General features: G+C 46.8%; 3 protein-coding genes and 2 pseudogenes across 7 annotated transcripts in view; 1 reads left to right on the top strand and 4 right to left on the bottom strand.

The window, feature by feature from the left end:
- The window catches only part of LOC137350550 (transient receptor potential cation channel subfamily M member 1-like), a 76,178-nt gene extending 41,945 nt beyond the window's left edge, over window positions 1–34,233 (bottom strand). Inside the window, exons 1-6 of the mRNA XM_068015209.1 lie at window positions 34,100–34,233; window positions 31,204–31,417; window positions 24,439–24,563; window positions 23,156–23,327; window positions 13,751–13,925; window positions 12,821–12,944 (exon numbers count right to left, since the gene is read on the bottom strand). Coding sequence (XP_067871310.1) covers window positions 12,821–12,944; window positions 13,751–13,925; window positions 23,156–23,327; window positions 24,439–24,563; window positions 31,204–31,417; window positions 34,100–34,138 — 849 coding nt within the window. The 5' untranslated portion in view covers window positions 34,139–34,233. The remainder of the gene's footprint in view (window positions 1–12,820; window positions 12,945–13,750; window positions 13,926–23,155; window positions 23,328–24,438; window positions 24,564–31,203; window positions 31,418–34,099) is intronic.
- A 107,394-nt stretch (window positions 34,234–141,627) lies between these two features.
- klf13 (Kruppel like factor 13) lies at window positions 141,628–162,463 on the top strand. Its single transcript, XM_068015659.1, has 2 exons — window positions 141,628–142,337; window positions 158,896–162,463. The coding sequence occupies exons 1-2, from the start codon at window positions 141,959–141,961 to the stop codon at window positions 159,180–159,182; spliced, it is 666 nt and encodes a 221-aa protein (XP_067871760.1). The 5' UTR covers window positions 141,628–141,958; the 3' UTR covers window positions 159,183–162,463.
- Window positions 162,464–176,677: 14,214 nt separating this feature from the next.
- LOC137350762 (U2 spliceosomal RNA) lies at window positions 176,678–176,789 on the bottom strand (annotated as a pseudogene).
- An 8,270-nt stretch (window positions 176,790–185,059) lies between these two features.
- otud7a (OTU deubiquitinase 7A) lies at window positions 185,060–492,517 on the bottom strand. Of its 5 annotated transcripts, none has more exons than XM_068015653.1 (15): window positions 492,439–492,517; window positions 481,850–482,066; window positions 357,513–357,639; window positions 336,959–337,068; window positions 308,978–309,132; window positions 287,997–288,167; window positions 284,771–284,989; window positions 242,755–242,856; window positions 242,540–242,667; window positions 235,778–235,890; window positions 210,456–210,583; window positions 208,690–208,839; window positions 198,165–198,279; window positions 197,743–197,827; window positions 185,060–188,979 (listed from the first exon to the last, which is right to left on the bottom strand). In XM_068015653.1, exons 5-15 carry the CDS (start codon window positions 309,060–309,062, stop codon window positions 187,600–187,602), a joined length of 2,676 nt encoding a protein of 891 aa, XP_067871754.1. In that variant the 5' UTR covers window positions 309,063–309,132; window positions 336,959–337,068; window positions 357,513–357,639; window positions 481,850–482,066; window positions 492,439–492,517; the 3' UTR covers window positions 185,060–187,599. The 5 variants fall into 5 exon arrangements, with proteins under 5 accessions (XP_067871754.1, XP_067871755.1, XP_067871759.1 ...); XM_068015654.1 differs by having other exon boundaries at window positions 336,959–337,064; XM_068015658.1 differs by lacking the exon at window positions 284,771–284,989.
- On the bottom strand, window positions 409,034–409,168 carry LOC137350760 (U2 spliceosomal RNA; annotated as a pseudogene).
- Window positions 492,518–576,716: the final 84,199 nt, after the last annotated feature.

Here is a 576,716-nt window from a genome sequence, read left to right as displayed (position 1 = left end):
AGGGATAGGCCAATGAGTTAACATAAACCCCAAGCGATGGGCCAATGAGATAATACTAACCCCAAGGGATGGGCCAATGAGTTAACATAAACCCCAAGCGATGGGCCAATGATTTAATACTAACCCCAAGGGATGGGCCAATGAGTTAATACTAACCCCAAGGGATGGGCCAATGAGTTAATACTAACCAAAAGGGATGGGCCAATGAGTGAATACTAACCCCAAGGGATGGGCAAAAGAGTTAATACTAACCCCAGGGGATGGGCTAATGAGTGAATACTAACCCCAAGGGATAGCCCAGTGAGTTATCATAAAACCCAAGGGATATGCCAGTGAGTTAATACTAACCCCAAGGGATATGCCAGTGAGTTAACATAAACCCCAAGGGATAGGCCAGTGAGTTAATAATAACCCCAAGGGATAGGCCAGTGAGTTAATACTAACCCCAAGGGATAGTCCAATGAGTTAACACAAAGCCCAAGGGATAGGCCAGTGAGTTAATACTAACCCCAAGGGATAGGCCAGTGAGTTAACATAAACCCCAAGGGATAGGCCAGTGAGTTAATAATAACCCCAAGGGATAGGCCAGTGAGTTAATACTAACCCCAAGGGATAGTCCAATGAGTTAACACAAAGCCCAAGGGATAGGCCAGTGAGTTAATAATAACCCCAAGGGATAGGCCAGTGAATTAAAATAAAACCCAAGGGATCGGCCAGAGAGTTAACATCAACCCCAAGGGATCGGCCAATTAGTTAATACTAACCCCAAGGGATAGGCCAATCAGTTAACATCAACCCCAAGGGATAGGCCAGTGAGTTAACATAAAACCCAAGGGATAGGCCAATCAGTTAACATCAACCCCAAGGGATAGGCCAGTGAGGTAACATAAAACCCAAGGGATTGGCCAGTGAGTTAACATAAACCCCTCAGGGGAAACCAGTGAGTTAATAGTAACCCCAAGGGATGGGCCAATGAGTTAATACTAACCCTAAGAGATAGGCCAGTGGGTTAACATAAAACCCAAGGGGTAGGCCACTGAGTTAATACAAACCCCAAGTGATAGGTCCGTGAGTTAACATATACCCCAAGGGATAGGCCAATGAGTGAACATAAATCCCAAGGGATAGGACAGTGAGTTAATATTAATCCCAAGGGTTGGGCCAATGAGTTAACATAAATCCCAAGTGATAGGCCAAGGAGTTAATACTAACCCCAAGGGATGGGCCAGTGAGTTAATACTAACCCAAGGGATGAGCAAATGAGTTAATACTAACCCTAAGGGATAGGCCAGTGAGTTAACAAAAAACCCAAAGGGTAGGCCAGTGACTTAACATAAACTCCAAGAGATTGGCCAGTGAGTTAACATAAACCGCAAGGGATCGGCCAGAGAGTTAATAGTAACCCCAAAGGATAGGTCAATGAGTTAACATAAACCCCAAGGGAGAGGGCAGTGAATACTAACTCGAACGGATAGGACAGTGAGTTAATACTAATCCCAAGGGATAGGCCAATGAGTTAATACTAACCCCAAGCGATGGGCCAATTAGGAAATACTAACCCCAAGGGATAGGCCAGTGAGTTAACATAAACCACAAGGGATAGGCCAGTGAGTTAATATAAACCCCAAGGGATCGGCCAATGAGTTAACACAAACCCCAAGGGATCGGCCAGTGAGTTAACATAAACCCCAAGGGATAGGCCAGTGAGTTAACATAAACCCCAAGGGATAGGGCAGTGAGCGAATACTAACCCCAAGGGATAGGCCAGTGAGTTAATACTAACCCCAAGGGATAGGCTAGTGTGTTAATACTAACCCAAGGGATAGGCAAGTGAGTTAACATAAACGCCAAGGGATAGGCCAATGGGTTAATACTAACCCCAAGGGATAGGCCAATGGGTTAATACTAACCCCAGGGGATAGGCCAATGAGTTAAAATAAACCCCAAGGGATAGGCCAGTGAGTTAACATAAACCCCATGGGATAGGCCAATGAGTTAAAATAAACCCCAAGGGATAGGCCAATGCGTTAACATAAACCCCAAGGGAAATGCCAGTGAGTTAATACTAACCCCAAGGGATAGGCAAATTAGTTAATACTAACCCCAAGGGATAGGCCAATGAGTTAACATAAACCCCAAGGGATAGGCCAGTGAGTTAATACTAACCCCAAGGGGTGGGCCAGTGAGTTAACATAAGCCCCAAGGGATAGGCCAGTGAGTTAATACTAACCCCATGGGATAGGCCAGTGAGTTAACATAAAGCCCAAGGGATAGGCCAGTGAGTTAATACTAACCCCATGGGATAGGCCAGTGAGTTAACATAAAGCCCAAGGGATAGGCCAATTAGTTAATACTAACCCCAAGGGATAGGCCAGTGAGTTAACCTAAACCCCAAGGGATAGGCCAGTGAGTTAACCTAAACCCCAAGGGATAGGCCAGTGAATTAAAATAAAACCCAAGGGATCGGCCAGTGAGTGAACATCAACCCCAAGGGATAGGCCAATTAGTTAATACTAACCCCAAGGGATAGGCCAGTGAGTTAACATAAAACCCAAGGGATAGGCCAGTGAGTTAACCTAAACCCCAAGGGATAGGCCAGTGAGTTAACATAAACCCCAAGGGATAGGCCAGTGGGTTAACATAAAACCCAAGGGATAGGCCACTGAGATAATACAAACCCCAAGGGATAGGTCCGTGAGTTAACATATACCCCAAGGGATAGGCCAATGAGTTAATATTAATCCCAAGGGATGGGCCAATGAGTTAACATAAACCCAAAGGGATAGGCCAATGAGTTAACATAAACGCCAAGCGACAGGCCACTGAGTTAACATAAACCCCAAGCGATAGGCCAGTAAGTTAAGATAAACCCCAAGGGATAGGGCAGTGAGCGAATACTAATCCCAAGGGATAGGCCAGTGAGTTAATACTAACCCAAGGGATGGGCAAGTGAGTTAATACTAACCCAAGGGATGGGCAAGTGAGTTAACATAAACCCCAAGGGATAGGCCAATGAGTTAAGACAAACACCAAGGGATAGGCCAATGGGTTAATACTAACCCCAAGGGATAGGCCAGTGAGTTAATACTAACCCCAGGGGATAGGCCAATGAGTTAAGATAAACCCCAAGGGATAGGCCAGTGAGTTAATACTAACCCCAATGGAGAGGCCAGTGAGTTAGCAGAAACCCCAAGGGATAGGCCAATGAGTTAACATAAACCCCAAGGGAAATGCCAGTGAGTTAATACTAACCCCATGGGATAGGCCAGTGAGTTAACATAAACCCCAAGGGATAGGCCAATGAGTTAACATCAACCCCAAGGGATAGGCCAGTGAGTTAATACTAACCCCAAGGGATAGGCCAGTGAGTTAATACTAACCCCAAGGGATAGGCCAGTGAGTTAATAATAACCCCAACGGATCGGCCAGTGAGTTAACATAAAACCCAAGGGATAGGCCAGTGAGTTAACATAAACCCCAAGGCATAGGCCAATGAGTTAATACAACCCCAAGGGATAGGCCAGTGAGTTAACATAAACCCCAAGGGATAGGCCAATGAGTTAACATAAACCCCAAGGGATAGGCCAGTGAGTTAACATAAAGTGCAAGGGATAGGCCAATGAGTTAACATAAACCCCAAGGGATAGGCCAGTGAGTTAATAATAACCCCAAGCGATAGGCCAGTGAGTTAACATAAAGCTTAAGGGATAGTCCAATGAGTTAACATAAGCCCCAAGGGATAGGCCAGTGAGTTAGTAATAACCCCAAGGGATAGGCCAGTGAGTTAACATCAACCCCAAGGGATAGGCCAATTAGTTAATACTAACCCCAAGGGATAGGCCAGTGAGTTAACATAAAACCCAAGGGATAGGCCAGTGAGTTAACATAAACCCCAAGGGATGGGCCAATGAGTTAATACTAACCCTGAGGGATAGGCCAGTGGGTTAACATAAAACCCAAGGGATAGGCCACTGAGTTAATACAAACCCCAAGGGATAGGTCCGTGAGTTAACATATACCCCAAGGGATAGGCCAATGAGTTAATATTAATCCCAAGGGATGGGCCAATGAGTTAACATAAACCCCAAGGGATGGGCCAGTGAGTTAACATAAATCCCAAGGGATAGGCCAAGGAGTTAATACTAACCCCTAGGGATCGGCCAATGAGTTAATCCTAACCCAAGGGATGAGCAAATGAGTTAATACTAACCCTAAGGGATAGGCCAGTGAGTTAACATAAACCCAAAGGGATAGGCCAATGGGTTAACATAAACGCCAAGCGACAGGCCACTGAGTTAACATAAACCCCAAGCGATAGGCCAGTTTCTTTGGGCCTCCTTATCTCGAGAGACAATGGATACGCGCCTGGAGGTGGTCAGTGGTTTGTGAAGCAGCGCCTGGAGTGGCTATAAAGGCCAATTCTGGAGTGACAGGCTCTTCCACAGGTGCTGCAGAGAAATTTGTTTGTTGGGGCTGTTGCACAGTTGGCTCTCCCCTTGCGCCTCTGTCTTTTTTCCTGCCAACTACTAAGTCTCTTCGACTCGCCACAATTTAGCCCTGTCTTTATGGCTGCCCGCCAGCTCTGGCGAATGCTGGCAACTGACTCCCACGACTTGTGATCAATGTCACACGATTTCATGTCGCGTTTGCAGACGTCTTTATAACGGAGACATGGACGGCCGGTGGGTCTGATACCAGTGGCGAGCTCGCTGTACAATGTGTCTTTGGGGATCCTGCCATCTTCCATGCGGCTCACATGGCCAAGCCATCTCAAGCGCCGCTGACTCAGTAGTGTGTATAAGCTGGGGGTGTTGGCCGCTTCAAGGACTTCTGTGTTGGAGATATAGTCCTGCCACCTGATGCCAATTATTCTCCGAAGGCAGCGAAGATGGAATGAATTGAGACGTCGCTCTTGGCTGGCATACGTTGTCCAGGCCTCGCTGCCGTAGAGCAAGGTACTGAGGACACAGGCCTGATACACTCGGACTTTTGTGTTCCGTGTCAGTGCGCCATTTTCCCACACTCTCTTGGCCAGTCTGGACATAGCAGTGGAAGCCTTACCCATGCGCTTGTTGATTTCTGCATCTAGAGACAGGTTACTGGTGATAGTTGAGCCTAGGTAGGTGAACTCTTGAACCACTTCCAGAGCGTGGTCGCCAATATTGATGGATGGAGCATTTCTGACATCCTGCCCCATGATGTTCGTTTTCTTGAGGCTGATGGTTAGGCCAAATTCATTGCAGGCAGACGCAAACCTGTCGATGAGACTCTGCAGGCATTCTTCAGTGTGAGATGTTAAAGCAGCATCGTCAGCAAAGAGGAGTTCTCTGATGAGGACTTTCCGTACTTTGGACTTCGCTCTTAGACGGGCAAGGTTGAACAGTAAGTTAAGATAAACCCCAAGGGATAGGGCAGTGAGCGAATACTAACCCCAAGGGATAGGCCAGTGAGTTAATACTAATCCCCAAGGGATAGGCTAGTGTGTTAATACTAACCCAAGGGATAGGCAAGTGAGTTAACATAAACCCCAAGGGATAGGCCAATGAGTTAATACTAACCCCAAGGGATAGGCCAGTGAGTTAATACCAACCCCAGGGGATAGGCCAATGAGATTAGATAAACCCCAAGGGATAGGTCAGTGAGTTAATACTAACCCCAATCGAGAGGCCAGTGAGTTAGCAGAAACCCCAAGGGATAGGCCAATGAGTTAACATAAACCCCAAGGGATAGGCCAATGAGTTAACATAAACCCCAAGGGAAATGCCAGTGAGTTAATACTAACCACAAGGGATAGGCAAGTGAGTTAACATAAACCCCAAGGGATAGGCCAATGAGTTAATACTAACCCCAAGGGATAGGCAAGTGAGTTAACATAAACCCCAAGGGAAATGCCAGTGAGTTAATACTAACCCCAAGGGATAGGCAAGTGAGTTAACATAAACCCCAACGGATTGGCCAATGAGTTAAGACAAACACCAAGGGATAGGCCAGTGAGTTAATACTAACCCCAACGGATAGGCCAGTGAGTTAACATAAACCCCAAGGGATAGGCCAATGAGTTAACATAAACCCCAAGGGATAGGCCAATGAGTTAACATAAACCCCAAGGGAAATGCCAGTGAGTTAATACTAACCCCAAGGGGTAGGCCAATGAGTTAACATAAACCCCAAGGGATAGGCCAGTGAGTTAAAATAAACCCCAACGGATAGGCCAGTGAGTTAATACTAACCCCAACGGATAGGCCAGTGAGTTAACATAAACCCCAAGGGATAGGCCAATGAGTTAACATAAACCCCAAGGGATAGGCCAATGAGTTAACATAAACCCCAAGGGAAATGCCAGTGAGTTAATACTAACACCAAGGGAAATGCCAGTGAGTTAATACTAACCCCAAGAGATAGGCCAATGAGTTAACATCAACCCCAAGGGATAGGCCAATGAGTTAACATAAACCCCAAGGGAAGTGCCAGTGAGTTAATACTAACCCCAAGGGGTAGGCCAGTGAGTTAACATAAACACCAAGGGATAGGCCAATGAGTTAATACTAACCCCAAGAGATAGGCCAATGAGTTAACATCAACCCCAAGGGATAGGCCAATGAGTTAACATAAACCCCAAGGGAAATGCCAGTGAGTTAATACTAACCCCAAGGGGTAGGCCAGTGAGTTAACACAAATCCCAAGGGATAGGCCAATGAGTTAACATAATCCCCAAGGGAAATGCCAGTGAGTTAATACAAACCCCAAGGGATAGGCCAGTGAGTTAATACTAACCCCAAGGGGTAGGCCAGTGAGTTAACATCACCCCCAAGGGATAGGCCAATGAGTTAACATAATCCCCAAGGGAAATGCCAGTGAGTTAATACAAACCCCAAGGGATAGGCCAGTGAGTTAATAATAACCCCAAGGGATAGGCCAATCAGTTAACATAATCCCCCAAGGGAAATGCCAGTGAGTTAATACTAACCCCAAGGGGTAGGCCAGTGAGTTTACATAAACCCCAAGGGATAGGCCAATGAGTTAATACTAACCCCATGGGATAGGCCAGTGAGTTAACATAAACCCCAAGGGATAGGCCAATGAGTTAACATCAACCCCAAGGGATAGGCCAATGAGTTAACATAAACCCCAAGGGATAGGCCAGCGAGTTAACATAAACCCCAAAGGATAGGCCAATGAGTTAATACTAACCCCAAGGGATAGGCCAGTGAGTTAACATAAACCCCAAGGGATAGGGCAGTGAGTTAACATAAACCCCAAGGGATAGGCCAGTGAGTTAATATAAACCCCAAGTGATAGGCCAATGAGTTAACATAATCCCCAAGTGATAGGCCAGTGAGTTAACATAAACCCCAAGCGATAGGCCAGTAAGTTAAGATAAACCCCAAGGGATAGGGCAGTGAGTTAAAATAAGCCCCAAGGGATAGGCCAGTGAGTTAATATAAACCCCAAGGGATAGGCCAGTGTGTTAATATAAACCCCAAGTGATAGGCCAATGAGTTAACATAATCCCCAAGGGATTGGCCAATGAGTTAACATAAACCCCAAGTGATAGGCCAGTGAGTTAACATAAACCCCAAGCGATAGGCCAGTAAGTTAAGATAAACCCCAAGGGATAGGGCAGTGAGTTAAAATAAGCCCCAAGGGATAGGCCAGTGAGTTAATATAAACCCCAAGGGATAGGCCAGTGTGTTAAAATAAACCCCAAGGGATGGGCCAATGAGTTATTATTAACCCCAAGGGATAGGCCAATCAGTTAACATCAACCCCAAGGGATAGGCCAATCAGTTAACATCAACCCCAAGGGATAGGCCAGTGAGTTAACATAAGCCCCAAGGGATAGTCCAATGAGTTTACATAAACCCCAAGCGATTGGCCAGTGAGTTAACATAAACCCCAAGGGATTGGCCAGTGAGTTAACATAAACCCCAAGGGATATCCCAGTGAGTTGACATAAACCCCAAGTGATAGGCCAGTGGGTTAACATCAGCCCCAAGGGATAGGCCAATGAGTTTACATAAGCCCCAAGCGATTGGCCAGTGAGTTAACATAAACCCCAAGGGATTGGCCAGTGAGTTAACATAAACTCCAAGGGATCGACCAGTGAGTTAACATAAACCCCAAGGGATTCGCCAGTGAGTTAACATAAACCCCAAGGGATAGGCCAGTGAATACTAACTCCAAGGGATAGGACAGTGAGTTAATACTAACCCCAAGGGATAGGCCAGTGAGTTAACATAAAGTGCAAGGGATAGGCCAATGAGTTAACATAAGCCCCAAGGGATGGGCCAGTGAGTTAATAATAACCCCAAGCGATAGGCCAGTGAGTTAACATAAAGCTTAAGGGATAGTCCAATGAGTTAACATAAGCCCCAAGGGATAGGCCAGTGAGTTAAACATCAACCCCAAGGGATAGGCCAATTAGTTAATACTAACCCCAAGGGATAGGCCAGTGAGTTAACATAAAACCCAAGGGATAGGCCAGTGAGTTAACATAAACCCCAAGGGATGGGCCAATGAGTTAATACTAACCCTGAGGGATAGGCCAGTGGGTTAACATAAAACCCAAGGGATAGGCCACTGAGTTAATACAAACCCCAAGGGATAGGTCCATGAGTTAACATATACCCCAAGGGATAGGCCAATGAGTTAATATTAATCCCAAGGGATGGGCCAATGAGTTAACATAAACCCCAAGGGATGGGCCAGTGAGTTAACATAAATCCCAAGTGATAGGCCAAGGAGTTAATACTAACCCCTAGGGATCGGCCAATGAGTTAATACTAACCCAAGGGATATGCAAATGAGTTAATACTAACCCTAAGGGATAGGCCAGTGAGTTAACATAAACCCAAAGGGATAGGCCAATGAGTTAACATAAACGCCAAGGGATTGGCCAGTGAGTTAACATAAACCCCAAGCGATAGGCCAGTAAGTTAAGATAAACCCCAAGGGATAGGGCAGTGAGCGAATACTAACCCCAAGGGATAGGCCAGTGAGTTAATACTAACCCCAAGGGATAGGCTAGTGAGTTAATACTAACCCAAGGGATAGGCAAGTGAGTTAACATAAACCCCAAGGGATAGGCCAATGAGTTAAGACAAACACCAAGGGATAGGCCAATGGGTTAATACTAACCCCAAGGGATAGGCCAGTGAGTTAATACTAACCCCAGGGGATAGGCCAATGAGTTAAGATAAACCCCAAGGGATAGGCCAGTGCGTTAATATTAATCCCAAGGGATAGGCCAATGAGTTAATACTAACCGTCGGGAATGGGCCATTAATTCATCACCAATGGAGGGATCGGGTGGTGTGTTGTCACTTACACCGTAAGGATACAATGCTAATAGACATCTTTTCTATTTTGAATTTCCTCCCCCAAAGTCTCATACTGCGGAACAGGTTCCCTGGACACGAACGTCCCTCAAGTACCTCACCCATGTGTCAGCTTACCCAATTCTGAGGGTACTAAGGTTTTTTTTTATGTGTTAGTGGGATGTGGGCATTGCTGGCTAGGCCAGCATTTATTGACCATACTTAATTGCCATTGAGAAGGTAGTGATGAGCTTGATTGTAGGTTGAAGTTGATTATAGCATTGCTCGGCTGAGGTCAGAGATTAATCTGGGGCCAAGACTAGAGAGAGTTTTCAGCAGTTCAAGCACAGTTTATAACAGAATGGAGAACAGCACGAATATAAATGAAAGCATCAAAATCAGATCAGCTCAGCCATTACACATGCGCTCAATGTCCCAACCTTTACACACGCTCAGTGGCTCAGCCATTACACATGCGCTCAATGTCCCAACCTTTACACACGCTCAGTGGCCCAGCCTTTGCACATGCTCAGTGGCCCAGCCTTAACACACGCTCAGTGGCCCAGCCTTTACACACGCTCAGTGGCCCAGCCATTACACACATGCTCAATGTCCCAACCTTTACACACGCTCAGTGGCCCAGCCTTTGCACATGCTCAGTGGCCCAGCCTTTACACACGCTCAGTGGCCCAGCCTTTACACACGCTCAGTGGCCCAGCCATTACACGCGCTCAGTGTCCCAACCTTTACACACGCTCAGTGGCCCAACCTTTACACACGCTCAATGTCCCAACCTTTACACACGCTCAGTGGCCCAGCCTTTACACACGCTCAGTGGCCCAGCCTTTACACACGCTCAGTGGCCCAGCCTTTGCACATGCTCAATGTCCCAACCTTTACACACGCTCAGTGGCCCAGCCTTTACACACGCGCTCAATGTCCCAACCTTTACACACGCTCAGTGGCCCAGCCATTACACACATGCTCAATGTCCCAACCTTTACACACGCTCAGTGGCCCAGCCTTTGCACATGCTCAGTGGCCCAGCCTTTACACACGCTCAGTGGCCCAGCCTTTACACACGCTCAGTGGCCCAGCCATTACACACGCGCTCAATGTCCCAACCTTTACACACGCTCAGTGGCCCAACCTTTACACACGCTCAATGTCCCAACCTTTACACACGCTCAGTGGCCCAGCCTTTACACACGCTCAGTGGCCCAGCCTTTACACACGCTCAGCGGCCCAGCCTTTGCACATGCTCAATGTCCCAACCTTTACACACGCTCAGTGGCCCAGCCTTTACACACGCGCTCAATGTCCCAACCTTTACACACGCTCAGTGGCCAAGCCTTTACACACGCGCTCAATGTCCCAACCTTTACACACGCTCAGTGGCCCAGCCTTTACACACGCTCAGTGGCCAAGCCTTTACACACGCGCTCAATGTCCCAACCTTTACACACGCGCTCAATATCCCAACCTTTACACACGCGCTCAACGGCCCAGCCTTTACACATGTTCAACGGCCCAGCCTATACACATGCGCTCAATGTCCCAACCTTTACCCACGCGCTCAACATCCCAACTTTTACACACGCTCAGTGGCCCAACCTTAACGCACGCGCTCAATGTCCCAACCTTTACACACATGCTCAACAGCCCAGCCTTTCCACACGGGCTCAATGGCCCAGCCTTTGCACACATGTTCAACGGCCCAGCCTTTCCACACGCTCAATGGACCTGCCCTTACACATGCTCAATGGCCCAGCCTTTACACATGCTCAACGGCCCAGCCTTTACACATACTTAACGGCCCAGCCTTTACACACGCTCAATGGCCCAGCCTTTGCACATGCTCAACGGACCTGCCCTTACACACGTTCAATGGACCAGCCTTTGCACACGCTCAACGGACCTGCCCTTATACACGCTCAATGGACCAGCCTTTGCACACGTTCAATGGACCAGCCCTTACACACACTCAATGGACCAGCCTTTGCACACGCTCAACGGACCTGCCCTTATACACGCTCAATGGACCAGCCTTTGCACATGCTCAATGGAACAGCCTTTGCACACGCTCAACGGACCTGCCCTTATACACGCCCAATGGCCCAGCCTTTGCACACGCTCAACGGACCTGCCCTTATACACGCTCAATGGACCACCCTTTGCACATGCTCAATGGACCAGCCTTTACACACGTTCAATGGACCAGCCTTTGCACACGTTCAATGGACCAGCCTTTGCACACGCTCAATGGACCAGCCTTTACACATGCTCAATGGCCCAGCCTTTACACATGCTCAACGGCCCAGCCTTTACACATACTTAACGGCCCAGCCTTTACACACGGGCTCAATGGCCGAGCCTTTACACACACTCAATGGCCCAGCCTTTGCACATGCTCAACGGACCTGCCCTTACACACGTTCAATGGACCAGCCTTTGCACACGCTCAATGGACCAGCCTTTGCACATGCTCAATGGACCAGCCTTTGCACATGCTCAATGGACCAGCCTTTGCACACGTTCAATGGACCAGCCTTTGCACACGTTCAATGGACCAGCCTTTGCACACGCTCAATGGACCAGCCTTTGCACACGCTCAATGGACCAGCCTTTACACACGCTCAATGGAACAGCCTTTGCACATGCTCAATGGACCAGCCCTTGCACACGCTCAATGGACCAGCCTTTGCACACGCTCAACGGACCTGCCCTTATACACGCTCAATGGACCAGCCTTTGCACATGCTCAATGGAGCAGCCTTTACATACGTTCAATGGACCAGCCCTTACAGACGCTCAATGGACCAGCCTTTGCACATGCTCAATGGGCCAGCCCTTACACATGCTCAATGGACCAGCCTTTGCACACGCTCAATGGACCAGCCTTTACACACGCTCAATGGGCCAGCCCTTACACATGCTCAATGGACCAGCCTTTGCACACGCTCAATGGACCAGCCCTTGCACACGCTCAATGGACCAGCCTTTGCACATGCTCAATGGACCAGCCTTTGCACACGCTCAATGGACCAGCCCTTACACAGGTTCAATGTCTCAGTCTTTACACACGTTCAATGGACCAGCCCTTACACATGCTCAATGGACCAGCCTTTGCACACGCTCAATGGACCAGCCTTTACACACGCTCAATGGGCCAGCCCTTACACATGCTCAATGGACCAGCCTTTGCACACGCTCAATGGGCCAGCCCTTACACACGCTCAATGGGCCAGCCCTTACACATGCTCAATGGACAAGCCTTTGCACACGCTCAATGGACCAGCCTTTGCACACGCTCAATGGACCAGCCCTTACACAGGTTCAATGTCTCAGCCTTTGCACACATGCCCAACGGCCCAACTGTCAAACTCGTTTATGACCAATTTCAGAACAATGAAAACTAAATAGAAAATAAATTGAAAATCAACATGTGGAGAATAAATGTGGTGAAATGTCTTGATGACAATGGTTTCCATGTTGACACTTACTAACTCTTTCTTCTTCATACACTCCATGATGCTGACAAACAGTTGCTGAGACTGTTGTCGACTGTAGTTGAAGGTTTTCTGTACTGTGACCATGAGCTGATCTCGCACTGATTCACTGATTATCCTGCATAGAGCAAGTGGAAATACTGGACCTGTGAGTGAGTCCCTTGTGTAGAAACAAAAACATGCATCTATATAGCGCCTTTAACATTGTAAAAACATCCTAAGGCACTTCGCAGGAGTGTTATCAAACAAAATTTGACCCTGAGCCACATCAGGAGATAGTAGAACAGGTGACCAAAAGCTCAGTCAAAGAGGTAGGTTTTAAGGAGTAACTTAAAGGAGGAGAGAGGGGTAAAGTGATTCAAGGACGGAGTTCCAGAAACGAGGGCCAAGGAAGCAGAGGGCACAGCTGTCAATGGTGGATTAAAATTGGGGATGCTTGAGGCCAGAACTGGAGGGGCAGAGAGACCTCAGAAGGTTGTAGGGCCAGAGGAGAATACAGAGACAGGGATTGTTGAGGCCATGAGGACTTGAAAACAAGGATGAGGATTTTAAAATTGAGATTTTGCCAGATTGGGAGATAATGTAAGTCAGCGAGCACAGGGGTGATGGGTGGACAGGACTTAGAGTGAGTTAGGATAGGGATAGGAGAGCTTTGGATGAGTTCAAGTATTGCTGTAAGGTGGGGGAGAGGAGCTGTGCTGCAGGAGGGGGCCTCTGATTTGAGGATTCATATTTTTCCCCCAAATTCAGTTCAAAATGTAGGTTAGGTCAGCTGTGAACAAATAAGCAACTTTGAGTCCATCAGATGCTAAAATGCCCTACACCCCTATGTTGTTAGGGTGACATACAGTCTGTTAAGGTGGGTTGGATGGTACTGGGATGTCCTGGGGACACTGTGGGGCAGTGAGTGATTTAAAGCCATACCCTCCTTCTGCTGAGTACTTGTGCGCGAATGCTAGGATGTCAGAAGCTCTCCCGCTGCCGTCACAGACCACCACTGGCACAGGAGGGTCCTCGCGGAGACTTTCCAGAACAATCGATATCACATTGGGACCACCTTCCACGATCAAACAAACCACTGGCACTCCCTGGCCAAGCCCTAGACACAAAACGGTGAGACAGAAAGCCAGGAAATCTCAAACCAAAAATACAACATCATTTAGAAAATTCAAGCCAGTAAGTATAGAAACAACAATATACGGGTCTGGCAGTGAGAGAGGTCACATACTGACTGCCCAACCATTCACCCTGGCTCAAAACTTAGCCCAGCCCAATGCCATGAAAGCCTCTGCTGAATGTAGGAGTACTGGAGCTCGAGACTTATCATGTCCCTGACAGGACTGGGTCTATGGGGCAAACTGTTCTAATCCCAAAGTTCATCTCGGGCAACAGGCCACAAGGAACTTGGTACAGTTGCAGGAAAGCTCCTGAACTTGGACCTGAGGCATATTGATAGGGACAGCGTAGAGGGATTTTTACTCTGTATCTAACCCCCGTTTTTTTTTCTCTATAAGGTGGCCTTTATACCCCAAACCCCTTTTATATTTTTCACATCGAGGGGGCCTTTATACCCCAAACCCCTTTTATATTTTTCACATCGAGGGGGCCTTTATACCCCAGGCCCCTTTTATATTTTTCACATCGAGGGGGCCTTTATACCCCAGGCCCCTTTTATATTTTTCACATCGAGGGGGCCTTTATTCCTCAGGCCCCTTTTATATTTTTCACATCGAGGGGGCCTTTATTCCTCAGGCCCCCTTTTATATTTTTCACATCGAGGGGGCCTTTATTCCTCAGGCCCCTTTTATATTTTTCACATCGAGGGGGCCTTTATTCCTCAGGCCCCCTTTTATATTTTTCACATCGAGGGGGCCTTTATACCTCAGGCCCCCTTTATGTACATATTTACAGTTTTAAAATAACTTTATTAAAACCAGATAAATAAACAAAAAACTCAAATTAAAATGCCATTCTCGGCGTCAACGATGCACTCCAGTCCTTGCGGTGCCCACCGGTCGCGGAAGGCCTCAAGCGTACCGGTGGACACCGCATGCTCCTTCTCCAGGGACACCCGGGCGCGAACGTAACCGCGGAAGAGGGGCAGGCAATCAGGGAGGACGGGCCCCCCGACGGCCCGCAACCTGGACCTGTGAATTGCCACCTTGGCCAGGCCCAGGAGCAGACCGACGAGGAGATCCCCCTCCTGGCCCAAGCCCCTCCGCTCCGGGTGCCCAAAGATCAGGAGCGTGGGACTGAAGTGCAGCCAGAATTTGAGGAGCAGCCCCTTCAGATACTCAAACGGGCTGCAACCTCGCACACTCCGTATATATGTGGAACACGGACTCGTCCAGGCCGCAGAAAGTACAGGCGGCCTGGGAGTCCGTGAACCTACTTAAAAGCCTATTGCACGGGACTGCTCTGTGCAGCACCCTCCATCCCAGGTCCCCGATGTAAAGGGGGAAGACTCCCGCGTAGAGAGACCTCCATCGGGGTTTCCCCTCGCCGCCAGATGGCAACGCGGACCGCCAGGGCTTGTCCGGCCGGCTGACGAGGGCGAGGAAGTGGAGAGTGTGCAGGAGCAGCCCGGACAGGAAACCCCTCCGTGCCGATTGGATAGGCACGGAGGGAATTTCTGAGAGGCAGCTCGGGTTGTGTGGGACCGGCTCCCGAGGAGGGTTTCGGGGCCTGGGTCCAATGAGCAGTTCCGGCCGAGCGGAGGTCCGCACTCCCGAGCCCCCTCGCCACCCACAGTGAGGGGCATCCCGGGGGTTTCGGCTACTCCTCCGCCCACCGAACCGTCCCCGGAGTCGGCCGCCCGGACAGCCAAGGCGCTCTCCTCCGCCGGCGGGGGAGCGCCCCGACTGGAGGCGACCATGTTCCAGACTCGGAATAGATCCCGGTAAAAGACAGGCAACTCCCTCAGAGAGGCGCGGCTAACGGACTCCACCGGGAGTTGCGTGTCGTCTTGAAGGCAGTGACACTGGCGGAAAAAATACGTCGCCAGCGCACACCATCTGGGAGGACGCTCGACGTACAGGTATCTCTGCAGGGTCCGAAGGCGGAGAGTCGCAGCCTGGGTGCGGACGCACACCAGTGACTGACCGCCCTCCTCAATCGGGAGACTCAGGACCGCGGCAGAGACCCAGTGTTTCCTCTTGCCCCAGAAGAAATCGACGAGTTTCTTCTGGATCTTGGTGGCAAATACAGGAGGCGGGGCCAAAGTGACCAACCGGTACCACAGCATGGAGGCCACCAGTTGGTTTATGACCAGCGCTCGGCCCTTGTAGGAAAGCACTCGGAGCAGTCCTGTCCAGCGCCCCAGCCGAGCGGTGACTTTCGCCTCCAACTCTTGCCAGTTTGCCGGCCAGGCTTCCTCAGCGGGGCTAAGGTGGACTCCCAGATAGAGGAGGTGCGTGGTGCTCCACGCAAAAGGTGTCATCTCCTCCGGCAGGGAGTCCACCCGCCACTGACCCACCAGGAGTCCGGAACATTTCTCCCAATTGATCCTCGCGGAGGACGCGGCAGAAAAGGTCTGCTGGCAGTCGCGCATCCTCCGCAAGTCAACGGGATCTGTGACCGCGAGGAGCACGCCGTCGGCGTAAGCCGAGAGGACGACCCGCATGGCCGGCTCGCGCAGAGCCAATCCCGTCAACCTCCTGCCAAGCAGGCACAGGAAGGGCTCCACGCAGATGGTATACAATTGGCCGGACATGGGGCATCCCTGACGCACTCCTCTCCCAAAGCGAAGGGGCGCCGTCAAGGACCCGTTAACTTTGACTAGACACTCTGCGGCAGCGTATAAAAGTCGGACCCGGGCCATGAAATGTGGCCCGAGTCTGAAAGCGCGCAGAGTCCCGAAAAGGTATTCGTGATCCACCCTGTCAAACGCCTTCTCCTGATCGAGGGAGAGAAAGGCGACCGACTGACCAGTCCTCTGGGAAAGATGGATCAGGTCCCGGACCAGGTGGATGTTGTCCTGGATGGACCGGCCCGGGACCGTGTAGGACTGGTCGGGGTGGATCATGTGGGCCAGCACGGAGCCCAAGCGGGTAGACATAGCCCGGGCAAAGATCTTATAATCCGTGCTGAGGAGGGAGACCGGACTCCAGTTTTTAAGCAAGCGGAGATCGCCCCTCTTCGGCAGCAGGACGATGACCGCCCTGCGCCACGAGAGGGGCATCTCCCCGGTCGCCAGGCTTTCCCCCAGGACCTGCGCGTAATCGTCCCCCAGGACGTCCCAGAACGCCCTGAGGAACTCCACGGTCAACACATCCAGCCCTGGGGATTTGCCCCTTGAGAGCTGGTGGAGGGCGCCAGTCAGCTCCGCCAACGTGAGCGGAGCCTCCAATCCTTCGGCGCCCTCCGGGCTGACCTGCGGCAGGTCCTCCCACAAAACTCTGCGCGCATCCTCGCTGGACGGATCCGGAGAGAACAACGGACTGTAATAAGTACGGACCAGGAGGCCCATTCCCTCCGGATCCGTGATGGAGGATCCGTCGTCGGCCAGCAGCTCGATGAGCTGCTTACGGACCCCCCGCCATTTTTCCAGCGAGTAGAAGAAGGGTGAGGTGCGGTCCAAATCTTCCAGGATCTGGATCCGCGACCTCACGTAGGCGCCTCGGGACCCTATGAGCTGCAGGTCCCTCAGCGCGCCCTTCTTCTCTTTGTACGCCTTCCACAGGGCCGGGTCCACGACGGCATGACCGAGGCGGCAGTCCAAGTCGAGCACCTCCCTCTCAAGGCACCCGATCTCGGCTTCCCGCCTCTTGGTCGACCCCTTCGCGTACTCCTGACAGAAGACGCGGATGTGAGTCTTGCCTACATCCCACCATAGCCTCAAGGAGGGGAAGCCCCCCTGCTTCCTTCTCCAGTCGGCCCAGAATCGACAGAACGAGCCCCAAAATCGCTCGTCCTCCAGCAGCCGGTTGTTAAAGTGCCAGTACGCGGACCCCGCCCGCGTGCGGAGCGGAGTGAACTCCGCCCACACCAGGCGGTGGTCCGAGCACGGCACCAGCCGCATGGAGGCCACCGAGACGCAGGAGACGTACGCCTGCGAAAAGTAGAGGCGGTCGATTCGCGACCCTCCTCCTCTAGACCTCCACGTGAAGGCGCTGGAGTCGGGATGGAGATTCCGCCAGACGTCCACCAAGTTAAGGGAGCTGATCAGTCCCCTCAACTTCTCCAACGACGCTTGGCCGTGCTGGGGACCGGAGCGATCCCCCACCTCGAGGGTGCAGTTAAAATCCCCCCCGAGGATGATGCACTCGCCGCTATCGATGGAGCTCAAGAGAGCGGACACTTCTTCAAAGAAGCGCGCTTGCAACGCGCCGGGCCTGGGCGCGTACACGTTCACAAAGTGGAGCGGCACGCTACCCAGGCGAACGGCGAGGTGGAGCAAGCGGCCCGGCACTAGCTCCTTGACCCCCAAGATCTCCGGCTGAAAAGTCGGGGCCAACAAGATAGCCACCCCACTAGAAATAGGGGTGAGGTGACTCATGTAGACCCCACCCTGCCACTCCAGGAGCCAGGTGGCTTCGGCTCCCGGAACGGTGTGCGTTTCCTGCAGAAAGCTCACCGCGTATCTCCCTTCCCTGGGGACTGAGAGATTGTGAAATCTGCGGTGAGACCCCCTGCTGCCATTGATGTTGAGGCTGGCTATGGTTATCTTCATGTCAAAGGTACTTAAAACCCGTCACCAACAGCTCACTGTGAGGAGGGAGTGGAAGTGCACCTGACCTTTCACTCCCCCAGCAACCCATTGAGGAACACATTAAACCGGCGCCTCACAACCAGTTTCACGTCCGCGCGCTTGCCCGCTTTCTTTAGGGCGGCACGGACGGACTGTATGATCAGCGCCAGATTCGACCAACGGCCGAGGGCCAGCTGAACTTTATCGCGACAACCCCTGCAAGCCGCGAGGAAATCCTGGAGTTCCGCCGTGGGGATGACAGGAGATTCGGTGGGAGGCACGAGGGACTCCACCACCTCACTGGCGATGGAATCAAGATCATCCTCCGTGCCCCACACCGAATCCCCATCCTCCTCCGGGTCGTCACCGCCAGCGGCCAACACATCCACCACACACTGTGGGGCGGCCGTCCCAGCCGCGCCAGCTGGTCCCGCCTCCGTCACGATCCCACCCCCAGGATCGATGGCGGAGTCCTCCTCTCTGGATTCTATTGTAAAACTGGAGCCTGTGGGCGCCAGCAGCCCAGGACCCCCCTCCACCTCCGACCCCAGGCCAACGAGTGGTCCAGGGGAGACATAAGATCCCGACTCCAGAAATCCAGCCGGAGCCGAGACCGGAGGCGGAGAGAGGAGGCCATCTCCCGCTCCGCCAGCACCCACAGGTCCAGCAGATGGGGCAGCATTCTCAGTTTTCACCGGGTCAGGTGTCTCCTGGTTGGTGGTGGACTCCGGCTGGGAGGGCTCACCCTCTGGGGCGTCGTCCTCCCCTTCATTCAGGGCACCCGACCCAGTAGCAGTGGCAGAATGGGCGGCGTCCCCAGGCTCCCCCACCACAAGCAGGGCCCCACTTACTCCTTCAGGAGGGGCCTCATGTACCGGGGCCTTCCCATCCCCTCCATCCTGAGGAATAGGGAGCTCCTGCCCAGACTTTGCAGCCTTGGTGGTGGCGGTAGGGGGCACCTGAGGACCAGAAACAGGAGGCAGCTCCCCTCCAACAGATGGGCCCTGCACCTCAGGGCCCTGTGTTATTTCTGTGGAGGGGTGCCTTCTCCTCTTTTTCCCACTAGGGCGCGGAGTCTCAGAGACCTCCATGTCATCAGAGGCCTCCGCACCCTTTTTTTCCTTTTTAGTCACCCTGGGCCTGAGCCCAGCCCTGGGACAGGTGGATTCCATGGGAATGGGCTTTGGGCTGAGCTCAGGCTCGGGTTGAGTCAAAGTGTCCAGGGGACACGCCTCATGATGTTTCTTTTTTCCCCGCGTCTTCCTTCCGCTCGGACGGACGCTCCCCTCCCCGCCGGAGGCTGTGAAAACCACAGCCTCCGGAACCGACTGAGCAGTGTCTATTGGAAGTGTTGGGGGAGTGGGAGGAGGTGCTGTGGAACCACTCTGGGCCGCCGAGGTGGAGCTGGCGGCCGGGAGGTTGGGGCAGTTCTTACGAACATGCCCCACCCCCTTGCAGACGTGGCACCGCGCCCCGTCCGAGGTCCAAAAGACGCAGTAGGCCGTCCCCTGGAGCTCCACATTAAATTGGCCCTCCGTGTCCTCCTCCCGCACCAGCTGCATAAATAACTGGCGGCGGAAGGAGTAGACATGTTGGAGGCTGTGCTCCCGAAGACCAAGCCGGACTGGGGTGATCCCCGACCTCACCTCCCCCAGATGGTGCAGGTGGGGGAGGAGGAGCTCACTGGGAATGAAGGGTGGGACGTTGGACAACATTATCCGATGCGCAGTGGCCCCCAGAGGGTCCACTGGCAGGAAGGTCCCCCCCCACAGCGAGCCCCTTACTCAGGGCCAGGGACACCGCCCGCTCGGTCCTCAAAAAGAACACAGCCTTCCCATACATCTTTGAGGCCGCAACAATGGCCGAGGGGCCGACAACCTCGGCCATTGCCTTTACGCAGGCCTCAATAGACATGTTGGGGTGGGGATAGCTCTTCACCCCATGGCTGGATGTTATTAATTTAAAGGGTGACGGGGCCACGTGGGCAGCCACAGAAGCTGCAGCTGCATAGGTAGTAGAGGGCCCCGTCACCGGTGATGAAGGGCTTGCCATGGGTCTAAGAGCTAAACCCACCCCAGATTGTGGGCTTGTACACCAAATATCAGCGATTCACTGAAAATATTGAATATGTATTAAAGACAAGCAAACAAACAACAGGTTAGTGGAGAGGCTGAGGTAATAGAGGAGAGGCAAAGGCAGGCTGTAAGGGATGACTTGCTTTCTGGAGGTGGTGCTCACAGCACACTTAAAACAGTCTTTGAACTTGGTCTTCCGGTCTTCTGGTTGGGGGAGAGTCTTCACCTGGGTCAGCTGAAGCTGCCCAGGCACTATCTATCCCCTTCCGTCTGTTTAGCTGGGCAGCTTCAGCTGACCCAGGCTTGGCAATTGGGGTAGGTAGGGAGCTTTCCTGTGTGCTTTTGCAGCAGCACAGATTCCTGCTGAATTGGCAGCCCCACCCCTTGTTGTTCCAGCCACTTGTTCCTCCCCCAACAGTCCAAAGTAAATTACTGGTGTTCAGCACCCACCTCCAGACAAAGCCTTGTTTCCAAAAAATGTCTCTTTCTTCTCTTTAATGGAGATTGTTGTTGAAGTTTCACCTCTGCTTTGTTGTAACTGCTCTCCCTTACTCAGTGTCGCTCCTCTCTCCACCTCTGCAACCTCCAACTGCCACCAGCACTGTCAGCTGAGACTCGTTGCTGCAATCAGCAGTCAATACTCCACTTAGCCAGTATCTAACCCAGTTTTTTTTTTTTTTTGTTTGATGGGGACAGTGTAGAGGGAGATTTACTCTGTATCTAACCCCCGTTTTTTTTTTTCTTTTTCTTTTTTTGATGGAGACAGTGTAGAGGGAGCTTTACTCTGTATCTAACCCCCGTTTTTTTTTTTTTCTAACCCCCGTGCTGTACCTGTCCTGGGAGTGTTTGATGGGGACAGTGTAGAGGGAGCTTTACTCTGTATCTAACCCCGTTTTTTTTTTTTTTTTTTTTTTTTTTTTTGTTTGATGGGGACAGTGTAGAGGGAGATTTACTCTGTATCTAACCCCCGTTTTTTTTTTTTTCTAACCCCCGTGCTGTACCTGTCCTGGGAGTGTTTGATGGGACAGTGTAGAGGGAACTTTATTCTGTATCTAACTTGTTTGTGTACGTGGAATGGTGCATTGTTGAGATTGTACAGGTGGAATTGTATGCAGTGTAGAACAGAGACTGGTTCTGGACTGGGAATGCTGCTATCAACATAAGGGAAAGGTGAAATTTATTCCAGTTCCATAATTCATTGGAGCTTACTAGCTATTCACAATATATATTAATGACTTGGGTGAGCGAACTAAATGTAACATTTCCAAGTTTGCAGATAATACAAAGCTGGGGGGGAATGTGAGCTTTGAGGAGGACGCAAAGAGGCTCCAATGTGATTTGGACAAGTTGGGTGAGTGGGCAAATACATGGCAGATGCAGTATAACGTGGATAAATGTGAGGTTATCCACTTTGGTTGTAAAAACAGAAAGGCAGATCATTATCTGAATGGTGATAGATTGGGAAAGGGGGAGATGCAACGAGATCTGGGTATCCTTGTACAAAAGTGGCTGAAAGCAAGCATTCAGGTGCAGCAAGCAATTAGGAAGGTGAATGGTATGTTGGCCTTCATTGCAAGAGGATTTGAGTACAGGAGCAAAGATGTCTTACTGCAGTTATACAGGGCCTTGGTGAGACCACATCTGGAGTATTGTGTGCAGTTTGTTCTCCTTATCTGAGGAAGGATGTTCTTACCATGGAGAGAGTGCAAAGAAGATTTACTAGGCTGATTCCTGGGATGGCAGGATTAATGTATGAGGAGAGATTGGGTCGACTCGGCCTATATTCACTAGAGTTCAGAAAAATGAGAGGGGATCTCATAGAATCCTATAAAATTCTAACAGGACTAGACAGGCTAGATGCAGGGAGGATGTTCCCGATGGCTGGGGAGTCCAGAACCAGGGGTCACAGTCTCAGGATACGGGGCATTTAGAACCAAGATGAGGAGAAATCTCTTCACTCAGAGGGTGGTGAACCTGTAGAATTCTCTACCACAGAAGGCAGTGGAGGCCAAGTCATTAAATCAAGAAGGAGATAGATATATTTCTTAATGCCAAAGGGATCAAGGGATATGGGGAGAAAGTGGGAACTGGGTACTGAATTAGACGAGCAGCCATGATCTTTTTTGAAAGGCGCAGCAGGCCCGAAGGGCCGAATGGCCTACTCCTGTTCCTACTTTCTATGTTTCTATGTTACAAATAATTGCCACAAATTTCATAGTCATTCCCTTTCCCAAACATAAAATCAGTCGACCTGAAGTCCCTGAGTAAGAAACAACATGAGCTGACCGATGGATCGCCAAACTTCAGATAAGTCCTTGCCTGATCAGTCTGTTGGAAGTAACAAAGTCCCTGAATTAGAAAACAAGACCGAAAGGTGAGGGAGTAAACTGATGACAACTGAGTGATCCTTTGTCCTCCTTGCCTTTTCAATATTCCCAGGCATAGGATGAGAAAGGGAAACCCACTAGTCACAGACTTGGTAAACTGGCCTCTAATGCAAATGCTACAGAACAGTCCACTAGCCCTGCTCAAGTCTGTCACACTTTGTGCTGAAAATTTCCTTACGTGTGTTGATTTTCTGCAGGGAAATGTGTTTCTCCAGCTGTCGCCGGAGTCTAACCTCGGCTCCATACTTGCCCAGGCTGCCATTATCAGCCAGGATGAAGTGTGAATGTGTGTTGCTGAGCACAGTCAGTTTGCTCAGAGGGTTGGACATTGTTTGATAAGGTCTAGTGACCTGTAACAAAAAAAATAAAATATCAGCAACCTCCCCCTCCCTCACAGTCAGCGATCTGCCCAGTCCCTCCCCGATCATTAGTGACCTCCCCCTCCCCAACAGCGATCTGCCCATTCCCCCCCCACGATCATTAGTGACCTCCGCCTCCCCCCTCACCGTCAGTGATCTGCCCATTCGCCCCACCCCGATCATTATTGATCTCCTCCCCCCTCACCATCAGCGATCTGCCCATTCCCCCCCACGATCATTAGTGACCTCCCCCTCCCCCCTCACCATCAGCGATCTGCCCATTCCCTCCCCGATCATTAGTGACCTCCCCCTCCCCATCAGCGATCTGCCCATTCCCCCCCACAAAAATTAGTGACCTCCCCCTCCCCCCTCACCATCAGCGATCTGCCCATTCCCTCCCCGATCATTAGTGACCTCCCCCTCCCCATCAGTGATCTGCCCATTCCCCCCCACAAAAATTAGTGACCTCCCCCTCCCCCCTCACCATCAGCGATCTGCCCAGTCCCTCCCCGATCATTAGTGACCTCCCACTCCCCATCAGCGATCTGCCCATTCCCCCCCCACGATCATTAGCGACCTCCCCCTCCCCCCTCACCATCAGCGATCTGCCTATTCCCCCCCCGATCATTATTGACCTCCCCCTCCCCCTCCCACCGTCAGTGATCTGCTCATTCACCCCCCCGATCATTAGTGACCTCCCCCTCCCCCCAATCATCAGCAACCTGCCCTCACCCCACAGCTGCCTACGACCTGCCCATCTCCCCCCGACCGTCAGTGGCCCGCCCTCCTCTCCCCCCACTACTATTGACTTGCCCCTTGACTGCTGCTGACATTGGACCATTTACTGTCTGGGAGTTGGAGTTTCCCTAGAGTGAAGAGTTGTCCCTGAAGAATAATTCCACAACACTTGGAAAGAAATCAATTCAGAAAGAGGCAGAGACCCTCCTTCTCCACTTCGGAGAAGAGAAGAGTTTCCCCTGGCCTTCGCTTCAGTTCAATCCCACATTTTGGAAATTTGCAAAGTTTGAGAAGTTTCTGATCCTGGTCATATTCAGTGCCATGGGCACTGCTTCTGACACCAGTTCATGCTTTTCATACTTACATCTTTCCCAATTAAATCCATCCTGTTTTCTACAATGCCCCAAGGAGCGAATCCAATTGCACAGATCTTTCCACAGGATTTGGATGAATGATCTTTCAAGGCATCTCCTACATGACGTATTACTCCTTAAAATCAACAAGAAGCTGTTAGTCCTGAAGGGTATTACTGATGCACAGCAGGGTGTGGGGAGAGTGTTGGGGGAATGGGGAAAGTGGAGAGTGTGGAGGGTAAAATGTAAATTGTATATTAATTATGTTGAATTGCATGCAGGTGGTGGGCATTAACTGGGGATTCACTTGTGTCCTATAAATAAGAACAGATTGAAACTAGTTGCTGAGTTTGGTATTTGTTTGTAATGTGTAACTCTGTAAATAAATGCTTATAAACATGTGTAAAGATTGGCTCCAGTTCTATCCTTCACCATCTGGCTTTCTGGAGTATAACAGGGGAGTGCGTGATGGGGGTTGGGAAGATTAGGAAGAACCAGCTAGGATAAGGGAAGAAATAAATTCAAGAAGAAACTTAAACACATGTAAAAGAGCAGACTTCACACCTGTCCCCAGATGCTGCTTGACCACCAGTGACATGTAAAAGAATGTGTGTGTGGGAGGGACAGAAATACCAATGGACAACACGTGGTATGATAGATATTTTAAGAACATATAAAAATAGGAGGAATAAGCCCTTTGGCCCTTCGAGCCCGCTCTGCCATTCAATACGAATATTGCTGATCTACCTCAACTGCCCGCTCCACACATCCCTTGATTCAGAGACCAAAAATCTGTCGATATCAGTCTTGAATATATTCAACGATGGAGCATCCACAACCCTCTGGAGTAGACAATTCTAAAGATTCACAACCCTCTGAGTGAAGAAATTTCTCCTCATTTCAGTCTTAAATGATCGACCCCTTATTCTGAGGCTGTGCCCCTGTTTTCTAGATTCTCCAGTCAACCTCCCTATCCAGCCTTTTCAGAATCTTGCATGTTTCAATCAAATCACCTCTCACTTCCTTCAAATAAAAGGTGTTTCTATGGGTACCCGCATGGGTCCTAGTTATGCCTGTCTTTTTGTGGGGTATATCGGACATTTCTTGTTCCAGTCCTATTCAGGCGCCCCCTGCCAACTCTTATTGATGACTGTATCGGTGCCGTTTCCTGCTCTCACCCTGAAGTGGAAAACCTCATCAACTTTGCTTCCAATTTCCACCCTTCTCTCACCTTTACATGGTCCACCCCGACACTTCCCTTCCTCTGCTTCTCTGTCTCCATCCCTGGGGATAGTTTGTCCACAATTATTCATTAGAAGCCCACCAACTCCCACCGAGCTACCTCGAATACATTTCCTCACGCCCTACTTCCTGTAAGGACTACATTCCATTCTCCCAGTTTCTCCATCTCTGACACATCTCCTCTGACGATACAACCTTCCATGACAGTGCTTCTGATATGTCTCCCTTTCTCCTCAACCGAGGATTCCCCCCCACTGTGGTTGACAGGGCCCTCAACAGTGTCCGGCCCATTTCCCGCACCTCTACCCTCACCCCTTCCCCTCCCTCCCAGACCCGCGACAGGGTTCCCCTTGTCCTCACTTTCCACCCCACCAGCCTCCACATCCAGAGGATCATCCTCCACCATTTCCAGTGTGATGCCACTACCAAACACTCCATCCTCTTCCCTGTCAGCATTCCGAAGAGAATGTTCTCTCTGCAATACTCTGGTCCACTCCTCCACTACCCCGACACCTCGTCCCCTTCCCACGGCACCTTCCCATGCAATCGCAGGAGGTGTAATACCTGCCCATTTACCTCCTCTTTCCTCACCATCCAAGGCCCCAAACAATCCTTTCAGGTGAAGCAGCGATTTACTTGTACTTCTTTCAATGTAGTATACTGTATTCGCTGCTCACAGTGTGGTCTCCTCTACATTGGCGAGACCAAACGCAGATTGGGTGACCGCTTTGAGGAACATCTCCGCTCAGTCCGCAAGCAGGACCCTGAGCTTCCAGTCTCTTGCCATTTTAACACCCCCCTGCTCGCATGCCTACATTTCTGTCCTTGTCCTGCTGCAGTGTTCCAGTGAACATCAGTGCAAAGTCGAGGAACAGCACCTTATTTTCCAATTAGACAGTCGACAGCCTTCTGGACTGAACATTGAGTTCAATAATTTCAGAGCATGACTGGCCCTTTTCAAATTATTATTTTATTTGATCTTGTTTCATTATTCTTTTAACCATGTGCCTGCCTTAAACTGGGTTTTTCATGTTTGTGCTTTTGGCTAGGGCTGTTCACGATGGCTGGGGAGTCCAGAACCAGGGGTCATTGTCTCAGGATACGGGGTATGCCATTTAGAACCAAGATGAGGAGAAATTTCTTCACTCAGAGGGTGGTGAGCCTGTAGAATTCTCTACCGCAGAAGGCCAAATCATTAAATATATTCAAGAAGGAAATAGATATATTTCTTAATGCCAATGGGATCAAGGGATATGGGGAGAAAGCGGGAACAGGGTACTGAATTAGACGATCAGCCATGATCTTTTTTGAATGGTGGAGCAGGTCTGAAGGGCCGAATGGCTTACTCCTGCTCCTATTTTCTATGTTTTCTATTATTCTGTCATTAACACTCTCCCTGCACTAATACTTTATCTTTCACCACATCAGTAGCACAATCTCTTTGCCTTTGCCCCATGACCTCCTTGTCAGTTAATCTCTTCGGCCTTCTGCCGATCACACACCTTCCCTTTTGTTCTCTTTCCCCCCACCCCCGATTCACTTGCTTAAAAACTATTACACTTCTAACCTTTGCCATTTCCATGAAAGGTCACAGGCCTGAAATGTTAACTCTGCTTCTGTCCCCGCAGAGAGACTTGCTGGGGTCAGTTCCTGAAGGTGCTGACTCTCACTGGGGGACAGTTCCTGAAGGTGCTGACTCTCACTGGGGGTTAGTTCCTGAAGGTGCTGACTCTCACTGGGGGTTAGTTCCTGAAGGTGCTGACTCTCACTGGGGGACAGTTCCTGAAGGTGCTGACTCTCACTGGGGGACAGTACCTGAAGGTGTTGACTCTCACTGGGGGACAGTTCCTGAAGGTGCTGACTCTCACTGGGGGACAGTTCCTGAAGGTGCTGACTCTCACTGGGGGACAGTTCCTGAAGGTGTTGACTCTCACTGGGATACAATTGCTGAAGGTGCTGACTCTCACTGGGATACAGTTCCTGAAGGTGCTGACTCTCACTGGGATACAGTTCCTGAAGGTGCTGACTTTCAATGGGGGACAGTTCCTTAAGGTGCTGACTCTCACTGGGATACAGTTCCTGAAGGTGCTGACTCTTACTGGGGGACAGTTCCTGAAGGTGCTGACTCTCACTGGGGGACAGTTCCTGAAGGTGCTGACTCTCACTGGGGGACAGTACCTGAAGGTGCTGACTCTCACTGGGGGTTAGTTCCTGAAGGTGCTGACTCTCACTGGGGGACAGTACCTGAAGGTGTTGACTCTCACTGGGGGACAGTTCCTGAAGGTGCTGACTCTCACTGGGGGACAGTTCCTGAAGGTGCTGACTCTCACTGGGGGACAGTTCCTGAAGGTGTTGACTCTCACTGGGATACAATTGCTGAAGGTGCTGACTCTCACTGGGGTGCAGTTCCTGAAGGTGCTGACTCTCACTGGGATACAGTTCCTGAAGCTGCTGACTCTTACTGGGGGACAGTTCCTGAAGGTGCTGACTCTTACTGGGGGACAGTTCCTGAAGGTGCTGACTCTCAATGGGATACAGTTCCTGAAGGTGCTGACTTTCAATGGGGGACAGTTCCTGAAGGTGCTGACTCTCACTGGGATACAGTTCCTGAAGGCACTGACTCTTACTGGGGGACAGTTCCTAAAGGTGCTGACACTCACTGGGATACAGTTCCTGAAGGTGCTGACTCTCACTGGGATACAGTTCCTGAAGGTGCTGACTCTCACTGGGGGACAGTTCCTGAAGGTGCTGACTCTCACTGGGGGTTAGTTCCTGAAGGTGCTGACTCTCACTGGGATACAGTTCCTGAAGGTGCTGACTCTCACTGGGATACAGTTCCTAAAGGTGCTGACTCTCACTGGGATACAGTTCCTGAAGGTGCTGACTCTCACTGGGATACAGTTCCTGAATGTGCTGACTCTCACTGGGATACAGTTCCTGAAGGTGCTGACTCTCACTGGGGGACAGTTCCTGAAGGTGCTGACTCTCACTGGGGGTTAGTTCCTGAAGGTGCTGACTCTCACTGGGGGTTAGTTCCTGAAGGTGCTGACTCTCACTGGGGGACAGTTCCTGAAGGTGCTGACTCTCACTGGGGGACAGTACCTGAAGGTGTTGACTCTCACTGGGGGACAGTTCCTGAAGGTGCTGACTCTCACTGGGGGACAGTTCCTGAAGGTGCTGACTCTCACTGGGGGACAGTTCCTGAAGGTGTTGACTCTCACTGGGATACAATTGCTGAAGGTGCTGACTCTCACTGGGATACAGTTCCTGAAGGTGCTGACTCTTACTGGGGGACAGTTCCTGAAGGTGCTGACTCTTACTGGGGGACAGTTCCTGAAGGTGCTGACTCTCACTGGGATACAGTTCCTGAAGGTGCTGACTTTCAATGGGGGACAGTTCCTTAAGGTGCTGACTCTCACTGGGATACAGTTCCTGAAGGTGCTGAGTCTTACTGGGGCACAGTTCCTGAAGGTGCTGACTCTCACTGGGGGACAGTTCCTGAAGGTGCTGACTCTCACTGGGATACAGTTCCTGAATGTGCTGACTCTCACTGGGATACAGTTCCTGAAGGTGCTGACTCTCACTGGGGGACAGTTCCTGAAGGTGCTGACTCTCACTGGGGGTTAGTTCCTGAAGGTGCTGACTCTCACTGGGGGTTAGTTCCTGAAGGTGCTGACTCTCACTGGGGGACAGTTCCTGAAGGTGCTGACTCTCACTGGGGGACAGTACCTGAAGGTGTTGAGTCTCACTGGGGGACAGTTCCTGAAGGTGCTGACTCTCACTGGGGGACAGTTCCTGAAGGTGCTGACTCTCACTGGGGGACAGTTCCTGAAGGTGTTGACTCTCACTGGGATACAATTGCTGAAGGTGCTGACTCTCACTGGGGGACAGTTCCTGAAGGTGCTGACTCTTACTGGGGGACAGTTCCTGAAGGTGCTGACTCTCACTGGGATACAGTTCCTGAAGGTGCTGACTTTCAATGGGGGACAGTTCCTTAAGGTGCTGACTCTCACTGGGATACAGTTCCTGAAGGTGCTGACTCTTACTGGGGGACAGTTCCTGAAGGTGCTGACTCTCACTGGGGGACAGTTCCTGAAGGTGCTGACTCTCACTGGGGGACAGTACCTGAAGGTGCTGACTCTCACTGGGGGTTAGTTCCTGAAGATGCTGACTCTCACTGGGGGACAGTACCTGAAGGTGTTGACTCTCACTGGGGGACAGTTCCTGAAGGTGCTGACTCTCACTGGGGGACAGTTCCTGAAGGTGCTGACTCTCACTGGGGGACAGTTCCTGAAGGTGTTGACTCTCACTGGGATACAATTGCTGAAGGTGCTGACTCTCACTGGGGTGCAGTTCCTGAAGGTGCTGACTCTCACTGGGATACAGTTCCTGAAGGTGCTGACTCTTACTGGGGGACAGTTCCTGAAGGTGCTGACTCTTACTGGGGGACAGTTCCTGAAGGTGCTGACTCTCAATGGGATACAGTTCCTGAAGGTGCTGACTTTCAATGGGGGACAGTTCCTGAAGGTGCTGACTCTCACTGGGATACAGTTCCTGAAGGCACTGACTCTTACTGGGGGACAGTTCCTAAAGGTGCTGACTCTCACTGGGATACAGTTCCTGAAGGTGCTGACTCTCACTGGGATACAGTTCCTGAAGGTGCTGACTCTCACTGGGATACAGTTCCTGAAGGTGCTGACTCTCACTGGGGGACAGTTCCTGAAGGTGCTGACTCTCACTGGGGGCTGCCAGACCTGCTGAGTAATTATAGTACTTTCTGGCTTTTTTTAAGTTTGGGACTGATGTATGTCACTTTCAAACTAGAATTCAATTGTATTATGATCACTTTTTCCCCACAGGATCTTTTACTCTGAGATTACAACTTAAACCTGTCTCATTGCATAATACTAGATCCAAGATAGTTTTATCCCTAATTGGTCCCAGCACATATTATTCCTGGGAACTATTGTGAAAGCATCTGACAAACAAATTCCTCACTATCATTGCTAATTTGATTTGTCCAATTATATGAAAATTAAAGTCTCCCATGATTATTATATTGTCTTTGTTACAAGCTCTAATTATTTCTTACTTTATGCCCTGTCCAACAGTATATCTATTGTTAGGAGGCCTATAAACTACTTCCAGCAGTGTTTTCTGACCCTTGTTATTCTAATCTCCACCCACCACTGATTCTTGTCGCTGATCTTCTGAGTCAAGGTCCTTTCTCAGTACTGTCCTTCTGTCATCCTTTACTATGAGGGCTACTCCTCTTCTTTTTACAATTCATCCATCTTTTTGGAATGTTGTACACCCTGGAATATTTATTTCCCAACCTTGGTCACCTTGTAACCATGTCTCTGTAATGGTGATTACATTTAAACCATTTATTTCTATTTGTGCCCCACTAGTTCATTTATCTTATTACGAATGCTTTATTTCTTTATTATTATTTGTGTGGGCCTTATTCAAAAATGCACTATTATCGTTAAACTCTTTATGTCCTCCTCTCGAACTCTGCTTTGATTCCTCACCTGTGTTGACTCCAGCAGTGAATATCCAGGCTCCTGTTGTCATTGCAGCTTTGATCAGTCCTTTGCCAAACACCTGCTTCAGTTTAGGCTGAAGTTCGAAGTTCTGAAGTCCACCGTGAACAGAGATGAGGAGCTTTGGAAGCTCCAGTTCCCACTCTGTGGTCATGAGCTGGAGCAGAAAGTCTGGCTTGGTGTCATATGACACACGGATGTACTACAAGAACAGATGCGTAGACAGAGGCAGAAGGCCATTAGACAAATAAACCCTTTACCACATATCATTCCATCCAACTGCCACATCACTCATCCTCTTCTCTATCCTGAAATGGGTTTTCCTGTTCTGCTTGAGCTTGAACTCTTACCTGAAGGTGCTGACTCTCAGTGGGGGACAGTTCCTGAAGGTGCTGACTCTCACTGGGATACAGTTCCTGAATGTGCTGACTCTCACTGGGAAACAGTTCCTGAAGGTGCTGACTCTCACTGGGATACAGTTCCTGAAGGTGCTGACTCTCACTGGGAAACAGTTCCTGAAGGTGCTGACTCTCACTGGGATACAGTTCCTGAAGGTGCTGATTCTCACTGGGATACAGTTCCTGAAGGTGCTGATTCTCACTGGGATACAGTTCCTGAAGGTGCTGATTCTCACTGAGGGACAGTTCCTGAAGGTGCTGACTCTCACTGGGGGACAGTTCCTGAAGGTTCTGACTCTCACTGGGATACAGTTCCTGAAGGTGCTGACTCTCACTGCGATACAGTTCCTGAAGGTGCTGACTTTCACTGGGGGACAGTTCCTGAAGGTGCTGACTCTCACTGGGATACAGTTCCTGAAGGTGCTGACTCTCACTGCGATACAGTTCCTGAAGGTGCTGACTTTCACTGGGGTACAGTTCCTGAAGGTTCTGACTCTCACTGGGATACAGTTCCTGAAGGTTCTGACTCTCACTGCGATACAGTTCCTGAAGGTGCTGACTTTCACTGGGGGACAGTTCCTGGAGGTGCTGAATCTCACTGGTATACAGTTCCTGAAGGTGCTGATTCTCACTGGGATACAGTTCCTGAAGGTGCTGACTCTCACTGGGATACAGTTCCTGAAGGTGCTGACTCTCACTGGGGGACAGTTCCTGAAGGTGCTGATTCTCACTGGGATACAGTTCCTGAAGGTGCTGATTCTCACTGGGATACAGTTCCTGAAGGTGCTGACTCTCACTGGGATACAGTTCCTGAAGGTGCTGACTCTCACTGGGATACAGTTCCTGAAGGTGCTGACTCTCACTGGGATACAGTTCCTGAAGGTGCTGACTCTCACTGGGATACAGTTCCTGAAGGTGCTGACTCTCACTGGGATACAGTTCCTGAAGGTGCTGACTCTCACTGGGATACAGTTCCTGAAGGTGCTGACTTTCACTGGGATACAGTTCCTGAAGGTGCTGACTCTCACTGGGATACAGTTCCTGAAGGTGCTGACTCTCACTGGGATACAGTTCCTGAAGGTGCTGATTCTCACTGGGGTACAGTTCCTGAAGATGCTGACTCTCACTGGGATACAGTTCCTGAAGGTGCTGACTTTCACTGGGATACAGTTCCTGAAGGTGCTGACTCTCACTGGGATACAGTTCCTGAAGGTGCTGACTCTCACTGGGGGACAGTTCCTGAAGGTGCTGACTCTCACTGGGATACAGTTCCTGAAGGTGCTGATTCTCACTGGGGTACAGTTCCTGAAGATGCTGACTCTCACTGCGATACAGTTCCTGAAGGTGCTGACTTTCACTGGGGTACAGTTCCTGAAGGTTCTGACTCTCACTGGGATACAGTTCCTGAAGGTGCTGACTCTCACTGGGGGACAGTTCCTGAAGGTGCTGACTCTCACTGGGGGACAGTTCCTGAAGGTGCTGACTCTCACTGGGGGACAGTTCCTGAAGGTGCTGACTCTCACTGGGGGACAGTTCCTGAAGGTGCTGACTTTCACTGGGGTACAGTTCCTGAAGGTGCTGACTCTCACTGGGATACAGTTCCTGAAGCTTCTGACTCTCACTGGGATACAGTTCCTGAAGTTGCTGACTCTCACTGGGTGGCAGTGAATAATAATATTTGTTCTCTGTCTCCACCCAGTTCTCTCCCATTTGTGTCCCATCTACAGGGTAAAACTGTCCAAGCTATGGTTGTGACCAGAACAGCAGCAGCTGCCCAGATGGAGGTTGATCAACACTTCCTACAAATTACTTAAAAAGCTGATTTTGCACAGAGCAGGTTTTGTTTAACTGCACTCTAATTGAGTGAAACATTGAATCTAGGTCAGAATGGGATTAGTTGATGAAATCAGGTTTAAATCACATACTCGTTGCAGAATTTCAGTAATAAACGCTCAGGGCAGTGAGGAGGACGAGTGCCTACAGCAAAGGGAGATGTTGGCTCACAATTCAAGTGGATAAAATAAAACAAGGCATTTTTAAAGAGAGTGAAACTCGATACTGAACATACAATAGAATCCATCACTCCCAACCCCACCATAACTCCATCCCACTCAATCCCAAACCCACTCCATCACCTCACATTCACATCCCCCCCCCCTCCCCACCACCCATCACCCAACCCAAACCTAGTTTCGCTTGACTCAACAAAGGAGTCCACTTCCCTAACCATTCACACACCCATTCAGTTAATCGTGGACCTTGGACGGTTGGTGTCGGACTCATGCAGGTAATCATGGTGGTGAGTGTTTATTGACACTGTACCAGTTCTAACATTGCCTTGGACCCAACATTTGGTGTAGGAACAGTCAAATCTCACTTTTGCAAGGAGGTATGGTAGGAAAGGCTTTTGTGCTGATTCGGCCCAATGTGGTTGTATAAAAGTGTCACATGCAACTTGTGATGCCTGATTTGGTGTTGGTCCTTACCATGGCTCTGCTGGCGTGACCTCCACCTTGAAATTCCATGGCTCCAAAAGCATCAGTGGGACTGGCCTGTGTGTGCTTGTTGGGCGTCCATTTCTCGGGCTGAACCAGCTGCTTCTCCTCCTCTCCTGCATCACTGGACGGGGCAGTCGGAGTAACAGCAACATGCTGACTGACCAGCTGACCACAGCAGCAGCTGGGAAAAGAGGAGGCAGTGACCACAAGAGAAGGAGACACTAAATCACCAACCCTACTTACAGTAACACGAATTCAATGTGAAAACCCAACACACTGAATGTCCCCTCTGCAAAACTCGATTGTTACCTTTGTGTGTCTTTAGGGTTCGGGATAACACAAATACAGTCACGCTTCTGGAAGTTTTTCTCAATCCAAGCTTTGTGACCCTGGAGTTAGAAACAAACGTTTGTACAATTCAAATGCTAGGACATATTCTAGAGATAAAAAGAAAATTTGTGAATACTGCAATACAATTAGAAAGTGATGAAGCACAATATACTCTCATACCCACACACTCATCACTACTAACAGAAATATGTATCGGTGTTGACTTGAACACTCGGTAACAACATTTTGCATTTATATAGCACCATTAATGTAGTTAAACTTGTCAAATCACTTCACAGTAGCATTACCAGACAAAAACAGAGAGTGAGCTATATGAGGAGATATTAGGACAGGTGGCCAAAAGCTTGGTCAAAGGGGTAGGTTTTAAGGAGCATCTTAAAGGAGGAGAGAGAGAGGCAGAGAGGTTTAGCGAGGAAATTCTAGAGCTTAGGGTCTAGGCAGCTGAAGGCATGGCTACCAATGGTAGAGGGATTAAAATTGGAAATGAGCAAGCAGTCAGCACTGGAGGAGCAAGATCTTGGAGGGTTGTGGGGTTGGAGGAGAGGTAGGGAAGGGCAAGGCCATTGAGGAATTTGAACACAAGGATGAGAATTTTTAAACAGAGGCATTATTGGACCAGGAGCCAATGTAGGTCAGTAAGCACAGGGGTGATACGTAAACGGGACTTGGTGTGTGGTAAAGTTTTGGATGAGCTGAAGTTTACGGTGGGGGGTGGTGGAATATGGGAGAACATTGCTTCTCTGGTGCTGCAGCTATTCCATTCCCTACAATTTAAATCCTTTACCTCAGGGTCTGAGACACACACGGATAAACAGACTCCAACTTGGAACAAGTTCATTCATAAATCAAGAACTGATATGAAATTCAAAAGGTAAATCTTCATTTAAAATGAGGACAGATTGGTGCTCCACTGTTCTGTTGTTCCTCCCTGGGTTGAACATCTTATCGTGGGAGGTGGTGGGGGGGGGGGGGGGGGGGTGGGGGGGGGAGAGGGGGGGAGCGGGGGGGTGGGGGAAGATTGGTTCTGATGAAAATCTCTGACAGGACAGGGGAGGCCCAAGGTTTCTGTGGGATCAGGAAGAGCATTCCTACTTTCCTGGACCACAAAGAAACCTGCAAATAACTTTAACACTCACTCATCTGGGGCCCCTGCTGGCCTGAGCATTCCCTGGTGGTTCCGGCACCAGCGTTACAGCCACAATCCTTGCTTAAACTTGTGCCCAGATCCATGTGATGTCCTTGAACCCCAACATTCCAATAGTAATGAGGTCCCCTTGCCCATGGCTGACAGCTTTGAAATTCCCAGAAACCCTGGGCTCTTGTGTTTTATAATGAAAGCAACTGAACTTACTCATTGAGCTTTTGAACTTTAAACAGAGTCTGGTCCTGCCATGCTATTAGTTTCCAGCAATGTTCAATTTATTAGAACATGAAACAACAAAGAATTTCATGCAGAAAAATACAAGCAAAGTAATGGTCCAAGAACAGAAAGACAAAATCAGAAAGTAAGATTTAAATCTGCATCATAATTCTACCTCGATAAAGAACTGTTGCTAAATTCACAATTTTTTCAGATGAGGAAACTACCTCTGTGATAAACCGCGCCAAGTCCTTCCTTTATTCTGCTCTCTCACCTTTTGTTGCTGGAAATTTCTGCAGCTCACTAATAACACAGTGAAATACTTTGTGGTTTCAACCACCTTGTTCGTTCTATCGATCCAGTTTCATGATTAGCTTCCTGTTGGTTTCCTGAGTTTCTGCGTGCCTGCGAGGATGACCTTTGGATATTCTGAGTAATGTGCGGCCACTTAAGAAGCAGTTCACGTGACCAGGAATTGAGTGGGCTGCTTTATTTGGTTCAGTCTCATGATTTGAGCTGGAAGAGAAATCCTCCTGTGGCCTTATGACTCTTCACAATGACCTGAGGAGTTCACTTCACTTGTGAAATGGGAAACAATAAATCTGAAAAGAACCCATCACCACCTTCCTAAAATAGTTCCAGTTCCGAAGAAGGGTCACTGACCCGAAACGTTAACTCTGCTTCTCTTTCCACAGATGCTGCCAGACCTGCTGAGTGGTTCCAGCATTTCTTGTTTTTATACCACCTTCCTAAAAGCTCCTTTCACCCACTGACTCTCAGCCTCTGCAATGATTGATCAACCAAAGTGGGCAAACCTTAAAACCCAAACTCTCAGTTTCAATTGTCACGGCCCAGATAAAGATTCAGCTGCTTCTCCATAACGAGAACAACTGGAAGTTGTGCAAACGCTCAAAGACCCCACATTAAAGTTACAGTTCTCCATTCACTCACATTGAGGAAAGAATGACATGCTGATGAAGGGACGTCACACAACAATAATTAGAGTTAATCCGCCAAGTGCCCACTATTCAAATCCTCGGCTTACAAGGTTCAGTAGCATAAAAAAAGTAAATAATTTTGGAAAAAAAGTGAGATTTATTATTAATTTACACAAATAACCTGAAACAACTTGAAATCCACAAATAATGCCACTCAATACACCACGGAAGTTAAATGCCTCAATTGACACAAAATTTACTATATTGTACCTGGGATTCATAGTTTTATTATTAATCAACAGTCACCAACACCACAGGATTCTACATCAATATGTCAGTCAAATTTTAGACTCCGTATCCTCCTCTCCTGATGGTGCTGACTCTCACTGGGATACAGTTCCTGAAGGTGCAGACTTTCACTGGGCGACAGTTCCTGAAGGTGCTGAATCTCACTGGGCGACAGTTCCTGAAGGTGCAGACTTTCACTGGGATAAAGTTCCTGAAGGTGCTGACTCTCACTGGGTGAAAGTTCCTGAAGGTGCTGACTCTCACTGGGCGACAGTTCCTGAAGGTGCTGACTCTCACTGGGAAACAGTTCCTAAAGGAGCTGACTCTCACTGGGAAACAGTTCCTGAAGTCGCTGACTCTCACTGGGGGACAGTTCCTGAAGGCGCTGACTCTCACTGGGGGACAGTTCCTGAAGGTGCTGACTCTCACTGGGTGAAAGTTCCTGAAGGTGCTGACTCTCACTGGGCGACAGTTCCTGAAGGTGCAGACTTTCACTGGGATAAAGTTCCTGAAGGTGCTGACTCTCACTGGGTGAAAGTTCCTGAAGGTGCTGACTCTCACTGGGCGACAGTTCCTGAAGGTGCAGACTTTCACTGGGATAAAGTTCCTGAAGGTGCTGACTCTCACTGGGTGAAAGTTCCTGAAGGTGCTGACTCTCACTGGGCGACAGTTCCTGAAGGTGCAGACTTTCACTGGGATAAAGTTCCTGAAGGTGCTGACTCTCACTGGGAAACAGTTCCTGAAGGCGCTGACTCTCACTGGGAAACAGTTCCTGAAGGCGCTGACTCGCACTGGGAAACAGTTCCTGAAGGTGCTGACTCGCACTGGGAAACAGTTCCTGAAGGTGCTGACTCGCACTGGGAAACAGTTCCTGAAGGTGCTGACTCTCACTGGGAAACAGTTCCTGAAGGTGCTGACTCGCACTGGGGTACAGTTCCTGAAGGTGCTGACTCTCACTGGGATACAGTTCCTGAAGGTGCAGACTTTCACTGGGATAAAGTTCCTGAAGGTGCTGACTCTCACTGGGTGAAAGTTCCTGAAGGTGCTGACTCTCACTGGGCGACAGTTCCTGAAGGTGCAGACTTTCACTGGGATAAAGTTCCTGAAGGTGCTGACTCTCACTGGGTGAAAGTTCCTGAAGGTGCTGACTCTCACTGGGCGACAGTTCCTGAAGGTGCAGACTTTCACTGGGATAAAGTTCCTGAAGGTGCTGACTCTCACTGGGAAACAGTTCCTGAAGGCGCTGACTCTCACTGGGAAACAGTTCCTGAAGGCGCTGACTCTCACTGGGAAACAGTTCCTGAAGGTGCTGACTCGCACTGGGAAACAGTTCCTGAAGGCGCTGACTCTCACTGGGGGACAGTTGCCGAAGGTGCTGACTCTCACTGGGAAACAGTTCCTGAAGGCGCTGACTCTCACTGGGAAACAGTTCCTGAAGGCGCTGACTCTCACTGGGAAACAGTTCCTGAAGGTGCTGACTCTGACTGGGAAACAGTTCCTGAAGTCGCTGACTCTCACTGGGGGACAGTTCCTGAAGGCGCTGACTCTCACTGGGATACAGTTCCTGAAGGCGCTGACTCTCAATGGGGGACAGTTGCTGAAGGTGCTGAGTCTCACTGGGATACAGTTCATGAAGGCGCTGACTCTCAATGGGGGACAGTTGCTGAAGGTGCTGAGTCTCACTGGGGGACAGTTCCTGAATGTGCTGACTCTCACTGGGTTACAGTACCTGAAGGTGCTGACTCTGACTGGGATAGAGTTCCTGAAGGTGCTGACTCTCACTGCGCGACAGTTCCTGAAGGTGCTGACTCTCACTGGGATACAGTTCCTGAAGGTGCTGACTCACACTGGGGGACAGTTCCTGAATGTGCTGACTCTCACTGGGGGACAGTTCCTGAAGGTGCTGACTCTCACTGCGCGACAGTTCCTGAAGGTGCTGACTCTCACTGGGAAACAGTTCCTGAAGGTGCTGACTCTCACTGGGAAACAGTTCCTGAAGGTGCTGACTCTCATTGGGGGTCAGTTCCTGAAAGTGCTGACTCTCACTGCGCGACAGTTCCTGAAGGTGCTGACTCTCACTGGGAAACAGTTCCTGAAGGTGCTGACTCTCACTGGGAAACAGTTCCTGAAGGTGCTGACTCTCATTGGGGGTCAGTTCCTGAAAGTGCTGACTCTCACTGCGCGACAGTTCCTGAAGGTGCTGACTCTCACTGGGAAACAGTTCCTGAAGGTGCTGACTCTCACTGGGAAAGAGTTCCTGAAGGTGCTGACTCTCACTGCGCGACAGTTCCTGAAGGTGCTGAGTCTCACTGGGATACAGTTCCTGAAGGTTCTGACTCTCACTGGGAAACAGTTCCTGAAGGTGCTGACTCTCATTGGGGGTCAGTTCCTGAAGGTGCTGACTCTCACTGGGATACATTTGCTGAAGGTGCTGACTCTCACTGGGATACAGTTGCTTACGGTGCTGACTCGCACTGGGGGACCGTTCCTGAAGGTACTGACTCTCACTGGGGGACAGTTCCTGAATGTGCTGACTCTCACTGGGGGACATTTCCTGAAGGTGCTGAGTCTCACTGGGGGACAGTTCCTGAAGGTGCTGACTCTCACTGGGAAACAGTTCCTGAAGGTGCTGAATCTCACTGGGATACAATTGCTAAAGGTGCTGACTCTCACTGGGGGACAGTTCCTGAAGGTGCTGCCTCTCACTGGGATACAGTTGCCAAAGGTGCTGACTCTCTCTGGGGGACAGTTCCTGAAGGTACTGACTCTCACTGCGCGACAGTTCCTGGAGCTGCTGCCTCTCACTGGGGGACAGTTCCTGAAGGTGCTGACTCTCATTGGGGGACAGTTGCTGAAGGTGCAGAGTCTCACTGGGAAACAGTTCCTGAAGTCGCTGACTCTCACGGGGGGACAGTTCCTGAAGGTGATGAATCTCAATGGGGGACAGTTCCTGAAGGTGCTGACTCTCACTGGGCGACAGTTCCTGAAGGTGCTGACTCTCACTGGGTGAAAGTTCCTGAAGGTGCTGACTCTCACTGGGGGACAGTTCCTGAAGGTGATGAATCTCAATGGGGGACAGTTCCTGAAGGTGCTGACTCTCACTGGCGACAGTTCCTGAAGGTGCTGACTCTCACTGGGTGAAAGTTCCTGAAGGTGCTGACTCTCACTGGGAAACAGTTCCTGAAGTCGCTGACTCTCAATGGGGGACAGTTTTTGAAGGTGCTGACTCTCACTGGGGGACAGTTCCTGAAGGTGCTGAGTTTCACTGGGATACAGTTCCTGAAGGTGCTGACTCTCACTGCGCGACAGTTCCTGAAGGTGATGACTCTCATTGGGGGACAGTTGCTGAAGGTGCTGAGTCTCACTGGGATACAGTTCCTGAAGCTGCTGACTCTCACTGGGATACAGTTCCTGAAGGCGCTGACTCTCAATGGGGGACAGTTGCCGAAGGTGCTGAGTCTCACTGGGATACAGTTCCTGAAGGTGCTGACTCTCACTGGGGGACAGTTCCTGAAGGTGCTGACTCTCACTGGGGGACAGTTCCTGACTGTGCTGACTCTCACTGGGTTACAGTACCTGAAGGTGCTGACTCTGACTGGTATACAGTTCCTGAAGGTGCTGACTCTCACTGCGCGACAGTTCCTGAAGGTGCTGACTCTCACTGGGGGACAGTTCCTGAAGGTACTGACTCTCACTGGGGGACAGTTCCTGAAGGTGCAGACTCTCACGGGGGGACAGTTCCTGAATGTGCTGACTCTCACTGGGGGACATTTCCTGAAGGTGCTGACTCTCATTGGGGGAAAGTAGCTGAAGGTGCTGACTCTCATTGGGGGACAGTTGCTGAAGGTGCAGAGTCTCACTGGGGGACATTTCCTGAAGGTGCTGACTCTCACTGGGATACAGTTCCTGAAGGTGCTGACTCTCACTGGGGGACAGTTCCTGAAGGTGCTGACTCTCACTGGGGGACAGTTCCTGAATGTGCTGACTCTCACTGGGGGACATTTCCTGAAGGTGCTGACTCTCACTGGGATACAGTTCCTGAAGGTGCTGACTCTCACTGGGGGACAGTTACTGAAGGTGCTGACTCTCACTGGGATACAGTTCCTGAAGGCGCTGACTCTCACTGGGGGACAGTTCCTGAATGTGCTGACTCTCACTGGGTTACAGTACCTGAAGGTGCTGACTCTCACTGGGGGACAGTTCCTGAATGTGCTGACTCTCACTGGGTTACAGTACCTGAAGGTGCTGACTCTGACTGGTATACAGTTCCTGAAGGTGCTGACTCTCACTGCGCGACAGTTCCTGAAGGTGCTGACTCTCACTGGGGGACAGTTCCTGAAGGTACTGACTCTCACTGGGGGACAGTACCTGAAGGTGCTGACTCTCACTGGGGGACCGTTCCTGAATGTGCTGACTCTCACTGGGGGACATTTCCTGAAGGTGCTGACTCTCACTGGGGGACAGTTCCTGAAGGTACTGACTCTCACTGGGGGACAGTACCTGAAGGTGCTGACTCTCACTGGGGGACCGTTCCTGAATGTGCTGACTCTCACTGGGGGACAGTTCCTGAAGGTGATGAATCTCAATGGGGGACAGTTCCTGAAGGTGCTGACTCTCACTGGGCGACAGTTCCTGAATGTGCTGACTCTCACTGGGCGACAGTTCCTGAAGGTGCTGACTCTCACTGGGAAACAGTTCCTGAAGTCGCTGACTCTCACTGGGGGACAGGTCCTGAAGGTGCTGAGTTTCACTGGGATACAGTTCCTGAAGGTGCTGACTCTCACTGGGGGACAGTTCCTGAACGTGCTGACTCTCACTGGGGGACAGTTGCTGAAGGTGCTGAGTTTCACTGGGATACAGTTCCTGAAGCAGCTGACTCTCACTGGGGGACAGTTCCTGAATGTGCTGACTCTCACTGGGGGACCGTTCCTGAAGGTACTGACTCTCACTGGGCGACAGTTCCTGAAGTCGCTGACTCTCACTGGGGGACAGTATTTGAAGGTGCTGACTCTCACTGGGGGACAGTTCCTGAAGGTGCTGAGTTTCACTGGGATACAGTTCCTGAAGGTGCTGACTCTCACTGGGGGACAGTTCCTGAAGGTGCTGACTCTCACTGGGGGACAGTTCCTGAACGTGCTGACTCTCACTGGGGGACAGTTGCTGAAGGTGCTGAGTTTCACTGGGATACAGTTCCTGAAGCAGCTGACTCTCACTGGGGGACAGTTCCTGAATGTGCTGACTCTCACTGGGGGACCGTTCCTGAAGGTACTGACCCTCACTGGGAAACAGTTCCTGAAGTCGCTGACTCTCACTGGGGGACAGTATTTGAAGGTGCTGACTCTCACTGGGGGACAGTTCCTGAAGGTGCTGAGTTTCACTGGGATACAGTTCCTGAAGGTGCTGACTCTCACTGGGGGACAGTTCCTGAACGTGCTGACTCTCACTGGGGGACAGTTGCTGAAGGTGCTGAGTCTCACTGGGATACAGTTCCTGAAGGTGCTGACTCTCACTGGGGGACAGTTCCTGAAGGTGCTGACTCTCAATGCGCGACAGTTCCTGAAGGTGCTGACTCTCACTGGGGGACAGTTCCTGAAGGTACTGACTCTCACTGGGGGACAGTTCCTGAAGGTGCAGACTCTCACTGGGGGACAGTTCCTGAAGGTACTGACTGTCAATGCGCGACAGTTCCTGAAGGTGCTGACTCTCACTGGGGGACAGTTCCTGAATGTGCTGACTCTCACTGGGGGACATTTCCTGATGGTGCTGACTCTCACTGGGGGACAGTTCCTGAAGGTACTGACTCTCACTGGGGGAAAGTTCCTGAAGGTGCTGACTCTCATTGGGGGACATTTCCTGAAGGTGCAGACTCTCACTGGGATACAGTTGCTGAAGGTGCTGACTCTCACTGGGGGACCGTTCCTGAAGGTACTGACTCTCACTAGGCGACAGTTCCTGAAGGTGCTGACTCTCACAGGGCGACAGTTCCTGAAGGTGCTGACTCTCACTGGGTGAAAGTTCCTGAAGGTGCTGACTCTCACAGGGAAACAGTTCCTGAAGTCACTGACTCTCACTGGGGGACAGTTCCTGAAGGTGATGAATCTCAATGGGGGACAGTTCCATAAGGTGCTGACTCTCACTGGGCGACAGTTCCTGAAGGTGCTGACTCTCACTGGGTGAAAGTTCCTGAAGGTGCTGACTCTCACTGGGAAACAGTTCCTGAAGTCGCTGACTCTCACTGGGGGACAGTTCCTGAAGGTGCTGACTCTCACTGGGATACAGTTCCTGAAGGCGCTGACTCTCAATGGGGGACAGTTGCTGAATGTGCTGAGTCTCACTGGGATACAGTTCCTGAAGGTGCTGACTCTCACTGGGGGACAGTTGCTGAATGTGCTGAGTCTCACTGGGATACAGTTCCTGAATGTGCTGACTCTCACTGGGTTACAGTACCTGAAGGTGCTGACTCTGACTGGTATACAGTTCCTGAAGGTGCTGACTCTCACTGCGCGACAGTTCCTGAAGATGCTGACTCTCACTGGGGGACAGTTCCTGAAGGTGCAGAGTCTCACTGGGGGACAGTTCCTGAAGGTGCTGAGTCTCACTGGGGGACAGTTCCTGAAGGTGCTGACTCTCACTGGGGGACAGTTCCTGAATGTGCTGACTCTCATTGGGGCAAAGTAGCTGAAGGTGCTGACTCTCATTGGGGGACAGTTCCTGAAGGTGCTGACTCTCACTGGGGGACATTTCCTGAAGGTGCTGACTCTCACTGGGATACAGTTCCTGAAGGTGCTGACTCTCACTGGGATACAGTTCCTGAAGGTGCTGACTCTCACTGGGGGACAGTTCCTGAAGGTGCTGACTCTCACTGGGGGACAGTTCCTGAAGGTGCTGACTCTCACTGGGGGACAGTTCATGAAGGTGCTGAATCTCACTGGAGGACAGTTCCTGAAGGTGCTGACTCTCACTGGTATACAGTTCCTGAAGGTGCTGACTCTCACTGGGGGACAGTTGCTGAAGGTGCTGAGTCTCACTGGGATACAGTTCCTGAAGGTGCTGACTCTCACTGGGGGACAGTTCCTGAATGTGCTGACTCTCACTGGGTTACAGTACCTGAAGGTGCTGACTCTCACTGGGTTACAGTACCTGAAGGTGCTGACTCTGACTGGTATACAGTTCCTGAAGGTGCTGACTCTCACTGCGCGACAGTTCCTGAAGATGCTGACTGTCACTGGGGGACAATTCCTGAAGGTACTGACTCTCACTGGGGGACAGTTCCTGAAGGTGATGACTCTCACTGGGGGACAGTTCCTGAATGTGCTGTCTCTCACTGGGGGACATTTCCTGAAGGTGCTGACTCTCATTGGGGCAAAGTAGCTGAAGGTGCTGACTCTCATTGGGGGACAGTTGCTGAAGGTGCAGAGTCTCACTGGGGGACAGTTCCTGAAGGTGCTGAGTCTCACTGGGGGACAGTTCCTGAAGGTGCTGACTCTCACTGGGGGACAGTTCCTGAAGGTGCTGACTCTCACTGGGGGACATTTCCTGAAGGTGCTGACTCTCACTGGGATACAGTTGCTGGTGGTGCTGACTCTCACTGGGGGACCGTTCCTGAAGGTAATGACTCTCATTGGGGGACAGTTGCTGAAGGTGCAGAGTCTCACTGGGGGACAGTTCCTGAAGGTGCTGAGTCTCACTGGGATACAGTTCCTGAAGGTGCTGACTCTCACTGGGGGACAGTTCCTGAATGTGCTGACTCTCACTGGGGGACATTTCCTGAAGGTGCTGACTCTCATTGGGGGAAAGTAGCTGAAGGTGCTGACTCTCACTGGGGGACCGTTCCTGAAGGTACTGACTCTCATTGGGGGACAGTTCCTGAATGTGCTGACTCTCACTGGGGGACATTTCCTGAAGGTGCTGACTCTCACTGGGTGACAGTTCCTGAAGGTGCTGACTCTCACTGGGATACAGTTCCTGAAGGTGCTGACTCTCACTGGGGGACAGTTCCTGAATGTGCTGACTCTCACTGGGGGACATTTCCTGAAGGCGCTGACTCTCATTGGGGGAAAGTAGCTGAAGGTGCTGACTCTCACTGGGGGACCGTTCCTGAATGTGCTGACTCTCACTGGGGGACATTTCCTGAAGGTGCTGACTCTCACTGGGGGACAGTTCCTGAAGGTACTGACTCTCACTGGGGGAAAGTTCCTGAAGGTGCTGACTCTCACTGGGGGACCGTTCCTGAATGTGCTGACTCTCACAGGGAAACAGCTCCTGAAGTCACTGACTCTCACTGGGGGACAGTTCCTGAAGGTGCTGACTCTCACTGGGCGACAGTTCCTGAAGGTGCTGACTCTCACTGGGCGACAGTTCCTGAAGGTGCTGACTCTCACTGGGTGAAAGTTCCTGAAGGTGCTGACTCTCACTGGGAAACAGTTCCTGAAGTCGCTGACTCTCACTGGGGGACAGTTCCTGAAGGTGCTGAGTTTCACTGGGATACAGTTCCTGAAGGTGCTGACTCTCACTGGGGGACAGTTCCTGAAGGTGCTGACTCTCATTGGGGGACAGTTCCTGAATGTGCTGAGTCTCACTGGGATACAGTTCCTGAAGCTGCTGACTCTCACTGGGATACAGTTCCTGAAGGCGCTGACTCTCAATGGGGGACAGTTGCTGAAGGTGCTGAGTCTCACTGGGATACAGTTCCTGAAGGTGCTGACTCTCACTGGGGGACAGTTCCTGAATGTGCTGACTCTCACTGGGTTACAGTACCTGAAGGTGCTGACTCTGACTGGTATACAGTTCCTGAAGGTGCTGACTCTCACTGCGCGACAGTTCCTGAAGATGCTGACTCTCACTGGGGGACAGTTCCTGAAGGTGCAGAGTCTCACTGGGGGACAGTTCCTGAAGGTGCTGAGTCGCACTGGGGGACAGTTCCTGAAGGTGCAGACTCTCACTGGGGGACAGTTCCTGAATGTGCTGACTCTCACTGGGGGACATTTCCTGAAGGTGCTGACTCTCATTGGGGCAAAGTAGCTGAAGGTGCTGACTCTCATTGGGGGACAGTTCCTGAAGGTGCTGACTCTCACTGGGGGACATTTCCTGAAGGTGCTGACTCTCACTGGGATACAGTTCCTGAAGGTGCTGACTCTCACTGGGATACAGTTCCTGAAGGTGCTGACTCTCACTGGGGGACAGTTCCTGAAGGTGCTGACTCTCACTGGGGGACAGTTCCTGAAGGTGCTGACTCTCACTGGGGGACAGTTCCTGAAGGTGCTGACTCTCACTGGGGGACAGTTCATGAAGCTGCTGAATCTCACTGGAGGACAGTTCCTGAAGGTGCTGACTCTCACTGGTGTACAGTTCCTGAAGGTGCTGACTCGCACTGGGGGACAGTTGCTGAAGGTGCTGAGTCTCACTGGGATACAGTTCCTGAAGGTGCTGACTCTCACTGGGGGACAGTTCCTGAATGTGCTGACTCTCACTGGGTTACAGTACCTGAAGGTGCTGACTCTGACTGGTATACAGTTCCTGAAGGTGCTGACTCTCACTGCGCGACAGTTCCTGAAGATGCTGACTCTCACTGGGGGACAATTCCTGAAGGTACTGACTCTCACTGGGGGACAGTTCCTGAAGGTGCTGACTCTCACTGGGGGACAGATCCTGAATGTGCTGACTCTCACTGGTGGACATTTCCTGAAGGTGCTGACTCTCATTGGGGCAAAGTAGCTGAAGGTGCTGACTCTCATTGGGGGACAGTTGCTGAAGGTGCAGAGTCTCACTGGGGGACAGTTCCTGAAGGTGCTGAGTCTCACTGGGGGACAGTTCCTGAAGGTGCTGAGTCTCACTGGGGGACAGTTCCTGAAGGTGCTGACTCTCACTGGGGGACAGTTCCTGAAGGTGCTGACTCTCACTGGGGGACATTTCCTGAAGGTGCTGACTCTCATTGGGGCAAAGTAGCTGAAGGTGCTGACTCTCATTGGGGGACAGTTCCTGAAGGTGCTGACTCTCACTGGGGGACATTTCCTGAAGGTGCTGACTCTCACTGGGATACAGTTCCTGAAGGTGCTGACTCTCACTGGGGGACAGTTCCTGAAGGTGCTGACTGTCACTGGGGGACATTTCCTGAAGGTGCTGACTCTCACTGGGGGACAGTTCCTGAAGGTGCTGACTCTCACTGGGGGACAGTTCCTTAAGGTGCTGAATCTCACTGGTATACAGTTCCTGAAGGTGCTGACTCTCACTGGGGGACAGTTCCTGAAGGTGCTGACTCTCACTGGGGGACAGTTCCTGAAGGTGCTGACTCTCACTGGGGGACAGTTCCTGAAGGTGCTGACTCTCACTGGGATACAGTTCCTGAAGGAGCTGACTCTCACTGGGGGACAGTTCCTCAAGATACAGTTGCTGAAAGTGCTGACTCTCACTGGGAAACAGTTCCTGAAGGTGCTGACACTCAATGGGATACAGTTCCTGAAGGTGCTGACTCTCACTGGGATACAGTTCCTGAAGGTGCTGACTCTCACTGGGGGACAGTTCCTGAAGGTGCTGACTCTCACTGGGGGACAGTTCCTGAACGTGCTGACTCTCACTGGGATACAGTTGCTTACGGTGCTGACTCTCACTGGGATACAGTTCCTGAAGGTGCTGACTCTCACTGGGATACAGTTCCTGAAGGTGCTGATTCTCACTGGGGGACCATTCCTGAAGGTACTGACTCTCACTGGGGGACAGTTCCTGAATGTGCAGACTCTCACTGCGCGACAGTTCCTGAAGGTGCTGACTCTCACTGGGAAACAGTTCCTGAAGGTGCTGACTCTCACTGGGATACAGTTCCTGAAGGTGCTGACTCTCACTGGGATACAGTTCCTGAAGGTGCTGACTCTCACTGGGATACAGTTCCTGAAGGTGCTGACTCTCACTGGGAAACAGTTCCTGAAGGTGCTGACTCTCACTGGGATACAGTTCCTGAAGGTGCTGACTCTCACTGCGCGACAGTTCCTGAAGATGCTGACTGTCACTGGGGGACAATTCCTGAAGGTACTGACTCTCACTGGGGGACAGTTCCTGAAGGTGATGACTCTCACTGGGGGACAGTTCCTGAATGTGCTGTCTCTCACTGGGGGACATTTCCTGAAGGTGCTGACTCTCATTGGGGCAAAGTAGCTGAAGGTGCTGACTCTCATTGGGGGACAGTTGCTGAAGGTGCAGAGTCTCACTGGGGGACAGTTCCTGAAGGTGCTGAGTCTCACTGGGGGACAGTTCCTGAAGGTGCTGACTCTCACTGGGGGACAGTTCCTGAAGGTGCTGACTCTCACTGGGGGACATTTCCTGAAGGTGCTGACTCTCACTGGGATACAGTTGCTGGTGGTGCTGACTCTCACTGGGGGACCGTTCCTGAAGGTAATGACTCTCATTGGGGGACAGTTGCTGAAGGTGCAGAGTCTCACTGGGGGACAGTTCCTGAAGGTGCTGAGTCTCACTGGGATACAGTTCCTGAAGGTGCTGACTCTCACTGGGGGACAGTTCCTGAATGTGCTGACTCTCAATGGGGGACATTTCCTGAAGGTGCTGACTCTCATTGGGGGAAAGTAGCTGAAGGTGCTGACTCTCACTGGGGGACCGTTCCTGAAGGTACTGACTCTCATTGGGGGACAGTTCCTGAATGTGCTGACTCTCACTGGGGGACATTTCCTGAAGGTGCTGACTCTCACTGGGTGACAGTTCCTGAAGGTGCTGACTCTCACTGGGATACAGTTCCTGAAGGTGCTGACTCTCACTGGGGGACAGTTCCTGAATGTGCTGACTCTCACTGGGGGACATTTCCTGAAGGCGCTGACTCTCATTGGGGGAAAGTAGCTGAAGGTGCTGACTCTCACTGGGGGACCGTTCCTGAATGTGCTGACTCTCACTGGGGGACATTTCCTGAAGGTGCTGACTCTCACTGGGGGACAGTTCCTGAAGGTACTGACTCTCACTGGGGGAAAGTTCCTGAAGGTGCTGACTCTCACTGGGGGACCGTTCCTGAATGTGCTGACTCTCACAGGGAAACAGCTCCTGAAGTCACTGACTCTCACTGGGGGACAGTTCCTGAAGGTGCTGACTCTCACTGGGCGACAGTTCCTGAAGGTGCTGACTCTCACTGGGCGACAGTTCCTGAAGGTGCTGACTCTCACTGGGTGAAAGTTCCTGAAGGTGCTGACTCTCACTGGGAAACAGTTCCTGAAGTCGCTGACTCTCACTGGGGGACAGTTCCTGAAGGTGCTGAGTTTCACTGGGATACAGTTCCTGAAGGTGCTGACTCTCACTGGGGGACAGTTCCTGAAGGTGCTGACTCTCATTGGGGGACAGTTCCTGAATGTGCTGAGTCTCACTGGGATACAGTTCCTGAAGCTGCTGACTCTCACTGGGATACAGTTCCTGAAGGCGCTGACTCTCAATGGGGGACAGTTGCTGAAGGTGCTGAGTCTCACTGGGATACAGTTCCTGAAGGTGCTGACTCTCACTGGGGGACAGTTCCTGAATGTGCTGACTCTCACTGGGTTACAGTACCTGAAGGTGCTGACTCTGACTGGTATACAGTTCCTGAAGGTGCTGACTCTCACTGCGCGACAGTTCCTGAAGATGCTGACTCTCACTGGGGGACAGTTCCTGAAGGTGCAGAGTCTCACTGGGGGACAGTTCCTGAAGGTGCTGAGTCGCACTGGGGGACAGTTCCTGAAGGTGCTGACTCTCACTGGGGGACAGTTCCTGAATGTGCTGACTCTCACTGGGGGACATTTCCTGAAGGTGCTGACTCTCATTGGGGCAAAGTAGCTGAAGGTGCTGACTCTCATTGGGGGACAGTTCCTGAAGGTGCTGACTCTCACTGGGGGACATTTCCTGAAGGTGCTGACTCTCACTGGGATACAGTTCCTGAAGGTGCTGACTCTCACTGGGATACAGTTCCTGAAGGTGCTGACTCTCACTGGGGGACAGTTCCTGAAGGTGCTGACTCTCACTGGGGGACAGTTCCTGAAGGTGCTGACTCTCACTGGGGGACAGTTCATGAAGCTGCTGAATCTCACTGGAGGACAGTTCCTGAAGGTGCTGACTCTCACTGGTGTACAGTTCCTGAAGGTGCTGACTCGCACTGGTGTACAGTTCCTGAAGGTGCTGACTCGCACTGGGATACAGTTCCTGAAGGTGCTGACTCTCACTGGGGGACAGTTCCTGAATGTGCTGACTCTCACTGGGTTACAGTACCTGAAGGTGCTGACTCTGACTGGTATACAGTTCCTGAAGGTGCTGACTCTCACTGCGCGACAGTTCCTGAAGATGCTGACTCTCACTGGGGGACAATTCCTGAAGGTACTGACTCTCACTGGGGGACAGTTCCTGAAGGTGCTGACTCTCACTGGGGGACAGATCCTGAATGTGCTGACTCTCACTGGTGGACATTTCCTGAAGGTGCTGACTCTCATTGGGGCAAAGTAGCTGAAGGTGCTGACTCTCATTGGGGGACAGTTGCTGAAGGTGCAGAGTCTCACTGGGGGACAGTTCCTGAAGGTGCTGAGTCTCACTGGGGGACAGTTCCTGAAGGTGCTGAGTCTCACTGGGGGACAGTTCCTGAAGGTGCTGACTCTCACTGGGGGACAGTTCCTGAAGGTGCTGACTCTCACTGGGGGACATTTCCTGAAGGTGCTGACTCTCATTGGGGCAAAGTAGCTGAAGGTGCTGACTCTCATTGGGGGACAGTTCCTGAAGGTGCTGACTCTCACTGGGGGACATTTCCTGAAGGTGCTGACTCTCACTGGGATACAGTTCCTGAAGGTGCTGACTCTCACTGGGGGACAGTTCCTGAAGGTGCTGACTGTCACTGGGGGACATTTCCTGAAGGTGCTGACTCTCACTGGGGGACAGTTCCTGAAGGTGCTGACTCTCACTGGGGGACAGTTCCTTAAGGTGCTGAATCTCACTGGTATACAGTTCCTGAAGGTGCTGACTCTCACTGGGGGACAGTTCCTGAAGGTGCTGACTCTCACTGGGGGACAGTTCCTGAAGGTGCTGACTCTCACTGGGGGACAGTTCCTGAAGGTGCTGACTCTCACTGGGATACAGTTCCTGAAGGAGCTGACTCTCACTGGGGGACAGTTCCTCAAGATACAGTTGCTGAAAGTGCTGACTCTCACTGGGAAACAGTTCCTGAAGGTGCTGACACTCAATGGGATACAGTTCCTGAAGGTGCTGACTCTCACTGGGATACAGTTCCTGAAGGTGCTGACTCTCACTGGGGGACAGTTCCTGAAGGTGCTGACTCTCACTGGGGGACAGTTCCTGAACGTGCTGACTCTCACTGGGATACAGTTGCTTACGGTGCTGACTCTCACTGGGATACAGTTCCTGAAGGTGCTGACTCTCACTGGGATACAGTTCCTGAAGGTGCTGATTCTCACTGGGGGACCATTCCTGAAGGTACTGACTCTCACTGGGGGACAGTTCCTGAATGTGCAGACTCTCACTGCGCGACAGTTCCTGAAGGTGCTGACTCTCACTGGGAAACAGTTCCTGAAGGTGCTGACTCTCACTGGGATACAGTTCCTGAAGGTGCTGACTCTCACTGGGATACAGTTCCTGAAGGTGCTGACTCTCACTGGGATACAGTTCCTGAAGGTGCTGACTCTCACTGGGAAACAGTTCCTGAAGGTGCTGACTCTCACTGGGATACAGTTCCTGAAGGTGCTGACTCTCACTGGGGGACAGTTCCTGAAGGTGCTGACTCTCATTGGGGGACAGTTCCTGAAGGTGCCGACTCTCACTGGGATACATTTGCTAAAGGTGCTGACTCTCACTGGGATACAGTTGCTTATGGTGTTGACTCTCACTGGGGGACCTTTCCTGAATGTGCTGACTCTCACTGCGCGACAGTTCCTGAAGGTGCTGAGTCTCACTGGGATACAGTTCCTGAAGGTGCTGACTCTCACTGCGATACAGTTGCTAAAGGTGCTGACTCTCACTGGGGGACAGTTCGTGAAGGTACTGCTTCTCACCGGGATACAGTTGCTAAAGGTGCTGACTCTCACTGGGGGACCGTTCCTGAAGGTACTGACTCTCACTGGGGGACAGTTCCTGAATGTGCTGACTCTCACTGCGCGACAGTTCCTGAAGGTGCTGACTCTCACTGTGCGGCAGTTCCTGGAGCTGCTGCCTCTCATTGGGATACAGTTCCTGAAGGTGCTGCCTCTCACTGGGATACAATTGCTCGATATACGGTTGCTGAAGTGCTGACTCTCACTGGGTTACAGTTCCTGAAGGTGCTGACACTCACTGGGATACAGTTCCTGAAGGTGCTGAGTCTCACTGGGGGACAGTTGATGAAGGTGCTGACACTCACTGGGGGGACATTTCCTGAAGGTGCTGACTCTCACTGGGAAACAGTTCCTGAAGTCGCTGACTCTCACTGGGGGACAGTTCCTGAAGGTGCTGACTCTCACTGGGGGACAGTTCCTGAAGGTGCTGAGTTTCACTGGGATACAGTTCCTGAAGGTGCTGACTCTCACTGGGGGACAGTTCCTGAAGGTGCTGACTCTCATTGGGGGACAGTTCCTGAATGTGCTGAGTCTCACTGGGATACAGTTCCTGAAGCTGCTGACTCTCACTGGGATACAGTTCCTGAAGGCGCTGACTCTCAATGGGGGACAGTTGCTGAAGGTGCTGAGTCTCACTGGGATACAGTTCCTGAAGGTGCTGACTCTCACTGGGGGACAGTTCCTGAATGTGCTGACTCTCACTGGGTTACAGTACCTGAAGGTGCTGACTCTCACTGGGGGACAGTTCCTGAAGATGCTGACTCTCACTGGGGGACAGTTGCTGAAGGTGCAGAGTATCACTGGGGGACAGTTCCTGAAGGTGCTGAGTCTCACTGGGGGACAGTTCCTGAAGGTGCTGACTCTCACTGGGGGACAGTTCCTGAAGGTGCTGACTCTCACTGGTGGACATTTCCTGAAGGTGCTGACTCTCATTGGGGCAAAGTAGCTGAAGGTGCTGACTCTCATTGGGGGACAGTTGCTGAAGGTGCAGAGTCTCACTGGGGGACAGTTCCTGAAGGTGCTGAGTCTCACTGGGGGACAGTTCCTGAAGGTGCTGAGTCTCACTGGGGGACAGTTCCTGAAGGTGCTGACTCTCACTGGGGGACAGTTCCTGAAGGTGCTGACTCTCACTGGGGGACATTTCCTGAAGGTGCTGACTCTCATTGGGGCAAAGTAGCTGAAGGTGCTGACTCTCATTGGGGGACAGTTCCTGAAGGTGCTGACTCTCACTGGGGGACATTTCCTGAAGGTGCTGACTCTCACTGGGATACAGTTCCTGAAGGTGCTGACTCTCACTGGGGGACAGTTCCTGAAGGTGCTGACTCTCACTGGGGGACATTTCCTGAAGGTGCTGACTCTCACTGGGGGACAGTTCCTGAAGGTGCTGACTCTCACTGGGGGACAGTTCCTTAAGGTGCTGACTCTCACTGGTATACAGTTCCTGAAGGTGCTGACTCTCACTGGGGGACAGTTCCTGAAGGTGCTGACTCTCACTGGGGGACAGTTCCTGAATGTGCTGACTCTCACTGGGTTACAGTACCTGAAGGTGCTGACTCTCACTGGGGGACAGTTCCTGAAGATGCTGACTCTCACTGGGGGACAGTTCCTGAAGGTGCAGAGTCTCACTGGGGGACAGTTCCTGAAGGTGCTGAGTCTCACTGGGGGACAGTTCCTGAAGGTGCTGACTCTCACTGGGGGACAGTTCCTGAATGTGCTGACTCTCACTGGGGGACATTTCCTGAAGGTGCTGACTCTCATTGGGGCAAAGTAGCTGAAGGTGCTGACTCTCATTGGGGGACAGTTCCTGAAGGTGCTGACTCTCACTGGGGGACATTTCCTGAAGGTGCTGACTCTCACTGGGATACAGTTCCTGAAGGTGCTGACTCTCACTGGGGGACAGTTCCTGAAGGTGCTGACTCTCACTGGGGGACAGTTCCTGAAGGTGCTGACTCTCACTGGGGGACAGTTCATGAAGGTGCTGAATCTCACTGGAGGACAGTTCCTGAAGGTGCTGACTCTCACTGGTGTACAGTTCCTGAAAGTGCTGACTCGCACTGGGGGACAGTTGCTGAAGGTGCTGAGTCTCACTGGGATACAGTTCCTGAAGGTGCTGACTCTCACTGGGGGACAGTTCCTGAATGTGCTGACTCTCACTGGGTTACAGTACCTGAAGGTGCTGACTCTGACTGGTATACAGTTCCTGAAGGTGCTGACTCTCACTGCGCGACAGTTCCTGAAGATGCTGACTCTCACTGGGGGACAATTCCTGAAGGTACTGACTCTCACTGGGGGACAGTTCCTGAAGGTGCTGACTCTCACTGGTGGACATTTCCTGAAGGTGCTGACTCTCATTGGGGCAAAGTAGCTGAAGGTGCTGACTCTCATTGGGGGACAGTTGCTGAAGGTGCAGAGTCTCACTGGGGGACAGTTCCTGAAGGTGCTGAGTCTCACTGGGGGACAGTTCCTGAAGGTGCTGAGTCTCACTGGGGGACAGTTCCTGAAGGTGCTGACTCTCACTGGGGGACAGTTCCTGAAGGTGCTGACTCTCACTGGGGGACATTTCCTGAAGGTGCTGACTCTCATTGGGGCAAAGTAGCTGAAGGTGCTGACTCTCATTGGGGGACAGTTCCTGAAGGTGCTGACTCTCACTGGGGGACATTTCCTGAAGGTGCTGACTCTCACTGGGATACAGTTCCTGAAGGTGCTGACTCTCACTGGGGGACAGTTCCTGAAGGTGCTGACTCTCACTGGGGGACATTTCCTGAAGGTGCTGACTCTCACTGGGGGACAGTTCCTGAAGGTGCTGACTCTCACTGGGGGACAGTTCCTTAAGGTGCTGACTCTCACTGGTATACAGTTCCTGAAGGTGCTGACTCTCACTGGGGGACAGTTCCTGAAGGTGCTGACTCTCACTGGGGGACAGTTCCTGAAGGTGCTGACTCTCACTGGGGGACAGTTCCTGAAGGTGCTGACTCTCACTGGGATACAGTTCCTGAAGGTGCTGACTCTCACTGGGGGACAGTTCCTCAAGATACAGTTGCTGAAAGTGCTGACTCTCACTGGGAAACAGTTCCTGAAGGTGCTGACACTCAATGGGATACAGTTCCTGAAGGTGCTGACTCTCACTGGGATACAGTTCCTGAAGGTGCTGACTCTCACTGGGGGACAGTTCCTGAAGGTGCTGACTCTCACTGGGGGACAGTTCCTGAACGTGCTGACTCTCACTGGGATACAGTTGCTTACGGTGCTGACTCTCACTGGGATACAGTTCCTGAAGGTGCTGACTCTCACTGGGATACAGTTCCTGAAGGTGCTGATTCTCACTGGGGGACCATTCCTGAAGGTACTGACTCTCACTGGGGGACAGTTCCTGAATGTGCAGACTCTCACTGCGCGACAGTTCCTGAAGGTGCTGACTCTCACTGGGAAACAGTTCCTGAAGGTGCTGACTCTCACTGGGATACAGTTCCTGAAGGTGCTGACTCTCACTGGGATACAGTTCCTGAAGGTGCTGACTCTCACTGGGATACAGTTCCTGAAGGTGCTGACTCTCACTGGGAAACAGTTCCTGAAGGTGCTGACTCTCACTGGGATACAGTTCCTGAAGGTGCTGACTCTCACTGGGGGACAGTTCCTGAAGGTGCTGACTCTCATTGGGGGACAGTTCCTGAAGGTGCCGACTCTCACTGGGATACATTTGCTAAAGGTGCTGACTCTCACTGGGATACAGTTGCTTATGGTGTTGACTCTCACTGGGGGAACGTTCCTGAATGTGCTGACTCTCACTGCGCGACAGTTCCTGAAGGTGCTGAGTCTCACTGGGATACAGTTCCTGAAGGTGCTGACTCTCACTGCGATACAGTTGCTAAAGGTGCTGACTCTCACTGGGGGACAGTTCGTGAAGGTACTGCTTCTCACCGGGATACAGTTGCTAAAGGTGCTGACTCTCACTGGGGGACCGTTCCTGAAGGTACTGACTCTCACTGGGGGACAGTTCCTGAATGTGCTGACTCTCACTGCGCGACAGTTCCTGAAGGTACTGACTCTCACTGGGGGACAGTTCCTGAATGTGCTGACTCTCACTGCGCGACAGTTCCTGAATGTGCTGACTCTCACTGCGCGACAGTTCCTGAAGGTGCTGACTCTCACTGCGCGACAGTTCCTGAAGGTGCTGACTCTCACTGGGGGACAGTTCCTCAAGGTGCTGACTCTCACTGGGGGACAGTTCCTGAAGGTGCTGACTCTCATTGGGATACAGTTCCTGAAGGTGCTGCCTCTCACTGGGATACAATTGCTCGATATACGGTTGCTGAAGTGCTGACTCTCACTGGGTTACAGTTCCTGAAGGTGCTGACACTCACTGGGATACAGTTCCTGAAGGTGCTGACTCTCACTGGGGGACAGTTGCTGAAGGTGCTGACTCTCACTGGGGAACAGTTGCTGAAGGTGCTGACTCTCACTGGGGGACAGTTCCTGAAGGTGCTGACACTCATTGGGGGACAGTTCCTGAAGGTGCTGACTCTCACTGGGATACAGTTCCTGAAGGTACTGACTCTCACTGGGGGCAAGTTCCTCAATGTGCTGAATCTCACTGCGCGACAGTTCCTGAAGGTGCTGACTCACTGCGCGACAGTTCCTTGAGCTGCTGCCTCTCACTGGGCGACAGTTCCTGAAGGTGCTGACTCTCACTGGGTGAAAGTTCCTGAAGGTGCTGACTCTCACTGGAAAACAGTTCCTGAAGCCGCTGACTCTCACTGGGGGACAGTTCCTGAAGGTGCTGGGTTTCACTGGGATACAGTTCCTGAAGGTGCTGACTCTCACTGGGGGACAGTTCCTGAAGGTGCTGACTCTCATTGGGGGACAGTTCCTGAAGGTGCTGAGTCTCACTGGGATACAGTTCCTGAAGGTGCTGACTCTCACTGGGGGACAGTTCCTGAATGTGCTGACTCTCACTGGGTTACAGTACCTGAAGGTGCTGACTCTGACTGCGCGACAGTTCCTGAAGATGCTGACTCTCACTGGGGGACAATTCCTGAAGGTACTGACTCTCACTGGGGGACAGTTCCTGAAGGTGCTGACTCTCACTGGGGGACAGTTACTGAAGGTGCTGACTCTCACTGGGATACAGTTCCTGAAGGTGCTGACTCTGACTGCCCGACAGTTCCTGAAGATGCTGACTCTCACTGGGAAACAGTTCCTGAATGTGCTGACTCTCACTGGGGGACAGTTCCTCAAGATACAGTTGCTGAAAGTGCTGACTCTCACTGGGAAACAGTTCCTGAAGGTGCTGACACTCAATGGGATACAGTTCCTGAAGGTGCTGACTCTCACTGGGATACAGTTCTTGAAGGTGCTGACTCTCACTGGGGGACAGTTCCTGAAGGTGCTGACTCTCACTGGGGGACAGTTCCTGAAGGTGCTGACTCTCACTGGGGGACAGTTCCTGAAGGTGCTGACACTCATTGGGGGACAGTTCCTGAAGGTGCTGACTCTCACTGGGATACAGTTCCTGAAGGTACTGACTCTCACTGGGGGCAAGTTCCTCAATGTGCTGAATCTCACTGCGCGACAGTTCCTGAAGGTGCTGACTCACTGCGCGACAGTTCCTTGAGCTGCTGCCTCTCACTGGGGGACAGTTCCTGAAGGTGCTGACTCTCACTGGGGGACAGTTCCTGAAGGTGCTGACTCTCACTGGGGGACAGTTCCTGATTGTGCTGACTCTCACTGGGGGACATTTCCTGAAGGTGCTGACTCTCACTGGGGGACAGTTCCTCAAGATACAGTTGCTGAAAGTGCTGACTCTCACTGGGAAACAGTTCCTGAAGGTGCTGACACTCAATGGGATATAGTTCCTGAAGGTGCTGACTCTCACTGGGATACAGTTCCTGAAGGTGCTGACTCTCACTGGGGGACAGTTCCTGAAGGTGCTGACTCTCACTGGGGGACAGTTCCTGAAGGTGCTGACTCTCACTGGGATACAGTTGCTTACGGTGCTGACTCTCACTGGGGGACCGTTCCTGAAGGTACTGACTCTCACTGGGGGACAGTTCCTGAATGTGCAGACTCTCACTGCGCGACAGTTCCTGAAGGTGCTGACTCTCACTGGGATACAATTGCTGAAAGTGCTGTCTCTCACTGGGGCACAGTTCCTGAAGGTGCTGACTCTCACTGGGATACAGTTCCTGAAGGTGCTGTCTCTCACTGGGGCACAATTCCTGAAGGTGCTGACTCTCACTGGGATACAGTTGCTGAAAGTGCTGTCTCTCACTGGGGCACAGTTCCTGAAGGTGCTGACTCTCACTGGGATACAGTTCCTGAAGGTGCTGACTCTCACTGGGATACAGTTCCTGAAGGTGCTGTCTCTCACTGGGGCACAATTCCTGAAGCTACTGACTCTCACTGGGATACAGTTCCTGAAGCTGCTGACTCTCACTGGGATACAGTTGCTGAAAATGCTGTCTCTCACTGGGGCACAGTTCCTGAAGTTGCTGAGTCTCTCTGGGATATAGTTGCAGAAGGTGCTGAGTGTCACTGGGATACAGTTCATGAAGGTGCTGACTCTCACTGGGGAACAGTTCCTGAAGGTGCTGACTCTCACTGGGATACAGTTCCTGAAGGTGCTGAGTGTCACTGGGATACAGTTCCTGAAGGTGCTGACTCTCACTGGGATACAGTTTCTGAAGGTGCTGACTCTCACTGGGGGACAGTCCCTGAAGGTACTGACTCTCACTGGGGGACAGTTCCTCAAGTTGCTGACTGTCACTGGGGGACAGTTCCTGAAGGTGCTACCTCTCATTGGGGGACAGTTCCTCAATGTGCTGACTCTCACTGGGGGACATTTCCTGAAGGTGCTACCTCTCACTGGGGGACAGTTCCTCAATGTGCTGACTCTCATTGGGATACAGTTCCTGAAGGTGCTCACTGTCACTGGGATACAGTTCCTGAAGGTGCTGACTCTCACTGGGCGACAGTTCCTGAAGGTGCTGACCCTCATTGGGAAACAGTTCCTGAAGGTGCTGACTCTCACTGGGGGACAGTTCATGAAGTCGCTGACTCTCATTGGGATACAGTTCCTGAAGATGCTGACTCTCACTCGGATACAGTTCCTGAAGGTGCTGACTGTAATTGGGATAAAGTTCCTGAAGGTGCTGACTCTCACTGGGGGACCGTTGCTGAAGGTGCTAACTCTCACTGGGGGACAGTTCCTGAAGGTGCTGACTCTCACTGGGGGACAGTTGCTGAAGGTGCTGAAGGGCGGCACAGTGGCGCAGTGGTTAGCACTGCAGCCTCACAGCTCCAGGGACTCCGGTTCAATTCTGGGTACTGCCTGTGTGGAGTGTGCAAGTTCTCCCTGTGTCTGCGTGGGTTTTCTCCGGGTGCTCCGGTTTCCTCCCACAAGCCAAAAGACATGCAGGTTGATAGGTAAATTGGCCATTATAAATTGTCATTAGTAAAGGTGGTAGGGAAATATAGGGACAGGTGGGGATGTTTGGCAGGAATATGGGATTAGTGTAGGATTAGTATATATGGGTGGTTAATGGTCGGCACAGATTCGGTGGGCCGAAGGGCCTGTTTCAGTGCTGTATCTCTAATCTAATCTAATCTCACTGGGATACAGTTGCTGAAGGTGCTGACTCTCACTGGGGGACAGTTCCTGAAGGTGCTGACTCTCACTGGGATACAGTTCCTGAAGGTGCTGACTCTCACTGGGATACAGTTCCTGAAGGTGCTGACTCTCACTGGGATACAGTTCCTGAAGGTGCTGACTCTCACTGGGATACAGTTCCTGAAGGTGCTGTCTCTCACTGGGGCACAATTCCTGAAGCTGCTGACTCTCACTGGGGGACAGTCCCTGAAGGTACTGACTCTCACTGGGGGACAGTTCCTCAAGTTGCTGACTCTCACTGTGGGACAGTTCCTGAAGGTGCTAGCTCTCACTGGGGGACAGTTCCTCAATGTGCTGACTCTCACTGGGGGACATTTCCTGAAGGTGCTACCTCTCACTGGGGGACAGTTGCTGAAGGTGCTGACTCTCACTGGGATACAGTTCCTGAAGGTGCTGACTCTCACTGGGATACAATTGCTGAAAGTGCTGTCTCTCACTGGGGCACAGTTCCTGAAGGTGCTGACTCTCACTGGGATACAGTTCCTGAAGGTGCTGTCTCTCACTGGGATACAGTTCCTGAAGGTGCTGACTCTCACTGGGATACAGTTCCTGAAGGTGCTGTCTCTCACTGGGGCACAATTCCTGAAGGTGCTGACTCTCACTGGGATACAATTGCTGAAAGTGCTGTCTCTCACTGGGGCACAGTTCCTGAAGGTGCTGACTCTCACTGGGATACAGTTCCTGAAGGTGCTGTCTCTCACTGGGGCACAATTCCTGAAGGTGCTGACTCTCACTGGGATACAGATGCTGAAGGTGTTGACTCTCACTGGGGCACAGTTCCTGAAGGTGCTGACTCTCACTGGGATACAGTTCCTGAAGGTGCTGACTCTCACTGGGATACAGTTCCTGAAGGTGCTGTCTCTCACTGGGGCACAATTCCTGAAGCTACTGACTCTCACTGGGATACAGTTCCTGAAGCTGCTGACTCTCACTGGGATACAGTTGCTGAAAATGCTGTCTCTCACTGGGGCACAGTTCCTGAAGTTGCTGAGTCTCTCTGGGATATAGTTGCAGAAGGTGCTGAGTGTCACTGGGATACAGTTCATGAAGGTGCTGACTCTCACTGGGGAACAGTTCCTGAAGGTGCTGACTCTCACTGGGATACAGTTCCTGAAGGTGCTGAGTGTCACTGGGGTACAGTCCCTGAAGGTACTGACTCTCACTGGGGGACAGTTCCTCAAGTTGCTGACTGTCACTGGGGGACAGTTCCTGAAGGTGCTACCTCTCATTGGGGGACAGTTCCTCAATGTGCTGACTCTCACTGGGGGACATTTCCTGAAGGTGCTGACTGTCACTGGGATACAGTTCCTGAAGGTGCTGACTCTCACTGGGCGACAGTTCCTGAAGGTGCTGTCTCTCACTGGGGCACAATTCCTGAAGGTGCTGACTCTCACTGGGATACAGTTGCTGAAAGTGCTGTCTCTCACTGGGGCACAATTCCTGAAGGTGCTGACTCTCACTGGGATACAGATGCTGAAGGTGTTGACTCTCACTGGGGCACAGTTCCTGAAGGTGCTGACTCTCACTGGGATACAGTTCCTGAAGGTGCTGACTCTCACTGGGATACAGTTCCTGAAGGTGCTGTCTCTCACTGGGGCACAATTCCTGAAGCTACTGACTCTCACTGGGATACAGTTCCTGAAGCTGCTGACTCTCACTGGGATACAGTTGCTGAAAATGCTGTCTCTCACTGGGGCACAGTTCCTGAAGTTGCTGAGTCTCTCTGGGATATAGTTGCAGAAGGTGCTGAGTGTCACTGGGATACAGTTCATGAAGGTGCTGACTCTCACTGGGGAACAGTTCCTGAAGGTGCTGACTCTCACTGGGATACAGTTCCTGAAGGTGCTGAGTGTCACTGGGGTACAGTCCCTGAAGGTACTGACTCTCACTGGGGGACAGTTCCTGAAGGTGCTACCTCTCATTGGGGGACAGTTCCTCAATGTGCTGACTCTCACTGGGGGACATTTCCTGAAGGTGCTGACTGTCACTGGGATACAGTTCCTGAAGGTGCTGACTCTCACTGGGCGACAGTTCCTGAAGGTGCTGACCCTCATTGGGGGACAGTTCCTCAATGTGCTGCCTCTCACTGGGGGACAGTTCCTCAATGTGCTGACTCTCATTGGGATACAGTTCCTGAAGGTGCTGACTGTCATTGGGATACAGTTCCTGAAGGTGCAGACTCTCACTGGGCGACAGTTCCTGAAGGTGCTGACCCTCATTGGGAAACAGTTCCTGAAGGTGCTGACTCTCACTGGGGGACAGTTCATGAAGTCGCTGACTCTCATTGGGATACAGTTCCTGAAGATGCTGACTCTCACTCGGATACAGTTCCTGAAGGTGCTGACTGTAATTGGGATACAGTTCCTGAAGGTGCTGACTCTCACTGGGGGACAGTTCCTGAAGGTGCTGAGTCTAACTGGGAAACAGTTCCTGAAGGTGCTGACTCTCACTGGGGGACCGTTGCTGAAGGTACTGACTCTCACTGGGGGACAGTTCCTCAATGTGCTGACTCTCACTGTGCGACAGTTCCTGAAGGTGCTGAGTCTAACTGGGAAACAGTTCCTGAAGGTGCTGCCTCTCACTGGGATACAGTTGCTAAAGGTGTTGACTCTCACTGGGGGACCGTTCCTGAAGGTACTGACTCTCACTGGGGGACAGTTCCTGAATGTGCTGACTCTCACTGCGCGACAGTTCCTGAAGGTGCTGAGTCTCACTGGGATACAGTTCCTGAAGGTGCTGACTCTCACTGGGATACAGTTGCTAAAGGTGCTGACTCTCACTGGGGGACAGTTCCTGAAGGTGCTGCCTCTCACTGGGATACAGTTCCTGAAGGTACTGACTCTCACTGGGGGACAGTTCCTGAAGGTTCTGACTCTCACTGGGGGACAGTTCCTGAAGGTGCTGACTCTCACCGGGGGACAGTTCCTGAAGGTGCTGACTCTCACTGGGGGACAGTTCCTGAAGGTACTGACTCTCACTGGGGGACAGTTCCTGAAGGTTCTGACTCTCACTGGGATACAGTTCCTGAAGGTGCTGACTCTCACTGAGAAACAGTTCCTGAAGGTGCTGACTCTCACTGGGATACAGTTGCATACGGTGCTGACTCTCACTGGGGGACCGTTCCTGAAGGTACTGACTCTCACTGGGGGACAGTGCCTCAATGTGCTGACTCTCACTGTGCGACAGTTCCTGAAGATGCTGAGTCTATCTGGGAAACAGTTCCTGAAGGTGCTGACTCTCACTGGGATACAGTTGCTAAAGGTGCTGACTCTCACTAGGGGACAGTTCCTGAAGGTGCTGCCTCTCACTGGGATACAGTTGCTAAAGGTGCTGACTCTCACTGGGGGACCGTTCCTGAAGGTACTGACTCTCACTGGGGGACAGTTCCTGAAAGTGCTGACTCTCACTGCGCGACAGTTCCTGAAGGTGCTCTCACTGCGCGACAGTTCCTGGAGCTGCTGCCTCTCACTGGGGGACAGTTCCTGAAGGTGCTGACTCTCACTGGGGGACAGTTCCTGAAGTTGCTGACTCTCATTGGGATACAGTTCCTGAAGCTGCTGCCTCTCACTGGGATACAATTGCTCGAGATACAGTTCCTGAAGGTGCTGACTCTCACTGGGATACAGTTCCTGAAGGTGCTGACTCTCACTGCGCGACAGTTCCTGAAGGTGCTGACTCTCACTGCGCGACAGTTCCTGGAGCTGCTGCCTCTCACTGGGGGACAGTTCCTGAAGGTGCTGACTCTCACTGGGGGACAGTTGCTGAAGGTGCTGACTCTCACTGGGGGACAGTTGCTGAAGGTGCTGACTCTCACTGGGGGACAGTTCCTGAAGGTGCTGACTCTCACTGGGGGACAGTTGCTGAAGGTGCTGAAGGGCGGCACAGTGGCGCAGTGGTTAGCACTGCAGCCTCACAGCTCCAGGGACCCCGGTTCAATTCTGGGTACTGCCTGTGTGGAGTGTGCAAGTTCTCCCTGTGTCTGCGTGGGTTTTCTCCGGGTGCTCCGGTTTCCTCCCACAAGCCAAAAGACATGCAGGTTAATAGGTAAATTGGCCATTATAAATTGTCAGCAGTAAAGGTGGTAGGGAAATATAGGGACAGGTGGGGATGTTTGGCAGGAATATGGGATTAGTGTAGGATTAGTATATATGGGTGGTTGATGGTCGGCACAGACTCGGTGGGCCGAAGGGCCTGTTTCAGTGCTGTATCTCTAATCTAATCTAATCTCACTGGGATACAGTTCCTGAAGGTGCTGACTCTCACAGGGGTACAGTTCCTGAAGGTGCTGACTCTCACTGGGATACAGTTCCTGAAGGTGCTGACTCTCACTGGGATACAGTTCCTGAAGGTGCTGACTCTCACTGGGGGACAGTTCCTGAAGGTGCTGACTCTCACTGGGATACAGTTCCTGAAGGTGCTGTCTCTCACTGGGGCACAATTCCTGAAGCTGCTGACTCTCACTGGGGGCAGTCCCTGAAGGTACTGACTCTCACTGGGGGACAGTTCCTCAAGTTGCTGACTCTCACTGGGGGACAGTTCCTGAAGGTGCTCGCTCTCACTGGGGGACAGTTCCTCAATGTGCTGACTCTCACTGGGGGACAGTTCCTCAAGTTGCTGACTCTCACTGGGGGACAGTTCCTGAAGGTGCTGACTTTCACTGGGGGACAGTTGCTGAAGGTGCTGACTCTCATTGGGATACAGTTCCTGAAGGTGCTGACTCTCACTGGGATACAGTTCCTGAAGGTGCTGACTCTCACTGGGATACAGTTCCTGAAGGTGCTGACTCTCACTGGGGCACAATTCCTGAAGGTGCTGTCTCTCACTGGGGCACAATTCCTGAAGCTGCTGACTCTCACTGGGGGCAGTCCCTGAAGGTACTGACTCTCACTGGGGGACAGTTCCTCAAGTTGCTGACTCTCACTGGGGGACAGTTCCTGAAGGTGCTCGCTCTCACTGGGGGACAGTTCCTCAATGTGCTGACTCTCACTGGGGGACAGTTCCTCAAGTTGCTGACTCTCACTGGGGGACAGTTCCTGAAGGTGCTGACTTTCACTGGGGGACAGTTGCTGAAGGTGCTGACTCTCATTGGGATACAGTTCCTGAAGGTGCTGACTCTCACTGGGATACAGTTCCTGAAGGTGCTGACTCTCACTGGGATACAGTTCCTGAAGGTGCTGACTCTCACTGGGGCACAATTCCTGAAGGTGCTGACTCTCACTGGGGCACAATTCCTGAAGCTGCTGACTCTCACTGGGGGCAGTCCCTGAAGGTACTGACTCTCACTGGGGGACAGTTCCTCAAGTTGCTGACTCTCACTGGGGGACAGTCCCTGAAGGTACTGACTCTCACTGGGGGACAGTTCCTCAAGTTGCTGACTCTCACTGGGGGACAGTTCCTGAAGGTGCTGACTCTCACTGGGGGACAGTTGCTGAAGGTGCTGACTCTCACTGGGATACAGTTCCTGAAGGTGCTGACTCTCACTGGGATACAGTTCCTGAAGGTGCTGTCTCTCACTCGGGCACAGTTCCTGAAGGTGCTGTCTCTCACTGGGGCACAATTCCTGAAGGTGCTGTCTCTCACTGGGGCACAGTTGCTGAAAGTGCTGTCTCTCACTGGGGCACAGTTTCTGAAGGTGCTGACTCTCACTGGGATACAGTTCCTGAAGGTGCTGACTCTCACTGGGATACAGTTCCTGAAGGTGCTGTCTCTCACTGGGATACAGTTCCTGAAGGTGCTGACTCTCACTGGGATACAGTTCCTGAAGCTGCTGACTCTCACTGGGATACAGTTGCTGAAAGTGCTGTCTCTCACTGGGGCACAGTTCCTGAAGTTGCTGAGTCTCTCTGGGATATAGTTGCAGAAGGTGCTGAGTGCCACTGGGATACAGTTCATGAAGGTGCTGACTCTCACTGGGATACAGTTCCTGAAGGTGCTGACTCTCACTGGGATACAGTTCCTGAAGGTGCTGAGTGTCACTGGGGTACAGTCCCTGAAGGTACTGACTCTCACTTGGGGACAGTTCCTGAAGGTGCTGACTCTCACTGGGGGACAGTTCCTGAAGGTGCTGACTCTCATTTGGAGACAGTTCCTGAAGCTGCTGACTCTCACTGGGATACAGTTCCTGAAGGTGCTGACTCTCACTGGGATACAGTTTCTGAAGGTGCTGACTCTCACTGGGGGACAGTCCCTGAAGGTACTGACTCTCACTGGGGGACAGTTCCTCAAGTTGCTGACTCTCACTGGGGGACAGTTCCTGAAGGTGCTACCTCTCACTGGGGGACAGTTCCTCAATGTGCTGACTCTCACTGGGGGACATTTCCTGAAGGTGCTACCTCTCACTGGGGGACAGTTCCTGAAGGCGCTAACTCTCATTGGGATACAGTTCCTGAAGGTGCTGACTGTCACTGGGATACAGTTCCTGAAGGTGCTGACTCTCACTGGGCGACAGTTCCTGAAGGTGCTGACCCTCACTGGGATACAGTTCCTGAAGGTGCTGACTCTCACTGGGGGACAGTTCATGAAGTCGCTGACTCTCATTGGGATACAGTTCCTGAAGATGCTGACTCTCACTAGGATACAGTTCCTGAAGGTGCTGACTCTAATTAGGATACAGTTCCTGAAGGTGCTGACGCTCACTGGGGGACAGTTCCTGAAGGTGCAGACTCTCACTGGGATACAGTTCCTGAAGGTGCTGACTCTCAATGGAGGACAGTTGCTGAAGGTGCTGACTCTCACTGGGATACAGTTCCTGAAGGTACTGACTCTTACTGGTATACAATTGCTAAAGGTACTGACTCGCACTGGGGGACAGTTCATGAAGTCGCTGACTCTCAATGGAACACAGTTGCTGAAGTTGCTGACTCTCACTGGGGGACAGTTCCTGAAGGTGCTGACTCTTACTGGTATACAGTTGCTAAAGGTACTGACTCTCACTGGGGCACAGTTCCTGAATGTGCTGACTCTCACTGGGATACAGTTCCTGAAGGTGCTGACTCTCACTGGGATACAGTTCCTGAAGGTGCTGACTCTCACTGCGCGACAGTTCCTGAAGCTGTTGACTCTTACAGGGATATAGTTGCTGAAGGTGCTGACTCTCACTGGGGGACAGTTCCTGAAGTTGCTGACACTTACAGGGATATAGTTGCTGAAGGTGCTGACTCTCACTGGGCGACAGTTCCTGAAGGTGCTGACTCTCAATGGGGGACAGTTGCTGAAGGTGCTGACTCTCACTGCGCGACAGTTCCTGAAGCTGTTGACTCTTATAGGGATGTAGTTGCTGAAGGTGCTGAGTCTCACTGTGATACAGTTCCTGAAGCTGCTGACTCTTACAGGGATATAGTTGCTGAAGGTGCTGACTCTCACTGGGGGACAGTTCCTGAAGTTGCTGACTCTTACAGGTATATAGTAGCTGAAGGTGCAGACTCTCACTGGGGGACAGTTCCTGAAGTTGCTGACTCTTACAGGGATATAGTTGCTGAAGGTGCTGACTCTCATTGGGGGACAGTTGCTGAAGGTGCTGACTCTCACTGGGATACAGTTCCTGAAGGTGCTGACTCTCAATGGGATACAGTTGCTGAAAGTGCTGACTCTCACTGGGGGACAGTTCCTTAAGGTGCTGACTTTCACTGGGATACAGTTGCTAAAGGTACTGACTCTCACTGGTATACAGTTCCTGAAGGTGCTGACTCTCACTGGGATACAGTTCCTGAAGGTGCTGACTCTCACTGGGATACAGTTCCTGAAGGTGCTGACTCTCACTGGGGGACAGTTCCTCAAGTTGCTGACTCTCACTGGGGGACAGTCCCTGAAGGTACTGACTCTCACTGGGGGACAGTTCCTCAAGTTGCTGACTCTCACTGGGGGACAGTTCCTGAAGGTGCTGCCTCTCACTGGGGGACAGTTCCTCAATGTGCTGACTCTCACTGGGGGACATTTCCTGAAGGTGCTACCTCTCACTGGGGGACAGTTCCTGAAGGCGCTAACTCTCATTGGGATACAGTTCCTGAAGGTGCTGACTGTCACTGGGATACAGTTCCTGAAGGTGCTGACTCTCACTGGGCGACAGTTCCTGAAGGTGCTGACCCTCACTGGGAAACAGTTCCTGAAGGTGCTGACTCTCATTGGGATACAGTTCCTGAAGATGCTGACTCTCACTAGGATACAGTTCCTGAAGGTGCTAACTCTAATTGGGATACAGTTCCTGAAGGTGCTGACTCTCACTGGGGGACAGTTCCTGAAGGTGCAGACTCTCACTGGGATACAGTTCCTGAAGGTGCTGACTCTCAATGGAGGACAGTTGCTGAAGGTGCTGACTCTCACTGGGATACAGTTCCTGAAGGTACTGACTCTCACTGGAACACAGTTGCTGAAGTTGCTGACTAACACTGGGGGACAGTTCCTGAAGGTGCTGACTCTTACTGGTATACAGTTGCTAAAGGTACTGACTCTCACTGGGGGACAGTTCCTGAATGTGCTGACTCTCACTGGGTTACAGTACCTGAAGGTGCTGACTCTCACTGGGATACAGTTCCTGAAGGTGCTGACTCTCACTGGGATACAGTTGCTTACGGTGCTGACTCTCACTGGGGGACAGTTCCTGAAGGTGCTGACTGTCACTGGGATACAGTTGCTTACAGTGCTGACTCTCACTGGGGGACCGTTCCTGAAGGTACTGACTCTCACTGGGGGACAGTTCCTGAATGTGCTGACTCTCACTGCGCGACAGTTCCTGAAGGTGCTGAGTCTCACTGGCGGAGAGTTCCTGAAGGTGCTGACTCTCACTGGGATACAGTTGCTAAAGGTGCTGACTCTCACTGGGGGACAGTTCCTGAAGGTGCTGCCTCTCACTGGGATACAGTTCCTGAAGGTACTGACTCTCACTGGGGGACAGTTCCTGAAGGTTCTGACTCTCACTGGGGGACAGTTCCTGAAGGTGCTGACTCTCACTGGGTTACTGTTCCTGAAGGTTCTGACTCTCACTGGGGGACAGTTCCCGAAGGTGCTGACTCTCACTGGGTTACTGTTCCTGAACGTGCTGACTCTCACTGGGATATAGTTTCTGAAGGTGCTGACTCTCACTGGGGGACAGTCCCTGAAGGTACTGACTCTCACTGGGGGACAGTTCCTCAAGTTGCTGACTCTCACTGGGGGACAGTTCCTGAAGGTGCTACCTCTCACTGGGGGACAGTTCCTCAATGTGCTGACTCTCACTGGGGGACATTACCTGAAGGTGCTACCTCTCACTGGGGGACAGTTCCTGAAGGCGCTAACTCTCATTGGGATACAGTTCCTGAAGGTGCTGACTGTCACTGGGATACAGTTCCTGAAGGTGCTGACTCTCACTGGGCGACAGTTCCTGAAGGTGCTGACCCTCACTGGGAAACAGTTCCTGAAGGTGCTGACTCTCACTGGGGGACAGTTCATGAAGTCGCTGACTCTCATTGGGATACAGTTCCTGAAGATGCTGACTCTCACTAGGATACAGTTCCTGAAGGTGCTGACTCTAATTGGGATACAGTTCCTGAAGGTGCTGACTCTCACTGGGGGACAGTTCCTGAAGGTGCAGACTCTCACTGGGATACAGTTCCTGAAGGTACTGACTCTCACTGGAACACAGTTGCTGAAGTTGCTGACTCTCACTGGGGGACAGTTCCTGAAGGTGCTGACTCTTACTGGTATACAGTTGCTAAAGGTACTGACTCTCACTGGGGGACAGTTCCTGAATGTGCTGACTCTCACTGGGTTACAGTACCTGAAGGTGCTGACTCTCACTGGGATACAGTTCCTGAAGGTGCTGACTCTCACTGCGCGACAGTTCCTGAAGCTGTTGACTCTTACAGGGATGTAGTTGCTGAAGGTGCTGAGTCTCACTGTGATACAGTTCCTGAAGCTGCTGACTCTTACAGGGATGTAGTTGCTGAAGGTGCTGACTCTCACTGGGGGACAGTTCCTGAAGTTGCTGACTCTTACAGGGATATAGTAGCTGAAGGTGCAGACTCTCACTGGGGGACAGTTCCTGAAGTTGCTGACTCTTACAGGGATATAGTTGCTAAAGGTACTGACTCTCACTGGGGGACAGTTCCTGAATGTGCTGACTCTCACTGGGTTACAGTACCTGAAGGTGCTGACTCTCACTGGGATACAGTTCCTGAAGGTGCTGACTCTCACTGCGCGACAGTTCCTGAAGCTGTTGACTCTTACAGGGATGTAGTTGCTGAAGGTGCTGACTCTTACAGGGATGTAGTTGCTGAAGGTGCTGACTCTCACTGGGGGACAGTTCCTGAAGTTGCTGACTCTTACAGGGATATAGTAGCTGAAGGTGCAGACTCTCACTGGGGGACAGTTCCTGAAGTTGCTGACTCTTACAGGGATATAGTTGCTGAAGGTGCTGACTCTCATTGGGGGACAGTTGCTGAAGGTGCTGACTCTCACTGGGATACAGTTCCTGAAGGTGCTGACTCTCAATGGGATACAGTTGCTGAAAGTGCTGACTCTCACTGGGGGACAGTTCCTTAAGGTGCTGACTTTCACTGGGATACAGTTGCTAAAGGTACTGACTCTCACTGGTATACAGTTCCTGAAGGTGCTGACCCTCACTGGGATACAGTTCCTGAAGGTGCTGACTCTCACTGGGATACAGTTCCTGAAGGTGCTGACTCTCACTGGGGGACCGTTCCTGAAGGTGCTGACTCTCACTGGGGGACAGTTCCTGAAGGTGCTGACTCTCACTGGGATACAGTTGCTTACGGTGCTGACTCTCACTGGGGGACCGTTCCTGAAGGTACTGACTCTCACTGGGACACAGTTCCTGAATGTGCTGACTCTCACTGCGCGACAGTTCCTGTAGGTGCTGAGTCTCACTGGGGGACAGTTCCTGAAGGTGCTGACTCTCACTGGGGGACAGTTCCTGAAGGTGCTGACTCTCACTGGGATACAGTTGCTAAAGGTGCTGACTCTCACTGGGGGACAGTTCCTGAAGGTGCTGCCTCTCACTGGGATACAGTTCCTGAAGGTGCTGACTCTCACTGGGATACAGTTACTGAAGGTGCTGACTCTCACTGGGTTACTGTTCCTGAAGGTTCTGACTCTCACTGGGGGACAGTTCCTGAAGGTGCTGACTCTCACTGGGGGACAGTTCCTGAAGGTGCTGACTCTCACTGGGTTACTGTTCCTGAACGTGCTGACTCTCATTGGGATACAGTTCCTGAAGGTTCTGACTCTCACTGCGCGACAGTTCCTGGAGCTGCTGCCTCTCACTGGGATACAATTGCTCGAGATACAGTTGCTGAAGGTGCTGACTCTCACTGGGATGCAATTGCTCAAGATACAGTTCCTGAAGGTGCTGACTCTCACTGGCGGACAGTTCCTGAATGTGCTGACTCTCACTGGGTCACAGTTCCTGAAGGTGCTGACTCTCACTGGGATACAGTTCCTGAAGGTGCTGACTCTCACTGGGATGCAATTGCTCAAGATACAGTTCCTGAAGGTGCTGACTCTCACTGGGATAAAATTGCTGAAGGTGCCTACTCTCACTGGGGGACAGTTCCTGAAGGTGCTGACTCTTACTGGGGGACAGTTCCTGAAAGTGACGACTCTCACTGGGATACAGTTGCTAAAGGTACTGACTCTCACTGGGATACAGTTGCTAAAGGTACTGACTCTCACTGGAACACAGTTCCTGAAGGTACTGACTCTCACTGGGATACAGTTGCTGAAGTTGCTGCCTCTCACTGGGAGACAGTTCCTGAACGTGCTGACTCTCACTGGGGGACAGTTCCTGAAAGTGACGACTCTCACTGGGATACAGTTGCTAAAGGTACTGACTCTCACTGGGATACAGTTGCTAAAGGTACTGACTCTCACTGGAACACAGTTCCTGAAGGTACTGACTCTCACTGGGATACAGTCGCTGAAGATGCTGACTCTCACTGGGCTACAGTTGCTAAAGGTGCTGACTCTCACTGGGAGACAGTTCCTGAAGGAACTGACCCTCACTGGAACACAGTTCCTGAAAAAGCTGACTGTCACTGGGCGTCAGTTCCTTGCTGTGCTGACTCTCACTGGGATACAGTTGCTTAAGTTGCTGACTCTTACTGGGGGACAGTTCCTGAAGGTGCTGACTCTCACTGGGGGACAGTTGCTGAAGGTGCTGACTCTCACTGGGGGACAGTTGCTGACGATGCTGACTCTCACTGGGGGACAGTTCCTGAAGTTGCTGAGTCTCACTGGGATACAGTTGCTGAAGGTGCTGACTCTCACTGGGAGACAGTTCCTGAACGTGCTGACTCTCATTGGGGGACAGTTCCTGATGGTGACGACTGTCACTGGGATACAGTTGCTAAAGGTGCTGACTCTCACTGGGAGACAGTTCCTGAAGGAACTGACTCTCACTGGAACACAGTTCCTGAAAAAGCTGACTGTCACTGGGCGTCAGTTCCTTGTAGTGCTGACTCTCACTGGGATACAGTTGCTGAAGTTGCTGACTCTCACTGGGGGACAGTTCCTGAAGGTGCTGACTCTCACTGGGGGAGAGGTCCTGAAGGTGCTGACTCTCACTGGGGGACAGTTGCTGAAGGTGCTGACTCTCACTGGGGGACAGTTTCTGAAGGTGCTGACTCTCACTGGGGGACAGTTCCTGAAGGTGCTGACTCTCACTGGGGGACAGTTCCTGAAGGTGCTGACTCTCACTGGGGGACAGTTCCTGAATTTGATGAGTCTCACTGGGATACAGTTGCTGAAGATGCTGACTCTCACTGGGAGACAGTTCCTGAACGTGCTGACTCTCATTGGGGGACAGTTCCTGATGGTGACGACTCTCACTGGGATACAGTTGCTAAAGGTACTGACTCTCACTGGAACACAGTTCCTGAAGGTACTGACTCTCACTGGGATACAGTCGCTGAAGGTGCTGACTCTCACTGGGCTACAGTTGCGAAAGGTGCTGACTCTCACTGGGAGACAGTTCCTGAAGGTACTGACTCTCACTGGAACACCGTTCCAGAAAGTGCTGACTGTCACTGGGCGTCAGTTCCTTGTAGTGTTGACTCTCACTGGGGGACAGTTCCTGAAGGTACTGACTCTCACTGGGGGACAGTTCCTGAAGGTGCTGACTCTCACTGGGGGACAGTTCCTGAATTTGATGAGTCTCACTGGGATACAGTTGCTGAAGATGCTGACTCTCACTGGGAGACAGTTCCTGAACGTGCTGACTCTCATTGGGGGACAGTTCCTGATGGTGACGACTCTCACTGGGATACAGTTGCTAAAGGTACTGACTCTCACTGGAACACAGTTCCTGAAGGTACTGACTCTCACTGGGATACAGTCGCTGAAGGTGCTGACTCTCACTGGGCTACAGTTGCGAAAGGTGCTGACTCTCACTGGGAGACAGTTCCTGAAGGTACTGACTCTCAATGGAACACCGTTCCAGAAAGTGCTGACTGTCACTGGGCGTCAGTTCCTTGTAGTGTTGACTCTCACTGGGGGACAGTTCCTGAAGGTACTGACTCTCACTGAGGGACAGTTCCTGAAGATGCTGACTCTCACTGGGATATAGTTGCTGAAGGTGCTGACTCTCACTGGGATACAGTTGCTGAAGGTGCTGACTCTCACTGGGATAAAGCTCCTGAAAGTGCTGACTCTCAGTGGGGGACAGTTTTTGAAGGAGCTGAATCTCACTGGGGGACAGTTGCTGAAGATGCTGACTCTCACTGGGACACAGTTCCTGAAGGTACTGACTCTCACTGAGGGACAGTTCCTGAAGGTGCAACTCTCACTGGGGGACAGTTCCTGAAGCTGCTGAATCTCACTGGGATAGAGTTCCTGAAGGTGCTGACCCTCACAGGGGGACAGTTGCTGAAGAAGCTGACTCTCACTGGGGGACAGTTGCTGAAGGTGCCGACTCTCACTGGGGGAGAGTTCCTGAAGGTACTGACTCTAACTGAGGGACAGTTGCTGAAGGAGCTGACTCTCACTGGGGGACAGTTGCTGAAGGTGCCGACTCTCACTGGGGGAGAGTTCCTGAAGGTACTGACTCTCACTGAGGTACAGTTGCTGAAGGTACTGACTCTCACTGGGGGACAGTTCCTGAAGGTGCCGAATCTCACTGGGATACAGTTGCTGAAGGTGCTGACTCTCACTGGGGGACAGATCCTGAAGGTGCCGAATCTCACTGGGATACAGTTGCTGAAGTAGCGGACTCTCACTGGGGGACAGTTCCTGAAGGTGCCGAATCTCACTGGGATACAGTTGCTGAAGGTGCTGACTCTCACTGGGAGACTGTTCCTGAAGGTGCTGACTCTCACTGGGAGACAGTTCCTCAAGGTGTTGACTCTCACTGGGGGACAGTTCCTGACGATGCTGACTCTCACTTGGGGACAGTTTCTGAAATGCTGACTCTCACTGGGATAAAGTTCCTGACGGCGCTGACTCTCACTGGGGGACAGTTCCTTAAGGTGCTGACTATCACTGGAACACAGTTCCTGAAAGTGCTGACTCTCACTGGCGGACAGTTCCTGAAGGTGCTGACTCTCACTGGGGGAGAGTTCCTGAAGGTACTGAATCTCACTCGGATACAGTTCCTGAAGGTGCTGACTCTCATTGGGGGACAGTTCCTGAATGTGATGACTCTCACTGGAACTCAGTTCCTGAAAGTGCTGACTCTCACTGGGGGACAGTTCCTGAAGGTGCTGACTCTCACTGGAACCCAGTTCCTGAAAGTGCTGACACTCACTGGCGGACAGTTCCTGAAAGTGCCGAATCTCACTGGGATACAGTTGCTGAAGGTACTGACTCTCACTGGAACCCAGTTCCTGAAAGTGCTGACACTCACTGGCGGACAGATCCTGAAAGTGCCGAATCTCACTGGGATACAGTTACTGAAGGTGCTGACTCTCACTGGGGGACAGTTGCTGAAGTTGCGGAATCTCACTGGGGCACAGTTCCTGAAGGTGCCGACTCTCACTGGGATACAGTTGGTGAAGGTGCTGACTCTCACTGGGAGACAGTTCCTGAAGGTGCTGACTCTCACTGGGGGACAGTTCCTGAAGGTGCTGACTCTCACTGGGGGACAGTTCCTGAAGGTGCTGAATCTCACTGAGGGACAGTTCCTGAAGGTGCTGACTCTCACTGGGATAAAATTGCTGAAGGTGCCTACTCTCACTGGGGGACAGTTCCTGAAGGTGCTGACTCTCACTGGGGTTCAATTCCTGAAGGTGCTGACTCTCACTGGGATACAGTTCCTGAAGGTGCTGACTCTCTCTGGGATACAGTTCCTGAAGGTGCTGAATCTCACTGGGGGACAGTTCCTGAAGGTGCTGAATCTCCTTGGGGACAGTTCCTGAAGGTGCTGACTCTCACTGGGGTTCAATTCCTGAAGGTGCTGACTCTCACTGGGATACAGTTCCTGAAGGTGCTGACTCTCTCTGGGATACAGTTCCTGCAGGTGCTGATTCTCACTGGGGGACAGTTCCTGAAGGTGCTGACTCTCACTGGGATACAGTTGCTAAAGGAACTGACTCTCACTGGAACACAGTTTCTTAAGGTACTGACTCTCACTGGGATACAGTCGCTGAAGGTGTTGACTCTCACTGGGATACAGTCGCTGAAGGTGTTGACTCTCACTGGGGGACAGTTCCTTAAGGTGCTGACTCTCACTGGGATACAGTTGCTAAAGGTACTGACTCTCACTGGTATACAGTTCCTGAAGGTGCTGACTCTCACTGGGATACAGTTCCTGAAGGTGCTGACTCTCACTGGGATACAGTTGCTTACGGTGCTGACTCTCACTGGGCAACCGTTCCTGAAGGTGCTGACTCTCACTGGGATACAGTTGCTGAAAGTGCTGACTCTCACTGGGGGACAGTTCCTTAAGGTGCTGACTCTCACTGGGATACAGTTGCTAAAGGTACTGACTCTCACTGGTATACAGTTCCTGAAGGTGCTGACTCTCACTGGGATACAGTTCCTGAAGGTGCTGACTCTCACTGGGATACAGTTGCTTACGGTGCTGACTCTCACTGGGGGACCGTTCCTGAAGGTACTGACTCTCACTGGGGGACAGTTCCTGAAGGTGCTGACTCTCACTGGGATACAGTTGCTTACGGTGCTGACTCTCACTGGGGGACAGTTCCTGAAGGTGCTGACTCTCACTGGGATACAGTTGCTTACGGTGCTGACTCTCACTGGGGGACCGTTCCTGAAGGTACTGACTCTCACTGGGGGACAGTTCCTGAATGTGCTGACTCTCACTGCGCGACAGTTCCTGAAGGTGCTGAGTCTCACTGGGATACAGTTCCTGAAGGTGCTGACTCTCACTGGGATACAGTTGCTAAAGGTGCTGACTCTCACTGGGGGACAGTTCCTGAAGGTGCTGCCTCTCACTGGGATACAGTTCCTGAAGGTACTGACTCTCACTGGGGGACAGTTCCTGAAGGTTCTGACTCTCACTGGGGGACAATTCCTGAAGGTGCTGACTCTCACTGGGTTACTATTCCTGAAGGTTCTGACTCTCACTGGGGGACAATTCCTGAAGGTGCTGACTCTCACTGGGTTACTGTTCCTGAACGTGCTGACTCTCATTGGGATACAGTTCCTGAAGGTTCTGACTCTCACTGCGCGACAGTTCCTGGAGCTGCTGCCTCTCACTGGGATACAATTGCTCGAGATACAGTTGCTGAAGGTGCTGACTCTCACTGGGATGCAATTGCTCAAGATACAGTTCCTGAAGGTGCTGACTCTCACTGGCGGACAGTTCCTGAATGTGCTGACTCTCACTGGGTCACAGTTCCTGAAGGTGCTGACTCTCACTGGGATACAGTTCCTGAAGGTGCTGACTCTCACTGGGATGCAATTGCTCAAGATACAGTTCCTGAAGGTGCTGACTCTCACTGGGATAAAATTGCTGAAGGTGCCTACTCTCACTGGGGGACAGTTCCTGAAAGTGACGACTCTCAGTGGGATACAGTTGCTGAAGTTGCTGCCACTCACTGGGAGACAGTTCCTGAACGTGCTGACTCTCACTGGGGGACAGTTCCTGAAAGTGACGACTCTCACTGAGATACAGTTGCTAAAGGTACTGACTCTCACTGGGATACAGTTGCTAAAGGTACTGACTCTCACTGGAACACAGTTCCTGAAGGTACTGACTCTCACTGGGATACAGTCGCTGAAGATGCTGACTCTCACTGGGCTACAGTTGCTAAAGGTGCTGACTCTCACTGGGAGACAGTTCCTGAAGGAACTGACCCTCACTGGAACACAGTTCCTGAAAAAGGTGACTGTCACTGGGCGTCAGTTCCTTGTAGTGCTGACTCTCACTGGGATACAGTTGCTGAAGTAGCTGACTCTCACTGGGGGACAGTTCCTGAAGGTGCTGACTCTCACTGGGGGACAGTTCCTGAAGGTGCTGACTCTCACTGGGGGACAGTTGCTGAAGGTGCTGACTCTCACTGGGGGACAGTTGCTGACGATGCTGACTCTCACTGGGGGACAGTTGCTGACGATGCTGAGTCTCACTGGGATACAGTTGCTGAAGGTGCTGACTCTCACTGGGAGACAGTTCCTGAACGTGCTGACTCTCATTGGGGGACAGTTCCTGATGGTGACGACTCTCACTGGGAGACAGTTGCTAAAGGTGCTGACTCTCACTGGGAGACAGTTCCTGAAGGAACTGACTCTCACTGGAACACAGTTCCTGAAAAAGCTGACTGTCACTGGGCGTCAGTTCCTTGTAGTGCTGACTCTCACTGGGATGAAGTTGCTGACTCTCACTGGGGGAGAGTTCCTGAAGGTACTGACTCTCACTGAGGGACAGTTGCTGAAGGTACTGACTCTCACTGGGGGACAGTTCCTGAAGGTGCCGAATCTCACTGGGATACAGTTGCTGAAGGTGCTGACTCTCACTGGGGGACAGTTCCTGAAGGTGCCGAATCTCACTGGGATACAGTTGCTGAAGTAGCGGACTCTCACTGGGGGACAGTTCCTGAAGGTGCCGTATCTCACTGGGATACAGTTGCTGAAGGTGCTGACTCTCACTGGGAGACTGTTCCTGAAGGTGCTGACTCTCACTGGGGGACAGTTCCTGAAGGTGCTGACTCTCACTGTGATACAGTTCCTGAAGGTGCTGACTCTCACTGGAATACATTTCCTGAAGTTGCTGACTCTCACTGGGGGACAGTTGCTGAAGGTGCTGACTCTCACTGGGAGACAGTTCCTCAAGGTGCTGACTCTCACTGGGGGACAGTTCCTGACGATGCTGACTCTCACTTGGGGACAGTTTCTGAAATGCTGACTCTCACTGGGATAAAGTACCTGACGGCGCTGACTCTCACTAGGGGACAGTTCCTTAAGGTGCTGACTCTCACTGGAACACAGTTCCTGAAAGTGCTGACTCTCACTGGCGGACAGTTCCTGAAGGTGCTGACTCTCACTGGGATACAGGTCCTGAAGGTGCTGACTCTCACTGGGGGAGAGTTCCTGAAGGTACTGAATCTCACTCGGATACAGTTCCTGAAGGTGCTGACTCTCATTGGGGGACAGTTCCTGAATGTGATGACTCTCACTGGAACTCAGTTCCTGAAAGTGGTGACTCTCACTGGGGGACAGTTCCTGAAGGTGCTGACTGTCACCGGGATACAGTTCCTGAAGGTGATGACTCTCACTGGGAGACAGTTCCTGAAGGTACTGACTCTCACTGGAACCCAGTTCCTGAAAGTGCTGACACTCACTGGCGGACAGTTCCTGAAAGTGCCGAATCTCACTGGGATACAGTTGCTGAAGGTGCTGACTCTCACTGGGGGACAGTTGCTGAAGGTGCTGACTCTCACTGGGGGACAGTTCCTGAAGGTGCTGACTCTCACTGGGGGACAGTTCCTGAAGGTGCTGACACTCACTGGGATACAGTTGGTGAAGGTGCTGACTCTCACTGGGAGACAGTTCCTGAAGGTGCTGACTCTCACTGGGGGACAGGTCCTGAAGGTGCCGACTCTCACTGGGATACAGTTGGTGAAGGTGCTGACTCTCACTGGGAGACAGTTCCTGAAGGTGCTGACTCTCACTGGGGGACAGTTCCTGAAGGTGCTGACTCTCACTGGGGGACAGTTCCTGAAGGTGCTGAATCTCACTGAGGGACAGTTCCTGAAGGTGCTGACTCTCACTGGGATAAAATTGCTGAAGGTGCCTACTCTCACTGGGGGACAGTTCCTGAAGGTGCTGACTCTCACTGGGGTTCAATTCCTGAAGGTGCTGACTCTCACTGGGATACAGTTCCTGAAGGTGCTGACTCTCACTGGGATACAGTTCCTGAAGGTGCTGAATCTCACTGGGGGACAGTTCCTGAAGGTGCTGACTCTCATTGGGGACAGTTCCTGAAGGTGCTGACTCTCACTGGGATCCAGTTCCTGCAGGTGCTGATTCTCACTGGGGGAAAGTTCCTGAAGGTGCTGACTCTCATTGGGGACAGTTCCTGAAGGTGCTGACTCTCACTGGGATACAGTTGCTAAAGGTACTGACTCTCACTGGTATACAGTTCCTGAAGGTGCTGACTCTCACTGGGATACAGTTCCTGAAGGTGCTGACTCTCACTGGGATACAGTTGCTTACGGTGCTGACTCTCACTGGGCGACCGTTCCTGAAGGTGCTGACTCTCACTGGGATACAGTTGCTGAAAGTGCTGACTCTCACTGGGGGACAGTTCCTTAAGGTGCTGACTCTCACTGGGATACAGTTGCTAGAGGTACTGACTCTCACTGGTATACAGTTCCTGAAGGTGCTGACTCTCACTGGGATACAGTTCCTGAAGGTGCTGACTCTCACTGGGATACAGTTGCTTACGGTGCTGACTCTCACTGGGGGACCGTTCCTGAAGGTACTGACTCTCACTGGGGGACAGTTCCTGAAGGTGCTGACTCTCACTGGGATACAGTTGCTTACGGTGCTGACTCTCACTGGGGGACAGTTCCTGAAGGTGCTGACTCTCACTGGGATACAGTTGCTTACGGTGCTGACTCTCACTGGGGGACCGTTCCTGAAGGTACTGACTCTCACTGGGGGACAGTTCCTGAATGTGCTGACTCTCACTGCGCGACAGTTCCTGAAGGTGCTGAGTCTCACTGGGATACAGTTCCTGAAGGTGCTGACTCTCACTGGGGGACAGTTCCTGAAGGTGCTGACTCTCACTGGGATACAGTTGCTAAAGGTGCTGACTCTCACTGGGGGACAGTTCCTGAAGGTGCTGCCTCTCACAGGGATACAGTTCCTGAAGGTACTGACTCTCACTGGGGGACAGTTCCTGAAGGTTCTGACTCTCACTGGGGGACAATTCCTGAAGGTGCTGACTCTCACTGGGTTACTATTCCTGAAGGTTCTGACTCTCACTGGGGGACAATTCCTGAAGGTGCTGACTCTCACTGGGTTACTGTTCCTGAACGTACTGACTCTCATTGGGATACAGTTCCTGAAGGTTCTGACTCTCACTGCGCGACAGTTCCTGGAGCTGCTGTCTCTCACTGGGATACAATTGCTCGAGATACAGTTGCTGAAGGTGCTGACTCTCACTGGGATGCAATTGCTCAAGATACAGTTCCTGAAGGTGCTGACTCTCACTGGGGGACAGTTCCTGAAGGTGCTGACTCTCACTGGGGGACAGTTCCTGAAGGTGCTGACACTCACTGGGATACAGTTGGTGAAGGTGCTGACTCTCACTGGGAGACAGTTCCTGAAGGTGCTGACTCTCACTGGGGGACAGGTCCTGAAGGTGCCGACTCTCACTGGGATACAGTTGGTGAAGGTGCTGACTCTCACTGGGAGACAGTTCCTGAAGGTGCTGACTCTCACTGGGGGACAGTTCCTGAAGGTGCTGACTCTCACTGGGGGACAGTTCCTGAAGGTGCTGAATCTCACTGAGGGACAGTTCCTGAAGGTGCTGACTCTCACTGGGATAAAATTGCTGAAGGTGCCTACTCTCACTGGGGGACAGTTCCTGAAGGTGCTGACTCTCACTGGGGTTCAATTCCTGAAGGTGCTGACTCTCACTGGGATACAGTTCCTGAAGGTGCTGACTCTCACTGGGATACAGTTCCTGAAGGTGCTGAATCTCACTGGGGGACAGTTCCTGAAGGTGCTGACTCTCATTGGGGACAGTTCCTGAAGGTGCTGACTCTCACTGGGATCCAGTTCCTGCAGGTGCTGATTCTCACTGGGGGAAAGTTCCTGAAGGTGCTGACTCTCATTGGGGACAGTTCCTGAAGGTGCTGACTCTCACTGGGATACAGTTGCTAAAGGTACTGACTCTCACTGGTATACAGTTCCTGAAGGTGCTGACTCTCACTGGGATACAGTTCCTGAAGGTGCTGACTCTCACTGGGATACAGTTGCTTACGGTGCTGACTCTCACTGGGCGACCGTTCCTGAAGGTGCTGACTCTCACTGGGATACAGTTGCTGAAAGTGCTGACTCTCACTGGGGGACAGTTCCTTAAGGTGCTGACTCTCACTGGGATACAGTTGCTAGAGGTACTGACTCTCACTGGTATACAGTTCCTGAAGGTGCTGACTCTCACTGGGATACAGTTCCTGAAGGTGCTGACTCTCACTGGGATACAGTTGCTTACGGTGCTGACTCTCACTGGGGGACCGTTCCTGAAGGTACTGACTCTCACTGGGGGACAGTTCCTGAAGGTGCTGACTCTCACTGGGATACAGTTGCTTACGGTGCTGACTCTCACTGGGGGACAGTTCCTGAAGGTGCTGACTCTCACTGGGATACAGTTGCTTACGGTGCTGACTCTCACTGGGGGACCGTTCCTGAAGGTACTGACTCTCACTGGGGGACAGTTCCTGAATGTGCTGACTCTCACTGCGCGACAGTTCCTGAAGGTGCTGAGTCTCACTGGGATACAGTTCCTGAAGGTGCTGACTCTCACTGGGGGACAGTTCCTGAAGGTGCTGACTCTCACTGGGATACAGTTGCTAAAGGTGCTGACTCTCACTGGGGGACAGTTCCTGAAGGTGCTGCCTCTCACAGGGATACAGTTCCTGAAGGTATTGACTCTCACTGGGGGACAGTTCCTGAAGGTTCTGACTCTCACTGGGGGACAATTCCTGAAGGTGCTGACTCTCACTGGGTTACTATTCCTGAAGGTTCTGACTCTCACTGGGGGACAATTCCTGAAGGTGCTGACTCTCACTGGGTTACTGTTCCTGAACGTACTGACTCTCATTGGGATACAGTTCCTGAAGGTTCTGACTCTCACTGCGCGACAGTTCCTGGAGCTGCTGTCTCTCACTGGGATACAATTGCTCGAGATACAGTTGCTGAAGGTGCTGACTCTCACTGGGATGCAATTGCTCAAGATACAGTTCCTGAAGGTGCTGACTCTCACTGGGGGACAGTTCCTGAAGGTGCTGACTCTCACTGGGGGACAGTTCCTGAAGGTGCTGACACTCACTGGGATACAGTTGGTGAAGGTGCTGACTCTCACTGGGAGACAGTTCCTGAAGGTGCTGACTCTCACTGGGGGACAGGTCCTGAAGGTGCCGACTCTCACTGGGATACAGTTGGTGAAGGTGCTGACTCTCACTGGGAGACAGTTCCTGAAGGTGCTGACTCTCACTGGGGGACAGTTCCTGAAGGTGCTGACTCTCACTGGGGGACAGTTCCTGAAGGTGCTGAATCTCACTGAGGGACAGTTCCTGAAGGTGCTGACTCTCACTGGGATAAAATTGCTGAAGGTGCCTACTCTCACTGGGGGACAGTTCCTGAAGGTGCTGACTCTCACTGGGGTTCAATTCCTGAAGGTGCTGACTCTCACTGGGATACAGTTCCTGAAGGTGCTGACTCTCACTGGGATACAGTTCCTGAAGGTGCTGAATCTCACTGGGGGACAGTTCCTGAAGGTGCTGACTCTCATTGGGGACAGTTCCTGAAGGTGCTGACTCTCACTGGGATCCAGTTCCTGCAGGTGCTGATTCTCACTGGGGGAAAGTTCCTGAAGGTGCTGACTCTCATTGGGGACAGTTCCTGAAGGTGCTGACTCTCACTGGGATACAGTTGCTAAAGGTACTGACTCTCACTGGTATACAGTTCCTGAAGGTGCTGACTCTCACTGGGATACAGTTCCTGAAGGTGCTGACTCTCACTGGGATACAGTTGCTTACGGTGCTGACTCTCACTGGGCGACCGTTCCTGAAGGTGCTGACTCTCACTGGGATACAGTTGCTGAAAGTGCTGACTCTCACTGGGGGATAGTTCCTTAAGGTGCTGACTCTCACTGGGATACAGTTGCTAGAGGTACTGACTCTCACTGGTATACAGTTCCTGAAGGTGCTGACTCTCACTGGGATACAGTTCCTGAAGGTGCTGACTCTCACTGGGATACAGTTGCTTACGGTGCTGACTCTCACTGGGGGACCGTTCCTGAAGGTACTGACTCTCACTGGGGGACAGTTCCTGAAGGTGCTGACTCTCACTGGGATACAGTTGCTTACGGTGCTGACTCTCACTGGGGGACAGTTCCTGAAGGTGCTGACTCTCACTGGGATACAGTTGCTTACGGTGCTGACTCTCACTGGGGGACCGTTCCTGAAGGTACTGACTCTCACTGGGGGACAGTTCCTGAATGTGCTGACTCTCACTGCGCGACAGTTCCTGAAGGTGCTGAGTCTCACTGGGATACAGTTCCTGAAGGTGCTGACTCTCACTGGGGGACAGTTCCTGAAGGTGCTGACTCTCACTGGGATACAGTTGCTAAAGGTGCTGACTCTCACTGGGGGACAGTTCCTGAAGGTGCTGCCTCTCACAGGGATACAGTTCCTGAAGGTACTGACTCTCACTGGGGGACAGTTCCTGAAGGTTCTGACTCTCACTGGGGGACAATTCCTGAAGGTGCTGACTCTCACTGGGTTACTATTCCTGAAGGTTCTGACTCTCACTGGGGGACAATTCCTGAAGGTGCTGACTCTCACTGGGTTACTGTTCCTGAACGTACTGACTCTCATTGGGATACAGTTCCTGAAGGTTCTGACTCTCACTGCGCGACAGTTCCTGGAGCTGCTGTCTCTCACTGGGATACAATTGCTCGAGATACAGTTGCTGAAGGTGCTGACTCTCACTGGGATGCAATTGCTCAAGATACAGTTCCTGAAGGTGCTGACTCTCACTGGGAGACAGTTCCTGAAGGTGCTGACTCTCACTGGGGGACAGGTCCTGAAGGTGCCGACTCTCACTGGGATACAGTTGGTGAAGGTGCTGACTCTCACTGGGAGACAGTTCCTGAAGGTGCTGACTCTCACTGGGGGACAGTTCCTGAAGGTGCTGACTCTCACTGGGGGACAGTTCCTGAAGGTGCTGAATCTCACTGAGGGACAGTTCCTGAAGGTGCTGACTCTCACTGGGATAAAATTGCTGAAGGTGCCTACTCTCACTGGGGGACAGTTCCTGAAGGTGCTGACTCTCACTGGGGTTCAATTCCTGAAGGTGCTGACTCTCACTGGGATACAGTTCCTGAAGGTGCTGACTCTCACTGGGATACAGTTCCTGAAGGTGCTGAATCTCACTGGGGGACAGTTCCTGAAGGTGCTGACTCTCATTGGGGACAGTTCCTGAAGGTGCTGACTCTCACTGGGATCCAGTTCCTGCAGGTGCTGATTCTCACTGGGGGAAAGTTCCTGAAGGTGCTGACTCTCATTGGGGACAGTTCCTGAAGGTGCTGACTCTCACTGGGATACAGTTGCTAAAGGTACTGACTCTCACTGGTATACAGTTCCTGAAGGTGCTGACTCTCACTGGGATACAGTTCCTGAAGGTGCTGACTCTCACTGGGATACAGTTGCTTACGGTGCTGACTCTCACTGGGCGACCGTTCCTGAAGGTGCTGACTCTCACTGGGATACAGTTGCTGAAAGTGCTGACTCTCACTGGGGGACAGTTCCTTAAGGTGCTGACTCTCACTGGGATACAGTTGCTAGAGGTACTGACTCTCACTGGTATACAGTTCCTGAAGGTGCTGACTCTCACTGGGATACAGTTCCTGAAGGTGCTGACTCTCACTGGGATACAGTTGCTTACGGTGCTGACTCTCACTGGGGGACCGTTCCTGAAGGTACTGACTCTCACTGGGGGACAGTTCCTGAAGGTGCTGACTCTCACTGGGATACAGTTGCTTACGGTGCTGACTCTCACTGGGGGACAGTTCCTGAAGGTGCTGACTCTCACTGGGATACAGTTGCTTACGGTGCTGACTCTCACTGGGGGACCGTTCCTGAAGGTACTGACTCTCACTGGGGGACAGTTCCTGAATGTGCTGACTCTCACTGCGCGACAGTTCCTGAAGGTGCTGAGTCTCACTGGGATACAGTTCCTGAAGGTGCTGACTCTCACTGGGGGACAGTTCCTGAAGGTGCTGACTCTCACTGGGATACAGTTGCTAAAGGTGCTGACTCTCACTGGGGGACAGTTCCTGAAGGTGCTGCCTCTCACAGGGATACAGTTCCTGAAGGTACTGACTCTCACTGGGGGACAGTTCCTGAAGGTTCTGACTCTCACTGGGTTACTATTCCTGAAGGTTCTGACTCTCACTGGGGGACAATTCCTGAAGGTGCTGACTCTCACTGGGTTACTGTTCCTGAACGTACTGACTCTCATTGGGATACAGTTCCTGAAGGTTCTGACTCTCACTGCGCGACAGTTCCTGGAGCTGCTGTCTCTCACTGGGATACAATTGCTCGAGATACAGTTGCTGAAGGTGCTGACTCTCACTGGGATGCAATTGCTCAAGATACAGTTCCTGAAGGTGCTGACTCTCACTGGGGGACAGTTCCTGAAGGTGCTGACTCTCACTGGGGGACAGTTCCTGAAGGTGCTGACACTCACTGGGATACAGTTGGTGAAGGTGCTGACTCTCACTGGGAGACAGTTCCTGAAGGTGCTGACTCTCACTGGGGGACAGGTCCTGAAGGTGCCGACTCTCACTGGGATACAGTTGGTGAAGGTGCTGACTCTCACTGGGAGACAGTTCCTGAAGGTGCTGACTCTCACTGGGGGACAGTTCCTGAAGGTGCTGACTCTCACTGGGGGACAGTTCCTGAAGGTGCTGAATCTCACTGAGGGACAGTTCCTGAAGGTGCTGACTCTCACTGGGATAAAATTGCTGAAGGTGCCTACTCTCACTGGGGGACAGTTCCTGAAGGTGCTGACTCTCACTGGGGTTCAATTCCTGAAGGTGCTGACTCTCACTGGGATACAGTTCCTGAAGGTGCTGACTCTCACTGGGATACAGTTCCTGAAGGTGCTGAATCTCACTGGGGGACAGTTCCTGAAGGTGCTGACTCTCATTGGGGACAGTTCCTGAAGGTGCTGACTCTCACTGGGATCCAGTTCCTGCAGGTGCTGATTCTCACTGGGGGAAAGTTCCTGAAGGTGCTGACTCTCATTGGGGACAGTTCCTGAAGGTGCTGACTCTCACTGGGATACAGTTGCTAAAGGTACTGACTCTCACTGGTATACAGTTCCTGAAGGTGCTGACTCTCACTGGGATACAGTTCCTGAAGGTGCTGACTCTCACTGGGATACAGTTGCTTACGGTGCTGACTCTCACTGGGCGACCGTTCCTGAAGGTGCTGACTCTCACTGGGATACAGTTGCTGAAAGTGCTGACTCTCACTGGGGGACAGTTCCTTAAGGTGCTGACTCTCACTGGGATACAGTTGCTAGAGGTACTGACTCTCACTGGTATACAGTTCCTGAAGGTGCTGACTCTCACTGGGATACAGTTCCTGAAGGTGCTGACTCTCACTGGGATACAGTTGCTTACGGTGCTGACTCTCACTGGGGGACCGTTCCTGAAGGTACTGACTCTCACTGGGGGACAGTTCCTGAAGGTGCTGACTCTCACTGGGATACAGTTGCTTACGGTGCTGACTCTCACTGGGGGACAGTTCCTGAAGGTGCTGACTCTCACTGGGATACAGTTGCTTACGGTGCTGACTCTCACTGGGGGACCGTTCCTGAAGGTACTGACTCTCACTGGGGGACAGTTCCTGAATGTGCTGACTCTCACTGCGCGACAGTTCCTGAAGGTGCTGAGTCTCACTGGGATACAGTTCCTGAAGGTGCTGACTCTCACTGGGGGACAGTTCCTGAAGGTGCTGACTCTCACTGGGATACAGTTGCTAAAGGTGCTGACTCTCACTGGGGGACAGTTCCTGAAGGTGCTGCCTCTCACAGGGATACAGTTCCTGAAGGTACTGACTCTCACTGGGGGACAGTTCCTGAAGGTTCTGACTCTCACTGGGGGACAATTCCTGAAGGTGCTGACTCTCACTGGGTTACTATTCCTGAAGGTTCTGACTCTCACTGGGGGACAATTCCTGAAGGTGCTGACTCTCACTGGGTTACTGTTCCTGAACGTACTGACTCTCATTGGGATACAGTTCCTGAAGGTTCTGACTCTCACTGCGCGACAGTTCCTGGAGCTGCTGTCTCTCACTGGGATACAATTGCTCGAGATACAGTTGCTGAAGGTGCTGACTCTCACTGGGATGCAATTGCTCAAGATACAGTTCCTGAAGGTGCTGACTCTCACTGGGGGACAGTTCCTGAAGGTGCTGACTCTCACTGGGGGACAGTTCCTGAAGGTGCTGACACTCACTGGGATACAGTTGGTGAAGGTGCTGACTCTCACTGGGAGACAGTTCCTGAAGGTGCTGACTCTCACTGGGGGACAGGTCCTGAAGGTGCCGACTCTCACTGGGATACAGTTGGTGAAGGTGCTGACTCTCACTGGGAGACAGTTCCTGAAGGTGCTGACTCTCACTGGGGGACAGTTCCTGAAGGTGCTGACTCTCACTGGGGGACAGTTCCTGAAGGTGCTGAATCTCACTGAGGGACAGTTCCTGAAGGTGCTGACTCTCACTGGGATAAAATTGCTGAAGGTGCCTACTCTCACTGGGGGACAGTTCCTGAAGGTGCTGACTCTCACTGGGGTTCAATTCCTGAAGGTGCTGACTCTCACTGGGATACAGTTCCTGAAGGTGCTGACTCTCACTGGGATACAGTTCCTGAAGGTGCTGAATCTCACTGGGGGACAGTTCCTGAAGGTGCTGACTCTCATTGGGGACAGTTCCTGAAGGTGCTGACTCTCACTGGGATCCAGTTCCTGCAGGTGCTGATTCTCACTGGGGGAAAGTTCCTGAAGGTGCTGACTCTCATTGGGGACAGTTCCTGAAGGTGCTGACTCTCACTGGGATACAGTTGCTAAAGGTACTGACTCTCACTGGTATACAGTTCCTGAAGGTGCTGACTCTCACTGGGATACAGTTCCTGAAGGTGCTGACTCTCACTGGGATACAGTTCCTGAAGGTGCTGAATCTCACTGGGGGACAGTTCCTGAAGGTGCTGACTCTCATTGGGGACAGTTCCTGAAGGTGCTGACTCTCACTGGGATCCAGTTCCTGCAGGTGCTGATTCTCACTGGGGGAAAGTTCCTGAAGGTGCTGACTCTCATTGGGGACAGTTCCTGAAGGTGCTGACTCTCACTGGGATACAGTTGCTAAAGGTACTGACTCTCACTGGTATACAGTTCCTGAAGGTGCTGACTCTCACTGGGATACAGTTCCTGAAGGTGCTGACTCTCACTGGGATACAGTTGCTTACGGTGCTGACTCTCACTGGGCGACCGTTCCTGAAGGTGCTGACTCTCACTGGGATACAGTTGCTGAAAGTGCTGACTCTCACTGGGGGACAGTTCCTTAAGGTGCTGACTCTCACTGGGATACAGTTGCTAGAGGTACTGACTCTCACTGGTATACAGTTCCTGAAGGTGCTGACTCTCACTGGGATACAGTTCCTGAAGGTGCTGACTCTCACTGGGATACAGTTGCTTACGGTGCTGACTCTCACTGGGGGACCGTTCCTGAAGGTACTGACTCTCACTGGGGGACAGTTCCTGAAGGTGCTGACTCTCACTGGGATACAGTTGCTTACGGTGCTGACTCTCACTGGGGGACAGTTCCTGAAGGTGCTGACTCTCACTGGGATACAGTTGCTTACGGTGCTGACTCTCACTGGGGGACCGTTCCTGAAGGTACTGACTCTCACTGGGGGACAGTTCCTGAATGTGCTGACTCTCACTGCGCGACAGTTCCTGAAGGTGCTGAGTCTCACTGGGATACAGTTCCTGAAGGTGCTGACTCTCACTGGGGGACAGTTCCTGAAGGTGCTGACTCTCACTGGGATACAGTTGCTAAAGGTGCTGACTCTCACTGGGGGACAGTTCCTGAAGGTGCTGCCTCTCACAGGGATACAGTTCCTGAAGGTACTGACTCTCACTGGGGGACAGTTCCTGAAGGTTCTGACTCTCACTGGGGGACAATTCCTGAAGGTGCTGACTCTCACTGGGTTACTATTCCTGAAGGTTCTGACTCTCACTGGGGGACAATTCCTGAAGGTGCTGACTCTCACTGGGTTACTGTTCCTGAACGTACTGACTCTCATTGGGATACAGTTCCTGAAGGTTCTGACTCTCACTGCGCGACAGTTCCTGGAGCTGCTGTCTCTCACTGGGATACAATTGCTCGAGATACAGTTGCTGAAGGTGCTGACTCTCACTGGGATGCAATTGCTCAAGATACAGTTCCTGAAGGTGCTGACTCTCACTGGGGGACAGTTCCTGAAGGTGCTGACTCTCACTGGGGGACAGTTCCTGAAGGTGCTGACACTCACTGGGATACAGTTGGTGAAGGTGCTGACTCTCACTGGGAGACAGTTCCTGAAGGTGCTGACTCTCACTGGGGGACAGGTCCTGAAGGTGCCGACTCTCACTGGGATACAGTTGGTGAAGGTGCTGACTCTCACTGGGAGACAGTTCCTGAAGGTGCTGACTCTCACTGGGGGACAGTTCCTGAAGGTGCTGACTCTCACTGGGGGACAGTTCCTGAAGGTGCTGAATCTCACTGAGGGACAGTTCCTGAAGGTGCTGACTCTCACTGGGATAAAATTGCTGAAGGTGCCTACTCTCACTGGGGGACAGTTCCTGAAGGTGCTGACTCTCACTGGGGTTCAATTCCTGAAGGTGCTGACTCTCACTGGGATACAGTTCCTGAAGGTGCTGACTCTCACTGGGATACAGTTCCTGAAGGTGCTGAATCTCACTGGGGGACAGTTCCTGAAGGTGCTGACTCTCATTGGGGACAGTTCCTGAAGGTGCTGACTCTCACTGGGATCCAGTTCCTGCAGGTGCTGATTCTCACTGGGGGAAAGTTCCTGAAGGTGCTGACTCTCATTGGGGACAGTTCCTGAAGGTGCTGACTCTCACTGGGATACAGTTGCTAAAGGTACTGACTCTCACTGGTATACAGTTCCTGAAGGTGCTGACTCTCACTGGGATACAGTTCCTGAAGGTGCTGACTCTCACTGGGATACAGTTGCTTACGGTGCTGACTCTCACTGGGCGACCGTTCCTGAAGGTGCTGACTCTCACTGGGATACAGTTGCTGAAAGTGCTGACTCTCACTGGGGGATAGTTCCTTAAGGTGCTGACTCTCACTGGGATACAGTTGCTAGAGGTACTGACTCTCACTGGTATACAGTTCCTGAAGGTGCTGACTCTCACTGGGATACAGTTCCTGAAGGTGCTGACTCTCACTGGGATACAGTTGCTTACGGTGCTGACTCTCACTGGGGGACCGTTCCTGAAGGTACTGACTCTCACTGGGGGACAGTTCCTGAAGGTGCTGACTCTCACTGGGATACAGTTGCTTACGGTGCTGACTCTCACTGGGGGACAGTTCCTGAAGGTGCTGACTCTCACTGGGATACAGTTGCTTACGGTGCTGACTCTCACTGGGGGACCGTTCCTGAAGGTACTGACTCTCACTGGGGGACAGTTCCTGAATGTGCTGACTCTCACTGCGCGACAGTTCCTGAAGGTGCTGAGTCTCACTGGGATACAGTTCCTGAAGGTGCTGACTCTCACTGGGGGACAGTTCCTGAAGGTGCTGACTCTCACTGGGATACAGTTGCTAAAGGTGCTGACTCTCACTGGGGGACAGTTCCTGAAGGTGCTGCCTCTCACAGGGATACAGTTCCTGAAGGTACTGACTCTCACTGGGGGACAGTTCCTGAAGGTTCTGACTCTCACTGGGGGACAATTCCTGAAGGTGCTGACTCTCACTGGGTTACTATTCCTGAAGGTTCTGACTCTCACTGGGGGACAATTCCTGAAGGTGCTGACTCTCACTGGGTTACTGTTCCTGAACGTACTGACTCTCATTGGGATACAGTTCCTGAAGGTTCTGACTCTCACTGCGCGACAGTTCCTGGAGCTGCTGTCTCTCACTGGGATACAATTGCTCGAGATACAGTTGCTGAAGGTGCTGACTCTCACTGGGATGCAATTGCTCAAGATACAGTTCCTGAAGGTGCTGACTCTCACTGGGGGACAGTTCCTGAAGGTGCTGACTCTCACTGGGGGACAGTTCCTGAAGGTGCTGACACTCACTGGGATACAGTTGGTGAAGGTGCTGACTCTCACTGGGAGACAGTTCCTGAAGGTGCTGACTCTCACTGGGGGACAGGTCCTGAAGGTGCCGACTCTCACTGGGATACAGTTGGTGAAGGTGCTGACTCTCACTGGGAGACAGTTCCTGAAGGTGCTGACTCTCACTGGGGGACAGTTCCTGAAGGTGCTGACTCTCACTGGGGGACAGTTCCTGAAGGTGCTGAATCTCACTGAGGGACAGTTCCTGAAGGTGCTGACTCTCACTGGGATAAAATTGCTGAAGGTGCCTACTCTCACTGGGGGACAGTTCCTGAAGGTGCTGACTCTCACTGGGGTTCAATTCCTGAAGGTGCTGACTCTCACTGGGATACAGTTCCTGAAGGTGCTGACTCTCACTGGGATACAGTTCCTGAAGGTGCTGAATCTCACTGGGGGACAGTTCCTGAAGGTGCTGACTCTCATTGGGGACAGTTCCTGAAGGTGCTGACTCTCACTGGGATCCAGTTCCTGCAGGTGCTGATTCTCACTGGGGGAAAGTTCCTGAAGGTGCTGACTCTCATTGGGGACAGTTCCTGAAGGTGCTGACTCTCACTGGGATACAGTTGCTAAAGGTACTGACTCTCACTGGTATACAGTTCCTGAAGGTGCTGACTCTCACTGGGATACAGTTCCTGAAGGTGCTGACTCTCACTGGGATACAGTTGCTTACGGTGCTGACTCTCACTGGGCGACCGTTCCTGAAGGTGCTGACTCTCACTGGGATACAGTTGCTGAAAGTGCTGACTCTCACTGGGGGACAGTTCCTTAAGGTGCTGACTCTCACTGGGATACAGTTGCTAGAGGTACTGACTCTCACTGGTATACAGTTCCTGAAGGTGCTGACTCTCACTGGGATACAGTTCCTGAAGGTGCTGACTCTCACTGGGATACAGTTGCTTACGGTGCTGACTCTCACTGGGGGACCGTTCCTGAAGGTACTGACTCTCACTGGGGGACAGTTCCTGAAGGTGCTGACTCTCACTGGGATACAGTTGCTTACGGTGCTGACTCTCACTGGGGGACAGTTCCTGAAGGTGCTGACTCTCACTGGGATACAGTTGCTTACGGTGCTGACTCTCACTGGGGGACCGTTCCTGAAGGTACTGACTCTCACTGGGGGACAGTTCCTGAATGTGCTGACTCTCACTGCGCGACAGTTCCTGAAGGTGCTGAGTCTCACTGGGATACAGTTCCTGAAGGTGCTGACTCTCACTGGGGGACAGTTCCTGAAGGTGCTGACTCTCACTGGGATACAGTTGCTAAAGGTGCTGACTCTCACTGGGGGACAGTTCCTGAAGGTGCTGCCTCTCACAGGGATACAGTTCCTGAAGGTACTGACTCTCACTGGGGGACAGTTCCTGAAGGTTCTGACTCTCACTGGGGGACAATTCCTGAAGGTGCTGACTCTCACTGGGTTACTATTCCTGAAGGTTCTGACTCTCACTGGGGGACAATTCCTGAAGGTGCTGACTCTCACTGGGTTACTGTTCCTGAACGTACTGACTCTCATTGGGATACAGTTCCTGAAGGTTCTGACTCTCACTGCGCGACAGTTCCTGGAGCTGCTGTCTCTCACTGGGATACAATTGCTCGAGATACAGTTGCTGAAGGTGCTGACTCTCACTGGGATGCAATTGCTCAAGATACAGTTCCTGAAGGTGCTGACTCTCACTGGGGGACAGTTCCTGAAGGTGCTGACTCTCACTGGGGGACAGTTCCTGAAGGTGCTGACACTCACTGGGATACAGTTGGTGAAGGTGCTGACTCTCACTGGGAGACAGTTCCTGAAGGTGCTGACTCTCACTGGGGGACAGGTCCTGAAGGTGCCGACTCTCACTGGGATACAGTTGGTGAAGGTGCTGACTCTCACTGGGAGACAGTTCCTGAAGGTGCTGACTCTCACTGGGGGACAGTTCCTGAAGGTGCTGACTCTCACTGGGGGACAGTTCCTGAAGGTGCTGAATCTCACTGAGGGACAGTTCCTGAAGGTGCTGACTCTCACTGGGATAAAATTGCTGAAGGTGCCTACTCTCACTGGGGGACAGTTCCTGAAGGTGCTGACTCTCACTGGGGTTCAATTCCTGAAGGTGCTGACTCTCACTGGGATACAGTTGCTAAAGGTACTGACTCTCACTGGTATACAGTTCCTGAAGGTGCTGACTCTCACTGGGATACAGTTCCTGAAGGTGCTGACTCTCACTGGGATACAGTTGCTTACGGTGCTGACTCTCACTGGGCGACCGTTCCTGAAGGTGCTGACTCTCACTGGGATACAGTTGCTGAAAGTGCTGACTCTCACTGGGGGACAGTTCCTTAAGGTGCTGACTCTCACTGGGATACAGTTGCTAGAGGTACTGACTCTCACTGGTATACAGTTCCTGAAGGTGCTGACTCTCACTGGGATACAGTTCCTGAAGGTGCTGACTCTCACTGGGATACAGTTGCTTACGGTGCTGACTCTCACTGGGGGACCGTTCCTGAAGGTACTGACTCTCACTGGGGGACAGTTCCTGAAGGTGCTGACTCTCACTGGGATACAGTTGCTTACGGTGCTGACTCTCACTGGGGGACAGTTCCTGAAGGTGCTGACTCTCACTGGGATACAGTTGCTTACGGTGCTGACTCTCACTGGGGGACCGTTCCTGAAGGTACTGACTCTCACTGGGGGACAGTTCCTGAATGTGCTGACTCTCACTGCGCGACAGTTCCTGAAGGTGCTGAGTCTCACTGGGATACAGTTCCTGAAGGTGCTGACTCTCACTGGGGGACAGTTCCTGAAGGTGCTGACTCTCACTGGGATACAGTTGCTAAAGGTGCTGACTCTCACTGGGGGACAGTTCCTGAAGGTGCTGCCTCTCACAGGGATACAGTTCCTGAAGGTACTGACTCTCACTGGGGGACAGTTCCTGAAGGTTCTGACTCTCACTGGGGGACAATTCCTGAAGGTGCTGACTCTCACTGGGTTACTATTCCTGAAGGTTCTGACTCTCACTGGGGGACAATTCCTGAAGGTGCTGACTCTCACTGGGTTACTGTTCCTGAACGTACTGACTCTCATTGGGATACAGTTCCTGAAGGTTCTGACTCTCACTGCGCGACAGTTCCTGGAGCTGCTGTCTCTCACTGGGATACAATTGCTCGAGATACAGTTGCTGAAGGTGCTGACTCTCACTGGGATGCAATTGCTCAAGATACAGTTCCTGAAGGTGCTGACTCTCACTGGCGGACAGTTCCTGAATGTGCTGACTCTCACTGGGTCACAGTTCCTGAAGGTGCTGACTCTCACTGGGATGCAATTGCTCAAGATACAGTTCCTGAAGGTGCTGACTCTCACTGGGATAAAATTGCTGAAGGTGCCTACTCTCACTGGGGGACAGTTCCTGAAGGTGCTGACTCTCACTGGGGGACAGTTCCTGAAAGTGACGACTCTCACTGGGATACAGTTGCTGAAGTTGCTGCCACTCACTGGGAGACAGTTCCTGAACGTGCTGACTCTCACTGGGGGACAGTTCCTGAAAGTGACGACTCTCATTGGGATACAGTTGCTAAAGGTACTGACTCTCACTGGGATACAGTTGCTAAAGGTACTGACTCTCACTGGAACACAGTTCCTGAAGGTACTGACTCTCACTGGGATACAGTCGCTGAAGATGCTGACTCTCACTGGGCTACAGTTGCTAAAGGTGCTGACTCTCACTGGGAGACAGTTCCTGAAGGAACTGACCCTCACTGGAACACAGTTCCTGAAAAAGCTGACTGTCACTGGGCGTCAGTTCCTTGTAGTGCTGACTCTCACTGGGATACAGTTGCTGAAGTTGCTGACTCTCACTGGGGGACAGTTCCTGAAGGTGCTGACTCTCACTGGGGGACAGTTGCTGAAGGTGCTGAGTCTCACTGGGATACAGTTGCTGAAGGTGCTGACTCTCACTGGGAGACAGTTCCTGAACGTGCTGACTCTCATTGGGGGACAGTTCCTGATGGTGACGACTCTCACTGGGAGACAGTTGCTAAAGGTGCTGACTCTCACTGGGAGACAGTTCCTGAAGGAACTGACTCTCACTGGAACACAGTTCCTGAAAAAGCTGACTGTCACTGGGCGTCAGTTCCTTGTAGTGCTGACTCTCACTGGGATACAGTTGCTGAAGTTGCTGACTCTCACTGGGGGACAGTTCCTGAAGGTGCTGACTCTCACTGGGATCCAGTTCCTGAAAGTGACGACTCTCACTGGGGGACAGTTCCTGAAAGTGACGACTCTCACTGGGATACAGTTGCTGAAGTTGCTGCCACTCACTGGGAGACAGTTCCTGAACGTGCTGACTCTCACTGGGGGACAGTTCCTGAAAGTGACGACTCTCACTGGGATACAGTTGCTAAAGGTACTGACTCTCACTGGGATACAGTTGCTAAAGGTACTGACTCTCACTGGAACACAGTTCCTGAAGGTACTGACTCTCACTGGGATACAGTCGCTGAAGATGCTGACTCTCACTGGGCTACAGTTGCTAAAGGTGCTGACTCTCACTGGGAGACAGTTCCTGAAGGAACTGACCCTCACTGGAACACAGTTCCTGAAAAAGCTGACTGTCACTGGGCGTCAGTTCCTTGTAGTGCCGACTCTCACTGGGATACAGTTGCTGAAGTTGCTGACTCTCACTGGGGGACAGTTCCTGAAGTTGCTGAGTCTCACTGGGATACAGTTGCTGAAGGTGCTGACTCTCACTGGGAGACAGTTCCTGAACGTGCTGATTCTCATTTAGGGACAGTTCCTGATGGTGACGACTCTCACTGGGAGACAGTTGCTAAAGGTGCTGACTCTCACTGGGAGACAGTTCCTGAAGGAACTGACTCTCACTTGAACACAGTTCCTGAAAAAGCTGACTGTCACTGGGCGTCAGTTCCTTGTAGTGCTGACTCTCACTGGGATACAGTTGCTGAAGTTGCTGACTCTCACTGGGGGACAGTTGCTGAAGGTGCTGACTCTCACTGGGGGACAGTTGCTGAAGGTGCTGACTCTCACTGGGGGACAGTTCCTGAAGGTGCTGACTCTCACTGGGGGACAGTTCCTGAAGTTGCTGACTCTCACTGGGGGACAGTTCCTGAAGGTGCTGACTCTCACTGGGGGACAGTTCCTGAAGGTGCTGACTCTCACTGGGGGACAGTTCCTGAAGGTGCTGACTCTCACTGGGGGACAGTTCCTGAAGTTGCTGAGTCTCACTGGGATACAGTTGCTGAAGGTGCTGACTCTCATTGGGGGACAGTTCCTGATGGTGACGACTCTCACTGGGATACAGTTGCTAAAGGTACTGACTCTCACTGGAACACAGTTCCTGAAGGTACTGACTCTCACTGGGATACAGTCGCTGAAGGTGCTGACTCTCACCGGGCTACAGTTGCTAAAGGTGCTGACTCTCACTGGGGGACAGTTTCTGAAGTTGCTGACTCTCACTGGGGGACAGTTCCTGAAGGTGCTGACTCTCACTGGGAGACAGTTCCTGAAGGTACTGACTCTCACTGGAACACCGTTCCAGAAAGTGCTGACTGTCACTGGGCGTCAGTTCCTTGTAGTGCTGACTCTCACTGGGGGACAGTTCCTGAAGGTACTGACTCTCACTGAGGGACAGTTCCTGAAGATGCTGACTCTCACTGGGATATAGTTGCTGAAGGTGCTGACTCTCACTGGGATACAGTTGCTGAAGGTGCTGACTCTCACTGGGATAAAGCTCCTGAAAGTGCTGACTCTCAGTGGGGGACAGTTTTTGAAGGAGCTGACTCTCACTGGGGGACAGTTGCTGAAGATGCTGACTCTCACTGGGACACAGTTCCTGAAGGTACTGACTCTCACTGAGGGACAGTTCCTGAAGGTGCAACTCTCACTGGGGGACAGTTCCTGAAGGTGCTGACTCTCACTGGGATAAAATTTCTGAAGGTGCTGACTCTCACTGGGGGACAGTTCCTGAAGGTGCCGAATCTCACTGGGATACAGTTGCTGAAGGTGCTGACTCTCACTGGGGGACAGTTCCTGAAGGTGCTGACTCTCACTGGGGGACAGTTCCTGAAGGTGCCGAATCTCACTGGGATACAGTTGCTGAAGGTGCTGACTCTCACTGGGGGACAGTTCCTGAAGGTGCCGAATCTCACTGGGATACAGTTGCTGAAGTAGCGGACTCTCACTGGGGGACAGTTCCTGAAGGTGCCGAATCTCACTGGGATACAGTTGCTGAAGGTGCTGACTCTCACGGGGAGACAGTTCCTGAAGGTGCTGACTCTCACTGGGGGACAGTTCCTGAAGGTGCCGAATCTCACTGGGATACAGTTGCTGAAGGTGCTGACTCTCACTGGGGGACAGTTCCTGAAGGTGCCGAATCTCACTGGGATACAGTTGCTGAAGTAGCGGACTCTCACCGGGATACAGTTCCTGAAGGTGCTGACTCTCACTGGGGGACAGTTCCTCAAGGTGCCGAATCTCACTGGGATACAGTTGCTGAAGGTGCTGACTCTCACTGGGGGACAGTTCCTGAAGGTGCCGAATCTCACTGGGATACAGTTGCTGAAGTAGCGGACTCTCACCGGGATACAGTTCCAGAAGGTGCTGACTCTCACTGGAATACATTTCCTGAAGTTGCTGACACTCACTGGGGGACAGTTGCTGAAGGTGCTGACTCTCACTGGGAGACAGTTCCTGAAGGTGCTGACTCTCACTTGGGGACAGTTTCAGAAATGCTGACTCTCACTGGGATAAAGTTCCTGACGGCGCTGACTCTCACTAGGGGACACCTCCTTAAGGTGCTGACTCTCACTGGAACACAGTTCCTGAAAGTGCTGACTCTCACTGGCTGACAGTTCCTGAAGGTGCTGACTCTCACTGGGATACAGTTCCTGAAGGTGCTGACTCTCACTGGGGGAGAGTTCCTGAAGGTACTGAATCTCACTCGGATACAGTTCCTGAAGGTGCTGACTCTCATTGGGGGACAGTTCCTGAATGTGATGACTCTCACTGGGATACAGTTGCTGAAGGTACTGTCTCTCACTGGAACACCGTTCCTGAAAGTGCTGACTCTCACTGGAACACCGTTCCTGAAAGTGCTGACTCTCACTGGGGGACAGTTCCTGAAGGTGCTGACTCTCACTGGAACTCAGTTCCTGAAAGTGCTGACTCTCACTGGGGGACAGTTCCTGAAGGTGCTGACTCTCACTGGGATACAGTTCCTGAAGGTGCTGACTCTCACTGGGGGAGAGTTCCTGAAGGTACTGAATCTCACTCGGATACAGTTCCTGAAGGTGCTGACTCTCACTGGGATACAGTTGCTGAAGGTACTGACTCTCACTGGAACACCGTTCCTGAAAGTGCTGACTCTCACTGGAACACCGTTCCTGAAAGTGCTGACTCTCACTGGGGGACAGTTCCTGAAGGTGCTGACTCTCACTGGAACTCAGTTCCTGAAAGTGCTGACTCTCACTGGGGGACAGTTCCTGAAGGTGCTGACTGTCACCGGCATACAGTTCCTAAAGGTGATGACTCTCACTGGGAGACAGTTCCTGAAGGTACTGACTCTCACTGGAACCCAGTTCCTGAAAGTGCTGACACTCACTGGCGGACAGTTCCTGAAGGTGCCGAATCTCACTGGGATACAGTTGCTGAAGGTGCTGACTCTCACTGGGGGACAGTTCCTGAAGGTGCTGACTCTCAATGCGATACAGTTCCTGAAGGCGCTGACTCTCACTGGGATACATTTCCTGAAGGTACTGAGTCTCACTGGGATACAGTTGCTGAAGTTGCGGAATCTCACTGGGGGACAGTTCCTGAAGGTGCCGACTCTCACTGGGATACAGTTGGTGAAGGTGCTGACTCTCACTGGAAGACAGTTCCTGAAGGTGCTGACTCTCACTGGGGGACAGTTCCTGAAGGTGCTGAATCTCACTGAGGGACAGTTCCTGAAGGTGCTGACTCTCACTGGGATAAAATTGCTGAAGGTGCCTACTCTCACTGGGGGACAGTTCCTGAAGGTGCTGACTCTCACTGGGTTACAGTTCCTGAACGTGGTTATTCTCACTGGGATTCAGTTGCTGAAGGTGCCGACTCTCACTGGGAGACAGTTACTGAAGGGACTGACTCTCACTTGGGGACAGTTCCTGAAGGTACTGACTCTCACTGGGATATATTTGTTGAAGGTGCTGACTCTCACTGGGGGACAGTTGCTGACGATGCTGACTCTCACTGGGATACAGTTCCTGAATGTGCTGACTCTCACTGGGGGACAGTTGCTTACGATGCTGACTCTCACTGGGATACAATTCCTGAATGTGCTGAGTCTCACTGGGGGACAGTTGCTGACGGTGCTGACTCTCACTGGGATACAGTTCCTGAAGGCGCTGACTCTCACTGGGATACAGTTGCTGAAGGTGCTGACTCTCACTGGGATACAGTTCCTGAAGGCGCTGACTCTCACTGGGATACAGTTGCTGAAGGTGCTGACTCTCACTGGGATACAGTTCCTGAAGGCGCTGACTCTCACTGGGATACAGTTCCTGAATGTGCTGACTCTCACTGGGGGACAGTTCCTGAAGGTGCTGACTCTCACTGGGGGACAGTTCCTGAAGGTGCTGACTCTCACTGGGATAAAGTTCCTGAAGGTGCTGACCCTCACTGGGATACAGTTCCTGAAGGTGCTGACCCTCACTGGGATACAGTTCCTGAAGGTGCTGACTCTCATTGGGGGACAGTTCCTGCCGGTGCTGACTCTCACTGGGATACAGTTGCTCAAGGTGCTGACTCTCACTGGGAGACAGTTCCTGAAGGTACTGACTCTCACTGGGATACAGTCGCTGAAGGTGCTGACTCTCACTGGGATACAGTTGCTAAAGGTGCTGACTCTCACTGGGAGACAGTTCCTGAACGTGCTGACTCTCATTGGGGGACAGTTCCTGAAGGTACTGACTCTCACTGGGATACAGTCGCTGAAGGTGCTGACTCTCACTGGGATACAGTTGCTAAAGGTACTGACTCTCACTGGGATGCAGTTGCTAAAGGTACTGACTCTAACTGGGGGACACTTCCTTCAGGTAATGACTCTCACTGGGATACAGTTGCTGAAGGTGCTGCCTCTCACTGGGAGACATTTCCTGAACGTGCTGACTCTCACTGGGATACAGTTGCTAAAGGTACTGACTCTCACTGGGATACAGTTGCTAAAGGTGCTGACTCTCACTGGGATACAGTTCCTGAAGGTACTGACTCTCACTGGAACACAGTTCCTGAATGTGCTGACTGTCACTGGGCGTCAGTTCCTTGTAGTGCTGACTCTCACTGGGAGACAGTTCCTGAAGGTGCTGAATCTCACTGAGGGACAGTTCCTGAAGGTGCTGACTCTCACTGGGATACAGTTGCTGAAGGTGCCTACTCTCACTGGGGGACAGTTCCTGAAGGTGCTGACTCTCACTGGGGGACCGTTCCTGAAGGTGCTGACTCTCACTGGGATACAGTTGCTAAAGGAACTGACTCTCACTGGAACACAGTTTCTTAAGGTACTGACTCTCACTGGGATACAGTCGCTGAAGGTGTTGACTCTCACTGGGGGACACTTCCTTCAGGTACTGACTCTCACTGGGATACAGTTGCTGAAGTTGCTGCCACTCACTGGGAGACAGTTCCTGAACGTGCTGACTGTCACTGGGGGATAGTTCCTGAAAGTGACGACTCTCACTGGGATACAGTTGCTAAAGGTACTGACTCTCACTGGAACACAGTTCCTGAAGGTACTGACTCTCACTGGGATACAGTCGCTGAAGATGCTGACTCTCACTGGGCTACAGTTGCTAAAGGTGCTGACTCTCACTGGGAGACAGTTCCTGAAGGAACTGACTTTCACTGGAACACAGTTCCTGAATGTGCTGACTGTCACTGGGCGTCAGTTCCTTGTAGTGCTGACTCTCACTGGGGGACAGTTCCTAAAGGTACTGAGTCTCACTGGGGGACAGTTGCTGAAGGTGCTGACACTCACTGGGACACAGTTCCTGAAGGTGCTGACTCTCACTGGGGGACAGTTGCTGAAGGTGCTGACTCTCACTGGGGGAGAGTTCCTGAAGGTGCTGAATCTCACTGGGATACAGGTGCTGAAGGTGCTGACTTTCACTGGGTTACAGTTCCTGAACGTGGTTATTCTCACTGGGATACAGTTGCTGAAGGTGCCGACTCTCACTGGGAGACAGTTACTTAAGGGACTGACTCTCACTTGGGGACAGTTCCTGAAGGTGCTGACTCTCACTGGGATACATTTGTTGAAGGTGCTGACTCTCACTGGGGGACAGTTCCTGAATGTGCTGACTCTCACTGGGATACAGTCGCTGAAGGTGCTGACTCTCACTGGGCTACAGTTGCTGAAGGTGCTGACTCTCACTGGGATACAGTCGCTGAAGGTGCTGACTCTCACTGGGCTACAGTTGCTAAAGGTGCTGACTCTCATTGGGGGACAGTTCCTGAAGGTGACGAATCTCACTGGGATACAGTTGCTAAAGGTACTGACTCTCACTGGGATGCAGTTGCTAAAGGTACTGACTCTCACTGGGGGACACTTCCTTCAGGTAATGACTCTCACTGGGATACAGTTGCTGAAGGTGCTGCCTCTCACTGGGAGACATTTCCTGAACGTGCTGACTCTCACTGGGATACAGTTGCTAAAGGTACTGACTCTCACTGGGATACAGTTGCTAAAGGTGCTGACTCTCACTGGGATACAGTTGCTAAAGGTGCTGACTCTCACTGGGATACAGTTGCTAAAGGTGCTGACTCTCACTGGGATACAGTCGCTGAAGTTGCTGACTCTCACTGGGCTACAATTGCTAAAGCTGCTGCCTCTCACTGGGAGACATTTCCTGAACGTGCTGACTCTCACTGGGATACAGTTGCTAAAGGTACTGACTCTCACTGGGATACAGTTGCTATAGGTGCTGACTCTCACTGGGATACAGTCGCTGAAGTTGCTGACTCTCACTGGAATACAGTTGCTCAAGGTGCTGACTCTCACTGGGGGACAGTTCCTTAAGGTACTGAATCTCACTGGGGGCAGTTCCTTCAGGTGCTGACTCTCACTGGGGGACAGTTCCTGAAGGTGCTGACTCTCTCTGGGATACAGTTGCTGAAGGTCCTGACTCTCACTGGAACACAGTTCCTGCAAGTGCTGAATCTCACTGGGATACAGTTCCTGAAGGTGCTGACTCTCACTGGGAGACAGTTGCTGAAGGTGCTGACTCTCACTGGGGGACAGTTGTTGAAGATGCTGACTCTCACTGGGGGACAGTGCCTGAAGGTGCTGACTCTCACTGGGGGACAGTGCCTGAAGGTGCTGACTCTCACTGGGATACAGTTCCTGAAAGTGCTGACTCTCACTGGGATACAGTTGCTCAAGGTGCTGACTCTCACTGGGATACAGTTCCTGAAGGGGCTGACTCTCACTGGGATACAGTTCCAGAAGGTGCTGACTCTCACTGGGGGACAATTCCTGACGATGCTGACGCTCACTGGGGGACATTTCCTGAAGGTGTTGACTCTCACTGGGGGACTGTTGCTGAAGATAATGACTCTCACTGGGGGACAGTTCCTGAAGGTGTTGACTCTCACTGGGGGACTGTTGCTGAAGATAATGACTCTCACTGGGGGACAGTTCCTGAAGGTGCTGACTCTCACTGGAACACAGTTCCTGAAAGTGCTGACTCTCACTGGCGGACAGTTCCTGAAGGTGCTGACTCTCACTGGGGGACAGTTCCTGAAGGTACTGACTCTCACTGGGGTCAGTTGCTGAAGGTGCCGAATCCCACTGGGATACAGTTCTTGAAGGTGCTGATTCTCCCTTGGGGACAGTTCCTGAAGGTGCTGATTGTCCCTGGGGGACAGTTGCTGAAGGTGCTGACTCTCACTGGGAGACTGTTCCTGAAGGTACTGACTCTCACTGGCTGACAGTACCTGAAGGTCCTGACTCTCACTGGGATACAGTCGCTGAAGATGCTGACTCTCACTGGGCTATAGTTGCTAAAGGTGCTGAATCTCCCTTGGGGACAGTTCCTGAAGTTGCTGATTGTCCCTGGGGGACAGTTGCTTAAGGTGCTGACTCTCATTGGGGGACAGTTCCTGAAAGTGCTGCCTCTCACTGGGAGACAGTTCCTGAACGTGCTGACTGTCACTGGGGGACAGTTCCTGAAAGTGACGACTCTCACTGGGATACAGTTGCTAAAGGTACTGACTCTCACTGGGATACAGTTGCTAAAGGTACTGACTCTCACTGGAACACAGTTCCTGAAGGTACTGACTCTCACTGGGATACAGTCGCTGAAGATGCTGACTCTCACTGGGATACAGTTGCTAAAGGTGCTGACTCTCATTGGGAGACAGTTCCTGAAGGTACTGACTCTCACTGGAACACAGTTCCTGAATGTGCTGACTGTCACTGGGCGTCAGTTCCTTGTAGTGCTGACTCTCCCTGGGGGACAGTTCCTGAACGTGCTGACTCTCATTGGGGGACAGTTCCTGAAGGTGACGACTCTCACTGGGATACAGTTGCTAAAGATACTGACTCTCACTGGGATACAGTCGCTGAAGGTGTTGACTCTCACTGGGATACAGTTGCTGAAGGTGCTGACTCTCACTGGGATACAGTCGCTGAAGGTGCTGTCTCTCACTGGGCTTCAGTTGCTAAAGGTGCTGACTCTCACTGGGAGACAGTTCCTGAACGTGCTGACTCTCATTGGGGGACAGTTCCTGAAGGTGCCGAACCTCACTGGGACACAGTTGCTAAAGGTACTGACTCTCACTGGGATGCAGTTGCTAAAGGTACTGACTCTCACTGGGGGACACTTCCTTCAGGTAATACCTCTCACTGGGATACAGTTGCTGAAGGTGCTGCCTCTCACTGGGAGACATTTCCTGAACGTGCTGACTCTCACTGGGATACAGTTGCTAAAGGTACTGACTCTCACTGGGATACAGTTGCTAAAGGTGCTGACTCTCACTGGGATACAGTCGCTGAAGTTGCTGACTCTCACTGGGCTACAATTGCGAAAGGTGCTGACTCTCACTGGGAGACAGTTCCTGACCGTGCTGACTCTCACTGGGATACAGTTGCTCAAGGTGCTGACTCTCACTGGGGGACAGTTCCTTAAGGTACTGAATCTCACTGGGGGCAGTTCCTTCAGTTGCTGACTCTCACTGGGGGACAGTTCCTGAAGGTGCTGACTCTCACTGGGATACAGTTGCTGAAGGTCCTGACTCTCACTGGAACACAGTTCCTGCAAGTGCTGAATCTCACTGGGATACAGTTCCTGAAGGTGCTGACTCTCACTGGGAAACAGTTGCTGAAGGTGCTGACTCTCACCGGGGGACAGTTGCTGAAGATGCTGACTCTCACTGGGGGACAGTTCCTGAAGGTGCTGACTCTCACTGGGATACAGTTCCTGAAGGTGCTGAATCTCACTGGGATACAGTTCCTGAAAGTGCTGACTCTCACTGGGATACAGTTGCTCAAGGTGCTGACTCTCACTGGGATACAGTTCCTGAAGGGGCTGACTCTCACTGGGATACAATTCCAGAAAGTGCTGACTCTCACTGGGGGACAATTCCTGACGATGCTGACTCTCACTTGGGGACAGTTCCTGAAGGTGCTGACTCTCACTGGGGGACAGTTCCTGACGGTGCTGACGCTCACTGGGGGACATTTCCTGAAGGTGTTGACTCTCACTGGGGGACTGTTGCTGAAGATAATGACTCTCACTGGGGGACAGTTCCTGAAGGTGCTGACTCTCACTGGAACACAGTTCCTGAAGGTACTGACTCTCACTGGCGGACAGTTCCTGAAGGTGCTGACTCTCACTGGGGGACAGTTCCTGAAGGTGCTGATTGTCCCTGGGGGACAGTTGCTGAAGGTGCTGACTCTCACTGGGATACAGTTCCTGAAGGTGCTGAATCTCCCTTGGGGACAGTTCCTGAAGTTGCTGATTGTCCCTGGGGGACAGTTGCTTAAGGTGCTGACTCTCATTGGGAGACAGTTCCTGAAAGTGCTGCCTCTCACTGGGAGACAGTTCCTGAACGTGCTGACTGTCACTGGGGCACAGTTCCTGAAAGTGACGACTCTCACTGGGATACAGTTGCTAAAGGTACTGACTCTCACTGGGATACAGTTGCTAAAGGTACTGACTCTCACTGGAACACAGTTCCTGAAGGTACTGACTCTCACTGGGATACAGTCGCTGAAGATGCTGACTCTCACTGGTCTACAGTGGCTAAAGGTGCTGACTCTCACTGGGAGACAGTTCCTGAAGGAACTGACTCTCACTGGAACACAGTTCCTGAAAAAGCTGACTGTCACTGGGCGTCAGTTCCTTGTAGTGCTGACTCTCACTGGGGGACAGTTCCTAAAGGTACTGAGTCTCACTGGGGGACAGTTGCTGAAGGTGCTGACACTCATTGGGACACAGTTCCTGAAGGTGCTGACTCTCACTGGGGGACAGTTGCTGAAGGTGCTGACTCTCACTGGGGGAGAGTTCCTGAAGGTGCTGATTCTCACTGGGGGACAGTTCCTGAAGGTGCTGAATCTCACTGGGATCCAGTTGCTGAAGGTGCTGACTTTCACTGGGTTACAGTTCCTGAACGTGGTTATTCTCACTGGGATTCAGTTGCTGAAGGTGCCGACTCTCACTGGGAGACAGTTACTTAAGGGACTGACTCTCACTTGGGGACAGTTCCTGAAGGTACTGACTCTCACTGGGATACATTTGTTGAAGGTGCTGACTCTCACTGGGATACAGTTCCTGAATGTGCTGACTCTCACTGGGGGACAGTTGCTGACGATGCTGACTCTCACTGGGATACAGTTCCTGAATGTGCTGACTCTCACTGGGGGACAGTTGCTTACGATGCTGACTCTCACTGGGATACAATTCCGGAATGTGCTGAGTCTCACTGGGGGACAGTTGCTGAAGGTGCTGACTCTCACAAGGATACAGTTCCTGAATGTGCTGACTCTCACTGGGATACAGTTCCTAAAAGTGCTGACTCTCACTGGGGGACACTTTTTGAAGGTGCTGAGTCTCACTGGTGGACAGAACCTGATGGTGCTGACTCTCACTGGGGGACAGTTCCTGAAGGTGCTGATTCTCACTGGGGGACAGTTCCTGAAGGTGCTGACTCTCACTGGGATAAAGTTCCTGAAGGTGCTGACCCTCACTGGGATACAGTTCCTGAAGGTGCTGACTCTCATTGGGGGACAGTTGCTGAAGGTGCTGACTCTCACAAGGATACAGTTCCTGAAGGTGCAGACTCTCACTGGGATACAGTTGCTCAAGGTGCTGACTCTCACTGGGATACAATTGCTGAAGGTACTGACTCTCACTGGGAGACAGTTCCTGAAGGTACTGACTCTCACTAGGATACAGTCGCTGAAGGTGCTGACTCTCACTGGGAGACAGTTCCTGAACGTGCTGACTCTCATTGGGGTACAGTTCCTGAAGGTGACGAATCTCACTGGGATACAGTTGCTAAAGGTACTGACTCTCACTGGGATGCAGTTGCTAAAGGTATTGACTCTCACTGGGGGACACTTCCTTCAGGTAATGACTCTCACTGGAACACAGTTCCTGAATGTGCTGACTGTCACTGGGCGTCAGTTCCTTGTAGTGCTGACTCTCACTGGGATAAAGTTCCTGAAGGTGCTGACCCTCACAGGGATACAGTTCCTGAAGGTGCTGACTCTCATTGGGGGACAGTTCCTGCCGGTGCTGACTCTCACTGGGATACAGTTGCTGACGTTGCGGAATCTCACTGGGGGACAGTTCCTGAAGGTGCTGACTCTCACTGGGATACAATTGCTGAAGGTACTGACTCTCACTGGGATACAGTCGCTGAAGGTGCTGACTCTCACTGGGATCCAGTTCCTGAACGTGCTGACTCTCATTGGGGGACAGTTCCTGAAGGTGACGACTCTCACTGGGATACAGTTGCTAAAGGTACTGACTCTCACTGGGATACAGTCGCTGAAGGTGTTGACTCTCACTGGGTTACAGTTGCTGAAGGTGCTGACTCTCACTGGGATACAGTTGCTGAAGGTGCTGTCTCTCACTGGGCTACAGTTGCTAAAGGTGCTGACTCTCACTGGGAGACAGTTCCTGAACGTGCTGACTCTCATTGGGGGACTGTTCCTGAAGGTGACGAATCTCACTGGGATACAGTTGCTAAAGGTACTGACTCTCACTGGGATGCAGTTGCTAAAGGTACTGACTCTCACTGGGGGACACTTCCTTCAGGTAATAACTCTCACTGGGATACAGTTGCTGAAGGTGCTGCCTCTCACTGGGATACAGTTGCTAAAGGTACTGACTCCACTGGGATACAGTTGCTAAAGGTGCTGACTCTCACTGGGATACAGTCGCTGAAGTTGCTGACTCTCACTGGGATACAGTTGCTCAAGGTGCTGACTCTCACTGGGGGACAGTTCCTTAAGGTACTGAATCTCACTGGGGGCAGTTCCTTCAGGTGCTGACTCTCACTGGGGGACAGTTCCTGAAGGTGCTGACTCTCACTGGGATACAGTTGCTGAAGGTCCTGACTCTCACTGGAACACAGTTCCTGCAAGTGCTGAATCTCAATGGGATACAGTTCCTGAAGGTGCTGACTCTCACTGGGAGACAGTTGCTGAAGGTGCTGACTCTCACTGGGGGACAGTTGCTGAAGATGCTGACTCTCACTGGGGGACAGTTCCTGAAGGTGCTGACTCTCAAAGGGATACAGTTTCTGAAGGTGCTGAATCTCACTGGGATACAGTTGCTCGAGGTGCTGACTCTCACTGGGATACAGTTCCTGAAGGGGCTGACTCTCACTGGGATACAGTTCCAGAAGGTGCTGACTCTCACAGGGGGACAATTCCTGACGATGCTGACTCTCACTTGGGGACAGTTCCTGACGGTGCTGACGCTCACTGGGGGACATTTCCTGAAGGTGTTGACTCTCACTGGGGGACTGTTGCTGAAGATAATGACTCTCACTGGGGGACAGTTCCTGAAGGTGCTGACTCTCACTGGAACACAGTTCCTGAAAGTGCTGACTCTCACTGGCGGACAGTTCCTGAAGGTGCTGACTCTCACTGGGGGACAGTTCCTGAAGGTACTGACTCTCACTGGGGTCAGTTGCTGAAGGTGCTGACTCCCACTGGGATACAGTTCTTGAAGGTGCTGATTCTCCCTTGGGGACAGTTCCTGAAGGTGCTGATTGTCCCTGGGGGACAGTTGCTGAAGGTGCTGACTCTCACTGGGAGACTGTTCCTGAAGGTACTGACTCTCACTGGCTGACAGTACCTGAAAGTCCTGACTCTCACTGGGAGACAGTTACTGAAGGTACTGACTCTCACTGGGGGACAGTTCCTGAAGGTACTGACTCTCACTGGGGTCAGGTGCTGAAGGTGTTGATTGTCCCTGGGGGACAGTTGCTGAAGGTGCTGACCCTCACTGGGGGAGAGTTCCTGAAGGTACTGACTCTCACTGGGGGACAGTTACTGAAGGAGCTGACACTCACTGGGGGACAGTTCCTGAAGGTGCTGACTCTCACTGGGGGACAGTTGCTGAAGGTGCTGACTCTCACTGGGGGACAGTTCCTGAAGGTGCTGACTCTCTCTGGGGGACAGATTCTGAAGATGAAACTCTCACTGGTGGACAGTTGCTGAAGGTGCTGACTCTCACTGGGGGACAGTTGCTGAAGGAGCTGACTCTCACTGGGGGACAGTTCCTGAAGGAGTTGACTCCCACTAGGATACAGTTCCTGAAGGTGCTGATTGTCCCTGGGGGACAGTTGCTGAAGGTGCTGATTGTCCCTGGGGGACAGTTGCTGAAGGTGCTGACTCTCACTGGGGGACAGTTGCTGAAGGTGCCGACTCTCACTGGGGGACAGTTGCTGAAGGTGCCGACTCTCACTGGGGGACAGTTGCTGAAGGTGCTGACTCTCACTGGGGGACAGTTGCTGAAGGTGCCGACTCTCACTGGGGGACAGTTGCTGAAGGTGCCGACTCTCACTGGGGGACAGTTGCTGAAGGTGCCGACTCTCACTGGGGGACAGTTGCTGAAGGTGCCGACTCTCACTGGGGGACAGTTGCTGAAGGTGCTGACTCTCACTGGGGGACAGTTGCTGAAGGAGCTGACTCTCACTGGGGGACAGTTCCTGAAGGAGTTGACTCCCACTGGGATACAGTTCCTGAAGGTGCTGATTGTCCATGGGGGACAGTTCCTGAAGGTCCTGACTCTCACTGGGGTCAGTTGCTGAAGGTGTTGACTCCCACTGGGATACAGTTCCTGAAGGTGCTGACTCTCACTGGGGGACAGTTCCTGAAGGTGCTGACTCTCACTGGGGGACAGTTGCTGGTGCTGACTCTCACTGGGGGACAGTTGCTGAAGGTGCTGACTCTCACTGGGGGACAGTTCCTGAAGGTACTGACTCTCACTGGGGTCAGTTGCTGAAGGTGTTGACTCCCACTGGGATACAGTTCCTGAAGGTGCTGACTCTCACTGGGGTCAGTTGCTGAAGGTGTTGACTCCCAGTGGGATACAGTTCCTGAAGGTGCTGACTCTCACTGGGGGACAGTTCCTGAAGGTGCTGACTCTCACTGGGGGACAGTTGCTGGTGCTGACTCTCACTGGGGGACAGTTGCTGAAGGTGCTGACTCTCACTGGGGGACAGTTCCTGAAGGTACTGACTCTCACTGGGGTCAGTTGCTGAAGGTGCTGACTCTCACTGGGGGACAGTTCCTGAAGGTACTGACTCTCACTTGGGTCAGTTGCTGAAGGTGCTGACTCTCACTGGGGGACAGTTCCTGAAGGTGCTGACTCTCACTGGAATACAATTCCTGAAGGTGCTGACTCTCACTGGGATACAATTGCTGAAGGTGCTGACTCTCACTGGGGGACAGTTGCTGAAGATGCTCACTCTCACTGGGGGACAGTTCCTGAAGGTGCTGACTCTCACTGGAACACAGTTACTGAAGGTGCTGACTCTCACTGGGATACAGTTCCTGAAGGTGCTGAATCTCACTGGGATACAGTTCCTGTAGGTGCTGACTCTCACTGGGATACAGTTGCTGAAGGTGAAACTCTCACTGGGGGACAGTTCCTGACGGTGCTGACGCTCACTGGGGGACAATTGCTGAAGGAGCTGACTCTCACTGGGACACAGTTCCTGAAGGTCCTGACTCTCACTGTGGTCAGTTGCTGAAGGTCTTGACTCCCACTGGGATACAGTTCCTGAAGGTGCTGACTCTCACTGGGGGACAGTTCCTGAAGGTGCTGACTCTCACTGGAACACAGTTACTGAAGGTGCTGACTCTCACTGGAACACAGTTACTGAAGGTGCTGACTCTCACTGGGGGACAGTTGCTGAAGGTGCCGACTCTCACTGGGGGACAGTTCCTGAAGGTGCTGACTCTCACTGGGGGACAGTTCCTGAAGGTACTGACTCTCACTGGGGGACAGTTCCTGAAGGTGCTGACTCTCACTGGAACACAGTTACTGAAGGTGCTGACTCTCACTGGGGGACAGTTGCTGAAGATGCTGACTCTCACTGGGGGACAGTTGCTGAAGATGCTGACTCTCACTGGGATACAGTTCCTGAAGGTGCTGAATCTCACTGGGATACAGTTCCTGTTGGTGCTGACTCTCACTGGGATACTGTTGCTGAAGGTACTGACTCTCACTGGGGGACAGTTCCTGACGGTGCTGACGCTCACTGGGGGACATTTCCTGAAGGTGTTGACTCTCACTGGGGGACTGTTGCTGAAGATACTGACTCTCACTGGGGGACAGTTCCTGAAGGTGCTGACTCTCACTGGAACACAGTTCCTGAATGTGCTGACTCTCACTGGGGTCAGTTGCTGAAGGTGCTGACTCTCACTGGGATACAGTTCTTGAAGGTGCTGATTCTCCCTTGGGGACAGTTCCTGAAGGTGCTGATTGTCCCTGGGGGACAGTTGCTGAAGGTGCTGACCCTCACTGGGGGACAGTTCCTGAAGGTGCAACTCTCACTGGGGGACAGTTGCTGAAGGTGCTAACTCTCACTGGGGGACAGTTGCTGAAGGTGCTAACTCTCACTGGGGGACAGTTGCTGAAGGTGCTGACTCTCACTGGGGGACAGTTGCTAAAGGTGCTGACTCTCACTGGGGGACTGTTGCTGAAGATACTGACTCTCACTGGGATACAGTTCCTGGAGGTGCTGACTCTCACTGGGGGACAGTTGCTGAAGGAGCTGACTCTCACTGGGGGACAGTTGCTGAAGGTGCTGACTCTCACTGGGGGACAGTTGCTGAAGGTGCCGACTCTCACTGGGGGACAGTTCCTGAAGGTGCTGACTCTCACTGGGGGACAGTTCCTGAAGGTACTGTCTCTCACTTGGGTCAGTTGCTGAAGGTGCTGACTCTCACTGGGATACAATTGCTGAAGGTGCTGACTCTCACTGGAACACAGTTCCTGAAGGTGCTGACTCTCACTGGAACACAGTTGCTGAAGGTGCTGACTCTCACTGGGGGACAGTTGCTGAAGATGCTGACTCTCACTGGGATACAGTTCCTGAAGGTGCTGAATCTCACTGGGATACAGTTCCTGTCGGTGCTGACTCTCACTGGGATACAGTTGCTGAAGGTACTGACTCTCACTGGGGGACAGTTCCTGACGGTGCTGACGCTCACTGGGGGACATTTCCTGAAGGTGTTGACTCTCACTGGGGGACTGTTGCTGAAGATACTGACTCCCACTGGGGGACAGTTCCTGAAGGTGCTGACTCTCACTGGAACACAGTTCCTGAATGTGCTGACTCTCACTGGCGGACAGTTCCTGAAGGTACTGACTCTCACTGGGATACAGTTCCTAAAGGTGCTAACTCGCACTGGGATACAGTTCCTGAAGGTGCTTACTCTCACTGGGGGACTGTTGCTGAAGATACTGACTCTCACTGGGATACAGTTCCTGGAGGTGCTGACTCTCACTGGGATACAGTTCCTGAAGGTGCTGACTCTCCCTGGGATACAGTTCCTGAAGGTGCTGACTCTCACTGGGGGACAGTTGCTGAAGGTCCTGATTCTCACTGGGATACAGTTCCTAAAGGTGCTGACTCGCACTGGGATACAGTTCCTGAAGGTGCTGACTCTCACTGGGGGTCAGTTCCTGAAGGTGCTGACTCTCACTGGGATACAGTTGCTGAAGTTGCGGACTCTCACTGGGATACAGTTGCTGAAGGTGCTCACTCTCACTGGGATACAGTTCCTGAAGGTGCTGACTCTCACTCGGGGACAGTTGCTGAATGTGCCGACTCTTACTGGGATACAGTTCCTGAAGGTGCTGACTCTCACTGGGGGACAGTTCCTGAAGGTGCTGACTCTCACTGGGGGACAGTTCCTGAAGGTGCTGACTCTCACTGAGGGGACAGTTCCTGAAGGTGCTGACTCTCACTGGGATACAGTTCCTGAAGGTGCTGACTCTCACTGGGGGACAGTTCCTGAAGGTGCTGACTCTCACTGGGGGACAGTTCCTGAAGGTGCTGACTCTCACTGAGGGGACAGTTCCTGAAGGTGCTGACTCTCACTGGGGGACAGTTCCTGAAGGTGCTGACTCTCACTGAGGGGACAGTTCCTGAAGGTGCTGACTCTCACTGGGGGACTGTTCCTGAAGGTGCTGACTCTCACTGGGGGACTGTTCCTGAAGGTGCTGACTCTCACTGAGGGGACAGTTCCTGAAGGTGCTGACTCTCACCTGAGGGACAGTTCCTGAAGGTGCTGACTCTCACTGGGATACAGTTCCTGAAGGTGTTGACTCTCACTGGGGGACAGTTCCTGAAGGTGCTGACTCTCACTGGGGGACAGTTCCTGAAGGTGCTGACTCTCACTGGGATACAATTCCTGAAGGTGCTGGTTCTCACTGGGGAACTGTTCCTGACTGCACTGAGGACTAGATTTTAGGTATTTGACACAAGAATCACAAGGGAGATGAGGACTAATAAAATGTATGCAGTAAGTTGTTCTGATCGGGAATGCCTTGGGAAAGGGTGGTGGATGCAGATCAATAATAATTTACACAAGGGAATGGATAAATACTTAAAAAGCTAAAAATGTGCAGGACTGGTGTTGTAAATCAGGAGAGTGGGACTGATTGGATAACTCTTTCAAAAAGATGTCACAGGCACAATGGTGCTTCTTTCTGTCCTGTATCATGCTGTGATCCTGTGGATGAATCTTAGCTCAGGGAGGCTTTTTTTGAATAAACTCATGTCAAATGTCTTGCTGATGAACTAACTTCTGTAACACTTTGCTTTCTATAAATTTTCTAGTTCCAATTCTGGAACACAGCTCTCAAGGTATGCTCCCCGCTCACCAGTTCCTACATTATATACCCTACATCAGTCACTCTACATCAGTGACTTTTCCCGGTTGGCTGCCGGTCTGTTCTGACCTGCTGCCAATACTATCCAATGGTGACTGAAACTCTCATGTCCTGTCTCCCTGTGGGAATTCTCCCAGGCCTCTACTCAGCGTTTCATATAGCAGCATCAAGACCTGCAACTCGACAGGTGGATGAGCGCAGGTTTAATCTCAACCCTCAGTATCCCAGGGTAAAGCTCCAATGCAAAATACTGTGGTCACAAATGGTTTTAATATTCTATGGTAAATATAACGCTGCTCACTAAACATTCCCCACATCTGCAACACAGGATCAGATTCCCGTCATTCCACACATTGCAGGATGTATGATTTATCGTACTCAGAGTTAAATATTCCTTGATTGATAACAAACCATTTCCAGAATCCAACTCATTTAAAATTAGAAGTAATTAAATTGCTCAAACATTGACTAATGTTTTTGATACACGGCTTGGCGAACACATTAAAGAGGGAATGTGTTCCAAAAAATAAACTTGTGTTCAGATCAAGTCACACAAAGAATTGCCAACAGAGGACAGACAGCCATTAACCTAAGGCACCAACATCGAAAAACGGCCAATCATGGCACACTATTTCAGTTGTGAAGGAACACACTAAGTGGCCATTGTTAATTTTTCTCTCCTCTTTTTAGCGTCTTTCTCTTTATCTTCTTATTGTTCCTCATGTCAAGGGTTTCTCATCATTTCCTTAGTTTGCAGCAAGTTAAAATGCCAGGAATTATCTGCACTGTCCATGTACCCATGAGAACACAATGCTGTGGCAGGAGATTGAAATCATATTGCATGAGGGCTGAAGATGGTGATCCTAAAGTGTACACCACACAACATCCTTGATCCAACATTCTATCCCTCGACACCAATGACCCTTTGACTCACTCACCCAATAACCCCTCGGACCCCACCCCCCGACCCAATAATCCCTTGAACCCCTGCACACTGTCCAGGTTCCATCGCCGGCCTGTGCTGAGTTTGCTGATTTAAGCTAAGGTAGCTACAATTGGCCTCAGTGCTTGTGCTGGGGAGGGGGAGAACAATCAGCTGGAAGTTCACACCCTGATTCTCATCAGTCAACCTTGCTGAAAAGTGTGTGGAGTTTGGGGGTGGATAGGATCAAGCAGTCTGTGATACCTCCCACAGTCAAATAGCCTGTTGCCACTCACTGCCTAGGCGCGTATGCCACTTAGATGAGGCACAGGAGAATTTCAGGTGACTATGAACTCAGACCCCAGTGAGAGTCAGGAGATTGGAAAATAAATCTGCTCCTGTCGTTTTAGCTGATGTCACACTTTCACCTTTGGTACATAAATGTAAAAGTGCATGTGTGACGTAGTAATCAGACACCAACTGGGGGAACATTTAACTCTTTAAAACCTGTTCTGAAATTATTAAAGAATAAACCTGGGATTTTTCATCACCTTTCACTAACTCTTGTGGGGATTTTACATCATCTACACTTAACACATGAGTACACACCAGCCACACTGGACAATGAGGATGAATCGACAGCTTTGACTGTTATTCCCACCTTCCTCCTTACCTTTTGTGACCCAGATATCGTACGTTTAATGGAGGTGTGCTTCAAGGAGCCACTCATTTGTTTCAAGGAGCTTGTCAACATCCTTCTTCGTTAGCAGCCTGTTCTACCTGCTTACACCTGGTACATGTCTCCAAAGCACGTAGGGATCACATGTTCTCAATAATGTGCAGACACACATTATACAGGGAGAAAAATAAAAAGGAGATGGCAGCAGACTGACAGAAGCAGTTGTACTGGAGTAATGCAGAGAGTGGATCAGTGGAGATAGGACAATGCAACAGCCCCACTCTGCCCCCTCTATAATCAGGCTTAGAGCACAACCTCGGACAACAACTGCTGAAAGGATGGAGATTTACCAAATGGTGATTGGAGATAAATCTACTTTGTAGGGCGGAGATTTTATACACACGCAGGAGTCAGATGGAAATAATTTATATTATCAGGAAAAGAGTGAATGAATGAAGCAGATGGTCAGCATTTGTTGGAATGTGGAGTTAGCACAGTGACGGGGGTGATTGCTAAGAGCAGACCAGCCCGCCCAAGTCCACAATAAAGTTGGATTTACAAGGAAGAATTACAATTTACTGAACACTATGTAAAAAAAATTAAATGCAGCATGTGGTATTACAGGCAAAATGATAAAATATTTCCCACTGACATTTTACAGATCTGGGGCCTGGATGATGGTCATATTTCAATCACTCACTGCTACACCCCAGTGTTTCTCCAAAGGACTCACTCAATAAAGATCATCAGCAGCATCCCTCCCTCATATTCTCCTCTGTACCCACAGCAAAACTGATTGCCCCAGCACAGAAACAGGCCATTCAGCACATCAAATCCAACTAACTGTTTTCTATACACAGGCTGCTTACTCTAATCCCACTCCCCTGCTCACCACCCCCAGTCCCTTTAATATTGTCTAATCCCACACTGCTGCTCTCTCTCCACACCCTTAAATATCCCACCCAGTCTAATCCCACTCTCCCCCTCACTTCCTGCACCCTTTAGGGCGGCACAGTGGCGCAGTGGTTAGCACCGCAGCCTCACAGCTCCAGGGACCTGGGTTCGATTCCAGGTACTGCCTGTGTGGAGTTTGCAAGTTCTCCCTGTGTCTGCGTGGGTTTTCTCCGGGTGCTCCGGTTTCCTCCCACAAGCCAAAAGACTTGCAGGTTGATAGGTAAATTGGCCATTATAAATTGTCACTAGTGTCGGTAGGTGGTAGGGAAATATAGGGACGGGTGGGGATGTTTGGTGGGAATGTGGGATTAGTGTAGGATTAGTGTAAATGGGTGGTTGATGTTCGGCACGGACTCGGTGGGCTGAAGGGCCTGTTTCAGTGCTGTATCTCTAATCTAATCTAATCTAATATCCCACCCAGTCTAATCCCACTCTCCCCCTCACTTCCTGCACCCTTTAATATCCCACCCAGTCTAATTCCACTCTCACCTTCACTTCCTGCTCCCTTTAATATCCTACCCAGTCTAATCCCACTCTCCCCCTCACTTCCTGCACCCTTTAATATCCCACCCAGTCTAATCCCACTCTCCCCCTCACTTCCTGCACCCTTTAATATCCCACCCAGTCTAATTCCACTCTCACCTTCACTTCCTGCTCCCTTTAATATCCCACCCAGTCTAATCCCACTCTCCCCCTCACTTCCTGCACCCTTTAATATCCCACCCAGTCTAATTCCACTCTCACCTTCACTTCCTGCTCCCTTTAATATCCCACCCAGTCTAATCCCACTCTCCCCCTCACTTCCTGCACCCTTTAATATCCCACCCAGTCTAATCCCACTCTCCCCCTCACTTCCTGCACCCTTTAATATCCCACCCAGTCTAATCCCACTCTCACCTTCACTTCCTGCTCCCTTTAATATCCCACCCAGTCTAATCCCACTCTCCCCCTCACTTCCTGCACCCTTTAATATCCCACCCAGTCTAATCCCACTCTCCCCATTCACTTCCTGCACCCTTTAATATCCCACCCAGTCTAATCCCACTCTCACCTTCACTTCCTGCACCCTTTAATATCCCACCCAGTCTAATCCCACTCTCACCTTCACTTCCTGCACCCTTTAATATCCCACCCAGTCTAATCCCACTCTCACCTTCACTTCCTGCACCCTTTAATATCCCACCCAGTCTAATCCCACTCTCGCCTTCACTTCCTGCTCCCTTTAATATCCGACCCTGTCTAATCCCAATCTTCTTCCCCTGTACTCTTTAATATTCCTGTTTTAAAGCAACTAGCCATTGGCCTTTTCAAAGTTTATGGATTTTGCTGGAACAGAGATTTGTGGTTGAGAATGCCACTCTCACCCCTTGTGAAAAGGGATTTATTCCAATCTCTCCCGAAATTCCCTATTGCTTCTTCAATTTGGGCAATGCAGTGCCATCTGCTGGAATGTGCTCGATACTACACAAACCATTCTGTTTCAAAACCAGAGCCCAGAGCTGCCATTGGTAATATTAGAAATAAGAATGATCTTGCATTTGTATAGCACCTTTCATGACCTCAGGAGTCCTAAAGCATGGCACACCCAACAAAATACTGTTGAAGTGTTGGGGTGGAATTGGAGGTAACCTTGCAGCATGCTTTAGTAATGGTTGATAGACTGTAGAGATAAAGGGTTTGTTCTCTGATTGGCAGAATGTGTTGCTCCCCAGAGATCTGTTCTGGGACCTCAGCTTTTCACCCTGTATTCAATGACTTGGATGAAAAAAATTGGAGCGTTGGATATCTAAGTTTGCTGATGAAATTAAATTAGGAGGCAGAGTAAGTTGTGTAAGTGGGAACAGGAAGCTACAAAGGGACATAAATGGATTAAGTAAGTAGGCAAAACTATGCCAGATGGAGTTTAATGTACTGAAGTGCGAGGTCACCCACTTTGGATCTAAGAAAAATAAATTAGAATATTTTCTTAAAAAGGAGTGACGAGGAATTATGGAGGAGGAAAGATCTGGGCGCCCATGTACACAAATCACTAAACGCTAGCGCACAGCTATAGAATGTAATCAAAAGCCAAATGGAGAGTTGGCCTTTATCTCAAGGAAACTGGAATACGAAGGGGAGGAAGTTAAACTTCAGTGTTCTGGTTAGACCCCATCTGGAGTAACTGCATTCAGTTCTGGGCACTGCACCTCAGGAAGGGGTGCAGTGAAGAATCACCAGAATGAAACCAGGGGGAAAGGATTAAATTATGAGGGCAGGTTGCGCAGACTTGGTTTGTATCACCTGAGTTTAGTAAGTTGAGAGGTGATCGAATGAGTTATTTAAAATAATAAAATGGTTCAATCGGGTAGATACAGAGGACTATTTCCTTTGGTGGAGGAATCCAGAACAAGGAAACATAACTTTAAAATTAGAACTAGGCCATGCAGAAATGATTTCACAAAAGCCTTTCACACAAAGATGATAGAAATTGGAAATTCTCTCCCCCAACACACTGTGGAGGTCAAGAAGAGCTTTCAAAGACTTAGCTGGATGGGTTTTTGTTAGTTTAGGGTATCAGAAATATGGAAAAAGGACAGAACAATGGAGTGGCGATACACATCAGCCATGGTTTAATTGGCTCGAGGGGCTAAGGGACCTCCTCCTGATTCGATGTTCCTATTTAACACAACTGAATGATGTTCCATTGCTCATTATTTTAATTTAGGGTCTAATTTGAAATAAGTTATAACGCCCCTCAATAGCAGACAAAGCAATACATGCGATGATAAAGCTAGTCCACTAATATCATTCAGTGTTTATACTGGTTCACATTAACATGAAGAAATCCTCCAATCACCTTCAAGTGTTTGATTTTACATTTGGATTTATCGGTGATTTTTTTTGTGCAGCCGAATTAAACACTTTTCTTCAGTGACACTGAACAGTACAGAGCTGAGAATCCAGGGTTGCTGATTAGATCTCTTGATCAATTCCTCTGCCTTCGGGAGCTGTGAGAAAGTACTTTTGATCCCAAGAACTGGCAGCAGAATTGTTCAGGAAGGTGGACAAAGATCAAGTAGAAAGTGGGAGGCTTTTGAAGGAGGAGAGAGGGACCAAGATGGAGGGGTTTAGAGTTGGAGGGTTTCAGAGTCTGGGCACAAGGTGGCTCCAAGTTTTGTTGTGTTCAGGAGCATCCACCTGAACTGTGTATTATACAAAGAAAGATCTTTAATGAACACTGAAAGTTATTTTCATTTCAACAACTTGCAATTATATCATAGAATCATAGAGCACTGAAGGAGGCCTTTCAGCCCATCGTGCTCTTTGTAAGAGCTATCCAGTTAGTCCCACTCCCCCTGCTCTCTCCCCATAACTCTGCAAGTTTTTCTTATTCAAGTATTTCTCCAATTCCCTTTTGAAAGTTACGATTGAATCATCTTCCACTGCCTTTTCAGGCAGCGCGTTCCAGAGCACAACGACTTGCTGCATGAACTAAATTCTCCTCATCTCCCCCTCTGGTTCTTGGGCCAGTTATTTTAAATCTGTCTCCTCTGGTAACTGACTCTTCGGCCGCTGGAAACAGTTTCTCCTTTTTCACTATCAAAACCCCTCATGATTTTGAAACCCTCTAATAAATCTCCCCTTAACCTTCTCTGCTTCAAGGATAACAACCTCAGCTACTCTAGTCTCTCTATATAATTGAAGTCCCTCATCCCTGGCACCATTCTGGTCAATCTCTTCTGCACCCTCTCCAAAGCCTCGACGTCCTTCCTAAAGTGGGGTACAGTACTGCATGGGATGTGCACTTTGCACAAATGGCTTAGTCTTGTCTATTATAAAAGTATTATTAAATTGATTAGAGCAACCGTTTTAATTCCTCTAGAATGAGGTCATTGAGCTGATGAACATTTGGGAATGAAAGTCAAAGGTTCAATTTGATTATTTCCCATCTGTTGTATCAATGCCAGGGGTTGCTGGATCAGTCCTCCCTGAACCCTCCAGACCATCACTGTGCAGCTGCACTCTGTCAGACAGTACAAGACATATTCGGCAGCATGCCTGAGGAGTAAAGACACACCATTTCTTCTATAAAAAATGTTTTACTGTCAGATTTTTGAAAATTTATGTAAACTGGGGCAAGAAAGCACTTCTCTGTTACAGGAAGAAAAGAATTAAATAGACGATGGGGGACGGGGGCTGATGGTGATGGGCTGGGAAGATGGACAGGGGGCGTTGCAAGGATGCAATAACTGGCCTCAGTGCCCCATAGCTGCTGAAAGGGAAAACAAGCAGCCTTGGTTCTTGCTTCTGATCAGTATCCAATGACCCTGCCTGGAAAGTGTTGAGACATCAGATGAGGACAAGATGGTCAAATATTGTGATGATGTTCACTGTCCAGGTTCATACAGGAAGAATGATTTCTGGAGGAGGTCTGCAGCTGTAGAACCCCATCCCAGCGACAGTCTATCATCAGGGGAAGGGAGGAGAGAAGAAAATTGGAGACGGAAGAGGTCAATTCATCCCGGGCTCCCTCCCAAAGTAAGGTTAAGAAGCAGTTACTAATCTGTCTTGTTGGTTAAATGTAGACACAAAATAGATGTAATTGAGGAATTATGAAAGTTAGAATTTGATGATAGTTCTCCGGGTGCTCTGATACCTCTGGAAATTAGTTGGAGATTACAAAGTCCCTGCGGTTTTATTTGCAATCGCAATCCTTTCATTCCATAAATCTCTGAAGCGTCACCGATACTGGTCTAACTCCACCTGCCCCTCAGCAACCAGAGAATGTGGCAGTTTATGAAAGGAACAGAATTGGACAGGGTTTGTCGGTATTTTGAGCTCGAAGTTGTATGAACGAGAATTCCTGTGAGATGGTCAGCAGATATTCTGACCCAATCACTGGACAAAGCCTCAGCACCAGATTCCTGCTCCCCCTGCTCACTGCACATCCAGTATCAGGGCAGAGCCCGGACATTTGGACACGTGGAATCCTGCCTGACCTTGTAGATAAGAGGATTGGGATAAAGTTATCTAAGCCCCAAAATCTAACGGCACAGAGCAGCTGCTGTGTGTGTGCTACATTCCAGTAACTCAAACACAGCTGGAACTAAAGGGAACAATACTATTCCAGAGCTCCACAGAACCTGCACTGCCTTTACCTTGACCAAGATTTCTGTTGTTAGATAAGTAGTGGGGGCCTCCAACCCCCATCCCTCATTCCATCACCTGCCATGCCCCCAAATCCCATTCCCTCATGCAATCACCTACCATCCTCCCATTCTCCCAACCCCATCCCTCACTCCATCACCTCCCATCCCCACGTTCCCCAACCCCTCCTGCTCACAGGTTCCACAGACACTGAAATCCTCAATGTTGTTGAGAGTGTGTTGAGCAGTTAGTGATCTGGGCTGGACATCCCAGCAGATCCTGACCGCGCCCTCATCCGACATCCACATTGCATCTGGAGTCACTGGGTAACGAATAAATAAAGATTTGCATTTCTCCAGCATCTTCCACGATCTCAGCGCACCCCAAAGAACTTTACAGCCAATGAATTATTTTTGAAACATAGTCACTGTTGTTTAATGTAGTAAACATGGCAACCAAATTGTGCACAGCAAGATCCCATAAACAGCAATGGGAAGTGATAAGATCATCTGTTTTTGTGATATTGATTGGTCAGGACACTGGGGAGAACTCCCCCCAGGTTCTCTCTGAAATATGCCATGGAATCTTCTACATTCACCTGAGGGCAGAAAGGCTTCGGTTTAAAAACTTATCCAAAAGATGGCCTCTCCAACAGTGCAGCACTCTCCCACCACTGTCCCTCTGACATTGCAGCTGTCCCTCTTTGCTACCCCTCCGACAGTGCAGCGCTCCCTCAGTACTGACCCTCCGACAGTATGGCGCTCCCCCAGTACTGACCCTCCGACAGAGCGGCACTCCTTCAATACTGACTCTCCGACAGTGCAGCACTCCCTCAGTACTGACCCTCCGACAGAGCGGTGCTCCCTCAGTACTGACCCTCCGACAGCGCGGCACTCCTTCAATACTGACTCTCCGACAGTGCAGCACTCCCTCAGTACTGACCCTCCGACAGTGCGGTGCTACCTCAGTACTGACCCTCTGACAGTACAGCGCTCCCCCAGTACTGACCCTCCGACAGTATGGCGCTCCCCCAGTACTGACCCTCCAACAGTGCGGCGCTCGCTCAGTACTGACCCTCTGACAGTATGGCGCTCCCCCAGTACTGACCCTCCGACAGTGCGGCGCTCCCTCAGTACTGACCCTCTGACAGTATGGCGCTCCCCCAGTACTGACCCTCCGACAGTGCGGCGCTCCCTCAGTACTGACCCTCTGACAGTATGGCGCTCCCCCAGTACTGACCCTCCGACAGTGCGGCGCTCCCTCAGTACTGACCCTCCGACAGCGCGGCACTCCTTCAATACTGACTCGCCGACAGTGCAGCACTCCCTCAGTACTGACCCTCCGACAGTGCAGCACTCCCTCAGTACTGACCCTCCGACAGCGCAGCGCTGCCCCTGTACTGACCCTCCGACAGTGCGGTGCTACCTCAGTACTGACCCTCTGACAGTACAGCGCTCCCCCAGTACTGACCCTCCGACAGTATGGCGCTCCCCCAGTACTGACCCTCCGACAGCGCAGCGCTCCCCCTGTACTGACCCTCCGAGAGTGCAGCACTCCCTCAGTACTGACCCTCCGACAGTGCGGCACTCCCTCAGTACTGACCCTCCGACAGTGCAGCACTCCCTCAGTACTGACCCTCCGACAATGTGGCCCTCCCTCAGTACTGACCCTCCGACTGTGCAGCGCTCCCTCAGTACTGACCCTCCGAGAGTGCAGCACTCCCTCAGTACTGACCCTCCGACAGTGCGGCACTCCCTCAGTACTGACCCTCCGACAGCGCAGCGCTCCCCCTGTACTGACCCTCCGACAGTGCGGCGCTCCCTCAGTACTGACCCTCCGACAGTGCGGCGCTCCCTCAGTACTGACCCTCCGACAGTGCGGCGCTCCCTCAGTACTGACCCTCCAACAGCGCAGCACTCCCTCAGTACTGACCCTCCGAGAGTGCAGCACTCCGTCAGTACTGACCCTCCGACAATGCGGCCCTCCCTCAGTACTGACCCTCCGACAATGCGGCACTCCCTCAGTACTGACCTTCCGAGAGTGCAGCACTCCCTCAGTACTGACCCTCCAACTATGCGGCACTCCTTCAGTTCTGACCCTCCTAGAGTGCAGCACTCCCTCAGTACTGACCCTCCGACAATGCGGCCCTCCCTCAGTACTGACCCTCCAACAATGCGGCACTCCCTCAGTACTGACCCTCCGAGAGTGCAGCACTCCCTCAGTACTGACCCTCCGACAATGCGGCCCTCCCTCAGTACTGACCCTCCAACAATGCGGCACTCCCTCAGTACTGACCCTCCGAGAGTGCAGCACTCCCTCAGTACTGACCCTCCAACAATGCGGCACTCCCTCAGTACTGACCCTCCGAGAGTGCAGCACTCCCTCAGTACTGACCCTCCAACAATGCGGCGCTCCCTCAGTACTGACCCTCCGAGAGTGGGGCTCTCCCTCAGTACTGACCCTCCAACTGTGTGGCACTCCCTCAGTACTGACCCTCCGAGAGCGCAGCACTCCCTCAGTACTGACCCTCCGACAGTGTGGCCCTCCCTCAGTACTGACCCTCCAACAATGCGGCACTCCTTCAGTACGGTACTGGAGTGTTGGTCTAGATTTTGGGCCCAAGTCGCATAAGTCTGGGGAGCTTGAGCTCAGAACCTTCTGACTGAGATGTGAGAGTACCAGCCACTGAGCCACGATGAAACAAGCAGAAACTGGAACCCCAGCTGATTGTTGTTCCTGCTTTCTAGCCCCAGAGGCACTGAGGCCAACTGTACCACACCTACCACCACCAGAGCTGTGACCGCTTATTCAGCACAGAACAAGCTGGAGCCTGGAAGCCCTCTGGTCGATCTACTCACTCACTCACTCACTGAGCTCTTGGGTGGTGGCGGGGGTGGTGGTGGAGCGGTGGGGAGCTGAGCAAATGGGAATTCTGAAAGAACTATTTTATTTATAAGATAATCATTTTGTTCCAGCTGCCGACACAACCACTGCCACCCACCCGCAGTCAGCAAGTGATCACAGATGGTCTGTCACACAACATCCTGTGCACTTTTCAGCCTTCCCTGTAATTTAAGTTCTATTTAAGTTTCTCATTTGTCTGTGCAGAGATTACCAGTGTGGGACTTACCTTCTCAGATGTAGCAAAATAACACAGACTCTTGCACCTGCTCCTGGCCTTGATGTGTGGGGTGACCGAGCTCTAGCCTTTGGGACAGATCTATATTTTCAACACTCGTTCCCGTGTCACAACCTAGTTGCTGCACTCTTGCTGCTTGTAAATTGCAGGCCCAACCTCCAGTATCTTCAGATAACTCCAAATCCTTAAGGTAACAGCTGTGAGTAATGGATAGGCCGTCATGATCAGTGCTGAGGGAAAATTCTTCTTGATCTAATCTCTGTAGTCAGACTTCATAATGAGCAACAACTTCACAACTGCAAGGTCTGTACTGTGGGCTGAACAGAACCAGTGGGCACCAAACCACTCTTCCCTCCTCACTATAAACAAAAGAGTTAAAATATAATCCATTTCTTTCTCTCTGTTTTATTCAACTTCCTCCCCTCCCAACATTTCCCACCTCCTCTCCCAGAGACACTCACTCTTGCTGAGGATGGATTCCCCAGAACCTGTGTTCCCACACATACCTCATTCCAGTCATCATCCCTCACGTGTGAGCCCAAATTTTAAGTGTTGGCAGGAGATTCCACTGCGTACTCACTTGGTGTTGCAGTCAGTGAGCCAGTGTCAAATTTGAAAAGGGAAAAGACACATTAACATTTCGACTGCAGACTCTTCAGAACTGAAGCTGAAAGATGAATAGAGATTTTAGTAAGGCTTAAAATAGAGAGAGAAAGCTGCAAAGAGGGGAGGGAGAGAATTAACAGATGCATCAGAGAGGGGGAATTAATGGGTTAAATGACCTGCTATATTGACCATTGTTGAGTTTTACAAGGAGCCAGAAGCTTTCCTGTGCACAAAGATTAGTTGAATAAGGGCAATTAGGGAAGGGCAATAAATGCTGTCCTCGCCATGAATCAGCATCGGGATTGATGGGTGTCTCAGTATCACACCAAACAGTGTCCTACCCACCAAGACACTCGGGGCAACCCTCAGTTCTTCTGTCGGAACACAGGGCAGTTTTGTTTTGCGCCCAAAATCCGGGATTTACATGTGTCAAATTACAAAATAAAACAAAAGAAAATCAGAGGCAGGAGCTTGAGGTCTGACTGTTCGGTTCATTGCAGCTGGAGCAAGAGATGAAGAACATTCCCAAATGACCACGGGCCTCAGTATGTCCGGAACCTGAGTAAAGGGCACCACCTGTCATCAGATACCATGCACTACACACAATGCCAGGGGATGTCATCAGATACCGTGTACCACACACAATGCCAGGGGGTGTCATCAGATACCGTGTACCACACACAATGCCAGGGGGTGTCATCAGATACCGTGTACCACACACAATGCCAGAGTGTGTCATCAGATACCGTGTACCACACACAATGCCAGGGGGTGTGACATGAGACACCGTGTACCACACACAATGCCAGGGTGTGTCATCAGATACCGTGTACCACACACAATGCCAGAGTGTGTCATCAGATACCGTGTACCACACACAATGCCAGGGGGCATCAGATACAGTGTACCACACACAATGCCAGGGTGTGTCATCAGATACCGTGTACCTTACACAATGCCAGGGTGTGTCATCAGATACCGTGTACTACACACAATGCCAGGGGGCATCAGATACAGTGTACCACACACAATGCCAGGGTGTGTCATCAGATACCGTGTACCACACACAATGCCAGGGTGTGTCATCAGATACCGTGTACCACACACAATGCCAGGGGGCATCAGATACAGTGTACCGCACACAATGCCAGGGTATGTCATCAGATACTGTGTACCTCACACAATGCCAGGGGTGTGTCATCAGATATCGTGTACTGCACATAATGCCAGGGCATGTCATCAGATACCGTGTACCACACAATGTCAGGGGTGTGTCATCAGATACTGTGTACCTCACACAATGCCAGGGGTGTGTCATCAGATACCGTGTAAGCACACAATGCCAGAAAGGGAGGGGGGGGCGGCGTGTCAGATACTGTTTACTGTACACAACGCCGGGGGGGGGGGTGTCATCAGATACTGTGTACCTCATACAAGGTCAGCGGGAGTCAGATACCGTGTACCGCACACAATGCCAGGGAAGGGGGGTGGGCGTGTCACCAGTAACTGTGTACCGCACACAATGAAAGGGGGGTGTCATCAGATACCGTGTACCGCACACAATGCCAGGGAAGGGGGTGGGCGTGTCACCAGTAACTGTGTACCGCACACAATGAAAGGGGGGTGTCATCAGATACCGTGTATCACACACAATGTCAGGGTTGTGTCATCAGATACTGTGTACCGCACACAATGCCAGGGCACGTCATCAGATACCGTGTAAGCACACAATGCCAGGGGGCGTCAGATACCGTGTACCACACACAATGCCAGGGATGTGTCATCAGATACTGTGTACCGCACACAATGCCAGAAAGGGAGGGGGAGGTGGCGTGTCAGATACTGTGTACTGTACACAACGCCGGGGGGGGTTGTCATCAGATACCGTGTACGTCATACAAGCTCAGCGGGAGTCAGATACCGTGTACCGTACACAATGCCACGGCCTGTCATCAGATACCGTGTACCGCACACAATGCCAGGGAAGGGGGTGGGCTTGCCATCAGTAACTGTGTACCGCACACAATGAAAGGGGGGTGTCATCAGATACCGTGTACCACACACAATGTCAGGGTTGTGTCATCAGATACTGTGTACCACACACAATGTCAGGGTTGTGTCATCAGATACTGTGTACCGCACACAATGCCGTGACAGGTTCTGAGAGAACTAGTATTGCAGCAATACCTGCAACATTGTGATGGAAGGAGTTGGAGAGCTGTGGTGGACCTTGTTTGTGTTATAATTGCTAACGTGAAAATAACCTCAAACTGCCCACATACAGCAACAACCGAGAAACTGAAAACTCCATTTATTAAGAGTGTGGGTTGTGGTATAGTTGTTGTCATGGCAACTGATGCTGGTTACTGTTATCAATGTAGTCTGAGTTGGAGATGATGTGAAAAGGACAGAGGCTGACAGCATGCACACAAGCATAAACCAACAGCTCTTAGCATGAGAAACTCAGGTTGGTATCGAGAAACTGTGCACGGGACCGGGGGCAGGTGTCCCAAGGGATCAACATGCTCAAAAGGTAACGTTAATGAGGAGTTAGTGGTGACACCAAGCTTGGCTTTTAAAAACCAGTAGCAGAGAGGGAAGGTGAGGGGTTATGGGGTTCTACAGTTTTAAGATCCTGAGAAAAAGTTAGAGTGGGAACCGGTGTGATGGGAAATATAATAGTCTCTGGTCACTTGTTATGTGCAGGGCAGACTCTAACTTGAAAACACCGGATTGCTGAACTCCTACGAGTTTCATAGCAACTCCAAAGCAGCCTCTCAACAGAGGGCCCATGACGTAGGGTCAAATCCAGGGGCCTTTGGGTTGGAGTCTCTGCTTCAGCAATAATTGATGGTGTGAAACTGGTGATGGTCTAACATGAGACAGAATACAAGACATGGCTCAAAATAGTTACTGATGTGAGGTTTTGCACGAATAAGTAATTGAGGCAAAACCACAGAATCAGACTGTGGGGCCCAGGAAGGAAGACATATAATTACATACACACAACTGGCATGCTAATGTAAGCAAATATAGATCAGCTATGCTCAGTGATCAGAATAGCACTGGGAACAGGGCTCATATAAATTCAAATATGGGATCTAAAACAAGGAATTCTGTATTTTTTGAACAAATGCAGGCAGTTGGGTGATAAGGATTAAAGGCCTGGCTCGGGTATAAATTTGAAACCCGACCCTGGCCCGACCCGACCACAGGCAACGCAAACCTGACCTGGGCCAGAGCCGATCACAACCAACCTGAACCCGACCCGGCCACAACCAACCTGAACCCGACCCGACCACAGGCAACCCAAACCTGACCCGGGCCAGAGCCGATCACAACCAACCTGAACCCGACCCGATCACAACCAACCTGAACCCGACCCGACCCGACCACAACCAAGCTGAACGCGACCCGACCAAACCAACCTGAACCCGACCCGACCACAACCAACCTGAACCCGGTCCGACCACAGGCAACCCAAACCTGACCCGGGCCAGACCCGACCACAACCAACCTGAACCCGACCCGACCACAACCAACCTGAACCCGACCCGACCACAACCAACCTGAACCCGACCCGACCACAACCAACCTGAACCCGGCCCGACCACAGGCAACCCAAACCTGACCCGGGCCAGAGCCGACCACAACCAACCTGAACCCGACCCGACCACAACCAAGCTGAACCCGACCCGATCACAACCAACCTGAACCCGGCCCGACCACAACCAAGCTGAACCCGACCCGATCACAACCAACCTGAACCCGACCCGACCACAACCAACCTGAACCCGACCCGATCACAACCAACCTGAACCCGACCCGACCAAACCAACCTGAACCCGACCCGACCACAACCAACCTGAACCCGACCCGACCACAACCAACCTGAACCCGACCCGACCACAACTAAGCTGAACGCGACCCGACCAAACCAACCTGAACCCGACCCGACCACAACCAAGCTGAACGCGACCCGGGCCCGACCCGACACTAACATCATTCATCCGTTCCGGCAGCAGGCTATTCCTGCAGATGAAGTTGTGGGGAAATCATGGGTGAGCCTGATCCTGTGAGTTCCCAGAGTCCAGCCCGACCTGCCCTGAGCCCGAATGCTGGACTTGAAATATAGACCCAACCCGAACCGGACACATGCAGTCGGGTCTAGTCAGGGTCGGGTTGGGTAGCTAGGCTTTAAGGAGGATCCATCAGACATTAACTGAAGATTGTCACAAGGTGGTAATAATGAGCCAGATTCTCTGTTTTTTTTCTTCTTTTTTTTAAACTTTAAAATAACTTTAATGGTAGAGACTTTGTACAGATTAATCTTTCTTCGCAGCTGCCTTTCTCATTGCTGCCAGCACATTGCTGAGTTCTTCTCTCTTCCTCTTGGCACGGATGTGCATACCAACTCTCTTTTTGATGAATTTGAGTGCACGCTTGTCTTTAGAGACCTTCAACAATTCCATTGCACGCCTTTCATAGGGAGCAAAACCACAGACCTCACGGATCAGATCTCTGACAAACTTGGTGTGCTTTAGCTGATGAAGGAAATCACACACACTCCCTGACCCAAAGTGAAGCCCAACCCAGAGTCAACAACCGGCATTTACAGAATGCCTTAAATGTCGTAAACCACTTTACAGGAGTGTCATCAGACAAAATTGGACTCTAAGCCACATTAGGAGATATTTGGATAGGCGAGCAAAAGCTTGGTCAAAGAGGTAAAAAAAGACTTGCATTTATATATCACCTTTCACGATCACTGGATGTCTGAAAGTGCTTTACAGCTAATGAAGTACTCTTGAAGTGTAGTCACTGTTATAATGTAGGAAACACAGCAGCTAATTAACACACAGCAAGCTCCCACAAACAGCATCGTTTTGTGTGATGTTAAGGGATTAAATATTGGCCAGACACCAGGGAGAACTCCCTGCTCGTCTTCAAAATAGTGCCATGGGATTGTTTACATTCACCCAAGCAGGCCTTGGTTTAACATCTCATCTGAAAGACAGCACCTCTGACAATGCAGTATTCCCCCAGGATTGCAATGGAGGGTCAGTCTTAATGTTTGTGTTCAAGCCCTGGACTGGAACTTGAACCCAGAATCTTATGATGCAGAGAGGGGAAAGCTACCAACTGGGCCATAGCTGACAGCAGGTAGAGTTTGAAGAGAGGCTTTAAAGGAGAAATGAGAGGTTTAGGGAGGGAATTAAAAACAGAAAGTGCTGGAAATACTCGTCAGGTCTGGCACCATCTGTGGAGAGAGAAATAGAGTTAATGTTTCAGGTCTGTGACCTTTTGTAAACGTTAACTCCGTTTCTCTCTCCACAGATGGTGCCAGACCTGCGAAGTATTTCCAGCATTTGTGCTCCCTTTGTGTCAGGCTGCTTTCTATGTTTGTGTCCCTGGGTCGGGCTGTTCTCTGGCTCTGACTCAGGTTGTTTTCTGGATCTATGTCTCTGCGAGTTTCGCTGTTGATTGCGTGAATGTCTGCTTTTTCACAAAGCCCCAATGACGCAGAAGCGCTATAAATATCCCAGAACGAAATGTTCTCATATCAGCAAAAGGGTTCGAAAGGGCGAGTACAAACAATAGAGGCGCGCAGAAAAACAGTCTGAGCAGGAAAAAGAAATGCAGAGACGGTCTGTAATCACAGCTATTCCCTGCCCTGAAATAACCAGCATTGAAATAGCGAGAACCCCGGCGTCTTACTCCCCCTCCCAATGAGAGATCACTCCCAATCCCAAACTCAACATTTCCTCATTCACTGACTGCCCTGGCTGGATTCCTCCTCTCTGAAGACACGCACTCTTGGCCCGCAGCAGTTCCATGGCGTGTGGATGAGGTGCCTCGCCCAAATAGGCATTCTTCACACCGGCTATTCCAGTATGGAAGGCACCAGCACCACCTATCCTCACAGAGTTTCTGCTCCCTAACTCGTGGAGTAATTGTAGTCCCTTAATGCCTTCACATATAAAACATTAATTTGCATTTCAGAAACTATCCAGACCAACCACTCAAAATTCGACACCAATACAAAAGCAAAATACTGCAGATGCTAGAAATCTGAAATAAAAACATAAAATGCTGGAAATACTCAGCAGGTCGGGCAGTATCTGTGGAGAGAGAAACAGTTAATAAAAACAGCATGTGCTGGAAATACTCAGCAGGTCGGGCAGTATCTGTGGAGAGAGAAACAGTTAATAAAAACAGCATGTGCTGGAAATACTCAGCAGGTCGGGCAGTATCTGTGGAGAGAGAAACAGGCTCACTGACCTGCTGAGTATTTCCAACATTTTCTGTTTTTGTTTCACTCAAAATTCAGACTGCCCGGTGCTGGACAGAAGTCTGACTGATGGTGAAAACCATTTGCACCGTGTTTTATGAGGGAGGGAAGAGTTAAGGTTGTATTGGTTTGTAGTGACACTGACAGGATTCATTAGGCAGGGGCCCACCAGACTGGCATCCAGCTCAATTTCCAAACACTGCCTTCAGGCTTCTGAACTTAGAGCTTCTCGTGGACTGTGTAATGCATTCACTGGCGAATCATTTTCCAATCAAGCTCCTCAAGCAAAGTAGGCATGAGGTGCATTGCCATGGCAACAAGATCTTGCCCCATCACGTATTCAAACCACCAGCTGAAAGTAATCTAACATCTGTTACAACAACTTATATTTATATAGCGCCTTTAGCAGAATAAAACATCCCAAGGTGCTTCACAAGAGCATTATAAACCAAAATATGACACTGAGCCACAAAAGGAGTTATTAGGTCAGGTGACCGAAAGCTTAGTCAAAGAGGTAGGTTTTAAGGATTGTCTGAAAGGAGCAAAGCTGAGTGGAGAGGGAGAGACGTTTAGGGAGGGAATTCCAGCAGAGCTTGGGACCAAGGCAACTGAAGGCATGGCAACCAATGGTGGAGCGATTAAAATCAGGGATGCACAAGAGGGCAGAATTAGAGGAGTGCAGATATCTGAGGGTTGTGGGGCTGGAGGAGATTCCAGAGATTGGGAGGGTCCAGGCCATGGAGAGATTTGAAAACAAGGATGAGAATTTTAAAATCAAGACATTGCTTGACTAGGAGCCGATATAGGTCAGTGAGCACAAGGGTGATAGGGGAATGGGACTTGGTGCGAGTAAAGACACAGGCAGCAGAGTTTTGGATGACCTCAAGTTTATGGAGGGTAGAATGTGGATGACCAACCAGGAGTGCATTGGAATAGTCAAGTCTAGAGGTAACAAAGGCATGAGTGAGGGTTTCAGCTGCAGATGAGCTGAGACAGGGGTGGAGTCGGACGATGTTACGGAGGTAGAAATAGGTGGTCCTATTTTGGCGTAAATATGTAGTCAGAAGCTCATCGCACGGTCAAATATGATACCAAGGTTGTGAACAGTGTGGTTTAGTCTCAGACTGAGAGGGGAATGGAGTTGGTTGGTAGGGACCAGAGTTTGGAGTTCCACAGTCTTGCAATGAAATATCTGCAAAAGGACAGGCAGACCATTCAGCCCCTTGAGCCTGTTCTATCCTTGTTACATCATGATTGTTCAATATCTCTACTCCACTTACCCAAATTTGCTACATATCCCTCAACCATATCGCTCAACAACATTACGAACAAAAAATCTATTGATCCCCGTCTTACATAGAAACATAGAAAATAGGAACAGGAGTAGACCATTCGACCCTGCTCCACCATTCATTATGATCATGGCTGATCATCGAACTCAGTAACCTGTTCCGGCTTTTGCACCATACCCTTTGATCCCTTTAGACCCAAGAGCTATATCTAACTCCTTCTTGAAAACATACAATGTTTTGGCCTCAACTGCTTTCTGTGGTAGCGAATTCCACAGGCTCACCACTCTCTGGGTGAAGGAATTTCTCCTCATCTCAGTCCTGAAAGGTTTACCCAGTATCCTTAGACTATGACCCCTGGTTCTGGACTCCCCCATCATCGGGAACATCCTTCCTGCATCTACCCTATCAAGTCCTGTTAGAATTTTATAGGTTTCTATGAGATCCCCCATCACTCTTCTGAACTCCAGCGAATATAATCCTAACCGACTCAATCTCTCCTCATACGTCAGTCCCACCATCCCAGGAATCAGTCTGGTAAACCTTCGCTGCACTCCCTCTATAGCAAGAACATCGTTCCTCAGATAAGGAGACCAAAACTGCACACAATATTCCAGGTGTGGCCTCACCAAGGCCCTGCATAATTGCAGCAAGACATCCCTGCTCCTGTACTTGAATCCTTTCACTATGAAAACCAACATACCATTTGCCTTTTTAACCGCCTGTTGCACCTGCATGCTTACCTTCAGTGACTGGTGTACGAGAACACCCAGGTCTCGTTGCATATTCCCCTGTCTCAGTTTATAGCCGTTCAGATAATAATCTGCCTTCCTGTTTTTTTTACCAAAGTGGATAACCTCACATTTATCCATATTATACTTCATCTGCCATGCATTAGCCCACTCACTCAACTTGTCCAAATCACCCTGAAGCCTCTCTGCATCCTCCTCACAATTCACCCTCCCACCCAGTTTTGTGTCATCTGCAAATTTGGAGATATTACATTTAGTTCCCTCATCTAAATCATTAATATATATTGTGAATAGCTGGGGTCCTAGCACCGATCCCTGCGGTACCCACTAGTCACTACCTGCCATTCGGAAAAAGACCCATTTATCCCTACTCTTTGTTTCCTGTCCGCCAACCAATTTTCTATTCATCGCGATACACTACCCCCAATCCCATGCCAAGTACATATAAACCACATCCACTGGCTCCCCCTCATCAACTCTACTAGTTACATCCTCGAAGAATTCTAGTAGATTTGTCAAGCATGATTTCCCTTTTGTAAGTCCATGCTGACCCTGCCCGATTCTACCACTGTTCTCTAAGTGCTCTGCTATAAAATCTTTGATAATGGACTCCAGAATTTTCCCCACTAGCGACGTCAGACTGATTGGTTTATAATTCCCTGCTTTCTCTCTACCTCCCTTTTTAAATAGTGGGGTTACATTAGCTACCCTCCAATCTGTAGGAACTGCTCTAGAGTCTCTAGCATCTTGGAAGATGACCACCAATGCATCCACTATTTCTAGGGCCACTTCCTTAAGTACTCTGGGATGCATACCATCAGGCCCTGGGGATTTATCGGCCTTCAATCCCATCAATTTCCCCAACACCATTTGCCTAATAATAGAGATTTCCTTCAGTTCCTCCCTTTCACTAAACCCTGTGTTCCCCAATATTTCTGGTATGATATTTGTGTCCTCCTTTGTGAAGACAGAATCAAAGTATGCATTTAGTTGGTCAGCCATTTCTTTGTTCCCCATAATAAATTCCCCTATTTCTGACTGTAAGGGACCTACATTTGTCTTCACCAATCTTTTTCTCTTCACATACCTATAGAAACTTTTACAGTCAGTTTTTATGTTCCCTGCAAGCTTGCTCTCGTACTCTATTTTCCTTTTCTTAATCAATTATTTGGTCCTCCTTTGCTGAATTCTAAACTGCTCCCAATCCTCAGGCCTGTGGTTTTTTTCTGGCAAATTTTTTTATTTTTTACTTTTTTTATTTAGAGATACAGCACTGAAACAGGCCCTTCGGCCCACCAAGTCTGTGCCGACCAACCACTCATTGATACTAACCCTACAGTTTCAATCTCATAATGAAGAGCTGGAACCTGTCATAGCCGCTAAGCGCATTGCACTGTTGAACTACAGGAAAGCCCCCAGCGAGTTAACATCCGTAGCACTTAAAGCAGCCAGAAGCACTGCACAAAGAACAGCCAGGCGCTGCGCAAATGACTACTGGGAACACCTATGCAGTCTGGCTTCAGACACCGGAAACATCAGAGGAATGTATGATGGCATTAAGAGAGCTCTTGGGCCAACCATCAAGAAGATCGCCCCCCTCAAATCTAAATCGGGGGACATAATCACTGACCAACACAAACAAATGGGCCGCTGGGTTGAGCACTACCTAGAACTGTACTCCAGGGAGAATGTCGTCACTGAGACTGCCCTCAATGCAGCCCAGCCTCTACCAGTCATGGATGAGCTGGACATACAGCCAACAAAATCGGATCTCAGTGATGCCATTGATTCTCTAGCCAGCGGAAAAGCCCCTGGGAAGGACGGCATTACCCCTGAAATAATCAAGAGTGCCAAGCCTGCTATACTCTCAGCACTACATGAACTGCTATGCCTGTGCTGGGACGAGGGAGCAGTACCTCAGGACATACGCGATGCCAATATCATCACCCTCTATAAAAACAAAGGTGACCGCGGTGACTGCAACAACTACCGTGGAATCTCCCTGCTCAGCATAGTGGGGAAAGTCTTTGCTCGAGTCGCTCTAAACAGGCTCCAGAAGCTGGCCGAGCGTGTCTACCCTGAGGCACAGTGTGGCTTTCGTGCAGAGAGATCGACTGTTGACATGCTGTTCTCCCTTCGACAGATACAGGAGAAATTCCGCGAGCAACAGATGCCCCTCTACATTGCTTTCATTGATCTCACCGAAGCCTTTGACCTCGTCAGCAGACGTGGTCTCTTCAGACTACTAGAAAAGATCGGATGTCCACCAAAGCTACTAAGTATCATCACCTCATTCCATGACAATATGAAAGGCACAATTCAACATGGCGGCACCTCATCAGACCCCTTTCCTATCCTGAGTGGTGTGAAACAGGGCTGTGTTCTCGCACCCACACTTTTTGGGATTTTCTTCTCCCTGCTGCTTTCACATGCGTTCAAGTCTTCTGAAGAAGGAATTTTCCTCCACACAAGATCAGGGGGCAGGTTGTTTAATCTTGCCTGTCTAAGAGCGAAGTCCAAAGTACGGAAAGTCCTCTTCAGGGAACTCCTCTTTACTGACGATGCTGCTTTAACATCTCACACTGAAGAGTGCCTGCAGAGTCTCATCGACAGGTTTGCGGCTGCCTGCAATGAATTTGGCCTAACCATCAGCCTCAAGAAAATGAACATCATGGGACAGGACGTCAGAAATGCTCCATCCTTCAATATTGGCGACCACACTCTGGAAGTGGTTCAAGTGTTTACCTACCTAGGCTCAACTATCACCAGTAACCTGTCTCTAGATGCAGAAACCAACAAGCGCATGGGAAAGGCTTCCAGTGCTATGTCCAGACTGGCCAAGAGAGTGTGGGAAAATGGCGCACTGACACGGAACACAAAAGTCCAAGTGTATCAAGCCTGTGTCCTCAGTACCTTGCTCTATGGTAGCGAGGCCTGGACAACGTATGTCAGCCAAGAGCGACGTCTCAATTCATTCCATCTTCGCTGCCTCCGGAGAATACTTGGCATCAGGTGGCAGGACCGTATCTCCAACACAGAAGTCCTCGAGGCGGCCAACATCCCCAGCATATACACCCTACTGAGCCAGCGGCGCTTGAGATGGCTTGGCCATGTGAGCTGCACGGAAGATGGCAGGATCCCCAAAGACACATTGTACAGTGAGCTCGTCACTGGTATCAGACCCACCGGCCGTCCATGTCTCCACTTTAAAGACGTCTGCAAACGCGACATGAAGTCCTGTGACATTGATCACAAGTCGTGGGAGTCAGTTGCCAGTGTTCGCCAGGGCTGGCGGGCAGCCATAAAGGCGGAGCTAAAGTGTGGCGAGTCGAAGAGATTTAGCAGTTGGCAGGAAAAAAGACAAAAGCGCAAGGGGAGAGCCAACTGTGTAACAGCCCCGACAAACAAATTTTTCTGCAGCACCTGTGGAAGAGCCTGTCACTCTAGAATTGGCCTTTATAGCCACTCCAGGCGCTGCTCCACACACCACTGACCACCTCCAGGCGCTTACCCATTGTCTCTCGAGATAAGGAGGCCAAAGAAGAAGACAGTAATCCCATATTCCCTACCACCTACCTACACTGGGGGCAATTTACAATGGCCAATTTACCTATCAACCTGCAAGTCTTTGGCTGTGGGAGGAAACCGGAGCACCCGGCGAAAACCCACGCTGTCACAGGGAGAACTTGCAAACTCCGCACAGGCAGTACCCAGAATCGAACCAGGGTCCCTGGAGCTGTGAGGCTGCGGTGCTAACCACTGCGCCACGATTTCTCTGCCTATCACTTTTCTTATTCCCCTTACTGTCTTTTGTTCTTGTCTTTTGATCCCCCCTCCTCTGACTCCTTGCAAAGGTTCCCATCCCTCTGCCATTTTAGTTTAAACCCTCCCCAACCACTCTTGCAAATACTCCCCCTAGGGCATCAGTCCCGGTCCTGCCCAGGTTTCACCCGTCCAGTTTGTACTGGTCCCACCTCCCTCAGAACCTGTCCCAATGTCCCAGGAATCTAAAACCCTCCCCTTCACACCATCTCTTCAGCCACACATTCATCCAATATATCCTGCTATTTCTACTCTGACTAGCACTTGGTCTTGAAAATTTCAATTGACTGAAAACAATGGCTTCAGTCTTGCCAATATTTAATTGGAAGAAATTTCTGCTGATCCAGTACAGGATATCGGATAAGCAGTCTGATAATTTAGCAACAGTGGAGGAGTCAAGAGAGGTTGTTGTGAGGTAGAGCTGGGTGTTGTCAGCGTACATGTGAAAACTAACATTGTGCTTTCAGATGATGTCGCCGAGGGGCAGCATGTTGATGACAAATACGAGGGGGCCAAGGATAGATCCTTGGGGAACACCAGAGGTAACGGTGCGGAAGCAGGAAGAGAAGCCATTGCAAATGATACGCTGACTATCATTAGATAAAAATGGAACCAGGTGAGTGTAGTCCCACTCAGCTGGATGACAGTGGAGAGGCTTTGGAGGAGGATGGTGTGGTCAACTGTGTCAAAGACAGGTCAAGGAGGATGAGGAGGGATAGTTTACCTTTGTCATAGCCACACAGGATGTAATGTTTGACTTTTACAAGGTTATTACAAGATTAAATGTTAGCTGTGGCTCAGGGGCAGCACTCTTACCCGAGTCTGATGTTCCACTCCAGAGACTTGAGCACAAAATCTAGTCCGATACTCCAGTGCAGTACTGAGGGAGTGCTGCACTGTTAGAATGTTAGACTCTTCAAATCTGAAAGACAAAGTGTTCTCACTGGTTTCTTGGCCAGTATACAACCAACACCACAAGAACAGATTATTTGGTTATTAATCTCATTGCTGTTTCTGGGAGCTTGCTGTGCTCAAATTGGCTGCAATGTTTCCTACATTACGGCAATGACTACACTTTATAAGTACTTCATTGGCTGTAAAGCGCTTTGGGACATCCTGAGGTTGTGAAAAGTGCTATATAAGTGCAAACCTTTCTATAGTATTGAAGGCCTGTGAAAGACAGGCAGAGGGGATGATGATTACACACTGTATTAAACCTCTATATTTTCACCAGATTCTTAGGCAGTTTCTATGCAACACTGATGAAGCAGATTTGAATTTGAATTTCACCTGGTGATAAATACTTCAGGTACTGCACCAGCCATTTTAGTAAGTCTCTTCTCCGATCATTCCTCATCCCTAATCCTATTCACAGCTCCACAGTCTTGCAATTAAATATCTGCAAAAGGACAGGAAGACCATTCAGCCCTTTGAGCCTGACCCATCATTCTGTTAGATCATGATTGTTCAATATCTCTAATCCATTTACCCAATTTCACTCCATAGCCCTCAACCATATCCCTCAATAACCTTATATAACAAAAAATCTATTGGTCCCATTCTTGAAAATTTCAATTGACCCCGGCATCCATAGCCTTTTGAGGGGTGGGGAGTGGGAAGAGTTTTAGATTTCCACTCCCTTTGTTTGAAAAAGTTCTTCGTGACATCACCCCTGAATGGCCTGGATCTAATTTTCAGATTATGCCTTTGTTCTGGACTCCACCACTTGAGGAAATATTTCTTTGTATCTACTCTATTGAATCTTTTAATCATTTTAAACACCTTGGATTTGAACACCCCTCAAACTTCGAAACTCAAAGAAATACAAGCCATGTTTACGTAATAAAATAAAAGCAAAATGCTGCAGATGCTGGAAATACTCAGCAGGTCTGGCAGCATCTGTGGAGAGAGAAGCAGAGTTAATGTTTCAAGTCAGTCAGTTCTGATGAAAGATCACTTACCTGAAATGTTAAATCTGCTTCTCTCTCCACAAATGCTGCCAGACCTGCTGAGTATTTCCAGAATTTCTTGTTTTTATTCCATGTTTATGCAACTTGCCCTCCGCAATATAACTTGTCATCACATACTAGTATCTGTCATACAATAACACTTATTTTCCCTAAAGCTACATTTCATTCAATGTTTTATAAATACAGCTCCCCGGTATCACTCATTTTCCCTTTGCTTCTCAGTGACACACCAATTTCAGTAAGGGGAATGTGGTTTCCATTGCACTCCTGCCCTCCCCCATGCTGCTCTCAATCAGGGACCAGAGGTTTAATTTTTCAATGTTTCTGCTTCATAGTGTCCTTCCCACCTTGCTTTCTCCGCTTTTCCCCATGTTACGACCGAGGCAGGAGGAGTGCACTGTTAATTCAGTCCCTCTTCTCCACAGGTCACAACATATATTTACATTTTCACACTTATCCAAACAGTCAATCAGATACTCTATTTGTCCCCAGAATAAAGCATACCAACCAGGTTTCTTTAATAAACAACAAAATTATCCATTTATTAGAAACCAAGTCTTAACCAATAATGAAGTAAACATATACACGAATTGAAATATTAAAGCCCCTTATTTTTATCCTAGCCCTCACACACATGGTTAGCTGGGAATAAAAGGGATTTTTGTTTACAGCTGTTATAAAGAAATAGAAGGGATAAAAAAAAAAGCCTCGACTGAATATAAGATATGGAAGTCCTTTGTTTTGGGGAGATGTTCCAAAGACGAATAGGTGGCTCCCAATAGGAATCTTCGTACAATAGTTATTTGAAGGCAATGCTGATGAACAGTCTAGGTAGGCTTTCAAGAAATGCAGCTACAGAAGGCTTCACATAGGTCTTACCTCAGGTGTTCAGTAACAAAGGTTTCAATTCTCACACATTCGATGCAAAGTTCTTTTAAAGATGCAAGGTTTCTGTAAACATTCAGGATTTCTGCAAATACAGGAGGCAATAGTATAACTTGATAAAGGATTTGCTTTTCTAGAGTAGGATAAGCAGGGCCTTCTTCTCTTGGCAAATCAATAAGCAAACTCCAACTGCCTTTTTTTAGCCAAACCAACTGGCTTTAACAGTTCAAAATGAAACCAACTTTTTCCAGAGACAGGTTTTATGACAGCCATAAATCCTGACTTGCCAATAAGCAAGTAGCTTGTCAAATCCCCTGCTGGGTTCTTTGCAAACATGTGCCTTCCAGTAAAAAGTTGTTTACTGGTCAGCCTTCTGTTTAAGAAAAACACCCACAAAGTTCAGCAATCTCCAGATGATTCAATGTCAAAAATTCAACTATAATTTCTTAAAACATATCTTACACAGAAAAACAGAAGCGCTCACTTAACACCCACCAGAGGGAAATACAAGAAAGATTTGGAACACCAGGATTGTGCAGAGCCCAGGGGTTCACCCCCAGGGCTGTGCCAGGGAATCCTACATGGGTTCCAGCGATTCATCTATATATTCTGGCATTTTATCTAAAACTTGGATTCCTAGTTTCTCGTGCTCATCGAAGGAAGGGAAATTAACAACAGTAAATGGAACACTTTGGTCTTGGAAAAAAGCACTCCCACTTCAGGTAAAGGTACAACACAGCCAGTTAGAGTAAGTTCCCCCTAATCAGGGTACAGATCAGGATTATGGACCTGTGACTGGGGAATCGAGTGTGTGGCACCAGAATGAGCAATGTTATTGTAATAAATCATTTGAAATGCCTCAGCCCCTCATCTCATGTCCCCGTACATACAGCAGCATTGTCCCCACTGACAATCCTTTCTTGTTAAGCCTGCAGTACACAAACTCTTGGCTTGTTCTGCCTGCTGCTGTTCATCCCATGACTGACAAATGCTACTGGATAGTCGAGGGATCTCTGAGCTTGGGATAAAAGCAAGCATGTGTCTAAGTTGCCAAGTGCCAAACTCGAACCGAACATGACAAGTTGGCAGTGATTTAGAGTGCAGTCCTCACACTGCCCACACCTCCATACTTGGAATTGTGTACCGAAATGGGGGAGTGAGCTGATGCACATAAATAATTGAACATTTTGTTCAACTACCTGAGGCCTGCAATGTGGGTTACACAGTGGCTGAAATGTGGAGTGGCAGAATGTATATTCCAGGTCAAAAACAGACTCGCTGGATGGTTAAGGGATAAACCTGGCTCCTCGTATTTCTGCATTCTCTCAACAGCAGATAAACAAATTGAAAGCTAGTAATGTGAGTGAGTATTTAAACAGGGAACATCTTGTCACGAGAGAGCTGGCGTGTGACAGGGCTATTAAACTTGCCCTGCCCATGGTGATGCGGTTAAACGATATGGGACATGCCACCCCTTTAGAGGGCAACAGAACCAATGGAAGTGCAGCCTCAAGGAGTGACAGTCCATATCCCGCCCCTAACCTGATACTCAAACTGTAATAAGGCAGATCCCATTTTTTAGCTACAAGACAAAAGTGACAGATTAGTTTGTTTTTAATTAAATAATGTTTTATCTAAACCTTTGCCTCTAAATTGGCCGGGAGGGGGCTTGTTAAATAGGATAAGGCTGATTCCGGGGTTGTGCAGATCCTTTTATTTTCTGCATTGCAATATTTCCTGGAGTCTAGGCGTGTTCACTCAGCATTGAACAAAGGGTCTTGGTGCAGCTGGGACTGGGTTTGGGTTTGTTTCCTTGCTGCATTTTGCTCTCGCATGAGGAATGGCGAGCGCAGCTTTCGATCGTTTCGCTGCCGAGTGCCTGGTTTCCATGTCCCGGACTGCGGTCATTCACAGTACCGGTCAAACAGCCATTCCACCGGGGGAGCATCAGGCCAAGGGAAGCCCCAGCACCGGGCTGCTGCTGCCCGGACCCTCGGCTGATGTAAATCCGCAGGACGTGGCGAGGATCGGGGAGAAGAGGAGCCCGGCGCCCGGTAAGTGTGTGTGGGAAGCAGCCACACCTTCCCCGAGAGGCCGGAGAGGCAAAGGTCGGTGCGCCCAGGACCGGCGGCCCAAGAAGCACCAGTGTCACTACCCGGGCTGTGAGAAGATCTACGGCAAATCCTCGCACCTGAAGGCTCACCTCCGGACTCACACAGGTGAGACAGGGTGGCGCGTCTGGCACGCAATTTTAACCTGCCCAGAAACTGACGGGAATCAGACGCAACGCAGGTTTTCCTCTCCAATATGAAGTGGGGTGTAATTCTGGAATTGCACCCAATCCCCATGGGCTTCCCACCTGGTCAGTGGAGTTAAAATTACCCCCATGACCCCAAAATACTGGTTCAGCCCCTCCCACCAGCCCGTGCTAGAGGGATTGTAAACACACGGGATGACAGAGTGAATCTGCACAACATTGGCCCCAGTTCCCAATCCCAGAACACTGGCCTCAATCCCAGCCAGGAACATGAGCCCCAATTCCTAACCCCAGCCAAGAACACAGGGTGGCGCAGTGGTTAGCACCACAGCCAAAGACTTGCAGGTTGATAGGTAAATTGGCCATTGTAAATTGCCCCTTGTGTCGGTAGGTGGTAGGAGAATTGGGGGAAGATGGGGATATGGTAGGGGACGTAGGATTAGTATAAATGGGTGATTGATGGTCAGCACAGACTCAGTGGGCTGAAGGGCCTGTTTCAGTGCTGTATCTCTCTCCCTCTATAAGTCTATCTAACCCAATCCCAGCCAGGAACACGGGACTCCCAGACAGGAACAGTGGCTCCAATCCCAGCCCAGACAACTGTGTCCAATCCCAATCCCAGGCTGGAACACAGCTGACCCTCCATTATTGACAAAGTTTGTGATTTCTAAAAGAAATTCTGGGTGGAATTGCAAAAATGTGTTTCTGAAAAACCCAGAATCATAAGTAATAAAAACACAATTTGATTCAGTCACTAAACAGGCCTGATGGATCAATCATTCAGTTTATAAATCACAAATCCAGTAAACAATCTAAAAATACTGTTGAGTATTTGAGAAACCCTTCAGGCAAATATAGCAGGAACAGCAGCTGTAAATGTTTGTTGCAAGACACCCATTAAACCCTGGTCTCTCACCACAACCCAAAATCTCACCCCCCCCCACTCCTACCATCTCAGACTCTGCTAATTAAATAAACTGTACAGCTGCCAGTGATCAGGATCAGTGATTTCTGACATTGGGCATTCTTGTACCTGCAAGCCCAGTGGTCACTGGAGTAAATATAAAAATTCTCAACAATGGATATATATTTAAAGACACACCAAATAAAAACTTTAGTGATAAGCAAATAAATTTGAGAAATATAAATAAATTCAGAGAGCTGCTTTAAGTTCTGTGTTGACCTAGCAGTTTATAAATCAGACAGGGAGTGAGTGGGGAATGGACCAGACAGGGAGTTCTCTTATGAATGTTTTTTTGGAGCACTCGTTAAGTGCTCATGTTTAACCCCTAGGTTAACGGTTTAAACAACCAAGACATTAGGAATTTTATAGGAGTAACAACCAGAGCACTCAGCTGTCCGTGCACTCTGCCTGCTTCTGAAGAAAGTGTTAAACCTTTTGGAAAGATTTTTTCTGTCCAAAAGGAAAACAACCAGCAAAACAAAATGAAATTATAGATTACCACAAGCACACACTGAACTAATTTCCTGGTGTATTTAAATGGGCAGCATCTTTATGAGAAAAAAAAGGCAATGCTTTTTTTTTTAAAAAAAAGAGGGTTTGCTCTGGTTCTTCATAGTGATGTCAAACTGGTCAAGAATTTGTAAAATCTTTTAAGATGATTTCGCCATTAAATTTCTGGTTTGGTGCAGTGCTTAAACTCCCAGGCTTTGTGGAATTTTAATTCCCTCTTCCAAAGGCCTTCACTCATTTGGGGCACAGTTCAACAGGTACTGAATGCTGGATCATTCAAGCCATTTCATATAGAGAGGTCAAAGCAGCCTGCTTGATGGCATCCCATTCACCCCTTAAACATTAACTCTCTCCAGCACAGGCACACAGTGGCAGAAGTGTGTACCATCTACAAGATGCATTGCAAAACCGCCCAAACCCCTGATCTCCACCACTTAGAAAGCCAAAGACAGCAGGTGGATGGGAACATCACCTGCAAGTTACAAATCATTATTGGTGTGTCAAAATCCTGAAACTTCCTATCTAAGAGCACTGCAGCAGTTCAAAGTGGCAGCTCACCAACACCTTCTCAAGGGCATCTAGAGATGGACAATAAATGCCAGCCTTGGCAGCAATGCCCATACAGAATCACAGAATGATTACAGTGCAGAAGGCCATTCGGCCCATCGTGTCCATGCCGGCCCACTGTGAGAACAGCCCAGCTAGTCCCACACCCCTGCTTTTTCCTTTTAGCACTGGAAATCTTTTCTCTCCAAATAATTATCCAATTCCCTTTTGAAAGCCGCGATTGAATCTGCCTCCACCACATACTCACGTAGTGCATTCCAGATCCTAACCACACACTGCACAAAAAACGTTTGCCTCATGTCGCCTCTGGTTCTTTTGCCACTTACCTCAAATCGGTGTCCTTTGGCTCGCGATCCTTCCACCAATAGGAACAGTTTCTCCCTATCCATTCTGACCAGACCAATCATGATTTTGAACAACTCCATCAAATTTCCTCTCAACCTTCTCTGAGCAGAACAACCCCAACTTATCGAATCTATCCTTGGAACTGAAGTTCCTCATCCCGGGAACATTCTCGTCAATCTTTTCTGCACCCACTCTAATGCCCTCATATCCTTCCTGAAGTGCCTAGAACTGGACACAATACTCCAGTTGAGGTCGAACCAGTGTTTTATAAAGGTTCACCATAACTTCCTTGCTTTTGCATCGATACCACTATTTATAAAGTCCAGAATCCCACAAGCCTTCTTAACTGCTTTCTCAACCAGCCCTTCCCCCTTATACAATTTGTGCAGATATACCCCCAGGTCCCTTTGCTCCTGCACCTTTAGAACTGTATCTTTTATCGTATATTGCCTCTCCTCGTTCTTCCTATCAAAATGTCTCACTTCACACTTCTCCGCATTAAATTCCATCTGCCAAGTATCTACCCATTCCACTAGCCTGTCTATATACTCTTACCATCTATTGCTGGGGGAGGCAGTGGCATAGTGGTAATGTCACTGGACTGGTAACTTAGAAATCCATGCTACTGCTCTGGGGACATGGGTTCAAATCCCATCATGGCAGATAGTGAAATCTGAATTCAGGAATTAAAAAGCTAGTCTAATGATGACCATGAAACCATTGTCAATAATTGTAAAAACTGATCTGGTTCACTAATGTCCTTTAGGGAAGGAAATCTGCTGTCCTTACCTGGTCTGGCCTACATGTGACTCCAGATCCACAGCAATGTGGCCGACTCTTAAAATGCCCCATGAAATGACCTAGCAAGCTACTCAGTTTAAGGGCAACTAGGGATGGGCAATAAATGCTGGCCTAGTCAGCAACACCCACAAATGAGTAAAAAAAACTATCCTCCTCACACACAGTTCACAATATTTCCAAGTCTTGAGTCATCTGCAAATCCAAGTCTAGGTTATTAATATAGATCAAGGAAAGCAGTGGTCCTAATACTGACTCCAGGGAACCCCTTGCTCCACTCTACCTTGCTCCAGTCCAAAAAACAACCTTTCACCACTATTCTCTGTTTGCTGTCACTCAGCCAACTTTGTATTCGTGCTGCAACTGACCCTTTTATTCCATGGGTTCAACTGTGCTGACAAGCTTGGGGCGGCACAGTGGCGCAGTGATTAGCACCGCAGCCTCACAGCTCCAGCGACCCGGGTTCAATTCTGGGTACTGCCTGTGTGGAGTTTGCAAGTTCTCCCTGTGTCTGCGTGGGTTTCCTCCGGGTGCTCCGGTTTCCTCCCACATGCCAAAGACCTGCAGGTTGATAGGTAAATTGGCCATTATAAATTGCCCCTAGGTAGGTGGTAGGGAAATATAGGGACAGGTGGGGATGTGGTAGGAATATCGAATTAGTGTAGGATTAGTATAAATGGGTGGTTGATGGTCGGCACAGACTCAGTGGGCCGAAGGGCCTGTTTCAGTGCTGTATCTCTAAACAAAATATGGCACTTTATCAAACACCCTTTAGAAGTGCATGAACACCGCATCAACTGCATTACCCTCATCAATCTTCTGTGTTACCTCATCAAAAGACTCAAATCAAATTAGTTAAACATGATTTGCCCTTAAAAAATCCATGCTGGCTTTCCTTAATTAATCCACATTTGTCCAAGTGACTGTTAAATTTGACTTGGATCATAGTTACGAAAAGTTTTCCCAGCACCAAGATTAAACCAACTGGTTTATAGTTGCTGAACTTATCCTTACATCCTTTTTTGAACAAGGGTGTAACATTTGCATCCTGAGAATAAATAAAAAGAGACAGCTGGCATACAGGGCATCACACACCTCGATCCTGCTCTCGCCCAATGTTCTCCCACACACTTTCCAGCAAGTGATCAGGAACAAGAATCATGGTTGATTTCCTCCTCTTAATTCGGTGGCACAGAAGGTAATTCTCTCACACTCAGCTGCTGGGATTAGTATATTACTATGTTAAAGGCACTATAAAAATAGACAAAGGTGAACAATTCACACTTTTTTTTAAACAAGTAAATTGTCAAATAATCAGTGGCTGGTTCATTGAGGCAGCGCCAAATTGAATTGGTTCTACGCTCAGGTACGAGGAAGCTAGCAATAGCCCTGTGTGGCTTCATGTGATTTCTGTCATTCTGTCATGGCCTTTGTAATTAATAAATTTGCCTGACAATGCTGCCCATGAAATGTATTGGTGATAGCATTGGCTGATGACATTCTGTAAAAATACAGCGAAGGTCAGCAAAAATTGGGGCATATATTGACACTGGGATGAGAGTGAAGTTGGTGTTCTGAAAGAGATCAAATGGACTTGCAGGTTTTCTTCACCCAAACCCATACTGCTCTCCTGGCCGGTCTCTCTCCTCACTCCCTCCGCAAACCTGAGCTCATCTGAAACTCTGCTGCCCAATCCTAACTCACATCAAGTCCCATTCACCCAACACCCCTGTGCTTGTTAACCTACATTGGTGCCCGGTCTGGCAACACCTCAAATTTAGAATTCTCATCCATGTTTTCAAATCCCCCCATGGCCTCACCCCTCCCCATCTCTGTAATCTCCAGTGCTGCATTCCTCTGAGGTGTTTGCATTCATCCAATTCTTGCCTCTTGCACATCCCCAGTTTTAACTGCTCCATCATTGGCACCTCTCTACCTCTCCCTCCTCCTTTAAGATGCTCCTTAAAACTTGCCTTTAACCCAAACATGTCCTAATATTTCTGTGCTCAGTGTGAAATTCTGTTTGCTAACACTCCTTAGAAATTTTTACTATCTTAAAGGTGCTATATAAATGCAAGTTTGTGGTGGTGTTGTCACACAGTCTCCCTTCCTGAAACATCAAAACGTGTAAAAACACCACAGCCAGCAGATGTGAGTCAGAAAGATACAGGAATTACTGCCCATCATTCAGTCTGGAGCACAAACAGAATCATTTATTGGGGTATGAAACCCAACACTGTCAGTCAACTAAACTACCTCTGACTTTTCAAAATGTGAGGTGTCTGCTGTTGGTCATTGGACACTGGTCATTGTTTTGATACCTGTCCCTCATTGATGAACTACACTCGTCCCTAGCTCTTTGCTCTCTGGCTGAAGTAAACTATTTCTTGAGGTCAAAAGAGTTGATATTCACAATATTCCCATAAAACTCTGATGAATGTTATCAGGCCCAGTTTAGACCTCCTTTAAAATGCCATGCATTTACAGTGTTTTATCTCAAAGCTTTACTTACGTTGAGTTACTTTGGAGTGGTACAGTCACTTTTGTTTTCTACCATTTGCAACTTTTCAGATTGCAAAGTTTTTTTTTGGGGTGGGGAAAATGAGGTGGCAGCTCCCATAATGTTGTGGGTGACTTTTGCTGTCAGAGATAGTAATTAGGATTTAGTATCAGTGGCATTTTATCCCTGCAGGGCAGGGTGTGTCTTACTCACTAGAGTCAGTTCAACACATGGGATTAGGTGTCTGACTGGCCATGCCAAGGAAGCTTTGAGATTTCACAAACAAGTTGGTGCAATACATACCAGTAGGTAGGACCATAGAGTATGTCATTTTACCTACCACAACCACGCAACAATCTTTTATACTGTTCAACTGTTTTTACTGGCAGTGTTTGATGGGACAGTGTAGAGGGAAATTACTCTACTAACCTATGTACCTGCCCTGGGAGTGTTTGATGTAAGTGTAGAGGGAGCTTTATTTTGTGTCGAACCAATGTTGTAACTGCATTGGAAGTGCTTATCACCAGTACCTAGTGTGTGAAGTGGAAAGTCAGAGTCATAATGACACAGAAGGAGGCCATTCGGACCATCGAGTCCATGCTGGCAGTCAATCCAGTCTGTCTCATTCCCACGCTCTATCTCCGTAGCCCTGCAAGTTTATTTCTCTAAATTGGCCATCCAATTTCCTTTTGAAATCATTGATCTTGTCTGCTTCCATCACCTTTGTAGGCAGCAAGTTCCAGGTCATTACCACTCACTGCGTTTAAAAAAAACTGTTCTTCCTCACAACTTTTCTGCATCTCTTGTTTACATTTGTGACCCTAGTCCTTGACCCATCAGCTAATGGGAACAGCTTTTCTTTGTCTACCTGATTTAAACCCACCATAATCTTGTACACCTCGATCAAATCTCCCCTCAATCTCCTTTGCTTCAAGGAGAACAACTCTTGCTACTCCAACCTAACCTTGTAGCTAAAATCCCTCTTCCCTGGAGCCATTCTGGTAAATCTCTTCTGCACCCTCTCAAGGACCCTCACATTCTTTGTAAAGTGTGGTGACCAGAACTGGCTACAATACACTTATTTGTGGGCTAACCAGACATTTATAAAGGTTCAGCATAAATTCCCTGCTTTTGTACTCAATGCTTCCATTTTTGAAGCCTAAGACCCAATATGCCTTGCTAACCACTCTCTCAATATATCCTGCCACTTTCAAAGATCTGTGCACATGAACCCCAAGGTCCCTGCATACTCTTTAGAACTGTGCTATTAAGTCTATATTGCCTCTCCCTATCTCTTCTGCCACAATGCATCACCTCACACTTCTCTGTATTAAATTTCATATGCCACTTGTCTGCCCATTTTGCTAGCCTATCTACATCCTGTTGCAGTCAAATTTCATCATCCTCACTATGTGCCACTCCTCCAAGTTGGGGTCATCAGCAAATGTTACATTTTGCACTGTATTCCAATATCCAAGTCATTTATATACATCAAAAAAAGCAGTGGTCCTAGCATTGAACCTTGGGGAACACTATCATCCAAAGGGTTATCCAACATAGGGTCCACAGGCCAGAATATGGCCTGCCAAAGGTTTCCATCGGGCCCAACAAGGATGAGAAATTCCCACTGGAAATTGGCCATTGGCTTCTTCTGGCCTGCCAGAACTTTGTGACTGACAACGGCTGCAGCTCCTTTCCGGATGTGGAGGAGATGCCTCACTGCGCATGTCCTCCTTTACCAAGATGGCAGATGCTCTTAAGTACCTGATGTTTGGGCTCATTTTAACAACATGGCGTTGCCCGGGATGAGCTGCCTGTATGCCAGCGCTTCCCGCCCGAACTCCATTCCCATTTCGGCCTGGCCGGCCTTTAGTTCAGGCCCCAGGCTCAATCTGCATGCAGATCTGGCCTGGGCCTTGGGCCCCCAGGCTCTTCATCTCCACCACCATCACCAAGGGGAAGTTGCCTGAGGAGGCGGCAGGGCCCAAGCCTGGTCCCTGGGAGCGGGGCTGGGGGGAACACGGGTGACGGGGCATGCGGGGAGGGGAGACATGCACACACAGACAGAGACAGAGTGAGAAAGGACAGAGAGACAGAGACAGAGAGGGAGAGAGAGACGGAAGAGAGAGTGATCAAGATCACTCCTGACAGATGGGCATCTATCTGGAATACTCTGCATCGCCACATCAAGCGTGCGGGCAGACATAGTCTACTTCTGCAAACAAAAACAATGCCAGGTATCTCACTAAATCAGTGTTCAAAATAGTAACAAGAAAGTAAGTTAATAAGTTAGTCTTCTCATTTAAAGCTTGTTCACAAAAATGCAATATTTTTGTTGTTTTGATTAAAAGTATAATACATTTTTCATACCTTTATCTTTCCGAAATTTGCTCATTGGCCCCCTATGTAGGACAAAAACTATAATATGGACCCCACGCGAAAAGGTTGGACACCCCTGGTCTAGCATCTTCCAGTCTTAAAAATAACCATTTATCATGACTCACTGTTTTCTGTCCTTAAGCCAATTTTTTATCCAAGCTGACAATGACCGTCCTATTCCATGAGCCTCAATTTTATAAACCAGCCTTTTATGCGGTACTTCGTAAAACGCTTTCTTAAAATCCATATAGACAACATCCATTGCATTCCCTTCATCAACTGTCTGTTACTTCATTAAAATAATTAATTTTGATCAGTCAAGCATGATCTGCCTTTTACAAATCCATGCTGGCTCTCTGTAATTAACTCAAACCTCTCCAAGTACCTGTTGATTTTTTTCCTGATTATTGTTTCTAAACTTTACCCACCACTGACTGACCTCTAGTTACTAGGAATGTCCCTACACTCTGTCTTGATTAAGGGTGTCACATTTGCCACTCTCCAATCCTCTGGCATCTTCTCTGTATCTAGGAAAGATTGGAAGATTATGGCAAACCCTTCCACTATTTCCACCCTCACTTCCTTTAGCAATCTGTAATGCAAACCATCCTGACCAGGCAACTTATCCATTCTAAGCATAGCCAGTCTTTCCAGAACATCCTATCAATTTTCACCCCATCCATTACCTCCACCATCTCTGCTTCTCCTGATATTTTATCAGCATCCTCTTCCTTAGTAAACACCAATAGCCATTAGATATTCTAATGTAAGGGTGAGGGCTTGCCCTGGTACCCAAAAACACTTGTACAAACGTGTGATTGTAGGGGTTCTGCTAATACATTGTTCCAGTAGTCATTTTATACAGTTTTACAGGAGGTTGACTTGATAAACTGTTCCTTAATTACATCATCTCCCATCTATTGCCTTCCCTGATCTCATCCTGCCTTGGTTATGTTATTCACCTCGTCAACCTCTTGATTATCCAATCATAAGATTCTTAGGCTATTCATAGAATTCGGGTGTCTCTCTCCTGAGCTCGTTACCTTCTGATTAGATATTCATATAATTTGTGTGTTTAGCAAGCAAGCTTTCTCAAGTTACAGGGACCTAAGTTATGCCAAGTACACCATAGTTCCCTATGCTAGTCTCCCCTACAGACCCCCCTTTTGGCTGTTGCCCAGCACCTGGCCCAAGGTAGCCATTACCCTAGGATCCTCTGCCCCTCGAATAATCCGGGGATCCTACCGGTTTCGATGAGCTTCGGATCCTTCCCTAGCATCCTCTTATGAGCCCTCCTGTGTCCTAGTGACCAGGCTCAGTCTGGGATTGATACTTTGTATTATTCTACATAAATTACAGCAATTTTAGTCAAGCCTGCAGTACTCCCGGGGTACCACTTCAGCCCCCCCTTTCGGCCCTAAAGTACTAGGGAGATGGCCAACTAACGCTAAGTGCTCCTTGCTCCATCACTGTTGGCCAGATTGGTGGTAAGATTTGCACAGTTACATTTTCTAAATTATGTCTAACATCTCAATTTAGGAGCCAGGGTACAACATTCAACCATAAGTCCGTTAGCAATTAGTAACTGCACTACTACCAGTACATGGGAATCAATTCTGATCCAGGGGTGAACATCCATCCTAATACCCCAGTCCCAAGCCGCCTCCCACCACAATGTCTCCTCCAGTTCGGCTACCACAACTTCTCCCAGTTGCTTGACCTCCTGTTTGATTCGGTGATACTGCTTCATTGTTGTCCGGGCCACTTCCCTCACCTTCAGTAGATTTCCAGCAGTTTAGGGATTTACTACCCTTTGGGAAGCAGGTATCTCAACAAGCCCTCCATTAGATCATTGGTTATGTTCATCCACTCCCTATGGGGAGGCTGGATTTGAGCTTTGGCCGAATGTCCAATTGTCGTTAGGGTCCTGGGGTGGAAGCAGAAACTAGAGTTGATCACTGGGCAGTGGATGTTACCGTACTGGTATTAAGGTTCGCTGGTGGTCATGCAGTATTCCCCTTCTCCACGGTATGCCACCTGCGTTAGTCCATGGCAGGCGCTGGAAATTTCAAGGGTACAGTTTAGGGTGGTATTAAAACCATGCGTGGCTCTAGTCCCTATCCCTATGGGATGTGGACAGACAACATTATTTCCTACACCCAGCCAGCAAGATCCCGTAAGGAGGGAATCTCTCTGGGTCGTGTATTTAGGTACAAGGTAGTTCTTTGGCCAATTGCTATCTCCTGTGATCCCTGTATTCTCAACCCGGAGAAGGGTTTAGATGCCCTGGTTTTTTAGTGTTTTGCTAGCATCTTGGTTAAATTCAATTCTAACTTAAAATTCCATTTAAACATTGCTTTGCTCAAAATGATTTAGAAGTCAGAAAGCTCTTTATAGCTAACAGCCATAATTCATGAATAAATACTGACTGGCTCTACACAATTATTCTAGCAATTTGATTTTTAAAATTAAGAGTTACAATTAAATCAGTGAATCTGGCTGTGCAGTTCAGCCACGAAGCGAGCCAATGTGCTCATGTACACTTAATGGAGTCCAACAACATCTCTCATTCAGGATACAAATAATGAACAGATTACCCAAAATGGGACCCTGCAGTCAACATTCATGTTGATTAGACAATTTAATAACAAATAACTTGAATAAAACCTAATCCAACAAGTAACTGCATACAGAGAGAATAGGGGTTATAAAGTTAGAACTACAGTGGGTGATACTGACGCTAGATTTATGCATGACTGCTTTAAGTATAAAGGGAATCTTCATTGCCATGCTTTACAACTTCAGGCACTGCTGTTCCCCATTATCAACTGTCCTGAGCTACTCCTTAGGCATACTAGTTTGTTAACCGTGACATTTAATGTTCCACACGCCCGATCACAATTGGCATCGCTCGAGTTCTTATAGAACAGACTTTGTTGGGTCCCCCAGTCAACCGACTTGGTTCCTTCTGCGCTCGTGGTTGCCAGACATATCAGCAGTACTGCAGTTTTCATGGTCCTGTAAAGAGAGAACATAGTGGGCGCCAGTCGTTCCCATACTCCTTGATCTGTGTCCAGTATTTCCACCGGCCTTTCCCTTCCACATCCACATGTACAAGTGTTGCTGGTCATCGGGACCTCGTAAGGTCCTTGCCAGTGAGATGCTAAGCCTGGTTTTGCAAGTAGAACCCCAACAATCACTCGATCCCCTACTCCTGGCAACTTTTCCCTGTGCTTTAGAATAACTTCCAAGTTCTGATGTTCCCTCCTTAGCCACATTTGAATTGCGTCTTGTTTAACTTGCTGCAAAAGTTTGAAAGGTTAAAACTGGGTTTCTGCTGGACTTTTACAAGGCTCTGGACTTATCTTTATATTTGGAAAGCAAACTGGAGCTTCATTCCCAGTTGCCAATAGTTTGTGCCAGTATGTCTCAGTTTTAAAATTGCACTGAAAAATCGCAAATTCAAGCCAACAAACACCATGTGCCCAAATAAAATAAATAAATCCACACCCACACCCACAGACAGAAAAAGAGTAGCACGTGCGTTTAAAGGAAGGGAAACAGAAATAAACCTATTACATCAACGATCCCAATTCTCCCTTCTTCAAATGTCTTGCAACAACTATAATTAGAAACTAAAAGGAAAAAGATAAACTCTCACAAAGCAGACAAACTCCAAGAAGTTATGCAGCAGCCTTTCAGTCATTCTTTGTCGAGTATCCTGAACTAGCTGATGTGTCCCCTTTTCTGAGGCCCATTGCCCTAGCTACCCAAGTCTTCATTTCGTCCCAGGTGCCTCAAGCCATTCTCCCTTCCGCTGGTAGGGCTGAGTAAATCTTGCTCCTGCTCAGTTTCACTACACCTCTGCCTCAACAATCTCTCGTCTGCTTCCCTCTTTTCCCTTTACCTTGATATATCTGCACAATATGCCTTTAGGAACTCCACTTTCCCGATCCACCGAGTTGTCTCTTCTGTATGTCTGGGTTGTTCCTCCTCTCGTTTATCCATTTCTTTCTGTAATTGACTCTTTGTCTTGTCAACTATGGCACACCTATCTTCCTTCTCTTTCCTTAATTTACTCAATTCTAACTCCATCTATGCTTTTCCTCCTGCTGCTTACACTTAGCCTGATATACCAAACAGCCAGATTGATTTAATTTACCTGTCTTTACATGTGGACCCCTGTATCTACTGTTCTGCCTCATCAACAGGGTCAATCTGTACAACCCAGATCTATCCTATAAATTTCACGACCACAAACAAAACAAGTTAGAAAACAATGCTTTCTAATAATTTAAACACTCATCTTTATTGTAGCTCCTTCTAGCTTCTTTTAACTTAGACTAATTTAATACAACTTCACTGAAACGCTTCACACACATTCACATTTACCATTCAACAATTTCTGAACACACAAAGAGACCAAACACCAACATAGACTTACACACACACACGCAATTTTTACTTCTTTTGTCCTTCCAACAGCATTTTATACTACAGTGGTACTTCCAATGTAATTTCTACCTATCGTTCCCTGAAACTTGTTTCTACCTCTGGATTTGTTTTTGGAGTGGCTGTTAATTTGTTTCTGCTTTCTCCTTCTTAAATAGTGGGGCTACATTTGCTACTTCCCAGTCTGCAGGAAGCCTTCCAGAATCTAGAATTTAGAAAGATAACCACCAATACATCCACTAATTCTCTAGCCACCTCCTTCAACACCTGGGATATAGCTCCTCTGGTCCAGGGGATTTATCAAGTTGCAATCCAATTAATGTTTTGAGTACTACCTCTTTATTGATACTAATTACCTTCAGTTCCTAATTTTTACAAGTCCCTTGGTTCCCTAGTATTTGAGTGATTTTGTGAGTCTTTCTCCATGAAGACAGACACAAAGTAATTGTTTAGTCTCTCCACCATGTTACGACCGACCAGGTGAGAAAGGTGTCTAGGAGTCTTTTACTGTCTTCACCTGGTCTTATTGCAGCAGAGTTTAATTTTAAACACACTGTGTTTTGAACTGCCCCTTTGTGAATCCTTGTTCACAGCTTTCCAATTATAAGGCAAAGAAATGAGCACACCAGGTTTTCTTTAGGTTTAAAGAAGAAAAGTGAAATTTATTAACCCTTAAACTTAAACTCTAATACGGTTAATGCCGACAGATATATCACGTGCCCACACTAGCATGCACACGTGATACACACATGCAAATAGGGACAAAAAATAAATAAAATGGAGAGGTTTGAGGCAGTCTCTAAAAGGGGGTTTCTTGTTACTGTTTGTGTTTCCAGCTTGCTGTAGAGTCCTTGATTGTAGTCAGCTCTTACTTTTCGTTGGGGCCCAGTATTCTTCTTAAACCTTGTTTACTGTAGGCGACGTTTCTCTCTTGGGGTTCATGTGTCTTCAATGGTTTCCGAAGCTGGTGAGAGAGAGATGAGAGCAGACAGGAGAGAGGTCTTCTTAGTCCAGGAGAAAACAGCTTTCCGATTTCAAATTCCTTGTTGGAAGTTCAAATTCAAAAACCGCCAACAGTCAGTCATGTGACTAAACTAGCCTGACCACGTCTGTTTGTGTATTCAGCCATCTTAGTAGTTAACCTGGATTGCTTCAACGTCTGGTAATCAAAAGTCCATTGTGGATTAAATTGGAGCAAGGAGTAACTCCTTTCTCCTTTGAAGTACTTGTCTGTTGATATGCTAATATCTCTCTCCAGCCAAAGTCATCAATTGTTTTTAAAAGCAAGTTCTTTCTTCCCCAACAATAGTTTAAAATCAATGTTCATGTGGCAAAATTAATTTTCCTCATTCTTGGCAGGTGGGGTGGGGGGGCTTGCCTGACACCCATTTCCTCATTCTCCACCACAAACTCTCCTGTGTCCGCCTATAATGGATCCACATTGCTAATCCTTTCCTTTTCACATACCTAAAGAAGATTTTACAGTCTGCCTTTATGTTTTTAGCTAGCTTGGATTCATAATTTCTTTTCCCTTTCTTTATCAGTTTCTTGGTCCTCTTTTGATGGACTCTAAATTGCTCTCAATCCTCGGGGCTTACCACTTTTTATCGTGATCTTATAAACTACTTCCTTTGAACTAATGCAATCCTTAACTTTTGTTAGCCATGGTTGATTCCCCTTTCCTGTTGGGTTTTTGTGTCTTAGAGATTCAAGAGATTCTGTTTAGTTTTAGTTTTAGAGATACAGCACTGAAACAGGCCCTTCGGCCCACCGAGTCTGTGCCGACCATCAACCACCCATTTATACTAATCCTACACTAATCCCATATTCCTACCACATCCCCACATTTCCCTACCACCTACCTATACTAGTGGCAATTTATAATGGCCAATTTACCTACCAACCTGCAAGACTTTTGGCTTGTGGGAGGAAACCGGAGCACCCGGAGAAAACCCACGCAGACACAGGGAGAACTTGCAAACTCCACACAGGCAGTACCCAGAATTGAACCCGGGTCGCTGGAGCTGTGAGGCTGCGGTGCTAACCACTGCGCCGCCCCTTGCGTTGTCCAGGCCTTGCTGCCGTAGAGCAAGGTACTGAGGACACAGGCTTGATACACTCGGACTTTGGTGTTCCGTGTCAGTGCGCCATTTTCCCACACCCTCGTTGTTTTTGTATTTTAGACTCCAGGACCTGGTTTAACAGCCTGTCAAGATGAATAAACTAGTCTTGGTTACTTACTGTTAATCTCTCTGTCCCTTCCTGTCTCACTCTGCTCTTCTGTTTTACATGACTCTTCTGATGTGTTATCAGCTTCACCCTATAAAATTCTCCTGATTTAGAGATCACTGCTCTTTTGTTGGCTGTCTTCAGACACTTATTACAAGCAGGTGGAGAAGTTGCACAAACAGAGACCATCATGGATTAAATTGTCTTGTGACAACAGCAGTGTGAGAAGTGGTCTGACTTTCTATTGCTGATTTTTCTACTGTCTCACCTCAATAACCACAATAACAATCCTCTCCTTGAGTTTCATTGTTTATTGGATGAATTTGCGCTCCTGATACAGCATGAATCCACAGAGCCATCTGATGAGGCCCATCTGTCACCTTGTGATTTGGTGCAGCTAGCAACAAAAGTTGTCAACAAAAGTAGTTTGCATTGGCATTGCATACTATTTTGCTTGCTAGCTAGCTATTACAGTTGTGCTGCTCTCCATTGATGTTTGTATGCTTAGCTACTTTATAAGGAGAAATGTGTTAAATGTGTTTTAAATTGGATTGTATTTTGATGGCATTAGATTGGCTATCCACTTTATATACAGCTTAATTGCCCACATGTCTGTGGCTGAGTCAATAATTTTGTCAAATGTCCATAGTGCAACATGTCGGTGCCTATCCCTGCTCCATTCTCCACCACCACCACCATCCCTTGTGATGAGCAAATTTCAAACAAAAAAAAACTGTCCCCCAATTTACCCTGGTAGAATTAGACCTGATCCCATTATTGCTGGTGTATGAGGTTGTCAAATGGGCTTTTGACAATGTATTCAGTGCTGAAATGGTCAGACTCCCTTAATGGCTAATTGGATCTGCACAATGCCTGGTGTGGAACCTGACCACAGGGTCCCATGTTCTGTCCCTGGTCACTGCTGAATTTGGTAATGTCAACCTGCAAAGTGATGAAGGCTACCAATAGCCTCAGCACCCCTGGGTTCAGGAGGGGTAGGATCAACTATAACTTACATTTATATGTAGCAAAACAGCCCAAGGCGCTTCAGAGGATAGTGATCAGACAAAATGTGACACAGAGCTAACAAAGGATATATTAGGACTGGTGACCAAACGCTTGTTCAAAGAGGTAGGTTTTAATCAGCTAAGTGTCTGTTCCTGAAGGAAAGTGCTTGTTTGAGCATCAGGTGAGAGTACAATCTGGCTTCGACCTGAAAAGTTGATACTTGGGTGACTGGCACCTCTGGAACCTTTTACCCCAGTGAGAATCAGTATCGGGGAGGGTCAGCACCTGGACTGTGGGGGTGGTGGGATGATATTGAAACCTACAAGATTCTGAGGGGTCTTGACAGGGTAGATGTGGAAAGGATGCTTCCTGTTGTGGAAAAATCTAGAATTAGGGGTCACTGTTTAAAAATAAGGGGTTTCCCATTTAAGACCGAGATGAGGAGAATTTTTTTTTCTGAGGGTTGAGTCTCTTTGGAATTCTCTTCCTCAAAAAGCATTGGAAGCAAAGTCTTTGAATATTTTTAAGACAGAGGGTAGATAGATTCTTGATAGGCAAGGGGGTGAAAGGTTATTGGGGGTAGGTGAAAATGTGGAGTTGAGGTTACTATCAGATCAGCCATGATCTTATTGAATGGCGGAGCAGGCTCAAAGGGCCGGGTGGCCTACTCCTGCTCCTAATTCATATGTTCGTATAGTGCCTTCAGGGGAGGATAGAGGTACCCAAATTCCGCTTATTGTTTATTAGATTTGTTTATTTAAATTCCAGGTGAGAGGCCTTTTGCGTGCACTTGGCCAGATTGCAACAAGAAGTTTGCCCGCTCAGATGAACTGGCGCGACACTACCGCACCCACACGGGCGAGAAACGTTTCAGCTGCCCTATCTGTGAGAAACGCTTTATGCGCAGCGACCACCTGATGAAGCATGCTCGGCGCCACGCCAATTTCCATCCCAGCATGCTGAAGAGAACGCACAGCTCGCGACCTGGCTCAGTCAGTGATTACAGCAGATCGGACGTTTCCAGCCCAGCCCTGAGTCCTGCCAGCTCACCCTAAATACACCTGTGCTTGATGGCTGCACTTCTGACTCACCTAATCTCCCAACAGTGGTACCTTGCTGTGACTATAAAAAACAAAAGGGAAATGAAATTGGTTGATATTGAAGGGGCAGCGTTACTGCTACTGAATCTTTCAAAAAGAACAACAGCTTTAAAAAAAAAACACAAAACAATTACACATTCACCTCAGGACATGTTTTTATTAAAACTGCACAATACAGAAAGCAACATGTGGCTCGAATTTAACCTGGTTCAGTTTTTTCCCTCAGGGATGATTACAAGTTTCTCCTGTACCACCGCCTTACCTTAAATATTTGCACTCTGATTACATTGGATATGGCGGGGAGGGGGGGTGGTGGGTGGTGCGAAGGTGGAGGGAGCTCATAGTTGGACTCCTCTCCTGGAATCTGTTCTTTAAATTTTAATGTTTGTAGCTGAAGTCTTTATCATGGGCTGTTTTAATCTGTATGCTCTTCCCAGTTGCAGCACATTTCATTGGTGGCTGAACAGAGAAAAGGGATTGCAGAGACATTTAAACCCCTGGTGACCTGTCACTACCGCCCCCGCGCCCCCCCCCCCCCCCCCCCAAGTACATAGCATATCACTTCCAGTCGGTAATTGCACAACAACGCACGAGGTGGAGGGATCAGAACTTTCCTCCTCTTGGCTTATGAAGTTACAAGCTGCTAGTGAAAGTTGTTTTCCCTGCTAACCACCCCTCCCTCACGCGCCCCCCCCCTCCCCCCCAAAAAAGTAATTACTCTCCAAAATTGTACAAACACTTGGAGATTTAATGTTATGGACTAACAAAAATATAAAAGCCATTCCAAAAAGTTTTAAAATATTTTAGAAAATTGTTTAAGTGCCGTCAGATGTAGCACATTGTATACTCTCGGTTATTGGTTGCTTTGTGGAGTGAATTTAAGTATATACATTCCATAGGAATCCATGTGGACCTGCATATGTACTTGCTTTGCATGGAAGCTGTTGCCTCCAGTCCCTTGTGTTTGTCGTGTTGATAGGGTCAGTGTAGAACAACAGGTACTTGATTTTGATATCAGATAACTTTACTCCTGTACCTCTTGCACACTCCAGTAGTAAGTGTGTCTGAAATACATTGACACACAGATACTCTGAGGTAATCTGCTGTATTTATTTTTGGGTTTCTATTTAACTGTAAAATGCAACAGGCTGGTCCTTTAATTATTAAAAAAAAGGAAAATGTATGGTCAAGTTGAGTGATAAAACATTTATTGTATATGTATGATAGCAGTTGAATTAATGTCAACTGGCCTGTCAGTTAAACTGTTACATGCAAGAATTACTTTGTAATTTGTGTTAAACCACAAAAATTTACAGTTTGTTTTGAGATCTGTCCCTTTTCATTGAAGATTTTGTCTGCATAATTGTCAAAACTCTTAATTGTACATCCACGTTTTTTTGGTAACCTTTTCCTCCCCCCACTAAAGATGCTGACTCTTGCTGTGGTACTGGACTCACGGGCACTCGCGGCCCCTCTATACCCTCACTCAAGTTGCTAATCTTCACCTGTGTACCTACACTATGAACAATGGCTACGTTGCGTTGTCACAGTCTGTCTTGTTCTTTTCAAATGTCTGTAGCCATGCATTTTCCAGCAAGGATCATAGGACTGTGATCAGGAAGAGGAATAAATACCTTATCTGCTGCTCAGGTGGCTTCAGATAACTCAGTAGACTGAAGATGAAATGTGGGACCTTGTATTGCTTAGTATTACACTGGCCAGTCCATTAAAAAGTGCTGAAAAATATTAATCACTTTGGATATGAAAGTCCTGGTTATGCAGCTGTGGATTGTAACTGGAAGCAGGCCAAGTTGCTTTGTCACGAGGCTGGTAGTGAGGTGAACTCCCAAGGCCACTGAACAGACCTGCTTGTGTCACAGTTAGGTAAGTGTCAGTTTTCAGACCAGAGCATTGTAAACTGGTTTCCTGATAAAAATGGGCTCTGGAGAGACTGAAAGCTCTCCAATGTGGCCCACTGTGGGACAGCACGCTGAACTGGGAACTGGTTTGAAAGAGTGCCAAACACATCTAGTACTGCAGTCATTTAGGAGGGATTCCATGGCGAGGAATGACTACAACAGGATTAGAAGAGGAGAAAAGTTCTTTAAAGATTTTGTAAACTAGGTTAGGAGCTGGCTGGAGCAGTGGGATATATATTATACTTTCATCTCAGAGGTTTGGTTCAAGACTGGGGGTAAAATCTTCGATTTGGTGGAAGCGTTTTGCATGGAATGAATATGGGAATCTCTGTCTAGTTCTTTGTGACTGCAGACTGAGATTCCTAAACTAATTTCTGCTGCTATAGCACAAATAGACAATCTTACTCCAAAATGAGAGGAGAAAAAAAAATCACATTAGTGCAGAAATCTAGAGTTAGTTACCCTGGGCTGTACCTGTCCTGGGAGTGTTTGATGGGGAGAGTGTAGAGGGAGCTTTACTCTGTATCTAACCCTGGGCTATACCTGCACTGGGAGTGTTTGATGGGGAGTGTAGAGGGAGCTTTACTCTGTATCTAACCCTGGGCTATACCTGCACTGGGAGTGTTTGATGGGGAGAGTGTAGAGGGAGCTTTACTCTGCTTCGATTTGGGGTATCTGCCCTGGGAATTGCGATCATACCTAAATTGGGTAAATATTTCATTACCCACTATGAACATCTCTTGGCTTTGAAACAAACGGTCCATCACACTGCCACCCACCCCCCGCCCCCTCTCCCCGGAATAAAGAATGATCACAGATTTCTGGAGAGTCTAAATTCTCTGGTTTAATATATAAAAGTGAACAAGAGTATCTGTACCAACATTACAAGCTGAGCTGTGTATTTTAGCAAGTGTGATCCTTTGGTGCTTGTATTGTGTTTATATTTTGGGGATATCTAACCTGTGATTTGGTGAGATTCTCCCTCGCCAGTCTGACTCTGTTCAATTGTTCCTCATTGCCCCATGTGCACATGGTATGTAAATATTTCTATTTTCATTAAATAAACCATATCCAACTAGAGAGCGCCAGACGGTGACTCACCATTTGGACCCAATCATTACGCGGGGGATCTCACTTCATGATCTTGGTGCTCACTTCTCTGTTGTTCTGCTTTGTACGCTTTTTGTAATTTTACTGAGTAGATCCACTTGGTGATTATTGCCCTATGCAAAATTTAACAAGAGTAAAAATACAGCTTCTTAATACATTATATGCATGGTTAGTGAGGGCTTCATTTGAATAAATTTGTAAATAAGAGTTTTTGTCAGACACATTTGTTATTGAGAACTACATCTTTGAATGAGAGCAACAGCAAATAGCTCCAGTTTAGCACCAGCTGCTGCTGACATCATCACTTAGGGCCGACACTAACCATAGGGTCATACAGCACGGAAACAGGCCATTCAGCCCATCGTGTCCGTGCCGGTCATCAAGCACCTACCTACTCTAATCCCATTTTCCAGCACTTGGCCCGTAGACTTGTATGTTATGGCGTTTCAAGTGCTCATCTAAATACTTCTTAAATGTTGTGAGGGTTCCTGCCTCTACCACCCCTTCAGGCAGTATGTTCCAGATTCCAACCACCTTCTGGGTGAATTTTTTTTCCTCAAATCCCCTCTAAACCTCCTGCCCCTTACCTTAAATCTTTGCCCCCTGTTTATTGACACCTCTGCTAAGGGAAAAAGTTTCTTCTTATCTACCCTATATATGCCCCTCATAATTTTGTACACCTCAATCAGGTCCCCCCTCAGCCTTCTCTGCTCTAAGGAAAACAATCCTAGCCTATCCAGTCTCTCTTCATAGCTGAAATGCTCCAGCCCAGGCAACATCCTGGTGAATTTCCTCTACACCCTCTCCAGTGCAATCACATCCTTCCTATAGTGTGGCCACCAGAACTGTACACAGTACTCCAGCTGTGGCCTAACTAGCGTTTTTACAGCTCCATCATAACCCCCCTGTTCTCATATTCTATGCCTCGGCTAATAAAGGCAAGCATCCCACATGCCTTCCTAACCACCTTATCTACCTGTGTTGCTGCCTTCAGTGATCTCTGGACAAGTACACCAAGGTCCCTCTGACCTTCTGTACTTCCTAGGGTCCTACCACCCATTGTATATTCCCTTGCCTTGTTAGTCCTCCCAAAATGCATCACCTCACACTTCTCAGGATTAAATTCCATTTGCCACAGCTCCGCCCATCTTACCAGCCCATCTATATCATCCTGTAATCTACAGCATAGCTACCTGACCCGAACCCGACCTGGCCTAACGAGATGTGTTGGGTTGCTCTTCCGGGTCTGGCATTCGGGCTTGGGTCAGGTCAGACACAGTGACAGCTAGGATGTCAAGGCGAGAAACGTGCATCCGCACTCCGCACTAGTCTGCAGTGAGCGATTCCATCCAAAGTAGAGCACAAGCTCTTAAATATAATCAACTTCATTCCGGTGTTCGGGTTGGGTTGGGCTTGGGGAAAAATCAAAAGACTCGGACCAGGTCAGCTCGGATTGGCTGTGGTTCTGTTGGGCTCGGGTCGGGTTTCAATTGCAGACCTTTACTGCAATCTAAGGCTTTCCTCCTCACTATTTAGACCACCGCTTTTCATGTCATCTGTGAACTTACTGATCATACCTCTTATATTCACATCTAAATCATTAATGTACACTACAAACAGCAAGGGTCTCAGCACCGATCCCTGTGGTACACCACTGGTCACAGGCTTCCACTCGCAGAAACAACCCTCGACCATCACCCTCTGCCTCCTGCCACTAAGCCAATTTTGGATCCAATTTGTCAAATTGCCCTGGATCCCATGAGTTCATACCTTCTTGACCAATCTTCCATGCAGGACCTTTTCAAAAGCCTTACTAAAGTCCATGTAGACCACGTTAATTGCTTTACCCTCATCTACACATCTAGTCACCTCCTCGAAAAATTCAATCAAGTTTGTTAGACATGATCTCCCCCTGACAAAGCCATGCTGATTATCCATGATTAATTCCTGCCTCTCCAAATGGAGATTAATTCTGTCCCTCAGAATGTTTTCCAGTAGTTTCCCTACCACTGATGTTAGACTCACTGGCCTGTAATTACCTGGTTTATCCCTACTACATAAAGGCCGGCTACCCGACCTGAACCCAACGGGACCCGACGACATGTGTCGGGCTCGGGTCGGACACGTTCTATCACCACCTCTGGTAAATGGCTCCAATGTTAATGTACTTTTTGGACTTGAAAGGTGGTTTTAATACAGTTATTTTAAACTTGTGCAGCTAAGCAACAAAGTGAAAAACGGAAGGTAGGTTAACTGATGGTCGGGTTGGGCATGGGAAAAAAATGAAAGTCTTGGGCCCAGTCAGGCTCGGGGTCGGATGTGGTTCTGTCGGACTCGGATCAGGTTTTGTTTGCAGACCCGAGCTGGCCTTTACTACTACCCTTCTTGAATAAGGTACCACATTCACTGACCTCCAGTCCTGTGGCACCTCTCCTGATTGCTACTTTGGTCCCTAATGGGCCCTACTCTTTCCCTGGTTATCCTCTTGCCCTTAATATACATTCCATGAGCACTTAGCAACTTCCAGTACCTCACCCAAGTGACCATTCTTCATGTGAGCAAGACAGTAATGCCCAAAAGCTATGTAACTGTGGTGTTCGTCACACCTCTCTATTGCAAGGACATTGACTTAGATATTAAAATCAGCCAAGTATGGTGCTCAGACACTGGGCAGAGAGAGAACAACAAAGCAGCAGATGGAAAGATGAAAATAGAGGTAGAAAGTACAAGAGTGACAAACAGGTCACAGAGAAGGAACTGAGAACATAAAGAGGAACAAAGGCTCAATTACAATGCATCATCTTTCAAATAGAATGTTATAAAATGGGAAATGGACAGGCTGAATTCATGGATATTCAAGATGTCAGTGCCGACGATTTCTCATTTCCTCTTCTCTTTCTGTACAATTCGCTTTCTGTACTGTTTATATTCTTAATAATCCAACATCAAATGATAATGAGAAAACAGGATTTATTCTGGTTCAAAACTTTCACACTCAACAACTCAAACTCCAGCTTGCAGATTGACCTCTAGTCTGGATGTAATCATTTGCTTCATTACAAGAATGATACTAGAGATAAGGGTACAGCTCTGCATCCTCCTATTCAAACTGATAAGATCATTGAACTTATTCACATTTCTAGCATCTTCCACACATTATGTTTCATTGATTGATGCCTGACAGTATAACATGTTAATTTATCCCAGAACATGAGTGTTGACATAATGGTACCAGGTACTCTGACAAATCTTCTGGAATCACAAGGTCTTAAAAAGTTTGGAATGCAAAATGGTCACTCAGCCCATTTGACCCCTTCCTCCACAGTGCGTGCCCAATCTATGGAATCTACCCACCCATGTGATGACCCTCCACAGCCCATGTAAGTGGCGTTGATCATTATTATGTTGCTTTATTTAATTTAATCTCTTGTGTTCTTTAAAGCCCAATATACAGAGCAAGATGGTAGACAGGTTGAAAGCAAATATTTGACATTTCGCCACACTGGGGAAGGAGGAGAGTTATTGGCATTAAGAGTTAAAAATCAAACACAATTAAAACTTTAGCACAGATGTTCTATAAACAAACTATTAGTTATTTCCAAGTATAAAAAGCACAAGTGTTCATCAGCTATACAACTAGATTTTACCTCAAAGTAAAATCGAGTTCAAAATGTTTTACTTGTGAAATTATTTGGAAAAAAGGTGACAATTTATTGTTTGTTGTCAAATCATTTAGAAAAACAGAATTGCTGAGCAATCCTTTTACACAATTAACATGTCTTGGCACTTGTACAAATAACGGCATTCAAGAGAACTTTTTTAGCCAGCACTTAACAAGCCCAACAAGACAGGGCGCAATTCTAGATTTAGCCTTAGGAAACCAAGCTGGGCAAGTGGATGATGTATCACTGGGTGACCATTTTGGAGATAGTGACCATAGTACAGTTAGATTTAGCATTATTATGGAAAAGGACAAGCGCTGGGATTTTACCCTTGGCGGACGGGAGCCGTCCAACGACTGAAAAGTCGGTGGCGAACTCACTTCCGCCAGGTCTGGGGATCTGACCTGCATTTTGCGGGTCCCCGGACTTGAATTGTTCTGAGGAAGGACTTCCACCCGCTTGAGGCAGAAAGGCCCGCCTAATAGAGCTGCCAGCCAATCAGTGGGTCGGCAGATCTCTATCCCAGCAACGCAATCGGGAGCGGTGGCGACTGCAGCCCAGCTTCGTGAGGAAGATATCAGGGAATAAAAGCAAAATACTGTGGATGCTGGAAATCTGAAATAAAAACAAGAAATGCTGGAACCACTCAGCAGGTCTGGCAGCATCTGTGGAAAGAGAAGCAGAGTTAACGTTTCGGGTCAGTGACCCTTCTTCGGAACTGACAAATATTAGAAAAGTCACAGGTTATAAGCAAGTGAGGTGGGGGTGGGGCAAGAGATAACAAAGGAGGTCTAGATAGGACCAGGCCACATAGCTGACCAAAAGGTCACAGAGCAAAGGCAAACAATATGTTAATGGTGTGGTCTCTACTGATATAAGCTGGGAAATTATGCAACATTCTCTCCAGCTCAACAGTACTTTGGATTTCACCCAGTGATATACCCAGAGTCTCATTATTAACCTCATCCCAATGGGTGTATCTGGGCTGCTACCCGATTAAGTAAGGTGCCATGACAGAGTGGATGAATCAGGTAGTGGAATGGACACTATGGAGCTGCCAGGCTGTTCAGGCGTTTCTTTAAATGTTCAGGGGTACCTAGAGCCTTCATTTTAGGAGGGTGAACTCTAATTTGCAAATCAGAAGCTGTGACTGAGCAATGATAGGCGAGCTTTCAAGTAATCAATGTCTTAACACAGTAAAATCTTAGTACTGTAAGCCTTTCATTCTATACCAACTTCAACCTAATCTACTCCAAATTCACCATCTCCATCTGCATCCCTGCTCTATCTATCCAGGAATTGTACAGTTTCCTCATGTTTATTGGAGGGCCTGATGCTTGCTGTTCTACCACCCATGGCTGTGCTTGACCTTGGATTGTGCGCATGCTTCTCCTTTCAGAAATCGTGATAATTCTTTCAAATGTGAGCAATGTAGCAAACTCTTCAAACACTGAAATGTGATAAAGGACAGTGGGATAATAGGAGAGAGAGATATGTATGCCTTTAGATTAGATTAGAGTTACAGCACTGAAACAGGCCCTTCGGCCCACCGAGTCTGTGCCGACCATCAACCCCCCATTTATACTAATCCTACACTAATCCCATATTCCTACCAAACATCCCCACCTGTCCCTATACTTCCCTACCACCTACCTATACTAGTGACAATTTATAATGGTCAATTTACCTACCAACCTGCAAGTCTTTTGGCTTGTGGGAGGAAACCGGAGCACCCGGAGAAAACCCACGCAGACACAGGGAGAACTTGCAAACTCCACACAGGCAGTACCCGGAATCGAACCCGGGCCCCTGGAGCTGTGAGGCTGCAGTGCTAACCACTGCGCCGCCCTTTATGGTAAGATGATTAGCGAGGATATCCTGTGCTCAATAATTGTAGTATCTCATTAATCTCTTTTATTTTGTATGGTCTTGGATGGTGTGGACACATATTTCTAGCAATAATTGAATGGTAATTCATGCTTTTACTTGCCTCAGTGAATCTGCTGGGGTCATTGAATAGCCATTTGTGGAGTTGTTGATAAGACACTGACTGCCTGCTCCACCTCACTCCAAACTCCTGAACTCCCTTTTCCTGGATGCCAATGACCCTTACTCTTCTTCCCCTGATCTCTGCCAACAGCTTCAGAAAATCTTGGGGTTTTGACCGTTGTAGACCCTCCAATGTTGCTCCATCTCCTGCCACAATTGTAACCTGAGCTCTAGTTTTCTCCTAATTGGAATGTCATGCTGCTGGCCCTTTAAGCTGCAGCAGTCAGTCCAGTTTCTTGTGTCGTGTAGCTCTCAGTGGCAGAGATCTAATTCGTAAATCCATGAGTATGTGGTTAGGTGCCTGCAACATCATGTGGGTGGATGGAAATCCTACAAACTCTCTCTCTGTGGAATTCATTACCTCCCTCAGTCCCTTTCTCTTGCAATCTCCAGGATTTCAATTTTTATTTCAGTGATTTCTGCTGAATCATTTATCACTTTATCATTGCTTTTCATTGTATTTCATCTCTTCTGGTGTCGTACAGGCCTTGACCCTTCACCAGAAAAATAATCTCAAAGATTAAGCAGTAATTACAAACACAGGTTTGAGGAAGGGCCACACTTGATATATTAACCCATCTTTTGTGGTTTTACTGCGTATCTAAGGACATTGGAAGGCTTCCTTTTTATAAGAGCGCTAATACTGTTCTAGGCAGTATCTGCAATCAGACAAAAATTACTTGTAGTAATTCTGGACCAATTTAAATATCAGAATAGTTTCAACATACTCTGCAACAGCTTAAATATTGCAACTATAATTAGTGTGAACAAAAGGATCTGCATAGGAAGTTAAGGAGGAAGTGAGCAAAGGCCAGGCTGTATATACCCTGTTTGTTTTCTAGACAGGTATCAAAACCAGCACAGTTTAAAAAAATACTTGTGGCACATTGGTAAAGCAGCATTTATTACACATCCTTAGTGCCCTGACAGCATCAAACGTAAACCAGAGTGTGGAATGGAATCACATATAGGTCAGATTTGGTATGGATGGCAAGTCCACTACTCTAAGGAACAGCAGTGAACCAGTTCGAATTTACAACAATGTCAGTTTTGGTCATTTGTTCGCGTGCTAGCCCATAAATTAGAAGATTATTAAATTACATTTGACCGCTTGCCATAGTGAGATTTGAACTCTCAATCTCAATTGATGTGATTCTAGTACCATAATCACCATTTGACTGCAGCCAGTTTCTCCATTGCCATTCTTGTGTTGCGAAGCATTGTCTGTTGTGCTAAAGTACATTCAGTTGCTTCATGTGACTATGATTGACACTAAACAAAGGCTGGGTGAGATCTTCAGTCAAGAATTGTATGTCTAAGGCATCGGGCTTCATCAAAAACAAAGATGGTTAAAAGCAGCAAGCCATGTCCAATCCATGAGCTGCCAGGGATGGCCAACAACTTGATTTGCTATCACGCTCCACATCTGCAGAGAGTGTTTGTAGGGCAGCATTAAAATGGAATGCGAAGCAAGGGAGGAAGGGAAACAACAAGTTGGGGAGGTGACAAGAATGGTTTTGGGAGGTTTTTGAAAACAGCAAGGGGGGGTGAAAATGTGGAGGGATGCTTCAGGAGCAGTTCAATGAGCAAAGGATGAGGAGTAAACCAGTTAGAAAAGCAAAGGGTGCATGTAGCTGGGTATAACTGGAGATTATTGAGTAAGGGTGGGGTGAAGCCATGGCTGTTAATTGATGATGAGGACCTTAGAATTAATTGGCTTGGGTAGAGCAACCCTGTGGAGCTAGGCAAAGACAAGTTGATGCAGAAGAGGACCCGGCTGTCTCATTCCGAACATTTGTGGAGAGCGGTGAGGAGGCTGGCAGTGAGAGGCTGAACCTCGAGATGATTAATGCCTGGATTAGAGTTGACAGGATAGGGGTGCAGACAGGTGATATTTCAGTCATGGATCCTTAATCATATGGCTGATGGTCTTGGGGAAGCAACAGAAATAAATCCAGGTCTAAAGATTTTTACCTCTGCTCAAAGGTTAAGGAAGGTGAATTATCATTATTTTGAAAAGAGAAGACTTCAAGTTGACATTGGAACTGTTCAAAGTGGTATTTAGGTAGCGGCTGGTAAAGGAATATGGCAGTTGATGGTCAGGTTGAATTTCCAGAGGATTTCCCCAATTTCCCACCATTTAACCATTTTTCTGGAGTTTCTGCTAAAGTCCTAAGAAGGCCCCTTTAGTTTTACCTGTAATGGAAAAAAAGAAACCATCCATTGAGTTGCTTTCACCCAACCCGTCATAAGGTTTTCTCTTTGATTTGGCAAGGAAATGAAGCTGGTCTTTTAGCAGCCTAAGGCAGACTGGAACCACACTACCAGGAACTAAACTATTCAATACCAAAAGAAAACTCATTCTGTTACTTGTTCACAATATCTATTTAAAGGTAAATTTAAAGCTCTTGGAATATTTGGGGTTGTTCAGTTGTCAAGTAGCCAACAAGACTTATCTAAGCTAAAATGGCAGAGACACAAGGTCTTATCCATCACATTCTCCCTCTGCCAACTCAAGCTGACCATGGGCTCTCATCCTGTAGCTAGCATTTACTGATTAACCAATAAAAGCTGTGCCTTTGAGTTACATAGCAACACTTCCTCAAAGTCATGTGTCTATTGTAGGTCCGGTCAGTCTGGAGACTTCTGAACACTCAACAGGAAACTGAACACCCTATGCTGAATTCTTCAGTCCCATCACAATATTACATCTAGTCAATGGAACCATGAGGATGATTAAAGCCAAACCCTGTGGAATGTGAAAAGTCACTGGCCATGTGTATTCAGTTCCCAAACTTCACAACAAAGTAGCATGGAGCTCCTTTGTATGAATAATGTATATTTTTTGGGGAAAAAAAAACATGGAACAGGAGCAGTATGCTCAAACTGAGCTTGTATATCTAACAATCCAGCAGAAACATTAAATACTTTTAGGCATAATTCACATCACAATGCCTGTGACTTCTGTGTAGGTCTTTTGTTAATGGTCCTGGTGAACATTATCACAATTATCTTTTCAGGATCATGATGTCCATTACAATTAAGATAATTCAGAAAGTGACCTCATCTTCCACAAATGGCATTGTACACTGGGCACTTATTCAACTTCCTGTAACAACAAAAGAATTTTTAAGTTCAAGAGAAGGCCCAAACAAGTTTGTTCCTTCATGTAACAATCCCATTTATCCACCAATTCCCTCAATCCTTCCCTCTGTAGAAATGCATCCAGCTGCTGCGAATTAAATTGTCTACCATAATCAAACAAATTCCTAGTTTGTTAATTCTCTGCATATCATGTTAAAATTTCAATTCGATCACCTCAAATTCACTTCCAACCTTCTTAAACTCTTCTCCAAAGTAAATAGGCATAATTTCCTCCATTTTAAATTGCTGTTACCCAGAATCATTTTTATTTAGCTTCTATCCTCTCTAAGGCAATATTTTATGGCTAGATGTAAAGAACTGAACAGACTGCTTCAGATTTTTTTTTTTTAAATTTCCAAAATATACTTTATTCATAAAAATCTGTAAAAATTACATTGCCAAACAGTTTCCAAACAGCACGAAAAAATACAAACATTGCAAAAGAGATCAGTTTCTTTCAATAATGTCATGAGTTTCTTCCCAACCCTTCCGTTTCACAATTGTCATGTCAATTACAGTTTTACATTTACAGCAATTGAGAATATTAACGAAACAGTTCGAGGGGTTTCCCATGGTTCCAGCCGCTCAGTCCAGCTTGGTGGGGGAACCTTACACTGTGGTCTTTCCCCATTGAGCCTTTGCTGCGGCTGCCCCAAGCTTTAGTGCGTCCCTCAGCACGTAGTCCTGGACCTTGGAATGTGCCAGTCTGCAACATTCGGTGGTGGACAACTCTTTGCGCTGGAAGACCAGCAAGTTTCGGGCAGACCAAAGGGCGTCTTTCACCGAATTGATAGTCCTCCAGCAGCAGTTGATGTTTGTCTCGGTGTGCGTCCCTGGGAACAGCCCGTAGAGCACAGACTCCTGTGTTACAGAGCTGCTTGGGATGAACCTTGACAAAAACCACTGCATCTCTTTCCACACCTGCTTTGCAAAGGCACATTCCAGGAGGAGGTGGGCGACCGTCTCTTCCCCACCACAGCCAACGCGGGGGCACTGTGCGGAGGGGGCGAGACTTCGGGTGTGCATGAAGGATCTGACGGGGAGGGCCCTTCTCACCACCAGCCAAGCTACGTCTTGGTGCTTGTTTGAAAGTTCTGGTGATGAGGCATTCCGCCAAATGACTTTGACGGTCTGCTCGGGGAACCATCCGACAGGATCCACCGTTTCCTTTTCCCGTAGGGCCTTGAGGACATTCCGTGCAGACCACTGCCTGATGGACCGGTGGTCAAAGGTGTTTTTCCGCAGAAACTGCTCCACGAAGGATAGGTGGTACGGCGCCGCCCAACTGCACGGTGCGTTCCGCGGCAATGTGACCAGGCCCATCCTTCGCAACACCGGGGACAGATAGAACCTCAGCACGTAGTGACACTTGGAGTTTGCGTACTGGGGATCTACACATAGCTTGATGCAGCCGCACACGAAGGTGGTCATCAGGATGAGGGCCACGTTGGGTACATTTTTCCCGCCCATGTCCAGAGATTTGAACATCGTGTCCCTCCGGACCCGGTCCATTTTAGATCCCCAGACGAAGCGGAAAATGGCTCGGGTGACTGCCACGGCGCAGGAGTGGGGTATGGGCCAGACGTGCGCCACGTAGAGCAACAACGTGAGCGCCTCGCACCTGATGACCAGGTTCTTACCCACAATGGAGAGAGATCGCTGCCCCCACATGCCCAACTTTTGTCGTACCTTGGCAACTCGCTCCTCCCATGTTTTGGTGCACGCCCCGGCACTTCCGAACCATATCCCCAGCACCTTCAGGTAATCTGACCTGACGGTGAAGGGGACAAAGGATCGGTCAGCCCAGTTCCCAAAGAACATGGCCTCGCTCTTGCCGTGGTTAACTTTGGCTCCCGAGGCCAGTTCGAACTGGTCGCAGATGCTCATCAGTCTGCGCACGGACAGCGGATCCGAGCAGAAGACGGCGACGTCATCCATGTACAGGGAGGTTTTGACCTGAGTGCCTCCGCTGCCTGGGATTGTCACCCCTCTTATGCTCGCATCCTTCCTAATAGACTCAGCAAAGGGTTCAATACAGCAAACAAACAAGACCGGGGACAGAGGACAGCCCTGTCTGACTCCAGATTTGATCGGGAAACTTTCAGATTCCCACCCGTTGATTGACACTGCGCTACTGATGTTTGTGTAGAGCAGTTGGATCCAATTGCAGATTCCCTCCCCAAACCCCATTTTGGAAAGCACGTCCATCATGTAGGTGTGCGATATCCTGTCAAAAGCCTTCTCCTGGTCCAGACTGATGAGGCAGGTGTCCACCCTCCTGTCCCGTACGTAGGCGATCGTATCCCTGAGTAGCGCGAGACTATCAGAGATCTTCCTGCCGGGTACAGTACAGGTCTGATCGGGGTGAATCACCAACTCCAGAGCAGACTTGGATCGACTGGCTATGACTTTGGACAGAATCTTGTAATCAACATTAAGCAGTGAGATGGGCCGCCAATTTCTGATTTCTGCCCTCTCCCCCTTCTGCTTGTAAATGAGGGTGATGATGCCTCTTCTCATGGATTCTGACATGCTGCCGGCCAGGAGCATACTCTCGTATACTTCCAGCAGGTCCGGGCCGACCCAGTCCCACAGGGACGAGTACAACTCGACCGGTAAGCCGTCGCTCCCGGGAGTTTTACTCGTCTCGAAAGACTCGACGGCCTTTGTCAGCTCGTCCAGAATTAGCGGCTTGTCCAGTCTCTCCCTCCTGCTGTCATCTAGGACCTCTGTGATAGATGACAGGAAGGACTGGGAGGCTCTGCTGTCTGTGGGCTTCGCGTCATACAGCCCAGCATAAAAGGATTTGCTGATCCTTAGTATGTCGGACTGCGAAGACGTTACCGAGCCATCTTCTTCCTTCAGGCTGCTGATAACAGAGCTCTCTCTGTGTACCTTTTGGAAGAAGTAACGCGAGCACGTCTCATCCTGCTCGATGGAGCGGACTCTGGACCGGAAGATGATCTTGGAGGCCTCCTTGGCAAAGAGCGAGGCCTGCTGGCTCTTCACCTCTTGGAGGTCCTCCTTGACCTCGACCCCCATTGACTGCAACCGGAGTAGATTTTGCATAATTTTCTGGAGTCGGGACGGTTCCCTCTGTCTCTCTCTCGCCTTCTGAACACCTTTGTGGATGAAGAACCTCTTGATGTTCTCCTTTATCGCTTCCCACCAGTGAACTGGAGACTCAAAGAGGGGTTTCACGGTCCTCCAACCTTTGTAATCCCTTTTGAGCTCCTCAACGTTCTCTGGGGTCAGCAGTGTCGCATTGAGCTTCCACGTCCCTCTGCCAACCCGCTGGTCGCCCTGTAAGTGACAGTCGGCCAGTAAGAGGCAGTGGTCGGAGAAGAACACCGGCTTGACGTCGGTGGATCCGACCGTGACAGCACGGGACACAAACAGGAAGTCAATCCTGGAACGGGCAGACCAGTCCGATCTTGACCATGTGTATCTGCGCTGCGCTCCGTCTGCAGGTTTGCTGAAGACGTCGTGCAGTTTGGCATCCTTAACTGTTTCTACTAGGAATCTGGACGTAGCGTCCAGTTTGCTGTCGTCACTGCCGGATCGTCCAGCCGCATCGATGATGCAGTTGAAGTCACCGCCTAGGATGACCGGCCTGGACGTCGCCAGCAGCAGTGGGAGCTGCTGGAAGACGGTCAGCCGCTCGCTGCGTTGTACCGGGGCGTACACGTTGATCAACCGGAGCGGAGCGTTGTTGTACGTTACATCTGCTACGAGGAGGCGACCGCCCACCACCACCTTAACCTCGGACATGGTGAAGTTACCTCCACACAGCAGAATACCCAGGCCGGAGGAACGGCAGTCATTACCCCCCGACCAGATCGATGGCCCGTGGGACCACCATCGCGACCACTGCCTGTAGGTGCTGAGGTGTGGTATTCCACACTCCTGCAGAAACAGTAGGTCAGCTTTGACCTTGGCAAGGTAATCCAAGGTTGAAACACATCGCGTAGTAGATTTAATGCTACGCACATTAATGGAAGCAATTCTTACACCCATTTTTTACTAAAAATTAGTTGTTGCTTCCCATACCATTTGTCCTCGCTAGTCCCAGTCCTTCCCCTTCGGGATGTTCCTGCATACCCATCGTATGCGCAAGCAGTTTCACGTTGGTTGGGCTCAGAAACCCCTCCTGATTTTTCATGCAGGGTTTGTGCCGCTCGGGTGACATCGGGGGGGGGTCTTGTAGGCAGAGAGGATTGGGTTGTCCTCAGCTGCTTCCATCTGTTCCTCCTCGAAAACATCACAGCTCCCGGTCTCCCGGAGCTCAGGTGCGCCAGACGTGTCTTTGCTCCCGGTGTCCCGGAGCTGAGATGCGTTGGCCACGTCGTTACGTGTGGGGAATTGGGGTTGGGGCACGCCGGGCCCATCACAGCTTCCAGTGCCCGGGGGCTGGGATGCTTTATCATCCATCTCGGAGTTCTGCCACCTCTTTTGAAGGGGCTGTCGTTCCAGCATTTCCCCGTCCAGTGAAGAGGAGTTGTTGCAGTCTGATTCAGAAGAGAGCCTCCTCTTGCCACTGGTTTGGGTGGTGGCTTTGGGATGTTTTTTCTTTGTGGTTTTCCTCTGGACCACTTGCCACTGACCTGTTTGTCCATCTGCTGCCTCCTCCTCCATTGATTCTGTCTGTGTAGGAGGGGTTTCCGGGCGCTGGGTAGGTGCTGGGTCGTTGGTTTCAGCTGCCTCCCCTTCCTTTTCAGGTTGAAGTTCCTCACTGCGAAGAAGGTTGCTGGTCTCCTTTCGAATAGCGGACGCCTTCGTCGAACCTTCTCCCGGCCTTTCCTTGGACCTTGCCACCTGAGCATAGCTGAGGCAACGTTTGGGGCAGGTCTTGTAGAGATGGCCTGCCGCACCGCACAAGTTGCAACACTTAGTCTGCTTACAGTCCTTGGTCTGATGGCCTTCCTCCTTGCAGTTCTTGCAAACAACCGTGCTGCAGTTGGCTGCCATGTGACCAGATTTGCCACAGGTGCGGCAAACTCTGGGCTGCCCAGCGTAGACCAAAAAGCCTCGACTTCCCCCGATAGCGAAGCTGGAGGGAGGGTGGATGATGGCTCCACTGGGATCTACCTTCAAGGTCACCTTGACCTGCCGCTTGCTGGACCAGATCCCAAAGGGGTCCTTGACATCAGTGCTGCTGCCGGCCACCTCGACGTACCTGGCGAGAAAGGTGAGTACATCCACCACCGGAACATGGGGGTTGTAGAGGTGAATCGTCACCACCCGGTCCCGTTGTGACGGAAGCGTGAAGAGCGGCTCCGCTGTGAGGATCGACAGTGGAGCCCGGTCCCCTTTCTCCTTGAACGCCTTCAGGAACTTGATGCATCCCGCCACGTTCCGGAACGTCACGTCGAAGTATCCACTGCTGGGGAAATCCTGCAGGCAGAAGACGTCCGTCGCTTGAAATCCGCAGCAATCGAAGAGAATTTTCTTGATGAAGAAGGTGCGATCGACCGGTGCATCTCCTTCCTTGTCCTTCACGACCACCCGAACGGTGTTGCGCACTCCCTGGCTCGAAGCTCGAAAATTGGTTATAGCCATTTTACCCAAAGCTTCCCCAGGATCAAAAGGCAATGATCATGGTCTCTTCTCAATCAAAGAAGCACTGATAAGAACAGATACTACACTTGATCTTAGCCAAAAGGCCGATAGACACTGAACAGCTTACACAGCAACAGTACATCCCTCTTAATCCTCTTTATGGGAGCAGCTGTGCGTTCCACCTCTCTGGCGCAGTACCACTTTTACATCAACAGATAGCAACATTGAGCCATCTGAAAGAAATTGGCCGATGTTCAAATTATGATCAGTCACTAACCTTCAAGAGGGCTCTCAACTGGATTTACACTGCGTCTTTAAAACTTTTAAGATGGAGCAACTAAATTTCATTTGATTTCAATTAAGGTAAGATTTTTTTCATTCATTTTGTTTGAAATCAGCAGCACCTGGCAACACATTCTTGAAACAATAAATTGTAATTGTGTTGCGCCTTTAACAGAGTAAAATGTCCCAAAGCTCTAACAGGAATGTTATCCATCATAAATTAATAATGCTGAAAATAGAGACATGTTATTAAAGCTTTTCGTCTTGCACTAATCAGGACAATCGCAATAACCACCAATGTAAGGGAAAACAACAACTGCGGATTATTTAGCAAATGTTGTCCATTTGCGAAATCATATCAAATGTTGGACACTGTGTTTTGAGTTTTACAAGCACAGGTTGGTTGGGTACGGCCCGTACCTTGTCTGTTGCGAACAGCAGAAGGGACATGCTGTTTGATACAATCTGCCAGTCTTTGGGATGTACGGCCTATATACCTAGCATCACACTGGCATTGAAATTCATATATCACATTACTCATTTGTGTGATAGGCAGGATATCTTTTTGGATTGACGGCAGCATCCGGTTAGCAACGAACACCACACATGTTGCTACTGCATAGTAGCAGCTAGCTTTACCTGTTGCTCAAATTTTTGGGATACATCAAAGTTTATTAAGAATTACGCTGACAATGAATTTAAGATTGTCAGTAGGGCTCACAGTGTGGCGCATATGCGCGTACTGGAAGCTACATATATTAATACACAGGGCCCTGTTCTTTGCAGACAGAAAGAACATGTACAAACATTGCGCCTGTTTCAGCTGAACATAATAAGTGACAGCCATTTGCTGGTTCATTCCTCATGGCAATGCCTTGAACAATCAGAATCAAACTGACTGGTTTAAATTTTAAACAAAGCTTGGCAGTTAACTGTCAGTCATTGTAAACTGGTGCATTCACCATGGCAACATCTCTACCAAACAGTTCACTTGCCAACTAATCAGCACTCTCTTATACAGTATAAGTTGTTGTTTTCCCTTACATTGGTTATTCTTGCGGATTGTCCTGATGAGTGCAAGCCGAAAAGCTTCAACAACATATCTGTATTTTCAGCAATACTCAAGTTCTGTACTACGAAATAACTATAAATTAATAAATTGACACTGATCTACATAAAGATATATTAGCACCGGTGACCAAAACCTTGGTCAAAGAGGTAGGTTTTAGGGAGTGTCCTATAGTAAGAGAATCCAAGAGATTTATGTAGGGATTTCCAAAGCATAGGGCCCAGGCAGCTAGGGATGTGGGGTTGCACATGAAACCAGAAGTGAAGGAGGGCAGAGGGTTGTAGGGCTGCAGCAAGTTGGGGAGATAGGAAGGCCTTGGAGAGATTTGAACACAAGGATGAAAATTTTTTAAAATCGAGGTTTTGTTAGATCAGAAGCCAATGTAGGTTAGCAAGCACAGATGTGATGTGTAATATTCCCTTTAGAGTGCGGGTGCACAGCCGTGCAGCAACCTGAAAGTCCCTATGCATAAGCTGGCCCCTTTAAATTACAGCACATGCGTGGCTGCAGAAAAAATTTAAAGGGGAACACATTTTTAAAAAATGCACCTGCACACCCCAGAAAAGTTTAGAGGTAACATTGGTGATGGGTGAAATGGACTTGGTGCGAGTTAGGATGAACACAGCAGAGTTTTGAATGAGCTCAAGTTTATGGAGGGTGGAAAGCTGGACATCAGCCAGGAGAGCATTGGAATAGTTGAATCCTAAGTTAATAGAAAAAAAGCACAATCTCATTTTATTGAGAGAGATAAAGAGAGAGAGAGACAGCAAGAGAGAGATTACCTAGTTTGACATAATTGTTACCCCAGTCTCAGGTCAACATGGTTGAGGAGATGGAGATAAATGGGGCATTTGCAAGTTGTCAGGCTGTAACAGTGGAGTGCTGCAAGGATTAGAGCAGGGGCCTCAGTTATTTATAATTTATATTAATGACTCAGATGAAGCAATCAAGAGCAATGTATCCAAGTTTGCTGACAAAACAAAATTAGGTGGGAATGTAAACTGCGAGAAGGACACAATGAGGCTGCAAAGATTATAGACAGATTGAGTGGGCAACAAGCTGGCCGATGGAGTATAATGTGGGCAAGTGTGAGGTTCTTCACTTTGGTAGTGAGAATAGAAAAGCAGAATATTTTTTAAAAGGCGTGAAACTTGTAAATGTTGATGCTCAGAGACTTGGGTGTTCTCAAAAAGGAACAGAGAAAGTTAGCATGCAGGTATAGCTAGCAATTAGGAAGGCAAATAGCATGTTGGCCTTTATTGTAATGGGATTGGAGTAAGTCATGCTAAGGAAGTCATGTTACAATTGTATAAGGCTTTGGTGAGATCACACCTGGAGTACTGTGCGCAGTTTTAGTCTCCATATTCAAGGAAAGTGGTGTTACAGCAAAGGTTCACGAGTTTGGTTCCAGGGATGAGAGGGTCCTATGATGAGAGGCTGAGTAAATTGAGTTAATAACCTTTGGAGTTTAGAAGAATGAGAGGTGATCTCTTTGAAACATACAAGATTCTGAAGGAGCTTGACAGGGTAGACACTGAGAGGTTGTTTCCCCCATCTGGGGAATCTAGAACATGGGGACACAGCCTCAGGGTAAGGGGTTGATCATTTTGGACTGAGATGAGGAGAAATTTGTTCACTTAGAGGGTTGTGAATCTTTGGAATTATTTACCCCAGAGGGTTGTGGATGCTCCAAATTTGAGTATATTCAAGGCTGAGATTGATAGATTTTTGATCTCTCAGAGATTCAAGGCATATGGGGAGCAGGCAGGAAAATGGAATTGAGATAGATTAACCATGATTGTATTGAATGGCTGAGCAGGCTTGAGGGGCTGAAGGGTCTATTCCTGCTCCTATTTGTTATGTTCTTCTGACTCCTGACTGCCTTCTGAGGGAGCTTAGTGAGTCACTCAGTTGTATTAAACCTCTACAAATGACTGCAATGGTTCAACAAGAAGGCCCACCAACCCCTGAGAAGACAAGTTAAAACTTCTTATAGGAAACTCTACATCAGACCAGTGGGAGTCATTCAGAAAGGAAATAGTGAGGGTTCAGGTCCAACATGTTCCAGTAAAGGTGAAGGGTAGGACCAACAATCAAGGGAAACCTGGATGTCAAGGGATATAGAGGATTGGATAAAGAAAAAAAAGGAAGCTTATGGCAGAGTGTTGAAAACAGTGGAGGCACTAGAGGAGTATAGAAAGTGTGTGTGTGTGTGGGGGGGGGGGGTTACTTAATAAAGTAATTAGGAGAGTGAAGAGGAGACAAGAAAAATCACTGGCAGACAAGATAAAGGAAAATTCCAAGGCGTTTTATAAACATGTAAGGGAAAGAGGATAACCAGAGAAAAAGTGGGGCCCATTAGGGATCAAAGTGGCAATCTGTGTGTGGAGCCGGAGGACATAGGTGAGGCTTTAAATGATTACTTTTCATCTGTGTTCACTATGGAGAAGGACGATGTAGGTGTAGAGATCAGTGAGGGAGATTGTGATATACTTGATCAAATTAGCATTGAAAAGGAGGAAGTATTAGCTGTATTAGCGGACTTAAAGGTGGATAAATCCCCAGGCCCAGATGAGATGTATCCCAGGCTGCTATGTGAGGCAAGGGAGGAGATAGCAGGGGTTCTGACACAAATTTCCAAATCCTCTCTGGCCACAGGAGAGGTGCCAGAGGACTGGAGGACAGCGAATGTGGTACTATTATTCAAGAAGGGTAGTAGGGATAAACCAGGTAATTACAGGCCAGTGATTCTAACATCAGTGGTAGAGAAATTATTAGAAAAAATTCTGAGACAGGATTAATCTCCACTTGGCGAGGCAAGGATTAATCAGGAATAGTCAGCATGGCTTTGTCAGGCGGAGATCGTGTCTAACAAATTTGATTGAATTTTTCGAGGCAGTGACGTAATGTGTCGATGAGGGTAAAGCAGTTAATGTAATCTATATGGACTTCAGTAAAGCTTTTGATAAGGTCCCGCATGGGAGATTGGTTAAGAAGGTACGAGCCCATGGGATCCAGGGTAATTTGGCACATTGGATCCAAAATTGGTTTAGTGGCAGGAGGCAGAGGGTGACGGTCGAAGGTTGTTTTTGTGAATGGAGGACTGAGACCAGTGGGGTCCCACAGGGATTGGTGCTGGGACCCTTACTGTTTGTACTGTACATTAATGATTTAGATGTGAATATAGAAGGTATGATCAGCAAGATCAGAACCTGTTCTGCCATTCAATAGTATCATGGCTGATCTTCTGCCCAGTCCCCATATCTCGATTCCCTGGGAGATCAAAAATCTGTCTATCTCAGCCTTGAATATAATCAACGATGGAGCATCCACAACATCTGGGTAGAGAATTCTAAAGCTCACGACCTTGATTCACAGAGACTGGATAGGCTAGGGTCGTTTTCCTTAGAGCAGAGAAGGCTGAGGGGGGACCTGATTGAGGTATATAAAATTATGAGGGGCATAGATAGGGTAGAGAGGAAGAACCAGGAGGCATAGATTTAAGGTAAGGAGCAGGAGGTTTAGCGGGGATTTGAGGAATAACTTTTTCACCCAGAGGGTGGTTGGAATCTGGAACACACAGCCTGAAGGGGTGGTAGAGGCAGGAACCCTCACAACATTAAAGAAGTATTTAAATGAGCACTTGAAATGCCATAGCATACAAGGCTACGGGCCAAGTGCTGGAAAATGGGATTAGAATAGATAGATGCTTGATGGCTGGCACAGACCTGAAGGGCGGAAGGGCCTGTCTCTGTGCTGTATAACTCTATGACTCTCAGTGAAGAAATTTCTCCTCATTTCAGTCCTAAATGATTGATCCCTTATTCTGAGGCTGCGTCCCCATGTTCTAGATTACCCAGCTAAGGGAAACAACCTCTCAGTGTCTACCCTGTCAAGCCCCGTCAGAATCTTGATGCAGACGTGTATTCAGCAGCTGGCAGGACAGAATTTCTTGGGTTTGCTGTGCTTCTCTATCATGTTCTGAATAAAGCAGGGAACATGGTGGTGTCATTTCTAATAGGTGCCTTTTGTGAGCTGGAAGCAGGTTTGGCAAGCTGTGGTGTTAACATTAGCCTCAGGAATTGGAAATGGATTCCTGCATTCTGCAGTTTTAAAGTTCTTGGCAGGTAGCTTCCAGACCAACTCCTGACAGCCATGATTTGGATGAAAGAATAGAAAGAGTTACTTATCCAAGTTTGCAGATACCATTAAGTTAGGAGGAACAGTAAACTGTGTAAATGGGAACAGGAAGTTACTCAGGAACTCAACTGGACTAAGTGATTGAACTCCATCTACTACAGTTTTCCCAATGTGGGGAAGTATGAGGTCATCCTCTCTGAATCCAGGGAAGACAAATTGGACAAATCCCTTTCAGCATTCGAAGGGTCCCTTCCCTCGTGACACCTTGGCCCACTCCTCAATCACCCCCAACATCCCTTCCCCTTCCATGCAAACACAAAAGGTGCAGCACCTGCCCTTTTACCTTCTCTCTCCTCACTATCCAAGGCCCCAAACACTCTTTCAAGGTGAAACAGCGATTCACATGTACATCTTTCAGTTTAGTATAATGTATTCGCTACTTACAACGTAGTCAGCTCTAAATTGGAGAGACCAAATGCAGATTGGGTAACTGCTTTAGTAGAACACCTCCGTTCAGTCTACGAGCACGACCCCGAGCTTCTGGTCACCTGTCATTTTATTTCTACACTTTGCTCTCATGCTGACTTCTCTGTCCTCGACCTACTGCAGTGTGCCTATAAAGCTCAGCATAAGCTCGAGGAACGGCAGCTCGTCTTTTGATTCGGCACTTTACAGCCTTCCAGACTCAACATTGACTAACAATTTCAGACTGTAATCTCTGCTCCCATTTTGTTTCCTTTTCTTTGCATGCTTTGTTTTTTCTCTTGTTTTGCTTTTGGAATGTAGCACACCTACTGTAGGCACATCTTTTGTTTCTTTGTTCTTTTCTGGACCCATTACCACTCCCTTTGGCCCTGCACAACTGACTCTTCTGTCATTTAATCTCTCCTATCCTCCACTCTATCACAGACCTTCCCTTTTGTTCTTTTTCCTGCCCTCCCTCATTTCAGCTGCTTAAAACCTATTACATCTCTAATTTTTCCCAGTTCTGATGAAAGGTCAGGAACTCTGTTTCTCTCTCCACAGATGCTCACTAACCTGCTGAGTATTTCTAGTATTTTCTGTCTTTAGTTCAGATTTCCAACATCTGCAGTATTTTGCTTTTGTATTATTATTGAATTCACTGCCACTTCTGTTCCAGGAATGCGTACCTTGAAAAATTCAGCTCTTCTCATGAATGTGATTTCCATTTGTCTCTCTCATCTTGTCCACCTTCATTGCTATTTCCTTTCATATGTTTGATCAGGTATCTACCAAAACCCGCTTTCACAGCCACATTTCCTTCCTCAGCAACTGTCTTCAGCTCTGACTTATTCCACGTGAATTCCAATTACAATTTCACCCATCTGCAGCATCAATGTGGACTCTTCATGTGAACTCAGCATAAATTTCCCCAGAATCTATTGAGTTAAGCGGTTCTCCTGAGCTGTGCAGAGGAATGGGGATTGAATAACACACTTGACACAAAATGCAATGTCTTGGAAGTAAGTTTACAAATTCTGTTCAGAACTTCTAAAAGGAGACATTAATCAGCAAATGAACCTGCAGAAAAACTTAGCATTGTGACATCAGATTTCATTACACCAATCTAATTTTATCTCAGCCAACAGACGATTAAATCCTGAATCTTAAAGAGATCACTGAAGATGGTCACTCTCCTTACATGGGTTTGTGAGCAGGTCATTTACTAAATCATTCATTAAAAATGTCTGACAGCTTTTTTTTTTACAGGCAAACCAAGTAAAGAATTATTTTTCTTTGTAAGTTTCCAAATCCAGAAGACAATAGTTCTGGGTCTCTAGATTTTAACAGATGACGAAAAGCACAGTTGAGCCAATAAAGTCATTTTACGTGAGGAAAGATCACCACCAGCTCTTATCCACTTTAAAGAATGCAAATTATATTAGAAATAAATGTTGCCCAATTATTTTTCCAGCAAAGGTCCATCCTTGATGTATATAGTCCTACAATATTGGTGCTGTACAAACTGCCACATAAATGTTAGAGGGGAAGGGAATTCCACAGCATTACAACAATCGAAAACTTGAGTGCACAATGCAATTGCCCAGTATAAGTATGCCCTACCTGACCTGGGACTGCTTGATGCTGATTCTGGGTTTAGAAAGGTGGAAGTGTTCCAATCCCCAGCACTGACACTTGCCTTAAAATGGGATAAATGAATGAATAAATGAAGATAGTCTCTTTTTTTTAAACAATAAAAGTTTTGTTCAGAAATTTGGCAGTTACTCAAGATTGAAGTGAAGCATTTATTGCTGTTTTATTTTTTGGTTAGCCTTAATTAACTATCAGATTAGCTTCTTATCTGGTAGTGAGCATCAAGCATGCTTTGCAGAGTACGCTGCTTGCATTCACAACAATAAATGATCAGTGAGCAGAACCCCCAAACATTATGAGTTTGTTACAAATAGTTAGAAATAACAATATTCTGACTGTGAAACGAGCTGGTGCTTTTACTTCCCCTGAAGGCACTGGTTGCTGCTGGGGCACAGTTTCATCATATGCTTGAGTACATTGTGTGTTTGTCTAGACACTGAGAGTCAGCAGGCTGCTGAACCATGTCATAATACCACAGCAGAGCCTGATCCTGTTCTTACCTGACTTTCACCGGTACTTTACAACTGAGATCAGTGGATAATGAGGAGCAGGAAGCCTGAATGATTTCTCCCCTCAAGCCCTAGGGCATTAGAGCCAATAGTAGTGGCCCAGTTGCTGCCGATCTTACTGAGGTAGCATAGTGTGTTAGCAATTGCTAATAGAAGCGATAAGTTGGCCAGACAGTCCAATTAACAATCCTCAATTGAAACAATGACACTTTCTCAATTCTCGAAAGGTACGGAAAACAAACAGCTCAATGCAGAAAGTCAGAATAACGTGGGTTTTAATTTTTCAGTGCAAGTCGGGTGACAAACATTTAAAACAACGCAGAATACCATCAAACAAGGAAGAGAGTGTGTCTCCCATTGAATATCCTATCTGATAACAGCACCTATATCACACTAGCCTCAATCCATAATATATTTTAACACATGACTTATGCCAGAGATCAAGTCTTTGCATTAGATTTCAGCAGTTTCTTGGCAAACTTGAAAATGAGCTATTGGGCTTCTCAACCTTTTGGATAATCTTAGGAAGATCATATAAAGAAAAAAATCCAGGAACAATCACAGTTAAACAAAAGTTATTATATTGTTTAATGTTTCAAAGGATCTTCTCAAGTTTCCTGAGCTCACTGGTATTCTCCACAAGTCAAAATGATTTATCCTTTATTGAAAAGTCAGCCACTACCAAACTGGTTTCTTGTTCTGAAAACAGATAAAAGTAATTGTGAATTTTCTTTTCCTTTATGGTTTTGTACTTTAAGGTTCTGGTGTTGAAACTCAAACTTTTCTCAGCCCTGAAAGTTCAAAATAATCAGTAAATCTTAAAAAGTTAACCTAAACTTCTCTGCTTAAATTTCCATGAGCGATTCCATTGTCTCCCTCCCATCTCCCAGATGGGCAGGAAGTTCTACATGAAGTAAAATGTCAGGTGGTTAGTTTTTACTCTCACTTTCATTTTTCCCCAAAAGTGTTCCCTGACACTCCTGGGGAAACAAGCCAAATTACCTTACCCCACAATGGAACAGATATGTGCACCTTCATGCACACTGCTGGGAGCTGATTCCCCATATGCTTGCAGCTTGCGAGAGCCATTGAGTAAAATAAAAGGCAAAATTAACAAAGAATTCCCGTGATGGCATGCATACTCTCCACTGCATCTTTTGGTTAATTAAATGGGCAGTGAAGTAGACCCCAGGTATAGCACTGCCAAACGGAAAACTTTGGGACAAACGACCATGGGAGAGAGCCAAGAGGAAACCCATCTACACAAAAGTAAAATACTGCTGATGCTGGAAATCTGAAATAAAAACAGAAAATGCTGGAAATACTCGGGTCAGGGAGTATCTCTGAAGAAAGAACCAGAGTGAACGTTTCAGGTTGATGACCTTGAAAGGTCTTTGATCTGAAACGTTAACTTTGCTTCTCTCTCCACAGATGCTGCCTGACCTAAGGAACCCCATCTCTTCATTTTTGCTTTTGTCATTGTGTGCATAGTGCTAAGATTGTTACAGAAAGAATATATTCCTATGAGCTTTATTTTCATATTAAAACAGAAAACACAAAAACATTGAAAATAAAAGCCACATAGAAAAAGTCTGTCTTAAGTTATTAAAAGAACGCTGGTAGATGCTCCCAGGGCATGTTCACAGGAAGTCTGCATTTGGAGCGCTGTTGTGATGCTTAGCTACTAACCTAGTCTGTCCCTTTAAGGCCACTGTTCTAATTACTCCCTGTTGGTGGGTGTTATGAAAAGACAAATTCAGGCAGTTGCAACTGCTTGTGAATTTTTGACATCAATCACAGGGCAAATGTAACTGCTTGTAAAGTTCTGGGTCCAGGTCAGAAGAACCCAGTAAACTGGCTTTCTTCCACTTTTCTACAATTGCTTTGCATTATTTCTGACAAAGTATGATGCCTGCAGTGTGGTGGATGCACACACGAGATACATAGTTAGATTGACTAGTGTGCAGTCTGCTAGAGAAATTCTTGGCTGAAATAGCAAAGCAAATGACCAGCGTCACTGCAAAGCGGTGCAACAGATTGGTAACAGAACAAAAGATCGAGGCCATGTCGAAACACTGGAAACAAGTTTTAGGAAAAACCCATTTCTCAAATAAAGTTGCATGTTTACGAAGTATCAAAATGTATGAATGCGCGAACCAGTCCTTAAGTCCACTGGAGCTTATAAACACAGATTACAATGCACTATTGTATGCCTCTACCTAACAGCTTCTGCAATTAAATCATCTATTAAAGTGGTAACTGTGTTTTTTAATAAAAAGCGCAAAATATTGCTTTGCAGCACATTTGTGAAAATATAAAAATAATTTCTATATAACAATTTTTTTTTAAACTTCTGCTTGTAAATTTCTGTCATAATGCATCTTCTAGTTCACAAACACAAATAAATGGTTATTTTCTGCTCTATGTCACCACATCACTTTTATATTGGTAACTAATGTGCAAATCATCTCCTGGCATTTACTTTGCAGTAGTGTAATTAAAAAAAACACATGTAGGAATAGAATCAACTATTTGGTAACAGTCCATGGAGTAGCAACAAAAAAAAGGTCTCACATTGCCCCAGGATATCAGGCAGGAATTAGGGGCTGGAGCAACTCTGAATATAGGTTCTAATAGATCAGACTGTAGCACAACTCGAGGACTCTCGAAATGTAATGAACAGACTTTCCTTCATGGTTTAAAGACTTATAAATAGATGCTCTACTTATTAAATTGCTCCATCAAAACATTTGTAATAAGGGACTTGGTTAATATGGAAAAATTGGAACAGAATCTTCCATACAATCTTCACAGTCAAATAGACTTGTTTCCTTTTTCCCTGCTTTTGAGCTTCTCTTTGTAGCAGTAGGAACAGTAAAACTCTGTCTCTGGGCGGCCATAGAAGGGGCAGTTGTGCTGTTTGCATCGGTTTTGTTGCAGGGAATAAGGGGGAGCTGCCATGCTTCGTCCTTTGGTTTTCTCTCCATTCTGCCACACTGAGGAAACGTCCTCATCTGCATATTCCATGTAGTCACTAACATCCCCGGTGCCGAACCCATTGGTGTATGTGTGACTTTTGTGTTCAGTGGGCAGCAAACACTTTAAATGCTCCATGGTTTCCACAGTGGGGAATCCAGAGAGACCCGCAGGGCAGTAACTTTGATAAGACAGCGAGCGACTATGCTGTGGGTACGTTGCGCATGTTTTCAGAGAGCCGACAACGGGTGGCTGATAGTCAGCCTGGTAGCTTGATGACTGAGATTTAACCTCAGACACGTGGATGACGTGCCGCAACAAAGCTGGCGTGTGGGTGAAGTGGGCAGAGGTGAGTGTGCCAGTTTTAGGGGTTCCACTGGTGAGAAGTGAGTTGGTCTCGGTTGGCTGGTCACTCCTTTCCTGTGGTTTCAAGCCCAGCTGACCCATATGGCTTTGAGAAGAGCCTTGAAGAGTGTCCTCCTGAGAATTTGGTGCTGCCTTGCTCTTCTGAGATGGTTCTTGTTCCACCTTTTTACACGTGGAGTTACTGGATGTTTTTTTCTCTGCTTCTTTGCGTTTTTGCTCTTGCTCTGCATTGAAACGCTCCTGAGCGGTGGTCAAGTAATAATTAATCATCTCCTCGTGAAACTGGTGCCTATGGCTAGTCAACAGAAGACCAGCAAAAATGAATTTTCTCTCTCCTTGCATAGCAGCTCTCAGTATATTGAGGCTGAGTTTGACATCAGTGCTGTACTTCCACTGGTCAGCTTGCTTCTCTATTGGAGATTTAACAGAGATATTTGACTTGTCAGTTGGAGATGAACTCGCAGATTGTGATGTCTCCTCCTTACTTCCTTTATGAGATTTGTTGGATTCTTTTTTCTTGACTTTCTCCACATTCTCCCCATTCCGCCCATTGCTGGAGTTTCCCCTATTAATTTTTCCATGTACCAGTCCTCCGAGTCCTCCCATGTTCTTCTTTATTTTAATCCCCAGGGTTTTGCTAAGGCTTCCGAGTTTGTTTGCAACAGAGTCCGTCCTAGTCTTTTCCTTGTCCTTCTTTTGTTTATCTCCTTTATCTTTTTCTTTCTGGATTTTGTTCCCATTCAGGTTCGAATTGCTGCAGATGGAGTCTCTGTCTGACCCCATCGAGTCAGACAGTGAATGGACATCTTCCCCTACTGAAGCAGTTGGTGATTCCGGCTGGGCCAAAGGTGCCTGTAAGTACAAACAATTCATAAATAACCTCAAAATCAACATTATAAGACAAAACTACTTAGAAAAATAATTACAAGATCTTTATATTAACATCTGACTGCTATAATAGTTTTGTCCCACAGTTTCCACAATATTTGGTAATGTTACCAACAACCATCCATTATCTCACCCAAACTGCTATTCTGTGTATAATCTTCGACAGTAAGTACCAGTGGGCTATTTGACCATAGGCAGACTCACAACTCTGATCATCTGCCATCGACACATTGTTACCACCAAGGCGGGAGGAGTGCACTGTTAATTCAGTCCCACTTCTCCACAGGTCACAGCATATCAATAAATTTTCCCACTTACCAAAACAACCAATTGGATACTTTATTTGTCCCTGAATAAAGCAGATCAACCAGGTTTCTTTAATCAACAACAAAATTAACCATTTATTATAAAACCAAGTCTTAACCAATAACGAGGTAAATCTATATACAAATTGAGATATTAAAGCTCCTTATTTTCCAAAGCCCTCATTCACACACACATACATCCAAAAACCGGTTAACTGGGAAAAAAAGGGATTTTGGTTTACAGCCGTTTCAGAGGAATGAAAGGAATAAAAAAAAGTCTGTCATGATCTGGAAGGAAGTTCTTCGAGTAGGCGAGGTGTCCCAAAGTCAAATAGTTGGATGCCACTCGAAGTCTTTCCAGGTGAGGCTGATGAACAGTTTGTGATGGATAGGCGTTCAAAGAACTTCAAGAGTAGAAGGCTTCACATAATGTCTTCCATCAGGTGTGCAGCAACAAAGATGATCGTAGGTCTTACAGCAGCAGTGTAGCAGTAAAAGGTTTCTTCCAATATTCAGGATTTCTTAAACCCAGCAGGCAACAGTACAGCTTGATGCAGGGATTCTTCAGAGACAGGAGGTAATAGGAATCTGCCACATTTGAAATACAGGGTTTCTTCTCAAGAGATGCAGGATTCCATCACAGAGAGGTAATACTTTTTCTGGGTCGTCTTCTGATCTCCAGGCAGGTCAAAATCAAATTTCAAATGCCTGCTTTTGTCCATACTTACTGGCTTTTTAAAGGTCCAAATTGAAACCAAGACCTTCCTGATACAAGTCACACACCCAGTCATAAATTCTCTCTGGTCATAACGAAGGATAGCTCTGAGGTCAACCCCCTGCAGGTTTCCTTGAAATTACCAGCATTCTAGTTCTTGTTTATCTGTTCAGCTTTAGTTGAACTTCCTTTCGAAACAGCCATAAAGTTCAACTATTTGCAGGTGTTTCAACGCCCACTGAAATCCATTTTCAGTTTTTAAAACACAATCATAAGTTTTAATACAAAAAAATCCTCGTAACAAATGCACTGTCCAATAGAAGCCACTGATTAGTAATCAGCAGCAGAAGCTCCAGATAACCTTTCTTCCTTTAGCCCAAGGGTGTTCAGGCCAATTGTAGAATCCCATCTGCTGCTGTAACTGAATGAACCAACTCAGCACACACACAGGGGATTTAATCTGGGATCTTCCTGGTCTGTGTGGATCAGTTCTGCACTGTGAAAAGTCATTAGCAATTGAACCACTAGAAAAAATTGGACTGCATGTTACGACCAGGTGAGAAAGAGGTCTAGGGTTCCCTTTCAGCCTTCACCTGGTCCTTCTGTAACAGGGCTTAATTTTTAACACACCGTGTTTCAGTTCCCCCTTGGTGAATTCTTGTTCACCGCTTTCCAATTACAAGAGAAAAAAAGCACAAACAGGCTTTCTTAGATTTAAAGAAGAAAAGTTGAAATTTATTAAACTTAAACTCTAATTAGGTTAATGCCTACGGATACATGACGCGCCCACGCCAGCCTGCATGCACGATACACACATGCAGATAGGGACAGAAAGAGCAGAAGAAAAATAAAGTGGAAAAGTTTGAGGCAATCTCTGAAGAGGGTTTTTTGTTACTGTGCTTCGAGCTCACTGTAGAGTCCTTGATTGTAAGTAGATCTTGCTTTTCGTTGGGGTCCAGTATTCTTTTTAAACCTTGGTCACAGTAGGAGACTTTTCTCTCTTGGGGTTCATGTGTCTTCAGTGGGTTTTGGAGTTCTGTGAGAAAGATGGGAGCAAACAGGAAAGGCTGTGGGAAGCCAGTCAGGAGAGGTCTTTTCAATTCAGGAGCAAACAGCTTTCTGCAGACTCTCATTTCAAACTGCACAATTCAGAAAAAAACCCAGACTGCCAAGCATGTTAGTCATGTGATGAACTGATTTGACCACGTCTGTTTGTGTATTGTATTGGAGCAGGGAATACTTCCTTTGTTCCAAGCACTGTCCGTTAATATGCAAAAATGTCTTTCCAGCCAGGGGCCTGGCAACCCCTTGTCACAGGCCTTCTCTTTTTCTCCAGCAACAATTTGAAATTTAATGTCAATGTGGTGAAATTAATATGCCTCATTCTTGGCAGGTGGGGACCTGCATGACACCTCCACACGCAGGGGAATGAAATGCGATTTGAGAAAAGGCGCATTTCCTTAAAAGAGTCAGGAAAAATATAAGATACAGAAAACCATGCATTTCTCTCATTCATTCCCATTCATTCATAAATCCTAAAACTTACTACAGCCTGTCTTCTCTTGGTGCCAGTGCTGCTTTAATTCACCCTTCTTTGGGGAAGTTTTTCTTCACTGTGCCCATTTCCATGACTGCCTAGGGTCTTTGTTCCTGATGAGGTCTGCCTGGGGGCGGGGTGGGGGGAGGAGATGGATTTATTAGCCCTAAATTGGAATTTTTTCCAAGAGAGTCAGTAGTGGGCATGTCTATCCTGAACTTTCTTTCAGTGCTTTACTGAGTCATGCAAAGGCTTTTGACTTCAGGGGATGGGTGGTTCTCTTTTTCTCTGACTGTGGGGAGGATTCTTTGTCAATCTCCTCTTTGTTCACTGGACACTCCTGCCTGCAGGTATATGTGCAGACTCTACTGCACTCCCCTGTGGCATTTTGACTAGGTGAGGTATCACCTGCACGGTTTCTCTGCCCCCTAGAGGTCTTTCTTTGTCTCTGCAGGTTCCTGCAAATGCTGTTATCAAGTCTGGTGGAGTGCTTCTTGTGTCTGCAATTACGTAGGAGGATGTGGGATTTAACTTTTCACATTTTCGGGGTTGGCTGACTGGATAGTAGGGGTTTTCATCCGGAATTCCTCCCAGGCTTCCTTTAATCTGCCTTCTTGGTCACTTTTTCCCCTTCCCTGCCTAACCTTTTGCCAGCCTTGTGCCTGCCTGTCCCTTTTTGTTCTCGGTGGGGGTCCCTTACAGTTCACCAGCTGGAGGGTCGGCCTAACACTGGTACAGGACTTAGGGGTGCAGATTTCACTGTAGGTTGGGGTTTCCCCTCAACTTGACATGTGGCAACTCCTGCAGTACTCCACCACATCTTTGTGGAGTTTTGGCCAGTTAAACTGCCGTCTTACGTGGGTTTTGGTCTTTCATATACTGGCATGTACAGCCACTGTAATCTCGTGGGCCCTTCTTAATATTTCTCTCCGGTACCTCTGCGGCACCACTAACTGGAGAACTACTGTCCATCCCTTGCTTTCAGGTCTGTGAGGAGAACTCCACTTCCTCATCAGTACCTCATTCCTTAAATAGTAGCAATCATGGACTCCCTCTGCTTCACTTTCAGACTGGATCGCCTGTGCTAACTCTCACAATACTGGGTCGGCTCGCTGAGCCTCAGCTGGGGAAAATCCATTTAATTCATTCCCTGGTTCACCTAACTTTCCAAAGAAAGTCTCGGACAGGCAGACCTCAGTCATCTGCCTGCAGTGCCAAAGCAGTCTCCTCTGGGGGAGGTGGCTTGATCATGGCCTGATCTACTACACATTCAGGGAAACTGCAGAAGTCCACCTCCCGGCACAGCCCTGTCTCTCTGATCTCCTGCGGTCTTTCTTTCACTACTGTGGGGGGCTACCTTCACCCCCGCCAGATCATTACCTAGGAGCAGGTCAACCCCGTCCACAGGCAGACTACGGACAATCCCTACGGTCACTGGTCCCGAAACTAAGTCGCACCCGGTGTACAGGTACAGACAGACACTGCCCTCCAATACCATTCACCACCATTCTGGTGTTCACTGGACTCTCTGGGGGAAAGGTTAGGCCTTTTCCCAGTAAAAGGGATCTAGTGGCCCTTGTGTCCCTGAGAATCATTATGGGATTGCTTGCCCCTTTCGAGGGGTCTGGGGTTACTTTCCCTTCAGACACAAAACCCTGATAACCCTCAGGAACCCTATTAAATGTTCTTGTATTTGCAGCAGTAGACCTCTTGTGTCTCTCCCTTACCGCAGTTAAAGTCACAGCTTGTTCTGCTGTGTTTTCCATCAGGTTAACTTCTTCACTGAGCGGGTGTGCCCTGATTAACCGTACAGGTTTCCCCTTTGTTTCCAGCAGTCAATTTTTAAATGCCCTGCTTTATTACAATGGAAGCACAGAGGTCTCTGGATCTCACTCTTGCTGACAGCACCTTCCTCTTTGGCTAGAGGAGGGCCCCCTTTGTCTCCTGCTTTCCTTTCTCTCCCAGGACTGGTTGGGCTTCTATCACCTTCCCACCTTTTGTCCCTTTCAGATTTGTGGGGTTCTCCCCTGGGAAACCGCCTTATAAATTGAAGCAAAGTCATCAGCCAGAACGGGCTATCTGAACCTGCTGCTCCTCTACATGGGTCTTTATGGAGAGTGAGAAAGAGTTTTTACATTCCTCTAACAGAACTACTTCCCTGAGATTCTCATAGCTGAGCTATACTTTAAGAGCCCTCAGCCACTGGTCAAAAGCCAGCTGCTTACTTCTTTCAAACGCCAGATAAGTTTGATTAGCTTGCTTCTTGAGGGTTCTAAACGTTTGGCGATAGGCTTCGGGTACTAACTCATATGCCCTGCGGATAGCATTTTTTGTCAGCTCATAATTTGATTAACTCTCATCTGGCAACGGGGAATAAACCTCATGGGCTTTTACAGTTAGCCTGCTTTGTAGTAAAAGAGGCCAAGTCTCAGCTGTCCCTTTTAGCTGCCTTGCCAGTTTCCCAAACGACACAAAAAGTGCTTCTACATCTTCCTCATTGAATTTTGGAATTAATTGAACTAGTATTAACAAATCTGTACCCAGCCCTGAATTACGCTCCTCGATATTGGCCATGCTTTCACTGGGGTTACTCTGTTGCCCCCTAGTTAACTCAAGCTGCTTCAGCTCTTTCTTCACATTCTTTCTGGAATATTCTTTCTCTCTCTCTCCCCTCTCTCTCTCATTCCTTCACCTGTCTTTCTTTCTCTCTCGTCTCTCTCTTTTTCTTCATGTTCCTTCTGGAAGGCTCTCTCTTTCTCCCTCTCCTGTCTTTCTCTTTCCCTGTCTTCTAATTCAAGTTTCCTTTGTTCCAATTGTATCTTTGCTAACAGTAGAGAAAGAAAATGTTGTTGAGAATACTGAGATTCAGGCTACGAGGCTAGATGGGATTGAGGTTCACAAGGAGGAGGTGTTAGCAATTTTGGAAAGTGTGAAAATAGATAAGTCCCCTGGGCCAGATGGGATTTATCCTAGGATTCTCTGGGAAGCTAGGGAGGAGATTGCGGAGCCTTTGTCCTTGATCTTTATGTCGTCATTGTCGACAGGAATAGTGCCGGAAGACTGGAGGATTGCAAATGTTGTCCCCTTGTTCAAGAAGGGGAGTAGAGACAGCCCTGGTAATTATAGACCTGTGAGCCTTACTTCGGTTGTGGGTAAAATGTTGGAAAAGGTTATAAGAGACAGGATTTATAATCATCTTGAAAAGAATAAGTACATTAGAGATAGTCAGCACGGTTTTGTGACGGGTAGGTCGTGCCTCACAAACCTTATTGAGTTTTTCGAGAAGGTGACCAAACAGGTGGATGAGGGTAAAGCAGTGGATGTGGTGTATATGGATTTCAGTAAGGCGTTTGATAAGGTTCCCCACGGTAGGCTATTGCAGAAAATACGCAAGTATGGGGTTGAAGGTGATTTAGAGCTTTGGATCAGAAATTGGCTAGCTGAAAGAAGACAGAGGGTGGTGGTTGATGGCAAATGTTCATCCTGGAGTTTAGTTACTAGTGGTGTACCGCAAGGATCTGTTTTGGGGCCACTGCTGTTTGTCATTTTTATAAATGACCTGGAAGAGGGTGTAGAAGGGTGGGTTAGTAAATTTGCAGATGACACTAAGGTCGGTGGAGTTGTGGATAGTGCCGAAGGATGTTGTCGGGTACAGAGAGACATAGATAGGCTGCAGAGCTGGGCTGAGAGATGGCAAATGGAGTTTAATGCGGAAAAGTGTGAGGTGATTCACTTTGGAAGGAGTAACAGGAATGCAGAGTACTGGGCTAATGGGAGGATTCTTGGTACTGTAGATGAACAGAGAGATCTTGGTGTCCAGGTGCATAAATCCCTGAAGGTTGCTACCCAGGTTAATAGGGCTGTTAAGAAGGCATATGGTGTGTTAGCTTTTATTAGTCGGGGGATCGAGTTTCGGAGCCACGAGGTCATGCTGCAGCTGTACAAAACTCTGGTGAGACCGCACCTGGAGTATTGCGTGCAGTTCTGGTCACCGCATTATAGGAAGGATGTGGAAGCTATGGAAAGGGTGCAGAGGAGATTTACTAGGATGTTGCCTGGTATGGAGGGAAGGTCTTACGAGGAAAGGCTGAGGGACTTGAGGTTGTTTTCGTTGGAGAGAAGGAGGAGGAGAGGTGACTTAATAGAGACATATAAGATAATCAGAGGGTTAGATAGGGTGGATAGTGAGCGTCTTTTTCCTCGGATGGTGATAGCAAACACGAGGGGACATAGCTTTAAGTTTAGGGGTGATAGATATCGGACAGATGTGAGAGGTAGTTTCTTTACTCAGAGAGTAGTAAGGGCGTGGAACGCCCTGCCTGCAGCAGTAGTAGATTCGCCAACTTTAAGGGCATTTAAGTGGACATTGGATAGACACATGGATGAAAATGGAATAGTGTAGGTCAGATGGTTTCACAGGTCGGCGCAACATCGAGGGCCGAAGGGCCTGTACTGCGCTGTAATGTTCTAAATTCTAAAAACCCTGTCTGGGTCTATTTCTAACACTGTTTCTGCTTCATCAGATTCAAGGGAAAAATGGTTGGCCACTAGCCTTAGGAGTTCAGACTTCCTAGCCTTGCCACGTACAGTGATCCCACACTGCTCAGCCGTTTTCCTCAACTCCTCCATAGACAGTGCATTTAACTTATCCAAGTTACTTCAGCTTGGCTTGGAGAGCTACTAGCTTCAGTTGCAGACATGTTAGTATTCAAGCACACACAACCACAAGAAAACCTGTATTAATCTTGCTCTTTTTTGATTGGGAGCAATTTGGCTTCCCACTTCCAATTTCTCTAGTTTGTCTGTGGGTCAATTCCAGACAGTAGCATGCAAATTTCTGTTACTGCCAGGTGAGAAAGAGGTCTAGGGTTCCCTTTCAGCCTTCACCTGGTCCTTCTGTAACAGGGTTTAATTTTTAACACAGCATGTTTTAGCTCCCCCTTGGTGAATCCTTGTTCACCACTTTCCAATTATAAGACAAAGAAACCAGCACAAACGGACTTTCTTAGGTTTAAAGAAGTTGAAATTAATTAAACTTATACTCTAATTCAGTTAACGCCTGTGCATACACGCCACGCCCCACGCCAGCATGCATACGCGATACACACATGCAGATAGGGACAGAAAGAAGAGAAGAAAAATAAAGTGGAAAAGTTTGAGGCAATCTCTGAAGAGGGTTTTTTGTTACTGTGCTTCGAGCTCGCTGTAGAGTCCTTGTTTGTAGGTAGATCTTGCTTTTCGTTGAGGCCCAGTATTCTTCTTAAACCTTGTTCACAGTAGGAGACTTTTCTCTCTTGGGGTTCATGTGTCTTCAGTGGGTTTTGGAGTTCCGTGAGAAAAAGATGGGAGAAAACAGGCTGTGGTGAGCCAGTCAGGAGAGGTCTTTTCAATCCAGGAGCAAACAGTTTTCTGCAGATTTTCAGCACAAACTGTACAATTCAGAAAAAAACCCAGACTGCCAAGCATGTTAGTCATGTGACTAACTGGTTTGACCACGTCTGTTTGTGGATTGTATTGGAGCAGGGAATTGCTCCTTTGTTTCAAGCACTGTCTGTTAATATGCAAAAATGTCTTTCCAGCCAGGGGCCTGGCAACCCCTTGTCACAGGCCTTCTCCCCAGCAACAATTGTCCATGTGGCAAAATTAATGCGCCTCATTCTTGGCTTGCATTACACTACATAATTTATTTTACATTAGCAGAGACCTACTGCAACCAAGTTAATATGTTTTTAGAAAATATTAGTTTTGTGACTATAGGGTGGGAAGTAAAAGTTTATATCTACGTATGTTCACTCAGCAAATCACACTCCTAACAGCAGTAAAATCATTTAAGTACCATTAAAAACTAATAGCCTGGAAATCTCACTGCACAGGATGGTACAATGCTAAATAGCAAGCTCTTTTGTTTACTCTTTGGAGACATTAACTCACTGAAAATAAACAGGGTAACAGCACCATTATAATAGCAAAGACAGGAGTATGGAATGAATGCTTTAAAAGTTTTCACCACGTTATTGCTCAGGGTAATTTGTGGTGTAATTCGCAACTATTTTTCAAATGGATCGAAGGAAATTCTGTTGCACAGTATCACTGGAGAAATGTTCTACGAGGCGCATAAATCAGAGCAAGAACCTCCATCCCCTGCATCTTAAATGTGTGAAAAAATTTACCCTTGTTTCAGCAGGAATACAAATCCAGGATACATTCATATAGCTGTGCAGTAGGTGAAGCTTAGCTTCCAGGGAAAGGATCAAACTGAAAGAAAAGAATGCATGGTGATAAAACATCCACACGGAAAACAAATGGATTAAGCTTGAAAGTCAGTGGTAAGACTAACAATCCCCATTGTGAAATGACATTGAACAAAACTATTCAATGTTTTACCCTCTCAATTTGCAAAAGTCATCAAGTGAAGCTGAAAGCCAGTGTCCACAACTTGTAATTGATAAATTACTCCTAATCAAGTTACTACAGCACTCACTATTGGATTGCAGGGCTTAATTCTATTCATATATTTGGAATGATTTGTTATTCTCAAAGGGACAAACGATATGCTTTGAAACCAACATTACAACCAAACAAATCCACTCACTTGGCCAATTTGGTGTTGTCGTTGTCATCCTTACCCCATTCCCAATCTTTCTTGGGATCCATCGCAAAGTGCAAAGGTAGCAGTTTGTGTTCTGAGTCAGTCAAGGGAATTGCAGCTAAATGACAGAAAACATTAGCACAACATAGGGAATAAAACTGAATAGTAATTTCTCTTCAAGTTTAAGATAACGGTAGTTATCTGAATGGAGAAATATATTCTCCTTTGCAATTTTACTGAGGACAATTAAAATTACAATTGTGAAGTAGTAATTTTTTGTGAATGCGTTTTATCTGCGTCTCTCAATGGCCACCACTTGATAGTGCAAACACAGAACTTGCTTCCAGATCTATACCAAAGTTGCATGCAAGTAGCTTCACGAGAGTGTGACTTGTATTAAGCTGCACATCAATTTCTTCTAATGGGAAGGCAAGGAGCAGAAGCTAAGTTATTTCCTTCACAGGTGGGAATGGGGATTGCCATGAAGAAGATCAGGAACTTGCCATGCACAGAATCATCTGTGAGAGTCCAAACACAATCACTCACTAACACCAAAACAAACTGTGACAGAATGTTACGCTCAAATCAATGCACTGGCTTCAGCAAACAGATACAAACTAAGGCTGGGGTGGATTCTTTCCTTCCCCAGACTGCCATCCAAATAAAGTATCTGTACAAACAGGAGGAGGCTCACCATTCATTACAATTTTATTTTTATTCATTCATGGAATGTGGGTGTCGTTGGCTAAGCCAGCATTTATTGCCGATCCCTAATTGCCTTGAGAAGGTGGTGGTGAGCCACTGCCTTGAACTGCTGTAGTCCATGTGGTGGAAGTACACCCACAGTGCAGTTAGGAAAGGAATTCCAGGATTTTGACTCAGCGACAGTGAAGGAACCAGGATATTGTTCCAAGTCAAGATGGTGTGTGGCTTGGAGGGGAACTTGCAGGTGGTGGTGTTCCCATGCATCTGCTGCCCTTGCCCTCATAGGTGGTAGAGGTCGCGGGTTTGGAAGGTGCTGTCAAAAGAGCCTTGGCGAGTTGCTGCAGTGCATTTTGTAGATGGTACACACTGCTGCCACTGTGCGTCGATGGGGAAGGGAGTTAATGTTAAAGGTTGTGGATGGGGTGCCAATCAAGCGGGCTGTTTTGTCCTGGATGGTGTCAAGCTTCTTGAGTGTTGTTGGGGCTGCACTCATCCAGGCAAGTGGAGAGTACTCCATCACGCTCCTGACTTATGCCTTGTAGATGGTGGACAGGCACTGGAGAGTCAGTAGGTGAGTTATTCGCTACAGAATTCCCAGCCCCTGACCTGCTCTTGTAGCCACTATATTAATGTGGCTACTCCAGTTCAGTTTCTGGTCAATGGTAATCCCCAGGATGTTGATAGTGGGGGTTTCAGCGATGGTAATGCCATTGAATATTAAGTAGAGATGGTTAGATTCTCTCTTGTTTAAGATGGTCATTGCTTGGCACTTGTGTGGCACGAATGTTACTTGCCGCTTTTCAGCCTAAGCCTGGATGTTGTTCAGGTCTTGCTGCATATGGTCACGGGCTGCTTCAGTATCTGAGGAATTGTAAATGGTACTGAACATTGTGCAATCATCAGCGAACATCCCAATTCTGACCTTATGATGGAGGGATGGTCATTGATGAAGCAGCTGAAGATGGTTGGACCTAGGAGACTACCCTGAGGAACTCGTGCAGTGATGTTCTGGGACTGAGATGATTGACCTCCAACAACCATAACCATTTTCCTTTGTGCTAGGTATGACTCCAACCAGTGGAGAATTTTCCCCGATTCCCATTGACTCCAGTTTTGCTAGGGCTCCTTGACGCCATACTCAGTTAAATGCTGCCTTGATGTCAAGGGCACTCACTCTCATCTCACCTCTGGAATTCAGATCTTTTATCCACGTTTGGACAAAGGCTGTAATGAGGTCAGGAGCTGAGTGGTCCAGGCGAAACCCAAACTGAGCGTCAGTGAGCAGGTTATTGCTGAGTAAGTGCCGTTTGATAGCGCTGTCAACGACCCCTTCCATCGCTTTGCTGATGATCGAGAGTGGACTGATAGAGCGGTAATTGGCCGGGTTAGATTTGTCCTGCTTTTTGTGTACAGAACATACTGTACTCGCTGTTCTAATGCATTGTCTTTCAGCAGAGCATTAACATACAGTTTGCCTTTGCTCCATGACCTTCTGGTCAGTTATTCTCTGTGACCTTGTCCTATCAACACCTCTTTTGTTATCTCTTGCCCCACCCCCACTCTACTTGCTTAAAACCTTTTACATTTCTAACCTTTACCTGTTCTGATGTTGGGTCACTGACCTGAAACATTAACTCCGCTTCTCTCTCCACAGATGCTGCCAGACCTGCTGAGTATTTCCAGCATTTCTTGTTTTTATTTCAGACTTCCAGCATCTGCAGTATTTTGCTTTTACATATAAAAAGTCAACCTGGCTTTTTTCTCTCTATAGATGGCGACTAGTCAGTTGTGTATTTCCAGCATCTTATATCTGTGTTTTCAATTTTATTCTTTGTTTGATTATTTTATCTATGTTGAACATGGTTTTGAAAGAATTATTTCAAATGACTAATTGAAGTGTTATTGTCTGTGTTAAAATGCTTAGAGAAGATTCCTCCGCTCTGTATGTGGGTGTATCAGTCATTGTGCAAATTTACTCAATAACAAACTTCATTTATATCACAAATTCCAAGATGTCTCAGCACTTTGCAGCCAATTAAGTGCTTTTGAAGTGCAATTTATGCACAGCAAGATTCCATAAACACAATGTGATTATGACCAGATACTCTGTTTTTAAGTGATATTGGCTGAGGAATAAATGTCAGTCAGGTCACTGGAAAGAACACCCTTGCTCTTCTTTGAATAGTGCCATGGAATCTATTACCTCTACCTGTGAAGGCAGATGGGGCCTTGGCCTAACATCTCATCCAAACACCACCACCTTTGACAATGCAAAACTTCCTCAGTACTGCAGCAAAGTGTCAGTCTGGATTTTTAAAAAAATTCATTCATGGGATGTGGGCATCGCTGGCCAGGCCAGCATTTACTGCCCATCCCTAATTGCCCTTGAGAAGGTGGTGGTGAGCTGCCTTCTTGAACCGCTGCAGTCCATGTGAGGTAGGTACACCCACAGTGCTGTTAGGAAGGGAGTTCCAGGATTTTGACCCAGCGACAGTGAAGGAACGGCGATATAGTTCCAAGTCAGGATGGTGTGTGACTTGGAGGGGAACTTGCAGGTGATGGTGTTCCCATGTATTTGCTGCCCTCGTCCTTCTAGTTGGTAGAGGTCGCGGGTTTAGAAACTGCTGTCTTGGAGCCTTGGTGCATTGCTGCAGTGCATCTTGTAGATGGTACACACTGCTGCCACTGTGCGTCAGTGGTGGAGGGAGTGAATGTTTGTGGATGGGGTGCCAATCAAGCGGGCTGCTTTGTCCTGGACGGTGTCGAGCTTCTTGAGTGTTGTTGGAGCTGCACCCATCCAGGCAAGTGGAGAGTATTCCATCACACTCCTGACTTGTGCCTTGTAGACAAGCTTTGGGGAGTCAGGAGGTGAGTTACTTGCCGCAGGATTCCCAGCTTCTGATCTGCTCTTGCAGCCACAGTATTTATATGGCTACTCCAGTTCAGTTTCTGGTCAATGGTAGCCCCTAGGATGTTGATAGTGGGGGATTCAGCAATGGTAATGCCATTGAATGTCAAGGGGAGATGGTTAGATTCTCTCTTGTCGGAGATGGTCATTGCCCGGCACTTGTGTGACGCAAATGATACTTGCCACTTATCAGCCCAAGCCTGGATATTGTCCAGGTCTTGCTGCATCTGGACATGGGCTGCTTCAGTATCTGAGGAGTCAGAATGGTGAACATTGTGCAGTCATCAGCGAACATCCCCACTTCTGACCTTATGATGGAGGAAAGGTCATTGTTGAAGCAGCTGAAAATGGTTGGGCTAGGGCACTACCCTGAGCAACTCCTGCAGTGATGTCCTGGGACTGAGATGATTGACCTCCAACAACCACAACCATCTTACTTGGCGCTAGGTATGACTCCAGCCAGCAGAGGGTTTCCCCGATTCCCTTGACCTCAGTTTTGCTAGGGCTCCTTGATGCCATACTCGGTCAAATGCTGCCTTGATGTCAAGGGCACTCACTCGCACCTCACCTCTTGAGTTCAGCTCTTTTGTCCATGTTTGAACCAAGGCTGTAATGAGTTCAGGAGCTGAGTGGCCCTGGCGGAACCCAAACTGAGCGTCACTGAGCAGGTTAGTGCTAAGCAAGTGCCTCTTGATGGCACTGATGATGACACCTTCCATCTCTTTACTGATGATTGAGAGTAGGCTGAGGGGGCAGTAATTGGCTGGGTTGGACGTGCTCAACTCTCTGGAGTGCGACTTGAAGCCGTGACCTTTTGACCAAGTGGCAAGAGTGCTACCCACTGAGCCATGGCTGACAACATAATGCAAAGCACCATTCTGTAACGTTGAATAAATACACAGACCCTGCTTCGAATAAGTTTGATTAGTTTTTTTGCACTGGAACACCAGCATTAGAGCTTTGCACTAAATGGTATTAAGTCCTATGATGAGGCAAGTTATGCTTTAAGATAATTATGTGCTTACTCCAGAGGGGAAGGAGTACAGTGCCCCATGGTTATCACAGCATGTGCATCAGCTGAAATGTTCCTCACTTAGAGTGGCAGGGCCTCAGTCACAATAATGCTGTCCCCACCTCCATATTAGCAGTAAATTGCAGCCATGCTGAGAAATCTGCAACTAACCTCCATTACCCACTTTGGTAAGTAAATGAGAAATCTGACCATAGAAGCTGATAAATTTATTTCTCTTGAAACAAACCAAGACAAATTCTTCAATAAGATAGAATGTCTGGCAGCAAGATGTAAAGACACATTTGAAATATTATGTAAAGTTCATCAGCAGATGGCGGCAGACACTAACTGATTCCAGATGGATGAATGGACGAAAACTGGGTGCTGAGACTACAGGCCTGCTACCCGACCTGAACCCGACGGGACCCGACGACTTGTTAGGCTTGGGTCGGGTCGGGCCCATCTTCAGGGTCCGGCCTTCGGGATTGGGTCAGGCCAAATCCAGGTTGAGTCGGGTCAGGCCGGGCCGGACACACATGGTAAGTGCTCTGCTGGTAAGTATTGCAATTAAAAAAAAACTTACTTAAGCTGAGAGTCTGGGATGAAACGGATTCTGCGCAGTGAGCGAGTGATGTCACTGTGATGTCATCACGCATGCGCTGCAGCTTCCTGGAGGTTCCGAGTCGGAAGGTAAGTAAAGGGATGGTTGGGTCGGGCTCGGGTCGAGTCAGGGCGCGTTCGGGGCAAAACCGGAGGGACTCGGGCCGGGCTCGGGTCCGCTGTGGTTCGGTCGGGTTTTTTTTTTCCGACCTGAGCAGGCCTCTAGCTGAGACCCCTGCCCTGGTGAGGGTTTCCAGCATTTTATCTTTTTATAAACTGAAACTGGAGCTTGACTGAAATTGCCTTTAAAGCAGATTAGATTTTCCAGACTTCTCAAAGAAATGGAATAAACTGGAGAGGAAATGAAATATTTTATTACACAAAATATAAAATCTGAAATAAAAACAGAAAGTGCTAAAATACTCAGCAGATCTGACAGCATCTGTGCAGACAGAAACAGAGTTAACGTTTCAGATCTGTGACCTTAAAATCTAATATGTTATAGAGTCATCGAGTTGTACAGCATATAAACAGGCCCTTCGGCCCACCGCGTCCATGCCGACCATAATGCCTATCTATACTAATCCCACCTGCCTGCATTAATTCCATATCCCTCTATGCCTTGCTCATGCAAGTACCTGTCCAGATGCCTCTTAAATGTCACAACTGTTCCTGCCTCCACCAGCTCATTCCAGATACCCACTATTCTTTGTGTGAAAAATTTACCCCTTTGATCCCTTTTAAACCTCCTCCCTCTCACCTTAAATCTCTGCCCTCTAGTTTTAGTCACCCCGACCATGGGAAACAGACTCTGGCTATCTACCCTATCTATGCCTCTCATAATTTTATATACCTCTATCATGTCCCCTCTCAGCCTCCTTCGCTCCAGGGAAAACAGACCCAGCCTATCCAATCTTTGTTTATAACTCAAGCCCTCCAAACCAGGCAACATCCTTGTGAATCTTTTCTGCACCCTCTCTAGTTTCATCACATCTTTCCTGTAGTGCGGCGACCAGAACTGCACACAGTACTCCAAATGCGGCCCAACCAACGTTATGTACAACTGTAACATGACGTCCCAACTCTTGTACTCAATGCCTCGGCCGATGAAGGCAAGCATGCCATACGCCTTCTTCACCACCTTGTCTACCTGTGTTGCCACTTTCAGGGAACTGTGTACTTGCACCCCAAGGTGTCTCTGCTCAAGAACACTCCCCAGGGCCCTGTCATTCACTGTATATGTCCTGCCCTGGTTTAACTTCCCAAAATGCATCACTTTGCACCTGTCTGCATTAAATTCCATTTGCCAATCCCTTGCCCACTTTCTCAGTTGATCTATATCCTGTTGTAACCTTAGAGAACCTTCTTCACTGTCCACTATACCACCAATTTTGGTGTCATCTGCAAACTAACTAATCATGCCCCTTACATTCACATCCAAGTCATTAATATATATGACAAACAACAAAGGGCCCAGCACCGATCCCTGTGGCACACCACTTGTCACTGGCCTCCAATCTGAAAAACAACCCTCCACTACCACCCTCTGCCTCCTAACACCAAGCCAATTTTGTATCCAATTTGCTAGCTCACCCTGGATCCCATGTGTTCAAACCTTCCAGACCAGCCTACCATGCGGGACCTTGTCAAAGGCCTTGCTAAATCCATGTAGACAACGTCCATCGCCCTGCCCTCGTCAATCCTCTTGGTCACCTCCTCGAAAAACTCAATCAAATTCGTGAGACATGATTTCCCAAGCACAAAGCCATGCTGACTATCCCTAATCAGACCATGCCTTTCCAGATGCATATAAATCCTGTCTCTCAGAATCCCTTCCAATAACTTTCCCACTACTGATGTAAGGCTCATTGGCCTGTAGTTACCTGGCTTATCCCTGCTGCCCTTCTTAAATAAAGGCACAACATTAGCTATCCTCCAGTCTTCCGGTACCTCACCCGTGGCTAATGATGATACAAAAATCTCTGCCAGGGCCCCAGCAATCTCCTCCCTTGCTTCCCATAGCATCCGAGGATATACCTGGTCAGGTCCTGGGGATTTATCCACCTTAATGCGCTTCAATATCTCCAACACCTCCTCCTTTGTAATGTTGATATGCTCCAGGATATCACTGTTCCCCCCCTTGAACTCACTAGCTTCCATGAACTTCTCCACGGTAAATACGGACGAGAAATATTCATTTAAGACCTCGCCCATTTCCCGTGACTTCACACATAGATTGCCACACTGATCCTTAAGGGGACCTATTCTCTCCCTAGCTACCCTTTTACTCTTAATATACTTATAGAATCTTTTAGGATCCTCCTTTATCTTATCTGCCAGGGAAATCTCATCGCCCCTTTTCGCCCTCCTAATTTCCTTCTTAAGTGTACTCCTACATCCCCTATACTCTTTGAGGGACTCGCTCGATCCTAGCTGCCTATACCTGACGTATGCCTCCTTCTTTGTCCTGACCAGACCCTCAATATCCCAAATCAACCAAGGTTCCCTAAACTTGCCAGCTTTGCCTTTCCATCTAACAGGAACATGCCGGTCCTGAACTCTTCCTATCTCACTTTTAAAAGCCTCCCACTTGCCAGACGTTCCTTTACCTGTAAACAGCCTCTCCCATTCAACTTTTGAGAGTTCCTGTCTGACGCCATCGAAATTAGCCTTCCCCCAATTTAGGCCTTCAACCTGAGGACCAGTCCTAGCCTTTTCCGTAACTATCTTGAAGCTAATAGAGTTAGGGTCACTGGTCCCAAAGTGCTCCCCCACTGACATCAACCACCTGCCCATCCTCATTTCCTAACAGGAGGTCGAGTGTAGCCCCTTCTCTAGTAGGGCCATCCACATACTGCTTCAGAAAACTATCCTGGACACACTAAACAAATTCTTCCCCATCTGATCCCTTAGCACTAAGACAGTCCCAGTCAATATTAGGGAAGTTAAAATCACCTACTATTTCAACCCTATAATTCCTACACCTACCTGTGATTTCCCTACACTTCCCTCTGACTATTGGGAGGCCTATAGTATAATCCCATCAAAGTGATCACCCCTTTCTTATTTCTAAGTTCTACCCATATGGCCTCGCTGGACATTCCTCCCGGGATATCCTCTCCAAGTACTGCCGTGATGTTCTCCCTAATCAATAGTGCAACTCCCCCTCCTCTCTTACCTCCACCTCTGTCACGCCGGAAGGATCAATACCCCGGAACATTGAGCTGCCAGTCCTGCCCATCCCTCAACCACGTTTCCGTAATAGCTATAATATCACAATCCCATGTACCGATCCATGCTTCGAGTTCATCTGCCTTACCTGTAAGGCTTCTTACATGAAAGTAAATGCAGTTTAGCCTACCAGACCTTCCACGCTCCCTGTCCTGCCCCTGCCCGGCCTGCCTACTGGACTTGCTTGCTTTAACCTCTACATTTGCCTCAACTATCTCATCGGAGAGACTACTATTTTGGGTCCCACCCCCTTCATCACCCCCATTATCTGCATCAAAAGCCATGATCTTGCTGTCTGTTTGCCAATTTCTATCTTTCCCATCAGTTAAGTCCCTGCTTTTTGTTTTTTAATTAGCTATTTTCTACTTTCATTATTCACTAATCATATTGTGCAAAATATTTAACCTCAATTACACACCATCAAAAAATTTAATCACCTTATTGCAAAAAGAAATTGCCCAGTCAAAACATAGCAAAATTGTTTTCCCCTGTGGGCATGACAGTCCTTTACCCAGGTTCAAAGCCAGAGGAAGATGGTTGACAAGATTGTTGCTTTAAATATTGCAATTCTGAGGCGAGTGGATTATTTATCCCTCTGAATGGAGATGACAAACCTGAATCATAATATATAAACACAGCCGGGTGCTTGGACTTGATTTAAAGAGCCTCTGCCACACTGTGTGCCTGTATCCCTTGTGTCTGGGCCTCCCTCCCAGGCCCCTCTGTACTTCACTGCCAGGGCCCAAACCAACATCCTGGTAATTCACCCACATTTTGCTCCAAGATTCCATCTGTATCCTGTTCATGTCCAGCCTCTGCTCTGCATCTGAATTTAACACTTCTTATTTAATTCCTTTTCTGCTGTCAATCAAGCCAGCCGTACAACATTAAGCCATTATTAACAGACCTCAATCTGGTAGTCGCATGCTCCATAAAGCTTTAGCAATAACTTACACCCATACAGACTGCGCTATGCTGCCAGACAAACTGCCTAAACTCTTCCTCAGCCCATAGAAAATGCTAATCCAGCTTAATATTGTATTCAATGATATTGTAGTTTCAATGACCATGCTGACGCTTAGAGAAAAAGGCAGAGAGAGGGAGAGTAGCGTGCATATCCCAGCTGATATCCTAAAATATTACGTCATTCAGGCACCCGTGCAATGTAATAATTCTATTCTCCTGCTTCAGCTCAGAGTACTGAAGGCTATATACGACCAGAAAACCAAAAGGAGGCAGTTAGTAGCAGCAACTAATCAACCAGCAGATAGTGCAGCCTGAGCTGTTCAGATAACAAGAAACTACAGAAAAGAAAAAAAAATTGGGAGTGCTGGAAATTAAGGGAAAAAGAGAAAATATTGGAAATGCACAACAGTTCCATCAGCATCTGAACAGAGAAAACAGGCAGGCTAATCTGTCTCTTCTCTTTTAGATGCTGGCATTTCCAGCATTTTTATAATTAAAGATAGAACCATGTACCAAGACTGCCGCACCAACCATCACCATTATTTAGTCAGCACTTCACATGTTTACTAGTTCTTTTTGTTTATATCACTTGTGAATTTGTTAAACGATAACATTTGAAATATTTTAGTTACCAGAACAGAACTATAATGTCCTTATCTCACAAGACCTTTCCCGCACTTGAAGCACATTTTCCATAAACAGACACATGCCACTTCTCATTTCTTCTGAATGCAAAGCTCTTGCTGTGGATGGAACTCAACCTTGTATTAGAGGTGAGAGTGCTACCACTCAGCTAAATGAAACTGCAACAACAGGAAAGCAAACTCATAAGTTTGACTTTTTTTCCCCTACTTATTCTGACAAGAAAATTAGTTTAGAACATTTAGTAATTGGGTTTTACCTGGTTTTGTCCAAATTTAATTAATATTTAAGGCTTGGGGTGTTGAACTAAGAGCCTCCTTGGGTCTGCCTCTCCAAATTTCAAGGTTACTTTGAAAGTGGAAAGTGCTCTACCATCAGTGAAACTGCCCTATAATCTTGTAGTTGGTCAACTGGAGTTTTGGTACTGCATATTGGCAATTGACAAGAAAATACAAATACAATACCTTGTTCCCTTTGTTGGTCATTCTGTTCCATAGACACCAGTGCAGAGAAATGGGCCTGATCATAGGCTAAGACTAAAGGTGAGCAGTGACATCTATTAGGGGGTACTTCCAGAGGTAAGTAAATCCCTCCAAAAGGTATTGGTGCAAATGCTGCAACAACAAAAAAAAGCACCAACATTTCTTCAGCACACAGAACAGTAAAATGTGAAATAACACAAACGGTTGGAAATACAGAGCAGGCCCATCTGAAAGAGAAAGACATGCCAGTGTTTCAGCTGGGCTCTTCTTCATAGCAGTCTGATAAAGGAACAGAAACAAGAAACACTGGAAATACTCAGCAGGTCTGGCAGCATCTGTGGAGAGATGTATTTCCAGCGTTTCTTGTTTTTATTTCAGATTTCCAGCAGACACAGTATTTTGCTTTTAGTCTGATAAAGGATCCCATTTCAAACATTAACCTAACATTTCTGGCCTGCTATGTATTTACAGCATTTTCTGTGATATCAAATAGTTTATTGACCACAGCATTTGTTGCATTCTGCATTTCTAAAGTGCCATTTCCAGGCTGGATAAAAGCCTAAAGTGCTAAATTCAAATAATGATGCCCATTTTGTTGAAGAACATCCTGTTTAACTTGCTGCTCGAGTCTAACTGTCAGTAATAGTTTTAAATTATCAGTGCTTTACGTAATTGGCTTGGATAACATCATTAGCATTGATTTTAAAGGCTGTACCTCAATTCCAATGCAATTAAAATATCATACAGTTTAAAATCTATGTAAAATAGTAATGTGATGGTGAGGAGAGCAAACCTATTATGAAGCAAATGTTACTATGTGAGGCCTGGAGGGACAAGGAGAAGAAACAAGATGCAGTGTAAAAATATGGACATCTCACAATAATGAGTTGGAATCCATTTGATTTACGTGCGTGTTTTATTTCACTCAAAAAAGTGTGGAGCCTTTTTAATATCTGGCAATGTGTTAAACTGACTGATGGTTTTTTCTTTACAAGGATTGGATTCAATTGGTCAAACGGAGTTCTGAAAGTGGGCCGTAACGTTGACAACTTGTAAAGCCTTTTTATTTTAATTCTGACAATCTATTTGAATATTATTCTTCAGATGGACTAGCTCTTCTTCATTTACTTGGAAGATGGTGGGTCTTGGTATGTATTCCCCAATGTTTAAAGCCTATTGTCGCCCATCCCTCACCTGGACATTAACCAATTGCAGTCAAGAGTGCAAGTCGCCTCCAATGCCATCTTGCAGCTGCTGGTAAACATGTGTGGTTAACACCCACCACTTCTGATTTTACTGTTGTTGAATGGCCATGTCTGGCTCTAACTCCATCTCCATATGCAGCGTAGCTGAGATTAGGGTACTGAAAGTGACAGGCTGAACCTGTACTCCTCCGTTCCAGCCTGCTGCCCCTCGGGATTTAATACCTCAGCTCCACCACCAGCTGATGTACAATTTTAAACTGCAAAAAGAATCTCCTAGTGGAGATTCTTAAACTGCCCCTACAACCACACCCCCCCCCCCCCCAACTTAATAGCACGTGAAGAAGTGCTTAACCTTTGCTTGCTGCCTTCCCACGTAATATGGCTAAGTTCCATGGGAAGTCAGACAGCAGGTCAATCTAACCTGCTTCATTCCACAATGCTGCCTGGTGGACTACTGCCTCACCTGGGGAAAATTACCTTGAAAGAATAGAACAGCAACAGAACCCCACCATTTAGCGAGGAAGAAAGAAAAGTCAGACTAACCTTCACCTCCTGAATCCCTTAGCATTGTATCCGCAACAACAATAATTGGTCTTCGTAACACATGAGCCAAAACAAACACATGGAACTCCTCTAAACTTTCATAAACTGGATCCTCGGAGTTATCCACACTGTGAATAAAAACAATTACCCAAAAGCTTTATATAACTCTCCACAATATCTTACAAATTCACAAGGCAAGCCTTTTCCTTCAATTATACTTTTACCTTTTTTATTCCAGTCACAATAAAGGATATTACTGTTTGAAGAGTAGAACATTTTCCATTTCAAGAACCAGTGTCAGCATCAAGTACACCCAAGTCAGGTACAGCACAGCCAGATGCAGAGTAAAACTTGTTCTATCATGTCCCAAAGTGTCTCAGTATCAACCTCAAGGGACATTTGTTTTCAATTCCCACACCAACCATCCCTGTTAATTAGGGGCAGTTTTGTGCTGAGAGTCCATATCCACTAGGAACTGGGTTGAGACTGTTCAAACTCATTTCACATAGAACCCTAGTAGCTAGAAAGCAAAAGAAGCTTTCCACTGCACCAGTCTGGGTACGATTTGAACCAGAGTCCAAAGGTGAACAGCCAGTGTTTAACCCATTGCACCACCCAGTTCTCAAACAAGCATTTTCTATCAAAGATTCATAGATGCTAGTTTTTCTATAAGCAGTCTGTACTTCAACTTCTAAGATTAGAAAATGCATTCTATTAGTTATCTCTAACAGGGACATGAGCTAAATCTCAAAATGAAACCACATCTCTTGGCACTAAATCTCTATATGAAATATGCTTTATAAAACAAAACTGGACACCTCCCTGAGTTGGGAGTTTCAAAACTGTGCATATCCTTGAATGCAGATAGTGTGTTTTAAATTTGCTCATGCTTGAAATATTGGTACACTCTTTTGCAGCCAAATGAAATGCCTTCCGTCCTGAGGGTAGGATATTACAGGTAACGAGATGCAATTTTGTTTCATTTCTTCTGCTGTTCTAGGTTGACTTCTCTTAGCATTCTGCACCATTTTGCAGATGTAAAGGGACAAGGAAACCTGATCTCAAGTGTTAATGCTACCCAGTACCCAGCTGAAGAGAGCTGAGAAAGTGTTGTCCAGGTCAGCTCAAACTCGGATTCGAGGGCTCAACCTGGACTCCACTCACACACACCCTCACTGTGATTGCTTAGGCATGATTGGAAATGAACTGTCTGGAAGTTTAGGAGCAAACCAACATTTCACTACTCTATGATGCACTGACTGTCCACTACCCTAGCTGATGAACCTTAAATGAAAGCAGCTGCAGAACTTATTCTGCTGCATATTTATGTCAGCCGGTTGACATTTGAACAGATACGACAAGGATTTTATGCTACCAAATAGACTGCTGAAAATAGGTTTCCTTCTCTAAAAGCAGCATAAAGCCACCAAAAGGAAGGAGAATCTCTTAAGCAGGCCATATTCTTATTGTGCAAAACAGGACTGTAAGATCGAATGAGATTATGTGCACAGTTCTGCTTAGATGTCACATTCTGTTCAAGTCACAATCAGTTGCTAGTTTTACTCTGAATAACCCAACACAATAATCAAATAGAACCAATATTCTGGTTCTTCTGTCAGTAGGAACTGGAATCAGCCCAATTTTGTTACAGTTTGTCTTCGATCTCTGAGCCGAGTTACAAGAAATTTGACCTAGAAAATACATTAGCATAATTACCCTATTTGCCCATTAGGCACTGTTAAATAACAGCCCAATTTTGTTGGTTGTTCATCTTGTGACAGCTAAGGATACAAGAAATCCTGTGACCTGATAAGTGTACCAGATTCTATTGCTCTGACAATAATTTAAACTTCACTATTTAATAGAAACCTGGCTTTTCTTCCTCTTGGATAACGAAGATGTCCACAATGCAGGGGAGGCAGATTGGCAATGTATGCTGCCCCTCAGCAGACTGGTGAAGTCCAGAGGCCAAAACAATAAAGCACGGTGCCCATTGTCAGATTTCAGAAATTAGTTTATTTTCTAGTGTTGGATGGAAACTCGTTGCACTTTCACAATGAATTGGCTCAATTTGCTGAGACTGATTAAGTTCTTTGCTATCAAACCAATTATTGTCTTAGAGGATAGATCAATTTTTAAAACACACAAACACACTCACTAACCCGTTCAGTTTCATATACACCCGTCTGAAACACCCCATATAAAGCTTCATTTTAAAACACTGTACACTACTGTGGAGGTGAGTGAGGATGACCTGTCCAAGGCCCCCAGTTGTTTGGAAGAACTGGAGAACAATACACAGCATTTTTTCCTTCAGCTTTCCTGTTGGGAAAGTGGATAGGCTTGGCTCTGTGTCTCCCAGGGTTAACCCTGGATCCTACAAAGTTTCAGTACTCAGGGCAGCACAGTAGCGCAGTGGTTAGCACCGCAGCCTCACAGCTCCAGCGACCCGGGTTCAATTCTGGGTACTGCCTGTGCGGAGTTTGCAAGTTCTCCCTGTGGGTTTTCTCCGGGTGCTCCGGTTTCCTCCCACAGCCAAAGACTTGCAGGTTGATAGGTAAATTGGCCATTATAAATTGCCCCTAGTATAGGTAGGTGGTAGGGAAAATATAGGGACAGGTGGGGATGTGGTAGGAATATGGGATTAGTGTCGGATTAGTATAAATGGGTGGTTGATGGTCGGCACAGACTCGGTGGGCCGAAGGGCCTGTTTCAGTGCTGTATCTCTAAATAAATAATGCTACTTGATTGTATTCCATAAAAAACCAATGACCGTTGCTGGGTAATGAGTCCATTGGTGCTGGCAGCCCTCCTTCATATGCAAGCGTTCAAAGTGATTGTACCAACTACGAAGAATCACAAAAGTTTACAGTATAGGAGGACATTCAGCCCATTGTATCTGTGCTAGCTCTTTGCTAGAGCAATCCAAAATTAATCCCTGCTCTCGCATCATATTCTTGTATCTTCCTCTGATTCAAATGTTTATCTATTCAGCCTGATGAGAAAAGAGATTACAATGGAGCTAGATCCTGTTCTCGCCTAACAGGTGCACATACCTAGCAGCCAGAGTTAGTGGAAAGAAATCACGAGCAGGAACCGTGACTGATCCTATCCACTTTGGAGACTGGGGCATTGAGGCCACCTATAGCACCATTATTGTTCCCCAAACTGAGATTAGTGAAGACAGCACAAACCAGGGTTCCATTGTGCATGATTTAGTACTATACTGAACAGTACTAGGACAATGGGGAAGCCCATGTTATAAGGGACAGATACTCAGTATTCGAGCACGTGTTGTATCACATTTGTGTATCAGAAATTTCCCAAAATCACGACCAAATGAAAACAACAACAACACAGACAGGGACAGGGGAGACAGCTATCAGAAAAATGAACAACAGGCAAGTAGGTGATTAAATACTCTTGTTTCTCTAACTCTGGCGTCCTTCATCCTGGTGGCACAGTCTTCAGTCACCTGGCTTCTACCCTCTAGAATTCCTTCCCAAAAGCCCCTCTGCCTCTTTCTCCAAACCCAACCTTCAATCAAACCTGGCTGCGTGGTTTGCTAGTGTCACTCGTGAGGGTTTAAGCTAGTGTGGCAGGGGGGTGAGAACCAGGGCAGGAGGACAGCAAATGAAATAACTGAGGGGGAACTAGTAAATAAGGCCAGTAAGACTAAGAGGAAGAGCAGGCAGGGAGATGTTGCTGAGCACAGTGGGACTGGTGATCTGAAGTGCATTTGTTTCAATGCAAGAAGTAGAACAGGTGAGGCACCTCCTTCTGGAATGTGTCTTTGCAAAGCAGATGTGGAAAGAGATGCAGTGGTTTTTGTCGAGGTTCATCCCAAGCAGCTCTGTAACAGAGGAGTCTGTGCTCTACGGGCTGTTCCCAGGGACGTACACAGAGATAAACATCAACTGCTGCTGGAGGACTATCAATTCAGTGAAAGACGCCCTTTGGTCCGCCTGAAACCTGCTGGTCTTCCAGCGCAGAGTTGTCCACGACCAAATGTTGCAGACTGGCACATTCCAAGGTCCAGCACTACGTGCTGAGGGACGCACTAAAGCTTGGGGCAGCTGCAGCAAAGGCTCAATGGGGAAAGACCACTGTGTAAGGTTCCCCCACCAAGCTGAAAGGAGGGGCTGGATCCATGGGAAACCCCTCGAACTGTATCGGGAAAATTTTCGTTTGCTGTAAAATCTAAAAATGCATATGGCATGACAAATGAAGTGAGACAACTCATGACTGTATTGAAGGAAACTGATTTCCTTTGCACTGTTTGTATTTTTTGACTTGGTGCTGCTTGAAACTGTTTGGTAATGTATTTTTTTAGATTTTTATGAATAAAGTATATTTTGGATATAAAAAAAAAGGTAAGGCAGAAGAACTTAGAGCTTGGAATTGTACTTCGAACTATGATGTTGTTGCTATTAGAGACTTGGTTGAGGGAAGGACAGGATTGGCAGCTAAATGTTCCGGGATTTAGAAGCTTCAGGTGGGATAGAGGGGGATGTAAAAGGGGTGGGGGAGTTGCATTACTGGTTAAGGAGAATATCACAGCTGTACTGCGGGAGGACACCTCGGAGGGGTCATGCAGCGAGGCAATATGGGTGGAGCTCAGGAATAGGAAGGCTGCAGTCACGATGTTGGGGGTTTACTACAGGCTTCCCAACAGCCAACGGGAGGTAGAGGAGCAGATATGTAACAGATTTTGGAAAGATGTAAAGGTAACAGGGTTGTAGTGGTGGGTGATTTTAACTACCACGATATTGACTGGGACTCACTTAGTGCTAGGGGCTTGGATGGGGCAGAATTTGCAAGGAGAGCTTCTTGAAACAATATGTAGATAGTCCAACTAGGGAAGGGGCTGTACTGGACCTGGTATTGGGGAATGAACCCGGCCAAGTGGTCGAAGTCTCAGTAGGGGGAGCATTTCGGGAACAGTGACCATAATTCCACATGTTTTAAGGTACTTGTGGATAAGGATAAGAGTAGTCCTCGGGTGAAGGTGCTAAATTGGGGGAAGGCTAATTATAACAATATTAGGCAGGAACTGAAGAATTTAGATTGGGGGCGGCTGTTTGAGTGTAAATCAACATCTGACAGGTGGGAGTCTTTCAAAAGTCAGTTGATTAGAATCCAGGACCGGCATGTTCCTGTGAGGAAGAAGGATAAGTTTGGCAAGTTTCAGGGACCTTGGATAATGAGGGATATTGTGAGCCTAGTCAAAAAGAAAAAGGAAGCATTCGTAGGGACTAGAAGGCTGGGAACAGACGAAGCCCTTGAGGAATATAAAGAAAGTAGGAAGGAACTTAAGCAAGGAGTCAGGAGAGCTAAGAGGGGTCATGAAAAGTCATTGGCAAACAGGATTAAGGAAAATCCCAAGGCTTTTTATACGTATATAAAGAGCAAGAGGGTAACCAGGGAAAGGGTTGGCCCACTCAAGGACAGAGGAGGGAATCTATGTGTGGAGCCAGAGGAAATGGGCGAGGTACTAAATGAGTACTTTGCATCAGTATTCACCAAAGAGAAGGACTTGGTGGATGATGAGTCTAGGGAAGGGAGTGTAGATAGTCTCGGTCATGTCGTTATCAAAAAGGAGGTGGTGTTGGCCGTCTTGCAAAGCATTAAGGTAGATAAGTCCCCAGGGCCTGATGGGATCTACCCCAGAATACTGAGGGAGGCAAGGGAAGAAATTGCTGGGGCTTTGACAGAAATCTTTGTATCCTCATTGGCTACAGGTGAGGTCCCAGAGGACTGAAAAATAGCCAATGTTGTTCCTTTGTTTAAGAAGGGTAGCAAGGTTAATCCAGGAAATTATAGGCCGGTGAGCCTTACGTCAGTGATAGGGAAATTATTAGAGAGGATTCTTCAGGACAGGATTTACTCCCATTTGGAAACAAATTAACTTATTAGCGAGAGGCAGCATGGTTTTGTGAAGGGGAGGTCGTGTCTCACTAACTTGATCGAGTTTTTTGAGGCAGTGACGAAGATGATTGATGAAGGAGGGGCAGTGGATGTTGTCTTTATGGACTTCAGTAAAGCCTTTGACAAGGTCCCTCATGGCAGACTGGTACAAAAGGTGAAGTCACACGGGATCAGAGGTGAGCTGGCAAGATGGATACAGAACTGGCTCGGTCATAGAAGACAGAGGGTAGCAGTGGAAGGGTGCTTTTCTGAATGGAGGGCTGTGACTAGTGGTGTTCCGCAGGGATCAGTGCTGGGACCTTTGCTGTTTGTAGTATATATAAATGATTTGGAGGAAAATGTAGCTGGTCTGATTAGTAAGTTTGTGGACGACACAAAGGTTGGTGGAGTTGCGGATAGTGATGAGGATTGTCAGAGGATACAGCAGGATATAGATCAGTTGGAGACTTGGGCGGAGAAATGGCAGATGGAGTTTAATCCGGACAAATGTGAGGTAATGCATTTTGGAAGATCTAATACAGGTGGGAAGTATACAGTAAATGGCAGAACCCTTAGGAGTATTGACAGGCAGAGAGATCTGGGCATACAGGTCCACAGGTCACTGAAAGTGGCAACGCAGGTGGATAAGGTAGTCAAGAAGGCATACGGCATGCTTGCCTTCATCGGTCGGGGCATAGAGTATAAAAATTGGCAAGTCATGCTGCAGCTGTACAGAACCTTAGTTAGGCCACACTTAGAATATTGCGTGCAATTCTGGTCGCCACACTACCAGAAGGACATGGAGTCTTTGGAGAGGGTACAGAAGAGGTTTACCAGGATGTTGCCTGGTCTGGAGGGTATTAGCTATGAGGAGAGGTTGGATAAACTCGGATTGTTTTCACTGGATGACGGAGGTGGAGGGGCGACATGATAGAGGTTTACAAAGTTATGAGTGGCATGGACAGAGTGGATAGTCAGAAGCTTTTTCCCAGGGTGGAAGAGTCAGTTACTAGGGGACATAGGTTTAAGGTGTGTGGGGCAAAGTTTAGAGGGGATGTGCGAGGCAAGTTCTTTGCACAGAGGGTGGAGAGTGCCTGGAACTTGCTGCTGGGGAAGGTGGTGGAAGCAGGCACGATAGCGACGTTTAAGAGGCATCTTGACAAATACATGAATAGGATGGGAATAGAGGGATACGGTCCCCAGAAGTGCAGAAGGTTTTAGTTTAGATAGGCATCAAGATTGGCGCAGACTTGGAGGGCCGAATGGCCTGTTCCTGTGCTGTACTTTTCTTTGTTCATTGGTCCCCTTCCGAACCTCTACCTTCCTGGCTGGATGTGCTGTTAACACCTGTGAATTGCTTTAGCTCACTGCTTCCATTAAAGGGGCCATATCAATGTTGTTCTAGTAAAGATTTTACTGAGGAATACAGGCATATTGTACTCAATATCAGTGGTCCTTGGTGTATTCTTTTGAATTAATTAGTAAAAATGACCAGAGCGTATATTTTAATAAGATAAAGCCAGATACAAACTTCCATCTCAACAACACACCCAATGGCACTGGGGGAGGAATTGAATTGACACAAGAAATCAATATAACAAATATCCTAAACTTGCTTTTGTAGGTCAAATTAGAATTTTGTGTCAAATATCTATTTTGTTTATTTACCTGCTCCCCCACCTACCAACCCCTGCATTCTGATTGACACAAATCAACTCTAATCTCATCTTGAAGCACAAAAGGTTTAATTTCCTCTCTGAGGAACCAGTTGTGTAAAATTCCTTTGTTCTCTACTTTAATGCAATTATGAATTCATTTTGATACCAGTTCATTACTGGAGGAAATTAAATCCAATAACCACCAGGGTCTGATCAGAAACGATGGATGCTTTCTCCTAAGGAGGTGCAACAGCAGCTATTGGTCAGCTCCATGTTGCATGCCTGCTGAATACAGAAAATGGCTGCCAACATTGAACCTTCAGTAACATTTCTTAAGACATTTAAAGAAGTATAGTGCCTACAAGAAACCAGTCATAGGATGCTGATAAATATATAACCAGAAGCAACACTGAACTGATGGATAGCATGGAGTAGTCACGCTGAATCTTGCACAATATTGCTTGTACCTCTGTGGAATACAAACTCTGAAGGTTGTCCATACAACTTTTTGCTTGGGATAATAATTGATTATGTACACCACAAAAAGAACAGCTCAAAGGAGAAATGATTTTGAGTAATCTGCAAGACTAGACTGTGAAGACTTATGGCTAGTCTTTAAATTAATTGGGGGCAATGTTGAATTACTGGCTGCTTTTTTCTCACCTGAAAAACAGGTCAGCAACAATTGAAAATCAATCTGGTGGGGTGGGGGTTGGTGTCCCACCAAGACCCAACCGATAACAATTTCATACAGGTCTGTAAAATGTGTGAGCAGCCCTACTGGCTGAAACACGTAGGAGGCTGCTTAGAGAGCAACCAGGGCCTTATGACAATTCTAGAACCCTGAATACAAATGGACAAAGCGAACATGCAGCAAGCAGCCTAACCAGTGGTTCTTAAAAGGGACTGTAGGAAGCTAGTCAAAAAACAGCTCAGGAAGTGCTTCTGTTAAGCCCATAAAAATAAAGCTCCTGCCTGCTGTTAGCACATTCAGGGCCCCTCCCACGACTCTGACCTGCCTGCTCGCTCAGCATGGCAGCTGACTGATTTCCTGCCCTCCCACAACTGCTGAGCAGCAGCAGAGCACCCACTTGGTGTCCGCAGCTCGCTGGCAGAATGTTAATGAGGCCCAGCCTCATGTCAGTACCCACGGACAAAAGTCAAAGATAGTTCTCTTTTAACTTTGATACACTGATCACATAATCAACACTCAAAAGGTGTCAGCCATGGTTCAGTGGTATCACACTTGTCTCAAAAGATTGTGGGTTCAAGTCCACTCCAGAGGCTTCAGCACTGTTGTAAGTGCCACCTTTCAGATGAAATGTTAAGCAGAGGCCCTGTTTTCTCTCTTAGGTAGACATGAAAGATCCCATGGCAATATTGGAAGTTCTCCTCTTGTGCTGTCCAACATCTCTCCCTCAACCAACATCACTTAAAAAAAAAAATTACCTGGTCATTTATCGGTGTTGTTTGTGGGAGCTTGCTGTGCACAAGTTTGCTGCCATGTTTTCCTACAACAATGATTATACTTCAAAAGTACTTCATTTGTCACAAAATGCTAAGGGATGTCCTGAGGTTGCTATAGAAATGCAAGTTTTTTTTTCTTCTTTCAAAACCTAATTTGAGAAAACTAAAAGTGACTCATTTTTAGCCTTCATACCAGCATAAGACCTATACTTAATTCTGATCATACTCAGCTGAGGATATTATTAAACTGAGTTCATGAATCAATGTTTCTTTTCTGTTTAACAAACCAGATAGTATTTTTTGAATTAAAACAGACTTTTTACAAAACAAATCATCAATTCACAGATATAAACAGTAGACATGCCACAGAGATGAGAACATATGTGGGACATTTTGTTCCATGTTTTAGAAAACATTACACTCAGCTTGATAGACCAAGCAGGTCCCAGGTTCTACCTCCAAAGCATGTTGATTTAGCTGATCTCAACTAGGCCTGTGGGAAAGGCACAGAGTAATTCTGGATGAGAGGGGGAATCAGCCAAAGTTCCTTACCCTGTGGAAAATACATCAGTGTGGATGTCAGGTGAGGAGAACAACAGGCTTGGTTACGATGCCCTCAATGGCCAATTATCCTGTCTAGTCTGAAACGCAAGAATGGGTACTAAAGGAAGGTACTGGGGAACAGCCAGCACCTGTGGAACTGTAGGTCAGGATGAATGAGCATCTTCAGGAGAGGAGAAATGGGGAAGGGAGAAAACCAGAGACAATTGGGTGAAGAAAGCAAAACACTGGATCTACAATAGTAATGTATTGTATAAATCCAACACTTCAACCTGCTTATGAAAACAAAACTGATATTCATTGCCCTGAAGTCCCAAAAAGAGAGTTGAGACAGTTAAGTGTAGAACTTGATGTGATGAGTCTTACAACAGCTAAATAATCAGATATGCAGGAGAATAAGATAAAAGTGAAAGAAAAGCAGGTGCTGCAAAATAATAAAACTTAACTGAATACGAGTTTCCCCACTGTGGTCTGCTACTATTGTCTAAACCCTGTAACAGTAGACAGTAAAACTCAGAATGCACTAACCACAGCTAACAAAGCACAGCATTGTTTTTCCTGTTCATTTTGCATCTGTTCCTGTTTGCTCATAAAGTCAGTCTACTATACAATCAGAGTTGGCAGTAATGCTTTCCCTGGTTGAATAGCCTGACTCTCACCATCTAGACTTACATGTAAAGAATGGCCATTCGGGCAAGTATTGGAAAATGACTGACTCCTATGCAATCACAACCCAGTAAGAATCAGTGAGGAAAGCATTTGCAAATAAATAAGAATGCTCTCATCTATAGTAATCCAGTCAGAATGCAACGTCATGGAATGAAATGTCATTTATTCAATCCCAGTTCGCAGTTTTAATTTATTGGCTTATGTTATTGGTGACTGTTAGCCTTTCAACAGAGCAGCTGATTAATGTATGACATCAGCTGTAGTGCCAGGAATATGGAAACACAATGATACTGCACTGCATTCTAACATCTCACATCTAGCAAACACTGGTGGAAAAGATTTATTACTACAACTACAAAAGGTCAGTGAAGATCAGGTATTGACGGGAGGGGAGCATAAAAATAAGCAATTAAATCTAGTTGCAGTGTTCCGTTGACCTTTCTTTGTCTGTTTCAGAACCAATAAGAACGGCACTACTAACCAAGAACTAACTACTAAATATTATACAATTACATCCACAATTTAAAACCGTTTTAATTAATCTTTTATAATTTTTAAATTCAATTTTTGTGGTAGACTGGCTGAGGAGGGAAAAGGCTGTTTCTTTTGTAGATTAAAACAAGCTATACATGGTAAACAATCGAAAGTAGAACTTCTAAATTGGAAGAGGACCTAGCCAGGGTCAAATGGAACCAAATATTGACAGGAGAAACTGTAACTGAACAATGGGTGATCTTTTAAGGAGGAAATGTTTTAGGAACAGGCTAGGTATATTCCAACAAGAGTAAAAGGTAGGGGAACCAAAGCCAGGGCTCCTTGGATGAACACAAGAACACAAGAAATAGGAGCAGGAGTAGACTTTGCTTTGCCATTCAATATGTTCATGGCTGATCTTAGGATTTAATTCCACTTTCCCGCCCGCTCACCATATCCCTCGAGTCCAAGAGATTAAAAATCTGTCTATCCCAGCCTTAAATATATTCAATGATGGAGCATCCACAACGATGGGCAGGGACAGGTATATACCACAGGGCAAGAATTATAGCTGGGGGAAAGGAAATTATGACGCGATTAGGCAAGATTTAGGATGTGTAGGATGGGGAAGGAAACTGCAGGGGATGGGCACAAACGAAATGTGGAGCTTATTCAAGGAGCAGCTAATGCGTGTCCTTGATAAGTATGTACCTGTCAGGCAGGGAGGAAGTTGTCGAGCAAGGGAGCCGTGGTTTACTCAAGAAGTTGAAGCGCTTGTCAAGAGGAAGAGGGCGGCTTATGTTAGGATGAGATGTGAAGGCTCAGTTAGGGCGCTTGAGAGTTACAAGCTAGCCAGGAAGGATCTAAAGGGAGGGCTAAGAAGAGCAAGGAGAGGACACGAGAAGTCATTGGCGGATAGGATCAAAGAAAACCCTAAGGCTTTCTATAGGTATATCAGGAATAAACGAATGATAAGAGTTAGAACAGGGCCAATCAAGGATAGTAGTGGGAAGTTGTGTGCGGAATCAGAGGAGATAGGGGAAGCGTTAAATGAATATTTTTCGTCAGTATTTACAGTAGAGAAAGAAAATGTTGCCGAGGAGATTACTGAGATACAGCCTACTAGGCTAGATGGGATTGAGATTCACAAGGAGGAGGTGTTAGCAATTTTGGAAAGAGTGAAAATAGATAAGTCCCCTGGGCCAGATGGGATTTATCCTAGGATTCTCTGGGAAGCCAGGGAGGAGATTGCAGAGCCGTTGTTGTTGATCTTCAAGTCGTCATTGTCGACAGGAGTAGTGCCGGAGGACTGGAGGATAGCAAATGTTGTCCCCTTGTTCAAGAAGGGGAGTAGAGACAGCCCTGGTAATTATAGACCTGTGAGCCTTACTTCGGTTGTGGGTAAAATGTTGGAAAAGGTTATAAGAGACAGGATTTATAATCATCTTGAAAAGAATAAGTTCATTTGCGATAGTCAGCACGGTTTTGTGAAAGGTAGGTCGTGCCTCACAAACCTTATTGAGTTTTTCGAGAAGGTGACCAAACAGGTGGATGAGGGTAAAGCCGTGGATGTGGTGTATATGGATTTCAGTAAGGCGTTTGATAAGGTTCCCCACGGTAGGCTATTGCAGAAAATACGCAAGTATGGGGTTGAAGGTGATTTAGAGCTTTGGATCAGAAATTGGCTAGCTGAAAGAAGACAGAGGGTGGTGGTTGATGGCAAATGTTCATCCTGGAGTTTAGTTACTAGTGGTGTACCGCAAGGTTCTGTTTTGGGGCCACTGCTGTTTGTCATTTTTATAAACGACCTGGATGAGGGTGTAGAAGGGTGGGTTAGTAAATTTGCGGATGACACGAAGGTCGGTGGAGTTGTGGATAGTGTCGAAGGGTGTTGTAGGGTACAGAGGGACATAGATAGGCTGCAGAGCTGGGCTGAGAGATGGCAAATGGAGTTTAATGCGGAGAAGTGTGAGGTGATTCACTTTGGAAGGAGTAACAGCAATGCAGAGTACTGGACTAATGGGAAGATTCTTGGTAGTGTAGATGAGCAGAGAGATCTTGGTATCCAGGTACATAAATCCCTGAAAGTTGCTACCCAGGTTAATAGGGCTGTTAAGAAGGCATATGGTGTGTTAGCCTTTATTAGTAGGGGGATCGAGTTTCAGAGCCACGGGGTCATGATGCAGCTGTACAAAACTCTGGTGAGGCCGCACCTGGAGTATTGCGTGCAGTTCTGGTCACCGCATTATAGGAAGGATGTCGAAGCTTTGGAAAGGGTGCAGAGGAGATTTACTAGGATGTTGCCTGGTATGGAAGGAAGGTCTTACGAGGAAAGGCTGAGGGACTTGGGGTTGTTTTCGTTAGAGAGAAGGAGGAGGAGAGGTGACTTAATAGAGACATACAAGATAATCAGAGGGTTAGATAGGGTGGATAGTGAGAGTCTTTTTCCTCGGATGAGGATGGCAAACACGAGGGGACATAGCTTTAAGTTGAGGGGTGAAAGATATAGGACAGATGTCAGAGGTAGTTTCTTTACGCAGAGAGTAGTAGGGGCGTGGAACGCCCTGCCTGCAACAGTAGTAGACTCGCCAACTTTAAGGGCATTTAAGTGGTCATTGGATAGACATATGGATGTAAATGGAATAGTGTAGGTCAGATGATCGGCGCAACATCGAGGGCCGAAGGGCCTGTACTGCGCTGTAATATTCTAAAAAAAAACCCTCTGGGGTAGAGAATTCCAAAGATTCACAACCCTTTGAGTGAAGTAATTTCTCCTCCTCTCAGTCCTAAATGATTGACCCCTTATCCTGAGACTGTGTCCCTATGTTTTAGATTCCCAACCAGCAGAAACAATCTCTCAGTGTTTACCATTTCCAGCCTCTTTAGAATCTTACGTGTTTCAATGAGATCACCTCTCATTCTTCTAAACTCCAGAGAATACAGGCCCAATTTACCTAGTCTCTCATCATAGGACAACCTCCTCATCCCAGGAACCAATCTAGTGAACCTTCGCTGCACTGCCTCCAATTCAAGTATGTTCTTTCTTAAATGTGGAAACCATAACTGAACACAGTACTCCAGATGTGGTCTCACCAAAACTCTATACAACTGTAGCAATACTTCCTTATTCCTGTACTCCTATCCCCTTGCAATAAAGGCCAACATGCCATATGCCTTCCTAATTGTTTGTTGTACCTGCATGTTAACTTTCTGTGTTCCTTGTACAGGCACACCCAAGTCTCACTGAACATTGACAGTTACAAGAGGCACACTTAAAAAAAAAAATTCTGCTTTTCTATTCTTTATTAATCGTTACTGGGATGTGGGCATCGTTGGCTAGGCCAGCACTTATTGTCCATCCCTAATTGCCCTTGAGAAGGTGGTTGTGAGCTCCCTTCTTGAACTGCTGCAGTCCATGTGTGATAGGTGCACCCACAGTGCTGTTAGGAAGGGAGTTCCAGGATTTTAGCCCAGTGACAGTGAAGGAATGGCGATATAGTTCCAAGTCAGGATGGTGTGTGACTTGGAGGGGAACTTGCAGGTGGTGGTGTTCCCATGCATTTACTGCTCTTGTCCCTTCTAGTTGGTAGAGGTCACGGGTTTGGAAGGTGCTGTTGAAAGAACCTTGGTGGGTTTCTGCAGTGCATCTTGTAGATGGTACACATTGCTGCCACTGTGCGTCGGTGGTGGAGAGTGTGAAGTTTGTGGATGGGGTGCCAATCAAGCGGGCTGCTTTGTCCTGGATGGTGTTGAGTGTTGTTGAAGCTGCATCCATCCAGGCAAGTGGAGAGTATTCCATCACACTCCTGACTTGTGCCTTGTAGATGGCGGACAGGTTTGGGGAGTCAGGAGGTCAGTACTTGCCACAGGATTCCTAGCCTCTGACCTGCTCTTGTAGTCATGGTATTTATATGGCTACTCCAGTTCAGTTTCTGGTCAATGGTAGCCCCTAGGATATTGATAGTGGGGGATTCAGTGTTGGTAATGCCACTGAATGTCAACGGGAGATGGTTAGATTCTCTCTTGTTGGAGATGGTCATTGCCTGGCACTTGTGTGGCGCAAATGTTACTTGCCACTTATAAGCACAAGCCTGGATATTGTCCAGGTCTTGCTGCATTTCTACACGGACTGCTTCAGTATCTGAGGAGTCGCGAATGGTGCTGAACATTGCACAATCATCAGCGAACATCCTCACATCTGACCTTATGATTGAAGGAAGGTCATTGATGAAGCAGCTGAAGATGATTGGGCCTAGGACACTACCCTGAGGAACTCCTGCAGTGATGTCCTGCAGCTGAGATGATTGACCTCCAACAGCCACAACCATCTTCCTTTGCACTAAGTATGACTCCAACCAGTGGAGAGTTTTCCCCCTGATTCCCATTGACTCCAGTTTTGCTAGGGCTCCTTGATGCCATACTGGGTCAAATGCTGCCTTGATGTCAAGGGCAGTCACTCTCACTTCACCTCTTGAGTTCAGCCCTTTTGCCCATGTTTGAACCAAGGCTGTAATGAGGTCAGGAGCTGAGTGGCCCTGGCAGAACTGAAACTGAGCTTCACAGAGCAGGTTATTGCTAAGCAAGTGCCACTTGATGGCACTGTTGATGACACCTTCCATCACTTTACTGATGATTGAGAGTAGACTGATGGGGCGGTAATTATGACCAAAGTGCATAACTTCACACTTCCCTACATTATACTCCATCTGTCATCTTGTTGCCGCCTCACTTAACCTGTCTATATCTCTTTGCAGCCTCTCTGTGTCCTCCCCACAGCTTATGTTTCCACCTACCTTTGCACCATTAGCAAACTTAGATACATCACTCTCTGTCTCTTCATCTAAGTCATTAATATAGATTGTAATAGCTGAGGCCCCAGCACTGATCCTTGCGGCACTCCACTATTTACTGCCTGTCAACTTGAAAATGCCCATTTATGCCCACTCGTGGCTTCCTGTTTGTTAACCAATCCTCTATACATGCTAATATATTACCCCCTCTCCATAAGCCCTTCTCTTGCCAATTAACCTTTTATGTGACACCTTATCGAATGCCTTTTGGAAATCCGGGTATACTACATCTATTGGTTCCCCTTTATCTACCCTACTAATTACATCCTCAAAAAAGTCTAATAGATTTGTCAACAGATTTTCCCTTTAGTAATACCATGTTGATTTGTTCCCATCATGCTGTGCTTTTCTAAGTGCATTGTTAAGACTTCTTTACTAATAGATTCCAGCATTTTCCCAAGGACTGATGTTCGGCTAACTGGCTTGTAGTTCCCGGTTTTCTCTCTCCATCCTTTTTTGAAAAGCAGTGTAACATTTGCAAAAAGTGGTGCAATGTTTGGATAAGGGAGGTAAAAAATATGAAGAAATTTTTAAAAAGCATGCATGTTGCAGGTCAGGTGAATTCTTCAGGCAAAAACCAGGCCAAATACAATAAGTTGAGAGGAAAATAAGACCGGCAAAGAGAGAATATGAGAATAGAATGGCAGTTAACATAAAAGGGAATGCAAAAATCTTCTACTAGGATGTAAATAGTAAGTGGGTAAGAAGAGGCGGGGGGGGGGGGGTTCCTATTAGGGATGAAGAGGCCGTTATATGCTTAGAGGCACAAGGCAAGGCTAGAATATTTAATTAGTACTTTGTATTGGTGTTTATTGAGGAAGAGGATGCTGACAAAATAACTGGTAGAAGCAAAGATCGTAGAGTTAATGAATGGGGTGAAAATTCATGGGAAGGATGTACTGCAAAGGCTGGCTATGCTTAGAGTGGATAAGTCACCTGGTCTGGATGGCTCATCCCAGGTTGCTAAAGGAAGTGGGAGTGGAGATAGTAGAAGGGCTTGTCATAATCTTCCAACCTTCCCTAGATACGGGGGAGTTGCCAGAGGATTGGAGAGTGGCCAATGTGACATCCTTATTCAAGAAAGGGTGAAAAGGACATTCCTAGTAACTACAGGCCAGTCAGATTAACATCAGTGGTGGGTAGGGTTTTAGGAAAAAAAATCAGGGAAAAAAAATCAACTGGCACTTGGAAAGGTTTGAGTTAATTAAGGAGACCCAGCACGGATTTGAAAAAGGCAGATTGTGTTTGACTAATCTAATAGAATTTTTTGATGAAGTAACAGAGAAGTTTGATGAAGAGAAAGCAATGGATGTAGTCTATATGAATTTTAAGAAAGCGTTTGAAAAAGTACCACATAAAAGTTTGGTTAACAAAATTGAGGCTCCTGGAATAGAAGGATCAGTGTCAGCTTCGATAAAAAATTGGCTGAAGGACAGAAAACAGTGAGTCATGGTAAATGGTTGTTCCTCAAGGTTCAGTGCTAGGACCACTGATTTTTTTTTACATTTATAAAAACAACTTGGATATTGGAATGCAGAGTAAAAATTCAAAGAGAAGTGTAAGGTGATGCATTTTGGCAGAGGGGATCGGGAGAGAATACAGACTCAATGGAAAAACAAAATACTGCGGATGCTGGAAATTGAAACGAAAACAGAAAATGCTGGAAATACTCAGCAGGTTAGGCAACATCTGTGGAGAGAAAAATAGAGGTAACAAAGAACAAAGATAATTACAGCACAGGAACAGGCCCTTCGGCCCTCCAAGCCTGCGCCGATCCAGATCCTCTCTCTAAACATGTCGCCTATTTTCTAAGGTTCTGTATCTCTTTTCTTCCTGCCCATTCATGTATCTGTCTAGATACATCTTAAAAGACGCCATCGTGCCTGCATCTACCACCTCCGCTGGCAACGCGTTCCAGGCACCCACCACCCTCTGCGTAAAGAACTTTCCACGCATGTCCCCCCTAAACTTTTCCCCTTTCACTTTGAACTCGTGTCCTCTAGTAATTGAATCCCCCACTCTGGGAAAAAGCCTCTTGCTATCCACCCTGTCTATACCTCTCATGATTTTGTACACCTCAATCAGGTCCCCCCTCAACCTCCGTCTTTCTAATGAAAATAATCCTAATCTACTCAACCTCTCTTCATAGCTAGCGCCCTCCATACCAGGCAACATCCTGGTGAACCTCCTCTGCACCCTCTCCAAAGCATCCACATCCTTTTGGTAATGTGGCGACCAGAACTGTACGCAGTATTCCAAATGTGGCCGAACCAAAGTCCTATACAACTGTAACATGACCTGCCAACCCTTGGACTCAATACCCCGTCCGATGAAGGAAAGCATGCCGTATGCCTTCTTGACCACTCTATTTACCTGCGTTGCCACCTTCAGGGAACAGTGGACCTGAACACCCAAATCTCTCTGGACATCAATTTTCCCCAGGACTTTTCCATTTACTGTATAGTTCACTCTTGAATTGGATCTTCCAAAATGCATCACCTCGCATTTGCCCTGATTGAACTCCATCTGCCATTTCTCTGCCCAACTCTCCAATCTATCTATATTCTGCTGTATTCTCTGACAGTCCCCTTCACTATCTGCTACTCCACCAATCTTAGTGTCGTCTGCAAACTTGCTAATCAGTCCACCTATACTTTCCTCCAAATCATTAATGTATATCACAAACAACAGTGGTCCCAGCACGGATCCCTGTGGAACACCACTGGTCACACGTCTTCATTTTGAGAAACTCCCTTCTACTGCTACTCTCTGTCTCCTGTTGCCCAGCCAGTTCTTTATCCATCTAGCTAGTACACCTTGGACCCCATGCGCCTTCACTTTCTCCATCAGCCTGCCATGGGGAACCTTATCAAACGCCTTACTGAAGTCCATGTATATGACATCGACAGCCCTTCCCTCATCAATCAACTTTGTCACTTCCTCAAAGAATTCTATTAAGTTGGTAAGACATGACCTTCCCTGAACAAAACCATGTTGCCTATCACTGATAAGCCCATTTTCTTCCAAATGGGAATAGATCCTATCCCTCAGTATCTTCTCCAGCAGCTTCCCTACCACTGACGTCAGGCTCACCGGTCTATAATTACCTGGATTATCCCTGCTACCCTTCTTAAACAAGGGGACATTAGCAATTCTCCAGTCCTCCGGGACCTCACCCGTGTTTAAGGATGCTGCAAAGATATCTGTTAAGGCCCCAGCTATTTCCTCTCTCGCTTCCCTCAGTAACCTGGGATAGATCCCATCCGGACCTGGGGACTTGTCCACCTTAATGCCCTTTAGAATACCCAACACTTCCTCCCTCCTTATGCCGACTTGACCTAGAGTAATCAAACATCTGTTCCTAACCTCAACATCCGTCATGTCCCTCTCCTCGGTGAATACCGATGCAAAGTACTCGTTTAGAATCTCACCCATTTTCTCTGAGTCCAAGCATAACATTCCTCCTTTGTCCTTTAGTGGGCCAATCCTTTCTCTAGTTACCCTCTTTCTCCTTTTCTATGAATAAAAGGCTTTGGGATTTTCTTTAACCAAACGTTTCAAGTCTGTGACCTTTCATCAGAACTGTCAAAAGTTAGAAATGTAACAGGTTTTGAGCAAGTGCGGGGAGGGCGTGGTGGGGGAGGGGTGGGGTAAAAGAACAACAAAAGAAGTCTGTGATAGGGTGGTGGGCAGGAGAGATTAAAGGACAAAAGGTTTCATGGTACAAAGCTAAAGGGAGTATGTAATGAATGCTGGACTTTGTATTATGGTTAAGTTTTTAAAAATTGTGATCTTTAACGCAGTATAACGCAGTGCGGAAGAAACATGTGACCTCATACAAAGCTTGCCCAGAGATAATCCAGGAGTCTTGGTTATCATGAGAACAAGGAACCCAGATCAAAGACCCTTTTGAAAGCAGGGTGCAAATTTGTAACACCTAAAAGGACAATGGGTTTTGCTATCCCAGATTCTCAGATTGTAAAAAGGGAGCCAAAGGTGCTAAAATGCAGATTTAAGTTGCAATTTTTAATACCTGGAAAGAAAGGAAGATCCAGGTAGTTTTGCTATGGTCAGACTTATGGTCTCTGAGAATTGTAAAAGACAAACAACTATTGGCTTTTGGTCTAGATAAATTCGAGAGGCTTTCCTAGGTCTGGGAACTGAAAAGGAAGAAACGCAGACTAGCGGTCAGCTGCGTAGCCTAGAGACAGAGACAGAGAGAGACAGAGAGAGAGACAGAGACAGAGACAGAGAGAGAGAGAGAGAGACGAGCGCGCCGCAGTGGATTGTTTCTGTGCAAACAGCTGCTCTCAGATCACCAATCAGAGCTAAGATTTGAAACCCGTTCAAAAGCTCAAGGTTTGCGGAGGAGAATAGACCAATGGGATTACCAAAGATTGTCTTATTAACAGAAGTCCAGTCGAATGTGGTCAGAAAAAGTGAGTGAAGAGGATGTTGGCTTTGAGAAGGACACTGGGAGATCCAACACATTGCAGCTGGGAGGAGTTTGGGACTTTTAACTGCAAGGATACCTTTTTGCTGAGAACACTGTAAAATGCTGAAATGTGTTGTGGAGTTTTCCAGTATGTTAATAAGTTAATGGGAAATATCTTTCTCTGTAATTTAGTGTATTAACTACCTACTAAGAGAAATGCCACAAACAACAGATGCCCCTCGACGTTGCTTTCATTGATCTCACCAAAGCCTTTGACCTCGTCAGCAGACGTGGTCTCTTCAGACTACTAGCAAAGATCGGATGTCCACCACAGCTACTGAGTATCATCACCTCATTCCATGACAATATGAAAGGCACAATTCAGCATAGCGGCACCTCATCAGACCCCTTTCCTATCCTGAGTGGCGTAAAACAGGGCTGTGTTCTCGCACCTACACTGTTTGGGATCTTCTTCTCCCTGCTGCTCTCACACGCGTTCAAGTCTTCAGAAGAAGGAATTTTCCTCCACACAAGATCAGGTGGCAGGTTGTTCAACCTTGCCCGTCTAAGAGCGAAGACCAAAGTACGGAAAGTCCTCATCAGGGAACTCCTCTTTGCTGACGATGCTGCTTTAACATCTCACACTGAAGAGTGTCTGCAGAGTCTCATCGACAGGTTTGCGGCTGCCTGCAACAAATTTGACCTAACCATCAGCCTCAAGAAAACGAACATCATGGGACAGGACGTCAGAAATGCTCCATCCTTCAATATTGGCGACCACGCTCTGGAAGTGGTTCAAGAGTTCACCCACCTAGGCTCAATTATCACCAGTAACCTGTCTCTCGATGCAGAAATCAACAAGCGCATGGGAAAGGCTTCCACTGCTATGTCCAGACTGGCCAAGAGGGTGCGGGAAAATGGCGCACTGACACGGAACACAAAAGTCTGAATGTATCAAGCCTGTGTCCTCAGAACCTTGCTCTACGGCAGCGAGGCCTGGACAACGTATGTCAGCCTAGAGCGACGTCTCAATTCATTCCATCTTCGCTGCCTCCGGAGAATACTTGGCATCAGGTGGCAGGACCGCATCTCCAACACAGAAGCCCTAGAGGCGGCCATCATCCCCAGCTTATACACACTACTGAGTCAGCGGCGCTTGAGATGGCTTGGCCATGTGAGCCGCATGGAAGATGGCAGGATCCCCAAGGACACATTGTACAGCGAGCTCGCCACTGGTATCAGACCCACTGGCCGTCCACGTCTCCGCTTTAAAGAAGTCTGCAAACGCGACATGAAGTCCTGTGACATTGATCACAAGTCGTGGGAGTCAGTTGCCAGCGATCGCCAGAGCTGGTGGGCAGCCATAAAGGCGGGGCTAAAGTGTGGCAAGTCGAAGAGACTTAGCAGTTGGCAGGAAAAAAGACAGAAGCGCAAGGGGAGAGCCAACTGTGTAACAGCCCCGACAACCAATTTTTTCTGCAGCACCTGTGGAAGAGTCTGTCACTCGGGTATTGGCCTTTATAGCCACTCCAGGCGCTTACCCATTGTCTCCCAAGACAAGGAGGCCAAAGAAGAAGAAGTAGTAGTTTAGTTAATGTTAATTTTTTGTTATAGTAAAAGTCTTAAAAGGTGAAATCTTGTCGTGAAATTCTTTAAATTGGTCACTGTGAAGTTCATATCTCTTGTTTAAAGTTCGCGGTCTCTACTTAGGTTATAACTAGTGGTAATGGGACAAGTAAAGAAACAAAGGGTGCGTATGGATGAGGTGTGAATAACAGGATAGTAGCCATCCAAACACAAAGTAAAGAAAACAAGAGGGGCAAGAGAAACCAGCAAAAAAACACAAGAAAATAAAATAAATGGGGGTAGAGGTTATGACCTAAAATTAGTGAACTCAATGTTGAGTCCTGAAGGCTGTAAAGTTCCCAGTCAAAAGATCAGGTGCTGTTCCTTGAGCTTGCGTTGAGTTTCATTTGAACACTGCAGCAAAGGACAGAAAAGTCAAAGTGGGAGCAAGGTGGAGAATTAAAATGACAAGTGACATGAAGCTTTTGATTGCGCTTGCGGACTGAATGGAGGTGTTCTGCGAAGTGGTCATCCAGTCTGCGTTTGGTCTCCCCAATGTAGAGGCGCAGCATTGTCAACAGTGAGTACAATATATTAAATTGAAAGAAATGTAAGTAAATCACTGTTTCACTTGGAGGAAGTGTTTGGGGCCTTGGATGATGAGAAGGGAGGAGGTAAAAGGGCAGGTGTTGCATCTCCTGCGCTTGCATAGAAACATGCCATAGGAAAGGGGGAGGTATTGTGGGTGACTGAGGAGTGGACCAGGGTGTCGCAGAGGGAACAGTCCCTTCAGAGAGCTTAAAGGGGAGGGGAGAGGAAGATGGGTTTGACAGTGGCATCATGCTGGAGGTGGCAGAATGGCGGAGGATGATCCGTTGAATACGGACGCTGGTAGGATGGAAGGAGAGGACAAGGGGAACCCCATCATGGCTCTGGGTGGGAGGGGAAGGGGTGAGAGCAGTCACGGTCGAGGGCCCCGTTATCCACTGTGTGGGGGCGGGAGCGTGGAATCCTCAGTTGAGGAAAAAGGAAGACATAATGGAAGTGTTAGTATGGAAGGTTGCAACATCCAAACAGATTTGGAGAAACTGGGAGAATGGAATCGAATCTTTGCAGGAAGTGGGGTGTGAGCAAGTGTAGTTCAGGATGTGGGTGTCTCTGGGCTTATAGCCTATCCCCAGAAATGGAGATAGAGAAGTCAAGCTAAGGAAGGGGAGAGTTGGAGATGTATCATGTCAAGGTGAGAGAAGGGTTGAAATTGGTAAACGAATTCAATAGACTTAACTGCATAGTTCTAAAGAGTGTGCAGGGACAGAGGGACGTGGGGGTGCATGTGCATAGATCTTTGAAGGTGGCAGGACATACGGACAAAATAGCAAAGCATATGGGATCTTGGGCTTAATAAACAGAGGTACTGAGTATAAAAGCAGGGAAGTTATATTGAACCTTTATAAAGCTCTGGCTAGGCCACAACTAGAGTACTGCATCCCGTTCTGGCCACCACACTTTAGAAAGAATGTGAGGGTCCTTGAGAGGTTGCAGAGGAGATTTACCAGAATGGTTCCAGGGATGGGGGATTTTAGTTACAAGGTTACGTTGGAGAAGCTGGAGTTGTTCTCCTTGGAGCAAAGGAGATTGAGGAGAGATTTGAGAGCGGTGTACAAGATTATGTCATGCTTAGAGAAGGTAGACAAAGAAGAGCTGTTCCCATTAGCTGATTGGACAAGGACTAGGATCACAGATTTAAGGTTTTGGACAAGAGATACAGGGGGCACGTGAGAAAGAACTTTTTTTTTTACACAGCAAGTGGTAATGATCTGGAACTCACTGCCTACAAGGGTGGTGAAGCAAAGACAATTAATTATTTCAAAAGGAAATTGGGTGGGCACTTGAGAGAAATAAACTTGCAGGGTTATGGGGATAGAGTGGGTCTATGGGACTGACTGGATTGCTCTGTAAAGTGCCGGCATGGACTTGATGGGTTGAATGGCCTCATTCTATGCTGTACTGACTATGACTCTAAACTGTGACAGGGCGGCACAGTGGCGCAGTGGTTAGCACTGCAGCCTCACAGCTCCAGCGACCCGGGTTCGATTCCGGGTACTGCCTGCGTGGAGTTTGCAAGTTCTCCCTGTGTCTGCGTGGGTTTCCTCCGGGTGCTCCGGTTTCCTCCCACATGCCAAAGACTTGCAGGTTGATAGGTAAATTGGCCATTATAAATTGCCCCGAGAAAAGGTCGGTGGTAGGGAAATATAGGGGCAGGTGGGGATGTGGTAGGAATGTAAGATTAGTATAAATGGGTGGTTGATGGTCGGCACAGACTCGGTGGGCCGAAGGGCCTGTTTCATTGCTGTATCTCTTAAAAAAAAACTAAACTAATTATGTAATATATAACCATTATATTTAAATGGCATAATCTGTGTCCCATGTATTTAGTCTATTTCCCTGATGCAGTGTCATGGAATCTGAAGTCCAAAGCATAGTACGGGTGGCACTGTATGTTCAAGTGTCCCTTTGAATAGAACTATTCTTGTAAGCTCCACTGTGGAAAGAGCAGGAACAAAGAATTCTGCTGAAAATGAACTTTGTATAGAACTATAGATTTTTTAAAAACTTACATTTTATATAGACCGCTCAGGACCTCAGGACATCCCACAATGCATTACAGTCAATTAAGTACTATTGAAGTGTAGTCACTTTGTAGCACAGGGAAACATAGCAGCCAATTGGCACACAGCAAGCTCCTAAAAATCGTAATGAAATAAATGACCAGAGAATCTGTTTTCACAATGCTGATTCAGGGATAATTATCAGCAAGGACACCGGGGAGAACACACTTATTCTTCTTTGAAATAGTATCATGGGATCTTGAATCCAGAGGGTTTAACATCCCAGCCAAAAGATGGCACCACCAACAGTGGTGAGGTGTCAGCCTGGATTATGTGCTCAAGTCTCTGGAGAGGGGCTTGAGCCCATGACCTTTTGACTTAGGAGGGAAGAGTGCTACCACTGAGCCAAGGCTAACCCTCAAACTACTTCAATTAATTTTCTAATATTTCATATACTTTCCCTCTTTTTCCCCCCACACTATATTAGGCTCCTGTATAAATTATTAGCACTCAGCATTCTCCAAGTAGATGTGCATCAATGTTAGTGTACAATACTCTTTATAGTGACATTATGCTGGACATACAGAACGTAATTTCAGTTTAAGACTATTCAATTCCAATTTTTCTTCATCTTTCTCATTGCACTATGGCTTGCCACTGGCTGCTATTCCACCGATGAGTGCAGCTGAAGGTATGAAATAACCTTTCCCCATCACTAGATGTCCCTGCAGTCTATTGGAAATACCCTACAGAATGTGCTAAGTGACAGATTCAACCTGCTCTGATCTGGACTACAAACAGAACCAAGAGCACCATATCTGATACAGAAACAAGTACTTAAGTTTGATGCTCTGCTCTAAGTTGCATTTTGGGTTTATATATTCGGTCATTAACCTTATTCTGTTTGTGTAACTAGCTATTAGTTGGTTACCATCTGTACGGCATAAATTGTGATTTGCAAAAAGGGATTTAAATTATGTAAAAACTGTTATTTTCTTGTATTTAAACGATGACTGTAAAAAAAAGTCAAATTGGAAGCAAATTGAATGCAAATAATTGGAATTTGTAGCAATTGCAGAAAAGCTGAAATTATGATGAATTAAAATCACCAAAGCAACCAACTTACCCACCACAGGTGCCTGTATTCTTACTGTAGTGTGTGCGAGGCTCGCTGGAAGCCAGTTTAAGCAGCTCATTCCACTCTCGCTCCCACTCCTCTTCAGTGTAAACCAAACCAGACTAGTTTGCCAAATGAGAAATAGACACATCATTTAAATTTGATGCCACATTTTAAATGTTTTACATAAATTAATGATCAAGTTGTTAGGAAAATGACGATTTAATGGCTACGTTACATCTTGTGCTGCCATTTTTACATTGCAGAATCACTGGTACTCTGAATTCACCCAATTTACAAAGGAAGGGGGCAATTTAGAAGCGATAGGTAAAAGATTGTGGCTGTACAGTACATGCAGCTGCTTCCAAACCCAGTGCTTTACTTTGTCAAGAATGGAACTGCCTCTGTTTTGGGGGAAGGCCCATAAAGACTGGCAATTGTATTGCCATCCTGTACAACTAGCCAACAACTTAGCCACAGCTAAAACACCCACAATGTCTAGCATTGTTAGTGGAAGAAGTTTATGTTTACTGCCGTCAGTGTTTTGCTCCCAGAACAGTGGGAAATAATCTCGAGATGAGTCTTTGGCAATGGAGTCACTGGCATCACCTTGTTTATATTGTAATACCACCTATAGCCAGTGGAAAAGCCCCTGGGAAGGATGGCATTACCCCTGAAATAATCAAGAGCGCTATGCCTGCTATACTTTCAGCACTCTACGAACTGCTTTGCCTGTGCTGGGATGAGGGAGCAGTACCACAGGACATGCGCAATGCCAATATCATCACCCTCTATAAGAACAAGGGTGACCGCGGTGACTGCAACAACTACAGTGGAATCTCCCTGCTCAGCATAGTGGGGAAAGTCTTCACTTGAGTCGCTTTAAACAGGCTCCAGAAGCTGGCTGAGCATGTCTACCGAGGCACAGTGTGGCTTTCGAACAGAGAGATCCACCATTGACATGCTGTTCTCCCTTCGCCAGCTACAGGAGAAATGCCGAGAACAACAGATGCCCCTCTACGTTGCTTTCATTGATCTCACCAAAGCCTTTGACCTCGTCAGCAGACGTGGTCTCTTCAGACTACTAGCAAAGATCGGATGCCGATCAAAGCTACGAAGTATCATCACCTCATTCCATGACGATACGAAAGGCACAATTCAACATAGCGGCGCCTCATCAGACCCCTTTCCTATCCTGAGTGGCGTGAAACAGGACTGTGTTCTCACACCTACACTGTTTGGGATCTTCTTCTCCCTGCTGCTCTCACATGCATTCAAGTCTTCAGAAGAAGGAATTTTCCTCCACACAAGATCAGGTGGCAGGTTGTTCAACCTTGCCTGTCTAAGAGTGAAGACCAAAGTACGGAAAGTCCTCATCAGGGAACTCCTCTTTACTGACGATGCTGCATTAACATCCCACACTGAAGAGTGTCTGCAGAGACTCATCGACAGGTTTGCGGCTGCCTGCAATGAATTTGGCCTAACCATCAGCCTCAAGAAAATGAACATCATGGGACAGGACGTCAGAAATGCCCCATCCATCAAGACCGGCGACCACGCTCTGGAAGTGGTTCAAGAGTTCACCTACCTAGGCTCAACTATCACCAGTAACCTGTCTCTCGATGCAGAAATCAACAAGCGCATGGGAAAGGCATCCGCTGCTATGTCCAGACTGGCCAAGACGGTGTGGGAAAATGGCACACTGACACGGAACACAGAAGTCCGAGTGTATCAAGCCTGTGTCCTCAGTACCTTGCTCTACGGCAGCGAGGCCTGGACAACGTATGTCAGCCAAGAGCGACGTCTCAATTCATTCCATCTTCGCTGCCTCCGGAGAATCCTTGGCATCAGGTGGTAGAACCGTATCTCCAACACAGAAGTCCTCGAGGCGGCCAACATCCCCAGCATATACACCCTACTGAACCAACGGCGCTTCAGATGGCTTGGCCATGTGAGCCACATGGCAGATGGCAGGATTCCCAAAGACACATTGCACAGCGAGCTCGTCACTGGTATCAGACCCACCGGCCGTCCATGTCTCCGCTTTAAAGACGTCTGCAAACGCAACATGAAGTCCTATGACATTGATCACAAGTCGTGGGAGTCAGTTGCCAACGTTCGCCAGAGCTGGCGGGCAGCCATAAAGACAGGGCTAAAGTGTGGCGAGTCGAAGAGATTTAGCTGTTGGCAGGAAAAAAGACAGAAGCGCAAGGTGAGAGCCAACTGTCTAACAGCCCCGGCAACCAATTTTATTTACAGCGTCTGTGGAAGAGTCGGTCACTCTAGAATTGGCCTTTATAGCCACTCCAGGCGCTGCTTCACAAACCACTGACCACCTCCAGGCGCTTACCCATTGTCTCTTGAGACAAGGAGGCCAAAGAAGACCTCAGTGATGTGGCTGTAATACAATCAATGTATTAGTGGACACGGGACATTAGCAAAGTTATGCTACATATGTATTTTTAGGGCCAGGATTGCAACTTCAAAAAGAATTTAAATGTGAGTAAAACTGTGTAATGGAAGCAACCGAAGAAAAACTGGCATAACACACCAACCCTATTTAAATAAAAATCACAGCGCAACAAGCATGCCTAGTTTGAGTGACAAGTCTGTCATATGAAAGCTATTTAATGGTCAAGATCAGAAAATATTTCAACAAATTCTGAATTTTATTTGATAAAAAGTAGTTTAGTCCCTTGACAGGAAATGTTGACAAGTCACGGAAACTAACCACATGTTGTTCATTGCAGACACAAATGGTCAGGTTTTCTAGCATCAAGGAAACTTGAAATTTATTTAATAATGTAAGTCTTGTTCATGCATCAACAGGTCTTGAAGAGGCAAGCATAAAGCTGGGCTCAAAGTAGTACACAAATAAATAAGCTACCAACTTCATGTGAACAGGATCATCAAATCTATAGAAATTTACAGAATGTACAAAATGTGGTTATCTAGTTCCATTATGGCTAGATATTCAATAAAATTGATGCTCAATTAAAATGAGATGATTTTAAAAGGCAAATTTGCTCCCTCAGATCATCATTTATAAGTCAAAGAAGAGTTTGGGTGGAAAAATAACTTCTGAAATTAATGCAACATCATAAAGCCAATTACACCTCATCTTGTTCAAAAAGGGAAGACGACTTGCATTTATAAAGTGCTTTTCACAACCACAGGATGCCCCAAAGTGCTTTACAACAAATGAAGTACTTCTGAAGTGTAGTCAATCTTGTAATATAGGAAACATGGCAACCAATTTTGCACAGCAAGAAACCATAAACAGTAATGTGATAACGACCAGATAATTTGTTAATGTGTATTGCCAGGTCACCAGGGATAACTCCCCTGCTCTTCTTCGAAATAGTTCCATGGGATCTTTTACAATCACCCGAGGGGACAGACAGGGTCTCTGTTTAATGTCTCATCCAAAATATGACACCTCTGATGGAGTGCTGCATTCTCTTAGTACTGCACAGGAGTCTTAATCCTAGAGTGAGACTTGAACCCATAACCTTCTGTGACTCAGAGGTTAGAGTTCTACCAACTGAGCCACAGCTGGCAGTGTGTACTCAAGTTTCTGTACATTAAAAACTGACAACAAATTTGACTGTGAACAATTAATGTAGTTAAATATACAAATGAAATAGTTTGAGTATAGTCAGTTCCTGAAGTCCTTCCGAAGTCAATTCTGGCCTTCATAGCATTCTGATCACTTGGACATGGACCTAAAGAGAATCAGTGAGGAGCGCTGTGGATGTGTCAAGGTATTTTGCAATTGTTGGCCTTACTGGGAGTATATGAATTTCATCATAGATAAATGTGAGACATAACATTTTGGTAAGAAAAATAAGGAGATTACATATGAGTTGGAAATTACGCTCCTAAATGGAGTAGACAAGCAAAGGGATCTGGGAGAACAAAAACACAAATGAATAAAAGTAACGATGCACTAGAGTTTATGCGTAGAGGGACAGAACTGCGAAGTGACTATATTGCCGCCGCTGCCCGTACCACTGCCACCGCCACTGGTATCACCGGTATTCATCGCCACCGCCACTGTAGAGATGTGGAAAAGTGTAGGAAGAGAATTCCAGAGCTTAGGGCCTGGGCAACTGAAAGCGCACCCACCAAAGATGGAGTGATTAAAATCAGGGATGTTCAAGAGGCCAGAATTAGGTGTGCGTGGATATCTTGGAGGGTTGTGGAGCTGGAGGAGATTACAGAGATAGTCGAGGCAAGGCCATACAGGAATATGAAAACAAGGATGAAAACTTGAAAGTTTGGGCGGCACAGTGGCGCAGTGGTTAGCACTGCATCCTCACAGCTCCAGCGACCCGGGTTAAATTCTGGGTACTGCCTGTGTGGAGTTTGCAAGTTCTCCCTGTGTCTGCGTGGGTTTTCGCCGGGTGCTCCGGTTTCCTCCCACAGCCAAAAGACTTGCAGGTTGGTAGGTAAATTGGCCATTATAAATTGCCCCTAGTATAGGTAGGTGGTAGGGGAATATAGGGACAGGTGAGGATGTGATAGGAATATGGGATTAGTGTAGGGTTAGTATAAATGGGTGGTTGATGGTCGGCACAGACTCGGTGGGCCGAAGGGCCTGTTTCAATGCTGTATCTCTAAATAAAAGAAAAATAAATAAATAAAATGTTAAAGTTAAGACGTTGCTTGAATGGGAGCCAATAGAGGTCAGTGAGCACAGGCGTGATAAGTAAGTGGGACTTGGTATGAATTAGGACATGGGCAACAGAGTTTTGGATGATCTCAAGTTTACAGAGGGTAGAATGTGGGAGACTAGTCAGGAGTGCATTGGAATAGTCAAGTCTAGAGGTATCAAAGGCATGAATGAGCGTTTCAGCAGCAAATGTGCTGAGGCAGGGGTGAAGTTATGGAGGTGGAAATAGGTCACAGTGATGGCATTAATATGCTCATAAGCTCACCCTGGGGTCAAATAGGAATCAAGGTTGCAAACAGTCTGGTTTAGTTTCAGACCGTTGCCAGGTTAAGGGATGGAGTCGATAGCTGGGGAATGGGGCTTGGAGTGCACACAGAAAACAGAACACAGGGAATAAATGAGTCAAAAGTATAGATGCATTTAAGGGGAAGCGAGATAAGCACCTGAGGAGAAGGGAATAGAGGGTTATGCTGATAGTTAGAAGAGGAAGGATGGGAGGAGATGCGAAAGGAGCACAAAGTTGGCAAGGACCGGTTGAGCAAAATGGCAAGTTTCTGTGCTGTGTGCTCTATGTAATATTCCCTCCGGGCAGTCTCAAGATCATTCAAGTATGACTCAACTGGGTTCAAATTCGGTGATTGGGCAGGTCATTAAGCACACGGGCAACTGCTTCTTCAGAAGTGTTTTATATGTTTCAACTCATCAGAGTAAGGAAGAAATATATGTCTTCAACAGTCTAGTTGCAGAAGTGAATTATATAGCTTAGGGTGCTGTCCTTTTTGGCCTGTTTATCACTATCAGTGAAATGGGTCCTCTTTCCGCATCAGACCTGGTATCCAAGATAATAAGGATGTAGACTTCCATGAATGTTATAGCATTATTGCAGTCCAAAAAGAGCCTAAGTAGAATATACTGTTAAACACACACCATTTTGCAGTGTCTTCGGCCCAAACATTTTCAGTTGCTTCATCATAAATTCAGAAATGGGGATGTTCGCTGATGATGCACAATATTCAGCACCATTCTCAACTCCTCAGAAAATGAAGCAGTCCACGTCCGCATGCAGCAAGACCTGGACAACACTGAGGCTGAATCCCCCACCTACATCCTGGGGGTTACCATTAAGCAGAAACTTAACTGGATCAGCTACACGAGCAGGTCAGTGGTTGGGAATTCTGTAGTGAGTAACTCACCTCCTGACTCCCCAAAGCCTGTTAGGTACACATGATTCGTCTGATGGAACACTCTCCACTTGCCTGGATGAGTGCAGTTCCAACAATACACAAGAAGCTCACCACCAACCAGGCCAAAGCAGTTTGCTTGATTGGCACCCCATCTACCACCTTAACCACACAGTGGCAAGATGCATTGCAGCAACTTGCCAAGGATCCTTCAACAGCACCTTCCAAACCCACGACCTCTTATCACCTAAAAGAACAAGGGCAGCAGATGCATGGGATTGCCACCACTTGGAAGTTCCCCTCTAAGTCACGCTGTATTCCGACTTGGAAATATATCACTATTTCTTCACTGTTGCTGGGTCAAAAATCCTGAAACTCCTTCCTTATGGGTGCACCACAAGGACTGCAATGATTCAAGACGGTAGCTCACCACTATCTTCTCAAGGGCAATTAGGGATGGGCAATAAATGTTAGCCTTGCCAGCGATGCTCATGTCCCATGAACAAATAAAACATTCAGACTTTAATCTCCATTTTCAAAAAAGACTCCGCATCAGTATCCAAACATGGCTCACTGTATCTATCTACAAGCTTAAAAACACAAGTTACAACAATACCAAAGACCTGAGAATGAATCAGCCATGAATATCTGAACTGTAGTACGTGAACTGGAGCTACCTGATATTGTTAAGTTTATAATGTAAAAATATTCTGCAAAAAATTCAAACAACACTGGAGATCAAAAATATTCAAGTTCAGTGAGGAAAGTAGAATGCATTACTCCTCTATCATAAGCAAGACTCATCCAACCGGAAGCTATTTTCAAATGTCCCATTTTCCTTTGTAGCTAATGACTGCACTGTTGTTTAAAATTACAAAGACAAGATAGATATTAAGGTCCATTTGGTGCACCAACCTCCTTATTTTGCTGTGTCTGTTGCCACCTCCATCTTCTCTTCAATGCATCTCTTTCTGTGCCCTTTTTCATCATTGTATAAAGAGCTTTGCGAAGCATCAGGTCTCTATCATGGAAACCCCACATACCTTCAACACAAATAAGAGCTTATTTAAAGTCAAACCTTTGAACAAACTGCAACAAAATAAATGAGGTACACTTTATGCATATATTACCTAAAGAAGCTGCGTGTAAGAGACAGTTCCCATCCCCTGTTGTTGCTAATGGCAGAAGGCGTTTGCAGCTTGAACAAACAACTGACCACCAATTTAATCGACCTGTAAAAATAAAGCGTCACTCCGTAAGTAGCACGGTAGCATTTTTACCTGTTGGGGTTTACACAGTTTGAGGCCTCAAAATATTAAGCAGTAGTTCAAATTAATTTTATTTGATGGTATAAATGAATATTCATCTCCACTTTAGTTGTTCACCATCACACCTTTGTGGTAGCAACACTCATGGGGAGTGACAAAAAAAGACATGCCTTATTAAGTTGTCAGCTTAACGTGACCATAAATATAACACATTGGTTGGAGAACTACAAAACATTAAAATCAAAAAGTCAAGAGATATAAACCATTCTAGTGAAGTTTGATCAGTGTCAATGTCATCTCAACAGGTTATACCATTGAAACGGCCACAACATGCAATACTCTTCCCAGAAGTTTGTACTAAAAAAATTAATTTCTGCAATTTTATCCAATTCTCTCCTGATAAAATTTTTATTGGAATATGGATCCACAGAATGGTGAGGTATTAGCCATCCTTCATTTATAAGCCTAACAATGAACATCAGCTGGCTACTTTGACTGTAAGGACATCACAGCAGAGACTGCTCCTGCCCTTACCTAACATCCACACAGACATTTTCTAGCAAGTATCTGTGGATTGCAGGAATCACAGTGGACGTCTCCGTGAACATGGCCTCGCTCTTGCCGTGGTTAACTTTGGCTCCCGAGGCCAGTTCGAACTGGTCGCAGATGCTCATCAGTCTGCGCACGGACAGCGGATCCGAGCAGAAGACGGCGACGTCATCCATGTACAGGGAGGTTTTGACCTGAGTGCCTCCGCTGCCTGGGATTGTCACCCCTCTTATGCTCGCATCCTTCCTAATAGACTCAGCAAAGGGTTCAATACAGCAAACAAACAAGACCGGGGACAGAGGACAGCCCTGTCTGACTCCAGATTTGATCGGGAAACTTTCAGATTCCCACCCGTTGATTGACACTGCGCTACTGATGTTTGTGTAGAGCAGTTGGATCCAATTGCAGATTCCCTCCCCAAACCCCATTTTGGAAAGCACGTCCATCATGTAGGTGTGCGATATCCTGTCAAAAGCCTTCTCCTGGTCCAGGCTGATGAGGCAGGTGTCCACCCTCCTGTCCCGTACGTAGGCGATCGTATCCCTGAGTAGCGCGAGGCTATCAGAGATCTTCCTGCCGGGTACAGTACAGGTCTGATCGGGGTGAATCACCAGCTCCAGAGCAGACTTGACTCGACTGGCTATGACTTTGGACAGAATCTTGTAATCAACATTAAGCAGTGAGATGGGCCGCCAATTTCTGATTTCTACCCTCTCCCCCTTCTGCTTGTAAATGAGGGTGATGATGCCTTTTCTCATGGATTCTGACATGCTACCGGCCAGGAGCATACTCTCGTATACTTCCAGCAGGTCCGGGCCGACCCAGTCCCACAGGGCCGAGTACAACTCGACCGGTAAGCCGTCGCTCCCGGGAGTTTTACTCGCCTCGAAAGACTCGACGGCCTTTGTCAGCTCGTCCAGAGTTAGCGGCTTGTCCAGTCCCTCCCTCCTGCTGTCATCTAAGACCTCTGTGATAGATGACAGGAAGGACTGGGAGGCTCTGCTGTCTGTGGGCTTCGCGTCATACAGCCCAGCATAAAAGGATTTGCTGATCCTTAGTATGTCGGACTGCGAAGACGTTACCGAGCCATCTTCTTCCTTCAGGCTGCTGATAACAGAGCTCTCTCTGTGTACCTTTTGGAAGAAGTAACGCGAGCACGTCTCATCCTGCTCGATGGAGCGGACTCTGGACCGGAAGATGATCTTGGAGGCCTCCTTGGCAAAGAGCGAGGCCTGCTGGCTCTTCACCTCTTGGAGGTCCTCCTTGACCTCGACCCCCATTGACTGCAACCGGAGTAGATTTTGCATAATTTTCTGGAGTCGGGACAGTTCCCTCTGTCTCTCTCTCGCCTTCTGAACACCTTTGTGGATGAAGAACCTCTTGATGTTCTCCTTAATCGCTTCCCACCAGTGAACTGGAGACTCAAAGAGGGGTTTCACGGTCCTCCAACCTTTGTAATCCCTTTTGAGTTCCTCAACGTTCTCTGGGGTCAGCAGTGTTGCATTGAGCTTCCACGTCCCTCTGCCAACCCGCTGGTCGTCCTGTAAGTGACAGTCGGCCAGTAAGAGGCAGTGGTCGGAGAAGAACACCGGCTTGACGTCGGTGGATCCGACCGTGACAGCACGGGACACAAACAGGAAGTCAATCCTGGAACGGGCAGACCCGTCCGATCTTGACCATGTGTATCTGCGCTGCGCTCCGTCTGCAGGTTTGCTGAAGACGTCGTGCAGTTTGGCATCCTTAACTGTTTCTACTAGGAATCTGGACGTAGCGTCCAGTTTGCTGTCGTCACTGCCGGATCGTCCAGCCGCATCGATGATGCAGTTGACCATGATCATTGCCTTTTGATCCTGGGGAAGCTTTGAGTAAAATGGCTATAACCAATTTTCGAGCTTCGGGCCAGGGAGTGCGCAACACCGTTCGGGTGGTCGTGAAGGACAAGGAAGGAGATGCACCGGTCGATCGCACCTTCTTCATCAAGAAAATTCTTTTCGATTGCTGCGGATTTCAAGCGACGGACGTCTTCTGCCTGCAGGATTTCCCCAGCAGTGGATACTTCGACGTGACGTTCCGGAACGTGGCGGGATGCATCAAGTTCCTGAAGGCGTTCAAGGAGAAAGGGGACCGGGCGCCACTGTCGATCCTCACAGCGGAGCCGCTCTTCACGCTTCCGTCACAACGGGACCGGGTGGTGACGATTCACCTCTACAACCCCCATGTTCCGGTGGTGGATGTCCTCACCTTTCTCGCCAGGTACGTCGTGGTGGCCGGCAGCAGCACTGATGTCAAGGACCCCTTTGGGATCTGGACCAGCAAGCGGCAGGTCAAGGTGACCTTGAAGGTAGATCCCAGTGGAGCCATCATCCACCCTCCCTCCAGCTTCGCTATCGGGGGAAGTCGAGGCTTCTTGGTCTACGCTGGGCAGCCCAGAGTTTGTCGCACCTGTGGCAAATCTGGTCACATGGCAGCCAACTGCAGCACGGTTGTTTGCAAGAACTGCAAGGAGGAAGGCCATCAGACCAAGGACTGTAAGCAGACTAAGTGTTGCAACTTGTGCGGTGCGGCAGGCCATCTCTACAAGACCTGCCCCAAACGTTGTCTCAGCTATGCTCAGGCGGCAAGGTCCAAGGAATGGCCGGGCGAAGGTTCGACGAAGGCGTCCGCTGTCCGAAAGGAGACCAGCAACCTTCTCCGCAGTGAGGAACTTCAACCTGAGAAGGAAGGGGAGGCAGCTGAAACCAACGACCCAGCACCTACCCAGCGCCCGGAAACCCCTCCTCCACAGACAGAATCAATGGAGGAGGAGGCAGCAGATGGACAAACAGGTCAGTGGCAAGTGGTCCGGAGGAAAACCACAAAGAAAAAACATCCCAAAGCCACCACCCAAACCAGCGGCAAGAGGAGGCTCTCTTCTGAATCAGACTGCAACAACTCCTCTTCACTGGACGGGGAAATGCTGGAACGACAGCCCCTTCAAAAGAGGCGGCAGAACTCCGAGATGGATGATAAAGCATCCCAGCCCCCGGGCACTGGAAGCTGTGATGGGCCCAGCGTGCCCCAACCCCAATGCCCCACACGTAACGAAGTGGCCAACGCATCTCAGCTCTGCGACACCGGGAGCAAAGACACGTCTGGCGCACCTGAGCTCCGGGAGACCGGGAGCTGTGATGTTTTCGAGGAGGAACAGATGGAAGCAGCTGAGGACAACCCAATCCTCTCTGCCTACAAGACCCCCCCGATGTCACCCGAGCGGCACAAACCCTGCATGAAAAATCAGGAGGGGTTTCTGAGCCCAACCAACGTGAAACTGCTTGCGCATACGATGGGTATGCAGGAACATCCCGAAGGGGAAGGACTGGGACTAGCGAGGACAAATGGTATGGGAAGCAACAACTAATTTTTAGTAAAAAATGGGTGTAAGAATTGCTTCCATTAATGTGCGTAGCATTAAATCGACTACGCGATGTGTTTCAACCTTGGATTACCTTGCCAAGGTCAAAGCTGACCTACTGTTTCTGCAGGAGTGTGGAATACCACACCTCAGCACCTACAGGCAGTGGTCGCGATGGTGGTCCCACGGGCCATCGATCTGGTCGGGGGGTAATGACTGCCGTTCCTCCGGCCTGGGTATTCTGCTGCGGGGAGGTAACTTCACCATCTCCGAAGTTAAGGAGGTGGTGGGCGGCCGCCTCCTCGTAGCAGACGTGATGTACAACAACGCTCCGCTCCGGTTGATCAACGTGTACGCCCCGGTACAACGCAGCGAGCGGCTGACCGTCTTCCAGCAGCTCCCACTGCTGCTGGCGACGTCCAGGCCGGTCATCCTAGGCGGTGACTTCAACTGCATCATCGATGCGGCTGGACGATCCGGCAGTGACGACAGCAAACTGGACGCTACGTCCAGATGCCTAGTAGAAACAGTTAAGGATGCCAAACTGCACGACGTCTTCAGCAAACCTGCAGACGGAGCGCAGCGCAGATACACATGGTCAAGATCGGACGGGTCTGCCCGTTCCAGGATTGACTTCCTGTTTGTGTCCCGTGCTGTCACGGTCGGATCCACCGACGTCAAGCCGGTGTTCTTCTCCGACCACTGCCTCTTACTGGCCGACTGTCACTTACAGGACGACCAGCGGGTTGGCAGAGGGACGTGGAAGCTCAATGCGACACTGCTGACCCCAGAGAACGTTGAGGAACTCAAAAGGGATTACAATGGTTGGAGGACCGTGAAACCCCTCTTTGAGTCTCCAGTTCACTGGTGGGAAGCGATTAAGGAGAACATCAAGAGGTTCTTCATCCACAAAGGTGTTCAGAAGGCGAGAGAGAGACAGAGGGAACTGTCCCGACTCCAGAAAACTATGCAAAATCTACTCCGGTTGCAGTCAATGGGGGTCGAGGTCAAGGAGGACCTCCAAGAGGTGAAGAGCCAGCAGGCCTCGCTCTTTGCCAAGGAGGCCTCCAAGATCATCTTCCGGTCCAGAGTCCGCTCCATCGAGCAGGATGAGACGTGCTCGCGTTACTTCTTCCAAAAGGTACACAGAGAGAGCTCTGTTATCAGCAGCCTGAAGGAAGAAGATGGCTCGGTAACGTCTTCGCAGTCCGACATACTAAGGATCAGCAAATCCTTTTATGCTGGGTTGTATGACGCGAAGCCCACAGACAGCAGAGCCTCCCAGTCCTTCCTGTCATCTATCACAGAGGTCTTAGATGACAGCAGGAGGGAGGGACTGGACAAGCCGCTAACTCTGGACGAGCTGACAAAGGCCGTCGAGTCTTTCGAGGCGAGTAAAACTCCCGGGAGCGACGGCTTACCGGTCGAGTTGTACTCGGCCCTGTGGGACTGGGTCGGCCCGGACCTGCTGGAAGTATACGAGAATATGCTCCTGGCCGGCAGCATGTCAGAATCCATGAGAAAAGGCATCATCACCCTCATTTACAAGCAGAAGGGGGAGAGGGTAGAAATCAGAAATTGGCGGCCCATCTCACTGCTTAATGTTGATTACAAGATTCTGTCCAAAGTCATAGCCAGTCGAGTCAAGTCTGCTCTGGAGTTGGTGATTCACCCCGATCAGACCTGTACTGTACTCGGCAGGAAGATCTCTGATAGTCTCGCGCTACTCAGGGATACGATCGCCTACGTACGGGACAGGAGGGTGGACACCTGCCTCATCAGCCTGGACCAGGAGAAGGCTTTTGACAGGATATCGCACACCTACATGATGGACGTGCTTTCCAAAATGGGGTTTGGGGAGGGAATCTGCAATTGGCTCCAACTGCTCTACACAAACATCAGTAGCGCAGTCTCAATCAACGGGTGGGAATCGGAAAGTTTCCCGATCAAATCTGGAGTCAGACAGGGCTGTCCTCTGTCCCCGGTCTTGTTTGTTTGCTGTATTGAACCCTTTGCTGAGTCTATTAGGAAGGATGCGAGCATAAGAGGGGTGACAATCCCAGGCAGCGGAGGCACTCAGGTCAAAACCTCCCTGTACATGGATGACGTCGCCGTCTTCTGCTCGGATCCGCTGTCCGTGCGCAGACTGATGAGCATCTGCGACCAGTTCGAACTGGCCTCGGGAGCCAAAGTTAACCACGGCAAGAGCGAGGCCATGTTCTTTGGGAACTGGGCTGACCGATCCTTTGTCCCCTTCACCGTCAGGTCAGATTACCTGAAGGTGCTGGGGATATGGTTCGGAAGGGCCGGGGTGTGCACCAAAACATGGGAGGAGTGAGCAGCCAAGGTACGACAAAAGTTGGGCATGTGGGGGCAGCGATCTCTCTCCATTGTGGGTAAGAACCTGGTCATCAGGTGCGAGGCGCTCACGTTGTTGCTCTACGTGGCGCAGGTCTGGCCCATACCCCACTCCTGCGCCGTGGCAGTCACCCGAGCCATTTTCCGCTTCGTCTGGGGATCTAAAATGGACTGGGTCCGGAGGGACACGATGTTCAAATCTCTGGACATGGGCGGGAAAAATGTACCCAACGTGGCCCTCATCCTGATGACCACCTTCGTGTGCGGCTGCATCAAGCTATGTGTAGATCCCCAGTACGCAAACTCCAAGTGTCACTACGTGCTGAGGTTCTATCTGTCCCCGGTGTTGCGAAGGATGGGCCTGGTCACATTGCCGCGGAACGCTCCGTGCAGTTGGGCGGCGCCGTACCACCTATCCTTCGTGGAGCAGTTTCTGCGGAAAAACACCTTTGACCACCGGTCCATCAGGCAGTGGTCTGCACGGAATGTCCTCAAGGCCCTACGGGAAAAGGAAACGGTGGATCCTGTCGGATGGTTCCCCGAGCAGACCTCCAAAGTCATTTGGCGGAATGCCTCATCACCAGAACTTTCAAACAAGCACCAAGACGTAGCTTGGCTGGTGGTGAGAAGGGCCCTCCCCGTCAGATCCTTCATGCACACCCGAAGTCTCGCCCCCTCCGCACAGTGCCCCCGCGTTGGCTGTGGTGGGGAAGAGACGGTCGCCCACCTCCTCCTGGAATGTGCCTTTGCAAAGCAGGTGTGGAAAGAGATGCAGTGGTTTTTGTCAAGGTTCATCATTTCCCGGCGGAGCAGCAGGAGAAGGTAGCGACTCTTCGTTGGGTGAGTGAAGGCATCAGGAGCTGTGTTTTAAAAGTAAGTACTTACTGTTTTACTTACTGTTTTCCTTGTCTTTGAGTTTCTTTTGGCGCCGGAGGAACCGGAAGCTGGTCGGCAGCGAGGACTCCTGGGTAGGTATTTTCCTTAAAGGTGCGGAGCTGAGTAAACCCGAGCCACTACACATGTAGTGTCTCCCACCCATCCTCCTCCTCTAACCTAATAATAAGACCCTTTTTACCCTCCTCCTCTAACCAAAAAGGACTGAGCAGGTAAGCTATTTACTGTTTTTGTTAATATCTATAGTTGTACTTAACTAAGGGGTAATTGAATAAAAGAAATGGCAGCCAGTGTAGTGTATTGCTCCTCCTGCAGAATGTTCGAGGTGAGGGGAACCTCCGGTGACCCTGCCGACTTCACCTGCTGGAAGTGCATCCGTCTCCAGCTCCTATCAGACCGTGTTAGGGAATTGGAGCTGGAGCTGGATGAACTGAGGATCATTCGGGAAGCTGAGGGGTTGATAGATAGAAGCTACACGGAGGTCGTTACTCCACAAATCAAAGGCAGCTGGGTAACAGTTAGAGGTGGGAAGAGGTCAGTGCAGGGATCTCCTGTGGTCGTTCCCCTCAACAACAAGTATACAGTTTTAGATACTGTTGGGGGGGACGGCCTATCGGGGGCAGGCTGCAGTGACCGGGCCTCTGGCACGGGGTCCTGCACTGTGGCTCAGAAGGGAAGGAGGGAAAATGGGAGAGCACTAGTCATCGGGGACTCGATGGTGAGGAGTACGGACAGGCGGTTCTGTGGGCGCAGGCGAGACGCACGGATGGTTTGTTGCCTCCCTGGTGCCAGGGTCCGTGATGTTTGTGATCGCGTCTTCAGGATCCTTAAAGGGGAGGGGGAGCAGCCAGAGGTCGTGGTGCACATTGGCACCAACGACGTAGGAAGGAAGGGTGGCACAGATGTTAGAAGTGAGTTTAGGGAGTTAGGCTGGAAGCTGAAAGCTCGGACGGACAGAGTTGTTATCTCTGGTTTGTTGCCGGCGCCACGTGATAGTGAGGCTAGGAATAGGGAGAGAGCACAGCTGAACACGTGGCTGCAGGAATGGTGTAGGAGGGAGGGCTTCCAGTTCTTGGATAATTGGACTGCATTCTGGGGAAGATGGGACCTGTTCAAACAGGACGGGCTGCATCTGAACCAGAGGGGCACCAATATCCTGGGAGGGAGGTTTGCTAGTACTGTTCGGGAGGGTTTAAACTAGTTTGGGAGGGGGATGGGAACCGGACTTGTAATCCAGGGACCAGTGGGTCCACTCAGAAAGACAAAGAGTGTAGTGAGGTATTGGGGAAGGTAGCACTGTCACAGAGGACAGATGGGCACGGAGAAGGGTTAAAGTGCGTATACTTCAACGCAAGAAGCATCAGGAATAAGGTGAGTGAATTGAAGGCGTGGATGGGCACTTGGGACTACGATGTTGTGGCCATCACTGAAACGTGGATAGGTGAGGGGGAGGAATGGTTTTTGGAGGTACCTGGTTATAGATGTTTTCATAAGATTAGGAATGGTGGTAAAAGAGGTGGGGGGGTGGCATTGTTAGTTAGAAATAGTGTAACAACTGCTGAAAGAATTTTCGAGGAGGATCTGCCGACTGAGGCACTGTGGGTTGAGGTCAGGAACAGGAAAGGAGCAGTCACCTTGATGGGAGTTTTCTATAGGCCCCCCAATAGCAGCAGGGAGGTGGAAGAGCAGATTGGGAAACAGATTTTGGAAAGGAGCAGAAGTCACAGGGTAGTAATTATGGGGGATTTCAACTTCCCAAATATTGATTGGCAACTCTTTAGATCGAATAGTTTGGATGGGGTAGTGTTTGTGCAGTATGTCCAGGAAGCTTTTCTGACTCAGTATGTAGACTGCCCGACCAGAGGGGAGGCAATATTGGATTTGGTACTAGGTAATGAACCAGGGCAAGTGATAGAGCTGTTGGTGGGCGAGCACTTTGGAGATAGTGATCACAATTCTGTAGCATTCACTGTGGTAATGGAGAGGGATAGGTATGTGCAACAGGGCAAGGTTTACAATTGGGGGAAGGGTAGATATGATGCTGTCAGGCAGGAACTGAGGAGCATAAGTTGGGAGCATATGCTGGCAGGGAAGGGCACGGTCGAAATGTGGAACTTTTTCAAGGAGCAGATAGTAGGGGCCATTGATAAGCATGTCCCTGTCAGACAGGGAAGGGATGGTCATGTGAGGGAACCGTGGTTGACAAGAGAGGTTGAGAGTCTTGTTAGGAAGAAGAAGGATGCGTATATAAAGTTGAGGAAAAAGGGCACAGGCATAGCTCTGGAGGGATACAAGATGGCCAGGAAGGATCTGAAGAAAGGGATTAGGAGAGCTAAGAGAGGGCATGAAAAATGCTTGGCGGGTAGGATAAAAGAAAACCCCAAGGCCTTTTACGCGTATGTCAGAAATATGAGGATGACCAGGGGGACCATAGGTCCGGTCAAGGACAATAGCGGGAGACTGTGTGTTGAGCCGGAAGAGATAAGTGAGGTTTTGAATGAGTACTTCTCTTCGGTATTTACGAATGAGAAGGGGTGTATTACTGAAGAGGACGGTGTGAAACAGACTGGTAAGCTCGAGGAAGTGCTCGTTAGGAGGGAAGATGTGTTGGGGTTTTTGAATAACTTGAAGATAGACAAGTCTCCCGGGCCTGACGGGGTATATCCAAGGATGTTATGGGAAGCAAGGGATGAAATTGCAGAGCCGCTGGCAATGATCTTTTCATCTTCTCTGCTGACGGGGGTGGTTCCAGGTGATTGGAGGGTGGCAAATGTTGTGCCCCTGTTCAAGAAAGGGAATAGGAACAACCCTGGGAATTACAGGCCAGTTAGTCTTACTTCGGTGGTAGGCAAGTTGATGGAAAAGGTGCTGAGGGATAGGATTTCTGAGCATCTGGAAAGACACTGCTTGATTCGGGACAGTCAGCACGGTTTTGTGAGGGGTAGGTCTTGCCTCACAAGCCTGATTGAATTCTTTGAGCAGGTGACCAAGCAAGTGGATGAGGGTAAACCAGTGGATGTGGTGTACATGGATTTTAGTAAGGCATTTGATAAGGTCCCCCATGGTAGACTATTGGAGAAAGTCAGGAGGCATGGAATAGTGGGGAATGTGGCCAGTTGGATTAAGAATTGGCTAACTGATAGAAGGCAGAGAGTGGTCTTAGATGGTAAATACTCAGCCTGGAGCCCAGTTACCAGTGGCGTGCCGCAGGGATCAGTTCTGGGTCCTCTCCTGTTTGTGATTTTTATTAACGACTTGGATGAGGAAGTCGAAGGGTGGGTCAGTAAATTTGCAGATGATACAAAGGTTGGTGGAGTTGTGGATACCGAGGAGGGCTATTGTCGTCTGCAAAGGGACTTGGATAGGTTGCAGTGCTGGGCTGAAAAGTGGCAGATGGAGTTTAACCCTGAAAAGTGTGAGGTCGTCCATTTTGGAAGGACAAACATGAATGCAAAATACTGGGTTAACGGTAGGGTTCTTGGGCATGTGGAGGAGCAGAGAGACCTTGGGGTCTATGTGCATAGATCATTGAAAGTTGCAACTCAAGTGGATAGGGCTGTGAAGAAGGCATATGGGGTGTTAGCGTTCATTAGCAGAGGGATTGAATTTAAGAGCCGTGAGGTGATGATGCAGCTGTACAGGACCTTGGTAAGGCCTCATTTGGAGTACTGTGTGCAGTTCTGGTCGCCTCATTTTAGGAAGGATGTGGAAGCCTTGGAGAGGGTACAGAGGAGATTTACCAGGATGTTGCCTGGAATGGAGAATAAGTCTTACGAGGAAAGGCTGAACATTCTAGGCCTCTTCTCATTAGAAAGGAGAAGGATGAGGGGTGACATGATAGAGGTTTATAAGATGATCAGGGGAATAGATAGGGTAGACAGTCAGAAACTTTTTCCCCGGGTGGAGCAAAGCGTTACAAGGGGTCATAAATTTAAGGTGAAGGGTGGGAGATATAAGGGGGATGTCAGGGGAAGGTTCTTTACCCAGAGAGTGGTCGAGGCATGGAATGCCTTGCCCGGGGAAGTTGTTGAGTCAGAAACTTTAGGGACTTTCAAAAGGCTTTTGGATAGGTATATGGATAAAGGAGAATGATGGGGTATAGATTAAATTGTCCTTGACAGAGGACAAAGGATCGGCACAACATTGTGGGCCGAAGGGCCTGTTCTGTGCTGTATGTTCTATGTTCTATGTTCATCCCAAGCAGCTCTGTAACACAGGAGTCTGTGCTCTACGGGCTGTTCCCAGGGACGCACACCGAGACAAACATCAACTGCTGCTGGAGGACTATCAATTCGGTGAAAGACGCCCTTTGGTCTGCCCGAAACTTGCTGGTCTTCCAGCGCAAAGAGTTGTCCACCACCGAATGTTGCAGACTGGCACATTCCAAGGTCCAGGACTACGTGCTGAGGGACGCACTAAAGCTTGGGGCAGCCGCAGCAAAGGCTCAATGGGGAAAGACCACAGTGTAAGGTTCCCCCACCAAGCTGGACTGAGGGGCTGGAACCATCGGAAGCCCCTCGAACTGTATCGTTAATATTCTCAATTGCTGTAAATGTAAAACTGTAATTGACATGACAATTGGGAAACGGAAGGGTTGGGAAGAAACTCATGACATTATTGAAAGAAACAGATCTCTTTTGCAATGTTTGTATTTTTTCGTGCTGTTTGGAAACTGTTTGGCAATGTAATTTTTACAGATTTTTATGAATAAAGTATATTTTGGAAATAAAAAAAAAAAGAATCACAGTGGACGTGCCTGATGAGCATCTGCGACCAGTTCGAACTGGCCTCGGGAGCCAAAGTTAACCACGGCAAGAGCGAGGCCATGTTCTTTGGGAACTGGGCTGACCGATCCTTTGTCCCCTTCACCGTCAGGTCAGATTACCTGAAGGTGCTGGGGATATGGTTCGGAAGGGCCGGGGCGTGCACCAAAACATGGGAGGAGCGAGTAGCCAAGGTACGACAAAAGTTGGGCATGTGGGGGCAGCGATCTCTCTCCATTGTGGGTAAGAACCTGGTCATCAGGTGCGAGGCGCTCACGTTGTTGCTCTACGTGGCGCAGGTCTGGCCCATACCCCACTCCTGCGCCGTGGCAGTCACCCGAGCCATTTTCCGCTTCGTCTGGGGATCTAAAATGGACCGGGTCCGGAGGGACACGATGTTCAAATCTCTGGACATGGGCGGGAAAAATGTACCCAACGTGGCCCTCATCCTGATGACCACCTTCGTGTGCGGCTGCATCAAGCTATGTGTAGATCCCCAGTACGCAAACTCCAAGTGTCACTACGTGCTGAGGTTCTATCTGTCCCCGGTGTTGCGAAGGATGGGCCTGGTCACATTGCCGCGGAACGCTCCGTGCAGTTGGGCGGCGCCGTACCACCTATCCTTCGTGGAGCAGTTTCTGCGGAAAAACACCTTTGACCACCGGTCCATCAGGCAGTGGTCTGCACGGAATGTCCTCAAGGCCCTACGGGAAAAGGAAACGGTGGATCCTGTCGGATGGTTCCCCGAGCAGACCGTCAAAGTCATTTGGCGGAATGCCTCATCACCAGAACTTTCAAACAAGCACCAAGACGTAGCTTGGCTGGTGGTGAGAAGGGCCCTCCCCGTCAGATCCTTCATGCGCACCCGAAGTCTCGCCCCCTCCGCACAGTGCCCCCGCGTTGGCTGTGGTGGGGAAGAGACGGTCGCCCACCTCCTCCTGGAATGTGCCTTTGCAAAGCAGGTGTGGAAAGAGATGCAGTGGTTTTTGTCAAGGTTCATCCCAAGCAGCTCTGTAACACAGGAGTCTGTGCTCTACGGGCTGTTCCCAGGGACGCACACCGAGACAAACATCAACTGCTGCTGGAGGACTATCAATTCGGTGAAAGACGCCCTTTGGTCTGCCCGAAACTTGCTGGTCTTCCAGCGCAAAGAGTTGTCCACCGCCGAATGTTGCAGACTGGCACATTCCAAGGTCCAGGACTACGTGCTGAGGGACGCACTAAAGCTTGGGGCAGCCGCAGTAAAGGCTCAATGGGGAAAGACCACAGTGTAAGGTTCCCCCACCAAGCTGGACTGAGGGGCTGGATCCATGGGAAACCCCTCGAACTGTATCGTTAATATTCTGAATTGCTGTAAATGTAAAACTGTAATTGACATGACAATTGTGAAACGGAAGGGTTGGGAAGAAACTCATGACAGTATTGAAGGAAACTGATCTCCCTTGCAATGTTTGTATTTTTTGGTGCTGTTTGGAAACTGTTTGGCAATGTAATTTTTACAGATTTTTATGAATAAAGTATATTTTGGAAAAAAAAAAATCACAGTGGACAAATCTGTGCTCTACGGGCTGTTCCCAGGGACGCACACCGAGACAAACATCAACTGCTGCTGGAGGACTATCAATTCGGTGAAAGACGCCCTTTGGTCTGCCCGAAACATGTTGGTCTTCCAGCGCAAAGAGTTGTCCATGACCGAATGTTGCAGACTGGCACATTCCAAGGTCCAGGACTACGTGCTGACTGACACACTAAAGCTTGGGGCAGCCGCAGCAAAGATTCAATGGGGAAAGACCACTGTGCAAGGTCCCCCCACCAAGCTGAATGGAGGGGCTGGATCCATGGGAAACCCCTCAAACGGTATCGGGAAAATTTTCTTTTGCTGTAAAGTGTATATGTCATGAAAATGAAATGGAAGGGTTGAGGCAACTCACTCCTGCATTGAAGGAAACTGACCTCTTGTTTGTAATTTTTGACTTGGTGCTGTTTAGAACTGTTTTGTCATGTATTTTTTTTTTAATACAGATTTTTATGAATAAAGCATATTTTGGAAATAAAAAAAAATCACAGTGGACACATTCCAAGGTCCAGGACTATGTGCTGAGGGACGCACTAAAGCTTGGGGCAGACGCTGCAAAGGCTCAATGGGGAAAGGACACTGCGTAAGGTCCTCCTGCCACAGTGAACAGAGGGGCTGGAACCTGTATAAAACCCCTCGGGCTGTATGCACCAAAATATGGTTTTGCTGTGTAATGCAAATGTACATTGCAGCTAAAATGGAATGGAAGGCAACTCACGTTCTGTATTGAAGAAAACTGATTTCTTTTGCACTTTCTGGAATGTCAACTTGGAACTGTTTTGAACTGTTCTGTATTTTTTTTTTAATATAGATTTTTATGAATTAAGTATATTTTTGAAAAAAAAAAGAATCAAAGTGAAGAACAGGCACCTGACTGATTCCATCCATTCCCTTGTCCAGGGCACTGAAGGGAACTGTAGAATCTTACTGTCATTCCATCAGAGATGTGCTAACTAACTCTGTCTAATAACCTTGGGGTGTTCTGGTTTGTCCAGCTTAGATAGTTGGGGTCTTTATCAAGCAGGCCATCAGGAAAGCTCTCCAATCAAGTCACATTACTTGAATGGTATTGTTCCACATGATTTGAAACTGTGGTAGAGCGTCATAGTGACTCCGCATGTGGTTATACAGCATCACTGCTGTAACTAAAGCACTGATGGTATTTAGCATAGTTTTTTTTTTATTTTCCAAAATATACTTTATTCATAAAAATCTGTAAAAATTACATTCCCAGTTTAAAACAGCATCAAGTCAAAAAATACAAACAGTGCAAAGGTGATCAGTGTCCTTCGATACAATCATGAGTTGCCTCACAACCCTACCATTTCATTGTCATGCCATATACATTTTTACATTTACAGCACACAAAATTTTCCCGATACAGTTCGAGGGGTTTCCCATGGATCCAGCCCCTCAGTTCAGCTTGGTGGGGGGACCTTACACTGTTAGCATAGTTACTTTTTTTTTAATTTCCAAAATATACTTTATTCATAAAAATCTGTAAAAATTACATTGCCAAACAGTTTCCAAACAGCACCAAAAAATACAAACATTGCAAGGGAGATCAGTTTCCTTCAATACTGTCATGAGTTTCTTCCCAACCCTTCCATTTCACAACTGTCATGTCAATTACAGTTTTACATTTACAGCAATTGAGAATATTAACGATACTGTTAGCATAGTTACTTGTAAAATGCATTCTCGCTGTACATTTCCAGTTTTCTTAAATAAATAGAATTTTTTTCATGACATGCTTCAAGCATCACTGCAAGGTCATGTTGTGACCCACATCAGCAATTAAGCTGGAAGATAAATTTTCTTCTTGAACTACTTCTCACAAGCTCATGTCAACATTACATTAATTTTATGTTGCACCCGTCAATCTGTATCTACATGTCTATTGACAATCAAAATGGTAGATGCATTATACAAACTGCATATTTCACCATATTTCTTCCGATTTCTGTCTACCCTATCAATTCCCCTTAATATTATGAAAACTTTGATCAATCACCCCTTAAATCTTCTAAATTTCAGGGGAACCACCTTAGTCTGTGCAATCTCGTAATTTAACCCTTGGAGACCAGGTATAATTTTGGTCTACAGTCCTTTCAATGCCAATATATCCTTCCTGAGGTGTGGTGCACAGAACTGCTCACAGTACTCCAGGTGTGATCGTTGTATAGCTGAAGCATGACCTCTACCCCTCTTGTATTCTAGTCCTCTGGATATAAAGGCCAGCATTCCAATAGTCTTTTTGACTCTTTTCTGTACGTCTCCATAACATTTGAATGATCTATGTACCTGGATCACCATCCACCTCCCTACACCCCCCAGTCAACCTCTGATATTTCTAGCTTTTCACCATTTAGTAAATACTCTTTAGTTCTAGCTCGGTTAGGTCGAAAGTCGATGATCTCACATTGATCGACATTAAAATCCATTTGCCACAGTTTTACCCATTCACTTTAATATCTTTGTAATTTTATGCTTCCATCTACACTGCCATCTTTGCATTATTGGCAAATTTGGATATGTGGCTTTCTATCCCATCATCTGTCAATAATAAATATGGTGAATAGTTGAGACCTCAACACAGATCCCTGCAGAACACAATAGTCACATTCTGCAAAGTAAAGTATCAAATTAGGAAGCAGGACCTCAAAAGTAGTAATCACTGGATTACTTGCAGTGCCACACGCAGGCGAGTATAGAAACAAAAGGATAAAACAGATGAATGCGTGGCTGGAAAGATGGTGCAGGAGGGAGGGCTTTAGATTCCTGGGACATCGGGACCGACTCTCAGGGAGATGGGACCTGTACAGGCTGGAGTTCTTGCACCTGAACAGAGCCGGGACTGAGTTCTTTGCATGAAGTTTTGCAAGTACTGTTGGGGAAGGTTTAAACTAGTTTGGCAGGGGGATGGGGACCTGAGGGTAGACTCAGCTGGGACAAAATCAGAAATGACAATGGAAGGCAGAAAATTAATGGATGAGTCTGGAAGACAGAAGAAGCAAAGGTTAGGAAATTTAAAAAAAAAAGAGTTTGGCAGTGCTCAAGGGTATCTATTTCAATGCAAGGGGTATAGCAAATAAAGCAGATGAGCTGAGGGCACAGATAGACTTGTGGCAGTATGATATCAAAACTATTACAGAAACATGGCTGAAGGAGGGACAGGACTGGCAGCTCAATGTTCCTGGTTACAGGGTTTTCAGATGCGATAGGGAGGGGGATAAGGAAGGAGGGGGAATGGCAATTTTGGTCAAGGAAACTATTACAGCTGTGAGGAGGGATGACATGTTGGAAGGTTCATCAAATGAGGCCATATGGATTGAGCTAAGGAACAAAAAAGGGGCAATCACACTGCTGGGAGTGTACTATAGACCTCCAAACAGTCAGAGAGAGATAGAAGAGCAGATATACAGGCAAATCTCTGAGAAGTGCAAGAACAATAGGGCAGTAATAGTAGGGGATTTTAACAACCCCAATATTAACTGGAATAGTTTTAGTATGAAAGGAATTGAAGGAGCAGAATTCTTGAGGTGCATTCAGGAGAACTTTTTTGCCCAGTATTTAGCAAGTCCAACAAGAGAGGGCACAGTTTTAGACTAAGTTTTAGGAAACAAAGATATGCAGGTGGAAGGAGTGGCAGTGGGAGAGCATTTTGGTGGTAATGATAAGAATTCAGTCAGTTTTAACTTAATTATGGAAAAGGACAGAGATAGTACAGGAGTTAAAATTCTCAATTGGGGCAAGGCCAATTTTACTAAACTGAGGAGTGATTTAGTGAAAGTGGACTGGAAACAGCTACTTGAAGGTAAATCAGTATCAGAACAGTGGGAGGCATTCAAAGGGGAGATTTAAGGGGTCCAGAGTAAATATGTTCCCACAAAGAAAAAGGGTGAGACGGCCAAATCTAGAGCCCCATGGATGTCAAGCAGCTTATGGTGCAAGACAAGGCAGGTAAGGAAAGCTTATGTCCGACACCGAGAACTCAATACTACAGAAAGCCGAGGAGTATAGAAAGTGGAGGGGTGAAATCAAAAAGGAAATTAGGAAAGCAAAGACAGGGCATGAAAGAATATTGGCAAGCAAAATCAAGGTGAACCCAAAGATGTTTTATCAATACATTAAGAGCAAGAGGATAACTAAGGAGAGAGTAGGTCCCATAAAAGACCAAAAAAGTAACCTACGTGTAGGGGCGAAGATGTTGGTATGGTTCTTAATGAATACTTTGCATCTGTCTTCACAAAAGAGGGGGACGATGCAGATATTGTAGTTAAGGAGGAGGAGTGTGAAGCTCTGAATGTGATAAACATAGGGAGAGAGGAAGTACTAATGGGATTAGCATCCTTGAAAGTTGATAAATCACCAGGGCTAGATGACATGTACCCGAGGCTGTTGAAAGAAGCAAGACAGGAAATAGCAGAGGGTCTGACCATCATTTTCCTGTCCTCACTGAATACAAGTGTGATGCTGGAGGATTGGAGAATTGCTAACGTTGTACCTCTGTTTAAAAAGGGAGCGAGGGACAGACCGAATAATTACAGGCCAGTCAGTCTGATCCTCAGTAGTGGGCAAATTATTGTAATCTATTCTGAGAGACAAAATAAACTGTCACTTAGAAAGGCACAGGTTAATCAAGGATAGTCAGCGTTGATTTGTAAATGGAAGATCTTGTTTGAGGGTACTGCAGTTGATGTGGTCAACATGGATTTTAGCAAGGCTTTTGACAAGGTTCCACATGGCAGACTAGTTAAAAAAAAATTAAATCCTATGGGAACCAGGGAAATGCAGCAAGATGGAGGAGCAGATATGTAGGCAAATCTCAGAGAGATGTAAAAATAATAGGGTAATAATAGTAGGGGATTTCAACTTCCCAATATTAACTGGGATAGTCTTACTGCAAAAGGCTTAAAGGGGGCGGAATTCTTAAAGTGCATACAGGAGAGCTTTTCGAGCCAGCACATAGAAAGTCCTACAAGAGAAGGGGCAGTACTGGACCTAATCCTAGGAAATGAAGCTGGACAAGTGGTAGAAGTGTCAGTGGGGAAGCATTTCAGGGAGAGTGACCATAACTCTAAGATTTAAGGTAGTTATGGAAAAGGACAAAGAAGGACCAGAAATAAAGGTACTGAATTGGGAGAAGGTTGATTTCAATATGATAAAACAGGATCTGGCCAAAGTGGACTGGGAGCAGCTACTTGTAGGAAAGTCTACATCAGACCAGTGGGAGACATCAAAAAGGAAATAGTGTGTGTTCAGGGCCAACATGTTCCCCTAATGGTGAAGGGTAGGACCAACAAGTCCAGGGAACCCTGGATGTCGAGGGATATAGAGGATTGGATAAGGGAAAAAATGGAGGCTTATGGCAGATTCAGAGAGCTGAAAACAGTGGAGGCCCTAGAGAAGTATAGAAAGTGCAGGGGGCGTACTTAAAAAAGTAATTAGGAGAGCGAAGAGGGGGCATGAAAAAACACTGGTGGGCAAGATAAAGGAAAATCCCAAGGTGTTTTAGAAGTATATTAAGGGCAAGAGGATAACCAGGGAAAGAGTAGGGCCATTAGGGACCAAAGTGGCAATCTGTGTGTGGAGCCAGAGGACGTAAGGGAGGTTTTAAATGATTACTTTTCATCTGTGTTCATTATGGAGGACGATGTAGGTGTAGAGATCAGGGAGGAGGACTGTGATATCCTCGAACAAATTAGCATTGAAAGTGAGGAGGTATTAGCAGGCTTAAAAGTGGATAAATCCCCAGGCCCACATGAGATGTATCCCAGGCTGCTATGTGAGGCAAGAGAGGAGATATCAGGGACTCTGACGCAAATTTTCAAATCCTCTCTGGCCACAGGAGAGGTGCCAGAGGACTGGAGGACAGCGAATGTGGTACCATTATTCAAGAAGGGTAGCAGGGATAAACCAGGTAATTACAGGCTGGTGAGTCTAACATCAGTGGTAGGGAAACTATTGGAAAAAATTCTGAGGGACAGGATTAATCTCCAGTTGGAGAGGCAAGGATTAATCAAGGACATTCAGCATGGCTTTGTCAGGGGGAGATCATGTCTAACAAACTTGATTGAATTTTTTGAGGAGGTGACTAGATGTGTAGATGAGGGTAAAACAGTTGATTTAGTCTACATGGACTTCAGTAAGGCTTTTGATAAGGTCCCGCATGGGAGATTGGTCAAGCTAAGAGCCCATGGGATCCAGGGCAATTTGGCAAATTGGATCCAAAATTGGCTTAATGGTAGGCAGCAGAGGGTGATGGTCAAGGGTTGTTTTTGCAATTGGAAGTCTATGACTAGCAGTGCACCATAGGGATTGGTGCTAGGACCCTTGCTGTTTGTAGAGTACATTAATGATTTCGACGTGAATAGAGGAGGTATGATCAGTAAGTTCGAAAATTGGTGGTGTCATAAATAGAGGAGGAAAGCCTTAGATTACAGGACGATATCGATGGGCTGGTAAGATGGGCAGAGCAGTGGCAAATGTAATTTAATACTGAGAAGTGTGAGGTGATGCATTTTTGGGAGGACTAACAAGGCAAGGGAATACACAACGGATGGTAGGACCCTAGGACATACAGAGGGTCAGAGGGACCTTGGTGTACTTGTCCATAGATCACTGAAGGCAGCAGCACAGGTAGATAAGGTGGTTAGGAAGGCATATGGGATACTTGCCTTTATTAGCCATGGCATAGAATATAAGAGTAAGGAAGTTATGATGGAGTTGTATAAAATGCTAGTTAGACCACAGCTGGAGTACTGTGTACAGTTCTGGGCACCACACTATAGGAAGGATGTGATTGCACTGGAGAGGGTGCAGAGGAGATTAACCAGGATGTTGCTTGGGCTGGAGCTTTCAGTTACGAAGAGAGATTGGATAGGCTAGGGGTTGTTTCTCTTACAGCAGAGAAGGCTGAGGGGGCACCTGATTGAGGTATACAAAATTATGAGGGGCATAGATAGGTTAGAAAGGAAGAAACTTTTTCCCTTAGCGGAGGTGTCAATAACCAGGGGGCATAGATTTAAGGTAAAGGGCAGGAGGTTTAGAGGGGATTTGAGGAAAACTTTTTCACCCAGAGGGTGGTTGGAATCTGGAACACACTGCCTGAAGGGGTGGTAGAGGCAGGAACCCTCACAACATTTAAGAAGTATTTAGATGAGCACTTGAAATGCCATAGCATACAAGGCTACGGGCCTAGTGCTGGAAAATGGGATTAGAATAGATAGGTGCTTGATGGCTGGCACAGACACGATGGGCTGAAGGGACTGTTTCTGTGCTGCATAACTCAATGACTCTATAACATTGAAACCTAAAATTGCTGCTAGGAAGAAAAGAGGGCCTTTAACAAGGAATTACCAGGCCCCTCGCCGGAAAGACCTTTTTTGCATACTGGCAGACAGTGTTGGAACAAAGGACCCAGTGCCTGCTTCTCCAATACACAGAAGACCTGGTCAGGCAAGTTTAGTCACATGACTAACTGGCTGTTTGAATTTGAACTTGCTACTCTGTGTTTGAAAGGCAGAAAGCTCTTTGCTCCTGGACTGCAAAGACCTCTTTCCTGTCTGCTCTCATCTCTTTCTCAGAACTGAAGACCCATTGAAGACATATGAACCCCAAGAGAGAAAAGACTCCTAAAATGAACATGGTTTAAGAATAATACTGGGCCCCAACAAAAAGCAAGATACTTACAAAGGGACTACAGTGAGCTCGAAGCACAATAAACAAGAAACACTTCTGATTGCCTCAAACCTCTCAACTTTATTTTTCTTTTGCTCTTTTCTGTCCCTATTTGCATGTGTGCATCGTGTGTACATGCTAGCATGAGTGCGCCGTATATCCGTAGGCGTTAACCAAATTAACGTTTAAGTTTTAATAAATTTCACTTTTCTTCTTTGAACCTAAGAAAACCTGGGGTACTCATTTCTTTGCCTTATAATTGGAAAGTAGTGAACAAGGATTCACCAAGGGGGAGCTCAAAATACAAGTGTGTTTAAAAATCAAACCCCGTTACAATAAGACCTAGTGAAGACAGTAAAAGACCCCGAGATACATTTCTCATCTGGTCGTAGGACAAGGTATAGAATATAAGAACAGGGAGGTTATGCTGGAACTGTATAACTCATTGGTCAGGCCACAACTTGAGTACTGTGTGCAGTTCTGGTCACCTCATTACAGAAAGGATGTAATTGCACTAGAGAGGGTACAGAGGAGATTTACGAGGATGTTGTCAGGACTGGAAAAATGCAGCTATGAGGAAAGATTGGATAGGCTGGGGTTGTTCTCCTTGGAACAGAGAAGGCTGAGGGGAGCTCTGATTGAAATGTTGAGAGGCCCGGATAGAGTGGAGGTGAAAGGTCTATGTACCTTAGCAGAGAGGTCAGTGATGAGGGGGCATAGATGTAAAGCGATTGGTGGAAAAAGGAGAGAGGAGATGAGGAAAAACGTTTTCACTCAGAGGGTGGTGGGGGTCTGGAACTCCCTGCCTGAAAGGGTAGTTGAGGCAGAAACCCTCAACTCATTCAAAAGGAGTCTGGATATGCATCTCAAGTGCTGTAAACTGTAGGACTACAGACCAAATGCTGGAAGGTGGGATTAGAATAGGTGGATCGTTTTTCGGCTGACACAGACAAGATGGGCCAAGTGGCCTCTTTCTGTGCCTTAAACTTTCTATGATTCTATCCCTACTCTGTGTCTCCTGCCACTCAGCCAATTTATATACCAGATCAATAACTTGTCTTCAATTCCATGAGCTTCAACTTTAGCTAACAGGCTCTTATGTGTCTTGAATGCCTTCTGGAAATCCATATAAATAACATCCACAGACATTCCCCTACTTCAGTCACCGCTTCAAAAAAAATTCAATCAGTTTCGTCAGGCACGAGCTACCCTTTACAAATCCAATGTTAGCTCTCTCTGATCACCTGAAAATGTTCAAGGTGTTCAGTCATCCTGTCCTTAATTGTAGACTAGCAATTTCCTGATCGATGTTTGGCTAACTAGTCTATAATTCCCTGGTTTCCGTCTCACTGTTCTTAAATAGCAGAGTGACATGCACAATTTTCCAATCTAAAGGAATTGTTCCGAAATCGAGAGAACTTTGGAAGATTATTGCTTGGGCATCTGCAATGTTGTCACCCACTTTCTTTAAAATTGTGGATAGAAACCTGGGGATTTGTCACTCTTCAGTGCCATTATTATTACTGTTACTTTGCTTACGTTAATTTTGGTGAATACCCATCCCTGATTCAATATTTGCTTCCTTGGATCTCCAACATGTTATCCTCTTCCTCTACCATAAATACTGATGCAAAGTAATTATTCAACATGTTAACTATGTTCTGAATGAAAATAAGGAAATGGTGATCAGTTTTTAAGGGGCCCACATTGCTCCTGACTGCCCTCTTTTTTCCTAATATAATTGTCAACATTTGTGTTGATTGTGAAATCCCTTGCAAGTTTCTTTTCATATTCTTTTTTTGCAGCTCTTACTGTCTGTTTTGGACTTGAGCTAGTTTTTGCAATCTTGCATGCTTTCTCTTTTAGTTTTATGTTGTCCCTTATCACTTCAGGGAACAGTACTGTAGCGGTAATGTTATTGGACTTGTAATCCAGAGGACTGGACTAATGCTACAGAGACATGGGCCGGAGTTTTACGGTCCCCAAATGAGCAGGCTGGTGGCATGGGTGGGGGGGGGGCTTAAAATTGAGTGGGAGGCGGTGGGGAGGCATTCCTGAACCCCTCCTGCCCCCGATGTAATTTTTTGCGGCGTGACGGCAATGCAATTTTTTGCAGCAAGAAACGGCCCACCCGCCCCAGGCCAATCAAGGGCCTTAAGTGGCCAATTAACTGGCACTTAAGAGCCTGCTCCTACTGCTGCGGGTATTTTACCCTGGGTGACTGGATGGAAACGGCTTCAAGAACCCCGTCTGGTAAAACCAAGTGACCTTCCTGCAGGCTGGGGGTGGGGGAGAGGAGGCTCCTGATCAGGCACCCTGTGCCACACGGAGGGCCGCCTCCAAACTCCCAACTGCCCGCAACGCACAACATTCCGCCGCTCTAAACCAAAGCCCCTTGTCTCGCCAGGGAAGCTTACTGTAGTTCCAGGGCCGTCATTCCTCTTGCTGTGCTGGCTGGGTGTAGTCCCAACAGCGGCCATGACTCTCGGTGGCGCTGCTGGGACCTAGAGCTGCCGGCCCAGCTCCCTTAGGCGGGACTTCCTGCTGCAAGGTGGTGGAAGTCCCGCCCTAAACCAATTAAGGGCCTGGGGGAGCGAAAAATCCAGGTCTGGCTCCCCAGACCCAGCAGAGACGGGCTTGCCACCGACCTTTTGGCCGGTGAGCAGGGCATCCCACCCAAATTAAATTCTGGCCACGAGTTCAAATACCACCACGACAAATGATGGAATTTAAATTCAAATAATTTATAAATCTGGACTAAAAAAAAAGCTAGTCTCAGTAATGGTGACCATGAAACTACCGGATTGTTGTGAAAACCCATCCGGTTCACTAACGTCCTTTAGGGAAGGAAATCTGCTGTTCTTATCCAATCTGGCCTTCATGTGAATCCAGACCCACAGCAATGTGGTTGACTCACATCTCTGAAATGGTCTAGCAAGCCAATCAGTTATATCAAACCACTACAGAAAAGTCTAAAAGAATAAAACTGGACAGACCACCCAGCATCAACCAAGGCACCTGAAATGACAAAGGCACACCTTTGACCCTCAGTTGACCCTGCAAAGTCCTCCTCACCAACATCTGGGGATGTGTTAAAATTGGGAGAGCTGTCCCACAGGCTAGTCAAACAACAGCCTGTCACTGTCATACTCAACGAATCATATCTTACAGCCAATGTCCCAGACCCCTCCATCACCATCTCTGGGTATGTCCTGCGCCACCAGAACAGACCCAACAGAGATGGTGGTATAGAAGTATATCGTTAGGAGGGAGTGGCACTGGGAGTCCTGAACATTGACTCCAGATCCCATGAAGTCTCATGGCTCAAGTCAAACATGGGCAAGGAAATCTTCTGCTGATCATCACTATTGCCCTCCCTCAGCTAATGAATCAGTGCTCCTCCAAGTTGAACACCACTTGGAAGAAGCACTGAGGGTAGCAAGGGCACAAAATGTACTCTGGGTGGGGGTCTTAAATGTCCATCACCAAGAGTGGCTCAGTAGCACTACTACTGACTCAGTTGGCCCTGTCCTGAAGGACATATCTGCCAGACTGGGCCTGTGGCAGGTGGTATGAGAACAAACAAGAGGGAAAAACCTACTTGACCTTGTCCTCACTAATCTTACCTGTCGCAGACCCATCTGCCCTTGACAGCATTGACTGGAGTCACCACTGCACAATCCTTGTAGAAACGAAGTCCCATCTTCATACTGAGGATATCCTCCATTATGTTGTTTGGCACTATCACCATGCTAAATGGGATAGATTCAGATCAGATCTAGCAGCTCAAAACTGGGCATCCATGAGGCACTGTGGGCCATCAGCAGAAGACGACTGTATTTAAACACAACCTGTAACCTCATAGTCTGGCATATCCTTCACTCTACCATTACCATCAATCCATGGGATCAACCCTGGTTCAATGAGAAGTTCAGGACAGCATGCCAGGAGCAGCACCAGGCATATCTAAAGATGAGGTGCCAACCTGTGAAGCTACAGCATGTTTAACAGTGGAAACAGCATGCGAGAGATATAGCAAGGAGATCTCACAACCATAGATCAGATCAAAGCTCTGGTGTCCTGCCACATCCAGCCAAGAATGGTGAATAGTCACGCATTGGACTAACCAGCCATCTCAGAACCCACCATACTGGAGTGGAAGCAGGTCATCCTCGATCCCAAGGGACTGCCTAAGAAGATGACGACAATTAAACAACTAAGCAGAGGAGGAGGGACCACAAACATCCCCTACCTCAATGATGGGGGAGCCCAGCACATCAGTGCAAGAGACAAGGTTGAAACATTCGCATCCATCTTCAGTCAGAGGTGCTGAGTAAATGATCCATCTTGACCTCCTCCGGAGATCCCCAGCATCACAGATGCCAGTCTTCAGCTAATCCGATTCACTCCAAGTGATATCAAGAAGGCTGAAGGCACTGGATACTGCAAAGGCTATGGGACCTGACAACAACCCGGCTGTAATACTGAAGACTTGTGCTCCAGAACTAGCCGTTCCCCTAGCCAAGCTGTTTCAAAAAAGCTACAACACTGGCATCTACCCAACAATGTGGAAAATTACCCAGGTAGGTCATGTCTGCAAAAAGCAGGAGAAGTCCAATCCGATTAATTACTGCCCAGTCTATTCTCAATCATCAGCAAAGTGATGGAAGGTGCATTGACAGAGCTATCAAGCGGCACTTGCTCTCACCAATACTCAGGTTGGGTTCCGTCCGGGCCACTCAGCTCCAGACCTCATTACAGCCTTGGTTCAAACATGGACAAAACAGCTGAACTCCAGAGGTGAGGGGACAGTGACTGCTGTTGACATTAAGGCAGCATTTGGCCGAGTATGGCATCAAGGAGCCCTAGCAAAATTGAAGTCAGTGAGAATCAGACGGAAAACTCTCCACTGGTTGGACTCCTACCTTGCACAAGCTAAAGACTTGCAGGTGATAGGTAAATTGGCCGTTGTAAATTGCCCCTAGTGTAGATAGGTGATAGGGAATATGGGATTACTGTAGGGTTAGTATAAATGGGTGGTTGTTGGGCGGCACAGACTCGGTGGGCCGAAGGGCCAGTTTCAGTGCTGTATCTCTAAATAAATAAAATAAATAAATGAAGATGGTTGTGGTTGTTGGAGGCCAAACATCTCAGCCCCAGGATATCACAGCAGGAGTTCCTCAGGGTAGTGTCCTAGGCCCAACCATCTTCAGCTGCTTCATCAATGACCTTCTCTCCATCATAAGATCAGAAGTGGTATGCTTGCTGATGATTGCAGTGTCCAATACCATTCGCGACTTCTCAGATACTGAAGTAGTCCCTGCCTGCCTGTAGCAGGCAGGCTTGGACTAATAAGTAACATACAAATTCCAGGCAATGACCATCTTCAACAAGAGAGAATCTAACCATCTCCACTTGACATTTAATAACATTAGCATCACTGAATTCTCCACCATCATCATCCTGGGGTTACTATTGATCAGAAACTTAACTGGACCAGTCATATAAATACTGCGGCTACAAAAGCAGGTCAGAGGCTGGGAATATTGTATGTGATTAACTCACTTCCTGACTCCCCAAAGCCTGTCCACCATCAACAAAGCATAAATTAGGAGTGTGATGGAATACTCTCCACTTGCCTGGATGAGTGCAGCTCCAACACTCAAGAAGCTCAACACCATTCAGGACAAAGCAGCCTGCTTGATCAGCGCCGCATCCACCACCAGCGCACAATGACGTCAATGTGCACCATATACAAGATGCAATGCAGAAACTCCCCGTGCTTCCAACAGCACCTTTCAAACCCACGACCTCTACCACCTAGAGGGACAAGGGCAGCAGACACAAGGGAACATGAAGTTCCCCTCCAAGTCAGACATCATCCCAACTTGGAACTATATCACTGTTTCTTCACTATCACTGGGCCAAAAACCTGGAACTCCCTTTCTAATAGTGCTACAGGTGTACCTACATCAGATGGACTACGGCGGTTCAAGGCGGCAGCTCACCACCATCTTCTCAGGGGCAATTAGAGATGGGCAACAAATGTTGGCCTTGCCAGCGATGCTCACATTCCTGGAAAGAATTTTTTTTTAAAAAGTTGTCCATGGCTGTTTTTTATTGGCAAGTAGGGCTCTTGCCATTTAGGGGTATAAACTAGTTCTGTATCATATTAAATGCTTTTTGAACATCTCCCATTCTGCCCATTAATAGATTTACCCAGTTCACTGTCTCTGCCTCATCCAACTTGAGTCTACCTTACTTACATCTAGAATCTCCCTTTCAAACATTACTTTGAACTTGGTAATACTATGCTTGTATTAGATAAATGTCACCGTTAGACTGTAAATTAAATCTGACTCACTACTAAATCGAATATGGCATGCACCTTGTTGGTTCTAATTTTTGGAGAAAACTATACTGGACACACACTCAAGAAATTCACTACCTTTCTGACATGAGCTAGGCTGCTTATCCCAATCCAAATGAAAGTTAAAATCCCCCTATAAAATCCCTCTACCCTTGCTACAGGTTCGTCTAATCCCTGCAGTTATATAATCTACCACTTCACAGCTGCTACCAAGAGGCCTATACACAACTGCCACTACAGTCTTAATCCTTTTCTATTTCTTGATTCTCCCCATAAAGGCTCCTTACCTCTCATTATAGTCTCTTTTACCACTGAAGTGATTTCATCCTTGATCACTAAGGCTACTCTCCTCCCCTTGTATCATTTCCCCCATCTTTCCTGTCGACCTCATAACCTGGTATACTTAGTTCCCAGTCCTGACCATTTTGCGGCCATGTCTCAGTAATGGCTACCGTGTCATACCCTTTCAAGTTGAAATTGTGCCCACAATTCATTCCTTGTACTCCATGCATTTCTATAAAGAATGCTTGTTTGGGTCACAAACCTGAATTAGGCCTTTTGCTCTCACGTTTTACTCACACTTTTATTATTACTCTCTGTTGGTTTAACCGCTTTGCATCTTTTAACTTTCCCTTTACCTGTTGTGCTGAAAGCACAATTTCTATTACCCTGCCCTCTTTCGTTTTGTTTGCTTTAGAACTATTATTTATACTAACTTTTCCACCAAGTGCTCATGACTGCCCTTTCCATCAAGACCCTGCTCCCAGCCTGGTTCCAGTGCAGCCCATCCCAATGGTACAGTTGCTTCCTGTCCGAGTATTGGTGCCAGTGTCCCATGCAATGGAATCCCTCTTTCCCATGGCAATCCTTTGGCCATGTGTTCACCTCCCTCATCTGCTTATCCCTCCACCAATTTGCACTTGGTTCAGGTAATAATCTGGAGATATAACTTTCGAGGCCCTGTTCTTCAATTTAGCACTGAACTCCTGGTATTCTCCAAAAAGGACCTCTTACTTATTCTTTCCTGTGTTGTTAGGTGCAAAATGGACCATAACAACTGGATCCTTCCTCCTCCCTCTCCAATATCCTTTCAACTAGTTTGAGATGTCCCTTACCCTGGCATCAGGCAGGCAATATACTTTGTGGGACTCTCTATTCTGCTTGCCAAGGATACACCTGTCACCTTAATTATTGAATCCCCTACAACTATGTTATGTTATGTTACCCTTCCCCCCTTTGGACAGTCTCCTGTTCCAAGGTGCCATGGTCTGCTGCCCTTCCAACAGTCTTTCTCCTTACCCTCACATGTACTTTGTGTCTGTGGGATAGGATTACTTTCTGAGATCCTCGTTCTCTAGCTCACCTGGATTTCCTTTCTGTACAATATCGGTCACAAGACTATTCTGATCCCGCAACTCTCTGCGACGTGTAACCAAGGTCTGGAGCGAACTGTCTCAATATTCCTCCCAGAGTCTTATGTGACTGCAACTCATATTCCAGCTCAATGACTGAGACGGAGAGAGTTGGGATGCAGAAAGCTACTGCAGACATGGTCCCTAGGGACATTTGTGCCGTCCACAACTTTCACATACTGCAGTGTAGACACATAACCTGCTCTGCTATATCTTAGTCTATATTATTTCGATCTACTTTTTAGTCTGATGTAATTTTAAATTTTTTTTTAAAACACATTAACTTGCACTAAGCACCAAAACATAAAAAAATTTAAATGTTTACTGCTTCAAGCTTGCATGAATCACAACAAGTAACAGAGAAGGTTGTCTATATGGATTTTCAGAAGAAGTACTACATAAAAGACTGCTTAACAAAATTGAGGCTAATGGAATAGGAGGGTCAGTGTCCAATTGGATAAAAAAATTAGCTTAAGGACAGAAAACAGCGAGTCGTGGCAAATGGTTATTTTTCGGACTGATGATAGGTAGGCTGTGGTGTTCCCCAAAGGTCAGTACTAGGACCACTGCTTTTTTTTGCTATATATAAATGATTTGGATCTTGGAATACAGAATAGAATTTCAAAATTTGCCAATGATACCAAACTTGAAAGAGTGGCAGTGAGGAGATACGAACCACCTGCAACAGGACATAGACAGGCTAGCAGAATGAGCAGACAAGTGGCAGATGGAATTTAATACAGGCAAGTGTGAGGTGTTGCACTTTGGCAGAAATGATAGGGTGAGGCAATATAGACTTTCTGGCGCAGTCCTAAAGAGGGTGCAGGAACAAAGGGACCTAGGGGTGCACTTGCATAGATATTTGAAGGTGGCAGGACATATTGAGAAAGTGGTTAGTAAAGCATATGGGATCTTGGGCTTTATAAATAGAGGTATTGAGCAGGGAAATTATGCTGAACCTTTATAAAGCTCTGGTTAGACCCCAACTAGAATATTGCATCCAGTCTTAGTCACCACACTTTAGGAAGGATCTGAGGGTCCTGGAGAGGGTGCAGAGTAGATTTACCAGAATGGTTCCAAGAATGAGGGATTTTAGTTACAAGGTTAGGTTGGAAAAACTGGAGTTGTTCTCCTTAGAGCAAAGAGGATTGCGGGGAGATTTGATAGAGGTGTAAAAGATAAGGCTTAGATAAGTTAGACAAGGAAAAACTGTTCCAATTAACCGATGGTACAAGGACTAGGGAACACAGATTGAAGATTTTGGGCAAGAGATGCAGGGGGAATGTGAGGAAGAACTTTTTTACGCAACGAGTGGTAATGACTTGAAATTCGCTGCCCACGAGGGTGGTGGCAGTGGAGACAATCAATGCTTTCAAAAGAAAATTGGATGAGCACATGAAAGAAATAACCTTGCAGAGCTACAGGGGTCAAGTGGGGGAGTGGAATTGACTGGATTGCTCCAGAGAGAGTCAGCATGGACTCAACGGGCTGGATGGCCTCCTTCCGTGCTGTACATAACTATGACTCCTTCCCTGTGCTTTGAATTCCCACTCTCACCAAATACCCAACTTTACACTCTGTTTATGATGTACTGAGTTTATGCTAACTGTTTAATGTGCTGTAAAAAAGTGAGAAGTGAAATGCAGAGAGAATGGTTTCTGTTTGATACCTGGACGATATCATATTGTCAAATATTGTGCAAACAAAGTCACAATTGGCTCACATACAGAACTGGTCTTTGCTACAGGCCAGGAGAAAATATCTGATGTCCTAAGAAAGCAAAATGCCTTGAACATCAAAGGCTGAAGGTAGAGGCAATGTATTCTCTTAGAATCGCCAAAATTATCTGTGTCAAATGCAAGCTTCCGACTCAACATGAATGAATCCTGTAATGGCAAATCAGAATACATCAAAAGTTAACAACCTTAAGTAGCTCAAAATACTGTACAGGGGAAGACTCTGATACAGAACTATTGTACTTTTGACAAACTCCACACTGGTCTAGTCAAAATCAGAGAGTGTCACCTTGGTCTCCTTCACTGAATTTTGGTTTACGGAGGCGACAAATATCAGTGCCGAAACTGAATTACTTATTATAAGTAGGATCTTCTTCATTCTGCCACTGAATCTCACCCTTCACATGTAACAATATTGCTAGCCATCCACTGGAGAAATTGCCAGAGGACGCTTCCCTTTACACAATGTCCTTCCTTTAAAGATTAATCAACCTCTTTCTGCTCTATATAAAATGAGCCTCAGTCAGGGACTCTTGTCCTAAAAGCAGCTGACCAAATGTTCAGTGGATCACAAAAAACTTTTGAAAATGAGTATTAAAAAATCTCCAAACTTCACCAGTTTAGAGGGAATTCTGTACATGAAGGCTGAAATTCAACCTAAAGACTGAAGGCATTGTGTATGCATCTATCATCCTTCATTTCCCCAATTTTAATTGCTCCACTATAAGCAGCCGTACCTTCAGTTGCCTAGGCCCTAAGCTCTGGAATTCCCTCCTGACACCTCTCCACCTCATTTACCTCCTTTAAGACACTCCTTAAAACTTACCTCTTTGACCAAGCTTTCGGTTGTCTGACCTAATTTTACCTTAAGTGGCTCAGTGTCATATTTTGCTTTATAATGCTCCTGTGAAGGGTCTTGGGACGTTTTATTTTGTTAAAGGTGCTGTATAAATACAAGTTATTGTTGATTATTTGTTCAATCTACATAAAGTGGAAACAAAGAAAAGAGCAGAATCTTGGTGGTGGACTTCTTAGAAATTACATTTTCAAGCTAGTTTGGAACATTGATACAGCAAGTGCAAGGGAACATGCCTCAGTAAGTGGGATGCTCGCTGATAAGTGCGCAATGTTCAGTGCCATTCGCAACGCCTCAGATATTGAAGCAGCCCGTACCCAGATGCAGCAAGACCTGGACGGCATTCACGGTTGGGCTGGTCAGTGGCAAGTTACATTCGTGCCACACAAGTGCCGGACAATGACCGTCACCAACAAGAGAAAATTCAACGATCTCCTCTTGACATTCAATGGTATTAACATCGCTGAATCCCTAACCATCAACATCCTCAGGGTTACCATTGACCAGAAACTGGAGCAGCCACATAAATACTATGGCTATAAGAACAGGTCAGAGGCTGGGAATTCTGCAGTGAGTAACCCACCTCCTGACTCCCCAGTGCCTGTCCACCATCTACAAGACACAAGTCAGGAGTGTGATGGAATACTCTCCACTTGCCTGGATGAGTGCAGATCCAACAACACTCAAGAAGCTCAACACCATCCAGGACAAAGCAACCCGCTTGATTGGCACCCCATGCACCACCTTCAAAGTTCACTCCACCACCGACGCACTGTGGCAACAGTGTAACATAGAAACATAGAAAATAGAAGCAGGTGTAGGCGATACGGCCCTTCGGGCCTGCTCCACAATTCATTATGATCATGGCTGATCATCCAACTCAATAACCTGTTCCTGCTTTCCCCCCACATCCTTTGATCCCTTTCGCCCCAAGAGCTATATCTAACTCCTTCTTGAAAACATAATGTTTTGGCCTCAACTGCTTTCTGTGGTAGCAAATTCCACAGGCTCACACTCTCTGGGTGAAGAAATTTCTCCTCATCTCAGTCCTGAAAGGTTTACCCAGTATCCTTAGACTATGACCCCTGGTTCTGGACTCCCCCGCCATCGGGAACATACTTCCTGCATCTACCCTATCAAGTCCTGTTAGAATTTTATAGGATTCTATGAGATCTCCCCTCACTCTTCTGAACTCCAGTGAATACAACCCTAACCGACTCAATCTCTCCTCATATGTCAGTCCCGCTATCCCAGGAATCAGTCTGGTAAACCTTCGCTGCACTCCCTCTATAGCAAGAACATCCTTCCTCAGATAAGGAGACCAAAACTGCACACAATATTCCAGGTGTGGCCTCACCAACACCCTGTATTATTGCAGCAAGACATCCCTGCTTCTGTACTCGAATCCTCTCACTATGAACGCCAACATACCATTTGCCTTTTTTACCGCCTGTTGCACCTGCATGCTTACCTTCAACGACTGGTGTATGAGAACACCCAGGTCTCGCTGCATATTCCCCTCTCTCAGTTTATAGCCGTTCAGATAATAATCTGCCTTCCTGTTTTTGCTACCAAAGTGGATCACCTCACATTTATCCACATTATACTGCATCTGCCATGCATTTGCCCACTCACTTAACTTGTCCAAATCATCCTGACGCCTCTCTGCATCCTCCTCACAACTCACCCTCCCACCCAGTTTTGTGTCATCTGCAAATTTGGAGATATTACATTTAGTTCCCTCATCTAAATCATTAATATATATTGTGAATAGCTGGGCTCCCAGCACCGATCCCTGCAGTACCCCACTAGTCACTGCCTGCAATTCGGAAAAAGACCTGTTTATTCCTACTCTTTGTTTCCTGTCTGCCAACCAATTTTCTATCCATCGCAATACACTACCCCCAATCCCATGCACTTTAATCTTACACTCTAATCTCTTATGTGGGACTTTGTTGAAAGCCTTCTGAAAGTCCAAATAAACCACATCCACTGGCTCCCCCTCATCAACTCTACTAATTACATCCTTGAAGAATTCGAGTAGATTTGTCAAGCATGATCTCCCTTTCATAAATCCATGCTGACTCTGCCCGATTCTACCACTATTCTCCAAGTGCTCTGCTATAAAATCTTTTATAATGGACTCTATAATTTTCCCCACTACTGACGTCAGGTTGACTGGTTTATAATTCCCTGCTTTCTCTCTACCTCCCTTTTTAAATAGTGGGGTTACATTAGCTACCCTCCAATCTGTAGGAGCTGCTCCAGAGTCTCTAGCATCTTGGAAGATGACCACCAATGCATCCACTATTTCTAGGGCAACTTCCTTAACTACTCTGGGATGTAGATTATCAGGCCCTGGGGATTTATCAGCCTTCAATCCCATCAATTTCCCCAACATCGTTTCTCCACTAATACTGATTTCCTTCAGTTCCTCCCTCTCACTAAGCCCTGTGTTCCCCAACATTTCTGGTATGATATTTGTGTCCTCCTTTGTGAAGACAGAATCAAAGTATGCATTTAGTTGATCAGCCATTTCTTTGTTCCCCATAATAAATTCCCCTGTTTCTGACTGTAAGGGACTTACATTTGCCTTCACCAATCTTTTTCTCTTCACATACCTATAGAAACTTTTACAGTCAGTTTTTATGTTCCCTGCAAGCTTGCTCTCGTACTCTATTTTCCCCTTCTTAATCAATCCCTTTGTCCTCCTTTGCTGAATTCTAAACTGCTCCCAATCCTCAGGTCTGTTGTTTTTTTCTGGTGAATTTATATGCCTCTTCCTTGGATCTAATGCTATCTCTAATTTCCCTTGTAAGCCATGGTTTGGCTACCTTTCCCATTTTAATCTTGCGCCAGACAGGAATAAACAATTGTTGCAGTTCATCCATGCACTGTTTGAATATTTGCCATTGTCTATCCACCGTCATCCCTTTAAGTAACGTTTCCTAATCCATCATAGCCAACTCGCACCTCATACCTTTGCAGTTTCCTTTATTAAGATTCAGGACCCTAGTCTCAACTACGTCACTCTCCATCTTGATGAAGAATTCTATCATATTATGGTCACTCACCCCCAAGGGGTCTCACACAACTAGACTGTCAATTATTCCTCTCTCATTAGAACTGAAAGGTTTCAGGTCACAGACCTGAAACGTAACTCTGCTTTTGTCTCCACAGATGCTGCCTGACCTGCTGAGTATTTCCAGCACTTTCTGTTTTATTACCTAATTTTCTAACCTTTGCTTAATATTGAGTTTAACTATGACTTTTTCCAAAACATACAACTGCCTAGTTTAACAAAAATAAACTTTCACCACCTTCAACATTCACTCCCTTCATCACAGTGGCAGCAGTGTGTCCCATCTACAAGATGCACTGCAGCAACTCACCAAGACTCCTTAGACAGCACCTTCCAAACCCGCAACCTCTACCACCTAGAGGGGCAAGGGCAGCAGATGCATGAGAACACCACTACCTGCAAGTTCCCCTCCAAGTCACACACCATCCTGACTTGGAACTAAATCGCCATTCCTTCACTGTCGCTGGGTCAACAGCTTGGAACTCCCTTCCTAACAGCACTGTAGGTGTACCTATACCCCAAGGACTGCAGCAGGTCAAGAAGGCAGCTCACCACCATCTTCTCAAGGGCAATTAGGGATGGGCAATAAACGCTGGTCTAGCCAGCGATGCTCACATTCCATGGACAAATAAAAAAACCCCACAAACTGTTAAATACTCTCCACAGCTCTGTGGACAGTACTCTCATCTCTAAGTCAAAAAGGGCTTGAGCACATAATCTCAACTTTTCAATAGAAGTATAAGGAGACAAATGAAACTCTGACATCATTACCTTCCAAGACAAATGAAAAACGAATAAATAACCTTAATAGCAATATGTGTGGTTTGCTCCATTGTATGAAGAACCTACCTCACTGTAATGCACCAAGTATTCCTGCTGAAAATGACTGTCAATAGAACAGCTATTAGAGAAAAAGTAACATAAGAAATCAATTAACTCTAATGGTTGTAAATTCAAAACTAATTTGCGAGAACAATATTTCAGTGAGCGAGTGGTCAATCTATGGAGCAGACTCTGGTGAGACAGTATTGATTCAGTCAAATACAAAGTGGATAGATTTCTTTCAGAAAATTACATTTTAGGATACAATGAGTAATAAAATCATTTAACATTCCAAATTATAATGTTTTTTTAATGCAACTTAGAACCCTAGTGAAAGTCTGGTGATGCTATTATCTGAAATACAATGTACTTTGTGATGGCTTCTGTAATCTATGGCCTAGTACAGCCTATTAAATGGATAGGTATAAGAACTGCCTGTTGGTATAGTTTAGGATTTAGGTTAAATTCCTTGAGGATCCAATGGGAGAGCTCCCCTGAAAATATTCATTAGTGGTCTACTTTTATGGGAAGAAAAGGACTCTTGGCCAGCACTGATTATACACAAATTTAAGTGATGTTGAAATCAGAAAAGTTTGCTTCTGCAAAAAAAATGTAACAAAGGCTTATCTCTAACTTTTTGCTGATCTTGGAATCACCAAGTCAATTGCAGATACATTCTCTCAAACACTCAAAAAAGCATGCATGTGCATGCACACAAAAAAAACACTTGAAAAGAAAGGATTAATACAGGTACGTGAAAGCATTACAAGAAAGTAATTTCCTCCTTTTAAGATAGTTATATGCTTTAATTTTTGGGAAAAATAAACAATGCATCTTCACTTTTTTGTCTCACTTTAGTTCACTTTCATTTAATCAATTTTTTTTAAAAAAGGCTCAAAACTTATAAATGTTGATGTTCAGAGGGACTTGGGTTTACTTGTACAAGGAACAGAGAAAGTTAGCATGCAGGAACAACAAACAATTAGGAAGTGTTACAATCGGAGTTGAGACCATTAACTTTGAAACAGGAGATATGCCCTCCCCAGACTGATTAAAGAATTACATGACAAGATTTGACATTTTAAGACTTTTACTATAACAACTAAACAGTACTTAGTAAGTAGGAAATACTCTAAATTACAGAGAAAGCTATTTCCCATTAACTTATTAACACACTTGAAAACCCCACACCACATTTATACGTTACACAGTGTTCTCATTGAAAAGATATCCTTGCAGCTAAAAGTCCCAAACTCCTCCCAGTTGCAATTGGTTGGATCTCCCAGTGTCCTTTTCAAAATCAATTTCCTCTTTGCTCACTTCTCCCAAACACATTTGTCTGGTCTTCCATTAATAAGGCAATCTCTGGTGACCCCGTTGGTCTTTTCTCCGCTGCAAACCTCAACTTTCAAACCGGATTCAAATCTCAGCAGCCTTTTGCTGTATCAGTCTCTCTCGCTTGGCTGCACAGCTCTGCTTGCTGGTTTTCCTTTCAGCTCCAGTCTTAGGAAAGCCTCTCAAATATATCCAGATCAAAAGTCAATAGTTGTTTGCCTTTTACTGTTCTCACAGACTGAGAGTCTAACCATAGCAAAACCACCTGGGCCTTCCTTTGTTTCCAGGTGTTAACAATTGCAACTCAAATTTGCATTTTAGAGCCCCCTGGCACCCTATTTACAATCTGAGAGTCTGGGAGAAAAAGGCCCATTGGCCTTTAGGTGTTACAACCTTGCACCTTGCTTTCAAAAGGGTCTTTGATCTGGGTTCCTTGTTTTCCTGGTAACCAAGACCCCTAGCTTGTCTCTGGGCAGAACTGGTGTGAGATCATGTGTCCTCCGAATGTCCATTTTACACTGCATTAAAGATCACAGTTTTTAAATACATAACCATACTACAAAGTCCAGTGTTCATAACAGAAGGCAAATGGCATGTTAACCTTTATACTTGTAATCCAATCCCCTTGCAGTAAAGAGGTCTTGCTATGTGGTTGATGGTCGGCACAGACTTGGTGGGCCAAAGGGCCTGTTTCAGTGCTGTATCTCTCTGACTCTATAATTGTTCGGGGCTTTTGTGAGATCACACCTGGAGTATTGTGCAGAGTTTGGTCTCCATATTTAGGGAAGAATATACTTGCACTGGAGGCAATACAGCAACACTTCACTAGATTGGTCCCTGGGATGAGAGGGTTGGCCTATGATGAGAGGCTGAGTGAATTGGGTCTTCACTCTCTGGAGTTTAGAAGAATGAGAGGTGATCTCATTGAAACATATAAGGTTTTGAGTGGACTTGACAAGGTAGACACTGAGAGGTTGTTTACCCTGGCTGGGGAATCTAGTACACAGGACATTATGTCAGGATATGGGGCTGATCATTTAGGACTGAGCTGAGGAGAAATTTCTTCACTCAAAGGGTTGTGAATCTTTGGAATTCACTACTCCGGGGTTAGTGGATGCTCCATCATTGAATATATTTAAGGCTGAGATAGAAATATTTTTAGTCTCTCAGGGAATCAAGTGAAAACAGGAGCAGGCAGAAAAGTGGAGTTGAAGCCAAAGATCGGCCATGATGGGCTCTTTGGTCTACTTGTGCTCCTATTTCTTATGTTCTTATTTTCTAAATTTAATTTTCGCAAAGACACTGGTGTATCCTTTGGGGACATTAGCACAGTTGCAGGATAGTCAGGGAAGCCACAAAGAATTGCTGGGTCAGCTGACAAGAAATTAAGGGACTTCATTTATCAGGAGTTATGGAACATTAGCAAAAGAATGCTAGGTCCTCCAGGAAAAGAAAGGTTCTGTGGGGGACATTTGACATAATGACAGGAGGCTGCAGGGAACATATGGAACCAGAAGAAAATGGAGGACTCTGTAAGCCACCTGGAGATGGTACTTTGAGAGCTCAAGCTAGTATTCCACAACAGTACTCTTTAGCTTTGGTGAAGGCACCATCCCTCAGCAGCAGCTACTATTACAAAGATTGGATTTTCACGACTGAAACACAAGGATACAGAAATGGAATTCTTGGTTTTGTGTCAAGAAGCACAGAATTTAAAATCAAGGAGATAATATTGGAACTTGTACAAGACCCAAGTTAGGCTTCAGTGGTAATAATGCTATGTATAGTTTTGGGCATATGAAAGATACAAAAACAATGGAAAAGATGCAGAGGTCACTAGGATGTTGACAGAGATGGAAGATTACAGAATGAAAGTTATGAAGAGAGACTTGAGAAGTTAAGGCCTTTTTTCCAAGAAGTTGAATGGTTTAAAGGATAACTAGATATAAAGAAATCACAAAAAGAATTGAAAGGCATATTAGAAAAAAAGTTCTTGACACATTTGGCGGTTAGAATGTGAAATCATTGCAGAGGCAGTGTTCTTTTAAAAGGAAAACATTACAGCATAAACTTGTATTCATATAGTGCCTTTAACGTAGTAAAACTTCCCAAGGAACTTTGCAGGAGAAAATATTCAACACAATTTAACAGATATAGGGAGTGAGTGGGATTAAACTAAGTGGCTGATGTGGAAAAAAAGATGTGGACTTGATGGGTCAAGTGGTCCGTTCATGTCCTTTAACATTGTGTGTCTATGATCACAGATTCACAAACGTAGTAGAAAGATGGTGTTAAAATATCGTTTGGATGTTAGAAACAACAGAGTAGGTACAAAGATCACCAGAACGACAAGGGGAGGAATGTACATTTGAACCTCTAAATTTAGGAAAATTCTTCATCAACTGTCTAGATGTCAGTTACTCCAATCCAAATAGAAATGCTTCACACTTAGATGGAAACACTCCCAACACTGATTACATCTCCCACTCCTCCATCTGGATTCTAAAATAGCAACAATGACAATTCCAGCTACAGAGCACTCAAACTCGAATCAGAGGTTGGAAAGGAGCCTCAGCAATTGTAACCCTTCAATTAGTGATGCAACTATTTCAACTTAACAGCAGATACTGTAACCAACTATTTAATTTACTAACAAATGCATTCCAACGCAAGGCAGTCACAGTTAGAGAATGTTTGCTGTTAATAACAACAACTCCTTATCCCAGGGATAGAAAACTCTACTTATGAACTAAGAAATGAGTTATTTACAGCTTTAGCAACCTGAAAAGCATTGGAATATACCAGTTTGCAAATTACATCAATCCTTCAATATCTGATTCTTGTTTTGTTGTCACATTTGATCCTTTGAGGCAGCTACTTCCTACACACTGACCAACCCAATGCCAAGTTATATGTTTAGTTCCAAGTAATTGTCTTGAAGTGTGAAAGGGTTATTTAGGAAAAGGAAAACAATTGCTCATGAAGGTAGTATGAGTCTGGATACATTTTCCCAAGTAATGCAATATGAAATTTGTTTTTGGAAATTTAGGGTTCCAAAATATGTTGAGTGTCATAAAGTCATTTATGGCTTAGAAGGAGACCATTCGGCCCATTGAGTGGTCTACATAATTTTATTCAACTACTAAAGGGTCAGAACTGGGAAAAACAGAAATTTGCATTTACACAGCACCTTTAACATAGGAAAACATCTTAAGGTGCTTCATTGATGCAGAATCAGACGAAAGTTGATAGCAAGTCAAAGAAGCTGAATTACAGTGAGTGACTAAAAGCTTGATCAAAGGTGGATCATACATTTTTTTTAAAATAACTGAATGAGGAACACAATATAAATCACAAAGCGTTGATTTTGAGGGATCAACTGTATAGATGGGCAAGCTGGTTTGAGGTTTTGATTTCTGACCTTAGTGTGAAGTTTTCTAGTAATTTAATTTATAAATCATACCATTTGATACTATTACCATTTCCCGCCATTGTTTGATTTGCTGCTTTATTTTAACATGTGTAACCTCAGAAGCTGCATTGGGGATTGCAAATGCAAGAGGAGCAAAATCCTTCATAGCACTTAAACGCTGCAAAAACTAAATGTGAAAATGGTACAATCCTGGACAAGGAAAATATTTAGCAATATGAACAATTAACTCCGGTGTTTAGGAAAATTCACAACTCTTTCAACAAAGGAAACGTAGAATTTGATAAAAGTTTTTAATTCATTGCAAATGAGTTTTAAATGAAATATTAGGCTTGGGATAGCTAACAATTTCCATAGTTAGTGAAAAAGTCAGAGCAAATATTAAGCAGGCTTTTTCATTAAAGAAAGGAGGCAAATATACCCCTGTATCAGGAATTCAAAGATTTCTGAAGTTACTTTGCTTTATCTCAGGACATAAAAATGGAACATCACTCTTGTGCATTTCTCAGTTCTAACTTAAATTTTATAATTGAAAAGGCAAAATCTATCCATTGCTAAACTCTTCTTCCAAAGGAACTTGCTAAAGGATTGGAATATTTTGTTGTGTTATTTATCCAAATGCTCCTCGTCAAATATTTAGACAGACATTCTTCAATCTGTGCTGTGATCTTGGCTCCAAATGGAATTTACAGCATAGAAACAGGGTATTCGGCCCAACTGGTCTGTGCCAGTGTTTATACTCTACACAAACCTTTACCCAATCTAATAACCTTTTGCCACCCTGCCCCATCTCCCTCTATTCCCTTCCCCTTCATCTGTACATCAAGCTTCCCCAATGCTCTCTGCTTCAACCACTACATGTGGCAGCGAGTTACATATTCTCAACTGTTCTAGACTCACTCACAAGTGATAACAGTTTCTCCATGTCCACTCTCTCGAACCCCTTCATAACTCGGGTCTTTTCTTAGTTTTCTCTTTTCATGAGAAATGCGCCTCAGTCTGCCCGATCTTCCCTGATAGTTAAATATTCTCAATTCTGGTAACATCCTTGTGGATCTTTTCTATACTTTCTCCAGTGATTCAATACCCTTTTTGTCATATGGAAACCAATGTACAGTGCTCCAAATATGTGGTCTAACCAAGGTGTTAAATGAAATTAGCATTACCTTCCTGCTTTAGTATTTTATTCCTCCAGAAATGAACCTGCCCATTTTACCCTTTTTTGCCTTATCAACTTGCATTTTACTGATTTCTGTATCTGTATTTACATACCTCTTTTCCTTGTCCACATTTAATTTTTCTTTCAAGGAAAAAGTGGCCTCCTTATTCCTCCTAATAAAATGATGCACCTTACAATTTGCTATATTGAGTTTCAATTGCCATTTATCTACCCACTCTGCAAGTATGTTTATGACTTCCTGTCCTCAACCTTATTAGCTATATCCTCTAACTTGATATCATGTCATTTTGACACCCATACCGCTAATTTGAGTTCAAATCATTCATGTATATGGTAAGCAGCAGTGATTCCATAGGTCACATTATACTCCAAAAATCACTAACACCTCTTTGCAACTGATAAGAATTATCAGAACACTTGACTGTTTCGGCATTTTCTCACCTGCCTGTTCCAAGGCTACCATTGTCGACTGTTCAATCAAATCTCGTTCAATAAAGCTTCGGAAATCTTCACTGTACACATTTAAATCAGGCAGCTGGAATGTATAAATGGGCATCTCTAAAGGAAACTGCTCACTACTGCATTCATTTGCCACATGTGATCGAGCGAGGGACACAATGGCTGAACTTGCATGAGAAATTCCTCGTGAGAGGCGTTTTTCTATATTGGATGAAAAAAAATCAATTATAAAGTACTAAAAATGCAAATTCTGATTGGCTAGAAAATACCTAGAATCATCAACTTGATTACAGTGCAACAGTACAAAAAATAGAAATGCAACCTCAATTGCACAAGAGGATTCAAAACAACTTCTGTAAGGAATTAGTGTAGAAAACAGGATTGTTAAAATTGCAAATTTTCCCTTCTCTTTCAGCAAAAAAAAACCCAAAATGCTCACCATCATCCAAGGATGCAAACATTTCAATACCAGTATTTCGATTTAGATGGTTAATATGTTTTGTCAAACTGATACTACTTAGGTAGGTAACTTATTTTAACAACTACCAAACTGCTACAATTTGTGTGTATTTTTGTATATTAACAAAGAACAGCTTTTTTGTTTAGCTCCTGATTGGAAATGAGCTTGGCAGAATCAGAGCACACCATTATAAAATGTACTATTTAACATGTTGTAATGAGCGCCGTCATACCCAGATCCAATTTAAATGCTGGTATTAAAATCAATTTCACCAATGTTTCCATCACCAACACTTAGAACATCTATACTTTCAGTACAAATCAATTCAGAACCACATTAAATCCCACTGTGCAACAATGATTGTTGTAATGAAATACAGTTCTGCTTACACCACAAATACTGCACAATCTAATCAAAAATACTCTTAGATAGGTGATGCTTCACTGGTGTGTTCAAACCTTACAAAACCCTAGGAAAGGAATCAAACAAGACTCAGAAAAAACAAAATCTCAGTCCATGAGCAGTTTAAAATCTATCAAGGCAATACTAATGAAAAAAAATCAGGATGTATCCTGTTCACAATATAACACATATATTCAAACATCTCTCTTTGCACCTAGGCAATTCAGAGAACACAAAAGAAAAATGATTACACCACAGTATTGTTAAACATTAAAAGTAAAATGAATTTGTACATTACTCAAAGGAGAATTCATGTATGAAAATTTTATAAATTTTGAATAGATATTAAATTTTGCTGGGACTCTGAATTGCAATTTTCTGTTCTTAATGAAAAATGTTAGTGTATTCTCAATTCCCACGAGTCTCCTGGACCTGAAGTCAAAGTGACATGGCAATCCATCAACATCTGCAACCAGATTCCGTGTTAAACATGTTAGTTAAACTACTGTGACGGGCAGTGTGCAGTCTTGGTAATGCTGCAGGCCCCAGCACACACACAAATACAAAAATGACAGCACTGAAGAAAGATTTTTTCCTAAAGTAAAAACATTATATTTTGTGGGCAGTTTGAAAGAGAACTGCTCATCAGCAGCTTTTCAAGCCTCCAACTCAGATGCGCAGGAGGGAAATCTTTATCTTCTTTGGAAGAAAAAGAGCTTCTTGAAGAACAGCATTCCTCTGCTGCCCTCATCCATTCATCTGATCCGGGACTAGTAAACCATTCTCACTTGTTATGGGTTTTTTGTTTTGTCTTCTCTGCCTATTTAACTCATGTATCTAAACTGTTGTTTCTAATAAACTACTTTAAAACCACCTATGACTTTGACCCCTTTTTGGGTAAACTGTGACTCCCAGACCAAATCTTACAAAAGTTCAATCCTCCAATGGATCAGATGGGAACCAACAACACACTTCCAAAATAAAAAAGGTGAAGTGATGCACGCAAGTCATTGTTCTCTTCTGGACTACCACTCAGCAGGGTGTTCAAACAACAACATACAAGTGTTTAGAAACAGCAATGCACATCATGAAACAAAACAAGAAAATGCTGAAACTCTCAGGTCAGGCAGCTTCTGTGGAGACGACAGTGTGAACTTGCTCAAAATTGGAGAATACTTTGACAAAGGGTCCAAACCTGAAAATGTTAACTAATTTGCCCTTTCCACAGATGTTGCCAGATATACTGAGTGTTTCCAGCACTTTTTGTTTTTATCTCAGATTTCCAGCAGTTACATTCTTTTGGTTTTTGTTTGTGGTTCACTTTATTAATGTGTTTTTGATTTAATAATCCAGAACATGAAATATAAAGCTAAATTTCTTGGTGAATCACATTTGAAAATAAAATTAATCTATCCACTAATTTAGAACACCAAAATCATGAAAACCTTTAATCTGAACCTATCTACAGATTTGACACTAAAATAAAAGCAAAATACTGTGGATGCTGTAAATCTGAAATAAAAACAGAAAGTCCTGGAAATGTTCAGCAGGTCTGGCAGCATGTGTAGAGAGAGAACTGGACGAAAGGTCACAGACCCGAAATGTTAACCGTTTCTCTCTCCACAGATGCTGCCGGACCTGCTGAGCATTTCCAGCACTTTCTGTTTTTACTACTGACTTTTTCTTTGGCAAACAAAGTTGTGAAAGAATGAATTCTAAAGGCCTGGATTAAATCACATGCTAACTGATCACAGGACTATTAGGAAGGATTACTCAGAATGTTATTCATAGCTAGATGGTGCTAATTCTGCACTGTCAGCAGGGAAGCATGACTTGAAAAAGTGCATTTTGGATGGACTATGTCACTGCAGCCACAACTCCCCAGCCTACGCTTCATGTAAAGGCAGTTCCCCACTGGGAGTGCAGGATTACCCCGATGGTTGTTTTAAACGTGACATAACTTTGAAAATCGTACAATAAGACTACAATAAAGATGTAAAATGAATACATTAAAACTGAACTGTTTTACAATTGTTCATTGTGTAAAAACCTTTACAATAACGAGAATTACTGAAATGCAGAATTGCATTTTGAGACAGATTTTACAGCATTTATGGGAAAGACATGAAGGAATTCAGCAGTTGGCTAGGGATTATGTTAACTGCCAAGATGTTGGTTGTTTTGAGTAAAGACCTTACTGATATCAGCAGCCCTGGGTATTACCAGAATTTTCTGTTCAATTTTGTAATTACAAGTGTAAGACACTATACTGTAAGTGATGCAAAATCTCCAAAATGATTCAAAATACCTATAGCAATGTTGGATACTTTTGTTAAATCACATTACCTTGAGAAATCTCATCTTGTCCCTGCTCACACTTGTTCACTTGGTCGGACAGTTCTTTTTCTTGCTGCTTGTAGAAGCTTCCTTCATTGAACACATGAGGCAAGTTCCCAGTGCGAACTTGCCTAAGTTGTTCAAAGTCATTCAGCGCTGCACTCAGATCCCAATTTTTACCTACAAATATAAAATTGTACATTGGTCCTTATTATCCAAAAGTAAATGTTACATTAACTGGAGGGAAAAGCATCAGCTAATTTCTCTCCATGCTCCTTTATTGATAATACAAACCCTATGGGGACTACATTTCTTGCTACTTTAAAACAAATTCAGAACCAATCAATGCAGAAATGTTTGCTCATTATGTTGCTAAAAAAAATTATTTATAATAAATTACTGGATACACACCTGTTATATGATCACTGATCAATCAAATACTAAAAGTACTCAACTCATTTAGAAATATGTAATGAGTGATGCTTACAACTGCTCAACAAAGCTTGTTAACAAGGTAATATAATGCATCAATATCACCAATGGGCAATAATTCGCTGAGCTCAATGTCAGTACTCTGCAGGACATTTGACATTCAGAGTTTCCACATGTAGCCTTGGCTCAGTGGTAGCACTCTCACCTCAGAGACGATTGTGGGTTCAAGCCCCACTTCAGAGACTTGGGCACATAATCTGGGCTGACACTTCAGTGAGTACTGAGGGAGCGCTGCACTGTCGGAGGGTCAGTACTGAGGGAGCGCTGCACTGTCGGAGGGTCAGTACTGAGGGAGCGCTGCACTGTCGGAGGGTCAGTACTGAGGGAGCGCTGCACTGTCGGAAGGTCAGTACTGAGGGAGCGCTGCACTGTCGGACGGTCAGTACTGAGGGAGCGCTGCACTGTCGGAGGGTCAGCACTGAGGGAGCGCTGCACTGTCGGAGGGTCAGCACTGAGGGAGCGCCGCACTGTCGGAGGGTCAGTACTGAGGGAGCGCTGCACTGTCGGACGGTCAGTACTGAGGGAGCGCTGCACTGTCGGACGGTCAGTACTGAGGGAGCGCTGCACTGTCGGACGGTCAGTACTGAGGGAGCGCTGCACTGTCGGACGGTCAGTACTGAGGGAGCGCTGCACTCTGTTATGCGAATAGAATCATACTACAAAGGATGAGGTAATTCGATGCATCGTGGAGTAATGGCTCTTTGAAAGCTATCCAATTAGTCCCACTCCCTGAATCTCCCTATAGTCCTGCAAGTATTTCCTTTTCAAGTATATATCCAATTCCCTTTTGAAAGTTATGATTGAATCTGCTTCCACCAAAGTTTCGGGCAGTTGCATTCCAGAATACATCACCAAACAATGTAAAATAGTTGTGACTGTGCTGGCTTCCCTTGACATTCAATGGCATTTCCATCGCTGAATTCCTCGCCATCAACATCCTAGGGAGTTACCATTGATGAGCGTGGCTCTAAAGAGGAGATTTACTAGGATGTTGCCTGGTATGGAGGGAAGGTCTTACGAAGAAAGGCTGAGGGACTTGAGGTTGTTTTCGTTGGAGAGAAGGAGGAGGAGAGGTGACTTAATAGAGACATACAAGATAATCAGAGGGTTAGATAGGGTGGATAGTGAGCGTCTTTTTCCTCGGATGGTGATGGCAAACACGAGGGGACATAGCTTCAAGTTGAGGGGTGATAGATATAGGACAAATGTGAGAGGTAGTTTCTTTACTCAGAGAGTAGTAAGGGCGTGGAATGCCCTGCCTGCAGCAGTAGTAGATTCTCCAACTTTAAGGGCATTTAAGTGGACATTGGATAGACACATGGATGAAAATGGAATAGTGTAGGTCAGATGGTTTCACAGCTCGGCGCAACATCGAGGGCCGAAGGGCCTGTACTGCGCTGTAATATTCTAATTCTAATTCTAATTCTAACAACACTCGAAGCTCGACACCATCCAGGACAAAGCAGCCTGCTTGATTGGCACCCCATCCATCACCTTCAACATTCACTCCCTCCACCACCTACGCACAGTGGCAGCAGTGTGTACCATATACATGATGCACTGCAGCAACTCACCAAGGCTCCTTCGACAGCACCTTCTAAATTCATGGCTTCTTCCACCTAGGAGGACAAGGACAGCAGATTTTTTTTTTTTTTTTTTAAAGAGATACAGCACTGAAACAGGCCCTTCAGCCCACCGAGTCTGTGCTGACCATCAACCACCCATTTATACTAATCCTACACTAATTCCATATTCTTACCACATCGCCACCTGTCCCTATATTTTCCCTACCACCTACCTATACTAGGGGCAATTTATAATGGCCAATTTACCTATCAACCTGCAAGTCTTTGGCATGTGGGAGGAAACCGGAGCACCCGGAGGAAACCCACGCAGACACAGGGAGAACTTGCAAACTCCACACAGGCAGTACTCGGAATTGAACCCGGGTCGCTGGAGCTGTGAGGCTGCAGTGCTAACCACGGCGCCACTGTGCTGCACTGATGCATGGGATCACCACCTGCAAGTTCCCTCCAAGTTACACACCATCCTGACTTGGAAATATATCGCTATTCCTTCATTGTGGCTGGATCAAAATCCTGGAACTCCCTTCCAACAGCACTGTGGGTGTTCTCACATCAGATGGATTCCAGCAGTTCAAGAAGGCAGCTCACCACCCCTTCTCAAGGGCAATTAGGGATGGGGAAGAAATGCTGGCCTTGCCAGCGACGCCCACATCCCATGAAAGAATTTTTAAAAAGGAGCAACTCAGCTAGTCCCACTCCCCCAATTTTTCCCCATAGTCCTACAATTTTTTTTCTTCAATTCTCTTTGAAAACCATGATTGAATCTGACTCCACCACACTCTCAGGCTCTGCATTCCAGATCCTAACCGTTTGCTGCGTAAAAAAGTTTTTCATGTCACCATTGCTTCTTTTGCCAATCACCTTAAATTGGTGGCCTCTGGTTCTTGATCCTTCCACCAATGGGAACAGTTTCTGCATATCTACAATGTCCAGACCCTGCATTATTTTGAACACTTCTATTAAATCTCCTCTTCATCTCTTCTCCAAGGAGACCAGTCCCAACTTCTCCAATCTATCCACATAACTGAAGTTCCTCATCCCTGGAACCATTCTCATAAATTTTTTTCTATACCCTCTCTAATGCCTTCACATCCTTCCTGAAGTGTGGTGCTCAGAACTGGACACAATTCTCCACCTGAGGCCGAACCAGTGTTTTATACATGGTTTCCAGTCAAACAGGGTTAAGGAAACCTGTTGATCATTATCTACTTGGTCCCCCTCCATATTAAACATCACTTGAAGGAAGCTCTGAGGAAAGCAAGGGAAAATATCCTCTGGATTGGAGCTTCAATATTCACAACCAAGAATGGCTCAATAGTACCACAACTCACCAAGCCTGAACTCTGAAGGACATAACTTGGTCAGATGAAGCAAAAAAGCAATGCAAGGAAATAACCTCTTTGACCTTGTCCTCACCAACCTGTCAAATATATGTTTATCCACGATTATATTGGTAGGAGTGGCAACTGCACAGTTCTTGAAGACAAAATCTCTCCATAGTCTGGAAATCCTTCATCATGCAGCGTGTCATTACCGCCATGTTAAATGGAACAGATTAAGGATAGATCTTGCAGCTAAAAATCTAGACATCAATGAGAATGTTGTGGGCCATCAGCAGTAATAATGTATACAACCACAATCTGTAAACTTCTTGATCACCATCAAGTTAGCTCAACTGAGAGTGTAGAGGGCATGGCAGAAGCAGCACCAGACATGCTTTAGCATGCAGCACCAGGACTGAACATCAAAACCAGCATCAAACCAATAGATCAGTACATAGCTATGTAGCTCTACTGCATCCAGTCAAAAATGTTGATAGGCAACCAGGCAACTAACAGGACTGCCAGATTGGGCCTACAGACATGAACATTTAAATGTTCGTTAGGGTAGTTAAACTGCTTCCTCTGGCAGGGAAATCTAGAAACAAGGTGCACATTCTTAAATTATGGATAGGCCATTTAGGAGTGAAATCAGGAAGCACTTTTTCAGACAAAGGGTAGTGGAAATCTGGAATCCAATTCCCACAAGACTGTGGATGCTGGGGGACAATAAAATTTTCAAGAATAAGGTCAACAGATTTTGACAATCAGTGAAGAGATGGAAGGACTAATTGATAATGCCATCAAGCAGCACCCTACTCATCAATAAACTGTGCACTGATGCTTACTTTTAGTTCCACCAAAACTACTCAGTTAAAGACCTCATCACAGTCTTGATCCAGACATGGACACAAGAGTTGTATGCCAGAGGAGAGATGAGAAAAACTATTTTCGGTATTGTAGTATAAGGGTCTGAAAGGGTTAATGTTGAGAAAGTATAAAGAATACCTCCTACAATGATGATGTAAGAGATCACGTGACACACAGACTTGAAGAGAGATGCAGCGTGGCTTCAGAGGAGTCACACAGACGGGTGTGAAGCTGTACACAGTTATAATGTAATAAAGGTTAATTTTCCAAGTACTCAAGGCTAAGGAATCTCTAATATATTAGAGGAACAGCATCTCATCTACCGATTAGGCACACTACAGCCTGCCGGACTGAACATTGAGTTCAATAATTTCAGAGCATGACAGCCCCCATTTTACTTTCATTTTTAGTTGTTTTTTCTTTTTTCTTCTTTTTTTCTTTTTTACATTTTTTACAACCTTTTTTTTTTGCATTTATTTCATTTCATCTTAGTTTGTTCAGTTTGCTTACCCACTGTTTTTTTTCATGTTTGCACTTGCTGCTGTTCAATATTCAGTCCGTTAACACCTATTCTGTACTAATGCTTTGTCTTTCAACACACCATTAACATATTGTTTGCCTTTGCTCCGTGGCCTTTTGGTCAGTTATGTGACCTTGTCCAATCTGCACCTTCTCCTTTGTTATCTCTTGCCCCACCCCCACCTCACTTTATTATAACCTGTGACATTTTTAATATTTGTCAGTTCTGAAGAAGGGTCACTGACCCGAAACGTTAACTCTGCTTCTCTTTCCACAGACACTGCCAGACCTGCTGAGTGGTTCCAGCATTTCTTGTTTTTATTTCAGATTTCCAGCATCCGCAGTATTTTGCTTTTATATAAGGAATCTCTAAGCCTGACTGACATTAAGGTGGCAGCATACCAACCAAACATACAACTGTGATCAACTGTGAGATCATGAACAACAGTGAATCTTACCATACAACACACCCAGAAGAAGAATTTGAAGAAATACTTTGAAGAGCGCTGACCTGGAAAAAAGCACCAAAACTGCAGAACTCAAGAAGAGACTGTGGAAAAGCTCCTGAGCTGCTCCGTGGACGAAGCACACACAGAGAGTTGGCTCATATAAATCCGGTCTAGCGATCACAGGCTTTGAGTTGGAGAACCAAGCAACAATTGGGGATCTGGTGAGAAACTCTAAAAATGGGAAAAAAATTGTTTCTAACGGCACTAGACAGGCAGCAGCAGGAAAACCAAAAGCCCTTAGTCAGGGCAGATCCAAGGTCGGTGCCATTACACGTGTCGATTGGAGCGAGCTATAAAAAAAAAACAAGGCTGCAAATACTCGATAGTCCAAGAGAAGGGAGTTAAAGGAGTATAGCAGGAACACTACAAAACTGCGTGTAGAACAAGGAGTAAATAAATCCACAGTCTAGCAACAAGATTTCACTGGGAGAAAATGGTAGCCATAGCCAGAGTCAGCACGGGGTTGAAACTTCTGATGCTGGACTGAAAAATTCAAAAGTGAAAGTAAACCAAACAGAAGCTATGGATCTTAAATTCACAATACCAAAGAGGTTTGGACACATGAAGGACCAAATCAAACCCCAAATTGGTCACTCTGGTGAAAAAGATTTTTGAGATACATAATTGCTTCCAAATTAGACAGCCAGTCTGAAGCAGAGCAAGTGAACACATTGTTGTATTCCTCTGGGGCAATAGCAGACAATGTTATTGCAGGACAAGGCATTAATGAGATATCAGCCAAATTTGATGAGGTTTTAAAAGCCTTTGATAGTTATTTCAACCTGTGGAACAATAAGTTTCTTGAAAGGGCAAGATTAAACAGAAAGGTCCAAAAACCAGGTGAAACAGTTGATGCTTTTGTCAATGACCGTTATAGACTAGCTGAAAGATGTGATTATGGAGACCTAAAAGCTGAGTTAATAAGAGACCGCATTATAATAAGTATTGCTGATGAATCCCCATCAGACTTATTGCTGTTTAAAAAAGACCTCACTCTGGACAAAGCTATTCAGTTGGTGAGACAAGATTAATGAACTGTACGGTTGCTGGAGGTTTCCTGAACCAAGGTCTTTCTTCACCTCTCAGGATTGCTCTGTTGTTCTTCTGGACCAGAGGTCCAGCAACCGTACAGTTCCTTAATCAGGGGGCTGTAAAAGTAGCACCAGAAAAGAAGGTACATTGGGAGGGGAGAAAGCACAAGATGCCATGAAACCCTGCCAGCGCTGTGGCACCAAATAGACCCACAGGCGCAACAGTGCCCTGCAAACAAAGCATAATGCTTCCACATTAAGAAATTAAGGCATTTTGGGAAAATGTGCCAAAGTAAAATTTCCACTCCCACAAGTTCGAAAGAAAAAGCATTCAGGCATAGAGTGATCACTGAAGTTGAACAACCTCCATCAGGAGAGAAATCAGAAAACTTCTTCGGTGAGATCAATGATCCTAAATCATGAGTTTGGTCTGCAGATATATATGTCAATGGGCATTACACCAATTTTAAACTGGACACTGGAGCAAGTCTGCCTTATCAGACAAAGAGCCATGTTTATCAACACACTACCTGCAACCAATAGAAACTGTTACATGGCCCAGGAGGGGTTGAACTGGAAGTTAAGCGGAAGCTACAGGCAGCACTCCAGTACAAGGGAAAGCAGATATTAGAAACACTATGCTCTAAGTCTCTCTCTTAAGTAGAAGAGCTTGTCTTTCATCTTATAAGGAAAGTGTAAGAAGTTAAACAAGAAGAATCCAGGAGTCACTTCCAAAAAGAATTTCTGAAATTGTTTACTGGTCTAGGGAGACTAAAGACCGATTATAGTATTACTTTTCAAAAAGATGCAAAACCAGTATGTCTTTTCATGCCTAGGAAGTTACCACACCCACCAATGATGCAAGTCCAACATCAACTGGATGACATGACCAGGATGGGAGCCATTTCTCCTGTCACTGAATCTAGAGAGTGGTGTTCGGGAATGGTTCCAATTCCTAAACCCAACGGTGATCTTCGTATTTGTGTAGACTTCACTGAATAAGGCTGTACCAAGAGAAGTTCATCCAATGTCCGCAGTGGATGAAAGCTTGGCAAAGTTAACCAAAAGTATCGTCTTCACGAAGCTCGACATGAATAGTGGTTTTTGGCAAGTTCCACTGCAGAAGAAGTCAAGGTTATTAACAACCTTCATTACTCCGTTCGGAAGATTTTGTTTTAATCATCTACCATTCAGCATAACAACAGCAATGGAAATATTCCAAAAAACTATGTCAAAAATTCTACAAGGTTCTACACCCTTAAAGGTGTAAGATGCCATATGGACGACATCTTAGTTCAAGGTGAGTCCACTGAAGAACATGACCTGAGGGTTAGAGTGGTATTGAATTGTCTACAAGATGAAGGCCGAACACTTAATGAGAAGTGTGAGTTTTCAAAAATGTCTATTCGTTTTTTAGGACACATTGTCAGTAGCAACAGCATAATGGCAGACCTGCAAAAGATGAGAGCCATTAGGGGATTCCCACTTCCTACCTCTGTCAAAGATCTTCAATGATTCCTTGGCATGGTCAATCAGTTGGCAAAGGTTTTACGTAATGTTTAGAGATACAGCACTGAAACAGGCCCTTCGGCCCACCGAGTCTGTGCCGACCATCAACCACCCATTTATACTAATCCTACACTAATCCCATATTCCTACCACATCCCCACCTGTCCCTATATTTCCCTACCACCTACCTATACTAGGGGCAATTTATAATGGCCAATTTACCTACCAACCTGCAAGTCTTTTGGCTTGTGGGAGGAAACCGGAGCACCTGGAGAAAACCCACGCAGACACAGGGAGAACTTGCAAACTCCACACAGGCAGTACCCAGAATTGAACCCGGGTCGCTGGAGCTGTGAGGCTGCGGTGCTAACCACTGCGCCACTGTGCCGTCCCTAACACAATCTAACACAAGTTACTGAGCCTTTGTGACAACTATTAAAGAAAGCTCAAGAAAGCTGCTGGGATGCACATCAGGAACAAGCATTTCAAAGGATCAAGGAGATGCTGATTTCGACAGATATCTTAGTGCATTATAACCCTACACTTCCAACCACAATTGCAGCAGAGGCCTCAGCTACAGGGATAGAGGCAGTCTTTTTCCAAGAAAGCCAGATGGAAGTCAAAGACCGGTTTATTATTATGCGTCATGAGCATTTTCTGACACTGAGACAAGGTATGCCGTAATACAGAAAGAAGCTTTCGCAGTCATGTGGGCTTATGAGAAGTTTTCAGCTTATATTATCGGTTTAAAGGTTGTCATAGAGACAGACCACAAACCTCTAGTTTCCTTACTAGATGAAAAGGAACTCACTCTGATGCCTCTGCGAATCCAGAGATTCCGGTTGAGGCTTTTGAGACTGATTATACTATTACTTTGCAAAATGATGAGAAACCAGTATGTCTTTTCACACCTAGGAAGTTACCACGCCCACTAACGAAGCACGTGCAACATCAATTGGATGACATGACCAGGAAGGGAGCCATTTCTCCTGTTACTGAACTTATAGAGTGGTGTTCGGGAATGGTTCCAGTTCCTAAACCTAACGGTATGAAGCGGTATACATACAGGCCAAGCAACAAAGGACAGCAGATCATTGTCCAGAGATACTCTTGACCATCCCACACAACAGGATGCTACCTTTATTACTGAAAAAGAGTCATATTCTCAGGTCACTGCATCACAATGGCCAGAAAGTTCAAAAACTCAAAGAAATTCTTCATGCTCAGATGCAAGATGAAGAATGCATCTATATCTGCCAATATTGTATGCAAGGCTGACCGCAGCAGACTCCCGGCGGTAAGAGGATGAAAATTGCCTTCGAACACAGAAGGCACTTTACTATAATGGATGATTTGCTGGTATATGATGAGAGACGGGTGATTCCAGAATCACTCCGGGTAGATATCTTGGAGAAAATACACCACGGTCATATAGGCATAACTCAATGTAGAGCACGGGCTCAGGCGTTCGTGTGGTAGCTGGGAATATTGAAAGATATAGAAGAAATTATTTCAAATTGCCAGGTATGTGCACTGCACAGATAGGATTAGAAGGAACCCCTTACCTTGACCCAATTCCCAACAAGACCGTGGGAATGTCTGGCGATGGATCTGTTCACATTTAATGGAAAATCCTACCTGATTGTCATCGACTACTTTTCAAGGTGGATCAAGGTCAAACATTTGTACATAACGAAAACTGAAACAGTCATTCGAGTGTTACAAGAAAACTTTGCAACACATGTGTTATGACCTGGTGAGAGGGGTCTAGAGGCCTGGTTTAACCATCAACAGGGTTTAATTTTTAAAATACACCGTGTTTTTAGCTCCCTCTTAGTGAATCCTTGTTCACCGTTTTCCAATTGTAAAGCAAAGAAATCAATTCAGATAGGTTTTCTTAGATTTTAAACAAGAAAGAAAGAAGTTTATTAATTTCAAACTCCAATCCAGTTACCAACTATGAATATGCGATGTGACCACGCTAGCATGCATCCGCGATAAACACACGCAGATAGAGACAGAAAAGTAGAAAAGAATAATGGGGAAAAGTTTGAGGCAATATATGGGTTTCTATTTTACTGTCCTTTGAGTTTGCTGTGACGTCTTTGGTTGCTGGTTAGACTTGCAATTCATTGGGGCCCAGGGCACACTTCAACTTGTTTCAAGGTCGGAATCTTTTCTCTCGAGGTTTACGTGCCTTCCATTGGTCCGGTGGATTGGCAGAAAGCGAGAGAGTCTCCACTGTGATACTACAGGCACAGTGTAGGCATGTCCCCACAAAGATAAAGAGTGGTACTGCCAAATCTAGAGCCCCCGGTTATCTAGAAGCTTACAGGGTAAGTTAAAGGAAAAGAAAGCTTATGACAATCACCAAAATCTTAATACTTTGGAAAGCCTAGAGGAGTACAGAAAGTGCAGAGGTAAAGTAAAAAAGGAAATTAGAAAAGCAAAGAGAGGACATGAAAAATTATTGGCAGGTAATATCAAGGAAAAAGTTATATCAGTACATTAAGAGCATGAGGATAACTAAGAAAAGGGTAGGGCCTATCAGAGATGTACAAGGGAACTTATACGTGGATGTAGAAGATGTGGGCAGGGTTCTTAATGAGTTTTTTGTCTCTGTCTTCACAAAGGAGAGGTTTGATGTAGACATTGTAGTTAAAGAGGAGGAGTGTGAAATGCTAGATACGATAAGCATAATGAGAGAAGTACTACTAGAGGGTCTGACATCCTTGAAAGCAGAAAAATCACGAGGGCCGGATGGATTGCATCCCAGGTTGCTAAAGGAAGCCAAGGAGGAAATAGTGGATGCGCTTGAGGATCATCTTCGTCTCCTCACTAGATACAGGCGAGGTACCAGACGATTGGAGATCTGCAAACGTTGTACTATTGTTTAAAAAGGGTGCGAGGGATAGGCCAAGTAATTATAGGCCAGTCAGTCTGACCAAATGGTTAGAATCAATTCTGAGGGACAGGACAAACTGCCACTTAGAAAGGCACGGATTAATCAGAATAGTCAGCATGTATTTGTTAGGGGAAGGTCATATTTTACTAACTTGATTGAGCTTTTTGAGTAAGTGACAAGGAGGAATGATGATGGTAGTGCAGTGGATGTGATCTACGTGGATTTTAATAAGGCATTTGACAAGGTCTACATGGCAGACCGGTCAGTAAAATGAAAGCCCGCAGGATACAAGGGAATGTGGCAGGTTGGATCCAGAATTGGCTCAGGGACAGGAAACAAAGGATAGTAGTTGACGGATGTTTTTGTGAATGGAAAGCTGTTTCCAGTGGTGTTCCACAGGGCTCAGTGTTGGGTCCCTTGCTTTTTGTGGTATATATTAATGATTTGGACTTAAATGTGGGAGGCATAATCGGGAAATTTGCTGATGACACAAAAATTGGCCATGTAGTTGACAGTGAAGAGGATAGCTGTAGACTCCAGAATGAGATCAATGGTTCGGTCGAGTGGACGGAAAAATGGCAAATGGAATTCAATCCTGAGAAGTGTGAGGTAATGCATTTGGGGAAGGCAAATAAAGTGAGGGAATACACAACAAATGGGAGGATATCGACAGGGGTAGAAGTAGTGAGAGACCTTGGAGTGCATGTCCACAGGCCCCTTAAGGTGGCAGGACACGTAGACAAAGTGAAGGCGGCATATGGAATGCTTTCCTTTATTGGCCGAGGAATAGAATCCAAAAGCAGGGATGTAATGCTGGAACTGTATAAAACGCTGGTTAGGCCACAGCTGGAGTATTGTGTACAGTTCTGGTCACCACATTACAGAAAGGACATAATTGCTCTGGAGAGAGTACTGAGGAGATTTACAAGAATGTTGCCAGGGCTTGAAAGAAGCAGCTATGAGGAAAGATTGGATAGGCTAGGGTTGTTTTCCTTAGAACAGAGGAGGCTGAGGGGAGACTTAATTGAGGTGTAAAAAATTATGAGGGGCCTAGACAGAGTAGACAGGAAGGACCGGTTTCCCCTAGTGGAGAGGTCAATTACCAGGGGACACAGATTTAAGGTGATTGGTAGAAGGATTAGAGGGGACATGAGGAAAAACCTTTTCACCCAGAGGGTGGTGGGTGTCTGGAATTGGAGGCAGAAACCCTCAATTCTTTTAAAAGGTACCTGGACCTGCACCTGAAGTGTTGTAACCTGCAAGGCTATGGACCAGGTGCTGGAAGGTGGGAATAAATTGGGCGGCTAGTTTTTTCGGCCGTCACGGACACGACGGGCTGAATGGCCTCCTTCTGTGCTGTAATTTTTCTATGGTTCTATTCAGCCCAAAGAGTCTGCAAAGGGATACAGATAGATTAGGTGAGTGTGCAAAAATTTGGCAGATGGAGTATAATGTGAGAAAATGTGAGGTTATCCACTTTGGTGGGAAGAACAGAAAAGCAGATTATTTAAATTGAAAGAGACTGTAGAATTCTGTGGTACAGAGGGAGCTGGGTATCCCTGTACTTGAAACACAAAGAGTTAGTATGCAGATACAGCAAGTAATTAGGAAGGTAAATGGAATGTTGGCCTTTATTGCAAGGGGGATGGAGTATATAAGTAGCAAATTGGACAGGGCATTGATGAGACCACATTCAGACTACTGCAGACAGTTTTGGCCTCCTTATTTAAAAAGGGATATACTTGTATTGGAGGCAATTCAGAGAAGGTTCACTAGGTAGATGCCTTGGATGAAGGTGTTGACTTTGAGGAAAAGTTGAGCAGTTTGGGCCTATACTCATTGGAGTTTAGAAGACTGAGAGGTAATCTTATTGAAAGATGTAAGATTCTGAGAGGGCTTGACAGGGTAGATGCTGAGAGGATGCTTCCCCTTGTAGGGGAATCTAGAACTAGGGAGCATAGTTTCAGAATAAGGGGTCTCCATTTAAGATGGAAATGAGAAGGAATTTCTTTCCTCAGAGGGTCATGAATCTTTGGAATTCTCTAACCCAGAGAGCTGTGGATGCAGAGTCTTTGAATATATTCAAGACTGAAATAGACAGATTCTTGAACTATAGGGGAGTCATGCATTATGGTGAATAGGCAGGAAAGTGGAGTTAAAGCCAAGATCTTATTGAATGGCGGAGCCGGCTCGAAGGCCGTATGGTATAATCCTGCTCCTATTTCTTACATACTTAACTTGGATGATCTCATTCCAGCCTACAGCAGTAGCTAGATAACATTCAGGCTTGAGTAGCTCATATTTGTACCACAGAAGTGGCACGCAATGACTATCTCTAACAAAGAAAGTCCGACCATCTCCCCCAACCTTCAAAAGCATCGCCATCTCCTGATCACCCAAAATCAAAATCTTAGGGGCTACCAATGATCAGAAGCTTCACTGAACCAGGCATATTAACACCATGCTTACAGTAGCAAGGCAAAGGCTGTGTACTTTGAGACAAGTGGTTGATCTCCAGATACCTCAAATCCTCTACTCCAGCTACAGTCAGGATAGGTGTTGCAGTAATACTCAAGAAGCTCAACACCATCCAGGACAACAGTTTATTTGGTCAGTTTCTGTGCCATGAGATATATAAGAATCTTCGGTGCACTGTGGCCCTAGCATATATAATCTATAAGATGCACAACAGCAACTCACGAGGGTTAATTCAACACCTCGTTTTCCTGCTACCTCTGCTCACAATAAGGACAGGAGCAAGCTGAGGGGTGACCTAATAGAGGTCTTTAAAATTATGACAGTATTTCTACTGGTGTGGAAAAGTAAAACAGAAGGTCATCAATATAAGTTAGTAACTAAGAAATCCAATAGGGAATTCAGGCGAAACTTCTTTATCAAGAGAGTGGTGAGATTGTGGAACTTGCTGTCACAGTAAGTAGTTGAGGTGAACAGTATAGATGCATTTAAGGGGAAGCTCGATAAGCATGAGAGGGAAGAGAACTGAGTTGCTGATAGCGTAACATAAGGAAGGATGGAAGGAGGCTCAAGTGGAGCATCAATGCCAGCCTGGCCTGTTTGTGTGCTATATATTCTATGTAATTCCATGTAAGAATTGCAGCAGCTCAAGGAGAAGATGCACCACCATTTTTTCAGGGCAACAAAGGATAGTCAATAAATGTGGCTTTGTCACATTGTTGTCCACGTTCCATAAAAAAAATTAAAACAAAACAAGGAAGCGTCTCATGTCCAACCTCTCTCAATACAGAAAGCGGGGGCTCTAGAGAATTAACTGTTATTACTGGACGGGAAAAACAACAACTATTTTAAAATGACTACAAAATTTATCATGTTTTATCAAATCACTGAGCTGATGTTATCTAGTCTACTGATATCTACTGTAAATGTTCATGTAACTGGTTTCATGTAATTCGGAAAATGGAATTAATTTATATTGCTGAACATTACTTAGAAACATAGAAAATAGGAGGAGGAGTAGGCCATTTGGCCTTTCGAGCCGACACCGCCATTCAATACGATCATGGCTGATCATTCAAACTCAGTATCCTGTTCCCGCTTCCTCCCCGTATCCCTTGATCCCTTTAGCCTCAAGAACTATATCTAACTCTTTCTTGAAAAAGGATATGCAGCTCATGATGCTTAATATTTCACATCAATATGCTCATACCTCAGCAGATTTGGGGAGTGAGTAGCTAAACAGAGAGGGAAGGTGTCAGGTTTGAACCCTGTTTCATGCCAAGTTGGCTGATCTCAGCCAGGACTACTGTTAGGACATGAAAACTGGTCTCAGCAACGCTGAGTTACGGGTGTGGCGAGGGGGTGGGCAGCAAAACATTTAGGAATCCAGCTTCAGGAGCTTCCAGTGACTCCTGCTGGAAGGTGCTGATTTATATGTTGATTTTGGGGAGAATCAGCCCAAGCTTTGATGCACATAGAATCAAGCAGAATGGCAGCATTCAATATCCTGCCTTACACATGAGGTTTGGTCACTGGATCGAGGCACCAAAAAGCTGCCAGTGCTATGGCACCATAGTCCAACAAATGCTGATGCCTTCATGACAGGACAAGAGATGGAAAGCTAAAAAAAAAAATCAAAAACAAAATGTACAGTTTTTTAATGACACATTTCACATAGTTCAGCATTTTAAGGTGTCAGATTATTCGCACTCGTTATACAATCCTGATCCACACTGAGCTACATTTTATGAGGCATGCAAGGAATTTCATACATGTATATAAACCAATTATATTTAGATGGAGTAGGAACCATCCCAGCACTACTCCCATCTACTGATCAAAGTTCAGCTCTGCTATAATTCCTTTCAATCTTAAAGTTAATAAATTTTGACAAAAATTCAGCTGGTAGTAGCAATATAAAGTATAGGAATTGCAAAACTCACCTTGTATTGTTTGACGTAATTTTACAAAGAATACTAAGTGAAATAGTATATTTTGTTATTCATTTCCTGTAATCTTGTTTTTAAACAATAAATCTGTACCAGGACCACCTGCATGCACACTGTAGTCAGTCAAAAGATCACTTGTTCCTTTATCACCCATAGGCTCACCAGACTGCAGTACAAACTGTTAAAACAAAGAACAAAGAACAGTACAGCACAGGAACAGGCCATTCGGTCCTCCAAGCCTGCGCCGATCTTGATGCCTGTCGAAACTAAAACCTTCTGCACTTCCGGTAACCGTATCCCTCTATTCCCATCCTATTCATGGATTTGTCAAAATGCCTCTTAAACGTCATTATCGTACCTGCTTCCACCACCTCCCTCGGCAGCAAGTTCCAAGCACTCACCACCCTCTGTGTAAGAAAACTTGCACAGTGGCGCAGTGGTTAGCACCGCAGCCTCACAGCTCCAGCGACCCGGGTTCAATTCTGGGTACTGCCTGTGTGGAGTTTGCAAGTTCTCCCTGTGTCTGCGTGGGTTTTCTCCGGGTGCTCCGGTTTCCTCCCACAAGCCAAAAGACTTGCAGGTTGGTAGGTAAATTGGCCATTGCAAATTGTCCCTAGTATAGGTAGGTGGTAGGGAAATATAGGGACAGGTGGGGATGTGGTAGGAATATGGGATTAGTGTAGGATTAGTATAAATGGGTGGTTGATGGTTGGCACAGACTCGGTGGGCCGAAGGGCCTGTTTCAGTGCTGTATCTCTAAAACATCCCCTCTAAACTTTGCCCCTCTCACCTTAAACCTATGTCCCCTAGTAACTGATTCTTCCACCCTGGGAAAAAGCTTCTGACTATCCACTCTGTCCATGCCGCTCATAACTTTGTAAACCTCTATCATGTCGCCCCTCCACCTCCGTTCATTCCAGTGAAAATAATCCGAGTTTATCCAGCCTCTCCTCATAGCCAATGCCCTCCAGACCAGACAACATCCTGGTAAACCTCTTCAGTACCCTCTCCAAAGCCTCCACGTCCTTCTGGTAGTGTGGCGACCAGAATTGCACGCAACATTCCAAGTGTGGCCTAACTAAGGTTCTGTACAGCTGCAGCATGACTTGCCAATTTTTTATTCTATGCCCCGACCAATGAAGGCAAGCATGCCGTATGCCTTCTGACTACCTTATCCACGTGTTGCCACTTTCAGTGACCGGTGGACCTGTACGCCCAGATCTTTCGGTCTGTCAATACTCCTAAGGGTTCTGCCATTTACTGTATACTTCCCACCTGTATTAGATCTTCCAAAATGCATTACCTCACATTTGTCCAGATTAAATTCTGTCTGCCATTTCTCCGCCCAAGTCTCGAACCGATCTATATCCTGCTGTATCCTCTGACAATCCTCATCACTAACCGCAACTCCACCAACCTTTGTGTCGTCCGCAAACTTACTAATCAGACCAGCTACATTTTCCTCCAAATCATTTATATATACTACAAACAGCAAAGGTCTCAGCACTGATCCCTGCGGAACACCACTTGTCAGAGGCCCTCCATTCAGAAAAGCACCCTTCCACTGCTACCCTCTGTCTATGACCGAGCCAGTTCTATATCCATCTTGCCAGCTCATCTCTGGTCCTGTGTGACTTCCCCTTTTGTACCAGTCTGCCATGAGGGACCTTGTCAAAGGCTTTACTGAAGTCCATATAGACAACATCCACTGCCCTTCCTTCATCAATCATCGTCGTCACTTCCTCAAAAAACTCAATCAAGTTAGTGAGACACGACCTCCCCTTCACAAAACCATGCTGCCTCTCGCTAATAAGTTCATTTGTTTCCAAATGGGAGTAGATCCTGTCCCGAAGAATCCTCTCTAATAATTTCCCTACCACTGACGTAAGGCTCACCGGCCTATTATTTCCTGGATTATCTTTGCTACCCTTCTTAAACAAACAACATTGTCTATTCTCCAGTCCTCTGGGACCTCACCTGTAGCCAAAGAGGATACAAAGATTTCTGTCAAGGCCCCAGCAATTTCTTCCCTTTTCTCCCTCAGTATTCTGGGGTAGATCCCATCACGCCCTGGGGACTTATTTATTTAGAGATACAGCACTGAAACAGGCCCTTCCGCCCACCGAGTCTGTGCTGACCAACAACCACCCATTTATACTAATCCTACATTAATCCCATATTCATACCCCATCCCCACCTTTCCTCAATTCCCCTACCACCTACCTATACAAGGGGCAATTTATAATGGCCAATTTACCTATCAACCTGCAAGTCTTTGGCTGTGGGAGGAAACCGGAGCACCCGGCGAACTTGCAAACTCCGCACAGGCAGTACCCAGAATTGAACACGGGTCGCTGGAGCTGTGAGGCTGCGGTGCTAGCCACTGTGCCGCCCGACCTTAATGCTTTGCAAGACGCCCAACACCTCCTCCTTTTTGATAACGACATGACCCAGACTATCTACACTCCCTTCCCTAGGCTCATCATCCACCAAGTCCTTCTCTTTGGTGAATACTGATGCAAAGTACTCATTTAGTACCTCGCCCATTTCCTCTGGCTCCACACATAGATTCCCTCCTCTGTCCTTGAGTGGGCCAACCCTTTCCCTGGTTACCCTCTTGCTCTTTATATACATATAAAAAGCCTTGGGATTCTCCTTAATCCTGTTTGGCAATGACTTTTCATGACCCCTCTTAGCTCTCCTGACTCCTTGCTTAAGTTCCTTCCGACTTTCTTTATATTCCTCAAGGGCTTCGTCTGTTCCCAGCCTTCTAGCCCTTACAAATGCTTCCTTTTTCTTTTTGACTAGGCTCATTACAATACTTTGGTACAACAGGAATGTCAACAAGTCTCCCATCACCAAGAAAATGGAGAATGCAGCATGGTCAATTTGATGGCTGCAAGATGATCAATAGCAGCCCAGTGAAGTCTATCCAACTGATTTCCCTTCATGCCCTCATAAAAAGGAGGTGCCAAGGAGTCTTCTCACAGTAGCCAGGCTGACATAAGACCTCTGCAGTGGGGGATCAAGCTGTGTGTTACCACAAAATGGGGTTTGGGGAGGGAATCTGCAATTGGATCAAACTGCTCTACACAAACATCAGTAGCGCAGTCTCAATCAATGGGTGGGAATCAGAAAGTTTCCCGATCCAATCTGGAGTCAGTCAGGGCTGTCCTCTCTCCCCTGTCTTGTTTGTTTGCTGTATTGAACCTTTTGCTGAGTCTATTAGGAAGGATGCGAGCATAAGAGGGGTGACAATCCCAGGCAGTGGAGGCACTCAGGTTAAAACCTCCCTGTACATGGATGACGTCGCCTTCTTCTGCTCGGACCCGTTGTCCGTGCGCAGACTGATGAGCATCTGCGACCAGTTCAAACTGGCTTCGGGAGCCAAAGTTAACCACGGCAAGAGCGAGGCCATGTTCTTTGGGAACTGGGCTGACTGATCCTTTGTCCCCTTCACCGTCAGGTCAGACTACCTGAAGGTGCTGGGAATATGGTTCGGAAGGGCAGAGGTGTGCACCAAAACCTGGCAGGAGCGAGTAGCCAAGGTACAACACAAGCTGAGCATGTGGGGGCAGCGATCTCTCTCCATTGTGGGTAAGAACCTGGTCATCAGGTGCGAGGCGCTCACATTGTTGCTCTACGTGGCGCAGGTCTGGCCCATACCCCACTCCTGCGCTGTGGCAGTCACCCGAGCCATTTTCCGCTTCATCTGGGGATCTAAAATGGACCAGGTCCGGAGGGACACAATGTTCAAACCTATGGATAAGGGCGGGAAAAATGTACCCAACGTCGCCCTCATCCTGATGATTACCTTCGTGTGCGGCTGCATCCAGCTGTGTGGAAACCTCCAGAACACAAACTCCAAGTGTCACTACATGCTGAGGTTCTATCTGTCACTGGTGTTGTGAAGGATGGGCCTGGTCACATTGCCGCGGAACGCTCCATGCAGTTGGACCGTGCTGTACCACCTATCCTTCGTGGAACAGTTTCTGCGGAAAAACACCTTTGACCACCGATCCATCAGGCAGTGGTCTGCACGGAATGTCCTCAAGGCCCTACAGGAAAAGGAGATGGTGGATCCTGTCGGATGGTTCCCCGAGCAGATCTCCAAAGTCATTTGGCGGAATGCCTCATAGCCAGAACTTTCAAACAAGCACCAAGATGTAGCTTGGCTGGTGGTGAGAAGAGCCCTCCCCGTCAGATCCTTCCTGCACGCCCGAAGTCTCACCCTCGACGCACAATGCCCTCGAGGTGGCTGTGGTGGGGAAGAGACAGTTGCCCACCTCCTTCTGGAATGTGTCTTTGCAAAGCAGGTGTGGAAAGAGATGCAGTGGTTTTTGTCGAGGTTCATCCCAAGCAGCTCTGTAACACAGGAGTCTGTGCTCTACGGCTGTTCCCAGGGCCGCACACCGAGATAAACATCAACGGCTGCTGGAGGACTATCAATTCGGTGAAAGACGCCCTTTGGTCTGCCCAAAACTTGCTAGTCTTCCAGCGAAAAGAGTTGTCCACCACCGAATGTTGCAGACTGGCACATTCCAAGGTCCAGGACTACGTGCTGAGGGACGCACTAAAGCTTGGGGCAGCCGCAGCAAAGGCTCAATAGGGAAAGACCACTGTGTAAGGTCCCTCCACCAAGCTGAACTGAGGGGATGGATCCATGGAAAACCCCTCGAGCAGTATCGGGAAAATTTTCGCGTGCTGTAAAATGTATATGGCATGAAAAATGAAATGGAAGGGTTGTGAGGAAACTCACTCCTGTATTGAAGGAAACTGACCTCCTTTGCACTTGTTGGAATGTCAACTTGGTGCTGTTTTGAACTGTTTTGTAACGTATTTTTTTTTTTAAAACAGATTTTTTAATGAATAAAGTATATTTTGGGAAAAAAATTGTTGTATAGATCACTCACATCTTTGTAATATTCGAAAGCTTCTATGTGTGAATATATACACACCCAATATATGTAAAGAAGGTTGTGAAAACTGTATGGCATAATAACTCAATCATCAGATTTTTCCTTCATTTTCACATCACACTGGCCTCAAGACCTATGTTATCTGATTACATATAGAGAAGCACAAGAATTGGTGGTGTGAAGAATGTATGACTGCTCTATTTGGCACAGATGACAGCTTCCCCCAATCCAACTTCCCAAGAGTCCACTCAAAATCATTACTTCATATTAGGTGAACAGAGCTAGAGTTCCCAGAATGTACCGAGTGATAATGGAAAGACATCACTTTGTGTCAACCCAGTGGATAAGAAACCCTTAGGGTCAATGTCTGCCAATAATATGAGCCCCAATATCATTCTCCCAGTACCTGCTCTTCCCCCAAAGAGGCTGGAATTTGGTGAAGGCCCCTACTTATGCTGGACTTCAATATACAAACTGCATTTTCATAAACAGACCTCTGCTGTGAAGATGTCAATATCTTCAAGTAGAATCAAGAATGGAACTAAGATTAAACATTTAATTTCGAAGTTACAGATACAGAGATACAAATTCTGACTACTGTAAAGCAGCTTCAAAGAATAAATGTCTTCTGTACTTTTGCAGAATATGACCAACTGGTAAAATTAGCAATGTTCTGTATTGTAACATGTTAATATGGCAGTATAGTAAACAACTCTGCCTATAGCCAATCAGAAGCTATGCTCCAGTATCATAGTTAGGTAAAGAAATTCTAAACATTAGAAATAATATTGAATATGACAAAGGATATTGGGAAAAATGTGCAATGCAAAAATATTCTACCCTTCTTCACTAAAGATTACACATCATGTAACAGTTAACAATATTTGTTCTACAGTAATTAACTCACCTTCCAACAGGTCTCTTGCCAGACCAGGTTCTGCCCCCGTGGACCGAACAAAGTCTGACAGGACCGCATCCATATCAAGAGTCATGTGATCATGAAGAGGCACTACCTGACCCACAGCAGAACTGGTTTTGGTCGCCAGGCTTTTAGTCGGTCATCTGTTGAACCAAAATAAAAGAAGTTTCCAGGGCATATAAAACAAGCTTTACATCAATCATCAATCCAGGAGGAGTTCATGACTACTTCCCACTGATTGCTGCAGTCCGTCGGGGAAGTATAGTTTCCCTCACAGAATTACTTGCTTGTTTTCTGCTGCTGCGAAGTAATATGAATGCAACAGCTCACTCCTAACTGTTTGTACCATCCAGTAGCTGTGAAAGTAACAGCCCCACCAGTGTGTGACAATGACTCATATCTTAGGAACTAGAAGAATAAAGAAAACAATCCACAACTGTGAACAGCATACACCATAACGTTGGTGACTCTTCCATTTCACCGCACTGAGTAATTAAGTACCAGAATTAAATTCCAAAGCAACTCCACTTCTTAGCCAGTAAAAGCATGGCTAAAATCACACATACAAAGGCAGATGCTGGAAATCTGAAATATAAACAGAAAATGCTGGAAATACTCAGCAGGTCAGTCAGCATCTGTGGAGAGAGAAACAGAGTTAATGTTTCAGAGCTACAGGGATACAGCAGAGAATTGGGACTGACTGGATTGCTGGCATGAGAGCTGGCATGGACTCGATGGTCTGAATGGTCACCTTCTGTGCTGTAAGGACTCTATGACCCGATGCAAGGCCATCAATGTGAAATATTAATGGTTCCTCTCTCCACAGCTGCTGCTCGACCCACTCTGTATTTCCAGCATTTCCTGTTTATACGCCGACATTACATATTCAGTCCTGATTATTTAAGCAGATGAGAGTATGAAACAAGGTATTGGAAAGGACTCTTATTTCAAGAGCAAGATCAACTGCACAACTTGGGGCGGCACAGTGGCGCAGTGGTTAGCACTACAGCCTCACAGCTCCAGGGACCCGGGTTCGATTCTGGGTACTGCCTGTGCGGAGTTTGCAAGTTCTCCCTGTGACCACGTGGGTTTTCGCCAGGTGCTCCGATTTCCTCCCACAGCCAAAGACTTGCAGGTTGATAGGTAGTACCCAGAATCGAACCCGGGTCCCTGGAGCTGTGAGGCTGCGGTGCTAACCACTGCGCCACTGTGTCTTCGTAAGACATGCCCTCCAGATCAGGCAGCATTCTGGTAAATCTCCTCTGCACCCTCTCTAAAGCTTCCACATCCTTCCTATAATGAGGCGACCAGAACTGAACACAATATTGCAAGTGTTCTTGGTGGATCCTAGAGGTGCAGGGGAACGAAGAGAAGACATTGCTAGAGTTGCGTATTGCACTTAAATAGGTAGAAATGGAACCATGCAAAGATAGAGGCAGAGAGAGATACAGCACGAAACAAGCCCTTCAGCCCACCGAGTCTGCGCCGACCATCAACCACCCATTTATACTGATCTTACATTAATCCCTTTTTCCCTCTCACATCCCCACCTTCCCTCAATTCTCCTACCACCTACCTACACTAGGGGCAATTTTTTTTTTTTTTTTTTTTTACAGTGGCCAATTTACCTATCAACCTGAAGTCTTTGACATGTGGGAGGAAACCGGAGCACCCGACGGAAACCCACACGGTCACAGGGAGAAGTTGCAAACTCTGCACAGGCAGTACCCAGAACCGAACCCGGGTCACTGGAGCAGTGAGACTGCGGTGCTAACCACTGCATCACTGTGCCGCCCCTGTTCCAAGGAGCTCAAAAAAAGTGTGACATTGAAGGTGGATGGCATGATTTACCATAACAAGAGCATGAAAAGGATAAAGCACTTATGTTTATATAACGCCTTTAATGTAATAAAACGCCCAAGGTGCTTCACAGGAGCATCATAAAACAAAGCATGACACTAAGCCACAAAAGGAGATATGAGATCAGGTGACCAAAAGCTTGGTTAAAGTTAGGTTTTAAGGAGTGTCTTTAAGGAGGAAAGTGAAGTGGAGAGGCAGAGAGGTGTGGGGAGGGTACGCCAGGGCTTGGGGCCTAGGTAACTAAACGTCACGGCCACCAATGGTGGAGTAATTAAAATCAGGGATGCACAAGAGGCCCAAAATTAGATAAGGGCAGATATCTTGAAACAATATGTAGATAGTCGAACGAGGGAAGGGGCCGTACTGGACCTGGTATTGGGGAATGAGCCCGGCCAGGTGGGAGAAGTTTCAGTAGGGGAGCATTTTGGGAACAGTGACCATAATTCCATAAGTATTAAGGTCCTTGTGGATAAGGATAAGAGTAGCCCTTGGGTGAAGGTGCTAAATTGGGGGAAGGCTAATTATAACAATATTAGGCAGGAACTGAAGAATTTAGATTGGGGGCGGTTGTTTGAGGGTAAATCAACATCTGACATGTGGGAGTCTTTCAAACGTCAGTTGATTAGAATCCAGGACCAGCATGTTCCTGTGAGGAAGAAGGATAAGTTTGGCAAGTTTCGGGAACCTTGGATAACGCAGGATATTGTGAGCCTCGTCAAAAAGAAAAAGGAAGCATTCGTAAGGGCTGGAAGGCTGGGAACAGACGAATCCCTTGAGGAATATAAAGACAGTAGGAAGAAACTTAAGCAAGGAGTCAGGAGGGCTAAAAGGGGTCATGAAAAGTCATTGGCAAACAGGATTAAGGAAAATCCCAAGGCTTTTTATACGTATATAAAGAGCAAGAGGGTAACTAGGGAAAGGGTTGGCCCACTCAAGGACAGAGAAGGGAACCTAAGTGTGCAGCCAGAGGAAATGGGCGAGGTACTAAATGAGTACTTTGCATCAGTATTTACCAAAGAGAAGGACTTGGTGGATGATGAGCCTAGGGAAGGGAGTGTAGATAGTCTCAGTCATCTCATTATCAAAAAAGAGGTGGTGTTGGGTGTCTTGCAAAGCATTAAGGTAGATAAGTCCCCAGGGCCTGATGGGATCTACCCCAGAATACTGAGGGAGGCAAGGGAAGAAAATGCTGGGGCCTTGACAGAAATCTTTGCATCCTCATTGGCTACAGGTGAGGTCCCAGAGGACTGGAGAATAGCCAATGTTGTTCCTTTGTTTAAGAAGGGTAGCAAAGATAATCCAGGAAATAATAGGCCGGTGAGCCTTACGTCAGTGGTAGGGAAATTATTAGAGAGGATTCTTCGGGACAGGATCTACTCCCATTTGGAAACAAATGAACTTATTAGCGAGAGGCAGCATGGTTTTGTGAAGGGGAGGAGTGTCTCACTAACTTGATTGTGTTTTTTGAGGAAGTGACAAAGATGATTGATGAAGGAAGGGCAGTGCATGTTATCTATATGGACGTCAGTAAAGCCTTTGACAAGGTCCCTCGTGGCAGACTGGTACAAAGGTGAAGTCACACGGGATCAGAGGTGAGCTGGCAAGATGGATACAGAACTGGCTCAGTCATAGAAGACAGAGGGTAGCAGTGGAAGGGTGCTTTTCTGAATGGAGGGATGTGACTAGTGGTGTTCCGCAGGGATCAGTGCTGGGACCTTTGCTCTTTGTAGTATATATAAATGATTTGGAGGAAAATGTAGCTGGTCTGATTAGTTAGTTTGCGAACGACACAAACATTGGTGGAGTTGCGGATAGTGATGAGGATACAGCAGGATATAGATCGGTTGGAGACTTGGGCGGAGAAATGGCAGATAGAGTTTAATTCGGACAAATGTGAGATAATGCATTTTGGAAGGTCTAATGCAGGTGGGAAGTATACAGTAAATGGCAGAACCCTTCGGAGTATTGACAGGCAGAGAGATCTGGGCGTACAGGTCCACAGGTCACTGAAAGTGGCAATGCAGGTGGATAAGGTAGTCAAGAAGGCATACGGCATGCTTGCCTTCATCAGTCGGGGCATAGAGTATGACAATTGGCAAGTCATGCTGCAGCTGTACAGAACTTTAGTTAGGCCACACTTTGAATATTGCGTGCAAATCTGGTCGCCACACTACCAGAAGGACGTGGAGGCTTTGGAGAGGGTACAGAAGAGGTTTACCAGGATGTTGCCTGGTCTGGAGGGCATTAGCTATGAGGAGAGGTTGGATAAATTCGGATTGTTTTCACTGGAACGACAGAGGGTGGAGGGGCGACATGATTGAGGTTTACAAAGTTATGAGTGGCATGGACAGAGTGGATAGTCAGAAGCTTTTTCCCAGGGTGGAAGAGTCAGTTACTAGGGGACATAGGTTTAAGGTGAGAGGGGCAAAGTTTAGAGGGGATGTGCGAAGCAAGTTCTTTGCACAGAGGGTGGTGAGTGCCTGGAACTTGCTGCCAGGGTAGGTGGTGGAAGCAGGTACAATAGCGACGTTTAAGAGGCATCTTGACAAATACATGAATAGGATGGGAATAGAGGGATACGGACCCCGGAAGTGCAGAAAGTTTTAGTTTAGGCAGGCATCAAGATCGGCGCAGGCTTGGAGGGCCGAATGGCCTGTTCTTCGTTATCTCAGAGGGTTGTGGGGCTGGAGGAGATTATGGAGAAATGAAGGGGGAGAGGCCGTGGAGAGATGTGAAAACAAGGATAAGTATTTTAAAATCAAGACATTGCTTGACCAGGAGCCAATGTCGGTCAGCGAGCACAAGGCTGATAGGTGAACGGGACCAAGCGTGAAATAAAACACAGGCAGTAGAGTTTTGGATGACCTCAAGTTTACTTGGAGTGGAATGTAGGAGACCACCCAGGAGTGTGTTGGAATAGTTAAATCTCGAGGTAACGAAGGCATGAATGAGGGTTTCAGCAGCAAATGAGCTGAGACAGGGGTGAAGTCAGGCGATGTTACAGAGGTGGAAACAGGCAGTCTATTGATGGCACGAATGTGAGGTCAGAAGCTCATCTCAGGGTCAAACTTGGCATCAAGATTATGAACAGACTGGCTTAATCTCAGACTGTTGCCAGGGAGAGGGCTGGAGTCAGTAGCTAGGGAACGGAGTTTGGAGCGGGGCCCAAAAACTATGGCTTCAGTTTTCCCAATATTTAATTGGAGGAAATTTCTGCTCATTTACTACTTGATGTTGGATAAGTAGTCTGATAATTGTCTTTGACACCCGTGCCCTTCAATTCGAGCAATGTCTCACATTTAAATGGAAAGAGACTGCAGAATGCTGCAGTACAAAAGGATCTGGGTGTCCTTGTACATCAACCACAAAAAATTAGCATGCAGGTACAGCAGGTAATTAGGAAGACAAATGGAATGTTGGTCTTTATTGCAAGGCAGATGGAGTATAAAACTAGGGAAGTCTTGCTGCAAATGTACTGGGCATTGGTGAGATTACACCTCGAGTACCGTGTACAGTTTTGGTCTCCTTACTTAAAGAGGGATATACTTGCATTGGAAGCAGTTCAAAGAAGGTTCACTAGGCTAATTCCTGGGATGAAGAGGTTTTCTTATGAGGAAAGGTTGAGCAGGTTGACCAGTGAACATCAACGCAAGCTCGAGGAACAGCATCTCATCTACCGATTAGGCACACTACAGCCTGCCGGACTGAACATTGAGTTCAATAATTTCAGAGCATGACAGCCCCCCATTTTACTTTCATTTTTAGTTATTTTTTCTTCCTTTTTACATTTTTTTACAATCTTTTTTTGCATTTATTTCATTTCATCTTAGTTTGTTCAGTTTGCTTACCCACTGTTTTTTTCAGGTTGTTTTTCTTCAGGTTTGCACTTGCTGCTGTTCAATATTCAGTGTATTCACACCTAATCTGTACTAATGCTTTGTCTTTCAACACACCATTAACATATTGTTTGCCTGTTCTCCGTGACCTTTTGGTCAGTTATGTGGCCTGGTCCAATCTGCACCTTCTCCTTTGTTATCTCTTGCCCCACCCCCACCTCACTTGTTTATAATCTGTGACTTTTCTAATATTTGTCAGTTCCGAAGAAGGGTCACTGACCCGAAACGTTAACTCTGCTTCTCTTTCCACAGATGCTGCCAGACCTGCTGAGTGATTCCAGCATTTCTTGTTTTTATACCATTTTGGATACTGTTGAGGGAGATGGCTCACCAGGGGAAGGTAGCAGTAGCCAGGTTCATGGCACCGTGGCTGGCTCTGATGTTCGGAAGGGCGGGAAAAAGAGTGGAAGTGCTCTAGTCATCGGGGATTCAATTGGAAGGGGAGTAGATAGGCGGTTCTGTGGTCGAAAACGAGACTCCCGAATGGTATGTTGCCTCCCAGGTGCACGGGTCAGGGATGTCTCAGATCGGCTGCAGAACATTCTGAAGGGGGATGGTGAACAGCCAGTTGTCATTGTGCACATAGGCACCAACGATGCAGGTAAAAAACGGGATGAGGTCCTACAAGCAGAATTTAGGGAGTTAGGTGCCAAGTTAAAAAGTAGAACCTCAGAGGTAGTAATCTCAGGATTGCTACCAGTGCCACGTGATAGTCAGAGTAGAAATGAAAGAATAGTCAGGATGAATGCGTGGCTTGAGAGATGGTGCAGGAAGGAGGGGTTCAGATTTTTGGGACATTGGGACCGGTTCTGGGGGAGGTGGGACTATTACAAATTGGACGGTCTACACCTGGGCTGGACTGGAACCAATGTCCTTGGGAGTGCTTTTGCGAACGCTGTTGGGGAGGGTTTAAACTAATGTGGCAGGGGGATGGGAACCAAATGAGGAGGTCAGTGGACAGTAAGGAGGTAGTAACGAAAGCCTGTAAGGAACTAGATAATGAAGTCAGCGTGACTAAGGGGAAGAGTAGGCAGGGAGCAGATGATGAACGCAAAGGGACTGGTGGTCTGAGGTGCATTTGTTTTAGCGCAAGAAGTGTAGTAGGTAAGGCAGATGAACTTAGGGCTTGGATTAGTACCTGGGAGTATGATGTTATTGCTATTACTGAGACTTGGTTGAGGGAAGGGCATGATTGGCAACTAAATATCCCAGGATATCGATGCTTCAGGCGGGATAGAGAGGGAGGTAAAAGGGGTGGAGGAGTTGCATTACTGGTCAAAGAGGATATCACAGCTGTGCTGAAGGAGGGCACTATGGAGGACTCGAGCAGTGAGGCAATATGGGCAGAACTCAGAAATAGGAAGGGTGCAGTAACAATGTTGGGGCTGCACTATAGGCCTCCCAACAGCGAGCGTGAGATAGAGGTACAAATATGTAAACAGATTATGGAAAGATGTAGGAGCAACAGGGTGGTGGTGATAGGAGATTTTAGTTTTCCCAACATTGACTGGGATTCACTTAGTGTTAGAGGTCCAGATGGAGCAGAATTTGTAAGGAGCATCCAGGAGGTTTTCTAGAGCAGTATGTAAATAGTCCAACTCGGGAAGGGGCCATACTGGACCTGGTGTTGGGGAATGAGCCCGGCCAGGTGGTTGAAGATTCAGTAGGGGACTACTTTGGGAATAGTGATCACAATTCCGTAAGCTTTAAAATACTCATGGACAAAGACGAGAGTGGTCCTAAAGGAAGAGTGCTAAATTGGGGGAAGGCCAACTATACCAAAATTCGGCAGGAGCTGGGGAATGTAGATTGGGAGCAGCTGTTTGAAGGTAAATCCACATGTGATATGTGGGAGGCTTTTCAAGAGAGGTTGATTAGCGTTCAGGAGAGACATGTTCCTGTGAAAATGAGGGATAGAAATGGCAAGGTGAGGGAACCATGGATGACAGGTGAAATTGTGAGACTAGCTAAGAGGAAAAAGGAAGCAAACATAAGGTCTAGGTGGCTGAAGAAAGACGAAGCTTTGAAAGAATATCGGGAATGTAGGACCAATCTGAAACGAGGAATTAAGAGGGCTAAAAGGGGTCATGAAATATCTTTAGCAAACAGGGTTAAGGAAAATTCCAAAGCCTTTTATTCATATATAAGGAGCAGGAGGGTAACTAGAGAAAGGATTGGCCCACTCAAGGACAAAGGAGGAAAGTTATGCGTGGAGTCAGAGAAAATGGGTGAGATTCTAAACGAGTACTTTGCATCGGTATTCACCGAGGAGAGGGACATGAAGGATGTTGAGGTTAGGAACAGATGTTTGATTACTCTAGGTCAAGTCGGCATAAGGAGGGAGGAAGTGTTGGGTATTCTAAAAGGCATTAAGGTGGACAAGTCCCCAGGTCCGGATGGGATCTATCCCAGGTTACTGAGGGAAGCGAGAGAGGAAATAGCTGGGGCCTTAACAGATATCTTTGCAGCATCCTTAAACACGGGTGAGGTCCCGGAGGACTGGAGAATTGCTAATGTTGCCCCCTTGTTTAAGAAGGGTAGCAGGGATAATCCAGGTAATTATAGACCGGTGAGCCTGACGTTAGTGGGAGGGAAGCTGCTGGAGAAGTTACTGAGGGATAGGATCTATTCCCATTTGGAAGAAAATGGGCTGATCAGTGATAGGCAACATGGTTTTGTGGAGGGAAGGTCATGTCTTACCAACTTAATAGAATTCTTTGAGGAAGTGACAAAGTTGATTGATGAGGGAAGGGCTGTAGATGTCATATACATGGACTTCAGTAAGGCGTTTGATAAGGTTCCCCATGGTAGGCTGATGGAGAAAGTGAAGGCGCATGGGGTCCAGGGTGTACTAGCTAGATGGATTAGGAACTGGCTGGGCAATCGGAGACAGAGTAGCAGTGGAAGGGAGTTTCTCAAAATGGAGACGTGTGACCAGTGGTGTTCCACAAGGATCTGTGCTGGGACCACTGTTGTTTGTGATATACATAAATGATTTGGAGGAAAGTCTAGGTGGTCTGATTAGCAAGTTTGCAGACGACACTAAGATTAGTGGAGTGGCAGATAGTGAAGGGGACTGTCAGAGAATACAGCAGAATATAGATAGACTGGAGAGTTGGGCAGAGAAATGGCAGATGGAGTTCAATCAGGGTAAATGCGAGGTGATGCATTTTGGAAGATCCAATTCAAGAGTGAACTATACAGTAAATGGAAAAGTCCTGGGGAAAATTGATGTACAGAGAGATTTGGGTGTTCAGGTCCATTGTTCCCTGAAGGTGGCAACGCAGGTCAATAGAGTGGTCAAGAAGGCATACGGCATGCTTTCCTTCATCGGACGGGGTATTGAGTACAAGAGTTGGCAGGTCATGTTACAGTTGTATAGGACTTTGGTTCGGCCACATTTGGAATACTGCGTGCAGTTCTGGTCGCCACATTACCAAAAGGATGTGGATGCTTTGGAGAGGGCTTTTCAGTAGATTTGTTGGGAATTTAGAATAGTGGGAATGGAGGTTAAGGCAGTTGTATGTTCCTCCTGCAGAATGTGGGAGGTAAGGGTCACCAAGAGTGTCCCTGCTGACTGCATCTGTGGGAAGTGCACCCAACTCCAGCTCCTCGAGAACCGCGTTAGGGAGCTGGATGAACTTCGGATCATTCGGGAGGCGGAGGAGGTTATTGAGAGGAGTTATGGGGAGGTAGTCACACCTCAGGTAAAAGAAGTAGGTAGATGGGTTACCGTCAGGGGAAGGAGAGGGAACCAGCAGGCAGTGCAGGGATCCCCTGTGGCCGTTTCCCTCAACAACAGGTATACCGTTTTGGATACAGTTGCGGGGGACGACTTACCAGGGGTAAGCAATGGGGTACAGATATCTGGCACAGAGTCTGTCCCTGTTGCTCAGAAGGGAAGGGGGAAGAGGAGCAGAACATTAGTCATTGGGGACTCCATAGTTAGGGGAACAGATAGGAGGTTCTGTGGGAACGAGAGAGACTCACGGTTGGTATGTTGCCTCCCAGGTGCCAGGGTTCGTGATGTCTCGGATCGTGTTTTTGGGATCCTTAATGGGGAGGGGGAGCAGCCCCAAGTCGTGGTCCACATAGGCACCAACGACATAGGTAGGAAGAGAGATGGGGATTTAAGACAGAAATTCAGGGAGCTAGGGTGGAAGCTTAGAGCGAGAACAAACAGAGTTGTTATCTCTGGGTTGTTGCCCGTGCCACGTGATAGCGAAGCGAGGAATAGGGAGAGAGAGGAGTTGAACACGTGGCTGCAGGGATGGTGCAGGAGGGAGGGTTTTGGTTTCCTGGATAATTGGGGCTCTTTCTGGGGTAGGTGGGACCTCTACAAACAGGATGGTCTTCACCTGAACCAGAGGGGTACCAATATCCTGGGGGGGAGGTTTGCTAGTGCTCTTCGGGGGGGTTTAAACTAATTCAGCAGGGGAATGGGAACCTAAATTGTAGTGCCAGTGTACAGGATGTTGAGAGTAGTGAGGTCAGGGATATGGTTACAAGGACGCAAGAGGGCACTGGCAAGCAAGAACCTGGTTTAAAGTGTGTCTATTTCAACGCCAGGAGCATCCGGAATAAGGTGGGTGAGCTTGCAGCATGGGTTGGTACCTGGGATCTCGATGTAGTGGCCATTTCGGAGACATGGGTAGAGCAGGGGCAGGAATGGATGTTGCAGATTCCGGGATTTAGATGTTTCAGCAAGAACAGAGAAGATGGTAAAAGAGGGGGGGGTGTGGCATTGTTAATCAAGGAGAGTATTACAGCGACAGAAAGGACGTTTGAGGACTTGTCTACTGAGATAGTATGGGCTGAGGTTAGAAACAGGAGAGGTGAGGTTACCCTGTTGGGAGTCTTTTATAGACCTCCGAATAGTTCCAGAGATGTAGAGGAAAGGATAGCGAAGATGATTCTCGACAGGGGTGAGAGTAACAGGGTAGTTGTTATGGGGGACTTTAACTTTCCAAATATCGACTGGAAATACTATAGTTCGAGTACTTTAGATGGGTCAGTTTTTGTCCAGTGTGTGCAGGAGGGTTTTCTGACACAGTATGTAGACAGGCCAACCAGGGGCGATGCCACATTGGATTTGGTACTGGGAAATGAACCCGGCCAGGTGTTAGATTTAGATGTAGGTGAGCACTTTGGTGATAGTGATCACAATTCGGTTAGGTTTACCTTAGTGATGGGCAGGGACAGGTATATACCGCAGGGCAAGAATTATAACTGCGGGAAAGGAAATTATGAAGCGATTAGGCAAGATTTAGGATGCGTAGGATGGGGAAGGAAACTGCAGGGGATGGGAACAATCGAAATGTTGAGCTTATTCAAGGAGCAGCTACTGCGTGTCCTTGATAAGTATGTACCTGTGAGGCAGGGAGGAAGTTGTCGAGCGAGGGAGCCGTGGTTTACTAAAGAAGTTGAAGCGCTTGTCAAGAGGAAGAAGAAGGCTTATGTTAGGATGAGACGTGAAGGCTCAGTTAGGGCGCTTGAGAGCTACAAGCTAGCCAGGAAGGATCTAAAGGGAGAGCTAAGAAGAGCAAGGAGAGGACACGAGAAGTCATTGGCAGATAGGATCAGGGAAAACCCTAAGGCTTTCTATAGGTATATCAGGAATAAAAGAATGACTAGAGTTCGATTAGGGCCAATCAAGGATAGTAGTGGGAAGTTGTGTGTGGAATCAGAGGAGATAGGGGAAGTGTTAAATGAATATTTTGCGTCAGTATTTACAGTAGAGAAAGAAAATGTTGTTGAGAATACTGAGATTCAGGCTACGAGGCTAGATGGGATTGAGGTTCACAAGGAGGAGGTGTTAGCAATTTTGGAAAGTGTGAAAATCGATAAGTCCCCTGGGCCAGATGGGATTTATCCTCGGATTCTCTGGGAAGCTCGGGAGGAGATTGCAGAGCCTTTGTCCTTGATCTTTATGTCGTCATTGTCGACAGGAATAGTGCAGGAAGACTGGAGGATTGCAAATGTTGTCCCCTTGTTCAAGAAGGGGAGTAGAGACAGCCCTGGTAATTATAGACCTGTGAGCCTTACTTCGGTTGTGGGTAAAATGTTGGAAAAGGTTATAAGAGACAGGATTTATAATCATCTTGAAAAGAATAAGTTCATTAGAGATAGTCAGCATGGTTTTGTGATGAGTTGGTCGTGCCTCACAAACCTTATTGAGTTTTTCGAGAAGGTGACCAAACATGTGGATGAGGGTAAAGCAGTGGATGTGGTGTATATGGATTTCAGTAAGGCGTTTGATAAGGTTCCCCACGGTAGGCTATTGCAGAAAATACGGAAGTATGGGGTTGAAGGTGATTTAGAGCTTTGGATCAGAAATTGGCTAGCTGAAAGAAGGTGGTGGTTGATGGCAAATGTTCATCCTGGAGTTTAGTTACTAGTGGTGTACCGCAAGGATCTGTTTTGGGGCCACTGCTGTTTGTCATTTTTATAAATGACCTGGAAGAGGGTGTAGAAGGGTGGGTTAGTAAATTTGCAGATGACACTAAGGTCGGTGGAGTTCTGGATAGTGCCGAAGGATGTTGTAGGGTAGAGAGAGACATAGATAGGCTGCAGAGCTGGGCTGAGAGATGGCAAATGGAGTTTAATGCGGAAAAGTGTGAGGTGATTCACTTTGGAAGGAGTAACAGGAATGCAGAGTACTGGGCTAATGGGAAGATTCTTGGTAGTGTCGATGAACAGAGAGATCTTGGTGTCCAGATGCATAAATCCCTGAAGGTTGCTAACCAGGTTAATAGGGCTGTTAAGAAGGCATATGGTGTGTTAGCTTTTATTAGTAGGGGGGTCGTGTTTCGGAGCCACGAGGTCATGCTGCAGCTGTACAAAACTCTGGTGAGACCGCACCTGGAGTATTGCGTGCAGTTCTGGTCACCGCATTATAGGAAGGATGTGGAAGCTATGGAAAGGGTGCAGAGGAGATTTACTAGGATGTTGCCTGGTATGGAGGGAAGGCCTTACGAGGAAAGGCTGAGGGACTTGAGGTTGTTTTCGTTGGAGAGAAGGAGGAGGAGAGGTGACTTAATAGAGACATACAAGATAATCAGAGGGTTAGATAGGGTGGATAGTGAGCGTCTTTTTCCTCGGATGGTGATGGCAAACACGAGGGGACATAGCTTCAAGTTGAGGGGTGATAGATATAGGACACATGTGAGAGGTAGTTTCTTTACTCAGAGAGTAGTAAGGGCGTGGAACGCCCTGCCTGCAGCAGTAGTAGATTCGCCAACTTTAAGGGCGTTTAAGTGGACATTGGATAGACATATGGATGAAAATGGAATAGTGTCGGTCAGATGGCTTCACAGGTCGGCGCAACATCGAGGGCCGAAGGGCCTGCACTGCGCTGTAATGTTCTAAAACTTCTAAAGGAGGTTTACCAGGATGTTGCCTGGTATGGAGGGCGCTAGCTATGAAGAGAGGTTGAGCAGATTCGGATTATTTTCATTAGAAAGACGGAGGTTGAGGGGGGACCTGATTGAGGTGTACAAAATCATGAGAGGTATAGACAGGTTGGATAGCAAGAAGCTTTTTCCCCAGAGTGAGGGATTCAATTACTAGGGGTCACGAGTTCAAAGTGAGAGGGGAAAAGTTTAGGGGGGATATGCGTGGAAAGTTCTTTACGCAGAGGGTGGTGGGTGCCTGGAACGCGTTGCCAGCGGAGGTGGTAGACGCGGGTACGATAACGTCTTTTAAGATGTATCTAGACAGATACATGAATGGGCAGGAAGTAAAGAGATACAGACCCTTAGAAAATAGGCGTCATGTTTAGATAGAGGATCTGGATCGGCGCAGGCTTGGAGGGCAGAAGGGCCTGTTCCTGTGCTGTAATTTTCTTTGTTCCCAACAAAAAGATGAGTCTCTCTCACCTGGCAGCTCCACCAAGTACAGCCCTCATCTCTGCTCCCTTAAGTCCAAAGGACGCAGACTTGAAAAGATGCGGCAGACAACTGATTTAGCCATCCACCGCCAGATCTGGCTGGACAACTTAAAAATCTATCAGGTCCTGCCCTCGTCTGCTAAAACTGCTCAATATTCCAGGATCATCTTGGAATGCCAAGATAACCCCAGTCTTCTTTTCTTGACTGCAAACCATTTTCTTAAACCCCTCTCCCCTGTCCCCTCCACCCTCATTTCCAAGAATAAGTGCGAGGAGGTCATGAACTTTGTCACTAAGATCGAGACTATCTGATCAGCTGTCTCTGCAGCTTCCTTCCCTTCTACTAGCCCATCTGGCCCAACTTCCTATAATAGTCCCCCCTGCCCTAGCTCTGAACTCACATGTTTCTCCAATTTCTCTCCCATCTCTCCTCATGCCCTCTCTGAGCTCATCTTGCCTATGAGACGCACCTCCTATTCCCTCGATCCTATTCCCACTAAACTGCTCACTCAACTTCCCCTCCTGGTCTCCATGTTAGCAGATATTGTAAATGGTTCCCTCTCTTCAGGTGTTGTCTGTCTCTCCTTTAAATCTGCAGTCATCACCCCTCTCCTCTAAAGCCTGGTTCGGGTATAAAATTAAAACCCAACCCGGTCCCGACCCGACAACAGCCAACCCGAACCCAACCTGGGCCCGAGTCCTTTAATTTTTTTTAATGCCCGACCTGACCCGACCCGACCCGAACCCGACACATGTAGTCGAGTTTGGTCGGGTAGCCAGGCTTTACTGCAAAGTGTGGAGTCCGGACTGCACGTTTCCCGCCTTGATGTCCTGAATGTTCATTTGAAGATTACTTCCCAGAGCAAGGCAGCACTGACAACGTCCAGCCCGACCCAAGCTCAGCCCTAATGCTGGAACCGGAAGAGAGATCCGACCCGACCCAAATCCGACACGTCGTTGGGTCTGGCCGGGTTCAGGGCGGGTAGCCACGCTTTACTCTCCTCAAAAAAAAAAAAACTATTGACCCCACCACCCTTGCAAACTCCCAACTCCAACCTCACATTCCTCTCCAAAGTCCTTGAATGTGTTGTCACCTCCCAAATCCGTTCCCAACTTTCCTGGAACGCCATGTTTGAGTCCCTTCTGTCAGGTTTCTGCCCAGCACAGTATTTTTTTCTTTTCTTTTATTCTTTCATGGGATGTGGGTGCCTTTGGCTAGGCCAGCATTTAATGCCCAGGCCTAATTGCCCTTGAGAAGATGGTGGCAAGCTGCCTTCTTGAACCGTTGCAGTCCTTGGGGTGTAGGTACACCAACAGTGTTGTTAGGAAGGGAATTTTGACTCAGCGACAGCAAAGGAACCTCGATATAGTTCCAAGTCAGGGGAACTTGCAGGTGTTCCCATGCAACCCTTGTCCTTCTAGGTGGTCGAGGTCACAGGTTTGGAAGGTGCTATCGAAGGAGCCTTGGTGATTTGCTGCAGTGCATCTTGTTGATGGTACACACTGCTGCGACTATGCATTGGTGATGAAGGGAGTAAATGTTGAAGGTGGTGGATGGGGTGCCAATCAAGTGGGCTGGTTTGCCCTGGATGGTGTCAAGCTTCTTGAGTGTTGATGGAGCTTGCCCATCCAGGCAAGTGGAGAGTATTCTGCAACACTCCTGACTTGTGCCTTGTAGATGGTGGACAGGCTTTGGGGAGTCAGGAGGAGAGTTACTCACTGCAGAATTCCTAGCCTCTAACCCGCTCTTGTAGCCACGGTATTAATGTGACTGCTCTAGTTCAGTTTCTGGTCAATGGTAACCCCCCCAGGATGCTGATAGTGGGGGATTCAGTGATGGAAATGCCATTGAATATCAAAGGGGATGTTTAGATTCTTGTTTGAGATGATCATTGCACTTGTGTGGCGTGAATGTTACTTGTCACTCATCAACCCAAGCTTAGATGTTGTCCAAAGAACAAAGAACAAAGAAAATTACAGCACAGGAACAGGCCCTTGTGCCCTCCAAGCCTGCGCCGATCCAGATCCTCTATCTAAACATGTCGCCTATTTTCTAAGGGTCTGTATCTCTTTGCTTCCTGCCCATTCATGTATCTGTCTAGATACATCTTAAAAGACGCTATCGTGCCCGCGTCTACCACCTCCGCTGGCAACGCGTTCCAGGCACCCACCACCCTCTGCGTAAAGAACTTTCCACGCATATCCCCCTTAAACTTTTCCCCTCTCACTTTGAACTCGTGACCCCTAGTAATTGAATCCCCCACTCTGGAAAAAAGCTTCTTGCTATCCACCCTGTCTATACCTCTCATGATTTTGTACACCTCAATCAGGTCCCCCCTCAACCTCCGTCTTTCTAATGAAAATAATCCTAATCTGCTCAACCTCTCTTCATAGCTGGCGCCCTCCATACCAGGCAACATCCTGGTGAACCTCCTCTGCACCCTCTCCAAAGCATCTACATCCTTTTGGTAATGTGGCGACCAGAACTGCACGCAGTATTCCAAATGTGGCCGAACCAAAGTCCTATACAACTGTAACATGACCTGCCAACCCTTGTACTCAATACCCCGTCCGATGAAGGAAAGCATGCCGTATGCCTTCTTGACCACTCTATTGACCTGCGTTGCCACCTTCAGGGAACAATGGACCTGAACACCCAAATCTCTCTGCACATCAATTTTCCCCAGGACTTTTCCATTTACTGTATAATTCACTCTTGAATTGGATCTTCCAAAATGCATCACCTCGCATTTACCCTGATTGAACTCCATCTGCCATTTTTCTGCCCAACTCTCCAATCTATTTATATTCTGCTGTATTCTCTGACAGTCCCCTTCACTATCTGCTACTCCACCAATCTTAGTGTCGTCTGCAAACTTGCTAATCAGACCACCTATACTTTCCTCCAAATCATTTATGTATATCACAAACAACAGTGGTCCCAGCACGGATCCCTGTGGAACACCACTGGTCACACGTCTCCATTTTGAGAAACTCCCTTCCACTGCTACTCTCTGTCTCCTGTTGCCCAGCCAGTTCTTTATCCATCTAGCTAGTACACCCTGGACCCCATGCGACTTCACTTTCTCCATCAGCCTACCATGGGGAACCTTATCAAACGCCTTACTGAAGTCCATGTATATGACATCTACGGCCCTTCCCTCATCAATCAACTTTGTCACTTCCTCAAAGAATTCTATTAAGTTGGTAAGACATGACCTTCCCTGCACAAAACCATGTTGCCTATCACTGATAAGCCCATTTTCTTCCATATGCAGATCTTGCTGCATATGGACACAAGCTACTTCAGTATCTGAGGACTTGTGAATGACAAACATTGTGCAATTATCAGCGAACATCCCCACTTCTGACCTAATAATGGATGGAAGGTCATTGATGAAGCAGCTGAGGATGGTTGGTCCTAGGACACTACCCTGAGAAACTCCTGCAGTGGTGTTCTGGGACTGAGATGATTGACCTCCAACAACCAAAACCATCTTCCTTTGCGCTTGGTATGACTCTAACCAGCGGAGAATATTCCCCGATTCCCATTGACTCCAGATTTATTAGGGCTCCTTGATGCCATACTTGTTCAAATGCTGCCTTGATGTCAAGGGCAGTCACTCTCACCTCACCTCTTTTGTCTACGTTTGGACCAAGGCTGTAATGAGGTCAGGAGCCGAGTGGCTCAGCTTCACTGAGCAGGTTATAGAATCCTAGAAAGTTTAAAGCATAGAGAGAGGCCACTTGGCCCAACGTGTCTGTGCCAGCCGAAAAACAATCCACCCATTCTAATCCCACCTTCCAGCATTTGGTCCGTAGCCCTGCATATTACGGCACTTGAGGTGCAAATCCAGACTCATTTTGAATGAGTTGAGGGTTTCTGCTTCAATTACCCTTTCAAGCAGTGAGTTCCAGACCCCCACCAGCCTCTGGGCGAAATTTCTTTTTCCTCATCTCCTTTCTAATTTTTCTACCAATCACTTAAAATCTATAGCCCCTTGTCACTGACCTTTCTGCTCAGGTGAATAGACCCTTCACCTCCACTCTATCCAGGGCCCTCAAAATCTTGTACATTTCAATTAGATCTCCCCTGAGCCTTCTCTGTTCCAAAGAGAACAACCCTATCCTATCCAATCTTTCCTCATTGCTGCATTTTTTCTGTCCTGGAAACATCCCCATAAATCTCCTCTGTAGCCTCTCTAGTGCAATTACATCCTTTCTGTAATGAGGTGACCAGAACTGCACAGAGTACTCAAGTTGTGGTTATTGCTGAACAAGTGCTACTTGATAGCACTGTCGACGACACCATCCATCACTTTGCTGATGTTGAGAGTAGACTGATAGGGCGGTAATTGGCCAAGTTGGATTTGTCCTGCTTTTTGTGCACAGGACATAGCTGGGTAATTTTCCACATTGCCAGTGTTGTAGCTATACTGGAACAGCTTGGCTAGGGGCGTGGCTAGTTCTGGAGCACAGGTCTTCAGTACTACAGCCGGGATGTTGTCAGGGCCCATAGCCTTTGCAGTATCCAGTGCCTTCAGTCGTTTCTTGATATCACATGAAGTGAATCGGATTGGCAAAAGACTGGCATCTGTGATTGGAGGAGGAGGTCAAGATGGATCAGCCACTCAGCACTTCCGGCTGACGATGGATGCAAATGTTTCAGCCTTGTCTTTTGCACTGATGTGCTGGCTCACCCATCATCGTGGATGGGGATTTTTGTGGAGCCTCCTCCTCCTGTTAGCTGTTTAATTGTCCATCACCATTCACAACTGAATGTGGCAGGACTGCAGAGCTTAGATCTCATCCGTTAATTGTGGGATCACTTAGCCCTGCCTATTGCATGCTGCTTCTGCTGTTCGGCATGCAAGTAGTCCTGTGTTGCAGCTTCACCAGGTTGACCTTATTTTTAGGCAAGCCTGGTGCTGCTCCTGGCATGCCCTCCTGCACTCTTCACTGAACCAGGGTTGGTCTACCGACTTGATGGTAATGGTAGAGTCGGAGATAGGCCAGGCCATGAGGTTACAGATTGTGGTTGAATACCATTCCGCTGCTACTGATGGTCCACAGCGCCTCATGGATGCCCAAGTTTTGAGCTGCTAGATCTGATCAAAATCTATCCCAGTTAGCACGGTGTTCTTCAATGTTAAGACAGGACTTAGTCTCCACAAGGGCTGTGTGGTGGTCACTCCTACCAATACAGTCATGCACAGATGCTTCTTTCAATGTAGTATACTGTATTCGCTGCTCACAATGTGGTCTCCTCTACATTGGGGAGACCAAATGCAGACTGGGTGACCGCTTTGCGGAACGCCTCCGCTCAGTCCGAAAGCAAGACCCCGAGCTTCCGGTTGCTGGCCATTTCAACACTCCCCCCTGCTCTCATGCCCACATCTCTGTCCTGGGATTGCTGCAGTGCTCCAGTGAACATCAACACAAGCTCGAGGAACAGCATCTCATTTACCGATTAGGCACACTATAGCCTACCGGACTGAACATTGAGTTCAATAATTTCAGAGCATGACGGGCCCCCCATTTTACTTTTATTTTTAATTCTTTTTTCTCTTTTTTTTATATTTTTTTGTGTTTATTTTATTTTGTTCAATTTGTTTACCCACTGTTTTTTTCATGTTTGTACTTGTGGCTGTTCAGTTTTCAGTCCATTAACACCCTATCTGTACTAATGCTTTGTCTTTCGACACACCATTAACATATTGTTTGCCTTTGCTCCATGACCTTCTGGTCGGTTATTCTCTGTGCCCTTGTCCTATCTACACCTTCTCCTTTGTTATCTCTTGCCCCACCCCAGCTTTACTTGCTTAAAACCTTTCACATTTCTAATATTTGCCAGTTCTGAGGAAGGGTCGCTGACCTGAAATGTTAACTCTGCTTCTCTCTCCACAGATGCTGCCAGACCTGCTGAGTATTTCCAGCATTTCTTGTTTGTATTTCAGATTTCCAGCATCCGCAGTATTTTGCTTTTACCTTCTGAAAGTCCATGTACACCACATCAAATGCATTACCCTCATCAACCCTCTCTGTTACCTCCTCAAAAAACTCCAGCAAATTAGTGAAACGTGATTTTCCCTCAAGAAATCCATGCTGGCTTTCTTTAATTAACCCACATTTGTCCATGTGATTATTAATTTCGTCCAAATTATTCCTTCTAGAAGTTTCCTCACCACCGAAGTGAAACTCGCGTGTCGTTGCTGGGCTTATCGTTACAGCCCTTTTTGAAGAAGGGTGTAACGTTCGCAATTCTCCAGTCCTCTGACACCACCCTCGAGTGGCTGGAAGACTGAAAAATTGTGGTCAGTGCCTCCGTGATTTCCATCCTCGCTTTCTTGGATGGATCTCATCCGGTCCTGATGCTTTAATTCACTAAGTACTGACAGCCTATCTAATGCGTCCTCCTTATCAATTTTAAGCCCTTCTGTCTGAATTATCTCCTCTTTCACCACCGCCTGGATTAAATCTTCTTCCTTGGTTAAGACAGATGCAAAATATTCATTCAATACCTCAGTTATGTCCTCTGCTTCCATGCGTAAATCCCCTTTATGGTCCTAATCGGCCCAACTCCTCCTTTTACAACCCTTTTATTATTTAGATGTCTATAAAAATCTTTGTTATTCCCTTTAATGTCAGCTGCCAGTCTCTTTTCATGCTCTCTCTTTGCTTCTCTTGTTTGCTTTTTCACCTCCCCTCTGCAGCTTTTATATTCAGCCTGGTTCTCAATAGTATTTTCTACCTGGCATCTGTCACACTTTTTCTTCATCATCTTAATCTCTACCTCTTTTGTCATCCAGGGAGCTCTGGATTTGTTTACCCTACATTTCCCCTTCAAGGGAACATACCTTGACTGTGCCAGAACACTCTCTTTGAAGGTAGCCCATTATTCAGCTACCGTTTTTCCTGCCAACCTTTGACTCCAGTTTATTCACCCCAGCTCTGTTCTTAGCCCACTGAAGTTGGCTTTCCCCAGTTAATTATTCTTACTCTGGATTGTCCTTTGTCCTTTTCCATAGTCAGCCTAAACCTTATGATACAATAATCACTCTCCCCTAAATGATCTCCTACTGATCCTCCCCGGACTTAATGATGGGGGAGCCCAGCACATCAGTCAGCAACCCTCATCAGCCAGAATTACCGAGTGCATGATCCAACTCAGCCTCCTCCCGAGGTCCCCCAGCATCACAGATGGCAGTCTTCAGCCAATCCGATTCACTCCATGTAATATCAAGAAACAGCTAGAGGCACTGGATACTACAAAGGCTATGGGCCCTGACAACATCCCGGCTGTGGTACTGAAGATCTGTGCTCTAGAGCTAGCTGCACCCCTGGCCAAGCAGTTACAGTACAGATATAACACTGGCATCTACCCAGCAATGTGGAAAATTGCCCAGGCATATCCTATCCACAAAAAGCAGGACAAATCCAATCCAGTCAATTACCGCCCCATCAGTCTACTCTCGATCATCAGCAAAGCGATGGAAGGTTTTGTCGACAGTGCTATCAAGCGCCACTGAAACACCAATAAGCTGCTCAGTTTGGGTTCTGCCAGGGCCACTTGGCTCCTGACCACATTATAGCTGTGGTCCAAACACAGACAAAAGGGCTGAACTCCAGGGGCGAGATAAGAGTGACTGCCCTTGAGATCAAGGCAGCATATGACTGAGTGCGGCATCAAGGGGCCCTAGCCAAACTCAAGTCAATAGGAATCGGGGAAAAACTGTCTGCTGGTTGGACTCATACTTAGCGCAAAGGAAGATGGTTGTGGCTGTTGGAGATCAAACATCTCAGCCCCAGGACAATGTTGCAGCAGTTCCTCAGGGTAGTGTCCTAGGCCCAACCTTCTTCAGCTGCTTCATCAATTACCTTCCCTCCATCATAAGGTCAGTAATGGGGATGTTCGCTGATTATTTGTATGATGTTCAGTACCATACGCAACTCCTCAGATACTGAAGCAGTCAGTGTCCATTTGCAGCGAGACCTGGACAGCAGTCAGGCTTGGGCTGATCAGTGACAAGTAACATTCACACCACACAAGTGCCAGGCAATATCCATCTCCAACAAGAGAACACCTAACCATCTCCCCATGACATTTAACGGCATTACCATTGCTGAATCCCCCACTATCAACATCCTGCCAGTTACCACTGACTAGAAACTGAACTGGAACAGTCACAAATATCATGACTACAAGAGCAGGTTCGAGACTGGGAATTCTGTGGCGAGTAATTCACCTGACTCCCCAAAACCTGTTCACCATCTACAAGGCACAAGTCCGGACTGTGACGGAATACTCTCCACTTGCCTGGATGGGTGGGGCTCCAACAACACTCAGGAAGCTGAACACCATCCAGGACAAAGCAGCCTGCTTGATTAGTGCCCCATCCACAAACTTAAACATTCACTCCCTCCACCACCGATGCACAGTGGCAGCAGTGTGTACCATCTACAAGATGCACAGCAGCAACTGAACATGCCTCATTCATCAGCACCTTCCAAACCTGTGACCTCTACCAACTAGAAGGACAAGGACAGCAGACGCATGGAAACACCACCACCTGCAAGTTCCCCTCCACTTCACACACCATCCTGACTTGGAAATATATCACCGTTCCTTCACTGTCGCTGGATCAAAATCCTGGAACACCCTCCGTTACAGCACTGTGGGTGAACCCACACTAGGTGGACTGCAGCGGTTCAAGCAGGCAGCTCACCACCATCTTCTCAAGGGTAATTAGGGATGGGGAAAAAATGCTGACCTTGCCAGCGATGCTCACATCCCATGGAAAAATAAAAATAAAATGTTGTCGAGGAGAATACTGAGATTCAGACTACTAGGCTAGATGGGATTGAGGTTCACAAGAAGGAGGTGTTAGCAATTTTGGAAAGTGTGAAAATAGATAAGTCCCCTGGGCCAGATGGGATTTATCCTAGGATTCTCTGGGAAGCTAGGGAGGAGATTGCAGAGCCTTTGTCCTTGATCTTTATGTCGCCATTGTCGACAGGAATAGTGCCAGAAGACTGGAGGATAGCAAATGTTGTCCCCTTGTTCAAGAAGGGGAGTAGAGACAGCCCTGGTAATTATAGACCTGTGAGCCTTACTTCGGTTGTGGGTAAAATGTTGGAAAAGGTTAGAAGAGACAGGATTTATAATCATCTTGGAATAAGTTCATTAGCGATAGTCAGCACGGTTTTGTGACGGGTAGGTCGTGCCTCACAAACCTTATTGAGTTTTTCGAGAAGGTGACCAAACAGGTGGATGAGGGTAAAGCAGTGGATGTGGTGTATATGGATTTCAGTAAGGCGTTTGATAAGGTTCCCCACGGTAGGCTATTGCAGAAAATACGGAAGTATGGGGTTGAAGGTGATTTAGAGCTTTGGATCAGAAATTGGCTAGCTGAAAGAAGGTGGTGGTTGATGGCAAATGTTCATCCTGGAGTTTAGTTACTAGTGGTGTACCGCAAGGATCTGTTTTGGGGCCACTGCTGTTTGTCATTTTTATAAATGACCTGGAAGAGGGTGTAGAAGGGTGGGTTAGTAAATTTGCGGACGACACGAAGGTCGGTGGAGTTGTGGATAGTGCCGAAGGATGTTGTAGGGTACAGAGGGACATAGATAGGCTGCAGAGCTGGGCTGAGAGATGGCAAATGGAGCTTAATGCGAAAAAGTGTGAGGTGATTCACTTTGGAAGGAGTAACAGGAATGCAGAGTACTGGGCTAATGGGAAGATTCTTGGTAGTGTAGATGAACAGAGAGACCTTGGTGTCCAGGTACATAAATCCCTGAAAGTTGCTACACAGGTTAATAGGGCTGTTAAGAAGGCATATGGTGTGTTAGCTTTTATTAGTAGGGGGATCGTGTTTCGGAGCCACGAGGTCATGCTGCAGCTGTACAAAACTCTGGTGAGGCCGCACCTGGAGTATTGCGTGCAGTTCTGGTCACCGCATTATAGGAAGGATGTGGAAGCTTTGGAAAGGGTGCAGAGGAGATTTACTAGGATGTTGCCTGGTATGGAGGGAAGGTCTTACGAGGAAAGGCTGAGGGACTTGAATAAAAGCAAAATACTGCGGATGCTGGAAATCTGAAACAAAAACAAGAAATGCTGGATTCACTCAGCAGGTCTGGCAGCATCTGTGGAAAGAGAAGCAGAGTTAACGTTTCGGGTCAGTGACCCTTCTTCGGAACTTGAGGTTGTTTTCGTTGGAGAGAATGAGGAGGAGAGGTGACTTAATAGAGACATACAAGATAATCAGAGGGTTAGATAGGGTGTAGTGAGAGTCTTTTTCCTCGGATGGTGATGGCAAACACGAGGGGACATAGCTTTAAGTTGAGGGGTGATAGATATAGGACAGATGTTAAGAGGTAGTTTCTTTACTCAGATAGTAGTAGGGGCGTGGAACGCCCTGCCTGCAACAGTAGTAGACTCGCCAACTTTAAGGGCATTTAAGTGGTCATTGGATAGACATATGGATGAAAATGGAATAGTGTAGGTCAGATGGTTTCACAGGTCGGCGCAACATCGAGGGCCGAAGGGCCTGTACTGCGCTGTAATGTTCTAAAAAAAAAAATCATAGTACAGAAACAGATATAGGGCTTAGGAACAGTAAACAACAAGCATTTGAGAGACAGACATGAAGCATAGAAAAGGATTTCAAAAAAGAGGAGGTGCCATCGAAGTAGGCCGTGAGGCCAAATTCAGATGTGATGAAGAAGACGATGTCACCACCATGACAGCTTGGGGAAAGAACTGGACAAGAACCATATCCCTGTCAGAGCCAGGATGTCAATGGAATTATCTGGAATAAGTTCATGAATGATGTGGCTAGCACAAGGGGACACAGTCTCAGAATAAGGGGTAGGCTATTTAAGACAGAGATGAAGAGGAATTTCTTTACACAGAGGGTGGTGAATCTGTGGAATTCTCCATCCCAGAGGGCTGTGGAAGCTCAATCATTGAGCACGTTCAGGACAGAAATCGATAGATATCTGAATACCAACGACGTCAAGGGATATGAGGATAGTGGGGAAAAATGGCGTAGAGGTGAATGATCAGCCATAATGATCAGCAGGCTCGAGAGACCAAATGGCCTACTCCTATTTCCTATGATCTCAGAAATCTCTCACCATTTAGAAAATATGCTTTTTTATTCTTCCTACCAAAATGGACAATTTCACATTTTCCCACATTATACTCTATTTGCCAGATCTTTGCCCACTCACTTAACCTATCTATATCCCTTTGTCGCTTCCTATGTCCTCTTCACAACTTACTTTCCTACCTACCTTTGTGTCATCAGCAAATTTAGCCATCATACCTTCTGTCCCTTCATCCTGGTCATTTATATAAATTGTAAAAAGTTGAGGCCCCAGCACTGATCCCTGTGGCACTCCACTCATTACATTTTGCCAACCAGAAAATGACCCATTTATGCCTACTCTCTGTTCCCTGTTAGCTAGCCAATCTTCTATCCATGCCAATAGGTTACCCCCCTCTACCACGATTCACTGAAAACTAGTATGCAGGTGCAGCAGGTGATAAGGAAGGCAAATGGAATTTTGACATTTATTGCTAAAGGAACAGAGTATAAAAGTAGGGAAGTATTGCTGCAACTGTACAAGGCATTGGTGAGACTGCACCTGGAGTATTGCGTACAGTTTTGGTCCCTTTACTTGAGGAGGGATGTAGTTGCATTGGAGGCAGTTCAGAGGAGGTTCACCAGATCGATTCCAGAGACGAGGGGTTTGTCTTAAGAGAGATTGAGCAGTTTAGGCCTTTACTCTCTAGAGTTTAGAAGAATGAGAGGAGATCTAATTGAGGTATACAAGATGATTAAGGGGATTGACAAAGTAGACGTAGAGAGGATGTTTCCTCTGGTGGAGCAATCTAAAACGAGAGGTCATAGTTTTAGGATAAGGGGTAGCAGATTTAAAACAGAGATGAGGAGAAATTACTTCTCTCAAAGGGTTGTGAGTCTGTGAAATTCACTACGCCAGAGTGCGGTGGATGCCAGGACTGAGTAAATTTGAGGAGATAAACAGATTTTTAATTAGTAAAGGGTTGAAGGGTTATGGAGAATGGGCAGGAAAGTGGAGTTGAGGCTGAGATGAGATCAGCCATGATCGTACTGAATGGCAGAGCAGGCTCGAGCGGCTGAATTGCCTACTCCTGCTCCTAGTTCTTATGTTATGAGCTTTTATTTTCTGCAATAATCTTTGATGTGGCACCTTATCAAATGCCTTCCGGAAATCTAAGTACAGTACATTCAACGGTACCCCATTATCCACAGCACGTGCTACTTACTGCTATCGAGGGGTGTGTTCACTCTGAGGTCATCGATAAATTGGTTAAACATGATTTCCCTTTCACAAAACCGTGTTGACTCTGCCCGATTACCTTGAATTTTTCTAAGTTCCCTGCTATAACGTCTTTAGTAATAAACCTTCCAACATTTTCCCTAAGACAGATGTTAAGCTAACTGGCCTGTAGTTTCCTGCTTTCTGTCTCCCTTTTTGAATAAAGGGGTTACATTGGCTATTTCTAATCTAATGGAACCTTCCTCAAATCTAGGGAATTTTGGAAAATTAAAACCAATGCATCAACAATCTCACAAGCCACTTCTTTTAGGAATGTATCTATTCTGTGTATTCTGAAATATCCCCTTAAATGTCTGCCACTGCATCTCTATTGATCTATCCCTTAACCTAATTTGCCAGTTCACTTTAGCTAGCTCTGCTTTCATGCCCTCATAATTGCCTTCATTTAAGTTTAAAATACTAGTCTTGGACCCACTCTTCTCTCCCTCAAAATAAATGTAAAATTCAATCAAATTATGATCGCTGCTGCCTAGGGACGCCTTCACTATGAGGTCATTAATTAATCCTAGCTCGTTGCACAATACCAGGTCTAACATAGCCTGCTCTCTGGTTGACTCCAGAATGCGCTGTTCTAAAAAAAAACACCGAAAACATTCTATGAACTCCTCATCTAGGCTAACTGCCCATTTGATTTTTCCAGTCTATATGTAGATTAAAATCCCCCAAGATTATCACCGTCCCTTTCTCACACGCTCCCATTATTTCTTCCTTTATACTCTGACCTACTTTGTGATTACTCTTAGGAGGCTTGTACACCACTCGACATTGAAGAGATTAGTTTCTGAAGAGCATGTCCAGTGAGATGGTTGCTGAGAGCAAAGGTTAGGGCAATTTGAATTGATGCTTCAGGACAGCTACTGATGGGATGCACCTTTTGAAAAGTGCCAAGGAAAGCACAGAGAGAAGCTGTGAGCTCATTCAAGAGGGATTCAATATTGGAACAATGTTATGAAAGGAAGAGTTTCTGTGGAGTAATGAAGGATGGAATGCAGTGAGGAGAGAGGCCATGGTCACGCAAATGGAGAAACAAAAGGTAGTAAAGCCAGATGAGAGAAAGAGGAGGAGAAAGGAGAGTTGGGTCCTGGAGGGCTGAAAGGAAGAACAGGAGTAATGGGCTTGGGTCCAGAGCAGTAGCCAAGATGTGTACATGAATGATCAGACAACCTGAGGTACAGGAACATTTTGGAGATTTATGATGAGAGCAGAGAGGAGGAGACATAATCAGTTGAAATCTGAGGTCCTGTTGAGCTAGGAGGCATGTGAAAGAATGAAGTGTGGTTGTGAATAAGCAATGTGGGAAGGGTATGGTAGAGAGGGAAGGCAGTTTACAGCAGCCACTAGCCAGCTAAAGGAGAAGCATGGTACTAGGCAAACATGACCACTACATTACTATTGGATACACATATAAACACATCTGAGGAAATGTTCACACAAAGACCAGTCCACATGGGAAGAAGGTAAAGAATTATAATCATGCCAGGCTACTCCTTGTTTCACCGACCAAAAAAGTAAGTTCATTCACCTGGCTGGTAATACAGGAAATATAAACACCAAACTAGATAGACTTTCCAACATTCCTACGCGTTTGCATCAGCCAGAGATTTAGACATGATATATATATGACTTTGTCTAATGGCATATTCAGGTCAAAAGCTGATAAGGTTGAAGCGTAGTCTTCCCTGATCCGTACACATACATCATAGTCTTTTCTATTTACAGTTATATAGCTTTAAAGAAGGAGGCTTGTGACAGGCTACAATCATAGCAAAGACCCAAGCTGTGTAACTCCTGAGCAGTCAGTCTGTTCCTCTCAACTGCCAGACCTTTTGCCATTCAGCTCCTGAGGCTGGGTGCCAGAATTCCCATAATTTCTGAACAGCTTACATTTCAGCATTGTAAGGAAAATGGCAGTATCTCCAGAAAGTATGAAAAACATACCTGTCTGATTCAGTAAGGGCCCCAGTGACATCATCCACAGGCATAGGATCAGTTTCCACTCCACCGCTTCCTTCGGTGCACGACCACAACTGTGCTGTCAGTCTACCTGTCTGATACAAGTCGTGTATTAGTCAAAATGTTCTCAAACTGAACACCACCACCAAAACCTTCATTTTCAGTCTCCCCAATACACTGCAATCCTTTACTATGGAGTGCAACCCTCTCCACAGCCTAAACCAAGCCACGGAAACCCTGGGCACCCTACTCAACGCAGAATTGAGCTTCGAATTGCATATCCTATCGCCAATGCCACCTACTTTCACCTCTGCAACGTCGACTGTTTCCACCCTACCTCATTTCTACTGCTGCCAAAACTTGATTTCTCCAATGTTCTCCTTGTTTTTTTACTTGTTCAGAAATTAGCCACCAGTATTCTGCCCTGCAATGAAGCTCATTCACCCATCTGCATCTTTGTTGACTTACGCTGACTCAGTCCCCCAATACAATGAATTTAAAATCCTCAGTCGTCTTCAAATTGGTCCACAGCCTCACACCACCTGACCTCCGCAATCTCCTACAACCTTATGTCACCATTCAGTCCACCAACTTTAGTCTTTTGGGCATCCTCCAACCTGCCCACCCCATCACTGGTGGTAAAGCCTTCATCTCCCTCAGCCCTACTCTGTGGAATTCACTCACTAAAACCCATCCACTGCTCTCTCCTGCAAAAATCTCTTTTTAACCAAGCTTTAAGTAGCCTTTCTTTTTGCATCCTGCTCTTCATTCCTTTCATCTGTCTTATTTTCTCCCTGTAAAAGCACCTTAGGATCTTTCCTACAGTAAAACACTACATAAATGTTTAATTTCATTGAAAAAAACTGAGTTAATGACTTTTGGCCAACCTTATAGATTGCTTTAAAGGAAAGGAAATTCAGTAGATGTGGTTCATATGAATTTTCAAAAAGGACTGGATAAGGTGCCACATAGTATTATGTTAACATCTTCAGTCCACAAACCTCTCATTAGTTTCCTTGCTGTAATTTTACATTAACAGGAATCTATCTGGTCTCCTTTTAAAATCTGCCTCTTCCACCAAGCCTCATGAAAATCAGTTCCACAATTCTATTGCACTCTTTCTTAAAATGGAGGGGGTACAAAGGAGATTTACCAGAATAGTACCAGGGATGATGGACTTTGGTTATGACCTAGGAAGGAGTCTACTTGCCCATAGGTCAGACAGCAAGCTCTACAATCCATCAAGGCTGAAAGCGGAGACAAAAACACATCACATCCTCATCAGAGAACTCCTCTACGCGGATGATGCTGCACTAGTCGCTCACACGAAAATTCAGCTACAAAAGACTCATGGACTGTCTCTCCCATACCTGCAATTTGTCCTTCTGACTATAAACGTCAAGAAAACCATGGTCATGGAACAAGGTGTTGCATCTCCGCCTGATTACAATAAATAACACCCCATTGGAAGTGGTTAGTAAATTCTGTTACCTTGGGTCCATGATAGACAATCTGTCCCTTGATGCAGAGCTCGATACACATATAGGGAAAGCAGCTACCACCTTTGGCCGACTCGCAGAAAAGGAATGGCATATCACCAAGCTGACCCTTAGGGCCAAGCTGATCTTTTATAATACCTGTCGCTCCCCTGTCAGCATTCCGAAGGGATCGTTCCCTCCGCGACACCCTGGTCCACTCCTCCATTACCCCCACCACCTCGTCCCCGTCCCAGGGCACCTTCCCCTGCAATCGCAGGAGGTGTAATACCTGCCCATTTACCTCCTCTCTCCTCACTATCCCAGGCCCCAAACACCCCTTTCAGGTGAAGCAGCGATTTACTTGTACTTCTTTCAATGTAGTATACTGTATTCGCCGCTCACAGTGTGGTCTCCTCTACATTGGGGAGACCAAGCGCAGACTGGGTGACCGCTTTGCGGAACATCTCCGCTCAGTCCGCAAGCAGGTCCCTGAGCTTCTGGTTGCTTGCCATTTCAACACTCCCCCCTGCTCTCATGCTCACATCTCTGTCCTGGGATTGCTGCAGTGTTCCAGTGAACATCAACGCAAGCTTGAGGAACAGCATCTCATCTACCGATTAGGCACACTACAGCCTGCCGGACTGAACATTGAGTTCAATAATTTCAGAGCATGACAGCCCCCCATTTTACTTTCATTTTTAGTTATTTTTTCTTCCTTTTTTTTTTAACATTCCTTTTTACATTTTTTACAATTTTTTTTGCATTTATTTCATTTCATCTTAGTTTGTTCAGTTTGCTTACCCACTGTTTTTTTCAGGTTGTTTTTCTTCAGGTTTGCACTTGCTGCTGTTCAATATTCAGTGTATTCACACCTAATCTGTACTAATGCTTTGTCTTTCAACACACCATTAACATATTGTTTGCCTTTGCTCCGTGACCTTTTGGTCAGCTATGTGGCCTGGTCCAATCTGCACCTTCTCCTTTGTTATCTCTTGCCCCACCCCCACCTCACTTGTTTATAATCTGTGACTTTTCTAATATTTGTCAGTTCCGAAGAAGGGTCACTGACCCGAAACGTTAACTCTGCTTCTCTTTCCACAGATGCTGCCAGACCTGCTGAGTGATTCCAGCATTTCTTGTTTTTGTTTCAGATTTCCAGCATCCGCAGTATTTTGCTTTTATTTTATAATACCTGTGTTCTCAGCACCTTGCTGTATGGCTGTGAAACATGGGTGACTTTCAGCTACCAGAAAAAGCTCAATAATTTCCATCTTTGCTGTCTGCAATGCATTATGGGTCTATCCTGGAAGGGCAAAATCACAAATGTGGTAGTCCTCTCAAAGGCAGAGCTCCCGTGTATTGGCACTAATCAAACAGAGGCAGCTTCAGTGAATTGGACACTTCCGCAGTATGGAAGACTGTCTGGTGAGGCAGCTGGGGCCAGACAACCAGTGGGGTGCCCAAAGGTCCACTTCAAGGATGGCTGCAAGTGTGACATGAGGGAAATGGCGACACATCCTGTGGACTGGTGTGCACAACCACAATGGCCAGTTGCTACAGCAGTTTGGTAACAGGCACCAACGTCAAAAAAAAACAACTCACAGCGTCATTTGGCAGCTTCACATGCAGCACTTGCGGCAGAACCTGCCTCTCAAGGACTGGCCTTCGCAGCCATCAACAAAGGTGCACTAAGAGAACACCCCACCTAAATGGATTGTTTGCTGCGTGTCCATCATCTTTTGTAGATGGAAGGATGCTAACCAACCAAGGATGAGCGACTTCAGTTATGTGGAGAAACTGATAAAGCTGTGGTTGTTTTCCATAGATCAGAGAAGATTAATACCGGTGTTCAAAATGTTGGAGTTTTGATAGAGTAAATGAGGAGAAACGGTTTTCACTGGCAGAAAGGGTGGTAAACAGAGGACACAGTTTTAAGGTAATCAGCAAAAGAGCCAGAGGGGATATGAGAACTTTTTATCACAGCAAGTTATGATCTGGAAAGCGCTGCCTGAAAGAGCAGTGGAAACAGATTCAATTGTAACTTTCAAAAGAGAATTGGGCTTTTAGTTGAAGAGGAAAGAGTCATAGAGTTATACAGCATAGAAACAGGCCATTCAGCCCACCGTGTCCGTGCCGGCCATCAAGCACCTTTCTATTCTCATCCCATTTTCCAGCACTTGGCCCGTAGCCTTGTATGCTATGGTTCAAGTACTCATCTAAATACTTGTTAAATGTTGTGAGGGTTCCTGCCTCGACCACCTCTTCAGGCAGTGTGTTCCAGATTCCAACCACTGTCTGAGTGAAACCATTTTTCCTCAAATCCCCTCTAAACCTCCTGCCCCTTACGTTAAATCTATGCCCCCTGGTTATTGACACCTCCGCTAAGGAAAAATGTTTCTTCCTATTTACCCTATCTATGCCCCTCATAATTTTGTAGACCTCAATCAGGTCCCCCCCTCAGCTTTCTCTGCTCTAAGGAAAACAACCCTAGCTTATCCAGTCTCTCTTCATAGCTGAAATGCTCCAGCCCAGGCAACATCCTGGTGAATCTCCTCTGCACCTTCTCCAGTGCAATCACATCCTTCCTATAGTGTGGCGACCAGAACTGTACACAGTACTCCAGCTGTGGCCGAACTAGCTTTTTATTCAGCTCCAACATAACCTCCCTGCTCTTATATTCTATGCCTTGGCTAATAAAGGCAAGTATCCCAAGGCAAGTATTCCTTAACCACCTTATCTACCTGTTCTGCTGCCTTTAGTGATCTATGGACAAGTACATCAAGGTACCTCTGACCCTCTGTACTTCCTAGGGTCCTACCACCCACTGTATATTCCCTTGCCTTGTTAGCCCTCCCAAAATGCATCACCTCACACTTCTCAGGATTACATTCCATTTGCCACTGCTCTGCCCATCTTACCAGCCCGTCTATATCATCCTGTAATCTAAGGCTTTCCTCCTCACTATTTACAACACCACCAATTTTTGTGCCATCTGCAAACTTACTGATCATACCTCTTACATTCACGTCTAAATCATTAATGTACACTACAAACAGCAAGGGTCCCAGCACCGATCTTTGCGGTACGCCACTGGTCACAGGCTTCCAATCGCAAAAACAACCCTCGATCATCACCCTCTGCCTCCTGCCACTAAGCCAATTTTGGATCCATTTTGCCAAATTGCCCTGGATCCCATGGGCTCTTACTTACTTGACCAATCTCCCATGCGGGACCTTATCAAAAGCCTTACTGAAGTCCATGTCGACCACATCAACTGCTTTACCCTCATCTACGCACCTAGTCACCTCCTCGAAAAATTCAATCAAATGTGTTAGACATGATCTCCCCCTGACATGTCATGCTGACTATCCTTGATTTATTCCTGCCTCTCCAAGTGGAGAGTTTCCCTACCACTGATGTTAGAATCACTGGCCTGTAATTACTTGGTTTATCCCTACTCCCCTTCTTGAATAATGGTACTACATTCGCTGTCCTCCAGTCCTCTGGTACCTCTGCTGTGGCCAGAGAGGATTTGAAAATTTGTGTCAGAGCCCCTGCAAACTCTTCCCTTGCCTCACATAGCAGCCTGGGATACATCTTACCTGGGCCTGGGGATTTATCCACTTTTAAGCCCGCTAAAACCTCCTCCCTTTCAATGCTAATTTATTCAAGTATATCACAATCTCCCTCCCTGATCTCGATACCTACATCGTCCTTCTCCATAGTGAACACAGATGAAAAGTAATTATTTAAAACCTCACCTACGTCCTCCGGCTCCACACACAGATTGCCACTTTGGTCCCTAATGGGCCCTACTCTGTCCATGATTATCATCTTGCCCTTAATATAATTATAAAATGCCTTGGTATTTTCCTTTATCTTGCCCGTCAGTGCTTTATCATGCCCCCCTTCGCTCACCCAATTACTTTTTAAATACCCCCTACACTTTATACACTCCTCTAGGGCCTCCGTAGTTTTCAGCCTTCTGAATCTGCCATCAGCCTCCTTTTTTTTCCCCCCTATCCAATCCTCTATACCACTCGACATCCAGGGTTCTCTGGACTTATTGGTCCTACCCTTCACCATTATGGGAACATGTTGGCACTAAACTCTCACTATTTCCTTTTTGAATGACTCCCACTGATCTGATGTAGACTCTCCTACAAGTAGCTGCGCCCAGTCCACTTTGGCCAGATCCTGTTTTATCATATTGAAATCTGCCTTCCCCCAATTCAGTACCTTTATTTCCTGTCCATCTTTGTCCTTTTCCATAACTACCTTAAATCTTATAGCATTATGGTCACTATCATCGAAATGCTCCCCCACTGACACTGCCACTGCCACCACTTGTCCGGCTTCATTCCCTTAGATTAGGTCCAGTACTGCCACTTCTCTTATAATAAAAGCAAAATATTGCGGATGCTGGAAATCTGAAACAAAAACAAGAAATGCTGGATTCACTCAGCAGGTCTGGCAGCATCTGTGGAAAGAGAAGCAGAGTTAACGTTTCGGGTCAGTGACCCTTCTTCGGAACCCCTTCTCTTGTAGGACTTTCTACGTGCTGGCTCAAAAAGCTCTCCTGGATGCACTTGAAGCACTGTAGGGAAAGAGCTGGGGGAGTGAGACTTGGGAGAGCAAACATAACCCGTCTATTCAAGAAGGGGGGGGGGGTGGGGCAGAAAACTGGTAACTATAGGCTAGTTAGCTTGACGTCTGTCGTGCGGAAGGTGTTAGAATCGATCATTAAGGAGGCTATAGCCGGGCACTTAGAAAATCTCAAGGTAATTGGGAATAGTCAGCATGGTTTTGTAAAAGGGAAATCATATTTAACCAATTTATTGGAGTTCTTTGAAAGAGTGACATGTGCTGTGGATAAAGGGGAGCCCGTTGATGTCCTGTACTTGGATTTCCAGAAGGCATTTGACAAGGTGGCTCATAAAAGGTTATTGCACAAAGCAGGAGCTCATGGTGTAGGAGGTAACATATTAGCATGGATAGAAGATTGGCTGGCAGGCAGAAAAGAGAAAGTATGCATAAATGGGTCCTTTTCTGATTGGCAGGATGTGAGGAGTGGAGTCCCGCAGGGGTCTGTGCTGGGGCCTCAACATTTTACAATTTATATCAATGACTTAGATGAGGGGAGTGATGGCATGGTAGCTAAATTTGCAGATGACACAAAGATAGGTAGGAAAGTATGTTGTGAAGTGGACATAAGCAGCTTGCAGACTGATATAGATAGGTTGAGTGAGTGGGCAAAAATCTAGCAGATGCAGTATAATGTGGGAAAATGTGAAGTTGTTCACTTTGGCAGGAAGAATAAAAAAGCTGAGTATTCCTTAAACGGAGAACGACTGCAGAATTCCGAGGTGCAGAGGGATCTAGGTGTTCTAGTGCGTGAGTTACAAAAGGTTAGTATGCAGGTACAGCAAGTAATAAAGACTAATGGAATGCTATCCTTTATTACGAGATGCCAGTGATCGCCAGAGCTGGCGGACAGCCATAAAGGCGGGGCTAAAGAATGACGAGTTGAACAGACTTAGCAGTTGGCAGGAAAAAAGACAGAAGTGCAAGGAGACAGCCAACTGTGTAACAGCCCCGACAACCAATTTTATCTGCAGCACCTGTGGAAGAGTCTGTCACTCTAGAATTGGCCTTTATAGCCACTCCAGGCGCTGCTCCAAAAATCACTGACCACCTCTGGGCGCTTACCCATTGTCTCTCGAGACAAGGAGGCCAAAGAAGAAGATTACAAGATGAATTGAAAATAAAAGTAAGGATGTTATGCTTCAGTTATACAGGCATTGGTGAGACCACATCTCGAATACGGTGTGCAGTTTTGGTCTCCTTATTTAAGAAATGATGTAAATGCGTTGGAGCCGGTTCAGAGAAGGTTTACTCGATTGATACCTGGAATGAGCAGGTTGTCTTATGAGGAAAGGTTGGACAGACTGGGCTTGTTTTCACTGGAGTTTAGAAGAGTGAGGGGAAACTTAATTGAAGTATACAAGATCCTGAATGGTCTTGACAAGGTGGATGCGGAAAGGATGTTTCCTCTTGAGCGCGAGTCCATAACTAGGACATTTTTGAAAATTAGGGGTCACCCTTTTAGGACAGAGAAGAGGAGAAATTTTTTCTTTCAGAGGGTTGTGCGACTTTGGAATTCTCTGCCTCAGAAGGTGGTGGCGGCGGGGTCATTGAATATTTTTAAGGAGGTAGATAGATTCTTGATAGGCAAGGGAATCAAAGATTATTGGGGGTAGATGGAAGTGTGGAATTCAAGACAGAAACAGATCAGCCATGATCTTATTACAGAGCAGGCTCAACAGGCTGAATGGCCTACTTCTGCTCCTAACTCATATGGTCGCATGGACTAATTGAAGAGCCTTTTTCAAAAAAACCAGTAAGGTATAACAGGCCAAATGGTCCCGTTCTTTGCTGTAAAATTCTAGGATTATGGCAAACGTTGCCACAGAGGATCTACTAATATATAGAACGTTGAGGCTCCATAACAGTACTGTGTTTCCAAGTACTCATGCTAATTTATCACTGATTTTACCCTCCCTCATCACTCTCCCTATAGAAAATGCCAGTATCAACAAACTAGACTTCACTTCAATGCTCTTAATACTACTGTCAAGTAATTTCAATAGCTAACAAAAATACATGAAGTGTAATAACTTTAATGTCAGGATTTGTTCTGCAGAAGTGTCTCCCACACACCAATTAACAGTGTTTATTCAGAGCACAATCTACTTACTATCTTTCTATATAGATGGCTGAAATACAGGCCAGCGGGAAAACGCAGTATGGGAAGAGGGGTACCTTGTGAACATAAATAGAAGCAAGGTTTAACTCCTTCCTCAATACAAATATGGACTGAGCTATGCTCCAGATGCAATTTAATTAAATTTATTTGATTGGTTTGGAAAATGCCATACTTGCCAGATAACAGCAATGGAGGAGATATTCCATTACTAACTCAGGCAACTTCTGTTCGAAAGAAGCCTTTGTCATAATCTGGCTATCATAGAATAGAATCATTGAAAGTTTAAGGCACAGAAAGAGGCCACTTGGCCCATCGTGTCTGTGCCAAGCTGAAAAATGATCCACCTATTCTAATCCCATTTTCCAGCATTTGGTCCGTAGCCCTGCAGATTACGGCACTTGAGGCGTATATCCAGACTCCTTTTGAATGAGTTGAGGGTCTCTGCCTCAACTACCCTTTCAGGCAGTGAGTTCCAGACCCCCACCACCCTCTGGGTGAAAACGTTTTTCCTCATCTCCCCTCTAATCTTTCGACCAATCACTTTAAATCTATGCCCCCTCATCACTGACCTCGATGCTAAGGTGAATAGACCCTTCACCTCCACTCTATCAAGAACTCTCAAAATTTTCTTCATTTCAATCAGATCTTCCCTCAGTCTTCTCTGTTCCAAAGAGAACAACCCCAGCCTATCCAATCTTTCCTCACAGCTGCATTTTTCCAGTCCTGGCAACATCCTCGTAAATCTCCTCTGTACCCTCTCTAGTGCAATTACATCCTTTCTGTAATGAGATGACCAGAACTGCACACAGTACTCGTGAAAACTGTTGGGATTTCTGAAATTATTCTGTGTGATCTATCATACATAAAACATAGGAACACACAAAGAGGAGAATGTCATTCAGCCCCTTCAGCCTGTTTCACTGTTGACTGATATCATGGCTGATCTGTGACCAATCTCCATGTACTTGCCTTTGCCCCACATTCCTTCATACCTTTGATTAAATAAAAAAAAATCAATCTCACATTTAAAATTACCATTTATGGAAACAGTCCAGACTTCTACTATTCTTCGTGTGTAAAAGTGTCTCCTAATTTCACTCCTGAAAGGTCTGGCTCTAATTTTTTTTAGACGATGCCCCTCATCCTAGACCCCCCAACTAGCTGAAATAGTTTCTATCTAACCTATCTGTTGTCCCTAATATCTTGAAAGCTTTGAACAAATCACCCCCTAACCTTTGAAATTCCAGGAAATACACCAAAGCTCCCTCGAATATCTCTTTGCAGTGCACAGCTAGCTTGTTGGACTGTGCAGTCCCTTTTAGATTGGCGTGCAGCCGCACATGCACTCATCTTAAAGAGTTGGCACAGCCTGTTTGTTCCCTGTGTGATACGTTCTAAATTGCTGCACAACCACGTACCTGCGCAGCTAGGAAGGTATACTGAATACAACCCTAGTTTGTGTAATCTCTCCTCATAATTTAATCCTTGGAGTCCAGCTACTATTCAGGTAAATCTATGTTGCATTCCCTCAAAGGCCAATATATCCTTCCTAAGATCTTGTGCCCAGAACTGCTCACAGTGCTCCAGGTGTGGTCTAACCAGGGCTTTGTCTAGCTGAAGCATGACTTCTACCCCCTTGCATTTTAGTCCTCTGCATATAAAAGCAGAATATCTCAGAATAAAGGGCAGGCCATTTAGGACTGAGATGAGGAGGAATTTCTTCACTCAGAGGGTGGTGAATCTATGGAATTCTCTGCCCCAAAGGGCTGCAGAGGCTTAGTCGTTGAATATGTTAAAGATTGAGATCGATAGATTTCTACATATTAAAAACATCATGAGTTATGGGAATAGTGCAGAAAAATGGTGTTGAAGTAGATGATCAGCCATGATCTCATTGAATGGCAGAGCGGTTCAAAGGGCTGAATGGCCTACTCCTGCTCCTATTTTTTATGTTATGTTCTAAAGGCAGGCATTCAATTAGTCTTTTCGACTATTTTCTCTCACTGCAGATGGCATTTTAATGATCTAAGTATTTGCCTCCAAGTTAGATCCATTTATTAAAGTAGTTAATCCAATTCCCAATAAATAGTAAGGCAGATAAAGGATGGGACACCTAACTCCAGCTACAACTGAAAGAGTGAAACCAACTTTAGTGAGAACCTAGAATTGGTCTGATAAACTGTCTGATTACTCTCAAATTAAGTAACATGTTCAACAGCCAATGCCTGAAGCTTACAGACCCACCAGACACAAACACAGCCACTAGCAAAGCAGTTTTAGAAGATAAAAATTTGAGCTTGCAGGCAAACTGAGACACAAAGGAAAGTTATTAGCTTAAAAGGAACTGAATTTAAGTTCCATTAGAGGGATCAGATTTCTCACCAATTTTATAAACAGATAACAAATCAGAGGGAAGACAGTTCATGCAGTAGCAATTTAACTTCCAGCCGGATGGAAAATGTTCAAAAATACTCCAGAACCAGGGAGCATCAAATTCAAAAAGGCTGTTGTGTTTAAAGATTCACTTAATGTTATTTGCTCTTTTTGTGAGAAGTGTCTTAAGGAAAAGTATCTACCAGAAACAAATAAGGTGTCTTTCCTAGGAATCATTTCTACTCAACAGCCAAGCCATTAAATGGAAACTCGCCTTTCCACATACAAGACTTGATTGGATAACTAATGCGGCACCAAAACCAATGCTTTAGTTCCAGATGCTAAATGGCCACAGCTTCTAAAGTCAATACAGGGTTAGCATAACTAACATCATTTCGCTAATCACTTCTGAAGAACTATGAGAACAGGGAAAGCAAAAGTAATCGCTACCAAAATATCAATTTCCAAGAAAAAGGATAGTCTGACATGCAAAATTAGGAGTATTTACTCTCATGGAGGATAAACTCCAATACAGATTGATGGGGCTAAATGGCCTGCTTCAATGAGTCATGCAGGCCCCCACCTGCCAAGAAAGAGGCACACATTATTTCCCCACATGAACATAAAAACTTAAAATTGCTGCTGGGAAGAAAAGAGGGCCTATCACAAGGAATTGCCAGGCCACTTGCCAGAAAGACCTTTTTTGCATAGTAACTGACAGTACTTGGAATGGCCAAAGGGACCACTCCCTGCTCCAATTTAATCCAGAACGGACTTTTGATTACCAGACGTTCAAGGTGGAGAGGCTGGCATTCCAGGTTAACTGCTAAAATGGCTGAATACACAAACCGATGTGGTCAGACCAGTTTAGTCACATGACAAACTGGCTGTTTTTTTTTAAATTTGAACTTGCCACAGAGAATTTGAACTGAGAAAGCTGTTTGCTCCTGGACTGAAAAGACCTCTCTCCTGTCGGCTCGCATCTCTTTCTCACAGAACTGAAGACCCATTGAAGACACATGAACCCCAAGAGAGAAAAGTCTCCTACAGTGAACAACGTTTAAGAAGAATACTGGGTCCCAACGAAAAGCAAGACTACCTACAAAAGGACTACAGTGAGCTCAAAGCACGGTTAAAAAAAAAACCCTCTTCAGAGATTGCCTTAAACCTAGCCACTATTTTTCTTCTGCTCTTTTCTGTCTCTATTTGCATGCTAGCGTGGGGCGCGGTGTGTATTCGTAGATGTTAACTGAATTAGAGTTTAAGTTTATGTTTTAATAATTTTCACTTTTCTTCTTTAAAGCAAAGAAAACCTGGCGTGCTCATTTCTTTGCCTTATAATTGGAAAGCGGTGAACAAGGATTCACCAAGGGGAGCTCAAAACACTGTTTAAAAATTAAATCCTGTTACAATAGACCAGGTGAAGACAGTAAAAGACCCCTAGACAGCTTTCTCACCTGGTCATAACATATGCATCAAGTGGAAAAAAAACTTGCATTTATATAGTGCCTTTCATGATCACCGGATGTCTCAAAGCACCTTATAGCCAATGAAGCACTTTTGAAGTGGAGTCACTGTTGTAATGTATGAAATGCAGCAGCCAATTTGCGCACAGCAAACTCCCACAAACAGCAGCATGAAAGCGACCACATAATCTTTTTTTTTGCGATGTTGATTTAGGGGTAAATATTGGCCAGGACACTGGGGATAACACCGCTGCTCTTCTTCGAAATAGTGCCATGGGATCTTTTATGTTCATCTGAGAGGGCAGACGTGGCCTCAGTTTAATGTCTCATCCAAAAGACACCTCCGGCAGTGCAGCAATTCCTCACTACTGCACTGGAATGTCAGCCTTGAATTTTGTGCACACCTCCTGGAGAAGAACATGAACTCAGAACCTTCTGACTCAGAGGCAACAGTGCAACCAAAGCTGACACTAAAGTAAAAACATGATGACCTTGTTCATTAGAAACCAAAAACAAGCTTTCAGTGGTTATAGGATCTAAACTTGTAACATTTCTTAATTATTAATTTGAAAAGAAAGAAAGAAATTTGTAATGTCAGACTTGGCCATACAACAACCATGGTGAAAAGTAATTGGACAAGAAAATACAGCAACATTACAGGGAAATGAAACAAAAGCCAAATTGAGCTGCATTTTACTTTAAAATAAAACATGATTAGTGTTACAATTGTGAAGTAGAACTTCAAAAAAAAACTCCACCACCTTCCCATAACTTTTTGACATTGAGATGGTTATGACTGAGGTGGGAGGACTGCACAGTCTTTCTCTAGTTCCACTTCTCCACGGGTCACAACATTTATTTAACCTTTTCCCCAGTTACCGATATGGCCAAATTACATACTCTATTTTTATTTCCGAATAAAATTCACCAACCAGGTTTCTTTAATAAACAACAAAATTATTAATTTATTATAAAACAAGGCTTATTCAGTAGAGATGCAAAGCATCACACAGATTGAAATATGAAAGTTCCCTTCTACAATTAGCCCAACACACACACCCCGGTTAAAGAAAAACTAAAGAAGTTTTCTCTGCAGAGATCTCTTCACAAAAAAACCCAAAAAAAACATTGGCCTTGTTAATTATTGAAGTAAAAAGGAGAAGATAAGGAATGACATCAGTTGTCCCTTTATTCTGGTGCCCCAAATACGCATAGACGGCTGTCACTGGGATCTTTTTGGAGCAGTTCTCTTTAGGTGACGTTGAGGATTAGTCTGGCAGGCTTTCCATGAGAAATGCGGCATCACAGGTTTCAGCTATCACACACTGGTTTTGCAGTGTTTCTCAGAGAGGTGAAGAAAGGATGAACTGGTCTTCTCTCTTAGCAAGTTGATCCCCAACTGACTCAAAACAATATCCAAAATGAAACCAACTCCTGACCACCATAAATCTTAACATGCCACCTCTGTAAACAACTCCCCTAGTCACCAAGGCTCTTGCTGTTTATTTAGCTTAAGGCATGTGAAATCCAGTAAGGGTGCATTTTTAAACAAAGTTCCCTAAGACCTTCCAGTGACCTTATTTTAAAAAAAGACAGTTCAGCATCTATGGAATCTCTTCAGTCCCAAATGAATCCATCTCCACAATCTTCAAGCACGAGTCCTCAAAAAAAAAAAATGGGATCACTTTCATAACACCTCCATCCTTGGAGGAATGAAACACCACTTTTAAATGTGTTTCATTACAAAGAGTGGAAAAAAACAGATGAAAAATTTTAAACACATTTACACAATCATTCACATTCACTTTTTAACTAATACAGTTAAGCCCTGTACCATCTTTGTACTCAGATAATTCAAAGCAAGGTTAAATTATAGACAAAGAATCAGCAATTACATTATTTTCCCCCACAATGTGGATAATCTTTAAGTGATAGGGCTGCAATAGTAAACACCATCAAAATAGTCTGGCATTCTAGTTTTTGAATTTTTCCACAAAAGCTAAGGGTTATCATCAGTATATACCAGTGTCTCTGCAGTCGTGGTGGACATACACTTCAAAATGCTTAAGAATGAGCAGTAAGCCCAGGGTTTCCTTTTCCACTGTTGAGTATCTCTTTTGGTGTCTATTTAGCTTCTTGGAAAAGTATCCCACTGGCCTTTCTATGCCCAATTCATCATCTTGTAACAGGACTGCACCGACTCTCAGGTCGCTAGCATCAATTGCTACGTTGAAGAGCTTAATGAAATTTGGGGCAGCCAACACTAGTGCATTAATCAAAATGGCTTTCAACCTCTCAAAAGATGCTTGGTACTCTCCTGACCATACTACCTTGGCTTTCTTTTTTTTTGTAACAAATTGGTCAGTGGGGCAGCTCTTGTGCTAAAATTTGGTACAAACTTGTGGTAGAAACCACACATCCCCAAAAACCTCATGATTTCCCTTTTAGTCTTAAGGGCAGAGAATTCCATAATGCTTGTACTTTTGCTGTTCTTGGCAACACTTGTCGTTTCCCAACCACATGCCCTAGGTAGGTTACCCGTGCTTTTGCAAATTCACTTTTGGCAAGGTTTATCACCAAATCAGCCAACTGTAATTTTCTAAACAGAGCTTTTAGTTGTTCCAAGTGGTCCTTCCAACTGTCACTGTATACCAGTACATCAAGGTAAACCACACAGTTAGGAACACTGGCTATCACTTGGTTCATTAGTCTCTGGAAAGGGGCAATTTTTTAAGCCCGAATGGCACCACTCGGCGTTGAAAAAGATCGCCTGGTGTGACAAGGCCAATCTTTCTTTAGCTCAGGGTGTTAAAAGGAACCTGCCAGTATCCCTTTAACCAAATTTATTTTGCTAAGAAACGTGGCATTGCAAACTCTGTTAATGCAGTCTTCCAAGCGAGAAACCGGGTAGGAATATGCCTTTGCTACTGCATTAACCTTTATGTAGTCTATGCAAAATCTAGCTGAACTGTCAGGTTTAGGCATATACATGACTGGGGAACTCCAGCTGCTCTGACTGGGTTCAATTAGGTGGTTTTCCAACATTTATTGGATTTCTGCTTTCACCTGGGCCTGTTTCTCTGGAATTAAGCAATAAGGATGCTGTTTTATTGGAGAGGATTCTCCTACATCCACATCATGTATGGCTAAGGTTGTACATCCTAGTTTATCCCTACAGACTCCTTTAAATGCTGTGAGTAGCCTGGTTAGGCTTTTTCGTTGCTCTGCATCTAAATATGAAAGCATAGTGTCTAATCTTCCTAACAATTCAATACTAGCTAATCAGATAGATGGAAGTTTAATTTGAGAATTGTCTAGGCCTCCTTCTGCCTCATCCTCACTATCCCTTTCATCCTTCACTGTCCCTAATATCTGACATACCTGTTCTTGCTTATCCTCCTACCAGCAGTGATATTGTTTCAACATATTAATGTGACACAGCCGATTCTTTTTCCGGCGATCTGGGGGTCAATCAAATAATTTACTTTACGAAGCCTTTTGACTACTGTATATGGTCCAATGAACTGTACTTTCAGCGGTTCACCCTGTAAAAGCAGTAATACTAACACCTCATCCCCTGGTTGAAATGTTCAGGTCTTGGCATGCTTGTCTGCCCATTTCTTCATGGTTGTTTGGGAGGCTTTCAGGTGTTCAAGAGCCACTTTGCAGGCTCTCGTGAGCCACTCCCAGAACACACATACATAATCTAACACAGACGATGCGTCCTTCTGTTCTAAAAGCTTTTCTTCGATTAGTTTTAGAGGCCCTCTGACCTCATGTCCATAAACTAATTCAAAAGGACTAAAACCTGTCGATTCATTAGGTGACGCCCCAGTGGCAAACAAAAGAAATTCTAACCCTTTGTCCCAATCATGGGGATATTCATGACAGTATGCCCTGATCATCATTTGAGGGTCTGATGTTACCGTTCTAAAGCTCCTTGTGTCTGTGGGTGGCAGGCTGGAGACTTTAACTGTGTTATACCCAGATTACTCACAGCTTCCTGAAAATTTTTAGACATAAAATCAGAACCTTGATCTGACTGAATCTCATCAGTAAACCATATCTAGTGAAGAACTGGGTTAAACTTCTATACCACTACCTTAGCAGAAATTGTTCTCAAGTGAATGGCCTCTGGGAACCAATTAGCCATATCCATAATAATGAGTATATATCGATGTCCCACTTTTGTTTTCGGTAAAGGTCCCACGCAGTCTCCCAACACCCTACTAAATGGTTCCCCAAAAACTGGTATGGGAATTAGAGGTGCCGGTTTTATGGCAGGTTGCAGTTTTCCCACAATCTGGCACGTTTGACAAAACTACACCACGTCCTGGTAAAGACCTGGCCAGTAAAACTGTCAACTTATACGTGATTGGGTCTTCCGGATCCCACATGTACTGCTATAGGAATTTCATGGACTATCCTTAATATTTCCCGGCGATACTTGGGTGCTACCGCTATCTGGTGAACTACCGTCCATTCTTCGTCTGCAGTCTGTGAGGTAATCTCCACTTCCTCATCAGAATCACATTTTTAATATAGTAGCCTTCCGGAACTCCCTTTGCTTCAGCTTCATTCAGAGCCAATTGTGTCACTTTACTTAACTCTGGATCAGCTTGTTGAGCCCTGATCACAGAAGATTTACTGAACGTTTACTTTGGATTATCCAAATCCCTAAACAAAAAGTTTCAGATATTCGGCTATCTGTCTGTGGTGCAAATTTGACCTCTGACAATGGAACTTGTTTAGCCATTGTTCGGGTCACTACATATGAAGGAAAGATTCCCGAAACCTTTTGCTGCAACTTCTTTGCCTCTTTGACTTCACTTGGTCTTTCTGTGACAACTGGAGAAGCTACTACCTTTGATCCAGCCAAATCATTCCCCCGGAGGTCAACTCTGTCTACAGGCTATGGACAACCCCTGCAGTTATCGCTCCAGACATTGGTCACACTCCATGAGTACCCTATACAAAGGTACAAGCATATACTCCCCACCAATACCATTCACTAAAACCTTGGCATTCAGCGTGGTGGAAAAGTTATACCTTTCCCCAGCAAATGAGTATGGGTGGCTCCTGTATCCCTAAGTATAACTATAGGTTTACCTGCCTCACTTGAGGGATAAGGAGTTACTTTTCCTTTTGACAAGAATTCCCTATAACTCTCAGGTACTTTGTTCATGTCCCCCACACTCTCAGCAGTTTACGTTTTGGCCTTACAGCTGCAGTCAGACCTACAGCTTGCTCTGTCGTACGCTCAGTCAGTCTCCCTTTTTCTGCATAAGTCATAGAACATAGAACAGTACAGCACAGTACAGGCCCTTCGGCCCACGATGTTGTGCCGAACCTTTAACCTACTCTAAGATCAAACTACCTACCTACCCTTCATTCTACTATCATCCATGTACCTATCCAAGAGTCGCTTAAATGCCCCTAATGTATCTGCTTCTATCACCGCTGGCAGCGCATTCCACGCACCCACCACTATCTGTGTAAAGAACCTACCTCTGACATCTCCCCGAAACCTTCCTCCAATCACCTTAAAATTATGCCCCCTGGTGATAGCCCTTTCCACCCTGGGAAAAAGTCTCTGGCTATCCACTCTATCTATGCCTCTCATCCTTCTTCGCTCCAATGAGAAAAGCCCTAGCTCCCTCAATCTTTCTTCGTAGGACATGCCCTCCAGTCCAGGCAGCATCCTGATAAATCTCCTCTGCACCCTCTCTAAAGCTTCTACATCCTTCCTATAATGAGGCGACCAGAACTGAACACAATATTCCAAGTGTGGGTTTACCCCACAACTTCCAGCATTCTGCACGAAGGTGTCACACCTTGAGGCAATAGAAACAATTCGGCTTTTAGACCTCACTTCCACCCTCAGCACCTTCCTTTCTGACCTGAGGAGGCAATCCTGGGGCATTCACAACTTTCCCTTCTTGTCCCTGGCTATATGCCTTCCTTTCACCCTCCCATCTTCTATCCTTCTCGGGTTTGTGGGGGTGACAGAAAAAGGGTTTGGTCTTATAAACAAGCTTGTAATCATCAGCGATCTCAGTTGCCTTTCTGGCTGTTGAAACCTTCCGATTCTCTACATGGGTTCTTAATAATGGATGGAATCACAGAATCATTAGAGTGCGTGAGGAGGCCATTCGGCCGATTGTGCCCACAGTACTGTCCTAGAGAGCCATTCCCTCAGTTCCATTCCCCTGCATTCTGCCCATAACCCGGAACACTCTTCCTTTTCATATATCTGTCTAAGTTGCTTTTGAATGTTTCAGTTGCACCTGCCTTCACCACGTTCTCAGGCAGTGCATTCCAGATGGAGTGAATTTTTAAATTCTTTCAGAAGAATTATTTCCCTAAGGGTCTCATATGTGGCCTCTACCTTTAGTGCCCGCATCCAACGATCCAAATTAATTTTCTCTATCCTCTCAAATTCTTTAGAGGTTTGTGGAGGTTCTGAAATTTCTGCCTGTAATCTTCATAAGCAGCGAGAATAGCCTTTTTTGCCATCTCGTAATCTGCAGAAGCCTCCTCAGAAAGCATGACATAAACTTCGTGAGCTCTTCCTGTCGACCTGCTTTGCAAATGCAGTGTCCAGCTTTCCTTCAGCCACTTCATCTGTCTAGCTATCTTTTCAAAAGAAATGAAAAATGCCTCTGCGCCCCTTTCCTCAAACTTCAAGAGGGCTTGCACAAATTTAAACAGCTCTCCACTGGGTGCTGGGCTGGAGTCAGGTCTTTCCTCACCAAAATTTTCACTGGAGTCAAGGCCACACTTTTGTTTTAGTCACAGCTACTTTAAAATTCAAATTCCCTTTCTCACTCCCTTTCTCTCGCCTGCCACTCTTCTCTTTCCTTTTGAAATTCTAGTTAAGGTTTTCTCATTTCTTTTTCTCTTTCATGTTCAAGTTTTTTCGTTTCTTTTTCCTGTTCAAGCTGCTTCATCTGCAACTGAATTCCAGCTAATTCAACTGAACTACCATCTGGACTGCCTTTTCCTTCTTCCAATTTCAAATGCTGTGCTATTACCTCAATTTTGTCTGCTTTCTTAGCTCCTGGTTTGAACTCTAACTCCAACTATTCTGCCAATTCTTTTAGCCAGCCTTGTTTATGTTTTCAAATCACTCAGGGATAAGTCCTCCCTCTCTAGAAAGGTCGTAGCAACTGACAAAGCCATTCCGGTAGTGTAAACTTTACTCTAATACACAAGAAACCTGGAGTTTTCCTTTCCCCCTTTTCAACTATTATTACCCCATTCACAATTGCATGTCGTCGACTTTGGGTTATCCACACATAGACCCCATTCATGTTACAATTGAGGTGGGAGGAGTGCACTGTCTTTCTCTAGTTCCACTTCTCCATGGGTCACAACATGTTTACCCAGTTACCAATATGGCCAATTATATAGTCTATTTTTATTTCCAAATAAATTTACCAACCAGGTCTCTTTAATAAGCAACAAAATTATTAGTTTATTGTAAAACGAGACTTATTCAGTAAAGTTAAAAAGAATTAGCACACAGAGTGAAATATGAAAGTTCCCTTCTAAAATTAGCCCAACAAATACACACGCGCGCGCGCACGCACACACAACCCCCAGTTAAATAAAATATAAAGAAGTTTTCTCTGCAGAGATCGCTTTACAAAAAAAAACTTTGGCCAAATACTGGTTAATTATTGAAGGAAAAGGAGAAGATATGGAATGATCAGTTGTTTCTTTATTCTGGCACCCCAAATACGTGTAGACAGCTGTCACTGGGATTTTTTTGGAGCAGTTCTCTTCAGACAACGTGGAGGATTAGTCTAGAAGCTTTCCAGGAGAAATACAGCAGCAGGGGTTTCAGCTCACACTGGATTCTCAGGGCTTCTCAAAGAGGTGGAGAAAGCATGAACTGGTCGTCTCTCTTAGCAGGCTGACCCCCAACTGACTCAAAACAATATCTAAAATGGAACCAATTCTTGACCATCATAAATCCTGACATGCCACTTCTCTGTAACCAAATCCGCTAGTCACCAAGGCTCTTGCTGTTTATTTAGCTTAAGGCATGTGACATCCAGTAAAGGTTTGTTTTTAAACAAAGGTTCCCAAGTTCTTCCAGTGACCTCTTTTTAAAAAAAAAGTCCAGCATCGATGGAATCTTTTCAGTCCCAAATGAATTCATCTCCACCATCTTCAAACACAATCCTCAAAAAATATTTTTAAAATGGAAGCCATTTCACAACAAGATGCACTCGGACTGGGAAGTCTTGCTATTTTTTCCTTTCAACATCACACATAAAATTTTGAAGCCAAATGCTCCCAGGTATGATTGAGGTCTTTTATATTTATTTCCTTTCATAGCCAAGTTTGACTGCTGTTCTACATCTACAGAAATTTATTTCTAATTAACTCAGTGCATTTATTTGAAGTCCAACCTCATGATTCAATGGAGTTGATAATGTCACACTTACTGTTTGTTAAGCATTCCAGATCTGGGTCACTGCGAGGTGCAGGGATGTGCCTTTATGAACATTGTAAAGCCAATTCATCAGCATACACTTTCACTGACAGTTCCGATTTGGTCCACATCCTTAAAACCTGAAGGCAATAGTTAGAGGACAGCTTAGCATTCAAATAGATCCTTATCTAATGTTGTACCAAAGGTTATCTACTGAAATACAACTTCTGTTTCACAAGATCAAAACTTCAAACTAACCTATACAACATCTTTCAGCATCATATTTGTATCAAAGGCATAGTTTTTGAGATGATTCAGCTTTGCAGAATCTGGGAAGATACATATTAGGCATATACTATACACACATCCTAAGCTGATGTGAAAGTTATGGACAGAAACACAATTTAATATAGATTAAATTTTAAGACTGGTTAATTCCCACACAGCTAACATGTTAATATTTGAACAAAATATGGCAAGTGATACTTTCAAAAGCAGCATAATTGCAACTTTAGCAACAGAGGGTGAAATATTCATTTTAGTTGGCTAGATTCTTAGGGTATGTACAGACAATGTCTTTTTCATCCCATTCTCATGTAAATATCGTCATTACAGCTGCAGTAAATTACCATCTCTGCTCAGATACTTTTTCTTTAATTTCAAACAGGGAGAAAGGATGAATTCTGAATATTCCCCAAGGGAAAAATAGATAATAGTATTCTGTCATGAACACGTGCTATGCCGACTGATTATTTTTTTTTAGTCAATCAACTGGAAATGCGAATTAAAATTTTTTTTAAATGAGCAGACAAAAAGGTGACTACTAGCAGCTTAAATGGCCACCAAAATTTTCATCAAAATACCCTGCATTCCAATGCATCGAGAGGGAGTTAAATTGTCTGGCCAGTCCCTTTCAGAACAATGACTTGGGAAGTTTGGAGTGCATCACCTGGTCAGTCCCCATTAACAAGACACTTAAAGGAAATCACTTGGGACATTAAACTGACGGAGACAAACCATTCAAAAAGCAATCACTTGAACAATGGACTCAGAGAAGTGAATTCCTAGACATGAACTATTTAAGTTGCAAGAGGAAATATACAATGAGCCATCATGTGACAGGCCCACCATCTGTGTGTTTTAAGCTGGGTTTTTTCTCTCTGCAGCAGACAAGCAACTGGACACTGATCAGAAGAGACGCAAGTGGGGTGTCCCTCCCTCTCTAGTCCACCTGGCAAGTCCAGAACCACCTAAGCCTATCACTGCAGCAGACAGAGACTAATGAAGGAACTCATCCACATCACTGTTCTCCAGGAAAACCCAGAATCTGCTGGCCACCTCTACAAGCCGGAAGCCTCAGGATCACGGAGTTCAGCGGGAAGACAATCCAGTCATCAAACACCACAGACGGTATATCCCTTTTTATTGCTTCGGACTCTAATCCATCTTTCCCCACTCTGTAACCTGTGTGTGTGTGCATGTGTGTGAAAGTTGGAGCGTAGTTTATCATTTTACTTAGATCGGTTTAAGTACAATATAGCTAACCTCTTTCTTTGTTAAACTCAAGGAAACGTGTCCGATTGATTCTTTTATGATCATTTCACATAAGTAGTCAAACACTCACTGAATTGGCAAGCACGTTCTCTTTAAAAAAGAAATAAACCCTGTTGCAGTCAAACAAGGAGAGGGACAATAGGGGAGCCCTTCGACCCCACTATAAACCCTAGAGAGTAGTGTGAACCTTCTGGCAGCTAGTATAACATAGCAGGCACTCAAGCAATGGTGCAGAAGAGTTAAAGATGCTTCAATGTTGTTATGCAGCAACCAGCTGCCTTAGCATTGGTCTCCTGCAGCCACGGCCACAAGGTAAACCTGCTAGAGTTTTTCATAGTGAAACTGGGGCAAATGAACATGCTGCTGTAATGTGGTATTGCAATACTTTTGCTAATATCTTTGTGTGCACACAATGTTATGTCCCCATTGTGCACTCAGCCACAAAGTAAATGCAGGACAGTTGTTGTTAGCTTGCTCTCCCAAGACCTAGGCTGCAATGCAAAAACTGCTCAAAAATTTCTTATCAAAAAAAATCTAAAGCATTGACAAAAGTATATACCAATTAAACATCAAGAATTCGTTACCTCGCTGACTTGGAAATATTTTTGTTTCTTAATTGTACCAAATGACGCATGAAGAGATACTATTAAAAGTAACTACAGACCTTGTTGATTTTCACTTCGGGTATATGATGCTGAGTGAATGTCTAACACACATCAAAATGATTCCAGATCCAGATGACAAAGTCTGGTACTAGAGATGTTGCCAAATCCATACAGCAGTTACTTTAAATGCAGACTGGAACAGAAAAATCTGCCCAAACGTTCAATTTCACCTAACAAGATGACTAATGTATTTTCCATAATGCTGATGTACAAAACATCAGGAAACTAATGTCTCAGAAATCAGCACAGTGGAAAGACGAGGTCAACAGAGAAAGAATGATACAGTTTTCAAAGAAACAAATGTCCACTAGCTGTGACAAAGAAATCAGTCAGAGATTAAACAGATAAAACTACTGTTCTAGGTCCAACCATCTTCAGCTGCTTCATCAAATATTTTCCGTCCAACATAAGGCCAGAAGTGGGGACGTTCGCTGATGATTGTACAATGTTCAGTACCATTTGAGACTCCTTAGATACTGAAGTAGTCCGTGTCCACACGCAGCACGACCGACAAAACATTCAGGCTTGGGCTGATAAGTGGCAAGAAACATTCGCACAAGACAAGTGCCAGGCAATGACCATCTCCAACGAGAGAATCTTACCATCTCCCCTTGATGTTCAATGGCATTACCATCGCTGAATCCCCCACCAACTCCCTAGCAGTTACCATTGATCAGAAACTTAACTAGACCAGCCATTTAAATACTGTGGCTACAAGAGCAGGTCAGAGGCTGGGAATTGTGTAACTGACCTCCTGACTCCTCAATGCTTGTCCACCACCTACACGGCACAAGTCAGGAGTGTGAAGGAATACTCTCCACTTGCCTGGATGAGTGCAACTCCAACACTTAGGAAGCTCGATACCAACCAGGACAAAGCAGCCCGCTTGATCGTCACCCCATTCACCCCTTAAACATTCATTCTCTCCACCACCGCTGCACAGTGACAGCAGTGTATACCATATGCAAAATGTACTTCAACAATTCACCTAGGCTCTTTCGGCAGCACCTTCCAAACCCACCCTCTACCACCGAGAACAAGGGCAGCAGACACATGGGAACACCACCGCTTGCAAGTTCCCCTCCAAGCCACACACCATTCCGACTTACATATCGCTGTTCCTTCACTGTTGCTGGGTCAAAAACCTGGAACTCCCTCCCCAACAGCACTGTGGGTGTACCTACACCACATGAACTGCAGCGGTTCAACAAGGTGGCTCACCACCACCTCCTCAAGGGAAATTCAGGATGGGCAATAAATGCTGGCCTTGCCAGAGATGCTCACATCCCATTTAAGAATGAAAACAGTTTAACTTATTGTATATGTGATACTGTAACTAAACAAAAAGTAATTGATGCCAAATAGTAAATTGATTGCCATCAGCAGCTGCTATGGTGTGTCCGAGATTTCAACTATTTGTAGAACAATGTGACTTGGTGAACTACATTATAGTTAGGAACATTATTAAAAGCTTTGGAGCACGCATGGCAAACTTTGAGTGTCCCAGGTTTAATACCTGATTTGTGCAGATTTAGCTGACTTCAGCCAGTATTGGGTTCTACTCTTCTGGGAAGGATGAAAAAAAAAATCAGCCAGCATTTCCACTTTTGATTTCTATACAATGATGCCCAATGCACAGTTGTGTGTACGGATCAGACAACAACAGAATTGGGCAATGCACCGTCTAACCTCTCTGCATCCATATACTCTGCATCTTCTTCTGTTTAATCAAAGGAATTTTCCATCCACCTGTCATGCTTTAGCTCCAGGTTCCTTTCGTCTGCATTCAACTCACTTCCATTATGTTCTGTTCATCTCCATTTGTCAAAACAACTGGAAATACTGAGGCTTTTTTGAACAAGACCAGCCACTTTATGCTATGGCTTTCAACCTAAATTTATACTGTAAGGACAATGTAACACAGTATAAAACTAGTGAATTTCACTCTGCCTCAAGTACCCGAGAATTTAAAGATCTTTCTCCTCCGATGAGATAATGGATGGTGCTGATGGTTAGCATATTATCCTTTGACCTTTGAGATCTGGGTTCAAATTTCAGAAGGATGGAATGAACATTTGCTCTCTCTCTTTTGCCTCAGTTTCAACCCAGTTCCTACTTGGTATCAGTGTGTGGCACAGAAGTCCTTAATTTAGCACCAACCTGGCATCTCAATCTGAGGTGCAATAGGGATACTTGGTAAGTGTAGAGGAAAATTCACAATGTTGTATAAACGGGATACTCTTACGCAGTTTTCATATTGCAATAAGACCCAAGATAGAGGTGCCATCACTCAAAGAGAGTCGTTCACAACCTAACAATAAACTATTCATGATTCATTAAGGCAAGGGGGCATGGAGGAAAGACCTACCAGCCACCCACAGGAACAGAAATAGAATAACCTGTAAAGTGCTTAGGCAGAGAACAGGCAATAGTTAAATGGCAGAAGTGATATATGTGCAGGAGACAAAAGGAGCTCTAATGAGAAAATTTAAATAAAAGACATTTACAAAACAGTGTGAGAACAACTAAAAAGGAGGTAGGTAAGTAGAATGGGAAGTATAAAAAAAACAGGCAAAATGGAGCAAACTTCAATGGCCCAAGAGTCTGGGGAAATGGGTTCGGACCATCCATCATCACCATTCTGAACAGTTTGGAATTTTATTCTCAAAGTTTTCTAAATGTTTTAAAACTGTTAGAACTTATTCTAAGTTTCAGTTTCTTGCTATTCACTCAGCTTTTTTTTTTGCAAATTTTATCTAACAGCTTTAAAGGGAATGGAGCTCACCAGTAAAACACTTGTTACTTGAAAACCTGCCAGCTCCCTTTGAAAATCAGAAGGTGCCTGAACTAATTATCACTAACGACTGGTGACACAGCAATGTTCTGGTTCCAAACCTCAGGCAATGAAGAAATCTCAGTTGTGCCAACCACAGAATGTGTTAATTGGATTAATTTTTTTCAAATACACACAACTGCAATCTGCTTCAACTTTCTACTATTGCAGCATTATCCCAGTATTTGGGAAGCTAATAGATATTTTGTATAGTAGTCATGCTCATGCATGCGAAAATGACCATAATTTAGTTAAAAGTGGAATATCTATACAATCTCCCTTCCCCTATTTTATTTACACAATGCGTCAACTGGAATAATCAAAGTGTTCACTTCCTATGCGAGTTCTGCAACTCCTGAACCAATGCTGCTGTGCTCGTACTGTCTAACCCAGGGCTGTCCAACCTTTTCGCATGAGGGGCCACATTACAATGTTTCTCCTACATAGGGGGCCGATGAGCAAATTTCAGAACGATAAAGGCATTTGAAGTAGGACATACTGGGTAAAAAAAAATTACTGACTTCTTTTATTCCAACAATTCCTCCCTTTACCCACCATGCACCAGGGGAGCGGAAACACTACTGCTTTGCACTGCCCTGCATCACCCCCGCCGTCTGCGTGATCACCAGCACCGCCATCCCACCCCTGTCTTCCCCGGCTCTATGTGTTCACCACCCATGCCCCCCCTCCCTCCCACTCCATCGCTCCACGCTCACCAACTGACGGTAGTTTTCCCAGCAAGTCCCGTCTTCCCCGCGCTCCTATTGGACGAAGCTCCGCATGCAGGCAAACTGTTTGCGCTTTTGCCTGGTGAGCTTCCATATCAATTGCACGAGAGTCATTCTGCATCTTACAAGTGCCGCAGGTGAAGCTGCCAAGTGACGCAGCAAGTTGTTTTTGACGTTGGCGCCTGTTGCCAAGCTAAAGGCCTGCTACCCGACCCGTACCAGATGGGACCAGACATGCGTCGGGTTCGAGTCGGGTCGGGCCCTTCTTCCGGGCTCGGGTCGGGCCGGGCTGGACGCACACTCTGCTGGTAAGTATTAAAAAATTTTTTAAAACTTCCCTGAGCTGGGAGTCCAGGACAAAACTGAGTCTGCGCAGTGAGCGAGTGACGTCACTATGACGTCATCACGTACAAGCTGCAGCTTCTTGGAGGTTCCAAGTATGAAGGTAAGTAAAGGGATGGTCAGATTGGGTCGGGTCGGGCTGGGTCAGGTGCAGAGCAAAATTGAAGGGACACTGGCCGAGTCAGGCTCAGTTCCACTGTGGATTGGTCGCGTTCTTTTTCCCGACCTGAGCAGGCCTTTATGCCAAGCTGCTTTAGCAATGGGTCATCGTGATAGTGCACACCAGTCCAGAGGATGTGTCATCATTTCCCTCTTTCGTCAGCTAGTGATTCCCAGGTGCGATAGTCAATGTTTAGGGCCTTCATGTCACGCTTGCAAGCATCTTAGAAGAGGAGCTTTGGGCGCCCCATTGGTCATCTTGCTTCAGCTACCTCACCATACGGCACAGTGGCACAGTGGTTAGCACCGCAGCCTCACAGCTCCAGCGACCCGGGTTCAATTCTGGGTACTGCCTGTGTGGAGTTTGCAAGTTCTCCCTGTGTCTGCGTGGGCTTCCTCCGGGTGCTCCGGTTTCCTCCCACAGCCAAAAGACTTGCAGGTTGGTAGGTAAATTGGCCATTATAAATTTCCCCTAGTATAGGTAGGTGGTAGGGAAATATAGGGACAGGTGAGGATGTGATAGGAATATGGGATTAGTGTAGGATTAGTATAAATGGGTGGTTAATGGTCGGCACAGACTCGGTGGGCCGAAGGGCCTGTTTCAGTGCTGTATCTCTAAATCTAAAAATACGGAAGGTCCTTGGTCATGCGACCGTATTCCATCCTGCGGATGTGTCCAATCCACTGAAGCCGCCTCCGTTTGATTAGTGCCAACACACTTGGGAGCTCTGCCTTTGACAGGACTGCCACATTTGTGATTTTGTCCTGCCAGGGTATACAAAATGCACCGCAGACAGTGAAGATGAAAATTATTAAGCTTCTTTTCCTGGTAGCTGTAAGTCGCCCATGTTTCACAGCCATACAGCAAGGTGCTGAGAACACAGGCCTTATAAACTATCAGCTTGGTCCTAAGGGTCAGCTTGGTGTTATCCCATGCACATTTTGCAAGTCAGCCAAAGGTGGTAGCTGCTTTCCCTATGCAGATATCGAGCTCTGCATCAAGGGACAGAGTGTCTGTCATCGCAGACCCAAGGTAGCAGAATTCAGTGGGGTGTTATTTAGTGTGATCAAGGGCAGTGTTGACACTTATAGTCATACGAACAAGTTACAGGCATGGGAGAGACAGTCCAGGAGTCTTTGTAGCTGAGTTTCCATGTGAGCGACTAGAGTAGCTTCATCAGGAAGTGATGTGTTTTTGTCCTCGCTTTCAGCCTTGATAGATTGTAGATACAGTCTGACCTAGTATGCAAGTAGACCTATCTGCAGGGAAGGCGAAGGTCAGGAGCATGGAGAAGAAGATGCCAAACCGAGTGGGGGTTAAGACACAACCCTGTTTCACTCCATTCTTCACTCCAAAACTATCTGAAACGGAGCTACCAAACTGCACAGCGAAGTGCACGTGGTCATGGAAGGAGCGGATGAGACTGAGGAGCTTTGGTGGACAGCCAATTTTTCCCAAAATCTGGTCAAGCCCTGATCTGCTGACGGTGTCCAATGCCTTAGTGAGATCTATGAAAGGGCTATATTCTGTTCCATGTACTTCTCTTGTAACTGGCGTATGGAGATCACGTCCACAGTAGATCTGCCAGCACGGAAACCGCATGGGTACACGCGATCTGCAAGTAAATGGAATCTTTTAAGTACGATCCTAGAAAAGGCCTTCCCCACGATGCTAAGAAGTGAGATGCCCTGTTGTGAGTTGCTGCTGCCTCCTCTGTCGCCTTTGTTTTTGCATTGAGAGATGATTTTGGCGACATGCATCTCCTGTGGAACAGAGCCTACTTTCCAGCAGAGAAGGAAATGTCATAAAGGTATGGCAATAGATAGGACTCTACTTCTCTACTTTTTAACAAGTGAGGAAAACAAGATGAACGAAGACTAAACTGAATATAAACGGAATGGATTGAGACCAGCACTCTAATTGGTCATATTCTACATCTTCATATAGGGCTAAGGCTTTCAAATTGAGAGCAAACCACATTCACCATATGTTTTTGTAACTCAGAACTGGAAGTTATTCGAAAACTACATTTTCACACTGAAGAATCAGAAGTTCATAAATTCCCTATTTACACAATAAATCTAACCTTTAAGTTCGGACCTCAAGGCTGAGGTGGTATCTTGGCCCTGAAGCCCAGTAGATATAATGAGCAATGTAAAGTTCCTTCCCAAAACAAGCACCCTACTGGGAGGGAGGGCTTTTAAATTCTGCAGGAATTCAAATCAAGGCAGACATTGATCCCATATTGGTTTAAAACATCTGGTACAAGTTTGGAATTTTTACTTCACAGCAAGTGCAGAGTAAACAATTCTGCATCATTTAGTTATACTGATAACAGCAACAGAATTCAGTACCAAATGGAATTAGCAGCTGCTGTGTAAACCAGGGTATAAGAAAGTAAACTACAGCGTCAGCCAATTCAGTGCACTGCAGATGTAAGCAATTAGGCAGTACTTCTTTTGTGGCTTACCTGTGTCCCTTTTTGATTGGCATTTGGAGGTCAGATCAGACCTTAAGTCGGCAAAAACCCGACCTCTGTTTGACGATATAAATTGAGCCCATTATAAAAAATGACAATTTTAAGAGAACTAAATCAGGGTTAGATTTCATGCCGATTCAAACAGTATGATTTATAGGTAGAATTTTGGATGCACTGGATACTGTCTGCTATACTTTGGGCTTGCTGTATAAAACTCTCTTCCAAATAAAGCATACATTGGTCCATATAAAACAAGACAAAATTAAATTTATATTTCGTGAAATGTTTTGGCATGCTGTTGGTTTTGTCCTAGAAACAATATTAATTTTGCTTTTACTCTCGTCTCTGAATCTCAAGTTTTAATTTTATTTTATTTCTCGTCTTTGGAAGAAATTTAGCCCTAGTCCTTGTTTAGTCCCTTGTGCCCAAGTTGTGTTTATTTTTAGATTTAGAGAAAAATAATAGCAGTTTTTCTTTCCATAATCTGTATTTTCAAGAATCTTTTCCAAAATGTATATTTCAGAAAATGTGAACTGGCACTTAACATTTCTTGAGCCAGATGACTTGTATGAGAAATTAAGTAACAATTATCTTGAATGGCAAAAAGATTTTATTCATCTATTTCAGTTTCCAGCGTCTGTTCTAAAAGTCGTAGACTACTTAGTGTGTTAGCTTTAGTTTCAGACTGTTTAAGAAATTTATTGGATGAGAATAATATTTTCCTCCTCACTTGACTTCACTGGAAGAGTGAATGTACATTAAGTGGAGGATTTTACATCAAGAAAATGTTTGACTTTTACAGTTAGTATGAAGATCCCCCAGAACACATGCACATAATGAATGAATGGGTGCCTATTAGCAAAAGTGAAAAAGAAAAACAAGTGTAGTTGTTAGCAGAAGAAGTGCTTTGCTTTAGCAAAAAATCAAGATGACTATTGCACCTGTCAAGCTCGGTTTCAGTTTTCCGTGTTCATGTCACTTTCCTTCCCAATTTTCTACACTCGCCTTCTCCCGTTTTCAGTTTTGGTCTTTCTTTTTCAGTTTTGGTCTTTCTTATTCAGCTCATGGCTCTACATGACACTTTCTCTGAATTATCCATCCTCATACTTAGTTCTGTCACTATAAGGTAATCAACAGCAGCTTCTGACAGAATGGTAACCACTGACCAGAATCGGCTATTTTCACTACCTTCAGATCTTTATCAAAACACTTGGGCAGAAAATGTGTGTGAAGTGCAGAAATCTGTTTTTTTAATTGAAAGTCATGCCACAAATGAAATCATTTCCCCTCCCGTTCATTCAACTGTCCAAATAATGTGAAGATGTAATCTGCAATATTAATCCTAGGATGCTTATTGAAGGTAATTGTTTATAAATCAAAAACAAGTTATTTCACCTTTGTGCAGATTATCGGCGACATCAAATTTAGAATGGTGCAATTTTGGGCATTTTACCTTCAGAAAACACTGATAATTTGGAAATCATTTAAAGAAAAAAAACAATAGCCAGAATTCTGGATTTAAGACTACATTTTTAACAGACACTCAGAGCAGATGTTGCTTTTATCCAGTACCTGATCGAGGTTTATAAAGATGTTGGCAGGTTATTTAACAGCCTGCGATTGTAGAACTAGATCACTTGGATAAAAAGCAGATTCAGACAAAGCTCGATTAGGAGATTTTTTTTCCTCTTCCTTCCCGCTCCACCTTAAGAGCAGTGGATATGTGGAACAGACTCCCAGCAAAAGACGTTAATGCCACACTGACTAAGAAATTTAAGAACTTGCATTTATATATTATATATAACCTTTCATGTCCTCAAGATGTCCCAAAGTACCTCACAGTCAATAAAGTACTTTGGAAGTATAGTCACTGTTGTAATACTGGGAAATGTGCAGCCAATTTATATGCAGCAAAGGCTGAAGGCACTGGATACGGCAAAAGCTATGGGTCCTGACAACATCCCAGCTGTAGTACTAAAGAACTAGCTGCACTCCTACCCAAGCTATTCCAGCACAACTACAACACTGGCATCTACCCAACAATATGAAAAATTGCCCAGATATGGCCTGTCCACAAAAAACAAGACAAATCCAATCCGGCCAATTATCAGCCTACTCTGAATCAGCCACAAAGTGATGGAAGGTGTCGTCGACAGGACTTTCAAGTGCCGTTTAAACAGCAATAACCTGCTCACCGATGCTCAGTTGGGTTCTGCCAGACCACTTGCCTCCTGACCTCATTACAGCCTTGGTCCAAACATGGACAAAAGAGCTTAATGCAAGAGGTGAGAGTGATTGCCCTTGATATCAAGGCGGCATCTGACCGAATGTGGCACCAAGGAGCCCCAGCTAAATTGAAATCAATGGGAATCGGGGGAAAACTCTCCACAGGTTGGAGTCATACCTAGCACAAAGGAAGATGGCTGCGGCTGTTGAAGGCCAATCATCTCAGTCCCAGGGCATCACTGCATGAGTTCCTCAGGGCAGCATCCTAGGCCCAACCATCTTCAGCTGCTTCATTAATGACCTTCTCTCCATCATAAGGTCAGAAGTGGGGATGTTCGCTGATGATTGCACAATGTTCAGCACCATTCGCCACTCCTCAGATACTGAAGCAGTCCATGACCATATGCAGCAAGACCTGAACAACATCCAGGCTTGGGTTGATAAGTGGCAAGTAGCATTTGCACCACACAAGTGCCAGGCAATGACTACCTCCAACAAGAGAGAATCTAACCATCTCCGCTGAACATTCAACGACATTACCATTGCTGAATCTCCTACATCATCATTCTGGGGGTTGCCATTGACCAGAAACTGAACTAAAGCAGCCAAATAAATACTACAAAAGCAGATCAGAGGCTGAGAATTCTGCAGCGAGTAACCCACCTCCTGACTCCCCAAATCCCGTCCACCACCTACAAGGCACAAGTCAGGAGTGTGATGGAATATTCTCCACTTGCCTGGATGAGTGCGGCTCCAACAACACTCAGGAAGCTCAACACTATCCAGGACAAAGAAGCCCGCTTGATCAGCACCCCATCCACCACCGACGCACAATGGCAGCAGGGTGTACCATCTACAAGATGCACTGCAGCAACTCACCACGCCTCCTTCGATAGCACCTTCCAAACTCTCGATCTCTTCCACCTCGAAGGACAAGGGCAACACCAAACACGTGGGAACACCATCATCTACAAGTTCCCCTCCGAGCCACACACCATCCTGACTTGGAAATATATCGCCAATCCTTCACTGTCACTGGATCAAAATCCTGGACACCCTCCCTTACAGTACTGTGGGCGTACCTGCACCAGATGGACTGCAGTGCTTCAAGAGGACCACTCACTGCCACTTTCTCAAGGGCAATTAGGAATGGGCAACAAATGTTGCCTTGCTAGCGATGCCCACAACCCATGAAACGAATAGAGAAAACTCTTCATTAATCTATTCTATTATACAAGGCTGTGCATCAAAAAAGACTTGACAGGAGAATATCACAGGTAATGGAAGATACAAATTGCAGTGAGAAATAAAGACGCTAACCGGAAATATTATATATAAAATAAACAGAATGAAACACAGGATGGAACACAAAACCTCATGCCTTAGTGGAGGTGCAACTATTTACATTTTATCCCACAGGTAATGAAACTCCCCCCAGTTACCCATATATCATAGGGAGAATAAATATATACAATCACCAGGAGGTTGGAAATGGTACTCCCCTCACACACACAGTTTTGATGGCCAGCAATGCATCCCTTCTAAAAGTAAGGCTTTATAAAACATGAGACAGACAGCACTCAAAAATAAATTTGAGAGGCATTTGTGAAATATTCCAGATTTAAATATAAATTAAAATGTTAAAAATCAACAAAAAGGGAAGGTATTGTTTAATAAATCTTTGCAAATACTCCCTAATCTCAAAAGCAGGAATTTTAAATAGATGGTTTGGAGACTTGTGGGCAACATGTTGGTGTTCTGATACCCGTTAACGATACAAGAACAACTAGAACTACTTCAGCCTTCTAATACATTCAAAACATCCTGTTATTCACTATTTAACATACACAAAGTACATTATTCGATTTTTCCATTAATTTGACATTTGTATATCAGACCACAGATTTCTGTTTCTTCCCCTGACACTCCATTTTTCAGGCATTGCTCCTTGACGAACAAATGAGGCAGGTGATTACTTACCTCTTTCTCTGCCGTTCTAATTAGCTTTTGGGAGATGTGGAGAATGAAATGAGAGAGGATCCTTTCATCCTACCTGAGGGAAGCACAGATGCAATCCAGCGTTTCATCATTCTGTACACACCTTGCTATCTTTAAGGCAAATAGTAACCACCAGCAATAAACTTGGCATCTTCTTTATTCTTTCAGTAGTATTTGACACCTGCGAATGGTGCTGAACATTGTACAATCATCAGAGAAAATCCCCACTTCTGACCTTCTGATGGAGGGAAGGTCATTGATGAAGCGGTTAAAGATGGTTGGGCCTAGCACACTACCTCAAGGAACTCCTACAGTGATGTACTGGGCCGGAGATGATTTCTCAATATAAAAACTTGGAGTCTTACAGAATGTTCTAATAATGGAAAATCTACTTAATAAACTATTGGATAACATGGCAAATTTCAAGTTAACCTTTTAGTGCTACATTAATTTTGTTGTTGCTTCTAATGATAAGATATTTGGGTCCCAGAGTTTTACTGTTGAATTCTTGCAGTGGTAAAGGAAGCTACAGGTTTAAAATGGGCATTGAAAAATATATGTCAATGGCATTCAACCACGCTCATACCACCATGATATTACACCGATATACTGGAATGGGTCAAACTCCTCAAAAATACTTATAGAAATTATTATACACAAAAATTTTCACAGGCCAACATATAGACACTTCACAGTTCTTAAAATCAACCTAACCAAGATACACGTGATAGGTCTCCTGGAAAACTGTGGTCATGCCATCTACTCATCAAATGACTTCCTATGGCTGGATGAGTAGAGTTTGCAAAAATAGGTGAATAACTTTGGCTGCATTTGAAATATACAGTTATTTCCATCCAGTGATTTTAATTATTACTGAAGATGCATCATGACAAAGAAACATTAAGAATAGAATAGAAGTTTCTTATGCATGAAAAGCTCAAGAAATAAATTAACAAAAGCAACATAGACTCCTCATATGTGAAATGCACTCAAGCATTTGAATGGAAGAGGTGTAAATCTGGCAGAAGCACTAAGTTGTTTGAAATAGAACAAAGAAGAGTCTGAAGCTGTGAAGCAACTTAAGTCATTGAGGGAGAAGTTAGTGGCATGAACGTCATGGAGGGGAAACAATCTGAATATCTGATTTAAATCACTTGACATTTTTTTCCTCAATGGAGGCAGTCACATGTTTTTTCTATTTTAATTTCAAAATGGTGATTACGAGTCACCATATATTAAGTTCCCTGAAATTATTTTAAGTTACTGAAAGGAAATATTTGTCTTTATGTATTATGTCTGCATGAGCAAATACTTAAATAATGACTTTTGACAAAAGGAATGCAGAATCTTTCATTATCTTAGAATGTACGACTAGTTTGTCTCTCTTGGCATTGGTCACAGGAAGTTGATTAAATGTTTTTTTAGTACTGATGCATTTTTGCTGCCAATGCTATTCCTTCCCATGGTCACCAATTGCTGCCCTTCTCATAGCCTCACTCTTAACACAACCCCTTTACAGTACTGTCTTACATTATATCCAGCATTTCATTTCATTTCCCATCCTCTCACACCCCATCAGTGCATCATTTACTTACCTCATATAACTCACTCTGTAACCCCATTCTGCACAAATGTTTCTCACTTCTTTACGCTTGCAATTGGCATTTTCTGATTAGCTCCCTTATACACTGCAGAAGCCCCCAATTCCTTTTCTGGCTTATCCATCCATTCCCCTTCTGGGTAACCCACCTTATAACTGTCTCTGGCTGAACACCATGCTTTTGCTTCCCAATCATGTGTAGTTTGACCCCAAAAAAGTTACCTCAGTACCACCAGGTTATGCAAAAGGGCCCAAGTTTGTTACTTAAAGTGCTATAGGGCTATGAGTAGAACATTACAAGCACTTTACAGAAGAAATTGGTGGATTCGCCAACAGAGAAATAGTAGCGCGAGTGGGAATATAATGGTGGACGTAGATGGCCCTTGAGTTAGTGTGTGAATGTGATGACACCCTGGCAGGACAACAGGATAGGAATAACAGCAGCTGAAGAAAGAAGGGCAGATACAGTAATTAGGAGCATAATAGCTTGTTCAGCAAAGAAGCAGGGAGCACTAAGATAGTGATGACAGAGCAAGGCATCAGCAGGAGGCTCACAAGTGGAAGAATGAAGAAAAGGCCATTAGGAAAGAAATTGGGAAGACAAAGTATTGGGAGTTGGCTTCACAGTGGGCAAAGAAAGATAAAGGCAATAGGGAGGGGAGAGAGATCCAAGGGCTACCGAAACTAGGAAATTTAAAACAATTCAGGGAAAATGTTAGAGTTTAAAAACCTGTTTCATAATAAAAAGTTAAAAGTTTGAACTAAAGAATTACTTACCTCAAGGAGAAAGCAAGATGGTGACAGATAGGGAAGAAAGTCTTGACATTTGTTCCATGAGCCGCCTATTGCCCAGTGCTTGTAATGACATGATGGCAGTCTATATAGAAAACCTGAATGGGAAATGTTGACATACCAATTTATAAAAATGGTAAGAACTGATACAAAATGTGAGCTAAAACCATGACAATAGGAAGTAAGGTTTGTGGGCTGAAAGTTTATCTTCTGTGTAAGATTTTTATAAACAAATATATTATTCATTTACAATGACAGAATCTTTATGGATGTCATTCCAAATGTATTAATGCATCTTACCAACCATTACTGTAAAAAAGAATCTAAAGACTCAGAAGAGAAAGTTTTGTGAAAATGTTTTCTTTTGTTTCAATTATTTGGCTGAAAACTCACTTCGACTAGTGTGCTGAGAGTAATTTGTTGTATTTTTTCAAGCAAATGAGCTGTGCATAACTTCATGCTCATTAACCAGTGCCATTCCCAGACCGAGCCAACAGGAAATACTATATTGGGCACCACATCTGAGACATCAGCTTTCCATCCTGGGGCTGGAATGTTCGGTCTCCTGTTGAAACCACAGCTAAGTCTTTTCCACTGAAATTAGGAATTGGTTGGGATTTATGACCGAAGATACTGGGATGGAATAGCCAACAGTTTTGTCTTGCTCTTGATGGTTGACTCGGGAGGCCGGAGGTTGCTGGGGATTGGGGGGTTGGGGGGGGGGGGGGGAGAAAGAGTGGTGGTGGCTGTGAGGGTGTTCTATGGAGCTCCTAGCAACTGTGCTAGGGACATTCAAATTTTAGTTCTTACAGATGCCTGGCAGTCAGAGTCCAGTTGCTTCTCCTCTGCTGCAGAGGAAACACCAGCTTAAAACCACAGATAGGGAGAGGCTTGTCTCATAACAGTCACTCAGTGATTCAAACATAGCAGTTAGCAGTATTTCTCTGCTTTCTGAAAAGAACAGGTAGTTCCTTTAAACTTCCTGGGTCTTGGTTATTTCTGGGAAATGCACAGACATTCCGTCTCCCTCCTCACAGTCCTTTGCAATGCAGGATACACTGTAGCAAACTAGGCGATCAACTTAAGCTGCCAGCAGTCATCCGGTTTTCAATGTTCTTTTTAAACTTCATTAAAAAAAAAATTCAGATCTCCAGTCAGTGAATTAAAGAAAATTATCATTCAAAAAAGCATATTGGCATAACAATAGTATCAAAATTAAAGAAAAAGCAAATAATTGCGCAAAGATGGCTGGCAGGTCAGAAGATTGGACAGAAGATAAAAAAACAGCAAAGAATGACTAAAAGATTAATGAGGGAAAAATGAGAGTACGAGAGAAAGCTCGCTAGAAATATAAAAAAGGATAGTAAGAGTTCCTACAGATATTTAAAAAAGAAAAGTTAACAAAAGTGAGCGTTGGTCCTATAGAAAGTGAGTCTGGGGAATTCATAAGGGAAAATAGGAGATGGCTGATGATTTGAACAGGTATTTTTGCATCAGTCTTCACTATTGAGGATACAAGTAACATCCCAGAAATAACTGTAAATCAGGAAATGAAAGGGAGGGAGGAACTCAAGAAAATTACAATCACCAAGGATGTGGTACTGAGCAAATTGTTGCAGCTGCGGGCTGACAGGTCCCCTGGTCCTGACGGACTTCATCCTAGGGTCTTAAAAGAAGTGGCTAATGAGATAGTTGATGCATTGTTTTTAATTTTCCAAAATTCCCTAGATTGTGGGGAAGATTCCATTAGATTGGAAAATAATGAATGTAACTCCTTTATTCAAAAAGGGAGGAAGACAGAAAGCAGGAGATTACAGGCCAGTTATTTAATATCGGTCTAGGGAAAATGTTGGAAGCTATAACTTAAAGCAGGGCACTTAGAAAAATTCAAGGTAATCGGGCAGAGTCAACATGGTTTTGTGAACGGGAAATCATGCCTAACCTATTTATTGAGTTTTTTGAAGTAGTAACATGTGCTGTGGATAAAGGGGAACCAGTGAATGTATTGTACTTAGATTTCCAGAAGGCATTTGATAAGGTGCCAAATCAAAGGTTATTGCAGAAAATAAAAGCTCATGGTGTTGGTGTAACATATTGGCATTTAGAAGACTGGCTAGCTACCAGGAAACAGAGAGACAGCATATGTGGGTCATTTTCTGGTTGGCAAGAGTGGTGTGCCACAGGTATCAGTGCTGGGGCCTCAACTTTACATAAATGACTTGGATGAAGGGACCAAAGGTATGGTTGCTAAATTTGCTGATTACACAAAGATAGGTAGGAAAATAAGAAAGCATAAACGGTATTGGGCAAAGTCAGCATGGGTTTACAAAAGGGAAGTCATGCTTAACAAATCTACTGGAGATTTTTGAGGATGTAACTAGTAGAATAGATAAGGGAGAACCAGTGGATGTGGTGTATTTGCATTTTCAGAAGGCTTTTGATAAGGTCCCACTCAAGAGGTTAGTGTGCAAAATTAAAGCACATGGGACTGGGGGCAATATACTAACATGGATTGAGAACTGGTTGACAGACAGGAAACAGAGAGTAGGAATAAACTGGTCTTTTTCCAGGTGGCAGGCAGTGACTAGTGGGATACCACAGGGATCAGTGCTTGGGCCCCAGCTATTCATAGTATATATTAATGACTTGGGTGAGGGAAGTAAATGCAATATTTCCAAGTTTGCAGACGACACAAAACTGGGGGGGAATGTGAGCTGTGAGGAGGATGCAAAGAGGCTCCAATGTGATTTGGACAAGTTGGGTGAGTGGGCAAATGCATGGCAGATGCAGTATAATGTGGATAAATGTGAGGTTATCCACTTTGGTTGTAGAAACAGAAAGGCAGAATATCTGAATGGTGATAGATTGGGAAAGGGGGAGATGCAATGAGACCTGGGTCTTGTTCACCAGTCGCTGAAAGCAAGCATTCAGGTGCAGCATGCAATTAGGAAGGCGAATGGTATGTTGGCCTTCGTTGCAAGAGGATTTGAGTACAGGAGCAAGGATGTCTTACTGCAGTTATACAAGGCCTTGATGAGACCACATCTGGAGTATTGTGTGCAGTTTTGGTCTCCTTATCTGAGGAAGGATGTTCTTGCCATGGAGAGAGTGCAAAGAAGATTTACTAGGCTGATTCCTGGGATGGCAGGATTGATGTACGAGGAGAGATTGGGTCGACTCGGCCTATATTCACTAGAGTTCAGAAGAATGAGAGGGGATTTCATAGAAACCTATAAAATTCTAAGAGGACTAGACAGGGTAGATGCAGGGAGGTTGTTCCCGATGGCTGGGGAGTCCAGAACCAGGGGTCACAGTCTCAGGATATGGGGTACGCCATTTAGAAGTGAGATGAGGAGAAACTTCTTCACTCAGAGGGTGGTGAACCTGTGGAATTCTCCACCGCAGAAGGCAGTGGAGGCCAAGCCATTAAATATATTCAAGGAGATAGATAGATATATTTCTTAATGCCAAAGGGATCAAGGGATATGAGGAGAAAGTGGGAACAGGGTACTGAATTAGACGATCAGCCATAATCTTTTTTGAATGGCGGAGCAGGCCCGAAGGGCCGAATGGCCTATTCCTGTTCCTATTTTCTATGCTTCTATGTAAATAAGACATAAGGAGGCTACAAAGGGATATAGATAGGTTAAGTGAGTGGCCAAAGATCTGGCAAATGGAGTATAACGTAGGAAAATGTGAAATTGCCCATTTTGGCAGGAAGAATAAAAAAGCATATTTTCTAAATGGTGAGAGATTGCAGAGCTCGGAGATGCAGAGAGATAAGGGTGTCCTGGTGCATGAATCGCAAAAGGTTAGTATGCAGGTACAGCACGTAATTAGGAAAGCTAATAGATTGTTACCTTTTATCACGAGGGGAATTGAATACAAAAGTAGGGAGTTTATGCTTCAGTTATACAGAGCATTGGTGAGACCACATCTGGAATACTGTGTACAGTATTGGTCGCCTTATTTAAGGAAGGATGTAAATGTGTTGGAAGCTGCTCAGAGAAGGTTTATTAGACTAATACCTGGAATGGGCGGGTTGTCTTATGAGGAAATGTTGGATTGGCTAAACTTGTATCCACTGGAGCTTAGAAGACTAAGTGGTGACCTGATGGAAACATATAAGATCCTAAGGGGTCTTGACCGGGTGGATGCGGAAAGGAGGTTTCCTCTTGTGGGGGAATCTAGAAATAGGGGTCACTGTCTAAAAATAAGAGGTCAGCCATTTAAGACAGAGATGAGGAGAATTTTGTTCTCTGAGGGTCATGTGTCTTTGGAACTCTCTTCCTCACAAGGCAGTGGAATCAGAGTCTTTAAATATTTTTAAGGCAGAGGTAGATAGATTCTAGATAACCAAGGGTGAAAGGTTAATCGGGGCTAGGCGGGAATGTGGAGTTGAGGTTACAATCAAATCAACCATCATCTTGTTGAATGGCGGACCAGGTTTGAGGGGCCAAGTGGCCTACTCCTGCTCCTAATTTGTATGTTCAATGAAGGCATCCATGTCAAGTGCATAGAAATAAAATCGGTGGGTAACCAATTTGACTTGATGACATGACGGGTGACCAAGACGCAAGTGGAGAGCAGTGATGAGGCCTTCCAGGATATTATGCGGAATGATAATGCATTCCCTGCAGGGGGCAAGGGCTCACTGTGTTGAACGACGAGTAAACTATTGGTAGTAACCCACGATTGTTGGTTATTTCGCTTCTTTGAAGAGCGGATGCCTTGCAACAGGTGGGCATGCATGCGACAAAGCAGGGGACATTCAGACTGGATAGCTAGCTATGCTGACCTGCTGGTGAAAGGGAGTCTTGTTGAGCCTGATACAATGGCATCAATGGATACCCGGTGAACTGTGGAATCTGAGGTCTGGTGTATGAAGGAACAGACTTGGCACATGGGATCCTCCCAGTCAGGAGCATTGTGACTTGCAAAGTCTGATGGTTTATTCACAAATCCAGCTACGTGTCTGACAGAGGCATGGTAGAAATTGATTGTGGAAAGAAAGGTAGTGACATGTGGACTGGGAGAATTTTCTGCCCTGCACTGTTTTTCAGAAGCCTGCACACAAGGTTTGCTACCTGTGAGGACATAAGGACAATGTTTGGACTGCTCAATAGATGGGCTAAAGTACTTCATTAGAAGCTGCGATGGACAGAGCTTCAATTTCACAAGGCAACCAGGTGATTTGGTGACGATGCAGTTTGGTACTGAAAAAAAAGCAAGTTTGAATCTGTTGCCACAGTTCATATACAGGATGAATGCGATGCCATGCTTCTTAACGGCAATGTCTGCGACAACCCAGAGTTGATCTCCTGAACAGGGAAGGGTAATGGTTTAAGCGGATGAAAGAGAAGATTGTGCCATTTGGAAGCTTGTGCAGTCTATCCTTTCATTGGACTGATGTCCAGCATTAACAGTGTCCAAGGGAGCTGAGTAATGAGGCACACTGAGGAAGGACTCTCGAAAGCATCTTGTAGGCTCCAAAGAAAGGCAGCATGCCAGAAAACTCCTCCGGTGGAGAACAGGTAGAGAGGGTGGCCAGGCGGTGTGGACTAGCTTGGAAGGTGTCCTGAGACCAAATCCATCCCAGAATAATTGTAGCCTTAGGGCAGATGACAGTCTTAAGGGAAGATAGGTACAGATCACATTGTGACAGAGCATGTAGCCAGTTATGAAGAAGTTCTTCAAGACTATTACCACCACAGTAGAGGTCATCTGCAAGAAGATCACAAAGGACATGGTATGTCAATTTTCTTAGGGCAGTTTCAGATCCAGGCATGCCCATGGCAGATTGAGTGCAGACACCAGCACATTTGTAGGGTGTAACCACTCCACAGTACTTCATTGAAAATCACACTAATGGAATTTGGTAAAAGACATTGGTCAGATCTGTTGCAATGATTTATTTCCACTGGGTAATCTTGCGTAAGGTTCAGTCAACATCTGGCATGAGCAAAGCTTGTGACTTACTGGAGCACCCAACATTGGCAAATGCTGTGACAAGTCGAAAACCCTATTTGATTTCTTCACGAGAAATGATGGGTTAAGGTATTCCACAGCAATCCCCACGCCTTCAGGTCGAGCTTCAAGGTCATCAAATTTTTGTTGCAACTCAAGTTTATTCCTGGTATACTGGGCAAAGAGACCTGTGCGCTGTGGAGATTGTACAGGTCCCGTGTTCACAATAGCCTTGAACGTTCAGCTTTGCCATTGTAACCTGGGAAGGTTGAATCGACGACATTATTATACTCCTGAAGGAGTGTGTGGAACTGAGTACATGTGTGCTGAGGCAGGGTGCGATCCAGATTCACAAGGGCAAACTCTGAAAACAGCTGATGGTGCTTACACTTGCATTGTTTGGTAAGCGGCTGTAATTGCCATCACGTGAAGTCTGAGAATCTAGGTTGCTGGGGTGAAGACAGTTTGTATCCGAGCAAAACGTTCATTGTGAGACACTACTTACAGTTTACAGGAGGGGGTCGTAATGCGAATCTGGTCAGCGACACTAGGCAAAATATATGGTGGAGGTCAAATGTTGGGAGGCTTGGTCCTGAAGCAAGGTAGGATAGTTCAACTGCAAATGTCGTGAGGTCTGCAAGATCATCCAGTAGGGTCATCTAAATGAAATTCCCTGGCCAGATTGTTGTTGACCTTGAGGATGTACGAAGGACATGGGCTCATCTCACTCTGCCTGGGCTGGAGGAAGCATGGGGTTGAGATCTATAAACATAGGTGGTGGAGATACCAATCAGTACTAGGTGTTTGGCGGGTCTAATTGATATATCATTGGTTTCCAGAGAGCCTGCAAGCACCTGAACATCAAGGTTCTCTACGACCAGGCCTTCGAAGGCAAGACTGTGATGATTTCTGGACAGAGAGAAGTGTGTTTCACCAACATGCAAAGGCAATGAACCATCAGCCTGGTGAGCAGGTTACGATGAAGTCTTGACTGGGACACTGAGTCTCATTGCTGTGGAAGCGTGGAACATGTCGCGAGTCGCTCCACTGTCAATGGTTACTCAAATAGTATGGTACTCGAAGAATATGTCTAAGTAGGGTGACTGACAAATCTGTACATGGAATGCAGCCAATTCCAACAAAACATCAGCAGATTCCTCATCTGCCTCGTCCAAATAAGCATCTGCGATGTCACCATCATCGTCATCCAGGATAGCAGCTATCTCATGAGCTTTAGCCATATATCGGCGTTCTTGATCCGGCAGAAAATTAAACTTGCTGAGGAAATGTTCATCTAGTTGTCACGCTTACTCACATAATGGGCGTGACACCCGTCATGTGCGTGAAGGGAGTTACACTGGTCTTGTTAGGTGAGGATGAAACTGGCACTTCTGGAAGGGGGAAGTGGTGGAGCGGAAAGCCTTGGCATCAGTCGATGCATGAAGCTCATTTTTATTTTATTTTATTTTTATTTAGAGATACAGCACTGAAACAGGCCCTTCGGCCCACCGAGTCTGTGCCGACCATCAACCACCCATTTATACTAATCCTACACTAATTCCATATTCCTACCACATCCCCACCTGTCCCTATATTCCCCTACCACCTACCTATACTAGGGGAAATTTATAATGGCCAATTTACCTATCAATCTGCAAGTCTTTGGTGGTGGGAGAAAACTGGAGCACCCGGCGAAAACCCAAGCAGACACAGGGAGAACTTGCAAACTCCACACAGGCAGTACCCAGAATTGAACCCGGGTCGCTGGAGCTGTGAGGCTGCAGTGCTAACCACTGCGCCACTGTGCTGCCCATCTAACAGCAAATTCAAGGCTTGGGAGATCTCTGGCTTGACAGATACCAGGGTGTGGGACCCGAGCTCAGTGTCATACCTCAGCTTCACTAGACATGGTACGCTAGGATGAATGAGTTGTAGCTAACGCAGCACCAGTATACTCTCCAGTGAGGGTGACATCTCTTCATCCTCATCAAGGTAGACAGTGATGACTGAGACCACCTTTCAGTAAAACGTTATTCTCAAAGAAAGCCATCAGACATTGATACAGATTCTCATGCTTTTCATCTGACTGCATTCTGAAATCAGCGACATCTAGAGTCATTGAGTTATACAGCACAGAAACAGGCCCTTCGGCCCACTATGTCCGTGCCGGCCATCAAGGCTATCTATTCTAATCCCATTTTCCAGTACTTGGCCTGTAGCCTTGTATGCTATGTCTATCTGTTGTAGGTAAACCCAGAGTGCTGTTAGGGAGGGTGTTCCAGGATTTTGATCCAGTGACAGTGAAGGAACGGCAATATATTTCCAAGTCAGGATAGTGTGCGGCTTGGAGAGGAACTTTCAGGTGGTGATGTTCCCACGCGTCAGCTGCCCTTGTCCTTCTAGGTGGAAGAGGTCGTGGGTTTGGAAGGTGTTGCCAAAGGAGGTGTGGTGAGCTAAGAGGTGGGCATCCATGGCCTTGAAACCATAATACAGGTGGATGGACTGCCATATTGAAGCAATTGACTTTGATGCTTTAACTATAGAGTTGTGAGATAAAACGGGGAAGTAATTCACCATCTGCCCTGGCATCAGGTCCAATAAGTTCACTTTTTGTTGAGCAGAGTCCTGGAGAAGTCCCATCACTTTCTGTGTCTCTGAATCCACAAAGTGGGTTAGCCTTGGTTCTCTTCTCCCAGGTGAAACAGTCAATGAGGAAGGGGGCAAAGTCAGGATCAAGTGTCAAAGTGTAGTTTAGGTTCTGATACCAATGATCAAACAAATTGACTGCCTCGAACTTCCCTAAGCACCACTGCTTTGGTACCCAATGCATGTCTGCCATAGTTTCTGCTGTTACTGTTCCTTAACACTGTGTACTAGGGAGAAGTCAATATCGTGTACACGTGCCACATAAACTCACTAATTGCCTTTGACAAGAGGTATGAATCATTCTGATGCTACCCCATGCCAGTAGGCTGCATTTACCTTTGAGTTGACACACAATCTGAATGACTGGTGATTAAGTAAAAACGTCAAGTTTTAATGCAACCACAAAAATCGAGCAGCAGAATAAACTATATAAAATGGCCATTCCCCATAGGGGACCGGCTCCCAGCCACAAGAGGGAGATGACATATAATGGCGCACATTAGAACTTTGTCCAACTTCAGCAATTGTTTATACTCGCGTGTTCTATTTAGTGCTTTAAACTGCCAAATATTCATCATTCTTTATAATATAGAGCATTTTAAGATGTGTTTTTATATAACTGCTGTATAATAGAGGCAGCATTAAAGGATGTAGAAGCAACATTAAATCTGACAGTGATGGCATCATATGACGAGATGAAACAGATTCAAGCCTTTTCCTTTTGAAGGGGAAAAGAGGAAGAGATACTATATTGCCAAGAAATTATAGGTAAAAGCTGTTGTTTATTTTGACTGTTGCAATTCTTTGCATTACCCTTCCCAAAGTAAATAATACATCTCAAAGAAATGGAAAAAGTGAGATGAGCCATACCACTTCTAGATCCACTGTCTAAACCTGTAATGTTAATTTGCCCAAAAAAGTAACATTCTAATAAACCAGAGATGGAGTTATTCTAACCGATATTCAACTTTTAAGGTCAAACAGATGATGGATCTGGATTTCCCCCCTCATTTCTCTATGAAACACAATAGCTACTCAAATCTAAGCAAAAATATCAAAAGAACATATAAATTGGATACTTCATTAACATCTTTGAAGCAGTGTGGTAATATGCCTCTCTATGTACTGTTGATTAACCATCTGGCAGCCTTGAATGCTTAATTTGCAACACTAGCATTCACACAGCTGACTTGAAGCGTCAAGTCTAATATTTGTGTGACACAAGACATCACATTCATCTATCTACATTTTACACCTACAGTTCTGCTCATAAAATCCATTCTAAAGGCCCCTTAAAAACAGTCATATTACTCATGAACGCCTGAATTCTCAGCATTGAACATAAAAATAGAATACACAGACACAAGAAATATTTCTGTACCACACATATTCTTCTCTCCTAGCACAGTTATCCAACTTCATTATAGCTGCTTACCTTCCTACACCCTGTTTTTGCCACCAAGCAAGTGAGCTGTGCATCTCTTTATGTATTCTAATACCAGTGCCACTACCAGGCTCAGCCAACAGGAAGTATTGTATTCATAGAATCATAGAAAGTTTAAGGCACAGAAAGAGGCCACTTGGCCCATCATGTCTGTGTCAGCCAAAAAAGATCTACCAATTCTAATCCCACCTTCCAGCATTTGGTCCGTAGCTTATGGCACTTGAGGTGCATATCCAGACTCCTTTTGAATGAGTTGAGGGTCTCTGCCTCAACTACCCTTTCAGGCAGCGAGTTCCAGACCATCACCACCCTCTGGGTGAAAAGGTTTTTCCTCATATCCCCTCTAATTTTTCTACCAATCACTTTAAATCTATGCCCCCTCGTCACTGACCTCTCTGCTAAGGTGAATAGACCCTTCACCTCCATTCTATCCAGGCCCCTCAAAATTTTGTACATTTCAATCAAATCTCCCCTCAGCCTTCTCTGTTCCCAGGAGAACAACCACAGACAATCCAATCTTTCTTCATAGCTGCATTTTTCCAGTCCTGGCAACATCCTCGTAAATCTCCTCTGTACCCTCTCTAGCCCACGACATCCTTCTGTAATGTGACCAGAACTACACACAGTACTCAAATTGTGGCCTAACCAATGAGTTATACAGTTCCAGCATAACCCCCCTGCTCTTTTATTCTGTACCTTGGAAAGGATTCCAGATGGCTTCTTAACCACCTTATCGACCTGTCCTGCTACCTTCAGGGATCTGTGGACTTTCACTCCAAGGTCCCTTACTTCCTCTACACCTCAGTATTTTCCCATTAATCGTGTATTCCTTTGCCTTGTCTGACCTCCTCAAATGCATCACCTCACACTTCTCCAGGTTGAATTCCATTTGCCACTTTTCTGCCCATCTGAGCAGACCATCAATATCTTCCTGCAGCCTACAGCTTTCCTCCTCGCTATCTACCACATGGCCAATCTTTGTGTCATCCGCAAACTTCTTGATCATGCCCCCTAAGTTTATGCCCAAATTGTTAATATGCACCACAAAAGGCAGGGGGCTCAGCAATGAGAACTGCGGAACGCCACTGAAAACAGCCCTCCTGTCGCTAAAACAACTGTCAACAATTACCCTTTGTTTTTGAAGGGTTTGTGAAGGGGAGGTCGTGTCTCACTAACTTGATCGAGTTTTTTGAGGAAGTGACGAAGATGATTGATGAAGGAAGGGCAGTGGATGTTGTCTACATGGACTTCATAAAGCCTTTGACAAGATCCCTCATGGAAGACTGGTACAAAAGGGGAAGTCACACGGGATCAGAGGTGAGCTGGCAAGATGGATACAGAACTGGCTCTGTCATAGAAGACAGAGGGTAGCAGTGGAAGGGTGCTTTTCTGAATGGAGGGCTGTGACTAGTGGTGTTCCGCAGGGATCAGTGCTGGGACCTTTGCTGTTTGTAGTATATATAAGTGATTTGGAGGAAAATGGAAAATTTGGAAGGGTCTGATTAGTAAGTTTGCGGACAACACAAAGGTTGGTGGAGTTGCGGAGAGTGATGAGGATTGTCAGAGGGTGCAGCAGGATATAGATCGGTTGGAGACTTGGGCGGAGAAATGACAGCTGGAGTTTAATCTGGACAAATGTGAGGTAATGCATTTTGGAAGATCTAATACAGGTGGGAAGTATACAGTAAATGGCAGAACCCTTAGGAGTATTGACAGGCCGAAAGATCTGGGCGTACAGGTCCACAGGTCACTGAAAGTGGCAACGCAGGTGGATAAGGTAGTCAAGAAGGCATACGGCATGCTTGCCTTCATCGGTCGGGGCACAGCGTATAAAAATAGGCAAGTCATGCTGCAGCTGTACAGAACCTTAGTTAGGCCACACTTGGAATCTTGCAGTTCTGGTCGCCACACTACCAGAAGGATGTGGAGGCTTTGGAGAGGATACAGAAGAGGTTTACCAGAATGTTGCCTGGTCTGGAGGGTATTAGCTATGAGGAGAAGTTGGATAAACTCGGATTGTTTTCACTGGAACGACGGAGGTGGAGGGGCGACCTGATAGAGGTTTACAAAGTTATGAGTGGCATGGACAGAGTGGATAGTCAGAAGCTTTTTCCCAGGGTGGAAGAGTCAGTTACTAGGGGACATAGGTTTAAGGTGCGAGGGGAAAAGTTTAGAGGGGATGTATGAGGCAAGTTTTCTTACACAGAGGGTGGTGAGTGCCTGGAACATGCTGCCGGGGGAGGTGGTGGAAGCAGGTGCGATAGCGACGTTTAAGAGGCAACTTGACAAATAGATGAATAGGATGGGAATCGAGGGATACGGACCCCGGAAGTGCAAAAGGTTTTAGTTTAGACAGGCATCATGATCGGCGCAGGCTTGGAGGGCCGAATGGCCTGTTCCTGTGCTGTACTGTTGTTTGTTTCCTGCCACTGAGCCAATTTTGTATCCACCTTGCTGCATTTCCCTGGTCCCATGGGATTTTATTATTTTAACCAGTCTGCCATGTGGGACCTTGTCAAAAGCCTTGCTAAAATCCATGTAGACCACATCAACTGCACTACCCTAATTTATCTTGTTACTTCTTCACAAAATTCGATCAAGTTGGTCAAACAAGATCTTCCCTTAACAAATCCATGCTGACTATCCTTGATTAACCTGTGCCTTTCTAAGTTTACTCTGTGTCTCAGAATAGATTCCAATAATTTGCCCACTACTGAGGTTAGATTAACTGACCTGTAAATTATTCGGTCTATCCTTCGCTCCCTTTTTAAACAGAGGTACAATGCTAGCAATTCTACAATCCTCCAGCACCACATCTGTATCCAGTGAGGACTGGAAAATTATGGTCAGACCCTCTGCTATTTCCTCTCTTGCTTCTTTTAACAGCCTAGGATACATTTCATCTGGCCCTGGTGGTTTATCAACTTTCAAGGATCTTAATCCCATTAATACTTCCTCTCTCCCTAAGTTTATCATATCCAATACTTCACACTCTTCCTCCTTATTGACAATATCTGCATCATCCCCCTCTTTTGTGAAGACAGGCGCAAAATATTCATTAAGAACCATACCAATATCTTCCGCTCCTACACATAGGCTACCTTTTTGGTCTTTTATGGACCCTACTCTCTCCTTAGTTATCCTCTTACTCTTAATGTATTGATAAAACATCTTTGGGTTCACCTTGATTTTGCTTGCCAATATTCTTTCATTACCTCTCTGCTTTCCTAATTTTTGATTTCACCCCTCCACTTTCTATACTCCTCTCGGCTTTCTGTAGTATTGAGTTCTCGGTGTCGGACATAAGCTTTCCTTTTCTGCCTTATCTTGCCCTGTCGGCTTCTTGACATCCATGGGGCTCTAGATTTGGCCGCCTCACCCTTTTTCTTTGTGGGAACATGTTTACTCTGAACCCCTTGAACACCTCCCACTGCTCTGACACTATTTTACCTTCAAGTAGCTGTTTCCAGTCCACTTTCACTAAATAACTCCTCAGTTTAGTAAAACTGGCTTTGCCCCAATTGAAAATTCTAACACCGGTTCTATCTCTGTCCTTTTCCATAATTATGTTAAAACTGACTGAATTATGATCACTACCACCAAAATGCTCTCCTACTGCCACTCCTTCCACCTGCCCATCTTCATTTCCTAAAACGAAGTCCTTTTTTGTTGGACTTGCTAAATACTGGGCAAATAAAGTTCTCCTGAATGCACCTCAAGAATTCTGCTCCCTCAATTCCTTTCACACTAAAACTATCCAGTTAATATTGGGGTAATTAAAATCCCCTATTACTGCCCTATTGTTCTTGCACTTCTCAGAGATTTGCCTACATATCTGCTTTTCTATCTCCCTCTGACTGTTTGGGGGTCTATTGTACACTCCCAGCAGTGTGATTGCCCTTTTTTTGTTCCTTGGCTCAATCCATATGGCCTCATTTGATGAACCTTCCAACATGTCATCCCTCCTCACAGCTGTAATAGTTTCCTTGACCAAAATTGCCACTCCCCTTCCTTTCTTATCCCCCTTCCTATCGCGTCTGAAAACCCTGTAATCAGGAATGTTGAGCTGCTGTTCCTGTCCCTCCTTAAGCCATGTTTCTGTAATAGTTTTGATATCATACTGCCACGTGTCTATCTGTGCCCTCAACTCATCTGCTTTATTTGCTATACTCCTTGCACTGAAATGGATACCTTTGAGCACTGCCAAACTCTTTTTTTATTTTCTAACCCTCGTTTCCTCTGTCTTCCAGACTCATCCATTAATTTTCCGCCTTCCATTTTAATTTCTGATTTTGTCCCAGCTGAGTCTACCCTCAGGTCCCCATCCCCCTGCCAAACTAGTTTAAACCCTCCCCAACAGCACTAGCAAAACATCCCGCAAGGAACTCAGTCCCGGCTCTGTTCAGGTGCAACCCGTCTGGCTATTACAGGTCCCATCTCCCCGAGAGCCGGTCCCAATGTCCCAGGAATCTGAAGACCTCTCACCTGCACCATCTTTCCAGCCACGCATTCATCTGTCTTATCCTACTATTTCTATATTCACTTGCGCGTGACACAGGGAGTAATCCGGACATTACTACTTTTGAGGTCCTGCTTGCCAATTTCTTACCTAGCTCCTTAAATTTTGACTGCAAGACGACATCTCTCTTTCTGCCTATGTCGTTGCTTCCGATGTGGACCGCGACTGCTGGCTGTTCACCCTTCTGGATGTTCTGCAGCCGCTCAGTGACATCCCTGACTCTGGCACCAGGGAGGCAACACACCATTCTGGATTCACATCTGTGGCCACAGAATCGCCTGTCTGTTCCCCTGACTATTGAATCACCTATCACTATGGTTCTTCCAATCTTCCCTGTACCCCGCTGTGCAGCTGAGCCACCCGTGGTGCCATGGACTTGGCTCTGGCTGCACTCCCCAGATGAAGCATCACGTTCCTCAGTATTTCGAACTGAATACCTGTTGGAGAGTGTGATGCACTCAGGGGTCTCCTGCACTACCTGCCTGATTCTGTTTGAATGTCTGGTGGTCACCCATTCCCTCTCTCCCTGCATACTGTTAAGCTGTGGGGTAACCACATCTATAAACGTGCTGTCCACGTAGCTCTCATCCTCATGAATGCACAGCAATGTTGCCAGCTGCCACTTAAGTTCCAAAACCCGGAGCTCAAGCTGCTTCAATTGACGACACTTTCTGCACAAATGGCTCTCCAAGCTACAGAAGCATCCTGGAACTCCCACATAGCACAGGAGGTGCACTCTCGAGGTTGAAGCAACCCTGCCATTCCTTTATTAGTTGACCCCTTGCTACTTTTAAAAAAACCTTACCAATACTACAACAGCTTAGAATTATGAATAAAACCTTACTAGTACTGATAAATCCTACTAAAAATCAATACAGTTCACTATTAAAATAAACCTTACTCAAAAAAAAAATACCAGCTACTCATTTGTTCCTCATTATTAAGCTATTTACACACGCACCCTAACAGTAATGTACTAACCCAGCTATTTAGAGTTATTCCTGAACAGCAGTTACTCACCAACCAATCACCTTGCAGCTTTCCTGTGACGGCACTGTTCACTTTGTTTTCAAACTCTGGCGTGCCTGGACTCCTCTCCGCTCCCCTCACAGAAGGCAAGTGCTCTAGGCCGCGATCCCCGGGCTGTATTTCACCGCTCCTCGCTCCGTGTTCTTCCCGCAGGTCCACTCCACTCACGGAAGGCAAGTGCTCTGGGCCGCGATCCCCGGGCTGTATTTATCCACTCCTTGCTCCGTGTTCTTCCCGCAGGTCCGCTTCTCTCCTCTGCTCTCCCAGAAGGTAAGTATAGTGCACTATAACTCAAGATTAGCAGCAGCTTTGCAGCTTGAGTCTAAATGTGCCACCTCCTGGTGTGGATAAAAACTAAACTAAAAAAAAACACACTGACATACAGATTCTGCAGCAGCCACTAGTACCGCGTGTGCTCAGGACCACAGTAATGGCAGCAGGAAAACACACAGGATTAAAGTCAAATATTGTTTCAATCGACTCACTGCACTGCGTGGTCCGCAAAGTCTGTTTTTCTTGGTCATTTTGTCCCATGTGTTGTTGGGCTGCAATGTGATGGGCCAACTTGGATTCTTTTATGCAGGCCATTTCATACTGACCCACAGCAAGTGATTTTATAGGTTGATATATATCAACTCTGGTTAAAGCCGAGCTGAATACTGCTAGAATTTATTCCAGTGGGGATAACTTTTTAAACTAACAACTGGTATTCATATACCACCTTTAGAGTCATAATAGCAAAGAAGGAGGTCATTCTGCCTATCAAGTTCATGCCAGCTCTTTGTAGACCAATCCAGTCAGTCCCATTCCCCCGCTCTATCCTTGTAGCCAAGTTTATTTCCTTCAAGTGCCCATCTAATTTCATTTTGAAATCATTGATCGTCTCCACTTCCACCACTCTCACAGGAAGCAAGTTCCAGGTCATTACCACTCGCTGGGTTAAAAAAGGTCTTTCTCACATCCCCCTGCATTTCTTGTTGAAAACCGCAAATCTGTGTCCCCTAGGTCTTGCACCATCAACTAATGGGAACAGCTTTTCTTTGTCCACCTTAACTAAACCTGTCACAATCTTGTATACCACTGTCAAAGCAGCCCTCAATCTCCTTTGCTCTAAGAACAACAACCCCAGATTTTTCAACCCAACACCCTCATCCCTGAAACCATTCTGGTAAAACTCCTCTGCACCCCCTCAAAGACCCTCACATCCTTCCTAAAGTGTGGTGACTAGAAGTGGACACAATACTGTAGTTGTGACCTAAGCAGAGCTTTACAAAGCTTTGGCACAATTTCCCTGCTTTTATACTCAATACTTCTATTTATAAAGCCCAAAATCACAAATGTTTTTCTGACCACTCTCTCAATATGTCCTGTCACCTTCAAAGATCTATGCACATGAACCCCAAGCACATTCTTTAGAACTGTGCAATTAAGTCTATATTGCCTCGCCCTATCCCTTCTGCCAAAATGCATCACCTTGCACTTCACTGTATTAAATTACATCTGCCATTCGTCTGCCCATTCTGCTAGCATATCTATGTCCTGCTGCAGTTGATTGGCATCATCCTCACTGTCTGCTGCATCTCCATTGGATCTCTGGCAAATTCTGTATTCCAATATCTAAGTCATTTATATATATCAAATAAAGCAGCAGTGGTTCTAGCACTGACCCTTGAGGAACACCACTATCTACCATGTTCCAGGCTGAAAATCAGTCGTTCATTTACTACAACTCACTGCTTTCTGCCCTTAAGCCAATTTTTTAGCCTAGCTAACGCTAACCTTCCTAGTCCATAAGCCAATTTTGTTAACCATTCTTTTATAATGGCAGTTTGTCAAACACTTTGTCTAAATCCATACAGACAACATCCTTTGCATTCCCTTCAACAACTTCCTCTGTTACTTCATCAAAAAATTCAATACGATTAGTTAAGCACGATCTGCCTTTTTGCAAATCCGTACCGGCTATCCTTAATTAGCTCAAACTTCTCCAAGTACCTGTTGAAGTACAATTCCATGATTATTATTTCTAAAACCTTGCCCACCACGGATGTCAAACTGACTGGCTTGTAGTTACTAGGATTGTCCTTATACCCTTTCTTGAATAAGCGTGCCACATTTGCCACTCTCCATTCCTCTGGCACCTCCCCTTAGGGAAGATTGGAAGATTATGGCAAGCTGTTCCACAATCTCCACCACGACTTCCTTTAGCATCCCGACCAGTCGACTTAACCACTCTAAGCACACCCAGCCTTTGCACTACATCCAATTTTCACCCCTTCCATTTCCTCTACCATCTCTGCTTCTACTGAAATTTTATCAGCATCGTCTTCCTTAGTAAACATCAATACAAAGCACTCATCAAGTATTCTAGCTTTGCCCTGCACCTCTCAAGCATTTTTCACCTTCTTTGTCCCGAATAGAACCCACCCCACCTCTTATAACTCACTTATTATTTATATACTGGTAGAAGATTTTTGGGTTATCTTTTGTTTTCTCATTCTCTCCTGGCCAGTCTTAATTTCCTCCTCACTTCCCCTCTCAACTTATATTTGGCCTGGTTCTCACTTGAAGAATTCACCTGCTATGCATCATTCACCCTCCTATTTTGTTTCACCATATACTGTATCTTCCTTTAACATAATAAAACATCCCAAGCTACTTCACTGGAGTAATCAAAGTTTGACACTGAGCCCAATGACATTTTAGGACAGATGACCAAAAGTTTCGTCAAAGTAGTAAGTTTTAAGGATTGCCTTAAAAGGAGAAAGGAGAGGGAGAGAATTCTGGAACTTAAGACGTAGACAGCTGAAAGCAGGGACACCAATGGTGAAACGATTAAAAGCAAGGCTGTTCAGGAGGCCAGAATTGGAGGTGCGCAGACGTTTTGAAAGTTCTGGGCTAGAGGAGATTACAGAGATAGGGAGGGACTAAGGATGAGAATTTAAAAACTGAGGCATTGCTTAAGTAGGAGCCAATACAGATTAGCAAGCACAGGGGTAATGGAGGAACCAGACTTGGTGCAAATTAGGCCATGGATATCAGAGTTTTGGATCAGCTCAAGTTTATGGAGGGTGGAACAGAGGAGACCAGCCAGGACGGCATTGGAATAGCCAAGTCTAGAAGTAAAAAAAAGCATGGATGAGGGTTTCAGCAGATGAATTGAGGCAGAGGCGGAGTCAGGCGATATTTTGGAGGTGGAAGTAGGCAGAGTTGGCGATAGTGCATACTTATGACTGGAAACTCATCTCAGGGTGAAATAAGACAAACTTTGCGAACAGACTGATTCAGCCTCAGACAGTTGCTGGGTATAGACTAGTCAGCCTGACGTCGGTAGTGGGGAAAATTCTACAGTCCATTATCAAAGATTTTATAGCAGAGAACTTAGAGAACAGTGGTAGAATCGGACAGAGTCAGCATGGATTTACGAAAGGGAAATCATGCTTGACAAATCTACTAGAATTCTTCGAGGATGTAACTAGTAGAGTTGATGGGGTGGCCAGTGGATGTGGTTTATTTGGACTTTCAGAAGGTTTTCGACAAAGTCCCACATAAGAGATTAGAATGTAAAATTAAAGCGCATGGGATGGGGGTAGTGTATTGCGATGGATAGAAAATTGGTTGGCGGACAGGAAACAAAGATTAGGAATAAATGGGTCTTTTTCCGAATGGCAGGCAGTGACTAGTGGGGTATTGCAGGGATCGGTGCTGGGACCCCAGCTATTCACAATATATATTAATGATTTAGATGAGGGAACTAAACGTAATATCTCCAAATTTGCAGATGACACAAAACTGGGTGGGAGGGTGAATTGTGAGGAGGATGCAGAAAGGCTTCAGGGTGATTTGGACAAGTTGAGTGAGTGGGCTAATGCATGGCAGATGCAGTATAATGTGGATAAATGTGAAGTTATCCACTTTGGTAGCAAAAACAGGAAGGCAGATTATCTGAATGGCTATAAACTGAGAGAGGGGAATATGCAGAGAGACCTGGGTGTTCTTGCACACCAGTCGCTGAAGGTAAGCATGTAGGTTCAAACAGGCGGTAAAAAACGCAAATGGTATGTTGGCTTTCATAGCGAGAGGATTTGAGTACAGGAGCAGGGATGTCTTGCTGCAATTATACAGGGCCTTGGTGAGGCCACACCTGGAATATTGCGTGCAGTTTTGGTCACCTTATCTGAGGAAGGATGTTCTTGCTATAGAGGGAGTGCAGCGAAGGTTTACCAGACTGATTCCTGGGATGGCGGGACTGACGTAAGAGGAGAGATTGAGTCGGTTAGGATTATATTCACTGGAGTTCAGAAGAGTGAGGGGGGAGCTCATAGAAACCTATAAAATTCGAACAGGACTTGACACGGTAGATGCAGGAAGGATGTTCCCAATGGTGGGGGAGTCCAGAACCAGGGGTCATAGTCTAAGGATACAGGGTAAACCATTCAGGACTGAGATGAGGAGAAATTTCTTCACCCAGAGAGTGGTGAGCCTGTGGAATTCGCTCCCACAGAAAGCAGTTGAGGCCAAAACATTGTATGTTTTCAAGGAGTTAGATATAAGCTCTTGGGTCTAAAGGGATCAAAGGGTATGGTGCAAAAGCGGGAACAGGTTACTGAGTTGGATGATCAGCCATGATCATAATGAATGGCGCAGCAGGCTCGAAGGGCCGAATGGCCTACTCTTGCCATTCGGCCCATCCTGTCCAAACCAGTCGACAAGTAGCCATCCAGCCTAACCCGTCTTTCCAGCTCTTGGTCCGTAGCCGTGCAGGATAGGGCGCTTCAAGTGCATATCCAAGTACGTTTTAAATGTTATGAAGGTTTCTGCCTCTACCAACCTTTCAGGCAATGAATTCCAGATCCCCAACACACTCTGGGTGAAAAAATTTCCCTTTGAATCCCCTCTAAACCCCTTAACTACACCCCTGGATACGGACGCCTCAACTATGGGGAATCGGGCTTTCCTATCCACTCTATCTAGACCCCTCAGAATGTTATACACTTCAATTAGGTCTCCCCTCACCCTCTACTGTTCCAAAGAAAACAACACTAACCTATCCAATCTTTCCTCATAACTAAGATTCTTGAGACCAGACAACATCCTTGTAATCTGCTCAGTACCCTCTCCAGTGCAATCACATCTTTCATATCGTGTGATGACCAGAATTGCATGCAGTACTCCAGCTGTGGCCTACGAACATATGAATTAGGAGCAGGAGTAGGCCACTTGGCCCTTCGAGCCTGCTCAGCCATTCAACAAGATCACGGCTGATCTGACTGTAACTTCGACTCCACATTCCTGTCTATCCCCGATAACCTTTCACTCCCTTGATTGTCAAGAATCTATCTACCTCTGCCTTAAAAATATTTAAATACTACTCCCACTGCCCTTTTGAGGAAGAGAATTCCAAAGAGTCACGACCCTCAGAGAAAAAATTGCTCCTCATCTCTGTCTTAAATGTGTGACCCCTTATTTTTAAACAGTGACTCCTAGTTCTAGATTCTCCCACAAGGAGAAACATTCTTTCCACATCCACCCTGTCAAGACCCCTCAGGATCTTATATGCTTCAATCAAGTCACCTCTTACTCTTCTAAACTCCAGCGGATACAAGCCTAGCCTGTCCAACCTTTCCTCATAAGACAACCCGCCCATTCCAGGTAGCGGTCTCGTAAACCTTCTCTGCACTGCTTCCAACGCATTTACATCTTTCCTTAAATAAGGAGACCAGTACTGTACACAGTACTCCAGATGTGGTGTCACCAATGCCCTGTTTCGCTGAAGCATAACCTCCCTACTTTTGTATTCAATTTCCCTCACAATAAACAGTAACAATCTATTAGCTTTCCCAATTACTTGCTGTACTTGCATAATGACATTTTGCGATTCATTCACTGGGACACCCATATCCCTCTGCATCCGAGATCTCTGCAATCTCTCACCATTTAGATAATATGCCTCTTTTTAATTCTTCCTGCCAAAATGGACAATTTCACATTCTCCCATATTATACTCCACTCTAACTAGTGTTTTATATAGTCCCAACATAGCCTCCCAGCTCTTATATTCTATGCCTCAGCTAATAAAGGCAAGTATCCCATATGTCATGTCACTGAACTAGTAATCCAGAGGATAAAAGCAAAATACTGCGGATGCTGGAAATCTGAAATAAAAACAAGAAATGCTGGAACCACTCAGCAGGTCTGGCAGCATCTGTGAAAAGAGAAGCAGAGTTAATGTTTCGGGTCAGTGACCCTTCATCGGAACCAGAGGCCCAGAGTAATCCAGAGGTCCAGGCTAATGTACTTGAGACAGGGGTTCAAATTTCACCATAACAGCTAGTGGAATTTAAAGTCAGGTAATTAATATAAAGTCTGGAATTAAAAGCTAGTCTCAGTAATGGTGCCATGAAACTATCGATCGTCGTAAAAACCCATCTGGTTCACTAATGTCTTTTAGGGAAAGAAATCTGCTGTCCTTACCTGGACTGGCTTACATGTGAACCCAGACCCAGAGCAATGTGGTTGACTCTTAAATGCCCTCTGAAATGGCCTAGCAAGCTACTCAGTGGTCAAGGGCAATTAGGGATGGGCAACAAATGCTGGCCTTGCCAGTGATGCCAACATCCTGTGAAAGAATAAAAAAGCCAGCTTCAGGGATCTGTGGACATGCACCCCAAGGTCCCTCTGCTCCTCTACATTTCTCAGTATCTTATCATTTATTGTGTTTTCCCTTGCTTTGTTAGTCTCCCCCATATGCATCACCTCACACTTCTCTGCATTGAACTTCATTTGCCCCCATTCCGCTCACCTGACTAGTCCATTGATATCTTCCTGCAGTCTACAGCTTTCTTCTTCATTATTAACCACATGGTGAATTTTTGTATCACCTACAAACTTCTCAATCATACCCACTACACTCAAGTCCAAATCATCGATGTAAACCACAAAAAGCAAGGGACTTAGTACTGAGCCCTGCGGAACTCCACTGGAAACGGCCTTCCAGTCACTAAAACACCCATCCACATTACCGTTTGCTTCCTGCCTCTGAGCCACTTTTAGATTCAACTTGTCACTATGCCATAGATCCCATGGGCTTTTACATTCATGACCAGTCTGCCATGTGGGACGTTATCAAAAGCCTTGCTAATATCCATATAGACTATATCCAATGCACTACCCTTATCCACCCTCCCTGTTACCACCTCAAAAAATTCCATCATGTCAGACAGCCACATCCTTCCCTGAACAAACCAGTGCTGTCTTTCATTAATCCGTGGTTTTTCTAAATGAAGATTTATCCTGTCCCTCAGAACTTTTTCCAATAATTTTCCCACCACCAAGATAAGGCTGACTGACCTGTAATTACTTGGTCTATCCCTTTCGCCCTTTTTAAGCAATGGTATAGCGTTAGCTATCCTACAGTCCTTTGGCACCACACCTGTAGCCAGAGAGGATTGGAAAATGATGGTCAGAGCCTCCACTATTTCTTCTCTTGCTTCCCTTAAAAGCCTAGAATATATTTTGACCGGACCTGGGGATTTCTACACTTTCAAAGATGTTAAACCCCTTAATACTTCCTCTTTCATTATGTTAACTTCATCTACTATTTCACACTCCTCCTCCTTGCAATCTCTGTATCGTCCCTTCCTTTTGTGAAAACAGATGCAAAGTATTCACCAAGACCCATAAAAAAGGTCCTTCACCTCCATAAAGAGGTTAACCTTATGGTCCCTAATAGGCTCTATCTTTTCTTTAGTTATCCTCTTGCTCATTATTTATTTTTAAAAAATCTTTGGGCTTTTCTTGATTTTACTTGTCAAAGCTTTTCAAGGCCTCTCTTTGCTTTGCTAATTTCCTTTTTAATTTCACAGCTACATTTTTTACACTCCTCTAGGTGTCCTGCAGTATTGAGCCCTCAGTATCTGCCATAAGCTTCCCTTTTTTTTAAACCTTCTTTAAGCCCCTGACATCAGGGGGCTCTGGACTTGTTAGCCCCTCCTTTTTTCTTTAAGGGAACATACTTGCTCTGAACCCTAGCTAGGGTTCTTTGAATGCCTCCCACTGATCTGGCAATGATTCACCTTCTTGTAGCAGTTTCCAGTCCACATCAGTTAAATCACATATCAGCTTAGTACTGGTCCATCTTTGTCCTTTTCCATAACTACCCTAAATGTAACGGAATTATGATCACTTCCATCAAAATGCTACCCAACTGATACCCTTTCCACCTGCCCAGCTTCATTCCATAAAGCTAAGTCCAGAACCATCCCCTCTCTTTGGGCTTTGCTATGTGTTGGTTACAAAAAAAAAGGTTCTCCTGAATGCAGTTTAAGAATTCTGCTCCCTCTGTACCTTTCACACTAACTCTATCCCAGTTAATATTAAGGTAGTTGAAATCCCCCACTGTTACTGCCCTATTGTTTTTGCACTTCTCAGAGATTTGCCTACATATTTGCTCTTCTATCTCCCTCTGACTGTTTGGGGATCTATAGTATATTCAAAATTAGAGTGATGGAGTTGGTAGCTAGGGAACGGAGTTTGCAGTGGGGACTGAAGACAACAGCTTCAGTCTTCGCAATATTTAGTTGGAGGAAATTTCCGGATGTTGGACAAGCAGTCTGATAAGTTAGAGACAATGGAGGGGTTGAGGGGGTGGTGGTGAGTGGAACTGGGTGTCGTCAGCCTATATGTGGAAACTGATGATGTGTTTTCGGCTGAAGGAATACATTACATTAGGATATACAGCACAGGAACAGGCCATTCAGTAGAATCAGTCCATGCTGGCTTTTATGCTCCTCTCGAGCCTCCTCCTGTCTTTCCTCATCTAATTTATCATCGTAACCCTCTATTCCCTTCTCCTTCATATGCTTGTCTAGCTAGTGCATTTATACTATGAGCTTCAACCATTCCTTGTAGTAGTGAGTTCTACATTCTCACTACTCTGTGGGTAAAGAAGTTTCTTCTGAATTCCGTATTGGACTTTCTATTGACCATCTTATATTGATGACCTCTAGTTATGCTCTTCCCCACAAGTGGAAACATTCTCTCTGTATCCACTCTATCAAAACCTTTCATAATTTTAAAGCCTTCTATTTGGTCACCCTTCAGCCTTCTTTTTTCAATAGAAGAGATCCAGCCTGTTCATCCTTTCCTGATAGGAATACCCATGCATTTCTGGTGTAATTCTTATAAATGTTCTTTGCACCCTCTCCCGTTCTTCTATATCTTTTTCACAATCTGGTGACCAGAACTGCAGGCAGTACTCTAAATGCGGTCTAAGGTTCAATACAGTTTAGCATAACCTCCCTACTTTTCAATTCTATACCTCTAAAAATAAAGCCGAATGCTTTGTCTTCTTTATGGCCTTGCTAACATGAGGGGCAGCGTGTAGATGAAAAATAGGAGGAGGCCACGGATAGGGTCTTGGGGTACACCAGAGGTAACTGTGGGAGTTGGAAGAGAAGCCATGGCACGTGATTCTACAATTGGATAGATAAAATTGTAAACAGATGAGTGCAGTCCCACCCAGTCTACACCCTTAAGGGAGTGGAGATGAGGGCTGTACCGGTGGAATGACCAACTTGAGAGTAACGGTTTAATGGGGACTAGGGCAGTAAAGGTGGAGATGAGGGTGTGATTGAGCAGATTAGTGCAACAGGATTGTCATGGTGAATGGTGGGCCAAAGGCTAGATAGTTAGGAATTTGGAAGTGCAGATGTGTACAACTTGGAGTTTTTTTCCAGGGACAGACAGAGAACGAAGTGGACATTGGAGAGCAATATAAGAGAGGTGATCAGAGATGACCTTCTCTGTGACTGGCACAATGCAAGTTGCGAGGCCACGTGAGATGGCAAGGTCAAGGGGGTGGCTGAGAATAAGTAGGAGACTTCATGTAGAGAGAGAGATTAAAGGAGGATAGGAGGGCATAAACTCTGGGATTTTAACGCAGCCCTTTAAAATTTATTGCATCCCCTCTCAAATGTACTCCTTCTCCCTCAACATCCTTCTCCAACTTGTATAAAATAGAAACAGAAAATGCTGAAAACACGTAACAGGTCAGTCAGCATCTGCAGAGAGAACAGACAAGTCTACATTTTGGGTGAGGACCTGAAATGTTCACTCCTTTGATCTCTCCACAATGCTGACTGACCTGCTTCGTATTTCCAGCATTATTTTTGCTTCAGATTTCCAGATTTTGCAGGTTTTCTTTTGCTTTTTGATTATTTAATGCAATACTTATCTTCCGGGAGTGGAGTGGAGAGGAGCGGACCTGCAGGGAGAACGCCATGAGAGGAGCAGATAAATAGAGACCGAGGATCGCGGCCTAGACACGTACCTTCGGGAGCGGAGTGGAGAGCAGCGGACCTGCGGGGAGAACGCCGAGAGAGGAGTGGATAAACAGAACTTGAGGATCGCGGCCTAGACACGTATCTTCGGGAGCGGAGTGGAGAGCAGCGGACTTGAAGGGAGAACGCCAAGAGAGGAGCGGAATAAATAGAGCCGGGGATCGTGGCCTAAACAGGTACCTTCCGGGAGCGCAGAGCAGTCCGGGTGCACCGGAATTTTGAGAAATGAAAAAAAAGTCAGTGACATCACAGGAAAGCTGCAAGGTGATTGGTTGGGTAAGTAACAGCTGTTAGTGCCTGTAAATAGCTTAACAAAATAAGAGGAAAGTTTTTTTTTTAAAAATACCCTAAAACCTACCGTATAAGTGATGAGATTAGTACTACTAAAGTGTGTTTTTTTTTTAATTAGTGTAATTTATTAGGGACTTGAGATTGTAGTGGGTAGTGTTTGGAGTAGAACAAGGCCCCTAGCATAATTAGTATTTTTTAATTAAAGGGAGTAAATAAGTAATCTAAAGGCAAGTCATGGCAGGAGAGCTCGCACCCATGATATGCTCCTCCTGCGCTATGTGGAAAATCAGTGACGCTTCCAGTGTCCCTGATGACCATGTGTGCAGGAAGTGCATCCATCTGCAGCTACTGGCTACCGGCATTACGGAGCTGGAGCTGAGGGTGGATTCACTGTGGAGCATCCGTGATGCTGAGATCGTCGTGGAGAGCACGTTTAGCAAGGTCATCACACCGTAGGCAAACGCTGCAAAGGCAGGAAGGGAATGGGTGACCACAGGGCAGAGTAGAGGAAGGCAGGTAGTGCAGGAGTTTCCTGTGGCCATCCCCCTCTCAAAAAGATATAGCGCTTTGGATACTGTTGGGGGTGTTGGCTCAGGGGAAAGCAGCAAGAGCCAAGTTCATGGCATCATGGGTGGCTCTGCTGCAGAGGAAGGGAGGAAGAAGAGTGGCAGGGCTACAGTGATAGGGGATTCAATCGTAAGGGGAACAAACAGGTGTTTCTGCGGCCGCAAAGGTGACTCCAGGATGGGATGTTGCCTCCCTGGTGCCAGGGTCAAGGATGTCACGGAGCAGCTGCAGGACATTCTGAAAGGGGAGGGTGAACAGTCAGAGGTCGTAGTATACATTGGTGCCAACAAGATATGTAGAAAGAGGGATGAGGTCCTGCAACAAGATTTTAGGGAGCGAGGTAGCAGATTAAAAAGCAGGACCTCAAAAGGTTGTAATCTCTGGATTACTCCCAGTGCCATGTGTTAGTGAGTATAGGAATAGGAGGATACAGCAGATAAATGCGTGGCTGAAGAGATGGTGCAGGAGGGAGGATTTAGATCACTGGGTCTGTTTCTGGCGAAGGTGGGACCTGTGCAAGTTGAGCGGGTTGCACCGGAACCGGACCAACATCCTTGCTGGGAAGTTTGCTGTTGGGGGGTGAAGGGAGTTTAAACTAATTTGGCAGGGGGATGGGATACAGAGTGAAGGTACAGTAGGGGGTGATGCACAGTCAAATATAGAACAGAAACTGAGTCAGTCTGGAAGGCAGAGCAAATATAGACCTGTTAAGGCACAAGTGAATATTGCAAGGTTGGTTTACATCTATTTTAACGCAAGGAGTCTAACTAGAAAGGCAGATGAATTGAGGGCGTTTATTAACACAAGGGAATATGATATTATTGCTATCACAGAGAAATGGTTAAGGGAAGGGCAGGGCTGGCAGCTCAATATTCCAGGGTATAGAATCTTTAGGCGTGACAGGGGAGGGTGTAAAAGGAGGTGGCATTGCACTGTTTATCAAGGAGTCAATTACTGCAGTAAGGAGGGATGATATCTTAGAAGGTTCCTCAAATGAGGCCATATGTGTAGAAATTAAGAACAAAAAGGGGGCAATCATTTTGCTGGGAGTGTACTACAGGCCTCCAAATTGTCAGGGAGAGACAGAGGAGCAGATACGTAGGCAAATCTCAGAGAGGTGTAAAAAATAATAGGGTAATGATAGTAGGAGATTTCAACTTCCCCAATATCAACTGCGATAGTCTTGGTTCAAAAGGCTTAAAGGGGGCGGAATTCTTAAAGTACATACAGGAGAGCTTTCTGAGCCAGCACGTAGAAAGCCCTGCAACAGAAGAGGCGGTATTGGACCTAATCCCGGGGAATGAAGCCAGACAAGTGGTAGAAGTGTCAGTGGGGAAGCATTTCAGAGATCGTGACCATAACTCTAAGATTTAAGGTAGTTATGGAAAAGGACAAGGATGGACCGGAAATAAAGGTACTTTTGTTTTTAATTCATTCATGGGATGTGGACGTCGCTGGCTAGGCCAGCATTTATTGCCCATCCCTAATTACTCTTGAGAAGGTGGTGGTGAGCTGCCTTCTTGAACCGCTGAAGTCTATGTGGGGTAGGTACATCCACAGTGCTGTTAGGAAGGGAGTTCCAGGATTTTGACCCGGCGACTGTGAATGAACGGCGATATAGTTCCAAGTCAGGATGGTGTGTGACTTGGAGGGAAACCTGCAGGTGGTGGTGTTCCCATGCATCTGCTGCCCTTGTCCTTCTAGTTGGTAGAGGTCGCGGGTTTGGAAGGTGCTGTTGAAGGAGTCTTGGTGCGTTGCTGCAGTGCATCTTGTAGATGGTACACACTGCTGCCACTGTGTGTCAGTGGTGGAGGGAGTGAATGTTTGTAGATGGGGTGCCAATCAAGTGGGCTGCTTTGTCCTGGTTGGTGTTGAGCTTCATAAGTGTTATTGGAGCTGCACCCATCCAGGCAAGTGGAGAGTATTCCATCACACTCCTGACTTGGGAGAATTGCGGGAAGGCTGATTTCAATATGATAGAACAGGATCTGGGCAAAGTGGACTGGGAGCAGCTACTGGTAGGAAAGTCTACATCAAACCAGTGGGAGTCAATGAAAAAAGAAATAGTGAGAGTTCAGGGCCAACATGTTCCTATAAAGGTGAAGGGTAGGACCAAAAGGTCCAGGGAACCTTGGATGTCAAGGGATATAGAGGATTGGACAAGGAAAAAAAAAAGGTGGCTTATGGCAAATTCAAAGCGCTGAAAACAGCGGAGGCCCGAGAGGAGTATAGAAAGTGTAGGGAGGTACTTTAAAAAGTGCATTAGGAAAGCGAAGAGGGGGCATGAAAAAATACTGGCGGGCAAGATAAAGGAAAATCTAAAGGCATTTTATAAGTATATTAAGGGCAAGAGGATAACCAGGGAAAGAGCATGGCCCAGAGTGGCAGTCTGTGTGTGGAGCCGGAGGACAAAGGTGACGTTTTAAATAATTACTTTTCATCTGTGTTCACTATGGAGAAGGACGATGTAGGTGTAAAGATCAGGGATGGGGATTGTGATATACTTGAACAAATTAGCATAGACAGGGAGGAAGTAATAGCTGTTTTAGTGGGCTTAAAAGTGGATAAGTCCCCAGCTCAGATGAGATGTATCCCAGGCTGTTATGTGAGGCAAAGGAAGAGATAGCGGGGGGCTCTGACACAAATTTTCAAATCCTCTCTGACCACAGGAGAGGTACCAGAGGACTGGAGGACAGCGAATACGGTACCATTATTCAAGAAGGAGAGTAGGGATAAACCAGGTAATTACAGGCCAGTGAGTCTAACAGCAGTGGTAGGGAAACTATTGGAAAAACTTCTGAGGGACACGATTAATCTCCACTTGGAGAGGCAGGGATTAATCAAGGATAGTCAGCATGGCTTTGTCAGGGGGAGATCGTGTCTAACAAACTTGATTGAATTTTTCGAGGAGGTGACTAGATGTGTAGATAAGAGTAAGGCAGTTGATGTAGTCTACGTGGACTTCAGTAAGGCTTTTGATAAGGTCCCGCATGGGAGATTGGTTAAGGTGGTAAGAGCCCATGGGATCCAGGGCAATTTGGCAAATTGGATCCAAAGTTAGCTTAGTGACAGGAGGCAGAGGGTGATGGTCGAGGGTTGTTTTTGCGAGTGGAAGCCTGTGACCAGTGGTGTACCGCAGGGATCGGTGCTGGGACCCTTGCTGTTTGTAGTGTACATTAATGATTTAGATGTGAATACAGGAGGTATGATCAGTAAGTTCGCAGATGACACGAAAATTGATGGTGTCGTAAATAGTGAGGAGGAAAGCCTTCGATTACAGGACGATATCGATGGGCAGGTAAAATGGGCACCGCAGTGGCAAATGGAATTTAATCCTGAAAAGTGTGAGGTGATGCATTTTGGGAGGACCAACAAGGCAAGGGAATATACAGTGGATGGTAGGACCCTAGGAAGTACAGAAGGTCAGAGGGACCTTGGTGTACTTGTCCATAGATCACTGAAGGCAGCAGCACAGGTAGATAAAGGTGGTTAGGAAAGCATATGGGATACTTGCCTTTATTAGCCGAGGCATAGAACATAAGAGCAGGGAGGTTATGATGGAGCTGTATAAAATGCTAGTTAGGCCACAGCTGGAGTACTGTGTACAGTTCTGGTTGCCACACTATAGGAAGGATGTGATTGTACTTGAGAGGGTCCAGAGGAGATTCACTGGCATGTTGCCTGGGCTGGAGCATTTCAGCTATGAAGAGAGCCTGGATAGCCTAGGGTTGTTTTCCTTAGAACAGAGAAGGCTGAGGGGTGACCTGATTGAGGTATACAAAATTATGAGGGGCATTTATAGGATAGATAGGAAGAAACTTTTTCGCTTAGCGGTGAGATCAATAACCAGGGGCCACAGAACTAAGGTAAGGGACAGGAGGTTTAGAGGGGATTTGAGGAAAACATTTTTCACCCAGGGGGTGGTTGGAATCTGGAACACACTGCCTGAAGGGGTGGTAGAGGCAGGAACTCTCACAACATTTAAGAAGTATTCAGTTGTGCACTTGAAATACCGTAGCATACAAGGCTACGGGCCAAGTGCTGGAAAATGGGATTAGAATAGATAGGTGCTCGATGGCCGGCACAGACACGATGGGCTAAAGGGCCTGTTTGTGTGCTGTATAACTCGATGATTCTCTGTGTCTCTATGGTGCATGACTATACTCATCCATTATATGCTGAGTTCTGATGCTCACTATACTAATTATAAAGGAGCTCTTGGTACCTGCTGTCTCCCTCGGGAAAGGCTAACGTTTGAAACAAACATTCATACCAAATGACCAACTTGTGACCATCTTGATTGGGGTGAGGAGTAATTGGGATCTCTGGTATCAAGTTAGCCCCAATATGAAATGCCCAACAATGGAAGGATGCAACAGTAAATCATCTGTGTGGACTCAGTAATCCAATCTGTGAGCCAGATGCACAGTCCTCCAATAGACCGCCCAACTGTCTCATTAATGATTTCTGGGAGGGTATGCCAATCGGTCGATTATTCTTCTTGTTTCAGCTTTAGACAACCTGTGTCCCAATAAGCAGGGTTATCCTATCTGGGGAAGCAGCAGGCAGCTTACCACTGTTCTGTGCTGGGAAGCTGCATCATTTGATAACATTTGAGTTGATAAAATTCCAGCCGTGTCCCTGAGCACATTTGAATCCCTAGGACTAGATTGTTGCCAAATTGTGCATAAACTGTCTGGATTAGATAAATGGGGCAGGTACCCTGTATAGAGAGAGGGTCTGTACTTCACATTGGGCCAGCAGAAACTCTACTTGTGTGGGTTCCTCAGTTATTTGGTTTGAAGACTTAAACAGTGATGGGTGACAATATAAAACTGTCTCCATTTTATATTACAGAGGCTTCTTTCATATTTATAAGGGTGATTCTATCTGAAGCAGCTTTTGATATTCTTGACTGCCAACACTGTGGAATCCACTCTATTTACACTGTGGGCTAGATTCAACACCAAGTATCTGGGGAAGTCGAGAAAGTCAGCAAGCAGGAAATCACATTGCAGGCCTCTGTAGGCAGGCTCACAATTCAGCTTGTCATGCCCATAAAAACAAAGGTAGCTTGTTACATTCCTGCTTCAATTCTCCTGCATCTGAAGCAGTGTTGGAAAATTAGTTCTTTGAATGGGTCTTGGCACCTCTGGCACTGCTGCCAAAATCTGCAGGAGAACTGTGAAGTAGTATGAAATAGTGTTTATCGGAGTATAATCTTGTGCATATTAAAATATACGGATGCATTTCAAGGAAACTATCAAGACTAACTGGTAAAAATCTGGTTCAGGATTTCACCTGAAGATATTTCCACAGCCTGTTCACAGCGATGTTCTTGCCCAGCATCCATCAGTAGAACTTTGCCAATAGGGGTCACTGCACAACAGTAAGGAATGGGCATTTTTGAAGAATTTTCCCTCCTGCCTTCATTACAGCATGAAAGACACCGTACATCACTTTTTGCTGAGTTACACTCTCTCACTAAAACCTAGGATTTTGCAAGTTATCTACTAAATGTGCTGAGGTGACAATTCTAACTTGAGCTCCCTCAACTGCCAGTAAGCAAAGGTGCAGAACACAACCATATAGATCAGACATCTTAGGTTCAATTTTCAGTCTGTGTTGAGTTTGCTGATCCCAGCCATTGCCTTCAGCTTTTCTGTCATAATGATAGGAGGTGGAAGGTGCAGAGGAGTGGAATTCTTCAAAAATTCACACTCCTTATTCTTGTGCAGTGACCAATGTTGGCAATTTTAGAATCAGGCTCAACTGTGCTGTCCTCACATTGGCTGAATAACCCAACATTTACTATGCAGGCTCACAAATCCAGAATACATTTCGGCAAAGTACCAGAGGAGTGAGTATCAGTATTCACAGCACCAGATCTCAGTGTCAGTGGCTCCAGGAGAAAGGTGCAGGGTTCAAATTGAAGAGAAGAATTTAAAAAAAGGTAAGTAATTTTGCATTTGCTCAGGATGCAAACATTTGTACATCCAACATGTGGCAAGTAAGTTACAGTCAAGACCTCCACAGCACTTCAATAATGTTTTTTTTAAGCTATCTAAGTAAAAATGCAATGGTTTGAGGCAAAACTACTCGGTTTAAAAGGGAAATAATATAACTATAGTCAACGAACTGAAAATTTACACGAATAAATTATACTGATGCATGTTGAATCTATTACTTTACAGAGTCAGCCTTGCAAAGTCAAGATAACAGAATGAAATGTGAAAGACTGCCCACTCCTTTTTCTTTATTTCCAAAATATACTTTATTCATAAAAATCTGTAAAAAAATATATTACCAAGTAATGTAGTTTCAAACAGCAGCAAGTCAAAAAATACAAACAGTGCAAAGGTGATCAGTTTCCTTCAACACAATCATGGGTTGCCTCACAACCTTTCCATTTCAATTGTCATGCCATATACATATTTACATTTTACAACAAACAAAAATTTTCCCGATACAGTTCGAGGGGTTTCCCATGGAACCAGCCCCTCAGTTCAGCTTGGTGGGGGGACCTTACACAGTGGTCTTTCCCCATTGAGTCTTTGCTGCGGCTGCCCCAAGCTTTAGTGCATCCCTCAGCACATAGTCCTCGACCTTGGAATGTGCCAGTCTGCAACATTCAGTCGTGGATAACGCTTTGCGCTGGAAGACCAGCACGTTTTGGGCAGACCAAAGGGAGTCTTTCACCGAATTGATGGTCCTCCAGCAGCAGTTGATGTTTATCTCGGTGTGCGTCCCGGGGAACAGCCCATAGAGCTCAGACTCCTGTGTTACAGAGCTGCTTGGGATGAACCTCGACAAGAACCAATGCATCTCTTTCCAAACCTGCTATGCAAAGACACATTCCAGAAGGAGGTGGGCAACTGTCTCTTCCCCACCACAGCCACCGCGGGGGCATTGTGCGGAGAGGGTGAGACTTCGGGCGTGCAGGAAGGATCTGAGGGGAGGGCTCTTCTCACCACCAGCCAAGCTACATCTTGGTGCTTGTTTGAAAGTTCTGGTGGTGAGGCATTCCGCCAAATGACTTTGACGGTCTGCTCAGGGAACCATCCAACAGGATCCACCATCTCCTTTTCCCATAGGGCCTTGAGGACGTTCCGTGCAGACCACTGCCTGATGGATCGGTGGTCAAAGGTGATTTTCCGCAGAAACTGCTCCACGAAGGATAGGTGGTATGGCACAGTCCAACTGGATGGAGCGTTCCGCGGCAATGTGACCAGGCCGATCACTGCTCCCACATGCTCAGCTTGTGTTGAACCCTGGCTACTCGCTCCCTCCATGTTTTGGTGCACACCCCGACCCTTCCGAACCATATCCCCAGCACCTTCAGGTAGTCTGATCTGACGGTGAAGGGGACAAAGGATCGGTCAGCCCAGTTCCCAAAGAACATGGCCTCACTCTTGCCGTGGTTAACTTTGGCTCCCGAGGCCAGTTCAAACTGGTCGCAGATGCTCATCAGTCTGCGTACAGACAGCGGATCAGAGCAGAAGACGGCGACGTCATCCATGTACAGGGAGGTTTTTACCTGAGTGCCTTCACTGCCTGGGATTGTCACCCCTCTGATGCTCGCATCCTTCCTAATAGACTCAGCAAACGGTTCAATACAGCAAACAAACAAGACCGGGGAAAGAGGACAGCCCTGTCTGACTCCAGATTGGATCGTGAAACTTTCCGATTCCCACCCATTGATTGAGACTGCGCTACTGATGTTTGTGTAGAGCAGTTTGATCCAATTGCAGATTCCATCCCCAAACCCCATTTTGGAAAGCACGTCCAACATGTAGGTGTGCGATATCCTGTCAAAAGCCTTCTCCTGGTCCAGGCTGATGAGGCAGGTGTCCACCCTCCTGTCCCGTATGTAGGCGATCGTATCCCTGAGTAGCGCGAGACTATCGGAGATCTTCCTGCCGGGTACAGTACAGGTCTGATCAGGGTGGATCACCAACTCCAGAGCAGACTTGACTCGACTGGCTATGACTTTGGGCAGAATCTTGTAGTCAACATTAAATAGTGAGATGGGCCGCCAATTTCTGCCCTCTCCCCCTTCTGCTTGTAGATGAGGGTGATGATGCCTTTCCTCGTGGATTCTGACATGCTGCCGGCCAGGAGCATACTCTCGTATACTTCCAGCAGGACCAAGCCGACCCAGTCCCATAGGGCCGAATACAACTCAACCGGTAAGCCATCGCTTCCGGGAGTTTTACTCGTCTCGAAAGACTCGACGGCCTTTGTCAGCTCGTCCAGAGTTAGCGGCTTGTCCAGTCTCTCCTTCGTGCTGTCATCTAAGACCTCTGTGACAGATGACAAGAAGGACTGGGAGGCTCCGCTGTCTGTGGGCTTCGCGTCCTACAGCCCAGCATAAAAGGATTTGCTGATCCTTAGTGTGTCGGACTGCGAAGACGTTACCGAGCCATCCTCTTCCTTCAGGCTGCTGATAACGGAGCTCTCTCTGTGTACCTTTTGGAAGAAGTAACGCGAGCACGTCTCATCCTGCTCAATGGAGCGGACTCTGGACCGGAAGATGATCTTGGAGGCCTCCGTGGCAAACAGCGAGGCCTGCTGGCTCTTCACCTCTTCGAGGTCCTCCTTGACCTCGACCCCCATCGACTGCAGCCGGAGCAGATTTTGCATACTTTTCTGGAGTCGGGACATTTCCCTCTGTCTCTCCCTCGCCCTCTGAACCCCTTTGCGGATGAAGAACCTCTGTCCTTGGTCTGATGGCCTTCCTCCTTGCAGTTCTTGCAGACAACCGTGCTGCAGTTAGCTGCCACGTGACCAGATTTGCCACAGGTGCAACAAACTCTGGGCTACCCAGCGTAGACCAAGAAGCTTCGACTTCCCCCGATAGCGAAGCTGGAGGGAGGGTGGATCATGGCTCCATTGGCATCGACCTTCAAGGGCACCTTGACCTGCGCTTGCTGGTCCAAATCCCAAAGGGGTCCTTGACATCAGTGCTGCTTCTAACCACCTCGACGTACCTGGCGAGAAAGGTGAGTACATCCACCACCAGAACATGGGGGTTGTAGAGGTGAATTGTCACCACCCGGTCATGTTGTGACGGAAGCGTGAAAAGCGGCTCCGCTGTGAGGATGGACAGAGGCGCCCGGTCCCCTTTCTCTTTGAACGCCTTCAGGAACTTGGTGCATCCCGCCACATTCTTCAACGTCACGTCGAAACATCCACTGCTGGGGAAATCCTGCAGGCAGAACACGTCCGTAGCTTGAAATCCACAGCAATTGATGATGATTTTCTTGATGAAGAAAGTGCGATCGACTAGTGCATCTCCTTCCTTGTCCTTCACGACCACCCGAACGGTGTTCCACACTCCCTGGCCTGAAGCTCGAAGATTGATTGTCGCCATTTCATTCAAAGCCGAACGAGGATCAAAAGCCACTGATCATGGTTTCTCCTCTTCCAAATAAGTACTGAAAAGAACAGATACTACACTTGATCTTAGCAAAAAGGCTGAGAAGGACAGCCCACTCCAAATACATGAACAATGACTTGAGCTATGTTTTCAGCATAGCCTCCATTATAAGGATTCCAGCATTTTATATGTCGGCAAGCTACAAACAGATCATACTATTCAATTATATAAACAACCAACGGCAGTGTTGCAGTTTTATTCAACAACAGGAGGATAATGTTGAGAATAAAGATACACTATTATTTTAACTGTGGCCAACATCTGAAATTTGAAGCAGTAAATTTTGATCAGTTATCTAAAAACCACTTCCTCTCTTTTTTTCATATGCTTGTTGAGTTGAAAAGCCCAGTTATTTTTAACTATTACATTTGTGCAGATGCCATCACAGCAGTTTTCTTTCCACGTGGGAGTTTGTGAGGATGAATCATATTTGCTCTAGTACGTAAGACTCGTCTAGCTCGAATGTATTTTTGAATTATTTTCCAATATTGCCGAGATTTCATGTTTTCTGTGCACTCTTTATCTTAATTGCTTAATATATGGGGTCTTCCTCATTCTGGCTAAATCCAGGTGAGCAATTGTGAGAACCAACATGTCGTCCTTTTTCAAAAGGTTGATGGCAACCATTATCCATCTGCCTGTATATAATTCTCCTTTCTTGAACAAACACCAAAGAACAGTACAGCACAGGAACAGGCCATTCGGCCCTCCAAGCCTGCGCCAATCTTGATGCCTGTCTAAACTAAAACCTTCTGCACTTCAGGGGTCCGTACACCTCTATTCCCATCCTATTCATGTATTTGTCAAGATGCCTCTTAAACGTCTCTATGGTACCTGCTTCCACCACCTCCCCCGGCAACAAGTTCCAGGCACTCTCCACCCTCTATGTAAAGAACTTGCCTCGCAAATCCCCTCTAAACTTTGCCCCTCTCACCTTAAACCTATGTACCCCAGTAATTGACTCTTCCACCCTGGGAAAAAGCTTCTGACTATCCACTCTGTCCATGCCACTCATAACTTTGTAAACCTCTATCAGGTCGCCCCTCCACCTCCGTCGTTCCAGTGAAAACAATCCGAGTTTATCCAACCTCTCCTCATAGCTAATGCCCTCCAGACCAGGCAACATCCTGGTAAACCTCTTCTGTACCCTCTCCAAAGCCTCCACGTCCTTCTGGTAGTGTGGCGATCAGAATTGCATGCAATATTCCAAGTGTGGCCTAACTAAGGTTCTGTACAGCTGCAGCATGACTTGCCAATTTTTATACTCTATGCCCCGACCGATGAAGGCAAGCATGCCATATGCCTTCTTGACTACCTTGTCCACCTGCGTTGCCACTTTCAGTGACCTGTGGACCTGTACGCCCATATCTCTCTGCCTGTCAATACTCCTAAGGGTTCTGCCATTTACTGTATACTTCCCACCTGCATTAGACCTTCCAAAATACATTACCTCACATTTGTCCGGATTAAACTCCAGCTGTCATTTCTCCGCCCAAGTCTCCAACCGATCTATATCCTGCTGTATCCTCTGACAATCCTCATCACTGTCTGCAACTCCACCAACCTTTGTGTCGTCCGCAAACTTACTAATCAGACCAGCTACATTTTCCTCCAAATCATTTATATATACTACAAACAGCAAAGGTCCCAGCACTGATCCCTGCGGAACACCACTAGTCACATCCCTTCATTCAGAAAAGCACCCTTCCACTGCTACCCCCTATCTTCTATGACCAAGCCAGTTCTGTATCCATCTTGCCAGCTCACCTCTGATCCCGTGTGACTTCAACTTTTGTACCAGTCTGCCATGAGGGACCTTGTCAAAGACTTTACTAAGGTCCATATAGATAACATCCACTGCCCTTCCTTCATCAATCATCTTCGTCACTTCCTCAAAAATCTCAATCAAATTAGTGAGACACGACCTCCCCTTCACAAAACCATGCTGCCTCTCGCTAATAAGTTTGTTTGTTTCCAAATGAGAGTAAATCCTGTCCCGAAGAATCCTCTCTAATAGTTTCCCTACCATCGACGTAAGGCTCACCGGCCTATAATTTCCTGGATTATCCTTGCTACACTTCTTAAACAAAGGAACAACATTGGCTATTCTCCAGTCCTCTGGGACCTCACCTATAGCCAATGAGTATGCAAAGATTTCTGTCAAGGCCCCAGCAATTTCTTCCCTTGCCTCCCTCAGTATTCTGGGGTAGATCCCATCAGGCCCTGGGGACTTATCTACCTTAATGCTTTGCAAGACACCCAACACCTCCTCCTTTTTAATAATGAGATGACTGAGACTATCTACACTCCCTTCCCTAGGCTCATCATCCACCAAGTCCTTCTCTTTGGTAAATACTGATGCAAAGTACTCATTTAGTACCTCGCCCATTTCCTCTGGCTCCACACACAGATTCCCTTCTCTGTCCTTGAGTGGGCCAACCCTTTCCCTGGTTACCCTCTTGCTCTTTATATACGTATAAAAAGCCTTGGGATTTTCCTTAATCCTGTTTGCCAATGACTTTTCATGACCCCTTTTAGCCCTCTTGACTCCTTGCTCAAGTTCCTTTCTACTGTCTTTATATTCCTCAAGGGATTTGTCTGTTCCTAGCCTTCCAGCCCTTACGAATGCTTCCTTTATTTTTTTGACTAGGCTCACAATATCCCGCGTTATCCAAGGTTCCCGAAACTTGCCAAACTTATCCTTCTTCCTCACAGGAACATGCTGTCCTGGATTCTAATCAACTGATGTTTGAAAGACTCCCACATGTCAGATGTTGATTTACCCTCAAACAGCCGCCCCCAATCTAAATTCTTCAGTTCCTGCCTAATATTGTTATAATTAGCCTTCCCCCAATTTAGCACCTTCACCCGAGGACTACTCTTATCCTTATCCACAAGTACCTTAAAACCTATGGAATTATGGTCACTGTTCCCGAAATGCTCCCCTACTGAAACTTCGACCACCTGGCCGGGCTCATTCCCCAACACCAGGTCCAGTACGGCCCCATCACTAGTTGGACTATCTACATATTATTTCAAGAAGCCCTCCTGGATGCTCCTTGCAAATTCTGCCCCATCCAAGCCCCTAGCACTAAGTGAGTCCCATCTGTCCCTGAAGAGTGGCACAGGGAGTAATCCCGAGATTACAACCCTAGAGGTCCTGTCTTTTAACTTTCTACCTAACTCCCTAAACTTCCCCCTGCAGGACCTCGTCACTCTTCCTGCTTATGTCATTGGTACCGATGTGTACCACAACCTCTGGCTGTTCACCCTCCCCCTTCAGAATGCCCCCTGTCCGTTCAGAGACATCCTTGACCCTGGCACCAGGGAGGCAACATACCATCTTGAAGTCTCTTTCACATCCACAGAAGCGCCTATCTGTGCTCCTGGCTATAGAGTCCCCTATAACTATTGCTCTTCTGCGCTTTGTCCCTCCCTACTTAACAACAGTACAAGCCGTGGTGCCACAGCTCTGGCTGCTGCTGTTTTCCCTGATAGGCCATCCACCCCAACAGTATCCAAAATGGTATACGTGTTAGTGAGGGGGATAGCCACAGGGCTATTCTTATGCAGCATAAAAGGACTGATGCATCAGTTCTTTACCCAAATAAAGCAAGTACATAATATATTGTATTTGGTTAGTATATTACTTAACTATATACAAATAATCTCTAAGAAGAAGCACAAAGGAATTGGTTGGGAGGGAGGTCAGTTCACCAAAATTATTTTTATTCAAAACTGGAAGATGATTCAACAACATAAATGGTCAATATTTCTTTCCTCTTCACAATCAAGTTACAATACCAAGTTGGGATAAAACATCAGAACTGAGCTGCTAAGTTGCTGGTCATCTTTAGCTGATAAGACAAACAATGCCTGGAATAATTGGAAGAAGGCTCCAAGTGGCATTGGTGAAGATGATGTTTTGAGCAAAATTAACATTAAACCATGATTATCCAAGTGGAACAGTTTTGTCCAATTTGATAAAGATGAAAAAATAGAAGTCAGTTAACCATTTGCCAATTCTCAGTTCCAAAAAAGGACTTGACCCAAGTTCCCCTATTAGCTGTAGCTTTTTGGGACTTGTGTTAGATATCCTTCGACATCAGCATCACTGGCCACTCGTGTACATGAAGCTTCCATACACTGTGATTCAATGTACATCTTGAACTGCTGGTATCTAGTTAAATGATAATATGACTGAGGAGTGGTAATATAATAGCCTCGATAAATATATCGGCCACTGAAATGTCACATTTCTCACAATGTGCATTGCCCTCTCTTTGTGGTTGGTGAAATTAAAAGCATTCTGTCGAGATGGGTGACATGTATAAACCAACAAACTGGTTTAGTTTACAGAAAATAAATGAAGAGAATAGCTTTCATAATGAGAACAGTTATTTTTCTATGCTCCTTTATCACAAAAATAACAAAGACAGAATTTTACTGATGTTGTCGACATAGGCAACTTTCAAGCTAAACTATTCCAAACTTGACTGGTTTCAGACTTGTTTCTGGCTAAGGGTCAGTTACTTATCCCATGGCAAGTGAGATCGAGTTCTCCTAAAGATCATCAGATCCAGAGGTTTGGTCCTCTGACCTGTCAATCACAAACATCTTCAGATTAGACCCACCCTTAGAACGGTATGTAAACAACGTATTTCTTACTGTTCAATTAACTCTGAATAACTAGCTATCAATATGGAATATAAACAATTTTTGTTGATAGCTCAAAAATGTTCAATGTGGGGCAGCACACTGGCGCAGATGGTTAGCACTGCAGCCTCACAGCTCCAGCGACCAGAGTTCGATTCTGGGTACTGCCTGTGCGGAGTTTGCAAGTTCTCCCTGTGACCGCGTGGGTTTTCGCCGGGTGCTCCGGTTTCCTCCCACAGCCAAAGACTTGCAGGTTAATAGGTAAATTGACCATTATAAATTGCCCCTAGTATAGGTAGGTGGTAGGGGGAAGGTGGGGATGTGAGAGGGTAATGGGATTAATGTAGGATTAGTATAAATGGGTGGTTAATGGTCGGCACAGACTCAGTGGGCCAAAGGGCCTGTTTCAGTGCTGTATCTCTAAAGAAAAGAAAAGACTAGTCATTTCAACTTTTCAACTGGCTGAAGCCTTGGACTCATCCCATCACGCCTATGCCAGTGCTATTTTTACTCAGTTCTATGTACCAGAATCCCACTGCCCTGTTCTCGACCTTTTAATCTCATTCCTCAAATGGAAACCGAATACCTTTTTAAATAGTATCAAGATAGACAGCTTTGAGAACTACTTGTGGTAAAGCAAACCATATTCTAAAAATCCTTCTAATCCATTTCCCTTTAAGCTGCTAGAACTAGCTCTATTTGCTCATATTTTGTTCTGGATTTTTTTTTAAAACTGTTTACCCTTAGGAGACCTTTCACAATTTTCAGTATTTGCATGTGGTACAAAGAATTTTTATGTTTAAAGAATGAGGACAGAATCCTGCATCACAAGAGGCTGTTGGGCCCATCATGCCAGCATTCTCTCTCTCAGTCATTCACTTCATCCTATTTCCCTGCCTTGTCCACAGAAGCCTATACATTTTTCTATTTCAAATGTACGTCAACTCCCTTTTTAAAAGCTTTTATAGATTCGGCTTCCATCACTGTTTCTAGTAGGGCGTTGCATCTCCCAACAATCCTCTGGTAAAAGAAAGCTGGCTCACATCTCACTTATTGATGGTCTTAAATTTATGTCTTCTAGTTACTGACTCTTCGTTCAATGGAAATAGATTCCCCACCACAATTGGAGACCCCTTGTAATTTTAAAAAGCCTCTTCAGATCTCTTCTCAGCCTTTCCTGTTCCAGTGAAAAGAACCTCAGTTTCTCTAATCTCTCCTCATATGCCAAGCTTCACATTGAGGATACCTTCCATCATGTTGTGTGGCACTACCACTGTGCTAAGTGGGATAGATTTCGAACAGATCTAGCAATGCAAAACTGGGCATCCATGAGGCGCTGTGGATCATCAGCAGCAGAATTGTACTCAAGTACAATCTGTAACCTCAAGGCCCAGCAAATCCCCCATTCTACCGCTTTCATCAAGCTGGGGGACCGACCCTGGCTCAATGAAGATTGCAGGAGGGCATGCCAGGAGCAGCAGCACACATACCTCAAAATGAGGTGTCAACCTGGTGAAGCTACAACCCAGGACTACTTGCGTGCCAAACAGCGTAAGCAACATGCGATAGACAGAACTAAACAATCACATAACCAAAGGATCAGATCTAAGCTTTGCAATCCTGTCACATCCACTTTATTTATTTTTTATTTATTTAGAGATACAGCACTGAAACAGGCCCTTCGGCCCACCGAGTCTGCGCCAACCAACAACCACCCATTTATACTAACCCTGCAGTAATCTCATATTCCCTACCACCTACCTGCACTAGGGGCAATTTACAATGGCCAATTTACCTATCAACCTGCAAGTCTTTGGCTGTGGGAGGAAACTGGAGCACCCGGCGAAAACCCACGCGGTCACAGGGAGAACTTGCAAACTCCGCACAGTACCCAGAATCGAACCCGGGTCCCTGGAGTGGCTGCGGTGCTAACCACTGCGCCACTGTGCCGCACTTGTGAATGTTGGTGAACAATTAAACAAATAAAAGGAGGAGATGGCTCCACAAATATCCCCGTCCTCAATGATGGGGCAGGCCAGCATATCAGTGCAAAAGATAAGGCTGAAGCATTTGCAACAATCTTCAGCCAGAAGTACCTAGTGGATGATCCATTTCGTCCTCCTCCTGAATCACAGAATTGTTACAGCGCAGGAGGCGGCCATTCGGCCCATTATGTCCACACTGACTCTCTGAAAGAGCGACTCCCTCAGCTCCATTACCCCGCCTTCTCCCTGTAGCCCTGCACATTCTTCCTTTTCATACAACTGTCTAATTCTCTTTTGAATGCTTCAATTGAACCCGCCTCCACCACATTCTCAGGCAACGCATTCCAGACTTTAACCACTCGCTGCGTGAAAAAGTTTTTCCTCATGTCACTTTTGCTTCTCTTGCCAAATACTTCAAATCTGTGCCGTCTCATTCTCGATCCTTTTAGGAGTGGGAACAGTTTCTATCTACTCTGTCCAGATCCCTCATGATTTTGAATACCTCTATCAAATCACCTCTGAGTCTTCTCTTCTCCAAGGAAAACAGTCCTAATTTCACCAATCTATCTTCATAACAGAAATTTCTCGTCCCTGGAACCATTCTCGTGAATCTTTTCTGTACTCTCTCCAATGCCCTCACGTCTTTCCTCAAGTGCGGCGCCCAGAATTGGATGCAATACTCCAGCTGAGGCTGAACTAGTGTCTTATACAAGTTCAATAGAACTTCCTTGCTCTTGTACTCTATGCCCTTATTAATCAAGCCCAGGATACTGTATGTTTTATTAACCCCTCTCTCAACCTGTCCTGCCACCTTCAATAACTTATGCACATATACACCTAGGTCCTTCTGCTCCTGCACCCATTTTAGAATTGTACCCTTCATTCTATATTGTCTCTCCTTGTTCTTCCTACCAAAATGAATCACTTCACATTTCTCTGCACTGAACTTCATCTGCCACCTGTCTGCCAGTCTTCAGCCCATATGATTCACTTCACATCATATCAAGAAACGACTAAAGGCACTAAATACTGCAAAGGCCATGAGCCCTGACAACATTCCAGCAATAGTATTGAAGACTGGTGCTCCAGAACTTGCCGCACTCCTAGCCAAGCTGTTCCAATACAGCTACAACACTGGCACCTACCTGGCAATGTGGAAAATTGCCGAAGTATGTCAATTACCGCCGCATCAGTCTACTCTCAATCATCAGTAAAATGATGGAAGGTATCGTCGACAGTGCTATCAAGCGGCACTTGCTTAGCAATAACCTGCTCACTGACGTTCAGTTTAGGTTCCGCCAGGGCCACTCAGCTCCTGACCTCACTACAGCCTTGGTTCAAACATGGACAAAAGGGCTGAACTCAAGAGGTGAAGTGAGAGTCACTGCCCTTGACATCAAGGCAACGTTTGACCGAATATGGCATCAAGCAGCCCTAGCAAAACTGGAGTCAATGGGAATCAGGGGGAAAACTCTCCACTGGTTGGAATCATACCTAGCGCAAAGGAAGATGGTTGTGGTTGTTGGAGGTCAATCATCTCAGCTCCAGGACATCACTGCAGGAGTTCCTCAGGGTAGTGTCTTATGCCCAACCATCTTCAGCTGCTTCACCAATGACATTCCTTCAATCATAAGGTCAGAAATGGGAATGTTTGCTGATGCTCAGCACCATTCGCGACTCATCAGATTCTGAAGCAGTCCGTGTAGAAATGCAGCAAGACCTGGACAATATCCAGGCTTGGGTTGATAAGTGGCAAGTAACATTCGCGCCACACAAGTGCTAGTGTCATGATCTTGTTGTTTATTTTTTGGGAAATATGCAGTGTGCCTTTAAGGCTATAAGAAATCAGTACTTCTTTAAGGCAGCAAGCTTCAGAAGTTACCAAGTAAAGGTGCATCTTGGTTGCCCTGGATACAACCAGAGACAAAGAACAGGACATACAATGTTGCATTTCAATTTTTGAACCTGGCTTTGCAGAGACAGTTGAGAGATAGACTGTTCTGACAGACAGCTGCATGCTAGCACCTAAAAAGAGCTCTCTGTCAATTTAAACTGAAGGAAACAAATTTCGACTGTTTATTTTACCTCTCAAAATTCTAAAAGTTAAGCCAGATTGATTCTTTTGAAAGTGGTTGTGAATTGTTGATCTGCTGTGGTCATCGTTGGAAAGAAGAATTTGGTGCTTCAAATGTTGAACTGAATTAGTGAATTCCTATCGTCGGATTCACTGGACCCTGGAAGATTGCAAGTGGACTTTGAATCAGAGGACCGTTAGTCAGGAAGCGTAAATCTGCAAGGACTTTACTGTTATTTCTATTTTTAAATATTGTTTTATCTTAGTAGCATTTACGATTTTAGCTTTTTCTAATAAACAGTTAATTTGTTGATATCTAAAGATACCTGGTTTGGTTCACTTCATTTGGGGGTTACTACATTGTTCAATTCGGCTGTGGCTTTCTTTAATTTGGGAAAGCTTAACGATATATATTATCGATGTGCACAGTTTAGTTTAGTTTAGAGATACAGCACTGAAACAGGCCCTTCGGCCCACCGAGTCTGTGCCGACCATCAACCACCCATTTATACTAATCCTACACTAATTCCATATTCCTACCACATCCCCACCTGTCCCTATATTTCCCTACCACCTACCTATACTAGGGACAATTTATAATGTCCAATTAACCTATCAACCAGCAAGTCTTTGGCAGTGTTGGGACTGAATGACAGTGCGTTGCTCCCACCGCAATCAGAATCATATATTTTGATTGGGAGTTTTGTCTTGAGCAGTTGTGCCATAACACTAGGCAATGACCATCTCCAATAAGAGAGAATCTAACCATCTCCCTTTGACATTCAATGGCATGACGATCACTGAATCCCCCACTATCAACATCCTGGAGGCTATCATTGACCAGAAACTGAACTGGAGTAGCCATAAAAATACCATGGCTACAATAGCAGGACAGAGGCTAGGAATCTTGCGGCTAGTAACTCTCAACCTGACTCCCCAAAGTTTTTCCACCAGCTACAAGGCACAAGTCAGGAGTGTGATGGAATACTCTCTATTTAGGTGCAACTCCAACACTTAAGAAGCTCAACACCATCCAGGACAAAGCAGTCTGCTTGATTGGCACCCCATTCACAAACATTCACTCCCTCCACCACCGATGCACAGTGGCAGCAGTGTGTACCATCTATAAGATGCACTGCAGCAACGCACCAGGGCTCCTTCGACAGCATCTTCCAAACCTGCGACCTCTACCAACTAGAGGAACGTGGGCAGCAGATGCATAGGAACACCACCACCTTCAAGTTCCCCTCCAAACCACACACCATCCTGACTTGGAACTATATTGTCGTTCCTTCACTGTCGCTGGGTCAAAATCCTACAACTCCCTTCCTAACAGCACTGTTGGTGTACCTACCCCATATGGACTGCAGCGGTTCAAGGAAGCCATCAGCTTCTCAAGGGCAAATGGGGATGGGTAATAAATGCTGACCAAGCCAGTGATGCCCACATCCCATGAATGAATAAAAAAAGCCTCTCATCCTTCATACCATTTTGGTAAATCCTTTCCAAACCCTACTCACCATCTTCACACCCTTGATAAGCTAGAGCATCCAAACCTGAATACAGTCTTCTAACTGCAGCCTAACTAATTGATTTTATATATGTTTAGTGGTGCCTATTGGCCTCTGTACTCTGTGCCCTACTTAAAGATTCGAGAACCCCTGTGCTTTTATTTTTAATAGAATCATCAATTTATCCTCCCACTTATAAAATGCTGTGTAGCGGAACCTTCACTGTTTTTTGCTCTTCTGCTCTTTCTAAAGTTTTACTGCTCCATTGAATTTCTCCACATCAAATTCAGTCTGATGTTCATCAGCCAAACCTGCCAATCTGTCCTCCTGAAGGAATTACAATCTGCTTCAAATCAATCCCATCACCATTTCCTGTGACATCTACAAATTTCTATATTTTATCTATAATGCCAGAGTCTAAATCCATTTATATATTTAGTCCTCAAAGATTACTTGATTTTATGTCCCTTTAGCAATTTCTTATCCATGCTATCACATTTCACTTAATACCATGTGCTTTACTTTTATCAACAATCTTCTAATTTGGCAGCTTTTAAGCTTCCTTTGATAATCCACACATAAAGCGCCCACTGGATAAATAGCCACAAAAAGACATCAACATGGATAAATAAAATATAACTTCATTATTGCACAAAGAAACTAGAGACAGAAATCGCCACCCATGAAATAAATACAGAAAGAAGCAAATTGCACTGTTCTCATATCTTAAAGAAAATATTCAAGTTCCAAAAAAACTAATTGCGTGAATAAAAACCAACAAAGGTGCAGGAAATGACTTCTTTTTCAAGATGCTATTTGTTTATTGGCAGGTTCACTTTCTGCTCAATGATGATTCATTGATGTTTTACTAATATTTGAGCTAATCAGGTGCAAGTGTGATACACAATGCCTTTTTTGGAAATTGATTCTGTTTTTAAATTTATCTAAAATTATAATTAATTGCTGCCATTAGATGCAAGATATAACTACCAGTTGATCTCCCCATAGCATTAATCATAATAAATCAGAGGATGTGCTGTTTTATGACAGGAGGACAATACTATTAAATGCACAATGTACTATTATAGTCAAGGCAAGTAACTTACTGTGGCACAACATCCAATGACAAATCTTGAGCACACCTTTCTCCAGTGGCTTTCCAACTCACAGGCATTTTCACTTTAAAATCAGTGGCATGGTTTAAAAATACATAGTTTTGCTTCTCTCAACCTGCGAGAGTGAAGGAAGTTTCCAACTTGGTTACTCTATATTACTCAAACAGCTTCTTGAATCACTGCCACATGTGATGCACCGGCAATTTAAACCAAATCCGGCCACTTCCTGACTGTAGAGCCAACTGTTTTAGTAATCAGCTAGAAACTTCCAGAAACCCTTAGATGGGTGGCTGAGATAGATAGAACATTAAAGAATACTCCTAGTTACAGTGTCAATGAGGGAAAAAACTGATTTTGATTGTGAGAAAAGTGTTCTTCCTTACTGCTTAAGGGTTCAGCCATTTCCCCTGTCTAGCAATTTATGCCACACCGAATCACTTACCATAACTGTAGTTTATCTCTAATAGCATTGCTCACAAAGATTAAAAAAAGGGGAGATGGTGGCATAGTGGTAATGTCACTAGACTCGTAATGCAGAGGTCCAGACTAATGTCCTGTGGACATGGGTTCAAATCCCACCATGGCAGTGGGTGGAATTTAAATTCAATTATTTGATAAAAATCTGGAATTGAAAGCTAGTCTCAGTCATGGTGCCATGGAACTATCACTGACTGTTGTAAAAACCCATCTGGCTCACTAATGTCCTTTAAGGAAGGAAATCTACTGTCCTTACCTGGTCTGGCCTAACCCTAACCACCCTCTGAAATGGCCTAGCAAGACACTTAGTTCAAGGGCAGTTATGGGTGGACAACAAATGCTGGCCTGCCAACGATGTCCACCTCCCATGAAAGAATAAAAAACATGGTTTTTTTCTCGGTGTTTTGATCTCCCTTTGTTTCTCTTGTTCGGTCTATAAAGAAACAGCCCCTGGAAAATAGTTTTCCTTTCAACATTTAGCTTTAAAAAATCCTTAAAAGTTCATGATTTATATCTTATGTTGAAGATTTTGGAAAAAACAAACTCAATTATTGTTCATAGCTTTTCTTACTTCAGCCATTCTGTACTGCACAGATTTTTAGCAAAGGCAAATGTAGATGCATACTGACAGTTTTCTTCAGTGCACAGACTCAGCTTGAGGCATGCGGAGAATTGTAGGCACAGGTAGTTACTGAACGATGTATTTGACAAGTCCTAAAGATGACTGTAATAGTCCCATGGACTCTAGCCTGGGCTTTTGAGAAATTCTGAGGTCTCAGAAGAAAAAAAAAGCACATTTTTAAGCACAGAAATGCAATTTGTTCTGGTTATACTTATAGACTTTATTTTGACGACCAAGCACCTAATTATACCAAAACATTTGATTACTTGGTCTCTTTTTAAAAAGGTAGCCCAACGCAACTAATAATTTGCAGACAGCAAGGTCAACTGCTCTTAAATAAGACAATTTGCTCAATATTTAAAACAAAAACAGTGGAACTACACAGATCATTCATTCAAAATATGAACATTCCTTTTCTCTTTACAAATGCTCACTGATCTACTGCATAGGGTTCCACAATTTGCAGCTTTTTAAAAAAATGTTCAATGACAATCCTATGGACCTCTTATTTGCCATATTTGTGTTGGCAGAGGGCATAAAAATTAAACTTAAAAATTAAGTTGGGGTAATCTTAGCTACTTGATACGAAAAGTTTTCTGCTGCTCTCCTTAGAATAGAAAGCACAGCTTTGCAACTGCCTCTGACCCAGGGCCTACAGAGGAAGCTGTTCCATGTGTGCATAAAATGGCTACTGCCAAAATCCTTACTTGCAAATCATGACATCAGAGGCCACATGTGCACAGCAAGCTGAAAAGTATACTGAAGTATTTATCCAAACATTTGATTTTTAAAAAAAATTGCATTTACATTTCAACTAAAAAATCATAGGGTCCAGTACATGGGTAAAACAGAATACTTAATAAATAGGACAAAACCCACCAAGATGTACCAACAATTTCTCCCTTTACTTAATTGCAAGTCCATCTGGAACCGTAGGGAGCTTCCACCACACTGTGTAGCCATCCAGTCCAAGCAGGACTCTGGAATGTCCAACTCTGAGGCAAATCAACAGAGGCTTTGTCTGAACACAAAGAGGTAAGGCGATCTATTAGCCTTTTTAATCAGTTTAATTTTCTTTGCTGAGGAGTTGTCTTTCCACCTCTGAATTCGCCCTGTCCTCTTCTAGCTCTTCCAAAGCCTCAATTACTTCGCTGGCTTTCATTCTTCAGTCTAACAAAGTCAAGTGTAATTTTGCATCTGTCAATTTCTCCATCTTCCATTGTTTTCCTTAGCTGATTTTGCATCTTATTCTGATGGGAAGATCACAAAGCCAAAACCTTTCGATCTTCTACATTCTCTGTCTGTTGCAATTCTAGCAGCTCCTTCAAAAGCTTCTTTTAAAGTTTCTTCAGTTGCGTCATTCAGAAAAGCCACGAACAATGTCTTGCTGGGACCATCACTACTTCTGTGCCCTCAGTTGCTGAAATCCAACCTCAGTTCTCCCTTCAAATTCTGTATTGCTCTGATTCTCAGAAGCTTCTTTAGCATCCTCAATAGATTGAAATTTAACAATTGTAAATCCTTTTGGTCTGGCATTTTTTGCTGGTATTTCGATCAATGATGCTCTTTCAAGCCTACACTGAAGGGTTTCTTCTGTTGCAGAATACGGCAAGTTATTTACACTGAGTGCGTCAGAATCTTGTTGCATTTGTCTACCTTCTACATTTAGCACACTATTACCAGTGAAATCAGTAACGATGGCCCTGCCCTCAACTTCAGTGCCTTGTTTCTGTTCCATTCATTTTCAAATTCAATATACGCAATGCCCGAAATCCCTGAACCAATTACGAGCAGCAGGAATTCGAATGTTATTATCCTCAAAAATCGGAGGAGATCCAGAGTTATCTTGAAGAGGAGATTTTTCACAAAGTCCAGCAGCCCTTTTCTCTTTTGCTATCTGCATTGCTTTCGTTGCTGCGTGCTTTGCTAAGTTTGATTGCAAGTCCCAGCACTTTGTTTCTTTGAATTCCAATGCCTTTTCCACTTGTTCTTTGGTTTCAAAGTCCATGTAACGGAATTTCCTGCTAGAGCTAATTCAGAGATCTATGACTGAAAATTTCTTTTTGGTGAAGAAGCCATTCAGAGCTTTCTTTAGTTCCTCAAAAATCTTTTCAGAGCTCAAATTTCCAAAAAATAGTGAAAGGATGAATTATTTTCCATCTTACGCTTCTGCTCCTCTTTCTTTCTCTTTCCAGCTTTCTTTGGCACAACTATCTCAACTTCTTCCTTTATTTTTTTAGTCACTGCAGCTGCACACTTTGGAACAGATTCCTCTTCTGGTACGTGGAGGGTTACCAATCCAAGTTTTTGACTTGTTTCAGCTGAGATGAGGGGAGTTTGCTTAGTGTCCACTGTCTGGATCTGAAGTTCTTCTAAGCTAAGAGTACAATGCAACGGTAAGAAAGTTTGTCCTCTTGGGGTGAGCATCGTTCCATCATAGAGTCTCAACTTTACCTTCGATAGTTTCACTAGCTTTCTTGAGAGTAAGCTTCTTCTCAGACGTGCTCTCACAGCAGGAGCTCTCGTTCCTAAGACAATCCTATCTCTGATGAGATCATTCTTCAGTTGCCCAAACTCTCAAGACTCAGTTAAATATCTCAGTACAGTCACATACTGATCAATATTCTCCCTCCCTCCCTGCGCTCTAGAGTTAAACATATAGCGTTCATAAATGACATTAGTAGAGGGTTCAAAGTAGGTCGTCAAGGCCTCCAAAATCTCTTAAGTCTTATTTTTCTTCTCCTCAGTGAGATCTAGGGTGCAATACAACTTGTAACACTCCCATCAATGACAACAGAGTTGCTACTCATTTGTTCAGGTTTCTTGTCCAACTCTGGAAGAAGCCTTTATTTACATATCATGACATCATAGGTCATGTGTACAGTACACCCAAAGTGTACAAAAGTACTTATCCAAACAGAAGCTGTCCTTAGTCAATTGGCAGATAAGTTTTTTCAGGCCTATAGACAATCTGTGGCACAATGACATTCTTGCGTTGGTGCCAGCTCATCTCCTGGGATTGCTCCCTTTTATCTTCAATCCATTCAAGCATTAAACCTCATATTTATTTCACAATTGTCATTCATAAAAGGCATCAAAAACTTCCCTTCTTTATGAGCAAGAATGCAACTTGCCTTTAACGTCCAGTTTGGATGGACTGATTTAATCCTAGGGAGAGCATCTACCTGAAAAATGGAGGCCTGCATATCATTTGTCAGCCTTGGCTCTCTCGTCCAAGTCAAAAGGTCATGTATTCAAACTCTGTTCTCGGATGACACTTCAGCACAGTACTGAGGGAGTGTTGCACTTACAGAGGTGCAGTGTTTTGAATGAAACATAAAACTGAGGCTCCATCTGCCCTTTCAGGTGAATGTAAAAAATGGAATAGCAGTATTAGAAAAACAGCAAGGAAGTATTTCTGGTGTCCTGGCCAATATTTATGTCCCAACCAATATCACAAAAACAGATTATTTGGTCATTTCACTGCTGCTATGGAATCTTAGTGCATAAATTGGCTGCCATGTATCCTACATTATAATAGTGACAGAACTTCAATTGTACTTAATTAGCTGTAAAGCAATTTGAGACATCAAGCTCATGAACAATGCTACATAAATACAATTTTTTTCTTTCCATTAACAGAGGTGGGATCTTTGACTCTCACAGGTGGTTCTGTGCACAAAAGGAGAAGAAACCTAGCGAGTTTAGAAACCCTTGATTTTGTGGTCCCAGCTTGCAAGATTTATGCCTGTTCCTGCATATCAAGATTCCAGTGCCTCTATTATCTTTTCTATAATATAGCTGTTGTGTTGTCCCTTTAAGAACTCAGTATGCTAATGAGATAAGTACCAGGATGTAATCTTGTGACAGTAAGCCACAGGCACTCTGCACTGGAATACCCTGGACAAATGTTCTGTATTTTCAGAAAGCATTTGATAAGCTACCACATAAAAGGTTATTGCACAAAATAAAAGCTCAGGGTATTGGGGGTAATGTGTTGGCATGGATTGAGAATTGGCTAACACACAGCAGGCAGAAAGTCGGGATTAAAGGTTCTTTTTCAGGTTGGAATTTGGTAACTAGTGGGGTGCCACAAGGATCGGTCCTTGGGCCTCAACTAGTTATTATCTATATAATGACTTGCAGGAAGGCAGAGAGTGTAGTGTATACAAATTTGTTGATGATACAAAAATAGGTGGGAAGGCATGCTGTGATGAGGACACAAAGAATCTGCAAAGGGATATAGATAGGTTAAGTGAGTGGGCAAAAACTTGGCAGATGGAGCTCAATGTGGGAAAGTGTGAGGTCATCCACTTTGATAGGAAGAATAAAAAGGCAGATTATTGTTTAGATGGAGAAAGACTACAAAATACTGCAGTACAGAGGGATCTGGGTGTTCTTGTGCTATAAAACACAAAATGTTTGCATGCAGGTGCAGCAAATAATTAGGAAGGCAAATGGAATTTTGGCCTTTACTGCTAGGGGGTCAGAGTTTAAAAATAGGGAAGTCTTGTTACAACTGTACAGGGTGTTGGTGAGGCCACACCTGGAGTAATGTGTACAGTTTTGGTCCCCGTATTTAAGGAAGGATATACTAGCATTGGAGGCAGCTCAGAAAAGGTTCACTAGGCTGATTCCTGGGATGAAGGGGTTGTCTCATCAAGAACGACTAAACAGGTTAAGCCTTTATTCATTGGAGTTTAGAAGAATGAGAGGTGATCTTATTGAAACATATAAGATTCTAAGGGGGCGTGACAGATGTTGAGAAGATGTTTCCACTGGTAGGGAATCTCACACTAGGCAACATAGTTACAGAATAAGGGATCACACATTTAAAACTGAGATGCGAAGGAATTTCTTCTCTCAGAGTGGTGAATCTCTGGAATTCTCTACCTCAGAGTTGTGGAAGCTAGATCACTAAATGTATTTAGTTCAGTTTAGAGATACAGCACTGAAACAGGCCCTTCAGCCCACCGAGTCTGTGCCGACCATCAACCACCCATTTATACTAATCCTACACTAATTCCATATTCCTACCATATCCCCACCTGTCCTGATATTTCCCTACCACCTACCTATACTAGGGGCAATTGCTAATGGCCAATTTACCTATCAACCGGCAAGCCTTTGGTATGTGGGAGGAAACCGGAGCACCTGGAGGAAACCCACAAAGACACAGGGAGAACTTGAAAACTCCACACAGGCAGTACCCAGAATCGAACCCGGGTCGCTGGAGCTGTGAGGCTGTGGTGCTAACCACTGCGCCACTGTGCCGCCAATAGGTCGATAGATTTTTGAAATCTCTGAGTTGAAGGTTATGCGGAGCAGGCCCGGAACATAGGAAGATAGGAACAGGAGTAGGCCATTCAGCCCCTCAAGCCTGTCCCACCATTCAATGAGATCATGGCTGATCTGCGGCCTAACTCCATATACCTGCCTTTGGCCCATATCCCTTAATATCTTTGCTTAACAAAAAGTTATCTATCTCAGATTTAAAATTAACAACTGTTCTAGCTTCAACTGCTGTTTGTGGAAGAGTTCCTAATCTCTACCACCCTTTGCGTGAAGAAGTGCTTCCTAACATCTCTCCTGAACGGAAAAAGTTGAGGCCTGGGACAGATCAGCCATGAACGTATTGAATGGCGGGGCAGGCTGAATGGCCTACTCCTGCTCCTATTTCTTAGGTTTCTTATGTATATAGTTTGCTCTGTAATGTATTTATTAGTGTTAACTGTTAATAAACCTTCGAGATCTTCAGGAAACTGGATTCCACATACCTCATTGCGTTGCTTAAGATAACACAAAGAAACGCATGACATGGTGATTGCTTTCCTTAAAAGACAAGAAACAAGCTTCAAGACTACGAGTGAAACAGTTACAAGATTTAAAAGCCATACCAGAAGTCAGAAGTTCCCATAGTACTGAAAACAGAAGAAAATAAGGTTTACTTACTCCACAAATTGAAAGTATATTTGAACTAGGCAAGTCCAGCTAAGTCGGGACCGTGCTATTTAAAATGTAAATGGCCATTGGGAGCCCTGCTCTGAACAATGAAAAAGGGTGCCTAAATTTAAACAAAGGGGAAAAAAAGCAGACTATAATTGAGAACAGCAGAGTCAATGGAACAAGTTTTAAAAGAAGTTTTTAAAATTACAAATAGAAAAGTCATAAAGTACAGTGCTGAAGACACACACAGAACTAAACAAACAAAGTGAAATAGAAAGCAGAAAGCAGAGCAGATATACCGCTGGAGGCACAGATTACTGAAGCATCTTTGCAATATCCAGTGTCTGGAAAAGGCAAAAGAAGAGAAGGATGGAAATCTAATTTCCCAGCCTGAACTGGAAGACCACTGATGTCCTATCAGAGTTCAAGCTTTTTAAACAAAGACTGAAGTTATGCTTCATAGCAAAAGCTGTGGCAGAACCAGAGCAGCAGGCTGTGAAAATACTGATAGCAGTTGGAAATGAGGCGTTACACAGAGTCAATACCTCTGGCTGATCCAAAGAGGACCAGAAAGATCCCCCAAAGAAATGGAAACTGCTAGATCATCAGCTTCAGCTAAGAGTGAATTTTAGAATTCACACCTGGAATTGATGTCCTACAGGCAACAGCCATAGGAATCATTAGATCAATTCATCAGTAGATGTCGTAGTCAGGGCAATGAATGTGATTTTTGAGAAACTGAACTCTCGGAGCGAATAATAGAGCTAGTGAAGCATTTCAAAAAGACCTCTTGGGAAAAAAGGTCACAGCATTGATACACTGATATAAGATGGCAGGAAATACGAAGCCATTGGAACTGGACAACAGCATCTGCAAGCACTAGGTGCAGCCTACAGTATCGGCACAGTAACCAGGTCACAAAAAGCAAGCTGTGTGGTAGGTGCTGTTTGTCCCATTCATTGCAAAGCTGTCCTGCATTCCAAGATCTGTGCAAGGCATGCGATGCAAAAGGACACTGGTTCCACCTATGCAAGAAATATGGCTCCAAAGACGCAGCCAGAGGTTACAATAGGACACAAACAGAAATAAAAACACAAAGTGCTAGAAATACTCAGGTCAGGCAGCTTCTGTGGAGAGAGAAGCCTTCTCTCTCCACACGTGCTACCTGACCTGCTGAATATTTCCAGTACTTTGTTTTTATTTCAGATTTCCAGCATCTGCAATATTTTGCTTTTACAAAGAGAAGATAGGCGCAGCAGCAGCAAGGAGAGCCCCAGAGACCTGCATAAACGCAAGCCAATACACGAAATCCACAGTAAAATAGACCTGAGACAAGACTCAAAGTGGAGCGATTCTCAGCCAGAAGATGAGCAGGCATCTGATATTGTGAACCTGACACATTGTGTTGATGAAATCAAACAACTAGAAGCTTTTGCTTCTATTAATATCATGTGCCCTAAGAAAGTTGGCAAACACACGCTCAGGACTAAGAGTGACACTGGAGCTTGTGCAAATATCCTACCAGTCCAAATCCTGAAGGATATGTACTGGGATCATTGGAAACTAATGGTACAACTGACAACTGCAAAGTTAACTGCATGCAATGAGTCACCCAGCCCTTGCAGTGGCACATTACAATGCAGTGCAGCTCTGGCAAGTCAGCATGGAAACCACAAATGTTTTACCTGGTAGACATGAGCGACCAGCAGTGGCAAGACTACCAGCAAGTAAGGACCTCAACATTGTGACTATCCACGAGATTGACATGGAGCAGAAGCGACCAAGGGTACCCACAGTGAGCCAGTCCAGGAGTTACAACAAATGTACCCAAACAGGTTCGACGCTCTAAGCGATTTTGAAAGGCGATGCCATAATGCACCTCAGAGCGGATGCAATTCCATCAATCAAACCTGACAAAGTGCAGCGTGCACATACAAGAAAAGCTTAATTGCGAGCTGGATGACATGAATGGCATCATCCGTCATGTACATCATCACACAGACTGGTGCAGCTCTATTACGCGCGCACTGAAATAGAATGAAGCAATCAGGGTATGTCTAGATTCGAGGTGCCTAAACCTATCCCTAAAGAGATGCTCCCACAAGATTCCAACACTAGAGGAACTGAATCCCAAGTTCATGGGAACCAAATTCTTTTCCAAGTTGGATGCTAAACATGGATATTGGTCGGTACGCATAGCTAAGGAGTCTCAGGAAATCATCACCTTCAGAACACCATTTGGACGATATCGCTTCCAGCGACTACCCTTCGGATTATCTGTCAGTCAAGACCCGTTGCAGCAGCATATGGACAGAATTACAGAAAATGTGCCTGGATGTATATGCATTTCTGATGATATTGTGGTAACGGGCAAAACCAAAGAAGAGCATGATCGAAATCTTCATTCACTGATGGCAGTAGCTCAACACAAAGGGCTCGTTTTTAACAGCAAGATGTGCCAGGTGAATGCAAGTCAGATCAATTTCTTTGGCTCTATCTAATCAGGTTACAGAATCCGTCCTGACCCAGGCAAAGTCAAAGATATAAGGCATATGTCTACTCTACAAGACAAAGAAGATCTACAGAGATGCCTTGAATTTTTCAACTTCTTTGATTCATACATTCCACATTTTTCTGACAAAGCATCATCATTGAGAGAGCTCCTAAAAAAAGATGTACCCTATGTGTGGCAAGAGGACCATCAGCATTTGCTCGAATCTCTCAAACAAGCATGGTCAGTAGAAACCTGCACCCTACAGTACTACAATCCAAGGAAAAAGACAATCCTGGAAGTCGACACTACACAGAAAGGGCTAGGAGCGTGCATCCTGCAGGATGGTAAACCAAATTGGATTCAGATCCAAAAGTTTATCCTCAGCACAATCCAATTACTCAAACATAGAGCATGAAACACTTGCTCTGGTGTTTGGGATTACAAGGTTTCACACCTACCTGTTCAGTAAGCAGTTCACTGCGGTAACCTATCATAACCCACTGGAGATGATCTGGTGCAAACCACTGACAAGTACACCACCCCGACTACAGTGAAGTTTCGTGAAAGTACAGGGGTACGACTTTGACGTCTGCTACAAACTGTGTACCATAACAATCACCTCGGATACGCTGAGCAGATTGCCAAATCCAAAGAAGAATGAAGAAATTCCATTGGATCGACAAGTAGACAGCATGGACATAGAGATGGAAGATGTGCTCAAAATTGATTTTATTGCATTTTGATCAGCACAAATGTGACTAACTACAATCAGAAACAGCCAATGACCCACAACTGAAGGCACTGTGGTGAGTCATCATAGAAGGATGGCCTGATATGATTAAAGAGGTGCCAGAAACTCTGATGTGTTTGGCCATATAGCGATGAACTCGGTATCTCGAGAGGCGTAACCTTCAAAAGGAAAACAAGTGATTGTGCCCAAAGCTCCCCAACAGGACATCTTGTCACGACTTCACCAGGGCCATACGGGCATAGAGAAAACAAGACGACTGGCACGAGACATTGTTTATTAGCCAGGGATCAACGATGACATCGAAAAGTTAGTGAGGATGTGTGAGGCGTGCCAGAGCCACCAGCCACAACGTAAAGAACCTCTACACCCTCACGAGATTCCGTCAGTCCCTTGGTCCAAAATCAGCACTGATCTTTTTTCCATTAATGAAGACAACTTTATCTTAGTCACCGATTATTTCTCCAAATTTCCAATTGTCAGACAGGTAAAAGACGCTTCAAGCGCGGCAGTCACCGACACATTGAGTTCCATATTCAGTCTGTTCAGTGCACCTAAAGAAATTATTTCTGACAATGGGCCACAGTATACAGGCAGACCTTTCAGGGATATGTGCGCCAAATGGGGCGTAAACCATGTGACATCATCACATTCTTTTGGGCCTCCTTATCTCGAGAGACAATGGGTAAGTGCCTGGAGGTGGTCAGTGGTTTGTGAAGCAGCGCCTGGAGTGGCTATAAAGGCCAATTCTGGAGTGACAGGCTCTTCCACAGGTGCTGCAGAGAAATTTGTTTGTTGGGGCTGTTGCACAGTTGGCTCTCCTCTTGCGCCTCTGTCTTTTTTTCCTGCCAACTACTAAGTCTCTTCGACTCGCCACAATTTAGCCCTGTCTTTATGGCTGCCCGCCAGCTCTGGCAAATGCTGGCAACTGACTCCCACGACTTGTGATCAATGTCACACGATTTCATGTCGCGTTTGCAGACGTCTTTATAGCGGAGACATGGACGGCTGGTGGGTCTGATACCAGTGGCGAGCTCGCTGTACAATGTGTCTTTGGGGATCCTGCCATCTTCCATGCGGCTCACATGGCCAAGCCATCTCAAGCGCCGCTGACTCAGTAGTGTGTATAAGCTGGGGGTGTTTGCCGCTTCAAGGACATCATCACATTACACTAGATCTAACTGTCTTGCCGAGCAACTGGTTCACACAGTTAAATCACTTATCCTGAAGTGTAGGACAACGAAACAAGATTTTCGTGTTGCCATGTTGCACCTCAGAGCTCCACCTATGGAAATGGGCTTACCGTCACCAGCAGAGACCATGTTTGGAAGGCAAGCGAGATCAATATGGGATTAATGTAGGATTAGTATAAATCCTATCCTGAGTGGTGTGAAACAGGGCTGTGTTCTCGCACCCACACTTTTTGGGATTTTCTTCTCCCTGCTGCTTTCACATGCGTTCAAATCCTCTGAAGAAGGAATTTTCCTCCACACAAGATCAGGGGGCAGGTTGTTCAACCTTGCCCGTCTAGGAGCGAAGTCCAAAGTACGGAAAGTCCTCATCAGAGAACTCCTCTTTGCTGACGATGCTGCTTTAACATCTCACACTGAAGAATGCCTGCAGAGTCTCATCGACAGGTTTGCGTCTGCCTGCAATGAATTTGGCCTAACCATCAGCCTCAAGAAAACGAACATCATGGGGCAGGATGTCAGAAATGCTCCATCCATCAATATTGGCGACCACGCTCTGGAAGTGGTTCAAGAGTTCACCTACCTAGGCTCAACTATCACCAGTAACCTGTCTCTAGATGCAGAAATCAACAAGCGCATGGGTAAGGCTTCCACTGCTATGTTCAGACTGGCCAAGAGAGTGTGGGAAAATGGCGCACTGACACGGAACACAAAAGTCCGAGTGTATCAGGCCTGTGTCCTCAGTACCTTGCTCTACGGCAGCGAGGCCTGGACAACGTATGCCAGCCAAGAGTGACGTCTCAATTCATTCCATCTTCGCTGCCTTCGGAGAATACTTGGCATCAGGTGGCAGGACTATATCTCCAACACAGAAGTCCTTGAAGCGGCCAACATCCCCAGCTTATACACACTACTGAGTCAGCGGCGCTTGAGATGGCTTGGCCATGTGAGCCGCATGGAAGATGGCAGGATCCCCAAAGACACATTGTACAGCGAGTTCGCCACTGGTATCAGACCCACCGGCCGTCCATGTCTCCGTTATAAAGACGTCTGCAAACGCGACATGAAATCGTGTGACATTGATCACAAGTCGTGGGAGTCAGTTGCCAGCATTCGCCAGAGCTGGCGGGCAGCCATAAAGACAGGGCTAAATTGTGGCGAGTCGAAGAGACTTAGTAGTTGGCAGGAAAAAAGACAGAGGCGCAAGGGGAGAGCCAACTGTGCAACAGCCCCAACAAACAAATTTCTCTGCAGCACCTGTGGAAGAGCCTGTCACTCCAGAATTGGCCTTTATAGCCACTCCAGGCGCTGCTTCACAAACCACTGACCACCTCCAGGCGCGTATCCATTGTCTCTCGAGATAAGGAGGCCCAAAAGAAAGTATAAATGGGTGGTTGTTGGTCGGCACAGACTCAGTGAGCCGAAGGGCCTGTTTCAGTGCTGTATCTCTAAAAAAAAAGACATCATCTGTCCAAATTCTCCGACATGCAGGAGACACTGCTCGATACACAGGGGGGAATGAACATGGTGCATGACCAACAAACAGAGGTGGAACTACCTCAACTACACATAGAACAAAACTCTGGGTCATCCACCCCACAATGTAGTACGTAAAAAGAAAACGTTTGGCTAAGACAAATGTGCGTCCATTACAGGCAGAGTAAGGAGAATTTCTAATGGGGAATTGAGAAATGACAGCGAAGCTAAATGATTACTTTGTGTCTGTTTTCACCGAGGAAGATACAAGAAATCTCCCAGAATTCGAGATCTAAGGGATGAGGGAGAATGAGGAATTGAAGGTCATTAGTATCAGTAAGAAGGTTGTATTAGATAAATTAATGGGGCTGAAAGCTGATATGTCCCCAGGACCTGATATTCTACACCCCAAATTGTTGAAAGAGGTAGCTACAGAAATAGCAGATGCATTGGTGATCATCTTCCAAAATTCTATAGATTCTGGAATGGCTCCTGCAGATTGGAAGGTAGCAAATGTCACCCCACTATTTAAGAAGGGAGGGAGAGAGAAAATAGGGAACGACAGACCTGTTAGCCTTACATCAGTAGTAGGGAAAATGCTAGAATCTATACGAAAGGATATGATAAATGGACACTTGGGTAACAATGATCTGATTGGGCATAGTCAACATGGATTTATGAGTGGGAAATCATGATTGACAATCCTGTTGGGAGATTTTTCAGGATGATAGTAACAGAATTAATAAAAGGGTGCCAATGGACATAGGAGACATGGATTTTCAGAAAGCTTTTGATAAAGTCCCCACAGGAGGTTGGTTAGCAAAATTAAAGCTATCATGGGATAGGAGGTAATATACTGGCAAGGATTAAGGATTGGTTAACAGGCAGAAAACAGAGAGTAGGAACAAATGGGTCATTCTCGCATTGGCAGGCTGTAACTAGTGGGGTACCGCAAAGGTCAGTTCTTGGGCCCCAGCTGTTCACAATATATCAATAATTTGGAAGTGAGGACCAAATGTAATATTTCCAAGTTCGTGGATGACACAAAACTAAATAGGAATGTGTGTTGTGAGGAAGATGCAAAGCGACTTCAAGGGGATTTGGACAGACTTAGTGAGTGGGCAAGAACGTGGCAGATGGAATATAATGTGGAAAAATGTGAGGTTATCCACTTTGATAGGAGGAATAGATGTGCAGGGTACTTCTCAAATGGTAAGAGATTAGAAAGTATAGATGTAAAAAGGGACCTGGGTGTTCTCATCAGTAAGTCACTGAAAGCTAGCATGCAGGTGCAGCATGCAATTAGAAAGGTTAATGGTATGTTAGCCTTTATCGCAAGAGGTCGTGAGTACAGGAGTAGTGACGTCTTGTTTCAATTGTACAGAACCTTGGTTAGACCGTACCTGGAATAGTGTGTGCAGTTTTGGTCCCGTCATGCAGACCCTCACCTGCCAAGAATGTGGCATATTAATTTTGTCACATGAACATTGATTTTAAACTGTTGCTGGAGTGAAGAAAGGACGGGGTTGACCTGCTCCTAGGTAATGATCTGACAGGGATGAAGGTGGTAGCTTCCCCAGTAGTGAAAGAGAGACCGCAGGAGGTCAGAGAGACAGGGCAGTGGCAGGAGACGGTCCCCTGCAGTTTCCCTGAATGTGTAATGAATCAGGCCATGATCAAACCAGCTCCCCCAGAGGAGACGGCATTAGCACTGCAGGCAGATGACCATAAGGTTTGGCTGTCCGAGACGTTCTTCGCAAAGTCAGAAGACCCAGGGCATGAGTTAAATGGATTTTCCCTAGCTGAGGCTCAGCAAGCTGACCCAGTATTGCGAGAGTTAGCACAGGCTGCTCAGACTGAAATTGAAGCAGTGGGAGTCCATGATTGCTACTATTTAAAGAATGAGATACTGATGAGGAAATGGAGTTCTTCTAACAGTAAAGCCTAGCTACCTGACCCGAACCCAACGAGACCTGACTACGTGTTGGGTTCAGGTCGGGTCGGGCCTATATTCCAAGTCCAGCATTTGGGCTTGGATCAGGTCGGGCTGGACAGTGCTGCTTCTGGGAAGTCACGGGATCAGGCTTACCCATGATTCCCCACAACTCCATCTGCAGGAATACCCTGCTGCCGGAACAGATGAACAATATTCGTTCGGGTCGGGCGCGAAAAAAAATTAAAGGGCTCAGGCCTGGGTCGGGTTTCAATTTTATACCTGAGCCAGGCTTTACCTCACAGACCTGAGAGCAAGGAGTGGACAGTGATTCACCAGTTAGTGGTGCCACAGAGGTACCGGAGAGAAATAGTAAGAATGGCCCATGAGATTACAGTGGCTGTAATGTCGGTATACGAGGAACCAAAGCCTGCACAAGACCAGCAGTTTGACTGTCCAAAACTCCACAAAGATGTGACGGAGTACTGTAGGAGTTGCCACATAGAACATAGAACATTACAGCGCAGTACAGGCCCTTCGGCCCTCGATGTTGCGCCGACCTGTGAAACCATCTAACCAACACCAACCTACAGTGAATCGTCACCCCTAAGTCTTGTATTGGTGTTTGGAGGACCCTCCAACAGAGAGCTGGCGAACTGTAAGGGACCCCTGCCGAGAACAAAAGGGGACAGGCAGGCACAAGGCTGGCAATAGGTTAGAAAGGAACGGGGAAAAAGGACCAGGAGGGCAGGTTAAAGTAAGTCCAGAAAGAATGCCCGGTGAAAACCCCTACTGTCCGGTCAGCCAACCCCAAAATGTTTAAAAACTTAGACCCCACATCCTCCTATATAAACGCAGACACTAGAAGCACCCCAGCAAGCTGCTAACAGCATTTACACGCACCTGCAGAGTCAAAGGAACTCAAGAGGGCAGAGAAACTGTGAGGGTGATGCCTCACCTAGTCAAAGTGCCGCATGGGGAGTGCAGTAGAATCTGGGCAAATACCTGCAAACATGAGTGTCCCAGAGGTCAAAGGGAAGATTAGCCAAGAATCCACCCCCAGAGTCAGGAAAAAAGTGAACCAGCCATTCCAAGGTGAAAAGCCCTTGCATGACTCATCACGGCACTGAAAGAGAGTTCAAAGTGGAACTGCCCACTGCCGCCACCACTGACCAGAACTGCAACTTAGGGCTAATTAAACCTAACCTCCCCTCCACCCGCTGACCTCAACAAGAACAAAGCCCCCTTAGGTAGTCAAGGAAATGTGCAAATTGGAAAAACTGCCCCAAAAACCTCATGTTTATTGGGATGCCGGAAAGCGCCATTTAAAGCAGCACTGCTACCAAGAAAAGATAGGCTGTAAACAATTGTTAAGGTTCTGAATTGAAAGAGAGATGCATGTGTGTGGTCCTGTCCTTATCTTCTCTGTAGTCCCTTTTAATGAAAGGCTCTTTTCTAAAAATCGCATTTCATTCCGCTGGGTGTGGAGGTGTCACGCAGACCCACACCTGCCAAGAATGTGGCATATTAATTTTGTCATATGAACATTGATTTTCAACTGTCGGTGGAGTGAAGAAAGGACTTGTTAAAAAAAAAAATCGGCAGGCACTTGGCTGGAAAAACATTTGTATACTTACAGACAGTGCTTGGAGAGACAATGGACTATTCCTCGGTCCACTTAACCCAAAATGGGCTGTGATCACCATAGAAGGGGAGGACGCTCACATTCCAGGATGACTGCTAAGATGGCAGAATCCACAAACAGAAGTGGTCAAACCAGCTAGTCACATAACCCCAGGTTGCCCAGAAGCTTAGTTATTTGTATTGTGCCACAGAGAAAGGCAGAAGGCTGTTTGAACTGGAACTTGGAGCAAGGAAGCCTCTCTCTCTCTCTCCCTTTCTCTTAAGTCACCAGACCCACGGAAGACACGTAAACCTCAAGAGAGAAAAGACTCAGACCTCGAAACAAGTTGAAACATGCACTGGGCCCCAATGAATTACAAGTCTAACTGGCAACCAAAGACTTCACGACAAACTCCAAGGACAGTAAAATAGAAACCCATCTATTGCCTCAAACTTTTCCCCATTATTCTTTTCTACTTTTCTGTCTCTATCTGCGTGTGTTTATCGCGGATGCATGCTAGCGTGGTCGTGTTGCATATTCGTAGTTAACCAGATTAGAGTTCAAGATTAATAAACATCTACCTTTCTTGTTTAAAATCTAAGAAAACCTGTCTGAATTGATTTCTTTGCCTTACAATTGCAGCAGTGAACAAGGATTCACTGAGGGGAAGCTAAAAACAGTGTTTTTAAAATTAAACCCTGTTAAACCAGGTAAAGGCTGAAAGGGAACCCCTAGACCCCTTCTCACCTGGTCATAACAGTTCCCTTACCTTAGCAAGGATATTATGGCCAAAGTGGGAGTGCAATGAAGGTTCACCAGGATGGCAGGACGGTTCTATGACGAGAGATTAGGGAAACTAGGCCTGTATTCTCTAGAGTTTCGAAGAATGAGAGGTAATCTCATTGAAACCTAAAAAATAATTAAAGGAATAGTCGGGGTAGAGGTAGGTCAGATGTCTCCCCTGACTGGGGAGTCTAGAACCAGGGGACACAATTTCAAAATAAGGGGGAAGCCACTTAGAATTAAGATGAGGAGAAATCTTTTCCTCAGAGGTTTGTGAATCGTTGGAATTCTCTACCCCAAAGGGCTGTGGAAGCTCACTCAGAGTATGTTTCAAGCAGAGATTGACAGATTTCTAAATACCAATGACATAAAGGGATATGGGGATGGTGTGGGGGAAAAGGCATTGAAGTGGATGATCAACCATGATTGTATTGAATGGCGGAGCAGGCTCAATGGGCTGAATGGCCTACTCCTGCTCCTATGTTCATATTAGTCCTCATAAAATGTTTTAAAATGGAAGCACTTTCATAGCAATTGTATGCATTAGTTTTAGCGATTTGTAAACCTTCGAGATCTTCAAGAAACTGGAATCCATGTACCTCATTGTGTTGCTTAAGATAACACAAAGAAGCGCATAACAATTGCGACCAAAATTGTACACAGTACTCCAGATATGGTCTAACCAAGGTTCGATACAAATTTAGTATAACTTGTTAATTCTCTCCCTCTAGGCATTAACCCTAGTGATTGGTTTGCTTTTCTTTTTTTATGGCCTTGCTGTGCTGCTAATTTTAGTGATTTATGTATTTGTACCTGCAGATCCCTCTGGTCCTCTACCCCATTTTAGATTCTTAATTTCTAGGTACTATGGAAACTTACTTTTCTTGCCAAAATGTACTGTAGGTGGTTTTGGAGTGGTTAAAACTAGCTTTACTTTATTCTGATACGAACATATTCTAACTTATAGTTTGCACTTGTGAAGAAGGGAGTTTGGTAAGTGACAGCATTTTTAAGGATTAATCTCTCTAGTCTAATCTTTTGAGGCAGAGGCAGAGACAGAGAGAGACAGAGAGAGACAGAGACAGAGAGAGACAGAGACAGAGACAGAGAGAGACAGAGACAGAGACAGAGAGAGACAGAGACAGAGAGAGACAGAGACAGAGAGAGAGACAGAGACAGAGAGAGAGACAGAGACAGAGAGAGACAGAGACAGAGAGAGACAGAGAGAGAGAGAGACAGAGAGAGAGAGACAGAGAGAGAGAGACAGAGAGAGAGAGACAGAGACAGAGAGAGAGAGAGAGAGAGACAGAGAGAGAGACAGAGACAGAGAGAGACAGAGAGAGAGACAGAGACAGAGACAGAGACAGAGACAGAGACAGAGACAGACAGAGAGAGAGACAGAGAGAGAGACAGAGAGAGAGACAGAGACAGAGAGAGAGACAGAGAGAGACAGAGAGAGACAGAGAGAGACAGAGAGAGACAGAGACACACACAGAGAGACACACAGAGAGAGACACACAGAGAGAGACACACAGAGAGAGACACACAGAGAGAGACACACAGAGAGAGACACACAGAGAGACACACACAGAGAGAGAGACACAGAGAGAGAGAGACAGAGAGAGAGAGACAGAGAGAGAGAGACAGAGAGAGAGAGACAGAGAGAGAGACACAGAGAGAGAGACACAGAGAGAGAGAGACACAGAGAGAGAGAGACAGAGAGAGAGACAGAGAGAGAGACAGAGAGAGAGACAGAGAGAGAGACAGAGACAGACAGAGAGAGAGAGAAGGAGGGAGGGAGGGAGGAAGGGAAGCAGGGTTAGTCGTTCAGAAAGAAAAATCGAGGTGCAACATCACAGGAAAGCAGGTAGGTGACTGGCTGGGTGAGACTTTGGTGCTACAAACCGCACGAGATGGGGGAAAAAAGCGGCAAGGCACAGGGAGCGAGTCAGTGAGCATCTGGTAGACAGTTTTAGTTTATTTTCTGTTTTCTGCTGATTTATATCTTCTCTAACACTTAAGTCTAACGAATAAGTAGAAGCTAAGATACCAGTAGTCGGTAGGTGGTTACTCGTTTGTTTGTTCTGTTTATAACCATTTTATTGTGTTTATTTAACTTCCATTATAGTGCAGTTAATAAATAATTTGAGGCATGGCAGGGGCTACTCACACCAGTCGAATGCGCATCCTGTGCCATGTGGGGACTCCAGGACACTACCCATCACCTGGACAACTACATGTGCAGAAAGTACCACCAAATGCAAATACACGAATGCCAAATCTTAGAACTTGGTGTCACTGAGGCGCATTTGGGAGAATGAGAGATACGTGGATAGCACGTTTCAGGAGGTGGTCACCCCGCAGCTCAAGAGAGTGCAGGCAGAGGGGGTCTGGATGGCTGCTGGACAGACAAGAAGGACAAGGCACATTGTACAGGAGCCCCCGGAAGGAATCCCACTTTCTAATCAGTATTCAGTTCTCAGTACTGATGGGAAAGAGGGTGCCTCTAGAGAGTGCAGCGAGAGGCATGGCCAGAGCACCATGGGGGGCTCAGCTGTGCAGGGAGGGAGGAGAAAAGACAGGAGAGCAATACTGGTGGAGGATTCTATAGTTAGGGGAACAAACAGGCGTTTCTGTGGTCGCAGACGTGATTCCAGGGTGGTATGTTGCCTCCCTGGTGCTAAGGCCATGGATATCACCTTGCGGCTACAAAGCATTCTGGAGGGCGAGGGTGCATAGCCAGAGGTCATGGTCCACATTGGTACCAACAATATATGTAGAAAAAGTGATGAGGTTGAGTTTAGGGAGTTAGGAAAAAAATTAGCAAGCAGGATCTCAAAGGTAGCAATCTCCGGAATACTCCCAAGGCCATGTGCTAGTGAGCTTAGATATAGGAGAATACACCAGATGAATGCGTGACTGGAGAGATGATGCAGGAGGGAGGGCTTCAGATTTCTGGGGCATTGGGACCGGTTCTAGGGAAGGCAAGACCTGTACAAGCTGGACAGTCTACACCTGAACTGGACTGGGACAAATATCCTTGCTGGAAGGCTTGCTAGTGCTGTTGGGGATGGTTTAAACTAGATTGGCAGGGGCATGGAAATCTGAGGGCAGTTTCAGATAGGAAAAATTCAAAGCAGGGATCAGGAGACAGAAAATTAGCGAGTGACTCTGAAAGACAGAAGCAAAGGATAAAAAGTGTACAGCACAGGAATTTGGCAGCGTTAAAAGGTATTTATTTAAATGCAAGGAGTATAGTAAATAAAGCCAATGAGCTGAGGACACAGATAGACATATGGCAGAATGATATCATTGCTATAACGGAAACTTAGCTTAAAAAGGGGCAAAAATGGCAGCTCAACTTCCCTGGATATAAAGTTATCAGGCAGTTTAGAGAAGGGATTAAAAAAAGAGGGGGTGTAGCATTATTAGTTAAAGAACCAATTACAGCTGTGAGGAGGGATGATATGCTAAATGAATCAAACAAGGCCATATGGGTGGAGCTCAGAAATAAAAAAGGGACAGCCACACTACTGAGTGCACTCTAGACCCCCAAATACTGAGAGGGAGATAGAAGAATATGTAGGCAAATTTCTGAATGTAAAAACAATAGGGCAATAATAGTTGTGGATTTCAACTACTGTAATATCAATTTTACTAAACTTAGGTGTGATTTAGCGAAAGTGGGCTGGAAACAGCTACTGGAAGGTAAATCAGTGTCAAACAGTGGGAGGCATTCAAACAAGGCAAAGCAATACACGATTAATGGAAAAATACTGAAGTGTAGAGGAATTGAGGGACCTTGGAGTGAATGTCCACAGGTCCCTGAAGGTAGGTCAGGACAGGTCAATAAGGTGGTTAAGACTACATATTGAATCCTTTCCTTTATTAGCCGAGGTATAGAATACAAGAGCAGGGAGGTTATGCTGGAATGGTATAACTCATTGGTTAGGCCACAACTTGAGTACTGTGTGCAGTTCTGGTCATCTCATTACAGAGAGGAAGAATTGAACTAGAGAGGGTACAGAGGAGATTTATGAGGATGTTGCCAGGACTGGAAAAATGCAACTATGAGGAAAGATTGGATAGGCTGGAGTTGTTCTCCTTGGAACAGAGAAGGGAGATCTGATTGAAATGTACAAAATTTTGAGGGGCCTGGATAGAGTGGAGGTGAAGGGTCTATTCACCTTAGCAGAGAGGTCAGTGATGAGGGGGCATAGATTTAAAGTGATTGGTAGAGAAATTAGAGGGGAGATGAGGAAAAACTTTTTCACTCAGAGGGTGGTGGGGGTCTGGAACTCACTGCCTGAAAGGGTAGTTGAGGCAGAGACCCTCAACGCATTCAAAAGGAGTCTGGATATGCACCTCAAGTGCTGTAATCTGCAGGGTTACAGACCAAATGCTGGAAGGTGAGATTAGAATAGGTGGATCTTTTTTCGGCCAGCACAGACACGATGGGCCAAGTGGCCTCTTTCTGTGCCTTAAACTTTCTATGATTCTAACTGGGATACAAACAGTATGAAGAGCACAGAGGGCACAAAATTCTTGAACAGCATTCAAGAGAAGTTTTTTAACCAGCCCATTACCATCCCAACGAGAGGGCACACAATTCTAAAATTAGCCTTCGGAAATGAAGCTGGGCAAGTGGGTGACCATAATAGAGTTAGATTTAGCATTGTTATGGAAAAGGACCAAGATAGAACAGGAGTAAAAGTTATAAATTGTGGGGGTGGGTGGGAGGCAAATTTTACGAAGCTGATCTGGCTAAAGTGGACTGGATACAGCTACCTAAAGGAAAGTCAGTGGGAGGCATTCAAATGTGAGATTCTACGGGCACAGTGTAGACATGTCCCCACAAAGAAAAGGGGTGGTACTGCCAAATCTAGAGCCCACAGGTTATCTAGAAGCATACAGGGTAAGATAAAGCAGAAAAAGAAAGCTTATGACGATCACAAAAATCTTAATGCTTTAGAAAGCCTAAAGGAGTATAGAAACTGCAGGGGTGAAGTAAAAAAGGAAATTAGGAAAGCAAAGAGGACATGAAAAAATATTGGCAAGTAAAATCAAGGAAAATCCAAAGAAGTTTTATCAGTACATTAAGAATAAAGGATAACTAAGGAAAGGTTAGGGCTTATCAGAAATGTACAAGGTAACATATGTGTGGATGCTTAAGATGTGGGCAGGGTTCTTAATGAGTACCTTGTCTCTGTCTTCACAAAGGAGAGGGATGATGCAGACATTGTAGTTAAAGAGGAGTGTGAAATATTAGATACGGTAAGCATAATGAGAGAGGAAGTACTAGAGGGTCAGACATCCTTGAAAGTAGATAAGTCACCAGGGCCGGATGGATTGTATCCCAAGCTGTTAAAAGGAAGGCAGGGAGGAAATAGCGGATGCTCTAAGGCTCATTTTAAAATCCTCACTAGATACAGGTGAGGTACCAGAGGATTGGAGGTCTGTGAACGTTGTACCATTGTTTAAAAAGGGTGCAAGGGATAGGCCACATAATTATAGACCAGTCAGTCTGACCTCTGTGGTGGGAAAATTATTAGAATCAATTCTGAGAGATAGGATAAACTGTTACTTAGAAAGGCACGGATTAATCTGGGATAGTCAGCATGGATTTGTTCAGGGAAGGTCATGTTTTACTAACTTAATTGATTTTTTTGAAGAAGTAACAAGGAGGATTGATGAGGGTAGTGCAGTGGATGTTGTCTACATGGATTTTAGGCATTTGACAAGGTCGCACATGGTAGACTGGTCAGAAAAATAAAAGCCCATGGGATTCAGGGGAATGTGGCGAGTTGGATCCAAATTTGGCTCAGAAACTGGAAATAGAGGGTAGTGGTCGACGGACGTTTTTGCGAATGGAAAGCAGTTTCCAGTGGCGTTCCACAGGGCTCAGCATTGGGTCCCTGGCTGTTTGTGGTATATATTTACGATTTGGACTTAAATGTGGGAGACATGATTGGGAAATTTGCAGATGACACAAAAATTGGCCCTGTAGTTGATAGTGAAAAGGATAGCTGTAGACTCCAGAATTATATCAATGGTTTGGTTAAGTGGGCAGAAAAGTGGCAAATGGAATTCAATCCGGAGAAGTGCGAGGTAATGCATTTGGGGACGGCAAACAAAGCAAGGAAATACACTGTAAACGGGTGAATATTGAGAGGGGTAGAGGAAGTGAGAGACCTTGGACTGCATGTCCACAGGTCCCTGAAGGTTGCAGGACAGGTAGATCAAGTGGTGGGATGCTTTCCTTTATTGACCGAGGTATAGAATACAAAAGCAGGGATGTAATGCTAGAACTGTATAAAATGCTGGTTAGGTCACAGCTGGAGTATTGCATATAGTTCTGGTCACATTACAGAAAGGGCATATTGCTCTGGAGAGAGTACAGAGGAGATTTACAAGAATGTTGCCAGGGTTGGAAAATTGCAGCTATGAGGAAAGATTGGATTGGCTAGGGTTGTTTTCCTTAAAACAGAGGAGGCAGAAGAGTGACTTAACTGACTTATGAGAGGCCTAGATACAGTAGATAGGAAGGACCTGTTTCCCTTAGTGGAGAGGTCAATTACCATGGAGAACTGATTTAAAAGGTGATTGATAGTAGGATTAGAGGGCACACGAGGAAAAACATTTTCACCCAGTGAGCGATGAGTATCTGAAATTCACTGCCCGGATCAGTGGTGGAGGCAGAAACCCTCAACTCATTTAAAAGGTACCTGGACCTGCACCTGAAGTGCCATAACCTGCAAGGCTACGGACCAGCTGCTGGAAGATATGATTAGATTGGGTGGTTAGTTTTTTCAACTGGCGCAGACATGATGGGCTGAATGGCCTCTTTCTCGGCCATAACTTTTCTATGATTCTATGGTTAAAAGAGTCAGTTTTATACCAATGTATTAGATGAATCAGTCAAGTCAGTCACAATTAATCCCAAAACCTTGATTGAGTTATGGGAGTTCTATGTATTAAGTTGTGCATGCCTGGATTATGTAGCTTGAATAATGCAGATGTATAAATGACGTATTGCCCATGTCAGCAGAAAAGAACTGTGAACCCTGACAACCTTCAACAAGCCTAGCTAACAAAGAAACAGTTTTTGTACAAATTTTGTACTGTCTGTGTCAGCACAAAGGGATGATGACTGAAGTGATTAGAGCCTTTCACAGCTACTGGCAGGTATCCTATCACCTCAAGTCCCAATTAAAATAGGCTAGCAACTGACATCACAGGGTCCCAGCCAACCATCAGGCCAAACACAAGGTGGCCTGATGGTCAGAAAGGGTTAAAAGTCAGGGTCCACAGTGTTTCAGTGTGCAGATAATAAGATGATTCCCAAAAGTGAAACCACAGAAGTAGAAGAACTCGAGCATGTGGCGTGGAGAGAACAAAAGAACCATTAGACCAGATGGACTGAGAGGGTCTTCATGTCGCCGGAGACCAAAACCTGATCAGAAAGCGCAACCGTGACAGTTGCAAAGTCACTCGGTGAATTTTGTTAAGTATAATGAGTTATTTCTTAATAAAGATTTCCTGAATTGCTACACCAAGTATCCAGTTGCCATATTGGTCATAGTCATGTTGCGACAAGACACAAGAGTGAGAGTCAAAAAAGAAAACTCACTGATAGTAATATTTCACTTTTATCTATATTGAAATTCATTTCCAATTATATGCCCATTCTGCAATTTTATTAAAGTCCTTCTCTAATTTGTTGCAGACCTCCTCAGTTTTGACTATTCTCCCCAATTTGATGCCATCTGCAAATTTAGAAATTGTGCTTTTGATTCCAGAGTCTAAATCATTAACAATATTTGTTACGATAATCAATGTTAAATGGGTTCCTGACCTTTATGCTTAAAAAAAAAACCTGGATAACAGTGGAAGTCATTTGGATGAGTTCAGTAAAAATCTAAAAATTAGTTTGGTTATTCTGGTAATGCTTGACATCAGTTCTCACACATGTACAAAGATGTCCAGTAAAATAAGTTGAGTTCTGATGAAAAATGTTAGACCCAAAATGTCAACGTGTCCTTTCTTTTTACAGATGTTGACTGATCTTCTAAATATTTCTACTATTTCCTGTTTGTACAAACAAGACATAACATATGAACAGTTCAAAGTGTGTCTCTTCAGGCAGAAAATTATCTGATAAAAGAATACTTGTGAAGTAAGATTCATTTTGAAGTTAAGATGACAAGTCAGAGATCATTCAGCAGCCTCGCAGAAAAAAATAATGTAGTGGAACAGTTGAAAAGGTGAAAAGGTGAAAAATGAAAACTCCACAAATGGGTAGGGATTACAGAATGTGGTTTGATATCAATGGATGGAGTCTTACAGATGGGAACAAAATATACATAAGAGTCCTGTTCAGAGTTTAAAATGTACAAATGAATTCCAGGGTAAATGGTTTTATTTGTTTAAAAGGAGTTCACTGCATTTGATATTTTTCTATTATAAGAACCACTTTTTCTTGTAAACACAGCCTTATTTGGCTGTTCTCCGTTTTGCAGGTATTTGCCTCTGACTAAATATTATTTTTGGCTGCAGTGCATGACCCAAATGACTAGAATAGTAAATGGCCTTTTTGGCCAATTTCATATAAAACTGTCCCACTTGGTACCCCTATTGGTGCAGTTACCTATTCTAACCGATAATCACCAAGATAACCACTAAGCAAGCATGCCATGAGAAATAGTTATCACTTACTACCAATCTAAACAAATTAAATGTCATTAGAAAATACAAAGCAGTCTGCTGTAAAGTAATAGTTTGACCAAGGCCGTTTGGCTGTTGTACCAGAAGTGAGGCAAGTGGGCATTTTCTCCAGCCCATGAGATGCTCTACTGACCGCAGCTGTTTTTCCAGCCCCATGGTTGTTTGATAGGTTAGGCAGACTACCTCATCTCCATCAGGAACTCATGCTAAACTGAAACCACAAGTATACAGTTTGTGGACCTCAGGAGCCTGCCTTTCCTCTCCTAGTGGCAGGCTCCAAGCTGCCTAAAAATAAAGGCTTTTTTCTGTACAATATTTTGATTGCTGATTCTGGGCCTGTGCAGGGCAACTGTACAGGGTCCCTCTCCAGGGAAAAGTCTTATTATCACTGAGCAAAATAAAGTGAGGAGTTAACTAACTCTCCTTGCTCAAACAGGTTAATAAAGTAATCACAAGATAGAAATGTAATCTTCAGTACTAGGCTGCAACATGAAGGCAATTAAATAATTTGGAACAGTGTCAACTTGGTTCAGGCTGAAGCACTCTTCCTTTGAGTCAGGAGGCTGTGGTTTCAAACCCCACATCTGTCCTGGTGGTTCAGTTAGATACTAAAGGTGAGAATGTGGAACTCACTACCCCAGGAAGAAGTTGACACAAATAGAATAGATGCATTTAAGGGGAAGCTAGATTAACATACAAAGCAGCAGGAAATAAAAGGTTATGCCGATATAGTTAGATGAAGGAGGATGGGAGAAGACTTGAGTGGAGCATAAACTGGTTGGGCCAAATGGCCTGTTTCTGCACTGTATATGCTATATAAGCCAAAAGACTTGCAGGTTGGTAGGTAAATTGGCCTTTATAAATTGTCGCTAGTATAGGTAGGTGGTAGGGAAACAAAGGGTCAGGTGGGGATGTTTGGTAGGAATATGGGATTAGTGTAGGATTAGTATAACTGGGTGGTTGATGGTCGGCACAGACTCGGTGGGCCGAAGGGCCTGTTTCAGTGCTGTATCTCTAATCTAATCTAAATATAATTCTATGTAAAAAAGAAATCCCATGACACTTCAAAGCTGAACAGAGATTCTTCTGGTACTCTGACCAGCATTACTCCCTCAAATGACACCAGCAAAAACAAACTAACTGATCATTTGCTGTTTGTGTAGCTTCCCATGTACAAATTGACTGCCATGCTTGCCTACATATAAATGACCACTTCTAAAAGAAAGTAATTTACTGACTGTGAAGCATTTGAAAATGACCCCATAGTGTTATGAGGTACAATATAAAGTACAAGCCTTTACTGTGTAGATGAAATTCTAAGTAGAACGTATATTGAGGATACATGCAGATTTTTTTTTCAAAAATGCAAAGTCAAGAACCAGCAAGACATAGTACAAAATTATTCACTTAAAATGAGGGGAATTTTTCTCTATAATGTGGTGGATTGGTGGTATATGCTGCCAGCTAAAGAAAATTAATATTTGTCTAGATGGTAAAGGCTTAATGCTGTGCAACCAAAGCAGAGAACATGAAACAGTGTGCCAGGAAGCACTGGTCAAGGATGAATTAAGCAGAATGAGACAGTAGCTAATCGGGTTTTATCTGATTTATAATTGGGTAGCAAGGAGTAACTTTGGTGAGAATTTCTGCAGGTGAAATGGTTTGGGTACAGACCACAATGGATTCAGTGTGCCCGATAAAAGGAATTGGCTTGATGGCCAAATCATTTCTTAGTACATGTTTTTATTATGTTCTTAGCCATCAATGGGTTCAAAACATTCTCATCATTATTCGGACCAGAGTGCAGACCACCCATGGAACAAAATGCTGTATTTTCAAGATGATTTCATAAATTGGGCACCAACATATGGTGCAGTATGCAGCATCAGGAAGCAATATGCAGAAATACCAACACGGACTCTTAGGCAGGAATTCTACGCTGACGACAGGGGTCTTCACATCCGGAAAAGGCAAAGCCGAGAACCCCGAGTCACCTCTCCCACGAAAGGCCTGCTGAATCTCGTGCCAATTAGGCACTTAAGCAGACAGCGGTGGGTCTTTGACAGGATCAAGAACCCTAGCAAAGTTCACACGCCTTCCCGCCCCGGACTTAATTTAGGCGGAGGCGTGAAGGCAGCAGGGTTCTCTCCCCGCACCCCCCCACCATCCCACTGATTTTATGCTCTCCCTGCCTCCAAACCCGCCATAGGGGAGAGCATAAAATTCCACCCTTAGTGTTTGGAGTGAACCCCTCATCCTGATGAAGTGCAGATATAAAAAAAAGTCATTGGCACAACATACCCTAATGGGTTGAGGCCACGGTTAGGAACACACTGGGCAACAATATTTTCACTCAAAATAGTAATAGTATTCTATTTGTGTCAACTCAAAATCTTTGGTGTAAAGATTTTCCAACAAGCCATCAGCACTGGCATTACTAACTACTGGATTTGCAGTTACATTTAAACAGTCCTTTCAAGAATCTCTATAACTTGACAGCAAGTGGACAAGTAAGGACATGCAAGAGACTCAACACCAAACCACAGCACAGCTAGCAGTAAAAATACAGGATTACTTAACACACTAGATCTCCTTTGATTCAACCTTCAAAATAATTTCTGTAATGAGGTAGACATCAGCTTTTCTCAATATCTGAAAATTGTACTCAGTTGCTAATTTATATAGTTACATTCGCAGAATGAGATTTGTGTAAAAACACAAGAAGGCATTTCACCCATAGAAATTTACAACACAAAAATGAAGCCATTCAGCCTATCAAGCCCTCTTCGTAAAGAGATTTCTCTTAATCTCCCAATTTTACATAGATGATCACTCATCACCCCAACCTATTCGCTACCAAAACCCTTCTGAATTTTAAAAACTATTAAATCTTACTATAGCCTTCCCTGCTCCAGTGGGAAAAAAATTATCTGCAGAAAAAAATCCCAAGTGAACCCAGCACTAATCCCTGGGGACACACTTGCAATCTTTTTGAAAATTGAGCAACACTTACTTACCCTAATAATTTGCTTCCAATCACTCAACCAACTCTCTATTCATGGTGCTGCTACCCTTAGAATTCCGTAAGGAAAGGGTTCATTCGATTGTCCTGAAATCTACTACTGTGAAACGACTATTGACTTCTTTATATTGTAGTAATGTCAACCTTTAGTCTTTGCCTGCTAAAGAGAGACATTTAAGACCATTTGAAGTATCACTTGGCTGGTGAGCCAGGGCAGATCCTGCAGCAATGGTCAGTTTCAGAATGAAATAGTATGAGTCTTAAAGACTGCCAGAATAAGAGGACACCGATTCAAAATGATTGGCAAATGAAGCTACAGCGACATGAGGAAAAAAAACTTTTTTTTTTTTAAAAAACAGAGCAAATGATTCGAATCTGGAATGCAGTGCCTGAGAGTGTGGGAGGCGCAGATTCAAGCGAGGCAGTCAAAAAAGAACTGGATAACTATCTGAAGAAAAAATTTGCAGGGCTACAGAGAAAAGGCTGGGGAGTGGGAGTAGGTGAGATGCTCTTGAAGACAGACGGCACGCATGAGGGGCCAAATAGCCCCCTTCTGTGCTGTAACCATTGTAGGAGTCTATAAATCACTTGATAAGTCTGAGAAAAAAAGCTATGCAAAGGAAAAAGTCTGGATTTATATAATTTTTTTGAAATTGGGGTTTCTATAGAAACAAAATATTGGTTGGTATGGAATGGTACCAAATCAAAGAAAGACTTAGAATTAAACATTTCATTTGCTGAAACGGCAAGCAACTGGAAGTAGCAGGTGTAACATCTGCCCTTTTACATCTTCTCTCCTCACCATCCAGGGCCCCAAACATTCCTTCCAGGTGAAGCAGCGATTTATTTGTACTTCTTTCAAAGTAGTATACTGCATTCGCTGCTCACAATGCAGTCCCCTCTACATAGGGGAGACCAAACGCAGATTGGGTGACCGCTTTGCAGAGTACCTCCGCACAGTCCGTAAGCATGACCCTGAATTTCCGGTTGCTTGCTATTTTAACTCACCACCTTGCTCTCACGCCCACATTACTGTCTTCGGCCTGCTGCAGTGTTCCAGTGAAGCTAAACGCAAGCTTGAGGAACAGCACCTGATCTTCCGATTAGGCACTTTACAGCCTTCCAGATTCAACATCGAGTTCAACAATTTCAGACCTTAACCCCAATTTTGGTTGTTTTGGTTTCACCATTGTTTTTCATGTTTTTGCTTTCGGACAGAGTTGTTCATTATTCTGCCATTAACATTCTCTCTGGACAAATGCTTTGTCTTTTATCACAACTCACTTTGCCTTTTATTCCATGACATTTCTGTCATTTAATCTCTCCCGCCCTCTACGCATCTTCCCTTTTGTTACAGAGTTATACAGCACAAACAGGCCCTTCGACCCATCGCGTCTGTGCCGGCCATCAAGCACCTAACTATTCTAATCCCATTTTCCAGCACTTGGCCCGTAGCCCTGCATTCTATGGTGTTTCAAGTGCTCATCTAAATACTTCTTAAATGCTGTGAGGGTTCCTGCTGCTACCACCCCTTCAGGCAGTGTGTTGCAGATTCCAACTACACTCTGGATGAAAACATTTTTCTCAAATCCCCTCTAAACCTCCTGCCCCTTACCTTAAATCTATGCCCCCTGGTTATTGATCTCACCGCTCAGGGAAAAAGATGCTTCCTATCTATCCTATAAATGCCCCTCATAATTTTGTATACCTCAATCGGGTCCCCCCTCAGCCTTCTCTGCTCTAAGGAAAACAACCCTAGCCTTTTCAGTCTCTCTTCATAGCTGAAATGCTCCAGCCCAGGCAACATCCTGGTGAATCTCCTCTGCACCCTCTCCACTGCAATCACATCCTTCCTATAGTGTGGTGACCAGAAATGTACACAATACTCCAGCTGTGGCCTAACTAGCGTTTTATACACCTCTATGATAACCTCCCTGCTCTTATATTCTATGCCTCGGCGAGTAAAGGCAAGTATCCCGTATGCCTTCCTAACCACCTTATCTACCTGTGCTGCTGCCTTCAGTGATCTATGGACAAGTACATCAAGGTCCCTCTGACCTTCTGTACTTCCTAGGGTCCTACCACCCATTGTATATTCCCTTGCCTTGTTAATCCTCCCAAAATGCATCACCTCACACTTCTCAGGATTAAATTCCATTTGCCACTGCTCTGCCCATCTTACCAACCCTTCGAAATTCTCCTGTAATCTAAGGCTTTCCTCCTCACTATTTACGACACCACCAATTTTTGTGTCATCTGTGAACTTACTGATCATACCTCCTATATTCACGTCGAAATTATTAATGTACTCTACAAACAGCAAGGGTCCCAGCACCGATCCCTGTGGTACACCACTGGTCACAGGCATCCACTCACAAAAATAACCCTCGACCATCACCCTCTGCCTCCTGCCACGAAGCCAATTTTGGATCCAGTTTGCCAAATTGCCCTGGATCCCATGGGCTCTTACCTTCTTAACCAATCTCCCATGCAGGACCTGATCAAAAGCCTTACTGAAGTCCATGTGGACTACATCAACTGCTTTACCTTCATCTACACATCTAGCCACTGCCTTGAAAAATCCAATCAAGTTAGTTTGACACAATCTCCCCCTGACAAAGCCATGCTGACTATCCCTGATTAATCCTTGCCTCTCCAAGTGGAGATTAATCCTGTCCCTCAAAATTTTTTCCAATAATTTCCCTACCACTGATGTTAGACTCACCAGCCTGTAATTTCCTGGTTTATCCCTGCTACCCTTCTTGAATAATGATACCACATTCGCTGTCCTCCAATCCTCTCCTGTCGCCAGAGAGGATTTGAAAATCTGTGTCAGAGCCCCTGCTATCTCCTCCCTTGCCTCACATAGCAGCCTGGGATACATCTCATCTGGGCCTGGGGACTTATCCACATTTAAGCCTGCTGAAACAGTTAATACTTCCTCCCTTTCAATGCTAATATGTTCAGGTATATCACAATCCCCCTCCCTGATCTCTACACCTACATCGTTCTTCTCCATAGCGAACACAGATGAAAAGTAATCATTTAAAAACTCACTTACGTCCTCCGGCTCCACACACAGATTGCCACTTTGGTCCCTAATGGGCCCTACTCTTTCCCTGAATATACTTAAGAAAATGCCTTTAGATTTTCCTTTATCTTTCCCGCCAGTGTTTTTTCATGTCCCCTCTTTGCTCCCCTAATTACTTTTTTAATTACCCCCCCCCCTACACTTTCTATTCCCCTCTAGTGCCTCTGTTGTTTTCAGTGCTCTGAATCTGCCATAAGCCTCCTTTTTTTTCCTGATTCAATCCTCTATATCCCTCGACATCCAGGGTTCCCTAGACTTGTTGGTCCTACTCTTCACCTTAACGGGTACATGTTGGCTCTGAACTCTCACTATTTCTTCTTTGAATGACTCCCACTGGTCTGATGTAGACTTTCCTACAAGTAGCTGCTCCCAATCCACTTTGGCCAAACCCTGTTTTATCATATTGAAATCGACCTTCCCCCAATTCATTACCTTTATTTCCAGTCCGTCTTTATCCTTTTCCATAACTGCCTCAAGTCTTAGAGTTATGGTCACTATCCCCGAAATGCTCCCCCACTGACACTTCTACCACTTGTCTGGCTTCATTCCCTACTATTAGGTCCACTACTGCCCCTTCTCTTGTAGGGCTTTCTATGTACTAGCTCAAAAAGCTTTCCTGTATGCATTTTAAGAATTCCGCCCCCTTTAAGACTTTTGCACTAAGTCTATCCCAGTTGATATTGGGGAAGTTGAAATCCCCTACTATTATTACCCTATTATTTTTACACCTCTGAGATTTGCCTACATATCTGTTCCTCTATCTCTCCCTGACTGTTTGGAGGTCTGTAGTACACTCCCAGCCAAGTGATTGCCCCCTTTTTGTTTTTAAGTTCTACTCCTATGGCCTCATTTGAGGAACCTTCTAAGATATCATCCCTCCTTCCTGCAGTAATTGACTGCTTGATCAACAGTGCAGTGCCACCCCCTCTTTTACCCCCTCCCCTGTCTCACCTGAAGATTCTATACCCTGGAATATTTCCCTGCCCCTCCCTCAACCATGGCTCTGTGATAGCAATAATATCATCATCCCATGTGCTAATCAATGCCCTCAATTCATCTGCCTTACTAGTAAGACTGCTTGCATTAAAATAGATGCAATCCAGCCTTGCATTTTTCACTTTTGCCTGAACAGGTCTAGATTTGCTCTGCCTTCCAGACTGACTCAGTTTCTCTTCTAGATTTGACTGTGCATCACCCCCTACTGTACCTTCACTCCGTTTCCCACCCCCCTGCCAAATTAGTTTAAACCCCACCCCACCCCTCCCCAGCAACCCCAGCAGCACTAGCAAACCTCCCAGCAAGGATGGTGGTACCGTTCCGGTTCAGGTGCAACCTGTCCAAGTCCCACCTTTGCCAGAAACAGATCCAGTGATCCAGGAAACTAAAGCTTTGTCTCCTGCACCATCTCTTCAGCCACATATTCATCTGCTCTATCCTCCTATTCCTATACTCACTAGCACGTGGCACCGGGAGTAATCCAGAGATTACAACCTCTGATGTCCTGCTTTTTAATCTGTGACCTAGCTCCCTAAATTCTTTTTGCAGGACCTCATCCCTCTTTCTACCTATGTTGTTGATACCAACGTGTACCACGACCTCTGACTGTTCACCCTCCCCCTTCAGAATGTCCTGCAGCCGCTCCGTGACATTCTTGATCCTAGCACCAGGGAGGCAACATACCATCCTGGAGTCACCTTTGCGGCCACAGAAACGCCTATCTGTACCCCTTACGATGGAATCCCCTATCACTATAGCTCTCCCACTCCTTTTCCTACCCTCCTGTGCAGCTGAGCCACCCGTGGTGCCACAGATTTGGCTCTTGCTCATTCCCCTGAGAAACTATCTCCCTCAGCAGTATCCAAAGTGGAAAATCTGTGAGAGGGGGAGATGGACCCAGGGGACTCCTGCACTACCTGCCTAGTTCTTCTATTCTGCCTGGCAGTCACCCATTCCCTTTCTGCCTAAGCAGTCTTCACCTGCATTGTGACCACCTCCCTGTAAGTGCTATCTACCATAATCTCAGCCTCACGGATGCTCCACTGTGTCTTCAGCCGCCGCTCCAGATCAGAAATGTGGATTTTGAGTAGCCGCAGCTGGACACACTTCCTGCACACGTGCCCCCCCCCCCCCGGACACTGGAAGCGTCCCTGACTTCCCACATTGCACAGGAGGAGCACTCCACGTTGCTGAGCTGCCCTGCCATGACTTATCCTTAATTTATCCCCTTAAATTACCCAAAAATGAGATTATTTACACTAGGGACCTTAGAGTCAGAGAGATACAGCACTGAAACAGGCCCTTCGGCCCACCGAGTCTGTGCCAACCAACAACCACCCATTTATACTAATCCTACATTAATCCCATATTCCCTACCACATCCCCACCATTCTCCTACCACCTACCTGCACTAGGGGCAATTTACAATGGCCAATTCCCGAGGAGCTATCTCCCTCAGCAGTATCCAAAGTGGAAAATCTGTGAGAGAGGGAGATGGACCCAGGGGACCTTGATTCCCTAAAAAAAAACTACCTACTATAACAAAGAAAAACTGCAGACCTTGGCCCTTTACTTTTAGTTACTTACCCAGCTAATTAGAGTAATTCCCTTACAGCAGTTACTAACCAACCAATCACCTTACAGCTTCCCTGGGACATCACTGCTCACTTTGTTTTCAAACTCCAGCGTGCCTGGACTCCTCTCCGCTACCGGAAGGTAAGTTATGCCTCCCCCTCCTTCCTTTCAACGGCATAAAACCCATATTTCTACTTTCCTTCGGTTCTGAAGAGTGGTATCTGATTTGAAACATCACCTCTGTTTCTCTCTCCACAGATGCTGCCAGATCTGAGTATTTCTATCACTTTGTTTTTAATTCAGATTTCCAGCATCACCAGTATTTTGCTTTTATTTTAGTCTTCTTACATGGAGTTGTACTTTAATTTTTTTATAATTATGTAATGTAGAATTGTGTAGATTGTCACTTGGGGGGAGTAAACATAGAAACATAGAATATAGGAGCAGGAGTAGGCCATTCGGCCCTTCGAGCCTGCTCCGCCATTCATTATGATCATGGCTAATCACCCAACTCAGTAGCCTGTTCCTGCTTTCACCCCATACCCTTTGATCCCTTCAAACCCAAGAGCTATATCTAACTCCTTCTTGAACACATACAATGTTTTGGCCTCAACTGCTTTCTGTGGTAGCAAATTCCACAGGTTCACCACTCTCTGCATGAAGAATTTTCATCTCATTTCAGTCCTGAAAAGGTTTACCCCATATCCTTAGACTATGACCCCTGGTTCTGGACTCCCCCACCATTGGGAACATCCTTCCTGCATCTACCCTGTCAAGTCCTGTTAGAATTTTATAGGTTTCTATGAGATCCCCCCTCACTCTTCTGAACTCCAGTGAACATAATCCTAACCGACTCAATCGCTCCTCATACGTCAGTCCCGCCATCCCAGGAATCAGTCTGGTAAATCTTCGCTGCACTCCCTCTATAGCAACAACATCCTTCCTCAGATAAGGAGATCAAAACTGCACACAATATTCCAGGTGTGGCCTCACCAAGGCCCTGTATAATTGTAGCAAGACATCCCTGCTCCTCTACTAGAATCCTCTCGCTATGAAGGCCAACATGTTGTCTTTTTTACCGCCTGCATGCTTACCTTCAGCAACTGGTGTCCGAGAACATATTCTCCTCTCTCAGTTTATAGCCGTTCAGATAATAATCTGTCTTCCTGTTTTTTTTTACCAAAGTGGATAACCTCACATTTATCCACATTATACTGCATCTGCCATGCATTAGCCCACTCACTCAACTGTCCAAATCACCCTGAAGCCTCTCTGCATCCTCCTCACAACTCAACCTCCCACCCAGTTTTGTCTCATCTGCAAATTTGCAGATATTACATTTAGTTCCCTCATCTAAATCATGAATGAATATTGTGAATAGCTGGGGTCCTAGCACCGATCCCTGCGGTACCCCACTAGTCACTGCCTGCCATTTGGAAAAAGACCCATTTATCCCTACCCTTTGTTTCCTGTCTGCCAACCAATTTTCTATCCATCGCAATACACTACCCCCAATCCCATGCGCTTTAATTTTACATGCTAATCTCTTATGTGGGACTTTGTTAAAAGCCTTCTGAAAGTCCAAATAAACCATATCCACTGGCTCCCCCTCATCAACTCTACTAGTTACATCCTCGAAGAATTCTAGTAGATTTGTCAAGCATGATTTCCCTTTTGTAAATCCATGCTGACTCTGCCCAATTCTACCACTGTTCTCCAAGTGCTCTGCTACCGACGTCAGGCTGACTAGTCTATAATTCCCTGCTTTCTCTCTACCTCCCTTTTTAAATAGTAGGGTTACATTAGCTACCCTCCAATCTGTAGGAACTATTCCAGAGTCTCTAGCATCTTGGAAGATGACCACCAATGCATCCACTATTTCTAGGGCCACTTCCTTAAGTGCGGCACAGTGGCCCAGTGGTTAGCACCGCAGCCTCACAGCTCCAAGGACCCGGGTTCAATTCTGGGTACTGCCTGTGTGGAGTTTGCAAGTTCTCCCCATGACCGCGTGGGTTTTCGCCGGGTGCTCCGGTTTCCTCCCACCACCAAAGACTTGTAGGTGAAAGGTAAATTGGCCATTGTAAATTGCCCCTAGTGTAGGTAGGTGGTAGGGAATATGGGCTTACTGCGGGGTTAGTATAAATGGGTGGTTCTTGGTCGGCACAGACTCGGTGGGCCGAAGGGCCTGTTTCAGTGCTGTATCTGTAAATAAATAAATACTCTGGGATGCATTCCATCAGGCCCTGGGGATTTATCAGCCTTCAATCCCATCAATTTCCCCAACACCATTTCTCTACTAATACTGATTTCTTTCAGTTCCTCCCTCTCACTAAGCCCTGTGTTCCCCAACATTTCTGTATGATATTTGTGTCCTACTTTGTGAAGACAAAACCAAAGTATGCATTTAGTTGGTCAGCCATTTCTTTATTCCCCATAATAAATTCCCATTTCTGACTGTAAGGGACCGACATTCGTCTTCACTAATCTTCTCTTCACATACCTATAGAAACTTTTACAGTCAGTTTTTATGTTCCCTGCAAGCTTGCTCTCATACTCTATTTTCCCCTTCTTAATCAATCCCTTGGTCCTCCTTTGCTGAATTTTAAACTGCTCCCAATCCTCAGGTCTGTTGTTTTTCCTGGCAAATTTATATACCTCTTCCTTGGATCTAATGCCATCTCTATTTTCCCTTGTAAGCCATGGTTTGGCTACTTTTCCCATTTTACTTTTGCACCAGACAGGGATAAATAATTGTTGCAGTTCATCCATGCGCTCTTTAAATGTTTGTCATTGCCTATCCACTGTCATCCCTTTAAGTAACGTTTCCCAATCTGTCATGGCCAACTCGCGCCTCATACCTTCGTAGTTTCCTTTACTAAGATTCAGGACCCTTGTCTCAGAATCAACTACGTCACTCCCCAACTTGATGAAGAATTCTATCATATTATGATCGCTCGTCCCCAAGGGGTCTCACACCACTAGATTGTCAATTATTCCTCTCTCATTACGCAATACCCAGTCTAGGATGGCCTGTTCTCTAGTTGGTTCTTGAAAGTATTGGTCCAGAAAACCATCCCGTATACACTCCAAGAATTCCTGCTCTACGGTATTGTGACTAATTTGATTTGTCCAATCTATATACAGATTAAAGTCATCCATAATTACGTATGTTCCTTTATCGCATGCATCTCTAATTTCCTGTTTGCCATTCCCAACATCAACACTACAGTTTGAAGGTCTATATACAACCCCCACTAACGTTTTTTGCCCTTTAGTGTTTCTCAGCTCTACCCATACAGATTCTACATTGTCAGAGCTAACATCTTTCCTCACTATTGTGTTCATTTCCTCTTTAACCAGCAATGCAACTCCACCGCCTTTTGCTTTTGGTCTGTCCTTCCTAAATACTGAATACCCCTAGATGTTAATTTCCCATCCCTGGTCACCTTGCAGCCATGTCTCTGTAATTCCGAATATAGCATACCTGTTTACATCTCTTTTTTTCTTTTGGGCCTCCTTATCTCGAGAGACAATGGATACGCGCCTGGAGGTGGTCAGTGGTTTGTGAAGCAGCGCCTGGAGTGGCTATAAAGGCCAATTCTGGAGTGACAGGCTCTTCCACAGGTGCTGCAGAGAAATTTGTTTGTTGGGGCTGTTGCACAGTTGGCTCTCCCCTTGCGCCTCTGTCTTTTTTCCTGCCAACTACTAAGTCTCTTCGACTCGCCACAATTTAGCCCTGTCTTTATGGCTGCCCGCCAGCTCTGGCGAATGCTGGCAACTGACTCCCACGACTTGTGATCAATGTCACACGATTTCATGTCGCGTTTGCAGACGTCTTTATAACGGAGACATGGACGGCCGGTGGGTCTGATACCAGTGGCGAGCTCGCTGTACAATGTGTCTTTGGGGATCCTGCCATCTTCCATGCGGCTCACATGGCCAAGCCATCTCAAGCGCCGCTGACTCAGTAGTGTGTATAAGCTGGGGATGTTGGCCGCTTCAAGGACTTCTGTGTTGGAGATATAGTCCTGCCACCTGATGCCAAGTATTCTCCGAAGGCAGCGAAGATGGAATGAATTGAGGCGTCGCTCTTGGCTGGCATACGTTGTCCAGGCCTCGCTGCCGTAGAGCAAGGTACTGAGGACACAGGCCTGATACACTCGGACTTTTGTGTTCCGTGTCAGTGCGCCATTTTCCCACACTCTCTTGGCCAGTCTGAACATAGCAGTGGAAGCCTTACCCATGCGCTTGTTGATTTCTGCATCTAGAGACAGGTTACTGGTGATAGTTGAGCCTAGGTAGGTGAACTCTTGAACCACTTCCAGAGCGTGGTCGCCAATATTGATGGATGGAGCATTTCTGACATCCTGCCCCATGATGTTCGTTTTCTTGAGGCTGATGGTTAGGCCAAATTCATTGCAGGCAGACGCAAACAGATGTTTACATCTATTTGCGCAATTAATTCATCCACTTTATTGCGAATGCTCCACGCGTTAAAAAGATAAGCCTTAAGGTTTTGTGCTTACTTGTCCCCTTCCCACTATTTTTCACTGTGGCCCTGTTTGATTCTGGCCCTTGATTTCTCTGCCCATCATTTTTCTTATTCCCCTTACTGTCTTTTGTTCTCGTCTTTGATTCCCACCCACCCCCCCACTCCTCTGACTCCTTGCAAAGGTTCCCATCCGCCTACCATTTTAGTTTAAACTCTCCCCAACCACTCTCGCAAATACTCCCCATGGGACATCAGTCCCGGTCCTGCCCAGAGTAAGAAAAAACGTATAAAAACTGCTTGTTTGTAATGAGCGTTTGGATTTTTTTTTTTTAAATTAGTTTCTTGGGATGTGGGCATCACTGGCAAGGCCAGCATTTATTGCCTATGCCTAATTGCCCTTGATAAGGTAGTGGTGAGCTGCCTTCTTGAACTGCTGCAGTATATCTGGTGTGGGTACACTCACAGTGCTGTTCGGGAGTTCCAGGATTTTGATCCAGTGAAAAAATGGTGATATATTTCCAAGTCAGGATGGTGTGTGGCTTGGAGGGGAACTTGCAGATGGTGATGTTCCCATCTGTCTGCTGCCTTGCCCTTCTAGGTGGAAGAGGTTGCAGGTTTGGAAGGTGTTGTTGAAGGTGGCGTGGTAAGTTCCTGCTGTGCATCTTGTATATGGTACACACTGCTGCCACTGTGCAGCAGTGTTGGAGGAAGTGAATGTTTAAGGTGGTGAATGGGGTGACAATCGTGCAGGCTGCTTTGTCCTGGATGGTGTTGAACTTCCTGAGTGTTGTTGGAGCTGCACCCATCCAGGCAAGTGGAGAATATTCCATCCCACTCCTGACTTGGGCCTTGTAGATGTTGGACAGGCTTTGGGGAATCAGGAGCTGGGTTACTCACCGCAGAATTCCCAGTCTCTGACCTGCTCTTGTAGCCACAGTATTTATCTGACTGCTCCAGTTCAGCTTCTCGTCAATGGGTATCCCCAGGATGTTGATAGTGGGGGATTCAGCAATGGTAATGATGTTGAATCTCAAGGGGAGATGGTTAGATTCTCGCTTGTTGGAGATTGTCATTGCCTGGCACTTGTGTGGCGCGAATGTTACTTGTCACATATCAGACCAAGCTTGAATGTTAGCCAGGTCTCACTGCATATGGACATGGTTACTGAAGTACTTCAATTTTTTTGTTAAATTTTGAGGACTCGTGTTTAAAACTGAAAGAAAGATTCCATAGATGCTGGACTTTGTACCTTTTTTTTTTTAAAAAAGAGGTCATCGTAAGGTCTTTTGGACTTGGCTTGTAAACAGCCCTTACTGGAAGTCACCGGTCTTCAGATTACCCAGCAGTGGTTTTTTGACTTGGGGGGAGATGTTTTCGGAGAAGTGTCAGGTCAAAATTTATAGGGGTCAGGAGGCTTAACTCGAGATTGTCCTAAGCTAAACCAAAAACCAAACAAACAGTTCGAGTTTTAAAAATCAACCTGAAGGACAAAACCCCAGCTCAGCCTGTTCCATCTCTTTGAAAAGCCTGCCAGTTTTTCCATCTCTTTGAGAAACTCTTTTAAGCGAGCGTAAGAAATAGAGAAATTGATGCTACATTCATCCTGAAAGGTCTGTTGCCACATTTCTCTTGAAACACTGGAAAAACCTGCCGGATAAATCCTCGATGCCGCCTAAACGAATTGGCTGAGAGTAAGATCTGAATGACAGCTGTCTACACGTATTTGGGACACCAAATCAAGAAAGGGACAACTGACATCTTTCCATATCTCCTTTTTTCTTCAAGAATTAGCAATTATTTGGCCAAAGTATTCTTTTTTGTCTTTCTCTGTAACAGAGCTCTAAAGAGAAAATCTTTTTTCGAGTGAGAGAGTGAGAGAGTGAGAGAGTGAGAGAGTGAGAGAGTGAGAGAGTGAGAGAGTGAGAGAGTGAGAGAGTGAGAGAGTGAGAGAGTGAGAGAGTGAGAGAGTGAGAGAGTGAGAGAGTGAGAGAGTGAGAGAGTGAGAGAGTGAGAGAGAGTGAGAGAGTGAGAGAGTGAGAGAGTGAGAGAGAGAGAGAGTGAGAGAGAGAGAGAGGGGGGGGGATACAGTAAAAGGGAACTTTCATATTTCAATCTGTTTCAATGCTTTGTTTCGTTACTGGTATGTCCTGTTTAATAATAAACTGATAACTTTGTTGTTTATTAAAGAAACCGGTTTGGTGTATTTTATTTTGGGATAAAGAGTAGAGTCTATGATTGACCATATTGGTAACTGGGTAAACATTTAAATATATATTGTGACCTGTGGAGAAGTCGAACTAGATAAACAGTGCACTCCTCCCACCTCGGTCATAACAACATGGACTGCTTCAATATCTGAGGAGTTACAAATGGTACTCAACATTGTGCAATCATCAGTGAACATCCCCACTTCTGACCTTATGATGGAGGTAAGGTCATTGATGAAGCAGCTGAAGATGGTTGGGCCGAAGACATTACCCTGAGGAACACCTGCAGTAATGTCCTGGGCTGAGATGATTGGCCTCCAACAACCACAACCATCTTCCTTTCTGCTACATAGGAGTCCAACCACTGGAGAGTTTTCCCCCTGATTCCTATTGACTTCAATTTGACTAGGGCTTCTTGATGCCACCCACTGTCAAATGCTGCCTTGATATCAAGGATAATCACTCTCACATCTTGAGTTCAGCTCTTTTTGTCCATGTTTGGACCAAGGAAAAGAAGCTCAATGATTTCCATAATAATTTAATTTTCAATGATTTCCATCTTCGCTGTCTGTTGCACATTATTGATATATCCTGGCAGGACAAAAATCACAAATGTGGCAGTCCTCTCAAAGGCAGAGCTCCAAAGTGTTTGTTTAGTTTAGAGATACAACACTGAAACAGGCCCTTCGGCCTACCGAGTCTGTGCCTACCATCAACCACCCATATATACTAATCCTACACTAATCCCATATTTCTACCACATCCCCACCTGTCCCTATATTTCCCCACCACCTACCTATACTAGTGACAATTTATAATGGCCAATTTACCTACCAACCTGCAAGTCTTTTGGCTTGTGGGAGGAAACCGGAGCACCCGGATAAAACCCACGCAGACACAGGGAGAACTTGCAAACTCCACACAGGCAGTACCCAGAATTGAACCCGGGTCGCTGGAGCTGTGAGGCTGCGGTGCTAACCACTGCGCCACTGTACCGCCCATAAGTGTGTTGACACTAATCACACAAAGGCGGCTTTGGGGGACTGGACACGTCTACAGGATGGAAGACGGTCGCATACCCAAGGACCTTCTGTATGGGGAGGTAGCTGGGGCCATACGACTAGTGGAGTGCCCAAAGCTCTGGTTCAAGGATGTTTGCAAGAGTGACATGAAGGCCCTAAATGTTAACTATCGCACCTGGGAGCCACTAGCTCCTGCTAGTCACTAGCTGGCAAAAAAGGGAAATAGCAACACATCCTGTGGACTGGCGTGCACTATCATGATGACCAATTGCTTCAGCAGTTTGGCAACATGTGCCAACAATAACAACTCAGTGTCACTTGGCAGCTTCACGTGCAGCACTTGTGGCCAGAATGTGTCTCTCAAGGATTGGCCTTCGCAACCATCAGAAAGGTTGCACCAAGAAAAAATGAACTCCCACCAAAATGGATTGTTTGCTGTGTGTGGATAGTCATAGAGTTATACAGCACAGAAACAGGCCCTTCGGCCCGTGTCCATTCCGGCCATCAAGCCTATCTATTCTAATCCCATTTTCCAGCACTTGGCCCGTAGCCTCGTATGCTATGGCAATGGAAGGATGCCAACCGAACCAAGGTCAGGAGCCGAGCGATCCTTGCAGAACCCAAACTGAGCATCAGTCGTTGCTGTTTAAGTGGCGCTTAATGGCACTGTCGATGACAGGTTTGATCAGCCTATATAACCAACTCAGAACTATGATGCGTTTGAATCCCTGAACTACACCAGCAGGACCAGTTGCAAGTACTATAATAAAAGCAAAATACTGCAGATGCTGGAAATCTAAAATAAAAATAAAAAGTGTTGGAAATACTCAGCAGGTCTGGCAGCATCTGTGGAGAGAGAAGCAAAGTTAATGTTTCAGGTCAGTGACCTTTCATCAGTTGCAAGTACTGTTTAAGTTTAAGTACTATTTACATGTGCTGTCTGTTTAATAAATCTGTTATACCTGATATAGGAACATTAGGAGAATTGAGCCATTCAGCCCATTGAGCCTGCCTTGCCATTCAATATGATCATGGCTGATCATCCACTTCAATGCCTTTTTCCCCCACACTATCCCCTTATGTCATTTGTATTTAGAAATCTGTCCATTTCTGCTTTAAACATACTCAATGACTGAGCTTCCACAGCCCTCTGGGGTGGAGAATTCCAAAGATTCACAACTCTCTGAGTAAAGAAATAGCACTGTACTGGGGTACCAGGGCAGGCAAAAGCACACAGAAGCTGAGCCCTAAGAGAATGTATAAGGTGATTAGTTGACTTTTTTGTGCAAAATAGCATGATTTCATTCAAAAATTTAGCTTGGGATGTGTATTTTATGGTGGCTTTTATTTTTGCCTTGTTCCCAAGTGGTCACTGTGATGATCAGTGACACAGGGAAGGTGTAGGACTGTTGGTGAAAGAAGAATTGGGGTTGTGGTTACTGGTATTGCACTATAATCAGTTATTCACAGACAGCCTGTGTAGAAAGGCGCAGTCAAGGCTGCCCTTCTTACGAACATACGCAAAGTTTATGAACCTCATTGATTTGAGGAGTAAATTACAAATAAGAACTCATCCCTTAACAATATTTTACTCCTAATTTTTTGCAGGCCTCTTGTGAAACCCTTTCATATCTCCAATTATTGATCTATATCAGAAAAGGAATTGCACATCCAAAGGAGTGATACTCCTTCACTTATTCAAGAACTGCTAGAAAATTTGTGAAGTGAGTGTTTTGTGCTCATTACCTTCAACAGAAAATCCTTCAACAGTTTACTCACACTCCAAGGATTTATTCAGCCTCAGACTCTAGAAATGATGATTAAATGGAAGCACTTTACTGGAGGTTACAACAAAATAATACCATGACAGCAAAGTTCATGCAGTTTATGTCATCAGAATTGAAGGATTATGGTGAATATACAATGTACATAAGATAGAAAATTTGCTTGCATTTTCTTAAACGGTAATGTCAAATCTGACACTAGTTATGCCTTCCCAGACAATTTTATTTCCTTGCTGCCGAATATTTCCTCCTCTAATGGCCAGAAATCAGGTCAGTGCAGTAGTTTTGATTGACATTTTTACTTTCTGTTGCAGTTTGACTGAGAACAAAGAAAAGGAAACTCAGTCTGAAACATCACATACTAGAATTGTCTGTCACTTTCCTCCACAGCCTCCAATCCAAACTCTGCACACTCCACTTATACCTCTCCAAGATATAGAAACATAACTGTCCCTGTATATCAACTGTTAAAGCCTGCTACTGCTGCACCAAGCTAATTTCCTCTTATTTTGGTTCTACTTCCCTCTACCTTTGTCCATTCTCTCCCTCAGATATTGTTGAGGCTTCTAATATCTTCTACAACCAGCTTTCTGGGCCTACCCATATACTTTTTACGATGGATGCACAGTCCCATTACATCTCCATCCCACCAGAACGGCCTGCAAGTCACAAGAACACATGAAATAGGAGCAGGAGTAGACCATATGACCCATCAAGTCTGCTCCGCCATTCAAAACAATCATGGCTGATCTTAGGCCTCAACTCCACTTTCCCACCCACTCGTCATACCCCTCGATTCCCTGAGACACCAAAAATCTGTCTATCCCAGCCATAAATGTGTTCAACGTTGCAGAATCCACAACCCTCTGTATAAAGAGAATTCCAAAGATTGACAACCCTTTGAGTGAAGTAATTTCTCCTCATCTAGTTCTAAATGATCGACCCCTTATCCTGAGACTGTGCCCCCATGTTTTAGATTCTTTGACCAGCGAAAACAATCTGTTTCTACCCTATCCAGCCCCTTCAGAGTCTTGTATGTTTCAATGAAATCGCCTCTCATTCTTCTAAACTCCAAAGAATACAGGCCCAATTTACTCAGCCTATCATAAGACAACCCCCTCATCCCAGAGACCAATTTAGTGAACCTTCGCTGCACTGCCTCCAAAGCAAGTATATCCTTTCTTAAATGTGGAGAGCAAAACTGCACACAGTACTCCAGATGTTGTCTCACCAAAACCCTGTACAACTGCAGCAAGACTTCCTCATTCCGATACTCCAATCCCCTTGCAATAAAGGCCAACCTGTCATTTGCCTTCCTAATAGCCTGCTGCACCTGCTGCACCTGCATGCTAACTTTCCTGCGCTCCTTGTACAAGCACACCTAAGTCTCTTTGAACATTAACACTTACCAGTTTCACACCTTTTAAACAATATTCTGCTTTTCTATTCCTACTACCCAAGTGAATAACATCACACTTTCCTACATTATACTCCATCTGCAATCTTGTTGCCCACTCACTTAACCTGTCTATATCTCTTTGTAGTTTCTGTGCCCTTCCCACAGCTTACCTTTCCACCTACCTTTGTGTCATCAGCAAACTTAAATACATTACTCTCTATCTCTTCATATAAGTCATTAATATAGATTGTAATAGCTGAGGCTCCAGCATTGATCCTTGCGGCACTCCTCTATTTACTGCCTAACTTGAAAATGCCCCGTTTATGCCCACTCTTCACTTCCTGTCCATTAACCAATAATCTATCCATGCTAATATATTATCCCTCAACTCCATGAGCCCTTATCCTACCTATTAACCCTTTTGTGTGGCACTTTATTGAATGCCTTTTGAAAATCCAAGTGTACTACATCCATTGGTTCCCTTTTATTTACCCTACTGGATACATCCTCAAAGAACTCCAATAAATTTATCCCATTACATTGTGTCAGCACTGCTTCCTGTTCTTGCTTATTTTTTTATTCATTCATGGGATGAGTGCATCGCTGGCAAGGCCAGCATTTATTGCCCACTCCTAATTGCCTTTGAGATGATGAGCCACCTTCTTGAACTGCTGCAGTCCATGTTGGGAAGGTACACCCACAGTGTTGTTAGGGAGGGAGTTCCAGGATTTTGAACCCTGATGTAGAGAATTTCATTAATATTTAAAATTCCCACAATACCAAAGCAAAATACTGCAGAATGCTGGAAATTTGAAATAAAAACAGAAAATGCTGGAAATACTCAGGTCAGTCAGCATCCGTGGAGAGAGAAATAGAGTTTTTGTTTCAGGTTGAAGACCTTCCATCAGAACAGGAAAAGGTTAGAGATGAACAAGTTTAAGCAAGTACAGAGGCAGGGAAAGAAGTGGGGTGGGGTAACAAAAGGGAAGGTCTGTGATAGGGTGAAAGGTAGGAGAGATTTAAATGATGAAAGGGAAGATGGTGAAAGATAAAAGTGGGTGGTAATGGGACAAAAGGAAAAAGATTTGAGGAGCTGAAAGTACAAAAGCAAAATCACTAACTGAAAAAAGTAGTGAGAGCAGTGGTTATGATCTGAAATTATGAAACTCAATGTTGAGGCTGGAAGGCTGTAAAGTACCTAATCAAAAAATGAAGTGCTATTCCTTGAGCTTCAGTTAAGCTTCATTACAACAGTGTAGGAGGCTAAGGACAGAGGGGTCAGAGTGGGAGTGAGGCAGAGAATACTTACCCGGCAGGGGAGAGACCATGATCAGTGGCCCTTGATTCTGTCCCAGGTATTTTTTTGAGCAAAATGGCAGTAGCCAATTCTAGAGCTTCAGGCCAGGGAGTGCGTAACACCGTTCAGGTGGTGGTGAAGGATAATGAAGGAGGTGCACCTGTTGACCGTACCTTCTTCATAAAGAGAATCCTCATTGATTGCTGTGGATTCCAAGCTGCAGACATTTTCTGCCTGCAGGACCTCCCCAGCAGTGGATATTTCGACGTGACGTTTAAGAATGTAGCAGATGCATCAAGTTCCTGAAGGTGTTCAAGGAGAAGGGAAACCAGGCACTGCTGTCCATCCTCACAGTGGAGCCGCTCTTCACGCTGCCGTCACAACGTGACGCCGAAGACTTGCAGGTTGATAGGGAAATTGGCCATTGTAAAAAAAAAATTGCCCCTAGTGTAGGTAGATGGTAGGAGAATTGAGGGAAGGTAGGGATGTGAGGGGGGGAAAATGGGATTAATATAGGATTAGTATAGATGGGTGGTTGATGGTCAGCATGGGCTCGGTGGGCCAAAGGGCCTGTTTCAGTGCTGTATCTCTCTGGCTCTATGACTATTCACCTCTACAACCCCCATGTTCCCGTCGTGAACGTACTCACCCTTCCTCAGCAGGTACGTCGAAGTGGTCGGCAGCAGCACTGATGTCAGGAACCCATTTGGGATTTGGACCAGTAAGCGGCAGGTCAAGGTGACCTTGAAGGTCGATGCCAATGGAGCCATCATCCACCCTCCTTCCAGCTTCGCTATCGGGGGAAGTCAAGGCTTCTTAGTCCATGCAGAGTTTGTCGCACCTGTGGCAAATCTGGTCACGTGGCAGCTAACTGCACTACAGTTGTCTGCAAGAACTGCAGGAAGGAAGGCCATCAGACCAAGGACTGTAAGAAGAGTAAGTGTTGCAACCTGTGCGGTGAGGCAGGCCACCTCTACAAAACCTGCCCCAATGTTGCCTCAGTTATGCTCAGGCGGCAAGGTCCAAGGAAAGGCCGGGAGAAGGAACGACAAATGTGTCTGGTGCTGGGAAGGAGACAAGCAACCCTCTCCATAGTAATGAAAGTCCACCTGAGAAGGAGAAGAAAGGGGAGGCAGCTGAAACCAACGACCCAACACCTACCCTGTTTCTGGAAACCCCTCCTCCACAGACAGAATCAATGGAGGAGGAGGCAGCAGATGGTCAAACAGGTCAGTGGCAAGTGGTACCAAAGAAAACCACAAAGAAAATACTGCCTAAAGCGGAACAGCTCACCACCCAAACCAGCGGCGAGAGGAGGCAACCGTCTGAGACAGACTACAGCAGTTCCTCTTCACTGGACGAGGAAGTGTCCGAACGACGGCACCTGCAAAAGAAGCGGTAGAGCTCAAAGGAGCTGGAAGATAAAGCCCCCGAGCCCTGGAAGGTGCGACGGGTCCAGCGCGCCCCAAACCCAAAACGCCGAATCTAGCGACATGCCCAGCGCATCCCAGCTCCGGGACACCAAGAGCAACGACACATCCAGCTCCAGGAAGCCAGGAGCAGTGAGGTTTTCGAGGAGGAAACAATAGCAGTGGACAGCCCAATCCTTGTTGCCTACAAGACCTCCCCCGATGTCACCCCAGCAGAACAAACCCTGCATGAGAAAGCAGGAGGGATTTCCAAGTCCAACGAACGTGAAACAGCTTGTGTACACTATGGGTATGCAGCAACATACCAAAGGACTGGGGCTAGCAAGGACAAAATAGTGTGGGAAGCAACAACTAACTTAAAAATGGGTATAAGGATTGCTTCAATTAACGTGCATAGCATTAAATCCACTACGCGATGTGTTTCAACCTTGGACTACCTCGCCAAGGTCAAAGCCGACCTACTGTTTCTGCAGGAGTGTGGAATACCACACCTCAGCACCGACAGGCGATGGTTGCGATGGTGGTCCCACGGGCCATCGATCTGGTCAGGGGGAAATGATTCCCATTCCTCCGGCCTGAGTATTCTGCTGTGTGGAGGTAACTTCACCATCTCCGAGGTTAAGGAGTTTGTGGACGGTCGCCTCCTCGTAGCAGATGTAACAACGTACAACAATGTTCTGCTCCGGTTGATCAACGTGTACACCCCGGTTCAATGCAGCGAGCGGCTGACTGTCTTCCAGCAGCTCCCACTGCTGCTGGTGACGTCCAGGCCGGTCATTCTAGGCGGTGACTTCAACTGCATCATCGATGCAGCTGGACGATCTGGCAGTGACGACAGCAAACTGGACGCTACGTCCAGATTCCTAATAGAAACAGTAAAAGATGCCAAACTGCCCGATGTCTTCAGCAAACCTGCAGACGGAGTGCAGTGCAGATACACCTGGTCCAGGATTGACTTCCTGTTTGTGTCCTGTGCTGTCATGGTCAGATTCACCGACATCAAGCCGGTGTTCTTCGCCAACCATTGCCTCTTACTGGCCGACTAGCGTCACTTGCAGGATGACCAGCGGGTTGGCAGGGGGACATGGAAGCTCAATGTTACACTGCTAACCTCAGAGAACGTTGAACTCAAAAGGGATTACAAAGGTTGGAAAACCGTGAAACAAACCCTTCTTTGAGTCTCCAGTTCACTGGTGGGAGGCGATCAAGGAGATCAAGAGGTTCTTCATCTTCAAAGGTGTTCAGAGGGTGAGAGAGAGAGACAGAGGGAAATGTCCTGACTCCAGAAAAGTATGCAAAATCTGCTCCGGCTGCAGTCGATGGGGGTTGAGGTCAAGGAAGACCTCCATGAGGTGAAGAGCCATCAGGCTTCGCTCTTTGCCACGGAGGCCTTCAAGATCATCTTCCGGTCCAGAGTCCGCTCCATTGAGCGGGATGAGACGTGTTCGCGTCACTTCTTCCAAAAGGTACACAGAGAGAGCTCTGTTATCAGCAGCCTGAAGGAAGAGGATGGCTCGGTAACGCCTTCGCAGTTCGACATACTAAGGATCAGCAAATCCTTTTATGCTGGGCTGTACGAATAAGGAATTTAAGAATGGCATCAAATTGAAAGAAAAGGTGCACAATGTTGTGAAGAATAGTGGTAGGCCAGAAGACTGGGAAAATTTTAGGGATAACAAAAAAAGGGAGAGAGAGAAATAGATTATAAGTAAACTAGCAAGAAATATAAAAACAGACAGAAAGAGCTTATACAAGTATTAAAAAAAAGGAAGAGAGTAGCTGAAGTAAACATTAGAGAATTAGACTAGGAATTAATAATGGGAAACAAGGAAATGGCAGAGAATTTGAAGAAATATTTTGTATCTTTCTTCACAGTAAAAGACTCTAAAAGCATCCCAATAATAGTAGGAAATCGGGGGCAAAAGGGAGGCAACAACTTGAAACAATCACTATTACTAGCTGTTACGACCCCAGTGAGATCATTAACATGAAAAATACAAGTTATGAACACCACCCCCCCCCCCCCCCCCACCCACCCCCACAACAATTTCAAGAATTACACAAGATTTCACGTCCAGACTTTTATAACAACTAAACTAAAAGTCCCCAATTAACTGAATAGTACTTTTTAAATAGCTGATATTTTAAATTACAAAGAAAGGCATTTTCTTTACTTATTAAAATACTTGAAAACCTCACACCACACTTCGACGTTAGTTCTTTTTGATGGTGAAATCCGTTGAGACTAAAAGTCCCAAACTCCTCCCAGTTGCAATGGGTTGGATCACCCAGACCATTCCGAAAATCAAATGTCCTCTTCACTCACTTCTCCGAGCACTTCTGACAGAGACATCCGTGAATAAGGCGTTTCCTGCTGATCCTGCTCGTCTTCTACTTCTCCGCAAGCTTCAACTTTAGAAACAGGTTCAAGTCTTTGCAGCCTTTCGCTGTATCTGGATTCCGAGAGCAGGTGTTCCCTCTCTCTTGAATGCCGCTGCTGATTGTCTTTGTTTCTTACGGCCTGCTATGAGGCTGCAACTACTGAGTTCTCTTCTTATTATAGCCTGTGTGCCTTCAGAAAGTCTGTTAAATATATCTGGACTGAGCAGGGAGGTTATGATGGAGCTGTATAAAACGCTAGTTAGGCCACAGCTGGAGTACTGTGTACAGTTCTGGTCACCACACTATAGGATGGATGGGATTGCACTGGAGAGGGTGCAGAGGAGATTTACCAGGATGTTGCCTGGGCTGGAGCATTCCAGCTATGAAGAGAGACTGGATAGCCTAGGGTTGTTTTCCTTAGAGCAGAGAGGAGACCTGATTGAGGTATACAAAAGTATGAGTGGCATAGATAGGGTAGATCGGAAGAAACCCTTAGTGGAGGTGTCAATAACTAGGGGGCACAGAACTAAGGTAAGGGGCAGGAGGTTTAGAGGGGATTTGAGGAAAAAAGATTTCACCCAGAGGGTGGCTGGAATCTGGAACACACTGCCTGAAGGGGGGTACAGGCAGGAACCCTCACAACATTTAAGTAGTATTTAGATGAGCACTTGAAACGCCATAGCATACAAGGCTACGGGCCAAGTGCTGGAAAATGGGATTAAAATAGATAGGTGCTTGATGGCCGGCATGGACACAATGGGACGAAGGGCCTGTTTCCGTGCTGTATAACTTTATGACTAAGTCAATAGCTTATTCTACTATTCCAATATGCAGAGTCCAGAAGTCTGGTTTCAGAGCCAGTTGGGCCAGCTGGTGTTGACAGCTGCCTGATACATTTGCATCTTTTGAATTATTGATTCTTTGTTTTATGACCCAAAAGGCTGGAGGGTGAAAGCAATTATTCTTCAGGTGTTAGCCTTGCAGTCTCTGTTATACAAAAGAAAGTCTTTGATTGGTGTTGTCTGGTGTCCTGGTAACAGAGACTTCTATCTTGTCCTTTCACAGAGTGGATGCAAGGTCACCCGACCTTCTGGACTCCATATTGAACTTTTAAAAATCACAATTTTTAAAAGATGTTTCAAGGTCCAGTGTTCATAACACTAGAGAAGTACTAGCTGACAAGTACCCTGGATCTGAAGGCCTGCATCCTAGGGGCTTAAAAGAAGTGGCTGCAGAGACTGTAATCTTCCAAAATTCCCTAGATTCTGGAAAGTCCCCAGTGATTAGATACATTACATTTGCAGTTTTCCATTCAAGGAAAGGAGGGAGACAGAAAGCAGGAAACTATAGACCAGGTTGCCCAACATCCGTCACGGAAAAATGCTGGAATCCATTATTAAGGAAGTAGTTGCAGGACAGTTAGAAAATCAGAATGCAATCAAGCAAAGTCAACATGGTTTTATGAAAGGGAAATAGTGTTTGACAAATTTATTATAGTTCTTTGGGGATGTAACAAGCAGGGTAAATAAAAGGGGCACCAGTAGATATAGGATTTCCAAAAGACATTTGATGAGGTGCAACATAAAAGATCACTGCACCAGATAAGCACCCATGATGTTGATGGGGTTGGTGGGGGGGGGGGGGGGGGGGGGGAAAGATGTTTGTAATATATTAGCTTGGAGAGGGGATAAATGCGTCATTTTCAGGTGTCATTGGGTCAGTGCTGGGCTTAAACTATTTACAATCTATATTAATGACTTGGATGGAAGAATTGAGTGTATCGTAGCCAAATTTGCTGACAATACAAAGATAATGGCCTACTCCTAATTCCTATGTTCCTATAATAGGTGGGAAAGCAAGTTGTGAGGAGGACACAAAGAGTCTGCAAAGGGATATCGACAGGTTAAGTGAGTGGGTAAAAATTTGGCAGATGGAGTATAATGCGAGAAAATGTGAAGTAATCCTCCTTGGTAGAAAGAACAGAAAAACAAAATATTATTTAAATGGAAAGAGACTACAAAATGCTATGGTACAAAGGGATCTGGGTGTCCTCGTACATGAATCACAAAAAGTTAGCACGCTGGTAGAGCAAGTAATTAGGAAGGCATATGAAGCATTGACCTTTACTGCAAGGGGAAAGGAGTTGAAAAGTAGGGAAATCTTGCAAAAATTGTGCAGGGCATTGGTGAGAACACACCTAGAGTACTGTGTACAGTTTTGATCTCCTTACTTCAGCAGAGATATACTTGCATTGGAAACAGTTCAGAGAAGGTTCACTAGGTTGATTCCTGGGATGAAGGGATTGTCTTATGAGGAAAGGTTGAGCAGTTTGGGCCTATACGCACTGGAGTTCAGAAGAATGAGAGGTGATCTTATTGAAAGAAAGAAGATTCTAAGGGGCTTGATAGGGTAGATGCTGAGAGGATGCTTCCCCTTGTGGGGAATCAAGAACTAGGGGGGCATAGTTTCAGAATTAGGGATCACCCATTTCAAATGGACATGAGGAGGAATTTCCTCTCTCAGAGAGCTGTTAATCTTTGGAATTCTCTACCCAGAAGAGCTGTGAAAGCTGAGTCATTGTTTATCTCAGCCTCGAATATGTTCAGATTCTTGGGACTGGATTTTACATCAGGCGGACGGGAGCTGGCCACCAAGGTAAAGGTTGGTGGCGAGCCCACTTCTGCCTAGCCCCGGGATCTGTCCCACGTTTTACGGGTCCCCGGGCTTTAATTGTTCTGAAGCTGGACTTCCACCTGCTTGAGGGAGGAAGTCCCGCCTCACTGAGCTGCAGGCCAATCGTCGCACCAGCGGCTCTTAGTAGAGGCCTGCTACCCGACCTGAACCCGATGACATGTGTCGGGTTCGGGTCAGGTCGGGCCCATCTTCAGGGTACGGCTTTCGGGCTCAAGTCGGGTCGAGCCGGACACACACGGTAAGTGCTCTGCTGGTAAGTATTGAAGTTAAAAAAAAAAAACTTACCTGAGCCGAGAGGCCGGGACGAAACTGAATCTACTTAGTGAGCGAGTAACATAACTATGACATCATCGCGCACGCGCTGCAGCTTTATGGAGCTTCCCAGTCGGAAGGCAAGTAAAGGGATGGTCGGGTCGGGTCGAGTTGGGGCAAGTTCGGGTCAAAATCGGACAGATTTAGGCCGGGTTCTTTTTTCCCGACCTGAGCAGGCCTCGAGCTCTTAGTCCCAGCGGCGCCACCAGGAGTGGTGGCCACTGCTGGGCCAGCAGCCTAGCCGAGGACCTGCAGCCAGGACTGCAGGCACCCGATTGTCAGACCCCGAGTCACGAAGAGACCGACAACTCTCACTGGGCGGTCTTTCCAGGCTCCACGACGCCCGCTTGCCATGGGTAAAATCCCTGTGGAGGTGGGTGAAGGCTTTTAGGTGGCTGTTAAGTGGCCACTTAAGGGCCTTATTGCCCAGGGGCACACGGACCATTCCCCCCACCCCGCCCTTCGTAAAGTGGGGCAGAAGCAGGAGCGGGTCCAGAAGGCCTCCCAGAGCCTCCGTCTCAATTTTACGCCACACCCCGGCACCATCTGGCTCACTGGGGTGGCATAAAATTCCAGCCTTGAACTTTAGGGGAGTCAAGGGTTATGGGGAACAGACAGGAGAGTGGAGTTGATGCCAAGATCGGATCAGCCATAATCTTATTTAATGGGGGAAGCAGGCTAGAGGGGCCATTTGGCCTACTCCTGCTTCTATTTCTTATATTATCTCCTGCCCAGTTGCTTCTTTTTATCTCTCTCACCAAGGATTGTGCCCAATTCCAGAGCCCTCCCAGAGGGATACAATTTCAGTTCACTTTTGGTTTGCTGGGTTTCCTAGTTCATTGCAATTTTATTGAGGGATATCCTGATCCTGGAATCTATGTTAGCAGCCTTCACAGGGCAAGGTGGCAGCTGTAGAGCCAGAGTGCCCAAGAGATCAGAGCCAAACTGGGAGGGAGGGAAAAAGGAGAAATAATGTCCCTCACCTTGCGTGTGCTATGACTGCTAATGTTTGAAGAATTGGAAAAAAGGTAGAGGGCTGTTAGCACCTCATCAGTGCCAAATGTGGGGTGAAATGTTTGGAGTTGCCAACTCTGGTTGGAGGCATTCCTGGAGGGTTAATCACATGATATTCTAACCACATGACATCTGGCTATGTGATGTATAGTCTCCCCCCTCTCCATCACCCAATCTCTCCCCATTCCCTGCCTCCCCCTCCCTCTCTCTCCCCTTCCACAAACAGCAGTCCCCCCTCCCCCATTTCCCAAACCCCTCTCCTTCTCTCCCAATCACCCTCTCTCCCTCATTCCTCAGTCTCCATCTATTCCCCTACCTGATTCCCGAGGCCTCCAGATTCCCAAGTTTCGTGTGAATTTCAGCCCTCAACTGTTCCCACCACCTGTGCTTGTACCAAACTGCCAGTTCCACCCCTCTGTGGTGGGGTTATGTTACTAGGCTGCAGGCAGGAAATTACATAGTGGAACCCAGTGCAACAGGTACCTGAATGTAATTTGAAGGGGAGGTAGAACGTGGAGTTCTTTATTCAGCATCCAGTAGCAAGAGAAATGCCTCAGATAGATCCGTGCAAACATTCAATTCCAGAGATAAAGCAGTTTCACTGCCGCTATGGATGCTGAGCAGATATCTTCACTCTACAAAAGTTGTTTTAGTCACCCATTGCCACCTCACACTTACCTGCGTGTCCCGCATTTTAAGTTGTAAACAAACGGTACATTGAAGGCGTCCATCATTCGCAATTTGCTAGTGTCTGGTGGTTTCAGGCGGCAGCTTGTGTCTATTACAATGCAAGTTATTTGGGACTGTCAATAAGTGTCTTTTTTGGGTGTATCCGTTTGTTTAGGTTTCACTGTATTTGAGAAAGTTAAATATCTTGATAAAATTTTATCATTTTGTCCTCAGGGGTTGACCGCTAAGACGACTGCATTTGTTGCCCATCCTTAGCCGTTCTAAGACGGTAGTGTTGAGTCTTTAACTGTTGCAGTGCTTATGGTGATGGTGCTCTCACGACGGTGTTAAGTCGGTGCCACGGTCTCAGATTTTCTGCACATTTATTTTCCCAAAAACAAACTTGGACGCAAGAGATTTTAATGTGTGTTGTGCTTTAAAGGGAGTAGTTAAACCAGACAGCCTCAAGCTGGGTTAGCCATCAATAGGTGGAGGCGAGGTGGTATAAAGGAAGGGCCATTATTTTTGCACAGATCCCAGTGGTACACTTATTTCTAACTGAACGAAACATCGCCTCACCAAATGCTAACTCGGTCTACCGTCAAAGAGATTAATGATTTAGATTTAGAGATACAGCACTGAAACAGGCCCTTCAGCCCACCGAGTCTGTGCCAACCATTAACCACCCATTTATATTAATCCTACACTAATCCCATAGAACAAAGAAGAACAAAGAAAATTACAGCACAGGAACAGGCCCTTCGGCCCTCCAAGCCTGCGCCGATCCAGATCCTAAATCTAAACCTGTCGCCTATTTTCTAAGGGTCTGTATCTCTTTGCTTCATGCCCATTCATGTATCTGTCTAGATACATCTTAAAAGACGTTATCGTGCCCACGTCTACCACCTCCGCTGGCAACGCGTTCCAGGCACCCACCACCCTCTGCGTAAAGAACTTTCCACGCATATCCCCCCTAGACTTTTCCCCTCTCACTTTGAACTCGTGACCCCGAGTAATTGAATCCCCCACTCTGGGAAAAAACTTCTTGCTATCCACCCTGTCTATACCGCTCATGATTTTATACACCTCAATCAGGTCTCCCCTCAACCTCCGTCTTTCTAATGAAAATAATCCTAATCTACTCAACCTCTCTTCATAGCTAGCGCCCTCCATACCAGGCAACATCCTGGTGAACCTCCTCTGCACCCTCTCCAAAGCATCCACATCTTTTTGGTAATGTGGCGACCAGAACTGCACGCAGTATTCCAAATGTGGCCGAACCAAAGTCTTATACAACTGTAACATGACCTGCCAACTCTTGTACTCAATACCCCGTCCGATGAAGGAAAGCATGCCGTATGCCTTCTTGACCACTCTATTGACCTGCGTTGCCAGGTCCATTGTTCCCTGAAGGTGAACACCCAAATCTCTCTGTACATCAATTTTCCCCAGAACTTTTCCATTTACTGAATAGTTCACTCTTGAATTGGATCTTCCAAAATGCATCATCTCGCATTTGCCCTGATTGAACTCCATCTGCCATTTCTCTGCCCAACTCTCTAATCTATCTATATTCTGCTGTATTCTCTGACAGTCCCCTTCACTATCTGCTACTCCACCAATCTTAGTGTCGTCTGCAAACTTGCTAATCAGACCACCTATATTTTCCTCCAAATCATTTATGTATATCACAAACAACAGTGGGCCCAGCACGGATCCCTGTGGAACACCACTGGTCGCACGTCTCCATTTTGAGAAACTCCCTTCCACTGCTACTCTCTGTCTCCTGTTGCCCAGCCAGTTCTTTATCCATCTAGCTAGTACACCCTGGACCCCATGCGACTTCACTTTCTCCATCAGCCTACCATGGGGAACCTTATCAAACGCCTTACTGAAGTCCATGTATATGACATCTACAGCCCTTCCCTCATCAATCAACTTCGTCACTTCCTCAAAGAATTCTATTAAGTTGGTAAGACATGACCTTCCCTGCACAAAACCATGTTGCCTATCACTGATAAGCCCATTTTCTTCCAAATGGGAATAGATCCCATCCCTCAGTATCTTCTCCAGCAGCTTCCCTACCACTGACGTCAGGCTCACCGGTCTATAATTACCTGGATTATCCCTGCTACCCTTCTTAAACAACTGGACAATATTAGCAATTCTCCAGTCCTCCAGGACCTCACCCGTGTTTAAGGATGCTGCAAAGATATCTGTTAAGGCCCCAGCTATTTCCTCTCTCGCTTCCCTCAGTAACCTGGGATAGATCCCATCCGGACCTAGGGACCTGTCCACCTTAATGCCTTTTAGAATACCCAACACTTCCTCCCTCCTTATGCCGACTTGACCTAGAGTAATCAAACATCTATCCCTAACCTCAACATCCGTCATGTCCCTCTCCTCGGTGAATACCGATGCAAAGTACTCATTTAGAATCTCACCCATTTTCTCTGACTCCACGCATAACTTTCCTCCTTTGTCCTTGAGTGGGCCAATCCTTTCTCTAGTTACCCTCTTGCTCCTTATATATGAATAAAAGGCTTTGGGGTTTTCCTTAACCCTGTTTGCTAAAGATATTTCATGACCCCTTTTAGCCCTCTTGATTCCTCGTTTCAGATTGGTCCTACATTCCCAATATTCTTCCAAAGCTTCGTCTTTCTTCAGCCGCCTAGACCTTATGTATGCTTCCTTTTTCCTCTTAGCTAGTCTCACAATTTCACCTGTCATCCATGGTTCCCTAATATTGCCATTTCTATCCCTCATATTCCTACCACGTCCTCACCTGTCCCTATATTCCCCTACCACCTACCTATACTAGGGGCAATTTATAATGGCCAATTTACCTATCAACCTGCAAGTCTTTTTGGCTGTGGGAGGAAACCGGAGCACCCGGAGAAAACCCACGCAGACACAGGGAGAACTTGCAAACTCCACACAGGTAGTACCCAGAATTTAACCCGGGTCGCTGGAGCTGTGAGGTTGCGGTGCTAACCACTGCGCCGCCCTAAATGTAGTACACTTGCTTAACAGACAGAGATCCGATCCAGAACACAAGGAATGTTAATTGCAACACTCCAAGCAGTGGCACAGCAAGATCCCAGAGGGCCCTGGTGCAAGAATAAGTGAGGGATCACATTCTCTCCAAGTTGCACGGGTGCACGGCCACAAAGCAATTGGGAATGTGCCAAGCAGAACACAAACAGGCCGCGCAGGAATCTTTAAGGAAAATTGGAGGGAACGTTAGTTAGGGGTTCCTTTGAAATTGTGTCTCCTGCTTCCAGACTCCCCAACTAGGAGAAACATCTTACCTGCATCTACCCTGTCCCTTTAAGTATTTTGTAGGTTTCAATGCAATCACTTCTCATTCTTCGAAACTCTAGAGAATACAGGCCCAGTTTCCCCAATCTCTCTTCATAGGACAGTCCCGCCATCCCAGGAACATGTCTGGTGAACCTTCGTTGCACTTCCTCCATGGTAATAATATCCTTCCTAAGATAAGGGGATCAAAATTGCTCCAGGTGCGGTCTAACCAAGGTTCTATGCAACTGAAGCAAGACCTCCCTACTCCTGTACTCAAATCCTCTTGTGATAAAGGCTAACATACCATTAGCCTTCTTGATTGCTTGCTGCACCTGCATGTTAGCATTTAGTGACTTATTGACGAGGACACCCTGGTCCCTTTGTACATCTACACTTTCTAATCTCTTACCATTTCAGAAAACTCTGCACATCTATTCCTCTTACCAAAGTGGATAACCTCACATTTTTCCACATTATATTCCACCTGCCACTCACTAAGTCTGTCCAAATCCCCTTGAAGCCACTTTGCATCTTCCTCACAACACACATTCCCACCTCGTTTTGTGTTATCCACAAACTTGGAAGTACTACATTTGGCCCCCACATCCAAATCATTGATATATATTGTGAACAGCTGGGGCCCCAGTACTGATCCTTGTGGTACCCCACTAGTCACAGCTTGCCAACGCAACAATGACCTGTTTATTCCTACTCTGTTTCTGCCTGTTAACCAATCCTTAATCCATGCCAGTAGATTACCTCCTATCCCATGTGTTTTAATTTTGCTAACCAACCTCCTGTGGGGGATTTTATCATCCAAGTAGACAAATCCATGTAGACAACATCCACTGCACTACCCTCATCAATCCTCCTTGTTACTTCCTCAAAAATTTCAATTAGGTTACTAAGACACAACCTTCCCTTAACAAATCCATGCTGACTATCCCTGATTAATCCATGCCTTCCTAAGTGACAGTCACTTCTACCACCCTTTTGGTTAAGTATTCCCTAACTTCTCCCCTGAATGGCTGGACTCTAATTTCAAGGTTATGACCCCTCGTAATAGGCTACCCCACTAGCAGAAGTAGTTTCTCTCTATCCACCTCATCACTTCCTTTCAAAGTTCCAAAAACCTCAATTATATCACTCCTTAATCTTCTATATTCCAGGGAATACAAGCCTAGTTTATCTGATTTTCTTCGTAATCTAATCCTCGGAGCCCTGTAACATTCCGGTAAACTGTACTGGACTGCTTCCAAAGCCGACATATCCTTCCCAAGATGCAATGCCCAGAACTGCACCTGTACACAGTTTTCCAGATGTGGTCTACCGAGGACTTTGTATAGCAATAGCAAAACTTCCTACCCTCGATATTCTAGTGCTCTGGATAGAACAGTTAACATTCCATTAGCCTTTCAGATTATATTTTAGTGATCTATATACATGGACCCCTAAATCTCTCAACTGTATGTAACACATTACACTTGGTAGTGTGCATTTTAATACTGCTCAAACGCAGTTCTTGAATCTGAGATGTTAATAAAAACTGGCGCCTTGCTCAGCCTCCCATGGATTTCACTCGTCAATTGTGTACATCGACAGTTTCTGCAAATTGTGATAGCGTCCACAGTATGCATCAAGGGGAAACTTTAACTGCAGCGAGGTTGATATTTTCTTCCCCATTAACGTACACTTATCAGGCTACGTAGGCTTTAGTTGTGTGAAGACCACTTGGAATAAAAGAAGGATAAGTGAAGGTATTACTTCTTAAAGTATTGTTGTTCAATGGATTTAAATTTATTTAGACTGCTTCTAAACATAGAATCAGTTTTTTTTGCCGGGGGGGGGGGGGGGGGGGGGCAGAAAACATATTTTGAGTTTGTTGCAGAGTGTCACTTGAAGATAATCTGTTCTACATTCCATCTGATACCAGTTAAAATTGCTATAGACTATTTGGTTGAACATGTCTTTAGTGGTCCCTACAGGGATTTTGAGCCAAGTTTTAAATAATATCAACTTCCAATCAGAATGGTGTACTTTATGGAATATAATGAACCTGTTCCAAATCAACCTCAATTCAAGGACAAAGTTACTTGGTAGTAACATGTTAGGCCCATTCTTATAAAATAACAGGATTACTAATCCAGGTTTAATAGCATATAGACTTCCAAGTGGCCATTCTTCATGTCAGCCCAAGATAATGAGTTTGACTATGGAGAACACCACAGCCAACTCCAATCATTCGACAAGCATAAATGTACGTTTCTACCAGGCGTCATTAAATAGAAATCAAGTAGTGGGAATTCTGACAAAAGGGCACTAAAGCCAACCGCTATAGCCTTACTGCCACCCTGACAGAGCAGGTAACGCAACGCGAACAAAGAATCAACCCTGGGAACTTCTGAATTATATTCACCAAGAATTAATAGTGTTACAATCAGGTGAGGAGGGGTTGAAAGGCTCCCCTCTTGTCCCTCTCCTTGTTTGGCCGCAGCAGGGTTTATTCCTTTTTAAAGCAGTGGATGTGCTTACCACTTCAGTGAGCGTTTAATCCTTAATGTGCAATGATCATAAAAGAACCAATTGGGAAGGTTTTCTTGAGTTTAAACAAGAAAGAGTTTAGTTTATTGTACCTAAAATGAAAACCCGATCCAAGTAAAATAATAAACTATGCTCCAACTTACACACAAATAGGTTACTGAGTGTGGGTCTGGTAACACAATTGTCTTCTGGCTGAAGTCGTGATCCTGAAGTTCCTGGCTGGTAGAAGTGGCTCCTCTTGGCTCAGGGTTTGCTTGAAGACAGTGATTAGGTGTCTTTCTCCCCCAGGATCTCTGTCTATAGCAATGATAGACTTGGATGCTCCTCAGTAGCAGACAGAGTTCGTAAGTTGCAGTATACCTGGAGAGAGAGAGGGCGTGCGTGAGTGTGACAGCGCGAGCGCAAGCATTTTTTTTTAAACGTTGAATGTAGGATTCCAGCTTTCCTTTTTAAAAGTTTAATATAGGTTTCCAACCGATTAATTAAAAATCATCATTCAGCATAGCACGTTTTCATACAATAGGTTTTCATTTTTTATGGTTTAAAGGAAGGGAAGAAGGAAGAAAGGAACAACTTGCTATTATATAAAGTCATATTAGGTTTCCTGGAAGTCACAACCTGTGAATCTCTTATTAAGCAAAATCACCATTATTCAGGCAAGTGTATAACATATTTGGATACAGTATGTTCATACAAAACAACAAAAAAAGAATCAATGACTAGTTAATCTGTTGTTTTTTTTGGGAAGTGTTATTTAAGGGAGGAATGGTGACCACGATACTGGGAGAATTCCTTGCTCTTCTTTGAATAATACCACCGGATATTTTGCCTCCACATGAATCTCCCCAACTTCAATTATATTATGGAAAATCATGTCTACCCAAGAAAGATACTGCAATACTGACAAATGCCCTAGTTAAATGTGGGAGATAAATAGAACATTTAGCAATTTCATAAAATGTGAAATTTTTCTGTTATTTTCTGAGTTGATGTCCAATTTAATCATCTGGAATACTAGTGCAGCAGTTCTCAAACTTTTCCGGTTGAAGGACCCATCTTCAAATGAATTCATAATCACAGACCCCCACAGCTAAATTATAATACTATATGGAAGCGTTGCATGTAAAGAATGTTTCAATAATGTTTCGAAGAGAACAGGTACTTACTTACAGATATCAGTTAGATGGTTCTCACTCCAGAGTCTGACTATCCCTGGCAGGAGCAAGAAGCAAATAGGAGCCCAGGGAGAGCAGGAGCAGGAGCATGCCTCTGGCTGCTGCTCACTCATTTACTCTTTACCATGGTGCCCCTGCAAGGTCGCCCACCCATGGTCATGCCCCATGGAGGATCTCCACGGACTGCAGTTTGAGAAGCAATATACTAGTGGATCTCCTGTGCAATTGCCTCGAAGGAATGGTGTCAGCCAAGGCTCGGTGGCAGCACTCATGCAAAGTTCAAAAGTTGTGGGTTCAATTATGACTATGGAACCTCGAGCCCATAAGCTAGGTGCAGTACTACAGGAGTGCTGCGCTACTGAAGGTGCCATCTTTTGGGCGAGCTGTTAAACCAAGGCCCCATATGCCATCTCAGGCACTATTTCAAAGAGATGGGGAATTGTTCCCAGCATCCTGGTCAATATTTATCCCCCAACCAATATTACAAACAGATTATCTGGTCATTATCACATTGCTGTTTATGGAAGCTTGGCATCTGCATTTCCTACAACAGTGACTACATTTCAAGGGTACTTCATTGACTGTAAAGCATATTGGAAGATGCTGTATAAATGCAGGTCATATTTGTTCTTATTTTTGTCAGAACCAAGTAACCTTTCCTCAGAATGCATTTGAAAATGGTAACTAATTAGAAATATCCCAAAACTATGGAAGGAAAATTTATTTAGCAGGCAAACAAGGGGTCCCATAGGGTAGGGGAAGTGGCAGGAATAGGCTGCAGAATGAATGTCAGAAAAAAAAAAGGCACTCAAAAATTTCTTGAAGTATTCACTTAAAAAATGGAGAATGTGATGCAAGGGACAGTAGGAAATGGTGCAGAAACTCACTGAAGGTTACTGTGACAGCACCTCCCTCTCCTTCAAATTCTACTACTGAGAAGGAGAAAAGCAGCAATGTTGTGGAAGCACAATCACTGCCAAGTTCCAAGTCACACACCATCCTAATTTGGACATATCTCACTTCATTGCCACTGGTGATATATTCCAGAAAGCCAGCTGGTGAAAGACAGTGCTGGAGCTGATCTTTACTCAGTCTAACATTTATTTAGAGTGAAACATTACAGGCTATACATCTAACTCAACCACCCCACAGTTTCAATAAGTGTCTCTTTATATGTTCAAGTGAAATCCCAATTAATGCTCACCACCTGAACACAATTGATATACAATTAACAAATGGGTCAGAATCCTCAAATTCTGTACCAAACTAGAGTGGGAGCACAATCACCACAAGGAATACAGTAGGGCCACCACCACTTTCTTAGGGCAAGAAGGGATAGACATTAATTTATGATATGACGAGCATGAGCCACATTGTGAGATAAGAGAAAAAAAAGGTTGTTCCAAAGATCATCCAAGAAAAAGTGTTGTGGAACTCTAGTTGTCTGGCTAGTTCTACATCTAGCAGCGACAGCTTCTGAAGCCCCATCTATTGGTAGAAGTATGCCACTGTAAGTGGCTGCAAGTCACAGAACAGTGATAGCCAAATAAAGACTGCACAACATTCAAAGCAAATTTAATATACTGTAGATTTTATTGTATTATGTACTTGACTGAAGAAATGTCAGTTATCCATCACTGTTCATCAACTTTAAATCCACTTGCAAAATAAACTGAGCACACTTACAACAACTTGCATTTATCTAGTCTTTAACATAATAAAACATCCCAAGACATTTATCATGTGGTCAAAATTGTTTAGGTGCGATACAAATATTGCAACAAAACTCAGGGTTAACTAAGTATAGTAATTACCATGTCACTTCCTCAAGGTATTGAGCATAAAGATTCCCCAGTGAAGGATTTGTTTGGCTATCACTGTTCTGTGACACACCATTTTACAAAGAGAACAACAGACATTTGACCCAAACTTGATACAGCGCATTTTAATCTGAGAAAATTTGGATTAGTACAATCTTAAATTTCATCCTTTTAAATTGACCAAGAACCTCAGCAATGAAATACAACAACAAAAAAATCCATGCATCATGCACTGGTGAGATTGAAAGTCATCTGCGTCTTGACTCTGAATACTATGTCTATGAAATCACTACATGTTATGCATAAATATAGATGGTGTTGAATTAAATTCTTCCATTTTTACAGTGTATTAGTCATTTGATGACTATTACATGAGCTTGCTGATCTTCTGAAGCTGCTCAGAATGGCAGCTCCTGCAGGGAAGAGCTCTCAACATTTATAAAAATGAAAAAGATTTGAATCTCATCTATACCGGGAATTTAAAAAAGACACAAAAAAATCAAAAAGAAAAATACTGCAGATGCTGCAAATCTGAAAAGCAAAACAAAATCTGCAACAACTCAGCAGGTCGAGGCAGGAACTTAGAACTGAAACATCAGTTTCTCCACTGATGCTGCCCAATCTGGAGAGTATTTCCACCATTCCTGATACAAGAAAGGAAGCTGTGCAATTTTAGTCTAAATCCAGCCTTGCAGATACATTTGTCTATCCTTGTGCTTTCTTCACATTCTCAAAACTGCCAACTTAAACATGTATCTATACCGCTACTGCATCATCACTCTCAATCTCTCCAGTGCCTCTGTGTTGCCTGACTGGAGACACTTCAGTTTTTCAACCTTGAAAAGGAAATGTACAATAGAATAAATGGTGTTGGAAAGGTAAATCTGAAAAATTACTGAACCAAATTGTTGAGAGTAGGACAAAGGTACACAGGTTCAAACCAGCAGAGAAAATGTAAAGAAGTTGTTCTTGTCACCAACAACGATCAATCTATGGAATGGACTGTAAGATAGAATGGTGGAGGAAAAAACCATGAAGTTATTTCAGAACCAACTGGATGCTTCAGCGGCTGGATGAATCAATAATGACGTGCAATCGGGTTGTAATTATCTTTTGTTCTTCTTCTTCTTCTTTGGCCTCCTTGTCTCGAGAGACAATGGGTAAGTGCCTGGAGGTGGTCAGTGGTTTGTGAAGCAGCGCCTGGAGTGGCTATAAAGGCCAATTCTAGAGTGACAGGCTCTTGCACAGGTGCTGCAGATAAAACTGGTTGTAAAATCTTTTGTTAGTATGTGTCAAACCATCACATTTCTAACTCAAGTCGCAAGAATGTACTTCAGATGGCCTCAGCAGTCATTGGTTACGGAAGGGAAATTAAGTCTCTTTCAATGATGTCATCAAGAAGCAGCAAGTAAATTTAAAAAAAGGAAGAGGCCAATTCTTGGGGACCCTCAAAGACAATGGTTTGGGTGGGGGGTGGAAGAAAAGCCATTGTAGACAATTCTCTAGCTAGCTGGTCTTTATTGCAAGGGGATTGGTGTACAGGATTAAAGAAGTCTTACTAAAATTGTACAAGGCTTTGGTGAGATTGCACCTGGAATATTGCGTGCCGTTTTGGTCTCCACATTTACAAAAGGATATACTTGCACTGCCTCCAGTGCAGCAAAGATTTACTAAGTTGGTCCCTGGGATGAGAGGGTTGTTCTATGATGAGAGGCTGAGTAAATTGGGCCTATATTCTCTGGAGTTTAGGAGAATGAGAGGCGACCTAATTGAGACATACAAGATTCTGAAAGGACTTGATAGGGGAGAAGCCGAGAGATTGTTCCCACTGGTCAGGGAATCTAGAACACGGGGACACAGTCTCAGGATAAGGGGTCAATCATTCAGGATTGAGATGAGGAGAAATTACTTCACTCAAAGTTTTGTGAATCTTTGGAATTCTCTACTCCAGAGGGTTGTGGATGCTCCATCATTGAATACATTTAAGGCCGAGATAGATAGATTTTTGGTCTTGCAAGGAGTCAAGGGATATGGGAAGCGGGCAGGAAAGTGGAAATGAAGCCCAAGATCAGCCATGATCGTATTGAATGGTGCAGCGGGCTCGATGGGCCATATGGTCTACTCCTGCTCCCATTTCTTGTGTTCTTGTATGACTCGATGGACAAGAATGGATCCAGGTAAGGGCAGTCCCACTACTGTGGTCTACTGTATCAAAGATTACAGAGAGTTCAAGAAGGATGAGAAGGGATAGCACACCACACTCACAAAGAATGTCATTTATGACTTTGATTCGAGCTATTTCAGTGCTGTGGCAGGGGTGGAAATGTGATTGGAGAGATTCAAACATGGAATCGTGGTAAAGATGGGCAAAGATTTGGGAGGTGACAACACCAAAGAACTTTGGACACAAAAGGGAGGTTTGATGTGGGGCAGTAGTTCACAAGGAAAAAGGATGTTAGAGGGTAGTGATGCAGTCAGATCTGGAAGGGAGGGAGATGGTACCCGAGGAGAGCAAAGCTTCTACAATGTCAGCTAGCTTGGAAGTCAGATGGTCAGCAGTTTAGCGGGAAGACAATCAAGGGAATAGGAGGTGAGTCTCACATACAAGACGACTTGGAAAGGGCTTGAGGGACGATAGGAGAGATTCTAAAGAGAGATGGGGGGGGTTCAGACCCAGTGTACGGGAGAATCATAGAATGATACAGCATAGATGATCATTCAGCACATCGTACCCTGGGGGAAGCGAGGCTTGGTGGGAAAACAGAAGGGAGGGAAGCATCAGAAGTAGATGAATGGACGATCTCAATCTTACTACAAAGAATTCCCCGAGCTCTTCACACATTGTTAAAAGTGAGGATACAGGGAACTGGGAAGTGGAGTTTAAGAGACACTTGGCAGTGAAGAAAAGATACCAAAGGTTATCTTTGCATCCCAGGATGATCCTGGAGTAGTGAGTAGTTTTGGTAGAGGAAAGCAGGCCCCAATAGTGCTTGATATAATCCAGCCAGATCTGGCAACTGATGGCTAAAGCAGTTGTGTGCCATTTACATTCATCTCTCTGCAATCCACAGTGGGAGTGAGCAAGGGTTTTACTGGAGAAAGGGTAGACAGAGGTGAGGAAGATATTGAGCAAAACAACAGCTGCAGAAGTGACATGACAAAGAGAGCCAAAAGCTTGATAGTCAGGAGTTTGAAAGTGCCATGGTAAGTGCCTTTAAGAGTTTATTTCCAGGGCAGTTGTAGAAGGAGAATGTTCCTTTCGCAGAATGCCAAGGGAGGCATAGAGGGATGTTTTGGACTTACCCAAGAGCGTGTCCCAGTGAATTGACAAAGGAAATTCAGGTTACATCGGAATGGCAAAGATTAGGATAGATATTTCCTGATTGTAAACAGGAGATGGGGAAAGGCAATGAGAGTCTAAAGTTAAAATTAGTTTTTTCCTTTTTACGAGCAGAACTTATACTTGGAAACAGGGTTAGAGTCAGAAAAGAAAGGGTAACGTTAGCAAAAATACAATTAGAACAGAGCAGACGCAAATTAGAATTCCACAGAGAGAAACAGCAGAGTGTCAAGAAAGGGAAAAAGGGAAGAAAGGGGAAAAGAGAGCTTTCCAGAAGGAGGAGGAGGAAAGAGAGATAAAGCAGCTTGAATTAACTAGGGGGTGACCCAGTACACCCAGTGAAGGCATGACTAATGAGGAAACTACCCCTAACTCAAGACCATATTCTGAGCTCGAAGTTCTCCCAGTTCCTTCCAAAGTTCAGTGAGGGAGATGTGGAAGCATTTTTCGTCACTTTTGAAAAGCTTGCAAGACAGCTGAAATGGCCGGCCTAGCCCGCACTCCGTTTGGCATCTTCTTCTTCATGCTCCTGACCTTCGCCTTGCCTGCAGATATGGAAGGCGTCTACTTGCAAACTAGGTCAGACGGCAAGCTCCACGATCTATCAATGCTGAAGGCAAAAATACATCACGTCCTCATCAGAGAACTCCTCTACGCTGATGATGCTGCATTAGTCACTCACACGGAAACTCGGCTACAAAGAGTCATGGACTGTCTCTCCCATGCCTGTAACTTGTACTCCTTGATTAGAAGTCTCAAGAAAACTGTGGTCATGGGACAAGGTGTTGCATCTCTTTCCCTGATCACAATAAATAACACCCCACTGTAAATGGTTAGTAAATTCTGCTACCTTGGGTCCATGGTGACAGACAATCTGTTTCTTGATGCAGAGCTCGATACACGCATTGGGAAAGTAGCTAACACCTTTGGCCGCCTTGTGAAATGCACTGGGGATAACACCAAGATGACCGTTTGGACCAAGCTGATGGTTTATAAGGTAAGTGTTCTCAGCACCTTGCTGTATGGCTGTGAAACATGGGTGACTTACAGCTACCAGGAAAAGAAGCTCAATAATTTCCATCTTCACTATCTGTGGTACATTATGGGTAAACCCTGGCAGGACAAAATCTCAAATGTGGCAGCCCTCTCAAAGGCAGAGCTCCCAAACAGAGGCGTTTTTGGTGGATCGAACACGTCCGCAGGATGGAAGACGGCCACATACCCAAGGACCTTCTGTACGGTGAGGTAGCTGGGGCCAGATGACCAGTCGGGTACCCAAAACTCTGCTTCAAGGATGCATGCAAGCGTGACATGAAGGCCCTTAAATGTCAACTATCGCACCTGGGGCTCACTAGCTGGCAAAAGAGGGAAATGGCGACACATCCTCTGGGCTGGTCTGCACTACGACAACCAGTTGCTACAGCAGCTTGGTAACAGGCACCAACATCAAAAACAACAAAAACAGTGTCACTTGGCAGCTTCATGTGCAACACTTGTGGCAAAACCTGCCTCTCAAGGATTGGCCTTCACAGCCATCAGCAAAGGTGCACCAAGAGAAGACACCCCACCTAAATGGATTGTTTGCTGTGTGTCCATCATTTTTAGTAGATGGAAAGATACCAACCAACCGCCAGTCCTTTGGTGCGGCACCTTTTTCTAGTACGTGTAATGGTGCCTCTGTTATCTCTTCCCCAGATTACTTTAAAATGTGCAGATGTAATCCATCAGGACCAGCATTTTCATCCTGAGTTTGATTAGTTTATTGACTATTTCTCCTTATTTTAAATTCCATTTTATCATTTCTATTCCCATCTTCAGTCATGTCCATCTAATCTGTCTCCATGGTAAATACTGAAGCAAAGTAATTATTTAATATTTCTGCCATTTTGCTATCGTTCCCTGTGATTTTTTTTTTCCTGTCCATCCCTGTTATGTGCCTGTAGATTATTTTATTTCGATTTATGTTCCTGATAATTTCATAGTTCCTGTTTGCCTTCCTAATTTTTTTTAAACTTCTTCCCCAATCTCTTCGTATTCTCCCTTGTCATGCTGTCCATGTCTCATTTCGTCCCCTCAATTTTTCCCTTGTCTTTATTCATCTATGGTGTCACTACTAAACACCATTTTAATTGTTTCCCATTGGTGTTCTACATAGTTGTCCATTTTATTTTTCCAAGTTCTATTTTCCTTTAAATAAAAGTATTGCTTTAAAAGTCACAATATTTTAATTACACAGGCCAAAATTTCAGCAGAACCACAAGTAAAGTGTCTGACATAAAAATCAGAGTTGAAAAGAACCATAAGATAGGAGTACAAGTATGAAATACAAGGTGAAGAGGCAACATAAAACCTGACTGCTACATAATCCTTTACTTGCATACCAATTAAATGCAGCCATTTTTAACTGTTGCCATTTACAAAAAAATGTAATTGCTACTGACAGAATTATTGTAAATGTTCAAAAAAGTACTAGAAATGCTTGACACAATTAGATGAGCCAAATTGTTTAATTTTTCATTTTCACTAACCATTCCTCACCCTTGCAATCAGTTAACCAGGTCTTAAATTAGTTATCTCCCTCCAAAAACCAGCAAGTGTTTGGTTACTGAGATACTCAGGACCGACAGATAGAGACAAGCATGAACACAAAAAAGCTTCAGGTTTTCCAGCTGCTGGTGATATTCAATGTCATCTTATTACATACTTAACCCATACATAGACATATGTAGGTAGTACTGTACAAATTCAAATTTCTTAGAAACAGAATATATTCCTATACAACCCACACTATTAACCACATAACTAAATTTTTTTTTGCCCTTTACAAAATTTTTATTGTACTGTTTATAAAGCAAATTGAAGGGTTATGTACACCAATAGTAAAAACAAGATTTCAATCTGTACAATTTATGTCAAGTATGTGCTAATATATGCATTTATTTATAACAAATAGAATATATAAAACTCCATAGATAACATTGATACTAAACCATTAAAGCTATTCAATGGGAGTTATCTGGCTGACAAACTCCTTCATTTTATATGCCTTCCATTATACTGAATAGCCTATTTTAACAAAATAAAGAGACAAAATTACAAAACACTGCACACAATTTTACAATAGCAGGTCCAGTACAAGCTAAATACAATCAACCCACACCATATGAACTTGTTTAATCACAGTACTTATCTGCATCCCAGAAGGCAGTTTTTGTTGCCCTTGCAGCCCGAACAATCCCTTTGCCTGGAAGCTATTTTCCCAATACTACAAGCTACAACAATTCCACAATGTAGAAAATACACAACAGTAATATCGGCACAGTGACAGCCATTTAATCAAATGGAAGATGTTGCTAGATTAATAAGAGATCAGTCATTGTGATTCAAGAAATGCAATGATCTGGAAGTGGCTAATACATAACACTGTTACAAAGGCCAGGCCATAAACTTTGCCTGGTTGAATGCTTCCACCTGATTTGGCACAGTGATATTTTTACACACAGGATTATATTTATTTCTGAAAACCTAGGCCATAGCATTTCATCTGACGACCAACAGCAATTCTATATTTTCTCCTTCAATTGAGAAATTATGCAGCATCATAAATTTATTTAGATTAAACCAAACTGTGCATATTTTGCTCTGAATTTATCTTAGATAAGAGTCACTACAGTTATGAATTTTAAAATATCATAAAATGCAATTAATGGGAAGGTTGACATCAAGGAAACATTCAATAGTTATATACCAAGGACCAGTGAATAGTGGCTCAATCGGTGTTGCAGCAAAATCTCCAGTTTAATCTTGGATGAAAATCGATCATTTTAATACTTTCAGTAGTCGAATTAAATACATTACCAGAGTTACCATTAGCAATTAAAGTAAAATTCATCGATATGAAATCAGTAATTAAATACTTGACAAACAGAAAAGGTAAATACAAGGAGGGGAGTACAATAACAGAATTAACAGTAATAAAAACACTAGCTTTTCCTCCTCTGAATTATTGCACAGTAAGACACCAAGCTTTAGATTTTAATCATGAATAATTATGCTTTAATTAACCCCCCCCCAAGCACTACCTTCAGATGCCATTTTATCCAATTGGGATTACTACAATATAAGTATTTCATTGAAAACATATCAATGCATAATAGTATAGAATAATAAAATCTACAGCAATGCCTGCTGCACATTCCCAAGAGACATAAACTAAATGGTCTAAAAAAAATCACTGACCTGTTTCCACGAATACAAGAGATAATCAGGAAAAATGTGATTATAAAATAAAAAGACTCGACTTCACTGCACTTAACCATAAGAGCAGCGTTAAAAACTACACAAAATTTAGACTGGGATTGAAAAGACAGTATTTTATTCGGGTATTTGGATCTTACCTGTGCAGGTGTGAGTTTATTTAATGGGGACGGTTGATAAATGCAGCTTCTTTCACACTTTACCTCAGCGCCGTCTCCCGCAAACAGACGCACTCTGGCTGCGCGCGCACCCTGACTCAGCCGCCCGCTTCAGCCTGTCACTCGGCGGAACCCCGCCCCCTCCCCGGCGCCAGCCCCGCCCACACCACCGCCCAGCCCCCTCCGCCGCGCCAGCTCCGCCCCCACCACCGCCCAGCCCCGCCCCCACCACCACCAAGCCCCGCCCCCTCTGCCGCGCCAGCTCCGCCCCCACCACCGCCCAGCCCAGCCCCCTCCGCCGCGCCAGCCCCGCCCACACCACCGCCCAGCCCAGCCCCTCCGCCGCGCCAGCTCCGCCCCCACCACCGCCCAGCCCCCTCCGCCGCGCCAGCTCCGCCCCCACCACCGCCCAGCCCCGCCCCCACCACCACCAAGCCCCGCCCCCTCTGCCGCGCCAGCTCCGCCCCCACCACCGCCCAGCCCAGCCCCCTCCGCCGCGCCAGCTCCGCCCCCACCACCGCCCAGCCCCGCCCCCTCCACCGCCAAGCCCCGCCCCCTCCGCCACGCCAGCTCCGCCCCCACCACCGCCCAGCCCAACCCCTCCGCCGCGCCAGCCCCGCCCCCTCCACCGCCCAACCCCGCCTCCTCCACCGTGCCAGCTCCGCCCCCACCACTCCCCAGCCCAGCCCCTCCGACGCGCTTGCTCCGCCCCCACCACCGCCCATCCCCGCCCCCTCTACCGCCCAGCTCCGCCCCCACCATCGCCCAGCCCCGCCCCCTCTACCGCCCAGCCCCGCCCCCTCCTTACTGTACTGAACGAGAGTCCTGACAGCGATCATTTTATATTTTTTATATAAATATCGTATATTTTATAATAATTAATCACTTCCTGGTCTCTGCATCTCAGCTGCTCACTGGATAAACTTGCAGCAAGTATTTCAACCTGTAAAGCAGGAGTCTAGGTAATGTATAATGCTGTTTTTTGAGCCTTGGCAATTGCTGTGTTTATTTTACGCAATAGAGATGCAGGTACGGTGTGGCACAACCTGTGTGGGCACAACTCCATGGGTTTCTGTTTAACTCCTGACCAATCACTGACTTTGTGGCTCCAATCTTCATCTTTTTAAACAGTCTTTCAAGTCCAATTAATACTGTGTGTGTCCAGCCCGACATGACCAGAGCCCGAAAGCCAGAGCTGGAAGAGTGACCCGACCCAAACCCGACACATGTCCACGATCCCATCAGGTAGGGTTCGGTTTGGTTTGGGCAGCAGGCCTTTACTATGAGGAACTGGCATGAAAGATGAGTTGAGGTCTGGGGCAGATCAGTCATGAACTTATTGAATGGCGGGGCAGGTTTGAGGGACAGAATGGCCTACTCCTGCACCACAGCCGAGTGTTGCAGAATGCCACATTCCGAGGTACAGGACTACGTGCTGAGGGACGCAATAAAGCTTGGGGGTAGCCGCAGCAAAGGCTCAATGGGGAAAGACCACTGTGTAAGGTCCTCCCGCCATAGTGAACCGAGGGGCTGGACCCATGGGAAATCCCTCGGGCTGTATGCACCAAATATAGGTTTATTGTAAAAGGTACATGGCATGTAAAATGGAATGGGAGGGTTGTGAGGCAACTCACTCCTGTGTTGAAGAAAACTGATTTCCTCTGCAGTTTTTGGAATGTCAACTTGGTGCTGTTTTGTAATGAATAGTTGAGGCAGCGTCGTTGCATCTTTTAAGAGAAGATTAGATCAACATGTGAATCAGAAGAACATACCAGGGTTAAGGGGAAGGCAGAGACGTTAGCATTAGTTTTAGATGGCTCTAGCGAAGAATGAGCACAAACACTGGTGAATAACATCTGTGGTCACTCAGTGGAGCAAGGTTTGGCTGACTGGTTGGCGAGGGGAGGTGTGGGTGATGGGTGAGGGGGTTTGGGGGGTGAGGGTGATTGGTGAGGGGGTATGAGGGTGATTGGTGAGGGGGTTTGGAGGGTTTAGGGTGATGGGTGAGGGGGTATGAGGGTGATGGGTGAGGGGGTATGGGGAGGTGTGGGTGAGGGGGTATGGGGGTGATGGGTGAGGGGGTATGGGGGGTGTGGGTGTTGGGTGAGGGGGTATGGGGAGATGTGGGTGATGGGCTAGGGGGTATGAGGGTGATTGGTGAGGGGGTATGGGGGGGTGAGGGTGATGGGTGAGGGGGTATGGGGGGGTGTGGGTTTTGGGTGAGGCGGTAGGGGGGTTGTGGGTGTTGGGTGAGGGGGTATGGGGGGGTGAGGGTGATGGGGAGGGGGTATGAGGCGTGAGAGTGATGGGTGAGGGGGTATGGGGGGGTGAGGGTGATGGGTGAGGAGGTATGGGGGGGTGAGGGGGTATGGAGGGTGTGGGTGTTGGGTGACGGGGAATGGGGGGTTTGGGTGTTGGGTGAGGGGGTATGGAGGTGGTTATGGGGGGGATTGAGGGTGGTCAGTGGGGGGTGTGGAGGTGGTCATTGTGGAGTTTGACAATGACACCAAAATTGGTGGTATAGTGGACAGTGAAGAAGGTTCTCTAAGATTGCAACTGGATATAGATCAACTGGGAAAGTGGGCAAGGGATTGGCAAATGGAATTTAATGCAGACAAGTGTGAAGTGATGCATTTTGGGAAGTTAAACCAGGGCAGGACCTATACAGTAAATGGCAAGGCCCTGGGGAGTGTTGTTGAGCAGAGAGACCTTGGGGTGCAAGTACATAGTTCCCTGAAAGTGGCAACACAGGTAGACAGGGTGGTGAAGAAGGCGGATGGCATGCTTGCCTTCATTGGCCGAGGCATTGAGTACAAGAGTTGGGACGTCATGTTACAGTTGTACATAACGTTGGTTCGGCCGCATTTGGAGTACTGTGTGCAGTTCTGGTCACCGCACTACAGGAAAGATGTGATGAAACTAGAGAGGGTGCAGAAAATATTCACAAGGATGTTGCCTGGTTTGGAGGGCTTGAGTTATAAACAAAGATTGGGTAGGCTGGGTCTGTTTTCCCTGGAGCGAAGGAGGCTGAGAGGGGACATGATAGAGGTATATAAAATTATGAGAGGCATAGATAGGGTAGATAGCCAGAGTCTGTTTCCCATGGTCGGGGTGACTAAAACTAGAGGGCAGAGATTTAAGTTGAGAGGGAGGAGGTTTAAAGGGGATCAATGGGGTAAATTTTTCACACAAAGAATAGTGGGTATCTGGAATGAGCTGCCTGAGGAGGTGGTGGAGGCAGGAACAGTAGCAACATTTAAGAGGCATCTGGACAGGTGCTTGAATGAGCAAGGCATAGAGGGATATGGAATTAATGCAGGCAGGTGGGATTAGTATAGATAGGCATTATGGTTGGCATGGACGCTGTGGGCCGAAGGGCCTGTTTCTTTGCTGTACGACTCTATGACTCTATAAGTTTCACTCATCCATGATCTGGCCACAAGAGGGACTTGTTGGTTGTTTGGTGCAGTCCTGCAGAAGGGTGAGTGCCATCTGTAGAAAAAATAGAGTGGCACCACTGGCAGGAGCAAGTATGATACTTGTAGCCCTAAAACAGTGTCATCATGTCATTAAAACTGACTTTTTTAACTCATTGTAAACAGTAAACATTTTAAGATTGAAACTTTTGAGGCTATTCAGAGATTAATGAAAATCCATTCAGCTCAAGTCCTTGAGCATGTTGTCACCTCCCAGATCTCTGCCCACCTTTCCAGCAACTCCCTGTTTGAATCCCACCAATCAGATTTCCACACCTGCCACAGCACTGAAACAACCCTGATCAAAGGCATAAATGACATCTGTGACTGATTGTGGATCATTATCTATCCTTGTTCTCTTCCTTTCTGTGGGGGCAGAGAGAGAGAGAGAGAATGAGAGAGTGTTCACTGGGAAACAGTGAGATCAGAGCGTGGCTATCTGCTGCTGTTGTTGATGCTGCCGCCAGTCTACTGACGTTCAGAATGAAAAATCAAGGTGTAGCATCACAAAGAAGCAGGTATGTGTATGGCTGTGTGTGACTTCGGAACTGCAAACAGCACGAGAGGGGAGAGTGAGGCACAGGGAGCTAGTTGCTGAGTATCTGGTGGGTATTTTCTGATTTTCTTTTTTCTGCCAAATTTAATTTTTTCTCTAACATGTAAGTCTATCTAATAAGTAGAAGCTAAAATACCAGTAGTCTGGGGAATGCAGCAAGAACCAAATCTGTGGCACCACGGGTGGCTCAGCTGCACAGGAGGGTAGGAAAAGGAGTGGGAGAGCTATAGTGATAGGGGATTCTATCGTAAGGGATACAGATAGGCGTTTCTGTGGACGCAAACGTGACACCAGGATAAGATGTTGCCTCCCTGGTGCTAGGATCAAGAATGTCACGGAGCGGCTGCAGGACATTCTGAAAGGGGAGGGTGAACTGTCAGAGGTCGTGGTACACATTGGTACCAACGACGTAGGTAAAAAGAGGGATGAGGTCCTGCAACACGAATTTAGGGAGCTCGGTAGCAGATTAAAAAGCAGGACCTCAAAGGTTGTAATCTCTGGATTACTCCCGGTGCCACGTGCTAGTGAGTATAGGAATAGGAGGATACAGCAGATGAATGCGTGGCTGAGGAGATGGTGCAGGGGGGGCGGTTTCCTGGATCACTCGGACTATTTCTGGCAAAGGTGGGACCTGTACAAGTTGGACAGGTTGCATCTGAACCAGAACGGGACCAACATCCTTGCTGGGAGGTTTGCTAGTGCTGTTGGGGGAATTTAAACTAATTTGGCAGGGGGATGGGATACAGAGTGGAGATACAGTTGGGGGTGATGCACAGTCAAATATAGAAGAGAAACCGAGTCAGTCTGGCAGAGCAAATATCGACCTGTTAAGGCACAAGTGAAAAATGCAAGGCTGGATTGCATCTATTTTAATACAAGCAGTCTTACGAGTAAGGCAGATGAATTGAGTGTATTGATTAGCACTTGGGATTATGATATTATTGCTATCACAGAGACATGGTTGAGGGAGGGGCAGGACTGGCAGTTCAACGTTCCAGGGTATAGAATCTTCAGGCGTGACAGGGGAGGGTGTAAAAGAGGAGGTGGCATTGCACTAATGATTAAGCAGTCAATTACTGCAGTAAGGAGGGATGATATCTTAGAAGGTTCCTCAAATGAGGCAATATTGGTAGAACTTAAAAACAAAAAGGAGGCAATCACTTGGCTGGGAGTGTACTACAGGCCTTCAAACAGTCAGGGAGAGATAGAGGAGCAGATATGTAGGCAAATCTCAGAGAGGTGTAAAAATAATAGGGTAATAATAGTAGGGGATTTCAACTTCCATAATATTAACTGGGATAGACTTAGTGCAAAAGGCTTAAAGGGGGTGAAACTCTTAAAATACATACAGGAGAGCTTTTTGAGTCAGTACGTGGAAAGTCCTACAAGAGAAGGGGCAGTACTGGACCTTACCTGAGGGAATGAAGCTGGACAAGTGATAGAAGTGTCAGTGGGGGAGCATTTCTGGGATAGTGACCACAAATCTGTACGATTTACGGTAGTTATGGAAAAGGACAAAGATGGACTGGAAATAAAGGTACTGAACTGGGGGAAGGCCGATTTCAATATGATAAAACAGGATCTGGCCAAAGTGGACTGGGAACAGCTACTTGTAGAAAAGTCTACATCAGACCAGTGGGAGTCATTCAGAAAGGAAATAGTGAGAGTTCAGAGCCAACATGTACCCGTTAAGGTGAAGGGTAGGACCAACAAGTCCAGGGAACCCTGGATGTCGAGGGATATAGAGGATTGGATCAGGAAAAAAAAGGAGGCTTATGGCAGATTCAGAGCACTGAAAACAACGGAGGCACAAGAGGAGTATAGAAAGTGTAGAGGGTACTTTAAAAAGTAATTAGGAGAGCAAAGAGGGGACATGAAAAAACACTGGCGGGCAAGATCAAGGAAAATCCTAAGGCGTTTTATAAGTATATTAAAGGCAAGAGGATAACCAGGGAAAGAGTAGGGCCCATTAATGACCAAAGTGGCAATCTGTGTGTGGAGCCAGAGGAAATAGGTGAGGTTTTAAATGATTACTTTTCATCTATGTTCACTATGGAGAAGAATGATGTAGGTGTAGAGATCAAGGGAGGGGCATTGTGATATACCTGAACATATTAGTATTGAAAGGGAGGAAGTATTAGCTGTTTTCGCAGGCTTAAAAGTGGATAATTCCCCAGGGCCAGACGAGATGTATCCCAGGCTGTTATGTGAGGCAAGGAAGGAGATAGCAGGGGCTCTGACAAAAATTGTCAAATCCTCTCTAGCCACAGGAGAGGTACCAGAGGACTGAAGGACAGCAAATGTGGTACCGTTATTCAAGGAGGGTAGCAGGGATAAACCAGGTAATTACAGGCTGGTGAGTCTAACATCAGTGGTAGGGAAATTGTTGGAAAAACTTCTGAGGGACAGGATTAATCTCCACTTGGAGGGACAGGGATTAATCAGGAATAGTCAGCATGGCTTTGTCAGGGGGAGATTGTGTCTAACAAACTTGATTGAATTTTTCGAGGAAGTGCCTAAATGTGTAGATGAGGGTAAAGCAGATGATGTAGTCTACATGGACTTCAGTAAGGCTTTTGATAAGGTCCCGCATGGGAGATTGGTTAAGAACGTAAGAGCCCATGGGATCCAGGGCAATTTGGCAAATTGGATCCAAAATTGGCTTAGTGACAGGAGGCAGAGGGTGATGGTCGAGGGTTCTTTCTGTGATTGGAAGCCTGTAACCAGTGGTGTACCGCAGGGATCGGTGCTGGGACTCTTGCTGTTTGTAGTGTACATTAACGATTTCGACGTGAATATAGGAGGTATGATCAGTAAGTTCGCGGATGACACGAAAATTGGTGGTGTCGTAAATAGTGAGGAGGAAAGCCTTAGATTACAGGACGATATAGATGGGCTGGTAAGATGGGCAGAGCAATGGCAAGTGGAATTTAATCCTGAGAAGTGTGAGGTGATGCATTTTGGGAGGACTAACAAGGCAAGGGAATAGACAATGGATGGCAGGACCTCAGGAAGTACAGAAGGTCAGAGGGACCTTGGTGTACTTGTCCATAAATCACTGAAGGCAGCAGCACAGGTCGATAAGGTGGTTAGGAAGACATATGGGATACTGGACTTTATTGGCCGAGGCATAGAATATAAGGGTAGGGAGGTTATGATGGAGCTAAATAAAATGCTAGTTCGGCCACAGCTGGAGCACTGTGTACAATTCTGGGCACCACACTATAGGAAGGATGTGACTGCACTGGAGAGGGTGCAGAGGAGATTCACCAGGATGTTGCCTGGGCTGACGCATTTCAGCTATGAAGAGAGACTGAAAAGACTAGGGTTGTTTTCCTTAGAGCAGAGAAGGCTGAGGGGGGACATGATTGAGGTATACAAAATTATGAGGGGCATTTATAGGTTAGATAGGAAGAAGCTTTTTCCCTTAGCGGAGGGGTCAATAACCAGCGGGCGTAGATTTAAGGTAAGGGGTAGGAGGTTTAGAGGGGATTTGAGGAAAAATGTTTTCACCCAGAGGGTGGTTGGAATCTGGAACACACTGCCTGAAGAGGTGGTAGAGGCAGGAACCCTCACAACATTTAAGAAGTATTTAGATGAGCACTTGAAATGCCATAGCATACAAGGCTATGGGCCAAGTGCTGGAAAATGGGATTAGAGTAGGTAGGTGCTTGATGGCCGGCACAGACACGATGGGCCGAAGGACCTGTTTCTGTGCTGTATGACTCTATGACTCTATGGCTCAAACTTATTTCAGCCATGTGCCTGTCTGTCCCCTTTTGTTCTTGGCGGGGGTCCCTTACAGTTCACCAGCTCTCTGCTGGAGGGTCCACCTAACACCGGTACAGGTCTTCGGGGTGCAGGTTTCACTGCAGGTTGGGGTTTCCCCTCAATCTGGCACATGTGGCAACTCCTGCAGTACTCCACCACATCTTTGTAGAGGTTTGTCCAGTCACACTGCTGCCTTATGCGAGATTTGGTCTTTTGTATACCGGCATGTAGTCTCATGGGCCCTTCTTAATATTTCACCCCGGTACATCTGTGGCACCACTAACTTTTTTTTAATTCATTCATGGGATGTGGGCGTCACTGACTATGCCAGCATTTATTGCCCATCCCTAATTTCCCTTGAGAAGGTGGTGGTGAGCTGCCTTCTTGAACTGCTGCAGTCCATGTGAGGTAGGTACACCCACAGTGCTGTTAGGAAGGGAGTTCCAGGATTTTGGCCCAGTGACAGTAAAAGAACGGCGATATAGTTCCAAGTCAGGATTGTGTGTGACTTGGAGGGGAACTTGCAGGTGGTGGTGTTCCCATACATCTGCTGCCCTTGTCCTTCTAGTTGGTAGAGGTCGCGGGTTTGGATGGTGCTGTCTAAGGAGCCTTGGTGCATTGCTGCAGTGCATCTTGTAGATGGTACACACTGCTGCCACTGTGTGTCAGTGGTGGAGGGAGTGAAAGTTTGTGAATGGGGTGCCAATCAAGCGGGTTGCTTTGTCCTGGATGGTGTCGAGCTTCTTGAGTGTTGTTGGAGCTGCACCCATCCAGGCAAGTGGAGAGTATTCCATCACACTCCTGACTTGTGCCTTGTGGATGGTGAATAGGCTTTGGGGAGTCAGGAGGTGAGTTACTCACCGCAGGATTCCTAGCCTCTGACCTGCTCTTGAAGCCACGGTATTTATATGGCTACTCCAGTTCAGTTTCTGGTCAATGGTAGCCCCTAGGATGTTGATAGTGGGGGATTCAGCGATGGTAATGCCATTGAATGTCAAGGGGAGATGGTCATTGCCTGGCACTTGTGTGGCACGAATGTTACTTGCCACTTATCAGCCCAAGCCTGGATATTGTCCAGGTCTTGCTGCATTTCTACACAGACTGCTTCAGTATCTGAGGAGTCGCGAATGGTGCTGAACATTGTGCAATCATCAGCGAACATCCCCACTTCTGACCTTATAATTGAAGGAAGGTCATTGATGAAGCAGCTGAAGATGGTTGGGCCTAGGACACTACCCTGAGGAACTCCTGCAGTGATGTCCTGGAGCGCAGATGATTGACCTCCAACAACCACAACCATCTTCCTTTGAGCTAGGTATGATTCCAACCAGCGGAGGGTTTTCCCCCGGATTCCCATTGACCTCAGTTTTGCTAGGGCTCCTTGATGCCATACTCAGTCAAATGCTGCCTTGATGTCAAGGGCAGTCACTCTCACCTCACCTCTGAAGTTCAGCTCTTTTGTCCATGTTTGAACCAAGGCTGTAATGAGGTCAGGAGCTGAGTGGCCCTGGCGGAACCCAAACTGAGCGTCACTGAGCATGTTATTGCTAGCAAGTGCCACTTGATGGCACTGTTGATGACACCTTCCATCACTTTACTGATGATTGAGAGTAGGCTGATGGGGTGGTAATTGGCCGGGTTGGACTTATCCTGTTTTTTGTGCTCAGGACATACCTGGGCAATTTTCCACATTGCAGGGTAGATGCCAGTGTTGTCGCTGTACTGGAACAGCTTGGCTAGGGGCGCAGCAAGTTCTGGAGCACAGGTCCTCAGTACTATTGCGGGAATATTGTCAGGGCCCATAGCTTTTGCAGTATCCAGTGCCTTCAGTCGTTTCTTGATATCATGCGGAGTGAATCGAATTGGCTGAAGTCTGGCATCTGTGATGCTGGGGACTTCAGGAGGAGGCCGAGATGGATCATCAACTCAGCACTTCTGGCTGAAGATTGTTGCAAATGCTTCTGCCTTATCTTTCGCACTGATGTGCTGGGCTCCCCCATCATTGAGGATGGGGATATTTGTGGAGCCACCTCCTCCAGTTAGTTGTTTAATTGTCCACCACCATTCACGGCTGGATGTGGCAGGACTGCAGAGCTTAGATCTGATCCGTTGGTTATGGGATTGCTTAGCTCTGTCTATCGCATGCTGCTTACGCAGTTTGGCATGCAAGTAGTCCTGGGTTGTAGCTTCACCAGGTTGACACCTCATTTTGAGGTATGCCTGGTGCTACTCCTGGCATGCCCTCCTGCACTCTTCATTGAACTAGGGTTGGTCTCCTGGCTTGATGGTAATGGTAGAGTGGGGGATATGCCGGGCCATGAGGTTACAGATTGTGGTTGAGTATAATTCTGCTGCTGCTGATGGCCCACAGCGCCTCATGGATGCCCAGTTTTGCATTGCTAGATCTGCTCGAAATCTATCCCATTTAGCACGTTGATAGTGCCACACAACACGATGGACGGTATCCTCAATGTGAAGGCGGGACTTCATCTCCACAAGGACTGTGCGGTGGTCACTCCTACCAATACTGTCATGAACAGAAGCATCTGCGGCAGGCAGATTGGTGAGGACGAGGCCAAGTATGTTTTTCCCTCGTGTTGGTTCCCCCACCACCTGCCGCAGACCCAGTCTAGCAGCTATGTCCTTTGGGACTCAGCCAGCTCGATCAGTAGTGGTGCTACCGAGCCACTCTTGGTGATGGACATTGAAGTCCCCCACCCAGAGTACATTTTCTGCCCTTGCCACGCTCAGTGCTTCCTCCAAGTGCTGTTCAACATGGAGGAGTACTGAGTCATCAGCTGAAGGAGGGCGGTAGGTGGTAATCAGTAGGAGGTTACCTTGCCCATGTTTGACCTGATGCCATGAGACTTCATGGGGTCCGGAGTCGATGTTGAGGACTCCCAGGGCAACTGCCTCCCTACTGTATACCACTGTACCACCACCTCTGGTGGGTCTGTCCTGCCGGTGGGACAGGACATACCCGGGGATGGTGATGGCAGTGTCTGGGACATTGTCTGTAAGGTATGATTCCGTGAGTATGACTATGTCAGGCTGTTGCTTGACTAGTCTGTTGGACAGCTCTCCCGACTTTGGCACAAGCCCTCAGATGTTAGTAAGGAAAACTTTGCAGGGTCGACAGGGCTGGGTTTGCCGTTGTCGTTTCCGGTGCCTAGGTCGATGCCGGGTGGTTCGTCCGGTTTCATTCCTTTTTATTGACTTTGTAGCGGTTAGATACAACTGAGTGGCTTGCTAGGCCATTTCAGAGGACATTTCAGAGTGAACCACATTGTTGTGGGTCTGGAGTCACATGTAGGCCAGACCAGGTAAGGACAGCAGATTTCCTTCCCTGAAGGACATTAGTGAACCAGATGGGTTTTTATAACAAGCGACAATGGTTTCATGGCCATCATTAGACTAGCTTTTAATTCCAGATTTATTAATTAAATTCAAATTCAAAAAGTGGTGGGATTCGAACCCATGTCCCCAGAGAAATACCCTGGGTCTCTGGGTTCCTAGTCCAGTGATAATATCACTACGCCACCACCTACCCTGTTGAACTGCTGTCCACTCCTTGCGCTCAGGTTTGTGAGGAGGACTCCATTTCCTCATCAGTACCTCATACTTTAAATAGTAGCAATCAGGGACTCCCACTGCTTCAATTTCAGTCTGGACAGCCTGTGCTAACTCTCACAATACTGGGTCAGCTCGCTGAGCCTCAGCTCAGGAAAATCCATTTAAATCATTCCCTGGGTCTCCTAACTTTCCAAAAAGTTAGACCTCTTGGTCATTTGCCTGCATGCAGTCTCCTCTGGGGTAGCTGGTTTGATCATGGCCTGTTCCATTACACATTCAGGGACTCTGCAGGAGACCGTCTCCTGTCACCGCCCTGTCTCTCTGACCTCCTGTGGTCTTTCTTTCACTACTGGCGGGGGAGGCTACCATCTTCGCCCCCACTAGATCATTACCTGGAGCAGGTCAACCACGTCCACAGGCAAACTAGGGACAATCCCTACGGTCACCGGTCCCTAAATTAGGTCACAGTCCAGGTGCACCCGGTGTACAGGTACAGGCATACACTGCCCTCCAATACCATTCACCACCATTCTGGTGTTCACTGGACTCTCTGGGGGAAAGGTTAGGCCTTTTCCCAGTAAAAGGGATCTAGTGGCCCCTGTGTCCCTGAGAATCACTGTGGGCTTGCTTGCCCCACTCGAGGAGTAAGGGGTTACTTTCCCTTCAGGCACAAAACCCTGATAACCTTTTCCTGCACCGGCCATAGTAAGCTTCCTTGGTTGCACTCTTACTGCAATTAAAGCCACAGCTTGTTCCCTGTTTTCCATCAGGCCCTCGTCTTCACTGAGTCGGTGTTTCCTGATTAACTTTACCAGTTTCCTCTTTAGTTTCCAGCGGCACAGTGGCGCAGTGGTTAGCACTGCAGCCTCACAGCTCCAGGGACCCGGGTTTGATTCCGGGTACTGTCTGTGTGGAGTTTGCAAGTTCTCCCTGTGTCTGCGTGGGTTTCCTCCGGGTGCTCCGGTTTCCTCCCACATGCCAAAGACTTGCAGGTTGATAGGTTAATTGGCCATTATAAATTGCCCCTAGTATAGGTAGGTGGTAGGGAAATATATAGGGACAGGTGGGGATGTGGTAGGAATATGGGATTAGTGTAGGATTAGTATAAATGGGTGGTTGATGGTCGGCACAGACTCGGTGGGCCGAAGGGCCTGTTTCAGTGCTGTATCTCTAAAACTAAAACTAAAATGCCCTGCCTTGTTCCAATGGAAGCACACAGGTCTCTGGGTCTCACTCTTGTTCACAGCACCTTCCTTTTTGTCTGGAAGAGGGCCCCCTGTGTCTCCTGCTTTCCTTTCTCCTCCAGAACTGCCTGGGCAGATATCACCTTCCCACCCTTTGTTCTTTTTGGATTTGTGGGGGTGATTAGGAATGGTTCTCCCCGGGAAACCAACTTATAAATTAAAGCAAACTCATCGGCCAAAACAGTTGCTTGCCGATGCTCACTGCCCACTGCTCCTCTACATGGGTCTTTATTGAGAATGGGAGAGAGTTTTTAAATTCCTCTGACAGGATTACTTCTGTGAGGGTCTCATAGCTGAGCTATATTTTTAAAGCTCTCAGCCACTGGTCAAAAGCCAGCTGCTTACTTCTTTCAAACTCCAGATAAGTTTGTTTGGCTTGTTTTTTGAGGGTTCTAAACTTTTGATGATAGACTTCGGGTACTAATTCATATGTTCCGAGGATAGCATTTTTGGTCAGTTCATAATTTGATGAACTCTCATCTGGCAGCAAGGAATAAACCTCATGGACTTTTCCAATTAGCTTGCTTTGCAGTAAAAGAGACCAGGTCTCAGCTGGCCATTTTAGCTGCCTTACCAGCTTCTGGAAGGACATAAACAATTCTTCCACATTTTCTTCATAGAATTTTGGAATTATTTGAGCGAGTTTTAGCAATCTTGTACCCAGTCCTGAATTATGCTCCTCCATATTGGCCATGCTTTCACTAGGGTTACTCTGTCGCCCCCTAGCTAACTCAAGCTGTTTCAGCGCTCGCTCTTCGGATTCTTTCTGGAATATTCTTTCTCTCTCTCCGCTCTCTATCTCTTTCCTTCTCCTGTCTTTCTCTCTCTCTGTCTCCTGCCTTTCATTTTCTTCACGTTCCTTTTGGAAGGCTCTTTCTCTCTCCCTCTCCTGTCTCTCACTCTCTCTTTCTCTTTCCCAGTCTTCTAATTCAAGTTTCCTCTGTTCCAGTTGTATCTTTGCTAACAATACCCTGTCTGGGTCTACTTCTTACACTGCTTCTGCTTCAGATTCAAGGGAAAAATGGTTGGCCACTAGCCTTAGGAGTTCAGACTTCTTAGCCTTGCCACGTACAGTGATCCCACACTGCTCAGCCATTTTCCTCAACTCCTCCATTGACAGTGCTTTTAACTTATCCCAAGTTACTTCACCCTGGCTTGGAGTGCTACCAGCTTCAGTTGCAGACATGTAAAGGGGAGGTAGTAGCATAGTGGTACTGTCACTGGACTGATAATCTAGATCCAGGCTAATGCTCTGGGGACATGGGTTTGACATTGGATGTGATTCCGTGATTGGACAACATTTGTTAAATAATCCACAATGTGCTAAGAATTACACTGACAACCAATGTAAGATTGTCAGTAGGGCTCGCAGTGTGGCGCATTTGCATGTACTGGAGCTACATATATTAATACACTGGACCCTGTTCTTTGCAGACTGCCAGGGCCACTCAGCTCCTGACCTCATTACAATCTTGTTTCAAACATGGATAAAAGTGCTGAACTTCAGAGGTGAGGTGAGAGTGACTGCCCTTGACATCAAGGCAGCATTAGACCGAGTATGGCATCAAGGAGCCCTAGCAAAACTGAGGTCAATGGGAATCAGGGGGAAAACCCTCCGCTGGCTGGAGTCATACCTAGCACAAAGGAAAATGGCTGTGGTTGTTGGAGGTCAATCATCTAAGCTCCAGGACATCACTGCAGGAGTTCCTCAGGGTAGTGTCCTAGGCCCAACCATCTTCAGCTGCTTTATCAATGACCTTCCTTCAATTATAAGGTCAGAAGTGGGAATGTTCGCTGATGATTGCACAATGTTCAGCACCATTCGTGACTCCTCAGATACTGAAGCAGTCTGTGTAGAAATGCAGCAAGACCTGGACAGTATCCAGGCTTGGGCTGATAAGCGGTAAGTAATATTTGTGCCACACAAGTGCCAGGCAATGACCATCTCCAACAAGAGAGAATCTAACCATCTCCCCTTGACATTCAATGGCATTACCATCACTGAATCCCTCACTATCAGCATCCTAGGGGTTACCATTGACCAGAAACTGAACTGGAGTAGCCATATAAATACCATGGCTACAAGAGCAGGTCAGAGGCTAAGAATCCTGAGGCGAGTAACTCACCTCCTGACTCCCCAAAGCCTGTCCACCATCTACAAGGCACAAGTCAGGAGTGTGATGGAATACTCTCCACTTGCCTGGATGGGTATGAAAGAATTTTTTAAAAATATTCTTTTGGCTATTTTGGCCTGGTAGCTATTTTCTCAAAGGAGATAAAAATAGGACTCGACCTTTCCCTCATTAAATTTTAGCACTAATTGGGAGTGTCTCAAAACATCAAAGCTTTGCTCTGAATTGGGGATAACAGTTGAATTGTTCATGACATTCTCACCTTGTGTTTGCAGCCTGTCTGCTTGCAGCCTGTCTAACTCAAACTCTCTCACTGCTGCCTCTCTTTGCAAATCTCTCTCCTCTTATTTCATTTGAAATGGCAATTCTCTTTCCTCTTTGTTTTTGAAACTGCAATTCCTCTTTGCACAGGGCAAGTTCTTTGTCTGCTTGGATTTTAGCTCGGGCTATTTTTTCAGGTTCCATGCTTGTTTCCTCTTGTTCTGGGGTAAGATTAAAATGGCTAGCTAGTTCATCAGTGGTTCAGGTTTCTTTGTTTATAGCTGGAAAGTGACTCCCACCTGGGTAGCTACAGCTTTTAACTCCTCAATACTTAATTGATTTAAAGTGTCCTAGGATACTTCTCCCTGCTCTACAAACACTTTAGCATTGAACGTGGCTATGTCTTTTGTTTTGAGCACCGTGGGAGAATAAAAGGCTTGTTTAATCTTAAGAACATAAGAAGTAAGAACAAGAGTAGGCCCACAGGCCCCTGCAGTCTGCACTGCCATTCAATAAGATGATGGCTCAAATTCTACGACTCCACTTTCCCCACTCTATCTCCACATCCCTTTACTTTCTTACAGTTTTAGGAATCGATTTTCCTCCCATTTCCAAATCTCTCATATAATCTGATGTTTCAGAATCCTGGCTCAGAGCCTGTTGACGGGTATTCCCAAGCGCAGAGGCACCTGCAGTAAATATCATACTGTTTAAATGTTATTTGAGTAACTAGTAACATATAATCTTAGTGAACAATGAAGAGGTTGCAAGGCATCATGGGGCTTAGCCAACTTGACCACATTCCACACAGGAGCTGAGTAACATAAATTCAAACAAAGACTTATCCAATGGAGAGCAGATGTCCTTGTGGAATGCTGACAAAGATACCAGCCTGTAACAAGGTTAAGATAAGGTGGTGTGCGTACATGAGAACTAAGGATGGGGACTAGAAAGGAATGGAAAGCATCATGAGTAATCCCCTATCTGTCCGTGGGTTGGTCATGCAGCCCCTTTCATGCCTGGTAACCACTTCCATTGGTCTTTAATAATCAATGTATATAATCTGTAATCATTATGATTGGACCATGTCCAGCCAGGATGGGCTGAGTGACTGTTCGAAAATGTATAAGTATTGATGATTTTTCTTTGTTCGGTGGAGAGGCATCTGGACCAGTGACCTGCTCCCTGCCGGCGTAACTTAAATTAGCTGTTTGACATTGGAGTAGACCTGAGTGTCGAGTGATTCTTCTAGATTCATTCCTGCTAACAATTGGCGTAGTCGGCAGGATCAGGTGTAAGTCAGCTCTTCTGTAACCCCGATATCCCAATCACCCAGCCTGAGCCTGAATTAAGAGGACTTAGTCCCACGTGACGTCCAGGATCAAGTGGGCGAAGGGAACCAAAGGGCCAAGGGGGAGTTGGCTGGAGCCTGATCCCGAACTTGAGAACAGGATTCGGCGGTCGTTTGATACCATTAGGAATACCGGGTGAGTATATTTAAAGCTTATCCCAGGGTCGGGTGGTGTTCCGCGACCGACGAATGCCAAATTTGTGAACAGGATCTGACCAATGGTCAAACGGTGGTAGGTAGTTCGTTAAGATACGTAGGGCACTGTCAAAGAGGGCTTGGAATATATCATAAGCTTGTTGTGTGAAATACTGACAGACTTGTGACCCAACAGTTAGCCAGGAGACGATCTACTACAAGTTGCGCTAGATTGAAAGCGGACCTCTGAGAGTAGATTTCTAATGGTTCTAATCTACCCAAGCATGGCCAGTGAAAAGATAGAGCTCGAGCGGGTACCAGAGGGTTCCCTTATGTGTTATTTGGCAGTTCAGAACAAGAAACTTATCGATAAGATGATTAAATCTAATTGGAATCCCCACGACCCTGCCGCAAAACAAAGGGAGTGGTGACAAAAAGAAGAAAAGCATTCACTAAGTTTATGGCAGAGTGACATAAAAGACTATGTTTTAGAGTAAAAACAAGTTACTGTGTCTTTGATTCGAATGTGTGAATGTTGGAAGCGTCCATGAATGAATTGAATGTCCCTGGGATGTACAGCTTGTGTTCTGTACAACTTGTGTTCTGTAGAACTGACTGCCGTTAACTCTTTGTTGTCTGGCTTTAATGTTGAAAGCATGGGTCTATTAAGTTGTTTGGAATTGAATGAGTGTGAAAAGTGATTGTTAAGTGTGTTCATTTCGATTTAAGATTGTACACCCAGGAATGGGATATAAAATTGAATTATATTTTAAGTTAAAATTTTATTTTGATTTTAAAAGTTGGTTTTGCAACTGAGAAAAGGCAATGAACAATTTTGTAAGAGAAGGTCTGAAGATGTTTGGCAGAAATCCAATTTGAAGTTTACAACTCCTGCTTTAATTGGAGTTCCAGTTTAAAATCTGTTCTAGTTTTTTTTGGAGTTTCAATTAAAGACATGTTTTACTGACTGTTTTAAGTAGCAAATGTCAGGAATTGGATATTGGTTTAAGGGAGAGATGGATAAACAAAGGAGATATAGTAAAGATTCTGTCTGTTTAAAAAGCTGATGTTAAATCTTTTGTTATAAGAATGTTAAATAACTTCTTCTTTAGCTTTTGGTTTTATTACAGTCATTTGAAAAGGCGCCTGAAGAAAGTACAAGAAAAATGACGTAATTTACCATCTTTTAAAATAAGCACTATTTATTCTGTTCTGTGTGTAGTTAATAAGTATTATAAGTTAATAAGTCTGAGTTAAGTTTATACGATTAAGGTTAATTGACCTGTTAAGTTGAAATAAAAACTGGAACTTTCATTTACGACAACAATGAACTTTCAAGTTTAGCATGTTGAGTTTTGGGGGAGTCTTAAGTTCCAGACATAAAACTCATTCATATAACATCGGCAGTTTTGATTTTTAAATATTTATTGCAGTAAATTGGCATTTGGAATCATCTTTGTTATATTAAAAAAATCCTTGGATTAGAAACCTCTTACAAAAGATGCTAAAAGTTTGGAAACAATTGGAGTTTAGTCTAAAATGCTGTCTTTCCTGACGGAGATGGTTTCCTTTGAAGTTGATAATGTTACTAAAGATTTTGTTGTTTTAAAATCCTAAGGATACCAAAACCACCATGAAAATGTATCCCTTTAATCACAGCAACACTGTGATTCTGATTAACCACACTTCAATGGAACCAATCTGAGCAACAACATATAACTTAACTGTTTAGTGAACTCTCTGAAACTTTCTTGCTCTAATCTTCCCTTCACTGGTTCTCATGTGATTCCTAAAGACACATTATACAACAAGAAACATGGAATAGAAGTACGTTTTCTGCTTTTTGGTCTACTGCTGTAAGAAAGTGAATCATATTTATCTGAAAATAAAAATAATGTAAAGAAAATCCTAAGCTCCGTTGTAAAAATACTATTGCTGCTATTATTCCAAGCTGGCCATTGTTCATCTGCTCTCATAACTCTGCTGAGCTCAGGCCACCAAATACTTGAGTTCTAAACAAAGGCTCAGTTGTAAAAGTGGTGTAACGCAGGGCCATAAAAATGAGAATGCCAATGGTTGTATTTTCCATCTGTGAAAACTGAAATGCCAACATTTTGAAAACAATGAGTCAGAACTTGCTGGAAACCTAACAGCTTGTTAGCGGCACATGCCATAATTAATGTCCAAATCGACCAGCAAATTCTAGAAATATATAGATAATGCTGAAAGTTGTGATTCGCCAGAACTTGAATGATTTACCACACTTCGAAGAACAATTCTGAGCTATGGTATTCGTCATTTATAACTTAACTGATTAGTAAATTTGCACAAACAGCATCTCACCCTTAGCCACCCTATTTTTTTGAACTTGCTGCATTTGGACATTAATTGCCCATTAAGCACAGAAAGGAACATTGATCAGTATTTATAGCATAAGTACTCTTTTCATGAAATGACAATTATTCAAGACTGCCAATCAATCTATCTGACCCAGAAAGTGACAAGTTAAACTGTGGAGTTTGAATTGTGGTTGGAGACTTTAAAATGTCGAATTTTAATTTTTTTCTTACTTTTAAAAACATAAGAAGTAAGAGCAAGAGTAGGCCAACAGGCCCCTGCAGTCTGCACTGTCTTTCAATAAGATGATGGCTCAAATTCTACGACTCTACTTTCCCACTCCATCTCCACATCCCTTGATTCTCTTAGTGCCCAAGAATCTGCTGATTTCAGTCCTGACTATTGTTATGACTGAGGAGGGAGGACTGCACTGTCTTTGCTAGTCCCACTTCCCCACAGGTCACAACATATATTTAAAAATGTTTACCCAGTTACTGATTCAGTCAATCATACTCTACTCTTTATCACAGAATAAAATACACCAACCAGGTTTCTTTAATAAACAACAAAATTATCAGTTTGTTATCAAACAAGACTTATCCAGTAATGAAGAAAAGCATTAACACACAGATTGTAATATGAAAGTTCCCATTTTAAATACCATCCCCCCCCCCCCCCACCACCACACACACACACTCACGCACACTCTGAACAAAGTACAGAAATTGTCTCTGCATAGATCTGTTGCAAAAAAGACAAAAAAGGCTACTTTGGCAAAATACTTGCTAATTCTTGAAGAAAAGAAGAGAAGATATGGAAGGAGGTCAGTTGTCCCTTTTGGTCTGGCGTCCGGGTAGACAGAGACAGTCACTGGGAAACCTACAAAATTCAAAATTCTAACAGGACTGGACAGACTAGATGCAGGAAGGATATTCCCGGTAGTGGGGGAGTCCAGGACCAGGGGTCATCGTCTAAGGATAAGGGGTAAGCCATTTAGGACTGAGATGAGGAGGGATTTCTTCACCCAGAGAGTGATGAACCTGTGGAATTCTCTATCTCAGAAAGCAGTTGAGGCCAAATCATTAAATATATTCAAGAAAGAGTTAGATATAGTTCTTAGGGCTAAAGGATTCAAGGGATATGGGGAGAAAGCGGGAACAGGTTACTGAGTTTGGATGATCAGCCATGATCGTATTGAATGGCGGTGCAGGCTTGAAGGGCCGAATGGCCTACTCCTGCTCCTATTTTTCTATGTTTCTGTGTTTTTTTTATGTTTTCTAAAGCAGTTCTTTTCAAGTGACAGGTTTTTCCAGCTTCTCAGGAGAGATGCAGCACCAGGGATTTTAGTTCCCCCACATTGGATCTTTGCAGGGTTTCTTCAAAGAGGTAGAGAAAGAGGTGAGCTGGGTGGTCTTTCCTTGGCAAGTTGATCTCCAACTGTCTTCAAAACTGTTCACGTCCCAAACTGAACTGAAAACAATATCTTCCACAATAGAAAGTTAACCTCCTGACCCCCATAAGTCTTGACATGTAGCTTCTCTGTAAACATCTTCCCCAGAACACCAAGGTTTCTGTTGTTTATTGATTTCCAGCACAGGTTGTTTTCAAATACATCTCAAGTGTCCTTTCAGTGAACTTGGTAAAATAAACACATTCACTTTCAGTTTTAACACAAATCCTCAAAAAAATAAAATATTAAACAATGGAAGCACTTTCGTAACACTATACTCAATGACTAAGCATCCACAGCTCTCTGGGGTAGAGAATTCCAAAAATTAACAATCCACTGAGACCTATTGGCCAACCCCTTACCTGAGTCTATGACCCGTGTTCGAGACTCTCTAATCAGGTGAAACAACTTCTCAGCATTTACCCTGTCAAGTCGTCTCGGAATTTTATATGTTTCAATATGATCACCTCTCATTTATCTAAACTCCAGAGAATATAGGCTTATTCTACTCAATCTCTCCTCATAGAACAACCTCTCATCCCAGGAATCAATCTCGTGAATTTTTTTTTGCACCCTCTCTAAAGCAAGAAAATCCTTAGGTAAGGAGCTCAAAATTGTACACAGTACTGCAGGTATGGTCTCAGCAGAGTCCAATACAATTGCAGCAAGATTTCCTTATTTTTAGACTCCAACCCTTTTGTAATAAAAGCTAACATACTATTTACCGTTCTAATTGCTTGCTGTATCTGTATGTTAACAAAGACACCCAAATTCCTCTGAATAACAGTTTTTTTCCAAACATATACTTTGTTTATTAAATTTGCAAAAATATATCACATAACAGTTCAAATTGGATATTACATGAAGTGCAGTACAGATCAGTTTCTCTAATAACAGTGGCCAGAATTTTACATTGGGCTGGAGGCCCCGCCCACCAGCATAAAAAGTTGGAGGCAGGTCTGCCTTCACCGGCCTGGAAACCACACCATGGTCTGAATTATATTCGGGCGCCACACTCCGTGGTGGTGCCCTTTAAACTTTGCCCGGCGCCCGCATTCAACAGCCGCCGAGGAGCCCCCGCGATATTTCGTGCCGGGGCTCATTCCAATAGTGGGGCTGGAGCGCCCGGCCCACATGACGTAAGGGGGCGGCCTCCGCATCCCCGGCAACAGCATCCGGCCCCACCGCGCAGGTGCCGGCACCATTTGTAAAGGGCTTTAAGCCCTTACCAATAAGTGTAATTTTTCAAGGGATAATAGATGTTACTTTTATTACATATAGCAATAAGTGATGGAGGCCCTTCCCAAACTGTGCAATGGTCATTTCAGGCAATGAAATGACCATCAATTGTTTGTACAAATACCTGAACCTTCCCTTCCCCCAACCTTCGATCTTTTGCCCTCCAACCCCTTCCCACCATCCCCACATCCAATAAATATTGATTTCCCTGCTCCTCCACCCCTCCTGCCCTGAAAATGTTATTCCTCCCCCTTCCCCACCAGGTTCTCGCCCGGAACACCGTACGGAGTTCCGAAGGTGGACGGAGCACAAACAGCTGCTGTAATATCAGAGTGGAACAGCCGCTGCCCGCAGGTAGGTTTATTTAACTATTATAAATGTTCATTTGCATATTTAGATAAAGAGCCCGCCACCATGCGGGGGTGGGGCCGCACCGAGGTCCCGCTGCCGTGGGGAATATGTGGCGGGCCTTTCTCGATGTCGCGGGGAGTGGCGGGCCTCTCCCCACAGCATTGTACCGGCCCCCGTATCGCGACCCGCAGCGTCGAGAGGCCGGTAAAATACAGCCCCATGATTTTATGTGGCCCAGGCTGTTAATTGGCCTTGGGAAGGATTTAAGCCTCTCTGAGGCAGGAAATCCCACCCCCAAGTGCTGCTAGCCAATCAGTGGGCTGGCAGCTCTTCAGTCCCAGAAGCACCACCGGGAGCTGTGGCCACTGCTGGGATGCACACAGCCAGGACCAGCAACATGGACGAGGCCCCAGAATGCAGATAGGTGTGTTGGGCCTCATCAGGGAGAAATGGCTGGGCCCTGGCGAGGCAAGAGGAGATTGCTGAAGAGGGGAGGGAGAGGTGCTGCACTGAGGATGGCCGTTTGTCACCTTCGCTATTGCTTGTAAAATTGCAGCGGAATGGAGACAGACAGTTAAATCTCATGAGTTACTGAGATAGACAGTTAAATCTCCTTAGTTAGGGAGATAGACAGTTAAATCTCCTTAGTCAGGGTGATAGAGAGTTAAATCTCATGAGTTAGGGAGACAGACAGTTAAATCTCGAGTTAGGGAGATAGACAGTTAAATCTCATGAGTTAGTGAGATAGACAGTTAAATCTCCTTAGTCAGGGTGATAGAGAGTTAAATCTCATGAGTTAGGGAGACAGACAGTTAAATCTCGAGTTAGGGAGATAGACAGTTAAATCTCATGAGTTACTGAGATCGACAGTTAAATCTCATTAGTTAGGGAGATAGACAGTTAAATCTCATCAGTTAGTGAGATAGACAGTTAAATCTCATTAGTTAGGGAGATAGACAGTTAAATCTCGAGTCAGAGATATAGACAGTAAATCTCATTAGTTAGGGAGATAGACAGTTAAATCTCATGAGTTACGGAGACAGACAGTTAAATCTCGAGTTAGGGAGATAGACAGTTAAATCTCATTAGTTAGGGAGATAGACAGTTAAATCTCATGAGTTAGTGAGATAGACAGTTAAATCTCCTTCTTTAGGGAGATAGACAGTTAAATCTCGAGTTAGGGAGATAGACCGTTATATCTCATGAGTTAAGGAGATAGACAGTTAAATCTGATTAGTTGGGGAGATAGACAGTAAATCTCATTATCCCAGTGAGAGTCAGCACCTTCAGGAACTGTATCCCAGTGAGAGTCAGCACCTTCAGGAACTGTATCCCAGTGAGAGTCAGCACCTTCAGGAACTGTCCCCCAGTGAGAGTCAGCACCTTCAGGAACTGTATCCCAGTGAGAGACAGCTCCTTCAGGAACTAACCCCGAGTGAGAGTCAGCACCTTCAGGAACTGTATCCCAGTGAGAGTCAGCACCTTCAGGAACTGTATCCCAGTGAGAGTCAGCACCTTCAGGAACTGTCCCCCAGTGAGAGTCAGCACCTTCAGGAACTGTATCCCAGTGAGAGTCAGCACCTTCAGGATCTGTCCCCCAGTGAGACTCAGCACCTTCAGCAACTGTCCCCCAGTGAGAGTCAGCACCTTCAGGAACCGTCCCCCAGTGAGAGTTAGCACCTTCAGGAACTGTCCCCCAGTAAGGAGTTAGCACCTTCAGGAACTGTCCCCCAGTAAGGAGTTAGCACCTTCAGGAACTGTCCCCCAGTAAGAGTCAGCACCTTCAGGAACTGTTCCCCAGTGAGAGTCAGCACCTTCAGGAACTGTCCCCCAGTGAGAGTCAGCACCTTCAGGAACTGTATCCCAGTGAGAGTCAGCACCTTCAGGAACCATCCCCCAGTGAGAGTCAGCACCTTCAGGAACTGTATCCCAGTGAGAGTCAGCAGCTTCAGGAACTGTATCCCAGTGAGAGTCAGCACCTTCAGGAACTGTATCCCAGTGAGAGTCAGCACCTTCAGGAACTGTATCCCAGTGAGAGTCAGCACCTTCAGGAACTAACCCCCAGTGAGAGTCAGCACCTTGAGGAACTGTATCCCAGTGAGAGTCAGCACCTTCAGGAACTAACCCCCAGTGAGAGTCAGCACCTTCAGGAACTGTATCCCAGTGAGAGTTAGCACCTTCAGGAACTGTATCCCAGTGAGAGTCAGCACCTTGAGGAACTGTATCCCAGTGAGAGTCAGCACCTTCAGGAACTAACCCCCAGTGAGAGTCAGCACCTTCAGGAACTGTATCCCAGTGAGAGTTAGCACCTTCAGGAACTGTATCCCAGTGAGAGTCAGCACCTTGAGGAACTGTATCCCAGTGAGAGTCAGCACCTTCAGGAACTAACCCCCAGTGAGAGTCAGCACCTTCAGGAACTGTCCCCCAGTGAGAGTCAGCACTTTCAGCAACTGTCCCCCAGTGAGAGTCAGCACCTTCAGGAACTGTATCCCAGTGAGAGTCAGCAGCTTCAGGAACTGTATCCCAGTGAGAGTCAGCACCTTGAGGAACTGTATCCCAGTGAGAGTCAGCACATTCAGGAACTGTCCCCCAGTGAGAGTCAGCACCTTCAGGAACTGTCCCCCAGTGAGAGTCAGCACCTTCAGGAACTGTATCCCAGTGAGTGTCAGCACCTTCAGGAACTGTATCCCAGTCAGAGTCAGCACCTTCAGGAACTGTCCCCCAGTGAGAGTCAGCACCTTCAGGAACTGTCCCCAGGTGAGAGTCAGCACATTCAGGAGCTGTATCCCAGTGAGAGTCAGCACCTTCAGGAACTGTCCCCCAGTGAGAGTCAGCACCTTCAGGAACTGTCCCACAGTGAGAGTCAGCACCATCAGGAACTGTATCCCAGTGAGAGTCAGCTTCTTCAGGAACTGTATCCCAGTCAGAGTCAGCACCTTCAGGAACTGTATCCCAGTGAGAGTCAGCACCTTCAGGAACTGTATCCCAGTGAGAGTCAGCACCTTCAGGAACTGTATCCCAGTGAGAGTCAGCACCTTCAGGAACTGTATCCCAGTGAGAGTCAGCTTCTTCAGGAACTGTATCCCAGTGAGAGTCAGCACCTTCAGGAACTGTCCCCCAGTGAGAGTCAGCACCTTCAGGAACTGTATCCCAGTCAGAGTCAGCACCTTCAGGAACTGTATCCCAGTCAGAGTCAGCACCTTCAGGAACTGTATCCCAGTGAGAGTCAGCACCTTCAGGAACTGTCCCCCAGTGAGAGTCTGCACCTTCAGGAACTGTATCCCAGTGAGAGTCAGCACCTTCAGGAACTGTATCCCAGTGAGAGTCAGCACCTTCAGGAACTGTATCCCAGTGAGAGTCAGCACCTTCAGGAACTGTATCCCAGTGAGAGTCAGCTTCTTCAGGAACTGTATCCCAGTGAGAGTCAGCACCTTCAGGAACTGTCCCCCAGTGAGAGTCTGCACCTTCAGCAACTGTCCCCCAGTGAGAGTCAGCACCTTCAGGAACTGTATCCCAGTCAGAGTCAGCACCTTCAGGAACTGTATCCCAGTGAGAGTCAGCACCTTCAGGAACTGTATCCCAGTGAGAGTCAGCACCTTCAGGCACAGTATCCCAGTGAGAGTCAGCACCTTCAGGAACTGTATCCCAGTGAGTGTCAGCACCTTCAGGAACTGTATCCCAGTCAGAGTCAGCACCTTCAGGAACTGTCCCCCAGTGAGAGTCAGCACATTCAGGAACTTTATCCCAGTGAGAGTCAGCACCTTCAGGAACTGTCCCCCAGTGAGAGTCAGCACCTTCAGGAACTGTCCCCCAGTGAGAGTCAGCACCTTCAGGAACTGTCCCCCAGTGAGAGTCAGCACCTTCAGCAACTGTCCCCCAGTGAGAGTCAGCACCTTCAGCAACTGTCCCCCAGTGAGAGTCTGCACCTTCAGGAACTGTATCCCAGTGAGAGTCAGCACCTTCAGGAACTGTATCCCAGTGAGAGTCAGCACCTTCAGGAACTGTATCCCAGTGAGAGTCAGCACCTTCAGGAACTGTATCCCAGTCAGAGTCAGCACCTTCAGGAACTGTATCCCAGTGAGAGTCAGCACCTTCAGGAACTGTATCCCAGTGAGAGTCAGCACCTTCAGGAACTGTATCCCAGTGAGAGTCAGCACCTTCAGGAACTGTATCCCAGTGAGAGTCAGCACCTTCAGGAACCGTCCCCAGTGAGAGTCTGCACCTTCAGGAACTGTATCCCAGCGAGAGTCAGCACCTTCAGGCACTGTATCCCAGTGAGAGTCAGCAACTTCAGTAACTGTCCCCCAGTGAGAGTCAACAGCTTTCGGAACTGTACCCCAGTGAGAGTCAGCACCTTCAGGAACTGTATCCCAGTGAGAGTCAGCATCTTCAGGAACCGTCCCCCAGTGAGAGTCAGCACCTTCAGGAACTGTATCCCCCAGTGAGAGTCAGCACCTTCAGGAACTAACCCCCAGTGAGAGTCAGCACCTTCAGGAACTGTATCCCAGTGAGAGTCAGCACCTTCAGGAACTGTTCCCCAGTGAGAGTCAGCACCATCAGGAACTGTCCCCCAGTGAGAGTCAGCACCTTCAGGAACTGCATCCCAGTGAGAGTCAGCACCTTCAGGAACTGTATCCCAGTGAGAGTCAGCACCTTCAGGAACTGCATCCCAGTGAGAGTCAGCACCTTCAGGAACTGCATCCCAGTGAGAGTCAGCACCTTCAGGAACTGTATCCCAGTGAGAGTCAGCACCTTCAGGAACTGTCCCCCAGTGAGAGTCAGCACCTTCAGGAACTGTATCCCAGTGAGAGTCAGCACCTTCAGGAACTGTATCCCAGTCAGAGTCAGCACCTTCAGGAATTGTCCCTCTGTGAGAGTCAGCACCTTCAGGAACTGTCCCCCGGTGAGAGTCAGCACCTTCAGGAACTGTATCCCAGTGAGAGTCAGCACCTTCAGGAACTTGCCCCCAGTGAGAGTCACCACCTTCAGGAACTGTATCCCAGTCAGAGTCAGCACCTTCAGGAACTGTATCCCAGTCAGAGTCACCACCTTCAGGAACTGTATCCCAGTCAGAGTCAGCACCTTCAGGAACTGTATCCCAGTGAGAGTCAGCACCTTCAGGAACTAACCCCCAGTGAGAGTCACCACCTTCAGGAACTGTATCCCAGTGAGAGTTAGCACCTTCAGGAACTGTATCCCAGTGAGAGTCAGCACCTTGAGGAACTGTATCCCAGTGAGAGTCAGCACCTTCAGGAACTAACCCCCAGTGAGAGTCAGCACCTTCAGGAACTGTATCCCAGTGAGAGTTAGCACCTTCAGGAACTGTATCCCAGTGAGAGTCAGCACCTTGAGGAACTGTATCCCAGTGAGAGTCAGCACCTTCAGGAACTAACCCCCAGTGAGAGTCAGCACCTTCAGGAACTGTATCCCAGTGAGAGTTAGCACCTTCAGGAACTGTATCCCAGTGAGAGTCAGCACCTTGAGGAACTGTATCCCAGTGAGAGTCAGCACCTTCAGGAACTAACCCCCAGTGAGAGTCAGCACCTTCAGGAACTGTCCCCCAGTGAGAGTCAGCACTTTCAGCAACTGTCCCCCAGTGAGAGTCAGCACCTTCAGGAACTGTATCCCAGTGAGAGTCAGCAGCTTCAGGAACTGTATCCCAGTGAGAGTCAGCACCTTGAGGAACTGTATCCCAGTGAGAGTCAGCACATTCAGGAACTGTCCCCAGTGAGAGTCAGCACTTTCAGCAACTGTCCCCCAGTGAGAGTCAGCACCTTCAGGAACTGTCCCCCAGTGAGAGTCAGCACCTTCAGGAACTGTATCCCAGTGAGTGTCAGCACCTTCAGGAACTGTATCCCAGTCAGAGTCAGCACCTTCAGGAACTGTCCCCCAGTGAGAGTCAGCACCTTCAGGAACTGTCCCCAGGTGAGAGTCAGCACATTCAGGAGCTGTATCCCAGTGAGAGTCAGCACCTTCAGGAACTGTCCCCCAGTGAGAGTCAGCACCTTCAGCAACTGTCCCCCAGTGAGAGTCAGCACCTTCAGCAACTGTCCCACAGTGAGAGTCAGCACCATCAGGAACTGTATCCCAGTGAGAGTCAGCTTCTTCAGGAACTGTATCCCAGTCAGAGTCAGCACCTTCAGGAACTGTATCCCAGTGAGAGTCAGCACCTTCAGGAACTGTATCCCAGTGAGAGTCAGCACCTTCAGGAACTGTATCCCAGTGAGAGTCAGCACCTTCAGGAACTGTCCCCAGGTGAGAGTCAGCACATTCAGGAGTTGTATCCCAGTGAGAGTCAGCACCTTCAGGAACTGTCCCCCAGTGAGAGTCAGCACCTTCAGCAACTGTCCCCCAGTGAGAGTCTGCACCTTCAGGAACTGTATCCCAGTGAGAGTCAGCACCTTCAGGAACTGTATCCCAGTGAGAGTCAGCACCTTCAGGAACTGTATCCCAGTGAGAGTCAGCACCTTCAGGAACTGTATCCCAGTCAGAGTCAGCACCTTCAGGAACTGTATCCCAGTGAGAGTCAGCACCTTCAGGAACTGTATCCCAGTGAGAGTCAGCACCTTCAGGAACTGTATCCCAGTGAGAGTCAGCACCTTCAGGAACTGTATCCCAGTGAGAGTCAGCACCTTCAGGAACCGTCCCCAGTGAGAGTCTGCACCTTCAGGAACTGTCCCCCAGTGAGAGTCAGCACCTTCAGGAACTGTATCCCAGTGAGAGTCAGCACCTTCAGGAACTGTATCCCAGTGAGAGTCAGCACCTTCAGGAACTGTATCCCAGTCAGAGTCAGCACCTTCAGGAACTGTATCCCAGTGAGAGTCAGCACCTTCAGGAACTGTATCCCAGTGAGAGTCAGCACCTTCAGGAACTGTATCCCAGTGAGAGTCAGCACCTTCAGGAACTGTATCCCAGTGAGAGTCAGCACCTTCAGGAACTGTATCCCAGCGAGAGTCAGCACCTTCAGGCACTGTATCCCAGTGAGAGTCAGCAACTTCAGTAACTGTCCCCCAGTGAGAGTCAACAGCTTTCGGAACTGTACCCCAGTGAGAGTCAGCACCTTCAGGAACTGTATCCCAGTGAGAGTCAGCACCTTCAGGAACTGTATCCCCCAGTGAGAGTCAGCACCTTCAGGAACTAACCCCCAGTGAGAGTCAGCACCTTCAGGAACTGTATCCCAGTGAGAGTCAGCACCTTCAGGAACTGTTCCCCAGTGAGAGTCAGCACCATCAGGAACTGTCCCCCAGTGAGAGTCAGCACCTTCAGGAACTGCATCCCAGTGAGAGTCAGCACCTTCAGGAACTGTATCCCAGTGAGAGTCAGCACCTTCAGGAACTGCATCCCAGTGAGAGTCAGCACCTTCAGGAACTGCATCCCAGTGAGAGTCAGCACCTTCAGGAACTGTATCCCAGTGAGAGTCAGCACCTTCAGGAACTGTCCCCCAGTGAGAGTCAGCACCTTCAGGAACTGTATCCCAGTGAGAGTCAGCACCTTCAGGAACTGTATCCCAGTCAGAGTCAGCACCTTCAGGAATTGTCCCTCTGTGAGAGTCAGCACCTTCAGGAACTGTCCCCCGGTGAGAGTCAGCACCTTCAGGAACTGTATCCCAGTGAGAGTCAGCACCTTCAGGAACTTGCCCCCAGTGAGAGTCACCACCTTCAGGAACTGTATCCCAGTCAGAGTCAGCACCTTCAGGAACTGTATCCCAGTCAGAGTCACCACCTTCAGGAACTGTATCCCAGTCAGAGTCAGCACCTTCAGGAACTGTATCCCAGTGAGAGTCAGCACCTTCAGGAACTGTCCCCCAGTGAGAGTCAGCACCTTCAGGAACTGTCCCCCAGTGAGAGTCAGCACCTTCAGCAACTGTCCCCCAGTGAGAGTCAGCACCTTCAGCAACTGTCCCCCAGTGAGAGTCTGCACCTTCAGGAACTGTATCCCAGTGAGAGTCAGCACCTTCAGGAACTGTATCCCAGTGAGAGTCAGCACCTTCAGGAACTGTATCCCAGTCAGAGTCAGCACCTTCAGGAACTGTATCCCAGTGAGAGTCAGCACCTTCAGGAACTGTATCCCAGTGAGAGTCAGCACCTTCAGGAACTGTATCCCAGTGAGAGTCAGCACCTTCAGGAACTGTATCCCAGTGAGAGTCAGCACCTTCAGGAACCGTCCCCAGTGAGAGTCTGCACCTTCAGGAACTGTATCCCAGCGAGAGTCAGCACCTTCAGGCACTGTATCCCAGTGAGAGTCAGCAACTTCAGTAACTGTCCCCCAGTGAGAGTCAACAGCTTTCGGAACTGTACCCCAGTGAGAGTCAGCACCTTCAGGAACTGTATCCCAGTGAGAGTCAGCATCTTCAGGAACCGTCCCCCAGTGAGAGTCAGCACCTTCAGGAACTGTATCCCCCAGTGAGAGTCAGCACCTTCAGGAACTAACCCCCAGTGAGAGTCAGCACCTTCAGGAACTGTATCCCAGTGAGAGTCAGCACCTTCAGGAACTGTTCCCCAGTGAGAGTCAGCACCATCAGGAACTGTCCCCCAGTGAGAGTCAGCACCTTCAGGAACTGCATCCCAGTGAGAGTCAGCACCTTCAGGAACTGTATCCCAGTGAGAGTCAGCACCTTCAGGAACTGCATCCCAGTGAGAGTCAGCACCTTCAGGAACTGCATCCCAGTGAGAGTCAGCACCTTCAGGAACTGTATCCCAGTGAGAGTCAGCACCTTCAGGAACTGTCCCCCAGTGAGAGTCAGCACCTTCAGGAACTGTATCCCAGTGAGAGTCAGCACCTTCAGGAACTGTATCCCAGTCAGAGTCAGCACCTTCAGGAATTGTCCCTCTGTGAGAGTCAGCACCTTCAGGAACTGTCCCCCGGTGAGAGTCAGCACCTTCAGGAACTGTATCCCAGTGAGAGTCAGCACCTTCAGGAACTTGCCCCCAGTGAGAGTCACCACCTTCAGGAACTGTATCCCAGTCAGAGTCAGCACCTTCAGGAACTGTATCCCAGTCAGAGTCACCACCTTCAGGAACTGTATCCCAGTCAGAGTCAGCACCTTCAGGAACTGTATCCCAGTGAGAGTCAGCACCTTCAGGAACTAACCCCCAGTGAGAGTCACCACCTTCAGGAACTGTATCCCAGTGAGAGTTAGCACCTTCAGGAACTGTATCCCAGTGAGAGTCAGCACCTTGAGGAACTGTATCCCAGTGAGAGTCAGCACCTTCAGGAACTAACCCCCAGTGAGAGTCAGCACCTTCAGGAACTGTATCCCAGTGAGAGTTAGCACCTTCAGGAACTGTATCCCAGTGAGAGTCAGCACCTTGAGGAACTGTATCCCAGTGAGAGTCAGCACCTTCAGGAACTAACCCCCAGTGAGAGTCAGCACCTTCAGGAACTGTATCCCAGTGAGAGTTAGCACCTTCAGGAACTGTATCCCAGTGAGAGTCAGCACCTTGAGGAACTGTATCCCAGTGAGAGTCAGCACCTTCAGGAACTAACCCCCAGTGAGAGTCAGCACCTTCAGGAACTGTCCCCCAGTGAGAGTCAGCACTTTCAGCAACTGTCCCCCAGTGAGAGTCAGCACCTTTAGGAACTGTATCCCAGTGAGAGTCAGCAGCTTCAGGAACTGTATCCCAGTGAGAGTCAGCACCTTGAGGAACTGTATCCCAGTGAGAGTCAGCACATTCAGGAACTGTCCCCAGTGAGAGTCAGCACTTTCAGCAACTGTCCCCCAGTGAGAGTCAGCACCTTCAGGAACTGTCCCCCAGTGAGAGTCAGCACCTTCAGGAACTGTATCCCAGTGAGTGTCAGCACCTTCAGGAACTGTATCCCAGTCAGAGTCAGCACCTTCAGGAACTGTCCCCCAGTGAGAGTCAGCACCTTCAGGAACTGTCCCCAGGTGAGAGTCAGCACATTCAGGAGCTGTATCCCAGTGAGAGTCAGCACCTTCAGGAACTGTCCCCCAGTGAGAGTCAGCACCTTCAGCAACTGTCCCCCAGTGAGAGTCAGCACCTTCAGCAACTGTCCCACAGTGAGAGTCAGCACCATCAGGAACTGTATCCCAGTGAGAGTCAGCTTCTTCAGGAACTGTATCCCAGTCAGAGTCAGCACCTTCAGGAACTGTATCCCAGTGAGAGTCAGCACCTTCAGGAACTGTATCCCAGTGAGAGTCAGCACCTTCAGGAACTGTATCCCAGTGAGAGTCAGCACCTTCAGGAACTGTCCCCAGGTGAGTGTCAGCACATTCAGGAGCTGTATCCCAGTGAGAGTCAGCACCTTCAGGAACTGTCCCCCAGTGAGAGTCAGCACCTTCAGCAACTGTCCCCCAGTGAGAGTCAGCACCTTCAGCAACTGTCCCCCAGTGAGAGTCTGCACCTTCAGGAACTGTATCCCAGTGAGAGTCAGCACCTTCAGGAACTGTATCCCAGTGAGAGTCAGCACCTTCAGGAACTGTATCCCAGTGAGAGTCAGCACCTTCAGGAACTGTATCCCAGTCAGAGTCAGCACCTTCAGGAACTGTATCCCAGTGAGAGTCAGCACCTTCAGGAACTGTATCCCAGTGAGAGTCAGCACCTTCAGGAACTGTATCCCAGTGAGAGTCAGCACCTTCAGGAACTGTATCCCAGTGAGAGTCAGCACCTTCAGGAACCGTCCCCAGTGAGAGTCTGCACCTTCAGGAACTGTATCCCAGCGAGAGTCAGCACCTTCAGGCACTGTATCCCAGTGAGAGTCAGCAACTTCAGTAACTGTCCCCCAGTGAGAGTCAACAGCTTTCGGAACTGTACCCCAGTGAGAGTCAGCACCTTCAGGAACTGTATCCCAGTGAGAGTCAGCATCTTCAGGAACCGTCCCCCAGTGAGAGTCAGCACCTTCAGGAACTGTATCCCCCAGTGAGAGTCAGCACCTTCAGGAACTAACCCCCAGTGAGAGTCAGCACCTTCAGGAACTGTATCCCAGTGAGAGTCAGCACCTTCAGGAACTGTTCCCCAGTGAGAGTCAGCACCATCAGGAACTGTCCCCCAGTGAGAGTCAGCACCTTCAGGAACTGCATCCCAGTGAGAGTCAGCACCTTCAGGAACTGCATCCCAGTGAGAGTCAGCACCTTCAGGAACTGCATCCCAGTGAGAGTCAGCACCTTCAGGAACTGTATCCCAGTGAGAGTCAGCACCTTCAGGAACTGTCCCCCAGTGAGAGTCAGCACCTTCAGGAACTGTATCCCAGTGAGAGTCAGCACCTTCAGGAACTGTATCCCAGTCAGAGTCAGCACCTTCAGGAATTGTCCCTCTGTGAGAGTCAGCACCTTCAGGAACTGTCCCCCGGTGAGAGTCAGCACCTTCAGGAACTGTATCCCAGTGAGAGTCAGCACCTTCAGGAACTTGCCCCCAGTGAGAGTCACCACCTTCAGGAACTGTATCCCAGTCAGAGTCAGCACCTTCAGGAATTGTCCCTCTCTGAGAGTCAGCACCTTCAGGAACCGTCCCCCAGTGAGAGTCAGCACCTTCAGCAACTGTATCCCAGTGAGAGTCAGCACCTGCAGGAACTGTATCCCAGCGAGAGTCAGCACCTTCAGGAACTGTCCCCAAGTGAGAGTCAGCACTTTCAGGAATTGTCCCCCAGTGAGAGTCAGCACCTTCAGGAACTGTATCACAGTCAGAGTCAGCACCTTCAGGAATTGTCCCCCAGTGAGAGTCAGCACCTTCAGGAACTGTATCCCAGTGAGAGTCAGCACCTTCAGGAACTTGCCCCCAGTGAGAGTCACCACCTTCAGGAACTGTATCCCAGTCAGAGTCAGCACCTGCAGGAACTGTATCCCAGTCAGAGTCAGCACCTTCAGGAATTGTCCCTCTGTGAGAGTCAGCACCTTCAGGAACCGTCCCCAGTGAGAGTCTACACCTTCAGGAACTGTATCCCAGCGAGAGTCAGCACCTTCAGGCACTGTATCCCAGTGAGAGTCAGCAACTTCAGTAACTGTATCCCAGTGAGAGTCAGCACCTTCAGGAACTGTATCCCAGTGAGAGTCAGCATCTTCAGGAACCGTCCCCCAGTGAGAGTCAGCACCTTCAGGAACTAACCCCCAGTGAGAGTCAGCACCTTCAGGAACTGTGCCCCAGTGAGAGTCAGCACCTTCAGGAACTGTATCCCAGTGAGAGTCAGCACCTTCAGGAACTGTATCCCAGTGAGAGTCAGCATCTTCAGGAACCGTCCCCCAGTGAGAGTCAGCACCTTCAGGAACTAACCCCCAGTGAGAGTCAGCACCTTCAGGAACTGTATCCCAGTGAGAGTCAGCACCTTCAGGAACTGTATCCCAGTGAGAGTCAGCACCTTCAGGAACTGTCCCCCAGTGAGAGTCAGCACCATCAGGAACTGTCCCCCAGTGAGAGTCAGCACCTTCAGGAACTGTATCCCAGTGAGAGTCAGCACCTTCAGGAACTGTCCCCCAGTGAGAGTCAGCACCTTCAGGAACTGTCCCCCAGTGAGAGTCAGCACCTTCAGGAACTGCATCCCAGTGAGAGTCAGCACCTTCAGGAACTGTCCCCCAATGAGAATCAGCACCTTCAGGAACTGTCCCCCAGTGAGAGTCAGCACCTTCAGGAACTGTCCCCCAGTGAGAATCAGCACCTTCAGGAACTGTCCCCCAGTGAGAGTCAGCACCTTCAGGAACTGCATCCCAGTGAGAGTCAGCACCTTCAGGAACTGTATCCCAGTGAGAGTCAGCACCTTCAGGAACTGTCCCCCAGTGAGAGTCAGCACCTTCAGGAACTGTCCCCCAATGAGAATCAGCACCTTCAGGAACTGAATCCCAGTGAGAGTCAGCACCTTCAGGAACTGTATCCCAGTGAGAGTCAGCACCTTCAGGAACTGTCCCCCAATGAGAATCAGCACCTTCAGGAACTGAATCCCAGTGAGAGTCAGCACCTTCAGGAACTGTCCCCCAATGAGAATCAGCACCTTCAGGAACTGTATCCCAGTGAGAGTCAGCACCTTCAGGAACTGTCCCCCAATGAGAATCAGCACCTTCAGGAACTGAATCCCAGTGAGAGTCAGCACCTTCAGGAACTGTCCCCCAATGAGAATCAGCACCTTCAGGAACTGTCCCCCAGTGAGAGTCAGCACCTTCAGGAACTGTATCCCAGTGAGAGTCAGCACCTTCAGGAACTGTATCCCAGTGAGACTCAGCATCTTCAGGAACTGTCCCCCAGTGAGAGTCAGCACCTTCAGGAACTGTATCCCAGTGAGAGTCAGCACCTTCAGGAACTAACCCCCAGTGAGAGTCAGCACCTTCAGGAACTGTCCCCCAGTGAGAGTCAGCACCTTCAGCAACTGTCCCCCAGTGAGAGTCAGCACTTTCAGGAACTGTATCCCAGTGAGAGTCAGCACCTTCAGGAATTGTATCCCAGTCAGAGTCAGCACCTTCAGGAACTGTATCCCAGTCAGAGTCAGCACCTTCAGGAACTGTTCCCCAGTCGGTGTCAGCACCTTCAGGAACTGTCCCTCAGTGAGAGTCAGCACCTTCAGGAACTGTATCCCAGTCAGAGTCAGCACCTTCAGGAACTGTTCCCCAGTCGGTGTCAGCACCTTCAGGAACTGTCCCCCAGTGAGAGTCAGCACATTCAGGAACTTTATCCCAGTGAGAGTCAGCACCTTCAGAAACTGTCCCCCAGTGAGAGTCAGCACCTTCAGGAACTGTCCCCCAGTGAGAGTCAGCACCTTCAGGAACTGTATCCCAGTGAGAGTCAGCACCTTCAGGAACTGTCCCCCAGTGAGAGTCAGCACCTTCAGGAACTGTACCCCAGTGAGAGTCAGCACCTTCAGGAACTGTACCCCTGTGAGAGTCAGCACCTTCAGGTACTGGATCCCAGTGAGAATCAGCAGCTTCAGGAACTGTCCCCAAGTGAGAGTCAGCAACTTCAGGAATTGTCCCCCAGTGAGAGTCAGCACCTTCAGGAACTGTCCCCCAGTGAGAGTCAGCAACTTCAGGAACTGTATCCCAGTGAGAGTCATCACCTTCAGGAACTGTGCCCCAGTGAGAGTCATCACCTTCAGGAACTGTGCCCCAGTGAGAGTCAGCACCTTCAGGAACTGTATCCCAGTGAGAGTCAGCATCTTCAGGAACCGTCCCTCAGTGAGAGTCAGCACCTTCAGGAACTGTATCCCAGTGAGAGTCAGCACCTTCAGGAACTAACCCCCAGTGAGAGTCAGCACCTTCAGGAACTGTATCCCAGTGAGAGTCAGCACATTCAGGAACTGTATCTCACTGAGAGTCAGCACCTTCAGGAACTGTATCACAGTGAGAGTCAGCACCTTCAGGAACTGTCCCCCCAGTGAGAGTCAGCACCTTCAAGAACTGTATCCCAGTGAGAGTCAGCACCTTCAGGAACTGTCCCCCAGTGAGAGTCAGCACCTTCAGGAACTGCATCCCAGTGAGAGTCAGCACCTTCAGGAACTGTATCCCAGTGAGAGTCAGCACCTTCAGGAACTGTCCCCTAGTGATAGTCAGCACCTTCAGGAACTGTCCCCCAGTGAGAGTCAGCCCCTGCAGGAAGTGTATCGCAGTGAGAGTCAGCACCTTCAGGAACCGTCCCCCAGTGAGAGTCAGCCCCTTCAAGAACTGTCCCCAAGTGAGAGTCTGCACTTTCAGGAATTGTCCCCCAGTGAGGGTCAGCACCTTCAGGAACTGTCCCCCAGTGAGAGTCAGCACCTTCAGGAACTGTCCCCCAGTGAGAGTCATCACCTTCAGGAACTGTATCCCAGTGAGAGTCAGCACCTTCAGGAACTGTGCCCCAGTGAGTGTCAGAACCTTCAGGAACTGTTTCCCAGTGAGAGTCAGCATCTTCAGGAACTGTCCCCCCGTGACAGTCAGCACCTTCAGGAACTGTATCACAGTGAGAGTCAGCACCTTCAGGAACTGTCCCCCAGTGAGATTCAGCACCTTCAGGAACTGTCCCCCAGTGAGAGTCAGCACCTTCAGCAACTGTCCCCCAGTGAGAGTCAGCACCTTCAGGAACTGTATCACAGTGAGAGTCAGCACCTTCAGGAACTGTCCCCCAGTGAGATTCAGCACCTTCAGGAACTGTATCCCAGTCAGAGTCAGCACCTTCAGGAACTGTTCCCCAGTCAGAGTCAGCACCTTCAGGAACTGTCCCCCAGTGAGAGTCAGCACCTTCAGGAATTGTCCCCCAGTGAGAGTCAGCACCTTCAGGAACTGTATCACAGTGAGAGTCAGCACCTTCAGGAGCTTGCCCCCAGTGAGAGTCACCACTTTCAGGAACTGTATCCCAGTCAGAGTCAGCACCTGCAGGAACTGTATCCCATTCAGTCAGCACCTGCAGGAACTGTATCCCAGTCAGAGTCAGCACCTTCAGGAATTGTCCCTCTGTGAGAGTCAGCACCTTCAGGAACCGTCCCCAGTGAGAGTCAGCACCTTCAAGAACTGTATCCCAGCGAGAGTCAGCACCTTCAGGCACTGTATCCCAGTGAGAGTCAGCAACTTCAGGAACTGTATCCCAGTGAGAGTCAGCACCTTCAGGAACTGTATCCCAGTGAGAGTCAGCAACTTCAGGAACTGTATCACAGTGAGAGTCAGCACCTTCAGGAACTGTGCCCCAGTGAGAGTCAGCACCTTCAGGAACTGTATCCCAGTGAGAGTCAGCATCTTCAGGAACCGTCCCCCAGTGAGAGTCAGCACCTTCAGGAACTGTATCCCCCAGTGAGAGTCAGCACCTTCAGGAACTAACCCCCAGTGAGAGTCAGCACCTTCAGGAACTGTATCCCAGTGAGAGTCAGCACCTTCAGGAACTGTATCCCAGTGAGAGTCAGCACCTTCAGGAACTGAATCCCAGTGAGAGTCAGCACCTTCAGGAACTGTCCCCCAATGAGAATCAGCACCTTCAGGAACTGAATCCCAGTGAGAGTCAGCACCTTCAGGAACCGTCCCCCAGTGAGAGTCAGCACCTTCAGGAACTGTCCCCAAGTGAGAGTCAGCACCTTCAGGAACTGTCCCCCAGTGAGAGTCAGCACCTTCAGGAACTGTCCCCCAGTGAGAGTCAGCACCTTCAGGAACTGTCCCCCAGTGAGAGTCAGCACCCTTCAGGAACTGCATCCCAGTGAGAGTCAGCACCTTCAGGAACTGTATCCCAGTGAGAGTCAGCACCTTCAGGAACTGTCCCCTAGTGATAGTATGCACCTTCAGGAACTGTCCCCCAGTGAGAGTCAGCACCTTCAGGAACTGTCCCCCAGTGAGAGTCATCACCTTCAGGAAATGTATCCCAGTGAGTGTCAGAACCTTCAGGAACTGTTTCCCAGTGAGAGTCAGCATCTTCAGGAACTGTCCCCCCGTGACAGTCAGCACCTTCAGGAACTGTATCCCAGTGAGCGTCAGCACCTTCAGGAACTAACCCCCAGTGAGAGTCAGCATCTTCAGGAACTGTCCCCCAGTGAGAGTCAGCACCTTCAGCAACTGTCCCCCAGTGAGAGTCAGCACCTTCAGGAACTGTATCACAGTGAGAGTCAGCCACTTCAGGAACTGTCCCCCAGTGAGAGTCAGCACCTTCAGGAACTGTATCCCAGTCAGAGTCAGCACCTTCAGGAACTGTTCCCCAGTCAGATTCAGCACCTTCAGGAACTGTCCCCCAGTGAGAGTCAGCACCTTCAGGAACTGTCCCCCAGTGAGAGTCAGCACCTTCAAGAACTAACCCCCAGTGAGAGTCAGCACCTTCAGGAACTGTCCCCCAGTGAGAGTCAGCACCTTCAGCAACTGTCCCTCAGTGAGAGTCAGCACCTTCAGGAACTGTATCACAGTGAGAGTCAGCATCTTCAGGAACCGTCCCTCAGTGAGAGTCAGCACCTTCAGGAACTGTATCCCAGTGAGAGTCAGCACCTTCAGGAACTAACCCCCAGTGAGAGTCAGCACCTTCAGGAACTGTCCCCCAGTGAGAGTCAGCACCTTCAAGAACTGTATCCCAGTGAGAGTCAGCACCTTCAGGAACTGTCCCCCAGTGAGAGTCAGCACCTTCAGGAACTGTCCCCCAGTGAGAGTCAGCACCTTCAAGAACTGTATCCCAGTGAGAGTCAGCACCTTCAGGAACTGTCCCCCAGTGAGAGTCAGCACCTTCAGGAACTGTCCCCCAGTGAGAGTCAGCACCTTCAAGAACTGTATCCCAGTGAGAGTCAGCACCTTCAGGAACTGTCCCCCAGTGAGAGTCAGCACCTTCAGGAACTGCATCCCAGTGAGAGTCAGCACCTTCAGGAACTGTATCCCAGTGAGAGTCAGCACCTTCAGGAACTGTCCCCTAGTGATAGTCAGCACCTTCAGGAACTGTCCCCCAGTGAGAGTCAGCAACTTCAGGAACTGTCCCCCAATGAGAATCAGCACCTTCAGGAACTGTCCCCCAGTGAGAGTCAGCACCTTCAGGAACTGTATCCCAGTGAGAGTCAGCACCTTCAGGAACTGTATCCCAGTGAGACTCAGCATCTTCAGGAACTGTCCCCCAGTGAGAGTCAGCACCTTCAGGAACTGTATCCCAGTGAGAGTCAGCACCTTCAGGAACTAACCCCCAGTGAGAGTCAGCACCTTCAGGAACTGTCCCCCAGTGAGAGTCAGCACCTTCAGCAACTGTCCCCCAGTGAGAGTCAGCACTTTCAGGAACTGTATCCCAGTGAGAGTCAGCACCTTCAGGAATTGTATCCCAGTCAGAGTCAGCACCTTCAGGAACTGTCCCTCAGTGAGAGTCAGCACCTTCAGGAACTGTATCCCAGTCAGAGTCAGCACCTTCAGGAACTGTTCCCCAGTCGGTGTCAGCACCTTCAGGAACTGTCCCCCAGTGAGAGTCAGCACATTCAGGAACTTTATCCCAGTGAGAGTCAGCACCTTCAGAAACTGTCCCCCAGTGAGAGTCAGCACCTTCAGGAACTGTCCCCCAGTGAGAGTCAGCACCTTCAGGAACTGTATCCCAGTGAGAGTCAGCACCTTCAGGAACTGTCCCCCAGTGAGAGTCAGCACCTTCAGGAACTGTACCCCAGTGAGAGTCAGCACCTTCAGGAACTGTACCCCTGTGAGAGTCAGCACCTTCAGGTACTGGATCCCAGTGAGAATCAGCAGCTTCAGGAACTGTCCCCAAGTGAGAGTCAGCAACTTCAGGAATTGTCCCCCAGTGAGAGTCAGCACCTTCAGGAACTGTCCCCCAGTGAGAGTCAGCAACTTCAGGAACTGTATCCCAGTGAGAGTCATCACCTTCAGGAACTGTGCCCCAGTGAGAGTCATCACCTTCAGGAACTGTGCCCCAGTGAGAGTCAGCACCTTCAGGAACTGTATCCCAGTGAGAGTCATCACCTTCAGGAACTGTGCCCCAGTGAGAGTCATCACCTTCAGGAACTGTGCCCCAGTGAGAGTCATCACCTTCAGGAACTGTGCCCCAGTGAGAGTCAGCACCTTCAGGAACTGTATCCCAGTGAGAGTCATCACCTTCAGGAACTGTGCCCCAGTGAGAGTCAGCACCTTCAGGAACTGTATCCCAGTGAGAGTCAGCACCTTCAGGAACTGTATCCCAGTGAGAGTCAGCACCTTCAGGAACTAACCCCCAGTGAGAGTCAGCACCTTCAGGAACTGTATCCCAGTGAGAGTCAGCACATTCAGGAACTGTATCTCACTGAGAGTCAGCACCTTCAGGAACTGTATCACAGTGAGAGTCAGCACCTTCAGGAACTGTCCCCCCAGTGAGAGTCAGCACCTTCAAGAACTGTATCCCAGTGAGAGTCAGCACCTTCAGGAACTGTCCCCCAGTGAGAGTCAGCACCTTCAGGAACTGTATCCCAGTGAGAGTCAGCACCTTCAGGAACTGTCCCCTAGTGATAGTCAGCACCTTCAGGAACTGTCCCCCAGTGAGAGTCAGCCCCTGCAGGAAGTGTATCGCAGTGAGAGTCAGCACCTTCAGGAACCGTCCCCCAGTGAGAGTCAGCCCCTTCAAGAACTGTCCCCAAGTGAGAGTCAGCACTTTCAGGAATTGTCCCCCAGTGAGGGTCAGCACCTTCAGGAACTGTCCCCCAGTGAGAGTCAGCACCTTCAGGAACTGTCCCCCAGTGAGAGTCATCACCTTCAGGAACTGTATCCCAGTGAGAGTCAGCACCTTCAGGAACTGTGCCCCAGTGAGTGTCAGAACCTTCAGGAACTGTTTCCCAGTGAGAGTCAGCATCTTCAGGAACTGTCCCCCCGTGACAGTCAGCACCTTCAGGAACTGTATCACAGTGAGAGTCAGCACCTTCAGGAACTGTCCCCCAGTGAGATTCAGCACCTTCAGGAACTGTCCCCCAGTGAGAGTCAGCACCTTCAGCAACTGTCCCCCAGTGAGAGTCAGCACCTTCAGGAACTGTATCACAGTGAGAGTCAGCACCTTCAGGAACTGTTCCCCAGTCAGAGTCAGCACCTTCAGGAACTGTCCCCCAGTGAGAGTCAGCACCTTCAGGAACTGTCCCCCAGTGAGAGTCAGCACCTTCAGCAACTGTCCCCCAGTGAGATTCAGCACCTTCAGGAACTGTATCCCAGTCAGAGTCAGCACCTTCAGGAACTGTTCCCCAGTCAGAGTCAGCACCTTCAGGAACTGTCCCCCAGTGAGAGTCAGCACCTTCAGGAATTGTCCCCCAGTGAGATTCAGCACCTTCAGGAACTGTATCCCAGTCAGAGTCAGCACCTTCAGGAACTGTTCCCCAGTCAGAGTCAGCACCTTCAGGAACTGTCCCCCAGTGAGAGTCAGCACCTTCAGGAGCTTGCCCCCAGTGAGAGTCACCACTTTCAGGAACTGTATCCCAGTCAGAGTCAGCACCTGCAGGAACTGTATCCCATTCAGTCAGCACCTGCAGGAACTGTATCCCAGTCAGAGTCAGCACCTTCAGGAATTGTCCCTCTGTGAGAGTCAGCACCTTCAGGAACCGTCCCCAGTGAGAGTCAGCACCTTCAAGAACTGTATCCCAGCGAGAGTCAGCACCTTCAGGCACTGTATCCCAGTGAGAGTCAGCAACTTCAGGAACTGTATCCCAGTGAGAGTCAGCACCTTCAGGAACTGTATCCCAGTGAGAGTCAGCAACTTCAGGAACTGTATCACAGTGAGAGTCAGCACCTTCAGGAACTGTGCCCCAGTGAGAGTCAGCACCTTCAGGAACTGTATCCCAGTGAGAGTCAGCATCTTCAGGAACCGTCCCCCAGTGAGAGTCAGCACCTTCAGGAACTGTATCCCCCAGTGAGAGTCAGCACCTTCAGGAACTAACCCCCAGTGAGAGTCAGCACCTTCAGGAACTGTATCCCAGTGAGAGTCAGCACCTTCAGGAACTGTATCCCAGTGAGAGTCAGCACCTTCAGGAACTGAATCCCAGTGAGAGTCAGCACCTTCAGGAACTGTCCCCCAATGAGAATCAGCACCTTCAGGAACTGAATCCCAGTGAGAATCAGCACCTTCAGGAACCGTCCCCCAGTGAGAATCAGCACCTTCAGGAACTGTCCCCAAGTGAGAGTCAGCACCTTCAGGAACTGTCCCCCAGTGAGAGTCAGCACCTTCAGGAACTGTCCCCCAGTGAGAGTCAGCACCTTCAGGAACTGTCCCCCAGTGAGAGTCAGCACCCTTCAGGAACTGTATCCCAGTGAGAGTCAGCACCTTCAGGCACTGTATCCCAGTGAGAGTCAGCAACTTCAGGAACTGTATCCCAGTGAGAGTCAGCACCTTCAGGAACTGTGCCCCAGTGAGAGTCAGCACCTTCAGGAACTGTATCCCAGTGAGAGTCAGCATCTTCAGGAACTGTCCCCCAGTGAGAGTCAGCACCTTCAGGAATTGTCCCCCAGTGAGAGTCAGCACCTTCAGGAACTGTATCACAGTGAGAGTCAGCACCTTCAGGAGCTTGCCCCCAGTGAGAGTCACCACTTTCAGGAACTGTATCCCAGTCAGAGTCAGCACCTGCAGGAACTGTATCCCATTCAGTCAGCACCTGCAGGAACTGTATCCCAGTCAGAGTCAGCACCTTCAGGAATTGTCCCTCTGTGAGAGTCAGCACCTTCAGGAACCGTCCCCAGTGAGAGTCAGCACCTTCAAGAACTGTGCCCCAGTGAGAGTCAGCACCTTCAGGAACTGTATCACAGTGAGAGTCAGCACCTTCAGGAACTGTGCCCCAGTGAGAGTCAGCACCTTCAGGAACTGTATCCCAGTGAGAGTCAGCATCTTCAGGAACTGTCCCCCAGTGAGAGTCAGCACCTTCAGGAATTGTCCCCCAGTGAGAGTCAGCACCTTCAGGAACTGTATCACAGTGAGAGTCAGCACCTTCAGGAGCTTGCCCCCAGTGAGAGTCACCACTTTCAGGAACTGTATCCCAGTCAGAGTCAGCACCTGCAGGAACTGTATCCCATTCAGTCAGCACCTGCAGGAACTGTATCCCAGTCAGAGTCAGCACCTTCAGGAATTGTCCCTCTGTGAGAGTCAGCACCTTCAGGAACCGTCCCCAGTGAGAGTCAGCACCTTCAAGAACTGTATCCCAGCGAGAGTCAGCACCTTCAGGCACTGTATCCCAGTGAGAGTCAGCAACTTCAGGAACTGTATCCCAGTGAGAGTCAGCACCTTCAGGAACTGTATCCCAGTGAGAGTCAGCAACTTCAGGAACTGTATCACAGTGAGAGTCAGCACCTTCAGGAACTGTGCCCCAGTGAGAGTCAGCACCTTCAGGAACTGTATCCCAGTGAGAGTCAGCATCTTCAGGAACCGTCCCCCAGTGAGAGTCAGCACCTTCAGGAACTGTATCCCCCAGTGAGAGTCAGCACCTTCAGGAACTAACCCCCAGTGAGAGTCAGCACCTTCAGGAACTGTATCCCAGTGAGAGTCAGCACCTTCAGGAACTGTATCCCAGTGAGAGTCAGCACCTTCAGGAACTGAATCCCAGTGAGAGTCAGCACCTTCAGGAACTGTCCCCCAATGAGAATCAGCACCTTCAGGAACTGAATCCCAGTGAGAATCAGCACCTTCAGGAACCGTCCCCCAGTGAGAATCAGCACCTTCAGGAACTGTCCCCAAGTGAGAGTCAGCACCTTCAGGAACTGTCCCCCAGTGAGAGTCAGCACCTTCAGGAACTGTCCCCCAGTGAGAGTCAGCACCTTCAGGAACTGTCCCCCAGTGAGAGTCAGCACCCTTCAGGAACTGCATCCCAGTGAGAGTCAGCACCTTCAGGAACTGTATCCCAGTGAGAGTCAGCACCTTCAGGAACTGTCCCCTAGTGATAGTATGCACCTTCAGGAACTGTCCCCCAGTGAGAGTCAGCACCTTCAGGAACTGTCCCCCAGTGAGAGTCATCACCTTCAGGAAATGTATCCCAGTGAGTGTCAGAACCTTCAGGAACTGTTTCCCAGTGAGAGTCAGCATCTTCAGGAACTGTCCCCCCGTGACAGTCAGCACCTTCAGGAACTGTATCCCAGTGAGCGTCAGCACCTTCAGGAACTAACCCCCAGTGAGAGTCAGCATCTTCAGGAACTGTCCCCCAGTGAGAGTCAGCACCTTCAGCAACTGTCCCCCAGTGAGAGTCAGCACCTTCAGGAACTGTATCACAGTGAGAGTCAGCCACTTCAGGAACTGTCCCCCAGTGAGAGTCAGCACCTTCAGGAACTGTATCCCAGTCAGAGTCAGCACCTTCAGGAACTGTTCCCCAGTCAGATTCAGCACCTTCAGGAACTGTCCCCCAGTGAGAGTCAGCACCTTCAGGAACTGTCCCCCAGTGAGAGTCAGCACCTTCAAGAACTAACCCCCAGTGAGAGTCAGCACCTTCAGGAACTGTCCCCCAGTGAGAGTCAGCACCTTCAGCAACTGTCCCTCAGTGAGAGTCAGCACCTTCAGGAACTGTATCACAGTGAGAGTCAGCATCTTCAGGAACCGTCCCTCAGTGAGAGTCAGCACCTTCAGGAACTGTATCCCAGTGAGAGTCAGCACCTTCAGGAACTAACCCCCAGTGAGAGTCAGCACCTTCAGGAACTGTCCCCCAGTGAGAGTCAGCACCTTCAAGAACTGTATCCCAGTGAGAGTCAGCACCTTCAGGAACTGTCCCCCAGTGAGAGTCAGCACCTTCAGGAACTGTCCCCCAGTGAGAGTCAGCACCTTCAAGAACTGTATCCCAGTGAGAGTCAGCACCTTCAGGAACTGTCCCCCAGTGAGAGTCAGCACCTTCAGGAACTGTCCCCCAGTGAGAGTCAGCACCTTCAAGAACTGTATCCCAGTGAGAGTCAGCACCTTCAGGAACTGTCCCCCAGTGAGAGTCAGCACCTTCAGGAACTGCATCCCAGTGAGAGTCAGCACCTTCAGGAACTGTATCCCAGTGAGAGTCAGCACCTTCAGGAACTGTCCCCTAGTGATAGTCAGCACCTTCAGGAACTGTCCCCCAGTGAGAGTCATCAACTTCAGGAACTGTCCCCCAATGAGAATCAGCACCTTCAGGAACTGTCCCCCAGTGAGAGTCAGCCCCTGCAGGAAGTGTATCGCAGTGAGAGTCAGCCCCTTCAAGAACTGTCCCCAAGTGAGAGTCAGCACTTTCAGGAATTGTCCCCCAGTGAGAGTCAGCACCTTCAGGAACTGTCCCCCAGTGAGAGTCAGCACCTTCAGGAACTGTCCCCCAGTGAGAGTCAGCACCTTCAGGAACTGTCCCCCAGTGAGAGTCAGCACCTTCAGGAACTGTGCCCCAGTGAGTGTCAGAACCTTCAGGAACTGTTTCCCAGTGAGAGTCAGCATCTTCAGGAACTGTCCCCCCGTGACAGTCAGCAGCTTCAGGAACTGTATCCCAGTGAGCGTCAGCACCTTCAGGAACTAACCCCCAGTGAGAGTCAGCACCTTCAGGAACTGTCCCCCAGTGAGAGTCAGCACCTTCAGCAACTGTCCCCCAGTGAGAGTCAGCACCTTCAGGAACTGTATCACAGTGAGAGTCAGCACCTTCAGGAACTGTCCCCCAGTGAGAGTCAGCACCTTCAGGAACTGTATCCCAGTCAGAGTCAGCACCTTCAGGAACTGTTCCCCAGTCAGAGTCAGCACCTTCAGGAACTGTATCACAGTGAGAGTCAGCACCTTCAGGAGCTTGCCCCCAGTGAGAGTCACCACTTTCAGGAACTGTATCCCAGTCAGAGTCAGCACCTTCAGGAACTGTATCACAGTGAGAGTCAGCACCTTCAGGAACTGTCCCCCAGTGAGAGTCAGCACCTTCAGGAACTGTATCCCAGTCAGAGTCAGCACCTTCAGGAACTGTTCCCCAGTCAGAGTCAGCACCTTCAGGAACTGTATCACAGTGAGAGTCAGCACCTTCAGGAGCTTGCCCCCAGTGAGAGTCACCACTTTCAGGAACTGTATCCCAGTGAGAGTCAGCACCTGCAGGAACTGTATCCCAGTGAGAGTCAGCACCTTCAGGAATTGTCCCTCTGTGAGAGTCAGCACCTTCAGGAACCGTCCCCAGTGAGAGTCAGCACCTTCAGGAACTGTATCCCAGCGAGAGTCAGCACCTTCAGGCACTGTATCCCAGTGAGAGTCAGCAACTTCAGGAACTGTATCCCAGTGAGAGTCAGCACCTTCAGGAACTGTATCCCAGTGAGAGTCAGCACCTTCAGGAACTGTGCCCCAGTGAGAGTCAGCACCTTCAGGAACTGTATCCCAGTGAGAGTCAGCATCTTCAGGAACCGTCCCCCAGTGAGAGTCAGCACCTTCAGGAACTGTATCCCCCAGTGAGAGTCAGCACCTTCAGGAACTAACACCCAGTGAGAGTCAGCACCTTCAGGAACTGTATCCCAGTGAGAGTCAGCACCTTCAGGAACTGTATCCCAGTGAGAGACAGCACCTTCAGGAACTGAATCCCAGTGAGAGTCAGCACCTTCAGGAACCGTCCCCCAGTGAGAGTCAGCACCTTCAGGAACTGTCCCCAAGTGAGAGTCAGCACCTTCAGGAACTGTCCCCCAGTGAGAGTCAGCACCTTCAGGAACTGTCCCCCAGTGAGAGTCAGCACCTTCAGGAACTGTCCCCCAGTGAGAGTCAGCACCTTCAGGAACTGCATCCCAGTGAGAGTCAGCACCTTCAGGAACTGTATCCCAGTGAGAGTCAGCACCTTCAGGAACTGTATCCCAGTGAGAGTCAGCACCTTCAGGAACTGTCCCCTAGTGATAGTATGCACCTTCAGGAACTGTATCCCAGTGAGTGTCAGAACCTTCAGGAACTGTTTCCCAGTGAGAGTCAGCATCTTCAGGAACTGTCCCCCCGTGACAGTCAGCACCTTCAGGAACTGTATCCCAGTGAGCGTCAGCACCTTCAGGAACTAACCCCCAGTGAGAGTCAGCACCTTCAGGAACTGTCCCCCAGTGAGAGTCAGCACCTTCAGCAACTGTCCCCCAGTGAGAGTCAGCACCTTCAGGAACTGTATCACAGTGAGAGTCAGCCACTTCAGGAACTGTCCCCCAGTGAGAGTCAGCACCTTCAGGAACTGTATCCCAGTCAGAGTCAGCACCTTCAGGAACTGTTCCCCAGTCAGATTCAGCACCTTCAGGAACTGTCCCCCAGTGAGAGTCAGCAGCTTCAGGAACTGTATCCCAGTGAGCGTCAGCACCTTCAAGAACTAACCCCCAGTGAGAGTCAGCACCTTCAGGAACTGTCCCCCAGTGAGAGTCAGCACCTTCAGCAACTGTCCCCCAGTGAGAATCAGCACCTTCAGGAACTGTATCACAGTGAGAGTCAGCACCTTCAGGAACTGACCCCAGTGAGAGTCAGCACCTTCAGGAACTGTATCCCAGTCAGAGTCAGCACCTTCAGGAACTGTTCCCCAGTCAGAGTCAGCACCTTCAGGAACTGTTCCCCAGTCAAAGTCAGCACCTTCAGGAACTGTTCCCCAGTCAGAGTCAGCACATTCAGGAACTTTATCCCAGTGAGAGTCAGCACCTTCAGCAACTGTCCCCCAGTGAGAGTCAGCACCTTCAGGAACTGTATCACAGTGAGAGTCAGCACCTTCAGGAACTGTCCCCCAGTGAGAGTCACCACCTTCAGGAACTGTATCCCAGTCAGAGTCAGCACCTGCAGGAATTGTCCCTCTGTGAGAGTCAGCACCTTCAGGAACCGTCCCCAGTGAGAGTCAGCACCTTCAGGAACTGTATCCCAGCGAGAGTCAGCACCTTCAGGCACTGTATCCCAGTGAGAGTCAGCAACCTCAGGAACTGTATCCCAGTGAGAGTCAGCACCTTCAGGAACTGTATCCCAGTGAGAGTCAGCACCTTCAGGAACTGTGCCCCAGTGAGAGTCAGCACCTTCAGGAACTGTATCCCAGTGAGAGTCAGCATCTTCAGGAACCGTCCCCCAGTGAGAGTCAGCACCTTCAAGAACTGTATCCCCCAGTGAGAGTCAGCACCTTCAGAAACTAACCCCCAGTGAGAGTCAGCACCTTCAGGAACTGTATCTCAGTGAGAGTCAGCACCTTCAGGAACTGTATCCCAGTGAGAGTCAGCACCTTCAGGAACTGTCCCCCAGTGAGAGTCAGCACCTTCAGGAACTGTCCCCCAGTGAGAATCAGCACCTTCAGGAACTGCATCCCAGTGAGAGTCAGCACCTTCAGGAACTGTCCCCCAGTGATAGTCAGCACCTTCAGGAACTGTCCCCCAGTGAGAGTCAGCACCTTCAGGAACTGTCCCCCAATGAGAATCAGCACCTTCAGGAACTGCATCCCAGTGAGAGTCAGCACCTTCAGGAACTGTCCCCAAGTGAGAGTCAGCACTTTCAGGAATTGTCCCCCAGTGAGAATCAGCACCTTCAGGAACTGAATCCCAGTGAGAGTCAGCACCTTCAGGAACCGTCCCCCAGTGAGACTCAGCACCTTCAGGAACTGTCCCCAAGTGAGAGTCAGCACTTTCAGGAATTGTCCCCCAGTGAGAGTCAGCACCTTCAGGAACTGTCCCCCAGTGAGAGTCAGCACCTTCAGGAACTGTCCCCCAGTGAGAGTCAGCACCTTCAGGAACTGTCCCCCAGTGAGAGTCAGCACCTTCAGGAACTGTCCCCAAGTGAGAGTCAGCACTTTCAGGAATTGTCCCCCAGTGAGAGTCAGCACCTTCAGGAACTGTCCCCCAGTGAGAGTCAGCACCTTCAGGAACTGTCCCCCAGTGAGAGTCAGCACCTTCAGGAACTGTCCCCCAGTGAGAGTCAGCACCTTCAGGAACTGCATCCCAGGGACAGTCAGCACCTTCAGGAACTGTATCCCAGTGAGAGTCAGCACCTTCAGGAACTGTATCCCAGTGAGAGTCAGCACCTTCAGGAACTGTCCCCCAGTGAGAGTCAGCACCTTCAGCAACTGTCCCCCAGTGAGAGTCAGCACCTTCAGGAACTGTATCACAGTGAGAGTCAGCACCTTCAGGAACTGTCCCTCAGTGAGAATCAGCACCTTCAGGAACTGTATCCCAGTGAGAGTCAGCACCTTCAGGAACTGTCCCCCAGTGAGTGTCAGAACCTTCAGGAACTGTTTCCCAGTGAGAGTCAGCATCTTCAGGAACTGTCCCCCCGTGACAGTCAGCACCTTCAGGAACTGTATCCCAGTGAGCGTCAGCACCTTCAGGAACTAACCCCCAGTGAGAGTCAGCACCTTCAGGAACTGTCCCCCAGTGAGAGTCAGCACCTTCAGCAACTGTCCCCCAGTGAGAGTCAGCACCTTCAGGAACTGTATCACAGTGAGAGTCAGCACCTTCAGGAACTGTCCCCCAGTGAGAGTCAGCACCTTCAGGAACTGTATCCCAGTCAGAGTCAGCACCTTCAGGAACTGTTCCCCAGTCAGAGTCAGCACCTTCAGGAACTGTCCCCCAGTGAGAGTCAGCACCTTCAGGAATTGTCCCCCAGTGAGAGTCAGCACCTTCAGGAACTGTATCACAGTGAGAGTCAGCACCTTCAGGAGCTTGCCCCCAGTGAGAGTCACCACTTTCAGGAACTGTATCCCAGTCAGAGTCAGCACCTGCAGGAACTGTATCCCATTCAGTCAGCACCTGCAGGAACTGTATCCCAGTCAGAGTCAGCACCTTCAGGAATTGTCCCTCTGTGAGAGTCAGCACCTTCAGGAACCGTCCCCAGTGAGAGTCAGCACCTTCAGGCACTGTATCCCAGTGAGAGTCAGCAACTTCAGGAACTGTATCCCAGTGAGAGTCAGCACCTTCAGGAACTGTATCCCAGTGAGAGTCAGCAACTTCAGGAACTGTATCACAGTGAGAGTCAGCACCTTCAGGAACTGTGCCCCAGTGAGAGTCAGCACCTTCAGGAACTGTATCCCAGTGAGAGTCAGCATCTTCAGGAACCGTCCCCCAGTGAGAGTCAGCAACTTCAGGAACTGTATCCCAGTCAGAGTCAGCACCTTCAGGAATTGTCCCTCTGTGAGAGTCAGCACCTTCAGGAACCGTCCCCAGCGAGAGTCAGCACCTTCAGGCACTGTATCCCAGTGAGAGTCAGCAACTTCAGGAACTGTATCCCAGTGAGAGTCAGCACCTTCAGGAACTGTATCCCAGTGAGAGTCAGCAACTTCAGGAACTGTATCACAGTGAGAGTCAGCACCTTCAGGAACTGTGCCCCAGTGAGAGTCAGCACCTTCAGGAACTGTATCCCAGTGAGAGTCAGCATCTTCAGGAACCGTCCCCCAGTGAGAGTCAGCACCTTCAGGAACTGTATCCCCCAGTGAGAGTCAGCACCTTCAGGAACTAACCCCCAGTGAGAGTCAGCACCTTCAGGAACTGTATCCCAGTGAGAGTCAGCACCTTCAGGAACTGTATCCCAGTGAGAGTCAGCACCTTCAGGAACTGAATCCCAGTGAGAGTCAGCACCTTCAGGAACCGTCCCCCAGTGAGAGTCAGCACCTTCAGGCACTGTATCCCAGTGAGAGTCAGCAACTTCAGGAACTGTATCCCAGTGAGAGTCAGCACCTTCAGGAACTGTATCCCAGTGAGAGTCAGCAACTTCAGGAACTGTATCACAGTGAGAGTCAGCACCTTCAGGAACTGTGCCCCAGTGAGAGTCAGCACCTTCAGGAACTGTATCCCAGTGAGAGTCAGCATCTTCAGGAACCATCCCCCAGTGAGAGTCAGCACCTTCAGGAACTGTATCCCCCAGTGAGAGTCAGCACCTTCAGGAACTAACCCCCAGTGAGAGTCAGCACCTTCAGGAACTGTATCCCAGTGAGAGTCAGCACCTTCAGGAACTGTATCCCAGTGAGAATCATCACCTTCAGGAACTGAATCCCAGTGAGAGTCAGCACCTTCAGGAACCGTCCCCCAGTGAGAGTCAGCACCTTCAGGAACTGTCCCCAAGTGAGAGTCAGCACCTTCAGGAACTGTCCCCCAGTGAGAGTCAGCACCTTCAGGAACTGTCCCCCAGTGAGAGTCAGCACCTTCAGGAACTGTCCCCCAGTGAGAGTCAGCACCTTCAGGAACTGCATCCCAGTGAGAGTCAGCACCTTCAGGAACTGTATCCCAGTGAGAGTCAGCACCTTCAGGAACTGTCCCCTAGTGATAGTATGCACCTTCAGGAACTGTCCCCCAGTGAGAGTCAGCACCTTCAGGAACTGTCCCCCAGTGAGAGTCATCACCTTCAGGAAATGTATCCCAGTGAGTGTCAGAACCTTCAGGAACTGTTTCCCAGTGAGAGTCAGCATCTTCAGGAACTGTCCCCCCGTGACAGTCAGCACCTTCAGGAACTGTATCCCAGTGAGCGTCAGCACCTTCAGGAACTAACCCCCAGTGAGAGTCAGCATCTTCAGGAACTGTCCCCCAGTGAGAGTCAGCACCTTCAGCAACTGTCCCCCAGTGAGAGTCAGCACCTTCAGGAACTGTATCACAGTGAGAGTCAGCCACTTCAGGAACTGTCCCCTAGTGAGAGTCAGCACCTTCAGGAACTGTATCCCAGTCAGAGTCAGCACCTTCAGGAACTGTTCCCCAGTCAGATTCAGCACCTTCAGGAACTGTCCCCCAGTGAGAGTCAGCACCTTCAGGAACTGTCCCCCAGTGAGAGTCAGCACCTTCAAGAACTAACCCCAGTGAGAGTCAGCACCTTCAGGAACTGTCCCCCAGTGAGAGTCAGCACCTTCAGCAACTGTCCCTCAGTGAGAGTCAGCACCTTCAGGAACTGTATCACAGTGAGAGTCAGCATCTTCAGGAACCGTCCCTCAGTGAGAGTCAGCACCTTCAGGAACTGTATCCCAGTGAGAGTCAGCACCTTCAGGAACTAACCCCCAGTGAGAGTCAGCACCTTCAGGAACTGTCCCCCAGTGAGAGTCAGCACCTTCAAGAACTGTATCCCAGTGAGAGTCAGCACCTTCAGGAACTGTCCCCCAGTGAGAGTCAGCACCTTCAAGAACTGTATCCCAGTGAGAGTCAGCACCTTCAGGAACTGTCCCCCAGTGAGAGTCAGCACCTTCAGGAACTGTCCCCCAGTGAGAGTCAGCACCTTCAAGAACTGTATCCCAGTGAGAGTCAGCACCTTCAGGAACTGTCCCCCAGTGAGAGTCAGCACCTTCAGGAATTGTCCCCCAGTGAGAGTCAGCACCTTCAGGAACTGTATCACAGTGAGAGTCAGCACCTTCAGGAGCTTGCCCCCAGTGAGAGTCACCACTTTCAGGAACTGTATCCCAGTCAGAGTCAGCACCTGCAGGAACTGTATCCCATTCAGTCAGCACCTGCAGGAACTGTATCCCAGTCAGAGTCAGCACCTTCAGGAATTGTCCCTCTGTGAGAGTCAGCACCTTCAGGAACCGTCCCCAGTGAGAGTCAGCACCTTCAAGAACTGTATCCCAGCGAGAGTCAGCACCTTCAGGCACTGTATCCCAGTGAGAGTCAGCAACTTCAGGAACTGTATCCCAGTGAGAGTCAGCACCTTCAGGAACTGTATCCCAGTGAGAGTCAGCAACTTCAGGAACTGTATCACAGTGAGAGTCAGCACCTTCAGGAACTGTGCCCCAGTGAGAGTCAGCACCTTCAGGAACTGTATCCCAGTGAGAGTCAGCATCTTCAGGAACCGTCCCCCAGTGAGAGTCAGCACCTTCAGGAACTGTATCCCCCAGTGAGAGTCAGCACCTTCAGGAACTAACCCCCAGTGAGAGTCAGCACCTTCAGGAACTGTATCCCAGTGAGAGTCAGCACCTTCAGGAACTGTATCCCAGTGAGAGTCAGCACCTTCAGGAACTGAATCCCAGTGAGAGTCAGCACCTTCAGGAACCGTCCCCCAGTGAGAGTCAGCACCTTCAGGCACTGTATCCCAGTGAGAGTCAGCAACTTCAGGAACTGTATCCCAGTGAGAGTCAGCACCTTCAGGAACTGTATCCCAGTGAGAGTCAGCAACTTCAGGAACTGTATCACAGTGAGAGTCAGCACCTTCAGGAACTGTGCCCCAGTGAGAGTCAGCACCTTCAGGAACTGTATCCCAGTGAGAGTCAGCATCTTCAGGAACCGTCCCCCAGTGAGAGTCAGCACCTTCAGGAACTGTATCCCCCAGTGAGAGTCAGCACCTTCAGGAACTAACCCCCAGTGAGAGTCAGCACCTTCAGGAACTGTATCCCAGTGAGAGTCAGCACCTTCAGGAACTGTATCCCAGTGAGAATCAGCACCTTCAGGAACTGAATCCCAGTGAGAGTCAGCACCTTCAGGAACCGTCCCCCAGTGAGAGTCAGCACCTTCAGGAACTGTCCCCAAGTGAGAGTCAGCACCTTCAGGAACTGTCCCCCAGTGAGAGTCAGCACCTTCAGGAACTGTCCCCCAGTGAGAGTCAGCACCTTCAGGAACTGTCCCCCAGTGAGAGTCAGCACCTTCAGGAACTGCATCCCAGTGAGAGTCAGCACCTTCAGGAACTGTATCCCAGTGAGAGTCAGCACCTTCAGGAACTGTCCCCTAGTGATAGTATGCACCTTCAGGAACTGTCCCCCAGTGAGAGTCAGCACCTTCAGGAACTGTCCCCCAGTGAGAGTCATCACCTTCAGGAAATGTATCCCAGTGAGTGTCAGAACCTTCAGGAACTGTTTCCCAGTGAGAGTCAGCATCTTCAGGAACTGTCCCCCCGTGACAGTCAGCACCTTCAGGAACTGTATCCCAGTGAGCGTCAGCACCTTCAGGAACTAACCCCCAGTGAGAGTCAGCATCTTCAGGAACTGTCCCCCAGTGAGAGTCAGCACCTTCAGGAACTGTATCACAGTGAGAGTCAGCCACTTCAGGAACTGTCCCCCAGTGAGAGTCAGCACCTTCAGGAACTGTATCCCAGTCAGAGTCAGCACCTTCAGGAACTGTTCCCCAGTCAGATTCAGCACCTTCAGGAACTGTCCCCCAGTGAGAGTCAGCACCTTCAGGAACTGTCCCCCAGTGAGAGTCAGCACCTTCAAGAACTAACCCCCAGTGAGAGTCAGCACCTTCAGGAACTGTCCCCCAGTGAGAGTCAGCACCTTCAGCAACTGTCCCTCAGTGAGAGTCAGCACCTTCAGGAACTGTATCACAGTGAGAGTCAGCATCTTCAGGAACCGTCCCTCAGTGAGAGTCAGCACCTTCAGGAACTGTATCCCAGTGAGAGTCAGCACCTTCAGGAACTAACCCCCAGTGAGAGTCAGCACCTTCAGGAACTGTCCCCCAGTGAGAGTCAGCACCTTCAAGAACTGTATCCCAGTGAGAGTCAGCACCTTCAGGAACTGTCCCCCAGTGAGAGTCAGCACCTTCAGGAACTGTCCCCCAGTGAGAGTCAGCACCTTCAAGAACTGTATCCCAGTGAGAGTCAGCACCTTCAGGAACTGTCCCCCAGTGAGAGTCAGCACCTTCAGGAACTGTCCCCCAGTGAGAGTCAGCACCTTCAAGAACTGTATCCCAGTGAGAGTCAGCACCTTCAGGAACTGTCCCCCAGTGAGAGTCAGCACCTTCAGGAACTGCATCCCAGTGAGAGTCAGCACCTTCAGGAACTGTCCCCTAGTGATAATCAGCACCTTCAGGAACTGTCCCCCAGTGAGAGTCAGCAACTTCAGGAACTGTCCCCCAATGAGAATCAGCACCTTCAGGAACTGTCCCCCAGTGAGACTCAGCCCCTGCAGGAAGTGTATCGCAGTGAGAGTCAGCCCCTTCAAGAACTGTCCCCAAGTGAGAGTCAGCACTTTCAGGAATTGTCCCCCAGTGAGAGTCAGCACCTTCAGGAACTGTCCCCCAGTGAGAGTCATCACCTTCAGGAACTGTATCCCAGTGAGAGTCAGCACCTTCAGGAACTGTGCCCCAGTGAGTGTCAGAACCTTCAGGAACTGTTTCCCAGTGAGAGTCAGCATCTTCAGGAACTGTCCCCCCGTGACAGTCAGCACCTTCAGGAACTGTATCCCAGTGAGCGTCAGCACCTTCAGGAACTAACCCCCAGTGAGAGTCAGCACCTTCAGGAACTGTCCCCCAGTGAGAGTCAGCACCTTCAGCAACTGTCCCCCAGTGAGAGTCAGCACCTTCAGGAACTGTATCACAGTGAGAGTCAGCACCTTCAGGAACTGTCCCCCAGTGAGAGTCAGCACCTTCAGGAACTGTATCCCAGTCAGAGTCAGCACCTTCAGGAACTGTTCCCCAGTCAGAGTCAGCACCTTCAGGAACTGTATCACAGTGAGAGTCAGCACCTTCAGGAGCTTGCCCCCAGTGAGAGTCACCACTTTCAGGAACTGTATCCCAGTCAGAGTCAGCACCTGCAGGAACTGTATCCCATTCAGTCAGCACCTGCAGGAACTGTATCCCAGTGAGAGTGAGCACCTTCAGGAACCGTCCCCAGTGAGAGTCAGCACCTTCAGGAACTGTATCCCAGCGAGAGTCAGCACCTTCAGGCACTGTATCCCAGTGAGAGTCAGCAACTTCAGGAACTGTATCCCAGTGAGAGTCAGCACCTTCAGGAACTGTCCCCCAGTGAGAGTCAGCACCTTCAGCAACTGTACCCCAGTGAGAGTCAGCACCTTCAGGAACTGTATCCCAGTGAGAGTCAGCACCTTCAGGAACTGTGCCCCAGTGAGAGTCAGCACCTTCAGGAACTGTATCCCAGTGAGAGTCAGCATCTTCAGGAACCGTCCCCCAGTGAGAGTCAGCACCTTCAGGAACTGTATCCCCCAGTGAGAGTCAGCACCTTCAGGAACTAACACCCAGTGAGAGTCAGCACCTTCAGGAACTGTATCCCAGTGAGAGTCAGCACCTTCAGGAACTGTCCCCCAGTGAGAGTCAGCACCTTCAGGAACTGTCCCCCAATGAGAATCAGCACCTTCAGGAACTGAATCCCAGTGAGAGTCAGCACCTTCAGGAACTGTATCCCAGTGAGAGTCAGCACCTTCAGGAACTGTCCCCCAATGAGAATCTGCACCTTCAGGAACTGAATCCCAGTGAGAGTCAGCACCTTCAGGAACTGTCCCCCAATGAGAATCAGCACCTTCAGGAACTGTATCCCAGTGAGAGTCAGCACCTTCAGGAACTGTCCCCCAGTGAGAGTCAGCACCTTCAGGAACTGAATCCCAGTGAGAGTCAGCACCTTCAGGAACTGTCCCCCAATGAGAATCAGCACCTTCAGGAACTGTCCCCCAGTGAGAGTCAGCACCTTCAGGAACTGCATCCCAGTGAGAGTCAGCACCTTCAGGAACTGTATCCCAGTGAGACTCAGCATCTTCAGGAACTGTCCCCCAGTGAGAGTCAGCACCTTCAGGAACTGTATCCCAGTGAGAGTCAGCACCTTCAGGAACTAACCCCCAGTGAGAGTCAGCACCTTCAGGAACTGTCCCCCAGTGAGAGTCAGCACCTTCAGCAACTGTCCCCCAGTGAGAGTCAGCACTTTCAGGAACTGTATCCCAGTGAGAGTCAGCACCTTCAGGAATTGTATCCCAGTCAGAGTCAGCACCTTCAGGAACTGTATCCCAGTGAGAGTCAGCACCTTCAGGAACTGTATCCCAGTGAGAATCATCACCTTCAGGAACTGAATCCCAGTGAGAGTCAGCACCTTCAGGAACCGTCCCCCAGTGAGAGTCAGCACCTTCAGGAACTGTCCCCAAGTGAGAGTCAGCACCTTCAGGAACTGTCCCCCAGTGAGAGTCAGCACCTTCAGGAACTGTCCCCCAGTGAGAGTCAGCACCTTCAGGAACTGTCCCCCAGTGAGAGTCAGCACCTTCAGGAACTGCATCCCAGTGAGAGTCAGCACCTTCAGGAACTGTATCCCAGTGAGAGTCAGCACCTTCAGGAACTGTCCCCTAGTGATAGTATGCACCTTCAGGAACTGTCCCCCAGTGAGAGTCAGCACCTTCAGGAACTGTCCCCCAGTGAGAGTCATCACCTTCAGGAAATGTATCCCAGTGAGTGTCAGAACCTTCAGGAACTGTTTCCCAGTGAGAGTCAGCATCTTCAGGAACTGTCCCCCCGTGACAGTCAGCACCTTCAGGAACTGTATCCCAGTGAGCGTCAGCACCTTCAGGAACTAACCCCCAGTGAGAGTCAGCATCTTCAGGAACTGTCCCCCAGTGAGAGTCAGCACCTTCAGCAACTGTCCCCCAGTGAGAGTCAGCACCTTCAGGAACTGTATCACAGTGAGAGTCAGCCACTTCAGGAACTGTCCCCTAGTGAGAGTCAGCACCTTCAGGAACTGTATCCCAGTCAGAGTCAGCACCTTCAGGAACTGTTCCCCAGTCAGATTCAGCACCTTCAGGAACTGTCCCCCAGTGAGAGTCAGCACCTTCAGGAACTGTCCCCCAGTGAGAGTCAGCACCTTCAAGAACTAACCCCAGTGAGAGTCAGCACCTTCAGGAACTGTCCCCCAGTGAGAGTCAGCACCTTCAGCAACTGTCCCTCAGTGAGAGTCAGCACCTTCAGGAACTGTATCACAGTGAGAGTCAGCATCTTCAGGAACCGTCCCTCAGTGAGAGTCAGCACCTTCAGGAACTGTATCCCAGTGAGAGTCAGCACCTTCAGGAACTAACCCCCAGTGAGAGTCAGCACCTTCAGGAACTGTCCCCCAGTGAGAGTCAGCACCTTCAAGAACTGTATCCCAGTGAGAGTCAGCACCTTCAGGAACTGTCCCCCAGTGAGAGTCAGCACCTTCAAGAACTGTATCCCAGTGAGAGTCAGCACCTTCAGGAACTGTCCCCCAGTGAGAGTCAGCACCTTCAGGAACTGTCCCCCAGTGAGAGTCAGCACCTTCAAGAACTGTATCCCAGTGAGAGTCAGCACCTTCAGGAACTGTCCCCCAGTGAGAGTCAGCACCTTCAGGAATTGTCCCCCAGTGAGAGTCAGCACCTTCAGGAACTGTATCACAGTGAGAGTCAGCACCTTCAGGAGCTTGCCCCCAGTGAGAGTCACCACTTTCAGGAACTGTATCCCAGTCAGAGTCAGCACCTGCAGGAACTGTATCCCATTCAGTCAGCACCTGCAGGAACTGTATCCCAGTCAGAGTCAGCACCTTCAGGAATTGTCCCTCTGTGAGAGTCAGCACCTTCAGGAACCGTCCCCAGTGAGAGTCAGCACCTTCAAGAACTGTATCCCAGCGAGAGTCAGCACCTTCAGGCACTGTATCCCAGTGAGAGTCAGCAACTTCAGGAACTGTATCCCAGTGAGAGTCAGCACCTTCAGGAACTGTATCCCAGTGAGAGTCAGCAACTTCAGGAACTGTATCACAGTGAGAGTCAGCACCTTCAGGAACTGTGCCCCAGTGAGAGTCAGCACCTTCAGGAACTGTATCCCAGTGAGAGTCAGCATCTTCAGGAACCGTCCCCCAGTGAGAGTCAGCACCTTCAGGAACTGTATCCCCCAGTGAGAGTCAGCACCTTCAGGAACTAACCCCCAGTGAGAGTCAGCACCTTCAGGAACTGTATCCCAGTGAGAGTCAGCACCTTCAGGAACTGTATCCCAGTGAGAGTCAGCACCTTCAGGAACTGAATCCCAGTGAGAGTCAGCACCTTCAGGAACCGTCCCCCAGTGAGAGTCAGCACCTTCAGGCACTGTATCCCAGTGAGAGTCAGCAACTTCAGGAACTGTATCCCAGTGAGAGTCAGCACCTTCAGGAACTGTATCCCAGTGAGAGTCAGCAACTTCAGGAACTGTATCACAGTGAGAGTCAGCACCTTCAGGAACTGTGCCCCAGTGAGAGTCAGCACCTTCAGGAACTGTATCCCAGTGAGAGTCAGCATCTTCAGGAACCGTCCCCCAGTGAGAGTCAGCACCTTCAGGAACTGTATCCCCCAGTGAGAGTCAGCACCTTCAGGAACTAACCCCCAGTGAGAGTCAGCACCTTCAGGAACTGTATCCCAGTGAGAGTCAGCACCTTCAGGAACTGTATCCCAGTGAGAATCAGCACCTTCAGGAACTGAATCCCAGTGAGAGTCAGCACCTTCAGGAACCGTCCCCCAGTGAGAGTCAGCACCTTCAGGAACTGTCCCCAAGTGAGAGTCAGCACCTTCAGGAACTGTCCCCCAGTGAGAGTCAGCACCTTCAGGAACTGTCCCCCAGTGAGAGTCAGCACCTTCAGGAACTGTCCCCCAGTGAGAGTCAGCACCTTCAGGAACTGCATCCCAGTGAGAGTCAGCACCTTCAGGAACTGTATCCCAGTGAGAGTCAGCACCTTCAGGAACTGTCCCCTAGTGATAGTATGCACCTTCAGGAACTGTCCCCCAGTGAGAGTCAGCACCTTCAGGAACTGTCCCCCAGTGAGAGTCATCACCTTCAGGAAATGTATCCCAGTGAGTGTCAGAACCTTCAGGAACTGTTTCCCAGTGAGAGTCAGCATCTTCAGGAACTGTCCCCCCGTGACAGTCAGCACCTTCAGGAACTGTATCCCAGTGAGCGTCAGCACCTTCAGGAACTAACCCCCAGTGAGAGTCAGCATCTTCAGGAACTGTCCCCCAGTGAGAGTCAGCACCTTCAGGAACTGTATCACAGTGAGAGTCAGCCACTTCAGGAACTGTCCCCCAGTGAGAGTCAGCACCTTCAGGAACTGTATCCCAGTCAGAGTCAGCACCTTCAGGAACTGTTCCCCAGTCAGATTCAGCACCTTCAGGAACTGTCCCCCAGTGAGAGTCAGCACCTTCAGGAACTGTCCCCCAGTGAGAGTCAGCACCTTCAAGAACTAACCCCCAGTGAGAGTCAGCACCTTCAGGAACTGTCCCCCAGTGAGAGTCAGCACCTTCAGCAACTGTCCCTCAGTGAGAGTCAGCACCTTCAGGAACTGTATCACAGTGAGAGTCAGCATCTTCAGGAACCGTCCCTCAGTGAGAGTCAGCACCTTCAGGAACTGTATCCCAGTGAGAGTCAGCACCTTCAGGAACTAACCCCCAGTGAGAGTCAGCACCTTCAGGAACTGTCCCCCAGTGAGAGTCAGCACCTTCAAGAACTGTATCCCAGTGAGAGTCAGCACCTTCAGGAACTGTCCCCCAGTGAGAGTCAGCACCTTCAGGAACTGTCCCCCAGTGAGAGTCAGCACCTTCAAGAACTGTATCCCAGTGAGAGTCAGCACCTTCAGGAACTGTCCCCCAGTGAGAGTCAGCACCTTCAGGAACTGTCCCCCAGTGAGAGTCAGCACCTTCAAGAACTGTATCCCAGTGAGAGTCAGCACCTTCAGGAACTGTCCCCCAGTGAGAGTCAGCACCTTCAGGAACTGCATCCCAGTGAGAGTCAGCACCTTCAGGAACTGTCCCCTAGTGATAATCAGCACCTTCAGGAACTGTCCCCCAGTGAGAGTCAGCAACTTCAGGAACTGTCCCCCAATGAGAATCAGCACCTTCAGGAACTGTCCCCCAGTGAGACTCAGCCCCTGCAGGAAGTGTATCGCAGTGAGAGTCAGCCCCTTCAAGAACTGTCCCCAAGTGAGAGTCAGCACTTTCAGGAATTGTCCCCCAGTGAGAGTCAGCACCTTCAGGAACTGTCCCCCAGTGAGAGTCATCACCTTCAGGAACTGTATCCCAGTGAGAGTCAGCACCTTCAGGAACTGTGCCCCAGTGAGTGTCAGAACCTTCAGGAACTGTTTCCCAGTGAGAGTCAGCATCTTCAGGAACTGTCCCCCCGTGACAGTCAGCACCTTCAGGAACTGTATCCCAGTGAGCGTCAGCACCTTCAGGAACTAACCCCCAGTGAGAGTCAGCACCTTCAGGAACTGTCCCCCAGTGAGAGTCAGCACCTTCAGCAACTGTCCCCCAGTGAGAGTCAGCACCTTCAGGAACTGTATCACAGTGAGAGTCAGCACCTTCAGGAACTGTCCCCCAGTGAGAGTCAGCACCTTCAGGAACTGTATCCCAGTCAGAGTCAGCACCTTCAGGAACTGTTCCCCAGTCAGAGTCAGCACCTTCAGGAACTGTATCACAGTGAGAGTCAGCACCTTCAGGAGCTTGCCCCCAGTGAGAGTCACCACTTTCAGGAACTGTATCCCAGTCAGAGTCAGCACCTGCAGGAACTGTATCCCATTCAGTCAGCACCTGCAGGAACTGTATCCCAGTGAGAGTGAGCACCTTCAGGAACCGTCCCCAGTGAGAGTCAGCACCTTCAGGAACTGTATCCCAGCGAGAGTCAGCACCTTCAGGCACTGTATCCCAGTGAGAGTCAGCAACTTCAGGAACTGTATCCCAGTGAGAGTCAGCACCTTCAGGAACTGTCCCCCAGTGAGAGTCAGCACCTTCAGCAACTGTACCCCAGTGAGAGTCAGCACCTTCAGGAACTGTATCCCAGTGAGAGTCAGCACCTTCAGGAACTGTGCCCCAGTGAGAGTCAGCACCTTCAGGAACTGTATCCCAGTGAGAGTCAGCATCTTCAGGAACCGTCCCCCAGTGAGAGTCAGCACCTTCAGGAACTGTATCCCCCAGTGAGAGTCAGCACCTTCAGGAACTAACACCCAGTGAGAGTCAGCACCTTCAGGAACTGTATCCCAGTGAGAGTCAGCACCTTCAGGAACTGTCCCCCAGTGAGAGTCAGCACCTTCAGGAACTGTCCCCCAATGAGAATCAGCACCTTCAGGAACTGAATCCCAGTGAGAGTCAGCACCTTCAGGAACTGTATCCCAGTGAGAGTCAGCACCTTCAGGAACTGTCCCCCAATGAGAATCTGCACCTTCAGGAACTGAATCCCAGTGAGAGTCAGCACCTTCAGGAACTGTCCCCCAATGAGAATCAGCACCTTCAGGAACTGTATCCCAGTGAGAGTCAGCACCTTCAGGAACTGTCCCCCAGTGAGAGTCAGCACCTTCAGGAACTGAATCCCAGTGAGAGTCAGCACCTTCAGGAACTGTCCCCCAATGAGAATCAGCACCTTCAGGAACTGTCCCCCAGTGAGAGTCAGCACCTTCAGGAACTGCATCCCAGTGAGAGTCAGCACCTTCAGGAACTGTATCCCAGTGAGACTCAGCATCTTCAGGAACTGTCCCCCAGTGAGAGTCAGCACCTTCAGGAACTGTATCCCAGTGAGAGTCAGCACCTTCAGGAACTAACCCCCAGTGAGAGTCAGCACCTTCAGGAACTGTCCCCCAGTGAGAGTCAGCACCTTCAGCAACTGTCCCCCAGTGAGAGTCAGCACTTTCAGGAACTGTATCCCAGTGAGAGTCAGCACCTTCAGGAATTGTATCCCAGTCAGAGTCAGCACCTTCAGGAACTGTATCCCAGTCAGAGTCAGCACCTTCAGGAACTGTTCCCCAGTCGGTGTCAGCACCTTCAGGAACTGTCCCTCAGTGAGAGTCAGCACCTTCAGGAACTGTATCCCAGTCAGAGTCAGCACCTTCAGGAACTGTTCCCCAGTCGGTGTCAGCACCTTCAGGAACTGTCCCCCAGTGAGAGTCAGCACATTCAGGAACTTTATGCCAGTGAGAGTCAGCACCTTCAGAAACTGTCCCCCAGTGAGAGTCAGCACCTTCAGGAACTGTCCCCCAGTGAGAGTCAGCACCTTCAGGAACTGTATCCCAGTGAGAGTCAGCACCTTCAGGAACTGTCCCCCAGTGAGAGTCAGCACCTTCAGGAACTGTACCCCAGTGAGAGTCAGCACCTTCAGGAACTGTACCCCTGTGAGAGTCAGCACCTTCAGGTACTGGATCCCAGTGAGAATCAGCAGCTTCAGGAACTGTCCCCAAGTGAGAGTCAGCAACTTCAGGAATTGTCCCCCAGTGAGAGTCAGCACCTTCAGGAACTGTCCCCCAGTGAGAGTCAGCAACTTCAGGAACTGTATCCCAGTGAGAGTCATCACCTTCAGGAACTGTGCCCCAGTGAGAGTCATCACCTTCAGGAACTGTGCCCCAGTGAGAGTCAGCACCTTCAGGAACTGTATCCCAGTGAGAGTCAGCATCTTCAGGAACTGTATCACAGTGAGAGTCAGCATCTTCAGGAACCGTCCCTCAGTGAGAGTCAGCACCTTCAGGAACTGTATCCCAGTGAGAGTCAGCACCTTCAGGAACTAACCCCCAGTGAGAGTCAGCACCTTCAGGAACTGTCCCCCAGTGAGAGTCAGCACCTTCAGCAACTGTCCCCCAGTGAGAGTCAGCACTTTCAGGAACTGTATCCCAGTGAGAGTCAGCACCTTCAGGAATTGTATCCCAGTCAGAGTCAGCACCTTCAGGAACTGTATCCCAGTCAGAGTCAGCACCTTCAGGAACTGTTCCCCAGTCGGTGTCAGCACCTTCAGGAACTGTCCCTCAGTGAGAGTCAGCACCTTCAGGAACTGTATCCCAGTCAGAGTCAGCACCTTCAGGAACTGTTCCCCAGTCGGTGTCAGCACCTTCAGGAACTGTCCCCCAGTGAGAGTCAGCACATTCAGGAACTTTATGCCAGTGAGAGTCAGCACCTTCAGAAACTGTCCCCCAGTGAGAGTCAGCACCTTCAGGAACTGTCCCCCAGTGAGAGTCAGCACCTTCAGGAACTGTATCCCAGTGAGAGTCAGCACCTTCAGGAACTGTCCCCCAGTGAGAGTCAGCACCTTCAGGAACTGTACCCCAGTGAGAGTCAGCACCTTCAGGAACTGTACCCCTGTGAGAGTCAGCACCTTCAGGTACTGGATCCCAGTGAGAATCAGCAGCTTCAGGAACTGTCCCCAAGTGAGAGTCAGCAACTTCAGGAATTGTCCCCCAGTGAGAGTCAGCACCTTCAGGAACTGTCCCCCAGTGAGAGTCAGCAACTTCAGGAACTGTATCCCAGTGAGAGTCATCACCTTCAGGAACTGTGCCCCAGTGAGAGTCATCACCTTCAGGAACTGTGCCCCAGTGAGAGTCAGCACCTTCAGGAACTGTATCCCAGTGAGAGTCAGCATCTTCAGGAACCGTCCCTCAGTGAGAGTCAGCACCTTCAGGAACTGTATCCCAGTGAGAGTCAGCACCTTCAGGAACTAACCCCCAGTGAGAGTCAGCACCTTCAGGAACTGTATCCCAGTGAGAGTCAGCACATTCAGGAACTGTATCTCACTGAGAGTCAGCACCTTCAGGAACTGTATCACAGTGAGAGTCAGCACCTTCAGGAACTGTCCCCCCAGTGAGAGTCAGCACCTTCAAGAACTGTATCCCAGTGAGAGTCAGCACCTTCAGGAACTGTCCCCCAGTGAGAGTCAGCACCTTCAGGAACTGCATCCCAGTGAGAGTCAGCACCTTCAGGAACTGTATCCCAGTGAGAGTCAGCACCTTCAGGAACTGTCCCCTAGTGATAGTCAGCACCTTCAGGAACTGTCCCCCAGTGAGAGTCAGCCCCTGCAGGAAGTGTATCGCAGTGAGAGTCAGCACCTTCAGGAACCGTCCCCCAGTGAGAGTCAGCCCCTTCAAGAACTGTCCCCAAGTGAGAGTCAGCACTTTCAGGAATTGTCCCCCAGTGAGGGTCAGCACCTTCAGGAACTGTCCCCCAGTGAGAGTCAGCACCTTCAGGAACTGTCCCCCAGTGAGAGTCATCACCTTCAGGAACTGTATCCCAGTGAGAGTCAGCACCTTCAGGAACTGTGCCCCAGTGAGTGTCAGAACCTTCAGGAACTGTTTCCCAGTGAGAGTCAGCATCTTCAGGAACTGTCCCCCCGTGACAGTCAGCACCTTCAGGAACTGTATCCCAGTGAGCGTCAGCACCTTCAGGAACTAACCCCCAGTGAGAGTCAGCACCTTCAGGAACTGTCCCCCAGTGAGAGTCAGCACCTTCAGCAACTGTCCCCCAGTGAGAGTCAGCACCTTCAGGAACTGTATCACAGTGAGAGTCAGCACCTTCAGGAACTGTCCCCCAGTGAGATTCAGCACCTTCAGGAACTGTATCCCAGTCAGAGTCAGCACCTTCAGGAACTGTTCCCCAGTCAGAGTCAGCACCTTCAGGAACTGTCCCCCAGTGAGAGTCAGCACCTTCAGGAATTGTCCCCCAGTGAGAGTCAGCACCTTCAGGAACTGTATCACAGTGAGAGTCAGCACCTTCAGGAACTGTCCCCCAGTGAGAGTCACCACTTTCAGGAACTGTATCCCAGTCAGAGTCAGCACCTGCAGGAACTGTATCCCATTCAGTCAGCACCTGCAGGAACTGTATCCCAGTCAGAGTCAGCACCTTCAGGAATTGTCCCTCTGTGAGAGTCAGCACCTTCAGGAACCGTCCCCAGTGAGAGTCAGCACCTTCAAGAACTGTATCCCAGCGAGAGTCAGCACCTTCAGGCACTGTATCCCAGTGAGAGTCAGCAACTTCAGGAACTGTATCCCAGTGAGAGTCAGCACCTTCAGGAACTGTATCCCAGTGAGAGTCAGCAACTTCAGGAACTGTATCACAGTGAGAGTCAGCACCTTCAGGAACTGTGCCCCAGTGAGAGTCAGCACCTTCAGGAACTGTATCCCAGTGAGAGTCAGCATCTTCAGGAACCGTCCCCCAGTGAGAGTCAGCACCTTCAGGAACTGTATCCCCCAGTGAGAGTCAGCACCTTCAGGAACTAACCCCCAGTGAGAGTCAGCACCTTCAGGAACTGTATCCCAGTGAGAGTCAGCACCTTCAGGAACTGTATCCCAGTGAGAGTCAGCACCTTCAGGAACTGAATCCCAGTGAGAGTCAGCACCTTCAGGAACTGTCCCCCAATGAGAATCAGCACCTTCAGGAACTGAATCCCAGTGAGAGTCAGCACCTTCAGGAACCGTCCCCCAGTGAGAGTCAGCACCTTCAGGAACTGTCCCCAAGTGAGAGTCAGCACCTTCAGGAACTGTCCCCCAGTGAGAGTCAGCACCTTCAGGAACTGTCCCCCAGTGAGAGTCAGCACCTTCAGGAACTGTCCCCCAGTGAGAGTCAGCACCTTCAGGAACTGCATCCCAGTGAGAGTCAGCACCTTCAGGAACTGTATCCCAGTGAGAGTCAGCACCTTCAGGAACTGTCCCCCAGTGAGAGTCAGCACCTTCAGGAACTGTCCCCCAGTGAGAGTCATCACCTTCAGGAAATGTATCCCAGTGAGTGTCAGAACCTTCAGGAACTGTTTCCCAGTGAGAGTCAGCATCTTCAGGAACTGTCCCCCCGTGACAGTCAGCACCTTCAGGAACTGTATCCCAGTGAGCGTCAGCACCTTCAGGAACTAACCCCCAGTGAGAGTCAGCATCTTCAGGAACTGTCCCCCAGTGAGAGTCAGCACCTTCAGCAACTGTCCCCCAGTGAGAGTCAGCACCTTCAGGAACTGTATCACAGTGAGAGTCAGCCACTTCAGGAACTGTCCCCCAGTGAGAGTCAGCACCTTCAGGAACTGTATCCCAGTCAGAGTCAGCACCTTCAGGAACTGTTCCCCAGTCAGATTCAGCACCTTCAGGAACTGTCCCCCAGTGAGAGTCAGCACCTTCAGGAACTGTCCCCCAGTGAGAGTCAGCACCTTCAAGAACTAACCCCCAGTGAGAGTCAGCACCTTCAGGAACTGTCCCCCAGTGAGAGTCAGCACCTTCAGCAACTGTCCCTCAGTGAGAGTCAGCACCTTCAGGAACTGTATCACAGTGAGAGTCAGCATCTTCAGGAACCGTCCCTCAGTGAGAGTCAGCACCTTCAGGAACTGTATCCCAGTGAGAGTCAGCACCTTCAGGAACTAACCCCCAGTGAGAGTCAGCACCTTCAGGAACTGTCCCCCAGTGAGAGTCAGCACCTTCAAGAACTGTATCCCAGTGAGAGTCAGCACCTTCAGGAACTGTCCCCCAGTGAGAGTCAGCACCTTCAGGAACTGTCCCCCAGTGAGAGTCAGCACCTTCAAGAACTGTATCCCAGTGAGAGTCAGCACCTTCAGGAACTGTCCCCCAGTGAGAGTCAGCACCTTCAGGAACTGTCCCCCAGTGAGAGTCAGCACCTTCAAGAACTGTATCCCAGTGAGAGTCAGCACCTTCAGGAACTGTCCCCCAGTGAGAGTCAGCACCTTCAGGAACTGCATCCCAGTGAGAGTCAGCACCTTCAGGAACTGTATCCCAGTGAGAGTCAGCACCTTCAGGAACTGTCCCCTAGTGAGAGTCAGCACTTTCAGGAATTGTCCCCCAGTGAGAGTCAGCACCTTCAGGAACTGTCCCCCAGTGAGAGTCAGCACCTTCAGGAACTGTCCCCCAGTGAGAGTCATCACCTTCAGGAACTGTATCCCAGTGAGAGTCAGCACCTTCAGGAACTGTGCCCCAGTGAGTGTCAGAACCTTCAGGAACTGTTTCCCAGTGAGAGTCAGCATCTTCAGGAACTGTCCCCCCGTGACAGTCAGCAGCTTCAGGAACTGTATCCCAGTGAGCGTCAGCACCTTCAGGAACTAACCCCCAGTGAGAGTCAGCACCTTCAGGAACTGTCCCCCAGTGAGAGTCAGCACCTTCAGCAACTGTCCCCCAGTGAGAGTCAGCACCTTCAGGAACTGTATCACAGTGAGAGTCAGCACCTTCAGGAACTGTCCCCCAGTGAGAGTCAGCACCTTCAGGAACTGTATCCCAGTCAGAGTCAGCACCTTCAGGAACTGTTCCCCAGTCAGAGTCAGCACCTTCAGGAACTGTATCACAGTGAGAGTCAGCACCTTCAGGAGCTTGCCCCCAGTGAGAGTCAGCACCTGCAGGAACTGTATCCCAGTGAGAGTCAGCACCTTCAGGAATTGTCCCTCTGTGAGAGTCAGCACCTTCAGGAACCGTCCCCAGTGAGAGTCAGCACCTTCAGGAACTGTATCCCAGCGAGAGTCAGCACCTTCAGGCACTGTATCCCAGTGAGAGTCAGCAACTTCAGGAACTGTATCCCAGTGAGAGTCAGCACCTTCAGGAACTGTATCCCAGTGAGAGTCAGCACCTTCAGGAACTGTGCCCCAGTGAGAGTCAGCACCTTCAGGAACTGTATCCCAGTGAGAGTCAGCATCTTCAGGAACCGTCCCCCAGTGAGAGTCAGCACCTTCAGGAACTGTATCCCCCAGTGAGAGTCAGCACCTTCAGGAACTAACACCCAGTGAGAGTCAGCACCTTCAGGAACTGTATCCCAGTGAGAGTCAGCACCTTCCGGAACTGTATCCCAGTGAGAGACAGCACCTTCAGGAACTGAATCCCAGTGAGAGTCAGCACCTTCAGGAACTGTCCCCCAATGAGAATCAGCACCTTCAGGAACTGAATCCCAGTGAGAGTCAGCACCTTCAGGAACCGTCCCCCAGTGAGAGTCAGCACCTTCAGGAACTGTCCCCAAGTGAGAGTCAGCACCTTCAGGAACTGTCCCCCAGTGAGAGTCAGCACCTTCAGGAACTGTCCCCCAGTGAGAGTCAGCACCTTCAGGAACTGTCCCCCAGTGAGAGTCAGCACCTTCAGGAACTGCATCCCAGTGAGAGTCAGCACCTTCAGGAACTGTATCCCAGTGAGAGTCAGCACCTTCAGGAACTGTATCCCAGTGAGAGTCAGCACCTTCAGGAACTGTCCCCTAGTGATAGTATGCACCTTCAGGAACTGTATCCCAGTGAGTGTCAGAACCTTCAGGAACTGTTTCCCAGTGAGAGGCAGCATCTTCAGGAACTGTCCCCCCGTGACAGTCAGCACCTTCAGGAACTGTATCCCAGTGAGCGTCAGCACCTTCAGGAACTAACCCCCAGTGAGAGTCAGCACCTTCAGGAACTGTCCCCCAGTGAGAGTCAGCACCTTCAGCAACTGTCCCCCAGTGAGAGTCAGCACCTTCAGGAACTGTATCACAGTGAGAGTCAGCCACTTCAGGAACTGTCCCCCAGTGAGAGTCAGCACCTTCAGGAACTGTATCCCAGTCAGAGTCAGCACCTTCAGGAACTGTTCCCCAGTCAGATTCAGCACCTTCAGGAACTGTCCCCCAGTGAGAGTCAGCAGCTTCAGGAACTGTATCCCAGTGAGCGTCAGCACCTTCAAGAACTAACCCCCAGTGAGAGTCAGCACCTTCAGGAACTGTCCCCCAGTGAGAGTCAGCACCTTCAGCAACTGTCCCCCAGTGAGAATCAGCACCTTCAGGAACTGTATCACAGTGAGAGTCAGCACCTTCAGGAACTGTCCCCCAGTGAGAGTCAGCACCTTCAGGAACTGTATCCCAGTCAGAGTCAGCACCTTCAGGAACTGTTCCCCAGTCAGAGTCAGCACATTCAGGAACTGTTCCCCAGTCAGAGTCAGCACCTTCAGGAACTGTTCCCCAGTCAGAGTCAGCACATTCAGGAACTTTATCCCAGTGAGAGTCAGCACCTTCAGCAACTGTCCCCCAGTGAGAGTCAGCACCTTCAGGAACTGTATCACAGTGAGAGTCAGCACCTTCAGGAACTGTCCCCCAGTGAGAGTCACCACCTTCAGGAACTGTATCCCAGTCAGAGTCAGCACCTTCAGGAATTGTCCCTCTGTGAGAGTCAGCACCTTCAGGAACCGTCCCCAGTGAGAGTCAGCACCTTCAGGAACTGTATCCCAGCGAGAGTCAGCACCTTCAGGCACTGTATCCCAGTGAGAGTCAGCAACCTCAGGAACTGTATCCCAGTGAGAGTCAGCACCTTCAGGAACTGTATCCCAGTGAGAGTCAGCACCTTCAGGAACTGTGCCCCAGTGAGAGTCAGCACCTTCAGGAACTGTATCCCAGTGAGAGTCAGCATCTTCAGGAACCGTCCCCCAGTGAGAGTCAGCACCTTCAAGAACTGTATCCCCCAGTGAGAGTCAGCACCTTCAGAAACTAACCCCCAGTGAGAGTCAGCACCTTCAGGAACTGTATCTCAGTGAGAGTCAGCACCTTCAGGAACTGTATCCCAGTGAGAGTCAGCACCTTCAGGAACTGTCCCCCAGTGAGAGTCAGCACCTTCAGGAACTGCATCCCAGTGAGAGTCAGCACCTTCAGGAACTGTCCCCCAGTGAGAGTCAGCACCTTCAGGAACTGTCCCCCAGTGAGAGTCAGCACCTTCAGGAACTGCATCCCAGTGAGAGTCAGCACCTTCAGGAACTGTCCCCCAATGAGAATCAGCACCTTCAGGAACTGCATCCCAGTGAGAGTCAGCACCTTCAGGAACTGTCCCCAAGTGAGAGTCAGCACTTTCAGGAATTGTCCCCCAGTGAGAATCAGCACCTTCAGGAACTGAATCCCAGTGAGAGTCAGCACCTTCAGGAACCGTCCCCCAGTGAGAGTCAGCACCTTCAGGAACTGTCCCCAAGTGAGAGTCAGCACTTTCAGGAATTGTCCCCCAGTGAGAGTCAGCACCTTCAGGAACTGTCCCCCAGTGAGAGTCAGCACCTTCAGGAACTGTCCCCCAGTGAGAGTCAGCACCTTCAGGAACTGTCCCCCAGTGAGAGTCAGCACCTTCAGGAACTGTCCCCAAGTGAGAGTCAGCACTTTCAGGAATTGTCCCCCAGTGAGAGTCAGCACCTTCAGGAACTGTCCCCCAGTGAGAGTCAGCACCTTCAGGAACTGTCCCCCAGTGAGAGTCAGCACCTTCAGGAACTGTCCCCCAGTGAGAGTCAGCACCTTCAGGAACTGCATCCCAGGGACAGTCAGCACCTTCAGGAACTGTATCCCAGTGAGAGTCAGCACCTTCAGGAACTGTATCCCAGTGAGAGTCAGCACCTTCAGGAACTGTCCCCCAGTGAGAGTCAGCACCTTCAGCAACTGTCCCCCAGTGAGAGTCAGCACCTTCAGGAACTGTATCACAGTGAGAGTCAGCACCTTCAGGAACTGTCCCTCAGTGAGAATCAGCACCTTCAGGTACTGTATCCCAGTGAGAGTCAGCACCTTCAGGAACTGTCCCCCAGTGAGTGTCAGAACCTTCAGGAGCTGTTTCCCAGTGAGAGTCAGCATCTTCAGGAACTGTCCCCCCGTGACAGTCAGCACCTTCAGGAACTGTATCCCAGTGAGCGTCAGCACCTTCAGGAACTAACCCCCAGTGAGAGTCAGCACCTTCAGGAACTGTCCCCCAGTGAGAGTCAGCACCTTCAGCAACTGTCCCCCAGTGAGAGTCAGCACCTTCAGGAACTGTATCACAGTGAGAGTCAGCACCTTCAGGAACTGTCCCCCAGTGAGAGTCAGCACCTTCAGGAACTGTATCCCAGTCAGAGTCAGCACCTTCAGGAACTGTTCCCCAGTCAGAGTCAGCACCTTCAGGAACTGTCCCCCAGTGAGAGTCAGCACCTTCAGGAATTGTCCCCCAGTGAGAGTCAGCACCTTCAGGAACTGTATCACAGTGAGAGTCAGCACCTTCAGGAGCTTGCCCCCAGTGAGAGTCACCACTTTCAGGAACTGTATCCCAGTCAGAGTCAGCACCTGCAGGAACTGTATCCCAGTCAGAGTCAGCACCTTCAGGAATTGTCCCTCTGTGAGAGTCAGCACCTTCAGGAACCGTCCCCAGTGAGAGTCAGCACCTTCAAGAACTGTATCCCAGCGAGAGTCAGCACCTTCAGGCACTGTATCCCAGTGAGAGTCAGCAACTTCAGGAACTGTATCCCAGTGAGAGTCAGCACCTTCAGGAACTGTATCCCAGTGAGAGTCAGCAACTTCAGGAACTGTATCACAGTGAGAGTCAGCACCTTCAGGAACTGTGCCCCAGTGAGAGTCAGCACCTTCAGGAACTGTATCCCAGTGAGAGTCAGCATCTTCAGGAACAGTCCCCCAGTGAGAGTCAGCACCTTCAGGAACTGTATCCCCCAGTGAGAGTCAGCACCTTCAGGAACTAACCCCCAGTGAGAGTCAGCACCTTCAGGAACTGTATCCCAGTGAGAGTCAGCACCTTCAGGAACTGTATCCCAGTGAGAGTCAGCACCTTCAGGAACTGAATCCCAGTGAGAGTCAGCACCTTCAAGAACTGTCCCCCAATGAGAATCAGCACCTTCAGGAACTGAATCCCAGTGAGAGTCAGCACCTTCAGGAACCGTCCCCCAGTGAGAGTCAGCACCTTCAGGAACTGTCCCCAAGTGAGAGTCAGCACCTTCAGGAACTGTCCCCCAGTGAGAGTCAGCACCTTCAGGAACTGTCCCCCAGTGAGAGTCAGCACCTTCAGGAACTGTCCCCCAGTGAGAGTCAGCACCTTCAGGAACTGCATCCCAGTGAGAGTCAGCACCTTCAGGAACTGTATCCCAGTGAGAGTCAGCACCTTCAGGAACTGTCCCCTAGTGATAGTATGCACCTTCAGGAACTGTCCCCCAGTGAGAGTCAGCACCTTCAGGAACTGTCCCCCAGTGAGAGTCATCACCTTAAGGAAATGTATCCCAGTGAGTGTCAGAACCTTCAGGAACTGTTTCCCAGTGAGAGTCAGCATCTTCAGGAACTGTCCCCCCGTGACAGTCAGCACCTTCAGGAACTGTATCCCAGTGAGCGTCAGCACCTTCAGGAACTAACCCCCAGTGAGAGTCAGCATCTTCAGGAACTGTCCCCCAGTGAGAGTGAGCACCTTCAGCAACTGTCCCCCAGTGAGAGTCAGCACCTTCAGGAACTGTATCACAGTGAGAGTCAGCCACTTCAGGAACTGTCCCCCAGTGAGAGTCAGCACCTTCAGGAACTGTATCCCAGTCAGAGTCAGCACCTTCAGGAACTGTTCCCCAGTCAGATTCAGCACCTTCAGGAACTGTCCCCCAGTGAGAGTCAGCACCTTCAGGAACTGTCCCCCAGTGAGAGTCAGCACCTTCAAGAACTAACCCCCAGTGAGAGTCAGCACCTTCAGGAACTGTCCCCCAGTGAGAGTCAGCACCTTCAGCAACTGTCCCTCAGTGAGAGTCAGCACCTTCAGGAACTGTATCACAGTGAGAGTCAGCATCTTCAGGAACCGTCCCTCAGTGAGAGTCAGCACCTTCAGGAACTGTATCCCAGTGAGAGTCAGCACCTTCAGGAACTAACCCCCAGTGAGAGTCAGCACCTTCAGGAACTGTCCCCCAGTGAGAGTCAGCACCTTCAAGAACTGTATCCCAGTGAGAGTCAGCACCTTCAGGAACTGTCCCCCAGTGAGAGTCAGCACCTTCAGGAACTGTCCCCCAGTGAGAGTCAGCACCTTCAAGAACTGTATCCCAGTGAGAGTCAGCACCTTCAGGAACTGTCCCCCAGTGAGAGTCAGCACCTTCAGGAACTGTCCCCCAGTGAGAGTCAGCACCTTCAAGAACTGTATCCCAGTGAGAGTCAGCACCTTCAGGAACTGTCCCCCAGTGAGAGTCAGCACCTTCAGGAACTGCATCCCAGTGAGAGTCAGCACCTTCAGGAACTGTATCCCAGTGAGAGTCAGCACCTTCAGGAACTGTCCCCTAGTGATAATCAGCACCTTCAGGAACTGTCCCCCAGTGAGAGTCAGCAACTTCAGGAACTGTCCCCCAATGAGAATCAGCACCTTCAGGAACTGTCCCCCAGTGAGAGTCAGCACCTTCAGGAACTGTCCCCAAGTGAGAGTCATCACCTTCAGGAACTGTATCCCAGTGAGAGTCAGCACCTTCAGGAACTGTCCCCAAGTGAGAGTCAGCACTTTCAGGAATTGTCCCCCAGTGAGAGTCAGCACCTTCAGGAACTGTCCCCCAGTGAGAGTCATCACCTTCAGGAACTGTATCCCAGTGAGAGTCAGCACCTTCAAGAACTGTGCCCCAGTGAGTGTCAGAACCTTCAGGAACTGTTTCCCAGTGAGAGTCAGCATCTTCAGGAACTGTCCCCCTGTGACAGTCAGCACCTTCAGGAACTGTATCCCAGTGAGCGTCAGCACCTTCAGGAACTAACCCCCAGTGAGAGTCAGCACCTTCAGGAACTGTCCCCCAGTGAGAGTCAGCACCTTCAGCAACTGTCCCCCAGTGAGAGTCAGCACCTTCAGGAACTGTATCACAGTGAGAGTCAGCACCTTCAGGAACTGTCCCCCAGTGAGAGTCAGCACCTTCAGGAACTGTATCCCAGTCAGAGTCAGCACCTTCAGGAACTGTTCCCCAGTCAGAGTCAGCACCTTCAGGAACTGTATCACAGTGAGAGTCAGCACCTTCAGGAGCTTGCCCCCAGTGAGAGTCACCACTTTCAGGAACTGTATCCCAGTCAGAGTCAGCACCTGCAGGAACTGTATCCCAGTGAGAGTCAGCACCTTCAGGAATTGTCCCTCTGTGAGAGTCAGCACCTTCAGGAACCGTCCCCAGTGAGAGTCAGCACCTTCAGGAACTGTATCCCAGCGAGAGTCAGCACCTTCAGGCACTGTATCCCAGTGAGAGTCAGCAACTTCAGGAACTGTATCCCAGTGAGAGTCAGCACCTTCAGGAACTGTATCCCAGTGAGAGTCAGCACCTTCAGGAACTGTGCCCCAGTGAGAGTCAGCACCTTCAGGAACTGTATCCCAGTGAGAGTCAGCATCTTCAGGAACCGTCCCCCAGTGAGAGTCAGCACCTTCAGGAACTGTATCCCCCAGTGAGAGTCAGCACCTTCAGGAACTAACACCCAGTGAGAGTCAGCACCTTCAGGAACTGTATCCCAGTGAGAGTCAGCACCTTCAGGAACTGTATCCCAGTGAGAGACAGCACCTTCAGGAACTGAATCCCAGTGAGAGTCAGCACCTTCAGGAACTGTCCCCCAATGAGAATCAGCACCTTCAGGAACTGAATCCCAGTGAGAGTCAGCACCTTCAGGAACCGTCCCCCAGTGAGAGTCAGCACCTTCAGGAACTGTCCCCAAGTGAGAGTCAGCACCTTCAGGAACTGTCCCCCAGTGAGAGTCAGCACCTTCAGGAACTGTCCCCCAGTGAGAGTCAGCACCTTCAGGAACTGTCCCCCAGTGAGAGTCAGCACCTTCAGGAACTGCATCCCAGTGAGAGTCAGCACCTTCAGGAACTGTATCCCAGTGAGAGTCAGCACCTTCAGGAACTGTATCCCAGTGAGAGTCAGCACCTTCAGGAACTGTCCCCTAGTGATAGTATGCACCTTCAGGAACTGTATCCCAGTGAGTGTCAGAACCTTCAGGAACTGTTTCCCAGTGAGAGTCAGCATCTTCAGGAACTGTCCCCCCGTGACAGTCAGCACCTTCAGGAACTGTATCCCAGTGAGAGTCAGCACCTTCAGCAACTGTCCCCCAGTGAGAGTCAGCACCTTCAGGAACTGTATCACAGTGAGAGTCAGCCACTTCAGGAACTGTCCCCCAGTGAGAGTCAGCACCTTCAGGAACTGTATCCCAGTCAGAGTCAGCACCTTCAGGAACTGTTCCCCAGTCAGATTCAGCACCTTCAGGAACTGTCCCCCAGTGAGAGTCAGCAGCTTCAGGAACTGTATCCCAGTGAGCGTCAGCACCTTCAAGAACTAACCCCCAGTGAGAGTCAGCACCTTCAGGAACTGTCCCCCAGTGAGAGTCAGCACCTTCAGCAACTGTCCCCCAGTGAGAATCAGCACCTTCAGGAACTGTATCACAGTGAGAGTCAGCACCTTCAGGAACTGTCCCCCAGTGAGAGTCAGCACCTTCAGGAACTGTATCCCAGTCAGAGTCAGCACCTTCAGGAACTGTTCCCCAGTCAGAGTCAGCACCTTCAGGAACTGTTCCCCAGTCAGAGTCAGCACCTTCAGGAACTGTTCCCCAGTCAGAGTCAGCACATTCAGGAACTTTATCCCAGTGAGAGTCAGCACCTTCAGCAACTGTCCCCCAGTGAGAGTCAGCACCTTCAGGAACTGTCCCCCAGTGAGAGTCAGCACCTTCAAGAACTGTATCCCAGTGAGAGTCAGCACCTTCAGGAACTGTCCCCCAGTGAGAGTCAGCACCTTCAGGAACTGTCCCCCAGTGAGAGTCAGCACCTTCAAGAACTGTATCCCAGTGAGAGTCAGCACCTTCAGGAACTGTCCCCCAGTGAGAGTCAGCACCTTCAGGAACTGTCCCCCAGTGAGAGTCAGCACCTTCAAGAACTGTATCCCAGTGAGAGTCAGCACCTTCAGGAACTGTCCCCCAGTGAGAGTCAGCACCTTCAGGAACTGCATCCCAGTGAGAGTCAGCACCTTCAGGAACTGTATCCCAGTGAGAGTCAGCACCTTCAGGAACTGTCCCCTAGTGATAATCAGCACCTTCAGGAACTGTCCCCCAGTGAGAGTCAGCAACTTCAGGAACTGTCCCCCAATGAGAATCAGCACCTTCAGGAACTGTCCCCCAGTGAGAGTCAGCCCCTGCAGGAAGTGTATCGCAGTGAGAGTCAGCCCCTTCAAGAACTGTCCCCAAGTGAGAGTCAGCACTTTCAGGAATTGTCCCCCAGTGAGAGTCAGCACCTTCAGGAACTGTCCCCCAGTGAGAGTCATCACCTTCAGGAACTGTATCCCAGTGAGAGTCAGCACCTTCAGGAACTGTGCCCCAGTGAGTGTCAGAACCTTCAGGAACTGTTTCCCAGTGAGAGTCAGCATCTTCAGGAACTGTCCCCCCGTGACAGTCAGCACCTTCAGGAACTGTATCCCAGTGAGCGTCAGCACCTTCAGGAACTAACCCCCAGTGAGAGTCAGCACCTTCAGGAACTGTCCCCCAGTGAGAGTCAGCACCTTCAGCAACTGTCCCCCAGTGAGAGTCAGCACCTTCAGGAACTGTATCACAGTGAGAGTCAGCACCTTCAGGAACTGTCCCCCAGTGAGAGTCAGCACCTTCAGGAACTGTATCCCAGTGAGAGTCAGCACCTTCAGGAACTGTATCACAGTGAGAGTCAGCACCTTCAGGAACTGTTCCCCAGTCAGAGTCAGCACCTTCAGGAACTGTATCACAGTGAGAGTCAGCACCTTCAGGAGCTTGCCCCCAGTGAGAGTCACCACTTTCAGGAACTGTATCCCAGTCAGAGTCAGCACCTGCAGGAACTGTATCCCAGTGAGAGTCAGCACCTTCAGGAATTGTCCCTCTGTGAGAGTCAGCACCTTCAGGAACCGTCCCCAGTGAGAGTCAGCACCTTCAGGAACTGTATCCCAGCGAGAGTCAGCACCTTCAGGCACTGTATCCCAGTGAGAGTCAGCAACTTCAGGAACTGTATCCCAGTGAGAGTCAGCACCTTCAGGAACTGTATCCCAGTGAGAGTCAGCACCTTCAGGAACTGTGCCCCAGTGAGAGTCAGCACCTTCAGGAACTGTATCCCAGTGAGAGTCAGCATCTTCAGGAACCGTCCCCCAGTGAGAGTCAGCACCTTCAGGAACTGTATCCCCCAGTGAGAGTCAGCACCTTCAGGAACTAACACCCAGTGAGAGTCAGCACCTTCAGGAACTGTATCCCAGTGAGAGTCAGCACCTTCAGGAACTGTATCCCAGTGAGAGACAGCACCTTCAGGAACTGAATCCCAGTGAGAGTCAGCACCTTCAGGAACTGTCCCCCAATGAGAATCAGCACCTTCAGGAACTGAATCCCAGTGAGAGTCAGCACCTTCAGGAACCGTCCCCCAGTGAGAGTCAGCACCTTCAGGAACTGTCCCCAAGTGAGAGTCAGCACCTTCAGGAACTGTCCCCCAGTGAGAGTCAGCACCTTCAGGAACTGTCCCCCAGTGAGAGTCAGCACCTTCAGGAACTGTCCCCCAGTGAGAGTCAGCACCTTCAGGAACTGCATCCCAGTGAGAGTCAGCACCTTCAGGAACTGTATCCCAGTGAGAGTCAGCACCTTCAGGAACTGTATCCCAGTGAGAGTCAGCACCTTCAGGAACTGTCCCCTAGTGATAGTATGCACCTTCAGGAACTGTATCCCAGTGAGTGTCAGAACCTTCAGGAACTGTTTCCCAGTGAGAGTCAGCATCTTCAGGAACTGTCCCCCCGTGACAGTCAGCACCTTCAGGAACTGTATCCCAGTGAGAGTCAGCACCTTCAGCAACTGTCCCCCAGTGAGAGTCAGCACCTTCAGGAACTGTATCACAGTGAGAGTCAGCCACTTCAGGAACTGTCCCCCAGTGAGAGTCAGCACCTTCAGGAACTGTATCCCAGTCAGAGTCAGCACCTTCAGGAACTGTTCCCCAGTCAGATTCAGCACCTTCAGGAACTGTCCCCCAGTGAGAGTCAGCAGCTTCAGGAACTGTATCCCAGTGAGCGTCAGCACCTTCAAGAACTAACCCCCAGTGAGAGTCAGCACCTTCAGGAACTGTCCCCCAGTGAGAGTCAGCACCTTCAGCAACTGTCCCCCAGTGAGAATCAGCACCTTCAGGAACTGTATCACAGTGAGAGTCAGCACCTTCAGGAACTGTCCCCCAGTGAGAGTCAGCACCTTCAGGAACAGTATCCCAGTCAGAGTCAGCACCTTCAGGAACTGTTCCCCAGTCAGAGTCAGCACCTTCAGGAACTGTTCCCCAGTCAGAGTCAGCACCTTCAGGAACTGTTCCCCAGTCAGAGTCAGCACATTCAGGAACTTTATCCCAGTGAGAGTCAGCACCTTCAGCAACTGTCCCCCAGTGAGAGTCAGCACCTTCAGGAACTGTATCACAGTGAGAGTCAGCACCTTCAGGAACTGTCCCCCAGTGAGAGTCACCACCTTCAGGAACTGTATCCCAGTCAGAGTCAGCACCTGCAGGAACTGTATCCCAGTCAGTCAGCACCTGCAGGAATTGTCCCTCTGTGAGAGTCAGCACCTTCAGGAACCGTCCCCCAGTGAGAGTCAGCACCTTCAGGAACTGCATCCCAGTGAGAGTCAGCACCTTCAGGAACTGTATCCCAGTGAGAGTCAGCACCTTCAGGAACTGTCCCCTAGTGATAGTCAGCACCTTCAGGAACTGTCCCCCAGTGAGAGTCAGCAACTTCAGGAACTGTCCCCCAATGAGAATCAGCACCTTCAGGAACTGTCCCCCAGTGAGAGTCAGCCCCTGCAGGAAGTGTATCGCAGTGAGAGTCAGCCCCTTCAAGAACTGTCCCCAAGTGAGAGTCAGCACTTTCAGGAATTGTCCCCCAGTGAGAGTCAGCACCTTCAGGAACTGTCCCCCAGTGAGAGTCAGCACCTTCAGGAACTGTCCCCCAGTGAGAGTCATCACCTTCAGGAACTGTATCCCAGTGAGAGTCAGCACCTTCAGGAACTGTGCCCCAGTGAGAGTCAGAACCTTCAGGAACTGTCCCCCAGTGAGAGTCAGCACCTTCAGGAACTGTATCACAGTGAGAGTCAGCCACTTCAGGAACTGTCCCCCAGTGAGAGTCAGCACCTTCAGGAACTGTATCCCAGTCAGAGTCAGCACCTTCAGGAACTGTTCCCCAGTCAGATTCAGCACCTTCAGGAACTGTCCCCCAGTGAGAGTCAGCAGCTTCAGGAACTGTATCCCAGTGAGCGTCAGCACCTTCAAGAACTAACCCCCAGTGAGAGTCAGCACCTTCAGGAACTGTCCCCCAGTGAGAGTCAGCACCTTCAGCAACTGTCCCCCAGTGAGAATCAGCACCTTCAGGAACTGTATCACATTGAGAGTCAGCACCTTCAGGAACTGTCCCCCAGTGAGAGTCAGCACCTTCAGGAACTGTTCCCCAGTCAGAGTCAGCACCTTCAGGAACTGTTCCCCAGTGAGAGTCAGCACCTTCAGGAACTGTTCCCCAGTCAGAGTCAGCACCTTCAGGAACTGTTCCCCAGTCAGAGTCAGCACCTTCAGGAACTGTTCCCCAGTCAGAGTCAGCACATTCAGGAACTTTATCCCAGTGAGAGTCAGCACCTTCAGCAACTGTCCCCCAGTGAGAGTCAGCACCTTCAGGAACTGTATCACAGTGAGAGTCAGCACCTTCAGGAACTGTCCCCCAGTGAGAGTCACCACCTTCAGGAACTGTATCCCAGTCAGAGTCAGCACCTGCAGGAACTGTATCCCAGTCAGTCAGCACCTGCAGGAATTGTCCCTCTGTGAGAGTCAGCACCTTCAGGAACCGTCCCCAGTGAGAGTCAGCACCTTCAGGAACTGTATCCCAGTGAGAGTCAGCAACCTCAGGAACTGTATCCCAGTGAGAGTCAGCACCTTCAGGAACTGTATCCCAGTGAGAGTCAGCACCTTCAGGAACTGTGCCCCAGTGAGAGTCAGCACCTTCAGGAACTGTATCCCAGTGAGAGTCAGCATCTTCAGGAACCGTCCCCCAGTGAGAGTCAGCACCTTCAAGAACTGTATCCCCCAGTGAGAGTCAGCACCTTCAGAAACTAACCCCCAGTGAGAGTCAGCACCTTCAGGAACTGTATCTCAGTGAGAGTCAGCACCTTCAGGAACTGTATCCCAGTGAGAGTCAGCACCTTCAGGAACTGTCCCCCAGTGAGAGTCAGCACCTTCAGGAACTGTCCCCCAGTGAGAGTCAGCACCTTCAGGAACTGCATCCCAGTGAGAGTCAGCACCTTCAGGAACTGTCCCCCAGTGATAGTCAGCACCTTCAGGAACTGTCCCCCAGTGAGAGTCAGCACCTTCAGGAACTGTCCCCCAATGAGAATCAGCACCTTCAGGAACTGCATCCCAGTGAGAGTCAGCACCTTCAGGAACTGTCCCCAAGTGAGAGTCAGCACTTTCAGGAATTGTCCCCCAGTGAGAATCAGCACCTTCAGGAACTCAATCCCAGTGAGAGTCAGCACCTTCAGGAACCGTCCCCCAGTGAGAGTCAGCACCTTCAGGAACTGTCCCCAAGTGAGAGTCAGCACTTTCAGGAATTGTCCCCCAGTGAGAGTCAGCACCTTCAGGAACTGTCCCCCAGTGAGAGTCAGCACCTTCAGGAACTGTCCCCCAGTGAGAGTCAGCACCTTCAGGAACTGTCCCCCAGTGAGAGTCAGCACCTTCAGGAACTGTCCCCCAGTGAGAGTCAGCACCTTCAGGAACTGTCCCCCAGTGAGAGTCAGCACCTTCAGGAACTGTCCCCCAGTGAGAGTCAGCACCTTCAGGAACTGTCCCCCAGTGAGAGTCAGCACCTTCAGGAACTGCATCCCAGGGACAGTCAGCACCTTCAGGAACTGTATCCCAGTGAGAGTCAGCACCTTCAGGAACTGTCCCCTAGTGATAGTATGCACCTTCAGGAACTGTCCCCCAATGAGAATCAGCACCTTCAGGAACTGTATCCCAGTCAGAGTCAGCACCTTCAGGAACTGTTCCCCAGTCAGAGTCAGCACCTTCAGGAACTGTATCACAGTGAGAGTCAGCACCTTCAGGAGCTTGCCCCCAGTGAGAGTCACCACTTTCAGGAACTGTATCCCAGTCAGAGTCAGCACCTGCAGGAACTGTATCCCATTCAGTCAGCACCTGCAGGAACTGTATCCCAGTGAGAGTCAGCACCTTCAGGAATTGTCCCTCTGTGAGAGTCAGCACCTTCAGGAACCGTCCCCAGTGAGAGTCAGCACCTTCAGGAACTGTATCCCAGCGAGAGTCAGCACCTTCAGGCACTGTATCCCAGTGAGAGTCAGCACCTTCAGGAACTGTATCCCAGTGAGAGTCAGCACCTTCAGGAACTGTGCCCCAGTGAGAGTCAGCACCTTCAGGAACTGTATCCCAGTGAGAGTCAGCATCTTCAGGAACCGTCCCCCAGTGAGAGTCAGCACCTTCAGGAACTGTATCCCCCAGTGAGAGTCAGCACCTTCAGGAACTAACACCCAGTGAGAGTCAGCACCTTCAGGAACTGTATCCCAGTGAGAGTCAGCACCTTCAGGAACTGTATCCCAGTGAGAGACAGCACCTTCAGGAACTGAATCCCAGTGAGAGTCAGCACCTTCAGGAACTGTCCCCCAATGAGAATCAGCACCTTCAGGAACTGAATCCCAGTGAGAGTCAGCACCTTCAGGAACCGTCCCCCAGTGAGAGTCAGCACCTTCAGGAACTGTCCCCAAGTGAGAGTCAGCACCTTCAGGAACTGTCCCCCAGTGAGAGTCAGCACCTTCAGGAACTGTCCCCCAGTGAGAGTCAGCACCTTCAGGAACTGTCCCCCAGTGAGAGTCAGCACCTTCAGGAACTGCATCCCAGTGAGAGTCAGCACCTTCAGGAACTGTATCCCAGTGAGAGTCAGCACCTTCAGGAACTGTATCCCAGTGAGAGTCAGCACCTTCAGGAACTGTCCCCTAGTGATAGTATGCACCTTCAGGAACTGTATCCCAGTGAGTGTCAGAACCTTCAGGAACTGTTTCCCAGTGAGAGTCAGCATCTTCAGGAACTGTCCCCCCGTGACAGTCAGCACCTTCAGGAACTGTATCCCAGTGAGAGTCAGCACCTTCAGCAACTGTCCCCCAGTGAGAGTCAGCACCTTCAGGAACTGTATCACAGTGAGAGTCAGCCACTTCAGGAACTGTCCCCCAGTGAGAGTCAGCACCTTCAGGAACTGTATCCCAGTCAGAGTCAGCACCTTCAGGAACTGTTCCCCAGTCAGATTCAGCACCTTCAGGAACTGTCCCCCAGTGAGAGTCAGCAGCTTCAGGAACTGTATCCCAGTGAGCGTCAGCACCTTCAAGAACTAACCCCCAGTGAGAGTCAGCACCTTCAGGAACTGTCCCCCAGTGAGAGTCAGCACCTTCAGCAACTGTCCCCCAGTGAGAATCAGCACCTTCAGGAACTGTATCACAGTGAGAGTCAGCACCTTCAGGAACTGTCCCCCAGTGAGAGTCAGCACCTTCAGGAACTGTATCCCAGTCAGAGTCAGCACCTTCAGGAACTGTTCCCCAGTCAGAGTCAGCACCTTCAGGAACTGTTCCCCAGTCAGAGTCAGCACCTTCAGGAACTGTTCCCCAGTCAGAGTCAGCACATTCAGGAACTTTATCCCAGTGAGAGTCAGCACCTTCAGCAACTGTCCCCCAGTGAGAGTCAGCACCTTCAGGAACTGTATCACAGTGAGAGTCAGCACCTTCAGGAACTGTCCCCCAGTGAGAGTCACCACCTTCAGGAACTGTATCCCAGTCAGAGTCAGCACCTGCAGGAACTGTATCCCAGTCAGTCAGCACCTGCAGGAATTGTCCCTCTGTGAGAGTCAGCACCTTCAGGAACCGTCCCCCAGTGAGAGTCAGCACCTTCAGGAACTGCATCCCAGTGAGAGTCAGCACCTTCAGGAACTGTATCCCAGTGAGAGTCAGCACCTTCAGGAACTGTCCCCTAGTGATAGTCAGCACCTTCAGGAACTGTCCCCCAGTGAGAGTCAGCAACTTCAGGAACTGTCCCCCAATGAGAATCAGCACCTTCAGGAACTGTCCCCCAGTGAGAGTCAGCCCCTGCAGGAAGTGTATCGCAGTGAGAGTCAGCCCCTTCAAGAACTGTCCCCAAGTGAGAGTCAGCACTTTCAGGAATTGTCCCCCAGTGAGAGTCAGCACCTTCAGGAACTGTCCCCCAGTGAGAGTCAGCACCTTCAGGAACTGTCCCCCAGTGAGAGTCATCACCTTCAGGAACTGTATCCCAGTGAGAGTCAGCACCTTCAGGAACTGTGCCCCAGTGAGTGTCAGAACCTTCAGGAACTGTCCCCCAGTGAGAGTCAGCACCTTCAGGAACTGTGCCCCAGTGAGTGTCAGAACCTTCAGGAACTGTCCCCCAGTGAGAGTCAGCACCTTCAGCAACTGTCCCCCAGTGAGAGTCAGCACCTTCAGGAACTGTATCACAGTGAGAGTCAGCCACTTCAGGAACTGTCCCCCAGTGAGAGTCAGCACCTTCAGGAACTGTATCCCAGTCAGAGTCAGCACCTTCAGGAACTGTTCCCCAGTCAGATTCAGCACCTTCAGGAACTGTCCCCCAGTGAGAGTCAGCAGCTTCAGGAACTGTATCCCAGTGAGCGTCAGCACCTTCAAGAACTAACCCCCAGTGAGAGTCAGCACCTTCAGGAACTGTCCCCCAGTGAGAGTCAGCACCTTCAGCAACTGTCCCCCAGTGAGAATCAGCACCTTCAGGAACTGTATCACAGTGAGAGTCAGCACCTTCAGGAACTGTCCCCCAGTGAGAGTCAGCACCTTCAGGAACTGTATCCCAGTCAGAGTCAGCACCTTCAGGAACTGTTCCCCAGTCAGAGTCAGCACCTTCAGGAACTGTTCCCCAGTCAGAGTCAGCACCTTCAGGAACTGTTCCCCAGTCAGAGTCAGCACATTCAGGAACTTTATCCCAGTGAGAGTCAGCACCTTCAGCAACTGTCCCCCAGTGAGAGTCAGCACCTTCAGGAACTGTATCACAGTGAGAGTCAGCACCTTCAGGAACTGTCCCCCAGTGAGAGTCACCACCTTCAGGAACTGTATCC

This window comes from Heterodontus francisci, chromosome 35, assembly GCF_036365525.1.
Source record: "Heterodontus francisci isolate sHetFra1 chromosome 35, sHetFra1.hap1, whole genome shotgun sequence".
In the NCBI taxonomy this organism is placed as follows: Eukaryota; Metazoa; Chordata; class Chondrichthyes; order Heterodontiformes; family Heterodontidae; genus Heterodontus; species Heterodontus francisci.
This window is presented reverse-complemented; position numbering and strand designations above follow the sequence as displayed.

Coding starts and splice junctions, on each gene's coding strand:
- klf13 (XM_068015659.1), top strand. CDS start 141,959: ATGGCGAGCGCAGCTTTCGATCGTTTCGCTGCCGAGTGCCTGGTTTCC. Junction 142,338..158,895: donor TCACCTCCGGACTCACACAG/GTGAGACAGGGT, acceptor TTTAAATTCCAG/GTGAGAGGCCTTTTGCGTGC.
- otud7a (XM_068015653.1), bottom strand. CDS start 309,062: ATGACTCTTGATATGGATGCGGTCCTGTCAGACTTTGTTCGGTCCACG. Junction 242,668..242,754: donor CTTACACGCAGCTTCTTTAG/GTAATATATGCA, acceptor TTTGTGTTGAAG/GTATGTGGGGTTTCCATGAT. Junction 235,891..242,539: donor AGACACAGCAAAATAAGGAG/GTTGGTGCACCA, acceptor TTGGCAAACTAG/TCTGGTTTGGTTTACACTGA.